The sequence below is a fragment of the Phalacrocorax aristotelis genome, chromosome 19 (genome assembly GCF_949628215.1).
Source record: "Phalacrocorax aristotelis chromosome 19, bGulAri2.1, whole genome shotgun sequence".
Classification (NCBI taxonomy): domain Eukaryota; kingdom Metazoa; phylum Chordata; class Aves; order Suliformes; family Phalacrocoracidae; genus Phalacrocorax; species Phalacrocorax aristotelis.
Genome location: NC_134294.1, coordinates 7,163,991 through 7,740,706, shown reverse-complemented (window position 1 = coordinate 7,740,706; position 576,716 = coordinate 7,163,991). Strand labels below are relative to the sequence as shown.

Sequence of the window (576,716 nt, the reverse complement as noted above, 5' to 3'; positions counted from 1 at the left end):
CCTCTACATAATCTAAGACGAGAGCGAAATTTTGGGATCCCCGTACAGGTGTCTCATGTCATCCTTGTATGTACCTGAGAATGGTTTCTGGCTTTTATTTGCTCTCATTTCTCAGGACCTCTCGCTCTGCTGGAAAAATGTGTCATTTCCAGATGTTAAAACAATTATTGTGCATGTCCCTAAAAGCAGGAATAGACAAAAATGAAAAATTATCACATGATCCATAACTATTTTTCGTCTTTGAGGAGGAAAACACCACAAGTGAACCTGCTTGTTTTGACAAATGACCTGTGGGATAATGAAAGGGGAAGAATAATACTAAAGCTGGGAACTTCAGTTGACCTTGGGAGAAAATTCAGTTCAAAAAAAGCGAAGCCATGGTCATGTAAGCTCTTGTTTTTTAAACCCATGTGAAACTTTAGAATAATAATTTGGTCATAATTCATTAATTCAAGATTTCAGTATTTCATGTGAATGTGTGTTTATAAAATCTGGTCTTGAGGATTATCCTCTGGCGGGTAGGTATGTTTCTTTTGCTGTTTCAGTGCAACAGGGTGAGCTTTTTCACTGAACGTTAGATACATTGTCACAGATTTATATCATCAGGTAGGTTTATGTTGTGGGAGATTTTTGTTTCTTCTTGCTGGACCATCTTTTCTGATTTTTGCTGGACCCCATCCTGCAGCATTTCCTGGTATTAAACAGCGTTCTCTGTGCCGGGATTGCACTCTGAGGAACGAGTTCCATTGCAGTTGAATGCAGATGTATTGACTCTTCGATCTCCATTCAAAGCCCTTCAGAAACCACCTAAGAAGTTTTAAAGGCCATGAGATCTAAGCATATTCTTACACATTCTGCATGTGGTAGCTTGTGTGGATGAATAATCTCAAGTTTATATTTTATTCAAGGTTTATATTGCAATGGGTGTTTTAAAAAAAGAAAAGGAAGGATATGCTATGCTGGAGTACACTGTTGTATTTCTATAGGGTGAATACTGAAGAAAGGTATAAAGCAGTTAGAGAGGAGGGTGCAGCCTAGCTGGAGGTAAAATAATAGGGAAAATGATTGTTAAGTGATTATTTTGCAGATTATACCTTTGACGGCTTTTGTATCAAGGTTTTTGGATTCTTATTCCTCTAAATATGGTGCAGACTTTGGGTAGGACTGGCATATTTCTTCCTACTTTATTGGTGGAAATGGTTGCAAATTGTTTCAGGCCTTTCGTCTATAGAGAGTCTAAACCAAAACAGAAGCCATTGTTGTCTTTTAATTGATGGAATTAAGTGTTGTAGTCACTCCCATCTTGCATCTCGACTCTATTTCATTCCAAACATTTCGAGACTCTTGCAATGTAGTACTTAAGCTTGTATTTGGAGTGAACAACAGCTTTGGTAAACATCTGTCTGTGCAGATGCTTTATTCTTTTCTTTTATCTGAAATTCTGAAATAATTAACAATTATGATCTGTCTTCCCCGCCGCCTTTATTTTTTTTTATTGCAAGTGAGACTGGCTGGATATGTGCCTCCATACCCAGAGAGAGTCTACCTTCTTCTGTCTACTGCTGCAATGGACTGATCAATGCATTGTACATATGTATGAACATATATATATACATACATATGTGTATTTACATGCAGTGCTTGTTTTGTTTCCTTAGAAGCATCAGAGTTACTTCAGTTGGGGTTTTATGGTTAGGGCTGAGTGAAGAAAAACGCAAGACCAACGTCTCTCATTGTGCATTTACAGAGGCAGTTTATAAATTGAAAAAGAACCAGCAATGCAATTGATCATCATTCAAGTGGAATCCCCCTTCTCTTGTGCAGGAAAGTAGGATTTAACTCTCTCTCATGTAAAACGTACCTGCCTAAGAGTCTCTTGGTTTTCAGCACTGAAGAACCAGTGGGTGCAGTAGTTGAATGGAGGCATTCTGTGCGAGCACGGGGAAGCTCAAGGTTCAGCGTATACTAACCTTCCCAGTAACCCCTGAAACTACTCAGCGATCACTATGGAGTACCTCTAACTACTCTTCCATGGGTGGTAATGCCTGAATAATGACAGCTCTGGAGCTGAGAGAGTTAGCACTTCTTTCCATTGCGTTGCTTACCCCTACCTCATACCTTCTCTCCAAAAGCCCCCTTTTTTCCTTAAGGGTGTTGCGGTTAGGAGGTTGCTTCTCATCTGTGGTTTTTGTAATCTTAATATTAATTAAAGGATTCATTAATATTCATTAAATAAGATATAATATTAGGAAATCTTGGGTGGGGGGAAGGAAGAGAAGTCCTGTTTGTACTAGAATATGTATAAAAGTTGGTAACTTGGCTCAGCTGTTAGACAAATATTAGCGCACTGGTAGCCTTACAGAAATATACCTAAAAAGAAGTAATTATGAAAAGCATCTTACAGTACCGTGTAGTACAGTAGCTAAATCAATTTGTTAGTCCTCTCTGTAATCTCTAACACACATCTGTAATCTCCTTTCACAACAATGGGGCAACAAAGTGATGATTAACATGTTTGCTGATTTTGCAATTAGAAACCTTGGGCTAGTCCTAAACATGCTGATTCTATTAGACTTGCAAGGAGTGCTGGAGATGTTGCAGTAATTGTGATAAAAGGAGTCCCAGCATGTGTCAAGCACATCCATGTTAACTCAATTTAATGAGGCATCAATTTGGAGTTATGAGATTTGTACAGTTAGATTCTATCTGCTTTGCTTTACTGCTCCTTCTATAGCCTGTGATATGCTTCCCAGGTAATTATGTTATTCTGAGACTTGCTAATCATTTTTTTAAAGAGATAAATTATTGGGTGGTAAAAGGGAATTAAGCTTTCATGTCAAAGTTATTCATTTGAATTTCCCTAGATCCAAAGCTCCTGTATGACCATTTATCTTATCAACAAAGAATACCTAGGACAACCTAGACAAAATTTTAGGTTTATCAAGTTTATATTTTTACTGAAAATGCTTCTTGCTGATGTCTATTATACTTCTGGTTTATCATCAAATTCAACATATTGATTTAGTACTTTCAATGAGCCGAATTTCATTTGTTTTCCTCTGCTCTGCTTGTATCTTCAGTCTAAATAAAACAAAGCTGTGGTCCCAAGCATTATGAGAAACAGATTTCTTTTTTTATTTCCCCTGCTAGCTACACAGTAGTAGATGCCAATTCTGAAAATACGGATGTTGTGATGTAGTGATGACCTTTTGAGAAAACTGTGTGTTATTAGAGTTCAGTTGAGTCCAGAAACTCCTAGCATACTTTATTTTGACCACTAAAATATTTCTCTCTCTAAATCATGCAATAAAATAATTTGGGATTTAGGATCTGACCCTATAAAAGGGTTGTTCTGAGTCCTGATAAGAGTGGTGTTCATTCTGGTGTCAAGCTTAAGAAAAATAAATAGAAAAAAAAAAAAACCCACACACAAATCTTTCCAGTCTTTGGTTTATTTTGTTTTAAACTTTCAGATTGGCTGCTTTGCATTTTGCTTAAAAGAAAAGCCAAGCTCACACGTATGGAAGATTGCCAGATACTCTAAACCCTATTTTGGTTAAATTACAGTACCCAGATTTTGGTAACAAAGCACATTGATTTTATATTCAAAAAGATTTTTATATTTAGTCTGTTAACCTTTTGTAATTCCCACCCACAGCTTTAAACTGTAGAACATTTTTATGCTAATTATTGTCAGTAGGGTATCTGCCATGGCCCCTCGGTAATTTAAATCCATTGAATTGTAATGCAGGTGCCGATAATTGCAGAACTGTTATTGTCTGACTGGCTGCAGCGTATATGTCGCAAACAATTCTTTTCAAATTGGATTTGAGAACACTTTAAAAAAAAACCTCATATTTGAAGATAACCTTACATCATATTTACAATAAAGAGAAAAATCGGAATAATTTTTCCTCTCATTTCCAAGACAGTTTTACATACTCGCAGTTTTAAAACAGTCGTTGCTGTGGCAGAGTCTAAGGTTCAACAGCTATTGGGTAGTTTTGAAAATGTCTGTTAGTCCCCTTGGTTTTGGATGTCTATAGGAATTTTTGTGTAGTAGTTTTTGAAAATATGGTTGGTTGGTGTAACATCCTAATCCAGTGAACAGGACAGGGGAGTGGGAAGTAAAAAGAGGGTTTGTGTTCTGAGCCCAGATCGTCTGAGTGATATTGGACAGATTACTTCATTCTAGTCTTGCTTTCCTCAGTATGAAATAATGGCATTGCTTTTCCTTTAAACATCTCAAAACTGTGTGTCTCATCTGAACTATGATATAGCCAAGAAAAATATCTCCTGTAATCTACAGGCATATGTGTACATGTTATTTATCCATAAGAAAACTTAATAATCTTTATTTTAGTCGAATTTTCATTATATTCTCCATAAAATCTACGTAGTGCGGAGTTAATGATTACACAATAGCACTTTGTTTGGAATACACAATATGGTAAAGTGCTGCCTGGGAAAATACTTTAAATACAGAGTAGTCATTACTTTTATTAAATGATTATCATTTTAGTAGATTTGGTGAACCCTCCCTCTGAGTGAAGTCTTTGTTTCCACAGAATGCTTTAATATGGATGAGAGTCATTCTCATGAGAAAAATCTTTGGTTAACTGAAGTTACTATATAGAGAAGGAAGGTAAATTTAGGGTCAAAAATAGCAGATTTTTGTAGTCTTAACTGTAAGATGGGGGGGGGTTGTTGTTGCTTTTTTCAGTTAAAACCACTTGAATTCAATATTAATTGCCAAAGATCGAATTAAAAAGGTGTTCCAACAGTTTAAAGGCAGTGACCAATAGCAGTGAGAAGCCCTTGCTGGAAGCTGGAGTTCCAGGTTCCTGACGCAGAGCATGGGTTTCTCAGCAGGACGGGTTTCAGGATGGGCTGGCTGGTTTGGGCTCCATCGCTTGCTGTAGAGGTTTTGTTGTGGGGATGTAATGTGTAACTGTTGCAGTGTCTAGATGTGGTAGTAGTGATTAACTCCAGTGGGTTTGCATTAAGATTCAGAACGCAAGATTCATGTCCCTTTATAACTATTTGTCTGGACACTGGGGTGTGGTTTTTTTTTGTTTCACCCTGAAATAGTTAATTTGGCTTATTTTGAGGCAAAATGAATTAATATTGCAAATACAAGGAAAATTCTGTGGAGGTAAAATTACCTAGACTGTAATATTTTACATCTCGTAGTGAATATTCAGATTTAATTGGCTAAAAAGCTCGGTGGTGAATAGCTGATTGAAGTAGAGCTTCTGCTCTGCCTAGTAGTTACTGCTCCTGCTGGAAGAACGTCCATTTAATTCTTTTCAGGTCCTGTGGAACATATAACAAATCTGTTCTTAAATGGTCAAACTAAACTTGTCCGAGGGTCTCTTGAATCAGAGACTTTTTTGTACTTCTGGTGGATGGGTTTATCATCTTTACTATCTTACTTGTGTAACTAAGAGAGTATGAGCCCATTGAGATAAATGGGTGCAGCTTTTATTTATATAAATGTACATACTAACTCATATGGTACTTTAAATCCCTTCTAATGCACGTTGTCTGCATATGAAAACTTAAATGCAGCCATCAAGAAGATAATTTTGGGGAGTAAACCCTGACTGGAGCTACAGACTTGGAATTCTTGTTGACTCAGCCTCCCTGGTTTGGGTTCGGGGCATTCTGTTTACCGATGCTATAGTTACACTGGGCTAGTACCACTTCTTTTTCTTCCTTCTCAAAGCGATACAATGCATGAGTATGCTGAACAAGGGCTTTACCCTGTGGTAAGACAACCTGGGCTGAACAGCATCAACTAAGGATAATATAGAACCTTTAGCTCTTAAATGCTTTGGGTTTTGTCAAAGGAACCTAAAACCTTGCTCTGACACGCTGGTGGGGTTTTTTGTTAACTGATGTTAACTTTGCAAGATACTAATGGAACCGAATTTTCTCCATTAGCAGTTGACTTCAGCCTCAGCGCCTTCATGGTTTCATGTTTTTCAACCAGCAGTGAAAGCAAACTATTTGTTGAATATGTTGCCTGTGTTTTACATTAGGGAAGTTTGGGGTTTGCTATAAGCAGCATGCAATGGATTTTACTTATGGAAACTGGGGGTCTAGCTGTGTGTGGTTAATTTTTATTATAGGTAATTTGAACACCATTTTCTAACATTGGCTGTATTTTTAAAGCAACACCGAGGGATAAATTCACCTAGAAATTGTTTTGCAGTGTGTTCGTGTTTAAAAGTACCTTCCAGACAGGGTTTATGATGAAAAAGATCAAAACTATTTAAGGAGTATCAGCAAGCAAGGCATAGATTCCCACCAACTATACTGTGTTATCATACTACCTGTGCAATTTATGGCTGTGGGACCCCTCTCAAAGGATAGAAATGGGCACTGATTTAGTCACTACGTGTGCAGGGTACAAGTTTTATTCTGGTGGTATTGAATTAGGTTGATATCAAGCATGTCTGGAAATAGGCTTGTCATTCTGACAGGTGACACTAAGAAACTTGGTCTCCAAGTATCAGAGAGTTACCAGTCCCAAAGGTCATGTACAATGAACAGTGGCTGGGATTTTGTTTTTTCAAAACATTGGCAAAATGTAGTGTTCTAAAAAAAAAAAAAAATTTAAACCCAAATGACAGCAGCCTCTGGTGTTGGCAGCCAGGTTTAGCCACAGTCATTATTTAACATTAGTTTAAGAAGGAATACTTACATAAAGTATGAATATGAACATATATTTATGTAATTAACAATAATGACATAATTAGAATACTGCATATGTTGTTATATAGTTTTAGTCTAAGACCTATTAAGATGTAGCCCTAAGGGAAGTGAAGTTTTGAAACTGAATTAGAAGACCTAAAGCCAATATTATCACAAGTTGATGCTTACTTCTGTTGGAAGGAGAAAAAAATGAATTATTTGCTTAATTCTAACAGTCGTGATGTTCACTATGGAAATACAGTTTTATAGTTAATGTGTTTTGCCTATTTGCGGAGCATTGATAAATTTGGCATTAGAGCTAAATTACCTCTTTGAAAATGGCTGGCAATGCACGTATTCCCAATGACCAACCGGGGGCATATCTTAGAGAAAAGTATACGTACGAAAGAGTTGTGACTACGCCTGCTTTTGTGTAATGCTCACGCGGGGTGTGACAGCCTAAACTGAAGTTTCAGCATCTTACGCTGCCTCACCTCAAAAGGCCCAAAGTAGGTCATACGAGGGACTGAGAACTCGGTTGTCCTTAGCTGTAATAGAAAGTGAGGGTCAGCTTTTCTTGTCGTATCACATGGAGAAGACAATGTCGGTTGGTTGTTCCCCTTAGGTGTTGATAATCCTGTAGTGCGATTTAATAATATTTCTTGGTTTTAACCATTTATAGCAACGATTACTTTCATAGCAGCAGTTGGTTCCATTTGCAATCATAGTACTCAGAGCACTAAAGCTTCATAAAATCCATCCTGGATTTCAAATGTTCAGGTGGCTAAAGACACCACTATTTGTTTATGGAGATATTCCTTCTGACTAAATTCCAGGCTAATACCTGTATTATTCTCACATTGATTCCTGCTGTGTACCAGATTCAAGAGATTTGTCAGCAGAACCCCTTTCTCAAGGAAATTCAGTTGGTACCAGAACTGTCTGTGGGAAATGGACACAAACATCAGTACTCTATTAAGGCAGCAGAAAATACATTGTGTAGAATAGTCTTCTGGAAGAGAAAGTACTGATAACTGGCTGAGGTGCAGTACAGAATGTACAAACCTGTCTCCAAACAAGTCTTAAATAGGAGAATGTCTCTTAATAGGGACACTCACCGAACGGATACTTGACTGATGTTGGCTACATTGCTTGGTGTACTAGGGGAGAATTTTTAGGTACTTAAGCCGTGATTTGTGATGTAAGAACCCATACAGAATAGACAAAAGTAGCAGAGAAATTCCAGTAGGATGTCCTTTCATGCATTCATGAGTCTGCAGGAGGAACAAACAGTGCTTTTCTTTAGAATACTTTTTTAAAAGCACTGAGCAAAGACAAACCTGCCCTTTAGAAACTGCACACTGTTAATGTTACAGAATAGAATAGGGAGGGGGAAGAATCCACATGGCTCCTGTTCTTTGCTGTAGTATAATTTTTTTTATTTGAATTTGCAAGGTTAACATCTACTTTGTATGAGCCTCCTCTTTGCAAAGCACTTGGGAAGATTCAGAAGAGTTACATACCTGGCCTCTTTGAAAGTTTCTTTGCACTCCTGAGTGATACAGAACACCCTTAATATGAATGCCCTAAAATCCCAAGAGATCCTAACCCAGAAAAGAGTAGGCTCTGTGTTCCGTTCCTTGGATGCATGGTATATTGTATTTTTTGGTCACAGAAGTCAATCTGCAGTCTGTAATAGACTTTTCAGAGCTCTCCTTTTTTAAGAATGTAAGTACTAATGACTTTCACTATGATGTCTACAAAGAAATTGAAGGTGTCACCATAGGTGTGTGTTCTAGCCTTAATCAGGCTGTATTAAAAATTACGGTAAGGAAGATGAATCAGAGTAGGCTAATAAACTGCTGGTGTTCCTTGTACATTCTTTCAACTTATGCACGAGTCTTTCAGTGCTATCGTTACCATACTGGCAAGGGAGGATAGAAGTTTTTTGCTACTTGTCAGTAGATTGTCAGTTATACTATGGCCATACTGTGAGACTTTTAGCATCACAACTGCTGTTAGGTGCTTAACTTCTGTGAATGTGTTGTCAGAGTTCTTTTAATACTTTAAATTCTGCCCATCAAGACCACAGAAAGGAGCAGTCTTGCCTTGCTGTTTCAGATATGGGCTAGATAACTTCTTTCACGTTCTGTTATCTGTGCTGAACTAAGTGTTGCAAGACTCATTTAACAGAAATTGATGTGAGAAGAGATTCTTTAACCTACTCCTTTCTGCCACTTTATTTCATGAATGCCAGAAATTAAATAGATTCAGGTTTTGGTTTTATTTGCATACGTCTTTTGCATATACTAATGTGTTTATACATGCACTCATACTTTTTTTTTAGGTTTGGCCTCCGTAGCAATACTAATGTGATCATAAATTAATACGTTTGCTTATATACTAACATTCCGCTAAGTGCATTACTGTAGATGTATCGCACTCAATAATTTTCTTTGGGATCAGTATAGAAGTGAAATCATCCTCAGTAACTTGAGCTAAAGTTAGTTTATTTGACAAAAGGTAAATATATTTTTCTTTCTGCTGAATAGATAATCTTTCCTCTTTTTTCTTTAATGAACAAAGCTCTTTGGTGAATTGACTCTAACATCAAGGTCTAAGGCAGTGTGTCTGGTCACCTTTAAATGAATGTCTATTACCCCTAGGATCAGTAACTCTGTATTTTTTAAAAAAAGTTCAGTTAAATAAGGATGATATGACAGCATTTAGTCTGCTACAAACAGATAATAACTATTTGCTTGATGTTAACAACTGTCGGGTTGCTGCCTTGTCATCCTCACTGAGGGTTGTTCACTGCCAGTATTTTTTCCATCCTTTCCCCAACCGCACCCTGCCCCCAACTTCTGGCTTGATGTCCAACACAAGTGATTAGTGTGCTGTAATTGAATTGGCTGTAAAAAGATAATTAATTGATACTTCACTCCCAGAGAGGTCAAGCTGCCCTGTCTTGAATGGTGGTTATGAAAGTAGTCAGCCTGCTGGCACTTATCCCTCCAAGGTGGCACATGATCTTTGTCTTGCTGATAGTAATAATTGTTGTAATTAAAATTAACAGGAAGGGGGTATTTAAGGGGTGATTCTTTCATTTGGATGCTTTAGCTTCACTTTGAAGGCATGTGAAAGTGGAATTTATAAACCTTTTAGGCAGTTGTCTGGGAAGTATGTTTCTAATGCCTGGCACAACACTAGCTCATTTGCTGTCTAAACCAGTAATGTGGGACAACAGAAATATGACTATGGATGTGTGAGGTTTCTGAGATGACTAATGTGAAATCCTGTCTGGCACCTTGAAACCATTGATCTTCAACACCTTCCTTTGAACAGCTGCTTATTTTGAGATTATTTCAGCTAAGAATTGGCATGAATAATTTTTTTTAGTAAATGGATTATTTAAATGTAGGACTTCCACTGATGTTTAAGGGGCTCTTAAATAAACAAGGGAGCAAAATTCTACAAGTGACTCTCCTAGGAAAGGTGGGAAGATGTTACAAAGGTGGGAGTTGGGTTCACTGTCTCCTATGAAAGGTGTATTTAATTATTAGCTTGTGTACTAACAACTGTATGAACTGTATGAGAGAAGGATTAGGTGACTCAGTAAGCCTTCTGTAGGCCTAACAGCTATGGCACTTACACTTTTTAAAGACTATTCACAACTGTAGACTTTAATGACAAATCATTCAGCCATTCCTAGTGAGCCAGGTATGCCCCGTTACTTCCTTGTGCATCAGTGTAGGGTGACTTGCTCAAGGTCATACAATGAATCAGGGTGTGAATTCGAGTTGTTTGTTTCTAGTGCTTCCTTAGATCACATGACTGTAGCAACTGTAGTCTTTATTCATTATTCTAAGTATCTTGACATTCACTGTGCAAATAAGTACATTAAGGGCAAACCTCTTGAAGGCTTGTGTCAAACAGGAAAACATCTACTAGAAACGTTCATCTCTTCTTTATTCCCTAAAGGCTCACTGATATTCTTTCTCTGTGCTGTTGAAGATGAAAAGTTGAATGGGGTCCCTTTTTTTAACTTGATTTCCTGTCCCTGAAGACAGTTATGTGATGACTTGTGACTATAGTGCACTGCTAAAAGTCTTTTCTCAGTGTTAAATGTTTTGCTCAAAACTGTGTGGCACATGAGCTATCACTTAATAATTAAATAAAGGTTAAATTTAGTGACACAGGAACCTTTCTGAAACTGTTAGTGCATTAAGAACCTGGAGTCATTCTGTAAGCAGTGTGGTTCTCATTCATTGCCCAGAGAATAAATACTGCTACTACAGCAAAAGCTAATGGAGAGAAAGATGTTATTTAATGTCCTTGCAGAGGCAAAGACTTAACTTTTATCTTGCCATATAATGATAAAGTTATGGCACTGTGGAGATAACTGCAGCATTCGCAACTAGAGATTTCTTACTTTAAGGTCTTCTGGCTCAGATAAAGTATTACAGTTAGAATATTATCTCTCTTTCATGCTTCGCCCCACAGATTTTGAGACAAACACTACTATCTTTAGGTTTTGTCCTGAATTATTCAACAACAGCTTCCCAACACAAAATATTCTTGCCAGGATGGGAAATTACCTACCAAAGCATTCTCCTGTCTTCTGGTTTGTGTTGTGAAATGCTTCAAGTTTCCACTCATTAAGACCATGACCAAAACAGCCTTTTTGCAGGTTTTGCAAGGAACAAAAGTTACTTAATTGTGAAATTTGAGTTCCTGCAACGTGGGTTGGTATAAAATTATCACGAGTAATTGCAATATTATGTAATTGTTTGCTATGCTGGTTGTGACAAAAACCATACTAGATGGCGTAAGTCCTGTTACACCTGAATGAAAAGAGGAAAAAAAAAAACCTAACCCTATTTTGTGTAATGCTGTCAACGTAATTTCTCAGGCTTTGCAGTACTTCTTACAGTGGGATCCTGAAGAATATTTCCCTAAAGGAAGAAAAGTGAAAGCTTATTAAGCTTCTATCTATGGCAGCCTTAACGTAAAATACCGCATTTGCATGGATTGCAGTACACTGAAATGAAGAAAACAATGCTGTAGGCATTTAAAAATTCCACGAAATAGTCCAGATAATAATTTGCTCTATTAACTGAGGGCTTGAAACTGGATGGGGAAAATTCCAGGGAAAAGGCTAGATACTATTGTTTGAACTGAGAGCGTGAGATATGCCCATTCTGAAAGTTTAGGTGTAGGTAAGATAAATATTTGCTTCACTCCCAGTAAGATTTTTAGTTCTAAAAAGAAGAACAAGTAAGAATTTCAGATCACACAATTTGATACAACTTCTGGTTTCAAATTCTTTTGACTGTTGAATTGTATATTCTGGCTTTTATGATTTGACTCAAGTTACTGTAGGGAATGCTAATAGTTTAGTGACCAGGATCCAATTTTGTTTACAGAAATAAATAATAGGAAATCATGATAGAATCTTAATATATGTAAATCAAAAGCAACCACATTCAAGTGCTGATGATTTTGCATTTGTTCTTAACTTCTGAATGCAAAGGAAAACACTAGCATATCATAAATTACACCATTTTTGGCACTTTTCCTTAAGCACTACAGAAATACTTCTTTATTTTTTTTTTTTTTTTTCCTGTAGAAAGGAGGCAAAAAGCCAAGTGGAGGATATCTGCTGAGAAAGCTGAGGAGATAACAGTCTCGCAGGAGAAAATGGGAGACAGCAGGTATGTGTGAATCAGTATTCCTGCTGCTCAGCTGGAGAATGTTGTCTGCCGAAAGCAGTTTTTATCTCTTTGCAATGCACCGCTTCTAACTGGTGTTATTCTCTTGGACAAATGGCCCCGTCTGTCTTAGCTGACCGCGCTAATGTAATACTGCCTTTCACATTTTTTGCCAATACATCTTTTACTTCCTTATAACCTGGGCTTGTGCTTGCAAGAACAATATTTCTCAATCCTTCAATTTAGAGAGTGGTGTTAGGTGTTTGGGGAGTTTTTAAAGTGTTTTTCTTGTTTTATTTGAGATTTTTCCCCCTCTTTCAAATGAAGTAGGTGTGGGAGGTTTCACTACACCTTTAAAATTGCCATCAGATCTTCTACCTGGTTTTTCAGCTAAGTTGTGCGTTCTGCTCTGATTTCTCTGTTGCTGTGATTACACTGAGTGATTACATCTAACCTTGCTAGTTTAAAACTGGTGTGTTTAAATGAACCTCCATAAGTGCATTACATATGATGTAGGTAGACAGTGAAAAAGAAGAGAATTCCATAGAGAAGAAAATAATCTCCTCTGCTTACTTGGTTAGTCAAGTTTTGCAAGGGCGATTTAAACAACTGTGTCACCATAAAATTATAATTTCTTTAAGCAAAATAAATCTCTGGAAAAAAAATCCCCAAAGCAGCCAGTTTTTTACTGAAAGTCTAGAATGGAATTAAGTGAAGAAAGTGGTATATTATGACCCTTTGCGGTATTAATGTATCAGAAGTAAACTCCAGCTGTAGATTTTCAGTGCATGATTGGCATGCTTTTTGTGCTTTTACTGTTTGAAAACAACACTGGCATTGCATTTTTCTGCTCGATAGGAAAGAATTATCTTGCCGTGTTTCATAACTACAGGCTCAGGAAGGTATAGGTATTTCATTTTCCATATAGTCTATAGTTCATGTTATGTTCCATGTTGAGGTTCACAAACTCGATATTTAATTAAAATGGAAATATAAAAATGCTCTTTGAACATGTGTCTTCAGTTGTGGGTGGACAAATGGCAAATTCCTTCATGCAGAAACCAAGTAGAATTACCATTATCATAAACAGGAATTAGGATGGAATCCAAAAACCCACCTGAAATTGCATTCTTGTAGGTTAAAAGCAAAAAGTTATTTCTAACTTCCATCAGTGCAGTTAAGTACAAATTGCAGACTGCCTGGCTACTGTTCTACTTTCACCTATCGGAATTCAAATTAGTTGTTGAAAAGTTGGTGATGTGCTTCATAAAAACTTTTGTGACATCTTTCAGGTAGCTTCCCGTTTCAACCCCCTGACAGTACTGACTTTGTACACTGACTATAGGAGAGTTTTTCTTGCATTTGGTGTTTGGTTTGGTTTGTTGGTTTTTTTTAATCAGGACAGTCTGTGTAAAATACTGGTTTTAATGCTGCAAATAGAAGCTGCGAATCCATTTCCAATTCTGCAACTCAAACTTAACTGCAGTGTGTAAAATCTTAGCTGGAGTAGGCTTTCCATGCCCAGTGTCAAGGTCTAGGTGAACTTTTAAATCCCCTTACACTGTTGTAGGAAAGAATAAGGCATCTGCAGCAGCCCGACTTGGGAAAAGTGTTAGATCTTCTTTACCATACTGGAACATCGTTAACATAAAATTCTGGCTCTGGCTGATGGTCCACTTAGCTGTTACCTGCTTTGGATATTAGTCACAAACTTCCAAATCCTATTCCTTTAATACCAATTGAAAAAGATGCTCGTTTTGTAATTCTGCTAATGCAGAGGTATGGCAGGCAGGCAACTCAAGTAATAGTAGGAGGCTTTTCAAAAAGGCCAGGTAGCTTTGAATAGCCTGGGAGAGCAAGAGAACTCATAAATGTCGTGGTACTGATTTACAGAAACTCTAGCTTTCAACAAAGAGGACGTGACATCTACTGCTTTCTAGATGGAGGGTATCTATCCTGATACAACTGATCTTGGGAGACATGCCAAAGCTAAATTGGGCTCAGCATGTGTAAATTGCTTCGTATGTGTGTTAAAAATAAGAGAATAGTAGAAATTTTTTTTTTTGAACAGCATTATTTCCTTAAAAAGTAATCTGTTTCTATCATGAGACTGCTTAGATGTGGCTTAAAAATAGATTTCTAACTTTTGGATAACTTTATGGCTTTTGAGTTGTTTTCTGAGAGAACGTGTGTGCAAGTAGACCTCCTGGTCCTACTTCTTATGTTTAGTATTCTCATACAGATACTTCTGCTAGGTGACTAACTGGAAGCATAAACTCTCATTTCAAGTACAGTGAATAAACCTCCCTTTTTATAAGTACCATTTGAGAAGGTAGTAAATAAGAACTCTGGTTTCTCATAACCATTTAATCGATACACAACTCTGAAAGCAATACGGAATCTCTCTGTGATCCAGCCACAGATGTGCTCGCATTAAGGCTGTGGTATGAGATGACAGTAAATGAAATTGCAGCTACAGCAGCAAGTATTAGGGGGAAATGAAAATTCCTGACTCAGAGGAGCAGGGCAATGACAGAAAGACTCCTCATTATAGATCTTTTCATATGGAGAAGAATGACTGGTAAATGAGGTTTCTGTGACACAAAGAGGATGGAAATACAGTTGGACGTTCATGCAGAAATTGTGCTCACTGTACAAAACAAATAGAAGAATAGGGGATATCTGATTTGCATTTCTTAGCTGACAAAACGAGCGTGGAGATATCCTCTGAGACTGGTGACAGTTGCAACAGTTAAGAAAAAGGTATTGTTTAACTTTCCCGTTATTTGGGCTGTGATGGAAGTGACTTACTCTAGCCTGTGTATTAGTAACTTGCAGTATTTGCTGTACAATAGATTACAGGCTTTTTAAAATACTGACTTGAGCAAATCTGCCATGATGACTAATTCTCCACTTTTTTCACTAGTTCAGCTAATAGCAAAGCATAAAATAATTAAAATGGGACTTGCTGATGTGAGGAGGCATAGTGATTCCAGTGTCTCATCAGGTTGGTCCCAGTGATTTGCAATAGCTTCTCTGTAACAGACGAGGTATTTCTTCATCTTCAGCCAATGTGAGGAGTCACGTTTATTGCAAAATAGACAGGACAATGTGTGCTGGCTAATAATAGAGATCAGAGGCACCTAACTATTTAAAACGCTTTCAAAAACGCTTTATTTACTACATGCAGCAACTGTATCCCCCATTTTTGCAGTGTGACCAGGGAATTTAGTGTAGACTGGGCTTTTCATTCTGTTGTGCTTTTCCTTAAATGGTTTCGCTTGGCTGCGTTTCAACCTGTTAGCCTAAACCTGTTCTGCTTTATCCTATTAAGTGGCCTAGAAAGTTGCAAATTCCCAGATTTCTGTATCAGGAATAGCTGGAGGTGTCTTCACATAGGATGCCATCTCTCTTCTGTGGTCTGTCTTTGGGCATAAGATACCTTAATACTTTTTTAAAAAAATACTTGGGGAAATAAAGAGGGAGAAGGCTCTTTCAGTTAAGCTTAGCTGGACTTCTGTACTATGGTGTGAAGGGTAGGTACTTGTGTGCTGAGAAGGGCATTTACCTTTTCACATACTTGAGAGGTACCTGAAATGCTTGATTTTGTCGTAAATACTTTAAAAAATCAAAGATCAGGAATAACCTGTATAATCAATGCGTGTAGAAGAAAGACAATGCTGAAGTTCCAGACAGATCACTTAATGTACCTGCAGCTGTCTCGCACACCGGTCTTCACCACTGCCTAGCAATTCCTTCAAACCTACAGTAAGTCATACATTGAGTCATTAATTAGCTTCACCTAGAAGTCAGTCTCTGCCTACAGTGGCAGCCACTCCATTATCACCTGGTGCATTTCGAACAATAGAAATGATTGAAACAGGAACTCCTACATTTCTATGAAGATCAGGAATGGCACACCACCCTGTAATTTAGGTAGTTGTGCAAGTTTTCATTTGCATTAGCAGAATAGTGCAGATTGTGTTGAATTACTCCATAAAAATATCTTCAGGTTTTGAAAGATTTACTGTGCCATACGTATGTCGTTTGTTTAGGAGTGTTCTGGTTTGGTGGTGATGGATTTTGTGGTTGTTTTAAATGTATGTGTCTTCAAATGAAACTAAGATTCATTTATTCTCCAGAAACCCAGAGTGTGGCACGTCTGAGTCTCAGTGCTGGTTTTAAGCCTTGAGAGCCACCTTAAAACTCTGAATTACATTTATAGAATAGCTGAATTAAATTTTAAATCTATCAGTCAATTCCATTTCCTTTATTAGTAAAATGAACTTTCATATGTGACACTGACAGTTATTGCAAGCAGAGGTTTGTTGTCACATTTTTGTTTGCTTCAGCTGTGTGGTGAGTAGGGTCAAGTTTGTGTTATAATTAATTCAGACTAATTGAAGCTTGTATTTACTTGAAATCTGGATGAAGCTGGCTGATGTTGCTTTACATCCATTTTTCTGTGACTTGCATGACTTTGGTTTGGACAGGATAGTACTTGATCATGCCAAAAGTGTAATCGGACATTACATAGTCATGATGTAAGATTCTTTTCAGCTCTTTTTTTTGTCCCTTTAGCTTCTTGATCTATAATCTGAGCACTACTTTTAATCAATTGGGTACTCTTTAACGTAACACATTGTATGTTCACATTTTCAGACATCTCTTTTTTTAGTCAGAGTTGTTGGTCAGAACCCATCTGTTTAGGAAAGAGAGTCAAGGGTAGTTGAAGAAACTTACTCAATACTAAAAGTTGATTCAGTTATTTTTAGAAGAACTGGAATTTACCTGGCACCTAATTCTGCAACTGTAACTCACATCAGCGCTGCACATTTGAGTTCAGGATTTTGAAGGATAGTAATGTTTATAGAACTGGATGTTTCTTGGTAACAGTGACAGGGCTATACCAGCTTCTTTTCCCCATTAAGACGTACTTAAATTTAGTTTTATAAAACCATTGTTTTATACATGAGATAGTGTATTGTCATCTGGGATAGGCAAAATTGTTGCAACTAGTGATGTGGCAGACTAACTGTAGCTACAAATAAGATTTTTTCTAGAAATTTCAGGACAGCAGTCAGCAAACAGAATATTTTCTGTGTTACAACTAATACTTTGGGCTTTAACGTTTTATACACAATGTTTCATCAAAAAGTGTAGGTCCTATGTATGAGTTATGTGCAAATGGAAAGTTGGTTTATCTAATCTCAAGACGCACTTTTTTTATTCCATTACTCATTTTAATAAATTGTTTTAAATAGATCAGTCTCAGCTGGTGAGGTGGAAGCAGCTTGTTATTTTTCCATAGCGAAGGTCACTGCATCAGGGCAGTCAGGTGGCTGGCAGGTAAAACTTAGAATAAGTTCTATACTGCCATCTTGCTTTACTTGAAAAGGATTCTTTTAATTGCCTGGTTATGTTATCCATGTGGGGAGAATTCCTTGCACATTACAGAATTTCACTGTGTGACGGCAGTCCCTGTCAATTCATGAAGAGCATCGAATAGCTGACGAGGAGGGGCTTGATTTAATGTACGAAGCATGGGCCTTCACCCAGCGACGTATGAAAGTTGTACATGAATCTTTGGGTTGGCTGGCGTGAAGATGGAAGAGGAAATGTCAACTTCCTTTATTATTTATTCTGAGCAATATTAATTACCTGGTTTGTGATTGGAAAAAAGCAGCCACATGCAGAACCTAGCCAAGCACCAAGCCCTAATCCAATCAGCCTGATGTATGCAGAAAGTTTACAGAATGACCTTGTGCATAATTACTCATTTGATGGCTGTTAGTAAATGGCACAAATGGAATCCGACATACATTATAACACATTAATGATTGCCTTCCTCCCTCCATCCTCTTCTGTACAGAAAAATGATTTTAATTAAGACTTCCGTGATTAGTCATTTAATCAGTCATTAGGCCAATACAGATGGAGTCAATTAATTTTTTTACACTTGAATAGAGACTTGATGCCACTGCAAACCGTACAATCTTTTTTTTTTTTAACATTGTATCATGGGCAATTGCCTTGATGTCTGTCTAGTAAGTGCACATTACTCTTCCAAAAACTGGGTAGCATTTGCAGCACATCAGTATTATGGCAACTTTAGGTGTGTTTTATTACATGCTATCCAAATTTTAATGAATCAGGTTTTGAGTTCAGACTGATGGTTGTTCTTGTTATGGGGTGTCCTTTATGTTTTAAAGAGTAGTAGGGCAGAGTTGCATTTTACGGCAAATGTATTGAGCATCTCCTAATGTATTTTGTTATTACAAATTATAACACTTTGTGTTTCAGTGATAAATTTCATGCAAGAATTTAAAAAGTTTTATGCACTTAAGGGTCTGTTCCATTTAGCTTGGGAAGACTTTCTATTTGGCAGATTCAAAAAGCGAGGTATATATAGCTATGAAATTGCGTGCTAAAAAAATGGTAAGAGGAGTTGAGTGGCCACCATCCCTGTTAGACCAACAATATATGAAATGACTCTTTGGGTGTAGGTCACAGTCATTGGTCATTTACAGAATAAGAACTGAGCAGAAGTCATCTAGTTTTTAGTCTCTCAGAACTATTTTAGAATGGGTCTTCACCTGTTGTTGTGGTTGGCTGATAAAGCTTCTCTTTAAAAGGTAGGACTCCAAAACGATATCAAAGCTTGTTTAAAAAAGACAAAGCAACTTTCATTTCTGTTCTACGAGCAATTAAATACAGAGAAAATTAACGAACTGATGACATTTCCATGATCTTTTTATTGACTGCTGTATGTTGGCTCATAAAGCAGCACTGGTTGTTTCTGATGGCATGCATTTGTTAAGATCTTATTGCCCTGTTAAAAAACCACAAAAAACTCCAGATTTTCTTCTTGAGGATACATTGTGCATAAAACTGAAAATAAAATACGATGTAAATGGTTAAAAGGCATGTCTTGAATGAGCACTCTTGCCACTCCCGCTAAACTAAGTTGAAAAATGAACTACGTTTAGGTTTGTGCCTGCAAGGACAAAAGAAAGCTTTTACTGGTAGAATGGGCATAAACGGATCATACATGAGGATACCCATGAAAAAGGAGCAAGAATTGTAATTCCAAGATTCTAAATCAAATTGTGACTGTTATGGAATTCTGGAATGGTAAATTTATGATGGGTTTGAAAATAGCAATACTGTATTCTTTAATCTTCACATAATTATTTATACTAATTACAATGCTGCTTTTCACAAGAACAAAGGATTTAGCATATTGGAAAGGACCAAAGTGTATCGTGCTTTGTATTGAATACTTTTGCATGTCCATGAATACTAGTTTCAGGAAGATACGAGTTAACATCTGCAGTACATATTTCATAGATCTGCTCTTGTCCTCAACAAGGAGTTGCCTTGTTCTTCCTCTCAGTTGATTCGTCATAGTGCTCCTTCGCAGGATTTGGGCTCGCTGACCATATAGTTCATGCAGGCAAACACTGGAGCCATGCAGAGTGCTGAGACAGCCTCCAAAGTGGTGAGAAAATCTGCTTGGAAATTTTTGTTTTTCAAGTGAGATTTTCAAGGATGGCATGCTGTAGAGACAAGCGAAGTAGCTTAGATCCTGAAAATACTGGTTTGTATGACTTTAGCAGACCTATGGAAAGTCAGGTGGGAGCACTGAAAATCTTCAGTAGTACAGGAAACATACAGAAAATCATTGTAGTATGTTTTGTTTATATTCAGGAGTATAGAACAGAAATGTCTGTGTTCTGTCCTTAGGTTTAAGCAGTATTAAAACTCCATCTGCCAACTCCATCGTGTTCCATCCATATTTTCACTTACCAAGAAAGCAGGATGTTTTGAAGAGTAAAATTATCAAAAGCCACCAGCTGTTTTCTCCTTAGCTTCCACTGTCACCTGTATGTGTCCATGTTCCGTTGTGCTTTCTGGTGTTCGTGCTGATTTAAAGCATAGTGCCTGGGGAGGCAGACAGTCTAGCTATTGTGGATATCCTGATCATCAGGTTGCAAAGGGAAGCAGCAGAATGTCTACCCCCAACAACTGAATGAATTGCAAACAAGATACAAGTTTGCTCCATCAAATAATAACCTGGTGTGCTGGGTGTACAAGACAGCTGCGAATGGGAAGGTGTTTGTGCAATAAGCTCAGGGAGGTCTGGTACATTTGGTTTGCATTTTAAATATGACTGAATAATTACTGTTGAGCAGTTATTTAGAAAGGTCCTAATATAAGACTAGCCTGTGACATGAGAAGATTGCAAAAAGAATGACTTATGAGTCCCTGTCTGGAAAATCACTTGATGAAATAAAAGACAATGAAATGCTGAGGCGGTGTGATCTCCTAACAGAATAGGAAAGCAACTTGGCTGGACTGCCAGCCACCACTCTGAGGAACGGTAGCTTGAAACCAGTGAAAGTGGAGATCCCACTGCATAAAGTACTACATGAATTAGTTTGTGAATTTACTGCCACCCAAACCTTTGAGTCCATTTCCAATGCAAACTAGAAACAAGACAATTGAAATCTGTGGGAGTAAATGGGGCTACAGGTCTATGCTAACAGCAAGTTTTTGTAGCTGGTGCTCCGTTTTGCTCTGCTGTCACCGTGCTGGGTGGAGAGGGAGCTGTCCAGCCCTGGATTTGAGTGGCTTCCCATTAGATCAGAGCCTCCCCATGTCAGTAGTTTGCTTTAATGTTGTCTTGGTGGGCTATTGCAGAAGCAAAAGTGAAATTAGTAGATTGATTTGTGTGTCTTAAGAAAGCTTTTAAAGTTTGAAAAATGAGCCCTGTCTTGTCTAGCCCAGGAATAATAAATAAAAGCAGGTGTAAGGTGTTGGGATTGAAAACAGCTGGATATGACGGATGTGATCTGACTTCTCTAGAGCTGTAGTCTTTAATCCCTGTGGCTCAGTGTGAATATTTCCCTTCTGATGCAATGCAGAAATAATAAATATAACACAGCGTATGGAAGGGTTCCTAGGCTGAGAAAGGAGGAGGGAACAAACCACAGTTACACACTCTCACTTTTCCTTGTATGTGTGCACCTGAGGAACCTTCCTTGATGCATTCTCCTAATCCTCATTGTCTGTTTCCTGGTGTTTGCAGCAAGGCACGGCGTGCTAAGGTGAAAAAATTAGAAGCCTTTGGAAATTTGTGTTGCAACTGGAATCTACCTTAATTTAGAGCTATATTCCTGAAGATGTATAATGATCCCCTCCCCTTTTTCGGTGTAGCTTTTGCATATAAATGCTTCTTCCCAATTAAAGTAAACACTGAACCATCACTATAAATTGCAATGAAATGTCTCTCTGTGCCATTAGAATGATCTGATATTCAGTTGAAGTATAGAGTCATCCAGCCTTATTCTGTAGCCTGAATCTTGTAAAACCCTGACCCTTGCAGTCTGCCAGAGGATGGGTTTGTCCACTGGAAAGGCTCTGCCACCTAATTTAGAGAGTTCCGTAGAAGGAATGGATAGGCAGAGCAATTCAGCTGATTAGAGCTAACATGGTAATTGAGATGACATCAAACGGTTCATTACACTTGTCTGAGGCAGCAGGATTCAAAAATGAGCATAGCGCAATTCTATCCTACCCAGTAATGTTTTTTTATTTAACCTGGGTTTAAAATGCTTTGCCTGTTGGAATGAATGCTTTGGCATGGATGTGAAGTAGTATGTAAAAGAAACAAAGAAATGCCTGCCTAAGTAAATGATATGGGGGTTTGTTCTTTCATGTTTATTCCAAGAGTAATGATAAGATTCATCAGGGTCACACTTGGAAGCTGTCTTGCAAAGTAGATCATTTAGAAAAACGTTTTGGCACCCTGCTGTTTTGTCATATATTCCTAGCAGGTTGTGCCAAAAGAAAATTGTAGAAACTGCTGTCACAGAGTACAAAATCATTGGATTTATAATAGGGAGCCAGTGGCGAGGATTCATTATACATTCACACCTGCAGATAAAGAGCATCTAAAATTGGAAGTTTTATTCCACTCATCTTTGATCCTGATATTATTAGATGATATTAGCATCATCCTACACTAGATTCTGGAATTGGAGCAGATATGAATTCCATCCATTATTTTCTTCATATAAGCCATTCTTACAGCAACTGTATCCCGTATTTAGAGCAGTAGTTCTGATGTCTCAGTGGATACTGAGAGACTCTTGGATTCTGTTGTTATATTGTATGGTCCTAGTCTCCTGTACATAATTTACCTTTTGTAAACTAATAACAAAAAAAACATTCAACATAAATAATTCCACTCTACTGAATAAAACTTTTTCATACTTCTAAAGTATTTAGACTCATTTCATCAAGTTCTAGATATAAAGTGATATCTTTACACAGAATTCGCTAATTTAGGCTCTTTATTTATATTTGTAAATATATCGCTTTATGTCAAAATACCACTTACACAGTAACACATACTAAGACTAGGAATTCTTAATCTCAACCTAACCTTGGGAGCCCAGATTCTCAGTTTCAGCTGGATAATTGTGACTCTGGTATGCTGATTCAGATCTTCCTGCCCGGCTTTAGAGATTAAACCCCAAATTCTACATGTGCTGGTTCCTTTCCTTACCCTGCAACAGATAAATAATTTATTTCCACTTGGACGTGTTCATCCAAAGCTACTGCAAACAGAACTACAAAATCTGGACCAAATCGGTATCTTGTGTAAAATAGCCATAGTCATGTTGAAATTACTTTTACTGATTGATAACAGCAGAGTTTCACCAGTTGAGTCTAGTTAAAAATAAAAATATTTGCTATGAAGAATGATCACAGCCAATCAATTTGGCATTTCTAGGTGCTTGAGAGCTAAATTTTCAGAGCTTGTACAGGGAATTTTTGCTCAGCTCCTGTCCCCTGTGTAATGGCTGGAGGTACACACTCGAGTGTTTCAGCAGCCATCATCTGTGACAACTTGCATTGCCATAAAGAAAGTTTATAGCAAAATAAAGATCTGCCACCTGAAAGTTTTCATTTGTACTCTGGGGAAAGTTAAAACAGGAATGCAGATTTTTATCTATTGTTGTAAGGGAATCAATAGTTTACTCAGATGAATTAAGGCATTATTATCTAAAGCTTTATAGACAAATACTGTACAAACATTGTGAAGGCAATTAAATATCTAATAGCAGTCCAATTAAGTTATTTCTGACTAGATGGTGAGTTACTTCTAGTTTATTTGTAGACAGCAATTTAAGTAAATCGTAAAGGTTACATACTGCATAAAAAAATCTAAATAATTCAGGGTCCTGAAGACCTTTGTAAATAAACATTCAGTCTGGACATTTTTTACCATGTAGACTCTGTTTTCAGCTAAAATCAGCAGTGCATCCAGCTTTTGTGATTTTAATTGATGGGAAAAATGGAATATGACTTAATTGTCCAGAATTAATTGCACTTGATATAAAAAGTCTAATTGCACGAGAGTGTGTAGATTTACTTGTGTACTCCACCTTAGTATTAGTTTCTGATTTTCATCCTGAAAACTCAGAGAAAGTAAACCCATATCTGTTGAATTACACATTGTTCAAGCAGACTATAAAATAACGCTGGTAGTGTAGCATTAGTTCCAAAGTTGAAACTGGAAGAGCAGTTTGTAATGAGTCATGGAAACTTACCCTTGTCTTTGCTTCCCAAAGGTCGTGATGCTGACAGAACAGTAGGAGTGGGAGAATGCACGTCTGTAGATTGTGGAGATGCCCCTGCATGTCTGAGAGAGATTGATAGGAAATCATTAACACAGTCTATATAAAGAAGGCAATTCAATTGATAGACTCACCCCTGATGGAGGGTCAGACTGGCTATCCCTAGAACTGAAAGAGGCACTGTGTGAAATGTGACATTTTCCAAATATGTAATTTTGAATTTGTACAACGAGGAAACAGAATGTTAAAAATAGGATTTTATAGGTCCACAGATTAAATTACTTGGCTTCAAAATTCTGTTCACAAACAAAGAATCCTCGTGGAATTTATAGGGCAGCGTGTCGTTCACAGTGTATCAGACACGTTTATCATTCTGTCTACTTGTGGAATATCTTCTGGTAGACAGAGATTTATTTTTTCCATATACATTAAATGGCAAGGTTCAGTCATTCCTACAGTATATTTTTTGGCAAACATTTGCTGCATTCTTTTTCGGCAAATACTTGTATTAAATAGTTTGTCGTTAGGAGAGGCCTATGACTAGCCGTAGTTAACTCATTGAAAATCTTACCGAAAGTCCGAGGAACAATTTTTGTTTGCTGCCTTGCTCCATGTGTGGAGCAGTGACCCTGTCCGCTGAACTTCGGTCTTGTGGCAGAGTCCACCAAGAAGCAAAGCATTCCCTTTGGAGACCTTTAGTGAGCGACGGTGAGTTGGAGGTGGAATATACCTGCTTTCTCTCCCATCTCACGTGCTCGTTTGCACAACTTCGAATGATTAACTATGAAGACTTCTAAATCAAACTAGATGGCAGATTCTACAACCCCTCCCATGATATATTTGATCTGTGGCTGCTGAAGTTCTAACAAAGAAAAGAGAAAATGATACTCCATTTCTAATTAAAGAAGTAATTTTCCTTTGCAAATAGACTTTTAATCTCAGCTACAGTGTTAAGGATCAATGAGTTGTCACATGTATGTCTTTTTAATAAATGCCAGCTGAGATGACATTAAAGTGATAGACTGATCACTGTAATCAATGCAATTCAAAATTGCTTTATGTCTTAAATGAACTTGGTTCCTTTCTGTGATTCTCCTACAGTTAACATTGTCTGAGCAATGAAGTACAAGGTTACATCTTAGTTTGAAGTAAAAAGTGATGATGATATGGAATTAAAATTTTTTCGTAGGTGCAGGATTTGCAGTTTAACTTCCGTTTTATGCAATTCAAAGGGCCTCGCTATATATTCTTATTGCAAAAAAACCAATGAGAGCAAAAAAATAAAGTGAAGCTTCCCCTTTCCTCCCCCCTGCACTACCCTCTCCCATAAAAAGAGTGAGTGGCCAAGGCTTACTAAGGTTTTTATTTGTTTAGTTGTCTTATGTTAAGCTGTGAATATTGACATTCCAAAACACAGAAATTACTCACCTCAAAGGCAATCCGAGCTGGTATTTAAGCATGAACAAGGGGTTCATCTTAAAAGAATCACTGTGTATGCATTGTGCAGTGCCTGTATGTTTAATGCCAAACATAGGCTTCCCTGTATTATTTAAAATTACACTGGTATATTTAGGTCTCCCGTAACCACATCTTCCCCGGCTTCCAACAAGGCAGTGCATCTGGGAAAGAGGACAGCCCTAGTGATGGTGCAGTTGGTACTGATGGCACAGGAGGGCAAACATAGCACCAGACAGCAGCCTGATTTTGAACTAAAGGAGTCTTTCCATGCCATTATCCTCACAGTCTCATCAGTGTCTTTAAAATCCGTTTGTGCAGAATCCTTCAGAACTCTTTTCTTGTTCTGGATTTTTTTTTCAAACCCTAGAGGTTCTGTAAAAACTCTCAGGATCCTTGTAAACCTTTTTATTTCTCTTAAAGTTGGCAGACTGACAGGCTTTAGTTATGCTTAGTGCTAAATTATTTATCTTCCTTTTCCCTCCTAGCCCTGACTTCTGAATCTTTAACTTGACTCTTGGGACATATCTTTTTTTTCTTTTCTTTTCTTCCCCCCCTTCCCCCGCTCCCTTTAAAGTGACGCCATTTTTATCTTTTGTCTTTCGTGTTTTACCATTAAGAAAAAGAAGTGCATCTAGAATTTGAATGTATAAATACATGATTTTTTGTAGTTGTAATTCTAAGTGTAGCGAGGTAAGTAGGTTGTATAAACCATTTTAGGTTTACTTGTATATGGTTCTTACTGGTCGCCTGCATCCCATAGTGGGTCTCAAATTGATGTATATTTTTTTAAAAATGCTATTCCTATACTATCTCATACCATGTGCTATAGAACAGTCTTGAGGCTTTCTCCTCTGGGATCAAAATCTTTTAATTGCCAACAGTTTTTCAGTGATGACGTTGAAATGATGGTAAAATAAGTAGTTAAGCGCACAATCTCCTTTAAATCCAGCTTCCGTGAAGTACAATGTAGTGTCACTTATCAGTCATTTTCTGATGGGACATAAGCACCTTCCTAATAATCATGTTATGTGCTTTAAGTTGTGTATGTCCTAACAACTTTCAAGTAGGAAAGAAGTGAATAAATGGTAGAAGAGAGAACCTTTTTCATTTTCATTGCTCATCAGTAGTGAGAAGTGTTTATTTTTACAAAAAACAAGCGTAACTATTTAAATACTAGCTTTTTTCAATATGTTCTAAGCTTTCTCACGTACAAGGGATTTCATATACTGAAGTATCTACGTATATACTATAAAATGTGAATAATATGGATGCTATTTTAATATCAGTGGCTTTGTAGTCTACAGCATAACATGGTTGGGACTGTGACTCAGGCAGTACTTGTTAGACACTTCCTTATTTATAATTTTCAAAGTATAATTTTTTTATCTTATAAATGTTTACACCTTTTAAAGTTGTTACATCAATTGGTAATGTTTGGCTTCCTTTGACAAAGAAGGCAACGTGACCTCAGGATACTGAATGCTCTAGAAAACCTCTCTGAAAGGATCTGAGGCTTGTTATTATATTGTTTTGAATGTGGCCGAGCATTTCGTGTTGAAGTGAAGAGTACAAAACATTTTACAGGAGGAAGAGTCTTGAACTGTTTTACGAGCTAATAACAAGCTCTCGTCAACATGTAAGCAAGCAGCATTATTAGTAGTAACATTATATTTATTCTAATCTTTAGATCTCACATGCCATCCAAAGAATACAAGCTACAAAAAGCTCAGAGACTCCTAAGACTTTACAAGGTAAAGATCTCTTTTCCCTGTATTATCATACTCATCAACTGAAAAGCCGTAGGAGCTGGTTTATAGTATAATTTCAGGACTGAGTGTATTGATCATGAAAATTATGTTAATTCTTAAATTTCTTCTGGGATTAGTACAGAAAGCCAGTTAAATATTCCTAGAACTTTTTCTTTCAAAACATTTATCTTTAGTGTCTTGATTAAGTGCCTAATATGTCATGTATCTGACAATTTGGGGTGCTACTTTTAATTAGAATTCTGTTGTTTCTGATATTCTCTAAAACCATTCTGTTTATTTTGTACGTGATTATAAACAAGAGTGTGGGAGCCTTCAGTCTCCTGCTCTTACAACATCAAAAAGCAAAATCACATATGGAAGGAAGCTTTCACTGAAGTTTACTTTGAAAATAAATATGTGGGAATAGCACGAGAATGTGTGAATAAATGCTTGTTCCTAAGGCTACAGAGGAATAGGAGAAGCAGTGCAACGTGCTGTCCACTGGGTCCAGATCATCAGTTCACGTCAAATACGTCACTGAATTTTGCTAGTGAGGTTGTACCTACCTGTTTAAGTCCCAAAATTGGCTGTTACTGTCCAAGAGGAAGTATTATCTCCTGACCGGAGGGAAAAGATTAAGAATGGTTTTTATTTCCCTAAGATGGATGATGTATACTTGTTTTTGTGCTGTAGCGAGTTTTGTTAGTAATTTTAAAAACTCAGATATTTGCCTTTCTTTAAAAACATGGCTGACAAAACCGAAGGCGGTTGTTATTGTAGGAGTCATGCATCCTTGATACCTTTGTTGCTGTGAGCCTGAAGTATCCCATGCATACAGCATAAGAGTAATGGAATGGGAGATCAGCTTTATTCGCTGTTGTCAAAATGCCCATTCTTTACACTAACCTTTTTTGGAACAGATTTTGAAGGGGCATGATAAATTTCTCCATCACTTGGTATCTATAAGCCCTGATCCTCACTTTCCATTCTAGCTTAAAGCTCTGAGTTTGTGTCCATGTGAATTTCAAATACACAAAGAGTATCCAATATGCATCGTATTCATCTTGAATATTCTAGTTTTCTTTCTTCATTCCAAGTTTTTGACAAGGTAGATTTCCTTATCTTGTTTTATTAGACTGTTCAAATTGCCAGGTATGATACTTGCTATAAAACTTCTGATACATTTTTACTCATGTTAGTATGAAACAGTAACTTTCTATTCTATTTTTGAAGTTGGTGACCTCTGAAGGATTTGGAACTCTGAAAGTTTCATTGGTGGAAAAATATCTGATATCATATTCTGGAAAGCCTATGGCTCATTAACTTACATCTATTAATGGCTGCAAAATTCATAAACCTTTACATAATGATTTTCTTTAACTGTAGTACTATTAGTTTTTATGGTAATTTTACAGTTATTTATGATCGTCAGAAGAGTCTGTTGGAAAAAGATAATCGCACAGGGCTTCCAATTTGTAGATCCTCTATGCCTTGTAGTAATTGTTGCAGGCTCTATTAAAGATTAAGGAGGTTACAAGCTTTGACTTTATAAGGTGAAAGTAATTCTTTGAAGGGAAAGTTACATTATTAATAGTGATTGGAATTGATTACTCCAAGAGCTACTGTAAGTCATTCATGAATTGAATTCAGCTTAACTTCTTTAAGGGTTTAAAACATTTTTGCCTAATCTGAGGGATCCTAATTTCTTTTTGTCTGTCTGCTTACCAGTTGTAGGAGCTTTGACACTCTTAAAAAACACAGACAAACAAACAAACACACAAGCAAACAAATACCCAACAACCCTGTAATTCAGTTCACATTGAAAAGTTAAATTACTATGTTATCTTTGAAAAATACTGGAGAAAAAACAACCTGCGCTTCTGTTTATATGTCTGGAATACACAGAATATACAGTAGTTCAAGATCTGTGCTGTACATGGCATACAGATATTTAAAAAGGCTATTGTCTGGATAATGCAGTGCACCAGAAATAGAGCAGCTAGCAGGTATTTTCCACAAGGTGCATTGTAAATACCCTATATTTTGATCCTTTTTACATACACAGAGTAAAGCAAAGAAACCTGTAACACAGGCAGGAGAAGTTGAGTTTTAGGTGTTAGGTTGTTTTACTTGGCATCTTACGGATTCATAGGTTCCTATAAGAAATGCTTTTTCTGTTAATTCAGAACTAGCACCAAAAGCTGCGGCCTGAGGTGTCATTAAAGATTTGCACTTGAAGAGACCTCAGGGTCAGAGACTGATCTGTAAGTTAGGATTTTGTGTGTGTGTGTCAATGCAATGTATGTTGTTTCTTAAGAATATTTCTTTCTGAGATGTTGCACTATTTCTTTTTTTTTTATCTCATTTTGCGGGGGAAAGCAATATTCCTTTAAAATTATTTCCGTTGTCTAATATCTACTTTGATTTTCAGACTTCCCAGCTATGGCTCTTTACACAACCACCACGCACTTCTATTATTTGAGTTTAGCCTTCCATCTGCTAAGGCAGAACAATGATTGTTGTCTTCATCTATTTGTCAGTGTTTTGAAGGCTGTCATTATTTGCTAGAAGATTTTGAACTCATACATCTGGTATGCATGGACACAACAGATTCCAGGGCCATTTTCGTAAGAGTCCTCAGCTGAACTTTCCCTGTTCACTACTTTTCGTATCATTACAAACCTTGTAGTGGATTGGTGGCCTCTGTGTGTGTGTGTCTTGTGCAGTCATGGCAGCTTTTCATGGGAGTTGTATATGTATTGGTACTCATCTGATTTTACATATATGAGTAGTCCCATAGGAGCTATTAATGCTGTTCATGTGCATAAAGGAGAGTACATTTACACATGCTTATGGGACCTGGCCTGTTTTATTACCTAAGAGCTTTTGATAGACAGTATCCTACAGATACACCAGCTATTATTAAAATACTGTATTACCATACATTACTGTTTAAATTACCATTGAGGTATCTTTGCTATTTTAACTGTAGATTGTCTTGGGAGATGTTTGTATATGCTAATAAATGATAGTCCCAACTAGTAGCACAAATTGTTGCACTGTCTACTCAATGATTCTGGTTGTCTTCTATTTGTGATCTAGCAGATACAACAGCATTTGGTGTTGAAATTGTATAATTTGTATAATTTTTTTCATACTTCGTTTTAGTACTTGTTATGATTGTAAATTTTTTCTCCTGTCACTTCTCCTTGTTTGTATACTGAAACTGTTTTGTTTGGGGGAAGTTTTGCTTTATTCTTTCCCCATTTGAAATGTTTAATTCCCAACTTTCCCTTATCTTTTTCAGGCCAGTATGTGCTTATGGTCCGAGAAGTGACCATGACCCCATTCTTGGGCCAGACTCTCCCACCTGCCTTCAAACTCTTGAATTTTTCCAGAGAAAACCAAAACCAAGAACAAAGATTCTTTCAAAGTCACCAGCAAGTAAAAAGGATCAAACCCCACGGCCAGGGCTCTTATCCAAGGCACACTGAAGTCAATGGAATTGTTCCCATTGAAGGCAGTGGAAGCTGGATTCAGTCTTTGCATCCCATTCACCCTTGTAAGGCGTTTCATGCAGGAATGGGGCTTCAGTTTTGAAAATGATAGTCTTGTAATAGCCAAGAAAATAATTGACTCAGAGATCCATGTTATGGTTGACTTCCTTACTATTAACATTTCAGAAGAAAAAAACAGAGAATCTCTGTAGAGATTTGAGACACAGATTAAAAATTTTTATCAGTTCTGTTTTTCGATACGTGTTTGGGGGGGTCTGTTTGACTTATCCAATGATTGCAAGCAACAGAGAACATTTTCATTAGGGAAATTATGCTGATGTATTCATCTGCTCGTGAAGAAATTTTCACTTGAAGAATAAGGTAGGAATCCTCTAAACCCCTCCGAACATTAGGCCAGTGCCTTTGCGTGTGCATCAGAGGTTGACGATATCCATAAAGGGGAGGGCTAGAGTTAATTCACATCACTGAATCAAAATCCATAACAAGGCCTTATCTTAGATGTCTGTTGTTGAAGCAAATAGAAAAATTCAAAGTAAAAGCAGATAAAGCACCTTAACTCTAACTTGAAGTTCTCCCTCGAGCCTCTTAGGGTAGAAATCAGCTTTGGAAAGGCGGATGTGGTGTTGCAAGGCATGCCCACGGCATTCCATAACTTTCAATATCTTGACTTTTTACCTTCAGAATACAGCTGATTCATCATCATCATCTTTGCTCCTTCTTTGGAGAGGAACTTTTATTTCCTTCACATTTTCTTACAATGCAGTCATTTTGTTTGAATAGTGTTAGAGTTACAAAGAACAGCAGTGTTTGGCACTTTTCCTCAGTTTTCATTCAGGAATCTCAGACCTTCAGTTCCTTGAAGTTGTGGCCAAAACTTCGCACTGAGATCCCCTAGCTCACTATGAAACCCAGGTTTGAGGCAGCTGCATCATACATGACTCAGTTATCACAGTGGCTCTTTCCGGCCTTATTGTAATGAGCTGAATGAAGGAAAAATGAGACCAGTGGATTTACCCAGCATTTTGCCACCTGCTTAGTGCAGACATGTGCGATTACTGTGAATCAGCTGAGGTGATAACCAGTAAGTTCTTGATAACCCCAAGTTGTTAACCCTTTAATCTCCCTGTAAGGATGGTTTTGTAGTTCTACAGGTGGAGAAACAGAAACTTGTTTAAATACAAGAGATCACAGACCTTGGCAGTAGAACCTAGAAATGCTGACTTTGGTAGTCCTCTGCAATGCAACTGAATGATAGTTCTGTTATTTTACACCTCGTTTTCATGAGATCTTCATTGATTCTGAGCATTATTGCATGCCTTTTTTTAAGAAAAAGCCCCTCACTATGAAAAAAAAAATTTATCTGCAAGTATTGTAAATGTATGAGCTCCTTAATATCATAGGTGCCACGCTTCTTTGTCCCCAAGTAGACATACAGCTGCCGGCTTCTTTATTACTGGTCAGAACTACACTGTATTGTGTCCTTTATCAAATACATGATCAACTGCTATTTATTGACCAAAAAATACATGAAATCCTGTAATCAAAAAGGTTTCATCCTGCTCTGGGCTTTCCAGATTTTATCTCTTCGTTTGCCCTCTGAAATATGCTTTTTAATGAGCAGAAGGCCTGGAATATGAAGTCTTTGTACAAGTGGACCTTGTTAACCATCCATTTGTGAATTCTTTTTAGAGTCCAGAATAATGAGCTACGTTTCCTATTGATGCAATGGCAGCATTCACTCTGAAGAATCAGTCTTGTGCTTTCAGTTCACTTAATCAAGTTTTAAGAGTAGGCCTTTTCTAGGTTAGGTAATTTTGAACAACTGCATGCTCTAACATTGTGTCTCGTGGGACAATGAGAACCACACAAACTACATCTCTTAGAAAAGCAGGATTCTCTTTTTCTCAGGCTCTCTGTTTGGAAGTGTAATTTCCCAGTGACATTTGTTGGATTGTGTATTAGGATAACAGAGACTGCATATGAGAGCCAAGATCTCAAAATATAACAATAAATTAGATGTTTTGATATTTTATAGTATTTCCATGGGGGTTTCCTTCTCATGGAAATGGCCTGGTGCTCTGTGTTAAGTTTGAACGCTTAGTTTGAGGGTGTAGGGAGAATAACAGTAAGTTCTGCAAGACGAGAATACTTAGTGGCTCGGCCTTTCATGTAGTCATTTACTATGGGTCACTCTTTAAACCCCTTTTTTGAAAATTACTAACATGCAGGCAATTTTAGTGACAAGATTTGGATTTTGTTTTCGTGTAAAACTCAGGCACTTTGCTTGGAGTAATGTCCCAAGAGAATTCTTGGTGGGAACAATTGCTAGCTGTTAGTCCGATATCAAGACAAATTTTTAAATTTAAATTTCTGAATCTCCTGCTGGCTGCCATCTTTCTTGAGATTGACGATAGTTACAAGTAGTGAGTCTCTCCTTAGTGTGGTAGCTGTGCAAAATGGATCATTATCACACAGTATACTTTAAGACTCAGTGTGAAACAGGAGAAGCAGCTCAAACTGAACATCGCTAGTGAAGATACGTAGGAGACACAGCTACATCACGCTTTACAATGTCCTTTAGAGCATCATAGTGCAAACAGCCAACGTGTCTCTTAGCATCAATATACAGTTTTTTATGTACAACTAATTGGTTTTATTTTTCCTCCTTTGTTTAGCTTGTCGTAATTGAATGCAAAGTTGGGGCTGGGGAGGTTATATGACAAATAATCTGTGATCTTCAAGAAATGAATGACCTTCCGATTTTATAGTGATTTTATAGGATTGCAGAACATGCTGTTGAAGCGAAAGCCTCCTTTCATGTATGCACCCCAGTGGTGGCAAAATAACAGACCACAACTAGCAAGAGAAGCATTTATTCTAATGCTGTAAAACACTTGTAGGCTGTGGTGATCCAGAAATCATAGGTCGTATTAGCTGCATTTTTATACCTTTAAAAGAAAGTTTATTACATTATCTAGTGTATTTGATATAAATTCTCCAGACAGTGATTGCTGTGTGAACTGTACTGCAGGTTTATGGTTTATTAAAATGTACTGGGCCAAATCCTGATGTCAATGAAATGTGTTAAATTCCTCCCAGAAATATTTTTTAAAATAGATTATGTGAAACATCCACTTTTGAAGTAATCTGTTTCTCCTGTCAGTAATTATATCTGTATAGAGATAGGTGAAATCTTAACTACGCAGTCCTCAAGGAGCTAGCATATTTTTAGAGACAACTTAAATGACCTTTCATGTCACAGTTTCTGCTTTCTGTTCATGTTGTCCGCTTAGTTTCCCACTTGGAAGTCTCTGTTTCTAGATACGATTATGCTACTGAAAACAGGATCTTCGTTCTTCATTTGAGTCTCTAAATGCTACAGTATTACAGTGTTTGACTGTTTTACTGTTTCTAACTTTTACTGTTTTTACCAACGTAAATTGTGCTCTTAATGTGAGGACTGCTCTTCAGTGTACTTGAATATAGCTCTGTTCCCATTCTGTCCCATAAACACTCCTCACAGGTGACTTCAAAAATTTTGAAGAGAATTGGTAATTTCACCGTGCACACGTTGAACAGGTACGAATTGTGATAAAATTTTAAAAAATGTTCTTTATATTCTGTATTGATCAAATATTGAAGTAGGCATGAGGAGTTAGGCTTTCAGAATGCACATGCTTCCTCAGTTGATTAAACTGATAGAATTTTACTGAAGTTAATGGCATTGTATGAGATCTTTTATATTTGGAGCAAGGATTTGGCTCTTATTCACATGTAATAAGGGTTTTTTTTACCATTTTCCACTTCTATTCCTAAAACTTTTAATTTCTTTTTCTTCTATCGTGATCTTTTTTATTTGTTTTTCTTCAACGGAGTTGAAATTGGCTCCATTTTGAGTTCTTAGCACAAAGATTGTTCTGTTAAGCAAATAGAAACACAAGGACTTATGGCACAGTAGTGGAAGCTACCCAAGCTAATCCATACCAGACACTGGATATTTTTTCAATTCCAGCAAAGCTGGTACCAGCTTATTAATAGAAATACCCTTGAGGGATATGCAATAATATATGTTTAATCTTAAAGTAAATCAGGAACTAGCTGTATGTGTGTACTTTGTGGCATTGCAATTTGGTTGGTCTGTCTCCTATTTGAAAATACTCTTTAGAGAAATCAGTCACATCTAGGATAGCATTTCTTTGTACTCTGTAATTTTTAGTGGTAACTGTGTAGATTTACAGCAGAAGAAGAAAGAGAGATTCTGGCAGGAAATTGTGATGAAGATGACCTTGGCTTTGAAGTCTTTCTGCATTTTTATAAGTATTTTTCCCATCACTATAGGGCTCAGAAGCAGAGAAGAAAAGTGAAGGTGATAAGAAAGAAGCAGTTCTTCGTGTTCTTGTGTACATGTGTTGTAATGAGGGTGAAGCCAGAAAGTTATGTTTAATGTTCTCCTGGCTTCTTCCAGACGCTGGTTTTTTTACTCTTTCAAACCAAACTTCTCTGGAGGAATGTCCATACTTTATTGCAGATACAATTTACTCCCCTAGCTATCAAGGTGACCGATTCAAATATGTTTGGAATTCCAGTTGCTTGGATCCCATTTGATTCTTCAGTCTTTGAAAAGGCCAGCAGGTAACATGTTCAGGTTTTTTACAGGATTTTGATTTAAGGTTTCCTTAGTAGTTTAATGAAATACAGTTATTTTTCTTCCAGAATAGAAATTTATTCTGTAGCCAGTCTCTCTCTAATTGTAGGTCCCAGCAGGGAAATAAGGAACAGATGACACGGTTTGGCTTGCATGAGAAATCGTGGCTAGGAGTACAGAAATATCTAAATAGGAGACCTCATTTGATCAGCAATCACCTAGTTTCAAAAGTAGTCTGTTAGCCTATAAATGGATTTACAATGGCCCAGTGTGGGGGCTGACTGGGGGATGATTCCATCTGTAGCTCTGCAATTAATGACTAGAAATCTCAAATGAGTTCGTTTGGAAAGTAGGAGTTTAGGAGTGTGCAGATACCTGTCTGTCTTGGCCGTATGGGTAAGACAGAGTGGCAATTCTAGATAGCACTTCAAGGCATCAGGTCCGAGGAGATACAACCGACTAACATCTGTCGTGACAGAAGGGAAAATGATTAACTTATTCTGAAAATCTTTATCGATAGGAGTCCAATGGCAGTTAATTCAGGAAATTAAGCCAATGAAAATCCAAATCTATACAGAAACGGTTTACAAGAGAATAGGTCTTTTTCCCCTCTGGCAAAATTTTTCATTCAGTGATTTCCACAGTATTTCAGTAAAACTTTTGCCTCTTTCCTCCCCTTGGCAACTGTAGGCTACTGAGAATATGATGCCATTGAGCAGTTTATCTGCTACTTGGACACTTGTATAAGGATAAAGTCTTAATTGAAATGTCCCTTGAGAGAGATTCCCTTGATACCGCACCAGAGGTCCTCTGCATGTTGTTAACATATGGTATCAGAAGCAGTCCTCTTTTTTGACCGCGAGAAACTTAGGACCAGAAGAACCCCAGCTCCTTTCATTATAATTCCAGAGCCAGAGGGAAGAGCATACAAACCAAGAAATAACAGCATGTTTTCTATGAAGCTGTTTTTTCTCTGAATGTCCATGCATCTTCCCTGTAGTCTTTGGACGTGACACTGTAATTTCAGAATAAAATATTATTTTATCATTGAGCTTCATTATGGTAGTAAAATCTGTAAAGGAGAGCTTAACTCTTCCTCAGTTTTCTTTAGTCCTGCAGAATTTATTGAATACTGAGAGTCCTATAGTAGTATCTAGAAGATAGATTTCCATATATGACAAGATGGTGGTTGATCTGAAAATATTACATTCCACCAGGATGATGTATTAAACAATGATATAGTCCACAATTCTTGAAGTAACTGGCAGCATCTATGTACCCAGCCACAATGTGTGTATAATCCAGAAGATAATAGGAAGCATAAACATAATTGCCTCTTTATCCCTTCAAGACACACAGGGTTGGAAGAGAATTTTGAAGAGTTGGAGTGAAGCCTTTAGCTAAAAAGTACCGGTGCACTGCACCTGCAGAATAAGGTTTTGTACAATGCAATTGAATTAGAACATAGATAATATAATTATTGCTTAAGTCTCAGGAGCCAGTATATTAAATCTGTTTGACAATTTCTCATTGTATAGACATAAATAAGTTAGGATGTTCTGTTTTGTTGGTACCTAAATGCTGGAGTCCTCCATTAGAGTTGAGCATGAATAGTTTTGCAGGCATCAGTAGGTGTGGGAGATGCATTATCTTAATCCATTCTGGTGCTGGTAGAAGAAGAAATCACAGTGATCTCAGTGGAAAAGTAGACAATATAAATCAGGAGTGAGCAAATAGGTGGTACTGATTGAATGGTACTGGCTGAAAGCAGTGTGGCTGGTTTTTGTTGTTTTATTAGGCACCCATTCATGAAGCACAGAATCTTCCAGCTGAGACCGAGATTGTTCATCCTTACATTTCTTACAGGCCATAAAAGACAGCGTTAGCATGCTACTGTTCTATGATAGCCTAAACTATGTTAATCAATTTAAGGGTATAAGGAAGTTTTAGCATGATGTTTGAATTACAGCCAGCCACCCCAGAGGTAAGAAGCAAGAGGGAAACAGAGGTACAAGCGGAGCAGGACAGACAAAGGGGAGTTACCAGTGGACAGACACTTTCTCTGTCTCGGTTTTAATATCGAAGAGGAGTTTGCAAGTGTTTGGATGCTGAATCTGACAAGACACTTAGTGGCAGGATTGTCTCGTTTTATTCTTCTCCTTTAGGTTGCAGTCAACAGCAGGACTGTAGAAACTGAGGCAGAGTCTGGAATGACATTTCCGATTGTGTTGATTTTGCTGCAAGGATATACAGAACAGCATCTGCCTCACCCAGACACAAGGCGAATCCCTGATGAGGAAATTGTCATTGTCTTCTGCCTGTTTGGTTGAATAGAATTTTCTATCCATAGGGTTTTGTGAATGTTTTCTGAATTTCAAGTACTTACCTAAATAATAACTTAGAAGTCTTGAAGAAGGTAAGGAAATAGAGTGAATTGGATTACTTCTGATCTGTTATATTCTAGGTGGGGAAAAAATACCCAAGTTCTGCCTTGTTTGCCAAATTCTGACATCCAGAACTGCATAATACCATGAACCTGAATGTCAAATATTTAGAGGCATCTCAGATTAAAAAAGCAGAATTGTAAAAAAACCCCAAGGGTAAAAACAGCCTACTAGAAGGAAGTAGAAATATAGCTGAAGATGAACGTCCAGCACTGCAGGTGATTATATTGGCATAGTTCGGCTGACTTCAGTAGAGATGAGGCTATAGCACAAAAGTTTCGAAATACAAACCTCTCTTATTTATTAGGGTTCCTAGTACAGATAACCTTGTTAACTCATATTTGAAAATTATATATAAGATTGGAATACTTGGCTTGCCAAATGGAAACCACCATTCTTTATTTTCTGATCCTTTTCTGCTTCTGTGAAGAAAATAAAAATAAGAAACAAATGTGTAACAGAGAAAAGCAATAAATAATGTTCCATAGTGATCAGTGATGAGGCATATGTGCTTGGAAACTGCGAAACAAATTGTTCCGGAAGCATGATTTGACACTAGTTAGTGCTTTTCTGTGAGGCAATGCTTTTTGTCTCATGGTAGCACACGGGTGCTGTGGTTGCCATGGTAAGGTACATGTTTTGTTATGAATGCTATAAATAGTCACATCATTGGCCAAAAGCGTAAGTGAAGATCCTGCTCTGGTCGTGTTCATTGTGAGTTTTGATCATGGTCACAAAGGCTTATGTGATTATTGACACGGTGAATTAAGGGGGCATAAAGACAACCATCTTTGTGTTTCTGTGATAGAAGTATCTGCCACAGATGTAGCCGTTCTCTCATAAATCATAAGTACTTCTGAACTTCTAATTTTAGTGACTGTGAATGAGATTTTGGTATTGCCTTTCCAGCATTCTGTCTCACAGACACTATTCCTGACCTAAGGAGAACAGTCTGCTGGGCAGGCGTTCACGGACCAGAACTGAAATTTAGAATATTGACCTTTGTACCTAGGTCTGCCGCAGAGGTGCTGCTGTTGAGCAATTCTCTATATTTGAGAAGCAAAAGCAGTAGAAAAGGGTAAAATATCTCCTTCACAATGTTTCTGAGCATTTTGAGATCTTTGGGTGAAGAATGTATAACATTACCGTGGCCCTCCTTGACACCATGCATTGGGACCGTCCTTGCCAGTGTGCACAAGTCAGGATTTGTGGTGGTATGGATAGCAGGGTTACAACAGGACTTTTTCAAAGTTGTTTGCAACTCAAACTGCACTTTAAAAGGAACTGTTGTCAGAGTAATTCCAAATCCACTCGCGTTAACAAATAGCACGTAACACTGCGGTTTGATTGCTCTAAGCGATGGCAGAATTGCAGAGTGAGCCTTTCACAGCACTGCTACGTTGGCTTATGCTATAGCTACACTTCTTTGATGATTATAAAGAATTGTATTAGTTCTCCTGAGTAATTCAGTTGTGTTTTTTTAATTTGGCATCATCTCAAACGAGTGGGAGGAATTTTTCAGGACTGAAAAAATATGGTGAAGATAATTTATTAATTTTTTTTTTTAAATTTAAAACCCACTCCCACCCCAACCCCCTGTTCCTCAGTTAGAGCTTTTACTGTCTAAGTTTTCGTGTGTCATTTGGAAACATGGCAGACCTGGGTTTTCTGTCTGTTATGTCAGTGCTACAACATCTGTAGGAAATTCTATAAATGTTCATTATGGAAAGATTTGCCTAATCATCCCTGTAAAATTTTTGAAAAGCTAAGAACGCAGCCTGCCACTTAGTGCATGACATGGCAGTACAGCCATGCCATGAGAGATATCCTGTTCTCAGTAATTGAATTTCTGTTACAAAACCCATGCTTGCTAGAAGACACACATGGAAATATTATGCCCTCTTTGAGTCCTTGTGAACTTGGTGTAAAATTAACCCTTTGTGATGACTTGTGGGGTACTTTGGAAAACCCGGGGGGGGGAACTCCTAAATATACAATCTTTTCTCAATTACATCACCTTGAATTCCAAAGTAATTCCATTGTCTGGGCTGCCATTTAGTATCGGAGAGTACAGTCCAGAGATGTAACAAATCTTTTCCAATACCATAAAGGAAAGTTACCTATAAAATATGCAACTCAGCATAATAATTACTAAAATATAAAAGCCCTCCTCGCAAGCTACTCGCCAGTTGCTGGGTGGTCGAAGCAGAGCCTGACTGATGAGCTAAGGCTGAAGAGATCTTTGCATTCCTATAGGAACAGTAAGTGCATAGTGTCTTGGCTGCCTTATTATTACAAAATAGAGTATACATACAAAATTAAGGAAAATGGAGCTCTGTGTGATTCCTGGGGACCTTGCTGAAGGAAAAGGGTGAGATAATTGACAGCTAAATCAGAAAACCTTGCTGAGACCAGAGCAGCACAGATTTAAAAAGATTCTGAAGCATTCATCAGCATTTTCTAGTGATATTCCTCATTCTGATATGCTATGTTGAAAATTGGCCTGTAGTGAGAGGAGTTTTTACACTTCATTACAACAGTGGAGAGTTTACTGGGAAAATAAGACGGATGGACAGATTAATTCCTTATGGAAATAGGCGCGTAGATCTGACATTGTTCGCAGCTTTGCAGTCGCACCCTGTGGCATCAGCATACCTAAGATAACGATCCCCATGCAGCAGTCCTCCTCATTTTTCTCTTTGGTGCTGTCAGTGTCTGAGGTAAGTGACTTTTTCTTACTTGTGAAAGTATTTGGTGTTGTTTCCCACACTGTGTTCAGATTATTGCTTTACTAATTTCCTTGGCTTCCTTTCAGTGTATTTCAAAATAAACCAACACCAAGTGAAACTTTTGATGTTTGTAGCAATACAGAAAATGAATCGACATTTTTCAACTCTGTGGACTTAGTCTGAAAAAGCTGAAAGCACAGGAAACAACTGCAATATCAATGCACACATCTGTTCACAGAAACTGTCTGAATTGTTTATGGGTTTGTAATTGCAGGAGAGCTCAGCAGTGTTACATGGCGCATGCTCTCGGGTAGTGCTGGAGTGATGGCTCTGGACACTGTTTCATGAGATATTTCAAGAGCAGAAGCAGAATAAACTTGTCATTTCCACCTTGGAAAGTTCACTTTGTTTTTCCTGTTGAGACTGCTAGCCAGACTGCTTACCCATGCCAGTACGGTATAAACACCTCCTAATTAGCAGCTGGGTTGAGTTTTCCAAATGATTGTAAACAATCCACTGAATAGCCAGCAGAAGCCAATCAGTTTCATTTGCTCCTGAAGCTCTTTGGTTAACCAGCAGCAACACCCGTTATACAGTTCTTTTAGTCCTTTGGCTAGTAGGATCCAAGTCCACCTTCTGCCCCCTCTAATTCTGTGGCAATCGATAGCGGTCCCCTTTCTAACACAGGTGGAAGGAATGCGTAGGAATTAGTTTTCGGAGCTTCATAACCTCAAACCATCATCCTTCTGCCAGTTATTGCTCGGGCTCGTGTCCCCCTGTTTTGTCATACAGAAAGAGTGGTGTGTCATGTAGAACAGGCTGTTGCTGAGGGCTTTCTGGTTTAGAATGAGATTTATGTACCTGCTGAATATTAAGCTAGGGAATGGAGAGAGAGATTGGGAAATGTTACAACTGTGATACTAGTATTCTGAGAAGTGCAATGAAAGCTTTATCCATAACACTTCAAATATCACCATTGTTAATATATTCTGAGGGAGAGCTGAATGCAGGTAGAAAAAGTTTCTTGGCTGTACAGCAGCAGAAATGCTATGTCTGTCTGGTTTTCATTCTTTGCAGACAGGACGAGCGGTTGCTAAAGCAGTTGCTTTAAAAAATGAGTTAACGGCCTATCTGGAATATATTTTTCAAAAGTTTGGAGTGTTTCCATTAGTATGTAAGTACCAAGAAATATATCATAAAAGCCAGTTGGCCTCACAAACTTTGAATCTAATACCAGTTAATTGTATCAAGTTGCAGTTGTTTTAATGTTTTCTATGTAAGGGGTCAGAGTTCCAGCAAACATGTTTCTGGCATTGTTGGCAGCTAAAAGAGAGGCTGCTTTATTGCTCTTTCGTAACTGTTCTGATTTCCATAGCCAAGAAAGCACCATTAGAGTTTTTATTATTTTTAATTTTAAAAATGCTTTAGAAAATATATTACACAAGGACACCTGCAGGAGCAGAAAAGTTCTGAAACTTTGGAAACTAGTTCTACTTTGGAAAGAGACATTTTCTTTTATAGGATAAAGAATACAAAAAATTTCAAAACCTTCACTTGTGGCTTTGTAGCAGTGCTAAACTTTACATAATAAGCCGTCTTTCTGCTTAATGTCATCCGGTCTCATCTTCACTGTGCTCTTAAACCAAAACCAATCTTTGCTTTCATTGCATCTTCATTCCCAAGTATTATTAACCAGAAGTTGATACACACCCTCAATTTCTAATACTCGTGATGTTTTCCCCTTAAATTTTTGATCCATGGGTAGAGTTGATAACTTCTAAGAGACTGCAGATGTAACTGTCAGCTCCACTCCCATATCAGGGTGGAATTATTTAATCATAGAAATCAGAGATGGGAAAAACCTCTTAGGTCATCTCGTCCATCTCTTCTGCCAGTTCATAATGACTCCCTGCAGTATGTTCTCCACTGAGTTGTTTAGCTTAGTTCTGGGCAGTTCTTTGAAAGAACTGCAAAGCCTTTCCTATGATTCTGACCAAGTGTCTTTCACTTGTCTGTTTTTAGTCTTATATGACGGGGCCAGACTGTATCCGTATTACTCCTGTAATAATGGTAAGAGCAATTGGCATTTCTGTTGAATAAATTGTTTGGGTTCTAGGACCAAGCCCACGCCTTCTGGTTTCCGTAACTGGCTGAGGAAGGAAATCGGCAGTAAATTTCACCCGTTCTTGTATCTTCTACAAATAGTTTGTGATTTCTGCATATTTACTGGCAAGTACCTGAATTGTTTCTAGTAGTTCTGGGTCTGTGATTCTTTCACAGGCAACTTTGAGTGACCCAGAACTGAAATGACAACTGGTTTGGTTAAGTACTGAGCATGTGATGTTTTATATGCCCTGATAAGTTAAAATTAACCCCATTTGAGTGACAAACATGGCAGCAGGGAAAGAGTGTGTCCGGCAACTTGCTGGGGGCAGGTCCCCTTTTTAACACTGGCAACACTGTTGAATCATAAGTATTTTCATCTCTTTGAGCCTCAGCTTGCAATATATAAGTACTGTCAGAGGATGAAATGACAGCGAAGTTACCTTTCTCAGTAAGCCTTTGTGGAGGTACAGGAGACTTCGAAATTGCTGGATAGATGGTGCTGAAGAACAGTGATCATCACCATTGTCCTCAGGGATTATTTAATGACTTAAACTCAATTGGATTTGAAAATTTCATCTCCACATTCCACTCTGCTGCTTAAGTGCCAGAGGAAAGATTTTATTATTAGTTGTATGAGTACTGCTGCTGCCCAGACTGACGAGTGATAGTTGCCCATTATGCAAATGTTCCCTTGTGTTGAACTGCCTCTCTTTGCCTTTGCATTAAGCAAAGATTGGATTGTGCTGACCATGTAGAGGTCAGAGAGCAGAGCATAGAATTGCACAGTCCCTCCCATCCACTGGGGGGGAGAGCAGAGTGTGAGAGGAGGCCAGCAAAGGACCGCCATGCAAATGGCTAGGCATCGTTGTTCGATCAGCCTTCACAATACTTGACAGCTCTCCATGCAGATATATAGTGCACTGCGCTGAAACAAGAACTGATAAAACTTTGTAGAGCTCGGTTCCAGTGTAGCAATTGCGTATTAGAAACAAGCAGAATGTGCAAGAAGACTCAAACGTAGCAGATTTCTGTAAGACTTGGAGGAGTTGGGTTTGTGACTTGGAGAAAACAGGCCTATGAATTCCCTTGTTTCCATCCGCAGCCATATGTTAATTTTCACATATTCTGTGGGTAGGGCAGAAGTGCCTTCTTCATAGAGTATGCTAATTTCCTTCCTCGGGATCTTTGCGCATCACTTCTGTGAATGTAGGGTTCATCTGTCAGAATTTTTCCGACAAGAAAAAAAAAAAAAACGGCTTATGCTTTTGAGAGGCAGTGGACACAAACTGAAATACTTTTCTTATGTGTAAGCAGAATTTCCTGTGTTTTTGATGTGCATGTCACTGAGCAGTGGAACAGTTTGCCCAGGGAGCTTGCCTATGAAGTGTCTGTCCTTGGAGATATTGAAAATATGACTGGACAAGGCCCTGAGCAACCTCCCCTGCTTGATCCTGCTTTGCGCCGGGAGTTTGGACTAGAACTGCAGAGGTCCTTTCTAACCACAACGTTCCTATGATTTTGTGATTATCAAAAAGGCCCCAAACTTTGAAAAACAGCGATTTTTCTTTTGGAAAGGGACAGAATTATTCAGATTTAAGACAGCTAACTTCAACTTTTTGGATCTTCTATATCTGTCTTTCTGAAAAACATTCTGGCTAAGTCCTAGATTAAAATTAGCTGGTTCAGATAGAACGACACCCTCATTACGTTGTTTTTATTCTTCAGTCTTATCATGAAACGTTGTCTTTGCTGCTCCTGATCTTAATTTCATAAGTTTCCTTTAATTGTCTAGACAAAAGGAGCAGGCACGGCCCACACAGGGCTGCAGCAAACCTCGGTTATCCCTGTATCGGCCACTCATTTCTCAGGAAGGCCCTGGGGGTTGCTGAGTAGTCGTTAACCTGCAGGAGCCTGCTCTCCGCCCTGCGCTCCAGCCAGTCGTGAGAGACCATAATCAGCATTGCTTGCCTTTCTCTGAAACCACACGTACCGAGGAAGAAAGTCTCTGATAAATCCAAACCCATGCTGCTGCTCAGCAGTTGCATTTTCATAAAGCTTCTGTGTCCATGGTAGGATACTTTAGCATCTTGCAGAATGCAAGGCAATATATAAATATTTATTTCATTAAAAATCCTTTATGTTCTCATTAAGCAGTCATTCTGAAGTAGTCAATGATCAGATTTAGAAGGTTTTGAGAGGAATAATATATTTATATTATAATAATGTCACACAGTCTTCATGGTCTGTTGGAAAGAGGCAAATTTCACTGTTTCAAGAAAAAAATTTTTAAAAATGCTCCTATAGGGCATTGTGAAATGATAAATAAGTAGGTGAGAGCTTGCCCTCGGAGCTCAGCTTCTGGATGGGCTTAATGTCAGTGCAATAGTCTGCAACAGGAAACAGGTCTTTCCCACAATGAATATTTTTCCAGTAGGACAAAAATAAGACAAGTCTCAATCTCATGAATACGTGTAGACTTTTATGGCCAGAGTGCTTTAATTCTTTCCGCTTTCCTTTCTTTTCCCTAATTATCTAATTTAAGTAGCATTATTCTGATAGGCAGTAAAGCACAAATGTGATGAATAGAAGAACTCTAAATGAGCCCCGGTAGTACACCCCCAGAGAAATAAACAGCTGCTTCACGTTGGCCATTTCCCAAAACCCACAAAGAGTTAAACCTCGTTAACCAACTGTAGAAAGAACCAAGACATTTCTCTTCACTATGACTGCAGTGGCTTCATTTGAAGAACTGCATTATTTTAACACTACCTGTGCCTTCTGAGGTACCTCTGCATCTCAGCCAGGGACTCTACCCTAATAGGGACGTAAGAAAGAAATTGCATGGGAATTCTGAAGAAAAATAGGTGGTTCTGCTTCTTCTGGAAGACAAAAATATAAAAAACCAAACACGCACACGCCCCTTCCTACTATAACTTTAATTCTGATTTATTTATATGTTTACCTAATTATGCAAATCAGGATTTAAAGAATTGATGGGGTTAAACTGGAAATGTTCTAATTACTGCTGGGGGGGGGGAGGAGAGTAGGCAAGTGTGAGAGCTACCGAGCATTTGGCCGCCTCCCAGTAGAGCAGGTACAAGGCTCTCGCTGTGTTTCCTGCCTAGGGTGGGGTCACCTTGCATACCTTTGCTCTCTTCCACTTTCCCTTCGTCTTGAAATTACTGTCAATTAACATCTGGAACTTTTTTTTCTAATCAACATCGTGTCCTTAGCTAAAGCAGAGCATTTTCATGGTTGGGGAATTCGTACGCTTTCAGATCAGCCAGAAAAAACTCAGACAGTTTTGGCTTCGCTTCCCTTCTCTCTTTTTTTCTAATATGTGAAGAAGTGTGTCTGAAATTTGTGTAATGCCTGGTCTTACTCCACTGAAAAATCTAAAATTCCTTAAGAGGAATATAGCAGGTTTAAGGTTTTACTAGGAACCCCTGTTTATCTTTGGGACTCTAAAAGCTATTACACCATACAGTCTTAGGGACATGGTAATAGTTTGATGTCTGTAGCAATTCAGATCTGGAAATGTGAAGCATGTTGTGAACTCTAGGACAGTGTGTGAGAGGAATGCAGGCATCATCCGCCACTGAAGGGGAAGGCAGACGCTTTTTAATACCAAACACAAATGTGTAAAACAGAGTGAAGCGTCTGTGGGCTTTGGGATTTCCATGGGAATGTAGGGGATGGAGTATGTTTGTTACACTTGGAATTGAACACGGAGCTGGAAACCCAAACTTTTCATGCTGTCACTTCTTTAATAACATCAAGTGGTGATGAATTTTTTGTTCTTTGTTGCACCCAGAAGGAAGCCTTTCCTGACCTAAGTACCGGAGAGTATGACATACCACAGCAAGAAAGAGTGGCCTCTGTTTAATAATAGTGTGTCTTGTTTAGTCTAAACACGCTTTCGGTGCCTCCTTTGCTACGCCACATAGAAGCCAGTGTTCCATTAGTCGTGATTACTCGGTTGTTATTTTCAGAGTGCAAAATAGGTACTGATTCCTGATAACAGTCTTTTTCATGCTACCTTTTGATGCAGCCCTCAAGCGTATATTCTTTCCACATAGAGGATTTTTGCTGCCCCAGACTCAACTCTGTTGCAATTTTGCCCTCTTTGTGGTTGGCCTATAAAGTTGTTGGAAGGTGGATGGCACAGAGCTCTGAATATATCTGGAAGTTATGTTTGGGGGTTCTCAGCCGTCATATATTCCTGGAAAGAGAGGATGGTCTGAGCTATATAACTGGGTTTCACTGATAAGGAAGGGTTAGCCTTATTGGAAAGGTCTCAAGAAGACAAGAGACCTCAGCAACTGCTCATCTTCCTCAAAACTGTATTTTTAAAAAATGCCTTATTTCAGTCACCCAAATTTCCCTCTATTTCTTTAGCTAGTAGTTTTCTTTGTAGTTGTGCTGTTTAAAGTTCTGTAGCCATTAGATGCTGGGAGGTTTACACTGTTATTTGGCTTGTTCTGGGAGGAGAAGCTGGTAGTCTTTGCAGTTGCTTAATAAAAATCAGTTAAAATAGATGTACAGTGATACTCCATCCTGCAGTAACTTTTCTTCAGCTTTGAGAAGCAGTCGTGTAGAAGTGTTGAGGTACAGACCAATTTTGTATGGGAACTGTTTTCTTATGTGACCTTGTTTTGAAGTCAGTACATGGCTTTTAACTAATCCTATTACTAGTACCTTGAAAAAATCTATTGCTCTCATTTTCTCCTTCACCTACATGCACATACACTTTTAAAGTGTGGTGTTCACAATTTTAGCTACCTACAAAAAGCAAGGCATATACAGTTGACTTGGAAACAGAGTTAAATACCAGCAGGAAACTGCCCGCATAGGCTTGCACCCCAAACAAAATAATCCTCAACCTTGAAGTTGCACTACTTACCATCATTTCTTATCACTTGCCATCGATACAGCGAACTATTTGAGTCTATATAAAGGAATGTTATGCAGCTTTTATAAAGATGAAAGCAGCACAGGAGATGCAACATGGTTATGGCTGAGGCCACAGAGGGGAGTCAGTAGCAGAGCTGGTGCTGAGTTCAGAGATCATGTCAAATGTTAGGAACTTCAGTGTAGATTTGCCAAGTCATGCAAGGAGGTTGGGAGCGTCGGTCAGGCATTCCATTTTGGTTTCTTGTATATAAACCATCTCATGTCTTCGTGCTGTCTGTGAATAACACTAGCCGTAGTACCTATGGGAGTGCTGGTACACTTGTTATTGTTTCTGCGTGACCCTGTCCTCTTTGACAGAGTCTTGGTACTGTTCGTACTTCGACACTCTCTCTAAATCTTACAAGTAACTTAATAAATACCTGCACACTTCCAAAAGGAATTCAAATTCCTCTTGCTTCAGTGATCTATTTCCTAAGAGTGAAATGATCTTAACATTTCTTTCCAAGTGCTTTTTAGACTCTGTTCCTCCTTGGCTTTCCTTCATTGTGAAAAGCTGCTTTTGGTTTCTTGGCCTGATTTTTCACTCACATGGTTAATCTTCCTCTGGCTTCTGATAAGCTGCCAAATGTTTAAAATCTGCTTTGGTATTCCCTTGTAAAAGAGGTTGTATTTACCAGAGTTCGTCGCTGTAAGCTGTTTCTCAATTTTCAGTGTTTATTTTGCTATAAGATCCTTCTAACAAATGAACGAACAAATAAAACCCCCACTTTACTGGTTACTCATTGTCAAGAATATGAACTGTCATTGCACTTCTAATGAATTCCATCCTTTCCTCTAGCACAAACCTTGCTCTCCTCATTTGTAATGATTTCATCCAGACTCGGTGGGACTCCTGTCTCTGAGTTGTTGCAGCTATTGGCTGGTTTTGTAGCTCATCAGATTTTGTTAGATAGACTACATGCTTTATGTAGATGGTTCTGGAAATACTTCAAATGAGCTTGCTTTGTATCGCAGTCAGCAAACTCTGCTCTTAGCTTTACCCTAAAATTCAGAATTCCTTCACCGGAAGGGGTGCTTTCTACATTTTTGCTGTGCTGTCGCAGTACATTGCAGACAGACTTTACCCACTGTACGTTAATTAGTACTTTGCCTTTTGCTGCAGTAAGTGTGGCTCTGAAACTCAGATTTATAGATCTGTCTGTACCTACAGGACACATTTATCATCATCTGGTCCAACTTTCTGCAAAGCACAGGTCAGAGATTTATACCTAGGTACAGAATCAATTAGGAAGATACTTGATGAATAGGAATCTGGGCAAGAGAGGTAGGTTCTCTCAACAGATTTCATTAAAAAAAAAAAACTGGTCATTTGTCACCTGTCATTTCGCAATAGTACTGATTTGTAGGTGGGAAACACTGATGCTGGGATGATAGATTTTTGGGTCATCTTTGTGAATGATAAGACTTTCCTAAAGCATATTCATCAGTACGCTAGGTGAATGTAGAGCATTGAGAGAGTATTGATGCCCATGATATTTTCTGCATGTTTCTTATATAGGCTAAAAGATCTGACTACCAAGTCAGGAACCGGTTGCTCTTATCCTACACCTGAATGGTCCTATGATCATCCCATTGCATTTTCCAGTTCTTTGTGGAAAACTTTCTCACTGTGTTCAGATGCATGGTCTTGCACTTACGGGAAAAGGTCCTGTTGCTCTTGGTTAATTTTTCTTGCGTTATATATGGATTTGTGCAAACAGGAATTTGCTCGGCCTCTGTGCCTGCCAATGTATCCCGCCTCCCGTGGTGGTGACCATCTCTAACAACCAGCAGCACGCGTGCATGTGTGATTTGCCTGGACAGCAACTTGGCAATGCAGTGATAGAGTCCTCCTGCCTACCTACAACGTCTTTTATAGCTGGCTTCATGAAGTTACACTCATACTTGCAAAACACCTTTTTCACAATGATATGCTTCACTAGTTCCTACTGAGCAGCTGTTTATTCTCTAGGCAAATTCATTAGAATAATTACACCATTTGGAGAATAGTCAGTTTTGGGAAACCTCGGGGTACGTTTTTTTTTTTAAAGTGGCAAGCATTTGCAAACGTTTTTAGTGTATTATTTGTAACTTTGGTTTAACTTAAATTATTTAATTTCTGAAAGAATATTTTTTAGAAGCCCAAATCTAGTTATAATAGGAGCCTGTGCTATGCTCTCAGTAAGATGTCTAGTTGGAATGCCACTGCTGGTTGTCTGCTAGGAAAGCCCTATATTTCATGAAGCAAGCATAGAGCAGGGAGCCTCCCCAGATGTCTTTAGTCACTACAAATTGCACTTTGGCACCTGATACTCTACGTTTCTTTCCAAATCCTCTCTTCAGAGGCTTTTATAAATCTATAGCCGATTAATTTACCTTTATTCTCTGCAAGAGTGTTTGCTGTTTGAAAATATTGCGTGTTTTTACATCTTTGCTGCCATAGTTTCTTAATACAACGTACTTTTACCATCACAACGGGTCAGTGCTGCTGTGCTAATGTACATGTAAATTGAAGTTGTATATGTGGAAATGGAGAATGGGCTCCAAAATGAAGGTCTGTGAACTAGGTTTGCAGGCAGTTCTGAGCTGGATGAGAAGCGGCCTAGAAATAGTGTTTCATTAGGAACTAGTCCTGCTCATACGCAATCACCCATGTGGATAAAGGCTACTTAAATGAGTTTGTATTTGTGAGTTTGGGCTTCACGATAGCACAGGTTGGCCTGAACGGATAAACTAGAACAGCAAGAGGTTCCCCTCCACCGGTTAAGGACCACGCCTGTGGTAATACTGTCCTGCTGGTTACGCAGAGGTCTTTGCCTACTTACTGTCTGTGGCAATGTGCTGCCTGCCTTTGCCAAAACAATTATGAGTCATGAGTCTAATTAGTTTTCATTTTCTCTCTTCTTGGAATTATTGTCTGTAAGACGATTTAAGGAAACGCACAGTCAACCACTCGAGCGCATAATTTGTTTTTATTTGGAGAATACCGAAGTTGGAATAAACCAAATAAAATTAACTACCCTCATGGCTCCACAGGCATTGCTGCCTTCTCTAACAGCAGAGGTCTGTGTGTGCAAGTTACCGTGGGATAGACTCTAAGCCATTGTGATGGGTGGTAAACAAATAAGCGTGTGTCTGATTTACTTGCAGTAATTTAGGTTATTGATCCTAAGAGTTAAGAAAGCAAAATGCCTGCACCGGACCTGGTTTAACTGGTTTCATTATATTGTTTACTTGTAACAGCCTAGAACCCTGAGTGAGATCAGGACCAGGTCTCTTGGACGCTGGAAAACTGCATAATGAGACACAGTTTTCTTGCATTTCTCTATGAACATAATACAGAGAACAAACTAGACACTGCACATCATGAAATGAGGTTTCAGTCAAGTAACATTCCCTTAGAATAACGAGTAAATATTTGCAGAAAAAATAGGAGTAATGCACCTTTCTAGGCACCCAGTAGGTATCCTGGCTCCTTCAGGATATCTTGGAAGACTTTTTCATGCTCTTTAGAACGAAGGCATTCCATACCGTCCTTAAACTGTCATGGATATAAAATCTTTGATTTTGTGTGTGTATGTATGAATTGTGCACAATATGTCCGACTCTTGCCGTCATTTATTTGCACACAACACAATCCCGACTTCTTTTTTTCTAAGCACTTACAAAAACTGAGAAAATACCTGCTCTGTCCTCAGCGTTGTCCCTGTGCTGTACACGTTCAGTAGGGAGAAAGGGGGAAGCTTGGTCAGCGCCTCTCTGATATCTTTAACCTTTCATTCTCAGGAAGACAGTCAGTCTCTGGCATGTTTAAAACATCCTCACGTTATCCCCATACGTAACTATGATGATACATTCTCTGGTTTTCATTAGCAACTTATTCGCTTACCAACTATTGTTCCTAAGGTTTTGAAATGGCCTGGATGGATGTTTATTGGTAAGGCCTGCAAATATTGTTCAGCTCGATGCTATTCTTTATTGCAAAAGAAAAGCAAGCAGTTTCACTCGGGAGTTCAGATTTCATGCACATTCAAAAGCCTGGTTTTTAAGGCTTGTGCTTGAAGGTTTTTTGTCTTTCGTGGCACATTTCCTTTCCTTTCCCCTTTGTTTAAAATATTAGCTTTATTGGAAAGTTACAGTTTCTAAAGTGCCTTTTTGAACTGTCTGGGACCCAGCCATCAGCAAACAGTTACAGTTCTGGTTTAAAATGTTTTGCTTCTGGGCTGAGGGAACAAGAGAAAAATTAGCGGTATTCTCAGAATTCCTACTGCCCGAGCCAGCTGCTAATGAATTTTTAACATTCCTTGTTTGGTTCTGAAATGTGTAGTCACCCAGTGTCTAAGATTCTTTGTACCTATAAATTGTCAAGTGGCATTTTGAAAAGGCTTAGAGCAAAAGAAGTTCTGTGGAGGTAGAAAAAAAATTGCCCTCTTCTTGTAGCAACACTTTAGGAACAGCCACCTAGCATTTCTTCTGTGTTCTTGCTTTTCAGTGTTCTTTGAGTCTTGCACATAGGAACAGGGTGATAAAAACATTTTTAATAGGCAAATGCAAACGTAAAGTAACAAACTCCATTTTTATCACCTGGTGCCAAATTAGAATATTTATTTCGTTCAGATTTGAATACTGATGAAATCTCAAATCAATATTGGTCATTTCAATTTTGAAAATATTTGGTTGATATTCTGTTTGACTTTCGCACATACGGAAGTCGTGTGACCCTAGAAGCTAAAAATTAATATTAATTAATTGAGAGTGTAATCCTGTGTTTCCAACATAAGACAAAAACAATGCAGAAGATAACGCTGAAGAAGAGAGACACTCAGGAAAAGGAGAGAAAGATCAAGATCCTCAGGATTTTCACCGATTAAACCGGTAAAGCTTCTGGAGTTCATACAGCTATAATTATACTGCGTACTTATGAAGACAGTTTCTGCCTCTAACAAATATTGTTTCACCCAGCACTTGATCCGTGAGGTATGTCCATTTTGCCATCTAACAAGATGTAACTGCCTGTTAAGGGAATCTGCAGGATCCACCGACGTACAGAAAAGTTTTAACTGGTGCATAGGGTGTTGCGTCGATTCTTTTACATAAATGTCAAATTCAATCTATGACCTTTTTTATTAACAATAATATGAATTGCTAAGGGGGAAAATAGAACCCCTGCAACAGTTTCCTCCTTTATTTATGATTTAAGAACAGTTTTATCAAATAGCTGTGCCTCAAAATAAAAAACATCTGGTTGGCAGAAGTGCCCTGTCAGCAGACAGCAACAATTACACTGAGGCCAAACAACATCTTAATTAGTTACAAGGCAGCCCAACTGACAAAGAGGGGAGCTGTTCAAAGCTAAATAAATCTGTGGCTAAATTCATGCTTTTATTTAATGCATCCCCCCCTGCCTTCTTTGCCTTTTTTTTTTTTTTTTAAATTTCAATCTCAGACCAGAAGAGGTTTCACCAGAAGCGAAATCAAGGCTAAATTTTGACTAACCGAGTGGACTCCAGCAGGAAATGTTCATCTGTATTAACATTTTTGCTTTTATTTTATCTTGCCATAACATCTGCAGTGAGCCCCAGCTATTTGAATGAATTATGGCGAGGGGCACTGATGGGATGACAGAAGAGAGTATTTAAGCAAAAGGATACTTACTTTCTGTTTCCCTTTTCCTTTACTGTCAATTTCTAATATTTGTGGAAGAACTTTCAAGCATACGTACAGTCTAACTGCTGCTGTGTCAGAATACTGTTATGTCTGAGGTGGCTTTTTTCTTTGTTAATGCTCCTGTCAAGACTCACGAAGTGGCTTCTGAAAGTCACTCAGGATCTCTGTAACAGAAACATGTTTTCTGAACCACAAGCTAGCATGCATCCAACCGCCACTCCTCTCTTCATGGGGTGGTACCGTGTTATGCCATTATATATATAATATCATATATGTGTGTCAAAGATGAAAAGACCCAGAGGGGGTTGACACATGCGGACCCATTGCCAAATTTCATTTTCAACAAAACCAGTGGAATTATTGTAATAAATTGTGCACACAACAAATAGTGCTTTGCCAGGCACTGCGTCCATCAAGTTGCTGCTGCAGAGTCACCGATTTTATAGTTGTATTGAGTCCCTCTTCTGTTTTGCTTCATCCGGCCAAGGGAGTCTTGAAAGCTGTGGGAGCTTCTCCTCCTCTGGGACTTGTAACATGTTCTGTATTTTCTATTAGTAATCAGGACCTATGCTGGCCATATTTTTATAATAATTCAAATATCTAATTCATAGATAATTCATATTAAGATACAAAAACATTACAATTTTGGATCTGCATCCTCTTTATAACAAATACATGTGAAAACAACCTGTTGTTAGATGATTGTTATGAAGATAATAAAAGGCATCATTGAATGTTTGAGAAGATTAAATTAGCATCTGATTTTTAGAATAAAAATCAACATTTTATCTCCTATCTTGTGTCATCTTACTTAGTTGTACAGCACCAAATAATATAGGCTTTGGGGTTTTTTGTTTAGGCAGCATTGCAACTGTAGAGACAGTAATCTAGAACCTGAATTCCGTGAGTATCCTGGAGTGCAGCATCTTTCTTCTCATCCAGAAGATACAAGCAATGATATTTATCTTATCCAAAATCCAATGACATCTTATCTTATATCTCTCCCTCCTATTTTTTTTTTTTTTTGGTTGGTTGGGGTTTTTTTAATGATGCCTGAAGGGCAGGAACATAGCTTTTATTTTACATTTGAAAATACACAGAAAAAAAAAATTAATGGAATGTAGATATTGAAAGCACTGTTGCCAAAATGAGCTGGAGGATGTAGGGGAGCTGCATTCTTTTTCTGGTGTTGCTGATGATTTCCTGCCCTTACCAGTGCTCTCACCAGACACTTAACCCGTAACCACCAGAAATAGTCCTGATTTTCCCTTCATTCTGGAGTAAATGAGAAGTGACCCTGAAAAAATGACAGCTGATTTGCTCAGATCTGTAGGTAAACTCTGGGGTCTTTCCAGACTTTCCCAAGTCAAACTCAAAGCCAGGGAACTGGGTACCTTATACTAGTTTCCTAATCCTGTTTTGCCTCATGGGCGGTGAGGGCAAGAAGCAAAGCTAAACTGTGGAGTGAATTCAGAAGTAGTTGATTTCTTCAGAATCACATATGGCCCACTTCCTACAGGGACATCTCTTTTCTGTTCATTATTTTGTTCCTGTTTCACTCAACACTTTTGTAAGATGATGGACACATAGTCACAGGGAGAAAAGAGAAGCTGACGTTAAACACAGAGGACTCCCAGCACAACTTCCCTTCACCTCTCTGCTTTCTTCCGGGCGCTGCTCGAGCATTTGTAGTATGAACAATTTCTTGACACGTACATCGTAGTTCATTCTCTGTCAGTGCACCCACCACCCCACAGTACGTGAAGAACAGTGAAGCTGACTCAGCCACGGGCATGTTGCCTAGCTTCTGGATTCCATTTCTGAGCCATTAACCTGGATGCAAAGCAAGTGCATTTCGATCCTTTGAAGACGCGTGCCCCATGAGGAAGGAGCAGGGAGAGAGATCAGAAGTTTGGTGACGTGACTACGGAAAGCATGGGAGCCATCAGGAGATGCTCGGCCATGTAATAAGCTTCAGTTTTTTACTTTTCCAAGCAGAAAACAAGTGCCATTTGATGCTTTTTCTTTCTGAATGAATAAAAGAAGATTCCCCTCCTTTGATGTTTCTTCAGGGATTTCAGCTGAGGAAATGGTAGTGGGAGGAAGTTTGAATGTAAGCCTGGATACACAAGCAAGTGTGAGCCATCAGCCAAGTGCTGAATCCTAAGCTATTTACTGTAATGAAGGTCTTACCCAGTAGGAAAGTCTGTCGGGCTCAAAGAGCAGGTAAAAGACTAGAGAAAGTAACAATCTGTATTTCAGCGTTCAGCTCAGAAGTGTGTGTCTCTGGGGGTAAGAGGTAAGCTCCTAGGGGCTTAATCCAAACACCCTCTTTCAAATCTTGAATTTTCCTGGCTTCAGCTTAAAGCCATTCCTTCTTCCTAGGCTCAAGAGTCACCTGACGCCTAATCTTTTCATCTTGCATGCTGTGTTTAAGTCACCTATCAATCTTCTTTTTGATATATAGAAGAGCTTTCTTGGTCTAATAATTATCTTAATACAAGCTATTTTCTCCAGACCTCAAATTATTTCACCCTGTGCTAATTCTTTGTATTGTTTCTAATTTTTCAAATACATCTACTGGAAAGTTTTATAAGATATAGTATTAGCAGTGCTCATGCAAAGTTAAAATCATCCTTCTACTGCCTATGTCCATATTTATACCTGCAATAATCCCATTAGCTGTGTTTCCTAATGTTTTGTTAGAGTAAAAAAAAAAAAAAAGACATGAGAAAGGACTGAAAAGGGAAGCGCAACAACTATTTTTCTGTTTAATCTTTATCAACGGGTCTTGAGAAATGAATTTTATGTACGACTTTTTGCAGAAAATATTAATCACTTATAGGCCACCTAATACTAAACTTAGCAAGTTGTTGCCTTCAGTTATCCATGCGTTCAGTTACACAGAACCCTTAAATGGCTTCACTGAGCCTGCTCGTGGGACAGACCTACAAACGGCTGGACTCTGGATCATCCAGAGGCTCTGTAATTGTCTTCAGTCTCTGTAATGCAAAAATTAATCAGGAGTGATATGTAGAAACCAGATCTGCTTTTTAATTCTGCTGATTCCAGCATATTTGGGATGTAATATAGTGACAGCGTGTAGTCATGAGTTTGTTATGATAATATTGTGCGCTAAAGGAGGCCTAGTTCTCTAATAACAATGTAAAGCATCACCCCCTGTAATATATACGTGTGTCTGCCTGTGTTCCAAGTGTCACTGGGTGGGGCCACAAGGAAAACCAAGAGCAGCTGCGGTGGTGAAACAGGGTGAATAAAAGTTTGAATTATTGTTAACATATGTACCACTGTAATAAACCCCCAATTTGAACACTTACATGAGCACAGCATATTGCTGAATAAACCCCCTCTGGATACGTTTGTATTCCAAAACATGTCATAAGGAAAGATTAACAGTTTTGGAAAGGGATCTTTTCCTTGGGATGAAGATTTCATTTCCTTGCCTGGTACTCTTGGAAACATTTCAAAAAGCTGAAAGCAAAATAAAAAAATCATAAGATGGTGTGTAAAACCTGACCAATGTCTTGTTTAACTAGCGTAGCAATCAAGCCCAAAGGAGCAAACCGCAAGCAAGGCATAAGGTCGTGGTCTCGAGAAGGCCCATTTCTCCCTCTGAATTCGGATAAAAAAATTTAGGAGGTATCGCACTTTGAGAAGTTTGAAGTTTTGCAGGGAATAAAAAAAGCATAGGTCTTCTAAGAAAACTTTTTTCCTCTGCTACAAGGAAATGGCCTAAAACCATTTTCTCAAAATAGAGATATTTTTTTCTGTAATACAGGATTGACAGAATTTCACTTTCACATCTGCCTTCTGCCCTTTTATTGCAATCCCTAGAGAAATGTTTAGGTCTTTCTGGTTTCATCTCACCGTAACAGCCCACTGCTCAAATGCTACCCCTACACTCATACCTTGCAAGTCGTGAATGCAAGTCACAAATCTGCATCTAGTGACAAAAGCCTGAATAATTTCAGGAGATGAATAAACGAGAACAACTTACGTCGGTGGGACTGCAGGTTATTTTACATCAGCTGAAAATCCTGTTTAATCAGTTTCTCAGAAGGCTATTTGAGAGCCCAGTATGGCCTCTTTATTGAACCATGTTGCTCTCCAATTCTTCCTCACTTACAAATCATCTACCTTCTCATCTATCTCATTCTCACTAATGCTTAAGAAGAGCAGAGATAAATTACTGTTGTGGACTAGTTCTGTAGAATGAACTGTAGCCAAATGAATAAAATGTAAAGTTAATTACTGTCTTACAGCCAAGCCGGGTTCCAAGGGCTCTCGTAATGCTCCTATGAGCCATAGTACAACCATGAACAATGCACGAGGGATGTTTTCTTGTGAGTGGGCTTCCTACAGCATGCGACATCTCAGATGTGTGGCGTGGTATAAAAAAAAAAAAGAGAGCGCGCTATGCTTAATTGCCATTAAAACTGAGGTACTGCATTAACCCTGCTCCAGAACACAGTAAAGCTCAGCAGATTTTAGTGCAGCCTCTTGAATGATAAAGGCTGAAGAATGCACTAAATGGACTAGCAGAGAGGATTTGGGCAGGCATGCTTGAACGCTAGCACTATTTGTGTACATAGCTCGTCCCATTTTCCAGTAATGATGCAGCTGCGCTTTTGCTAGCAGCAGCATAGTCGGGCTAGCTACCTAGTAATTAATAGATATATGAATTTTAAGACCAGAAAAGACTGTTGTCATCATCTGATGTGATCTGTTGTGTAATTTCCCTCTATTCATTCCTGCCTCAAATCCAGTAATGGTGGAAGTGGAATGTGGTTTGTCTTTTGCTGGTTCTCATTGTTTCCAAATATATAAATCTGTACTTGAATACAATGAAAAATGTTTTTTTCTATATAAACCTAATAGAGCAACTCATATTTTTGCTACAGGGGATAGGTACTGTTCATCATTCTCCTTGTCTCCTTTTGTTTCTGTTCTAAATTCTCTACACTTTCTAACTCTAATTTACAGTTGCTGCTATCAGTTTCTCACATTTCACCTCTGCCTTTTGTAGAATTAGCTGTATGATTACTTTTGCATCCCTAGTGTTTTATAAATGCTTTTATCTGTTTTTAACTAACTTAACATTCTTTACTGTTAGTGAGATTGCAATTTTCCCCAATAAGTAAATGCTCTTATATAGTTTGCGATTATTCACATTTTTCATATTTCCTCTAAGCTTTTCTGTCTTATAATTGTCTTTGTGATAGGGAAATTGTCCACTTTAAAGCAGCAAGTATGTGTGTCATTGATTCAAGTCTTTATTTTCTTAAAACAAAAACAATCAAAAAATATTCCAACACCACTAATTTTTATTACTAAATACATTTGTTTTCACTTCTCAAACATTCCGCTATGGTAGATACAACAGTTTTTTGAGGGAGAAAGTGATTGGTATCATTTATAAACAGCAATAATCTTCTGTTTGTGTGTTTCTGGCAGCATGAAACCTCCAGCAGACAGTACAAAGGTTGAAATCACTCACTGTAATATGTTTTTCCTACCCTTTTCAAACAAATGGTTAAGAAGTGGACATTTATTTCTCTGGTGTGAGGAATTGTGAGTTCTCTAGTATGGGGAAATATGATATATGGGTAACAATCCAAGCAGATGATGATGAGAAGGCAGTGCTAGCATGATGGAAATCAGTGACGGGACCCTGTATAACAGCTCCTCCCTTGGGTCATAAACGGGAATGAGCTCTTGAGCTTCAGCGCTGAAAACCTAAACCCTTACCTCATGAATTAAGGAACTCTTGCCTCCATTATCAGTAGCAAAACCTTACCCCGCCATCAGCAAAGCAGCAGTAAGGTAACTACAGGATGCACGTTGTACTAGAGCAGGCGGCATTTATACAGACAAGATGCTTTTTGGGGAGTGTCATTCAAGAGAAAAAAATAGGAATCTGTTCAAAACATAAGAGCAAATCAAACCTAAAATATGAAATTGAGAAATAAAAGAGGGGAAAGACAAAGAAACACACAATATGTGTTATTTGTCATAGGAGTAAGTACTCGGACCAGGCGTGTTTGTCTAAGCAGGCTTAGCTTACTCTTAGTTCAGTCCAAAGTGGTCAACAGAAGAAGTGGGGGGAAAGTAGGGACGCACTTCAGGATGAGTGTAGGTAGGAGCTGGCGGTTGCCGTGGTAAAAGACAGGAAGACAGTATGAAAACGTGAGCTCAGAACTGGCATCGCACTTGAAATATGACCTACTGGCTCTGTGGGCAGGATAATGTTCCAAACACAGAAAGTTTATCCGTGGCTTCTGAATTTCGCCCAATATCCTTGAAAGTACCATACAAGGAAAGGGTCAGCAATATCACGTTTGAAATGTGTATTGTTTGTTCATCACCTCACTGTCGAACACGGCCTCCTTATAAAGGTGCCATCAGCATTCAATGGGATAGTTTCTGTTCTTCTCGTTTCTCGCTGCTCGGAATGATCTCAGTCAAGAGCTGTTTGTATATGGCTGTAGACACAGTATGTCTTTTGTTTTCTGTATATCACAGCTGAATTCTGTTCTTGTGGATAATTGGTTCATTTCCATAACCTACTCTGCGCTCTTATAAAAGAGAAACATAAATGGTCACTCTTCTACAAAGTGCTACTGGGATCTCTCTGGAGACTTTATGTCTGCTTTATTGTAATTATTTTTCTTAGTCTAAAAAAATATATTTTTAATTTTAAAATGTGTATTTAAAGTGGTCCAGTTATAAGGGAGGAAATAGTCTCACAGCTACTTTGGGCAGCTGTGATATTTGCATGTGGTACAGCAGAAGTTCTCTTCATGGCCTGAAACCTCCTCCCCCTTGTGTACAGGCTTAAATCGCACCTGCAGTCTGCAAGGCACCTTCCAGCTAGCGCAGGGACTGGCCTCGGCGCTGCTCCCATCCAGCAGGTCCTGAAGGACCTCAGTAAAATCACAGCTTTGTTCTGCTTTACTGCCTACCGTGTCACAAAGACATTACTTCTGCAGGCACGACAGGCAAATAGGCGTCCTAAAGAAGGGGACCAAGGCGTTCCGTGCGGCTACTAGCTAAAGTCGTGTTGTTGCCTGGAATGGAAAACTTCTGTTCAGTTTTCTCTTTGTTCCTTTGTTTGAAACAGGCCTTAGCTGGTGGAGACAGGTGAATGTAGCGAATAAAGGAAGGAGTACACTGAAGACAGAACGTAAGCAGGAAATAGGAGAAAAAGAGAATAGCAAGAGACACTGCAAGGATAAGGACGAGGTGAAGAAACAGCAGTAGGGGAGGGCAGCACACGGCTAATCTATAGGCTGGTCAAGCATGTGTTGTGTGCTGCTCCATGAGCGCTGAACTGGCCCTGTGCTTGGCAACAGCTCAGTGTATTTAAAAGAGAAAAAGAGATCATAGGCTGGCCAATCCCTGATAAAAAACAGTGTATGTATTGGATTTGTACCATTCTGAAGGGCAGTCTGTATATTCTCTTGAAATGAAAAAGAAACAGACTCTTTACTGCCCGCAGTTCTGTGTGAACAGCAGCTCTTCCCCTACACTTGGTTTTCTCCAAATAATTTATGCTACAGGCTGCAGTGAAGTATAAACAGTCAATGTGCTTCTAAATAAGTGAGTTTATGTATTGGAAGAAGTCTAGCCGCTTTACCACAAAGCTCCACGAGTTAATTTTCCTAGCTTCTCATCTCGGTGCTTGTACACTGAACTCCAAGTGTGCTGTTCTGCAGCATTGGCGCACCCTTAGGAATGAAATTCATCCATTTTCTGGGTGCAGCGTATTTCATAATCAGCAGCAGTAATGTCCTGAAATTAGAATAATTAGAAAGTTAAAATAGTGTTGGGCCTCATCAGTTCTTAGATGAGAAAACAGCCTTCAAGGGAAACTGCAGAGGTTATTGATAACGGGCCTATTTGAACCTTCCCTCCAAGGTTATAGAGTAGTCAATGCCCTAACGAATTTGGGGCGGGCTGCGGCAGACTGGTAGGTGCTGTAACTGAGTGCTGTTAAAAGCTTCGGCCTTCTGCCACAGAGGCGGATAAATATCAGTAATGGGAGAAATGATACCTCGAGTTTATAAAGCATGGGGTCTTCTTTTGGGATCAAAAAAGCAGCGAAATTCAATGCTCTTTCTTGGTCTTTTTTTATTTTCTTTTTACATTCTATTTCCATGCATACTCATCCCCCTTCTCTATCCATCTGAATTGTTAGCGACCTATTTATCTGTCTGTCTATATATCTCTCTGCAGGGTACCGAATGTTTAGAATCTCCTTTGCAGCACTGACCTTTCTGGAGGGGCTGTGGATGTTTTACTAGGATTCTTTGAATCTGAACCTTGTGAGACAAGGAAGAGGCAGCAAGCAGAAGCTTTCGTGTGTCTCACAGCTGCCTTCCTATCAGAGTCAAGATCTGTTTTCATTCCTGAAAGGTCCTATTGTTTTCAGTAAGGACTGTGAAATAGTTACTTGTTGAGTGACAGTGAATGGAAGGGCAGCTGGGCAAGCAGGGATGGTTCTCCCTCAACAACTCACAGCTGTGCACCAGGATGGCAGATGTGAGGATTTGACACACCCGTTCCCCCCCAGGACAGGGTATGGGAAGCTGCTGCTGTCAGCCTAGATGAGACTTTGCACGGCAAGTACCTTTCCAGATCTGCACAACCTCCTCTTTCTCAAAGGAGGTCAGGTACTCTTTCATACAAGTTATCCCCAAAAGAAATACACATCAGGTTTTTGATTCAGGTTATTGACTGAAAAGTAAATTTTTATATAACCCGGACAGAACAATGCCGACAGTTGTGGCTGAGCACGTACGCCCAAATTGGAGAGTTCTGATACGCCAATGGCTGCACATGTAACTTCTACTTGTTCGTGACTCTAGGAACCACACTTGGTATCTTCAGCCTGTTTTCATGAAAGTAACTTCTGCACACAGCTATTAGATTTCCAGCATTTATTAGTTTGTCCATAGTTGTTGAAGTGACTAGTTCTTTGTCCTTCCCGATGGGAGACTATTCTACTAGCTTCAGATACGTTCCTCCCAGGAGTCACACTGAGATTCATATTGCTTTGTTTCATTTCGTGGCTCCTGAATTGATCCTGTTATATTTTCACTGAGCAATACCGCTTCGTTTTTTTAAAGACATTACACACTTATTATTACATTACTGTTTGGTTTTACGTCTCTCACATTATTTATTGGTGACTGAATAGTGAGCCAAAAGTTATAGTTTGGGGCTTTCTGAGATTTGGACTAATTAGTGGGAGGGTAAATATGTTAATCCACAAAGTAAAAGAGCTTCAATTATCACTCAAAACACCTGCCAAAAATAAGGAATACATTTTAAGGGAACAGTTCAAAGTTCCAAGGTCTCACAATCAAAATTTAGAGACAGACAAGACAGGAATAGAAGAGAGACCAATATTTATTTCACATCTCTCTTGGAAATTAATAAAGTGGTAGAGAGCTGAGAGCTTCCTTAAGTTGCACTTCCTATTTTTCTGGAGTTGGAGTTTGTGGGAAAACGAGAGTTAGAAATTGAGCAGCTGCTAATGTTAACGAAGGGCCTTTTGTGATGTTCATCACGTTATACCCTATTGGTGGGTCTTGCATGAGAAAAGGTGAGGAGTGAAAATCGCATCGCATGTCACAGAGCAGTCTTTCTGTTGTCCCCAGGCAAGCGGACATCTCTCGTGCAATGTGTGCCTTGAGAACATAACACCTTCACCCGCAGGAGCTTCGCAATTCAGTGACCACACAGCTTGTTCCACCCATAAACAGCGGTGCGGTTCCAGACTAACGACAAACTCCATATATGAAAGAATCTTAGTGGTTCTAACTGAAGTGTGGAGGCCAGCCATTGTGGGGTCAGAGGTAGAGGCAGATCCTGGGACTTAAGTGATACTGCATTCTGCTGTGGGCAGAGCTTGCTTTCTGTCATTTATAATTCAGGTGTATGTACGTGCACTGTGGTCAGTACAGTGTGTAATAGCAATAGCGTTCTTCTGAAGCTTTTCTGAGTTCAGGTATCTCAAAGTAGTGAACATTATGTTGCACAGTAAATCCTTTCCCCATTTGACAGATGGGGAAATTTTGTTGAACAAAGATAAAATTGTTTTCATGTTCTGCAGCACCTGGGTAGCAGGTACAACAGAAGAATACTGATTCCCTGTGCTTTGCTGCTACACTCTATGCTCTGTACTCTGCCCTCTGCTAAGCAATAGAACCTCCTATGATTTCTGAGGCAAAGTTATTCTCTAGTACATTTTCTCATCTTAAACTGGTAAAAAGAAGTATAAGGCTGGTGCAAAAGAATAGGTGATTATAACAATAAGTTAAGCTGTGGGGCTCACAGTGGGAAGACCGTCAAATCTTTCTTTCCTGTAACGGCATGTTCTTATACTTCAGCAACAGGATATTTGAGAAATGGTCTAAAGCAAAAAACTCCCGCTGCTCTCTCCTAGACAGAGGAATGCTCCAGAAATACAGCCAGTGGGTGGCCCAGATTCTGTCACTTGTGATACTGATGTTTTCAAGCAAGGAGGATATGGCTAGCACCTACTGTGGTGACTCATGTATTGCTAGGTATATAAAGACACCACAAATGGCAAGCAGCAGTCTCTAGACCTTGGGGGTTCAGGGAGAACTGGTAGGAACAGCACAAGCTGTCATTTGGCTGGGAGTGGGTACAATTGCATTTTCTGAAAGCTGGTCTTAGTTTTATAGGGAGGGAGTTCCTGTTGGGAATGAATGCCGTTTGCATGCTACTTTACCCTGGCCGTCAACAGCCCATGGTTATTTGAAGTCTATAAATAAAATAGGACAAAAGCAGCTACCTGCATGGAGTCTGTAAGTGCTTTTAGGAAGGAGAGTAATTTGGCCTCTGGGCAGACAGACTTACCATCAGTATCCATCACCCCCACCCCTATTCCCAAAGCCCTTGGGTCACGTCATCCTCAGATTCCCTGCCATAGTCCCAAGAGAGTTCTTGAAATCAGAGGATTTAGGTTTGGAGAGACTGAGATTGTAATAGGGGCAGACCTAGCTGTTCTTTTGAACCCAATTCTGAACTGCGTCCAGCAGTTTGTTATCTTCCTTCCTGGGCCTACCATAAGGGGCATCAACTGCTATGGCCCAAGTAGCTGATTAGTTCAGTGGCAGAACTTGAAGATGAGGTATAGAATAGGTGTCCATCAGAAAGCACAAACCCTCTAACGGATACAGTTCTACGTGTACACACACATGCACCCACTTCAAAATACTTGTCTCTACATAAAACTACATGCAGCCACAGTGCTAGTTTTGCCCAAATAAAAACAAGTACATACCTCTAAATGAACATATGCCAACACACAGAGCGCTGGATAAACACATACCTGATTCCACGCTCACAGTCCACATCCTCATTTGCTTTCTGCAAAGCCACCTCCAGCACACAAATAGCCACATCTCAAGCTGACACTCAAACATATGTGTTCTTGTCAACAAAAATGCTTCCACAAATAAACTATGAGCATGTTCACATATTGCAATAAAAATGCTCTTCAGCATATTTACACATAGAAAACCTTACTGCTTGCAGGGACAAAAAAAACCACACAAGCAGTGCATACACACACACACACAAAAGACAGGAATCACTCAGCAGCTATAGTGTTTATGCTGGCAGGAGAACGTCAGTCACTGAGCAGCCTGCCTCCAAACAGATGTTTGATTGTTTTTGGGTTGTGGTTTAATTGTTGGATAGTGTTCCAGCACTCAGAGGGGATCGAAAATACTCCAGGTCTGCAGCTGCAGCAAATGCCAGCCTTAAAACAAGGCGGATTCTGAAATCATTGCTCGGGGGGAAACTGCTTGCACAGGAAACCTTAGCCAAGCTCTGCATTAATACTACTTTGAAGTCAGAAAATTAATCTCTGCCATTTAAAAAAGTTCCGTTTTTTCAGGGCCTTTTGTAAGTTTATCTAAGACAAGCCAATTCCTTCTGGGCAACTGTGACAGTTTATTGACTTGCCCAGGCTTAGAGACTTTATTGAGTCTCTCTTCATTTTCCAGAAAACCTTTCCTGGATTCTGTCCTGTACTTCAAGGCTCCTGGTGGGAAGCGAGAAGCAACTTATTAGTCAGTCTCGTAGTTGCTAGTCAGTTTTTATTTCATTAAAAGACTTACTCAAAATAATTGACCTCTGTCAAGAAGAGGGAGTATTGCAAGACTGCATCTCTACTTCTCCAGCCACATAAAGTAGCAGGTTGCGTTATCTGGATGTGCCACTGGAAACAGATGCTGGGACGTTAAGATTGGTGGTAGATAAAGGAGCGTCTGGGACACATGCTCCACATTTAGCTTAGATTTGTGGGAAGAATTAAACAGAAGGGAGCATGTAGCTGTTCCCTTGAGGACTAGAAATGAGAGGCATTGAGAAACTCAATGGGGGTAAGGAGATATTCAGAGGATCCCCCAAAGAAAACTTAACTGAGGATAATCAAGATAAAAAAATCAAAAGTGTGCATTTGACCAACCATTTTGGCTTCATTTAAAAGGATAGTTGCATCACTGACTCTCTTGACTCCTAGTATTCCTTGGGCACAGTTTCTTTGAAGTAGAGAGGATGATGTTGGGCCTGTCGTGAGTATTCCGGCATCCTTAAGAAGATCCTACGATTGCCTCTGCAAGAAAAGCAGATGGGAATCTCTGTCCAATAAGTGCTTGGGATTCAGAATGTTGTATAAGATCTCTGTTACCTACAGTGCAAATGTCGAGCCAGTAACTGTGCATTCCTTTGGCATGAAAGACACTAAATACTCGCAAGTTCTTGTGGCCATTGTAAATATGAATGAATCCTCTATGTGGCCTTTTAATAATGTACACGCTGTAGAATTAAACACTTTTTCTCTATCCTTTCCAAATTGAGAGGGATATTTCCTCCAAGCCTGCAGGGGAAAAGTATAGGCCCAAGCCCAGAAACCAGCTCTCCCAGTTTCACCTAGCATTAAACAGTACATACAGAGGACAGATAGTAAATGATTCCTTAGGTTCTCTAAACCAATCCTAGAATATGCGTAGAAAAAATATCCTGAAAAGACAGCCAAGAAAAGAGCAAAGAGTTTCTGTGCAGGCTCTGTCTCATTCCCAAAAATCCTAACAGATTCTGTTGGTGTCCAACGCAGTGCTACCTTGACAACTCCAAACTCAAAAGCTGTAGATTTAATAGGTGTCAGGAGCAAGGACTAGAGCAACAAACTAATTTAATGGCCCATCAGAGCAAAATATGACATCATGGAAGTTGCTTGGTCAGCCCGAGGTTAGGTAAGCCTCAGCACAGCTGTCTCAACTAGATTCTCCATTGCAGACTTCCTCAGCTCTGAATTTTGGGCCCCATATAGTTTTCTTCACTGACATTTTTCCATTTCCATTCCCCTCCTTCCCTTGGAAAAAAAGAACAACTATAATTCCAATATTTGTTCCAGCTTCTGTAGCCTACCACTCCTGCTGAACTGACCTGTCCAGATGGTGTTCCTTTCAGTTCACATATATGAGTCAGGAAAGCAAAGAATTTGAAGCTTAAACCCATTAAAAATCTATATTGTACAATTTGGGGGACAGATGAAAGCAGTGGTGGGCCTGCCTCAGAGCCATGTTATTCTCCTGCTGGATTTCTACTATTGCCTTCCTGTAGTCTGATATTAGATGATAATTTTTTAATCTTTGCTGAGGCAAAACCAATTTTCTTGTCGTATGTATGCACACTGTCAAACACAGTGATATATTCGCTCCCAGGCTCCATTAGAATACAAAATAAATATATTTTTTATCTCTTTCCACTTCATCCATCATTCTTTCCAGGCCTTGTGACTCCCCCAGATCTCTTATTCTTGACCTCTGTGTTAAGTCCTCATTTTCTTTCTTTTCCCACAGCTTTTCAACCAGGTTACTCAGTGTCTTCTTATTAGCGTCCATTTGCTACCTGATGTTAGTTTCAAGATTTTCAGCAGAATGACGAAGGCTCCTTGCTTGTTTCTTTCTCCTCAAACTGTTTTCCATGCTGTGTTAATTCTTCTCTGCCTTTCTGAAACCCTTCCGGAAGTACTCTACCATACTGTTTAAAACTGTTTCCTAAACCTTACTCCTCTAACAGTCACAATCTATGTAAATTGTCTAGTTCTACAAAGCCAACTATATTAATCCATAAAAAATACTTCACTGATTTAGTCTGTATGTGATGAGCTACCCTAGAATCACTCCAGTTTAGACAGCAGGCTTCTTGGAGCAGAGGCTATATTTTCTTCTCTTCACTGCGTTGTGTTGAACAGAACCCCTAATATAGTATTGATTTGAACAAAAATTAAGTTTTGATACAGGTAGTGCGGGATGGCGTTTGATCCAAGCTGAGTTCTACTCCTATTATGCAAATGCTTCCAACTTGATCAACACTGGCGGTTGCTCCTGTCTAAAAACAAGAGTCTTCCAGTTTGTAGTAGAAGGAAAGGCACTCAAGCAAAAAACTCTCATACAACCCAGTTTTCTGCGGTGAAGTTCAAAGTACACGTATAGGTACTGATAACAGCGGGTTACACTTACTTCAGACCATGACTAAGCTTTTTAATGAGAGCAATTATCTATGTAGGTAGGTGCAACTGCCAAAGAAGGATCTACAGTAACAAAGGTGTAAAACCAAACACAATAAAGCAGTCAAGTTATCTTAGCAGTCTTACTGGAAAACTTAGGTAATGCAGAGATGGAAAGGCAGAGGAACAATCATTGGTAACCAGGTAGAGGCAGTTATCTGTGTGCAACAACAGATACTTGCAAGCTTCATCAAAAATCAAAGAGCTTTTCTGAAACAAAAAGCTTTTCTATTCTGCAGGAAAGCCCAGAACTACAATCCAGGAGGTCAGTTTCTCAATTATTTTTAAATTTACCCGTAACAGTTTAATGGTGCCAAAACCCAGCAACAGATAAAACTAAAAATGGAAAATTCCTGGTGTAAGAAGAATAATTTATTATCTACCGAGTACATTTTCTGAGAGGAGATTTCAAAACAAAAATGAGCAGTGGAGGAAAGGCTAACCCTTTTACATTGTCCCTCCCTGGGGGAAGAAAGGAATGGTTCAGTGATCTAGGACTCCAGCAGAGCAGAAGTCAAGGGGGTCTCAGCCCTGTTACCAGTATATTTTGAATCACCTGGAAAAATACTGTCACTTCCTCTGTGGCTTTTCAGTCAGGCAGTGTCCCAATACTGTGTAATAAAAGCCAAATATCTAGATAGATAGCTGGGTAAATGAAGCTTGAATGGTCCACTAAGGTCAAGCTTTCCTTCTCCAGTTCTTCCAGACAGAACTAGGTGGAAGGAGCCTGCTAATGCTCAGCCCAGTCTGTGTTCACAAGCTTCCTAAGGTTTTCAGTCTGTCACTTGTAGCAAACTTATAAAGCCTGTCTAATTGGGAGAAAAGCTGGAGGAGTTAGTACAGTTTGCCTAATTTAGTTCTATCCCACCTCTTGAACTGAGCTACCGCCACTAAACCATGATCCTGGTGTTGTTCAAGTGTTGGCTTTTGTTTAGTTAAACAAGTGGAATCAAGCTATAGTTCTTGAAAAAAACACCTTTTTCCTAGTCTAGACAAAACCTAAAGGCTTTAAGAACAAAGCACAAGAGGATGAAGTTAAGACAGGACAAAGTTAAGGCAGGACAACTGCCTTAACTATGATTCAGGCATAACCACTGTTACCCAACTGCTTTCCTTAGAGCATGCCTTAAGAATAATAATGAAAAAAAGTCAAACAACGTATGTGAGAATTCTGCTCTTTGCCTTTTCACGTGGCTGATTGTTTTGTTAAGCAAATCTTTGAAAGGAAAGGAAAAATCGGAACCGCATTCTTTCCTGCACAAACTCTCCACAGGTAGTTTTCCAGGAGTATATATGTTTTTCAAACATTTGCTTTTAATCCTAGATTTGCTTTATGCTCTGAGAAGCCATTTCAAATGTGACTCCCTACATAACCAGGATGTTTCTCCCCCCTCCCACTTTCTCCCTCCCTCTCTCCCTCCCTCCCCCCCCTCCGCTACCTAGTTCAGCCGTGCAGCATTGTTCTTTCAAAGTTTTCTTGAGGGAGTTTCCTGCATCATCTTGCCAAGCGATGCTCTGCTGTGGTAACATGATGGAGCATTAATGTGATCTGCTGCTCATGCCAAAGTCTCATCCAGAAGGGAGGTGGTGTGCATGTGCTGGCTGCAAGAGGGTTCAGGGAGGGGAAGAGCTGAATAATTTATGCCTTTTGCTTTACAGCCCAATCCAAGGCCCTTTTAATTCTTTCCTGTTTGTTTTTCTCCCTCCTGTGGCAGCATTTAGTCATCTCCTCACAGTGGGGAAGGGAAGTGGGGAAGTGGGGAAGTGGGGAAGGAAGGAAGGAAGGAAGGAAGGAAGGAAGGAAGGGAGGGAGGGAGGGAGGGAGGGGAGGGAAGGGACAAATGGAGTGTTTTCCAGGAAGAAATATCATTCTTCCCAAAGTAGGTTATACAAATTACAGCTTAAGCAGATCAAGCCCATAGGTCTGGGCTCCTGCAAATGTTGCTTACAACAAATGGTGCTATAAGGGAAAGGATAAAGGGATAAATATCTCTCAGATATTATTCAGAAAATATAGTGTCAGCACATATAACTCTAACTCCTTTGAGACATGTTTCCTTCATCTTATTTGAGACTTTCTTGAGACAAACTAGTAATGCACAGAAATTTGGAGAACTGGATCTAAACTGTAAAGAAAGGAGCAGGCTTGAAGTAAACTTGGAACAGTCTAGCAATTAATCCAAGCATTCATCCTGTCTTTAAAATAATCACAGCCACCCAGGAGCGGGTGCTGTGTGCCGTTCTTAATGGTAGTGATGTCTGCCAATAATATTAGGTCATATTCCTACTGGAATGTAGGGTCTGATCCTGCTTCTACTGATATAAAGATTCCCCTTGATATTTTAGTGGCCATGATCTAAGGACTTCATCTGAACCTAATTAAAAAATAGGTGCAGGTTGTGCTGAGATTCAGTTTCCAGTCACTTTTCTCCAACTGTTAAGCCATCCATGCCAGAACACCCAGTGCACTTAGCACCCATGATGGTTCAGACTTGCTTTAAAGCCGCGTAAGTAAAACACAGTCTTTAGGGGAGACTAGTAAAACATTTTTTAAAAATAAACAGGGAATGTTCTCACTGATCTAAGATATAATTAACTATGTTTGCATTGATAGAAACATTCTGTCAGATTTAAATGAATATAAATGGTTCAAAAATAAAGGAAAAGATTATTTTTTTTTAAAGAGCATAGTCTGCTCTAATGGGATCTAATAACTCTTAATAGTCATCCATAAAAGTAATAGTGTACTTAAATCTCAACTTGGCAATAATCTGGGGCAGAAAAAAGTGCTTTTTAAAAATGGGAACAGCTCAAGGCTGCATGTTCCCAGCCAGCAACGACAAGCTGAAACAATACAAGGAATCCAGATAATGAAGCACATATGTCTTCCCAGTACCACGCGAGTCAACAGCTTCCTCATTTACGCAATCAAAAGGGGGAAAACAGTCCCCCATTAATCCCAGCACCTGAGGTGAAGGGGTGAGGACTGCAAAACTAAATAAGCCCTCGTATCAGTGTTGACTAAGACTTACAGAAGTGAACTCACTTTGGGCTTTGATTTCTTTTCTTTCTCCTTCCCCTCCCTTTCTTCCTGGTATATACATTTTCAAACCTAGGGACTCTGGGAAAGCAGATTAAAGCCAGCCCTAGAGGTTTATATAAACTAAATGAGGCACATGGCAAGATGCCTGGCATGAAACATAGGGTCTGATTCATAAAATAGTTCAAAAGCAGATATATAAAGTTTAAAATGGGGGGATCTCTCGGCCGTAGATTGTAGCAGAGTTTCTCAATAGAGCACAGGCTGCTGTGCCACTGAAAGAAGCCCTCGAGACTTCTGTTTACAAGGCAAATATCACATTTTACACAGCTGGATGGAGGCCTAAGCGACAGTGTACTATATGAACCGGTCTCTGTGATGTGCCTCGAACACAGAAGGAACCTGTATCAGTGGTTCTCTCAACACGTTGAAGTAACTCCCTCAAGGTCATTTGTGCCAACTGTAGGGCTCAGACCTCTTGGCTTGTAGCGTCCAACTAGAGCCATTGGAGCGCGATGTATCGCACCAGTGTAAAGGTTTGATCTCGGCCTACAGTTACAAATGGCTACAAGACTGCATTTTCATGTGCTAGCTGTCTGCCACACTACACAATACCTTTTTTTAACCCTGGATATAGAGGGGAGGGATAAAAGTAAAAAAAAGGAGGGGAAAAAAAAAAGTTTTTTCTTGAATGAAACCCAGCACTTCTATCATTTTGAGTTTTAAACTTACCTTTCATGTGCAATCAACTCAAACACTCCCGAATCTACTAGTCTAAAACAAAAGGGTGACAACTTGTGGTCATATATTTAGGAAAAAGAATTCCTTTTGAATTCAGAGTGACTTTTTTTCATAACGGGAGTAAGAAATCCCCCCAGACTGACTAACAGCAGATCCCATTAACTGCAAAGGCCAAAGGGGAAATTGAGAAGTGAATGATTTGGCCATGAAATGAGGTGAACTAATTTGCAGAGGAATGAGTATTTCTGAGCATCTGGTGGCTGGCCTGCCTATGATAGCATGGACAAACTGCACGCAAAAATGAGTATTTGGCTTGCTTGATAGTAGACAGCAATGGCCCCAGAACTCTCTAGTGATTTGGAGCTCACAGAAATTCTCTGCATTACCAAAGATTTTCATTTTTTTAAACTAAGCTCTTCTTTCCTACCCAAATGTGTTCAAAGCTCTGTTCAAAGTAGCAGTGAAGAAAGACTATTTAGGCACACGGTCACAGATGTTTCCCCCATTTGTGTGACCTGCGTGAAGCAGGTATTATCCCATGCCATGTTATCTCAGAGATTAATGATGGACAAGTTCCAAAAAGTTTGAAATTTGCAAATAATTGATTTGGAGGAACCCCCACAACAGTGAAGCTTCTTTGGATCTTATCAAAACTCTCTGTACATAGTGGATCTCTACTAACAGTCAGAGATGACTGAAACAGCAAAGGGAGCCCTCAGCCCCCTGCCAGAGCAGAAGGGATACAAGTTACTCAAGCATATAAAGAAAAGGAAATCACTTCTACGACTTCTGTGGAGGGAAAGTATTTCAGAGAATTATGTTCTCTAGGAACATGGCCTCATTTTCTAGAATCAGTTTGGTTCTGATTTAGTGAATAAAGAATTGCAATTTAATCTTCTAATCATAGTCATTTTATTACCTGAAGTAGACTCGGATGACTACTGGATTTTTCAGGTGAGTGACCTTACCAAAAAGTCAGGAAAAATCTCTTTTCTGTTGAGAAGATACAAGGAAATTCAGTGGAAATTCTGGTGCCTTTTTATTAAAAATCCTTTTTTGGAAAACCAACATCGGGGTTTTTAACCAGTCACTTTAAAATAAGTATGTACAATGCACCTGCCAAAGACCCTTTTCTACTATCAGGGAATAAAACATGTTTGAAAGAATAAAACCATACGGAAAGTGAAGTTTACATAGTGAGAAGTACATAAAGAAGCAAATTGTGCACAATTCTTGCATATTTTTTAATCGCTAAGTGCTTTGCATCATTGACAGGGAAGATGTTCATTTACTTGGTTTCTGCGTCAGGCCGTAGCCTCCCAAACAGAGAAAACTAGTCAAGTCAGCAGCACTCCCTCTCTTCTTGCATGTTGACAGATCTTGCTATTGAAGCCTTCCAAAAGTGGGAAATTATTTCCCTCTCTTCTGTCAAAATATCTGAAGGCCGTCCCCACTGCTGATCCCTTTACCCACAGCTGAAGGAGGTCCTTTCTCTGAGAACAGCTGGCGAGCACGTACCTCAGTTCCGTGTAGCTGTACAGCAGCTGAGTTGATGACACTCAAAGCAGAGTTGTTGTGTGATGACTCAAGGACAAGTTGAAAGAGAATTAGGGCTAATGTTCCTGAGTGGCTCGGTTTCTGTGGCCATTACACAAGAGCTGGGGTTTGTACAAATGAAGCCACAACCACACTGAGACTGTTAGTTGTGAACAGACTGGTGGGAACGCTTCTTTCCAATTCTTTGCAATTCTCCGTACCCTGACCTATTATTTACAGTACCTGCTAAATTCCACTCTGAAGACAAGGGCAATTTCTCAGATAACACGTGGACATTCACCCTTTGTGCTCGTGGGGACTATTCCTTACAGAACTTCAAAGCAGAAGTCTGGACTTGAGCAGGGGGGTGAAATTATAACAGCAGAAGCTCTCCCAGAGAGTCTTTTAGAGATGTCCCTTGAATTAACAAGGATGAGGACACAGAGCCTGCTAATTAGTTATACTGAAATGTTCTTCCTACATATTTTTGTTTTTGGAAAAGCAATGAAGTGGAATTATGAAATGTGTAGTCTTGTTTGCTAGAATCAGCTGCCTTCTTTCTGAAAGCATTTTATGAGAGAAGGGTTGAAGAACATGAGAAATAACAGGCTTTACTCTGGGAGTGTTAATTGCCATTTCTCATTTGTTGCTATTCTCCTGCTAAATCAGCTTGCATACATAAAATCATAAAATCCACAATTTTAAAAGTTGTTGCCATTAACTTTTTGTTTTGTGGAGGTAGCTAAATGGCAAGAGATAGAATTCTGAGATGGCTGTTAAAAGAGAGAAGCAATGTCTTTAAGGAGAACTATCTTTTATAGACCAAATATTACAATCAGAAGCAGCAGCCGAGTGATTTGGTACAAGAGGGTAGAGAGCTGATTTGGGTTTTGTATGAAATGGAAAAAAGGAGAGCCAGAACAACTTCTCAAGTCGATGTGGAGCTGGAACAAACCTTCTGAGGCCAAGGAAGGTACAGCAAAATGGAGAAGATGAGAATGAAGACCATAGGATGTTTTATCTCAGCCAGCTTCATTCATTATTACATATTTTTATCTCTTCTTTCCACTAAAACAGACTGTTTTCTTTGTTTTCCATGATTTTAGAGGACACATTGCTTGCTCAAACCTCTTTTTGCCTCCAATCTCCATTGCTTTCCTGCTGTGTAATCTGTAGAGCACTGGGTTGTGCTGCTGTTGTTGGAGTGCTCCAGGTGTTTTGTCCCGATCTCATTGTTGGTTGCATTGGAAACTGCACTCCGGAACCATGACAGAGAGAATCACATGACTGCTCTCCTTTTGCCAGGGAAGCTATGTGAGATATATCTTATCTCAACCAAATCTTGTTTGCACCGTCAGCATTTACCAGACCCCAGGCAAATCCTCTGTTCTTTCCAGTTCCTTGACCCAGCTTCATCCATCTCTTTGCAGGCAACCAGTTGGATGGAAAAGTGGATCTTTCGCTCTCAGTAAACTTGATTACCAGTGGACCAACGGGAGAACAAGTTACATAATTGAAAATGCATTTCCAAAGACTAAATGTATTAGCAAGACGAGTTTGTTTTCTTCAGCTGCTGTCACGAAGGATAGCACTGTGTAGGAGGACAGGCAGTGTCTTTGAAAACTGTTCAGCCTATTTACGGCCCCTGCCGAAGTCACATTAATGATTTTATATCAAAACGATACACAATTAATAATTTTTCATTATCCTTGTAGTTTGGTTAGAAATAATGACCATATCAACCATATCAAGGTTTGCATATCCTGGGGCCTTCGAAGGGAATAGTTGCGTCTCAGTGCCATGAGAGCTTTAGTAAAGCTTCATGGATTTAATTTAATGTTATGTTATAATTTTGCAGTGCATTTAAACTACTAAGTTTCACAAAAATTCAGACCTCTAATCCCACTAATCCAAAAATGAAGAACTTGTTTAATGGCATATCTTGTGTAGCCCTATATTTTTAGTCAAAGTAAATACAAAATGCTGCTTCTAATATGAATTTGCATTTTTATTATTAATTTCTTATATCCCTTTTGTGCAATTACAAATGATGAAACAGAGCGTATGGCAAAATACTGTGCAACGACACATTTGTGCCAGCCCAACAAAGCAGATCTGCTAATTTTGCACAGCTTTAGTCTATAGTCAAAGCCCATGGAGAGATATGTACAGTGAAGTGTGCCGTGCCGTGTCAGGCAGCCTCTCCCACAGCGATGCTGTCTCATCTGAAGAAGTTTCTGAATGTGTTTAAGAACCACCAGCCTGAGAACCCTACCACCCAATTTTTGCATAAGTTGCCGTGGAAATAACAACCGCCTAAAACCCCACTGTATCTCCATAATGGCTTGGGTCCTGCAAGATTAGTGATCCTGGCATCCCACAGTGTCTGCTCGGATACTAGGGAGAAAGCCCCTCCTCTTGATGGCTTCACTCCGTGTGCTCTTGGCAGCAGCACTCTTCAGGAAATTGTAACAAACCAGAGACATAAATACCATACACATTGCAAAGAGAACTGTTTACATTCCCGTAAAGAAAGCTGCAGCAAGAACTGTTAGGCCCACTGAATCAGATACTACATAGCTCCTACATTTAAATTTCTGCATGCCCATTTCATGCAGATATCATGTGCTGCTGTTGTGATGCTTAGGTGCTCTCAGTTCAAGTACCCCAAGCGTTGCCTTTTCACTGGTGAAGTGTGGCTACGTTCCAGACTTCTCAAGTGTTACAGGGCTCAAGTTAGACTTTGGAGTTGAGATGGGTATCTTCTTGAAGCGGAGCCATCTAAACCAGGAAGAAAATTCCTGAGACAAAAGCTAATCGAGGCCATGTCTGGCTGTCATTACGTGATCTCACACGCTGTACTCTTTGTATGTAGGAGAAGACACGTGTCACCAGCTGTTTGCATCTCAGAAGTCTGATGTGGCTGTATCTTAGAAAAGAGTGTGGGTTGTTATGTTTGTTATTTTATATCAAAAATTCTATTTTAAATGGAAGGAGACACACTACAGAGAGTCGTTAGATTTCTACTTGCCATTCAGTGTACTGAATATAACTGGTTGTTCAGTTTCAGAATTTTGTAGGGCCTATGATTGCTTCAGATCCGTCTACGAAATACAGTGTTAGGAGTTGTTGTGTTTCCAAGAGACAGGTTTCTGGTCTATGAAGTACGGTATAGAGAACTTCGAAAAAACTCTCATCCCGCAAGTATTTTACTTACGCATCTCGAGTACCTTGCGGAAGGTCTTGTGGGCCATGGTTATACACATTGCTTAGGAAAAAAGTATGGAGTTCTGTATTCTCAACGTGGTTAAGTGTTCCTGTTCTCAGTGTAAAGTGGCTGGTTGTCCACTCTTACTAGTCCCTAGATGACATGGTTACCAACTGTAGATATACAGGTACAGACTTTACTGGCAGTGATTAAAGGCTATGCCATGCCTTTTTGCGGAGAGGTGCACCTCTTCTTTGCCCGTACACAGGCAAGGACTGTTCAAAAAACCATTCCCAGAGCTGTGAACAGCAGAAGTGATGTAACATACGTGTGATAACATCCTTGTCTTTCAGCTCCTGAGACTTTACACAGGTCATCATGGGGCAGGGCTGCGTGCATTCCTGCAGCCAGGCTGCAGGTGGGACATGTCACGGCTGCATCAGCGGGCTACACCCAGCAAGGACTCTCTGAATGCAACCCCCCACTAGTTAGGACAGTGCAAAGTAGTTCCTTCATTGCACCACAGCATCTATCCTGCTCAATAAGCTCTCCTGTGAGGGGCAACTGCCCATCGGGTTTAAGACAAGCTAAGTGTTCGCCTCTGGTGAATGAGGTTAGAGCAGGAGCGTGGTAGATGTGGCACTATCCTCCAGATGTAGAAAATGCAGGTGACTATAGCAGTGGGATGCGAAAAGTGGGCTAAATGTATGTTGTGTAGGGGAGGTGTAATGTGTTTGTAATGTGTTTCAGAGGGTCTGACCATGTCAGAATGTGCGCTGGAATGCTTTGATCTCATATTGATACAAATGCGATGTAGAGGCCAGAACATCATCTATTCATCACCTGGGAAGCTTTGTTAAAATTCCACACAGTCTTCTCAATTTGCAGCACCTCAGGATTTCATATTTTGTCCAGAAAGGAGGTTCAGTTGTCCGAAGCTGGAAACAAATGCTTTAGGTCATGGTGCCAGTTGCAGCAAACGAACTGCAACTTATAAAAATCAGTAGTTATAGCAGTAAAACCACTACGCTGAAAGAACATGGGATCTCTGGAGATCCATTTAGTGCCGCGCAAAATCAAGTAGATTTTTTTTTATTCATTTTTATTAATCCATCTCAAATTCAAAAGTTATTATCAGTAGGTCACCTTTTAATTTTTATGCACTTGAGTTTTGTACTTTCTTTTCCTTCTTAGATTTCTTTATTTCCTCTAAATTTCACAAACTGAATGTAGATCTGAAGGTTTCCCATCCTCCATTGTCTCAATAGAGGCAGAAGGGGTTTCATACATAAAATCATATTCGACATTTTTTATAACTAAGATATAACAGTTCGTGTGCTCTTGGAAGTTCCTCTAAGCACTCTCTGTGGGAGTTTTACCATAGACATTAGTTGAAAAGGCTCAAAATCAATCTCTGAAGACTCGAACCTTAATTTTTCATTAAAGTTAATTTAATTTTATATTTTTATTCACATTATTGCAGTATCTGGAAGTTAAAGAACAATTACTCTGAGGTTTTTTGTGATTAACAGGTATGGGATAGATGTGTGTAATGCCTGTCTGCACAAGGAGGGCAGTCCATCAAGGACTGCATCTGCGGGTACTTACAAGATGAAGCATCACTTCCGACTGCTTTGTGATTTCTTTGTTTGCACTGTTAGCTTCTACCTATTTATCTAAGATTTGGTGGAGACAGTAAAGAGGTAAAGCTGAAATTGTGAGGAAATTGTGTCCCGGTTGCTGATGCCTGTACATCACAGGTGATCAGAGTAAAAATTTTAAAGCACTGAAAATTAGTAGCATATAACTTCTAGACTGCACCAAGTCTGTAACCTTGTTGCACTTACATGAAGTAATGTCATTTTGATTGCCTATTGAATAAGTCTGATTATTCTTTAAGAGTCACTTTGGAATGGAGCCTGAAGGTACAATATAAAATAATTGAATTGAGTGTAAAGTTCCAGCTGGTAACCTTGTCAGTAATTTGAACAAAGATCTCGTATCTGTAATTTAGAGAACTGTAGATGTGAATGTGAAGTGGATTCTACTAATACTTATGAAATTTACCCCCTCCTTTTTCTCCCCACCAGTGTAACTTCTGTTCTTACCAACAAGCTCATTTTAATCGAATTAACATACCAGTTGATGGCAGCACACTGGAATTAGAACTGTATGGTTGGCTCAGATTTATTCCATGCTATATCACAGTATGAACTTGAGGAATGATTTCCAGGAGGCTAATTATCACATTATACTGAACTGCACTGTAGCTACAATAAGTAGAGCGACAGGATCCCTTTTTATCCTTCCAAAGCTATTTGTTGCAAATTTTGAGCCCCTTGGTGAAACTTTAAAAAAGAGGAATCCTAGAGCTGTGGCCAAATGTTCTTTAAGAAGTGACAAAAAATACTGCCACTGAGGTCCTGGAGTATAAAATCCAGACCCTCGGTATTTCTGAAAGCGGACTTGAGTGTGTTCACCATTTCAGTTTTGATAGCTGCTGTCCCTGGGCCAGATTCTGTGCTGCTCCGTAACAAAGGTGCAACCATGAAGAATGTAGAGCAGTGGATTGACTCCAAGACACCTCAAGTTTGCCTTGCCTGTAAATTTGATTCAGGGGCTCTTCAAGAGTTGCTGATACTAGCCCTTCAGACTCGTCCTCACAATACCCTCTCACTTTACAGGTGGTGTATTAAATCTGGACAAATTGACCTCCAAGGATATAGGCAGGAGTTCAAGATCTCTCCTGTTTATTAGGATAGCCTGTTCATTTCGAAGTAAAGCTAAAGATGAAATCACGTGGATGCTGTTATCCAGTATTTTCTCGCAATTTTACTTTGTGCATAAATGAATGAGAAATTTCTCTTGCAAATCCAAGCAGCTCCCTTTTCAAATTCTAAATTACTAGTAGGTTAAATAGTTATCTCACGGAGAAAACAAAATATTGAGGAATTGAAATATCATGCTACTTGGCATATGAAAACCACGCACAATTTTATTTTGTGTTGCTTAAAATCTGCATTCAGTTAGAAATAAGTTCATCAATCTTTTTTCAAAGTTTAGGATGTACTTCTTTTTATTACAGAGGCAGTTTCCTTCATTAGGCAAATCCAAACATGGAAATCAACTTTTTGCAGGCATCAGGATAAATGGTATGTTACTATGGCATTTCGGATGCCTTCTTATTGACTAAGCTTTTTAGCCCCGTGTTGCTAAGATGCAAGGCTGATGCACAAAACAATAGGCCACCCTAGTCTTCAGATAATAAGGTCAAAGTACAAAGTCAGTAGGATGTAATTTTCCACAAATGGAATGTGTTCTAATTAGGAAGATTTGATTTTTTAGATGCTATTGGAAGGAAATGTTTTCTGATCAAAATAGGAGACTAGTTATTAATAAAATCAAATTCACTGCTCTGGTTTAATAAGCAGTAAATTTGCCAGCTTGAAACATGCTAAAAACACACACGGGTGTGTATGTCTTTCGCACGCTCCTTGGCACCTGCACGAGCCATAGCCAGTGCCTCCAACACCTTGATTTACCGTCTCGGAGCAGCTATGTCTCATTTCCTGAAATGCTTTAAAGAAATGGTGCCAACCATTCCATGATGCTGTTATACCTCCCTCCTCTTTTGATAGCTCCCTTCTTATGTCCCAGCTGGTATTCCTTGGAGCTTTGCCTTTGGTAAACTGCCATATATTCTTTGCAAATATGCCACAGCTATTCACTTTTTCCTTCTACAAATGACTCGCATTAGCTTCTATTGTTGTTGCGTGTCAGTGAGAATATAGTTCCTTCAACTCACTAGCTGCTATTATTTTTTCTAGCTATTTGCCATTAAGATGCATTTCCTCCCAAATGTTATGAAAATATTTCTTTTTTTATTTGCTTAGAGTTTGTAAAGCTTTTCCCATAGACAAATATCTCCCACAGGATTGACTATAGAGAATGTGAGAGGTTGTTGTTGTTGTTGTTGTTGTTGTTTTCCATCTGCAATCCATTTTCCCCTCTTAAATTCATGTACGTGCCTGTCCCCTCTTTATGGATACATGTGGGAAGTAACTGTGACAGGAAGAAAAGGAGCGTCTAGTGATGGATGCAGATGTGTTTGCAGAGAAAAGGGATAGTTTTGGGAATATCTGCGGATAGTGAATTGTGGAGAAAGACTTGTCTGTGTATATGAGGAATGGGAGGGGGTAAAAGCGTGTGTGTACCCATCGATTCTCATCTACACCGGTCTGATTCTCATCCCAGCTAACATCTGTAACCTATATACAATCATATGGGTTTCAGTTACTTTACTTGGTGCTTTGCAACAATGCTTCTTTTTTTTATGTCACTAGAATTTCAAATATCAGTGGAGATGTACTTTTAAATCTCCAGAAAGTCAGAGGTGTCTCTTCGTCAGTATGAGAGGACAATACTGAGGTTCTCATGGCACCTTGTTCGGTTTGGCATAGCATCTACACATTTGGATTGTGATGTGAATTATTTAACCCCTTCAAGTGTGCAAAACTGGAAATCTTACAGAACAAATATGCCGTAGAAAAGTCATACGTTTTCTTTTTCTCAAAGTCTACAAGTTTAGAATTTAGACCATACTACCAAAACCAGAGTGGGAGACAGCAGAACCCAAACAGTGCAGTGACACAGATACATAGCTTCAGCACTATAACTGGGTGATAACCTGACCCTCCCTCCTGCACAGCAAAGTCCAAGAAGTCTTAGCACTAATCTCTTCTGTAGTACAAACGGACACACTAGGAATTTTTTACTTCAAGATTTGAATCAGAGTAACCCAGCCAGTTCTACTAAAGATAAAAATTCCTTGCGAGGCAGTTGGAGAGGTGAGTTCCACACAGCGAAGGACTCTCGGGATTTCTTTCAAGCTGCAGGAAATAGGCGATAACTACATTAAAGCTCAAGATTGTTGTCTGCACCGTATGCTATCCGAGGTGTGCCAGAAGAGCTCTGATCCGCTGCAGATAACAGTAATGCAGAAAACAAACCCCACACAAGAATGTGTCCTGAAGTAGTGAATCAAGTGAGAGTTTTCAGAGACAACTTATCTCAAGGCTAACAATGGAACATGCCTTTTACCCGCAAATGAATAAGCAAGGATATAACGTACGTGCCGTAACTTGGGCATAGTTTGTTGATTTAAAAACACATGGTTTTCACGAGGCTCATGAAAACGTTTGCATTTTGGAGGAACGATAATTTTGTAGAGTGTTTTGCTGGAACCTAGGAGCTCTTAGTTTCAGCTTCGGTTCTGGTACGTGCTATCCCTACTACTGTCTCAGTCTGCAGTAGCAATGCAGCTTGTCTTTTTTATTTCATTCAAAGTAGAGGGAAGATCTGATGGAAATAGAAGAGTTGCTCTTGAAAGACTTTCACCCACTGAGCTAGCAGAAACACTGTGAAATCAGTATATCGAGTGAGATTTCTGCCATTCAGAGCCCCAAATTTTTTCACGTTGCTTCACAGCGAATCGCTGCTGGTTGAACACTAGCCCTCAGAAAAAGATGTTGTAGCCAAAACTGGCCTTTATAGCAAAGCCTTGAACAGAGAGCACATGCAGTGCACTTGCGGCATATAAATTCTGCTGCAGTTTTGGCTGCATTGATTACTGGTGCTTGTGCTATGAGTCACCTAACTTTATGTTGTCGCAGCAGTATGTATATTTTTAGGATGTGGAAAAAAATGATAAAGGCAAATATTTTATACAAATAGCATGATTTAAATTCCTGTCTTGAATATTTGATCATTACATTGGTCAGATAAGAGGCACTGTTATTGCACCTGAACAGTAAGGATAAAGTAGGCCGACTGGTAATGTAGCAAAAAAGATACGTTCTCTGCTTAGATTAAGCAGGCACAAATTGGAAGGGAGGGAGATGGAACGATTTTTCACATAACCATAATTGTGTGCTAATTATATCATGGAATGAAAGCAATTGCCCAATTATAAGACAATGTATCACTCGATCACAGGCAGTGCTTTGAAGGTTTATGTACCTTAAATTACTGTGACATTCCCAAGGCTCCTCTGTTTACACATTTGTCTCAACATCTTCTAGCAACAGCAGTACTATGACTAAAGCCATTAATTAATGTATTCCCTGTGTCTTTGCCGAAGTTAGAGTCCTGTTCAGAGTGAATTTATGCTGTTTTGTAGAGTAGCTTGATTTTCCTGTTACACTGCTAATGCCGCTCTGGCTGGATAACTGAGGGGCGATGAGGTAGGTTTTCTCCTCTACTCTCCTTGCAAATGTTTCTCTGTCAGTGCGCCCTCTGTATTCCTGAATTTTTGTTCCTCTCTGAATTTCAATATGATTGTACTCCTCCCCCCACGACAGCAGATTCTCCAGCCATGACATTATTAGTTTCTTGATACCCAGAATGAGTGAGAGGAAAATCTTGACCACTAAATCTATTTTCTTCTTTTTTACCATCAGTGGGAGAATACGTTGTAGGTTGACCGGTATTATAATTTTATTTTCAGTCAGTTATCAATAGGTGTTCCTGATCGCAGGCAGGAAAATTGTATTACACACAAGTCCACAACAGCATCAATCAAGCTAGACTGAATAACAGCCCCAGTGAACATTTGGTGACAGACTTCAGTGTGCTCTGTAAAAACCTGACAGGACCCCCAAGCGTGTGGTCAGATAGCTGTGCTGTACAGAAGCTTAAATGTTTGCATAGTCCCAACTATTGTTGCTTAACCTCGCAAGGTTAAACCTGATGTAAAACTACCTATAAAATTACATAGGAGCCAAGCCTTTATGTGCCATTAACCATTTGTTCATTAAACAGACAATTAAAAGCTGTCCCCAGAGCACTGGGATTTGTTTTTTATCCTTATATGAAAAGACCCCATCCTTGTCCATCAACTGAAATACATCCTACTGGTTAAATCATGTTGTATCTGCCAAAACACCTTTCCTGAACACCAACCTCTCAACCCCAAAGCATGGAAAATCAGTGAGGACAGAGCAGCGCTGCTTCCTCATACACTTCCATGCACCTTCTAATAACTAACCATATGATGAGTTAAACCTTACTCTGCTAGGCATTGCAGCATGCCTAGTAGGTCATCTAATACCTATTACTTTGGACTTTGGAAGAGGATGAGGATCGATCCTTCCAGGGAATGCCAACCCCCAGAACACCCATATCTGTAGCAGCAGCATATGAAGAGATAGGATCAAGCAAAGGGATTTGAGGTTTTCCTGCACACTATTGGTCAAAACCAAATTGTCAAACCCCACGTATAAATCAATAGGCTGTCAGCAAAGATCTTGGCATGCTGGGAACCAGTTAATAAACAGGCTGCCGCATTCTATACCGGCTTCAGTTCACAGAGAGACTCAAGGTGCAGCCCCAAGTACAGCACGCTGCAATATGCCTTGCTGTCAAAGTAAAAACTAGGGAGTGTTGACTTATTCAGCAGTTTCACACAAGGACAGGCTTGACAGGTGGCACCAGAATGTGAGGTCTGTTTCAGATTCTTTCATTAATTTTTTGCAAACTTTAGTGGCTTTTGAAAGGAACCATATTGACAACACCAGAGGCTGCACTCTTCTATTTATCTGTAAAATACAAATGGGAAGGGATAGTGCAAGCGTACCTGTTTGCTGATTTGCCTGACTGGAAAGCATTCGCTCTTCTCGGTGATGTTTCGTGGGAGTGAGAGTGCAGTTGGCTCACTCATGAGGATACGTGTACAGAGCCATGTAGGGTAAAACGACCTTTTCCAGCCCGTGTGTGTTTCAGTGAGATATAATGGGGTATGTGTCTCTACCGCAGACTGCCCTGCTAGGGAGCCAGGCAGGGCCAATAGCCTTGTTTCATATAGGAGCCCTCCCACACAGAGAAGTGGGCTGAGACTGAAAAAAGTTATTTCACAACCAGCAGAGAGCACTGCTCACGATTTTTGGTAACCGAATACCATCAAACTTTGCCCCTCTTCAAAGGGGACAAAGAAACAAACTTAGGCCTGATGATCACCTTGCTCCTGAAACAACTGCCCAAATGCTTCCAAAACATGGCAGTTAGAGACTTCTGATTTGGTTAAGGGCATTGAGGTGCTCATAGCAGTTAAATAATACCACGGTCTACAAAACTGGGTTAGAACATGAGTGGAAGTTAGCCTTCGCTGGCTGCAGGAGTCACAGGAGAAGCCACCTTCTCAGGCTGTTACGTTATGTGCCCAGGGCTCACAGAGTCAGCTGCATCCATTGAAAAACTCCTCTGGACTTAAAGGGGTTTAGAATCAAGCCTTACTATGATTACCTGAAAATGTAGAGGCAACTTCAAAAGGGCCAGTTGACAGGACCAGCACTTGTTCAAATTTCTGATGTTCTCTTCAAATTATTTTCTCTGGTTAGAGGTTCATTAGGGGTTTCTGAACAGTTTCCTCTTATTAAAATACAAAAGGAGACCCGGACAATAATACCTAGCATCTTCACTGGAACTGCTTGTCAGTGATGTGGCATCACTTTGTTCCGCTTTTTTTTCTTGTTTTATTTTTAAAGGTATTTGGCTGGGTTTATAGTTATTTGTTTTGGGTCTTTATCAAAATCTGTTGGTGTCTTGCCATTTTTGCAATTCATTGTGAAACGAGTTTTACAGATCGCGGTGTGGTATTAAATTAATGGCTGTCTGGATCACAAAAGTCACCATTCAAAGTGCTGGTAATTGGCACCTCAACATATACTCCCAGCAGAGGCCAAGGACCAGATCGTTTCAGAGAGGGAATGACCATCTGCCTCTTCTTGGTGGTTCCTCGTGGTTGACTGAGCAATGTCAGGAAAGCTTGTCTGCTCTACCTTTTTTGGGGACAAGTCAAGGATTTCTCTACTGCCCATCTGGTCCCTGATCCTGGCATTACATTGTTTATTATTTTTAAGATAATTTGCCTTCCTCCCTCCTCTTCTCCATGGCAGCATTTTAATCCCCTGGCCTCTCATTGCTTTTTCAGTGGCACCTTAGACGGTGGAGACAAATGCATGGCTTGCTGTCCCCAATGTGTTGCTTCCACAGGTGATGCTAGCGGATAGCCTAGTTCCCTCACGCAGTACAGCCTAGGTGTTCGGCACCTCTAAGTATCCAAGAACTTGGTATCTTCCTTTCCTGCACTGTTCTGATATTAATGCTTTGGCACATAAAAAATGCCAACAGATGCCATCAAGTGTAAAGAGACAGGTGGTGTCAATGCGTCAGAGGAGGGACTTCCTCCAGAAAGATGGCACTTGCTGAGTTATGTAGGCTGCCCATGCAAATCCTTACCCATGTGACATCTATCTCCTTGTGAGACAGCCCCAATGTCCTTGCGAGCTGGCACAATGCCATTTACAGCCCATCAATAGGAATGTGTTGTAGGTACTTTATAAAAAACAGATTTTACATGGTGCATTTGTAAGTGATGTTTCATGCTGCATCTGTGTATCACATAAAGTCAGTGTGACACAGTGGACTGGGTAAAACTCTGCGAGGTGACAGTTTAGTCCTTGTCACTGCTGTGTGCATTGGGTAAAGTGGCTGCATCTTCAGGTTACCACCTGTAAAAAGTGTTGTGGCCAGATTCCATAAAGCTTTTGGTGTTTGTGTTATGCAGCTGTAGGGACACTGTATTGTGTCAGAGGTATCAAATACGAACGCTGAAGACTTTACGTGTGCAAGTTTACTGTCTCCCACAATCTTTTTCACCCTTGTCTTCGTGCCAGAGGTCTTCTGTGCTTCCTTGTACCTCTTCCATATTTCCAGTCATATATTGAGTAGAAGAGCTATGAGCATAGACGGGGTTTTTTTGGCATCAAAATCCTGCGACAGATAATAGGCTTAATTCTCTAATAGGGGCAGACAGCGTAATGAAATATCTAATCCCCAGACAATGAGAAAAATATTTTGTCTGGTTTTTGTCTTATGTCACTACTGACCTTTTCTATAACTCACCATTATCTCATCATTCTTGTACGTTAGTTCAGGGTTCTGGGATCCAAGGTGGAAGGTATGGTCTCTGTCTTTTCTCTCCCTGGTTGGTCAAGTGGCCCAAATGTCATCCTTCTAGCAAAGCAATGCAAGTGTAGTTGGCCGTACTTCCATTCTGTACCTGTGAGGTACTATGATATGGCTATTTTCTGTCATCTAGAGACCTCTTTCAGGATCAGGACTGTATTACTGCAAACACAGAAACACCATCCTTGCTTCTGGAGAGCTCACAGTCTAAAATGTATGACCTACTGAAATCAGTTGGGAGAAGGCTGAAATTAAATAACGTTGCTTTTATACAAATATTTGCCTTTCTAAAAATACTTTAAGGTGCCACTCAGTTCACCAGTCCATCAAGTCATGATTAATTTTCTGACAGGACATACCAAGGGTGCCGGTTCCCTGACCTGCATGTCAGATATGCTCTGCCAAATCAGTCTTTGCATGTCCCATTACGCCCGCTAACTGAAACGCATCCTTTCATAGCGTCGATTCCGATATATGAGCTTCTAGTAATGTGTCAGCAAAGGGCTGCGGACTGTGGGCAGTGGTTTACTTCCCTTTTGTACTTCCGTAAGAGAGCTGTCCTGCCAGACTTCTAGTTACCAGTGTGCTGGTATCTAAACAGAATGAATTATTTACACCCCGCCATAACTGAGTGCTCAAATATGGGCCTGCATATTCTGTTTGGAAGCCAATCTGCTCACAATCTTGCGTTAACCCCACTTCGTCTTTTCTGAGTGTGGGGGCAAACTCTGTGCTCAGTTTTTATATTCTTTCTTTACAACCACTGCATGCTTAAAGCTAAAGGGGGGGTTGGAGGAAATAAAATTAAAGGCAGAACTTGCCTGCTGTAGCTTTTCAGGGAGATAAAGGGCACTCCTCCTCTCCAGAAGGTCTCTATTCCTTTCCCAGTGATGCTGTAATCTGTTGCTAAGGCAGTGGCTGTGCTGTAACATCGTGTTCTCTCTCTCATTGTGTTTACGAGCAGGTGGAGCAGAAATTGCTTGGTTTCTACACAAATAGCTATAGAACAAATGTACCAAAGGAAATGGGGGGTGGGTGGGTGGAGAAGATCCACAACACAATTAACATGAAAATAAAAGATGTGAGAACATGCCATATTTGAATAGTAAATATATAAATAAAGTTGATTGTTGAGCACCTTCTCAGTGTGAGGCAGTCCAACTCACAGAGGATCAGACTAAACATCGGGAAATCATAATTTTATTCTTAGCTCTTCCACTAGCCTGCTGACTGGTTTTAGCCAAGGTATTTTCTGATTCTGTGCTTCAGTTTTTCCATCCTTACAAAGGGTTGCTGATTCTTTGTAAAGACGTGTGAAAGCTGGTGTAGAAAAATAGTGGTTGACCTCTGGATTTTACTATCACAAGAAGTAGGAATTTGGTGAAGTACTAGGAAGGACTATTGCTAAAGAGGAATTCAGAAGGACACGAGGAAAAGAAAAAGAAAAAAAAGGAAAATGATTCAGTGGGGATGCTGTTTGTATTCCTGTTTTGTATAATTTTACAAGGCCAAAGAAGTGGAATCCAAACCCTCCCAAGTCCATTTACATCACTGTGCTGTATCTGCAGACGTCGTTACCTTGACATTAATGTATAACCATTCACAGCGCTGGCGTTAGCACAGCACGTTTTGCCATGTATCAGACACATTGCACTGCAGAGGAAAACAAAGGCAGATGAAGTGAGAAGTGGGAGTCATGAATCATTTAAAAAGAAATAGCACACACAGAGCCCACTGTAAAAAGAATGACGGCGTCACCATTCGGAGCGCTGCCAGCCGGTGAGAGTGCAGCCGCCACAGCTCGGGGCGGGGGGAGATGGAAGGCATGTGCTTTCTGAAGTCGAGGCAGGCACCTTCTTTCATTAACCATCTTCATAACTTGAATTTAGGACTTCTGTAACACGTTCAGTTCATTTCTCCCCACACCCTCCACAGACGCTGACTTTGTACAGGTACGCTTGCACACGCACACGCAGACTTGCAACGCCCAGCTGCTATGCACCCCGTGCTGGAGCCACCCACACAGCGCTCCCAGGAGGTGGGGAGAATCCTCTTTTGTTAATGTTTTGTATCTACTTTGCATATTCTCTGGAGGCCTGATTCTTACCTCACTCTCATGTAGTTTACACTGGTATGACTTTGGTGATTTACACAGTTGCAACCGTCATTGTAAAAGGGGGATAAACTGTTTAACACGTCGTGACAGGTAGCATAGTTACATGCATAGCTCCGAAACGCTCCGTTGGGGCCCCAAGCGCACTAGCAGCCCCTGGCCAGCCTCCTCCACCGGCACCCCTCACCCCTGAGCCCAGAGGCCCCATTTAAGCAGAGGGCCGGGCATCTAGTCCATGCTCGAGGTACAGCGTAGGGGTACCTGGTTTTAGCTGTGTCACAGCTACGCCTGGCTGTGGACCCACACATACTCTCATGTATCGTGACTTCACATCAGCTTCCTGGCTTGGCGTCAGACCTGCCTCATCACCGTGAAGGGTGATGCCACCCTTCCTTGCTCATGCACTGCGGGACTGGCGCTGGCTGGTGAGGCCCCTTGCCCTTGCAGGCTTGCTGTTGCGTTGGCTTACAAACCTGTAGGGAGCAGCCGGCTCTCCTTGCTCGCTGGCACTCTTACAGCTAATACAGGGTTAGCATTTTCCTCTTTCAGATCTATACTCTGCTTGCTCTTTAGTAGAATTGCTGTTGTCCCATATCACTTTGGTTTTGAGCAAATAAGCAAGCTTTTCCCCTGGAAACATAGTGGTGCAATTCACAGATACACTGATGGCTTCAGATGATTGTGTGGTCATCGTGCTCTGGGCTGGATGAAGTAGTGAGTCCTGATAAAAATGGGTGACTAAGATCAGTGGATCTATGACTCCTTTTGAAATCCTAGGATATTAAAAACTCATTCTTTGATCTGTCCTTAATGAAAGAGTTTAAAGTTCTTGATAGTCTGCGTTTCTGAACTTTGTTTTTTGTCCTGAAGTATGTCCTGGAGTTCCTGTTCATAGGATGGTGGCCTATACAGGTATCTGCTGGCTTTCTTCTCACATAAATGCCTTCCCCTGGATGCTGAATCGCTCAAACATTGCAGGTGATTGTAAAGCATTTCTTCCTCTTTATCAGCAGGGGGTTAATCCCAATTACTAATGTTGACCTGTTGCTGCTTTTCTATTGTAGCTTATCTGATATTTTCTCAGGTACTGAACAAACTGTGAATTTAATGGAATTCACACCATATCAACCTCTGTAGAAATAATCACTTGGTACCACCTGGGTCCTCATAGGATTCTTTCACCAGAAGTGATGAATGTGCAACTGAATTATGAATCAAGCACTCTCTTCGTTCAGAACAGTCTGGGCCATCAGAGAAAGCAAGTTCAGTGGTTTTTTAGAGGGTTTTAGAGGCCACGAGCATAAAGCAAGTATTCTGGCATCATAGGTAGACTGTAAAGCTTTAGTCATTTAATGACTGTAATGAGTGAAAGGGTAAATTGGTAAAACATCATTCAAAAGAACCTGACTTGAGTCATCACAGAGGGTGCTTATGTCACAGACTAAGGTCTAGAGGAACTCTTAGGCTCAAATCTTCTCAGTAAATAAAACATGCATCTATCTTAGTTTTGGTTTTAATCCCACTTTAAAACAATTTACTATATTTTACTAGCAATGACCATAAGTTTCAGCAAAAATCATGCTGAGTTTTGAAGCTTATTCAGTTAAAATAAAATTACTCTTTGAATTCACAGGTTAAGTGTTGGGTTTTATTCAAAGTGAAAGGAAAAAAGCAGGTTTGGTTACTAAAATGATCCAGTTTCCTTGGCATACTGTAGAAGCAAATAGAAGAAAAATCAAGTCACTTAATGCAAAAAAAAAAAAAAAAAACCTACCCAAAAAAACCCAACTGCCAAGACAACATTTTTAACACTTACACCAGACAAACTGTTGGATTTCAAATTGGCAAACAGTCTGTTATGACAGTCCTTTGATGGAGCAATTCATAGAAAGAAAACTATCAGGAAAACTCCGCTCTAAGCAAGTGGGGCTTCTAATCAAGAAGATGATGCCACTCAAATCTAGATCAAAAAAGAGTCACAGAAATAAAAGACTTGATTCCACATTGAAGTTTGTGTAGGCAGAACCAATTGCAGGGTAGAATCCTAAAGGCAGCTGTGATGATGCAAAACAGTACAGAACCGTGCTCTGTGTGCAATCAGTTACACATTTTATTGGCTCCTGGCTGATGTGTTTCAGTACTATGCAACCTCCGGTTCTCTTGACAATGGCAGGAATACAGTGGTTTTAAGCAAACTTTGTTTTCTGCCAGAATGACCCATCCCGCATTCTAGAACACCGAGGACTTATTTGGGTAGCCTTGAAGAGTTGCTTGACCTAAAGCAGCCCAAAGTAATAAGCATCACACAGAATTCCTGAAGGCTTCTGCTGCTCCTTGGTGCTATGTTCATATGCCCTCTCTTGCGAGAGTCTGTGGCTTCGTCCCTAAATCTGTGTGCAGTGGACTCCGTGGTGCAGGAGTTAGGGGAAGAATCCTGTTGCCCATTTCTTCCAAGCTTTCCCTTTGCTTAAAATACCTTCAGGTATTTCAGGATTTGGGCTTTTTTTAAGTTCAGTATTGCCAATCTTATACTAATAAAGGCATAAGCCCGTACTTCAAAATCATGAGTGGCATAATTATGACTTCAAAAATAGAACACTTTTTCATAAAGGCTGAGGTATTCAGATGACATTCAAGCAGCTGCATCTTCAAGAGAAATAGCACATATTATGGTATTGCTAATAAAATTGTAAGTACTGGCAACACAGTACTTCATGTAATCACAGTCTTCAGAATTTGTATTCACTACTTGAATTACTTTGAACTGACACATCACATTGCGTGCAAGTACATCTAACACACCAAGTCTAGTTTGTGACCTGGGGGCCACCTAGTCATAGTGACACTAGGCTCCAATTTAGACCTGGCTTTGCTTTTTGTCTCAGACTTTTGTTGTTAACTTGAGGAAAATCAACATTCAAGCTCAACTGTAGAACACGTGTAAACTGGGAGGTGCATCTGGGCTCTTCAGTTAGATCAGGGTTATGGGCAGAGTGTGCCGTATCTCCCCCTGTGCTGCCTGTTGGGGTGTGGAGAAACTTTCCCAAATTGCCCAAAATTATACAGATTCGGGTACTGTACTTCAGAGCCCCAGCTTTAAAATAGGAGTAACAGCACTGCCTGATATCACAGAAATGCTAAGAAAATTAAAGACTTTGAAGCACTTTGAGATCTAATCAGAAGTGCTACAAAGTCTTGTTAATTATGGTTAATTTGTTCTTTGGCTGTACATAATTTTTAGCATGAGGTTCTCTGATACAATGATAATGAGGACTAAACAGGTATCTTCATACGATTTGCTGTGATTGTCAATATGAAATTCACTTGCCATGTATTTCCAGCAAAGCGTGCATAAAATTAACTATCACAGCAAAGAATATTCAACTAGACATATTGGAACCAAAGCTTTAACTAATGCTTATAATCGTGGTATTTTCTTAATGAGTGACAGGTGCTCTTGTTTATGTGCCATTCTCACAAACCCTCCTTTTCCATTCAAGTAGGTTGATTCACAAAAACGTGCACTGTTTGTGTAATCAAACAAGTGGTTTAAGAAAAAAGAACTTTCCAAATTCCTGTTGGGCTCTACTTTTCTCTTTAAACTTTTTTGTCGCTGAACGGCAGCAAGACTGCTTAAACTTTAAATCACTTAAATGGATGTGTTACACCTACAGCTGAATGAATAATTCAGTTCCTAGTCTGAATTTGATAGGAAGAAAAGGGGAGGGTCCCTAAGGGTCTGAATGTGTGAGCAGAGGGGGAAGGGGAAGGCTAATTAATTACACATTTACAGTGGGGAATACTTTAAAAAAATCCACTTAAGTGCTGTTTTTTGTTACATATTGCTGATCACAGCTGAGAGCATAATACCAAGGCAACCATATTCTTGAAAACTTAACTCTTCGAGGGCTGTTAACAACAGATTGAAATGAGGGGGAAAAAAACAATTCCAAACACCACGGTTATGTTTCATTAGATAAATGCTTCAACTAAAGAATGATTCATCACCTACTGATGTCAGATTCATTACTGATGCAATTGCAATGTGAATTTCTTTTCTTCTCCATGTTATTTTCAGAGATTTTCTTTCGGAAAGCAGTGCTGAGCTGGCTGCATCTCCTGGAGCGTTAAGGCAACATGGTAGTATTACCGTTGACACCAGGGATGCAAATTATTTTTCTCTTGGCACAAGAAAGATTTTTGCTGCCAAGAGAACTATCTCTAGATTAAGCTTTTTTTAAATACTGTAAACTATTTTGGTAGCAGCAAATTACTGTTACTTGGTGGTACGTGATCTCTGACTATTTTTAATGCCCTTGTGACAGAACCACAACACGCTTTCCAGTGTACACGCACGGTCATTTTCTGAAGGAATCAAGGCCCCTTTTATAGCTAGACCATTTCCATTCTCTGCACAACAAACAAGAACTGCAGTTGGAATTGATTTTTTCAAATAGCTCTGGAATTATCTCCCTCTAACAAAAAACTACCAATTCAGAAGCAATTTTTAATGACTGCCTTTGTTTCATATTCCCATGTGGGTTTATTATTCTTTGCCATTTTCTTCTCTAAAAATTGAACAGACTTTGATCCTCCATCGCTCTGCATCTTTAGTAAAGCAATGTGCTTTCTAAAAACCTGCTTTATTTCATTCCAAAGCTGGTCATGACATAGTATGTGTTTGGGAAGATGGCGATTATTGAATGTTTGTGCATTTTGAGGCATTCCTATACCCAGCAGGCAAAAACAGTTGGAAATCTACTGCCACAGGTCTGCTTCCCTTGCAGGATCAGTTGCCATGAGCATCTCCACAGATAGTTCAGTGCCGTGCAGGCACCTAACAAGGGTGTAGGCTGCTATACTTGATCCACATTGGTTCATTGTGGAATCGTTTCCTTTCATAGTAAAAGGCAGAAGATTGACGTTTCAAAAGACTATAACCTAGCACTACTGTCTGCTATCTACAAATGTGGAGGCGTGGTAGTTCTCATACATCATTTCCCATGCTGTCTCCCAGGGTGGGGTCAGCAGTTTGTAAAATGTTTCAGAGTCCTTTGAGTGAAAAGTTCAAATGTTTTGGTTTGGATCCTCCAGTTCAATGGCACAGTATTTATCGTAGGCATCAGGGAGAAGGAAAAGTCTAGGTCTTTAAGCCTTATAGGAAAAAAGCCCACCTAAAGCACATTAGTTGCCAAATTTTTCTGTCCCCCTGAGACTCCTTTGTCATCTTTGTAGCATATCAAATTCCTGTTATACTCTTCTTGTTTGAAAACCATTCCCGTCCGTGCTTCTGCTTTACTCTCTTACCTTGTAAAAGGCAAAGCACAAGCCGTATAGAGCCTCGTACAGCACCTTTACACCCCTCTTCAGGCAGTAGAATCCTATGTAACTAAGTTACACTGGAAGGAAGACCTGCCTATTAAATACAACAAAGTTGAATAAACAATATTCGAGAAGGAAAAACACTTTTTCCAGCAAAAGATTCCTTGGAAATTAGAACTCTTCTGGAAGGAGTAGTGCTATGAGACCTCTCCAATTTAGCCTGAGTTCTAGCACCAGGAAAAACAAAAGCATTACTGGCACATCCCCTAAACTTGCTTACCAGCTCCGGCAGCAGGTGGAGTAGAACAGAACATTATGCACTAGCATTAGTTGCTTCTGGGAAGAAATGGCATCTTGCTTGCAGATAGCTGTTTCATAAACGGATCAGCTGTTTACCCTTTCCCCCAGTATCTTCCAGATTTGCCACTCTGAATGACAATCTTCTATATCCAGCAACTCAGGAAAATAGTTTAAAAACAAGAAAATTTTTTCCACAGATTTTTTCCAATCCCTCTTTTTGAAACATTTCAAGACTTTTCTACCTGTTAGTCTTTATATCAAACCTGAATCCTGGAGTTTAATGGCTAACTTTTGGAAAGTGATACGGTCTTTTTAGACAGAGCATTCCATTGCACTCTTTCTCCAGAATACAAAGATGTCTCAGTTTAGCATGGCTCTTCGCTTAATTGTCCATCCTTTTTCACCCTCAGTTATCAGTGGCGTAATAATACCAGTGAAACTGGTGAATGAAAAATTCTGATTTGGTGGCACAGAACAGAGATGTATAACACCTGTTTCCATCTTCTGCCTTTGACTTTTTATGGAACACTGAAGAAATTATTCCACCCTCTGACTTGGTTTCCCCATCTGTAAAGTTGAGCCAATAGCATTTATTCAGTACTGTTACCTTATTTTTCACTACCTGGTGTGATACGATACTACTCTGCTGCAGTACCAAGTAGTCAAAGTTGAGGATAATAAAATGGAGAACCGAACTGAATTACAGAGTAGGGGTCTTTTTTGTTTCTCTCATGCAATCTTTGCTCATTTAAATAAGCATCTAAAAACTGGGAGAAAGTAGCTGTTTTCTTAAGGCACAAGGCTGAGATTGAGGAAATCTGGACTCTTCCTGATACTGTCACAGACTCTGTGATCTTGGGCAAATCTTGGTGGGTAATCATCCTTCTGGCTGTTTTAACTGAAGTGAGAACAGTATTTTTTACTAGCGTCAACTGAGGTTTTAGGAGATGCTGTGACATAAAAGTTTATAAGAATGTTCAGAGTGATTTAGTTGTGGATTAAAATACAGCTGGCAGGAGAGATGGGCAATTACCTACTCTTTAATATAGATAGGGAATGTATTCTTCCTCCCAGCTATTATTGTCTGTACCTATTATTTCAGAACTACTGGACATGATCATGCCTCACTGTGGCGCAGCTTCCACAATGAGGTCACCTGCAGCTTGGAAGTACAGCTGTTTCCCTTGCCTTCATTTTTAATTCATAGGCTTGTTGTGGGTGTTGGGTTTTTTTATCTGCTGTTTATTCTGCAAGCCCCTTTTGGGCACATTGATGCCTCCAGCAAGCTTTGTATGCCAGGGAATTATGGGTCCAGAGATTCTGCAAATCTGCATCCCAGCCAAAGCTTTTGAAAGCTGCTTCTTTTGAATGCCATGCATTTGGCTCGCACCCCTCCTTTCCTCTCTGTCTGTCTCTCTCTCGCTCTCTTCCTGCCTTTCCCCTCTCTTCCCTCCCTTCCCTCCTCTTTCACTCCCTCTCTCCCCCTCTTACTCGTCTTTTTCCCCGTTCTCCCTTCTCCCCTCTCTCCTGCCCTCTTCCCCCTTTCTCCTTCTGCCCCCCTTCTCTCTCCTTCCCTTTCCCCTCTCCCTTTCCCATTCTTTCTCCCTCTTTCTCACCTAGTGATCCCCTCAGTAATGATGGGAAACTGCACTGCCTGGTGAACAACTTGGCTGGGAGGAGTAAAAGGGTGCTTTTCACTTCATAAAAGATGAGCTAGAAGCCTTTCTACATCATGATTGAGACTGTTCACTGCAGTCTGTATGTGGACTAATGACTGTAAGACTATATGTGCTCTATAAATTCCCAGTTGAGCACCCCCAATATGTCAGACAACTTGAGAAGGTGTTCTGACATTCAGCTCCTCCATCAGTACCCTATGATGTCTATCTCATTGCTCCATCAATAGAGTTAACACCCTTTCCCTTCTAGTTCATTTTTCCTGACTCTCTATTTTATTTTTAAATATTAAAGTGCTCTGGGTTTCCCTAGTAAATCAGTGTGTGTGTGTGAAGTGCTGGTTACTTGTAGCTGGAGGCTGTTTTCCCCCTCTGATGGACTGCAAGCATTTTTTCTAAAACCGTCTCTTCTTTCCATCACTCCTCCTGTCCCCTCCTCCCCCGCCCAAGCCTCAGCAAGCTCAGCTGCACATAATGACATCCAATCTGTTCAGGAAAAGAAAAAAACAGGAGGGGGAGAATATTTCCCTTTGATTTATACAGAAGCTGAGTTGGCAGGGAACTCAGCTCAGGGGTGGGTGGAAGGGGAACCAAAAAGCAAATTTGTGATGCATGGGCATACTCTCCCCTGGGGTGGTGCCAGTCAGCACAGCAGCCAAAGCCGACAGAGAAGCTTTGCAGGTTTCATGTGTGCGCCCAAGGCATCCTCCTTCCCAACGTATTACTATCGCCATGCAAACACACACCCACAGTCTGGGGTTAATTTAATTTTAAAATGACATTAGAGATAACACAGGCCGGCTCATTAGCACTAGACAAGACACATAGATCCCTGTGTAAAGGCAGACTCAGGGAGAGGGAGAGGTCAGCAACCAAGTGCTTTTCTCATTCCAGCAGTCAGTCTTTGAGCCTGGGTCAATTCTGAAACGAGAAGGACATGGCCAGGTTCCGAGTGAAAGGATAATGAAAATGAGGATGGAGAATCTTGTGCTGCAGTTCAGGCACTGGAGCGGGATCTTCTGGCAAAAATCAAGTCAGGGCACTGAAATCATATTGGTGTATGTCATATCACAGAGAAGTTCCCTAGCATCGTATGCCCACATTTTTCATTCCTATAAGGCAACATACAAAAAGAAATCAAAGGAGGCCCTAGTTTTATATCTGATTGCTTTGGGAGTGATTATGAGTGGAAAGGACAGCAAGAGGTAGATGCAGGATATGTGGGCTGGTTCCATCAAGTCCTAATCAAGTATGCAGAATCTCCTGTCTCCATTTACAGCTACCACACAATTCTTGTGAAACACTTCAGCTCTGGTCTGTTATATCGTTATTACTCTGTTTAAAATCTGCCTTAAACTCACACATACGGAACTTTATTAGTGCACACAGATTTTGACCTGCAACAGCCCTGCACTCCCACACTCGTACACAGATGCTGCTATGTTTGTATCACAGATAAAATCATCTCCTTTTCCGGTGTTTGTGACCCTTCCTGGCCTAAAGGAACCTGACCCCTTTGCATTGACCTAGGTCTTGCTGGCCAGCTATTTTCAGCCTTCATCCCAGGCTGGAGTATTTCCTGCTGTTCTAGACCTCAGAACTGTTTTCATTGAAACCTGTTAGTTACTTTGAGGTGTGGCAATTTCTTTTCTAGACAGTACTGTTGTATGACAGTTAACTACCAGGACCAAACCACAGAGTTCATGGGTGCCTCCAAAATGAAATTACTTTAGTCCACTGGAAAAACTGGTATCTGTTCACCACTTCATTACACTACTGGATGTATCTCAAGGACAGAACAGAAAAAACTTAACGAACGCAGCCATAATTTCCCATGCGTAACTCTCTGGTGAAACTGATACTGGGTTTTGCAGTTAAGTTTTGCAGCAAGGCAGGAAGTGTGGTACAGAGAACAGAAAGCGCTGCAGACCCCAACTACGAATGAGAATTGGTGTCTATTTTCTGGGGCAGTCTCCATTGGTTCTGACTGATTGAATGTATTCCAGCTGAAATGGTAATTCAGCCTAGTCTGAGGGCCATGGGGAGTGATAAACACTGGCAGGCGAACTTGATGTCAACAGCAGAATCCAGATTGCCATAGAAATTAACAGTGTGTGTCTGTTGTTATTAGAGATTTAACCAGATGACCCGACAATAATTAATGTGGAGCTAAATTGAGAAGGTCTGTCTCCCTTTGGAGAACCATCCCTGAAACCTAGCAGTTCTCACCGAGTATATATACCCTGCGTACTCTGCTCAGGAGAGAGCGTTTGCACTCCTTGCGTTAAATACCCAAACTGATGTGAGAACTTGCTGGGATGTGGCTTCATGTCTGCCCAGAGAAGGTCTCCAGAGAAGGAGTAGGAATGCATATGTTCCAGGAAACGATACGCATTGCAAGGTCATTTGTGACCAACTGTAAAGAGGTAATGCCAGAACAGTCTCATCGGCAGGGCTTTTCCTTGGCTCAGACCCACCTGCAGACACAAAGCCAAGCAAAACCCAGGGCTGTCAGCCTGCAACAGGCTCATCTGTCCGTAGTCACTGTTGAGCTTCCAGGTTAAAAGACTTTGTGCTGAACTGATCAGCAGTGGTTGTTCTGGCACAGGAACGCAGGTCGTCTTGCATGCATAATCCCAATGTTTGTGTTCTCAGAGCCTCTGCTCCAGAGGCCTCAGAAGCTTCCACCGCATTTCAGTAATTTGATTCGTAACCTCTAGAAAGATAGGTGAGCATTCTTATTCTCTAGGTATGTCACCAAGGCATCCAAAGGTGACAGAGTTTACCTAAGACATAAAAGACACAGAGTATGGAATAGAAGCCTGACTTGGTGTCTTCTGGTGATGTTCAGAAATACCTATTCCACTCATCATGATTTTAATGGCATTTGTAGAGCTCTGGGTCAGGCCCCAAGAACTTGTTGATTCTGCAGGTAAACACAGCCAAGATGATGTTGTGTATTTAGTTCTGGAAAGTTCTGGTCATTAAATTCTCTTTTACTGCAAGGTGGGGCAAGGGATCACACATGACAGACATGAATCCATAGACTAATATAGAATAATTGAGTCAACCCCATTTTATGGTTTTCATTTAATTGTTAACAATATTAGAATATAAAGTAAGGATCCCAAAAGGTCAAAACTGCTGTGCTGTTAAGTGCCAAACACACAGCGAAAGGCAGTCCCAGCCTTGACAAATTTGCAGTCTAACTAAATGTACAGTATAAGAGAGAGGGTAGGAAAAGACACAGATGTTCAGAGCTCTGCCCCCAAGGAAATGGAACCAGGCTTCCCTGGGTCTCTAGCCAGGACCACATGGCTTCCCAGCTTCCCTTTAAAATTCTCCTTTTTGTTTGTCTCTGTTCTCTAGCACAGTTTTGTTGGATCAGGGTGGCTGGGGAATGGACATGGCTATAAGCCTGGCTTGCTTTTGAGAGAAGAATAGCCTGCAAGCTCAGTACTTAGTCACAGTTGTTCAATTTCTGAATACCTCAGTTCCCGTTTATGCCACGGTGGGCTGACACCTGTCCTGGGGACACTTTATTTGTCATCTGCAATGTCCTGTGGGGACTCAAGCCAATCACAGCCAGATGGCCTGTGGCCAGAATTGCTGGAAAACTGAATCACTAACACAATCCCCTTCTATTTTACTCCTCACAACAGGTATCTAGTCTCAGCACCCATCTGGATGATAATTAAAACCCTACTTCTAAACTCTCCTCTCTACTCTTTCACAGCTCTTCCCCTGAATAAGATTTCAGTCTTCAGCTATCCCGTGCAGGTGCAGGGCAAGAACAAGTTAGTTTCCAGTTTTCTATGTAGGTTTGTGTGTGTGCACGCACACCTATAAATAAACAGAACGATATTCTGGTAATTGAATTGCTACCCTCCCCTTCCCTGCCTCAGGAGCATCTTGTTCCCATCTCCCTCCAGCAGAATAGTGAGCCAGAATGAAATGCCTGATTCCTAGTAAGTACTGTCAGCACAGCAGCTGGGGAGAAGAATATCTGAGGGAAATGCACAAGTGCACTGGCATTTATTTATTTCCCAGGGATATTTATGTAGGACAGACCTCAGAGCACAAGTGCACTTGATGCTTCTGTCAACTGAGGAGGGGAAATGAGACTAAAGCAGGCTGTACTGTGAATTTTTTTCTCACAGAGCCCCCATTAACTGCCATGGATGGACCCCAAGGCTCTGAGGCTACTATGATTGAATCATCACATCTGACTGCTGCTTGTGGGAGGCACACCGCCACACAAGGCTGATGCTGTAGAACGAGATCGGCTGCGATCACTGATTTGATTATTGTGCTAGTTCTCAGCTCCATAAGTCTTGAGGACCACTTAGCTCTTTGAGCCCTAATTGTGTAACTGAGAAAAGATTAATAGGCAGCTTACCACAAACTGCTACCCTTCCTCCTCTCTCCCTGCAGTGTGCACAGCCCTTTGAAGATGACAAGCATGGGGGAAACAGTGTGGTGTTCTGCTGAGACAAGGCAACTAACAGCCTTGGCTCTGTTCAAAACTGCCACTGGTTCTTTTCATAGCCTTTAGTAAGTCACTTAGGGGCTTCAGCCTACCCCAGATGTGCTTTCTGTGAGGTAATTAGCACTGGGAAACCTCTAAGGTTTAGAGAAGTCTACCAAGAAGTCCTTGTTTCCTTGTGCATTTAATGGACTGTGTGTTATCAACACAAAATCCAGTTCTGACAGATGTTCAGAATCTCATAATCACTCTCGAATGCCTCTCTGAAGTTGGTTTTATTGCAGAGAACTACTTACACTTTCTAGGACCCTGCATTTTTTCGCCCACTTGTTTATATCTGGACTTAATTTTCTTATGCTTGTACAGTGTTAATGTCACTTAATATTCCCATGATCTCGTAAATAGGATCTTTTTCTGAACTGGCTTTTCTTTCATTCTGCAAAGTAAGTTTACAGCTGATGAAGTTTTGCATTAAATCAGCAGGCCAGTTTTACTTCATCTGCTGCTGTGCTATAGTTCCTCTGTGGACAGCTAGCTTGTCTGATGAAGATTTAGCATGCTGGGATCACTCCGATATCTGCACCATCTTCCTATTCCCCTGTTAGGATTATCAAAACTTGCCAGTGCTAATCCAGGATTACATGTTAGAAGTTTGAATATTGTTTAGCTGATTATATACAAATGGCAGGGACCCTGTGTGGTTGTTCTAACTGCTTGGTTTCTATAATGTTTCCTCCTGAAGGAATTAACACGCAGTTCCTGGAAAATGAGATTTGTGTTTCCACCATCAGATGCAAACACCAAAGCAGTGAACCTTCTTTTGTTTACAGTGTTGAAAAAAAGGTTTCACTACTAGCTAATATGCAGAGGCGTGTGGTAGGACACCTAACTTTTTGTGGGGCCGTGGGGAAGTCGTAGCACCTTGGTGCCTCAGTTTCTCTCTCTGCAGAATGCTCAATAACCTCTCAGGAAGCATTATTACTATTTACAGTGTGCTTTTCTCCTCTGGGAAAATGCCCTGCAAAAAGGTAATGTCACCATTTGTCAAAGATATAGTTCTTTCTTCTTTACGGAGGCAGATTTGCCTTGACTTCTCTGGGAAGTTTGCCTGAGTAAACAGTCAGGAAACCTAAATCGGGTTTTAATTGTCCATGACTTGCAGTTTCTGGATTTTCCCATCTCATTCCTAAACACTAAACATCCCCATGCTCCCATTTCCTGTAAACTTTTCAGAGTTTCTCTTTCCACTTAAACTTTCCATGTTCTGAAGAGTAAAGCTCCAGTGTTCAGAACCAGGGACATGAGTGACAGAAGCATGGATCCCACTATCTAACTGCAACCCCTTTTCCTGGCCAGACGCCTGGCCCCACACTCCTGGGGCTAAGGACAACCGCTACTGTACAGCATTTCTACAGGAAGTGAGCATTTATGTCTGTCATCTTGTCTCATTCTTGTTTCACACAGAAACCAAGCCTAATCCTACAGAGACGTCCTGATGGCTGCTGTCTGAGACATGACTGCAGTTATTTCCTGTGTGTATGCACCTGGGCCCATGAACTCAGCGTCTGTCTGCTGGGGGGGGAAGAGGAAGAGGGAGGAAGAGGAAGGGCTGGGTAGTGGTCATGGAAGAGGCTGGTTTGCTTCCCAACATGCTGGCTTCATCAAAGTGACACGCTGTGTAACTAAGAGCCCCTTCCCACAGCTAGCAACACCAGACAGGGGAGATCTTTGTTCCTGTTTGGAGGGCGAGGGCTACAGGAGATATTAGGAAACACAGAGATGAGAGCAATTTGGCATCGCTCCACCAGTACACACTGTTTTATTAATAGGAGTTGCACATGTTTCTGAGCCATGGAGCCAGCCAGAGACTGCAGCAGCAGCAGCAAGCCAGGACTGTCTACTCACTGCTGTCATGCAGTAACTTCCCACCAGTGCTCAAGGCGAGCTGATGCCCTTCTATGAAGATGTAATGGAAGTGAAAGAGGAACAACAGTCATGAAGTTGTTCCAAGCAGGAATTTATTTACTAGGAACTAGTCTTTTAGGGTAGCTATTCCCTATAGCTGTACTGACTTCAGTGGAGTTCTAGGCAGATGATTAATCCCTGACTTCATTTGCGTAGATGCAGTTGAATCAGCTATTATTTCTACCGGTGAAATACAGATGATCTCTGTTGACTTTGAAGCTCCAGAACCAAAGATATTAACCAATTGTGAAAAACTTGATATGTGAAATTGGACTTCTCAGACTTTTTACAGCAAGCACATTCTCTTTGGTGGCATTAGAGCACATAATGCTGGACTCCGATAACCTTACTCTACCATTTCTTCAGTACGTGCTCTCAAACCAGTAACACTCCCAGCCCATGTCAGGGGCTTTCATGATCCTCACCACTATAGTGCCTGACTATCTCACAGTCTGTAGTGTATTTACCTACCCCTTATTCTTGTTAAATAGGAGAGAATTGTTTTTTCAGCATTTTAGATAGGAATCTGACACCCTGGAAAGCTAAAACGGTTGGCAGAGCTCATATGGAAGATTCGTGTTGACAAAAGAGAGTGAATACAGCTCTCCCAGCTGCTGCATTAGTGTGTAATCATTGCACCGGCCTTCACTGTGCTTTGCTAAGCAGCTCTCACACTTCAGCAGCAGAGATTCAAATTTTAAAAATGTAATACTTTTTGAATGCTTCAGTTTGTCCATACAACATTCTCTGTAGATCATAATTTACAGCAAATATGGCATCTATACATGTCATTAATTATGTTTCAGTTATGTCAGCTTCTATTTCACAAATAAGTGTCTTTTATACCAGAGGCTTTTTCCCAGTAGGATTTCTTCTTCCACCTTTAGGTAGGTATCCAGAGAGCCAGGCAACTGTTAAAATGAAGCAAGCCCATCTTCCTTCATCTTTTTTCCTATTTGCTTTTTAGAGAAGGTTTTCATAGGCAAGACTGTTGCCAATATCCCTATCTAATTTAGGTTAATTCTGCACAATTTATGCATGCAGACAAGTTCAAAGGAGAAAAAGCCATCGGTAGCCCCCTTTATTTGGTAAGGTCTTTATCTTATTGATTAGTAGAAAGAGCAGGGGCATCCCAATGTTACGATATTGCTCAGTATTCCTTTTCTGTTTAGGAGCTGCTATTGTGGAAACAGCGCTCCAGATCCTACTTGGTTTTCCTTCGCAGCTGATGTGCACCAAACTGTTTCCGTAACTGACACAATCGGTGTTCTATTCTCACTCGATTATTCCCACGTACAAATATTCTTCATAGGTCTTCATCCGTGAAATGACCGGCTATAAAACAAGCTGTCCCAGTGAGCCCACTGGAACTGGTACTTACATGAGTAAGGTTTATAGCACTTGATCCCAAGCTATTTAGACTTGAGCCACTCAGTTACTGTCTAGTCCTACAGGGAGGCAGGATGACTGTATACAACAGAGCAAACTAGGAACATTTGATTCACCATCACAGATTCTTTTGCCCATGTCTGCCTATTTGATTAAAAAATATATACATGCCATGGGGCTTGATATGTCTCCTGTGCCCCATTTAGCATCTGCTGAGCATCCCAGAGCAGTCTGCAGTGTAACACAAGTCACTGGAGGATAGATTTGATAGAGGGAAAAAACAAAGCAATTGATACCCTCAGGCTCCAGAAGCCTTCAAACTGAATCTTGCTGACTACAGGCAACAAAGCAATTTATGGCAACATGGTTGAAAGTTCCTTTTATTTCAAAGCTGCTAAACCCTCCCTGGCACTTAAAGTCACTTTTCATAAGGCAAACCCAGTGAGCTTGCTGGGTTCCCAAGATGTGAGCCCCAGGAAGCTTTTAACAGGAGTCAAAAGAGACATTAAGCACTGGGGAAGAATCAGGGAGACATAAAACAGAAATCGGGGTTTAGCACGGGGCCATGAGGAGCTCAGCAAAGAAAAGGCAATTTTTTCATGTGGCGTATCCTTTCTGCGGCATTTCCCTTTTGGTCAGACCTTCGGTATAGATTTTTCTGTGGAAGTGGCCCGCTTTGTCCAATGAATGAAGTGCACTCTGCAGATGGAAGCTGGGGTGTTTGGAAGAGGGTGTTTGGAAAGTGGTAGCCAGATTATTTTATTTTAAGGCTCTATTGCAGCAAAAGGCAGGAAAACAGACAGGGGGAGAGTAGTGAGTGGTTCACTGGCACTGATTGTCTACCACAGCAGGTTCAGCACTTAAATTTGAGTGACTTCTCTCTCCAGATGGTTGGTGGGAGCTGACTACCCAGATCTTTGCATAGCATGCTCCATAATGAAAACGTATGGCATCACTTGCTATCTTTTAAAAGCTTTTTTCTTCAACCCAAGTATAGCTCACTGTATTATGGATCCCTTCTTTGCCTGATGCGGAAAAAATGGGACTCTGAGCTAGGAGTTCCTTTATTTCAAGACAGACTAGCTCATGCTTTTACAACTGCATAATCCTGCAATAATATAAGTGTAGCCTTCCTGTCCTTTTGATGCTGCCACTGCTGCTGTCTTCACTTCCGCTTTAACTGAGGTTTGCTTCTCTCCTAAGTCATGTCATAAAATTATTTTGAAAAATGCAGAGGATTTACACTGAATCAAAAACCTGTTTTCTTAACATCCAGCTATCCCGATTGTCGAAAAACAATAAACAACGTAGGAAGATTTACTAATTCGAGGTACCCCAAAGAAAAACATGTCACAGAGAAATTGATAGAACGCCCTTCATTTTGCATACTATGTTGTCAGTTTGCATGCTTTTCTCTGACCTAAATATTCAGTATAACGGGTGATTCATATTCAGTCACTGATCCTATGAGAACTGAGAAATTCAAGTAATCTAAAGAATGTCTCTTCGTACCCTCTCACAAAGCAACAGTTATTTTGTGGAAGCTAAACAGACTTATAGAGGCATCTTCTTCACAAATGCTGGATAGAAACATTTCCAGTTATTACAGGATTCATACCAGTGCCTGGCTTTTCTAGAAGCGCAGTATAATGTTACTTGCCCAGCAGTAGCTAGTGATCTTGCTTGAATGAGGAACAGAACTATATTCTTCTGAGTTCTGGTGCCCAAAGCAAACTACTTCCCTCAGTACTGCAAAACAGAGAAAAAAGTCAAATAGGTTTTGCTCCAGTATAAACTACAAGCTGTAACTCGTAACTCAGGTTCAGATAAAATGATCACGTAGCCAACTTTATACATATCAGTACTCAGTGACATCTTGACTGGTATCTTGTCTGAAGCGTCCAGGTCACTAAGGCCTGCCCATGTTCAATGTAAAACTATTTCCATATTCTATAACTTCATTTTCTGGATATGAAAAACCACAAATCTGCCCTATTTAATATGCCCCCAGAGTCTTTGCAGTAGTTCAGTGATCTTGTTTGGGTTTTTTTCCTCAATGGTGTCAGGATTTTGCATCTAAATCATCAGACAAACCTGGGTTAGTTTGGATTCTACTGACTCCTTTCCAGGCAAAAGAAGGTCTAAGTTCCTGGACAGCCATTCTCATGCTCCAGTTAACCTCTGCTTATGTGTTACACATGGTATGTGTGACGCACTGGATTCCCCACTTTTTATTTTCCATCTGAGATGTGGCGTGAACTGGGAAATGCAATCAATGAGAAGAATATACAGGAAATAGAAGCCGTAAACAAAAATGACTGGTTGAGACTCAGTCAGGTCTGGAGTACAGTTGTTGAAACAAACCACTGGTGACCCAGAAAGATCTGAAGCTAAACAGAATGCTTTCAAGATGGAAATGTGGGACAAAGATGGCATAGATGAGTTGGTAATGGTCTCATCTTTTCTTTTGTAGGCTCTATCCCAGATGTAGCTTTAAAATAATAGCAGCATGTTGGACCCACAAAAGGGTGAGCGTGAGACTAAGGAAACCTTCATCTATTGTGAGACTTACATTGTGGCTTTGCCTTTCTAAACCTGGAGAACTCTCTTTTAAAAGATCCCAACAATGAGAGCTGGAGGCATATTATCAGAATAATTCGTCTTCCATTTCAGGACTCATAAATATATACCTTTACAATCTATTTGTGGGAAATGTATAAAAAGAAGAAAGTAGCTGATGCTAATGTCTGAGATGTGCTGCACAGGAGAGACTGTGCTTCCCAGCCTTAAAAATCTATAAGCCTGCGTAAGTGTCCAGATATTCAGCAACCAGAAGCTTCAGGCTTTATCCATTAGCACAAGGTGAATGGGGAAATTGTATTATGCTCAAGAAACAGGGTATAATGAGGGGATATTACGTGTTGTTCTCAATGCGAGATACTTGGTTTTGAACTTTGGGAAATCTGGATGCTTCTCCACAGATGTTAAAAAGGAAACACAGGGGTTTGGGTTCTGGCTTATGGGGTAGGTGCTAAGCCGGCGTGAAAATTTTGGCTGGTTATCTCAGGTTTTAAACACGGGCTAATGAGATTTTCCTCTTTTTTTGAGTCTAAATGCCACTAAATGCCAAAGTTCACTACACCTAGTTAAATTAGAAGTTTGTTAATTAAACAATAAAGGCAGAGACTAGAACACCTTTCATTGTCTCATGCTGGCCTAATGTCCAGAAAAAATTATCAAGCAGGTATTTGTAGGTCGTGGGCAGTTTGAAGCAGTCGTACGTCGCAGTGCTGGTGTGTTTTCTAGGGTTTGTGTGACAGGGCTCCTAGGATCTGTTCACAGTTCTGCCTTTCATTTTGCTGTTTGATCTTTGGCAAGTTACATCGCTTTTCTGCCTCCATCTTCACAGCAGTGAAACGCAAAGTGTACGTTTATATCTGTGAGGGTATCTGGGATCTGCGAGGCCTAAAATTAAATCAGCAAAGGGCTCTGATGATTATGATAGTATTCCAGAGTAGGATACTATATATAGGGACAGTGCCAAGTTTCAGCTATTTTCTTTAAATAATAGAGAGCATAATTGTAAAAATAATCTAGTTATGATAAATTTTGATGGACTGAAAACTGGCTGAATGGCCGGGCCCGGAGGATTCTGGCCAGCGGCACAAAGTCCAGTTGGAGCCAAACCAGCAGTGGTGTACCCCAGGGGTTGGTACTGGGGCCAACAGCGTTTAACATCTTCATCAACAGCCTGGACGGTGGGGCAGACTGCACCCTCAGTAACTGCAGATGATAACCAGAGGTGACTGGCACACCAGATGGCTGTGCTGCCATTCAGAGGGACCTCGACAAGCTGGAGAATCGGACAAAGAAGAGCCTCATGAAGCTCAACAAAAGGCAATGCAACGTCTTGCACCCAGGGAGGAGTAACTCAGGCACCAGGACATGCTGCGGGCTGGCTGGCTGGCTGGCAAGCAGCTTCGCAGGGAAGGATCTTGGGGTCCCACTGGACAACAAGCTGCCCATGCCAGCAATGCGCCCTCACAGGAAGGCAGGCCAACATCATCCTAGGCTATGTTAGGAGCAGCATTGCCAGCAGTTCAAGGAAGGTGATCCTTTCCCTCTCCTCAGCGCTGCTGAGGCCATACCTGGAGTGCTCTGGCAAGGTCTGGGCTCCCTAGCACAAGAAAGAAACGGACTTCTTGTGTTCAGTCAAGATACAAGAAAAAGCTTTAAATGGAAAGTTTACCTTTCCAGTGGTCAAACACTGGAACAGGTTGCTCAGGCAGGTTGTGGAGTCTCCATCCGTGGATATATTCAAAATCCAACTGGACGTGGTGCTGAGCAAACTACTCTAGCTGACCCGCTTGAGCAGGGTGGTTGGGCTAGATGGTCTCAACCTCAGTGACTCTGCAATAAACTACATCCTTGTTTGTGTCATTACCAAGACTCACATGTGACTCAAAAGTCTTTCTGTTCTAAGAATTTGAGTCTTAACATTAATTTAAATGGGAGTCCGATCAGGTTCCAAGATGTCAGAATGGCAGAAAGCTCTTTATCTCCTAAAGCTTCTGGGCACCTTTTACTGGAATTAACTCTGGGCTTTTTCCCCTTCAGATATTCTCCAGCCTTGCAAAGGAAACTGCAGTAACAAATCAGATTCTGCAGTAACACATTTTAAGTCCTGAAGCAAAATTCAGCAGTTTTAGAGGGACAGCATGAAAGGGAGTGGGGCGGGGGATGTGGGGTGGGAAGTTTTTATAATCCCTTTAATATTTTAAAATTTAATTATTTCCAAATTGGGTTAGCGAGACTGACAAGAATACTGCGTCTAAAGCATGGAGCCCAGAGGCAGCATTGGAAAATGAGAGGAGAAATTAATAATAAAAAAAGCCCTATTGCTTCAAGGCAGCAGACTGGAACACTGACATTCCATTACTCCGTCTGTCTGCTGAATTCATTTAGCATCTGTGGCCTAAATAGGCTAGTTTTAAAGAGGCATGCTCCAGTTTTTATGTTGGAAGGGGGCGGGGGTTGTCAGAGGATTTTTCTTCGCTGAAATCTGTCTCAAGAAGGCACATCAGATTGTAGTTAATAGGGTAGAGTAATGCTAACCTCTTAGCAGTTGTAGTTAAAATAGTATCTTAGAGTGTTTTGTAATGCCTTACAGATTAGGGTCTGCATCTAGCATTTGGGCCGCTGCAGTTAGATTTCTGAGGGCAAAGCGGGAGCAATAATGTTGTGCATGTAATTGAAGCACTAGGTCTAAATCTGTAAAGGCATGACATCAGCCATCACTAAAGTACAGCCATTTCCAACATCTCTGTACTCATGGTATTAAAAGTGCAGATTGTCAAAACGCCTTCCTTACCTCTTCTTTGAAAAACGCGGTGTTGTCCTGCAGCACAGCATTCCTTGACACAAACCGTTCTCTTTCAGGAGTGCCACCCCAGACATCACTGCAGCAATTGCTGCAACACACATTTCTTCCTCAGGACACTCCTTTTCAACTGCTAGCTCCATCCACCTTTGCATGGCTTTTGTGAGATCTAAGATCAAAACTGTGAGCCCGGCTGGCTGCAGTATTACAGAGAGCTTAAGTGTGTGTACTGAAGGCTAGAGAGATGGCTTGACAGAGGCTGGACGGGAAAGAAGAGAATGATTCTCCATCTTATTTCCTAGAAACCTACAAGTGTTTCACTTCTGGGTATATTCTGAAACATCTGGATACCAGGAGGATAAAAGGTACCAGTGTAACCTCCCAGTAAGATCAATTGTTTAAAGCTTTCTGTGTATTTCCAGTCTGCTTTGGCTTCCTTCCCAAGACTATAGAAACAGGTCTGTGAATTTCATTGGAGTTGAATGTAATGTATTCTGTAGAGTTCTATTTCTCCTGTTTCCGTTTTATGCAAGCAATCTTTGATTCCTGTTCCTCTAATTTATCATCTTCAAGGCCTTTGTGTAAATTATGCAGAAAGGAAAACCATGGGTTTTATGGAAAGTCATATATAAGCTGTTAAAATTGGCCTTTTCTCCTCATCCTCATTGTTCTTTGCTCTCAGTGTGGATTTTATCAAAAGTTTGTGTCGAGTTTAATGGAGATTACCCAACAGACAGAAGGCATGATAAAAAATTTTACTGATGCAGTCCACCATCAAACGCGGCCGTGCTTTTTGATTTCAAGGATGTAGGGTCTTATCCGGCAAGATTCTCAGAGCTAACTACAAAGTCCAAGTCTTCACCTCTCATTAGCTAAGTGAGTCCCCGTGGGCTCTTGGACCTTGTTAACTGTCAGCTGGTAGAGAATGACTTTGTCCAGTCTTAAAGGAAAGAGGAAAGGCTAGACCCGCTGATTTCTTTAGGTCGTGTGCTGGGAGTAAGGCCTCATGAACTGCCCCTAGTTGCTATCTAGTTTGCTGTCAAAGAGATACTGCTGACCTCTGAGAAAATTTAATCTGGCTAATATTTTGAATCTGAAGAGAATCTTGCCTATTGTCATCCAGCCATAATCAACATTGACACGGGCATCCTCCAGCAAAACCACTCGCGCCCTAAAAATGTATTCACAGTTTAATTCCTTTCACTGGCATTTTTTTCCATCATTGAGTACCATCATCATCTCCTCCTGTGGTCATCTGCTGCTGGATTCTGCAGGTACCAAAGTCAGAGCTAAACTCTGGTTTAAGAATGTAGTTGCTAAATGTAAAGATTGCATTAATGCTTCTTGATATCCACTTACAGCCTCTACCTTGGCTGTTACTAAAACTGTGTACTCTGTAAACTTTCTTATTTTGTCCTGAGCTCATTATTTATGCTTCCAGGACAACTACCTTCCTTTTTTTGAATTTCAACGGAATTGAAAATAAATACCTGGCTTGCATCTTCCTAAGCACGTGTGCTGCAGGGAAGTCTAACGGAGGCGAGCCAGCCTCTGGGGAGTTGCTTTTAAAAAATTGTATTATTCCTTCTTTCTCCCATTAGGCAGAAGTCCAGCCAAATTTTCCTTTGCTTTTACTTAAACGTATTTCTTTTCTATTATTTTTATACAGCAACAGTCTGGCCTTAGGCAAATCTCCTGGGAGACTCAGTTAAAATGCACCTGTGCTACACAGGCAAACATATTACAAAGTTGATGTTGCTCTCTCTTGCCTAAAATAGTTGTATTCCACTATGGCTCCTGCTCCTCCTCACAGTTCTTGAGGGATTCATCTCCATCACAAAAGAAATGTCCTGTAGTGTTGAAAGAGGACTTAATTTCAGATATCATTATTTCATGGAATGAGAACTGTACAGTTATAAATCACCAGAGAATTTTCTGCAGTTTTCATTTAATTTTTTCTGCTTTGGACTCACAACTCTTTCTTCCAACTCACAGCCTTTTCTACTAAGCTTCCTGACTTTCCTTTTTTCTCCATGTAGATAAATAACTCCCAATTAGGTCCATGCCCAAAATGATCCAAGGTTGGTTGCTATCTTCTTATTGCTTTGCTTACTTACCTCAACAGCAGTCTCTGCCTTGTCTATGTTAATAACAAACAATTCTGTAATCACATCAAAACTAGCACAAGACCTACTTTTGGTGGGCACATACATATTACTGCTAGAGATGCAATTATTAACAGTAATGATAAATTATTGGTTGCAGTGACTTGTATTCAAAAGGCTCCATGTCTTTAAGAACTTTCCTTTAGGGAGTAGCTCAGTTCATTTTCCTGAAAAGAAGCAACGCCCTCCCACAGGTTGTTTCTTGACTGAAGTAATTGCTGTGACTCCGCAGGTCCCAGACAACCAACAGATAATTAGTTCTGATTAAGTTCTCTCACAGGTGCTTATGAAATTGCCATTTGGAAGCAGCAGTTTCTCCTGAAAGGTGAGCTGAAGAGTGGGAAAGGGAACACTGAAGATCAGAGCGAGATGAAAAACAGCAAAGATCCACCCTGGTATGGTGTTGCTTTTTGTTTAAGCAGGGGTATGTATGAGGTATCTTTTTTTAGTTTTAGAGATGTGACTGTTCAGTGTGGGTCCTTGTTGGGCTTCTCTTCCTATGGAAAAAAAAAGAAAAGGGGCAAGCAAGAAATAACTTTAGAGTAACCACTGTGTGTGAGCTCTGCTGAAGAAAAGCACTTTGGTTTTACCATGAAGTGAGCTGGGCAGGATCAGTCCTCACCTGGTTCGCCTCATGGTAAGTCTGAAGTGATGTATATTCCCTACAGAGAGTTTGTGTGCGTTAGGTAAGTCGAGTTTGAGTTGTTTAAGAACTCTGAAGTGAAGCGTAGGGTCTGACCTTTTCTTATGTTGCCTCTTTACTGGTGTAACTCTGTGTTTGCCAAAGCTGCTTCTCATCCTTATCTGATGAAGAGAAAGATCATGGCTTCAGCTACCTTTAGCCTGTTGCTCTATGTGGGAGGCAGGAGGAGTTACAGAACCTATATTTGTGGAGAAAAAGTATCTATAAACCTAACATGTGACTAAAAGCACCAAAAAAAACCTGCAGGTTTTAATCCTTTTCCCAGTTGTCATTATTTCTGCTTGTCTGCCCTTAGTGGTGTCTGTTATGTGATCTTTATGTACTGGCACTTTTTTAAAACAAAAATGCCCTGTTTCAGATTTGCAGGTTGCAGTGGATGCTGCTCTGTGCTGGCATCTAGTTATTGTAGGGCCTATTGCACCGACTTTCAGTCTGTGGCAGGAGTTAGAGCCAAAATAGGGGTTTTTATTGTAGATTGCAGAAAATAAGTGTATGTAAAACACTAGTAATGTTAATCACATCCCAAAATAGTGCCAGCGTTGCTTCACCTGCAGTCATAGTTAAGCAATATAGACTCCTCCCCCCACAAGGCTTGCACAAAGGCTTGCTCATTTTCACTTACTACAGCTAGGGAGAGTAACTACTTCAGTGGCAGTAACGACTGAGTGGAGCTGCGTACCCTGGGTTATGTAGGAAATGGGACTAAATGCCCTCAAAGATGCTCTCTAGACGTGTTATCGATGAATGCAGAAGGCACCTTTGAGCTCTCTGCAGCCCCTATAGCCACAGCACTTTGGGCTGTGCAAGGATATTGTATGCTGTGTATGTAAGTGAGCACCTTCTGGAAAGATGGGAAAGCTATGGTGGTTGTACGTTTCATGGATTCGAGTATTCTTCTGTCTTTTTGTTGCCCATGAGCTCCATCAAACCTTCCATGGTAGCAGACACAAAAAGAAAAAAACTGACTGTGTTTTCTGAATTTTGAAGGCAGGGCAAGCTCTGACAGCAGTTTGTCTCCCATTGCAGTTGAAACCACGAACCCTACTGATATTCAACAAGTAACTGATGAAACCTCAGACAGCTATAATCACCAAAGCATTGAAAAACTTCTTTAAGTATATTCCTGCTTGGGAAATGCACAGGACTGGATTCACTAAAAGGTATTGGTCTCTCTTCTAAAAGCTGCTCTATCTGGCAGGATTTTTGAGACCACACGGGATATCTTCTTTTGATGGCAGGTAGGTATCCCCGTGCTCTTGAAAATCTAAGTATTATCTTTAGGTTTAGATACGTAAACACTTCTTCTTTTAAAAGAAGTTATGCACTTAATCCTGTGCTATATGCCATGTACTCTACCTCATTACACAAGTGGAGGATAGATGCAATCCAATCAAAATATTCTGGTTTGCTTGAAAATTGGAATATTAAGACAGTGCCTAATTTAATCCAACTAGTTATCTGTAACTTATTCTGCATCTATATTACCTGCCTTCAAGGGTAGTAGCAAGTTAGCCCATGTAGTCAGTTCAGCTCAATGTATGCATTCGAAGAAATAGGTCTGTGATCCCTATGGAAATAACTTCACAATACAGCGATCATGTATGTTGCCTTTGCAACATAACGTGCAGTGAAACCTGTAACGTAACAGATCTCTGGTGGGAGAGGAATGAAATGCCACCTATTCCAGTTGTTTGTGTTATATGGGCTCTGGAGAGTGTTCATTTTTTCTGAGAAAAAGCATTGGACATCTCCTTTACCTGGATGTAATACCCAGATGTTATGCAGCTCTGTGTTCTCACTTATGAGATCTTTAGTTTATTGGGGAGGAAAGAAAATGACACAACCTGAGTTGGGATCGCTGGTTTGTGCTTTTACTCGGCCTCAAGCAGGCTGTGTTCTTGAAGAGGCAGTCGATTTAACATAGCTGAGATGAAGCAGGGATAGCAGATAGCTCATCAGTGATGACTGAAGCTAAATGTGAATCGGCTGAGTAAGAGGGTAAGTTCGTTAGACCAGGCAAGTGAAGAAGATGCCTAGATTTATATGGAGGTTTTTGAGGCAGCAAATGGTTACTAGAAGTTGTATTCTATTCCATCACTCTTGTTCCTGTGTTATGCTGCCTTCTCATGTGGTGTAATATCCAGTTATGAGAAGGAAGGTGTAATATCCAGTTATGAGAAGGGAGACATATGGAGAACCCAGGCAATCTAACTCTTGGGTTAAAATTATACACCTTTTCCTGTTATTTGTATAATTAATTTGATATTACAGGCTTTACTTGTGTGGTTATTTCTACCGACTTCTGATACTTTATGCCCTTGGTTAAAGACAAATTGAGAAAATAGGGTTTCAATTTACTAACTTGCTTAAAATTGCAGTGTACTTGAAAAGGTTCCTCCATCTTTGTGTTTGGCACGACAAAGAGTAGCAAAGTTTTCCCAGGCAAGGACAGGCATATTTGGAACAGTATGCAGCGCTTTGTTCCATCTTATATTTTCTATATGCCACATCCTCCAAAAAAGAAATTGTTTTAATAACTGGACAAATATTTACTAGTTTCCATCTTCTATCTATAAATCTAGAAACTTGATTACTGGGAGCCTAAGTATGTGGGCTTTCGTGGCAAAGGAAATGTAACTGTGGTTTTTTTAGACTTCTGGGGAGGGGGAAAAAGTAAATCACAATCTACTATTAGCCCAAACAAAACCCATTATTTTTTTATTATTTTTTTGTAAACCCAGGAACATCTTGGGATAGAACTCGGCTACTTCTCATCCCGACTGTGTGTAGACTTTGGGGCCTTAAACCTATTGCTTTTCTCAGATTGCAGAATTCCTAACTTTATTCACAAAATGGCATTGGCCTGAATACCAAGTGCCACACTTTATGTGGGAGGAAGAAGACAGGAAAAATGTTGTGGCAGGTGGCTTAAAATAAATAAGAATAAAACAAGCTCTGTTTGAAACTGCTTGGAGGTTTGAAGTATTCGAAGCAGTCTCTGCAAACCTGGGCTGCTTTGGAGAGCACTTGTGAGAAGGTCCGTTGCAATTATCTTATGGTTTTGCGATTTTTTTTTTTTTTTTGCATGGATATTATTACGAACGACACAGTGTGTGTGCATTTGCATCCTAGGAGATACATAAACTAACCTCTAAATATTACACCAAGACCCTAATTGTAAATCCAGATATAGGGTATGTATCACGGACCTGTATGTTAAATACAATGCACCTGAGACTAGGATTTGGCCTTAAAGCTACAGTTTTACTAAAGTTTTTCTCTGCCTGGATTATAATTTTAGTAATGTGAATAAGAGACTGTGCAGATGCTAACCAGATGCTAATATCAAACTGTAGTTCAACATGTTTCCATGTAATAACTACAGTGTTACTATGGTGATAACAGATTCACTAGAGGTTTGATTTAATAAAGCAGGATTGCATGTTAGTATCTGTACAGTTGCCATAGTTTTAGCCAAACAATCGTGCTCCTTCTGACTGAATTGATGGTGTTGCCGCTGAGTGTAGTTTCCCTTGTAAATCTATTTTTCAGGAATAAATTTGCTATGTAAGCAGGTTCTAGTATATTGCTTTAATTGACCTCTCTCCTCTCCAATGGCAAAAAGGAATAGTTTTGAATATGAGCACAAAAGCCATTTTACTTAGAGGGTTTTTTTTTCCTTTCCCTCTCTCTCTTCTTCTTTCTTTTTTCCTCCAAATGCTGCATTTGACTTCAGCTTTAGAGATATTTGAGCTAACTGCCCGAGACTTCCCAAAAAAGCCTAAGGAGTTAGAATAAGCAAAGAATCTGGCTTTCACAAGAGATCACCTGTATTTGCAAGTGGCAGAAAAGGGTGTTCAGTTTTATTGCCACCTATCCAACAAACCAAGTGATTGGGACTTGTATGTTGTTATTTTAAGCTAATAAACTGCAATCTGACAGATATTGAAGGCCAAATTCTGCTGTAAGATCTGTGGTTACCAGCTCAACAGACTTGTGTGGCTGGGCTGAATGCACACCAGGAGAACTGTGTATACTTTCGTTCTTGCACTTCGGTTCTGATCTTCCTTGCCTTGCATCCTGTCTAATCATTTACAGATCTACAGGGCAGCCACCAGCACTGTGAGAAGAGAAAGCAATAGAGTTTCCACTCGCAGCGCTCTGTAAGAGACGGGAAAGTAAGGTCCAAATGAGTCAGTTTCTTCCCTGACATCAGACCAAGTACTATTCCTTTTCTAACTAGCATTAAGCTTTGTAGCTTTTTATGGTGCAGGGTCGTCTTAACCCTCCGTAACCCCACTTAGGTGGGTGCGGTTGCGTGAAATGGAGGGCAGCGCACGGGTCAGAACTGGGAACTCATCTGTTTTCCGTGAGACCGAGAGGAGCTTTTGGCTTCTTTTATGTCTTAATAATAGAAGTAATAATAACAATAATTAATAACTATAATGATAGTGATAACCTTCCAGCTGAACATGTGCAGTTTGTATTGCCTCAGCATTATTCCCAGGCAGAGCTTCATTGATATTCAGAGCATCGCCGTGTCTGTCACTGCTCTATGCACTTTGGGTCTGGAATCCTTGGGGAGCCTCGCAGCTGTCAAATTGACTTCCATCATTTCTCTCGGAGCTGAGAGACAAATTATCCAGCCAGCCATCAGGCGAGACTTTGCAATCGAACTTGCAATCTCTAAGTGATAAAGTGCTGCCTCCCAGGTCAGACAAATGGTTTGGCCTGTGAGGAGTGGGGGGCTGGCTCCGAGTTCTGATGCAGCTTGGTTTTTGGGGTCCCTTCTTTATTCTTTAAAAGCTGTTCTTGGGCTGGATTTTAGGTTTGACTGGGGGGAGGTGTGTGTGTTTGGTTTTTTGGGTTGGTGTTTTGGTTCCCCCCCGAAGTATTCATGGTCTAATGGCTTGGCAGGCGCCCGAGTGAGTTGCTGGCATATGTGGGCTCAGGGCCCCGCTGGCAGAGCCTGCGACTCCTGGGCACCGATGACAGGGCTCAAACTGCAGCCGCAACGTGAGGATGTGCGTGTTTCGCAGCTTGGGTGAGGCTGTGGGAAGACGTTTATCCCATCGAGGGTCTGGGACGGCGAGGGGAGTTGGAAAGGCTTTCCTGGGTTTTCACTTAGAATCACAGAATGTCCTGAGTCAGAAGGGACCCGCAAGGATCATCGTGCCCAGCTCCTGTCCCTGCACAGGACAGCCCCAAAATTCACACCTTTGTTGGTGTCAAGTTTTAACTGCAAAGAGTTTTGGGGGAAGTTTGTTGGGGTTTGTTCGGTTTGGGAAGAGCCGTGGTGTCCCCTCTCCACATCGGCGCTCAGGGAGGAGAGCCGCGGCTTGGGAGCGTTCTTCGGCACACCAGTATGTGGCGGACACACCGACCCAAGCTTCTCGAGGCTGAGCTCTTTTTCCCGCACCCATTTGTTTTTTTTTTAAAACGGGCGGGTGCCTAAGATGGAGGCGCGGCGGCAGCGCCGGTGAGAAGCGCGGGGGTTGCACCGGCCCGCTGCAAACACCACCGCAGGATCCCCGGGACGAGAGGCGCTGCCTCGGCTGCGGCTGCCCGCGCCCCGGGTCCGCCCGGCACGTAACCCCGCCGCCCTCCCTCCGCCCGTCTGCGGCCGGGAGCCCCGCAGCTCCTCCCGCGCCGCCCCGGGGCCGGGAGCCCCGCAGCTCCTCCCGCGCCGCCCCGGGGCCGGGAGCCCCGCAGCTCCTCCCGCGCCGCCCCGGGGCCGGGAGCCCCGCAGCTCCTCCCGCGCCGCCCCGGGGCCGGGAGCCCCGCAGCTCCTCCCGCGCCGCCCCGGGGCCGGGAGCCCCGCAGCTCCTCCCGCGCCGCCCCGGGGCCGGGAGCCCCGCAGCTCCTCCCGCGCCGCCCCGGGGCCGGGAGCCCCGCAGCTCCTCCCGCGCCGCCCCGGGGCCGGGAGCCCCGCAGCTCCTCCCGCGCCGCCCCGGGGCCGGGAGCCCCGCAGCTCCTCCCGCGCCGCCCCGGGGCCGGGAGCCCCGCAGCTCCTCCCGCGCCGCCCCGGGGCCGGGAGCCCCGCAGCTCCTCCCGCGCCGCCCCGGGGCCGGGAGCCCCGCAGCTCCTCCCGCGCCGCCCCGGGGCCGGGAGCCCCGCAGCTCCTCCCGCGCCGCCCCGGGGCCGGGAGCCCCGCAGCTCCTCCCGCGCCGCCCCGGGGCCGGGAGCCCCGCAGCTCCTCCCGCGCCGCCCCGGGGCCGGGAGCCCCGCAGCTCCTCCCGCGCCGCCCCGGGGCCGGGAGCCCCGCAGCTCCTCCCGCGCCGCCCCGGGGCCGGGAGCCCCGCAGCTCCTCCCGCGCCGCCCCGGGGCCGGGAGCCCCGCAGCTCCTCCCGCGCCGCCCCGGGGCCGGGAGCCCCGCAGCTCCTCCCGCGCCGCCCCGGGGCCGGGAGCCCCGCAGCTCCTCCCGCGCCGCCCCGGGGCCGGGGGCACGGCGGGCGGGCGCGAAGCCGTGGGGCGGGCACCGCCCGCCAGGGGGCGCAGGCGAGGCTCTTAAAGGAGCCGTTCCCCCGGCTGTGGGGAGGGCGGCGGGACTCCCGCTCCCTCGCCTCGCCCGTGACGGGACCCCGGTCGCGGCGCGGACGCCGCCGCGCGCCGTCCTCCCGGGCCGCGGGGTCGGGGTCGGGCTCGTGTAGCGCCTGAGGCGGCGGGAGCGCCGGCGGCCGCCATCTCGCCGCAGGAGCGGGGCGAGGGCGGGCCGGGGAGCGGCCCCCACGCGTGTCGGTGCTGGTCGGAGGCCGCGTCCCCGCCGGCACCCCGCACCGGGGAGGCGCTGGAGGGTCCCGGTGCGGCGCTTGGCGCTCTTGGCAGGGGCAGCGTCGCTTTCATGTTGCGGAGGGTTTCGTCTCGCTGCTGCGGTGGGGCGCGAAGCTGCGGGAAAGATGGCAGCTGCGTTTGGAAACTGACCGCGCACGGAAAGCTGCAGGGAAGGGAAGGGGCTGAGCAGTTAAAAAGGCCCTTTCCGAGGAGGGAATCGCGGTCGCGCTTGCGTTCGGCTGAGAGAAGCCGCCCACGGCGTGTGGAGGGCCTCCTTCTCTGACAGCCCCGCTGCGTGGGCTGCGGGGTGAGAAGGGCGCGCCGCTGAGGTGCCGGCGGCCCGCGCCAAAGGGGTACTGAGCAGTCTGGCTCAGGATGGAGCTTCGACCCGCTCTTCCTCCTCAGGGCGATTTACGGAAGTGTTCTGTCATAAGGGGAGGAAGCGTATCAGAGGTGAGGCTGACGGGGAGTATGCTCTTAGAACCTACCTTTGGGTTGGTTTACGGACAGGCAGTGGGTTTTTAAGTCTAGAGCAAGAGATAGCTCAGCGGTTCTCCAGCCGCTTGTATCTTCCCCTAAAACAAAGGTTGCCCATGTACTTGAAGATCAGACATATCCCCTAAAGCATGACATACCTCTTAGTTTATCATATTAACTATGTGGATGTTCAACCCTCAGGCAAGTTATCCAACGTCAGTTCCCTATGCCGCTATTTCCTCATCCTCCTAGGCCTTTCCTGGTTCCAGAAAAGCAAACATCTCTCAATCCCTAGGAACATGTTGTTGGGAAAGGAAGAACACATCTGGGTTTCTTAAGGTAGCAGTCCTGGGAGCAACATTGGATGCCATTGAGCAAGCTGCCTTTATCGGTGGGTTGTGCTTTTCTCTAGATCATGTCTGAGGTCAAGATTTGACCTGGAATAAGAAAGAAAACGGCACTCCACAGAGCTGACTTGTTTTCTTGGTCATCCCCCTAATGACTTTCTTTCTCTTCTCCCTGTTCCTTGGGGATCTAGGTTAAAAAAAAATAACGCAGTTCTTCCAAACCCAGCATTTTCTCTTTTGCTTCCTGATTTTAAGTACCTGCTTTTAAGGGATGTTTTCTGTACCATTTAAGAGTTCTTAATGTGAGTTAAGTTTACTCATTCTTTAAAGTAAACACATTTTTAAAAGTTGTTTTTATTAGTGTTATACTTTTCTGTGATAAACACTCATCTGTTTCCTTCTGGCCACATGATGGTAGCCCATCTACTGGCTGCATGCAAGCTCCCAGATGGAGGTCAGTTTGACCCGTAAAGCCGTAAGGGATGACGATATGCCTTTGTAGTGATCCAGCTCTCTTTTTTGTATGATCCCATTACCGTTACAATCAGCTGTGTTTGGGTGAAGCCGCAAGCAAGATCTGCAGGCAGGCGGCTTCCTGATGAGGGTTTTCTTCTGCTCTTGCACTATGGCCTGCTCCTTTAAAATAGCTCAAGTTTTGTGAAACTTAGAGGTGCGCTTTCAGGTCCATGTTTCCTGATGGCCTTATTGTGTCTTTGCTCATTTTGCAGTCGGGATTGATTGGTGTTCTACCTTTTGCTTTTGTGATCATCTTATGGCTACCTCTTGAAGATGCCCAGAGTTGGTGATAAAATACTTTGCATTTAAATCTGATGTAAATATGCTGGAAGTTAAATAACAATCTACAGTATTTCTCTTCTTCAGAATGTTCTGAAGTCAGTTAGCATTGGTATCAGGTCTAAAACGCATTCACTTTCAGCTTTTTCACTTTCTTCTTTCCACCACCTCACCTTTTAATTATGGCTGTCAAATAGAGTACAAGCCAGACGTGGCATTTAGCAACCTAATTCTACCATCCTTCTTTTTTTCCGTTTCCTTTCCTATAGGCATCCGCAAATGCCTATACCAGTGGGTACCTCTGACATTTCCAAATTGCAATTTGACAGTGTCAGAAAGGTTCATGAATTATTAAAATGTCTCAGCATCATAGAGGTTGGAAAATTACATATAATTTGACAAAACAAGCACACACAGAAAAAGAAAACCCCACCCAGGCATTCCCAAATCAAGAGAGCACCTTTAAAACTTTCCTTTGAATTTGCTTAAAAGGCTTGAATAGTAGGAGAGATGCATGAGTCATTCTCTCTCTGTCTCTCTCTAGAACAGGAAAGCTAGCAGAGGGTGGAGGCATGTCAGCACATAGTGTGGTACACTTTAAAATATCAGCTGAAATGACTAGGCTGAAGAAGTGGGAGGACTGATATTAGTCACACGCTATTACACAGTTCAGAAGATGAAGGCAGAAGGAATTACCGGACAGGCATATGCCACTTGGCCCAACCTTTTAAAATGTGTATCTTGACTTCAGATCTCTTAATTATTTCTTCAGAATGCCTCTGTTTTGCCTTGCATTGTGAGCAAGGTTCATTATCTTGGCCACACAGAGAACATCTGACTATTCTTAAGCTGAGATGTTAGAAAAATGGTCAAGTTTACCATGTAGACAGTATCAGCAACTTATATCCATGATCATTTTGCTCAAGCCTTTTGTTCCCTGTCCCACTGGACAAGCACAGGAGCTGTTGCAATCTTGCAGCTCCATGAGCATTAGTAGGGAGGATGAGGATCCTTTTGGGAGGCGCCAAGATCACGGAGAGATCTTTGATATGATTTCCTGCCCTGCTGCAAACAATTCTCTGTTAGCTGTCTGCACAGTGAAGTAATACAGTCTCCGTTTCTCAGGCCCTGTACCTTCACCCTTCTTGGCACTTACAACATTATGCAGAGCTGGCCTACCTTGCAAAGAAATAGCCTGCCTTTTTTCTGGCGACCACAATACGTAGGCCAAGAACTTGGATGTAAGCACTACATCAGGCTTTGATTGCAGTAGTAACAGAAATTAATCTGGTTCAAAGAAAGGGGCGGCTTATCCTTTGGATGTGTGAATTTCCCGGTTATAATGGGAAACCTTTTTGAACACTGGACTCTTTCTAACATGTTGAATATTTACTTCAGTGTCTGCAGCTGAAGGATTTTGAAGCACTTTACAAACCTCAGCTCACCTCTGTGTGCTCATCTTCCTTTCCCAATGCATCTGCAACTATTATTTAAATCTACTTTATATGCAGAGATTAGGATAAGTGACCTGTCAAATTTTGCAAGAAACAGCTGGTATCACAGCCACAAACTGAGCTCAGGAGTCATCTTTTCCAGCTTGTGTAAACTGCTTGTCCCTGTTACCTCTTGATATACTGCAAAAAGTCTTAAAGCCAAATAAATAATAGAAATGCAGATCCCACAGCATAAGGTCTTGTCCTGGGTTGAGCGTGGGTACTTCCAGGCTGAACTACAAGTCTTCGCGTGTCCCATCTTTCTCAAGCTATCTGTATTTGAATACAGATATTTGAATACAGATTGTTTTGAAGTCTAGGCCACGTGCCTGGTGCAAGGCAATTAGTTGTGCTGAGTAGGTCTTTCATACAAAAATGGGAAGAGGTTTGTGCTTAAACTCATCAATAAATACAAACAACAGTTTGCTGGTCAGGCCCTCTGCTTGGGCCTGCAAAAGTTTGCAGGATACAGCCGTTTTATGTAGCTGAATTTTTAACAGAAGGTGTTTCATTAAATAGCCCAGATCTTGTCTCTGTTCTATACTGCTTTATCTCTCCGCGTACATCTGATAATCTTATATATCACTTTTAACCAAGCCAAAAATAAAACCTGCAACAGACCTTCCTAGTTGTCTGTGACTGTCTTGAAGTACTTCCATCAGCCCTGCGAACCATTGTGGATTTGTTCTTACCCAGATTTCAGCCTGTTTGCCATGTGCAAATATTTCCTTAGTACCACTCCTCAAGAAATATTTTAGATGTCAGATATAATACCTTTTTCTGTAAAAGAAAAAAAAGTAATGATAATTTTATCTAATTTTCTGACATTCTGAAATTAATTATTGGAAGCGTACCATTCCTCTGCCCTAACTGCGTAGCTGGAAAGCATCTTAACAGCTGTCAAGAATACTCAAGTGAGTAAAATACAGTACTAAAGCTTATGAAAGTTTTTATAAGTGAGCTATACCAGCTGATGCTGTTAAATCATTTCATTCGTTAGAACATCCAGAGCAGTTTACCCTTTCCTCTGGTTAACATGCTCTGTAGGCTGGCCACAGCTTTTTTTATGGCATATATTGAAATCTCCTTCCCAGAACCACTATTTTAAGGATAATAAGGGCAATAGCAGACAAAGAGAAAAAGACCCTCTTGCCTTTCGTGGGGAAACTTGGCGTCCTGAGTACATTTGTTTGCTTTTCTGATTTATTTTCTTTTGATCAGAACCATCTGACCCTCATGTTTAAAGGAACGTTCTTTGCAGTTTTGAAGCCTGCCTGTTACAACATCAGTTCCGCAACCTGCAGCGAAAGGAACAGGCAGATGCATGCTCAGCTGATACTTAACAAATCTGTCTCTCTTGGTGTGCAGAATCCACGCCTGGAGTAGATCAGCAGTGTCCTTGGTCCCTATGCAGGAGGTAAAAATCCAGGTTGCAACTTACAGGTTCCCTCAACTTTTCAGAATTTTCTTACATGTGCAAAATACTGAACACAGTTTTCTTGCATGAACCTTTAGGGTTTGGAATGGCAGCTCTCTTGCTCAGTTTGAAATATATTTTCCTCTGCACAAAAAATATTCCCAGCCTCTCCATTAGGCATGCTGTTTTTAAAGGCAAAACCAAAAATACTGGATGCGAAGAGAAGTACACCCAGCAGCATGAGAAAAATGTGCTAACAAGTCAGCCAGTATACACCCATTTCGTGCACAGAATCAAGAACAGTGCTTTAGCAGTGAGATCATGCAGGCTTTGGGAGGAAACAGAGAACTGAGATGGGGATTGCTGTGATATGTGGGCTGTGTATTCTATGTTCCGAAGATCTCCACTGTCGGAACAGAGCAGTAGACAGTTTGTGTTTAGTTTGTTACAGAATGTCGGAGTGGAGAGAGAAGTAGCTCCTTTCCTGGCACCATGTTTCTTTTCCTCTGAGGGTGCCGTTGAGCTGGGTGGGAGTTGAGCTCATTTGGAAAACTTATCCTAGTTTTTGGTAGTGAACCATGAAAATGTACCTCCTTTGTGAGAAGGCTACTAGTCAGAAGGAATAGAATTGTCACAAAATTTGCTGTTTCAAGTTTTAAATTCCTGGCTCTTAATTCAGAACTCAACCTCCTGCAAGAATTCCAGAAACTTTTCAGACAGCAATTCACCGATTATTTAATTGTATAAATACACCCTGGTGTAATTTCTGGTTTAAATTGCTCTCATTAAGGAGTTACTTGTGACTTACAGGAGTCTGAGATTAGAAACTGACCGTGATAATGTTTATCCTTGTATGGTTTCTCTCTTGATTATACCTGCTTTTTAACTCTCTCATGTAAACGAGTAACATGTTAAAAGCGAGCACGGTTGTGTGTTTAGCGAGTTTCTAACACAATCTTGCACAGGTAGTACTAGAGAGGGCTGTGCTAACTACCCACGTTTTACTGTGGTCAGTGACCAGGTACTTATCTGGAAACAATTCCTAGCATCTTATTTCATTATCAGACATAAAATAGGTCACTTTGTGGCTTTGAATTGTGTAGTGAGTCTGTTCAGGTGACCTCACAGCAGCATCCTACAATCTGGCATGGTGGGTCAGAGCAGCAACAATTTCTTCACAGCATGAACCTGCCACTGCCCTTCCTGGGTTTTTTTTTTTTTTGAAGTAGGTCAAGTCTATGAACTGCTGAGGCTCTGTGGACCCCTCGTTTATTTTACCATTCTAGCTTCCAGAATGTGGTGTAGGCAGATCACCTACTTCATTCTGTCTGAGCACTGACAGCTTAGGTGCAGAAAACACGGGTAGTGCATGCTAGGCCTAAATCAGAGAAGCTTTCTGTAGCATTGTACTTCAGCTTGAAGAGGATAATCTGCAAAGGGAAGCTCTTAAGAGTGGTTTCTGTTCAGTTGTTTCTTTTCATCCCTCTTCTCTAACTTTTCTTGGGTTTTCTGGAAGATTTCCAGTTGTATCATCTTTTGAATAGATTATGTAAATTGCATAACCCCATTTAAGGTTTTACTTAGGGCTGTCTCAGTCTGCAGAGCTTCAGGGGAGACCCTTATATCCAGGAGAGTCATGTGGGATGCCGTGCTCAGAGAGGGCCTACTCGGAGCACAAAGGTGCCAGTGGAATTGTGTTGAGGGAGAGGGGTGCAAGAGGCAGGGAGACTCTTCCAGTGCGCTTTGGTCGTGGGTGGGCAAATCCTGTACAGGCTTGAATAACTCAGTGTCTCTGGCTTCACCTGCATGTGTCCAGCCAGGATGCAGGATGTCCAGCATCTCCTCGCTAACTGACCTGGATGTACTAGGACTGCCTTGTATTTGTCTCATTGCAGTCTCACGTGAACCTGAGAGGGTTAGAAATGAATTCTAATTACCTAAACTTTACTGAATTTCCCATAAATATCTAGCTTATGTGTGTGGCAGAATTTCCATTCTGGACATCATACAAACATGGCTTTCATGAGAAAATGACTTTTAGTAAACAGTGGTATCATTATTTAACCCAGTTAAACAAAATATAGCAATGTAGGTTATTTTTTCCTTACCAATGAGAAATACAGAGTGCAGAGCTGTAATGTAAGATCTTTATTAAACGTATTTAGTGACCCATTTGAAATGCTGAGGGTCCTTTGAGCATGTCTCTCTTTGTACGGCATCTACCACAATGACCTGTAAATTGCATGTCTTCTACCAGAACAAAGTAACAACTGCTAGCCGGACCTCTTCCTACCGTCCTCAAAAACTCACTAAAGCGAACTGTTCCTCCTCAAGACTTCCTTCAGTTTAACCTGTCGTGCACTGAAAAGCTTGGGTCTAGCTTTTGACTTGCTGGTTCCTTTAGTAAATTAACACCTGAGGAAGGTTGACTATGAGCCTTTTTTTTCCCGCATTAGTCTTGTGTTTTGCACTTTAACTTCTTGCACTGCAACTTGTCACCCGTATCTTGGGTTTTTAGTTTGATCATTTGATAGTTTAGGTTCTCTCTAGATGGTAAGGATGGTTATCCCGGTGTGGAAACCATGATTAGCCACGCTGTGCCATAGTTGGTATATGCTCTGCTCGTTCTTATCTTCAGTTTCAATTAATTTTTGGATGAAGTCATGTTTTTCAAATTATTACTGTACATCTGTGAACCACTACTTACTCAGAACTTCAAACAATAAAATTGTAATACGCTTTTCTGCGTTACAGATATTTCTAGTTGGTTTCACTGCCATCTTCAAATGATTCAAACACACAGTGTTTCGTTCCCCTTTCACCTATGTAGTGGGGGATCGTTTTGGTATTTTGTGGCGACACTGACCACAAGGGTAAAAATACATCCTTTCCGCTTTATTTTTGAATCATTCTCTAAAAACAAAGAGGGGTAAATGTTGTTGATAGTGCATCTTGATAAGACAAAAACCTTGTTTGTTACTTTTATTTATGGATTACTCTTGGAGGACGGCACCCTTTCGTTAACTAAGCCAACCAAATAACCCACTGTTATTGCTACTTCAGGAACAACTTTACCCTTTTCTTAGGAAAAAAAATCAAGAATTTTGTTCCTGCATACTGTGTTAGAGTTGGTTTATAAATCACTGTTTGATCAGCACGTCCACCGTGTGCAACTGAAAAATTCCTGTCTAACCTGCAGGCAGCCTGACAGCAGCTGCTGCTGTCTTCTCTAAAAATTGCTTTTCAACTTTTCCTGAAAAGTGCAAAACTTTTTAGGAGTGTCTGTCTTGACTTGTTGCTTTGTAGTTACAAACCACGTGGGAACGTGATCTAACCAGGTAAAGAATACTTTAACCTTACTGTCGTGAGCGTGTTGCTTACTTTCACGCTCCGTGTGTGCTAAGTGATCAAATCCTATATTCTGCATCTCTCGTAGCTGTATTTAGCCTTCGATAGATCAGTGATAGAATCGTCTTTAGATACCAGGAGTCTGAATGTATGTGACAATCTTAGACAGAATAGAATTATAATGGAAATATATTTCGTCTATATGTTTTGGCATCACGCTGTCAGTTGAAGTTGGTTTTAAGTTAATAAATGTTGGGTCCTTTGCTTTATCTTGTGTATGCATGCGTATGTGCACACACAGGTTTTGATCTCACGCGTATTGTTTGGGGAAATACAAGAACGTTCAGCAAAAATTGCTCAGATCCGCTGCAAGTGATAGACAGAATTTGAACGAGGAGTCATGTTAGCGGCAATGCTGTGTCTCTCGCATCTGGTAGGCTCAATCCTGACCCCTGACCACAACAGCGATTTGTACTTTGTGTGTTTCTCACATAGCGATCATCTTCTTGCATAACTATTCTCTATTGTTCCGGCATGTGTGGGTTCACGCGTAACCCAATGCTTTAGCAGTATTATGTACAATTATTTGAAATCATTGCTATGTGTCCAAAAGAAGACTAGCTGAAATAAAAAAGCAATAGATTTTTTTTTTTTCTCTTCCATTTCCTCGATGTTTCATGGTTTGGCTAAGACCTTTCTATTTTGTCCTTTGAGTGCTACCATACAGTTTTTTATGTAGACCTCTTTGGAGCTGTTCTTTGATGTCTAGGCTATTTAAGCCAAAATTCTGTTCATTTTTTCCTGGCGGCAGCTACTTCAGAGCGAGTACCTTAATTAAAATTTGTGCTCGTCAAAGACTCTGCCTTCAGTTTTTTTGCCTTAGCAGAACGAATCTTTTCATTAGCCCAAGTAGACTATCGCAGTATAGCCATCGAGATGGGCAGTATGGATTCTGAGATGTAAAGAACAAAGTATCACCCTGGGAGCATCAGCCTTATCGTGTTTCTCTGCCCTTCTATGGGCACCTGGCTTGTAATAGAGCCGTTCACCAACATCTGCCATATTGAATGGATTTGAGAAGTTGCTATTTTATACTCTAGGTGGTACAAATAGCTTTCAGAATCGTCAAAGGCATTTGCTGCCAGTCTGACACATGAACTGAACAGTTCTTCATGCTAAAAGGTACTTGGGATGCAAAGGTGGGGAACGCTCTGCTGCCCTCATGTTGATGATCGTTCTATCCCACTGCCAAACTTTTTGAAATCCTCGTTTACTTTTTTAAAATCTTTTTTTATACTGCTTCATATTAAGATCCTGCTTAATGCAAGCATTATTTCACCACTCCAAGTGGGTGACCCAAGGAAATATGAGTGTACTTTTAGAATAAAATCCAGACAATGTTTAACAGACAACCCATGTGTAATTAAGACTTAGGGCATTACTGGAATGTTTGTCACTGAGTTCTGGGGGGTTTTTATTTCTTTCTCAAATAAGGATTTTCTTTTCACATCTTTGAGTTGGATTTACAAGCTGGTGAAAAACAAGTACAAAATGTTACCACTGTTTTGTTTCTTTTTTTTTTTTTTTCCTATTCGTAGCAAGGGAAAGCGGAGTTTCCTCTCAGAACAGGTGTTCTCAAGTTTCACTAGTGACTATTGGATGAGACACCTAAAGCAAGCATGTATAACTTTGTCACTGATATGGATGGGAATATGTCCCATGATACTTGGCAGCTGGTCTCCTCCTTTATTAATGATATTGCACCATTAGCCGTTACACAAAGTTCTGTCATTAAATGTGTTTCTAAGGAGAGTAAATAGAATTTCCCCATTTTACTGACTGAGGAAGTTAAGGTCTAGATAAAGGAAGTGATTATTCATAGATCCTGGAGAGGAAATTGAGTCCAGAATTCTGTATAATAGGCCATGTAGACAATGTAACATGCCCTAAAATAACCATTGCGTTTCAGATATGCCTGTGTTGCTCGGCATTCCAAAGAAATAAAGATCTGTTGCTCTTCTTTTTAATCGACTATCCTTTTTTCTGTCATTTTTTCCAGCTAATAACTTGGAGCCAGGATGTGAAAACACAGATGACTTGGGCCCAGCAAAATTTTTGGTAAGTCAATTAAATTTCAGACTTGATCAAAAGGAGTGTGATCGGTGGTCCTGCTGTAAGGCTTTGTTACTACTCAATGAGTTGCAGCAGAGCAGGGAGCGTACAGCTGTTCCATCGCGCATTACTACTAACATGCTTGTGACAACAGGTGAAATTGAGGCTTTCAACAGGCTAGCAGGGAAGACTTAGCAAGGAGGGTGCAGAGAGGGAAACAGAGCTGGGAAAATGGTGTCGGTGGAGCCGAGAATGCAGAAACAGCTTTATTTGCTCTGTGACTTCAGGTCTCAGCCCAGCTCTTTGAAAGTGCAACTGTCGGTACTCAGCAGAAGAGTAGTAATGGGTTGCCACGACAGCATTATTTGTCCCTGTTGATGTCCTTGTGCAAAACAAAATCTTAAAACAGCTTGGCTCAGAGCAGCTAAATGGATTCAGTCTCCTCTGAAAGCTCTTGCCTCTGTGGGGTCCTTACACAGCATGGAGACACTGAACCAGATGGTCACAGGTCTCTTCTTGTGTGCAGTTTGTGTCTTTTTTGTGTATCTGCTGTGAGTAAACCCAGTGGTCCTGGTCTTGTTCTTGCCAGACTAATCCCGTCAGTGATGGGTATTCTCTGAGGTCAAGGGGAGTTGCCTGTGCCCAGTGGCCTTCAAAGCTTAGCGCGCTGAATTCAGGGAGGTAGTTGCTGTTAACTATTCTGCAACCAGGAGCTACAGCCTGGTTTTTTTTACTGCTGTAGTTAAATCTGAGTAGGGAATCCCCATATTCATTCATTCTTTCAATCCATGGGTCCTAAAGCAGGCAGCATCAGCCGCAAAGCGCTGGTTAAAAAGCCAACTTCTCACTGGCTGTAAATCAAGAATGCCGTGGTCAGTTAAAGTCAGAAAAAGGGGTGGTTGGAGGAGGGCTTGTGGGGTCTTGCAGCTGTTTTTACATCCTCTCTCAGATATGATTTCTTCAATTATTAGCAAGGATTTTGTGCAGGAAAACATGGAAGAAATCAGGTTGAACAAATGTTTGGTTTTTTTCCCAGGAGCTGCCATAAGTTGCATTACTGCATGTTATTTTATTCCTCTTTTTTCTCTCTCTATGGAACTGCAAAAGTGACAGTGCTTTAAATGGAAAGATTTGCAGCAAGCCATCGGTCGTTGTGCATGGAGGATATATCTCCTGGTTTAGTCTTGCTTGTGCTTCCATAAATCAGCATAGCTAAAATATTTGTGGTTGTCTGTAGGAGATTTATGCAGGTGGGAGATTAGAGTCAGTCTGTCATTTTTGTGGGGGAAGTGAGAGATGGAACGGGCTGGGGAATGCTGGCTTGCAGGAAGGAAGGATCTGTAATAATGTTGGTGGATATTTAGGGGTTCCATAGAGACAATTACCAAGAAATCTACGTGTGTCTGTGTGTGTACATGTGTGCACATCTCTGTGAAATGGAAACAGGCTGTTGTTTCTCTGCATCATTTTTCAGTCTAGTCAGAGAGATACATTATATAGAAGCATTCCTTTTCTCAGGTCTTCCTTCAGGCTTGGTTTTCTTTTTTCTTTTTCCTTAGGTTCAAAGTGTTCTGTATATGGGCTATGCCCTACCTTTGCAGGCATGTGCCTATCTTGCAAATTGGCTGTATGAGTAATTGTGTCAGGTTAAAAAGATCTTACAGGCTGCCTCTTGTCACACAGTCACTGAATGTAAGCTTGAGTACCTTTGCTAACAGTCGTGACCACGTAAGTTTATCTGAGCAGGGGATGCAGAGGAAGGAGGGGCATGAGAAATGTGTTCTAATATTGGCAGCAAAATCCAGGTCACATTTTCAGTTGCTGTAGCATCGTATGACTCCAGTGACCCTAATGTTTCACTAGTTCATGGCAGCTATGAATGTGGCCCCTGACTTCAGTGGTGATACGCTGATTTACACCAGCTGATATCCTGATAACATTATTTCTGGGTGCCAGAACAGTGGCACAGGCTGCCCAGAGAGGCTGTGGAGACATTCAAACCCTGCCTGGACGTGGTCCTGTGCCCCTGCTCTGGGTGTGCCCGCTCAAGCAGCGGGTGGGACGGGATGATCTCCAGAGGTCCCTTCCAACCCCACCAGTCTGGGATTCTGTGACAGAAGCGTCCCACCAGGAGCACTAAGGATGGAAGAGCTTTAAGTGTCCTCGGGCAAAGGCCAGGACTAAGCTGTGTGACGGTCGTCACTGTAGCTTCTCTTTTGCCTTGTTACTAATGAGATCAACCTTGTTCCGAAGTACTTGCTAGTTCAGGCAAGGTTCAGCAGGCAATGGGGCAGGCTGCAGAGCCACAAAACCTTGTAAATACATTTTGGAAAGCTTAAAAAAAAGAAGTGCCACATAAAATATGACACTCAGAAGTTCTCTAGCTTTCTTTCTCCTTTCCTCCAATAGTGGGTTTCTGATTATCCAAACACCTTGTTTTGCACCCTCTGTTTTTTCACCCCCCATCTTACTTCAGATTGAGCTGTAATGCGATACAACCAGCCAGCAGCAGCCAGCCTGCCTTCAGAGCGTAGCCCAGGGAGTCCTGCGTAATTCCAGCAGACAAGTCTGCATAGTCCTGTCCTGAACACTTTTCTTTAGGATTTGAGGAAGGGGCAACTCCACCAACAGGACTCCTAAAATCAACGCACTGGCCAGTGGTACCAGGATCTCACTAGGTGAAAAATTACCCCCTAGTTCATTAAGCCAAAATTGAAGTCTCCAGTGCTTTACTAGTAGAGGAGAGATGCTTTGCCAGTACTATTTGGGGCAGGGAGAATCGTGTGAGGAAGTATTAACAGCTTTGTTGAAGCAGCATTGGTGTGCTGTGTCACTGTCATGTATTCTATTAAACGTAAGTAAAAATAATTTCCAGGGATGTGTGTAATATGAAGGGACAGAGATACTGGTCTTAAATCAGATTTTTTTTTCCTGTTTTCCATCTTTGCCAAGTCCCTATAAATCTTTGCAGTTGTAGAGACAGCCTAAAAAACTGCTAACATTTTCAACTACAGAGCATAACACTGAATAAGGATAGTTGAAAAATTTCTGTCAAAACTGTGTTTAATGGAAAATAGAGTTTTGATAAAATAGCATTTTCACCAAAAATAGCTGCTTTCCATGGAGAATGTTAGTTTTTCACGGCAATATTTTGACAGAAATTTTAAAATCTTGGGCTGAAATATGTACAGCTGTTCAAGTCCGTCTAGTGCCACTCGTATTTCTTCACCTCTTCAAATTTGAGGTATTTTGCCAACTCTTTGGTTTTTAACATTGTGATACTTAGGAGTTTCTGTCAAGCCCACCTCTAGATTCATGTCGTAGGACTATTAGATTCATGTTGAAAAAGCTGAGTTTCCATGGCTTTTGCAGTTGGAGAAGAAATGAAAATGTGATCCAAGTAAATAAGGAATTAGAAATCAAAGGAAGCAAATGAAAATTTTGTGTTCTTGTTTAAATAACTCCCAAGATTTTAAGCCATTTAAGTAATATTTCTATATAGAAAGTGTTTCACAGTCAGATTAATTATTTTGAATACATTTATCTGACAGTGCTTTTATGCATAAGTTTCAAATGTATGATTTGTTAACCAAATTATGTAAGGAATGTTTAAAAAACAAAACAGAAGAAAAACACAAAGCCAAAACCACCAAAACCACTTTAATTTTCTGCTGCAAGGTGAGTGATAATGATGGCTTCCTTACCAGGCTGTGGTAAAAGTTATTGGAAGTGTGTAAAACCTTGTGTGATCTTAATATGTCTATATGTTAGTTGTGTTTTGTGGCACAGATATGCAAGCATCAGACAGCTCCGTTCTAGCGGATCTAGATAATTGCGAGGGTGGCATAGCAGGAGTTGGCACACAGCCCCATTGCGAGGGGGGCAACACACAGGATACTTGTGCCGTTTGGTAGGCTGTGAGGAAGCCTGTGATACCAGCTCCTTACCACTGTTTCTCTCCATGCTGGCTAAATTAAATCAACATGAGAACAGATCCACAGCATCAGGCAAAAGATTTGTCTAGCCTAAAATCCTGTCTCAGAATGGCCTGTGTCACGTGCCCAGGGAAGGGTAGGAGAACAGAGCAAGTGTATAGCGATACCTACCCAGTACAGGCTCCCAATCTCCACGTTTCAAGGTCTTGAGCCAAAACTGCTGCTATTTTATGCAGGGTTTGTTGGTGTTTCTTCTTCTGTTTGTCAAATTGCTTTTTGAATTTTAGCATCCGCAGCGTGCTGTGGCAAGGAGTTTCAGCTTACTTAACTGCTCTCTGTATAGAAATTGTTCTGTGGTTTTACCTATCCTTTGCTTCATTTTCTGTACCTTCTCCAGTTCTATTTTGTTTTCTTTAAATGGGGGAAAGAGAGCATACTGGATCTAAATGCAGGCGTACTCATAAATTTACCAAGTGATGAAAAATGCTGTCTGTTTTGTTTTCCTTTTCTAGTGATTCCTCGCATTCTGTTTGCCTTTCTGAATGTTGCTGAGTATGATTTTGTTACACCCTGAAGATCTAGCTGCGTGGCAGCTAGAATTGGTTTCTCTCTCTGTGTTAAAATGACACCTTTGTTGTACTGATCAAAAGAGACTAAGAGGGTGAAAAGGAGGGAAAGGGAAGCCTCAGAGACCTGTGGGCAGGAAGCATGGCTTTGTTTGTGCTTTCACTAGCAGAGACACTTCTTAACACTTCTCATTATAGCTGGTATTGATTGGAGCTTTGAGATCCCTTTTTTAATTCCAGAGTGAAGATTTTCTGCCAATGGTGTTTGAGTTGGATCTGTGAGCTGTCTGTCTAAAGTACTGCTGTCATTCTTTAGTCCAGGGACAATAGTGGAGTGAGGGTGTAGAATAAGGGTCTAATGAGCATAGGGCAAGTGCTAAATCGTGCTGATTCCAAACTGGACCTGGAATCCCCTTTAGGAAGTACTGCTAACTGTAATATTTATTTCTGCCCTAATAAAGCCTTTATTTTTTTTTTGTTTTGCATGGGTTCTCTGTTCAGAAGATAGTGTCCGAGTAGCAAAACTTTATTCTAGTAAGCATCTGGAAACCTTAGGCTGTGTCCATACTGGTAAAATCAAGGATGCCTGGGAATGTTCCAGGAATGTTCCTCAATCATGGAACATGATACTGTACTACTGAAGTGCTGGAATGTTTCTTGGCAGAATTTTGGCCCGTGCCAGCTAGTATTTTTCTAAACTGTTCCCAGGTATGGTTTGAAGTTGGAGCCCATTCCCAATAAGTAGTTTATATGCAGTCACCCTGTTTTCAGAGATTTAAGAGAGATTTCTAATATAGGCATGAGCCATTCTCTGTGAGCTGCCTTTAATGTTTGGGAACATTCCTACACACGTTTAACTCACTAGTGTAAGTATCTGTTACATGAAGTTAAACTCTGGCTCCTCCCCCACCCCACCCCTTTGCTTTTCATGTCACCTTTACATTTTACCAAATGTGATACTACCGCTGAACAGATTTCAGGAGGTTGTTTACATGGTGTTTATTTTAAATTATTCTTCAGTGGGTGTCATTGCAGCTGATTCTGTGTTCGGTAATTTCCTTTGATCAGACAGAAATACTTACAGCGATTTAAAATAGTGTTCACGGGCATGAACTTTATGCAGCTGTGTGTGTGAATATGTAATAAACTTTCGAACAGTATTAATTAGCTTGTGATGTGCTGGCTATAAAGAAAGATCAAAGATCTACTTTTGTAGAGCTATGTTCATATGTAGTAGGGAGTTCCCACTCCCAAAATACTACAGTTTCGAGAGCTAATCTACAAAAGAAGTGTCTTAGCTTTACCCTTTTGTTTACTTGGGGGTCCAGGAAAAGCAGGGTAGTGGCTGATGTAAAATTCAGGCACTTGCGTGTTGTAAAAATGAACATGTGAAATAGGTGTGGGCTCCATATACAGATTGCAGGTGTCTTTTTGTGTGTGTGTTCATCAGAAACTAAGAGTTACTGTGCCTCTTCATTTTACAATTGTTTAAATTTCTTACCTTGATTATAAATAGCTGGATTTATAGATAATATAATTCTAAGATATTTTTATATATCATATAATAAATAAGGTGGTGATAATCAAGATTTTGTGTACACATTCTGAATAATTTAAGATTTGTTTCAGTTGCCAATATGAATTAAAAATGAGAGCTTCTGTCTTTGGGTTCTAGGGTGCAAATTTGGAGGTTGACTCCATGTTAATTTCTGGTAGAATCTTAACCCAATAACAAAGAAGTGGTAGTAAATGGGCCTGAGTGATTCTGGTGAACAAGAGCGCTTGGTGCCTTTAGAGTAAACGATGTACAAGTAATAGGCAAGGCTGGAAAGCAGAATGTGTAACTGAGACAAGAATGAAATAAAAGGTCCGACGATGGGAGCTGCACACTTGCAGGAGACTTTCGTACCCGCGTGCAGGCAGCTTCACAGCTCCTTTAAAACAAGACATCAAGCAGATGCCCATTCACTGGTTTCCATGGTGATGGTTACTCTGACGTGCAAATGCTGTGACCTCAGTGATCACTTGAGGACTAATATAAGTAAAATTGGTAGGGAGTTGGGTCCGACAGTGATGCACTGAGACCTGCACACCCTGTTCTTCTGTGACAGAAGGGAAGAAGGTTTAGCTCCTGCAGGGTGGCTCATGTGGCGTTTCATGTAAAGTACCCCAGCCACTAAGTCAGCTTCTCATCAGAGACAGGACGGTTGTCCTCAACCATAGCTCACAGAGTACTTTCCTACTGAGTCACTGGCAAAGTGACAGACATTAGCCGTTTGAAAATTTGGAGCCCATGAATGTTAATTAATGTGAGTCCTTGCAGTTGCTTCAGTGGGCTCTAAGTCCAGCTCACAGAATAGAGCTTGAAAAGTCCAAGCTTCCAGAACGAAATCACAGAGCTTGTAAAAGAAAATTTCCCAGACTTATTGGAAACCAAGTTTTTGCATTGTTTGAGATGAAACGCTTATCAAGGTTTATAAGCCTTCCTGGTAAATTTTACCCATATGTCAGGGGAATTCCCTGCAGGGGGTGGTGGTAAATGTTGAGGAAAGAGCTATAATGTAATTGTGAAAGCATGAGAAACCATAGAGGGTTTTTCAAATGAATTTTCAGGTTCGTTCACAGCTTGGCTGAAGGGCAGCTGTGGGAAACAAACCTCCTGAGAACTGAAACCACTGAGTCTAGCTCAGAGTTGCAATTCTTCTGTAAAGCAGGGAATTTAAGCATTCAGCAGTGGGGAAATGAAACTGGCCAGTGCTCTATTTCACTAGGTGAGAAAGCAGGCCTTTCTGTATGGTTTGGACTTTGTAACAGAGAAGTTTTCAAGATACAGGAAGAAAAAAGGTAATTTTAAATTTCCTTTAGCCCTGACGTGTCTGAGAAGGGAAATCTTTTTGCTTAAAATTTCAGAACTAATCATCAGTGGCTTAATTTAAAGAGACATTGAGCATTGAGTCCCTGTAGCTGCCACTGAGTCAGCTGGAGAGAGACATGGGTGTTCATCATATGATGAATGAACAAAGATGCCTTAATTGTTGTCACACTCCAAACTGAAGGGCCCATATTTGGTGCCGGGATCCTGCTCGGAACTGGTATTCTATCACAGAAGCAAAAGTACACGAAGACTTTTCGTATTTGTCAGTAAAACTAGGGGCATACTGGGGTAGAAAAGCCTGAAATATGATCTGGAAAACACCATCAAATTGACCAAAGAATGTTTATAAAGCATTTTCACAATGTTACAGACATTTATTTAATCCACTTTGTTTTAACAAATTGAGAGGAGGACTAGCCCTTCCTGTGTCTCTGCCCTGTTACACAAAGTTACACAGTGGTGTGGAACTGGAGGTGTGCGCTATAAAACCAGAGATGTTTCTGTGCAGCATTCCATGGGAAGTGGCGTTCTGAAGCGGAGCCTGCAGCTCCTGAACTGTAGTTCATTTTCCCCAGGTGTGTGCAGACCAGTTCGAACAGAAGTCAAAGATAACTCTGAATTCTAACCCCTCTTTTAAAGCTCATTGGGTAACCAAAGCCGTCTTTGTGTGGAGCCCTGAATTCAGCGAAGATAGATGCCAATACGGTGCATAATTACCTATCTGCAGCTTGTTCTTGAGCCCAGCAGCTTGTGAGTTTAGCTTTATTCACTAATTCATGCTCCAGCCTTGGACACTTGACAGTGTGTTCTTTCCCTGCACCACAGCTGAATCGCATCCCACTGAAAGGGTCCATATGAGAAGTATTCAGAGAGATGGCGCTTTGGGTTTTCGTTAGCAGAAACCTAACTTCAGGCAGCCACAGAGCCAGGCAGTGTCCCTTCTCTCCTATTGTATAGGATATTTTTTCTAATGGACCTTTTACCAGACTAGCTGGTATTTTTGCTATGTATGCAGGCCTCCCAAGCACATGTAAACCATTTCCTGAAATGTGTCAGTGGCACTATCAAATTAAGGATTACAATATGCTTTCTAGCTGTTTTCTCTGCATGTGGGACAGTATGAAATATGGAGCATGCTTCCCTTATGATTCTTCCCTTATAACATATATTTGCAGATGCATTTGTTCCAACAGCTCGTGAAGAATTAATGTGGAACAGACAATTTTTTTTAAGCATATTATACATTTGATTGCACTTTCAAAATCTGGGTCCTAATGGCACTGATTTTAAAGACTCGGAAGTGCTTTACTGTCCAGTGGTTTAGATTGGAATAAGACGCCTCTACATCTTTTGGAAGTCTGCAACTTTATCTTTTGATGCTATAGTAAAGAGGTGGGGTGTTTTTAAGCCTGCCTGTCATTCTGATAACCTCATCTCCTAGTGTCCACCCTACAAGACCTCTCCAGCTTTATCTCTAAAGCACCGAGTTCTTTGAATTAATTTTCATTTGTTCTCAGCTAGATAAGCAGTATCCTTGTAATATCCACTTGCTACACTGTCTTCGTTGACGCATACAGCCTGTGTGGTTAAGGCTTTATCAGATTAGTGCTTATCAGACTGCACAAATGCAGCCTGGACACTCTTCTTGTATCTCCAGGGTTACACAAAAGACCAGTCTTGTAGGTTAACACCGTCTCTATTCAGGAAAGTGTTTAAGCACATGCTTAAGCAAGCAAATAGTCCCATTTAGTGGTAATATAGTTACTCTTCAGCTTTGTTAAGAATATGCTTAAACGCTTCCTCAGATTAGAACTTGAGGTTGGTTGATTTATCATATAAGTATTCATCTGTACAGGAGCAGAAAGGGTATAACTGTCAAGGTGGAAATAGGTTCTGATGCTGTGCAGTTAAACGTGAAAGGTGGTGTTATCGGAAGAGGAAGTATCACTTTTCCTGGTAGTACACAAGTAGTTTTGAAGCATGAAAAATATTGGCAGAGGAAAATATTGTTCTGAAGAAAGTGCTGTTGCGCAGATGCACTGTATTGTAAACTCTAGCTAAAACAGTTTTAATGCAAGAAGATCACTTATGTAATGGATGATTGAAACATGGCATAGGTGCACGTGATTTGATTCACACTGAGGAAGAAAAAATCCACAATAAAAACACATTCAATGAGCAGGTTGTTGCCAGGGCAAAGTAATGTTGCTTTTAAAGCAAAGAGACATTTTATATATCATAAGGCTCTTGGGTCACAGAAACCCAGAGATGACACTGATGTTCACTGCTAACACCGCCTGCGCAGTTAGCAATCAAGGCGTAAATTGAGTGGAAGGAATCGTAGGTCACCTGTTCACTTGCCCTCCAACCTGAACTGCTCAATATTTCTGTAGTCACTGATGTAACTAGGACTGACAGCTAACCAACAACTGTGGAATTCTTACAAAGTGTGTTCTTGCAGAGGTGACAGACATTCAGCCCCATGAGGGGAAAATTTCACTGCAGGGTTTTTCCAATTTGTAATTGAGTTTGCTTTGGGTAAGACAAGGGGAAGAGGAAAAAAAGCCCTGGCATGTTGGCAATGGTTGTAGGTCGTGACCTGTGACAGTGAGTCAAAAACACGCTTGGAGATTTCTGCCAGATGGCTTAGGGCTTTGGTTCCCCAGAATTTCAGCTGCTTGCAAGAGATAAAACCAGGTCTTTAGTGAAAAGGGAGGAGAATTCCCCCCCCCCCCGATGGATAGGGTACCTTGCTTCGTGGCTGGTTGGAACACAAGTCTCAGGCAGAAAAATAGGTTTGTCTCAAAAAAGATACATGGATCTGGTTTTGTACCCAGCTTTGAAAGGTATTGTTCAGTGTATAGAGAAGCATTTGAGGTGTCTGAAAATACCAGTGCGTTCAGCAGTTTGCGTTTACTTATGACTTTCTTACTCATCCCACTAAAAGTGCCAAAGAAATAAAGCTATTCCTTTGTATCCTTCCAAAGTGGACAGGAAGTCCTTCCAGATGTTCAAGAAAAGCACCAATCATGGAAGGATGCCTAAAATTCAGGGGATTCGAATATCCCTGCCTTTCTTCCATGAACTTCGGTGCAATCATTTATGACTACAAAAAGTGGTTAGCACCTGATTGCTTTGATCCCCCAAACTATAGATAATGGAAAATCAGGCCTGAGAAATTTGATATGTTCTTGAAGGAGCAACATTTTGGTTCTTTCAATAAGGAGCTTTAGTTAACTTCCCAGTATTGGCTGTAGTTTTGTGAATCCAACCTGTGGTAAGTGTGAGCCTGTCACGGCTTCTTGCTGGGAATCTTAGCTGTTTCTAACCTTAGGTGTATGGTTGATCTTTGAACTGCAGAGATCCTTGGACCCATCTCCAGTGTGGCAGCCAAGATAACAGCCATTATACATAGTAATGAATTAGACTGAGTTTCAATTCATATACATTTCGTAAATTATTAATAGCTGCTTTAGTAAATAATTGTTAACCCTAGCGTGTGTAGTGCCCCAACCTGTAAAATGTTTGTAACATCTGTGAATAGTTTATTGCCTCCATATAAACTGCTTTTAAATGGAAACTCAGTATGATGTGTAACTAAGCGCGGGAACAGGGACCATAGGGCATGGTGTTTGGCCTCTGCTGTTAAGATCCACTGGATTCTCATGGCTTGGTAGGGACGTGAGACCCTGTGTAGCTCTGTCAGCAGAGGCAGAAAATAATTTCCCTCAGCACTTGTGCTATTTAGTGTACATTGTCAGACCCCTCTGGTCTCTAATGCTTATGGGATTTATGCTGAGAATACAGATGAGAAGGTATTATAATGACTGGCAGCTGGAAGAAAATGGGGAAAGGCTGCGCTTCAGTGCTAGAAGGCACTGGATGGTTCTCAGAGGAGATGTGTTGCATTTCTATTGCTGACTTGTGTGGTGCTGGAAGAGGCAGTTCCTTCCTTTCTCAATGCCTTTCTTCCTCCAACCACTTTGACTTACCTAAGTCACAGATCGTTTGGGGCTGGGTCCGAATCTCATACTCAAATTGATTCTCCAAATTCTACCTAAATGTAAATAATCAACAAAATATAAGTAATAAAAATCACAAATCTTTCAGTATAATTGTGATAAACATGTTTTCCTTTTTTGCTTTCGTCTTTCATTTAATGATGCTTTTGTCTGGCTTGAATCACCCACGTTTCCTCCGTTTGGATTGGCTTCTGGTGTGAAGTTTAGCAGCTGTACCTTTTTTCCATGTGTTCTCTCTCACTGCTGCTGTATGTGAAATTGTGGCTTTCTGCATGACAGACAGTTTCTTGCGTGACTATGTTAGCCAGAAAACACTGCAATATCAAATAGACAGAAATCTGTACTGTTATTATCTGGGACTAGAAGAGCCTATGGCACCCCCTGCCCCACCCCTCCAAAACCCAAAGCTCTAAGGGAGCTCTCAGGATACTGTAGGGTTCAGTTAAATCTGAATTAACCCACGTGTCCTGCCATTTGTGTGTGTTTTTCATGGGCTCCTTTCCTTCAACAGGCCCATTCATGGGGCTAAAATAACATAAATATAACATAGGCATAAAAATAACATAGGCTCTCTTCTCTTGATCCAGGCTTCAAAAATGAGATGAACATGTCATACGATCATGCGAAGAGCATGTTAGTTTGGCCCTGCAGATGACTTCTCGAGGCATATAAAAACATAAACACAAATACTAGGAGTATTGTAGAATCATAGAATGGTTTGGGTTGGAAGGGACCTTTAATGATCATCTAGTCCAAACACAAAATATATTTTTCCTCACATTTTCTGCCGTAGTCCAAGAGCCGGCATGTGGATTTAAGAGAGAGCAAGGTGAAGTCTCTTTCTCATGAGCATCCTGTTAGAAAAGTGTGGAAATCTGATGTCGCAGGTTGTTACAGTTGTGATGGTGGCAGCCAAAGCAGACAGGCTCTAGCTTCCAGGTCCAAAGGTAACAGCTGATCAAAATGATTATGTGTTTTGGAAAAGGTGAAGCCAATTTAAAGTAACAGGTAAAATTCTATGGTCTTTACTTGGTTCCAATTCATAGATGAAACTCCAGGTTTACATTTAATCTTGCATGATTCTGAAAATTACTCCTATTGATAACCTGCATGAGTAAGACCTGTGCTACATACCTGAATGTTACAGCTGCTGTTTCGAGGGCTTCCAAAATTGTTTTTCTGTTTTTCTGTAGCTGTATGTAATCCAGAATATTGTGTCTCTTTATGTTCTAACAAAATGGGATTGGAGTTCAGTCTGAAGGAAAAGGGCAACCTCTCTGGAAACTTTGAAAGCTGGGACCTGGATCATTGGAGAGAGCGTACAAATTCTTAGCTTCTCAAGCATTTCCAGAGTTCTTGGGTACACAGCATTGTTGGGTTTAGTTTCATTTGTTCTTCTGTATGTCAGACCCCCCAGGCCACCTTCTCTATCTTCTGGGAGCTCACATGGTTGTTTTGTGCTGCATTATATGCACAGCAGAATCTATGAGAAGCAGAGGTGTCAGAACGATTTAGCATCTGGTTTTACTGGTTGGTTTACATTTGATAAATACCTGGATTGTTGTGCTGCTGCGCCTGGAGAATGGAGACTAGAAAGGAGGGAAGGGTTATGAGCAATTCTGTGGGGTTTTTTGGGTTCAGTTTGTTTAACACCTCTGCAAGATTTAACATGATAACTCTTTAAATCTTAGCGCACTACTCAGAGAGGGAGAATGTCATAAAGGTGTCTGGTAAACAGATGTTCCAGCCTTTATAAGCTGCTGGGAAAGCGTGCATCATTCTGAATAAATATGGAAGCAGCTGCAGTTTTGCAAGCTTTAGTTTCCTGAATAAATACTTTGGACATCTATTCCACTTTGGCAATTGTGGCTGTTGTGATCTAAAGATACAAGTAAAGCATAGTTACAGTAATAGAGAATAACTTTTATAAAACCAACTGATAACATTAGAAAAATAGATTCACTTTCAGGCAGTTAAGTCCTCCTTTGGATTTATTCGTACTACTTGAACTATTGCACCTAGCTAATGAATGTACGTCATGCAGGGGGAAGCTTCTCTGTTGTAGGCTTCTGACAGTTGAGTACATTTTGTGGCATTCTCTTACTGGTTTGGCTCCTTTAAAAACCATTATCATGAACAAGAGTAGAAGTCGTCTTGGGTGGGCAATACAAAAGCCAGAAACTCATGGTAAAGGTGGTTTTTAACACACTGTCAAGACTGCCTGAAATTAGGTTAGTGAAAATGAATGTGTAGAAATCTCAGTCTGATTTTTCTTTTTGGAAGGAAACCATTAGGACATGGCAGTAACAGATCAGGATGCTTTGCTGTCAAGGTTCTCTTTTTACTGGTAGTGAAGAGGTATCACATGCTTTAATGATGGTGATGTACATCTAATTGCTGCAAGATCACCAGAGGATACCTAGAAGTAAGGGTTGCAAGGCTTAACAACAGAGTCGAGGTTGTTAGAGGAAGATGTTTTGTTTAGGTATTCACTTTCTGGCTTTTAACTTCAGTCGCTTTAGGCAGCTGGTTTTCAGAAAATCTGAGTGAAGCTCTTATAATCGTGTTGGATAGCCAAAACTAGCACCTGTCTATAAACAATTATTTTTTAAAATAAAACTTGAAATACCTGAAATCATTCTAGAAGATTGCAACCTCCAAAACAGAACTCAAGACTCTTGCTTGAGCTCCCAAAACTGTTGTGAGGTTTAAATGAAAAGCAAGCAGGGAGGAAAGAAATGCGTTCCGTGCTGCCACACATAGGCTCAGCAGGGTGAGCTAAGTGGGGATTTCCACCGTGAGTAAAACTCCTGCTTCTTGGAGGTGTAATTCAGACTTTTTCATTATCTGATCTCTGGGTTGGTTCATTCTTTTTCCATGTAGCTGGCTATCTATCATATTTGACGGAGAAATTGCTATGACAAAATGCTAAAAGCTCTTGCTCTGGGCTATTTTTAATCTACTGTAGGTGAAAGATCAGAACACATTTTTGGAAGATTTACATGTCTTACCCGTGTGATGTGCTGGGTAGGATAAATGGGAGTTGACAAACTAGAGGACAAGAGATTTAAACCGTTGACCTCTGACATTAAGAGTCATCACAACTGTATGTTATCACATTTATGTTCAGGAGATAAAGGCTTTGTTCTGAAGGAACCTCATAAATGCTTAGCAGAGGTACAGAAAGACAGTTCTTATTCAGTCTTTAAGCTTTATTGTTGGTGACCAGTAGTTAAATCTCCTCTCAGGCCATTGTGGATTTTAGTGCAGAATATTTGTGAGCAATCTTTAATTCTTTGGGTTGTCTGCAGAATAACACATCTCTGTTTCTTGAAAAGGGCGTAGCTACCTAAAGACAGTTCGGCTTGAGCAGACTCATTGTTTTTTTGCTGATCCTTTAATAGTCCAGTCTTTCAAACTAATCCCAACTCTAGGATCTCTGTTAACTGTGTCCATTTCTGAAACAAAAGCCCTGATAAAGCAAAAAGACTTTGGGATGAAAGAAACACTGTTTTCAAATCAAGTATATACTTCAGTGTTTTGCTGAACTAAGCCCCACGTTTCTGCAGTGCATCATAGTGCAAGGGAATAATAGGGGGCGGATGGATGCATGCAGTGGCTCTGCCTGTGTGACAGATGTCATCTAAAACACTATCGAGCCTTTTTAGAAAACCGGGGCGAGAGGAATGAAAAAGAGTGAAGCTGATGGAGCAGAAGGTGAGTCGAAAAGCGATGGCTAGAGGGAAGGACTGAGCTTACTGCAAGTTGAGGCACTGCTTTTGCCAGTCACCAGGCTGGAACCTGTCCCATGTAGGAGATTGCAGTACTTCAGTCTTTATTGTTGTCTTGAGATTTTTCAGGTGTTTTTCAGGAGGGTAGCTGACTAGCTGACCCTCCATGTTCGGATATAGGCTCTGTCCAATGAGTGTGGTTCATGATGTTCATCATGTGTTGCATGCTGCTTAAATTATACATCATTATGAGGGGCACATAACCAATTAGTATATGGATTTGTTCTGCATGTGCAAATCTTTTCTTGGGCTAAGGAAGTGTCATACAGAGACTTGGCTGAAGAAAAAAAGAAAACAGTTTAATCTTAAATTGTAATTGTCAGCCTCTGGCTAATGATAAGCAATATTATGGCCTGCATATCAGCTGTAATTAAGCAGTAAGGCACAACAAGGTGTATGTTACGGAGAGATAACACAGTGCTTAAGAGCCAATGACCTGCAAAGCACATTATCTCCCAGCAGCACAAGCCCTACAGAGTCAGTTTGTACATGTGTGGTAGGAAATACACTGTCCTCTCCTCCCCTGCCTTCGTTCTGCATTTCAAGGTGCAAAAATTTTAAAGGATTCTCATATTACTTGTGCCACATGAGTTTTAAAAGACCTCCCTTTTTATATTAGTCAGCTCCGCACAGCTAATAAGCCAGTATGAAACATGCTAAGCTATCATTCACTGGAGTTCTGGGAAATTAGCATCACTTAAAATTAGACCCTTCAGTGCTTTGTTAGACAAGTAGGTATGGAGTGTGCAGGGAAGGATTCTCACCGACGATCCAAGCACCAAACCGACAGCAGGTCTTCATTTGCTCCAAGAAAGGTTTCATGTTGTTTTCAAAGACAGTGGAGGGAGTTTTGAGCTGGAACATGGTGTTGGATGAAACTTGTTTCAAAGTAGAATTGATTTTTGGTTGGAATTAAAGATTGGAAGCGTGAAGCTGGTACTGGTCGTACTAAGCATGAAAACCTTTCCTATCAAGGTCCCATTGGCCATGTAAATGTCCTATATAGACTGACCAATCTATGATGCTGCGTGAGTGACTGAATTGAAACGTGGGCTGACAGGGTGGTGCGAGCACTAAAAAATTACACATAAAGAAAACGAAGGGTATTAAAGTGTCTGAGTCCTGTTTCTTTGAGGAGGAGAAGGCATGGTCTCTGTCGTATAGCATAGGAATCCTCACTTGTGTTGGAGGAAGAAACCCTAGTGAATGAGACCTTCCAAAGCGTGACAGAAAGTGTAGAACGGGATCAGTTTTGCCCTGTGGATGAGGGTGTTTCTCTGGTCAGGGGAGAAGGTCTGCTAAAGGAAAGGGAGGTGGTGACAGGGAGAGGCGTGCGACCTTTCCTTGTGGCACTCGCGCCTCTGAAGAAGCTCCTGGAAGGAGAGCCAAGTATCTTTCTGCCGAGTTTCAACGGCATGTTGGTGGTGCAGGATGGATGTGTATTTATCATCATAGGCGGATCTGGTGAATGTATTTTTTCTGAACAATCAGATACATGTTTTGAGGCTTATTACTTACGTTACCCCTAATGAAACTTTGCAGGGCAAAAAACTTTGTTGCTATTGATCAAACTTCAGTTGAAGCATCACGGACATGGATCTTCTGCCTGTTGATGTTGAGCAGCTACATGTAATTGTACAAAATTAATATAAAGTACAGGAGGTCAAATTGCTTCATTTTGTTCCTCTGTAACAGTCTGTCTCATTTATTCATGTTTTGGATTCCAGATATCAAATTAGGATGTCACTGTGATCTTTGTAAACAAGTTACTGATGATTTAGTCTAGGCAGAGTGAGAAAAGCAGCAGTAAGCTGAGGCAAGAAGTGTCTTATCGAATGTTTTTGGCCAATAATTGCCAGATCAGAATATGTATGGTTTTACTTCCCAATTTTTTGCTAACGCTACCCATTGAAATGGGTGGATACTCATTTAGCCAAATGCAAGATTTCAGCAGTTTGGAAGGACAGTCCTCTTGTAGCCTGAGTTGTACGGGGCATTGTTGGAAGCAGAGATAGGTTCTTGGGGTTTGAATGGCACTTAGCCCATCTGGACCCTGATTTCAGTTGGATGCCCTAGATATTACTGTATTAAAAATGTAAATAAATAAAGTTAGGCTTAGTATAAGAACAGAGAGAGAAGGCAGAGGCAACAGAGGCAGCTGTCTCTTCCTCAGAGTCCTTCTCCTGGGTGAGACTGTTTCTGATTACAGCTGTAGCACTGTAAATGCCTGCTAGATGTCTGGTGATAATCCATTCAAAGCAATTACAAGGCATCCGTCACCAGCAGGGTCTGAGCCACAGGCTTCTTATCTGGGAAAATTGATGGAAGAGAAGGGGGAGCGGGGGAAGAAATCAATGCCTTTCACCAATGTTATCTGCCAAATTGAATTAAGCAGCATGGGATCCCTGCTTTACACACTGTGAGAGAGAGCTTAAAGAATCTGTTTATAGTAAGCTCAGTTCATGGGCGAGGCAGGTGGGGGAGCCACGCTTTACTTGTACTCACTTGCAGTTTCTTGGGCACCCACAGCCGTCCGTGGGACTCGTGTGCAAAGGGAGTTCAGAACTTAACAGCATACAGAACCTTTAACCGAATAGCACCGGTTCCAGCTGTGAACCTTGTGTCTGCTTTCAGTCTTAATGTATCGTTCGTGTTCTTTTTCTTTTTTTGGTGTAGCCAAAAGCACCCGATTGCTCACCACATCCCAGTTTTTACATGCAAAGGATTGTAGAGAATGCAACTGTGATGGTGTAAGCAAAGATACAATAATTGCATACTTAGAGGCAGTACTAGTAAAACTCTCATGCTTAAAAGTTATGCACATATTGAACCTTTTGGCAACGCAGTTGTGCTGCACAGCATGTAATCCAGGACTGAGATCTACTGATCTTGAGTTCAGGGGCAGGGGCAACGCTTACAGGGGTTTCCGGTAGGGTTTTTTAATATGCAAGGCAACGTGGCATATTGCTGTGGGTTTTGGTGGTTTGCTTTCATTAGTATATCCCTTACCTTACAGCTTGGAAAGGTAAGTAAAGTAAATGTGACTTCTGTATGTCTGACTAGTTACTTCTTTTGCAAAGCAATGTTGAAATCCAGGAGCTAGGTTTAGGAGTGCTTAACAGTATTACCATTGTCAGATGACACTTTCTCTTACTGGGCCTGCGATCAACGTTGCAAAGGCCACCAGTACATCTGTGGAGATGTTTGGCAGGTGCTTCCTACATACATAAGAATGTAGATCTGTATATACAACAGCAGGGAGATTGGCCCTTGGGATGCTACGAAAAAGAATCCATTTGTACTGGTCAAACCAGTTTCATCTGGGGGCTGCGTGGCCAACAGCTTTGTTAAGGTGTTGTGTAGTACCTGTTTTTATACCTTGGCCACGTAAAGGTAGGGGTTTAATGGCTCTTTTTGACAGCTAGCCAATAAAGGACTTTCTGCAGCTCAAGAGCATCTAGTGTTACAGGTCTTGGAACGGAGTCTGCTGAGAGCACACGTAGCAAAACATCGTGTAGATAAACGGGGTTTGTAAATTCCTGTTTGTAAGCTTTCTTCCCAAGATAACATTGGTCACTCAAGCTTGTAGTCTTCATGGTGTTTACAGAAAGGAGCAGATTTTGGAACAGATCTGGCCTTTGAAGCAGCAAAACCTTGTGTTCCTTTGACCCGTGTAGGTTTCCTCTTGTCCTTGTGGGGTTTTTCTCTTACAGTTCGTACGTGTGGGAGACAAGAGTAGTTATTTGGGGTAAGTGGTAGAAGGGCCAGAGGAGTAGGAGAGCTGGGCCAGAACAGGCTCTGGGGAAGTACTTAAAAGCATGAAATTCTCAAGGTTCCAGATTAAGGAGCTGACTCAGCAGAAAACAAATGCAAAAGTAAAATCAAAAAGATGAGCCAGAAAACCCGTGGATACTGAACAGAACCGTTCAGCTAAATCAGTTCAGTGCAGAGATCTGTGGAAACTTTTTTCCCTCCCAAATAAAAGCGTGTGGGAATTTGCATTGCAGTCAGGTATACTTAAAGTGCACATAAGCCATCTAATAAAAATTCCACTGGAGTGTACGTCATACAGCTGTGTTTTATTATATTTGTGCTCTCTTCCTACTGACAGTGCCTTTATAACTGGATTACTCACATATCATCATTAACTCTGACACTCCTGGGTTTTTACTGCTTCCCTGGTTCCTATCATCTTCTGCAAGTTTTATCCCTTCCTTGCAGATGTGCCAAGATGTATTTCTTTAAGATTTTTTTCAGCAAATGAACACAGGAGCATGTAAAAAGTATGGTTTGGATACCACGGGCAGTAACTCCTACCAAAAGTCTCTCTCAAACCTCTACTCTGCTACGTATGTGTTAAGTTTTCCCTTTGCCCCGCCTGTTAGGTATAAGCAAGGGGCGCTGCTTCCAGTGAAATGGCAAGGACTGAGGTGCAGCGCTTGTTTAATCCTAGTTTTGAGATTTTGAGGCATTTCCTTCAGTTGTGCTCCATACAAGCCTTTTAATTTACCATGGGTATACCGTGTTCAGGATGAGCAGCTCTAAGGGGGTGGTGGTGGGGGTTGGTTTTTGTTTTTCCTGGTGGCTGAATAACATAAGCTATTGAATTAAGACATGAAGACTTTTTACTTCAGGCCTCAGGAAACTGAATTTTTATTTCTGATCTCCAGCAGCTAGTTTGAGCTTGGGTCAGTTCAGCTCACTTCGCTATTGATTTCTTGCCCCCTCATTCTTTGTTGTTCCTGTTTGAATGAAAGCTCTTTGGGGTAGGGGCTGTAGCTCACTAAGTGTTTGTAGAGAACTGAGCACAAAGGGGGCCTCTAACAGACATTTTAACTATTTCTACTTTGTGAAATGAAGTTGAACTCAAGGGGTACTTGAGCATACCAAGTTCTGTGAGTCAGGTTTCTGTGTATATTGCCAGCTTTAGCTGAACTCAGAGTATCAGTTGATCTCAAAGTATTTTTATTGTGCTCGGGAAGAATGGATCCCTGGATTTTTGGCTGTGAGCTGGGTTTACAGGTTCCTGAGACATGCTCACTCTTTAAGCCATTCAGATTCCCTGTAGGAGCTTGCCTGAGGTGCTCAAAGCTTCCCACTCGAGGATGCCCCGAGCTCTGCAGGAGCCCGCAGGCCAGCTCTCACCTCCAGGTGGGCAGGGATGGTGGCAGGGGGGTCAGGATGTGAGAAGAGGTTACAACCAATTCATTGACCAGCAGTGCACATACCTGTAGGACTTCTTGTAATATAGAAAATGTTTTAATTATAGCAACAACTTGACAGCCAGTATATGCAAAACCATTTCCTCCAATGCCGTTCCTTTCACATAGCTTGCTCTGAGAATGCAGAAGGAGAAAATACGGTGTTGATACTCAATGAATCAGTGCAGTGACAATGTGAACGCACTTTTGGTTTTGGAGGTACACAAAAGTGTTCAATGGAGAAGGTTCATGTCTGATTCCTAGTATTTTTGTTCTGAGATTAAGTAAATTAAAGTTATTCTGGCCAAATAACTGAAATTTTCAAAGCCCAGTTACCCCCTTAATCATAAACACCAGACAGCTTGCCTGGTGGTTCTTGCCAGTATGTGGTGGTGTACTCGGAGTTCCTTGGTGACAGAGTGTATAATGTTTTCAGCCTCTGCTATTAAGGCTTACCAATCCAAATCTGGTTTTATGTTTTGCTTCCGTAACAGGAATATCATAAAAAGTAACACAGGGAGAGGTGGCTCATCTCTGCCACGCAGAGCTCTGCTCTAGACATAGCCAGATTCCTCGAAGCGTCCCAAGTGCTGTGTGACAATGTAACGTTAGGCAGTACGGGTTTCTGTGGAACTACACACTCAAACCAGACTAAACAGTTCTTCATTAATGCTCGTTTAATTGTTGAACAAGCGGTGCCAAAGAATTTGCTTCACCTTCCGATTTTTGCCATCAGTAGTTTGCCCTGTACTTTGAAGAGCAGTGGCTTGCTCTGGTTCGTCTGTGCAAACGGGCCTCGCGGGCGATACGGTGGTGAAGCTCAGAGGTAGTGACGGCCTTCGCGTGAACCGCAGCTGCATCGGGTAGAGGCACGTTGCCAAAAGACAGGCTATACAGATCTAGAAAAGATGAGGAAAATGGAGTAAAAGAAAAGCTTTTCGTGAGTGACCGTGAGTGTTTTGGACATCTCAATTTCACTGCCCAGTAAGAAGCTCTCTGACAGGCACCTCACTTAATGCCTCTGGAAAGTATGGCTCGTTTCAGTATGTCCCCAGCTGTCTGTTTAGACTCACAAACCACTACTGAACACCTAATTTACAATGTGAAATTAAACTAGTGTCCTTGATACACAGCTGTAGCTGGCAAAGTAGAAGCTCTGGGGGGATTTTGTGTGATTTTTGGTTTTATGCGTAAGCCAGTTAGCAAAAAAAATTTGATAGAAATCTTGTGGGTCTTTTTCAAGTTGTGCCAAAATTTACCCCTAGCTCCGTGGGGATCTGCGACGGTCTCGCGAGTATACGTCTCCTGTCTGAAAGTCCCGAGTGCAGGACAGCAGGGGAAGCAAACGAAACAGGCGGGTGTTTTTGCTTTGTGTGTTTGTGCTTGTAATCTAGGTCAGTTAAATGAAAGCTCCTAGAATACAGGGTAGCCAGATAAATTTGGGATAGCTGAAAAGGGATAGTCCAAGAATAAGGAAGGTGTCCAATAGGCCTGGATAGCTGGATTCAGGCATCGGAGATTTCCATATGTGAGGCCAAGCCTTATTTCCAAACTAGCCTCAGCTGACTTTAGAAAGAAACTAAAACAAACGAGGTTTACTCCTGAATCCTTTTGAAAACTCTAGAAGTGCCATGTCCTTCGTACCTGAGTTGGCATCTGGCATCAACCCAGGGCTGATGCAGAAGCAGTTCTGCCTGTAAGGGAAAAAACAGAGCCCGTTCTCACGGGGGAATTGTCATTCCCCGACCAGGGAGGGCTTCCTCTGTACAAAACATTGGCCTACAACAGAACTGATTTTAGCACAGGGCGATGAGTGAGCTTGAAGCAGTTTCTGTGGTCTGGAAAAAATGTGTATCTTGTCTTTGTCTCCTCACACAGTAATTTTTAAGTGTTCTTTTCTCAGTGTAGGGGTAGCAGGATCTGTATCTATGTGAATTTGAGTTAATTTACTGATTTGCAGTAGAGTGGTAAATGAAGGTGAAGTTTTCCCCGTGTTCCTAACTGAAGGAATTCTATTCCAAGTTAAGAAAGTGAGCTGGTGAATTCTTTAAAGAGCTGGGAGTGTGAATCCTGCCCCCTGTGATATGAGAACATCTTCCTTTCTTTAAAGCCATTTTGCTCCAAAATGGGGTATTTCCAAAGACACTAAGTATTTCAAAGAAGCCATCGATGTGATGTGCTGACAGAAATGCAGCTGGTCTTCCTGAAAGTAACTGGCAATCTGGGCTCTTCAGCCCTATTTTTTGTGTACAAAATCTGTGGAACAAAGTTACTTGAAGTGTACTGCCTAAGTGTATCAGAGAACCTAAAAGGTTTGTCAGTTGTGTACTTTAACTATAGAAGGTAAATGTCGATAGAGGACAGTTATTTGTACTTTTGTTTCTGATTTTAGAAACCAAAATCATGGCAACAGATGTACAAGTGAAAGGACATGTATATGAACTGGGGGGGGGCACAAGATCCTACAAGTGAAGGAATCAGACCTGCATTTAGACTTCGAACCTTACTGGTTCCACTTGGTACCAAAAATGGGTGAAAACACCATTTCGCTGCTAGTCATTTGGGGGCAGGAGTGACTAATGCGGCTGCATCCCATTCTTTGTATTAGACATGGCTTTAGACGTGCCAAACATCCAAGCGTAAGTTGAAGAAGCTGGACAGCCTCTAACCACTTCCTTGGATACGTTGGTGAGTGTTTGCAGATTCCAGCTGTAATTGCTGTTCACGGACGTGACCTCCAGGAGCTGGAACTGCCGGGTTCCGAATGTTTGGAAATGTGAATGGCTCAATTCACGGGTGCGCCTTCAGACGGGTCTTTGCATACATTCAAACGGATTGTGTCGGAAGACAGTGTATACAACGTGTATGGAGGTGACTGACAGCACTTTGTCATTATCTTATTACTGCCTGTCTTGAGTTTTTCCACACTAAGTTTTTGTCATCAAGCTATTATAGGAACCTTTTGCTCCAAAACCAAGTCGGGCCCCACACCAGTTCCTGGGCTGTTGTGTCTTGTACACAGCTCTTCATTTCCAGCAAATGCACTGATATATATATATATATATTTATTTTTTTTTTAAATGTTCTCCCTGGTGGGAGCAGAATGAAATGATCTGTTTGACTCCCAGTACGCCCAGTGCCCACTGGCGTCACAGACAGGTAGGAAGCGGTTTTGGTAACAAACTCTGCTTTCAGAGGCAGAGTTTCACTCTGGTACCTGTCGGGAGAAGGAATTAATTAGAGCATTGGAGAAAGCGGTACAGGTGCCGGGAGCTCAGGGGCTGTAATTACGCTAAAAATTAAGAGTTTCTTTTCTTAAAACCTAAGCACAGGACAGGAGGCCTACAGCACGAAAGACAGCATCGAACTCTTACCATTTCAACAGTTTTGTTTTGGGCTGTTGGGTTTTAATACAACAGCTGAAGCGAGGAGTGGGGAAAGGCTCCCACTTCTCTGCGGTAAGTGTTTTGAATTTAGGCTAAACTGTGATGGTAGGGCTGATGGTGGCTAAACCCAGGTGCTTTGCTGCAGTTTGTCGTGTTGAAGAAAACTTCTTCCTAATGTGCAATAATTGAACATGGTCAGAGGCAGCTCGAGCAAAACCAAAAGCAAGAGGGGCGTCGCTCAGAGCAGCACGTACTGATGCTTATCCAAGAGCTCATCGCGGAACAGCGTGTAGTTCCAGCGTTTGTGAGCAAAGGCCCCAGGGTTCCATTCACGAAGAGGCTGGAAAGAATGGCTGGATCAGGTCTGTGTCTCCAATACTTATGGGGGAAAAACAAAAAAAAAAACCACCTCATGCAGGTTTTGGCGTCTTTGCTCTTTGTCAATGGGGGGGCGGGGGGGGTGGGGGAGAAGAAAAAGCCACCAGGCAGGTGGGTTCTGGGGTGCCGGGAGCCGACAGCTACAGCTTTGTGTCGGCGGCACAGGGCAGCACCGCTTACCGAACTTCACCTCCTGTCGAGAAAGAGGCAGCAGCTCAGGCTGCTTTTGCCCTGTTCGTATCCAGGTGGTAGAAACAGGAAACAAACCCCTTAGAAAGCAGGGCTGCAATGAGTCAGAAATAGAGAGTAGAGATTTTATTTTTTTTTGAGCTGGTTGATCATTCTCTGGCTTTTCCGCTGTTTTACAAGGGCATGTTAAGAAATGTACCAGAGCGGTGGAAATTCTGCAGCCATTTCTCAGAAAACCATGAGAGAATTACTTTAACATATGTTTCCATCTTCTGCTTTTTGCATTTCCCTCCCCCCCCTTGTATTTCTTTTTCTTTAACCTGGTACAAACTTTTATATGCTTATAAGTCTCACTATGCTACAGAAATTTCACGTTGCCGTTAGAATGTCTCTGTGGCGTGGTATGCATCGGGTCCAAGTAAATGCCTTTTCGCCTTACAGTATTGTCATGTGCAGCCCTGAAAACAAGTGTCTGTTTAAATGCTGCCTCAGAGCAGCTGCTTATCATCAGGCTGGCCGGGAAACAAGGGGCAGAAGGTGCTGGTTGACGCGCAGCCGCAGGTTGTCAGTGTGCCTCGGCACGTGTCAGGTGAGCAGGCAGAGCTTTTTTCAATTTTTTTTTTTGCCGCCTTTTCATTTTGGTATGCCAGAAAAGATAGACCGTGCAGGAAGCTGAGCTTCCCGCCAACAGCTAAGTAAGTTTAGTGCTATTTCCACCTAAAGCCAGATGGGGTTTGTTGTTATTAGCGGGGGGGGGGGGGGGGGTGGGTGCGTGTCTGTGTTTGTCAGAGGATGACTACGTGGTGAGTTACATGAGCTCAAACCAAGAACTTGCCCTGCAAGCTGCAACAGGTTAGCCACCTCATAAAATATGACCTGGCTATACGTGCAATAAATACACATAGCGTAGTATTAGCAGGTAAAGTTCTCTGTCAGTTGGCACCGTCTGCCCAAGGCCAGCCTCAGTTTGTGTCGGTGCAAGCCCGCGGCCCGGGCACTCATCTGCACTCCCTGGGCCGCAGCACGTGGAGCCGAGGCCCTTGTCTTAAAAGCCTTTTCTTGCAGCGGTTCGACGGCGTCCCATTCCACCGGCTCACAAGCTCGTGTGCAATTAGCACGGCCGCTGCCCGGGAGCGGCGGGTCACTCTGCGGGTTGAAGGCGTTCCTGGAAGAAAGCGCAGCTGGCGCTGGTTTGCCTTCCCAGCCCAGCAGCGAGGCAGAGATTTATTATTATTATTATTGCTGTCACCTCTGCTGGCACTTCGGCTGCGTCCCCACGTGCAACCCGGGAAACGAGGTTGTGTTTAGCTTAAAATACTTTGGGACGTCTTGACTAGATGATCCCTGAGGTCCCTTCGAACCTGTGGTTCTGTGACGTTTCAAGCAGGAGAACCAAGCTCTTTTTCAGATCCCTGTACGGTCTCTGAAGTTTGCCTGTCCTGAACAGCTCAGGCCACGGCTGCAAGCACAGAAAACTCAAAAAACATCCCATATCTATTAATTTTTTTCTGGACAAACAATTTTATTTTAGGTAATGCGTCTATACACTGTACATTCAGTCACTGTGGTATATAAGCATAGCTATTTTCATACATAATCTCATAAAGTCCTTTATTTTACAATATTATCTGCTTCGAGGGGAGGGGATGTGGAAAAGGACTATCAAGGTACACAGCGAAATAGATAAATATGCCAAGCTTTTTTCTTATTTTTTTTAAATCAGGCATTTATAAACAAGAAAGCATACATTACTTACATAAAAATAGTTCTAGAATAGTAGAGTAAGTCATAATATTGTCATTAGCAGCAGCATAGGAGAGACCAGGATAACAAAAATGTGCTGAAATGCTATTGGCTATTATAAATGTAAAGATTTATTTTTCTTCAATTGAAAAAATGTCATTTCTGTGAGTTCTTTTGATTAAAAAAAAAAAAGGAACAAAAACGAAACAAAACCAAAACCAAACCAAAAACAACCAAGGCAACAAAAAACTTCTCTCTAAAACACATGGACTGATGAAAGGGCAGAATGGAAAGCAAAATCAACCTTTTGGTAATAAAATACTTTACAGTGAAAATAAGGACAAATAAAATGCAAATGATGGAGAAAGGTTAACCCACATTTAAAACTTGCAAAAAGATTTTGTTTTGTTTTTTCCTAACAGACAGCAAAGGTTCTTCTTAGTTAAAAACACAACTCATAAAACAAGACGACTACCAGGTAAGAAAGAGTTTTGAAAAAGTAAACACCATATACACTTATAATACAACAGTGTAAAAGGAAAAAAAGTATTTACATGTTGAATTTACTTTTAACTTTTTTTTTTTACATTGGCTAGTTCTGTTTGAAAAGCAGAATATTATGTATAGTAGTTAGCTGCTCCATAGATATGAATGTTATTGCTGTTGGTTTTTTTTCTTTCCCTTCGTTAAGTCTTCTTTCAGTAATAGAAACAATGAGTAATTAAACTGAATATACAAGTATTAAGTAATATATTTTTAAGTACAGGGAGAGTCAACAGCCTGTAGGAAACACCTCTTCTCCCTTTTAACTTCTTAAAGGAAACTAAAGAGCAGATGAAATGAGAAGATGTGACTTCACAACTCCTGCACTCGCAGCTTGGAGCGCCAATGGAATGCAGCAGGGACTCAACGGTAAGTCGAAAGAAAAGCAATCCCATCCGAACGGGCTAACAGCTGCTTCCTGAAGTGCTGCAGACCAGAAATTACACACAGAACTCCCGCACCTCAACCACCTTCACCGCGTGCTTTTGCTCTGCAGACGCCCGCTGTTTTGACAGCTCTTTTCTAGAATTAGTGTCTCTGTGGCCACCTTCTGACAATTCTAAAAGCAATTACATGCACAGGAATTCTGAATTAGAAATAAATTACGTGCTGCAGAAATCATTAAGATTTTATTATTAAAATGTACGTAGGAAAGGCAAAATCATTTACGATAGACTCCTAGCCTGTGAACCTCTCCTGCTGATTAACTGCTGGTGTTGAACATTTGTTCCCAGTCGTCTCGCACCTTATTTAATCGTACTGATATTAAACCTTAATTTATAGAAATGTCTTTGCTAAGGTGGTTTCTCTACCAAGGATCAAACACTATCGAGTCTTAACCTCAAACATTGTGAGATTCGTTTGCCACGTATTACCCTTGACAGAATTACCGTAACGCGCGGCAAAAGACGAAACCGTGCGTTTGTACCAGTAGTTCTAAGCTCGTTTTGGAGACCTCTGTCCTGCCGATCTTATCCCATTTACCTGTGAAGCACAGGTGATGCTGGATGTTTGGCAAGACTCTTCACTACTGAGAAGACTATTTTCTGTTCTGGTTTTTTTTTCTTTAGAAAAAAAAATGCAGATTTCATTAATTCTGGAAGATAAAAGCATCACATGCACAGAAGAAATTGTGCCAGTGCGTCGGCATGCGTCCCTGGGCACGCGCAGGTAGGCAAGTGGGCCTCTTGTCCCGTAAAAAACCAGAGCGGGATGGATGTTTCCCTTTTTTGTGGCGTCGTAAGGGGGGAGACAGAGTCACAGATCGGGGGAAACCCCCCGAATTTACAAAGTAAGGCTTCAAAGAAGCTGCGAGTGGGGGTGGGAACACATTTGTTCTATGTGTAATTTCTTAACACGGCAGTAAAGCACAGCATATGCGACTTCTGAAATGCACAATGATCAACTAAAGCGAACGTCATTTAGTTTCCCTTGAAGAAATAAGTGAATAATACAGATCTGGAAATCATAAGGCTGAGAACATTTTTATGCATACTGCATAACGAAATAAACCCTTTACATAAGACAGTAATAATGCCCATTAATGAATATACGTATGGCAGAGATTTTAATTCCATGCATATGATTTAATAATTGCAGAAAAAAACATACAAAGAAGCAAAAAAAACCCCCACATTAAAAAAAAAAACCTGCTTAAGCATAATCAAAATTCCTTTTGCATTGCACTTTAGAGGAGGAGATCTGCATCTAGACTCAGTCTCCAGCATCCCAAACACACAAGGGCGAAGCCCTGTAGAAACGGACAGTTTCATGTAATTTACTTGATGTAACTGTTTCTTGCTCCCAACAGTTTTACATTGTCCCAGTAATTCCACTCCTTTCATATTTCTTCTTTTTGTACCTAAAACATATATATGAACTTCTCTGTTAATGCTCACAGTTATTATAATGGTTATTATAATGATTTCAAGCAAACAGCTCTTGTTTGAAAAAAAAAAAACCAAACAAAAACAAAAACCAAAAAACAAAATTCTAATGTACTGTAAGTAAATACTATAATTTTAGGATTGGAAGCCGCTTTCTGTCTACTGGGAAATAATTTTTAAGCTTACATAGTTTGCATTAATGTCCAAAAGCAAATAAAGATTACTGGAAATACATTTCTTTGTTTAGAATAACTCCTGTGTATGACGATGCATAGGGTTTTCTTTTTTTTTTTTTTTTTTTTTTTTTAATTCTTTAAGGTAAAAAGTGTCAGCATTGCCTATAGAAGATGCCGAGAGGAAAAATGAGCTGGAAGGCACATCTGCAGCCCCAGATCAAATTTTCACCTCATGCTGATAAGCGTGAGTGCGTAAGAGGTGAGTGTTTACAGGTGAAAATCACTTTTCTCTTGTTCAGTAAAGCACCAAGTTAAGCACTTCCCGGAGCGTCCCTACGGCCTCCCAACTCCTGCGGGAGATGGAGCCGTGCAAAGCTGGTCTGAAACGCCCCGGCAGTGCCCTGGCGCGTTCGTGTCTGGTGGCGTTCCAGACCCGCTGAACCCTCCTCCTGCGTGACGACGCAAGGCGTCACGCTGTGCAAAGTGGGTTGATGATGTTCGCGGCTGTTAGGCAGGGTAGAATCTAGAACGCTCGACTTGTAAACTTTAGAAACATGGAATAAAATGCAGAGTAAGATTCTGACAAAGTGCAGTTTAAAAAAAAAAAAAAGAACACACCACCACCAGCAGTAAGACAACATGATGATGGCATGCTGCATTTTTATTCCGGGGCTGCGGCTTGGATCCCAAAATTAAAGTAATTTCTGTTTTGTTTTTTTTTTTTAAAAAACCCACAATTTTTTTTTTAAATTTTTTTTTTAAAAAGACATAGGCTTATTCACAGCAGCAAAAATGTTGTTTGTCTTTTCTGTAGTATCTGCTAATGCGATGTTGCACTCTCCTTGGGCACAGAAATCCTGACTGACAGTTCGTAATAAAAGCAGGTAAATACTGAATTCATGGTACGATGGTGCAACAAAGATGAGTTTTCCAGAAAACTGAAAGCTGAAGGAAAGATTTCAGAATGACTTTAAAACACACGTCTTCTGCTTCGTTTCTCAACCGACTTAACAGATCATCCATTTCCTTCCTTTATTTCCTTCTTTCTTTTCCCAAAGCTGAAGTGCTCTTGGATGAAGTGAGTCTTTTGAACACAGCAATTAATGAAGATGTCTTTAGAAAAGATGGCATGATTTGCAAACACTGAAGTCTGTAAGGCTGGGTTTAGAACTCTAAAGCGTACATCTTCTCTTCCCATCCCCACTCCCACCCCCCACCCCCACCCCCCTTTACAATCCTGCATCTTCCTTTCTTCTTGTGTTCAGGACAGGAAATGAAGACGATTCTTTCTAAGGAAAAAATCAACTCTGAAAAGCACTCTGAAATTCTCATACAACCACGTGACGGGATTTAAACCGTGATGGCTTCCTAGATGGCTGGAAAACTGCTAATGAAATGGCATCATCACCAGAGGGCTTCTACGTTAAGAATCCCAAAGCCTATAACAAGTCATTAAAAATTGTGCATCGAAGGTTTTTTTGTTTTGTTTTGCTTTTAAAGGTTCATTATAAAAATCTTGTTAATTTTTTTTAATACCAAGTCTGTGTAATGAATTATTTTAAATAGCTTATAAGAAAAGTTTGTTTGTTTTTAAATTCCAAAATGTTCCACCAGGCAGACGGGCAACATAAAAACACTGCCATGCTTGCCTTTTGCTCTGATTTTAGTTGGACGATGCTGCTTGCTTGGAGTTTGCCAGTAGAAAATTTGCTGTGGACTTAAAAGTATTTTCTTTATAAACACTTTGTGTTTTATAGGCACAGTAAGATGTTGTGCTATATGGATTGGAAAAAAAAGAGGCGTAATTCAGTGCTTCTGTTATAAAGAGTAACGTTTGCCTTCCAACTAGTAAGAATCCATACTCATAGATCTGTGTGCCAAGACACGACTACTCACACATGCACTTACACACGTACCCCACACATCCTCCCTTACTGTGCATATATGTCACTCATAGGCGTATCAGACGACGCGGTGCTGGGTTAGTTCTCAATGTTGCTCGCTGTGTTTTCGCTGCTGGGTTGGCTGCTTGGTTTAGGCCACAGTTGTTCCTGAAGTTCCTTGACTACCTTTTCCAAGTGTTCTCGAGCCTCCCTTTCATGCATCAGGTCAGCTCGGAGCTGCTCCCTGTCAGCCTCCGCATGCTGAAGCTTAACCTGTAGGTCCTCAATCTAGAGAAAAGCAGATTAAGAAACATAATAAACTATTGTAGTATCTCAGTTCCATTGTGGTTTTTTGTTTAGACGTTATACAGACTGGCGCCTTAGCACAAAGTGAGAAGAGTAATACAACCGTGTACTTCCACGTGTAAGGTTATCAAAGTTGCGGTGAGGAAGGAATTGCCTTTTCCCTACTTTTTTCCATACGCTATTGTACAATTATGCAAGTGCATTGCGTGAACTCTTCGGCTTTGACATTCTTAAATATTTGTGGTGGCTTTAGTTCCAGAAAGGAGGATGAAAAAAAAACAGAAGTGTGCCTTAGTGTAACAGAGCTCTGCTCACTGCGCTGCTTAAACCACCACTGTTGTTTCTCGAGGCCGGCAGCAAGTCGGCAAACCACAAGCTAAGTTTGCACAGGTAATTTACTTTCAGATTTTTTGCAATGGTTATTAATAGGAGTGACCGGAACCACATTCCGTGGCTTATGTGAAAGGCCTGTGTCTCAGCTCTAGCTTAATGTCCAACAAAAGCAGCTGTAGTGTCGTGGCATGCAGGAACTGTTACGTCCTTCATACCACATGCAGGGAGCTGGCGGGAGGGAGGCGGGGAGGTACCGTGCAGGGGCAAGGGTGCTCTGAGCATGGGTGTGAGGAAGTCCGGACCCGGGCGCCCTCTGAGCAAGCAGAAACTCTCCAAATGACAGTGAAAATTAGCACCATTTTGACTCATAAATAAACAGCCGGACTTTGGAGGGCGGGAATGGGACTGAGTAGTGACTTCACACAGAAATGGACTTAAAGAAATACGTGCTCCCAGCAGCCTTAGATCACTTGCTGAGTGCTAACAGTCCTCCAACGTACAGCAAGAGACACAGAGGGCCTCAGCGTCCCCAAAGGACCCAGCAGGCAATCGTCCTGTTTTTCACTTAATGATACCAAAGGCAGGGAAAAGCCCCAGTATTCAAGGGTGTAAACATCAGAAAAACTGCACTGGTTCAAAATATGCAGCTTTAGGCCACAAACAGATAAGATAAGCAGTTATCAGAGATTACCATTTAGCAAAGAAAAGGAAAAAACCTGTTTTGGGCTAAAATGAAGGCTACCCACCACGCCAGCCATATTTGGAGCTCAGTATCACGGTAAGGAAAAAAAAAAAGCGCATAAACCACACCAATAGGTATTCATACTTTAAGTATAAAGACATTTACACCCCTGAATTTGTCGTCTTACTGCCTTGAGCTTGGCCGATGATATTTCTCTCAGACAAAGGCTGTCTAGAGAATTGTGGTTTCCTCAAAAATAAGTGACAAGCACAACATAAGTGACAAACTTCCTGTGTGCACGCCAAATTAGAGATAAAAGGCTCTATAAAGCTTTAATTTACAATTTCTTACATGACTTGGGAGCTTAAGTCATAGTGATGTCTTATAAAATTCAGCCTTTGAAGTTACTTAACATTTTCTCCTCTTAAGTGCCAAGCAGCAACCTCCAAGGTAGCTGCTGCACAAAGCAGCTATTCCAGGCCCTGAGCCATCAGCTGCCACGTGATATTTTGCCCAAGCACAGCAATAATGTAACCTGACTGCATTTGGGGCTTAACGGGTGTCCTCACGCCGCTGCGCTGGGCCCTGGTGCTGCCGTGGCGAGCCTCAGCACTCACAACAGCGCACGGCCCGTGATACTGCCATGTGCCATGGGTGTCCTTAGGAAAGACAACCCGGGGCATATTCAGTTCCTTGAATTCTTTCTGAGGTGATTTTTAGCCTGCCATGTTCGCGACCCTCTTATTCCCACCCAGGGAGGGAATTTATTAGGGGACTGAAAATCCACCTTGGCAAAAATTTTCACGCGTCCCACGAAGGAAGGGCGGCCGTGGCGGCAGCGTGGCAAAGCTGGGGCTGGTCCGGCGGGCGGTTACTGCTGTCTGCACTCGCTGTTACCTTGCCTGCCTGTTTGGTTTTTTTTTTCCTTCCCCCTCAAGTGGAAGTCAACTGCTGGCAACGCCCAGCGCAGCAGCTCTCAATCTGGTTATGTTTAGTCTGGACACCTCTTATCAGTGAGACATCCTGTGATGCTGGGGAGGAAGCCCACATCATTTCCTGCTTCTGGTCTCCTGGTTAGACATGTCTCATAGTGGCACAGGCGGACCACTCCCCTTCCCGTTATTGAGAGCCTGGGCTTAGAAGCATTTCTGATCGCTAGTGCTTCTTCTTTTCCTCCCCCCCCCCACCTTAAAGTAACCACACCAACGATTTGCAGCTCAGGCTTTAGGCGTGGCAGCACGCTCCTGCAGCATGGCTCGCTAACAAGCAGCGTGGCACCAGCATTGCTAGAGTAAACGTGGTCTAGAAGTGCTCGCTTTAACGCAGGTATGGTACCACATGCAAGTTAGTCCTGCAAAGGTATGACACCTATGTGGCATCTGCGTGTAAGCGAGATAGCGTTGCTCTAGGAGTTCAAAATTAGGCAAGTGTGCCTGATTTTTTCAGAGCCCTTCTGTTGCTGACCCTTGCCTTTTATCTCTGCTTTTCTCCACCAGGCTTTTAGCTTGGGGACCGGTGATGGGGGCAGCGGGGTGCTTAGGTGGGGCAGGTCAGAGCAAGCCTACAGGGGCGGCAGCGACGGCAAGGAAAGGCGTCAGCCTTACCGAGAGGGGCTGTCTGGGAGCCCTCGCTAGGGAGGAGAGGGGGTTTGAGGGGGTTAACCATGGGTGTGGGCCCATGCCCTTTTATAGGAAATGCGTTACTGGGCAACTGGGATTGTTTTACTGGAGGAAGGGGAAGGCAGGGCATGCAATGGATTCCTCATCAGGGCTGTTTCTCACGGAAATCCAGGAGGCTGCCACTCTGCTCTCAGCCCAGCCTGTTATGCTGGGTCACTTCAGGGGGCATTCCATGTGCCCTGCACCACCGAGACACAACAAGGCCACTTAAGGATGTGCAGCCGGAGCTCTTGGCTCGCTTGGCTTTGGATGGTTTAAATAAACTTCAAAATCTTGTATTACAAGAGAATTTGATGCGGAGAGGGCGGGGAGGGATTTTTAGTTCGAAAGCTTAACGCGTACATGTTGCTTGTAACAACATGTTCCTGCATTCCTAGAACTTTCACTGAGATCAGACTGGAATTCTTTTCTTAGACCTGACAGTTTGCTTGACTTGGGCTTTACAACTGCAAACATCCCTCCTTCCCAGCACTGCGGTTTGCTTATTGCTGGGCTGTTGCTTCTTCTCTTGTTTTCAATAGTTCCTGTAGGTCTAGGCTGATCTTCAAGGAAAAATACTATTAGAAAAAGTGGCTCTGCCTAATAATTACAGTATTGAAATGGATCCCCACGCACTGGCAGTGCCTACGGAGTACTAGTGGAACTGCAGCAACATGTAGCATTTGTCTTAGTTCTCTGAAAATGGTGATTTTTCAACTGAAAAATGTGCTAAGTTCTAGGCAGAATGGCGGGGCTGCCATCGGTGGCCAGCGTGCCGGCCGGCAACACCTTGCATGAGGATCAGGGCTGTGAACTGACATGATGGGGGCACACGCTGGACTGGCAGCAAATTAGACAAAACAAGGCCGCTGGCACTGGAGGACAGACAGACCCTTGAACTAGCCCTGAAGACTGTGGGAATAGTAAGCTTACTTGCGGTAATCACCTTCAGCATTCGGGTCTTACCTGGGCTGAGTACTTGGCCCGGAGCCTGCCTGCTTCACAGCCCTTGTCACAAACCCGAATCTGCCTGGCTTGTTCCAGTTCCCTCTTCAGTCGTATCCGAGACTCATTGGCTTCCTTCATTTTCTTCTCATTCTCAGCTCTCAGACGTTCAATCTCTTTCCTTAAGTTGCGCTTCGCCTCTGTTGCCTCTCTCAGTTTCTCTTTCTTAGCCACTCTTAAGAACTCCAGCTCCTAGAAGACAAAAGCAGTTAACTTGTGAGAACTGAGGAGCTGAGACTAAATTAGTGCAAGGAAACAGAACTGTAAAGGAAGTGTTCCAACCTAAATTCCCACCTTCTGTTGGTTATGACCGAGAAGGCTCACGTCTAAACCTCATTCTGAACTTTGTACCAGCTTTTCCCCTTTAAATCAACATGAGATCCTACGCTCAAGATACCCTGAATTCTTGGATAATAACAAGCTATACACTACAGCCACATTTTGCTTTGTCAAGCAAAATAGCTGTGACCATCTGTGACTGAATAAAGATGAACTGCAGTTGGAGAGAGCTACTAGCAATGTGCTCTACACCAGCTCGAAGTTTCAAACAAACCAACTGTAATGCCTGCACTTTAATTGAAGCCACTGAAGATGCACGGCGTTACGATAAATGCCATTTGCGAGTGCCCTTTGCGTAGAGCAGAGCCGACCAAGAAAGTTTACTACTTGCTGAAGGAATCAGTGAACAGTTCCGTGTTATCAAGCCCCCCGAAAAATCCACTTAAGGCAAGCATGAGAACAACCACATCGCCCATCTTCCTTCTATGTCTCGGCAATTCTGTCCTGCTGTAGGGACCTGCTGTGTAGCCCTAAGTCTCTTGGCAACCAGCCAATGGACTGCTCTGTCACAACACCTGGAAAACTCCAGGCTAAAACCTTAAGCCAAATCGAAACCGTACTTTGGTCTGGACATCACCACTCCCACAGTCCAGGTTCTTAATAGGAGCTGCTGCCTTGAAATCTCAAATGCAAGAGCGAGCCATTAACTGAAGTGATAATGATAAGGAACCTAAAGGTACAAAGGAAGAAACTCATAAGTTTTTAAAAAGCTGTTGTTAAAAGACCCGCTCGTCACAAGCACAAAAATGTGGCTCGCAAAAGGTCTGTCTCCTAAATGGTTAAAACAGAAGCTAAAGTTCAATTTTTTTCCCCCAGAAGCAGCATTTCCTCTCCGTCAGAGTCAAACCCTCACAGCAACGCGCTTCTGTTAAGTAACACTGCCGCCGGGTCATGGGAAATTCACTCTTTTGACAATCTCACTTCCCAGCCAGGCCATTGTTAGCTCGGCCTTGCCGCTGGAAGCATGCGCACATGCGCTTGCTCCGTACGTGGAACTGGAAACCCACAGCTGCCCAAATGGGAAATGGTGGCCAGACACCATCTTCCCTCTCATTCTGACGCGTCGCTTGATTGAACGCCTCACACTCAATCCTGCTTCATCAATACTTTGTGCAATTCCTGCCTTACTTTAAGTACACACCGTGCATTTAGGTTAGATATTTTAAAATTAGCTTTAAATGTATATTACTCAAATATTTACTTTTACTTTTAAATACATAAAATAAAACATTTATTTCCTGAAACACAAGGGAATGAAGTGATTTGCTCAAGGTGACACCGACCGAGCAGCTCAGTTGAAAAGACAGCTCTCGGCCTCCCCTCCCTGGGACCCGGACCCGCAGCTCGTGCGTAACCAGCCACCTTCACGCGGGAGGTTCGCAGCACAGAAACCAGCACTCTGCGCTGCAGCTCTTGCACAAACCTGAGCTGGCAAACTTCTGCAGACATTCTAATTGTGATCATATCTATATGCTTAATATAATCTCTCCTTCACCTCCTCCTGCCTGCTAGCAGAGCGCTTGCATCTAGTGCTGGTGTTCTGAGAATTGGGGTTTTTTGGTGGTTTTTTTTTTAATCATAGCAGTCTCACTGCACACAAGTCACTTCTGTGAGCTACTGTCCTTCGTTTCATTCCCCAAAGAAACAAAACGCACTGTGCCAGCTAACGGCTGTATACCTGCTTCCGACCAACAGCACAAGTACTGGCTTTCTGTCTCCCATGCTAGATGAGACAAGGCCCTGGCACCCCACACGCGTCCATGGATTACACTCCCAGCTCGGTTCCAGCTCCACATACAACATTCAAAGCGGACATGCAAATCTTCTGCACTGGCTCTACCTTCCACTCCCAGGTACTGCTTTTGCCCCAGCTCCAATAAAGAAAACTTCTCCCGCTGTTCTGTTGAGCCGCTGGGATTTGCTAATGGCCAGGACATCCCTGCGGCCGTTTTGTCTGGCCACTCTTTGATACGACCGATGCATCAAGGAGCTCCAGAAATAAGGAGCTTCACTGAATGAAGCAAGAAACGTTCCACGAAGCCTGGCTAACGGAAAGCTGAACAAAGACCTGTAGTTCAGCTCTTCCTCAGAGCTTCAGCAAGTGCCTGTGTCCCAGAACACCCTCCCTCAGCTGGGCAATGGCAGGATTTTAAAAAAAAATCGTTTAAAACTACAGATAAAGCCTCCATAAGGTCAGAAATGTTTCTAGTTCCATTAAATGAAACCCAAATAAACTGTGCTGGACTAGAAGGTTTTTTCAGTAATGTTGATTTTGGTAACCATGGATTTACGCCCTAAGGCAAAAACAGGTGGCGAGCTTAAAAATGTAGGAATGGTTCCTGAACGCTTTGGTTTCCCGGCTGAATTTACAAACAGACCCCAGGAAAGGCTGTTGCTATTTGGGAAAAATGAGGCAACTCTTACTTACATGAGACTACCTAATGGTTTCTACCCGGAAGAGTATTTGCAGACAGGGTAAGAGAAAGCTCTTTTTCAACCTTACCTGATGCAGGCTGCGTTTGGCTTGCAAGGCAGCATTCAGCTTCTCTTCCTGCTTCACTCTCATTTTAACAACTTCATGGAGGAATTTTTCTTTGGCTTCTTTTGTATCTAGGCCACTGTCCAGGGCCTGCCTTAGGTGCTCCAGCTCAGCTTCCAACCCACTGCTGTGAGAGTCAGAATGTGTTGCAACCTCATATGAACTGTTGACTGTGACTGGGGCTTGCATCCCAGGGGAGCTCATGTCCTTTGCAGAGCTGGATGAAGTGAAGGACGGGGAGGAGAGCGAGGATAAGGAGGAGGTGACTGAAAAATAGAAATATTGAAAATTAATTTTAAAAGGCTAAAACTACTATAACTCAAAATATGCTGAGGCCCTTTTGTACTGAGGAGACAGACGATATTCAATGAAAAAAAAAAAGGAAGAAAAAAAATCGGGTTATATTTTGATACTTGAAATATGATGAAAACACAAACCCGACTGACAATTTGAATTGTGACTTTGGAACTTATGTCACAAACAGCGTTTTCTCCATGGATGTGAAGAAACAGATTTCTTCAGGGAAACCTACACCAACCTGCTGTTTGCAGTGGGTAAAATTCCTTCTTCCTGCATAAACTGCATGCACTAGAACTGCGTGCATGAACATACTGAGGGCAGCAGCAGAATTGTCTAAGTGACATGAATGAGGTGATGCCAGTGTCTTCCTTCATCTTTTGCCGAGGCCCAATATCAGAATACTGTTTAAGAACGAACTGGTTCTTGATCACTGCTTGACCTATTCAGCTCCACGGATGCAGTATTGAAACTGTGTGACCACGTCCTGTCTCACACCTGCACGTGTGTGCGCTCTGGAATTTTTACGGGCTATTTTTGCGTATATCCCACAAAGGCTTTTATAGAAGGCCCTTGATCAGATAGCAAACATCAGCATTTATGTCAACACCACATATATTTTGTCCTCTGCACAACACCTGCTCTAATGAGAGACGCTGGGTTAGTGACACCCATGGTTCAGGTGCTTCTTGTTGTCAACGCACGTTCCTCTCCCAGCAAAACACACCCCCAACTTATGTCCCCCTCTTAGTTTTCATTATTACTTAAGGCTGTATTTTTACATCCCATTGAGGTATTAGGCTTCCAGAATCATATTTAATCACAACAGAAGCTGAACAGCTAACTGCTGTGGATTACTGAGGAAAATCCAGCACAAATAAAACAAAATAAAGGCAGATATAACCGTCACTTACATTCTTCCCTGGTTTCTACTTCAATTTCTGCTTCTGATTCCTTATCCTCTTCAGTGGCAGTAACAGTGGCCGCAACAGTGGCTGCTGCCTCTGGGATGGCACTGTTCTCTGCAGCAAGTTTTCTTTTCCGTGGCTGGACAGTGCTGCTCAGCGGCTCACTGCTCCGCGATACTACTGTGGCGCAGGGAGGGTTGCTGACAATCTTCTGTTGGGCTGGAGGTGCGAGTGCCACATTGGGGGCCACAGCATTCTCAAAGCTTTTGTAGGAGTAAAAACTGGTTTAGAGGGGGAGGCAAAAGGAAGGAGAAAAGAGTCATACTCTTGGCTTTGAAATGCTTCCCTGTCCGTGTGTTACACTGAAACTGCAAGAACACTTGCTGGAAAGACAGTGAAGTTCCATTGATTTACAGCAGCTAAGAATCTGCCTATGTATCTGCTTAGCGTTTTGCACTCACTGAAACATGGAGGTGTTTATGCTGCTGATCTCCATCCAGTTCAGAAGGGATCACATTCAAAGTGCCACATATTCTAAGAGCACCAAAGAGATGAGATCCTGCTGAGTCTAAAAATTATGATGCTTCGTCATGATCTTCATGCATTATCGTTTTACCTAACTGCACAGTTTTACTTCTGCCTATCCACAAGTGTTTTGTAAACTTGGAAATGGCACTTCCTCCAGAAAAGCCACAGGAGCACAAAAAGCATTTAGTGTTTTGACACAGCGTGCATCTGAGTGCATGTATGTAAAACAACTGTTAAAAACCCCAACAAACCTATGTTAAAGGACAGTAATATTGTAATGTCAAATACGCAGAATTTTGCAAAAAACATAGCAGACTGCCTTTGCCACTTTAGTTCAGCATCTACTACATGATGTACCTTCAGTCATACGTTAAAATTTCTCCTGAACCTGTTGAAGGTGTTTTTTTTCCCAAGACTTAAATTGGCCAAATTTCTCACAGGGATACCAAGGGCATACTCTTATACTGGTTCAGCCCTTCTCTCCCTACCTAAATGCAAAGTCTGTTTAAAAGAAAGGATATGCTGGCAGGCTTTCTTTCCTTTTCCTTTCCTTTTTGTTTTTAAAAATCAGTCCCCACAGCTTCTAAGAAACTTGTTCATAATGGCAGCAAAATATGTTCTCCATAACGCTCCCTACAACCACCTGGCCACTACAGTCAAACTTTCCAAAGAAACCATTACCCTTAGGCAGAAATCAGGCACAAACATTTTTCAGACTGAACAGTTCAAGTCTGGCAAAGGAACGTATAATTGCCCTGGCGCTTTCTGTTCTAACTGTGACACCAGCAGTCCCACCTATTACGGGTGGTGACTCATTCTTGTACCAGTTTAATTACATTCCTATCTAAGAGCAGAATCTGGCCTATAACATCAGCTTTCTGAGGGGTCTTACAAGCTAAGGAGCTTTCCGCTGGCCCTCCAGCCCGGTGTGCTCTGGCACGGCCCCCAGGACCACTGGGCATCGAGAGGGAACGGGGTAGCCTGTGCATTTGGTCCTCCGTCTTCCTACGGTACTGTCAATACCAGAGGGGACGTGCAGCTGCGTGGTGGCCTGCTGACGGGCAGCGTTACCGAGCTGCTGCAGTTACCAATTGGCAGTTGCCTGGAAATAGCTGACTGGTCCCTGACCACCTGCCCTAAGAGGGCAACTCAATCTTCCTCTGAGGAGTGAAGCCTGAGAACTTCTGATGACTGTACCCCAAAACGATCCTAAGTTCATAGAAGCAGCCTTCGTTTCAGACTTCTATGGCACGTTTCACCTCAGAAAACCTATTTAACGAATGCACAAAATATCAGTACTTCTTTTTGTTTCCCTTCTGCAAATTAAAACATTGCAGCTGCAAAATGCTTTTTAATCTGATGCTAGCAGACTGACTGACTGAATTACAAAGCCACCAGTTAACAGCGCAAGGGAACAAACGTAACGCAACTTGCCGACAAACAAATCTCCACGGCTGCTACCCCCACTCTCCCTTCGGTTCACGTCTCCTTACCTGTCCCGGATCAATGCAGGAAGATGGGTCGAGAGCTCTTTCTCATTTGCCGATACAGCAGGGGACCAGGGCCGGAAAGCTGAGAGACGCTGACGGGGGTGGACACAGCCAATACTCTGGGAAAGAGCGGAAAGAAAAATAAGTAAATACAAGCATTCTTTTAACCTACGAATCACAATGGAGTGCTAGTGATGCTTCTCAGTACACATTCTGTTATCTCTAAAACTACTCCCCCACAGGCTAGGACCTACTCACTTAGCAGGTTCCACTGGAAGAGGTGAACTGTACTAATGAAAAACCACCTGTTTTTTCCTTGCCAATAAGTTATATTTAGCTTGCAGAGTCCACAAAAGGCTCCTGAGTCTTTCAGGATTCTCGTACCCCAAAGGCATGAAGGAATTGCTCTCTTCATTGTCACAATCAAGGTCAGAGAATGCTGGAAGACGGCAAAGAAACTGGGAGGACTGTATAGCTCCAATGTTTACTGGGGAAAGGGTAGAAATGTTATTAATCTAGAAAACCTGGGCAAGTTCTTTCTCTCGTTTTCTCTTCTGGTTTCAGAACAGGGTTGCTACATGCTAGTTTGATCCCTCTTTTGATTACAAAATGTTGAATCACCTTATTAGATGAACTGGATAAGGACCGTAACCAACTGGACTGTTTTTCCTTCTCAGTAGAAGCTGGAGATTGGGAAGCAGAGTCATCTATTTTGGGCTTTTTGGAAGCAGGAGGATCTGAAGGGACCTGAAACAAAGACAGGCAGGAAAAATCAAAGACAGAATTACTCATTTTGCAATCAGCTTAGAAACAGGTTATAAGGCAGAAGCAAATTCTGTATCTAAAAGAAAGGAACTCTGGGGTTTTTCTGTGGTTTTAAACCTAAGGAAAAACAAAGGAGTGAAAACAAGGGACAGACACAAACTATGACATAATGCGGCTTCATTCCTTCCTTTAAAATACTTTGATATAGTGTAGATGGTGCAGGGGTGATAGGCAATAATGTGAGACATTCACACCATGTTGCAGAGAACTATCTGCCTTTTATTATTTTTGTATGCAGAAAGGTAAGGTTTAATGTGGTTGCTGAACTGGAAAGATTATTTTAAACGAGAACAGAACAGACTTTGTTATTCTGTTTGCAGTGGTTGTTATGCCGATGACTTCACTACCCCACAGCTGCAGTGGATTCTGGGGGTGCTGCCAAAAGCTGCTTTGCCTTTTCCACAAGTGGCTCAGCTTGGCCCATAAATCATCCTCAAGCATAAGAAAGCCCTTTGGCAAGCAAAACCCCTTTCCTTCAACACTGTGAAGGAATAAAATTCCTATAGTCCCAGCGTGGCTTGCAAAAAAATTGGTAACTACTGGTTTAACTGGTGCAGTGGGGATACCAGCTTGAAGCCTTGCCAGTACAAACACGTCTATCAGCAAAGAGGGAGAAGGTTCTGGACCTTATGCTGCATCACGGCTAGAAATAGTAAGAGAAACAAACATACCACCTCAGTTTCTATTCCTTTTTCTTTCTTTTCGCAATTCTGAACTCTCTACCTTTCCACATTCCCATTCAACCTGGTTCTAAGAAAGGTGGCAGAACCATGCTGCAATAACTAGCAATCCCTCACATTTGCATTAATTTTTTCCATCCTTACACCTTACTGTGATTTTTGTGGGCAAACAAGTGTTTACGTACACACAGGTGTGTTTGTAAAACACAGGCATGGCAACATCTGGAGAGCCTGAAATGCTTCAAAACCAGGTCTATTCGCCAGTGAAAGACAGGATCTTATTTGCCAATGGCTCGTGTTCTGAAAATCAGTCCCCTTGAAGGCACCTCAAACTGGGGACTCAGAGACTGCCTCCCCAAGTGGTTCTTCACTCATTAAGACTCTGATCCAAATAACTTTACCTGAAGAGTTCAAGAGGAACTGAAAGCAGGGTTGTTAAAATGCACTTCTCCAGACTCCCAACTGACTTCCAGGCAAACCCAACAGCTATGAACTACAGCAATGCCATCCCTTTTGCACACCTTAATTAGGAGGAAATTATGACCTCATGTCCATGCACAGCCTCCTGCTTTCATGGAAGCAGGGCAGTGGTGTGGAACCGCGGCTCAAGCCGATGACTATCTAGCTAATGCCAGTTCGTCTGGCAGCACACGCCACTCTTACCGCTTCTCCAGGCCAGTGCGCATAGTAACATAATCAAACCAAGCCTGGAGGTTTTAGCAAAGCATTCCCTGGCACTCTGGAGCTTGGGGCAGCTTTCCATATGTAGCAGATGAAGAAGAATGACATGGGTGTGTATATGTGTAACCCCAAGTACAAAATTAGCTCGTGCCAGTGCCAAATGCCAGCTTCAATGGATTTGCAGAGGATTCTTGCGGCACAGCTTCAGGCTTCCCCAGGCTTGACTGTTGTAGTGGCTATGGCACGGCCCCTCCTATCTAACTCTACTAAGAAAAGGCATTTCTAAATGCTTTTTTTAAAAGACGCACGACAATTGCGTCGGAAAAGATTTGTTTTTGCTTTCAGAGATGCTGTCTGTGCAGAATTAGTGACAGCATTAGAAAGGTATTTGGCAAGTGACTGCTGATCCCAACCCTATCCACTGGGGATGGTGAGCTGTGTGGGGAGGGGAACTTGGGGTGGAGGGTGAGGAGGAAGGGGGGCTTGGAATGAAAAAGGCAACAGGTGGCAAGACTCAGCATGGAAACCCGTTCCTCCCCCCGACCATCCGCGCTCTGCTGTCTGCAGAACATTCTGTTCAGGCAGGCGTGGAGACGGCCATCCCGGCCCGGTACCCCTCGGCCACAGCGCTCGCAGAGCCGGAGGGGGATCGGTGCCGCGGGGCGCGTGTGAAAACAAGCGGCTTTGGGAGAAGCAGAGCAAGTGTCAGGTTTTAGAGGTTCGAGGAGAGATGGCAACAGAATGATCCCATCTGCATTTTTAAAGAAGTCATGTCTCATCTCCAGCTTTCTCCACTGTCCCCCTTCCCTCCCCTTTAAATCAAGGCTGACACCAACGATCAGGAGGGCTCTGAGCACAAAACGTTTCATCAGTAGACCCGGGAAATGATGCTTAACCTTTTGTTGCCAAGAGCCAGTATTGATCCGAAATCATGAGTAGCTGCTGCTAGAAAAAAAAGCAGTAGACAAGGTGTGTGCGTGGAGGAAAAATAGGTTTGCCTTCCCCACAAAGAGATGGAAATGGGATGAAAGAAGGGGGAGAGGAAAACAGGTACTAAATGGGGTCTGTAGATTTTTCTAACTTCATCTCCCACCACAGGACTCTTCAGTATTCCTGACGAGCTAGTGCTGTCTAAAGTGGTAAAGGACTTCAGCTGGGCTCAGAAAAGGACTGCTGCCAATTTTTGAACTGCTGTGATGACCTCCACCAGGTTTCTTTCCATCCACTATCCCATTTTGCTTACGCAGATCATCTGGTTGAGGCAGGAATTGCCTCTCGCTACATGCTGAAAAAAAACCCACCATGAATTTAGCTTCCATTTTAACAATATAAAAATGTAGTAGTTCTGGAGTTTCTCGCCCTGGTCTCCAAAATACTGAGGCACTACATGTTGCTGTTAATCTAGAAATGAGATTAATCTCGGAAACCCATGAAACAGAAGGCTTCTGGCTACAACCTGTAGCCATTTGCTGAAGTTTTTGCCCTTGTCTAGTTCTATCTGCTTGGACATCCCACCGAAAACACTTTTGTCCCCCTCCACAGAAATACTGTGCCTGTGCCATGAACTCATCAAAAACACCACCTATAAACACCCAAAGCAGGTCAGTGATGTGCTGTACCACACTCTGCTTGTTTTGTGCTGCCTTCTGATGCTGGAAGAGGCAGAAGCAAATTTGCCCACAACTACAGGAAGACACTTAGATACGGAACAAGACTAGATACTGAACACAAAATCTTCCCTTCATATGACTCACCGATTACATCCCACTCTAGGACAGATTCCAGGCAACAATATACCTCACTCTGACACTTCCAACCCAGCCACAGCAGCCAGCAAACCTTCGTATTGGCTCAAATACGGATGATTTTATTTCATTTTCTCTCTTTGCCGAATAATGAAACATACAAAGTTGCAAAAGAAATACTGAAAATCTGATGTAACTTGTTTGCCATCTTCATAAATGACTTATGAAACACTTGAACCCAAACCCCAGAAGCCTGAAATAAATATTTCCTTATTTCCTATTCAGTTTTTTCTTCCATGGCAGGCAACTTAATAATTTGTTGTCAAACGGGCTTTGTTCTGGGCAAGTGATTTGCTAACATATGTTTTCTTCAATCTACAGACGTAAGAAACTTCATGATACAAAGTGGGCCCAGACATGCCGTGTGAAACATTTACTTAGGCTTTTGGACTGTTGTTTTCTGAAGCAATTGATTTTTGAGAAAAAACAGATACAGAAAGATTTATAAAGTTACTAAAAAAAGATTTTAAAAGTACATTCCAAAGGGAAATTTGGGCATGTGAACTTCAATGTCAGCCATTTTAAGGCAAACTGAAATTAAGCAGCCCAATTTGGCCTCTAGCCAACCAGGGCCACATTTGACATGTCAGATCAAATTTTCTGCTTCAATTAATTATTACAGTAATAAACCATGAGACCAGTAGAAAGAATTTTTGACCCTCTACTTCTCAAAAAGACAAGCCTTCCCCAGCGCTCAGTACCACGAACAGAACCAGCAGACCAAGCAGCACTAGGTCAGTACAACACCTGAACATTACTTTTCGTTGCAACAGAGAATGGAAAATGAGCCCAGAAAAAATTCTTAAATTTTAAGATTTGGGAGTGCTCACCGATTAGATTCTGGGTGCCTGAGCATCTACCAAAACACACTGCCCGAGTAATTAACTTTCTTTTCCCTACCTTATTTCCCACACTATGGAACTGGGCTGAGCGGATGACTTTTGTTCTCTCCCGACTCTTCGCTCTGCTGCACCAAACAATGCCAGCTGCATCTTTACGACACTCTGTGATGTGAGCAGCTATCCACTAGGGGATAAGCTAAGACCACTACAAACAGGACAGCACTCCCTTCGGGAAGGACAGAACACTAGTACAGGCCAAACCCTGCAAAATGGTACATTCAATGGAACTGCAACTAGTCTTGTGCAACTGACAGTCTAAACCTACCTAAAACCTGTATCACCAAACACGGGCACTTCCGTCTTGTGCAGAAAACCAACCACTACTGAGCGGGGCTAGAACTCTGTGCAGCCTCGTGTTCACAGAACACCAAGGATCCTCTTAAAATCCTTCAAACTTCAGCATGCTCTTTGCCAACCCAAGTTTTGCTATATTGCTCAGCTGATGTGTAGTGATGCATGTGTGGTAGTGAAAAATGGGTTCCTTTTCCCTTGTTAAGAATGGAAAACATTAGGTGAAAGGCATTGAAAATATTTGAAAGGCCTCCTTGCCTGTGGAACTTTTAGATTAGAAACGTACCTTCAGAAAAAGCAGCCCACGCACCAAATTCTGACCTACCCTTTGCCAATAAAATCTCCCCATAACTGGGTCTAAGTCTGGCATCAAATTCCAAAACCTACCTGAAAACACAGACCCCTGTTAAAATGCCTTAACGGCACATGGTTATCTGTGTTTGTAACCTTTCCCAGGCTAGGTGTGAATGCATTTACACTACGTGTGGTGAAGGAAGGATATGAGTGAGAGAATAAAAACTCCAGCCTCCTCTGCTCTTCAAATTCAGTGATGCAGTGCCAGCCCGGTGCTGCAGCGGCTATTATTGCAGCTTTGAGAACATCTGACAGGCTGGGAGCAGGTGCAGTGACCCCCACTGCATGGGGCTACAGATTCATCTCTGTGCAGAAAAGGCAGTTAAAAAGGCAGAGCATGCTCTATGCAGGTAGCTTTGATGAGGCTGGGGAATCTGTCCCTTGGCCCAGTCCACTCCTTCAAAAGATGGATAGGCAATGCAGACACTGTACCAGCAGAAATCATGGCATCCTAAGTGGCATCTTTAGAAATGAAAGATTTAATGTCCCCAAAAAGCTACCAAACAACCAACACCTAGAGATCTGTATTTTGGTTACTTATAAAATTAATTGGGAAGATACTCAGAGGCTGAAGAGTTCAATTTCATATTCCTTAGTTGTGTGTAAATCAGAAATGACTCCATTGAAAATTCTGCAGCTAGAAAAGCATGTATAGCCAGATCGGGCAAAATAATTAAAAAAAAGCCTGTAAATTTATAGATAGCATACTATCACTTTGTTCAAGCTATTGCTTCTGCTGCTAGTTCATGCAAAGAGCTGAGTTCAGTTATACCATGAGAAAGGGTGGGGCTTCCTGTCTCATCTGATACTCCGTCTGGGTGCGAAAATGAAGCAGCTTTCTCATTAGGGGCACAAACCACAAGACCAGACGCCGGTCTGATGTAAGCAGGGAGAAACCCCAGAGAGAGACTGCTTGGGTTCAAAATGTGTCAGACATCAGAAGATGAAAATACACTGAAAGAGCAAAAAGCCGATAGCGAGCACATTTTACCACTAGCATCAAATGCCCGTGTTGGCGTTCGGTGCTAACGCTGCACTCCAGTCTGTGCTGCGGGAGTACAGCACCACAGGCTCAGCTGGTCCGTACCTGAGGTTGACGTAGGGCCCACTGGGTGAGCAAGGCCTTCCCACTTAACTTAGTGAGCCTTTGATTAAAAATTATCTGGTTGTTATTTAATATGGTTTTTTTTCCTGTTAAAAACTATCACCTGACCATCTCAGCTCACATTTCTTCATTTACTCCAAGGGAATGTGGAATTTAGGCAAACACCTAAACAAGCAACAGTCCTGCAGAGAGCGGTAAAGGTGCAAGACCCTATTGGCAATGAACACACATGCACCACAGGCCATGGAAATTCTGAACGACTAGCTTCACACTTATTCTCAATGAAACTTTCCTCCTTAGGTACTGGATAGGAAAGATGATTTTGTAGAGGACACAGGGTGGAACGCACAAACAGAAAAGAGTTTGTGTCTCCCAGTTTTGCTACTGATGGATTTATAAGATCCTAAGCAAATAATTTCCACTACCTCCCCCCCAGGAAACGAACACTAATTCTGTTCTACTTCAAAAGATGTGTCAAGAATAAAACCCCCTGACACTACAGATATACTAATAAAAATGTTACAAAAGTACCTGAAGATTTTCACCTATTTCAATTTATGGATACCACAGGTATTCCAGGGCAGTGAAGAGCCATCTCTAGTAAATTCATGCCACCCCGCAACAGGCTTGTTTTTCTTCGCTACTTTGTACAGACCCATTTGTCAGGTCCTTGCTGGGTTACAAGGAATGGTCTGGACGTATCTTATTGGGAAGACTCAGCATCATTTTAACATACTCAGAGAAGTCAAGGACCAAGCGGGAGTTTAGTCAACAACCTTTCTCACCCTTCGGAGGTGTTCCTCTATGTGAGAATTGAGGCCGGATGGCATTTTCAAAAGCTCACAAGCTGTACCAAGAGCAAAAGCACGTTAAAAGCCAGGAGGAGTCATGCTACTGAGATGCTCTATTTATTCTCCAGGTTTTGCCAAGCTTATTTCACCAACACTAGCTTGCTCTTAAGAAAAAACTTCATCCAACAGCCAAAAAAACCCTATACACAGTGAAAAAGATGATTGAAACTACCTTTCCAGGCAATTGCACTGCATTCAGTTATGGCATCTGCAAGTGAAGCATATGAGAATGCTGCTAGTGCTTCTTATTTGACTTGGCAACTTAGCTGTTAACTATTACTGCGTCAAAGCTTTTAATACTTTAAAACGTTTCCTTGCAGGACAGGCACTACAAAAAGTGAAATGCTGGGAGTCAAAGCACAGCAAGGGAACAAAAAAATCGTAATTGCTCTCATTACCTGCATAACTATTCAATAAAATTAACTAAGCATGAGAAGCTCTGAAAGCATCTTTCCACAGGAATTGATCGCTTTTCTTAACCAGTGATGAAAAGCAAATCTAAGCAACTACCTCAGTCTCTGTAGTTCATGCTGCTAGTAATGCCTGAAGAGCCCTAGGAAAGTCTCCAGAAAACATTTGCATAGACTGTTGCTGAGAAATCAGAGTATATGAGTTCCTACTCCATGAAGAGTGCAATGAGTAATAAAAGTGAGAACTGAAAGACAGAACTTTTAGGTTCTATTCTAAATGGATTTACTTGTTCACTTGTGTGACCATGGACCGGTTACTTAAACTCAGCTGACCTGTAGATATAAAATGGGTAATATTACTGACTCATATTTAAAGGGTGCTATGAGGTTTATCTTCTACTTTTACTTGGACAAAAAGGATGCAAAGTCTCATTCTAAGCACAAGGAAGTCATGGCTCTGGTGGTAACTCCTCCTCTAGCAGTACCCAGGTAACTTTTTTCTTCAGAGCCCTAAGACTGGCTCAGGCTCCCGCTGGCACAATGCTGGTATTACGTCGCACAGCCTTGTAAAATGGCATTTCAGAAGAAATGTACCTTTACCAGTGACAAGTATTCAAAGTCAGTTCCAGAGGTTACAGAGACCACAGTTCCTGAACTTGGGAACTGAACTTACTATTCTCCACATGGTGCTTTTATGAACCGCAGGCCTGAGTCTATCCAAAACTAGGTTGAACCACCTGAGAACGGAGTGCGCTCTGTGCTTCCCCGGTCGTCTCAAGATTCCTTCAGATGTCTAGTTAAAATCAAACTAAAAAATGCAAAATGAGAGGTATCTTCAGTGTGGGGAAGACGGCCCTTTCTCTGCATCCTTTAAGCCTTCACAAGCACATCAACTGATGGACAGAACACTAGCTTCCTAAAGCCCCTGTGTGACGTGTCCAGAAACGATTAATAAGGTATTAGAGGTCTTTATAAGGACTGCGCTTTCACGTGGATTAAAAAATAATAAATATATTCAGCTACAGATTGAAAGCTATGAAGGGTTGTCTTGATAATAAAAAAAAAAAGCTAAAAATAATGCTGTTCTGTGGAGCTGTAAGAAGATTTACTGCTTGTCTACTGTATATATCTAAAAGAGAAAAAACATTACCACATTGCAGTGTCAGTTCTAAGGAGTGTACGTAGCATTTGTTTTATTTTATTTTTTTTTTTTTTACAATTTTGGTTTCATTGGGCAGGAGTCCAGACTTTCCATCTTCCCATTTTTCACTGCTCTGGTGGAAGCATAAGTACTCATTTTACCCTGTCATTTTGGGACGTGTGATTACGGGAAGTATTTGCTTTCTATTCTTGCCTTCACAGCACACATGCTGGCTGCCAGTGTGTCCCCCAAGTCTGACCTGTGGGGAATCTTCACAAACCACAGTTGAGAGCGCTTCGGAGAGCGCCTGTTATGCACACGCGTAAAAAGGAGCTGTGAAAAAAAACCCTCACTGGAAGTAACCTGCTCTCCCTTCCTACTGATGAGCCTACAAGGACTCACTTTGTCCCTTCCTGCGAGGGGATCTTCTGGTTGTGCAAAGGCCTGGTTTTACTTCGCTGACAGCCATGTAAACGCAACTTCCTGGCTAGTCTAAAGGAGAGCTGTGTGAAGAGGTAATGTCTTAGTCATATGGTAGTATAGAAAGTTAACCTTAAAAAATAGTGGAAACCAAGTTTTTCTCACACCTGTAAAAAATTCTTTAATTTTTATGAAATCACACCCAAAATTTACAACAGAAGAAATTAAAAGGGACTGGACTATTTTATTTCAGATACTATCTCAGTTTAAAGCAAATTCCTACAGAGTACCCTTTGATGAATTCCTTTTGTAAAGGCAAATTTAAATTATTTTCTAGAACACTCTACATAGCCCCTGGCATAAGTCGTCATCATCCATTTTCTAAGCTTCTTGGCTAGCATAAAAGAAAAAAGTTTTCTCTCCTGTCTCAACATTTCTTTCCTTTTATTCTTTTAGTACAAAAATTAGGCCAGATGACATCTGATGATTGCACTTATCCTAAGGAGCAAAGAGTAAGGCATTTCTACTAAGTTGTGGTACAGCAAAACCAGCAACAACCTCCCAGGTAAACCCCATATTCAGAAACTTGATTTTGAAATGGAGGGAGGAAATGCAAATAATCTCACCACTTTTCTATTTCACAAAGACTGGTAAGCCTTCGGGGATTCTTCCAGGCCACCTGACACTTTACTGCAACCTGCTAAGTTTTTCCTGAGTTCAGTATTAGCGAGGCTTGGTTAGCATGAAAGTGCAGCTAGTGCTACCTGGAAATTTGCACTGAGAAAAAATGCTCAGCCAGTTCAACTCGCTGTTTAATCCCTGATCTCAACAATGACTCTTATTTCACCATTCTGCTTGTAAATCTATCATATAAAATTACTCTTTGATATAGATCTGATCCTATAAATCCTTAAAACTCTCCAAATCTACAAACACTGGTGTTTTTTTAAATAGCCATTCTGCTAGTCTCAAAATTCTACCTATCTTTAAGTAGTTGCTCAACAAAATCAGTATTTCCCATTCAAAGTGATTCTGCTTCCCTGACTCTTCCAGTGGAACGCCGTCTGCTTTGGGCAAGCAGGAGCAGCACAAAACCACTGCAGTCTGATACCCACTGCACAGACGGGAAACCCGAAAGCAGCCAGAAACAGAGTAAAAGCCACGCATGAACGTGGCTGTCACCTATCGCAAAGTCAGTGTTCAATCCCTCCAATAAAGTACCTCCCTGATTTTTTTTTTCTAATTTTCTTTTAAAGAAACATCTGAAAAGGTAGCTGGTTATTTGTTACACGATGTACTTGCGTTTTGGCTCCTGACTGATGCAACTGGAAGCCTCTTTTCCATTGGCTAAGAGTCTGTTTTGCCCTTCCAGTGGAAAGTAAAAGTTACAGCTTGAAAAGAATTCCCTGCCCTGTGGTTTAAAACAAAACAAAACAAAACAGTTCAACTCACACTTCCCACTGATTGAGTGGAGCCAGTGATCGAGACTAGTATAAACCAGGTCAGAGGGGCTAAGAAGAAAGAATGGCCCCCTTTTCCTCTGGTCGTTTTTATTGGCAACAGTTGCCTGGGAACTCTCTGATGCCCTGTCAATAGGAAGGGAAGGAGCGCGCGACTGGCTGAGGAAAACAAATGGAGCAGGCATATGCGCCTGCACACACACATGCACGGGTGTTCCAGGAAAACAGAAAGCAGGTTTGGCGGCTGGAGGGAGCTAAGGGCTCGGCTCCTGTTGTAACTGAGGCCGAGGGAAGTTATGCCATCAAATTCATCAAGGAAAATCAAAATTTCCCCTATGAACAGATTTGCGTTGCCCAATCTTTGCTGAACTGTTTGTGGGGTCACAGTTCTGGTAATTGAAAGCCATTTGCGGACAAAATTTTCTCTTCACATTTTCTTTGAAATGCAACCAGGCTCTCCTGCTGGAACTGCACTTGAGTTCCAGCTTCAAACGCTCTCCAAGGCATCAGTTCCTGTATTTTGGAGACATGGCCACTCTGCCAGCCAAGAATCTCATTTTAGTTTCAAATGTTACATAAAAGTACAAGTATTCCCCTTGTGATTTCCACCAGTACCAGCTCTCCACCAGGCATGGTGTTCTTCCCCAGGTACCAACTAATGCATAATGAACTTCAGCAGCCAGGCAGCTTTTGAAGCCAGGAAAGGGGAGGGGGGGCTCTAAATTGAATGAACCCAGATGGGCTTTTGGTGCTGTTTTGTCAAACTCTCCTGCAGCACCTGGGCAGGCAGCTGCCAAGCTCTGGACTGCCCTGATGTGGGTTCTTCCCCAGCTCCTCTTGTGCCTGCAGAGCTCCCTAGGGTGCAGGATCTGCCCTCATTCAACGTGGTGATGCAGCTAAAAAGCTACCAGCAGCCTACCTTTTTTTTTTTTTTTTTTTTTAAATTACAAGGACAGGCATTTGTTAACAGAGACTTTTGCTCTTCAGAACTTCCTCTTGCGTTCATCTGACTTTCATCTCTCTTACTTTGACATCTTTTCCAAGCCCAAGCCATACCCACAGGTTTCATGACTATTAGGGTGACATTTTATCACTGCCGTTACAAAGTCCCATCTTGCTGGAATCTGGTGTCTTCACAGCACACCCGTGACAACATACTTGGCTTCTCCCAGACAACTCCAAGAGCTGCGCATGTCTGAAGCCACACCATGTCCAGCACGGTTAACAATCACAACGGTGAGCTGCCAGGGCAACTGTCTCCCATCTACAGCCTTCTGTGCCAAACCTTCATTAGGCACCTTGATGTTAATCCAAAACCCTACTGCTCTTACAGCGGCGCACGTCAGGCAAAAATACATTCAAGATCATATGGATCAACTCTATGGATAGTTACTAGATCTATGGCTTCTTGAATAATTTTGTACATTTATTTGGTTGTGCATTTTTTAAGACAAAGCTCAAAGGTCTGTGTTTAGTTTTAAATCAGAGTAATTATAGGAGGAAAAGAAAATAGCATAGAAAATAGCAAAGTCAATAAGCAGTGTATATTTAACAATCTCTTAAAAGTCAGTAGAAAAATAAGGCCTTCAGTCCTCAACCCACTCTTCCTCTCAACACCTGATCTGGTATTTGCGGCAGGTTGGTTTTCTTTCAAGACCTTTGCCGAAAGCCTGGCACATGTGCCGCGTGACACTGAGGTGTGAGGGCAGGGGAACAGAGCCTTTTGTCAGCCTAAGCCAGGGACAACCCTCTAAGGACATCGTGATTAACTACTTCAAAGTCTGAGGAGCCAGTGGAGCATAGCAAATACAAGCCCACTTGTCCGCACTGCAACCATACTTACCTGAATTTATTTATAAGGCTCCTTCTGATAACCTGCTCTGCATCCCCACCCTTCCACTTAATGAAAATGCATTTTATCAGCAAAAATAGCTTGGTTGTAGTGTCACTTTGGTAATCAAAAATACACTAGAATAAAAGCTCTGTGGAACAACTGGGATGCTCCAGGCTGCAGAAAGGCGCGCTGCCCTACGGCTGCGGTACATTTATTTTTCACTTGCATTTAATTTACTGGAGATTACTACAGGAAAGATTGAGGCTATTCAGGGAGATGTGGTCTACATCTCTCACGGCAGGACGGGGAGCCAGGCTCTTTGCTTTGAAGCCCAAGTACAACAAGGTACAGTGAAACAATTGCAATCAGCTCAAACGTACTCACGAAATCACTGACTGAGTATAAGGCATCACCAGCAAGCCTGAATTTTCTGTTCTAACTAATGGACAGTGCAGTTTTTAAATCCAAGACTGCTTTAAATATATATCAGTGAAAGTATACTGTCAATACATTGATTGTGGATTAACAGTTACAAATCCTATTAAGGTTAAAAGACAGTGCAATGGAAAACCCCTAATCCTAGTGAAACAAAATGGTGCAAGGCCTCAGTGATCTATCCCGTCCTAGTGGAAACTACCACCCTGAATCTTATCAAAAGATGACTTCAGTTTTGACTGAAGGAGAAGAGCAGTAACCATACAGTTAAGGGTATTTTAGGTGCCAATAGCTTTAAGATACTGAGCAAATTTAATATCAAAAGGAACTTGTTTTTCCTTCGTATCTTTTCAGTCAAGGCAGGCCATTTCTGTAAGAACACACTTTTTGAGGAGTAACTTCTCACCGTCCATATATAGAAGACAGGAAAAAACTAAATTCTTTGCTTACAAAATGTTTTGAAAGCTACAGACAGGCAGATGCTTCCTTAAGCACCCGACAACTAACGTGCTCTACAATTCTAAGAAAGCCACAAGAAGCTCATCTACTTTAAGTAACAGTTATTACTTCTGAAACCTCCCCAGAGCTCCAAGGATAAAGGCAGACAACCAATTACAGTCTTAGACTTTCAAAGCTTATTTTGCTGCCTTCAGAAATAAGCATCACATGCTCTTTCCACCAGACGCTGAGTTGGGGGCGGGGCGGGGAAGAATGGAGGAGAGGACCCTTTAGTTTACTTTTTTCGTCAAAGCCATGCAGTAAATCAGTCCTCCTCTGTCAGAAAGGGTTTGCTTTGGAAGAACCTTTTAAGTTCCAGTGAGTGACTTGTCTAAATAGAACTAATTTTAGCTAGGACATTTAGCATGCAGGAGCAAAACACTTAGAAAAGGACTTTTGTCCTTCAGAAGGGCTAATAACGTATAGGAAAGAGAAACATTTGCAACAGCTGGAAAAAAAATTAAAATAACTGAGCAAAATATTACCCCCTACACTGGGACAACCAACATGAACACTAATACTAAAGAAGAGGCCTTTAGCAAATCATCTCATTCAATATACAAACTTTTGACAAAAAGCCCACCCATTTTTTCTTTTTTTGCCAGCACAAACTCACCTTTTGACTAGAGATGAGAGATCTAAGGTGAAATGCCCACGGAATGTATGTGAATATGTAGGGAGAGATACACAACGTATTTCAAAAAATGAGGCAGCAGAAGATAATTTGAAGGGGAAAATGGGAAAGGGAATGGGATGAGCAGAAGGGGGAAATCTGGGACACTACAAGAAGGCTTTCAGATCTTGTATAACATGATAGATTTTAAGCCTTTAGGGGGAGAACTGGCTAAGCAATATTACAGTGCAGCGTGACTGCGCAGCCACATGGGTTGTGTCTGCTACAACTCTATTAATAGGAGAGAAGATTAGAGAGGTTTGACTCTACACAGTCTATACCTACCAATATTAATTCCTGCTTTCTCCCCCTGCTGCATTTCTTCTCACTGCCACAGAGACTCCCAGGGATGTCAGAATGTGAGCAGCACCCCAAAAGGGCCCACTGGAGCAAACTGCCACCCAAGACTGGACCAGACTCAGTTGAGTATGGTACACCCTTGAGGTATACCTCAAGTATATATATGTACCTCAAGATACACAGCACATCAAGTACACCTTTAGGTATTTGCTGGCCCCAATTCATCCTTCCTATCTGACAAAGCATTCAAACTTTTGTTTACATCTATTCAAAATTAATAGGCTTTAAACACAGACTTAACTTTTAGTACTTAAGTGAATTGCAGAATTTAGGCCTCTGTTGGTATATGTATAATGAGTTACGTTTGTCATGCCCCAGTAATAAATACGAACACCCACTGGGCATGACAAGTACTGGTTTTTTGCTCTTACTTCTCATTTTCTTGTTACAATGCGAGTTCTATTCCACACCCCCATTCTGTGTGTGTAATGTGCCTGACCCCTATAAAGATGGTCAAATAAATATCTGGTGACCTCACAAGTATGAAAATAAGCTTATTTGAAAGAAAAAGTATATCTTCAGGGGGTTTGGCAGTAACTTTCAATTATTTTTAATTGCCTGGAAAATTAAAGTAAGAAAACAGTGTGGTATAAATGTTAGGGTACATTATTAAGCCATTTTCATAATATCTTAGCCATAAGCTTAATAGACAAAAAGGGTTTTTTTTAAGCCTCGGTCATCTGTTCAATATGAATGGACTGTCTGTTCCCATACTTCCTCAAGGGGTAACTGAACTGAAATATTCCATGATAGAAACCAGATTCATTTTGACCTGGTAGGCAACGAGAACTCCACAGAACCTTCAGAACTTGGGTTTAATTGCAAACCACCATGGAGTCTGGACCGCAGCCTGAGATCAGAAGTACAAAGAAAGGAGCTGAGAGAAAACTTGGAGCTATAAACGCCAACTTCGCTTCCCCACTTTCTTTTTCTTAAACCATGGGATGGACTTTTTTCTTCTTATTGTCAACACAACTGACTTACAAACTGCAAAGTAAGCAAGATTTCCAAGGTACAGTCTAAGTCTGCTTTTCTTTCTTCTTGTGGAATTATGCTATCACAACACTGACACTGCATTGAACGCATCACGGGAATCAACACAGAATGGAAATTCAGCCCCGGTATCCTGATGGCTTCAAAGCCTCATATTTTGTTTTCTTCTTTTGTCTGAAACTTTGAAGCCTCAAAACCAGTTGTGAGTTGAACTTTTCTAACAAAGCCTGTAACATAGCGATTGAAACAGACAAGACTTCAAGAAGGATTGTGTGTTTAAAACCATCATGAGCAGCCTAGCCAAAATGAAGCAAGCAAAACCTTAAGTTTGTGGCCTTCCATACTCTGGGCAGAGTAGAATTGTGCTGTATTTTTGCCAAAGTTGTGGTATAAATTAGCAATAAATGCCTGACCTAAAAGACTTGGGTCAAGGAGGAGACTGAATCTGGCCCCCACTCCAGGAAAGCGAACACCGTAACATCAGTATGAGCAGGAGGAAGATCAGAGCTGTGCGAAGGGAACGTAACTGCTCAGTCACCCAAACGGTTTCACAGGGTCTGCATTTCAATGCTGGTTTCACACATCCAGTATTCAACAAATTTAAAAAAATAAATATACAAAAAAAAAGAATCAGAGAAAGATATGGTGTGTACCCATCTAGAACAGGGACAGGAATCTCTGCCTAATGACAGAAGCTGAAGTGAGGGCGGATCATGCACAAAAGAGAACTTAATAACCATAGGCTGAGTCCTGTACAGGAAATTGTGATAACACAGATGAAGGGCTTACATCTGTGGGGTGGCATGAGAAATGTCAAACATCTGCATTCAGACACCGGCTCCCTTGCTTCTGAAAGGAAGGAAGGAAGGAAGAAGAGAACTACCGGTCATTTTCCAGAGGACAAATTTGGGCATGAGGTCCCATGCTGCTGGTCTTTGCAGTACTGATGTGGATTCCTGAGCAACCCAATACATACTTGCACCACATACGCCAGACTGAGGCATTCAGTCAGATGCCTGCACTTGCTGCGTACGCATCTGTTGGTACTACAGAGAGACAAGGACAAAGACCAGGAAGACGACTGTGTGGAAAAAATGGCCTGGCATCTTCCAAAAACGATCAAAACCATCTTCCTTCTTGCAAAGAGAAGTTCCTTCTCTTCTGTAGCTCTGGAGGACAATCTTCTTTATATCTCTCTATAATGTTGCCATGAACACTGCTGCCCCTCCCACAGGAAACAAGTCCATAAAAGACTACTTGCAGGGTAACCTTCACAAATCTGACTTAGATGCAGCAGGTAACAGACTAATGAAGAAAATCTATGCAAACAATCTATCCCCATGTCACTCATCGTGCCAGCACAATCAGTCACATTGGATACGAAGAATCAAACAACAATACAGTCCTCCAGCACTGGAAGATGGGCAGTCCTATGGATTGCTTTGATCTTTGAAGCTCCCCGTAAGGATAACTTAACCAATCTTAAGAATAAACTGGCATAAAGACTTCACATATTTACAAACCACTGTACACTGCAGTGTCTTGTTGCACTGGGACACCAAAAGAAAAAAAATGCACAACTCGAAAGAAAAATCCAAAATTAGACTGACCACCCATTCACTCGTGCAACCCAACATAAATGGAGAGCCTGGATAGACACTCATGGTTCAGATGTTACTGTTGGTAACTGTGGCATTAGGGGTGAAGGGATGTTCCAGCTAATGCTTTTTAGTTATTTTATTCCTTGCTTAACCATGAGACTGTAAGTCACCAATTCCAATCCCTGAATCTTTACCCATCTCATATTAAGGATCTCCCTCTTCCATTTTTCTGAGACTGGACATAAATAAACCCAGGCTAACTTGAAGGTTTAATGGAATACACCTATGTCAGCTGAAGCCCAAGACCTGCACTGGAAACAGAGCAACGAAATATTACACTGGTCACCACCCCAGCTGGACAGGGTGTGTAGCTGGCTGAAACTCATTCATATCTCTGTACAAGGCACTGACCTGGCAGAAGAAGGCCTGAGAAGGTAATGTACCATATGGAAGTGAAGCAAAAGTGGACAAGGTGGGTTTGGTGGAGGGATGACTCCAAACAGGGTAGATTTTTGTCTCTCCAATGAAAAAAGTAACAGCCTGCTGGTATAAATACTGTCTATGGTGTAAATTTAGCTTAGAAAGCGTGAATCAGAGGGAAGTTGACATTTCACCTGAATAAACACTACTGAGGCTGAGAAAAAAGTTCATCTTGAGGAGAATCTTGCCAGCCAACAATGGGAACAAAAATTATCACCTTTAGGTAGATACTAAACTCAACTTCCCTGGTGCTTCAAAGACCTCGAACACATTAAGGCAAAAATCCTTCGCAGTCATCCACCTAAGATCTCCCATGCATGTGGCTCGAGGATTATTTTCCAATAAATTTGGGCTTGTTCTCCCACCCATGAGAGCAAGACTTCTGCTTCAGAAGAAAAGAACTGAACTACACTGCAAGTTCACCACCTCTGCTAAACTCTGACAAACTTGCAATCCTGTTCTCAACAAGGCCAAGTTTAATCAACTTCCAGAAGAAACAGGCTGAGCCATTACTGTACAGGGACAAAATTCTGCGAACGGAACAGGAAATGGAGGTAAAGCAGCAAATTTCAGGAGTGAAGGAAAAATTATTTGAAATACCAAATAGAATCCCAAACCTTTATTAAAGAATACAGATTAATTTTGTGGGAGAGAAGTTTATGATTTCAACTGCTGCTGCTGCTGCTGAAGTGGGAGGAAAGAACTGCAGGAAACCAGGCAAATAATGCCTGGCTCAGCTGTTCAGGGCAGCAGCTGTCCTGAAATCCTCATTGGAGGGAACAAGCCAGGAGGTCATAGAAGTCGTGATTATTTGGAATGAAGAGGGGAAACAATAGGTTGGGGCCCTCTGTCTTCTTGCCTTTCTCATGTCTTTTGTTAGCTGTTGCCTTCCCAGAATAGATGGCTGGCTGTATTCTAGGCAGATCTGGGTTTGGTTTTGTACATGTCTTTTCTCCCCTGCAGCCTAATAGTAAAAAATAAATAAATTATTAATTATTGTTATTATTATTATTTTAAAGGTGACACCTCCACCTCTTCCAATTACCTTCAACTGACCAAGGAGACAGTTGGAGACTATAAGTTTTTCAGCAAGGGGAGGTATAACTCAGGTCAAAACCGAGACAGTCCCTTGAAATTTAGTTTTCTCAGATCCCTCTCCTCTGTTGAGTTTCTCTCCTTGGGCAAAGCTAATGCCATGCTGCAGGAGACACGACAAACCTGCCAAAATCACTGCTTTGCCTTGCAGGCAGGAATACTGCTGTTGCTCTAGTCCTCACTGAGAAACCTTAGCAAGAGGGGAAAAGGTTAGTGGAGACACTCATTCTGTTTGCATACAGCATAACAGGGCCTGAAGCACGCTGAGGGCTAACAGAGCTTGTTAACAGTTCACAAAGTTTAGTGAACATAAATGGCCCAAAATCGGTTTGTTAAAGACACAGTGGTAAAACGTGATTCGTTTCCTGCCTCTCACACTGCAGACTTGCATGACCTTGGGCAAGTCACTTAACCCTAATCAAACTCATGCTTATGTCACCCAGGAATGACGTGAAGCTGATTAATTTGCAGAAGAGCTTTAAAATGGCAATCCCTACATAATGCTATAGTCTAACTGTTCTGGCTCAGTAAAGCTAAAGTGAGAGTGTAAACAAGGACCTAACTGCAAAACACAGCTTCCTCAGAATTTCAGATAAAGACACAGGCAGAAAAGGCTGACTTTCCTTGCAGAATTTTTATAACCAAGACTCACACATCCTGACTCCTACTTCACATGAGTTTGGAGAGAAACAAGTCTTAATCTTCACTCCAGGATAGAACTGTTATAGTCCTGCAGACTCAAAAGATCAGGTGAAACAACGTAAAAAAGTGTTGTAACTTTAATTTAGGATTAGCCGTCAGCAGTAGATCTTCCTTGCCTATAGTAGTAAGGATGAACACAGAGCCTGAGGAAAGCTACGCTGCAAGTACTATTAGGGTACATCTAAGACCAGAGAAAAAAACAGTTCTCATTTTAAATAAGTGGGGTTCCCCCCTCCCCTTTTTTTTCCTCCATACAGCTTTATTATTGATCCACAGATTAAGCATTTTTGTTGGGTGCCATCAAAATTGTTTAACGGGATACTACTTGCGTTATAATCTTGGTAGAGACCCATGAATGGATCTGAATAGCATCTTGTAAGGAGATTGAGTGTAATAAGAAAGCAGACAGATTGAAAAAAGATTAAAACTTCGCTGGATCCCCAACTCCCAAGCAAAACACGATAACTCCTCCCCTTTCTCCATCCTACACATACCTGACTCCTGACACCATATTAAGAGGCATAAGGCACAAGAATAAAAACCCAATAAAATTCAGAAGGTTTCATTTTATGCATGGGACAGATTTAATGTGTTTGCATAGGAGATGAAACCACAGTAGAGTTAGGTGATTTTCATTTTGGTTATCCACCATCAGTAGACTTGAAATATCCTGTTGTAAAGCAGTGCTATGTGATTTACGACACCACCATACTATTTGTGAGCTGAAGCTTTTGTTTTTTTCTTATGGTATTTGGCTTGGCTTGGTTTTCTGAACTGCTGTTGCTCTCAGGTCCAACAGGAGACATGTTTCTCTAAGCTGATTTCTCCGTGACTGAGGATTTAATCAGATCAAAGTAGCGATTAAAACATGGACTATAACCACAATCCTTAAAGGGATAGCTGCAACATTAAGCCCTTCCCCATTCCCCTTTAAAATTGGAAGTGAAGCAGTATCTACCTCTGGCAAATATATGTTTTTAAAATATCTTGAAAATTTGCTGCTTTCTGGGTCACCTTTCCTGTAAATAGGGTGCAAAGCTATTGGTAAGTACCAAGAAACTAAGATATGCAAATGAATTAAGGGCTGCACTTAATGTCAATGCATTAACACCATCAAGACATCCTGGAAGGTGGGTTTTCTGACACTCGCTTTACTCCAACATACACACTGCAAATCTCCCGCACAGCTACCTCAGACTCTGTCAGTGCTCTTGACGTTCTTTCCTACAGTTTTCCACTTGCTACTTTGTAGGTCCGTGGTTCTTTTCATCCATCCAAAGACAGCATGATAGCATGTTTAGAGTGGTGAGAAACAGGAGTATAAAAAAAATATAAATGGAGCAGCATTTCCACAGCCTTGCACAGAGCGAACCAAACATTAAGGCCAAAAACGCTTTTTTAGTGACAATTAATTTCTGAAATTAGGCCTAATTTTAAAGCAACTTCAATGATGACCCGTATGAAGCGCCAACGAGCTGTGCCAAACGCAGGAGCATGTTCCCATCTTCATGCTGCACAACAAAGGCAGGCCAAGTGAGTCACTCCAGTGAATGCCAGAGCTAAGGATGCAGGCTGCTGGATTCTGGCTCCTGATCCTCTTCACTAAACACAAGAAATCACTGGCAGTTTTGATGGCTATTATTTTCAAAGGTGTAGGGCAAGAACAGCTTCTCCTGAACTTCATGGAAGCTGAGCATCAGGAGCACCAAGGGGTATTTTCCATTACTGGAGAAGTGCATGTTCCATTGGAAGTCTGTATTTATTTGGTAGGCCTAGTTGGCAGTTTAGTCCTCTCCTCACTTCCATCACTGTGACACCTTTGAGATACCAACTCCTTGGTATGTGGGATAACATCTTCTTCCAAGCTATTCTTGACACTCTACTCCTACTCCTCTTCTATGTGTTTAACCATTTTAAAGCTGATTTGGGTCATGACTAATAGGATTAGATACTAAAATCATGTGCTGTTAGCAGTAGTCATTGTAGCGCTAACAGGGCTCCTGTGGAATGCAAGTTGGGGTAGCTTGCAGATTGGTCAGAAAGCATTCATGTTAACGTGTCTTTCTTCCTCTTTTTAATTATAATTTATATTAAAGATGGTCAAAAATCCCACCAAAAACCCCAAACCTCAACTTCACTCTTTTTATAGTCCATTTCTTTAATTTGCATATGAGTCTAAAACCAAAATTCCTAACAAGGGGTGATGAAGTGGTCCTCAAGCACTACTAGGGATGAGTAGGGCCACTGAATAAATAAATGCCAATAGCCTAATTATAAGAGCCGCTGAATTAAACCAGGCATGCTTGTTTTTTAAATCTAGGATCACAGACCTAGGTTTTGTGCAAAATTCGCTGTTCTAGCTACTTTCATCGCACTCCAGCTAATGTGAAGGGCACATGCCCTCTTCGTGGATATTTCCAATAACTGTTTCTTGTTTTCACAGAAAAACTGCTAAACAGAAGAAGAAAACACCCCCTCCTCTCCCTTCTGACATTTGGAGAATGATCTGTTTATCTGCTTTAGGGCAAGAGTAATAGTTACAAAGACCTGACGGTCAGGATTACTGTATTTTATTCTTGGCTCTGCTACTGATGTTATTTAAATGGCTTCAGGTAAATCAAATAATGCATAACTTTCATTAAACGACATTAGGGTAAATAGTATCAGAATTTCTAAAGGAGTTTGAGATTTTCAAATAAAAGGCACTAAAGAAACAAGACTAACGTTTTCATAGAAAACAAAACCCAAATAATCTAGTTTTCCTAATTCTTTAATACGGTTAAGCACCATTAATTCCAGCTGGGAAACAATTCAAGATGGAACTCCTGAGTTTTGTCTTCTACATGTTGAACATTCAGTTTTCAAACCTTTTTCTGCAACTTCCAAAAAGATGCAGAAGACTGTCGCAGGACATGGTGGTGAAAAAATCCCAACAACTCCAAACGTCTCGGCTTATCATTCTGAACAAGAGCATGCACTTTAATTGAAAAGATTATTTAAGTTAGCCTACAGTAATGCTCTCCAAAACTGGATATTCCGCAAGACTTGCTCTTTTTTTGTTCCTTTTCCTGACACATCTCACCATACGATGCTGTACCAAACATACCTGTAGCCTGATCCAGTATGACAGATCTTTTCACTATACAGTAAGTTTATGTGCCAAGTTCCAACCTCAGCACCAATATGCAGAATATGGCTATTTAAAGTCAGGTTCACCATAGATGAGGCATCATCTGCTTTTAGATGTTTGCAACGGAGATGTCTACATTCCCTTGCAGTCAACAGGAAGACACTTTTAGACTGCAGTTCATCCTAAAGTAGACACTTTAAGACGTATCAGATAATCTATCAGTCAGCACAGACTTAAGACGCCTACGCTGTAGGCAACCAGTAACTTTCCTAAGTTTATTCAGGTTCATGGACGAGACTTCCACAGAGAGAAAAAAGTGTCTAAGTATCCCCCAAAATCTGGCTGAAACCCTCTACAAATACAAAACTGGTCCCTCTTTAATGGGGCAATGTTTAAGCATCTTTTCTCCCAGCTCACTCATGTCAGCTGACCAAGATTTGTTAACACCTTAGACAACACTTTGATGCCTCTTGTATAAGTCAAATTTATTTTTGTGGTATTTTCTCCTCCACATGAAACAATGAGGGTGAAAAGTTATTTTAATGATGGCTCTCTTTTAACGATTACATTTCTAAGTAGGACAAAAATAATTTCTTCGTTCAGAACAGCAAAGAAACCTGTGTAGATTTCTCCCAATATACAGAAAGCCCTTGGGGTTGTAAGGCAACTCCCTCCTGTTGGCAAAGACATTTTACCTGTAAATGCCTGAAACTGCACCCAAAATGCAGATGACGAATAAACTAAGCTATCCTTGTGTAGAAGTGGTTTAGCTGTCATACGCAAGTTACACAGTTTTTAAGGTTTTTAACACTCCAGCCACATGCCTGAATCATTTTACCTGCTATAGCTGTGATTCTACTCATTCTGATGGGCTTATCTACAGCATTAGAAGGTTACAATTCTGCAGGAATCATCAACAGTCTGACTAATGTCACCACTGTACAGAGTCCTAGTAGGACACTGCAACGGAACTACAATACTCACTCCCTTGTTTTCTTTTTCCTTAGAAAGGTTCTACAAATTCATCTCCAGGAGAGAAAGTGAACACCAGTGTGTTCTATAAAGTCACAGTGCTTCTAATGTCGTGCTGAGGTTGCAGTTTTTCCTCTGTCCTCTACTTCCACATTCTCTTATGTCAGATCACATTAAAGTAACAATCAATTTTTCTGTCTGGCTCTTCCCCACACGGTGCAAGCACCACCCCTCTTCTGTCCCCTCCACCCACCCCGGATCTTTCTGAGGCTAGGGAAACTTGGCTTACAGCCTGTGGTTCATCAATAAGCCAGCTACATGGCTGGTGGAATAACCTGGCAGCAGTTTGCCTTCTTTCTTCTTCTTACTGGCTTATATTCAAACCTCATGCCTAGTAAGTATGATTACTACAAAGATTAAAATATGCAGAGGTGCGAAATAAAAATAGCGGACACACAACCTGGGCAAGGACATAGCTGTCTTACCAGTCAAGGTTTCACCTGAGTGACTGAACAAAATTAACCCCTTCTTATGATTCCAACATCATACCTGATTTTAAACAAAAACGCTTCAAATGGTCAAACAGGCACTGTACAGAACTGCCAGTGAGTATTCCAGCCCAAGTACAGTATCAGATGTACACCGCTGAATTATAATGTTCATTAGAAGTTTGAGCAAAATCCAGTTTTTACATCTCCAACCATGGTGAGATGAATCTTCATCCAGGCAATGCACAAGCACGATGCTTCCATTGCACTTTTTACCACAGGTACGCCAGGTTCTTAGACAGGAATATTTGATCAGTATTTAAACATCCGCCTCTCCGAGCCTGGATCTTGACTTGAATCCTGAGCGAACGGTGAGGTTTCAATTCCACCCTAAATCCATGCGAGATTCCAACAGGGAAGTTCCACAGTGCCAGCACTGCTCAGTCATAGCAAAGTTACGGGGAGTCTGAGTCCTGAGCTCTCACCGCCCTGCTTGCCCAGAATGGACGTCATTCGTGTCAGGTACGTAGGAACAATCTGTGCAACTGAGAAGGGGGTTGCATCTCGAAGGCTCGGTCTCCAAAGGTTGTGCTTGCAGTGTTTTCCAGTATTGTAAACACTGAATGCACAATAACAACACCACCACAAAGGATCACCTGGAATTACGCACACATTCCTGTTGGGTCCGTGTGAAACCTGCGCGGTACAGTAGGTACAGTCCAGGTGACCGTAACAGTCAGAATAAATATGCACAAAAGGTCCCAATTGTGCAAAATATACCAAAGCAGGACAGGTAAAGTTGTTGCATGCAGAATACTGAATAATCTCTGGAATCCAGTACCAACCAAAACTCTTGAATGCAAATTACCATGACCCAATACACCCCGGTTTCCCTGAAAATGGCTAATGTGCCACTTTGTGCCGTTTGTGTACTTCATGTATATCAACACAAATTCATAGAACCACAGCACCTTTCCAAATATTTTGTATATCTGTAATTTTACACAAAAGCTATTCAACATCTACACTGGCTAGGAATTTTTGTGAATAAAATAAAAATGAAATACAATAAATCGGAATTTTCACTGTTACCACTGCACTGACAAAAATACGTTTCCCTGCATGCTTAAGGAAAACACGTAGTCTCATTTTCAGCCTCAGCTCTTCACTCAGAATAAGACATTTACCACAGCCACACATTCTCTATCCATCGCTTACCTACAGACAGGTGTCCAGAATAGATCTGCTCTGCCTGAATTATTACATCAGTGCTGACAGCCTTGTGCCTTAATACAGTCAACAGCCAATTTTGAAAAAGACTGCTGGGCTCAACAGGATTATTTGCCACTACCAAAATGGATTTTAGATCAGAGGAAAGGCACTAGACTCCCTGCTCTATAAACTAAAAACCACTCTATCTATAAAACAAACGCTCCAGTAGTGCAAGTGCCATGCAAAATACCCACAGCTACTCTTCTCAGAGCAAAAGAGGAAATCAATTTCCAAGGCTCATTTGGTCTAGGTCCCTCTCCTAAACCTGCTCAGCAAGGCACTGCATGTGTACCCAGAAGAGAGGGAAAGCCAGTGTCTCCAGGCTTTGCTGATGGACCAAAGCTGATTATTTTAGCTTCTGCCAGAAGCTCACAGGATTTTAGGGGACGAGTGCAGCAGTGCAGGTGTCTGTGAAAATAAAGAGAAACCACCAAGTCTCCTGGGAGGACGGACTGAGAGGAGGAGGGGTATTATTGTGGTTTAGAAAAGGGAAGGGGTTGGTCGAAAGAAATGCTATAAAAGCACCATGACGACAGAACAGGGTGATGGAAAGGTCAGTCCCTTTCAATAATGCTCTTTTTTTTCTTGTCCAAATGAAACACTTGGCCACGTCCATCGCCAGAGTTCAGCTGGAGGTAAATGACTAGACAGGGGGGCCATAAACTGTCTAGAGATGCGATGCTGCTCTGCGCTGGTGGGGCAGCCCTTCCAGCCCCTTCCCCATTCTTCTACCAAGGCAATTTCCACAGCAAAAGACTCCAAAATTGCACCAAACAAAAGGTGCTCTTGTGCACCTCCCAGGCGCAGAGCTGGACTGCAACTCCTATTTACCGCAAGCAAACACCTTCTGATGCCGAGAGCCCATCATGAAGGATTGCAGGAGTGAAAAAGAGGTATTTTCAATAATGAAATAGTGATTAATCCTGATAGGCATGCACAGCCCTTAGAATTACTTTTCAGCTGCTAGTGGTAGGTGGTCAAATTATACCTTTCCATCACATTTCCCACTATACTGCACATCTCCTCAGTACATTTTCTCATGAAACACTGTAAGGATTCAGAACAATTAAACCAAACCACTGAGTAATTCCCACTCTTTTCCCCCCCTAATATGAAATCATTCTTTCTAATGCTTTAGGAAAATAAACGTAAGCTCCAGAGCTCCAGCTCAGTATTAATGTACAAAAATGGTGCATTATAACAAGAGGTGCAATACAAAGATTTATTGTTCCACAGTACTGGGCACTATGGCCAGTTGAAGTTTTCATCTATGCATGGCAGGTGGAAAAGCTTTCAGGGAAGGGAAAAAAAAAAAAAAGGTTTATTGTATAGTGAATGTTTTTGATATTATACAAATGAGGACACTTCCTGCCTATCACAACCTTCCTTAAGACTGGGAGTTTTTGTTATTTATTCACTGACAACTGATCCTTCTAATTTATTTCTTAAGAGCAAAGGGGTGGTGGCACATAAGTAAGTGTATCAGGGAGCAAACGTACAGTACTTGAGCTCCTCTACAGCAACAGACATCTATTCCTGAACAGCCAGAGTAAACCTTGGGTAGCCTCCCGTTCAGTGATACAGCCTTCCCTTCACCACTAAAGGGTGAGCTACCATGTATTTACAGAAGCTGAAAGTCTTTTATCAAAGTAGCTGGTGTAGGGCAAGTTCAAATCCCAGCTTACCTGCAGTAATGTGTTTGCGTGCCTGTTATTCCTTTAGGAGATCTGCTGACTGATCAGATCTGCTGACTGATTTTGCATACCATTCTTCATTTCTAAATCCCTCTACCTCAAGACAGAGTTAGTTTGCTTTAAAAAAAGGGGAGGGAGAAGAACAATGTGATAATTTCTTCCTTCCATTGAGCAAGGTGTTTTCTATTTTATTTATAATTTGTTTTTTTTAATGCTGTCTCCTTCACACAGCCCTGTGGAATAATAAAATGGAGTAGTTCCTCCCGTTCCAAGTTAAATTTTAATATGCATGACTTGACAATCTAGAAAGAATATGCAGAAAGTCCTTTTTTACCCCCTAGATCCTAGAACTTCAGCTCCTCCCTGGCAAATTCTCTATCATACTTTTCCCTAGTGATACCAGTTCTCTTTTCATGGTCACTAACATATCTGGCATTTCAGCTAGATGACCAGGCGGAGCTGGTGTTGCTGTTGCGGGGGGAACTACAGGGATGCTTGGTTCGGGACTCTGCTGGCATTAAGGATCAATAATGCAAAAAGATTTAACTTTTCCATCAAGAATTAGAGATAACACTAAACATAAAAATGAAACAGGGTGTGTTGTGGTTATTCTGCTTGGAAAATTTATTTACTATGAATCAGAGTTAATAAAAAAGGAATGTTTCATAGTAATATTAAGTCTGTATGGCTATGTTTACAGTTTCTTAGTTTACAACCTGTTCTTGAGCTCTTCTAAATTTTGCAATTAAAAAAGCTTTATGAAATGGCTGACAGTTTTGCCTCCCTTTATTTTTTATACACTATCAGGGAGTGCATTTTCATGCATATTTTTCATCAATACAATTTTATAATCCAGTCTACAACCTCTACAGAAGGAGCAGTGAGGCTCTAAAAGTATTTAAAGAACAGCATTAAAATGGGATGTTTGGATGTGCCGAGCAGAAAAAAAAAAGGGGGGGGGGGAAGTAGGGAGTGAGCAGAACACTGCAGGCAGTAATTATAACAATACCTTGCTGCCTTTCGATGTGTTTCATAGCATGACTCATTAGATCCTAACAATGCCTGTAAGATAGGAAGTGTCATTATCACTATTTAATAAGTGGGGGAAACTGAGGTAGAGAAATGGGAATGTACTTGTCCAAGGTCACAACCAAACCAGCACCTGAACAAACAGAACCGTATCCTCTAACCCCTCCTCTGAAGGAGTTACCCTTCAGCTGACAAATTGCTGATGCTGAATAGGTTGATGATATCCTTTCAGTAGCATCCACTCTGTTATGACTTCGTGAAGAGATCACCAGAATGGAAAAGAATTTGAGCTGTTAAATTACATAAGTGTGTAGTCACCACCTAGCAATGGAGAAAAAAGGGCTGGATATTTTCAGTTACAACTAGATTTTCTAACCAGATGGCCAGAAGAACTGACGTCACTCACATTCCAAATTATAGAGCTGCTTGAAAGCTGCTCCAGCATTAAGGATGCAACCAGGCCTGCATTCTAAGTCATTTTTCCAAACCCCATTCTGCAAAGGTATCAGGAGGGGTTTTGCTGTCATTTTTGCTATGCTGCTGAAAATCTACCTCTTCTGGGACAGACCTGTCCCAAGGCCCCTCAGGGACGTCCACGTCTCTTTTTCCTGGAATGAGGTCCCTATTCAGGCTTAGCATTTAACACAAGCCTCAGAATACTGCTTAACAGGGTTCTCAGAAATCCTTTACTTGGGAAGTTCTGTAACTTTCACTGAAAACTTCATAGAAGGAATTGTCCACTAACATTGACTGGTCATATTTAAATCACCTCATCAGCTAGCATTGCACTGCAGAAAACCCAGGCAACCACAGGAATCCAGGCAGTGCAAGAAGACAATGGGTAAAAGAAAGGCAGAAAGTGGAAACCTACCTGTTCTGAAGTTTTACATTTCGATTTAACACAGAATCACCTGAAATATTTCAGGTCTGCTGTGCTTTTTTTGCTGCTTTTTCTCTCTCTTCTTTCTTTATAAATTTAAGAGCAAAAAGTCAGTAAGAAGCCAGCAGGAGCTTTGCAGCACAGGGAACGCTGGATCAGATTCAAATGTAAGAACCCTCTCCATCCCAGCTAAGTAAAATGTCTGAACAAGTTCCAAAAAAACATCAATCATTCGCTGGACATTTTCCCACCTTCAATGAAATGAAATACATAAGGGGCCTGCAAGACATTTTTAAACCAAGCCATTTCAGAGTTATGGGAGACCAACAAAGAAAAACAGAAAGATCTGAAACCACAATATGTTGTATTTTATACTACCTTAAGAATCAGGAAAGTAACATTATGTATTTTAAAATAATACTATTCCTCCTGAGATCTGATATTACTAGACTTCAGGACAGCTGGCCACATTTTCATGGAATGCTAATACTGACAGGCTGTAGAGTATATACAGATGTACCACATCCAACTGTGACAGGACTAAAATTTCTGTCTTAAGCAGCTATTCACCAGAGTAAGAGGACAACTTTGGGCAGTATACAATCACAGCTGAAGTCTGTACTATGAACAGGGCTTAAAAATGAGAGGAGTCATGCAGTGGATGGCATTACCATTATTTTTCTGGTCACTTCAGTAACATTTTAAGACCACCCATCAGGAGTCTGTAATTAACACGTATTTGCAAAGTGTTCCGAGATCCACAGACAGAATTGCAAAGCACTACCATTATTTGTGCACACAGAAAAAAAAAAAAAAAAAAACCACCCAAAAAAACCACAACAGGAAAGAGCTCTTTCCACTGGCTATTATCCTTAAAGACATACAAGAGGAATGTTAGTAGAAGTAATCTCTTGCAAAATACACAATTTTAAAGGTGGTAAATGAGAAGGAGTAACAAGAAGAAAACAAGTTCTAGTAATTCTAGCAAGGGGTGTATTTCTTTAAATCACCCCCCCGGTGCAAAATAAGCCCAGTATTAGCTGTGTCTGGAAGCTGGCACATGAAAGCCTGCCAAGTTTCCATGCAAAATAAAACCTTTTTATTTGTTCAAATTTCTCTCCCCCCCATCCCCATGCAAAAGATTCATGGTTTGGCACAGAATGATGAATTACACATTATAGTTTAATTATGATGAAATATGCTAAGGAGGGATCAAAATTGGGGGGAGGGGGAGAGGAGGAGGAGGAAGGAAAGAATGAAGAGAACATTAGGTAAAGTAAGAGAAAAGAGAAGGGAACTCAAGGAACTTTTGGAAAGCTGAGAAAGGGTAGGACGTGCTACTGCTCACAGGTTTAGAAGAAAAGCCAAATAAAACAGAATAGGGAATGAAAGATTTCAAAGAAGTACAATACTAGCCCTCAGTTAGACATCAAAATGCATCCAGAGCCTTGCTCACCCTGCAGGTTACTGAATATTTGACAGAGAGAAATCCCATCCAGTTTGTTTCGGAGCATGTGCATCCCCTAGGGAAGCAGCTGTGGTAACTTCATGACCGAACCACAATTTGCAAATATAGGTTATCTGCAGTGGGAGACGAAAACCCCAATTATAGTATTCCATTTATTTCCTTTTCCATAGTAACGATTTGCTTTAAAAGGCCACTGAAACAAAAGGCATGTGCCTCAACTATGAAAGTTTTTATCTATCTGTGCAAGAACAGATTAAGAAACACTCGGTAATGCCACTACAGTCATTAGGGCACCGCACGTTCATCTCAGCACGGACACCGCATGACACCATTGCCACTACACCAATCACCCAGGGCACAGGGAAGGTGTGGGGGAGTTGATTTCTTCCCCTCAGAAACATCTCATACAAAGATTCCCCTTCACAGACCTACTGCTTAGCTGCCAGGTTTTAACTATTTAATTTTCCAAAATGTTACACATCAGAAGCCACAGTCAGCACAAGCAATTAGAGAAACTTCTCCAGAAGGTAACATGACACACTGTGATATCCCAATAAAGCGCTGTCTTGTCTACTTCGCCCCCAGAACAGAACAAAAAATGCAGTCGTAAAGACGCAATATCATTTTTACAAGTTGACTTCAAAATGGTTTAGTGCTTTTGTTCAAATGGCGTTTTACCTAAAAAACAGATCAATTAATGTAATAGTTCACGTAATGAGAAAAGCCAATAGCAGCGGCCGGTTCAGATGATCTACAACAGACGTTTGGGGCGGGGGGACCCTGTGTCGCTGCAATGCTAGAAAAGCATTGTCTGCACTGTTATTATTGGCTACTGTTCTTGCACAGAAACATGTACACACACTTTCATTATTCATTACCCACAGTCCTGTGCTGCATGACTTGGAATATTCAGCTATAATAATGCTTCATGGCTGCCCTAGTCTTGAAAAGGTCAAGTCTCATTACTGATCGCTCTTTATGTTCACTGCTTACATTGGCTCGGGGAGCCCCAAGTCCCAACAGTAAATAGGCAGTACACAACTCTCCTTGCGCTCCAGTAACCAAACCTAACTGCAATCTGCAGAACAATCAATCACTACCACAATATTTCCAGGAAAATTTGGTCCAAGGACTTGTTAGAAGTAAAACACAAACAAAGATAATCCATTTATACAGAAAATAACGAGGAAAACATGTAAGCCACTGACCAGCTTTGTAGTGGAAAGCACACACGACACACACACAGTCCTGCAATCTTCCCAAAAGCTCAAAGTCCCACAGCTGACTATGGAAAAATTCAGTAAATGACAAACCAAGGCACTAACTTTATGTATTTCAACTGTTACTTAATAAATGGCCTGTATGAGGTGGTCTGCAGTCTTTTAAATTATTATTCTTGGTAATAAGAAAAACTAGCATTTTTACTGAATAAAGTCAGCATCTAGGGGAGAATTTCAAGACTGCAGTCCTAAAAAAAGAAAGTCGTTTTGCTCACCTCTGCCCCATCTCCTCCAACCGTGTGCACACTACAGACACAAAATCGCTACCCTTATTTATAAACACACAATGCCACACACACCTCTAAGTTTACTAGTTGTGTTAAAAAGCAATACTTGGGTCACTTCATAAATACTTTTAATCAGTGAAACCCAGCTATTAATTGCAAACCTAATGTATTATAGACTGAGACACTTCTATAAACTCAAGAACTCTCCAAGGAACACACCAGGATTAAACAATAGTCTTACAGTCATTAAAGGCTCTTTGCTTCTCCATGCATTGGGTTTTCTTGCGCTAACCGGTATTTTATTACACATCAGTTGTCCTAGGCAATCGATTATCTATCATGATCAGGGGAGGTGAAGAAGGGTTGTTTGACTACAGCTATTAAAGATCCATAGGATTTGTTAAAAAGGGAATAATTACTCCATTGCTTTTTTAGTTTCTCTTCACTCTCCCTTCCTTGCTTAAAAGAAAGTCCATTTTTCTCAGGGACCACAGCCACAAGCCATGATCTCCTGCAGCTTCACCGCCTGAGGTGTGCCAGACTGGATTCTCCAAGAACCAACCCACCCCCACCAAGCTGGTCGCTTTGTCAGCCTTGGGAGCTACCGTCACTGTTTACTTACAGTCAATATGTTAATTATGAAACAAAAACCATACTACTAATAATGTAAGTAGTTTGGTTTTTTTTAAACACAAACCACAATAAACCCCACCTCTTTTACAAACTCAGCTGAGAAACTGCAGCTAATGCACTTGAAAGGATCTCCCTGAAATGTAACAGGCATAAAGTCAAGGCTAACACAAAAACTGGGGGTACTTGTACTGGATGGTTTGATACGTAACTTTTGCAAGCGCTGTTCCTGCAAAGACATACATAGGTTCTAGATGCTAAATAATTTCCCACATGTACTATGGGTAAAGGATTCAAGAACAATACAAAAGCCAAATATTTACCTCTCTAAGCACAACAACTTCTCAGCATTTGCGCTGTATACAGAATTTATTTATTAGTGTGAAAACAAACTAAATCAATCTGGAAAATAAATTCAATCAGATTAGACAAAATGTTCTATGAATCCTGTTCGTGGAGAGTTAACTCAGTACAAACTCACCAAGCAATAGCAAAAATCATCCCGTGACAGTCTTCAAAGAAGGACTTCGCAACTTTCCCTAAGCCAGATCTGCCTCCATGGACTCTGAAACCCACGTTTCAAGTGCTCAGTAAAATGCCAGAGTTCCTCCATTACTTGCACCATAGTTTGTTTGTTCAATGACACAGATGATCATAGCTTGGCAAAGCATGCTCAGTTCATTATTTTGCCAAATTTGGGCTTTATTTAGGAGAATCAGGCCCAGAAGACACGGTAATGTAGGAACTGGCTACAGGCATCTTTGCCTCCAGAAAAGGGAAATTATTCTCTATGAGCAGAATAATAGCGCTTTGTTATCCATAGATCTCAAGCCATTACACTAACCGGTAATTATTATCATCACTACCATTTTACACAAGCGGCATGTAGATGAGTGAAGCAACCTGCCACGTGGCAGAGCCAGGAATAGAAGAACTTTGCTTGAAACCAAGCTTGGTAACATCATCCTCAAGGTTTTAACAAGCGCACAACCCATTCTGCTCTAAATCATATGCGGTCTGTGGAGCCGAGTCAAGTCCTTGAAAGGGTGACTATTCCAGACATACAGACAAAATAAACAGCCTTACAACCCAAACATCCAGCACAATTAGACTAAATTGTTGATCATTCCAACAGCCCGAAAAGAATAGATGATGAAGAAACATCTGTGTAAATTAAAAGGATACTTACAGCCAGAGGAGCCTTACTCGAGCGTTCAGGATGCACTATAACCACTCCAAGCAGTGCTCCTGTAGTTTGTGCTAACTTCGAGACAGCTGTTCCGCATTTATATTTTGTCGATAGAGTTTACCGTTGCTGCTCAGGCTTACAGTAAGGTAGCAAATGCTTTTAGTATAAACAAGCCTTTTGCGAAGCAAATGTTTTTGCCCAAATTCAGTGTGAACAGCTGGAATGATGGAATGCACAGATAACATGGGAAGTGATAGATGGCAAAGTAGGTATTATTTTTACTACATAGCTGAGGTGCTTTGGAATTCATCTTTAAAACAAACAACAGCAAAAATCCAAACTCCCAAAACTCTGATTCTCCCATCGCTTCTGTTCTTGCCCAAATCCAATCAGCTTTATTTCACAAAGTATCTATTACAGAACATGTTTGGGGCACAGACTTCCAACCTGTGGAAGAATCTTTGCACAAGATGACAGGACTGGCACGCGCATACTGACGTTGCACGGAGATGCCATCTTTGCATGCAAGAGCATTCGTTTGGCGGAATTCTGCTTGAGCTCCTCCATGAATCCTCTATGTTCCTCTGTTTAGAATGCTTTTGTGCTCTCATACCTGATATGATTTCAGGTAAACTGAAAGACACTACTGGGTGAAGGGAGTTGATGTGGTTTACATTTATATATGTGTATTTAGTTGTGCGAGAAAACCACCAGGTTGAACTACAGCTATCTTGACTACTGCTACATCTACTCTTTACCTTTGTCCTCCTCTGAACGGTCTCATGCATTTGCTTCCTTTCCTGCTAAATTATATTTCAGGAAGTAAGGAAGTCAATGCCTCTCTATGCATTTACAGAGCACTAAGCACAGAAGGTCATCATTCTGGTTTCCAGCCTCTACTACAATACAAATAATAATGAATCTGGTCTTGGTATTCCTGTGAAATGGAGCCTATAATTGCAATGTAAGATCAGAAAGGGACATACTACCGTTGGCATAGACAGAAACAAACGTCAACAAATGAATGCCAAGATGATGTCAATGAAGCCATTCCAGATTTACAGAACTGTCACAGAAAATAAAATCTGAAACTTGGGGGGAAAATTCAGACCATTCACTTGCACAATTATCCTCCTTAACCACAAATACTCAGAAGTGGGAGAAGATTCAACGTAAATTGAATTCTTTCAATTGACTATCCAACGTCCTAGTTTGACATAAACCTGGAGTAATTCCAAATTTTTGTTGGGATGAAATAGGAAAAAAAAAAATTAAAATTACTAGCTGAAAGTCTTAAAAGTAACAAATTAACTGACAGAATAGGAAGACATTTCTTCTCTCAGGTCTTTAAAGAATGAAGCTTAATCTGGATGAAAAACTGCTTAAACTTAAGCTAAAATTCTGGAATTTTTTTCCTTCCCGAGGTCAGAACTGTCTATTTAATGAGGTCTCTGTTAATTATATATACATATGCAGTTTAAAAACTGAGTCAAGAGAGACATTTTGTGCCATTTTTGATAACAGTTCAGCAAAGACTTTAAACACCTATTTAGCACTCAATCTATGAGTCAACACTTCAGCAACTGACTCTAAACTGCTGTTTTTCTCCTATGGCAACCACCATAATCACTTAAGTGAAAACATTCTTTTAAAAAAAGGGGGGGGGGTGTGTGGGATTATTACATTTGCCAATTCAGTTTCTTCTATGAACAATTTGGAAGTAAAAAATCGTAGTTACTAGATGGTGGACAGTTGTCTGCAGATTCTTCTACAGGTCATAGAGAAATACATAGAGAGGAAGGAAGAGACAGAAGGCTGGGAAAGGACAAAATCTAGCTCAATTTCTGTTCTCTATAATCTCTTCTTTTTTCATACCAGTGGTGGCTCAGAATGCTGATGCATGTGTCTTTTGAAAGTTAACATGTAACAGAGATTTCAGGTCTACTGAATTCCAAGAAATAAAAATAAACTCTTGCCCTGCTTCAGCTGCCAGCTGAGGCCAATGTTTACTGCGGGGAGCGCTAGGAACCAAGGAGATTTTAGGGTGGAAGAGTTCCAGCAGACTTGCTGGCCTGTGCGCCCCTACCACATACACAATTTCCAAGCAAGCAGCTTGGACCCACTGCTGCTTTTCTCTGCACATGCATGCCTCCTTATCAAACTTTTTCAGCTACACCTTATTAGTGGAGTTATTACAAATAATCATATTTATTGTGGTCATATACAAGGGTCAACTGAAGAGCCTCCCTAGTGTGATAGGGACTATTCAGATTCAACAGCTCAGACCTAAACGCGCCACCACTAAAGCATATCCTTCAGCTTGCAATGGCCCAAGATTATTCCTTCCTCTACTAGTCCAGGGCTAGGCTGCTGAAATAAGGAGGATTACGACAGAAATGTCTCACCCGCCAGACCATTTCGCAATTAAGGTATCTGAAACTGCCTTATCATGCAGTCAGTGTCTGAACTGTCAAAATAAATGGGCAAATGTGGTTAAGATTCCTAAGTGTTCTAGGCTTTGTTCTAAAACCAACTACTATTTCGAGACATCCTCATTTCCTAGGCTCTGTTCAATGCTGACCTTTGCTCTCCAGCTAAAATGCTCTTCAAATTGACACTGTTCAAAAATGTCAGGAGATCCTACAGGACATCAGGACACCCAACAGGAATAGCCTGATTCCAAATAAGCTATGTGTGGACAATTCAAAACAACATTAACAATAACAAAATGCCACACGAGTTTAGTCCATCTTTTTCTTACCACAAACTTACTTTCCACTGTCGGCCAGACAGGTGATGATCCACTACGTATGTCTGTACCTGGTCCTGTACTTTCACCTGTCTTATCCCCAGGTAAAAATATCAGCATACAACGGGCAGATGCAACATTGTTTGAAAATAAAATTATCCCTATTTAGTGAAAAAGAAAAGATACACTGGACTGCCTGAAGCAAGCATACATTTATCTTGAGATTGCCTCCAGTGTGCAAGATTCTGATGGGTTTCTTCTCTTTTTTTTTTTAAACAATTGTTTTTCTGTAAAAGCAATATATAAAATAGAGCATGCTTTTTTAATATTTCTGAGAATATTATCTACCCACAAAAGCAAATACACTGAGCCCAAAGGTGCAAATAATTATGCCCACAGAGTACAGAATTTGTTCCTTGATTTGTCTTGATTTCTAATGTAAAATGTGGAAGCAAGAAGAGCCCAAAACGTGACACGCTTTTATCAGCACAGGGAAGTTTACACAACCCAGAACTAATTATTTCTTTGAAAGGAAAAGATACCAAATTTCTATGACTCAGCATTTCTGAGAGGTACCTCTAGGTCTTAAAAAGAGGGAAATTCCTTAAATGAGGAACAACTGAATATTCTATCATGAGAAACTGCACTGATGGGTTTTTTTGCTTCAGCTATATATGCCTGTATACGTCCTTTGACTATTACTGAGGGCAATAAAATCAAAACTCGAGGGGAAAAAAACCCACAGAAATTCTGTCTGGTTTCTACACAAAACCATAAATTGCTCCCAGCTTCACTGAAACGCAGCTCGAGGTCTGGTCAGAAAACAACTTTCCAAATCTCAACAACAGGCCAAGTTTGACTTACTATAATGACACCCAAAGACCCTAGAATTTCCTTCTAGTTTGCGGTCTAGGACACTGCAGAGAGAGAACACCAGCTCTTGTTCAGGACTGCTTCAGCTTCTGTCATGAGCGAAATGAGGATGGGGGTCTCACCTCTAGTTATACAGCAGCCCAAAGCTACAAAATGGAGGATCAAAACCCGCAAGACTGCAGGATCCTCACTGAACAGAGAAAAGATGTAAAGGGTTTACAAGGACAGGTTATTATCAATGGCTGGCTGGAGCTGTACGTAAGACATCTGTCTTAATAAGTCTAGAGATGCAAACAGTTTTGGAAATCAGCCAAAAAAACCCAAACCGACCCAAACCCCACCCTATACAGTGATATATTTAAAAACTGACATCTCTCAAGAGGATGGAAGCCAGAGTATTAATCTGGAGGCAGATTATTTCTTCTTGATTTGTTTTGGTTCCTTCTGCATCCCCATCAGAACACGTAATGCCTCGCCACTTTACAGGAAGCTACAAGAACTCCCTCGAGTCAAGATCTTAAGAGTCGTCTTCTATACCAGGAGAGCAAGATGATAAAACCCATTCACCTCCATTAGCAGAAAAGTTGCAGGGGCTTTCATCTGATGCCAGAGGTTGTTACTGAAACACTTGAAACATACCTACTGAAATATAACTTACAATGCAGATGGAAAGAGAGGGGCAGCAGTTTGAAACCACTCCTAAAAAAGCGTAGCACAGAGCTTGCCGAGATTGACTTAAAAATCTAAGAAAGGCAAAGGAGAGTTTGGAAGCACTTGCGTGAAACACTTGCTCCATTAATCTCTAATCCTGCAGATCATCCAGAGGCTTTGACAGAAATACAACCCAGAGCACCTCTGTGATCTGCCGTGAGTGAACCCTAATCTGTTTCCCACACCACTGGACATACCAGCTGGGTTCAGCTATCCACTAAACTGGCTTCAGGGTCAGGAACCACCCCTGCTGAAAGCACACCTCTGTTAAAGATATATATATTTCAGTTTGACTTTGCAAGCCTGGGAAGTCAAAAACCACCATGTGCAATTCAAAAATGGGGGGAGAGGGGTGAAATCAAGATTCTACCTTCAGAGCACACGAGGATCACATTTCTTCTCTACCCTGTGCTCCCCTCACCACCCTCCCCCTCCCTTCCTCCTTCTCCTTTTTTAATACTCTTCCAGGTCTGGCAACCCGTATGTTTTTTTTTCCCTCCATAGAAACCGACATAACAGCAAGTTTGAGCCAGCCTCCAGCTCCACAAACACAGCCTGGCCCAAGGCAGACTCAAGAGAAACACGGAGACATGGAAAGAAATGTCCAGGATACCCACAGGCTGCCAAGCACATCTGATCCTTCAAGGTATTGTTCTAAAGTACTCGGGACAAAGGCAACAGTCCCATCTACCCAGCACTGTGAGGCCTATCCAGGAAAGCAACAGAATGATGTGCCCTCTACTCCACACCACAGATACAATTTTACAGCAACAGAAGTTTTGCTAACTTTTTTTGTTTTTTTAAATCTGCCTCCTTTTTTTCCCTCCCGCAGTTAGCAGAAGAATGAACACTTGGAAAAGGAGAGGGATCAGGTATCCACACACAGACTGTACCAGGCTCAGAGGATTTTCTAGAACGCTATCCAGGCTGCATAATCCTAAGACCCTTGAGTAAAAACTGAAGAGCTCATTCGCATTTCTTTACAAATACAGTATTTGCACACACACACAAAAAAAGGACATAAATACATTCTGTTCCCCATTAAAAAGACATCTGTGACATGGGTTAAATACAAAGACAACTCCTAAAAAGGTTATGCTGGCTTCCAAAGAGAAATAAAACTGGTGGCAATGGTAGACCAGCAAACATTTCCAGTGCAAAGCTGGTCTAAAAGAATTAACATTCCTTCTCCCAAGCTCTATTCCACAGGACAACCCTTTTGAGTAACGACTAATTCACAGGTGTTATCTTTCCTGGAATTGAGCTCTAACACAACCGAACTAAAGCCACCATTTCCTTGGGGGAGTATCTACAGAGACCTGCCCGTCCATGAGCCATGTCTTCAAGCCCCTTGGACTTCCGTGTCTTTCCATCTCCAGCAAAAAAAGCCCATGTTTCTGGAAAGGGATTATCAATGCCAGCAGCTTCCGAATGGTTTGTGCAGTGGGGAGCTAGCATGGTTACTTTAATTTGTTCTTCCTCTCTGATAAGACAGGGCTGCCACAATGAAATGGCCTTGGGAAGCCCTGGAAACTCCCCTAGAACAGGCTGACTCCCTCTACTGTGTAAAAAACTTACTGTTCATCTAGTTATGTACACGTAACACTGCTTGCTCTTGCAAATGGGATGTTCCTTCTGAGTTTTCTGTACTAAGCAGCGGTGGAAGAGGCCTGCTGCTGACTGGTACTGCCATTGCTCTGCAAGATGCTTACACAGCTCGGAAGGTTCTGTCTGGACTCCAGCCGCCTGCAGGCCAACCCAAACATGGTAAATATTTATCTCTTACAGTAAATATTATCTTTTCCTTTCTCACTTTCCCTTAGAGTATGGAGGTGAACTTAATGAGAGAGGTCAAAGGTTTTGATGTGTATTGTACTCCAATGACACAAGCACAGTGTCTTATTTTGGAACTTTTACTGCCTCAAGTCACCTTGAGATTAACAACAATTTTGCAATTAAAAGAATTGTTTCATCACCTTTCACATAATCATATACTTCTGCTATTCTTCTATCTTCATCAATCTCCATGGGCCAATAAAAATAACATCTCACCCCAAAGTTGAGACAATATGGAAGAAAACCGAAAGCAAAATAAAACTAAGTCTTTTTGGCTATCTGCTGCTCCATTTTAGCTCTTCAGCGCTCACTGGCCCATGGTGAATCTCACAGCGTATCACACTAGACATCAGCACTCCCTGGCCTTTGCAGCATTTCTGAAGCACCGCTGTCAGAGCCTGTACCCAGCGTGACACACGCTGCCCCAGCCTCTCACAAATCTCTTCAAGCCAAGTATCAAAAAGGACATTGTAAATCACAACTGACCTTAAATTGTTCTTTTATTTGGGTCACATCCTTCTCATGCAGCTTATAGTAAGTCAATGGTTGCAGCCAACAAATATTAATAGAAGGGGGGGCACAGAAGGCTTCACACCTTAAACACAAAATTTTATGAGCAGAAACCAAGGATGCCCAGAAAGACACATGAAATGGTCAGCTGTCTTCAGACCAGTACACAATACTGTGAATCAGGGCTCTGGAGTTCTTTTTTCCACCCTGATGTGTAAGGGCAACCCATGAACCTATCTAGCATGTTCTCATGAATATTTAGAATAAGCATAACAATATTATGAAACAGTACCTATCACAGATAATTAAGGACAAATTCAAACAAGGCAGAAAAAATAACGTGCCTAGAACTGCACTAAATATGCAGCAGTTTGTCATGGCAGTTTACTGCAGCGTGCGTCATTCATATATGACTTTGCAGACATCAACATGCATACAAGCATACGGTTTTACCTGACTTTCTGCAGTTGGAGAAGCAGACGTAAGAGGACACAGTAATTTGCCACAAGAAGCCAGTACAACTAAGAACAAAACCCAATTCTTCTAAAGTTCTGTTCTGCCCCCTAACCCACCGTACAGAATAAGAACAGCTCAGCTATGTGTCAAAAGCCACGTGTAGCTATTAGAGAGTTCTCCTTCACCTAAGCAACCAGGATTTATGCTTGCAAGAGCAGAAGACTGTTTCCAACGTTAAAATGAAGTTCTGAGTGGACCATGAGAAAATACCTTACTGGATACTGATTTGCTCCATTACTGCATTTCACTCAAAAAATCTTCGTACAAACTGACACAAGAGAGGAGAACAACGAAGAATGTAATAGATGGAAGAAATGATTTATCACAGTTTAGGGGTTTCTGTAGTGTTTTTTGTTTGCCTTTCAACACAAGAAGCCTCAAACCTTTGAAGAAAAAGATTTTCCAAAAGATCAGAGTAAGTGAAGTCCCAGCCTTGCAGTATTACAGTTATTCTTCTCCAATGTTAGGTAAGAAAAACAGCATAGCTACAGAGTATGGAAATGCCAAGTGAAAAAAACTCCTGCTATCAAAAGAGGCAGGCTCAAAGCTCCCTTGCTGCTCTTTCCCCCCCAGTCTGCAGGAAACACTAGCCTCCCTTGTGCTCTCGCTGGCCTCCCTTGTGCATTCAGAAATCAGTAAGGCACAACAGAAGAGGCCACAGAAGGTTTGTGAGTAGAAAGCTTAAGGAATCCAGCTTTTTGGAGAGGAGAAGAAAAAGGGCAGAGCCTGCTCACAGCCAAAGACTTAGCCTGTAGGCTCTGAAAACAGCATGTGCTGGACAAGTTTGGTGACTCCAGCTTTTATGGGGTCCCTCAGGGCAAATGGTGATTCAACCCTGGAAAGAAGGAAGTTCCAACACTCCCTCCCCTCTCCTCTCTTTAAGAATAGAGAGACAGAAGGCTGTAGAGCACCACCAGAGAAGCTGGCATTATACTAGACCCCATCTGCTCTTCCACGCTGTCAGAGAAAGAATACGGTTATGTGGTAAATGCAACTGCAGATTTGGGGGGAAAAAGCCCTGGGACTAACAGCTGGGTTCCGTGAGATGCTACACACCATGCCTGTAACTTAGCCAGGCCTGCAGCACGCAGTGAAAACATGACGCGTGTTTCTGATGGCAGTGAGAACGCTCACATGCACGTGACTGATTCAGATTCCCTGTTGGTGGTGACCTGAAACTTTGTGCCAGGGCATTAACCATGATCCACTGCGTAAAGCAGAGATGCAGGCTCGCTCAAATGCAGAGAAGTAAAAAACTGGGCTCTCTGTTCCCCCATGCACTTCCTCATGACATTCTCCTACCTCTGTGCACTCCTTTTAACCTTAACAAATGTGAAGAGGAGAAGAATCAAACAACTCTTGTGTTTCAGTTAAATCATATTGGAGATTCCCATCAACATACTGCCATGTGACTTCCAGAAAGTCATCTTTGATTTACCCTAGCTCAAGAGAGATTGGGATCAATCCAGCTCTCATTCTGTAACTTCACCAGAATATCAACTCAGCATCACAAGAGAGATTGCCTCCTGCACCCTCATCATCCCGCTCCCATTTTTCCTCTTGCCTGCTGCAGCTCCTCCATGACCCTCGCACAGTCACGCATTTGGTTTGAGTCCAGAATGCAACTGCACTAGCAATAAACAACTTTTCTCAGAATTTTATTCCCACCCCCCCCTTCCCCATCCTGTGTTCTGTCTGAGGCTGTGGTTCAAAACACCCAGACAGAATTATTGCAACCCATCTTTTTTACACACTGTGCAGACTGTCTCCTCAGCGTGATGCATTTTTAATAGGTTTTCTAAATGCAGACAACCAGGCTACTAATAACAAGCTTTCCCCCTCCCCAACCCCCCTTTCTTTCCTCCTCCTTTTAAAATTTTTTCCACAAGGTAAAGCTGCTGCAGAGCTTTGATGTCTCAGTGCACCTCACTCAAAGGAATACAGTTTATACGGCAAACAATTGCAAAATACACAGCACTCGAACTCTTAAGACTGTAACATTCACTGTCAGAAAGATTCTAGTGCTTGCTTGCCACTTCTATTAGGTCCACTACAAATTTTACTCTTACAAGCCACAAAAAAGAATACTATTTGAACATTAACTGAAGGAAAGATCTCAGGATGTTGGGCACTGAACCGATGAGAGATAAACTCCAAATTTAGCATGCCACTGGCAAAGCCCATCTCCTGCAACGCTTAGACAACGTGGGGAGAACTCCTCCTTCTTGTTGGACTGAGATGAAGAAAAGAAATGCTGTCTGGTTAGAACACCTTTCATCTCCTGTCCTATCTACATCTCTCCCATTTCTTTACGTTGCAACTAACCCCTCTGCTTCCTTGGCACCTCATAAATTACAAGGCTATCCTTGTACTGATCAACCCACAGTTACTTGAAAAAGGGCTGATCCTGCATTGCAGTGTACTGCTTTAACGTATGCCTCAGGTGTGATAGGCAAGCTACTAACTAAGAACACCAAGTAGAAGGATGGAAGGCAGTTAGCAGGAGGTTCTGGCACTGCAGGTCGGTGGGTGGATGGATATACAAACAAAAGATGGATAGGCAGGCAGACGCTCCTTGCTATGAAAGAAAAAGGCATCACTTTTCTGAAGCTTTCCTAAACCAATTGCACGTTCAACCTTTAAAAGTAAAGCTACAATTTAGCTTCATTTTTTGCTGAAAAAAATATGCATATAAATAAAAACCAGGAGCACTGATGTCACTAACTTCTTTTCCCCCTGCTTTTCCAAAAACGGAACTTTAAAAATGGGCCAAAATTCAGGAGAAAAGGCTCTACTGTCTCCAGAGCTAAAATGTACCAGTTTGACTTGGCAGCTGAACAACTTTCCACTGATCTGATGCTTTCCCCCTCCTCGAATTCTCCCATCCAAATGCAGCTGGAAATGTCGTTAGAGAAAAGAAGAGGCATTTCCTGTGCGGTTCCCCCTTCCCCCACCACATTCTTGGCACAAAAGGCAAGGGAAAAGCTAGAGAGACAGAGTGTGCATAAGAGGGAGAAAAGAGAGGCAGTGTGCAGGGATTTCTGGCTACTCACCAGAAAGCGTACAACAGGAATTGCACGACTCAAAAAAGAAAATTTACCCCCTTTCTCCAAGGCTCTGCAACCAAGTTGATGAGGCACTTGGTTCAGTATGGAATAGCGGCCATAGACATGAGCATGGCACTACATCCTGGAAAGGATACTTTCCAGATACTGTGCGGTCCCTAGAGGAGAGCTCAAGGATACTTCCCACAACCAGCCACACACAGCTTAGTTATTTACACCTTAAATGCAGCTGCATTAAAATCCTTCAGTGCTCCAAAAGTATAACAACTAATGCCGGGGGGTGGGGGGAAGGAGCATGGGACGGCTGAGAAAAAGGCTTGTTTTAATGCTACGGTCTTTGACCATATCTGATCGACTTTTTTAATATCATTGGGTTGACATTTGAAAAACTCACCAAAGAGCACACATTTTGAAAAAAGCAACAACCAAGGCTTTTCACATGACAAGTTTCCAGCGTCCTGTTTTTCAGAACGTGTGTATTCAGCACTTTGTGAAAATTAAATCCCTCTAAGGTATCCAAATCCAAGCACTCAAAGGGGCTGATGCTTCTAAAAAGAGTCTGAAGAACCCCAAATGTTTTGTGACACTGGCTGCTGCCCAGTCATTCTGCACTGCAGAAAGCAGCCATTGTCCCAGCTCCAGAATTCATGATGCCACTCCCAAACTGCTTGTAACATTCAGTGTTCTTTGTGAAAATGATCCTACAGCAAGAGCCGTAAGCTGGGGTATTGCAAGCTGACTTCCCCTGGTTTCACTTAGTCACTCTTCTCCAGAATGGATCAAAGCCTCCACAAAGGTTGAGTCAATTTAAACATTCAGTTTGCTTCTTGAGCTGTGAATTAAATGCATTCTTTGGTGGCTGGGTAGGGATGGGTGACTCAGTCTGTATAAACATTAACTGACTCTAAAGCTAATGGAAAGAAGAAATACGGAAAGGAGAAAACCAGAATCATACATAACTTCTGTTTCAGCTGGCAGCAAAACCAGATCAGGTTGGTGCACAACAGCTTGCATGGACTCCGTACCACTTAGTCTATTTTCTTCTAGGTAACAAGTACACCCCTACCTACCTTTAAGATTCTTGATGTCTCAGTCTGAAATTCACATCCGTGGAGGGGAAGGGAACATATAAAGGGCGTGCCCTAATTACTTCCTTCTTTGTTCTGCAATCAAATTACAGTACTAGGCTATCTATACCCCTGCTTCCTCCTTGGCAGAGGGGAAGAATTCTCAGTTCACTGTCAAGACCTTGCTTTCTCTAAAAACTTCCAATTCATCCCATTCTTCCGGTATGAACATTGCAAATGTTTTTACATATCTCAAACAAGAGCACAGTGCTACAAACACATGCATATACAAGTGATTCCTATCCCAAAGAGTTTACAATCCAAAGAAGAGGAAAAGAAAGGCCCCTTTTTAAAGATTAATAGGATTTGGATCATGTTTACACAGGATTTATGTGGCAAAGGAATTAAATTTACATATCCTTAGTCCCAGCTTCCACTGGAGCGACTGCAAGACTCTCCACTCTACTCCAGCATCACACGCACCATACTGAAAACTGTATCTGGATACCACCAAGAGACACACGATACTAACGCCATGTACAGGCTACCTGCACCGCTCAAGAGACACTGCCTGGCTGCCTGCCTCTGTTCAGAGTAAGAGATGTTCTACCTGGAGCCGGACTCTCCCTTAAATATGAAAAAAAAGGCAAAGAAACAGATACTGTATTGACTTGCTAAATTGGCACCGACACCTCTGTAAACGCTATCCCACTCCTCTGAGGGCAGTAACCTTTTCTTATCTGTAAATGGCTGCACTACTCAGAGACCCAATGATAATATGCACTTGGCAGGCGGCATCAGGAACTGTTTAATGCTGTTTGACTTCAAGATGATTTAGAGGGTCAGCTCTTGCTGTTCTGTTCTGCTACTGCATTTCACTATCATCTCTGTGTTCCATTAGAGCGGTCCTCAGGAAATCAGCTACACTTGAAAACAGCTGTTAATTTTCCCATTTGTGTGCTTGGAAGCTGGTGACGGACTGTGCAGCGCGTTCTAAATTGCATTAAAACCTCTTTACAGCAGCATAAAGGAGCCTCAAAGTAAACAAAAAGCCCCTATAAGAATAGATTTTATACAAATGGTTTCTGTAATGGTGCAAGTTCTGCTTCAGCCCAACCACAGGTGTAACAATGCACTGTGTTTGTGTACTTCATGGACATGTCTATACCCAGAAACAGTAAGAGAGAGCGGCCCTGAGGTTGCTCTGAAGTTCTAGCTGACCGAGAAAGGCAGCTTACCCTGCAATGATGACTAAGGATACTGCTTGTGGATGTCCACTTCTCCACATATGCAGACACATAAGCCCTCACATCCACCATCTGAATATACTTAGTGTTTTAAAAGAAATTCAGAATTGAGAGGCGGGAGGCAAAAGCTATAAGCCAGATTATTGAGGGAGCGCTAAACAAGGGTCACCTTGGCCTCTTCCTTCCTCTGCTAAACCCAACAGTGTCCCAAACACTGGCAACTGGGCGCTGTACCTGAAGAACAGCGCCCATATTCCTTCTTATAAGAAGGATGTAGGAGCTATAGGAAAGCTAAGTAAGACCTGCTTCCTGCATTTTTCTTATATCTCATGTAGGCATGCATTAAAGAAAATTCAAAGCCTCCCAGCGTATAAGGTAAAAGACAATTTCACGTATTGCTGTATATATCAAAGTAACCATTGGAGCCTTATACGTAGGAAAGAAACATTCTGTAACCAAAGCAAAAGCAATTCATTCTCATCAAACTGAGGTGGTTTTCTCATCTCCCCCTTCCACAGATTCTCCCCACTGCTGCAGCAGAGCTGTGTTTCTAAAAGCACGCATACAGGGCAGACAGGCAATAAGAACAGCGTTTATCTACAGTTTGCTATTCTTCTAGAAAAGGAAGTGAAAATGCAGTAACATACAAACAACCTTAAATTAATGCTGCAAATCATCAAGAGCTACACCACGCTGTCTGGGTGTCTCTTTTGGCCCCAGCGTGCAGTATTATCAAGCAAACTCTTTGCAGAAAGTCTCAGTCATGCCAAGACCATGTAAGCAACCTTTTTTTCCTCCAGATGTCCTTCTCCTCCCTTTTCCTGCATGGTGAGAGGGAGAAGGTGTCCATCCACTAACCACCAACCAGGTGCTGAAATGAAATCCAGAGCTCCATTGCACAGCAAAAGAAAAAAATTACAGTGGGAAAGGGCTCCCCTGAGCTAATTGAGAAGCACCTCCTAAAACATGCCAGTGAAATCCTGGTCTCCAAGAACTTAGAATACTTTAGACCCGTGTGTTTTCAGTGGCAGAAATAGATGGAGAACACTTCAGAAAGCTGCTGTAGGACAGTAAGGAACTGTAGGCCTCACTCAGAACTGGAAAGCTTGCTCACTTTACAGCACAACACTGCTGGGAATCTTGACTTTACCAAGAGTTCATGAGAGCCGTGCCAGCTATGCCTGTAACCCAGGGCCCACCTGCATAAAAAGTCCTTATTTCAAGTGTTCTGAGCCTTTAACTCCTTGCCGTCCAGCGTACATGTGTAAAAGAGAGAGAGAAATGATCTCTAAGGACAAAACTGCTGGGACAGATTCTTCTCCACACACTGCACTAGGAGTGAGGGGGCTTTCTCTGTATGTCAACTCAGTGAATGACCTTGAGCCGTTTCCCTCTCTGCCTCAGTTTTCCCAGAGGAGAAACAGGGATAATAGTGACCTACCATTATAAAACACTGATCTGTGCAATATATAAGGCTTTAAAATTATTACTAACAACTTAAATTTTGAACTAATTTCAGAATCTGTCATTCACCGATCTATAAAGTCACTTTTGAGTAATGAAGCCCATGGGCACTGTTCATAACTTACCCCAACACGAGTGTGGCATCAGTGTTTTGAACAATGCTCAGCTCACAAAACAGATCCATGCAGGTTCATTGTATTACTACAGCTTTTTCCTTCTGAAGTTGCTAGTCTTTACCACAGCTACCAGTGTGGTTAGATTAAGTTAAGAAACCGTGGTTAAATATCTGTGGTCATACTAAGTAAGTGAAAAAAGGTGGTTGAGCTCAGTAGAGGTGGGGGTGAACACAGACAAGGAGGAATGAAATCTGTTAGGTATCAGCTTCTCAAACCTTCTTTACACAAGCAGCTACACTCACTTTGTTCTGGGAAAAATGAGGCAAAACACCTTCCTTTTTATTGGCAAATCTCAGTGGTGACAACCAGATGTGTTGGAATTTACCAAGCAGTGACATCCACATGCAAATAAACACTTCAGTTTTGTCAGGAGGTTTATCCCTGGTGGGTGGATATTACTGCCAACTGCACTTGGATACTCCCAGCTGTTACCACCGTTATTTTGTGCTACAAAACTAGGAGGATGGAAACTTCCGAACCACTACTCCAGTATCAAATGGCAATGGATCTTTCTTCAAGTGTGAACTGCCACGCATTTTACACCCCGTTACTGAGATTACTGGGCCCAGGTGGACAAGAAGCTGCACTGTGTCTTCACACAACGTGACAGGCTATGGTACTTTGGCCAGTCACCGCCCTCGATGACTGACGAGTCTGACACGAACCAGCCTGGCTTCTATCTGAGCTGCTCTTTCGAAGTTCCTTTTGTTTCCCCACAAGACTTTGCATACTCACTGTCTGTCTCTGCTTCCTCCTGCTTACCCTGCGGTCGGTGTGGGGAGCCAAGGGACCAGGGCCAATTAAATGTGGGAGCAGGTGGCAGCCAGGTGGAATTATGGGAATGAGATATGAAATTTCCTCTATTCTCGAGGATCTGCTCTCTCTGCACTGAGATCATACTTACAAAACAGGTGCTGCTGCACCATATGTCTCAGAGAAAGTCACACTATGGCAAATTATATCTTGCAATAGAAGAATCCCTTTTTCTTTTTCTTTTTTTTTTTTTAAATCCCTCAGGTATCAAAACCCTTTGGGGAGACTCTGGGTTGCTTATGTAAAAGGTGCCAGGAGCATAACGTGTATTGACGAGTCTTACAGTTTAATTTATGTCTAATGATGGCAGGCCATCATTCCCTTTCTGCATAAAAGATAAAAAGAACTCGGACACTGCTGTAGCATCTTAACACAGCATAGAGACATACAGAGGTCTTCCGATTTTGACTGCTTCTTTTTCATATCCTTTAGTGAATGCGTAGAAAAGCGGTCCAAAAAACCTCTCAGACGTAATGATGTTACACTTTATTAGGAAGCCATTAAAGAATTATTGGGGTTGTCAGAAAGGCCTAATAGAAACACTTAAGTCATCTGCCTACTGTCCTCTCTTTCACCCCTATTCCTGGCCCTTCCTTTGGAGATGAGTATCTTGCACAACCAAAATTACCTTTGATTGCAACAGCTGAACTTCTGAGAGCAGTGAAAAGAAGCTTGCTGACTACAGGGAGTGGGCTGCCACAGACATAAACACGGGAGACCAGACAAGAAAAACAAGTTTTAATTAAAGTCACTTCTAGATAATCAATTTTCCCTTTTGTATCATGAAGTTTTAATATACATCTGAAGAGTGTGATACAACTGACGTGTTACACGAGCTGATTCAGTGATTGAGAGCAAGGTGCCAACGTGTGAAAAGCGTGATCCTGCAAAGCGCTGAACACCTTCAAATCCAAGAGGCTGCACAATGCAGCTACAGCAAGAATGTCTCTTACAACACCAGAAGACAGAGAAGCAAGAGTATTTCCATAGCACTTTCAAAGCTCTAGGTGAAAATGCATGAGTGGTAACATGCTACAGCAGCACTTCCAGAGGCCCCGGCAAGGGTCCAGGGGACTCCTATGCTGGCATCGGTCATACTCATCCCTCCCAGAAAAGCTTATACTTTGACTTAATATTGCTGATAGAAGGTGGAGGAGGCAAGGCAGCTTGTTCAACGTCACTCAGGTGGTCAGAGGCAATATCAGGCATGGCTCCTGTGTCCCTAGCCCAGTGCTTTCTATAACCTGCATCACAGTGTCCCTGAAGATCCAGCAATTCCTAAACTGAATTTAACAGCCCAACTTTTTACATGAGATCTTCTAACCTTAATTGATGTAATCTGAGAGAAGAATTTGGGGTTATTTTTAGCCAGTGGCTGCTGCAGCTTTTTATGTATATATACTAAGTAGACAGCCATTACCAGTATCATTTTACATTATGTTCATGCATAACTGGATATATGAACATTTTTATACATTCATATATACACACACATACACACACTCACTCTCCTTACATTTTACATACTTATTTTTTACATATATGGCGAAGAATAGCTATATGTGCAAGGAACCTAAGCATACAGTCTAACATCCTGCCACTACGTTAAACAATTTCCTTTAAACAGGTTACATCAATTTTTAGGGACTTATGATTTGTCATACCATCAGAAGAGCAAAATTAACCTAGAGCATTGTAAAAAAGAGCAAGCACAATGAAATGAAATTTGCAATTCACGAGCTCAGCGGTTTTCGTGTGGGGGGTGAGGCTGACAAGGGAAGCCGACGGGATTTGGGTTTTAAACCAAAGGGACCAGCATGCCCCCTTCCCAGCTCCCTGCTGACACCCCCCAAGCCCTTTTTCCAAGTGCACAGTGCCTGTAAAAATTCCTGCGTGCTATTTGCAGGCAAGGTCACTGTGAAAGGGCATGGCTGGGAGCCAGGGTGTTTTTCAGCCGAGCTGCAGGGAGGGGAGGGGAGGCTCAGGAACTCAATTATAAGTTTCTCCAGTCTAGCCAGGAGGCTGGGAGCCCAGACTGCGGCTGTTCCGTCCTGCGAGCGCACGCCCTGTCTGCCCGGCTCGCCGTCGCCGCGCCAGGACTGACGCATTTCGCAGGCATTCTCGAAGCTGCAGCAGGGAGGCCCGGGAAAGAGAGGCTGTTCTCCCTTGTTGGCCTGGTGAATCCTATGTGGTTTTCCGACATGACATACCGGTACGCAAGATGCGTGTCGCGTGTCCTTTAATAGGCATTTGCGCTACATGCAGTCAACATGAATATTGCTCGGGGTACGCACGCCTGTAGACGCGTTTAAGTAAATACAATCTTTGACGGCAAGCCGCTTCGAAATCTGCAAACCTGACTGTGCATCTGACAGCACAGTCCCATGCTGACGGCGTTCACGTCCCCAGTCTGCAGACATAAGCCACTCCTTTGTCATTCAGAGACAAGCAGGGTCATCCCCAGCAAACAGATCATTAATTCTCTGAAGCCTTATTTGTCTCAAGGCAGAGGAGTAACACACACAGGCTCAGTAACGCGCACAGTATATTTGAAATACTGTCGAACGTCACCCAAGGGGAACCTTTGCCCTAAAATTGTCACACAATTTCCCTGGCTGGGACTATGTCCAAGGCAAATCCATTCACCAGCACTGCATGACTTCCTCTCATGCCTCCAGGACAGGCAACCCCCTACCAGTGGTTTAAAGACGCATTTGCATGGAAGAAGCCCGCTGCTTTCCGTATTTCTTTGTACACAAGTGCACATGCCCACGTACTCCAACCTAAACACTACCTTGAGCTTCTTTCAGGTTTCTGACCTGAATTCTCAGCCTACAAACTAGCAGCAAAGGCTGTTAGACAGAAAGCAAGGTTCTAGCACTAAAAACTGCCACCATAGAGCCTGGGAACAGAATATTAAAGAGTGTCTGGATCCCATAAACATAGTGCCTGCTACTTTTCAAAACACCACAGACACACACTTCACATGGAAAGGTTACTCCCACTCGATATACTATAAATCCTCCTTCCCCCATGTTGGTTTTCTAGTTACATATTCTAATTGGAATCAATTTGGCACGTCACCTGGGAAATGAAATGGCATCTTTAATCACCTACAGGGTATTTCACGTATAGACCTTTTGAATATGTGTCTACATACAGACATTCACATCCTCCTAAGTACTCACTTTCCGTGCTGAAATGAGTTTAAAACTTCAAAACAACAGGGTTAATGGACCAGCAGGACCTTCTCTCTTGCCTGAAAACTGGGCAGCAATTCCGTAATTCCACAACAAATGCTGTGCTAACAGACACACCTGATAGTCTAGAAAATCCAGAAGCCTACAAATTTGCTCTACAATGCAAGGGACTTGTTTTTGTGGACAGATTCCAATCTCAGTGAGGCTCGTATTGCTCCCCTGAAGCCAACGCATACCAGTGTATCTGAAATTAGAATCCATTTTCTGAAGTTTTTAAGGTCATGTCACCTTAGATTTTTTTATAAAGGCTGAGTAGTGCTTGCCTGAGAATAAATTCAGCCAGTCCTTAGAGGCTTTGTTGCATGTCAACTGGAGGAAGTGATTAAAAATTAATGCAAGCGAGGAGAGAGAGAAACCTGAAAGGGTGTGCCTGTAAAATACACTTTCAATCTGTCTCGTCAGCAAAAGAGAAGAGAAATCAGATTCTTATAATACCAGACTCTTGGGAAGTGGTTGGGGCATGAACTCGGTGTTCTTTTACAGATTCACCTCGAACAGTTAAGAACAAGAAACTCCACATTACCGCAAAGATGTTTCTTTCTTACTTTCCGGGTGGGGATGCTGGAAGGAGGGGGAAGGGAGTGTGGGGGTGTGGAGGTACAGCTGTGGGTGGCAATTACACTGCTGGGATGTGTAATCTCACTAGTTCTATAACATATGGGAGTGAGCTGTCCTTGTACTATTCACTTCTGGCTGGTTTTATTTTTTTATTATTGTTATCGTTGTTTAAGATACATCATTAAACAACCTTGAAAGAATACAGAATTTGTTTCTCAAAGCTTCTCTATGTTTGAGCTGCCAGGGCACAGAAAGTAGAATACATGCCTAGCAGGAAAAGGAAAGAAACTTCACAGCTTTTCACAAGTTGAAGTCATGGGTAATTTCATTGTTTTACACTACCTTCATGCACAAACCTATGTTTAAGATACTTAGTTTGGCTGGTAATGAAGATCTGATGTACCAGCAAAGGAGCAGAACCCTCTGTTGCTGATTAAAGGAATGTTTGTCCTCAAACTGGAAATGTACTAATTTTCCCCAGAGTAAGCAATCCTGTTTGGAAGTTTCATGGCTATTTGGATTTCAGTAATTCAATTAGCAGATATGGTTTCTTCTTCGGTGTCCAGGAAACCGCAGGATTCAATCTTATACTCCTAAACAGACTGAGCAGCTTATCTGGAAAAAAAAGTTTATTTCTGGTTTGGGAAAAAAATTAGGTAGGAAAAGGTATCCAGTTCATTGGATTAGCAGCAATATTCACAATTAGGCTTCATGAGACTTCACAGAAAGCTTGGGCTGCTATTCTTTCCCAGTCTCCTTACTTTCTCTAACCAACGCTAAAAATCTCAGTCATTTCATTAACAAGTTCTGACTGCTTCTGTTCTCCAGTGAAGGGTCTTAACCTGTGACCTTTGCCATTTTCAAGCCCTCTTGACTCCTCCATGCACCATCATCTACCCCTGGGACTTCCATTTTTTACTGCTCCCTCTCATTACTGGTAGTATAATGAAGGATGGAAATGAGGCATAAAAAGGGATAATACTAAATGCACGGCCTTTATATTATGACAGAGCTTGTATGGTGTGACAAGAATACCTTGCTATTGACACCATCACTGACTGGAAGGCCTTTCAGGAAGGGTAGCATTGGGCCCTTGAGTCAAGAGCTTACCACATAGCAGAGCTACCTCCCAGCACTGCAGTTATTGAAATAAGTAAGTAAATAAATAAATGCATCGATTCAGCAGTATCAGCAGCAGGCCACCTTATAAAACCACTTAGGGACAAAATGTTAATGTCTCTAACAAACCCGCCATTGACCACTGTGAGAGTATTATCAGCGCAAAAAAAAACCCCAAACAACAGTAAATGTCACTGGGGGGGGGGGAGAAATCAATAGAGAAACGGTCCCCTCATCGTTTCTTCTCAAGCACAGAGCACACACTACTTTTCTTAATTATTCCTGATGTTCATTCTAGGTTGCATCATTTTGGAACACCGACAGTATCATTTTTAAAACTCTGGTTGCCATGGCAGCACAGAATGTGGCTCTTAAATGTACTCTGCTTGCACATTCCTCTGACGAGAGGCTGCTTTTCTTTTTTTTGGAAGGAAAAGGGGAAAAAAAAAGCATCTCCACTGAGAAACATGATATAATGACAAAAAAAACCCTAGAGAACAAGCATAGAAAGAAAATGGTGGCTTAAAAAAATATATAGGGGGGATGGGGCAGAAACTGGGCTGAAAAATATAGCCAAGAGGACACTTTTCTTTTAAAGGCAGAAGCTAAGCAGTGAGTTTTGGATTGTCTCAGGAAGGTTGTAAATTCAGACAAACCAAGCCACCTCCTTAGTGACAGCATTTATAGCACTGTATTCAGCCATTGTTTCCCTTTGTAAGGTCTTATGTTGGACTGATTACTCAAACCCAGAACTTTAAACCTTGAGCAACCTTTCAAAGACGTGGTGGCAGGTGATAAGGGAGGGGTTTCTATGCAACCAAGCAGACACTCCCTCACCTCAGCTGCTACCCCTTTCTGACCCTCAACTGTCTGCAAGAGCTCTTAAGGGCAAAGCAGGAAGTAGGCAGGGCACAACAGCCAGCGGGGCGACACAGCCACTTGTAACGCAGACTTTACCCACATCCCCGTAACACAGCGGCTGTGAACATCGGCTCCAGAGAGACACAGGAGCCTCCTCTGAAATACTTAATTCGCAGAGATCAGGAATAGCCAACCCTTGACATCACCATCAAGTCTGCACTAAAAAGAAGCTGGTACTAACAATAATCATCTCTTAACAATAAATTTTCCATCTCACAAAGTTTTGCCATCACTGCCCCATACACTTTAAAAGTACTGTGTATTTTTTATGGGGGTGTCTCCAATTCTAAGTCTGATCCTTTCATTAGGAATCTTCTAAGCAAGAGCCTTAGCTCAGATTAGCAGGGTGCTGAGCAGTCCCTATTTGAAAAGGAATGGCAGAACGGGGTATTTTTTGCACCTCATAGGACTGTGTCCTTCAACAATAGTAGTAGGGTTTGAAACTTAGTTTAAATAAGAATGCAGTCTTGTCAGTGATCCTCCAACCTTATTCATTAAAAACATGGGCTGCACCTCTTTCATGGGAACTGCTGCACTTCCTGCTTTACATGAGCCCTAAGAGAAAAGAAGCTAGTGAGACTTGCTTTTTGAAGTACTTCTTCCCTTCTGGCTTTCACTAGCAGCAAGAGTGAAAATTTAAATTAAAATCAATTTCTCCAAATGTTCAGTGCAGTCTAGTTTTGGCACAAGCACTCAAGCCATTTTATCCTTCCCTAACAAGCAGCCAATCAAAAAAGATAACCCTCTAAGTGCTTCACATAAGTCTATAAGCAGCATTATCTCCATTTCTGCAGATAGGTTAACAGAGGCAAGGGTTTTGAGTCCATCACTCAGCAACAGACAGGAATAGAAACCAATTGTTCTGACCTTTACGCCCATGCCCAGTTCTTAAGATCACAATATTCTCTGACCTTAAGAAAATAAATGATGTCCTAGGTCAAAAAATCAGCTGGAATGATGTAAAAAGGAAAGATATTGAGTAAATAAGAATTAGAATGACATAGCAACCTCCTGATTTTAATAAGGTCATGAGGTGTTGCTCCAGGTAGAATGACCAAGTAAGTTTGTTCTGCCTGTAGTACTGGTTTAAAATTTTGAGAACAAATTATGATTTCACATGCCTTCATTTCTGGCGGGCAAGAGTGAAGTTCCACTAAAATCAGGTCCTAAAATCAAGATAGAGAGATCTAATTTTCAACAGCTGCTTAGCCATTACTGTCTTAAAAATCAAGGCTCACAGGCTGTCTTAGGTAGTCCACCCAAATTCACAAGCAACTTCTGGAAAAGCATGTAAATTCCTGGATTTAAAGTTTACGTAATTTCATTTTTTTTCTTGCAGATTTTCAAATAGCTAGTAATCCCACATTACTGGGTTCACTCTATGACCATTATAATCAAGATATAACTATGACCAAGGAAAGTCTCATCCTACTTCTGTGTTACAATCACAAATCATTTTTTTCCATGTTCTAGAATCTCCTCAAAGAGATTTTTCTCACATAAAATACTTAAGACTAGCAGTCACTCTTGTTCATATGTTTAAAGAATCAAAGTTTTGTGTCTAGGAAAATAAGGCTCACACGAACCTACTTATTCCCATGTTTTTCCACATGGGTAACTTCTTCAGAACTTCACCAAGGGGGGAAGGAGGTAACCACAACCATCATGAAAAGGTAAGGACGTTAATATGCAAACTAAATAATAGGCCTCTACTGATAAAATATTGGACTTGGAGTCATGTCCAAGTCAGATTTTTACTATTTTGAAACTGAAATATTTCTGAATGAAAGCATAGCAGCAGTTGATGTCTCTCACCCCCCTCTTTCTTGCTTGCACAGAAGCAGGTAGGTCTGAATTTGGTGCTTCCATAGCAGCACAATGCAGTCACTGACAGTTCCCACTGACATCAGAAATGCTTCTGTGGGCACCTTCCATTGATTAGCTGTTTCACAAGTCTATTTTACTGGCTTTGATGAACTGTTGCTGGCTGGAGTAAAATGCATTCCCAAGTCACATTAAGCACAAACATTAAAAAAAAAAACAAAAAAGTACCCGATTCTCTTCACGCAATTTTTAGCACAACCGCTCATCCATCTGCAACACTGCACATGCTGAGATCTACAGGAATAGAACTGGGTGGGGGGGAGCAGTGGTGGTGTCAGAGCAATGGTCTCATTAAAAAGAAATAAACAAACAAAAAAGCTCCCCTGAAAGAGGACTAAGTTTCATAAGACTGAACAGACTCAGAAGAACACTTCCTCTATTTTATTTTTTTTTTTACACTACTGCTTTATGTGCTTCAAAGCTCAAGAATAACACAACACACCTTCTTTGCCCTCTTCTCAGGTGTAATAGACTGCTTACTTTATTTGAACGACTTCAATGGGAGGAGTAGTGTCCTGACTCAGTCAGACAGCTGATGCGGCTTTTATTGGTGGAGATTAACGTATAAACTGGATTGTGCCCTGAGTTCAGAGTTCAGCCTTATCTATGGAATCCTTCCCCTCTTTACACATTCCAGGGGTTCTTAACTTCAAGTCACTCGAGCCTGTAATATTAACCCCTAAACAAGCTTTCACAGAACTGTTCGAAGGAAAAGCAGGTTTGGGAATTTTTTGACAACATTTTTAAAGGCACCAGTTTGCAGAAACAAAGCAATTTTCACTTCCTTCAAAACAATCCATATGCCCCCTTTTGTGTCTATGCTATCTAATGCAAATCATTCTGCTTTCAAGTTGTATACAAATACAAACCAAGCACTTGTCACTGGATACACCAAAAAAGCAAATAATCTTGTAACTACTTATGCAGCCAACAGGGACACCTCCCTGTCACCCTTCCTTTTTCTGATTTCCTCTGAAAGTGCAGCTCTTCCACATTCAAACCGTGACAGGCAGATTTTATGTGATCTGAATGTTGCAATATCATTATTTCCTGGGACACAATGCCAGTGGGTTCACAAGGCTGTTTCTGCTTTTTGCAGTTTGTAAATCGCTCTAGCCTCATAATCCAGCAAAGGGAAACTGGTGGCTATTTTTTTTATTAGTTTCATGCCACATACACCACTGCATATTGGGGAGTTAAGTTTTCTTCCTCCACCTAACTACTGCACCCAATTAGTTTTCTTCGGACTTATGTACTAAACTTCTCAGTAGTGGGAACATCTAGTCTGTCTTTAGTACCTCCAATTTCTACCATAATACAAATAAAGTATGACTAAAAATACATGCAATGATTGAATAACATTTTGAGGAACACTGTAGGACTGTTGTGGTTTAACCCCAGCTGGCAACCAAACCCCACCCAGCCGCTCGCTCATGCCCCCCCCCTCCCCCGGTGGGACAGGGGTGAGAACCAGGAGAGCAAAAGTGAGAAAACTCGTGGGCTGAGACAAAGACAGTTCAATAGGTAAAGCAAAAGCCGTGCTCACAAGCACAGTAAACCAAGGAATTTGTTCCCTCCTTCCCATGGGCAGGCAGGTTCTCAGGCATCTCCAGGAAAGCAGGGCTCCATTGCACATAATGGTCTACAAACCTACAAAAGCACTCATTGCTTCCCAGAAATTGAGGCCTTTTGAGGTGGTTTTGCTTTGGACAAATGAAACCAAATATTCACTTCCTCAGTTTCAACATTTTGTGACAAAAAGGGGCAAGTTCAATAGCAGCCAAGATGCTGAACTTTGATTGGGAACTACTAAGCAAAGGCAGCAACTCATTCCAAGTAGCAGCTTAGAAGCTCTAGGATAGGTCTAGTTCAGCTCTGGGCTGACAGGCTATCAGCCTACAAACAAAAGTAAAAACCTTATGTTGGCCTTATTTTCATTGGGGGTGGGGTGGGGGGAAATGCATATTCTAAATACTTCTGAATTAGTGTCTTTAAAAATACAAAATTCAAGCATGGAGGAAACGAAGCTTCATCTGGTAGTGGTAAACCCCAGAAAAGCCCATATTACAAGCCCTGTGGCCTGAAGTCAACCAGCTTGAAGCCATGTTCCTCAGGAAAATGGGTTACAACAAAAAACCAAAATACCACAACACTAACACTGTATGGACAAATGCACTACATGTCTGTCTCCTCTCCTGCTTACTGAAAAAGAAAGCCCATGTTGCTGATCAAGGCAACTGAGGTTTCCCTATAGGCATGAGAAGAGAAAACAAAAATTAAAATCAGAACTGCAGAATAATCCCTCTGCTTTTCCTACGGAGATCCATATCTTAAACACATCTTCATTTTTCTGCCTGTTCGTAGCCTTGATTTCTTCACAAGTTGATGAGCAAGTGTTTCTTTTTGGATCTTGTGTTTTTCCATTTTTTAAGGAAAAAAAACTGTTCCAAACATTAGCCTGTTTTTACAGTAGCATATGAAATGTAAAGACCTGTTTCAATATTTAGGCTATTTTCCACTATGTATTTAGTTAGTGTCCCTCAGCAAAAGACCAGATCTCCTTCTACTAGCTTTTCATGGAGGTTCCTCAGAAGGTGACTGTGATGGATTAAAAAAAGATACCAGTGAATTATGAAAGCTAATACACAGTTGGGGAACATGCACTTCTCAAACAGTCCACCTGGGTAAAGTAATCAGTGCTCTTGGATATTTCTCTGAAGATACATAGAAATTCTGTAACAGAGAACAGCAGCTTTGCCACACTTCTGCAGAAAAATGCCCTGTTACTGTCTTATATCAAGAAAGCCCTAGAGGAATCCATTTGGAAAACATTTTCCTATACTGTTTACAAGGAAATTAAAATGTAATTTGATTACAATGCATAGGAATGATAAGACAGATGTCTTCTAACAAGAAAGAATAATACATAGCTCTGGTATTCAAGGGCTTTAATGATCATTTGTTTACATTTTGTTTATTTGCTTGTTTTAAATAAATTGAGAGGGGCAGAACTAAATTACTTCTCTTCCAAAATAAAAGTCCCAAAACCACAAGGAATCCCCTGTGAAACAACAGCAGATATGCTCCACCTTTCAAAGGTCACAGTAAGGACAAAACACATCTTCCAGTCAGAAAGCAAGACATTTATCTGGAAAGAATCTTCCAAAGCTAACATGACAATTTAAATACAAGACAAAATATGCATTACTTACCTACTCCGCCATCCAGCACAGAGAGAGCAACAAAGGGCTGGGGGTGGGGAAGTATGATTCCTCCTCCTTCTCCCCAAGCCTGTCCATTTCTCATCAGAATTTACGTGTATTTCCTTTGTGCCTCTACTTATAGCAAGTCACATTTCCCAGAATTAAGTTTCACATTTTCAAGGGAAAAACTAATCCTGAGGGCCCTTGAAACTGTTTATCAATGTACTGCGCATCAGTAAGCAGTAGTATACAAGTCCTTCACTGGGTAAAGGAAGGATTCCTGTTATTAGGAAAGAGAGGCAAAAATGGTACACAGCTGTTTCTCCCCTATTTTCAACCCTGTTACTTCTCCTACACCTAGGCGGTTACTCTAGGCAGCTGTGAAGTCTCACAATTGCTTTGGGTTTTGAAGTTTTTGTCTTTTTTTTAAAATGAAGGTGAACACTCCTCTTAAAGAATAAAAATGTTTCAAACATTAATGGCAAACATTATTTCTAGAGCTTTCAAATGAGCTTGTAAGAAAGAGAAAGAATGACTACTCCTAAAAAAAACATTCAAGAGTCATAAAGAAAGAGATAACACCCCTGACCTGCCTGATGCCCTGGCCAGGACTGATGATGGTCATGAAATGGGACTCCTGAGAACTAAACGGAAGGTAATAAACACACACACACACACACGAGTTATGACCTTTTGAGCTTTGGATCTACACAAAGGTACTAGACATGACAGTTCCACGGGGGAAAGATACCTGGTCATTGCAGTGGCTGCACCTCCTTACTCCTCCTGCTTGCAAGCCTTGCAAGAGATCCCTGGGTTTGAACCAATGAGCGAGGCAGGCAGAAAAAACCAACAGCTCTGGACAACCAGGCTACAAACTACTGTTATCTTAGTAAATTATATGCAATTTAAATGTCAAGTTGGATGCCAAGACAATCAAAGAGGCAGGCATACAGTGAAATGAACAGCCTGCAAACAAATGAATTAACAAGAGGAAAAAATTCAGACTTAAGTCAATTATCCACCAAATTATCTAAGTAGGATGCTAGTGGATTATTTTAGCTATATTATGTGAAGTATCACCTGCATTCCTCTGCTGCCCTATACTATCATCCTATCAGTAACAACTATGCCAGCAGAGTTTGTAAGCAAGCAGATGGTCCCTGATGGTCCCTACAGCAATCAAGGAGGAACGGTTTCTGCCTGACCACTTTCACACTCCCCAAGTGACAGGCACTAAATCTTGACATAAATCACTCACGCCTGCTTCATCTACCCACCTGCATGGCAGTTCCTAAATGCAAAATGGAGATGTGTCAGCCTATTTCCTACAGAACCACCCTTCTAGCCTCGTATTTTACAAGAAATCATGTGTCCTGTGGTTTTTAACATGCTTTAATAAACATTGAAAGGCTGGTCTGAATGCTCAGCAGTTGATTGATAGCAATTAGTTGGCACTGACAAGGATATTGCTTGATGTGACAGACCAACAAAACACACCAATTTGTGCCAAGAAAATGTGTTCAAAAAAGGTGGTACATCTAAAGCTCTAACAGGGCTCCTGCAATTAAAAAAAAAAAAATTAAATATAATGAGCAAGTTCAGTATAAATAAAGGGAAAGTAGCACCTCACTGCGTGGATGTATATGGATTTAATAAGCTGTACAAACTACTGTTACAAGACAGGGTATTTTTCTTTTAAATCATCACTGTAATAAGAGTATCAGGGCAAAAATCAGTTTCATGCTAACAAGGCAACTTCATATTACCTTATTTTTATCTTTGCACCTAACACCACTTTCAGGTAGGCCAACTCATTCAACGTAAGTGATTTTTATATGACAATAGTGTTGTTAAATAGCCGGCAGAAAAAGACACAGTTCAATTGCCATGCATGTCAGGCATCTGGCATACACTCAGTTGGAGATTTAAACTTCCTCTTTAAAGGAGAGCAATTAAACTGTGCATGAGGAAAGGAACACCATCATTTCTATGCTAGTTTCAAACTAAACTGGTGTCAACAGCAAATGGACTCGTATTTTGTGTTGGTTATGCTTAATTTTAAGATGTTCCTAACTGACAAATTTAAACAAAAAGACCATTCTTAGCACACATACCAAGTACAGCTGCGCTGACTTAGCTGTGTGAGTTTAAATTCACCCATTAGGTTAAATATTACGCATATTTTCCATGTGGACATGGCATGTTGTGGATCCCAGATGTGTAAAGTCTTAGGCCCTGATTCTACAAACTGCTCACCACTATATGTATATCTAGAGCCCACTTCGAGCTCCAGTGTCAGCTGGAACCCTTAACAACACTAATTTCTCCTCTTGGGTTCCACAAAAAAAAAAAGGGAGGGGGGAATCTGAACCCTTCCTTTATTTAAGATAGACATCACGGGAGTTGTTATCGCAAGGTGTTTTGCTAAACAGCGCACAATATACCTTCTTGTCCTTTCTTGCACTTATTACTTTTAATGCTTGTATGGGGTATATAGTTGAAATACTTCAATCACCACTTTAAAAAAATATTGCAGAGCAGCTTTTATAAGCGTGGGCCTGTAAACACTACGTTTTGAAGAAAATAGAGCATAAAAGATAACCGTTCTTTTATAAGGTAAAGGTGCCAGAAATTCCCTTGTCTCTAGGTCCTCTGACACATCTGGGAAAATGGGGAAGAAACACAAGGAGATGTTTTTCGTATCTCGGATACAACTGGGGAATTCATTGCCACAAGATAACGTGGATGCCAAAAGCTTGTAAAAGACCCAAAAGCAATCAAAGGAATTTGTGGAAGAAAAATCCACTGAGATGTCATAAAAAGGGCCAGGAAGTTCTGGATTTGCATGCAGTATCTGGGAAAGGTAGACTAGGAAGGCACTGAACATTTGCCCTTGTAATAAGTGTACCTGCTGCATCTACCTAGGCACTTAGGAACAGACTACACTAAATCAACCTTAGATCTAATCTACTAAACCAGTTCTTAGGCCATCATTGGGGAAACAAGACGACAGCAGGTTTGAACTGGCTTCTGTATCAAAGCACGTGTTTCCGTATTTAGAGCAGGACTGTGACTTACTCAGTTGCCATAGACAGCGCTGCAGGCATTTTCCCCTAAGGCGTTGTGCAGTAGGGTGTGAGTACAGTAGGGTAAGCTTGTTTTTCTGAAGATGCGGGCACAGTATTCGAGTGCTGCCCTCCAGGCACTTTACATGCCACATTCCAGTGCTGTTCAACCACAGATATTTTTGCCAAGTGACCAACATGCAAGTCATGTGCTTCTAGATGCACCGTCCTGCATGCCCCATACCACTTCACAACCTACACACACCAGTGCAAGTGAGCAGACGGCGCACCTGAGGATCAAACTGATTTCCAGGGTAGGGCAAACCTTTGTTTCCTTCCTTGAAATGGAAGGAAACGGTAACACAAATCACAATAGTGACAAAAACCATCAAGGACTGTCACATCTATTTAAAAAAAAGAAAAATTATTTCTTCCAGCCAGTCTGGACAGGAACTACATAAGAGTTCCTTCATCTGCATGTAAATATGCCCCTATTGTGAAATGAAGGAAGCAGCACTGGAAGACGATGAACTACCTGTAGCCTCTCTATCCATCAGTGTCTTTGGTTCTCTACATAACAGCATTTTCAAACAAGACCATTTATGCCAAAGCCAGATATAAACTTGCACACATTCTGTAACAGCTCCTACATCTCCCACTGGACACACTGGCAAGAGAAGAAAGTACTTTGTATGAGGACATGCAGAACTGCTAGACAGGAAGAAACCACTTGGCCAAAGTATGTTGTGACTGGACTTCTACAAGATTAAGGTAGGTTTCTGTGGTTTTCCGGTAGACAGTTGTGACTGACACAAACTAAGAAATCAGCCCTCCTTCTTCCCCTTCCTGTCTTATGACCTTTAGTGCCACTTCTGAAGTTTACTGTATGTAAGAACTTATGAAGCATGCTTTTAGCTGGAAATTCAAAATAACATCCTTAACTAAAGAGAATCTTCATTCTAGACAAATGCTGTGGAAGTTTTTCTAATCTACCAAGTGTACTGACTCTTTTAACTCTTGCAGGATGGCAATAAAAGTAGTACAGAGTTTTGCTAGTATTTTTTTCTAACCTACTACTAGACGCCTCCCCAGTACGTCTAGATGAATATGTGTTGTGTGTGAGAAGCTTCACAAGTATTTATTAACCCAAGTTTCACTGAGCCAAACTTCTGGATTTATAGTAACGCTTTTAGACTTAAGTTCTGGAAAGCACTGCTAGTCAGGTCAGATCAGTATTCTAATGTGAAGCATCTTTAAAGCACATGGTAAATCTTAATCATTTTAAGTCCCTAAGAGAATTATCCTAAGCAACTTCTAAAATTATGTCCTGAGAATTGGGATTTCAAAGTAAGCATTTCTAATCTTCCATGCATCATTAGAAACCCTCCAGCCCTCAAAACTAACCCCTGCCACGCTCCCCTTTGCTACCATACATTTTGGTTTAATTCCCCCCTTTCAGACTAGTGGTCCACCAGGAGTACTAGCTTAGTCTAGGTAGTGATATTTTAATTTCCACATCATTCACATCTGCTGCAGCATTCAGGCAAAATGGTGGTTATAATTCCAGCTTCCCTAGCAATCCACTATGGCTATGATAGGCAAGGCTGTCAAGATGGCAGCAACAACTGGATGTTCCAAAAAGCAAAGTGGTTGGGTAGACAAAAATTCAGAGGGCATTCCCCCATCACCCAGTACGCTGGTTATTCCCAGCCCCTGGAACTTGAACAATGGGAGTGAAGCTGCGCATAGATTTTCATGGTATTCTGAGCTCCTCAGCAGGACACTATATTGAGCATAAACTGGCCGTTTTAATAAAAATTGCTTGGCAACAGGGGTTTTGTATAATACAAACATTTCTACATAAAAACCCAAGGTAGCTTTCTCCATGTGATTACAGCCGGGTCCAGAGTAATGCAGACCAGATGTGCATTCTGCATTCCAGCATATTTGTTAATCCGGAGGTTGTGTTGTGCAGGGGGTGGAGGAACAGTTTACAGAATGAGTCACACTAACCAGGTATGGCTGTTTTTAAATGGTGTTTATTATTCAGGGGAAAAAAATTGAGTTCTCCTGTTTAGAAAGAGCTCATCTATCACCCTAAAAATGTTCCATATTCACAGTTTGACCTCTCTTGTACTTCATGCTCGCTCCTGGTTTCAGATATTTCTCTCTGAATATTGTTGTAGCTGTTATAACACCTTAAACCTCATTCTGCCTGCCCACTGATTCTGCAGTGGGTGTAGCTGCATGTGTTGATGCAGTTATTCACGCTCCTTATTTTCATTATGAGGAGAATCAGAACACGCAGTTATGGCATTTGTTTAACGCACAAAGCATATCTGTCAGATGTTATCCCTGTCACATCTGGTAAACTGGAGTTTTTACCCTTAAAGTGAGGGTGGCCACATCACGGGAGAGGTAGCTGAGTGGGAGGAGTTGTAATCATATACAACATGCAAGTCAGCAGAAGAGAAAACCTTATAGAGTTATTCTAACTTTTACTTTCCTATGGTATAATTCAAAGTAGTATCAGATCTGCTGAATCATCAACCTGTTTTCCCCTTTAACGTCATCTGCTTCTGTGATAGTGTTGCCCAGAAGTGCTCTACTGACAATGCAATGCATCACCTCATTTGAGAAGTTGTGTGCTGCTCTAAATGACAGTCTCCAAAAGCTTACTTTTCTTGTTTTCCTCCAAGGTCTGGTACAGCAGCATAACAGCCTTTTATAAGCTACTAATTGCGTTCAGGATAAAAAAAAAAGTAACCAAAAAGCCTGAACTTGCCAGTTCATTGTTTAGGAGGCTGCCTGGCCGCTTCATCTAACTACAGCATTTTACAAAGTTCAAGCTGTGTTTAATTTATCTGTTCTCCAAGCGCTCCGGCAACCCGAGCCTGCGTTGCCCAGCCTCCACCCACAACACAGGCAGCAACATACGGGAGAAGGCAAGAAAGGGATAGGAGGGGCTGGTGAGGACAAGCCATTTTATAGTCTCTCGGCATTCCAGTCCCCTGCCTAATTCCCATCTTTGGAAGAAAAAAGAGGGGGAGAGGACAGCCTGAACTTTTGACCTGTAGCACAGACACCCAACCAGAACAGAGAAGAGTCATAAAGGTGTCTGTGCAGGGCCGTGATCTCACGACAATCGTCTGCAGCTTGTTTCCTCACCATCCTCCTCAAAAAAATGTTGATTACTTGTTTTATGATTGCCAGATGGTGGACTCTACTGAGAACCTTCTTCCATCCACAGTGACTGCCTGACCCCACATAAAACTGGCAGGGGCTGAACCTTTTTCTACCCGTCCCACCATGGGAGGATGCAGAGACCTTCAAACCTTAAAGAAGCCGATCCCATTTGTACCAATGTGTTTTCAATTCTGTGCAAGGAATTCACGCCCAGATTTAGAATCAGCAGCAGGTTAGCTATCTGTAAAACATTTACGTTATACAGAAAGTATATAACATGTTTAAGAGGCAAGCACAAAATGAGATTCTCCTTGCCCTGAGAAGCAGATTTAAACTTTCATCCTGCTGTGTAAGCAAGGGCTACAGACTCTCTGTCTTAGGGAGCACTTTGCAACTATTTCTCTTGGTTGCTGTTCAATGAGCGAACATGACCACCACAGGTAAAGCAAAACTGTTGTTTTAAAGATACTGGCTTGTGGACACAAAAAAATTGCAACACCTATTCCAGCATGGCTCCCGTGTAGTTACAGTACTCTAGAAGAAAAAACATCTTATGCCACAGTGACCAGTGAGCTTCCGCAGCAGAGCTCTGGAATATGGTCTTTATTCCAGAGACAGGGAGCTGTTGTGGTAGCTACACGGGACCCTTCTTTCCCTTGCACGCAGTTTCCCTGCACGGGCAGACTCTGGACTTCCAACCACACCTGCTTGTGCTAAGACTAAGCAATACCGCAGAGCCTAAGGCCGGGAGGGAAGATACTCCTGTTTTGACTTCAATTGCAGACATGTCTCATATCTTGCTTTGCCTTAACTGTCTAGATTCTTTTCCCTGAATCCTTTTTTCCTCTTGCTCTAGCCCATTGCCATAACCATTCAACTTGTGAATACACTACATTCCATCTCTCCCAAGCAGACACCAAAGAAACAGGAAAAACTCCCACCAAAACTAAAAAAATCTCAGGGACTATTCTTCCAAAGAAGTAGGGATTGCCACTAGGGAGGCAGCAGATCCATCCGTGACTCCATTTGAACAAATGTGGTTATTGATACATCCTAACCATGTTCCTCTGGACATTTTCTTGTCTAAACAGTGTCATGTGCTGCTCCTACTTCAAGGGCTGTCGCAAATCAGCACAGCTTCTTTCCATTAACGCAGCTGCATAGATGTTTGTTGCTAAAAAAAGCACAGACACCAAAGGTTCTTCCTACAGGGACAGACAGGATTACAATACTAAAGGAACTACTGTCACCGGTTAACCTGCACTGAATGGGTGGGTACACCACTACCCCACTGCAAACACCATGAGGGTGATACAAGCAAACACATTTTAAGATCCACTTGTAACAGGTGAGAAGTAAATATACCCACTTGCTTATTGTAGCTCAGCTAATGATGAGGTATGGCAATTCAAGTGCCAGTGCGTGTATATAACTTGACTTTTCCAGTGCTCAGTCAGAATTAGCTTTTCACCGGAGACAACAACACTGATAAAAGGGAGTACTGACAAACTCAGGGAAGGGAAGTCCCTTAAGGATATTAAACACAAAGACATAACTTCCAACTCAGGAAGCCCTTAAACCACATGTGACCAGGGTATATATTGGGGAAAGCACCTCTGGATGTTTAGCCTAGTCTCTTCTCTTTCCTTCAGCATTTACTGTTGTCCACTTTTTGAGCCAGGATACTGGGTTAGGTAGATGCGCAGAATGGTCATCCTTACATACCACAGTTAATAAGGTTTTTTTTTTTTTTCCTTCTAACTCCAGCCCACAAGCAGTTCACGCTCAGAGCTGAGTCACTTGGCCTTACCCTGTTATTTCATTCCCTCCTTCCATTACTCCCTCTGCCATTTTAACGTGATAAAACCCCCAAAGTTCACAACCTCACTGTCCTAGGATTCCCCTCAGATATGGTATCCTCCCCCACATCAGTGATAAATAAGATTTACAGGGATGTTGACTGGATCATCCTCTAACCTTCCCCCCGACATACCAACAAGCCATAAAGTTTAGTGTGACCCCCTTTCTGTTGTTGTTTACAATACAATCCTGCTTTAGCTTCTGTCTTGAATAGCTATCAGGCAAGTCAGTTGGACCTAATTGCTCTGGGTGCCTCCTAATGACCACAAATAGCACCTTTTTAATGAGCAGAGAAGGGGGAGAAAGAAAGGAAATGGAAAAGAATTCAGCTTTTCAAGACCAGAGAAAACCTCAACTCCCTGCTTCTCGCAATTACACACATCTTTAACTTCTCATGAACTTTACTAGGAAATGCACAGACAGGAGCTGAGAAGGTATCTCGATTTTTACCACCTACATTTAATTAGGGGATGGATTCTCCTCTCACATACTTCAGCTGGATTTTATTGCTCCCTCTTCCCCCTTCAGTGCTCTCTTTAGTCAGTGTGGTACAGTACAGGATCATAGCAGTAGCGCAGATTCACCAATGCTAGCAAGAAGCCACAGTCACAAATGCAAAATGAGTACTTGCGGTTGGTTTAGGTAGAGTTTCTTATTTACACGCAGATCTGTTCAGGTTCAATCATCATTTCAGTTTTATTTTTCTTGTATGGATTCATCCTGGTCTGATATGATTTTCTACTTAAGGCACAGTCCTAGAGGACTTTGCAATACTCATTACTTTACTTTTCCTTGTGATCCTGATCTTTCTCTTGCTAAGTAACAAGCCCAAATGTTAGCAGGCATCCTCAAGATAACAGATCAGTCTTTCACAAAACAAAACCAAACCAAACCCATAGAGGTGCACAGTGTGTTAGACTAGGCAGCTTCAAACACATTTCTGCGTGTTTGACACAACAACAGAACAAAAGCTGTAAATCACGAATGAGTCCCAAAAATAAATCAGTTTAATGGTCAATGTTCAGTCCTGACCAGAACCAAAGAATATGGACACGGTTTCCCAGTTGTTCCACATAGGGACGAATACACTTTGCTAATTTCTTCTCTCGGAGGTGTACATTGTTCTGGAAGGGAAAATTTCTTTGCCTTAAAAATGAGCCTTGAGTTCTTTGGGAAATTCACCTTCAGCCTTGTCAGCTCTTCCCCTTTCCCTGCTTCCAGAAAAATGGAAGGGTTTCTATTTCTGTTCCCACAATGGAGTTCTCTTTATTCACTCCAGTGACAAAGGATATGTTATTTTGGCCATACTGAGTTCTCTTGCTATTTGTTGCAAAACCTACATGAAATTGAAAAGTAAATTCTTTGCACACCTTTTTTTCCACCATTTCTTGTTTAGGATTTTGTATTTTGTTTTTCTTTTCATCTAACATCTGGTCAGCAGAAGGGCTGATACATCCCTCATACTTACAGCATGCATGTAACTTACATCCCAACACTAAACAAGGACCACATGAACCCCTCCCAATACTGCCAAAGAGTCTGATACTTTTAAAATACTTATAAAAACGCAGGAAGTTATTTACTGAATTTAACGTGCATTTCACCTATAAATAAGTTAACACCGGGGGGGGGTGTGTGTGTGGTGGTGGGGATAAAAAAAGGAATTCCCCCCCCCCATTAATTATCACTGTGCTGGGAAGCATTTTGAGAATGGGCTATGTGGAATGTGGGCACCTTTTATAGTGGCGCCTGAACACAACTGGAATTACTGCCTTTAAAAAAATCAGGAATTTACACATACAACCCTAATTTTTCTTTAACAAAGTGACAGATCATCCAGGAGGATCCAGTCCAACCTAGAATGAGCACTAGCCAGTCAAACTATGTAGAGCTGAACTAGAGGAACAGAACATGAATTCAAGGCTTACTGTAAAGCTAGACATGTAAAGTTTCAGTGTATTTACTGTCAATTCTTGCAATAATTAAGAGGTTCAGGTAATACTTAAGTATCTCCTTCAGAGTCTTCTCTATAAAGTAACATACCATAAGCATCTTTCATTAAAATAAACACTAGTTTGCAAAGTATATTTCTGCAGAAAGCTCCCATAACATGCAATGCCGTATAGATACTTCTCCCACACAAATGTGGAATACAGTTTGTGGGGAAAACCAATTTCCATTTTACAAAGAAACGCTGTATATGGGAAAGTGTGTTGTGATGGGTCAACCTAGCCCTGTTTGAGTCCCCCCAGTAATTTATGCTTGTAAGAACCTCTACTTTGAATGCGGCTCAGGGCGTTTTCATAGTCATCCAAACTTTTTATCTTTCTTCTCCTGCACTGAGGTTGGTTTCTGGGTTTTCTACCTCTTCAAATAGGCACCATGCTACCAAACAGGATCCTGCTTAATTTTTTTTGTGTGTACAAAGGGCAACAGTATGTATTTCCAAGATCACACCAGGCCAAAGGCAGTGAATAGATTTTCTTTAAGGTACCCCTTTCTTCTGCTACTGGCTAAAAGCTCCACCCAAGCAGACCATAACCCCTTGGTCCAGCTATCTGACACATTGGGGAAAGGAAAATTCTGACCATGACATTCGTTCTCTCACCTGTAAAGACAGTACAATATCGCCAAAGTCCATATGCATCCATTCAAATGGATAGAATAAAAACAAACAAGCAAACCACCACCAAGAACAGCACACCGATCGGGCACTTGGGAAAACAGAGGCAGGCTCCAAGGCAAGACATCAAGTGTGCTGCAGAGGGAGCGAAATGACTGCTTCATGCAAAACCAGAGCCGTTCATTGCCTAAAACTGACCAGATACCCATTAACCTTTCATTATTCTTTGTTCATGATGTTCATGCAATGCTGGATTTCTTGAAAATTTTGCTATGTGGTTAATAGTTTCCTGGTTATAGCTGCATGTCAGTCAACACAAAGGCATGTAAGGGAGCACATGGAACAATACAGGTCTGAAGATTAAACTTCCCTAACTGGGGCCTAGGTGTTCCTGGAGTTATATTAACACTCCTAGTTATAAATTAACCAGCTACAAAAAAAACCAAACCACCAAACTCCTAAATTTGACTTAGAATTCCAACTGATGACAGTTGGACTTTCACGTATCAATTTATATGGCAAGGAACCACAAAAAAGTGTGCAGAGCAGAGTTCTTATACTGTTCATGTATAACCTGAAATCATATATACATGGTGTTTCATCCTAACTTTTGATCAGTCCCAACAGCCTTTTAAGGAAGAGCAGTAACTTCAAGTTTGTGGCCCATTAAGAGAAAAACCTGCATCCTGACAGATGAAATCTCAACACAAAGCTTCCTTTATATCCTTGTTAATTGGGATCTCCAAAGTGAAATGGCATAACATCTATTTTTATCCCTGGAAAATGACTGAGAGGAAGAAGGGAAAATACAAAGAGGGATTAGATAGATTGCATCTGGCTGTGCACTACAAAAACCACCTCTTAAAAGTATCTGTTCTGTTCTTCTCCAGTCTTCTACATTTCAACAAAACATATATTTTATCTAAAACAATGTAAATAGCATGCCTTACCTCAGGTTCTCTTATCTTAGTGAATCTCTGAAGTGTTTGTGCATTTCATTTTCTACCAAAATTGTAGAATCCATACAAAGTTAGCACAGAGAAATTAAGATATCGTTTTAAATTATTTAGATAATTATCAAAAATGCCAGCACAGACAAATGAAGATCAGTTGAAAGTAACACTGCCTCCAACACAGAATCCTATCAAAAGCATGGAAATTACTTTAAAATAAAAGCTTTTTGACATAAACCTGGTATTAGTTTCTTCCTCACCTCCTTTTTAAGTGTCTCGTCATCCTCTTAACCACAGGGACGACTGCTGTATAGTGACTGTCCTAATCCATACCCTTAATGATATTCCCCCCACTATGCAGTCTTTCTCAAGTTAGCTATCAGACTCATCAAGGCTTATCTGGGACATTCAATGCAGATCGTAAGACCACGCAATACCATCAACATGCTGATTTTCATTATTTTTGATAATTTTCCTTGCAAAGAGCATACAAAGAACACATAATGATTGCCTGATAGGAAATCTGGATTCTTTCTGAAGTTATTTTACATTCATTCCACTTAGGTTTTCCTAAAACGATGAGTGATTTGGGGAACCTCTATGTTTGGATATTCTCCTTGGGATATTGTAGTAGGCCTATATTTTCACAGTGCAAGGCATACCTCTTCTGAAAATCAGACCCCACGGAAGTATTCCAAAGCTGAAACCCCCAAAATTGAGGGTTGGGGGGAAGGGAGAATATCTGTACTTATCTAGCGCAGTACTGATCAAAGCAATCCAAAAAGTTCTAGCAGTCTGTAGGGAGGGAATCACGTCGCAGGGCATCCACCAAGTCTACAGGCAGTTAATCTAAGGCTGCACTAGTTCAATGGAAGCTGGCAGGCCAAGCTCCTCATTGACTACACCGTTTCCTCGGGGCACTCACAGTGCAGCTTGCTGCTTAAAACAAGAGACTGGTAGTCATGACACCCAGCTTTTATTCTCAGGTCTGGAGATACAATAGGGAGGTCAGAACACCACACTGGAGGTGAAGACTCTCTGGTCCTAGGCTGTATGCCAGGAGGAAGAGCTTATCAAGGCATCGGAACACAGCAGAGCTTGGACTCTAGGGTTCTAATTGCAGGTCCACCAGATAACTTCTTGTGTGGCCACAGACAAGCCACCAGGTCATTCTCTACCTCAGTTTACTCCTCGAAGGAGCAGATAAAATAAAACTTTGTCACAGGGTCACACAATGGCTGTTTAACATATGTAAATTATTCTAATAGAAGCAGGAAAACTAAGCAGGAAAGGCAAAGCACTGCTGGTGGTATTGCTGTAACTGCAATCCTGACAGCGTGTGATGTCACTGGGGCAGCAAATCTGAATGCTGAGCACACAGAAGTTTCTTTAAATGCAAAAGCAAAGGACTGTGAAAGGACTGTATTCCTAATCACGCCTCCTGTCACAGCCCTGGCTTCCATTTGCCCTTAAACCCCAGCGCGGCAGCACCACGCGCGTGTGCGAAAGTGCATGCATGCCTGGCCTCTCCTTTTGAAAAAAGGATCTAACAAATCCTTCCAGACAGCATTAGAGAGGAGAGGAGACGCTACCAGATCAAAACAGCCACCTGAAGTGACCCCTCTTCTGCTCCAGAGCCAGTTACATAAGCCTGGTGCAGGAGCGGGCAGCAGGAGGAATGCAGCACGACAGAACCAGAAAGGCTCTCTTGCCAGCAGGTTCCTTTTAGCTGATCACAGGCAGGTACTTCTCCAATACGCTCTGCTGTAACGGGCCTGCCCCTTAAAAGCAACACTAATCATCAGCTGGCCACCCTACTCCAAAAAAAGTGGCACGACAGATCTAAGAAGGCACACATTTCAGAGAGAAGTAAAGTACAGACTCTTCTGTGTGTTAGACCTAAGAAGTTTCACCACAACAAAATACAGCCCACTAAACGTTCAGACGCATCAGAAGTATCCCTCATTCGTTGGGAAGCCCCAGACAGGAAAAAAAAAAAAAACCTACAGCATGTTTATTCCTGCTTGGCCCAGCTCTTTTGCCCAAGGTGCAGCGTTTAAGGAATGTCATCTGAGGGACTGAGATACAAGCTTAAGTTCTATGGCTGATAAAGCATGTGCTCCTGACTCGGGGAGTAAAAGAGCTATCTATCTGGAAAAACTGTATGCCAGGATCAAAATAAACTCTGGGAGAAAAGTAACAACTTTTGAACTCATCTATGTGAGTAAAAGTGAACTGGCTGGACTAAGATTTACCAAGAGTTTTGGTTTATTAGTTTTGTTTTCTGAGTATCTCCGCAGTCTTAATGGAAAGTGGCAAAGGGCATCCTGAAGATCTTAAATGCTTTTTATCCTGTAGCAACCCAAAATAGTATCTTGTGATGTACTTGTGAAATTCTAAAGAAGCCGCACAAAAGCCTAGAAGCCACAGGCAGTGGAAAATGGAGCACAGCAACGCAACTTATGATCACACAGACCACAGGAACACACATAAGAGGAGAAAAGAGAGACATTCATTCTTGAAATGAGTAGTGAATGGGAGCCTGGGAACTGCATGTTTGGGACAACTTTAAAAGGGACTTTTAAAGAAGAGGCACAGGCTTTCCCAGTGCTGACCCACCACCAGTAAATCACTGACTTTGCTGGCTTTTTACTACTACTTGTATCACCGTCTTTGAGAGCCTCAACAGTTTTCATCAGTATCTGACTTCAAATTGCAAGCTGCTCCCAGAAGATACTAAGGCACAGATGAAAGAGTGCTAAACACTTTTAAAGGCTTTAGCCAGGGACCTGTGCTGTGGGTAATTTAATTAACAGTTTAGCATCCACACATGACCTCAGCCAACTCTGATACTGCAAGCCTTCAGTCCCTTGGAGAATGACCTATGAATATTCTAGAAGAGGGAATACATCTCCTCTTGCTTACTGGTTGTTCCTAGACAAGGTCACTAAGTAGAATAACCACTGTGCTTCCTCTCATGCTAAAGAGTTTTTCCTTTATTCCATGAAGGAAGCGCTCTCTTCCCAGAGGTGTTCCTCAGAGGCCTCAAAGCAACACTGCACCACTGCAGCCATCTGGGTTCTATGGCGTTAAATTAATACTTGATGTCACTCAGAGGGGCCCTGAAACATGGTTTAGGAACAGCAGCACTTCCAGAGGTGTTCTAAAAGTTACTGCTGAACCAAGACTGCTTACAGGAATGGACCGTGAAGTATTTCTCAATCTTTTTAAGTGTATTTCAATAGAACTTGCTGACCTCTCCTTTTAAAGAGGAAAGAGCAAAATATGCCAATAAAAGAGAGGGAGGAGAGATTCTTTCTTGCTAAATCCTTTTTCTGCGAAAGCAGAACTGGCTTTTTGAATCTGCATTCAGGTAGTTCTGCTTTTGCGTAGTTCAAATGTGAAACCAATAGAAAAAAAACACAACAATATGAAGCGCTTCTGTGGCTCCATAAAAGAGCCACCTACCAAGGCCCTTCAGATATCCTTAGAACACCACCACGAATTTTGGCTGATTTAATGCAAGATGTGAAGGAGAGTAGGTTGCTGAATATTTTGCTTTATCTCAGGAGAGCAGCAGAAGGCCGTATGTCTGAGAAACACGTAACAGAAGAAAGTTACCTTGGCTTCCCCAAATGGCACTTCCTTTCCCCCCCCCCCCTTATTTTTTTTTTTTTTTCTTTCAACACTCCTGGACAGAACCACCATGACTCAATTACAGAAAATGCAAACTTAACACTCCCTCCTTCTCACACAGCTACAGATTTTCCAGAGGCTCAGTGGAGTTTACAATTTCCAGTCTTGTACGGCAAGCAAGAGATGAAACAGAACAGATTTTTCTTCAAAGGAACTACTAATGTGAAATTACTTTCATCATATCAAATTTTGGCATCAAGTGCAAAGAGATATCTAAAACTTCAACTGCATCGACATGCACAAATAGGAGTTGGAAGCTTCTTTTAACTGTCATCTCATTCAAAGGGATGATGCCTTACCCCATCACAGCCATTTCAAAGAACAAAGCAATCCTGTAAAAGGAGGCTGAAAAACTTGCCGGACCTTGCTCTGCGCTCAGCTATCCAAAAGCACGTCCATTCACATCAGCAGAAATAAAAGGTGTCAGAAAGGACAAGTTTGGGCTATCATTGCTTACCAGCTGCGTGTTGCGCCTAGAAACAATTCTATAGTTTTGAAAAAGTGTGTTGTATCTTTCAATATTGGCTATTTTAGAATGTATGTGTTTGGTACTTTGTGAAAAGCAGGCCAATAGCAGGCATGTCCAGATGTACACACAGACTCACTAGGGTCTTTTGAAAATCACAGGCAATGAGCAAATTATGCTCTAGTTATGTCAGTGTACATCCAAAATCAGTGGAGTTACCCAGGCTTTTCACCAAGAGCAGTCTCTGCCCTATTTACTGTACCTGTATCAACCACACACAAACCACAAGTGACATCTTACCGGCACCAAGCTGAATGAGAACATGCCTCTCATAGCTAGCATTTAACACTAGAGATACATGTGAATATGTATTTCAGAGTTACTATTGTCTTCTTTTCCCTCTAAAGAGAGGAGATTCCCCATCCCCCACCCTCTGCAACCCTCTCCACCTCATTTCCATCTGGCTGACACTGCATTAATGCTAAACCTCCAGCTGGATCCCACAGCATTGTCTTGAACATTTTGTTCCAGCAGAGCTGAACTCTAGGAGACTCTCGGCTCTAAACACAAATCACAAGGCTTTATGTACATACAAGAGCAGCCTCTCAATATCAGACTGTGCCCCTGGTACTGTGGCCGACAGGCTGGAAATAGGGCTAGTTCATGGAAGGAGGCCAGTTGTTGTGCTATGGGCTTTTTTGTTTTGGTTTTCAGACACGGCCTCTTTTCACACAAAGCAGACAAACAGGGGGAGACTCTCTCTTTCCCTAATGAGAGGGGGTTTACTCCGTAACTCTTAAAGACTTCCCAGACTGTGGTTTGAGGGTGGGAGCCACCCTCTCACAGTGTTACTGTAATACTATTTTTAAAGCAGGATTCATTGAAATAGGTAAGGGAACTGAAAGAGCCCAGAGCACTCCAGCCCTGGTTCCATATATTTGCATTTCTCCTCTCCTCCAGTGGCCTCTGGCCACAACAGAAGCCGAAACACAGGGCTAGCTGGGAAAGGCTTGACCTCCGCGTCTCCAGGCCAGGTCAGATGCGTACAGGTTAAGATCAGCTGGACCAGGCCCCCAGCTAAGCCACCAGATAACATTTGTAACAGGCAGTACCTTGCATTTAGGAGGGCAGGCGGCTTCCCCATGACTACTTCAGGCAGAAGACATCACGCCTTGCAGTAAGAGTTAACAGGACTGGGCTGTTCTCCTACTTTACCCTTATCAAGCATGGTAAGAGGCCTCCCATGCTGGGAACTCCTATGACCCAGTTAAAAAAGACAGTGACCCAATTCTGTTATGACAGGAATGAAGCCTTTCTAATTTCCTCGAACAAGAACTGTTTCAACTAAACAATTCTATTCCATTAGAAGCAGCCCTCTCACAGAACAGAAGTTTGCAAAATTCCTTCCTTACTGCCATAGACTTACCCTTTTATAGCACCGGTCATGCCAGTGTATCTTCAAGTGCTTTACAAATTAAGAAAGCACACCTAATATAAAATAATTGCCCATATTCAAATTCCCCTCTTGCTTTCAAAGGTAAGAATTCCAGCCCCAAACCAGAATGAACCTTTCCAGTAACCATCTGCACTGTTACGGTGCTGCTTTCAAGGCAAGATTATTCCTAGTAAGAAATGCACAAACTATTTTTCATTTACACTAAACTCCCTCTGTCACTTGAGTAGAAAGGTAATGCTAAAGTGCCATCAAATACATGTAAGTGTATTGGAAAGTATCGTTTGTGCTTCACAAAGAGATACTTTTGATGAAAGCTGTCTGACAAGACCTTTGCATAGGAGAATCAGGTGCTAAGTGACATACATATCTCACTGCAAGTACGAATATGACAACGTGAAAAGCCAGCCACAAATACAGAGAGGAAGTGCTAATCACTGCACTTGTGTTTAAAATAAGGAAACAAAGTATCTGCTTTATGTGAAACTTCTTTACTATTGTGGAAAGTTCTGATTTAACACAAATCCTCAACCTGAAGCCTACTGATGATGCAATTTTAAAATGAATTAGATACATAAAGACTTTTCAAACCTATCCTCACAATACAAAGCAGTGAATGAGTTGGGGGGGAATGGGATGGGACACGCACACACAAAGTAACAGGTTAAACAAAATTTCTTACTCCACTGAACATCCACTGCCACCTACGTAACATCTGGCTGTTTAGTACGGGTCACCCCACTGTGATCACACGAACCTTACAGGATCAGGGTTGCGTCAGGGGTAAAAGAGCACACAGAGCCATGACAAACAACAAAACCCTCCCAAAGCTTAAAACGAGGGGAATTCAGCCAGCAACTCCTGCCTCTCATGAAAGTCAACCAGACCTTTCTCTTTCATATGTAGTGTGTTGCTTGCAATCTGGGAGAGGTATGTTCTGTACCCAAGGGAGACATATTTCCTCAAAACAACAATTAACAGAAAGTTTTAATTTCATTCCATGTTCCACCACTGAACCTAACTTTCCGTTCTCCAAACAATAATCTGAATATGGGGCCAAAATTGAAAATAATGAGTTACATAAAGAATTTTTTTATAATTCACAAGCTGTTGATACCAGCATGCTCATTTGCTTAAAAGGTAAAGCATATTCATTTTAAACCACACAAATACAGGACTTTATAAGAACACGTGCACTCACAGAAGCTCCACCCCTGCAAATGTTAACACAAACAAAACTTAGAAACCCCCTGTGAAATCTGTAAGTATGCTCCTGCAAATAAAGGTATATATCTGCTTAGAAGTCGCATGGATTGAGGGAAAATACCATAGTTTCTTTCAACAGGAGAAATACGGCTTAAGGAAATCAAGAAACCTAAGACACAGAGTGCCCAAGGGACGGCCCTGCAAATGAGGCAATCACTGCACAGAGATGCTAGCTAGGAATGTTTCAGGGAATTAATTTAAAGGCTGAACAACAGGCTGAATGAACAACCACCCCAGCAGATTATGACTTATGACTACTTTATTGTAAGTCTGGACTAAAAAACCCTCGAGCGCACACAACTCCTCTAGAAAGTCTCAGCTGAGTTTGAGCTGAAAACCAGTTGCAAGAATGAGTCCCAGAAAAGGGACAGGGAGATGGGTAGCCATGCATGCCTGAGTATTTTCAGCTAGCAAAGAAATCAACTCATGTAGGAGTTTGGGGAGTTTTTTTGGCGGAAGAGCAAGCACCAAATGTTTTACTAGTGTAATTAAACTCAGTTATTTTATCAGAGAACTTCCCTCAAACATGTGAAAACCCACTGCATCTCTTGAACCATTCAACTTGATAGGACTTGCAGAAGAGACAGGGCTATAGCACTCTAGAAATTTCTGACAAACCTGCAAGAACAAGAGTGATGCTTAATCCACACTAGTGTTTGTTTCTTCATGTCACAAGGTCCCTTTTTAATTCATTATACCCGCAACGTGTGCAGTGAATATGACGACATTTTAGAAACGAGCGTTAACAGCCTGGCCTAAAAGCACAAACTAAAACACGTCAGAATAGGAGGAAGCACAGTTGTTTATTCAGATCAGAGCTTTTGACAGGTTTCTATCTGACCTAAACTTGCCTTGCCAACACAGTAGACTAAAATCTAAGAATGCTGGCTCTGAGCAGGGACAGATGTTATCTGATAGCTGTCATTATACAATTGACTCATATCACCTGAGGAGACCTACGAACTACAAGGCTGGAACATTTATTGTACAGCACTTGGTACTAACATACGTCCGTCTTTCAACACCTTCAACGCAAACATGAAGTCCTATGACAACTCAAGGGAAAAAGGCACTTTTTTTACATAGGCAGGACAACTCAAACGGAATGAAATACTGGCAGAGCTCAAGAGTAACATCCAGAAAACCTTAAAGTATACTTCACTGGTTCTTCACGTGGCGTATGATAAAATAAGCAGTGTTTGGTTGTATGGGCACCAGCATCACTACAAAACAGTGCAGTAGTTCAAACAAACATCATGGCCATATCAAGTCACTCTGAGCCACACTTCCGTCCTCAGCACACTGTAGTTTGCAAAAAGAGCATGCAGGCAAGCTTATGGACATATTTTTCAGTTTCTGCCAAAGAAAATTCTCCCTCAACACCACCACAGGCCTGCTATGGTCTCCTTTACCATGCTCCTGCCCTTTTTCCAGTCTGTGTAAAAGACCAAATGAGATGAGGATCACATCCTTCTTTCCCTTACAAACTGGAAACCCTCCCAGCTATGACCACTCTTTCAAAGCAGCACAGCTGCACTGCGGTATTGATTAAAAGAGGAAGTTTTCCTTGACACCAAAAGAGTGACACCCTGGAGACAGCGCTTGTGCAACCTTCTCATGGGTGTCTGTGCTGTTGATTCCCCGTCAAAGCTCAGTCATCAGGATTCAAAAATAAAACCATAGCACAACGTTTCATCATTATTTTCTCCCCTTCTCCCTCAGCAATAACAACTGTGTTGTAGGATCTTACAAAAACATCTACAGAAAAATACTACATACTTAGTTTGACAGGAGCCTTCCTAGGCCCCAGCCCCAAAGTGCACAAGAGGACTGCATACTCAGAATATATTTATCTTTTAACACAGTGCTAATTAGAAAAGAAGAAATTGGGTTTGCCACTTTCTCTTCTGAGGATGTCATAAGCTTCTGAGGACAACATTCCTTGTCTCTTCCACTACCTAAATTCAAGGCAACCACGAGCCTGTAATGAGTTGCATGTGAAGGCCAAGGTGAGCTAACGTCTTAGCACCTTTCATGCATATTCATAAAGAAACAACAACTCTCAGCAATAATACAATCCTGTGTATATGTAAAATGCTTCACAAAAATCCTCTTAGCACCCCTGTTGGGCAGGGAGGTGAACATTGTTAGTCCTGTTTCACAGAGAAGTGAAGTAACTTGCCCAAGGTCACCCAGTTAAATGTTGTCAAGAGGTGGGACTACAAAAAAGTTCTCAACTCAGTCTTCTGCCCTACCCAGTGAAGCAGAATTACATCTCCGCACCTTTGGTAATAACAAGGGGAGGACAGTTCCTTCCCCACCACCCATGAACAAGTTATACCTCACAACACCGATTTCAGAGGAGGAATAAATAAACTCCTATGTAGTTAATTCCAGGAGCTGATCCAGCCCAGGCCTGCCCACGAACAGAAGGAAATTCTTTCACATACACAGGAAGAAGAAAGACAAGGAAGAAAGACAGAAGTGCTACATACAGAGTAAAGCTTCGTAATCTCTGAATAGGAGATAAAACAGATTGACCGCCCCAAGAAGTGAGCTGCCTGAATAGGGATACAATTTTTGAAGTACATAAATTTCTTGCTAACCTGACTTATGCTGCAGAGCCTCCAAGGTGTGCTTGTGGCTTTAAATATTTTCCTGTTGCTGCTTTGAAGGCAAGAACAGACATGATCTCCAAAGCATCCACTGATACGCAGTTGGGGGGGGGGGAGGGGGGGGAGGGGGGGAGGGGGAGGAGGAGGAGGTGAATACTGTAGCTAGCTGAGAACTGTCAGATTGTGTTTGCCATCAAGGAATGCCATTTCCCAATGCCTGAGTTTAACTCTGGAATGAGATGCACGCTGCTGCTGACCCCTCTGCTGACATTCTATAGACTCCCTTATCTCATCAGCCCCTGAGCATCCCATCCTCACTCCTCCGCGTTCATGTTCCCAAACTGTCAATCTCTCTGCAATGACTCACAAGGTTCTGAACCCACCATTCGCCTCTATGAGTCTTACTATTTTTTCATACGTGTCCTTCTGGTTTAGATTGAGGCGCGTCTTATTCTTCTCAAACATTAAAAACAAAATTAAGAATCACTGAACGCAATATGCCCTCAGCACAACAGCCTCCCTGAGAGCACTGCGTACTTCAAAGAAAAACACAAGAATCTAATTCTGCTCTCCAGTTAGAGTGCTGTAAATTAGGAATAATTCTACTGAAGTCAATCAAGCCACAATCATTATAACAAGCGCTGTGAGCAAAAGCAAAGCGGGGCCTGCCTATGGGCAGATTTCAGGAGTGACAATGGGTTAGAAAATACATCGCAAAGGTGTATTAAAGTTTAGGTCAGCTTTACAGATTCTCGACGTACTCCCTTTACAACCCACTTAAAAGTAGAATTTTCTTTACCTACATTATAATCCTCATCATTATGTATGACAGTTGAGTTGTTTATGCGTTTACCAGATTAGATATTCAGAAGCAGTGGTGCAACCACCACCTTGTGCACTACTAACACAATTCTGAGGAAGGCGGAGTGGTTCAAGATGGGATGCCAACCAGAATTCCAACATAGGCTCCAATTGTCATACCTACGTGGCATGGATGTATCACCCATCACAGGTGGCTTCAGTTCTTTACCTTCTGTCACCTCACAATTTGGATTATCCCATATTAATCCAAAGGCTCACTTAAGACGACATTTTTTAAATTGCTGGAGTTCAGCAATCAGTAATGTCACTGTTTTAATGCCTTCTCATCCAATCCCACTGCTCAGAGCAGGAGGAAAAGAATGGAATAAAGTAAGACGCGTCTCCGCAAAATATTTATTTAGATGCTTTGATACACCTTAAGCTACTGAGTAACTTGACCAAAATGGAAAGGGTTAAAGAAAACCTAGCATGCTCATTTTTCAGAGAGCAGAGAACCAAACACAAACATGCACATCCATACATTATTGGATTTGCTGGTTTAATCAGCAAGTACCAGTGACTCAATTAGCCTCTTAGCAGTGCCTAAATGCCACTAATTCAGCCCGCTGGCTGCTGCAGCATACATATACAAGCTTGTCCCTTTAGATTTAGCGGTAACAGCACTGCTATTCTTCTCATGACAGCACTAGGGGCCCAGACAGTCTCCTCCTCTCTCTCTCTCTCTCTTTCTCTGTTCTGCCAACCACACAGAAAGAAAAGACCCCAGGGCTGACTGTGTGTGAGCGTTGAGTAGGAGGCAAAAGGAAGAGGGAGACACTATTTCTATTCATTTTACAGCTTCATCCATCAAAAGCCTGTCTAAAAAAATGAAAAATGCATTCCCAGAAGCTCATAGTTTAGAGCAAAGGCCTAATAAGGTGTTAAAGGAAAGATACTGACCTAATCTTTAGCAGCCACGTCTACTACACGGAAGTTGAACAAATTACAGAAGCTAGGGCTGAAGAAGTACTATTTGATTCTACCTAACTCACACTCCCACCATTGCTAGTCTGCTCCTTATATTGTTTGCTTTTAGGATAAAGGATAAAGCACAGACAGGTAAACCATACTTTTAACTGAAATTTTCGTACCTTTGGCAATCTCTAATAATAATACGTAACACCAGTGAACAAACCAACCAACCCCGACCTGCTTTTTCTGTACACTCAACAGTGCATTTGTTCAGTTAATTTTTGTGGCTCCCCCTTATATAATGACTAATCTTCAGGCAGATTGATTCCCTGGTGAGTTATTGCACATTGTGCAGCCATAAAAGCGCTAGTGACAGTCAAAGAAGGTGACAGGAACAGTAGGCTGGTGTTAGGGCAGAAGCCAAAAGGAGTTTTGGCAGCAACTAGGTGTATGTCAAATTAAAGTGACCAAGCAACTAAGGCTTTAAAAGTATTGACTCAGTATGAACGAAATGTGCTGTCAAAACACAACGTGTCAGAACTGAGCCCATCGGATCTACTTTACTTGATGACTATACATAGAATTACAGGTCAGGAGAAATACAGGAGATCCCAGAGGAGGAAAAAACCTTTGCTAATTAACTTACAATGTGGAAAGCGGAGTACTCTTATCCAGAAAACAGAGCAAAAGACACATGAGCTCTTCTCTCTTTTCCTCATGATCCTTCTCACAACTTAAAAATGAAGGCTCATGAAAAAATGGTCAAAGGTACATTCACTCTAGATTTCAGAGCCACAACATTGGCAAAAGAGGCACTATTGCTTTAAATCCCTCCCAGCAGCTTCCCAGCTGACAACCACTTGGCCTCCAAGGCTAGGTAGGAACTTGGCAGCCACACAGGATTTCTACAGCAATATTTGCAACATAAAATGAAACAAACAAACAAAAAAGAATACCTCTTTCAAGTACTAGACAGTAAACAGGCCTTGCACTCCCACTCCCCTTTCCTCATTGATATTCAACAGTTTAAAATAAAGATGTACCAAAAACCCATCAGGGAATCCAGGGAATTCATTAAGTCTTCGGTATTTCAGTTCACCAGTCTCTGATTTCCAATCAGCTGAAACTGGAAAGTCATTACTTCAGCTGCAGCCCAGGTCAGAGGGAAGACTAATCTCACACTCACAAGGCTGCCAGATTTCAGGTTCAGGATAAATGCAGGGTGGTTTTGGAATTACCAGGGGCTAAGGAGAATGCAGCATCTTAATTAAGGAAAACCAAACAACCTGACCCTAACAAACAAGGATGTAGCTAGCATAAATCAGTGTTTCTTCGTAGAAGCCACTAGATCCACACAATATGAAAACAGCAGGATGAAAAATGATGAAATCTCCTATTCTTGTGTGTATACTTGGATTTGATACCTCGTTTTGAGAGATGATCAGTGTAGAAATTGCACATATTTTTCACACCTACCACCCAAAACCAATCACAAATACCTATCATCTCAATACAAACGGATACTGCCAAGACTATTCCAGAAGCAACACTAGCACAGTCCATACTACAGAACTCCCCCCCTGCACAAAAGCCCACATCATCTTTCCTGCACAAAGTGAGAGGAAATTGTTGCCACTCAGGGGAAATCCACGGGAAGAGTGTGCAGAGACAATATCCTGCTTGGTGAATCCTAGAAGCCAAGCACAGCTTCTAAAAATGGTCACAGATTTGCACGGCGACTCCGTCTGCGTTGCTGTATCCACTGACCGTAGCCCTGCTCCTTTCACTGCCTGCCTGATAAATCCCTTTATACACTCACGAAGCCAGCTGCTCCCAGAGCACCCCACCTAGCAGAAACCGCTGCTCCTCTTGCAACTTTGGCTTTACAAAAACAGCAGAACAAGACAAGCATAACTTTGTGGCAGGGGGTCGTTTGTTTTTTTTTTTTTTTTTTTTTTGGTTTGGGGTTTTTGTTGGTTGGTTGGGCTTTTTTTTTTTTGTTAAGAATCAGAGCTTAACCACCCAGGGTGTAGGTAAACTTCAACGTGAGGATACTCTCTTTTCTGAAGGTGCTAAGAAAACTATAAATTGCAGCCTGGTATTTGGTAAAAGCTGCACTTCCCTAAACACTGCAGCGAGCAAGCCAGACAGAAGTTCTACCCAAACGAAGACAGATCACAGTCAGATAAAATGAAACTGAAGACTGTTCAAAAACGTTATCTTGAGTAGGTGATGTTACTGCAGCTTATGGACGTTTTGTCTTCCCTTGTCAGAAAAGCTGGCTTGCTAATTTATGGGCAGAGTGGGAAAAGCAGAGGGATACAGACAGACACAGAATACTTAAAACAGGACTCAGAATGGAGACAAAGCTCCCCTTTCACCTCCTGCTGCTATTTACCATCTGGGATCCTGAAAAGGGGGTGATGGGTAGTTTTGTGATAGGTTTGGCAAGGGGCAGGACATTTAGGATTCTCTATGTGTAACGAGGTCATGTGTCAGCGCCTTCGCAGCACATGGGAACGCGATCCAAAAGAAGGTTCAACAAAAGGGTTGCCCTGGCTGAACTGGAAAGAAATTCTATTAAAAAATATCCTGGCACCAATGCAGGATCTTAATAAGATTAATAATAATAATAAAAAATGTGAAGAAAATGCCTCCAGAATCTAGCTTGGAAAAGCACAGAAAAAAATGAAGGAATGAACACATTCAATTAAAAGGTGGATGTTTTTTATTATTATATTTGTAGAAGTGGTATGACATTTAAAAGCAAAACGAAAATGCTGAATCATAGCATTTACACTTCTATTCAGAAACCAAACAGGTCAGTGGACTCCATGTGTTTTGTTAACTTTTGCTTTCTTGATCCCCTTACACTGCGATTAGGAAGTAAGACCTCAACAGGATTACATAAAATGTACAGCAACTCGGTGGAAAGGGAGAAGTACCTTGTACTACAGTATTCTCTGACGCTTCCACTAATATTTGGGGTTGGGGTGGTGGAGATACAGCAAGGACCGAAATCCTAAGACTAAGAAGTGTAGTTTTTGTCTTTCTTTCTAACGTGGCTTTGTTTCACAAAAGCAATTCACAAAAAGCAGTTACGTGAAACGGAGTTCTGGTTTAGAAATGTTTCTTCTGTTTTCATAAAAAGACTTATTAGTAGGGCGAATATCCCATCGTACGGTGCTACAATGAATCTCCAAACAGGATACTTTAATCAAAGGACCTGAAGCAAACATGAGCACCCTAGCCTTTTGCCCAGACTGGATGTCTGCTGACCAAAGTGAATCTAACAGCACTGCTACTGCAGACTGTAATCTGTGTGTTAAATTATTTAAAATCTATACTGTACGACATGCACAGATACGAGAACTAGTCACTAGAACTAATGCGCTACTTGCTTATTCACATCTTAAACTCCTGGTTGGTAGAAACCCCATTTTCCAATCTAAAAGCTTTAAACTGAGGACATCACTACTACACCATCAACTACACAGTGAAGTTAAAGGCAGTTTGTGCGTCAGGGAAGACACGAGCAAAATTTCTAACCGTACTGATGGAAAATCAAAAAGTTGTCAGATGCTAAAGAACAGATCCTTTAAAACAATCACTGGATAATACCCGTCAACCTGTAGCGCAGTGGACTGTAAGTGAAAATGTTCTTGTTCCTGCCCAGCCTCTCCTCCATGCATGTGCATGCACACATGCACCAACCCAAAACCGGAGCCAACGAGCAGTAAAAGGAATCACAATCAGCATATTGCTATGAGACACAAACAGATGGACACTTTCAGTCCATCAGAGAAAGGCTCTTCAACGTATCAGAGTTCATGATGGCTCAGCCCTACAGCAACGGAGTCAGGCTGCAATAAAAACCCTTCTACCATAAAAGCCATGCTACCTATCACCTGAAGAAACCCCTTGTGAAGCCATACAGCACAAGATGCGCTCCTGAGTGTTCACTTGGGCAAACCCTGCTCAGCATCCTGCCAACCAACACTTCTTCCCCAGCTTCCCGAGTACTCCTATTGTGTCGTCTTCAAATTGCAGAAATGAGCCGTGGCTGACCATCATGAGAACAGGGTCCTCCGATGAACCATGGGACCACTGACTGCACGCTGCCGTTGCTCCGAGGAGCAAGCTTCGTTTCCTCTTAATAATGGCAGATTTGCATATGTAACATTAGCATACAATGTAGCCAGACTATCCAAACTCTCAAACCCCTTCACTTATTACCTGACTACTGCCTAGAGATACTTCTAAAGACAGAGGCAGCAGCTGTTTCTCTCAACTTTTACGTAACATGTAACATTTAAAATAATGCAGCTGGGAGGTCAGGGGAAGGTCTTTGTACCAAAACAGCACCTTCCGAACCAAATGCTGAATTACAGCATGGTGCTTCGTGGCTAAACACCCTGCAGACCTTTCATGAGTTATCACTCCTATTTGCTTGTGTGCATTCACGGTGGCATCCTGGCATTTGGCAACTTCAGGAGAGGAGGAGGGGAGCGAGGAAGAGGGAGCGGGGCTGAGCGCATGAAAGTTAGGCAGGTTCTTCTCTAGAGCCGGTATGACATCAGATGATAAACTTCGCTTGGCAATCTGTATGTGGCTTTGATATACCTGCTATCATAGGGATGAATACTATTTGTTGACGAAAACGGGTATCAAAACACCAGAACTGCACCTAGTTATACTAAAAATTGCAATGTGCCAGCAATCTTAGTAGCTAGACCATCTGCTGTGCTGAGCCAGAGGAAGGGAAGGTCACATACTCCTATCTGTCCTGGGATACATTCAAATGTGATTTGGAGTTATTAAGGGAGGAATTTATAGAAATTAATCTCATTTCCTTTGTCTCCTAGGTTTTTGCCTTAATTCTACCATTCCCAGAGATCCTCACACTGGGGGCAGGGAGAGGGGGGAATTAAAGGGAGGAAGAAAAAAACCAACATCTAGCTGGAGTCTAGAGGTTTTAAATCAGATGGTCCTGGGCCAGACTGTGGAGGGATCCATTTGAACTCAAAGTATTTTTGATGTGATTTCCCAATCTAAAAAACATACTGGGCCTTTTGAACAAAGTATTTTCTCAGAAACAGTCCTCTTGCTTTGGTGATCAGTTCAAGAATACAAAGCAATCGTCAACATAAAACTGAGAAGTAATAAAATATGAAGCTACAGCAATTGATAATCTGTCTTAGAGTCTGGATGAATGTATAAGTCATGTGAGTGGTGTTACAGTAACGGGTGATACCACATCATTCCATAGCACATTTTCCCACCCTGAATGTTCTAAGAAACCAAACACAAGGCAGCACCGTCCTGACACATAAATCGCAACGGCAGGGAATGCCCTCTCAGTATCACAGAACTAAATGGTGTCACCCTCACATGCTCAGATATTCCAAATGAGATGTGAAACAGAAAAACACCACGTTTTACACCAGCATGAAAGTATTCTTGTTGTGTTAATATTGAGTTACTTGCATCACTGCAACCCCACTGACACAACAGCATACTGACACTCTGCACTGGTGGGGAAAAGCAACCCATCCAGACAGAACGTGAAACAAAAGCACCCATTTACTCTAATGCATGACAACCATATTAGGCCATTACAGATACTACTGTAACGGTGTCATCTAGCTACAAAGAACAACAAATAAATGGTCTTTCACTCCAAATTTTAAGTACAAAAGTCTCTTTTTTTTAAAATGTATTTTTCTACTCTGAGACATTAAACATAGTTTTGCTTTGTCCCCACCACTTTGAGAAGAGCTTTACAAATAGAGGGGCACGCACACACAGAAGCCGTGCAAAGGTCAAACGTGCTGGGCAATGCTCAGCATTTGCAAATGTTACCAAAAAGGAAAAAAAAAAAAAAAAATCACAGTTTTGATAGTTCTGTGGGGAAAAAAAAAAACTTAGCAAATTTGCAACAAAACTGTTAAGTAATTAAGGCAAGACACTTCACACATGAACTTAAACTGCTAATTAAATCCCCCCTGCTTAATTGACTAGATTTGCATATCATTCAGTGAGGAATGGGAATGGCTTGGGCCTTACACAAGCACTTCCTTGTGCAGAAGGCAGCTCAGTAAAATAAACTAAGGGTAATAAGAAAAAGCAATGACAGTTTCTCAATGAAATTGAAATTTTCAACATCTTTTTGTTAAAAGCATTAGAACTTAACTGATTCCAATCAGTTACTATTTCAACAGGAATATTCAGAACTACAGCAAATGTTTTAGATCCATGCTAACCACTCCCCTACTTCAACCTGTGATCACAACTGTCTGCTCCTATGTACAGTTCTCAGTTACTCAAAAATGGATTTATGTCTACGAGAATCCATTTCTGCTTAAAAAAACCAAATACTTTCATCAATAACTAGGAAAAAAAGTATCAATGTCTGCCCCTCTCTGCCACTAAACTTCATGTGAATTTAAAGAAAGGTTTGAGAAAACCTTTGGACCTGTAGCAGGAAAAAGCTCTTTGACTCTAAGATCAAATAGAGTCAAGGAAGAAAAGCAATTACCTGCCCACTACATTGTTCATAAATGACCCAAAGTGTGCAGAATGACACTAGTCTGTCAAAAGCCCTGCTCCAAGGATGGCAGATTATGATTTTTTTTTAATTTAAGTAGATAAGGATTCAGAATCAAGAACACAACATAAAATGCACTCACTGTTTCAGGCTGGTTAACAGACACAGGCAGACACTACAGCAAAAGTTAATACCTGCTCACATTTGGAAGGTTACCACGGCAGAAATGATGGTAGCACACTTGCGTTTTTAAAAGATTTGATTCTATAGCATTAGAAAACGTTGTGCAAGAAGACGAGTTCAGCATACAAACCCGAAATCTGCTAGGCCTGCAGTAGAGCACTTCCTCATATCTCTGAATATTGTACTTGTGTAACAGAGGTACTTTCATGGTTGGAAAGTGTTGCTATAATTACATTATCAACTTCTGAATGACTGATTATCATTTCTGATCTTCTGAATTAGAAAAATAAAAACAATACAAAAGACATTCAGCTTATTTATCTCGAGGCAAAAGGATTTTATATACAGCCACCGATAAAATCGTCAGAACACTTCTGATGCCCAGAGCTGCACCACTACTAGGAACAGCATTATGTGAGGTCACCATCAAATTTACTACTTGTAAAATGTCCTGGAAAAAAAGGCCAGTTCTATGAGTTGCTCCTTTTAATAGCCTGCTTTTTCAAGTGAAGCTTCTTATACTAATAACTCAAGAACAAACTTTTTAATCTAATAGCAGACCCCATTTATTCCAGAAATGGAAACATTCACATCTTGTAATACATACAATCTTAAAACAGCGACAGGAATGACCACAGGGTCACCGTCATATTGTTCGTGCCAAGAAAACAGATGATGCCGATACCAATTCCAGACCACTATCAGCTACAACAGGGACACTGCGGCCGTAAGCCAGGATAATGCTCTGCATTAGTATTTGCTTTGACCAAGTAATAAAATGGTAAGAGCTGGGGGAGCTTACGTCTGCATTATATATTAAATGGGATTTAACACTAATCATTATGATTATGTCTTTAAGACAAATACAAGCAAGGGTTTATTTGGTTTTTTACCTTAAACTTTTTTTTTTAATTCATCCCCTGCTGACCTGACCGGGAAGGGGAGTGAAGACTGCAGATAAGTGAGTATAGTCGCCCTCCATACTTTGAGTGCTACGGAAACTTTCGCATTTGATTCTTGATGAGCAATCAATGATGCAAAAACCCCAAGAATTTCAACACTGGACTCATCATTTGTTGCACGGTTTTTATTGCTCCCAGCTGAAGGAATATTATGTTAAGATGGGAGAAGCCACTTTTTTCTTTTGCTAGATCACTTATTAGGCCAAGCAGGAGAAACTTAACTGCAACCAAATTACACGCAGCTAATGCTGATGTGAGCAACTGAAGAATCAGGGCCATTTTTACATTCAAATCTCAGAAAGAGAGAAGATCATAACAACGTTATCTCACCAAGCTCATGACTATTGTGGAAGTTGATATCACATCAGTTGATGGCACATTCCATTCACGGATATTGATAAGGAGGAGTTTTTACCTCAGCCTATACCTTAAAAAAATCCAACCCATCCTCTATCTCATTTTTAAAAGGTTCTCTAAGTCTTCGAAACATTAATATTCTCCCTAACAAAGCCGGCAGCTGCTCTGCCAGTCTGTGACACGGATGGTTTTGTAAAAAGGATTTCATGTGGTTCCCCCCCCCCTTCAGTGTGCTTTGCATATGAAACAGGACATTTCCCCACCCTCCACCCCCATTCCCTCCTAATCCAGAGGGGACCTTACTTCCTCCCTCTCAGACAAGCAGCTCATTCAGCAAAAGGGAAATCCCAAGATGCACTCGGGCAAGAAGCCTACAAGAGCTTGGAAAAAAAAAACCAAAAACAAACCAACAAACAAAAACACCCACACCCCCAAACAAAAGAAAAAACACAGCAGAAAGTGCTACAAGTGTGTCCAAAAGAGCAGGAAGAGGAGCAACTGAGCTGGCAATTATGAACTTACTTCTGCAAACTACTACTTCAGGACATGGATCTGCCATGCCAGCCATTTAAAAAGTTTTTCCAGGGTAGCAATTCAGTTTTGGCCCGACAAGTAATATAACCATAGAACGGCAGTTCTCCCCTGCCAAAACAGAAATTACAGAAAGCCAGTTTGGAGAAACTTTTACATGATTACTGAGGTAGATTTAGTGGGGTGAATTTGGGGAACTCAGCTGTTACTTTGCAATTAGAATCTAAAGCAAAATTTGTTTCTATTTTAAAATTTAAAACAAAGATCAGGCAACCTTTTCTAAGTCAAGAAATTTGTTTGAAACAGGATCCACGTGTCTCCATCTTTCTCCTCCCTGAGACCTAATGCTCACTTTGTGACATCCAAACTGTCTATGGCAATTAATTCTCATGTCACAGGACTCATTTTGACTGAGGGAGTAAAGTTCAAAAGGCAGGCAGGTCTAATTAATCAAAGATAAACTTTATAATTTAGGTTTCTAAAAATTTATCAAGTTGCATGTAAATTTATAAGAGTAGAATTTAAATGTAGAAATAGACTTCTGAGAAGATAACCTCCACTGAATTACTCAAATTCTCACTTGTAAAAATCTCGGCAGAATTTGACCCTCAAACTATAACCAGTGAGGAAAAGTGGCTATGTTCAGAATCTATGATGAGTGATATCCACTCCAAGGTACATTTTGATAAATTTGGACCAAGTCTATTGACTGCACTGGAGTCAAACCACAGAGCAAAATGTTGCCTCAATGACCTTCCCTGAATTAAAGCAAGGCATTAGCTCCAATTACGTCTATACTTCAGGGTCTTTTTCAAAGAAGCTCCTATTTCTCCCATTAACCTGGATCCATCGCTGGTATGGTCTGCATGACAGCACCGCTACACTGATGTCAAGTGGGTTATTCTTACTGCGTACCAGGCAAAATAAACTGATTAAAGACTCTCAAGGTCTAGACCAGAGTCATTTAAAGTGTTCTCTCTTTTCTATAATGGTAAAAGTTAAACCTTGTCCATGCATCTACAAATACATAAATATAACTCCACACACTAAAGCAATTCAGTGAGGTAACACACACTATGGCTGTTTACACAACACTCAGCGATGATACCAGGGGAAGACACTCCTGCTGTTCACTGCCCCACATGCTGTCCCCTCTCCGTGTTAGTATAGCTTCTGTAGCCACACCTGAACTGATGAAGCTTTACAAACTAAACCAAAACCATGTGAAACAAAGGGAACACTGCAATCCTTTCTTAGCAGTTGCTGTCTCATTGACTCGTTCTGGTTTTTAACGAATGGACTGTCCCCCAGCTCATGGAATTAAAAGCTGCTGTCAGAAAAAAAAACCCGAGTCAGTTGTGCACCACAGCACAGAAACTACAGGTGGGGCAACGATCCATAGGCCACTATTACTAGCAATCTGGTCAAACTGAAACCACAGCTCATACTCCAGCTCCTTCCTACCCTTCCAGTGTAGAATGCATGTGTCACGTCACTGGGAGAAAGATATGTAACATTTTTCATCCTCAGCACTGAATTGCTTAATTCAAAATAAAGCAAAGTGTGACGATCTGTACAAATGCAAATGTCCCAAATGCCAAGACTAACATTTCTAAAACCTAATTCAACTCTTTCATTTCTTAGCTGCAGGCCGTTTACTGCCACTCCTTTTTTCCACCCAAACAAAAGACGAAAGGGATGACTCAAAGCAACTTGAATTTCAAGCTAAAGCCACAAAGCACTGAATGCCTGATCTTTAATATTAAACAGGTGTGCAGATGATATTCATTCAAGCCTCATCACAGCTAGGTTAATTGTTAAAAAAACTGCAAAAAGACCATATTTACTTAAAATACACATGGGTAAGTTAAACAAGGCTATAAATAATGATAGAAATCATATGGTAAATACAAGCAAATAGTAGTTAAAGCACTGCCAACTCCCTCTACTCCTTTTCCCCTCCAAATCACTATTGTTTCTTTGCTTCGTATTCACACAATTTTATATAATAAAATTATTACGTAATTTAAAATACAAAATTATACATCAATAAAAATATAATTCTTTTTCCTTCAGAATTTGATACTACTACACATGCAATCATTGCTCTACAATCAACAGGGCTAAAGATGGATCAATAAATCCATTATGGAAAAGATTTGCACATAAATATGTTTCTAGAAATTAAGTTTTTAGGCAATGAACTCCTAGTTTGCTATGCTGTGAGGGCCAAGGCCTTTGAGCAGTAGTTCTGCATATCCACTGAGCAACGTACTAGAGCACTTTACACCACTTCACCACTCTGTATCACTATCTCCTGCTGAATATGGTCCAAAGATTATTTGGCTTCACTGGTTTTGCAAAAATCCTACGCAGTTGTGGCAAAAAAAGAAAAAGGCAAAAAGCCAAAGAAAACTAAATCTGTGGATATATTAGTGCAAGGACTCATTGTATGGCACGTTTCTTAGTAGTGAATGAATGGGAACAAAGAGGTATCAATAATGGGCCTAATGCTGCAGTCTGTACTCTCTTGAATCTGATCTACTTCTCGCAGCAGCTCTACACCACTCAATACATTTATTTCGAATAAATATTTCTAAATCTACCAGCATGGGTGAGATAATTCACACCCACTGAACAAACTGAAACTTCTAGTGGGGAGTTAAGAATGGCAAATTATTTTTTTTCCCCCCTCCTTGAATGACACTCCATTATCTTTCAACTCAGGTAAGTTTTTCAACTGCGGAATGATGGTACTTTAGAAAAGCATGCTTAACAATTTCATGAGAAATTCTTAACAACAAAAGTGTAAATCTGAAATCCATTACATCAGTGAAGGTTACTGAAATCAGACGACATTTTAGCCTTAATGTTGCCTATTTTCTCCCTTTCTGGCCTATTACTCCGTATAAAAGCTATAGAAACTTATTTTACTGCAAGTACGTAAACCTGAACAATCTGGAAGATTTTGTTTTTTAAAGATACTTGTAAAAAATATAGGACCTAGAGAAGTTTAATACTTAGAAGAGGGTTTTTAAATTATTTAGAAGTAATTCACTGCTTCCACTTGGTCCTACTACGTTCTCTGTTTCAGTAGCAAGATCTCAGCACAACCTGTATTTTTTACTTCTCAGCAGAATTATTTTTGTTAGCTAGATCCTGAAAAGAGCACCTACGAGCAGGATGTATGCAGTCCAAGATACACAGCACTCCAGTATTACATAATAATGGAAAAAAAATTACTATCATGATCCCATTTCTCTCCTCCGAGGTGCACAGACAGCTCTTTAGCTCTGTGCAGCTCCCCCACTGCAACTGGTAAGGGCTGTGTGCACAGGTCAGCTGCCAGATTTTGGACTGCAGGACACACACAAATAGGCTCATGCAGTTCACATTTAAGCAAGACTTTGGCCTCTTCAAGTTCAACAAACACACCTGACTGCGGTAACTCTCTTCTCCTGGGTTAAGCGACACAAACCAGCTTCATTTTGCTGAAAATCAGCGGGAAAGTTTTTACGAAATGGTCAAAGATTACTAAGAGCAGCATTACAGAAATACTTTAGACTCTCTTTCTTCACTGCCAGTACTGGGAAGCCTCACTGTTATTATCTTGTGTTTAATGGTAATAAAGGCAACTTCTTCTCAGAGGAGAAAAATCTAAAGACTGAAAGGAAACAGGTGGTATTATTACTGACCTTAAGAATACCACTGGCACATAACACTAATGCAGATATGCATTAAAATTCTTCTGCGGAGGGTTCTGCAGAAGAGTCCAACTCGAGTGCCTGGCTGATTCTACTCGGGCATGAAGAATCAGAGCCCGTAACAGGTAACGTAGGAAGTAGAGGGGGTAGGGGACTTCATAAAAATGCAGGATATGACAGTGAAGAAACGCAAAATGGTTTTTCTTCCAGGGACAACTCTAACAGATGTTGTCCAATTAAGGATGCAAATAAATCACCCTCTGCATTGCAAGTCAGAAAACACATACATAAAAGCCTTCTAAATACATTTCAGTTTAAACTTGCATAATTCTCCCAGTGGAGAAACCATCTTCAACTTACGTAATCCTTAGAAAGAGACATTATTACATACAATTCTGTGCCACTAAGAAACAAGGAAGACATCTCTAGAAAAGAGGCGCACCCACACACAATTAATTATACGGATGTGAGGGAACAGAGGGGAAAAGCTGTAACAGGGATGCAAAGACCAGAGCCTGCCGTTTCCACAGAGACTGATCTGTAACCAAGCTCAAGGGGCTGCTCCCCTTTCACCAGCCAGAACTGTCTGTTATACTTAACCCAGACTTCCTAACACTTGATATCCTGTCTGCTATTTCAATGCCCTTACTCAATGTTTCAGACAGACATTACACAAACTGGCTGGTGAAAAGGGTTGAGAAACCAAGAAGCAATCCAAGTCAATGACCTTATTCTATAAAATGATACCATTGACTGAACAGGGGATGAAGAACAAAGCACAGGGGTGCATGTCTTCTGAATATAACACCAACATCTTCCGTAGAAGACGACAAGCACTAGGCTGTACTTACTTTGTTAATGTTGCTGCTGTCTTTTAATCCTTAAAGCCTAAGGAGTTCTTGCACTTCTGTGCAACTGATTCTCATACCAGAACAGAAACAGCTTCAATTAAAACAAAACAAAAACAACAAAAACCAACCCAAAACCAAAACAACAAGAAAACCAAACCCACACAACAGAAAACCAAACATAAGTCATTTTCTACAAAGCATGTGCAAAGGTAACTGTACCTAAATCAATAAACAACAAAGCCAGAAACCAAGTTATTGATTAGCTCCTTTGCCGTTCATCTCCAGTAAACAGAATAATGCTGCAATTTTTACATACACACAGAATCTCTACTCTCATGTACATTATCCTTGACTTTTTAAAAAGTCTTTTTTAAAAAAGACTGTTAAACCAAGTAAAGACTATTTAACATGAGTAAGGGTGGCAGGACACATATCATTTAACAAAACATACAACTAACACAGCTTACAGGGTTGTTTTAATACGTATCCACTGCTTGGAGAAGCCAAATTTTATGCGATAGCAACCAAACCAATAATGGAGCCAATGATAAGAGCTCCACACACAGGAATTCGCAGTGGCTTCCAGAAGAGCTCTCTCCATGACACAGTGACAGGATCAGAGCTTGAATTTGTATCAGTGTTTTCATTACCTTGTCCAACCAAAAGTCAAAGCAAAATAATTAGCTCAGTGCAAAAGGGCCAACCTCTATCAGTCAGCAGGCTTGCCCAATGCCAGCAAAAGCATTGCAGCTCAAACTGCACCTGACACAATTCTGAGGCCAAGTTTATGGTCCTTGAATTTGCACCTGAAAAAAAGGCTGGCCCTTATCCCAACTTTAGACATATTTCTTCATGAGCAAAAAATAAAATTTTTTAAAAATTGACAAATACTGGATACAGGAGCAAGAAATCTCACCCTGTTAGATATCTACTGCAACCTTAAAACCCAATCTTGGATGTAGCGACCAGCAGACAAAATCCTTTCAGTCTGAAGCTGGCTCCCAGTTGCAGAAACTACTGCCCCATTCAGTAAGATCCATCAGGATCAGAGCACCACCAAACATCTATGAAACCAAAACTTCCTTAGTGGGAAAAATGTAAATACTGCAGCAGCAGAACTAGAGGTTCTGCTCTCTGCTTTAGTACAGTCCTGTGAATGCCAGGTAAGGCCACTAACTAAGCGAAGCTGCTTTGTCTCCAAATCTGTCTATTCGGAATCTTGCCCTCTATTCTATGACTGCAAGTTGTGCCAGTCAACACACAGGAAGAAGTCTGATGCATATGCAAGTCTTCTGTGGTTTGTGGGTGAACTGGTTCCAATTACTATGCCGGCTGATTGCTTGAGTGAGAACTGCAGAACTAGCCCCAAAGCCCCAAACCTTCAAATTAACCTCGTATGTTCCAGAAGATACAAGGACAGGTGATTTTAGTAATCATCTGAGTCTGAATCTCTACACTGACAATGAAATGTAAGAGACATACAAGACTACAGCAGGTGTAAAGGAGGAAGGGAAGGGACCAGAGCACATCTTGTCAGAGCAAACCTGCTTCTCTGTAACTGTTTTCCAAGAACACATACTGACCGTTTTAGAGACAGAGTGTGGAATACCATTAAAAAAAGTGGTGCAGATTTATTAATGTATATTACCCAGATTCAGAAAACAGATGCAAACCCAGTAGGTATTATATCGTAAAATATATCGTTAACACACATACTATAATTGACAAATTTAAAAAGAAAACATGCTATGTTACTACATTTTAAAGTAATGCTTCCTGTATGTGAAGATCAATTTGAATTAAGTCCTCTATGGCCACTCAGCTAAAATAGATTAGCTTAGTAATTGACAGTATTATATCGATAGATTCTCTACAATTCAGTCTAAACTTCTTTTGTCTAAGATCTAATTTCTTTCCAAGAACCCCCTGTTGGATTTAGCGTAACTGTTCCATAACAGTTCCCTCTAAATAACAGTTACAATGTCAAGTTCAAAGTCTGCTTTTTTTAAAAAGCAAAAAAAAACCCTGTGAGAATTACAAAACTTTCTGGGTCTAAGTACTGCGCATATTGAGACGCAATTCTTTGTGCGATGGCAAAGCAGTCTGGCCAGCTAAGCCAGCAATGTGAGTTCCGATCATCAGTTATCACCAGTAATAAGGAGCCAGCCCACTCCTTACTGTAGTCAATATCATTTGAACCCCTTAACTTTGGCAAAATAACTTTGCTAATAGATGAAAATAACATGAGTTTTCAATAAGAATGGACAGTGCATCTCTAGACACCCAAATCTTGCTTGGGGCTCAACCACCTAGATGTAGCCCCAAAGTTCCCCGTTCTAGCAGCATTAAGAATCAAGGAAGGTGTAGATAAGATACAAGCAGCTGCCAGAATTTTAACCGCTGCGTTGTCTAGACATGCTCTGAGCAGCCTCATACAGACACCTCCAGATGCTTTTACAACTGCTCTAAACGCGCCTCTCAGCAAGTGAAAACACACCCTCATTGGTCGGTCAGCTCAAGCTGGTGATAACCATGGCCATATCCTGGCACAGGGACCAGGTGTCAGGCTCCTCACGCATCCAAAAAATAGACTGTGTTTACGTGCATCTTCAAAGTGTGCTACTGTTTGGGCAGAACATACGCCCAAGCCTGAAACCACAGAAATGGAGAGGCAAGTGAGACAGCCCAGACAATGAAGGGAGAGGCAGATGTTTAAATATTTTAGGCAGTGATTTTCAAAAGAAGAGATTGCATATAATTCCCTCCCTAATGCAAGAGGCCTGAATTCAGGAACTTAGGAGTTATTCTGGGGCAACAGAGCGCCATAATTGACTCAACATCATTAGACAAAGAATATGCTGCAAATAATGATCTAACACACATGCACGTACCTGCTTCTTTGTTCTCAATCTACAACATCTGTAAAACTGTTTGCACGCTTGAGAAAAAAATGCTGATGTCTGCTCAAAAACTGACATCTCCTCAGGTACACAGGATTTTGTTTTAAGCATGGTATCATTTTTGAGGTTCAACTTTTAAGCTGTAAAAGGATTCTGAACTAAACTACTGCCTCAAGACTTCGACATTTCAATTTTAGGAGCTTCAGAATTTTTACTGGAGAATGTCTAATATCGTTCTTGAACATCAGGTAAGAGAACAAATTACTTCACTGCTCCATGGAAAAACAATCGAACCCTCAGCCATTAGGCAAAATTTTCCAAGCCTATTTATCGAGTCTGTACCAAAAAGAATAAATCCATCCAGCGGTCTGAACACCACTGCCTGTGAATAAACCCAGAATCTCTCTGCTGTACTCACCACTGGATATACACTATTAACGAATAAAGAAGATTAGTACTGTCAGGAGGCAAGACTTCGAGGTACAGAAAGACACACATTCTAGCTCTACTGCCGCAGCATTTCAGGTGGCCATAAAGCACAGCACTGCACCTAAAAGCCCACAGCTATCCTACAACTCAGTCAGTACTGCACTATTTCACTTTCAGCAATTTTTGTTCTTTGATTTGGCTGCACACTTGACCTGGTTAAACCTTACTCCAGCTGAGAAAGCTGCATGTTGTGGCAGCACTGGGTTTGTAGGCATTGTGAAATAAAGTGGGAGGCCTTATGTGCTCATTTGTGTGTCAGTACCCAGAATGCTGCTTCTAGCTTCCAGCTACTTCATAGAAGTGCTGCTGGGACTTGAACCGTGGGAACACTGCAGTGCTAGTGTGTGTGGGTGTGTTCACACGTGTGCAAGGAAAGCTCTCATTCTCTTAGTGTCCGATTACATACAGTTTTGCTCTAAGTACAGATGTCTGGCGCACAGGTAGGAAGAATGAAAGCACTGTCAAACGTTACTCGGTTCAGTATCTAAAAAAGTAAAAAAGGGTTCAAAAGAGAGAATCAAACCCACCCTCCTTTACTGGAAACAGCAACCACGGGAGCCTTCAGGCCTGCTTTTTGAACTAATTCAATCACAGTGGAGGCATACTGATGTTAGGAAAGCAGAGAGCAGTCTGTCACACAGAAGTGGAAAGAGTGTGAGACATACACCAAGGCCGGTGAACACTCAACATGCACCAGCTGCTGAGCCCAAGAAAAAGGCACTGGCACCGACAATGGATTTCTAGGACCCTGTTTTGCAACGCAGTCAGGTTATACACATTTTAAATTTCGTGAAATACCCCAGAATGTAATGGTTGTGGTCCATGCCAGTAATGGTGGATGAAGTCAGAGACAGGCAGGGTAACAGGACACCCACTCAAGTAAAAGCCTTGTTGGTGCACGGTAACTCTGAACGACCAGAGAGAAAACAAAGCAGAAAAAAAGAAACCTGCATGAGCATGTCAGATGGTGGAAAACCCAGTGAAGAATACAAATAAAGTAAAGTGGAGAAGTTATCACATGGCTTAAGGAAAGATAGAGCTTTGGGAAGTGGCAGAAAGGTGACGAAGCTTATGGGAGGTCAACCACTCATCCAAGGATGAACAGGGACGATATAAAAATCAAAATTTTGGACGAGGGTAAGGATAGCGCCTGCGCCTCTGTGGCTCCTGCTCTAGTGGGGGCTCCAGCTGCCACAGCTCCCTCCAGTTTTGGATTAGGCCCCTTTGCTGACTTCATACAGACCTGGCTGAAAGCTTCTGCAAGTGGCAAGACCAGGCAACACACATCTTGTTCAACAACCAGCCTGACTGGGAGACAATATATCTGCATGTACGCATCCATCTCTCTATATAGCTAGATATGCACAATGGATACTTGATGCATATAAAAATATATGTTGGGAACGAAGTACCTAGGTAAAGCTATGCCTTGTAGCAATGCTTTAAAACCACGTGAAGGAAAAAAAGGGAAAGGGGGTGGGAAGAGACAGGAAAAAAGGCAGTTTTGCCAGTATGCTGAATCTGCAACAGAGGCTTGTGCCAACCCAGCTTCTCCATTTAAGTCAGACCCTTAAAAGGCAGAGCTGTGCTGGCAGAAATCTACATACCTCATCACATAAACCTCACGAAGACACACAAAAAGGTCAAAAAACTCACTCCTTAAACAGCCATAAAAATGGCTCGTGTGTATCCCACGCTACCAACATACTAACAGAGTCCCAGGGAAAACACAACACACAAAGCAATGTGTACACTCACATATGTAAATAAATAAATTGGGAAACTGATAAAAAGCCCACTCTTCAAAGTACAAGACCAAATATCTGACACAGCAGACTACAGCACACAACACACAAATACCTCTGTATGAAATAGAACAAAGCAACGCAGAGATCTACATCAAAAAGGAAGACCACCACAAAGACACATATGCTTCACCCTTTCATCCCCAGAGACAGACAGACACAGAGCCCAACAGACACACAAAACCCACACAGGCTGCCAGTAATTAACAAACACACAGGCACAGACATGGGACCATCCCTTCATTTCCTTACCAGGCACCCAAACTTTACACCAACGTTACTTGCCCCTGGCCACAGTCTACCAATCTTAGAGCCTGATTAAATCTCTCCGTAATTATCTGCGCACACTGCCACAACACAAATGACCTTAGCATACGATATCCGTTGGCTAAGCTCAATGGAAAAAGACTTCAGAAAAAGGAAGGATAAGCATACAAAACTCCGCCAGTGCTGTCAGGGTCTCCTCAAGACTGCACCACATTAATGAGAGCCCCGAAGACAGCTCAAAAGCCATGAAACTTAAGTCCAGTTCTGCACAGGATGTATGATAAAGGGTTCCTTTTTTTCCTCTGCCCCACAGCCTGAGCACACACCACTCTGTTCTTCCTCATCAAACTCCTTGCCACCTCCCCAGATGAATCTATGCAGGAGACTTAACATTTTATGATGATGGAATTTTGGCAAATTTTTCTGAGAAATAGATGGCCACAATTTCCTTACATAATTTTTGGCATCCACTATTAGGTATCTTGAATTCACTCCTCAAGAAGTGCTGCGCTGCATGCAGATTTTGGAGGGTGGGGAAGAGCACATGCCATGTTCTGAACTGGCACCTATTAAAGGGTCACCAAAAAAGTCAGGCAAAGCTGGGATTTGGTGGTTTTTTCTTGTTCTCCACCTGCAACCTCACCTGGGGTGTTGGATAAATCATACAATTGAACAGGATGCCATAAAACCCTTGTGAGAAAAGGAAAGCACACCTCTACTAACATTCATTTTAATTAAACTCTGGAAATGATCAAGCTAGGAACACAGTACCTTTCTGGAGCAAGAACGTGGAGATTTCTTAATTTTACCTCCTGAACGAAGCATGCCCTAGAAAATTCATCTCCCAACGCGAAAAACTCCTCCACTTTCAGAGCCCTATTCTCCTCTCACAGACATTCATATACATCTATCCCACCATTCCATCTTTGCACATGACTGACGGAGAATAGACAAGCCATTAAAAACACATCCACCTCCAACCACGGAGATAATGTGGCTCATTACAGCCGAGCTTTGTCACAGCGGTTCTGACACCCAAGCGGGAGGAAAAGGAGGGGCGAGGACAAGGATTGAAACGGGGGCTAAGCACAAGGCCAGGAGAGAAACTGGAACGAGTGAGACTACTCCTGAATCAAAAAATGCGGAGGCTGATCAAATGGGTTAACTAGGCCTCTCGGGCTAGCTGTAGGAATTACTGCATTGTTTGCACAGGGTATGTTTAAAACCCTGAGGTTTGGGTATTTTTGTTGCATTTTTTAATAAATAAAAGTTCTCTTTAAGTCTGAGTGCACATCTGCCCTTTAAACAGGTATTTGGGAAGTTAATTAAGAATTTTACTGAACATTCTCAGCGGGCTTTAAATGTTTCTTCTCTCTTAGAGGGTTGTATTATTGCCCTTCCACTCCAGGCTCATAAAACCAAAGAAAAGTTGGGAAATCTCTGACAGATGAGGCAGAATCCAACCAACAAACCTGCAGTAGGCAAGAGTTTGCTTTAACCTTGTACTGGGGAGAGGGAGCGGGAAACGAATTGCTCATCCCACAGCCAGCTGCACCATCGCCAGCCAGCCAGACACCCCGGTGTCCCCACGCAAGCGCTCAAGGCCTTGTGGCACTGCTGCCCGTTGACCAGGACGGGTGCCAGATGCCAAGGCAGCCTCTCGCCCACACACCAGGCATTCTGGGATCTTAAGACAGCTCAGACTGAAAGAAAAACAAAAGACACCTAAAAAAAAAAAAAAAAAAAAGTGCTTTAGCTGTCTGGCTCAGCACGGCAAGGCGTACCTTAAGGAGCTGCTGCAGCTGGCCCTAGACAGATTCATTTACTGAATGTATACATAATCCAATATACAAAAGCCTGTCTGGTGGGGAGATTCAGACTCCACAGGGATACTCGAAAAGCAGGGACTTCTCCATTCACGTTCTGCGCACTTAATCCGAACGCCAGTAACCTGCAGCACCGTCAGGATTTTTCTTAGCAGCCACGTTTTATTCCAATACAGGCCTTTAGACAATTTAGCCCCCACCTCCATCCCCGGCGGCATGCAGCTGAGCAGAAAATTGAATGTATTTGCGTCTAGAGCCATCAGTAACTTACTCTTTTCTGGCTTCTTCCTTGTCTTGACCCCTAACTGAAGCCCCTAAGACCCGAAATCACATACTTCCTGCTAAAGTCAGCGGTAGTGCGGTGGGTTTCGAAGACCAGCTTCCATTTACATTAAGACATGCAAACACACATAGATGATTTAAACAAACTCCAACTACCTGTTCAGAACCCAACCGGAGGAAAAAAGGTGCCATCTCAATCACTGCTCGTCTACATTTACACACACGTGGCGAGCATTAAGAACCCGATTAGATTGCTAAATGAGTCAAAGGAAAAGCAGCTGGTAACAAACCGGGTGTATCGATGGATGTTACCGAAATTACAGAAAATTCCTCTCCTCTTTCTCTCCCCACCCCCTTTAAAATGAAAGGCATCACTTACCCTGGGGGCTTTCCTCTTGTATTTGTTGTTATAGTCAAATTTTTCTTTCATTTCATCTAAGAGCTGGCCCAGTCTAGCTTTCTCCTCTTTCCCAGTGTAATCCTGGCTGAGGAGGATATAGGATCTCCAGTTTGCAGAGTCAAAGCCCCAGTGGCAAGTCCTGTTTTCCAAAGATTTGTGAGAGTGGACCACAAATTTGTGAGGTGGGTACATAAGCCTGCAGTCCAAGCACTGGATGCAGGCTGCGCTGGGGTTACTGTAAAGCTCTGGCACCAAGAGTCCCTTACACTTCCCAAAGCACTCATGATACACCTTGAAGCTCTTCTCTGTAAGCTCCAGCTCAATTGTGCTAGAGAATTCCTTCTTGCAGTGGGGAGGATAGGTGCCACCGTAAAGCAAGGCATTACAAAGCCTCTCAGCATCAGTTTTAGTGATGAGTCCGCAGGAAGGAGCAGAGAAGGGCAGGATGCCCATGACTTTGAGGATTTCCAGCTGGTCAGCAGTGCATCTGGAGCAGTAAATATGTAGCTCATCACACACCGAGTTAATCTGCTGCAGGGAGAAGTCCCTGAGCACCGAGTTCAGGATCTGGGGCAAGCAAAGCCGCTTTTCTCCACCCACCACGAAGCAGGAGATGGTTTCCCCTTCCAGGATGGTCTCGCACCTCTCTGTGGATCGGTCCGAGGGCATGAAGAAGGGACCAGGCATTACCGGAGGAGGCTGGATAGGGGGCAGATGCAGTACAGGTTCTGCTGGGTCTTTGCCATTGTCTTTCTTGTACATCTCCTGTGCCCATCGTGCTGAGAAAGCAGCAGGGCCACCCAGGGAGCTCATAGAGCTCAGATGAAACTGTTCCAAGGTCTTCTGCAGTCCTGGATGAGGCTGGAAGCTGCTTCTACTTACAGTCTCCATTTTTTAGTTTCTATTCCCAAAACAAACAACAAAAATCCCCAGTTATCTTCCACCCTGGTACAAATCCACTTAAGGGATTTTATTTTTTTTTAAAGAAAAAAATTACGAACAAAATAAAACAACCCACCCTTGTTTCTTTCTCCTTCCCGCTCAGGTTTAACAATCCACTAACGAATAGGAACCAAATCCTTTTGTAAGCGTGTCTCTCTCTTCTTTCTTTTCTCTCGGTTGGTTACAATTTCAAAATCTCCAAGTCTCCAAGCTGCCCCGATGGAGCAGAGAGTCACGGCAAAAAGAGGTCTTCATCCGAGCACTCACCCCCTCAGCCAATCCCCCAGGCAAACCAATCCCGCCTCCCACACCTCCACCACACACACACTCACACACACACACACACGCCACCCACAGAAATACAAAAAGTCTGTGCCACGCTCCGAGCACCGGGGGCTCAAATATGTTCTGGCGGCTGCTGCTTCTCTGCAGTAATCACCCTTCTGTCCATATCCACCGAAAGGAAGGCGCGGGGGAGGAAAGTAAAAAGCAGGAGGGGGAAGAAAAGCTTGGTCTGTGGAAGGGAACAACGCAGATGGGGAAGGCCCAAATCTCTGGCACTTCCAAAACGGCGCGGGGGCTTCGGACGGGCAACGAGCAGGCTCCCTTCCCCCTCGTGGTCCCTCAGCTTGATCTGGGAGGACGCCTCGTCTCTCGGTTCGCTTTCCTTCCCTTATTTCTCTCCGTCTTCTCGGCGTGCCGTGGGGAGCCGCGGTAACAGAGCACACATCCTCCCAGCTCCTCTTTCCAGCAGAGACTGAGAGTGCCTGAGAGCTGAGCTAATGCAGGCTGGCTCAGCCTCCCTCACTCCTCCTCCTCCTCCTCCTCCCCCCCTCTGTTTGTTGGTGTCTGCCTCAGTCATTGAATCCCAGCCAAGAATGTGACCAACTCCCCAGGCCGGGCTCTTCCAGGAACAGCGCCCGCCTCCCCCCGGCCGCGCCGAGCTGAGCCGAGCCGCGCCGAGCTGAGCTGCTGCTGGTGGCGGCGGTGCTGCTTGCTGCTGCACGGGCAGGCGCGCGGCGCGGCGCCGGGGCGGGAGGGAGGGAGGGAGGGAGGGTAAACTCCTGGGTTCACAGACCGCCGCGCCGCAAAGGAGGGGCGGTAGGGCGACGGCTTTTCCCTCTCACCGCTTTCTTTCCGGTCAGCGGTAAAAAAAGGAACGAGCGAAAACGCGTCTGCCTGACCTCGCACGCGCACCACAAAAAACCCACCCTGTCACAAATCCTGCTTACGACGCCTAAGTTCAACTTTGAGCACGCGCCCCTCTCTACAAGCAGAAATCGCACGCGTACAAACACGGGTTTTGGCCCAAAACGGCGCCCCCCCACTCCCGACAGCGCGCCTTCGGGCGCACAACGCGGGCAGCCGCGCACTGAGCGCACAGCGTTCCCCGCTCCCGCCACGCGGGTGTGCGGGAGGCGGTGAGCTCCCCGAGCCCCCACCAGGGCGGTACCGCGGGGGCCGGGGGGGCGGCGGGGAGAAAAGCCCCGTTCGTCGCGGAGGCGGGCGGGCCGGTCCCTCTGCTCCGGCGGGGACGGCGACCGCAGCGCCTCGCGCGGCGCCGGGGGCGAGCGCCCTCTGCCGGGCGAGGCGGGCCCCGCCGCTGCACCCCGGCCCCGCGGGGTTTGCCGCGACTGCGGGTCCGAGCGGGAGCCGAGGGCTCTCCCGTCCCTCTTCCCCTCACATTTCAAAGCAAAAAACAAACAAAAAAACCAACCCCTTGGCTTCTCTCCCGTTCTCCCTGGGCTGCGTAACGAGATTTCTAAAAAATACTTCAACCAGCGCAAAGTACAAACACAAGAAACGAGCTTCCAAGGTTACGTCCGTTATCGCAGATTCACAGAATCATCTCCGACCTCTGCCAATTGCGCGTGCCAAAAAAAAAGGCCGTGGAGCAGTTTGACACCGATACAATCGTTAAAACATCATTTGCAACGCAGGGGTGACTTTAAGCACTATTCACAGGACAGGATCTTGCTCTGCTGCGTGACGCAGAAATGGAGCATTCGGAGAGCCTCCTTTGAAAGGACTTGCCGTCACAGTGTAAAAGCAGAAAAACCAGGACAAAAGCGGAGGAACAAACAGATAAATATCCAAACGCTGTTTAAAAGAACAAGCAGAAAACAAGACGGTTGTAATTACTCGGGATCAGTGCAGTGGGGCAGGGAGCACAGCAAGCACTCGTGGCTTATTTCTATCGGTATAGTCTGAAATCCCATTCAGAGTAAAGGAAAGAGGTGTCACCGAGTTGCAAAAGAGCTTTCATCTTACAACTAAATCAGCATTTCTCCAATAATAAAATCCAAATTCATATTTTCACATATTCAACTTAGGCATCAAGCCTTAAAGTATTAAAGGGGAGTTGGGAGAAGGCAAGAACCAAATACCTTGGTCCAAGTCTTCATGCGCTGAGAGAAGACACTCAGAGAATCTTTACCAAACTGCGTTACTACAGAAAGCCACTGGTGGCAGAAGTACCCTTTAAGTTTCTCTTTATACAAAGCATCGAACACAGATTTACTGACCCACAAGTGGACTTTTTTAAGATACTACCACAATACCAAGGCGTACAGACATGCTCTGACACTCTAGGCCATACGCGCCTTGATGCCTGATGCTAAAGAGGTTACCACACTAAGAGAAAGCAGGGCTACGAATATTCTTCACTGAGTAACGGGTATCTAAAAGGTTTTAGTTAACAACAATTTAAAATAATATCCTTCAGAAACTGTGTGAGGCACCTTTTGATAGCATGGAGGACACCTGTGAGGTTTCATCCGTTCTACCATTTCCAAACCAAAGGTGTGCTTTAGCAGGAGGAAAACCCTTCCCTCCGCTCAGCCTCATCTCAGGAAAGTCCTGACTATAACACAGGCAAAGTGCCAGACACACGATAAAGCCCATTAGGGATGTGGCCGTCAAACTGTCTGTCATCGACGGTACTCAGCCACGATGGTGAACAGCAGCAGAATAATTCCCGAGGTGGATTTAGTCCAGGTTCAGTCATGATTTTTTTTTTAGCTCATGAAAATATAAGCAGCCAGATATACTCGAACATCACGTATGGAGTTCCTGATTCTTTTAAAGAAAAAAAATTAATGCTGCAGGGAGTTTGGATAACAGTGGAGAAGCTGCTTGACTCTGGAAGCTGGATTTTTGCACCCCGTCTCCGCTACCCCTGAGAAAGAAAGGACAGGAGTAACTGCAGTTCATTTTAAAAGAGGCGCCATCTTCCCTTCCAAAGGACTCTTTTATGCAAGTAAATCACTGGATCATGCAACAGATTGTTTATGGGTGGAATTCATAAACGGAATTCCTGAAGCAGAGGGGACTACCAAAAAGACAGGAAGGATGGTCTTGTGGTTAAGACAGAAAACTCAGGACATCTGGGGTGTATTCCCAGATCTCCCACAGACTTCCTGTTGCCTTGGGCAAGATGTTTAGTCTCTCTGTGCCTCAGTTGCTGTATCTGCAATATCCAGACGGTGACCGAGTGGCAGCTTCTGAACCTAAATTCGTGACGGGACAGAAACCAATTGTCAACTCGTGCACTAACAATACAGTAAAGCTTCCATTTCTTTCTATCCCACAGTCTCTGCAGAATTAAACAGCAGCAGAGCGGGAGAAGGGGGAGCGATGAGAGCTGTCATTTGGGATTAAGGTGGCAGTGGCTTCTGAAGCCTCTGCCTCGCCGATGATGGACTGTGAGCACTGCGCATCTTAAAATCACAGTCATCTTTCCCCCAGTAACTGTTTGTCTTGCTGCAGTTCCAAAGCCCTTTAGCTGGAGAAGGGAGAGGGGAAAAATATCTCCGAGGAAGGGCCCTAACACCACAGTGTTTTTCTCACTCTCTCCCTCTTCTCCTCCCCCTCTCCATTGGCTTCAAGGCCAGCAGCTCCTGGAACACAAACACTCTTGTAAACTTCTGAACCACGCAGCCCTATGGTGGGTGGGTGTTTGCTCCCTGCCTGCCAGCTCCAATCCACCCACAGATTCCAAAGGCCCAGAACAAAAAGCAGACTCCATTTTCCATATTTAACAGGCAATTTGTTTCCCTCCCCATCGCCTTCATTTGCAGAACTCGGTGCCTCTCACAAGTATCGTGTCCCACCTTTTACACATTCCCCAAGTGGAGGGTATCATGTTTATGCATATGTTTATACAGGCATATGAAAAGTATATTCCAAATGAATTCGCCCCAGTCTCCCTCTGGTTTTAGATGCCTGCTTAGTCAGGAGGAACTGAGGATTATCAAGGGCTGTGCTGCATATTGCAGCTATTTAACAAAACATTTGGGAAGGGCCTGTTGTGAAGATTGTGAAGAAGAAAAGTAAGTGAAAAATAAAAGCACGGGTGCAAATGTGACACATCAAAGTTCCCGCTGTAGCTCATGTTAGGCAGTGAATTCTTTATAGCAGTGAACATCTAATTTCTCCATGTTTGCACCGTACATGTTCATTTCTAATTGCGACATTCTGGAACTGAAGTAAGACAATTTCTACATGACCAGGACATTTCTTTCCCTCCTTTCCTTTAGAGACCATCTGCTGAATGTCATCATTTTCATTGATCATCTCCCTTACAGCGAAATTGGGAGTGCCAAACTATCCAAAACCTGCAGAACAAGGTTTCAAACTCTCTGATGCAAAAGACGTATCTGACAGTCAGGCAGTCTTTTTCAATCAAATATTTCAATTTCTCATCAACACACAGATTCCACTTACAGAAAATTATTTCACAAATGTGTACCAACTTCTTATCTTTTTGGCTAAAACAAATGTTGAAATGTTAATTTGAAAGAGGCCACATTTTTTTGGTACCTATTTCTCTTAGATATGTACCCAGAAAAGTGAGTTTTAAAACACCTAAAAAGCTCCAAGATAAAAACATTTCATGAATCAGTCATATTTAAGATTAACCAAACAAATAATTTCACTGCCTGAGAAGGTCTACAATGGATTCATGTCAACAAATATTCCCTTTTCTTCATTAGTGGAAAAATCAACTATTTACCAACACCTTTCAGGCCCAAGAGCTCAGTGAGGTGTTTGGGACTTCTTTGGTATTTACCACCTATCAAGTCCTACCATTTTGTAGGTGAGCTCTGGGAGGCTGCACAGCCTTGAAAATCTACCCCCTGTACTACACTTCATACAGACTGTTTACAGGTTTGATTTACATACTAATCTCTCATTTATAAGGTTATTTCAGGCTTTTACTGTGCTCCAAGTAGTGGCAGGATCTATTCTGGGAGCAGTAAAAACAAAATTGGTAATTATGAGGCTGTAAGTGGGGAGGTGGTATATAGATGGATATTAAACGTTCTGAAATTGCTGAGTTACGTGAGTTGGCAGTTGGTGAAGATTTCTTGAGATAACCTTGGATAACAGGATAAGTGGGAGGTCACTCTAGCAGGGAATTCCACCCTCAAAAAAGCACATGGGAAGCAGAGCCAGAAGTGAATCTGGGTTCTTCTGGCATTCCCAGGGCACCCTCTGTGACTCTTACTGCACTGTTCTGGCTATAGGGAATATCAGTCGTCACGATTTGGATCAATAAACTAATGAGCTCAGGGTTTAGTGATCATTTTCTCTTCATAAAGTGTTCAGCATTTAGAAAGTTACTAGCAGATAAAACAGGAGAACAGCAGTGCATTTCACTTACTGTCTCTAGCCTGATTCAAACAGCAGCGGAAACAAGTGGAATTTTTTCACTTGCCTGATGGCACAGAACAATATGCACTTCATTTTGCTATCCTACTCTCCAGCCCTTTCTACCACTGAAAGGCTGAAGAAACAGACACCACCTCATTTACTGAACTTAATCCTTTCTCTTTTTTAATATCATAACATTGGCCTTATGCAATAAAGACCAGACCTAAGCTTTTAACGTTAAGCACCCACACAATGGTCTTGACTTTTGGTTAGGACATGCAACCAAATCTCTCAGTGATTCCTTAAAGGTATGATTTGTACTGTATGTCTAAGAAAACAGTGCTACAAGATAGCAAGAGTCAAAAAAAATCTAGGCTCTGCCATTCATTCCTTTGAGCCAAATTTTGATGTTGTAGTACAACCATTTTAAAAGGATAATCCAATGCATCGAGCAAGACTGCAATCACGCAGCATCTCTACCTTCAGTTGCCCAGTAGCTTGAAAGTCTTGTAGGGTCCCAATCACGAGAAGTCTGAGAAAGCAAGTCCAGAGTGAGGATAGAAAAGCAGAGCTTCCCCTTCATAGGTTATCCCCACTCCAGCCATGCTATGTGCTTTCAGCAAAAATACCCAAGTTGTATATTTTGAACAACAAAGGAGCTACAGGGCTGACCTCTACCTCCTGGAAGGTACAGCCAGCTTGGTTGTGCCGTATACAATCTTCTACAGTTTCAGAGAAAAAAAATCAGTGACAGAATTGGGAATGCTGGAAACATACTCTGAGGCACATGCACAAAGCAGGCATACATAACACAGAAGAGATCTTATCTTCTTTCCTTTTAGCATCCGTGACCTGGGCACAGATGATAAAGCAATGTCTCTCTAGAATGCTGCTTCTCTCCAGGGTCTTGCCTCTCCTTTCTCTGCAAAACATATTGGTTTAATATCTGATCTTTTCAGTGATGGCAGCTAGCTATACTTTATTTTATGGGTTTGGTTCAGCTAACGGATTATGTTTTACCACATTCATAGCAGCTTCTGCCACCACTATAGAAGAGAATCCCATGGATTCAGGAGTCATCGCTATTTTCTTTAACCCGATTCACAACTCTCAGTTCCTCTCCAGCTCAGCTCCAGAGCCTATCTCCTTCTGTATCTTTTACTTCTTTCTAAAGTACAGAACCTCTTGATCAATATACATCTCATATTCCTCTCCATTCCTGATCCTCAGAGGATAATCATCTAGGGTAAGGTTCGGCCTTTAAGCTCAAGTTACAGCAACTGATGCTTTTTGTTCCAGAAGTCCCTAGTACTGGCCAGGATAGCTGCTGTCATGCTAACACGTTTCAGCAGGCTATTCAGGGGGAGGAAAAAAAAAAGATGACTCTAGTGGACTTAAGAACTAGCTTGAAGAGTTTGACTAACAGGCATACATCCATGATTAATATTATGTAATGAACAGATGACCTATTTACAACATGACTTGCTCTCACACCTAAGATTCACATTTGAATTGCAAGAAATCATCAGCCATCTTAGGAAATATAGGAGGTGAGGGGTTGTTAAAAGCACATGAAAGGGCTCTCCATCTTTTAGAATTTCTTTGTCCCAAGCTGCCTGGTATGTTGCTCAGGGCTGCCCCTCCCACCCACACCCTCTGTACCTACATGCCCCAGTGGACACTGCCAAACACCTCATCAAAAAAAAAAACCCCAAACCAAAACAGAAAAGACATGCTTGCTACTGCCAATAAAAAAAAGTTAATTTACTGGAAAAAGTGAGGGTCAGAGAGGGGAATACAAGCTGCAGGTCTTGGGATTCCCAAAGGACCTGACAGAATAGTCCTGATAGGTGACCAGGGCTCCATAGACTTTTTGTCATTTATAGTCACACAGACTCTTGCATTTCTCAGCTCATCCAGCAATAAGCAAACAAGGCATAACATACACATCCAACAGAGGAAAGGATAAGAATACCAAGGCAAAGCCTCATCCCTGTAAAAAGAGCAGCTGAACTGTTGCTATCCACCCTCAGCACTTCCTCCTAGGATGGTTCTGACACAGGCTGTTACCAAATGGTCACTATCACTGTTCTACGGAAGAAAATCAACAAATTTAAGACAATGTTAAACCTAAGATTTAAGCGAAGTATCTCCCCTAGTTCAGGACTTACAGCTGTCTAGTGTATCCCAAAACAATCAGTATCAGAGGAAACGAGCGTGCCAACCTTGCACTACAGGAGTTACTGATTAGCAGAACCTCAGCTTTGAGCTTCACCAAAACAAAATGGGTTAACTCCCCTCCCTTGCCCTCCCACAGGCACTCTATCATGCAGAGAAGCTGTGGGAATACTGATTTGATCTGCTGCAGCTGCTGTGGTGAGTAAAAGGGCAACAGAGCTGGGCTCTACAACTAGCGTGTATCAACTTGCATGATGGTACGATTAATACTGCCTCATTTCCATTTCACCTGAAATCCATGTGCAACTTTAAGGCCAAACATTCCCTTCCTCAAGAACCTCTCACAGACTCTGGGGAATTTACCTATTTTTTTTGTAATCTCTTCCATCTTTGAGACAATTTCTCATCATCACACTATCCATAGTTTTGTAAATAATATTGATATGCTTAGGTGCATCTTTGTTAGAAAGTCTCTGTAAGACCTTATTATCTGCTAGTTGGGTTATCACTAAGGCTTCTGATTCTATTGTCTTTTCTCATCTTCTTTGGTATGTGCTTTAAAACAGCGTAAGATCCAAAATCATGGTGGAGAACAAGCCCCATGGTCTGCTTGAAATTTATGATATCTGCCCCTGGTTGTAAAGTGATCCTCTATCTGCTGGTGTGACATATGAAGGTTCATATGTCAACTTATTTTAAAGGCCTGTGTCTCCTATAAATAACACACAGAGCACTAGGCATTCTATGGAGATAAGTGGTTGCATCATCATTTCAGTAACTCAGAACGTGCTGTCCTAAAAATCTGGAATTTCCACTCCTTTCTCACAAATTCTTATGGATTCATCTCATATTTGTTTTATTTATGGGCTTTCTGAATGAACATGTGATAAAAGCATATGCACATCTCATTAGCATAATGAGATTTTCCCTACAAGCATGTAATGAAAAAGACACAAATTCATACCATCACTTTACAGATGTGGAACTGAGGAACAGCGAGGATGTACAATGGGCTGAAGGCCACCCTGCAGATCTTTAGCAGAATCCATATCTTTTACCAAGTTAAAATCAACTGCTTTAACTCACTATTTTTTTCTAACAAAACTCCACTAAAATTCCTAGAACTATTCCCAAATGAAATTTATATGACACGAAAGATACAAGATTTGGGGGTTTGTTTATCATTTTTGTCCACAAGACCTCTTTCATACTCCAGTGGGCAAGACAGGCTGTTTTTTGAATTGGACACCTTCAGTCTGGTAGAATAAGGTAATGAAAATCCTCCGCAAGACTGGTATTCACAGAAGCATCTGTGACTTAACATAGCCCCATTCTCTTTTTCAGGAAAAGACACAACAGTTTAGGTTCTAGACAGCTTAAACTGTTAGACTAGTTTTTATGTTTCAAGTTTCTTCAATTTTTAATTAGCTATGTCAGAAAAGAGGAGTACAAAAGCAAGCAACAAGAGATGTGAAGGCAGCAGGTTCTCAATATCACAACCCCCACGTCACAGCAGAGGGACATTTCAGCAGCCTACCCCCTTCTAGCTGCACAGAGCAGAAAGGCAACTGTAATGTTTCAGCATGGGCACTGCTCAAATGAGCTTACACTACAAACTTTCAGTGAGTTTCACTTCTGTTTCCAACAGCCCTACACTTTCAATATTCCTTAAGTCTGTATGCATTTCACTTGTCTTGTATGGCCCTCTGACAAAAAAATGGTCTCTGGAAGAATTAGGGTTTAAGATTATTTCAAACAAACGATGAACTCATATTCATAAGCTTCTATACTGTTCATAGGTATAGCGTTATTAAAAAAAAGTAATAAACAGTGACTGAGAGAGGAAGGATTTCAGGAAAGGCTGGCCTGCCTTAGATTCCCCTTTTTTTCATCTCCACCCTTTCAAAAACTTGTACTACATTTCTTTTCTGCATGTGGCAGGCCTGAGAATGGTACTCTCTCTCCCTTCTTCCTACTATCCATCATGTAATCCAAAACCCATCTTGAAGCAATGATCGTGCCTGTATTCTGCACGCTGCAGCATTACCACTAGGGCCCAAGATCCACCAGCTAACACGCCAGCTGGCACCTTTCCCTCCCCTCTGCTTTCTTTCCCTGAGCAGGAGAAACCATTCATTGCCTTCTGGGGCTAGCACTGGACCCACACTGTTCCTAGTAATGAATGCAACCTGTTCTAACGAATGTGAAGCTTATTTGTGAGTGTGGAGCTGCACTCAATTGCCTGACATTTCGTGTTTCTCACCATAAATCTGGGTAACACTTTATTTTAATTACCGGGACATTTTCTAACTTTTATTGTTTCTGGCAAACACAGGCAAAATGAGCTCATTCATTATATAAGGTATGTGAGCTATTTCTTCAGGGGAAATTGTGTTCTATATTATCCTTGCCATCCAACAAGATGCCATTCACCTCTCTTCTAGATGTCATTAAGTATCACACAGACTGAGAATAATTAACTAATCTTTTCCTGAATGACTGAGATCTTAGAAGATAATATATCCATTCATCCATCCACCCAGTGATCCATTCATCTTTCTGCATTTCTAACACACCCAGTAATGTAAGTAACTAAGGGGCAATACATCTCATGGCTTTTTCACATCTCCACTGCAAAATGGGTACCGATACCACCTTAAGACGATGCAAAGGAAATTCCAAACTGCAAATTTCAGACCCTGATTTGATTTCTCCAAGATAATTTTGATCTACATGTGTTACAAAGACCAATACAAGGAACAGCAGGCTGACAAAACTGTTGAGCACTGCAATCCTCATGAAGATGCTGTCTATCGAGGACTAGTGCAGTCAGGGCCCTGAAGAGAACCAAAGGATTTTACAAATCCCTTGAAGCTTTAATGTAAAAATCCCTTGATATTCCCTCTGCCCAGCAAAGTTCTATAACATCACTTAAATGAACAGTACTATAGACTGGGGAGCATGAACTCTTCTAGCTCTCCAAGGTCAAATAGGCAGACCTGCAGAAAATCGCACTCAGCATCTCCGGGCCTTACTTGTCCCACAGCAATCAGTACCAAATTTCAAAGGGAGTCCAAACAAAGATTAAGTTTAGACTCTCTATCTGCATAATGATAACTTAGGGCCAAGAAGCAGTAGGCGCTGAACACTGCAGGCAATATAACCTCTCACTTGTAAAACCAGGCCATAACTTTTCAATTAGTGAATTCAGACTGGACTGGAGAAATTGTAACTCAGGCCACATCTTTTGACAATTGTTTAAGCTTCAGAAATTGACTCCTGCTCTTGGACTGTGGAGCGATGCCTCTCCCCTTGTCTGTGCATTACCTCCCCTCCTCAGACTGTACCTTCCTTGTTCATCCTGCTGAGACTGAGATGATGGAATTGGCCATTTGCCCAGGTGGAGGGGGAAGGAAAAAAAAAGTTACTGTAACGGAATGGCTTTCTGACTTTTCTGAATACAGTAAGTGAAAATCCCATGCAGATAGCGCATAGTGTGTTTAATGACTCACGCTCCGCATTTTCACCAGGGAAAAATTTCAGGCCTGCACTCAGTTAAAAGATGGAAATTTTTATAAAACTTCCATTGTGGTATGTTACCATCTGTTCAGAAATTAACAAAAACAAAAACTAAGTAAGTAAATCGGTTGATTTTCTTTCTTTCTTTTTCTTGTAGAAAGAGCTTTCTGTTTTATAGATAAGACATGAATCTCTATGGGGAGGACATGAGCATATACAATGCAGTACAAAAAAAAAAAAAAAAAGACTTCCATCTAATTGCTTGCTGGCTTTGGGCAAATTTAAGTCCTGAAAAGTAAACTGTTCTATACACTATAGCCATTTTCTCATACAATGATCAGTAGTGTTTTGTATAAGTCAGGGAGTGAGAGAATTTTGTGTCTGCAAGCATTAGCATGTGGTCAGCCAGAAAAAACCCTCCAATTTGAACAGCCTCCAAGGTCTTCTGATGACAAGACTTTACTGAAAAAGTGTTCTCTCTTGGGAACCAAGCCACTGAGGATTTGGATAAAATGTGTATCATAACACAAAATTTCAAGTTTTGTTTGGAGGAAAAAAAGAAAAAAAAAGAGAAATGGCAGTCAGCAAATTTTGCCCCTTTCCTTTCTCCTTCACCCCTCCTAATGCTTCATAACAACACGTAACTTTTTCCGCCTGTTTTTAAGCAAGAACATATATTTCTTTTCAGAGTTGAATTCTTGGAACTCATACCATTTTCATTTAGCTATTTTTACCCGCCCTGCTCCTTCCTGTATCCATGGAGTTTCATCAAAACATTGAATTCCAGTCTCTAATGACATAACCTTCCCCTTTCCTTCCTGTTCTCATGTCGCCTCTCATTTTCTCACCAACTCCATAGCCGTCTCTCATTTTTAGACTTTTTCTACTCTAGGCCTCTTATTTTCTTTATGTACTTTGCAGCAGCACTGGCCTCTTCTCTCCAGTGGGGAATATTAAGAAGTCGCAAAATTCTGCATATGTAAGCGAACAAAAAAAAAAACCACCAACTGCCGCAGTTAAGGAGAACACCTTCTCTTCTTCCCTACTCCAGGGAAAAGTCTGACTTCAAAGACCCAGTTTTGTCTTACATCAGCATCAAACTGGAATGAATTGACTATAAGCACTCTGTGAGAGCCTTATCTGCCATGTTTAGTATAAATCAGCTATAGGACAGCTATAGTGAAACGAATAGAATGATTGTCATGTGAAGCTGAGGCAAAGGGACTGTGACATCTAACACTTTCACTGACTATTCAACAATTAAACGTAAGATAAAAGTGCTATTCAATGTACGTCTGAAGTTACTTAATGGATTAGCACTAGCAAAATACGTGTCACAGTCTGGCCCTATGAGATCCTTCCATGTGGGTATTACGCTTTGCTACAGCTGTACATTTCTGCAAGACAGAGGGTTCCTATGGTGTGTGAGTGTTCAGGGTAAAGGTAGGAACAGCAATCTGGCATAAACATTCCTTGCCTTAGAAAAAAATTGAACTACAAATGGAATTCATTTGCTGATTTGCAGGAACAATGAAGTCAAGCAACAAAACTTAGCAAACTGTATTAAAAAGTATCCTCACAAGTATTTTTGCAGGAGACAGAGGTGTTTATGAACCAAAAAAAGAGGTGTAGAAGTTACAATTGCTCTAGGGCAAATTTTAACTGGTTTCCCTGCCTTATTAGATTTCTCATTCATAAAAAATTGCTAGCTGACTTAGCAGGCACTGCACCACATGGGATTTTAGGTGCTTCTAACCATCTGTATGTATTTTTTTTCCCATTTGTCTAACTAATTTTCCATTTTCAATTAATTTGGCTTAATTTTATCTCTTTGTCTGTATAATTAGAGTTGTCTGGAACATCAAGACAAGCCTTTATGTCAGCAGGAGTATGGATAGCATTTTTGCTCAGAAGCAAAGAACACAAGCTCTAGGCTATCACAAACTCCATTGCCATTCTCAGCTGGCAATACTAGAGAAAGTTCTTGATTCTATAAATCATAAATCCTGTATATATATATATGTGTGTGTGTATATATATATATATATATAAATACTGACACTTTTTCCTAATCTGGATCCTGTAAGTTCAGAGTCCTTCCAAAAGGTGTCAACTGAAGTTTCCAGTCAGATTTGCTCTCAGAACACAACGTACTCAGATTCAGAGCAACAGCACTAAGTTAATGAACTTAAGCTCTACACTGATAATCTGCCAGGAATCAAAAGCCTATATATAAAATTGAATCCTGCAATGTGTCAGGTGCCCAAAATTTCCATCAAATTCAATGGCTGAGCCATTGAATGGGATTCAAGGATTAGAACATTAACTTGTACAGAGTTACACCTATCCGTAACTTCCCTATGGGAATGCAGTGCAGGAAGATTACAGGACTAAGTCAGCAATTTCTTGGTCCTGCAGTGTTATCTCTTGGTGCCCAGCTAAGTCTTTTATCAACAGAAAACAGTTGGGAAGCTTTATAAAAAAGTTATGATCCTGCAATATTCAGAATAATTTTTGCATGATAAGATGAGAAATTAGGTTTGAAGTCTTTCCTTGTTTAAGCCTAAAAAGAAAAGCTTAGGAAGATGCAGAAACTCCAAGATTAGTCTTCTTACACCCAGAAAATTAAGTCTGTTTGGATCAATGCAGATGATTTTGTGCTGGCCTACAGAAGCTTCATGGGTAGCACATCCAGATTAAAGAAAGCATGCAGAACAGATATATGATACGGATTTATATTGCCTTTCGTTTTGTGTTCATGCCTAAACGAGCTCAATGTCTAACAATATCAATAATAATGCTTTCTTTGAAATGTTCAGTCTTACCCACACTGGAGTTGTGTATGTTCAGGATTCACCTCCAGTTTATCTACATGTAATCTTTTTCATGCCTCCCTTCCCTACTTACTACACTTAAATCACCGACATTTTTATCAGTTGCAAACAATTACAAAGACACGTGGCATGATGGATTTAAAATTCAGAATTGAATCTCTGATTCTTCCCCAGGTTGGCAAGGCCATTTTCAGCAAGTCAATTCTCCCTTCCGTCTGCCATAAAGTGGAAATGAATGAGAGGACTTCCTTTCTCACAGCTATACATGGGGCCATATAAAGAGCTGTCTATTACAAGAGGAAACAGTCTACCAGATCATGTTTAGCACTAGAAATAAGAGGACAGCTTTGTCGTGATCTACAAAGATTACACAAGTTTTTACGCCATGTTTTTATTCCTTCTCAAACCCATCATCAAAGGAGCTACCAATTTAAACTGTCTCTGAAGAGCGAGTCTTCTCACTCAGCAGCAAAAACAATGAGGTCCTTAGATGGGCTGGCTAGAAAAACTCAACAAGTTCACAAGGATACTTTGCCATTTTGCACGTTACCCAATGGTTTTCCTTATATAATTGATTAATAAAGTCCCTGAAATTCCCCTGGAGATATGCCAGGACACAGATCCTGTTCTCATTTTATTTTAGTTCTAGGAAAAGCAAGCAGGAAAAAATGGCTTCTAAAAAGTTTCAGCTATTATTGCTGATACTTTGTTCCCACAGACATCTATCAATAACTGAGTAACTAGAAGGTCTGATTGCCTTGTTTTCAGAGGTGGGCAATCAGTTGAGTTTGTTTGCACTGGTCTCAGTCTCCTGGGTGAACAGCTGTCCAGACTTTTGAAAAAGGATTTTGCTGCTACACAGTTTAAGCAAATAGGAATATGCACTGTTTGTGCAATTTCAAAATCTTATTTGAAAGCACTTCATATGCACTACAAACACTTACTTATACCTCCACGTTTCCCTTCCTTTCCAGTGCTATGCACTGCAGTGCACTAGAATGCTGGCTTCCAAAGGCATTTGAAGTGCCCATGAATCTGTCTAAACAAATACATGGGCAGATAATCTAAAACAGAGCATTGCCATCTGTTGAATCTCTCCAAAGGTGACATTTGGTAATGACCATCACCTCCTAAAGTGCAGGCTGTACCTCCAACTGAAGACAGTGCCAAGCATATTCTAATTTTCATTTGCAATATTTAACTTGGAAAGGCTCGGTGACAACTGCAGAGTAGAAGTTAACAGCCAGTTAGAATCGCTATTAGCATGCCAGAAGGGGGCAGGGAGGGAAATAAGACCAAATTAGCTGTGCTTTGTGAGCAAGGGAGGTCATCTCTGAAAAAATAACATGATCCCAGTGGGATAAACAGTACAGGAGATAAATCAGTAACCAGGCCAATCATGAAATACAGCAAATATTTCACAGAGTAATGGAAGGGGAGCCAAGGAGCAAAACTGTATTGACTGGTTAGCTGCAACATACTCCAAGGGACTGTACAGCCTCTAGAAACACGACACTGGCACAGGGCTGGTGGTCAGCTAGCTCCAAGGGACTGCTAAACTGAACACAAATCAGCCAATGAAAGATAGTTCACACAAAGTTACGCTTGTATTTGTGTTGTCAGTGGCTGAGCTCTAAGACCTCTGCACCTCGGCAGAGGAGGTTGTGTAGCTGATGCTCTATGAAGTTGATCATTATCTTGTAAAGTTGAATTTTGTGCTCACTAAACCCATGCTAATTGTATTTACTAACACTTGTTCACAGGCATTGGATTTGGTCTAACAAGTTATGCTATTTGAAAAAGCATAAAGATCTGCCTCTAACGTTCTCAACAATGGGCTCTGTTACCTAGTGCTCACAGGTATCACTCACTAGAGATCTAAAGTGCAGAAAGAAACCTAGAAGGTCAATATAATCAGTAAGATTCTGAAAACTTTCGTCAAAAAGTAAGAGAACCTTGAAAACGGCATACACTCAAGCACATGAAGGAATAATTTTCTATATACTTTTCAATACACTAAAAAGATTCAAAGACTCTGTCCTTCTTTACTTTCTTCATGAAAACTGTGTCAGAGAACAGATAAAACCAGGACATTTTCATCATAAAGAGCTGTTCTGACCTCTAGGTTATGTTAATTGACTCGGGGAAAGTAGGGGAAAATTTCCTAAAAACATTAGAAAGTAGTAACTGTTAAGTTCAGTCTAAATAAGTAATCAGTATTAAAAAAGATCTAGAAATATTTAGGATATGGGCTTCAATATACAACCTGTCATGAATGGGATTACACAATCAACATAAACTACCTATTTTTCCCCTATATTCCAGACACTGTGCATAGACCCGTATTACTAATTTAAACAAGTCTGAGCTTCTTCTGTGGGAGTGTTTCGTGCCACAATACACACCCACAATATCAAGCTACCCACCTCTAAAACAGGATGGCTGAATGCAAAATGCCCTGTGTGAACGGGCTTTGGCTCACAACAGCTCTTGAACCACAATCAGAAACTGGGAAAGTGCTAGCCAGCCCAGCCAAAACCATGCAAAAGCTCTTCCAACAATATATCCATGTACAATGCAGTTCCAGAGCCCAGAAACCTTTCCCTGAACTGGTTGTTTACCAGCATACCTGTACTCTCTGATTTCTTTCTGTACTGCTTGCAGAAGTTTTAAGTTTGGAAGCCATTATGCATATTGGCCATTTCCTGTTGACACAAGTAGTCAGAAGAGGGGAAACATCTGTAGATGTTGCTGTAATTCAAAGGCTATCATCACGCAGCCTGGAAAGACAGAACTGTTTCTCATGTGCTTAAACTCAAGGAAAACCTCTGGTGCCAACCTGCTTGATGTGGCATAGTTTGAAGAGGAGGACAAGGTCTGAACCATCAGGGATATCTTACAACATTCCACAAAATCTGTAAACTACTAGAAACAGGAAAAGTACCAATTTACTGAAAGAACAATGAAATGGGTTCTAAGAATGAAAGGCAAGGTAGAATATTTCCAGTTCCAAGTACTGAGGTTATCTACCAGCTCAGTAGAAAAGCATCTGGTAGAATATGATGTATGACCTCCATCTAAGCTTTCAACAAGTCCTCCATCAGGGTTTCAAAGCACTCACAAAAGTTACACCGTACTGACAAACTAAGGCAAAAGAACGAAACAAAGCAATTCTCTCAAAAAACAGGACAGCTGGATAGAAGCACAGATTTCCTGTGCTTTTAACCAGTCGCGAGTGCACTGCCTCATCAAGCCCACGCAGGTGATGGAAACTCATCAGAACCAAAGATCATTATGCAAGAAGAGAACACAAGAATGGTAAGACACATTCATCCAGCAACTCACTTAAGCCACAACTCAGAACAGGAAGTTTCACAGTCAGGCTTTCAATTCCCACACCAAGTTAAATCAATCTAAATCAAATACATTTAAAAGAAAAAGCCCTGAATGGAAAAAACAGTCTCTTTATGCCACCCACTACCAGAAAGATTATTGTTCTTGCTTCAAAACTATTTCTGATTTAAAAGCTACTTGAATTTAGAAATCCAGGGACTGATTTTCTCTCTGTTTGAATTTCTACACAGGAAAAATGGGTAATTTGTACAGTTAGCTAAGCTCTCCCACCCCCCCACCCAAAATAGGAGGGGAAAGAAAAAAAGGCGGGGAGGCAGATGGCCACTACTGGATTAAAATAAATGTATGCTGATACAATACCACTGTCAAAAATCCCACAGGAACAAGCATTTTTAAAAGTCTTAAATCAGGCCTTAAAGTCCCCCCTTTATTTTTTTCCTCTCTCAAAAGCTTACTTCTCTGATCCACAATAATTTTGGGACCAAGATTTTGTATCTTGACATCAAATGCCATTGGTGATATTTTCAGCACAGGAATTGCTCGAACTTATCACATAGAGTGTCCCTACCCTCTTCCTGACATTGGCCATGACTAGGTGCTTCACAGGAGAGTTTAAGACACTTCAGGAGGCACCAGTCCAAAAAAGAAGTCCCTCCTTCACCATCAAGTGTTAAAAGGGTTCTCTTGTTTCCTCTCTAATGTTGTTGTATTTTGTTTTAAAGATCATTGCTGTAAAAAATCTGGTGTTCTTCTAGCCATACAAACATCCCATCATTTCTGAATCCTTCCACGCTCTCAACTTTACATCCAGTAGTACATAGTTAAACATGTACATATATACACGTATTTGTGCTTCATGGTACGTGTTATAAGCTCAAGCGTGTGCTTCCACACTGAAAGGGAGCTAAAGCAGGAAGGGTCCACTTCTGCACCCTCTTCCTCTTTTTTTCTGTGCATTTATTACCAATGAAGGGTATCAGACATGACAGCCCTAGAGACTGAGGTCCTTTGTCTACACAAAAGGTCCAGTTCCGACAGCATGAGGGTGGGACTTCACTTCTACACTATTTCAACAGTATGTTTCAATCAACAACGCCTAGAGAAACTTCCAAGAACCACCAGCAAAAGTAAAAGGAATGAGCAACATTAAGACTAACTAGTCAAGGTTCTTTCTGAGAGTTCTTTCTGAGAACTACCAAGGAAACCAATTAAGACCAATTGCATTCGTCATTTAGGCTGGAACACATCTGAGACCATGTAACTGCTTATTTACGGGTCACTTAAAAATAACCCAATGGAAAACAACCATTAAGTTGCTACTAGCACACACTGGATTTGAAACAGCAATTGAAGTTTCTCATTTCATTAGCAAAGCAGTCTGTTAGCAAAGCACACCACTCCTCACCAAAAGCAGGCTTACAAAAGTTCGGGTACGAAAAGGGTTACTGACATACATGTTAAAATGTCAGCAAAATATGCTGCGCACTCTGTTCCCTAGAGTGATTTTATTATTATTTTTCCCACTAACAGCAATTCCGCAAGTACAGAGGAGTCAGAAAAAGAAATCTAATGGAAGCAGTTGTGAAACTGTCCCATCTACTTTTACCATCCACATGGAAAAACAGACAAAAAGAATGACAGGCATACTCCAGGGTTTTCTTCTCCAGTGTAAGTCCTTAAACCTTTTTTTTTCTTACTTTTTAAGGAGATAGAGTACATTCTGAATGTGTCTCTTTAAAGTCAGATTGTGACTTTTTTTCACCCACAAGAAAAAGTGCAGTTTCCCAGGTTCTTACTGGAAAGTTTTCTTGGGAAAATATTGCTCCAAAGTATTGTTTTTATACTTTTGATTCACTGGTTGTATGACTCCTGTAATGCTTTAGTAGTGTTTTTAGCCCACGAATGTTTAATAACTTAATCCATCCTGTTTCTTACAGTATCTTCTTTTAAGGATAATTATATCAATATGCTTCTGACATTTTGTAATCCAAATAATTTCTTTTTTCTAGATTTTGTTCTCAGTCAGGTGATTCAAAACAAGACTTAATGGTACACTCCCATCCCTCACAATTTTCTGAAAAAGCTGCTGCACAATGAAACTTGATAAATAACCAAGAAAAATGGAAACATGGATAATTCTGCATAGCACTGTGTTAAATTCTCACAGCTTTCTCTTTTAACAAGGAAGTTCAAGATTAGCTATAATCTGCTGCATTTTCTGAGACAAAAATATCGTGTATATATTTTGTGTACACCTGCCCCAAGAAAGCTTTGTTTTGTTGGTTTGTTTTTTTTTTTTTTCTTAAAAAAAGCTGCAGTGGGATGTGTTCTGTGACAGGCTAAAGATAGATACCCATCATTAAATGCTATTGCATATGGCATTTAATAAAGACCCTAACCATATCTACTTACAACAGTAAACTATCCAAGAAGCTAAGCAGGCTGAATAGGCTTATGGAAGCCTTTTTGAAAAGCTACATACAGTCTTCTGCAGGGGAGATATATTGTTCAGCTCGATTCTTACCAAACTTCTGTGCTATTTTGCCACAGTCAAGCCTCAAAACTTCCCACAGAGTTTTGGAACTCAGGAATTAATATTCTTTATGGTTCCACAGACTGGTTTGGGAACTACTAGTTCATCACTTCAGAGTTTAGCTCCTCCTGTCTACACTAAGGCAAAAATCAGGCCTCCTCCACTGCCTTTTCCAATGCTCCATTTGTAATATAAGCTAGCAAAATACCTTCAATACGTCTGTTGCACCTGATCCTTATTTAGAACATTCTAACTGTAAGTTTACGTAAATTATTAAATGTAGTGACAGTGATATCTAATCATGTCAAACAAGATCTGGTCTTTATTGCGTAAGGTCCAGCACTGCCAGGAAGCAGTCCTTCTGCCGATGAGTTTGCAAGTATGGGAGTGACGTAGAGATGAACACGGAGTTGGTCAAAAGGCCCGCCTCAGGACTAGTGACAAAAGCAGGTTTCTCAAAGCAAAGATCAGACTCCATTGTACTTTTCTGCCTCCACATCAGATTAAAAGACAACATTGCAGACTAACTAGAAACATCTGGCTTTAACACAGTATTTGCTTTTATTGCTACTTAGACTACAGACACATTCTAAGGCAGTCAAAGAGAATTTTGGTAGGCCTAACATCTATTGTCCTCTCAAAGGTCCTGTGCTTAATACTGAATGAGGGAAGCGGTAAAGCTGCTTCTTAGCTGTTTATAAAGGAAACCAGAAGATCCCTTCATAAGATGCTATCTTCTTTCCTTCCTCTCACTGTATTCACTGTGTAACAGGGGAATTTTAGCTTTGTGTTCCCTGTCCCGTACCGCAACCAAAGGCTCCAAAGGGGACCCCTCTAGCACACAAGATCAGACCATTACCCATTAAGTCTCTTGTTCTTTGTAACATTAGAGATTATTCTATAACACATCCAATATGTATCTGGTGAAAATTGTTACCAGAATGTTTCAATCTCAAGCTCCCTCTCTCTGTAAATAAGTTACAGAAAGGAGCCAACTGACAGCACTTGACAACATGAAGCATGGTGCCAGAACGCAAACCAATAAAGCTTCTTCTTGAATGTGACAAAACGCTTATTTTAAGCATACTGAGACAATAAAGTGCTGATTAACGAGCAGCATGTTCTTCAATGAACTTAGGAGTGTGTAGTCCTGTGCTAAATAGAGAAGATGCTGAAGGTATGCAGTCACAAGTATGAGAACAGCTCCACATAAACGTACTGAAATTTAGCTTTAAACTAACTCACATTAATACCAGTAACAGACTATCTTCAGCTACATAGAGGGTTGACTCAGTATCACAGACATACTCTTCTGAACTCATTAAGTGTAAATACATGTGTAGGGTTTATTTCTCAACTAGCTAGCTTACAGCTGTGTCTGATATTTCTACGCTGTCTGTAGTCATGTCTTTGCTACCTTATCCTGGTACAAATGGGTATATTGAGTCTTCAGGGACTGCTAGTGAGTAATTACTTAGAAATTATGATCCCTATTCATAGATAGACTAATCACACGTTAACACTGTGTTCTGCAGAAATTAATATAGACAAAGCTGAAAATAATACTCACCCACAGAGTCTAAAAATAAATGCCAAAATTTCCCCTCCTCGTTTCTTTCTGATTTTTGTTTCCCCTCAGGTGATGACACCATTCTCCTTTCCGGCTCTCCTGAAATGTGTCATGTGGTCTGGGTCACTGACTGTTCTGGGGAACTTCTTTTTTTATGTGGCATTATAGTTTTGGGATGTACTGGGTGAGGCAAATCAAGGGTCTGTTCATTAGACCAGAATAAACACCGGAAGACACTGGTTTAACACTGCCTCGAAGAATCAGATACCTAGAAACATATTTAAGTATATATAAATAAGATAGGAAGCATAGACACAAGTGTGATACGCACTAATTACAGTAAATGTGGCATCTTCAGCTGCATTACCACGAGGAAATATACTCCTTCAGAGTATTTTTGGTATGACAGACTCCATTTAGCCCAGCAGCTCAGCCCATTTCAGACTTCCAAAACCAAGCCAATTAAAATACCAGAAGCTTATTGAATATTGATTGCTTTAGATCATGCAATTTAATGTAGCCTTGTTTCATGCAAACACAGGAATTTTTAGAGCACAAGATCCTTCAAATCAGTAAAAAGGGTAATAATTTAACAGGAGCACTGCAGAAAATACTTGCAGTTCCTGCCAAGCAGACAAGCTTTCCAAGAAGTGGACAGAGAGGAGCCCCAGTAAAACTACCTGATGATGAGGATGAACAATCCTAGTTTCATACGTACTTCTGTAGTACTGATATGCCCTCATAAATATACTTTATGACCTAATACATTTTCCAAAAGCATCTTATGAGGCAAGTATAACAAGTTTCCATCTCCCAGATGAAAAACATGAGGTCAGTAGGTGTGAATACAGATGGAGCTGGTTCTAGAAGTGGGATGAAAAAACTGGAGTTCTGGGATTATGCTCCAGACTTGCCTCTTTTGTGGTGTTTTAGAGAATTTGGTGAAGGGAGGGGAGAAGAATCAGTTTTTCATTACACATTACATATATACACATGCAATCCCTGTCATAAGGTGGCCCCAACCTGGTCTAAGACCTACCTCAGCGCACATAGTAAAACTCCTCATGCCTGGAGGACTGAAGCAGAAACCCATGGCGGTGATTCTCTGCATGGAGGGCACACTGCACACCACAGGAATAATGTAAAGCTGCCAGATGCATGCTCCATTACATTCTTCTAGTCCTGAAGGAAAAACACTTTAAATTCAGTAATATATAATATTCCTGTTAATGTGAGACAGGAGACTGGCAACATGCCACTAAAAGAGCCAAGCAATGGAAAAAACAGGGTAGTAGTACAGTCTCACAGTCTGAAGCAGACAGACCTATTGTAAGCTGTCTCCATCCTTGGGGCTGGATGGTCCAGGCCGATTTATGAGCACAATATTTACAACTAACACACATGAAATACATTATGAATAGAAATAAATCTCCTAACATGCACAGAGAACAGCTAAGATAAAAGATTGCATATGGTAAACTAGGTGAATGTTTGTCATTAAAAGTGCCCCAACTTTGGGGCAAAGGAGGCTGTACATTTGCACTTGTGTTTATCAGTACTCTGGAAGACACAAGATATTAGGCAGAGACTTTCAGAAATATGTCCCATCTTTTAATTTTTTTCTAGTGAATTCAAAGCTGATGAAAGATGCTGTGTTGAAAGACCTTGAGAGTAAGACACTGCTTGAAAGGAAGATTAGTCTTATGCCTATGCAAAGACCCAGTGAACAGCAGGCTGGAGTTCAGTTCCCAGGCCTCGCATTATGTCAAGCAATATCCTTAATTTTTGTGCACCTGTGCTCCATCTCATAAACAGGTATAAGTATGAAATACAATAAGAAAGGGCTACTTTAAGGCCAGAAGGGACGACTGTAATTAAGTATTCTGACTTACTGCATCACACTACAGGCAGTAGAAATTCCCCCAGTTAATTCCTAAATTAAATCATCACTGAACAGATAAATTCTTCAGAAAACAACCGTCCCTCACTAAATAATGTGACTAGCAAATGGGGATGTCAATTCTAGTTTCTCTGTAATTAAGAAAAATGAAACCCACTCCCAAAGGAACTGATGACAGTTTCCTACTGATCACTCCTGTCTTGTGAGCCTTGTACAGCAGACTACATCAAGCAGGGTTCCTTAAATCTGATTTGTTTTTAGAGCGAATGTGAGGCAGCTATTGCTTAAATGCATCTATATTTGACATTTCTGCCTGCAAGACTGCACAGGTCATGGATCGTATCTCACCACGTCCAGCCAATCCAATTAGGCCAAACCAGCTTCTTGTAAGGACCTGGATCCAGCTCTTCCGTTGACACTGAGGTTGAACAGTGCCATGTTTTTTTGCAGCTCTTTGTGATGTTGACTTTTGCCCAGAGGGATCTGGAGAGAAGCTAACCAACTCATTTTACACAGGGCACAGAACAGCCACAGAGAGCTGCGAAGCTGCTACTTTTCCTCACAATCTTTTGATAAACATCTGATTCCAGTATGGTAGGACATACTGGGGAAAAAAAGGGTAATAATGGAACCAGTCTGTGGTACAAAACAGAGTAACTACTTTACCTAACTAAACATACTTCCTGCCCTAAAGCAGCTTCACAACATGTTGTTTAAGGAACTACACATCTCTTCAGATACTTTCCACTGATTAAAAGGGAGCCATCAAATTTCTGCAAGAGCAGTTCAGAGGCATTGAAGGAATAGCAAAGTAGATTTGGGCAACAAGAGAGGTCATCTGCGGAAAATACTCCAAAATCAGCCCAATTTTAAATTCACTCATGAAATGAGAAGTAGCGTGAAGCAACCGTTTGACAGCAGTACTGTTCGGATGTGGCAGTGAGGCATCATCTTTTTTTTTTTTTTCTTGAAGTAGTCCAAATGGATTTGATTTACAGATGTTGGGAGCTGCAAAGTGACAGTAAAGGAAGGCAAACACCTACTTTAATATCTCTAACTATGTGTCATGGTTCTGTCATAACAAGATATATTCCTGGCAGAATGACCTTTCACATTGACAATGTCACAAGATAGTTTCAGTTCAGTGGGTACAAGGCAATGTAAATAAACCGAACTCAGCCTGTGTCTGATACAATTAAAAAATTACATAGAGGGAAAAAAAGAAACTATAGCTCTACTGTATTTTACTGCCAGGTCTTCTAGATTCGTCCCATTTTGTATTTCTTTTATCAAGTTAAGCACTAACGAAGGACAGAGGGAGAAAGAATATGAAAAAGGAAAGAATTTACGAAGGGCAGCATATTTCCAGGACATTTCCGTAATGCAACAAAATTATTGCACCATTAGACTGCAATTAAATTGCTCTCTTCTCAGTGAAGATTTATACTTGCATCCACAGCTTTGACTGTACCTTCAGATTTACTAGATTTTCTTTCTGAAACACTAGCTAGTCCTTAAAATATTGCAGAACTGACTAAGCCTACTATCCACATTTGCTGAAACAATAAATAAATACTCATCTATGGAATTACATTCTATTTTAAGTTGATTTTACACACCATTCTAGTTATGGATACCATCACACCACATTAACTAGTCTTGGTAATTTTGCCCCACTGCTTTGTGGTTTCATGCCCATAAACAAGATGATCTTCTGTAATTACTACAGCTATTATTTCTGGAAATTCTTTTATATTTGTGGAGCCCTTTAGCATGTTGATTTCAAATGAAGGAACGATACACAGCAAACAGGAGGAATTCAAACTGCTATTGGCTGTTATACCGTGAGAGGCACTTTAAAAAAAAAAAACAAAAACCAACCACCAAGAAAGCAAGCAAGAAAGAAATATGAAAACCTCAAGCCATATTTGATCCTAAATTCAGAGCCAAAATCCTTTAAAGTATGGGGAGATTATACAACTCCCTCAACAGAATTCTAGGCTGGGCCACAGAACCCACGGGCTTCGTGCCATCAAACCTAATCTTTGTTTGAGATCTGAAACATTCTCTCCAACAGTTTTCAGTCACATTGCAAAATTGTGAGAGGAAGATGAAAGGCAGATTCTCCCCGCCTCTCTTACACTAACCCCAGGGCCTAGAAACATCAGGACTTGATTTAACCAAACATGCACTGGGCCAGAAAAATGATGCATGATACTAGGGCTTGACTGCAACACAGACAACTTCATCTGATGCACGGTTTTCCAACACAATCACTGGATCACCTCAAACCCTTGAGCAGACTGTGCCCGAATTAGATAGCCAGCCAAAACGCATCCTCTCACTGGCCAAAACGCAAACAGCAAAGTCACCTGAGCCTCTGTCAGTCAAAATGCTTCCTCACTGTGGAAAAGCACACATTACCAAATAAACAGGAACCTCACAGCTTCCAACAGGCAACATCTTCAAGAAGCTAAGCCTCTGGAGCCTCCTCGCTATAAAGCAACTTATCCTTGCAGAGCTACTGCTAACAAAAAGGTCTAGACCTTTCTCCTTAGTCAGCTGAACTCCTCTCCACTGTCTCTCTCTTCCAACAAATTTACTGTCTCAGTCTGTATCACATAAAGGCTGGGCCAAGCTAAACCTGCTGGCTCCCAAACAGGCTCCTTAAGCCTCTAGCAAATGAAGAGCAAGATATTTGTTTCTAGATCTCCAAAGGAAGGTTAGAGGCAGGGAGATTATAATCCTAACCACTCTCACACCTGCCACCCATTCTCAGTGAAGGAAAGATGCATTTTAGTATCTGGGAATTACCAACAGATGAACCTCTTTGTCCAAGCTTAGGATATCATCTATTACAGATGCTAGCTCTCTTGTTTCTTGGTGCATAGGGAAAAAGTTTTCTTTCTGTGAAACAAGAGGGTGAATATAATTGTTTATTTTAGTGCCGGTGTGTAGGGGAATAGACAGGGATCGGCGACCGGAAGATCACGGGCTGTGACGGAAAGACAGACTCCTCCCCATAGGAGTGGCAGGAACAGGAAGCGCAAGAGCTATATAAGCGTGTGACGCAGCTAAATAAACGGACATTTTGTATCCATCATATTGATGTCTGTGCATCACTGTCCCCAGGGTGGGTAGAGCCCTGTGTCCCGGAGATATGTGGCCCAAGATAAGTTCTCCCGTAGAAGCGTACAGCTACACCGGTGATGCTGTTCCCTTCCTTCGTCATTCTTTTTTGCCAGTCCCATCTCTCAATAATTGGGTCTGGTCTGAGGAAGAGCTAGAGCAATTGGACTATCTTCTGAAAATTTCTCCCTTCATCTCCCTCTATTTTAGTGCCCCAGACAAAAAATTAGATCAGTGCAGACTTCTTCATATATGCTATCCAACCTGCTTTGATCATAAACTCTAAATTTTACATGATGCTTACATATAAGCCCTATTGTAATGACGTCAGAGCCTCTAAATACTATCTTAGCACAAATTAAAGCAGTAATTTTCAGAGAACCATTTATCTTTATATGACTGTAAGAGTTTCAGCAGTGCTGCTGTTACTTTTGAGGGGGAATTGTGCAGGCTTCTTGTCAACTTGGTTTAGGTTGTCTAAATTAGTTACTCTTACCACCTCCAGCTGCTGCTGCTGCTGACTGCACGTACATTTACTTTAATCCATCGGCCAAAAGGAAAACAATATTCCTTCAGCGTATCTCCTACAAATAGGGTATGGGGAGGGGAAAGAAAAAACAAAAGAAAAAACCCCATCACTTGTGGCATCTTTACACGTAATAGTAACAGTCTCTTGGTGCCATCATCAGCCATGGCATTTCATTCACACAGAACACTTGTGGGCACATCACATATGCTTTTCCATTCAGTGTATTTTTAAATGTTTCCCAGGCAACTGTTTCAATACAATATGCCTCCTTGGCAACCTGGTACCCACAAATGCCATGCCAGTCTCCCTAATCCTCTTTTTAGGTCTTCCCATCTTGGCATATAAATGTCACAAGGCTGGATTGTTTTGTATACATCCACACAGGTACTGATCTGTCCTTATACTTGGAAAGGGAAGGCTGAATTGAAAAGATGACTTGTGCACCGGATTCCGCAGATAAACAAATTCAGGCCCTGGTAAGCTACCAGAGGAAGCAGGTTTCAAAGGCTCTTCACTGAAAACACCATGTCATCTACAACTAAAATTAGGGAGAGCCTACAAAACTGCCTCCACTCAGCTGCCTTTCTCAGGACACAGCAATGAGCCTGCACTTCTCAGATTGAAAGTGCATGTCATCTTTATTCTCCTGACTATGCTAAAGCAAGTTTTACGCAGCTTTCATAATTTTGTGGCTTGAATTGTAATACATCACGCTGATGAAAATAGTTGGACTTTCCCATTTCACTGTAGACAGTGATTGGCGCTATACTGAGTGAGCCAATATGATTGAGTTACTCCTTCCGGTGCTACATTTGCTGCCACTAGGCTGTAGAGGAGATACGCCGTAAAGTCCATTTGCTGCAGAAGCTTTCACTGATGCTTCGCCATACATACTTCCATCTCCTGTAGTATCTCTGGAGACATTTTCCTTTGTGACATTTAGCAGAAAGCATACACTGACCCTTGAGTGAATTCACAGCCTTTTTGACAAGGTCAAAAAATTATCAACATATACTCCTAAATCGAGGACTGATTATATAAAACAATTAAAACATAATAATGTTTCAATTTTCTAGCAAGGCACAATTTATTCTGAACACTTTTATCTCATACAGGAGCTACCACTACGGAACCAAAGATATTTCTGAAGGACTAAAACTACCTGCAAGCAACAGTTGCCATCAGAAAAAAGTTTTAATAAAAACTGCATATGCTTTAGCCTCAAAGCAGTACATTTAAAAAAAAATAGCTTGTGCATACAATTACATCAGGCTCTGAGACAAACCCAGCAGAAACTATGACATCCCTTCTTCATTGATTACTCCAGAACAACAGCTGAAAATTACAATTTTTCCAGGCTATAAAATGCCTAGCACTCCAAATTCTACACCGGCAGCAAAAATCTCCTCCCTGTCTGTGAGTTGTTGTATCTGTAATAGAGACCCTGCATTACCAGGCTTTCTAATTCTTCCCAAATGCAGAAGCTCTCATTCAATGTTGCAGCTGTTGGGTAGGAAATCAGAAATAGCAGAAGGCGGATTAGTTGATAATGTACCAGTTCTTCCCCGGCAAATGCTGGCACCTGCGTTTTACACTCTCCTCTTTCCCTCAGCCCAGGAAAAGATCACTTGGTTTGTTTGGCAGGCAATTTATAGGCTTTAGTGATTGTGGAATTGCAAAAGGATTAGAATTTGTTATAATAGCCCTTTCTTCCTGAGAGCAGAAGTTAAAACTGAGGCCCACTTTATAGCAAGAATCAGGGACCATGTAAGTAAAGATTAAGCATGTGCAGCTTGATGAGACTCTAAAGGGAATAGATAACTCTTCATGCTGGCACTCCATTTACAAGGAAACCCCAAAAGATAATCTGTGGAAGCATTCTAGCTTCCAAAAGCTCAAATCCCTCGACCACTGGCTCAAATCCAATCAAGGCTGCTGATGATAAAATTACTCTTTGCATTTCTATGAGAACTTTTTTCTGAGATCACAAAATATCCTCATTATTAAATTGCGTAAGGCCCAAGTCAAGCAAGAAGTAATCGGGCTTCCATGTCAGTGGAGGAAATAGTAGATATGACCCTGTACAATGTAGCAGAACCAAGAACAGGTCCCATTCCACACTTCACCTTCGTGCTGTAACTACATTATTAATTCTAGAAAGATGCAGATGAATAATACTGAGGACGCACAATGGACAAAGGTTTCTAGAATGCTAGTTTCAAATCTGCAGGTAGTTACAAAAGCAGGCACCAAGAATGAAAACGTTCACTGATATGCCTGCCCTCATAGGTCATGATGGGTATGTATTAAACAGATAAAAAAACCCCAAACCTTACAGCGTCACATTTTCTGCTAAATCCACGAAATGCAAAAACACCTAGAAGCTATAGCTGCTACAGAAGTAAAGTTTTTCCCTTTTGCTTTTTACAATCAGCAGCTGCAGTCATAATTTTCACTTTTCTTTCTATTATATTCTTTCATTTGTGGCCCTTGTTGCGCAATAACCATCTTTATGCTCAGCTATAATAAAGCTTTTGCAAATGCTATAATGCGTGACTCAGTACTAACAGTACCACACAGCAACACCTTCAGCTTGAAAAACAGACTACACTTTGGATTGCCGTTTCAGGAGAAGTCATATCTAACAAAATAAATCTGTTGGTACAATGCATGATTTAGAAGCAGAGGATTGTCAAAGTACTATCCAAGGGGTCACAGGACATAAAACACTAACACAAACATCACAGGAACAGAAGAAGAAACCCTGTGGCATAAACAATCATTAACATCGATACACCTAGAATTATGTACAGAGGCCTGCAGACATCAGCTCAATCTGATAGTTTTCACTGCCACTCACATTTTTTTAAAGCAAGTTTTTTATATTGTTTGCTGCCGCCAAGTGGCGATAGTCAGTGCTGTGTCTTACATTTCACAGCAGTCATTAAGGCCCGCAAGTAAAAAAACCCAGAATTAAATACTTTTTGGTTTGTCTTCTTCAATTAGCATCAGCAGTTGTGAAACCAAATTTCTACCCCTCTTCTGTCATCACATTTTCAACCACTTACATGGCTGGTTCCCTCTTTCAAGATACACTATTGCTTTATTTATATACATTTCCTCATGCTACTCTTTGCTCTGTGTCTGCTACCGTTATCATCTTTCTTTCTACAGCAGGCCTAAAATCTTCAGATTCAAATTCACCCCTTGCCTCTGGTTCAGCTTACCTGATTCCACCCGGAACTTTTGGGAGAATGCCTTTCCTGCCAAAAAGGGAAAGGAGGACTTACTTCCTGGAATGTCATTTCATCTCACTGGGAAACAGGAACAAAATGAAAGGCAGAACACTCTTTGTAAATGTCCCGGTATTTCTTGGGTACTGCAGTAGCTGTAAACAAATATTAATACCGGAAAATGTTAATCTGCATGACAGTGACTGGCTTTTCCACTGTCATTTCTTTCTTCCGGAATTTAATTCTCATTTTAGTCTGCCTATCACACAGAAGAAATGCTAGTGCTTTAGTATGACCACTCTTTTTTATTTTTCAGCTGGCCTATCTATTGTAGGAACTTACACAGTTCCCATTAGTAACTAAACGCTTTACACTTTGGAGATTTTTATCCTCACTCCTACACAAAAAGAAAACCCATTAACGCTCTTTTAATGTTATACAATGAGTTATTACATACGGTAAAAGACAATACCTCACTACAGATATGGACTTACAGAAACACAAATTACCTGAGTTAACACAGGAAAGCTGTAAGCTGGGCTGCGCCTCCCGATTCTCTGGCTGCACTCTAACTGAATCATCTTCAGCCTGTAACAGTTGGAGGTGGCTGTATGGCTGTACCTGTCACTTCACAGGTTAAATCTTCCAGTCTATTTCAAATATGAATCTATGACCTCTGATACCTGAATGCCATTTTCCTGGTCCAGATCTGTTTGAGACACGTAGAAACTCAGGTCAATAGTTACTTAACACGTTTTTGGTGGCCTGTGCTCCCAACACAATAATTCACAGGCGTAACTTTTAATACAGCGCTGCAGTCAATACTACTGCCTACTTGTTAGTCTGGAGTCCAAGGATGAAACAGTCCACAAGACATTCAGTGCTGCAGAAATGCAGCTATAGAGAAGGAACGTGATCTTGGATTAATCTTTTACCGATAATACATCAGTTTTACAAAAATGAGTGCTCTGTATTCACTCTCCCTCAGAAGCATGTTACCAAAAAAAGACTTTATTTTCTTGTACAGTTTTTCTCACATGGATTATGAAGAATTTAATCAGCAGTCTGATCCTTTTATCTAACTGTTGGAGAACTACAAAGAGTCTCAACATTTCTGTCTGGTTCTGAAAAGGCTGCGGCCTAATCGGCATGTCTATCCATTTCAAAAACTATCAGAGATGGCTCTGCTCTAACAAGTACTTTATTTCAAGTCACCCACCAACATTCCTGCCGATAAAAAAGACAAACTGCATCACTTCAACAGATTATTTCGTGAAAGAGAAATTAGATCACACTCCCAATCGACTCTACTACTCAGATTAACAGCCTTTGTTTCAGCTCTCAGTGTACAGATCCTGGCTATGGGTACCACACAAACCCTGGAGTGAGAAGGGCTGAGCCCACCGCCATTTTGACCCACTCGAGCAAAGCCCGCCACATTCTGCCTCACCAACCGCAGCGCCCCACACAACGCGGGCACGCTGCATTGCCTGGAGCAAGCCTCCGCTCCCAATTCCCGCGCACACCAAAATCCTACGAATACGCGAAGATTAAGGAGTAAAGGGAACAGGAAAAGGATGGCTTTCCTAGGGTAGGACGGGCCCCGCCGCCGAGGGGCTGGGGAAGAGCAGGTTTCCACTCAGGCGGCGGCGGGCGGCAGCTGGCGGCGCCCAGGGGCCCTGCCCCGGCAGCAGGAGGAGGGAGGGGAAGGAGGGAGGGGAAGGAGGGAGGGCCAGCAGCCCGCTCCGCCCGCCAGCGGAACGAGGGGGAACTTCGAGCCGGCGCCGCCTCCGCCCAGACGCGCACAGCACCGCGCCGCCAGCCCGCCCGCAAAGGGGCTGCAGGGGAAGGCCGGGCCCAGCGCCTCAGCCATGTCTGAGGGAGCCGCCAAGCTGCGCCTGAAGCCCAGGAAGGCGCCGCCAGCCTGCTGCCGGGAGCCCAGCCCTGGCCGGGAGCCCCCCCGGCGGCGCCAGTGAGTCCGGGCCGCGTCGGGAAATGGCGCCGTCGGGAGAGCCGGAGCCGCCCCGCCGGGCGCGGGCGGCCGCTAGAGGCCGAAGGGCCTCGCTTCAGCAAGCTGAGCCCAAGCTGGGCCTGTGTCGGCCGTCTACGATGAGGGGCAGCCCCGCCCTCGGGCCCGGGCCGTGAAGGCGCAGCTGGGTCTTCGAACACAGCTGCAGCCCGAGGCGTGGCGTAGTCGCGCCTCTGGCACGTTGGTGCTTGTGTTAAAGGCTCCTTCATAAAGCACCGCCTGTAGCACCTTTAAAAAATTGAGAAGCCAACCGCAAAATAAAGCACAGTGGGCCCTGCGCCTCCTGCTCGTCCTTTGGCACAGAACGGCACCTGTATGGATGGGGCCATGAGCAACATTAACATAAAAAATAAAAGGAGGAGACTAAAAATAATTCCTGTTTTTTCGAGCCCTGGAGTAAGGGAGGATTGAGGAAAGGTGAGGTGAGGAGGCAGCGAGTGGTTCAGTTGTTTCAGCCTGTTGGGATGAGCAAGCATGGCGCCAGCTGTGCCCCTTCCCAAAACAGGCTTTGAAAGGCTGATCGCTCTGCTCTTTGAGGGCTTGTAAGACTCGTCTCTAGTTTCTTCCCAGTGCAGAGTCATTCCTGGACAGTGACCCAAGAAAATGCATCAGTAAGGACTGGGAGTGCTGGATATAGTATTCTGACATTAATAATCTAGCCTTCTCTTGAAATTGCCTTTATGAAGCATTACTTGTGTAAAAAACCAATGCAATTGCCAGCTTCAGTGCAAACACTTTGATGATTTCTGTGCTCCGCAGGCATCAAGTTCGGTAGCTGAGAAGAAAAAACAGCAGCTACAGGTAACTGTTTCACTTGGAAGTGAAACAGTAGTAAATACCTCATTTGTTACAAGGAGAAAGCATGGCCTTTAAATTCTTTTAAAAAATTAGATAAATTTTTTGGTAGCTGTACAAGTTATGTAAGTCATGGTAGACTGTAAAAATCAGTTTACGGGCTAAATAGTGGCTCCATATTCTAGAAAAATCTTGCTGTAGGCTAGATGGAGGTTCCCTTGGTAAACAAACAATGTTATAAAGAGCTAAATCCCTTTTCCTCCACAGGCCATCTTGCATCTCTTTTAGATTAAAAAAATCTGCATTTGCATACTTGCGCCTCCTGACAGATGGTTTTTACGTGCCTCTTTGTGGTTTGACACAGCAAAGTTGTCAAATACTATTGCTTTAGCACATAAAGTGCTACTCAATCAAGAGAAAATAGGTAAGAAAGGAGTTCTGTGTTGCACAAATGGAAAAGTTACATGCATTTTCAATCATGACATCCCAACCTTGTGCTTAGCCACTAACATTAGCCATTGAATTGGGCTGAAAGAGGTTGGTGCACTGCCAGTTGCTGGAAATTTTTAATTCTAGGACTTCTCCTTGGGTAAGTCATAGTTAAGGATAGCTACTTTGTTGTGACATCAGTGTTACATGAGGGGTAAATCAAGATAATTAAGAGGCAAACTAATAGCAGTGCGGAGTATTTTCTTCCCTCTCCCACCCTCACACTCTTGGACTGTCTCTCTCTTTACAGGGCATTGGCTGACAGATGTTCCTGGTTTGAAAAAGACGACTTAAATGAGTGTGAAGACCCATGGATTTTGTTACTGAAAGACATCAGTCAAGATTTGCAATGCACAAATGGGCAAACAGTGCCCAGTTTTCCAGAGTTCAGTGGAAAGGTAGTGTGCTGTCTCCTCTTGTTTGCACTTTGTGTACTGCTTACAATAGTCACAGTCTGCGTGATGATGTTAATAGGGGAAACAGTCTGAAATAGCTTTTAAAGAGATGTTGGTTTTCAGCTCTTTAGTGTCTACCTCTAGTGATGTGACTTAGCATTGTGCTGCAGGTACTATAAAGACAACTTACTGGGGCTTTTTTTGCAGTATGGCAAACTCTTTAGAACATTTTTCTGGAAAGAGGTAACCTGTGTAAGTACCTGTGTAAGTACACTGACTGCTCTGAAGTGTTAGCATCTCCCGAAGGGAATGGAACTGGAAAAGGCAAACTGTAACAAGAGGTTAATTACACAGTAACAACCATTACCCTGCTCTGGTAGTGTTAGGCAGTATCATACCACAAACAACAGTCCTCCTAAAGTAGCAATTTTTTCCCTGAACAGCAGTAGGATGTTTTTTTTCATCCTCATCCTCTCTGAGACATATTAAGAGAGTACCCTATTGTATCAATTTAGAAACATTAAGGGAAGACACATATTGCATAAACTCCAGGAAGTTCTTGATGGCTTTGCAGGCGCTGGAGGTGGATGTAAATAAAATGTTCTTTCCTCAATGTAGTTTAGCCTTCTCAGTATTTGTAATATGTTCAGCCTTGGTTTTATGTATCGATTGAACTGCATTTGTTTGAAGACCTTGTGTATGTGTGTGTGCCACAGAGTTCTGAGGAAGAAAGTCTACAAAAACAAGAAGTCTTTACAGTTGGAATGAAAGACTTTCAGTGGGTATCATTCCCATCTTTTTGCAAAGAAAAATGTCTGAAGCCAAAGGACCTTAGCTCCCATCAGCTAACACAGAGCCAGATCGACCATTTGCATAACGGACAGGGCCAAGCAGATAAACCAAAAAGTTTACCTTCTACAGCTGAAAAAACATGCTGTGTAACTGTTACAGATCAAGCCAAGAACATGGTTGGGGAAGACACAAACGGCATTTCAAAGCTGGATGCAAGTCCTAAATCATGTAAACTCGCTCAGCACAGAACTTCTACACACCACTCGGCATCGTCACAAAGCTCTGCAAAAGCTTTTAGCTTTCAACAGCACTGCAGAGGGACTGTACAGGACAGCGGGAAAAACAGAAAAGAAAATGATAGCAAAGAGCTTCAGATACAAACACATCAAGGGACTATTTTGTTTGGTGAGGCCAGAAACGTGCCTGCAGAAAAGCAGCCTCCTCTTGTGAGCGTACCTGGAACTGAAAGCTGCAAGGAGAAGACTGAAAATCAGAGCGAAGGATCTTCAACTCTTGACAGTTGTCCAATGTGTCTGATCCATTTCAGCAGAACGTCTCTTCTTTAATAACTTTGAGTATACAAAACTCAAAAATGGTTCTGGATGCATTCTCTACAAAATAATGAAAATAGGCAAAACTACTATAAAGTACTTTTTAAATGACAGAACCACCTACTTCTAAATCAGTTTAGAAGTTCACAATTACTACATTGTATTGCTTCAAAAAGAAACTAAATCTGAGCGCTCTGGTAAGCCTTGCTTATGTGTAGAATTAGCATCTTAAAATACTTGAGTATGAAAAGACTTTTTGTGGAATTTGTCTTATAATGCAAAACCCATTTCAGTGCAGCATTCTTGATGGTTAAAAGCCAGCTCTAGAGCTATATGGGTTGATCTCATATCTGTCACTTTCTCTTCGAGGTCTAGACTTCACTGCTACAGCTACATTGGTACCTGGATGCCTTTGGCTGAGCAACTGTGCTCTTAATTTTAGATTTACCTTTCAAGGTCTGGGCAAGATGGAAGGAAGCTGATTTTCCTTTACACAAACCCTGATTAGTACAACTGACACTTCAGTCCTCTCTTGATGTCAGGCTACCTTTATAAAACACAAATCCTCCCTCCTAGCAACTGAATATCTACTGTACAGTAAGAATTACATTGTCTCTTGAAATTACACCACTTCATAGTATTTAGGCTGTCATAGTTGCTCAAAAAGTGATTTTGAACGGATCCTCTTAACATTGCAAGATTTACTTGCTGCAACTTTGTTTTCTTTCATTTGGAGGCTGAACAAGGAGCCAAAATGATGGCTTCGCTAATATTTATAAACTTGTAATTTTATCAGGAGACTTGGACAAGGCTGAATATACTTCAGGTCTTCATGTTCAGTCCTGTGCTACTGATAACTCTGTGCTGATTAGGGTTAGGTTCAATTTTTACAGAAGTCACTGTAAAAAAATTGTCATGTGGGCAGGAGGGAGGTTCACGTCACCATCACAAGAATAGCTCTCCAAAGAAAGAAACCGAAAGCAGACACAAGCAAGCATCCTTACAAGCATCCTTACTCTATCACAAATCTTGTTTCCTGTATCCTCAAGTTGGATGTGGAATAAGGTAATGGGTTTATATCCTGTATCAACAGCCTAACGTTTCCAAGGATAGCATTAATTGTCCTGAGCATGTGGTCTGTGAGCATTGCCTTCTAGTAAGTGACATTATCAAACCATCTAGCAGCAGCTAAGAGCAACTACAGGAGTTTGTGGCAGATTGTGATGCCTCTGAGCGTAGGAATGACTTGCCCACTAACCTACTACAACACTTTACGATTGCTTAGGAAGTGACAGAGTGAAGAATAGCTTAAATAAAAGGATTTGACTTTGTTTCTCACTGAAAAAACCCTCTGTCTTTGCAGACTGTCACAGCTGGATATTGACAGCCATCTTGCCAGGTGCTTGTCTGAAAGTGCTGACGATGTAATGTGGTAAATGCAGAGGAATGAAGAGCAAAGAAACAAGGCCAAGGGTGAACCTTTCTCAAAGGAAAAAAAAAAACAAAAAAAACGTGTCAAGGAAGCACATCCTTGTCTCCAACTTGCTTAAGGATCACAAATCAGTAATTCCATAGAAGGTCAAGTGCCACCTGCCTGTTTGGGGTATTTTTATTTTAAATCCTCTCAAATGTATGTAAAATAGTTCTAGTTCTGAAAAAGGGTGCTATGGGATGTTCCAGAGACCCCAGGGAAATCAGCCTTGGCACTCCTGGAATCTGGGTACTTCTGGAAAAAAAGCACTATTGTAAATCCCTGAAGAACCTGTTGTGTCTGATGCGCCTTGGTTGTTCTAAATCTCTAAGTGTAGACGAAAACAGCTGAACAAAGTAACTATTTTTAACATAATCCAAAAGTTTACTGACCTCTTTTTCTTATAAACAGGTAAGCTGTGAAAGTAAGTTTAGAGTAATTCAAGCATAGCATTTTTCATTATTCTAAGTAAGAACTTACATGATCATAGAGTTGATTCTGTGAGCATATCTATGTTAAAAAAAAAACAAAACCCAGACCAAATAAAGTGTGTGTGTGGTTCTTTAATCTTTCTGAAGGAACAGCTAAATTCATAACCTTACTTAGTAGGTTTCTAAGGCAGTATCCACTTGACTGAGTGGCCTCCAGAAAGACCATTTCTCCTGCCCATTTCACCAGATTTAATCTAGTCTGTCAACCAAAACAGCTGCCTTTTGAATCCATTCCAACCCTCCCCCTTAGAAACCATAAATGTTTGAGAATAAAGAACACCTGAGAGTTAGTTTCAGCTAGAAGGAATTCAGAAGACTGCTGTGCTATTTTAGTAACTACTTAATAGTAGCAGGTAAACATTCTGTAAGCTTGAGAAAAGCAACCTCCTCCATGAGAGACAATAAATGACATTTAGCGATCGTTTAGTACCAATAAATGGCACGGACGGAATCAGCTAGAGGGCGTTGTTCATTTCCCCCGAGTACAGTTAATTGTTTACTGACCAGGGTTTCCTGTTCCTGCAGCACATCGCATCTGGATCACAGCCTCACAGCTCCAGTCGGGGCCCTGTGGAAGGGCTGTACGCAGGAGCAGGACACTCATGCCTCTTGCAGCTGTTCTGATTGCAGCTGCCTTCGCACACGGTGAAGAGCCCAGCTCAGGTGAACGCCCATCAGCCTGAACAGTTTTTCTATCTCAGCAAAGGTCTGCCCTGGACCTCAGAAATGTAGGGCCCAGGTGCAGGGCCAAGACACAGAACACAGAGTACTTTGTCAAACCACAGGAAGAATCCTATAGATTTAATTTACAATGGGGTCTCTCTGAAAAGTGCAAGTTGGACAGAGCTGAGTTTACTGATAAAGAATAACAGTCTATTAACTTTTTCATTAAAGTCTTTAATAGATGTGCAAGAATATAAATGATCTTAGCTGTTATGGGTTAGTATACCGTCTTCTGCACAATTAAAACTGGTCAGCGAAGATCCAACTAAATTATACAAAACTACAAGAACATATTTACTGTTTTACAATCATTAAGTTAGCTAGAATTTTTATTTACTATTTCAAATAAGACAACTATATATCATTACCAGATCCATTTGTAATATATTAGGATTTTTTTTCCAAACCACACATTTACTTACATCCTTCATTTTCTTTTATTTATAAAACAAGTACTTTATATAAAAAATTTCCCCTTCATCATGAACAGAACATTATTCAAACACTTGCACATGAGCAACCAAACTTGTATCCAGCAAACTATTTGGCAACACAGCAACATTGTAATTGCCTGTAAATTTTTAAATAAAAATCAAGTAGTCTTTACAATGTTTGTTTAGCAAATGTGTCTTCTCTTCTTCCCTCCCTCCCTCCCTCCCTCCCTCCCTCCCAAAATGTTCTGAAACCTAGAGAAAAGGTTAAAAAAACCCCCAACCCACATTTCTAATATTTCCATTTTCAAGTCCTATGCCCTGGCACATCAAAGGACAGCTTAATCTGTCATATTTCCATTCATGAGCTGCCTGCAGTCACTCTGATAACTATCGATTAGTTTTATTACCAGGGGAGTTGAAAACACTGAAAAAAAAAATTATTCAGGGTAAATAAAGCAATTGCCAGGGAGAAGGGAGAGAAAAGGAGTAATTAAAAAAAGTCAGATTACATTTAAAAGGTAAATGTTTCCTTTAGTGGATAATAAAGTATCTAAAGTCCAGGCATTTGAGGCAAGTACTTCTTACTGGTTAAATTATTTAGTGCTGATTAAAACATTTTGCTTAATATGAAAAGCTACAGTCCAACAGAGAGAAACCCACTTAAACTTAAATCTGAATGGGATTAATATAACTAAATAACCACAGGTCTGCTTAACTGTGGCTAATGAGGGGATACAAAATGTAGATCGTTAATCAATGATTAATCGAAAGTTTTAAACAATATTTTGGCAGTCTCTTCCTAGCACCTCATGACTTGGATGTGAATCCGAAAGATGTCATGTTCAGCACCTAATGCAATGCTGTACCCTGAGAAAACCATATGTTAAAGAAAGCGAAAGCGTTGCAATTTATCCTGCATTTTACACCAAATCAGGTGAGATGTCATGGCACAGGGTTTCTCTTTTTTCTTCCTTCCCATTTAATTTTTTCCTCTCTCTACAACCCACACGATAGAGTTAAACCAAAATTTAGCAAAAAGAAACTGCCTCTGCTGTTGTTGCTTACGGAGGCAGGTAAATCTTCACAAGCGCCTGTGGTTTCCGATGGCGCTGCACACTTCCTAATCCTCAAATGTAGCGACACGAGCTTCTCCAAGCTGATAAATCGCTAACCTTTTTGACTTGATAGATCCTTTCCCTGCCCCCCACCCCTCCCAGTTTCCATGAGAAGGGATTTGATAGTTACCTTTTGCTTTATCCGATTTCTTAGGTATTCATTTTTCTTCCATTAAAAATATTTACTACTTTGATGCAAATCATTTTACCAAAACATCCCGTTCTCTTACGTAGAATGATTAGTTATTAATATACACTGAATAACTGTAAGCGGACAGTTTATCGTAAGTAGGAGGTGTGCTTTATCAGGAAAGTGTATTTTATATTATGGTTATTCTAAATTTACTACTTAAACTTTAAGGCTATGCTTTATTACGCTCTTGCTCTATTTCTGAATATTTGTATTGTTGATAAAAATACTTTTCAAAAATCTAATATACAACACAACATCATTGTAGGTGTAGGCACTGCTTAAGTATTTTCAGAAATCCTTTGTGTGCAAATTTAGTTTTCTTCAATCTATACATTTTGGTAAACTTGGGGTTTTAAAAAACCAGATTTTGAAATTGATACTTTCAATTCTAATTTGGAATTAATATTGCTGAGTCGCTCTGCATTTCCAATTCTACAAAGATGCAAACGAACATTAGGCTGCAGCTCTGAACTGTGTGTTTCATATGTAAATGGTTACTTAACAAGCAGAACTTACCAGGTTTAAGAACGTTCCAAATATGTAATAATTCTTCAATGCAGTGTATCCATTTAGGCACTTAAACCTTGTACCCAAATTTATGTTTTGATTGCTAATAAAACACAACTCCTTTTAAACATATTTGAGACATTTAGACAGGTACCACTTGTGAAAAAAGGCATCAAAAATAAGCTTCAACACCACCGTAATATATTTTATTCTTCAGGATGTTACACTGTAATATTCTTCAACTGGTAGCTCATTGCACCAAATGTTTGTAGGAAGTGTGTAGATCTCAAAGTTGTTCAGAACCTCCTTTTCCAGGGATGCAATGAACATTTTGATCATGAAACAGGCACAAAATGCAAATTCCTTCATTAATGAAGCCAGTTGTGTCAGTGCCTGGAACTTAAGAATCGCTAAGCGGCAGAAGACACCCACCAAAATCATTATTCTCTTCTTTGATTTTCAGCAGCAATTTTTTTTTTAATCATTGGTCTCCGTCCAAAATCTTAACAGTTCCCCAGCCTTGCATGCATATACTGTAGTTAAGGATAAATTTAAAAGGTCATTCACATTGTCCACAACAAAGATGTCATTCCTTCATACTGTTTCTTCTGTTGACAGCAACAAGGGATTAATATATTCAAATCCTTCAAATTCTGACTGATCTATTCGCTTTATTATATCTCTGAAAAACAAGCAAAAGCATTTTTAGTTTTATCAATTGAAAATACCATTTTCACTGCTGAACTTCTTCAAATAACAACACACCTTACGGAAATGTATGTATATGAAGTTGTACAGAAGCAACAATAAATGGGGAAAAAACTCTCTGAACATAAGAATACTTAAACACTAATGTTTTATCCCAATATCTAAAGAAATATGACTGGAAATTTTAAACTATCTGATAAAAAGTTTTTTCCGCCCCTTCAGTTAGGCAGCCTGCCTACTTGTATGGCCCAAAAAGAAGCCTATAATAAATGACTAGTATAATAATACTAATTTACAAATAAAGATATTTTACTGTCAAGCAAGGGCTGCTAACATTATATGTAAGATAAATGCTACAGAAAAGTCAAGCACAAAGCTAATACTTCTTTAAAAATACGTGTTGTAGGGACAGGAAATCCAAGGGAAGAGTTATAAATTGATGTATATAAAGAGAGACAGAATTTCTTTTAAGATGCGTTGTTCATAAAGCTTCCCGCTATAGCTGTGTGTACACTTGGTGTTTGTGATCTTATTGTCAAGCAGAACCTGCAAAGCACAAACAGGCCTGGCAAATCTTTGGTGTCACACAGAAACCATAACTGAAGCCCTTCACACTTCGGTTTCCATGCAGCTACTCGCTTCGTATATGCTGGGCTCCCGAGAAAGAGAGAACGGGTTGTGAACTATGGATCTACATTTTTAGAAAATTGAAGCCTGAGCACCTAGGTATGCAAATATCCACAGGGAAATCTCCAAACACGCCACTACTTGAGGATGGACACCTGCAGCAGGAGAAAGACCCTGCAACAGTAAGTTTATTGCCACTGGAGTAGACTCAGATTGCTATTTAGTGCTCATATTCACAAATTTAATCAACATAACACTTACTTGTACAAATAATTCCCTGGCCAACTAGCTAATCCTGGGGGCTGACCTGGGATTATAGCAAGAACTGTGTGAAAGAAGCTTTGAAATGGTATTGTCTGTCTTTCAGAGCAGTTTAGCTTTGTTGTGTAGCAACAAAAGAAGAGGGAAAACTGACAGAAGCACACGTGCTGGAATGTGGCAACCTTGGGCCTTTAATTATGTAGGCCTTTGGGTAGCTGCAACAGCCCCTGCTTGCCAACACAGCATCCAACTGTACGCAGTACTTCAGACAGTGTCTAAGAAAGCAGAAATTATAAATCCATTAATAGAATCCCAGTTCCAAAAGCAATGCTTTAGATTCAGCTTTATTAAATGTCTGATTAACCCGAATATTCATTCTAGAACGCCATCAATCAGTAGCTCGACAGACTTCAGTTAGAAATCTTAACAAATGCAAAGCACCAGAAATCTATGAAATAAGTTGTCTTTGAACATGAGACCAGTGAACAGGGCAACAGGATGAAAACATTTTGAAAATAATGCATTACAGTCTTCAGCAGAGGGCACCTAGTCAGCTAAAGAAAAACATAAATATATGAAATATACTGGGAAAATAACTGTATAATGTGCAAGCAGATCTTTACTCTCACAGTAAAGTTCGCCTAAAAATCCTCACTACACAGATTTTAGGATTCTGAGTCTTAGATTTTTGATAAACCCAAAACCTCCTTCAATAGTTCTTAGAAAATGTGTATTCTAAGCGCCACCTGGCATTTGTGTCACACACAAGCCCTGAAAGGAAAACGCACCTTGGGAAAAAAAGAATGGATGCCCCCAAACTGTTGCATTCCTCGGCAATTAGCGACTATGATCCTCACGCCGGCGCCCTTTGGCCCACCCCCCCGCCGGGCTCTGACGATACACTTGCCATCAGACGCACACCGAACGCTTCACAGACAAGTCAACAAGACAGCCTTTTCTCCAACATCTTCCCCCATTCGATCAAGCTTCCTCTTGTTTTTCCAAAGAAAGTTCAAGTTCCCATTTTCAATTTTTACCCTTCAGCAAACCCTCAGAACTGTGTACAATTATTCTCTTTTAATGAGTTTGGGCAAGCTAAGCCTCCCATCTGACTACCAGAACTACAGCCTGTCTTCTTAGATGCCCCCTTGTATCTGAAGGGACTTTCTTCCTTCATGTAGAGCCATCACTCCTCATCAGCTTTCAAATTCCTTTAATAAAGCACACTTTCTCTTCCTGCAAATTTTTTCCAAAGCACATGTAAATAACAGCTTTCTGCAAGATCTTCCTGCTACCTCAAGCTTATTCCAAGACCCAAGGACTGTGCGTCCGTTGTTTCTCCCAAGTACAGAAACGCAAGAGGCCTCTATCAGGAGTCAAATTTCTGTCTCTTCTTTCAGTGCCGAGCACATGCTCAGTGGCAAATCAATACTGTATTCTCAGCTTCTGTTAGAATGCTAGGCGGTCTTCTACTATATAAGAAGTATGGCAAGTTATACAAGATATGTAGGATACAAAGAATTTCCAATTTACTTTAGCCTGACTGTGCTAATGCCAAGTACATAGTCTCTTCTTAGTAATTTTCAAGTAATATATAAATTAGTTTCTTAATATACAATTGTATTTGGGGAAAAAGAAAACCATACTCATCATCTGGGGTTAGCTGCACAGGTTCGCTGGTGAACTGCGTATCAAAGTTATCCAAACCATAATCGTCTGTGATCTGAGGCTGGAACGGAGGCGTTGCTTGCTTCTTTTCCAGCTAAGGGGAAAAAAATAATAGTGAGGGAGAGGAAAGATTAGAATACTGGATACTTTAAAAATCCCCTAAGAACATCGACACACATTGGCTCTAGAGTACATGCTCAGGAAAGTCACTATAGTTGCGTTTAATATTGGTGGAAGAGATAAACACATTTAACACAATCCGACATTAACTTTTAGACTAGTGGATTTTGACGCTAAATGTGTATGCTCATCCTCTGTACCCTACTGCTGTATTTTAAATACAAAAACTTCAAAATCAACACAGCCAGACGGATTTGTCAATCCTGATTCCAGCACAGAAGAAAAAAGGAAGCAATATTTACGATCAATCGCTAGCCACATGGGGAAGCAATCATTAAAAGCAAGTAGTGCTAATGAACAAAATAGCTAAAGCAGCCCAGAATTTTATTCTACGATTAAAATTTAACCATAAATATATTTACATACATTATTTCGTGTTCCAGGAACTGGACATCCATATTTATCTTCCTCACCAGGGATAGTCAATAAAACATGGGATTTTTTTTTCCACTCAAATAACGCCGTTGCAGTCATTAAGAACCTCTTCTCATTTGCTATACCAGCAGCACGCTCCACAGTATCTATGGTTTTCTGATTAAGGCAAACCCCTACTATCCTCCAGAGTTACTAGATAGCTTTTATCACAGGTTTGAGTGATAGAGGAGCTGATGATAGATTAAATGTTATTATTTGTTTAACCACCTCCCACGGCGGTTCCAAAAAAGATGCAAGAACCCCACCACCTCTTTAAGCTCATTTTCAAGCAGCAATAGTTCCAGGCCCAGTGGAAAATCACAGATATGACTTAGCTTCCGGAAGCAGGTGGAAGCCTAAGCACCTGATGCAGCTGACACACGGGAAACCAGCGTATAAAAGCCAGTCAATAATGAGGTGTTTGCGATTTCGCAAGGCCAGCTAAATCATTTCTTACCACAAAAGTAATACCAAGTAACACTATGTTTGCTACGTGTTAGATCTACCATATTACTGAGTCTCCCAGCTGAAATATGATAGAATATGAAGCATCTTAAATAAAATGAACCAGTGGAGCTCTTGTAGAATTGACTATGTGTTATTCGAATGGATTTACACTTCTCACATTTTTCCTGAAGTTATTAATTATACACTACTCACTCTTGTGAACAGAATCCTCTTCACCATGACTTGTGGTTTCACGCTGCACCCTAATACAAGGGCTGCCTAACAAACCAAAGCCAGCTCTCTGCTGCCTCATGAAGAGGGAAGAAAAACCCTCAAGTGCAACATATTATTTCAATTGATGCTTAAATTCATGGGTTGCAACTCAGCATCAGCTGCCTCTCTCCCATCCATACAGCCTGGGGAACATTCAGACTCGTTCTTTCACGTACGAAGCTGACTATGCAGCAGCCAAGTCACAGCCACCGCTCAGCTCCTCCACAAGCAAACAAGCTACTTCAATGCATTATATTCTGGGAAAATCAATAATAGATAAACAATACTGCTCACCATCAGAGACAGCAACCTAAATAATAAAACCAGCACGAGCTGAACCGCTTTGGTAACACACAACCAGAACAGCTGATTTTTCAAACGCTTTTTAGTCTAACTAGAAACCCACAGCATTTCAAAGACGTTACGTTGCTTAAAACATATGATTTTAGTTAAGTTTGTTCTACAAACTTCTGTGTGTTTCATGGAAAGCTGACTGACCAAATACTCATGCCCACAGTGGCAATATGCTGAGGTAATGCCTTACACTAAAGATACATAGTTCAGGGATAGAATATGACAAAGGTAACCAGGAAGGCATTAAGAAGAATTATGTATGAGAAAGTGTAACGTTTCAGGAAGTGTAAGCTCTGCCTTTATGCATTTCTGATGCCTCGCTAGTTAGAAATAATAAGAAAACCAAAATGTCTGCGTGCCACAGTAAGCAGCGACAGAAAAATAGTAGAACTAAGACCAACTGATAGTATCTTTCATTCCGACTACAAGATCCTCACATCTACATATTAACGAGAGGTACTGCAAAACTCTTCATGGGCAAACTGGCCATGAAGAAATCTTGTTAGCTCAGAAAGTAAAGAATCATCGTATTCACTAAGCATTAAATAAGGAAGTGTCATATACTGAGATCTAAAATTAGCTCACAAATTGACATTAAAAAAAATCATAGCACCATACAATATCTCAAGTGGGAAGGGACCCATAAGGATCATCGAGTCCCAAATTACAAGTAACCAGTTAAGTTTTCCTGAATACTCTAGATTTACTCAATATTGCGTGCCCATTTATTCTGAGAAAACCTATTTCTTTAAAGGAGCTACTGCAGTGACTTTGGACACTCACCTGGACTGGACTAAAATTAGTACTTTAGAGATAAGCAACTCTACGTTTGGCCTTAGCTTTCCCAAATCCCACGCAATAGCGACCACAATGCTTCCAGAGCTCCCCTGCATCCAACACCCCGTATCTCCTCCCATGTTCACACCTCCATCTCCCCATTATTTTTTTTTTTTTTTTTTGAGGCTACTCAAGAAACATAGGTTGACTACCAGCCAAGACAAGCAGCCTATTAGACAGCTGCTTTTGAGAGACGGAACAGATAAAAGCTGACTTCGCAGTTTTCCCCCACTAGGGAACTAAAAATCGGTCTCATCCACCAGGATGCTCATTTTCACATAAAACTATGTAGCATCATTGAGATCTACCTGCCTTCAGAATAAGCAAAAACTGATTAAACAGCTCAGAACTTATTAGGGTCATAACTGGTAAATGACCAGCACAGCATGGAAGTCCCTCTTCCTTCACAATTCTATTTAAAAATATTATTGCTGTAACAAGCATTTGAAGGGAGTTACGTTAAACCTTTCAAATTGAGGCTCTGCTTGATTTAATGGAGTTGAGACTAGTTTTAAATTCTACAAAGTCGTAGAAGCTTGATTAAATTCCTCTTCACAATCTAGATTCTTTCTTTTATAGCCCAATGTGGCACACTCAAGAAGTATCACTGGAGGTTTAGTTCCCAAATCGTATACAACTATGTCATTATTTCAAACAGTAAAACACAGGCATCAAAACAGTAAAAGGCAGGAAGAGAAATCAGACATTTTCAACTTGCCATTCAAAGGTTTAATTAAAAGAATTTTAAATGGCTAAATTCTACAAACCAACAAGCTTATATATTTACTTTCAGATCAGTGAACTCCCAGACATACACACCAAGCCTCAGGAATTTGGAGGATCAGGCACAGCTGCAAATTGTCCTTGGGAGTACTGACAGAAACATCAACACTGCCTGAAAAATTCACCTTTGTCTCCAAAATGTCAATGCTTATTATTTATTTTATAAATATTTGATTGAATATTCTAATTTTTCTATTCAAAAATTCTACCATGGACTCTCATGCTCCAAAATGATTTTAGAAAAGTCCCACAGCTGGGTCCTAAACCACACATCAGACTGAGAAAGCAGTTTCAATAGAAACCCAGCTTTGAAACGATAACCAGCATGCTAAGTCCAGAGTAAGGCATGGCAAGTGATTGAACTGGCAAGTAAATGTACCATGTCAACGAGGATGCTAGCATATACTGCCTCATTAAACGGGCTTTTTAAACTAACCGTAGTTCTTTTTAAATAATTATTTATAGATGCCAGTGTTTCGTATTTTATAAAAAGAATGCAATTCTTGCAGCGACACTTCAAGAGCTGTTATTGAACATTGAAGAAAGTGAAAATTTTGATCTGGCCCCAGATTGCCAATTTAGCAATTGTTACAACCATAACTATGTTATACATAATAGATAACCATGTATTTTCACAATTCTTTTATTTACGACCATCTAAAACGCCAATTCTGCAAAACATTTGCTTAATTGGCATGCTGCGTTCATATAAAGCTCCTTTAATTTAAGGAGGCTCCGACTACATACACCAATCTTGAACCCATAAAGGATTCAGGTCATTACTTTGCCCATAGAAGAAAATGATACAAAAGTTTGAGATAAGAAGGCAAAAAGCCCGTGAATCCTGTTTCTCAGCATTGGCACACCCATCTCTCAGCATCCTTTCTGAGTAATGTTTATAACCCCTTTGGCAGCACTGCTGTTTCCAGAAAGGAGCTTTCAAGGTTTATTCTTTGCATCCATAGTTGTGTGAAATGGTCTTACAAAACCCTAGGGACCTCCTGTGTATGATGCAGTTCGGAATCTGTTTTTCCCATTCATCAGTAGTGAATTAAGCACTAATTAGAAGAACAAAAGAAAACTTGAGGTAAAAATCCAGGTTTCCAACACTAAGAGAGGGTGCTTGCTACCATCACGTCTTTTGTTCAGTGGGTCGCCTAAGCAGAGATTACAGGACCGTGAACAGGATCAGCGTGGCACTGCTACAGGCTTTGTAAAGAAAGATCTCAGAGCTATACCAGAACAGAGGTACGAAACTTGTTGCACGGATCCCTTTGCAATAGAGCAGGGGGATGCTCGGGCAGAACTGGAAGCGACACGGCCAATGAAAGGAAAGGGAGCTGTAAATTTGAGTAACAGCATCGCTCGGAGGCATCTGCGAATGCACTGTGTAAAAGTGATGTTCCTATTCCCGCTGGAGGGAACCCTGTGGTCAGACCACAAAGGGACAAAGGTGCCACAGCAACTCTATTTTTCTCTCCTCAGGGGAAGAAACAAAAAGAGAAAATATCAACAGCGTGGCTTAAAGATACGACCACAGAACCTCAGCCAGAACTGGTGTAACTGAGTTCACGCTGTAATAGTAACAATACTCAAAGCTTCCAGATAAGCCATAGGCTGTTCCTCCAATATACTATACTGCCTCTGCATAAACGAGAGCTTAGCCTTCCCTGGTAACAGCAAGTCAGACTATTAATAATTAAGCTTAATAACTTTAAGATCCTTATGAAATTACTTGAAAATTCTGTATAAAACTTGAATTCAACCTAGTGCAAAGTTGCGGTTTTACATATGGGCAGGGAAAACATTGTCAGGGAGAGTTAGAGTAAGATTTCAAATTATGTTACATAAGTCATTCACCACTAGAAATTATGCTTTTGATAATGACACCAACAGGCAAGTAATTGACGAAAGAATAAATTGCTAGTTACTTCAGAATGAAGCTCTGGTTAAGTGAATTCTTCCTGCCTTCTCTGAATTGTGGAGATTGTTTTAATTGTAGAAAGTATAACCCACTTACACCCTCCCCGTTATATTAAATAATTTATCACCACAGAAATTTGTACTTAAAATACTGTGGTTAAAATACAAATTTTTCTGACCATTATTTCTGAGCTATGCATCTATACAACCTATACCAATACTCATGCTACAGGACATAAAATTGACCGCAAGGATGTTAGTTATCGCTATAGAAACATGGTAGGCTAGGAGCATTCGGAACCATTTTTACCTTCCTCTGAAGCTTCTGGTATTGGCTTTGATAGAGACAGGCTATCAGACTTGATCATTATTCTGATCTGTTATGGCCTATGTGGTATATACAGTTTGGGTTAGCCTTGCTGGCCACTGGAGGTCACCGTTCCTCTAGAGAAATATCAGATAGAAAAATCAGCATTCAAAACTCCCTTTGGAAGAGACCAAACGACACTAACGGAAAACAAAAAAAAAAACACCCCACAAAAAAAATCAATTCGTTGTCATGCAACACATCCTCCGTGGTAACAATATTAAACGACAAAGCGACACGCCTGTTTTAATATGTGGGTTTGTATGGAGACTGAAATTCCTTAACAAGTTTTGTTTTCATCGTTTTCATTTAAAAATTAAAGTCCATTCATCAGGCTATCAGCCAACCACTACGTGCCTTTTGCTGGGAAGGAAGCAGACAGCCTTCTCTTCCTGTTTCACAAGTTAGACATCCTCAATGCTAGACTATTTAGTACCAGGTGTAATTCTTAATTTTTTGAAACATCATTTGGTACCTGCTCACGCAAAAGCAAAACCCAGCTTCCCCTTTAATATTAGTCACCGTGAAGCTGCCAGTAAGGTGAGATCCACCTTAAGGAGACAGCAGCTCTGCAGTTCGCAGCGTGTCTGCACTCTCTTCATTGAGTAAAGCTGAACTGTCTCATCAGCCATGCTGACCACGACTTCTTCTGAGATTTAAACAATTCACCGCACTGTTTAGGTTGCCATTTGTTTTCTACACTACTATTTCCACCAATCAAGCAGCAATTTCCAGACGTTTCCTACTTTTGAGTCAAATACAGCTAACTAAAGCACCCTGACAATACAGAAAAAAAATCTCCTGTGGATACACATCCTCACCCTGCCCCTTTTTGCTTTTTTAAATAAGTGAATTTCCAACACAGACTCGGGTTAAAACTTCCCATTCAACATCTGTCTCACTAAGTTACAATATTTACTTTGGTTTGTGAAAAGTACTAATTTTTCTGCAGTGAGAAATGCAGTCTTTTTGTGTTGACGTGTTTAGCCTTCTTTGGTCCCTGTAAGACAGTAACAGAACTCCACAGATGGCCTGGAATAGTCTGCGCCGAGTACAGGAAATTCAGTAACAGATTCAGCGATCATGAGGGTCACCCGGTACCACTGAGAATTAACAAGTTATCCAGCCAGATCGCTCGACAACCTCTCTTCTGGGATGAGAGAGGAAATATATGTACTTCAATTCAGACCTCCACACTGTTTCAGGAAAACTTTCATTATGCTTTCTCCTTTTAAAGTAGATATCTGTGTTATTACAAAACAAGAGCAAGTAATCTGTCTCAGCATGCATTTATGTAGGATCCATGCTTTATTATTCAGGGTGCCTAGGAAGAAAGCAAGCTCTTCAAGGAATCCAGCCCTTTAACCTGTAGGGAGGTAACAGGGATTTTCCTGGATAAATTTCAGGAAAGGCTGAACTCTTGCACTCCCTTACTTAGGCTGGTTTCTCCCTATAGTTCCAACCACGGTCCTGCTTCCTTTCAAGACATGGTATCTGCTTCAGTGTGGCTGAACAAACTTGCGTGAAAGCATTTCCAGAACAGGATGAGTGAGCAAAGTGGTGGTTTTTCACCGCAGACATAAGAGACCCAGTCACAAGAAGATGGAACAATTTCATGCTTTTCTGCAGAGGATAGAAAACTAGCTTATTTTCCTATCATTACTTAAAAGAGTATTATCACAGGCAAAATCACCCCACTTATATGATTTTACAGTTGTAGAAACACATTCAGTAAAACACATACAAAATATACAGCTTGCACAGATTTTAACCATACTTAAATTAAAAATAGCTCCAAAACCTTTTGACAAACCACCTCAATTGGGGATCTTTCTAGCTCTCTGTCTCACTTTGTTCCTGGCTTAAATTCCATCCTTACGGTATTCACATGCGGATCACATTCATCATATCCTACTTGCAATTACAACAAATTCAGTAAAATACATTTTTACAGCGATCGATGGTACTTAAACCATCTGCTTAACAGCAGTTCAGTGTTTTATTGTCCATTAAACCAAGAGATAGGAGATTAAAATGATGTTGTTTAACTTCAGTAAAAAGACAGAGTTTGTATAACTAAATTTCCAAATATAATCGTATAGGGCAATAGTAATAACATTTCAAAAGCCGTCAAAAGCTATAAGAAAATGTTATGGTTATGATGAGTAAATTTAAAAAATTTTGTTGTAATAAAAAAGTCATCTGTCATTTGTCAGAACTCCTGCAGGAAGAAATGAACGACTATTTTGTCTTTCTGACCCCTTACCAGAGTCCATCACAGATCACTGCCCAAGATTAAAGCATCAGCTCTGACTTCTCTGGCTCCCTAGTTAGGGTGGTGGTGGTATGTTTTTGCAGGCCTATAGTATTAACAGTAAAAAGGCTGGGACTAGTTAGGAAAGAGGAAAAACCATTTTGATCATAACTAATTGCATTTTTAAGATTTCCCTGGAACGTTCTCTGTGATCTCTGAATTTGATGAACTGATCAAAAAAACCTGCCCCCGCTAAAGTGCAAGTTTTTTGGGCCCAGCGTTCTGAGCCTAGGGGTAGGAGTCTTACGGTAATAGAAGAGGGTCAACCATTATCCAAGAGCTCTGATGCAAAAAGCCTTCCTCCCTTTTCCAGACTTACTCCTAACCAGAGACTGTTCTTCCTGCACATCCTCATGGTGTACTCAGTGAACTTCCTCCCTGGCTCCAACTGCCTCGCAGGTCTGGATGGTGCACACAAGACAGGGATCTTCCACGCCAAGATCTGCAAATTCTCTTAAAGGCCTTGCAAATGCTTCATACCCTGCAGCTGTACCTAACACTGAATACTCGTCAACGTCATTAATAAACCTTTGAAGACTTTTTCCGCAGAAGGTTTTCCGGCTACCAGGAGCACATTACACCTGCCACGCCCGCGTGCTGCGGAGTTCAGCTGCGTTTTGCAGAGGTCTCTGTCGCTGCCCACCAGTAACAGTAACATACTTGAGCTATCAAGTCCGTGTGTCGTTCACATGGGCTCTCCCCAGAACGTGCCAAGTAAAACGGGCAAATTGTACATCTCCCAGAAAATCTTTTCACTACCTTCCAGTGTAAGATTTTTCTGAATCTTCCTGGTCATTCTTATGGGCTATATAAAAATTATTGTCACTTTTAAGATGGAATTATTCAAAATGTAAACAGTAGATTTTTCCCTATTTAAAACAGCCATATACTGACTGCATTGCTTCTCAAATACTTAATTTGATATCTTTTATAGGCCAGTTTCATAGGAAAAAAGGGAAGGCTTCTGTTTTAAAACAGTACTAACAACAAAAGCCAAATTTACACAAACAGCATCACATATTCAAACCAGACATAAGTTACTATAGTAACAGTTTCCGTAATAATTAACAAAAGAACTCTACAACTTCAACTACATTAAATGCTACTAGAGAGAAATGTCAAAATACGTAAGTAATACACAAGCCAGGCAAGAGACACCAGTATAATTAGTGCTCTGCATTTGAAAACAGAAGCCCATAAATAATTCTATCATTTAAGTTCTCTCTAACTTGGTAGATTACACTCAGGACTGAAAAACTCCCACACAGATGCTTACTGCTGCAATACAGGAGTTAGCGCCTTGTATTTACTTCTCTTCCTGAGGAACAGCATTTGTGTGCAATTAGAGGAGACTTATTTCTGGTATATCATAGGTCATAAATCAAAATTGCAACTGTAACTTAGGGCTTAAGACTCAGATTTCTGATTTAGTGCTCTACAGAGTTGCAGAGGACGTAAGACTGTAGTAAAACTTGCAATTTAGGAATAGAAGCACAAAAGTCTGGGAAAGCTACTGATTACGTTCAGCAGGAAGGGACACTTTTGCCAGATTAACTGCAACACATTTACACAGAGCAAAATAACTCACTTGAATTAGCCTCTAACCTGAAAGTCTTACCACTACAGCAGTGCAGACAAAAACCTGTCATGGAGTCAAATTTGTAGTAGCACAGACACCAACGTTCTAATTCTAAAAATTATATTCAGTTTTAAAAAAAAGCCGAAGATACAATCTCCATATCCTAACCTAAAAATAAATCAGGTAAGCATAAGCATAATGCAAGTGAAAAGTAGTTATCACCTACCAAAACTATTACTTATATTACCAAAATGGGTAGGAAACCTGGTTTTAGGCCAGCACAGCTTATTATACTTGGCACAAAGTAACCACCAAGAAGGTGATCAATAAGAAAAATCTTGCATTCCAGGCTTAAGACAAGAGCATGATGAGTACAGATGGAGATCGGAGGAAATCATGAGACTAACTGGGCAGTGAATCTCGACACATCAACATCCCATCAGTTACCAGGTCTTAGAAAGCATCATGAAACTAAAGTTGTAAGGAAGACAAAATTAGCTCCTCCCAAACAAGAATGGCAGCATGAAACAGCAAAATGAATATTTAAAATGTGAAGTAGGGCGGTGAGTATGAGTCAGTGGAGCTACGCATTAACATCTCAACAGCAAGGCACAAACTAGGTGTTAAATATCAGGCTGCCTCTGATGTTATACTCAGTAAAACATAGAAGCACCCTTAAATAAACGTTATAGTGAACTTACAGCCTTTCACTTGAGAAAATGAATGAAAACATGTTAAGAGCTCTAGAAAAAACCTTACTGCTTCTGTACACAGCTAGCAGCAGCCCTGGCTTTGTAGTTTTTTCAGCACATAATGGATAAATACCATAAAAACAGGAGCTAGGATAAGAATAGACTTCATGTACTGAAACAATCAAAGTTATCTTGGTACTTTCCCTGAACGCTGTTAAGCCATCCTATATGCGGAGTGAGTAATCCAAGATGTTCTTAGCTGTGCCAAACACAACTCACATGACTAATACTAGGAAAAACAAAATGTTTACGGTGTATGTGTTCACCATTATTTCTTTTTCCATTTAACTCAAGCTTCACATAGAAATTTAGTCAATTTAGTCAAAATTTAGTCAGCATTAGACTCTTGCTCCCTTGCATTTCAACTTGGAAAGATTTGGAGAAGCTTTTAAGTCAAAAAAATCTTTTCCACTCATCACCTGCATTTCAAAGAAAATTCTAATAATTAAAAAAGCTTTCCAAATATTTTTTCATTTTCTCCTGAATATATTTTCCCACACTCTTTAGTTATTTAACTTAAAATTTATCTCACATTTTAGATCTTCCTGAACAGCACTGTCCTAATCATATCACAAAACAGCACAAATAACCTAAATCTTCCCATTAGTTTTTTTAAATAGATGTTTGATATCAAAGCTTTTACCCAAAGAAAAAAAAAATAATAGGTAAAGAAAAAAATCAAAATTCAAGTCAGCATAAATGTTAACCAAGAAGTACCAACTGCAATTAAGAGTTTCTTACACAACTGTCCTGGTTTCAGCTGGGATAGCATTCATTTCCTTCGCAGTGGCCAGTACGGGACTATGTTTTGGATTTGTGCTGGAAACAGCGGTGATAATGCGGAGATGGTTAGGTGTTGCTACGCAGCACTTACACTGGTCAAGGACATTTCAGCTCCCCGTGCTCTGCCGGGTGCACGGGCCGCCGGGAGGGGACACAGCCAGGACAGCCGACCCCAACTGACCAACGGGATATTTCATACCATGTGGCATCATGCTCAGTTTATGAAGCTGGTGGAAGGAGGAAGGGGGGGACGTTTGAAGCAATGGCGTTTGCCTTCCCAAGTAACCATTACGTGTAATGGAGCCCTGCTCTCCTGGGGTCGCTGAACACCCACCTGCCCGTGGGAAGGAGGGAATGAACTGTTTTGCTTTGCTTCCGTGCACAGCTTTCGCTTTACTTATTGAACTGTCTTTATCTCAATCCAGGAGCTTCCTCAGTTTACCCTTCCCATTCCCTCCCCATCCAACCAGGGGGGGAGCGAGCGAGCGGCTGGGTGGGGCGCAGTTGCTGACCAGGGCTAAACCATGACAACAACTGAACAAAAAATCCAGTCTTCTCCCTTTCCCTCCCTCTCAAAAAACTCTGCGGAAGAGCACAGAAATCCTGCAGTACCTGACGCTCGTGCTCCGCCCAAGCAAGCTGTGTTACAGCACCACTAGGTAGCTAACGTGATGAAAAATAACACTTAGGCTTAAGGGAGAACACAGAACAAGGGATGTCAGACAAAATTAAAGACGGCCTTCATTATATGAATAATTTGGTAAACACCAGGTACTTTAACACACTGGCTCCTTATGTAGCGAATGTCTTCTCTGAAGAACGTTAACAGCGAAGGTCTGAACGGCAGGCTTCAAAGCGAGAGTCCGATCATGCAGTTCTCTCCCCTCTGAACCTCTTTCACCTTGCTACAGGCACTGCTGCCTGCCTGTTTCTACATTTCTTCTGGACTTCCTAGGACTATGAAAGCGTTATGTGCGTTTTTTTTTTCCACTGTCACGTATTAAAAAACATAATGCTGAGAAGGCAGCGTTCCTGACGGAATTGCTTTATTGCTCAGGTGTCAATAAATGTAACAATGTAATTTCTGTGATGGTTTTCTACAATGAAGACAGAAATAGGCACAATTACCGAGTAATAGAAGCTTTTAAAAAACTACAACTTCAATAAAATTTTCTGCCTGCCGACCACTGAAATGCAAGTCACCTACTCCACTGTGAACTGAAAACTTCCCTCACACCAGCAGTAATGAAGAAAACCTGAAAGTAATGATCAGAGAACCATTTCAAATAACCACACTGCTTCCAAGCCACATCCTTAAAAAAAAGACCTGATCCTACTCGCGCCTACTCATGTTACTAAACCCTGTTACCTACATGAATTATTCTACTGATTTTAAAAAATTGCATAATTTGTAAACTCGGTATTTCTCTTTTTAATGTACTAGAAGCAGACTAAAAATGCTTTGTGTATCTGAAGCACCTCCTCTTCCACAGCTGTATCTGAACTGGTTTCATGACACTTCACCCAGTCTGTTGGCTGTGTTAATTCACGCCTAACCTTGCTGTCAAGGCAGAAAGGTTTCTAATCAGCAAGAGAAATGAGGTACTGGAATAGCAGACCAGCAGGCTGTCTTTGCTAGTCCACGCTTCCTTTTTCAATGGAGCTTGAAATGTTTACTAATAGGGCTATATGGAGTGACCACCCAGAATAGTAAGGCACTGAATTCTGATACTGGAAACCTACACGGTCCTTCACGCTACAACGCGCATCGCATGTACGCTGGGTAAATCTTATAACGGAAGAACCCAGCGCGTGGGTTTGCAGAATCTCCAAATAGAAACCAAGGAATAAGTGGTTCCACCAATTCTTTAACATGGTTTTTAAAACGTTCTCTAAAATTCATCACATATTTTAGAAATATGACCTGCAAGTTGTAACCATTCTTCACATTTGGAAGCCAGCCAGACTTCTGGTCATGAAATAAAGCTTGTTTCCATTATATTATGTCACATTACATTATGTCATAAATGTAAATATATCTTTTACATTTACGCAATTACATTTCACTGCTTTTAATGAGCTTGTTACATATACAGGCAATTAATAAACTAAAGGAATCTATTCCTTTTGAACATGTATAAACAGAAATAATTATTTTTACCATATCCCAGTCTATGCTGCGGAAAAATGTATGAGACTTGATATCAGAAAATCCCGTCTGCAGCTGACAACCAAGCCTTTCTTTGGGATCCTGCGGAAAACAGAAACTTGTATTACATACAACCAATTACAGTCCCCGTTTGTCAAGAGTCTACATACGTGACTCCAGCATTCCCTGTTACTACGCAAACAGCTGCTAAGACACACATATTATGGCTATCAAGGGAATTTTCATCCTTTTTTCTTTTCTTTTTTTAATGAAGTTTGGCAAGATTCCATTTTAAAATGATATTTGACAACTTCTTAAAATAAAAAACCCCTGTATTTATTTAGTAACATATAATTCACATCCTTTTCTCCATTAAAAATTATAATGGTTCTACAGATTTCAATCAGCTTTATTAAATGAGTAGTAAATATTACAGGAAGAGTTTATAAACAAGCCTGTAGTTATTTTTTTCCACTATGTGCAGGCTTTTAGGTCAAGTCTGTGCTGTGGAATTCCCTCTGTAAATTAGCAACTAAGTAGTGGGGGTTTTTAAACGTACAGGATACCAAGGTTTTATAGATTTTTCTCGGCAGTAAGCAGATTAACTTCTTAACTCTGTTACTTTCGACAGGAAGCTCTGACTTCCAGATCTTAGATGCTAAAAATAAGAGAACGTTATTTACCTTGTTTAAAAATCCTTTTAACACATGGGAAGCCTTGACAGAAAGAAACCTTGGAATCCGGATTGGCTTCTCAAGAATAACTGTGACAGGTTGAAAAACAGCAATATTGTCTTTTGGTTTATATTCATGACCATGATTTCAATACAAACACTATATCATTTAAGTCTGTTACCATTTGGAAAATGGGAGGCACAGTAATTATTTAAAATAACGCAAACAAAAGGTGCTACAGTAATTCAAGGCACTGTTACTGACATTTCAAGATTTCCTCAAAGAAACGTTAGCTTTATTATCTCTTTCTATTGTTTGTAGTAGAAACAGGGAATACAACTTTCTTCAGTGTCCTCAGGGTATGGAAAAACTTGATTTTAAACAGTAATTGATTTCCTAGGAGGCTCACCAAGACCACCATGGCAGATTCTGTCACATAATTGCAGTAACTAGTTTCAAAGACTGGTTCTGCATATTAGGGAGCAGGCAACTTCACAATTCCCCAAACTGTTACAGAGTTCCTACTGTAATAACTGTAATAAATATGGCAAGTTTTACTCCTTTCATTTAGGAAAAAAAAATCATACATCACTGTTCTTGAAGGGTAAGACTGTAAAAAGCTACATTAACTTCCAAATTTTTTTCTGATGAAATTATCGGGAGCAAAACTACAGGTTGACATCTTTCTGTGAAGAAAGAACCTCCTATCCTCTCATGTAGCACTGAATTTTAAAGGTCATCCTTGGCCTGTGGGCTGCCTTCTAACAAAGTAACCATTCCGTACAATTTCTGTCTGTTATTTCTGAACTGTGGACATTTAAAAAAAAATTTCATTGTCTGAAGAAGGCTTCCTAATGCCAGACTATTTTATCCAAGTTCAATAAAATAAGTTCCTGGGATGAAGAACTGGAAATATTGGGGCCCCGTATTTACAGTAGATCTACAGGCAGCTGTGGGATAACAATGGAAAAGGAAAACCTAACTGTCCTACTGGAACTGTAATTTTCATTACTTCTCCCCCAAGAAAGAAAAAAAATATCAAGATGACTCTACCTTGGAAGAGGTAATCTTCAGTGTTCATGTCGGGATTGTCAGTTATAATATCAAATGGAGACCTTCCTGCCATCATTTCAAACATCAACACACCGAGAGCCCACCAGTCCACACTGAACCCTGGAAATATGCAGAGCAGATTTTTAGCCAGGACTGCTTGAATTTAGGTGGTTTTTTCCTCATATAAATGAAGATTAATGGCCTGGTTCTACAAAGTACTGAAATTCTCTACTTTCACTGAAGCCACAGACAACGTGACCGTACCCTGTCACTGGATGGGACCTGAGAGAGTTTTCTGAATTGGGATTACAAAGGTGACCTGTACAGGAGCTTGCAGGTGTCTGCCAGACAGCAACGCTTCAGTGAAAATTCAGTGTATTTAAGTTGAACTTTATAGTATCTTATAACTGAACGACAGATTCAACCTATCGATCAGATCAGTTCACAAACAACAACACTGATTATAAAAAGATTACACTTTTGACTTCTGTATGAGCAATAACTTTTTGTTACAGCATTCCATAGCTTTGTCTGGAGGACAATAGTACCTGGGATGTCAAGTTCAAGGAGTGAACTTGGTTTTGCTACAATATCATTTAATAGGTATTTTTTCAGGGAAAGTATGATTTAAAAAAAAGCTGAACAGAGTGATTGCAAGAGAAAACTAAAATAACCTTACCATTTCAGAAAAAAATTTAACTGTATAATACACATTCAATTTTATTAACGTATAATGGCACAAAAGTGTGGAAATCTAAAAAGCTTTATTTGAACCAATGTACAACTAGAACTTTGCTTTCTGAATTATTATAACTACAAATTGTTTAGTCACAGCTTACCATATTCTTCTCCTCTGAGGATCTCTGGTGCAATATAATTTGGTGTCCCACAGAAAGTGCTTGTAGTGTCACCAGGGCCCAAACCTTCCTACGTGCATAAATCATTTCATACATTAAAAGGTGACCTCCTTTTCCAGGAATTTCCCTTAGACTTATAAAGCCAAGTAACTTAGGGAGCCTGAAGACCATCCTTTCAAAAACGTCAATGCTAGGGCAAAATAAACACTCATAGTGCTCAAGGCTGGCTTACAACTTCACAGCTTGTCTTCAGGAAATGAACTGATTAAAACTGAGTCACAACACATTTGTAACAACATTTTGCTGACTATTTTCACATACATCTAAAAATTTTCAGATGAAACCAATTTGGAAGTCCTTTTCAAACAGATGTTGGGAAAAAACTTCCATTTTTAGGAAAGAAGGAATCAAACTTTTATGCAACTGCTGCATTCCAAGTGAAGCCCCACAACCCGTACGATTTGATAGTGGAGAAACATTCTAGCCCAGCTTTCTTAAGAATTGGTGCAACATCTATTCTATGGAGGGAATGACAAAACCTTTCCTCATTACCCCACCATAAGATGCCATAACCATTTTCTGAAATAAGCTGAATAAAAATCAGTATTATACACTCAATCCTTGGACTTTTAAAAATCAACACAAAGCCAGTTGCAATTTTGGCTTCAGAAACTTATTCTCACCAAGGAATCGACTGGACTCTAATCTCAGTTCACACAGTAGCGAGAAACAGGGTGGTAATAACAGGGATACCTGAGATCAGATCAACAGCTCTAAGGGGACAGCAGAATTCTTGTCAGATTACAGCCATTTCAGTCACGCCTCACATTCCAGCTTTACACACCTAAGTTCTAAATTCAGTATCTTCTATACTTGTATTTTCCACTAACATTTTCTTGCTTTCCTTTGCATCGTGTTAAGTACGTGCTACACTTTACTAGGTGCTCTGAAAGCAATGCTCTCTAAATTGCCTCTCAGTGCCTAAGAGCTGAGACACTAGAGAGCCCCTGTTGGTTAATAATCTGCACGGCCCAGCCACAGAGCATGATGAATGCAATTCATAGTCACAGAAGCACAGCTACTAAGAGATGGAAAATATGTTTTTAAATTTTCTAACTTGGGCTGCATAGGAAACTTAAATAGATAAAAGAAACTACCTCGGCGAACTGGCCAAACTTCTTGAAATACACAAAGGAAAAAGTTACAAATGTGGTTGTATTCTTCGACAGTCATTTTTCAGTCTAAAGTCCCTATTCCACAACCAAATTCTGGGCTCAGGAACACTAGTCTTAAGATAAAGGTAACTTTTCTCAGTTTTCTCTTAACACCACTGGATGCAGTATCTGACTTGAAAGCGTAACCAGAGAGAGATATACTACTGAACGACAAAGTGATGAATGGAAGGTAAGCAAAATCCTACCTTGCACATGCCATAATCTGTTAATTTGATATGACCCTCTGCATCTAGAAGAACATTGTCTAGTTTTAAATCTCTGTAGATTATGCCTCTTTCATGTAGGAAGTTTAGAGCAATACAAATTTCAGCAGCATAAAACCTGAAATTAACGTGGAAAAAATTCATATTACCATTAAATTTGTACAAAAGCTACTGCAATTAAAAAATCTATTCTTAAAACATCGCTGTACTGCCAGCTTTTTTTCTATTAACAGCATAGCAAAAAGAAGCTACACTTATTCGTAAGGACACTGATCTCATATCGTAAAACCACTGCTTAAAGTATAGGAAATTATTTTTTTCATTCTACTAAGAAAATATTTATTCTACATCCTAAAGAAATTTTTCCTGAAAATTCCAAGAGTGACACAGAAGATCTGTATTTTCAGCTTATTAAGAGTTTCAATGAGCCTTTATGTAGTGCAACACCATGCAAAATAGATTTTTCATCTTCTCCTACCAACACTATATTAGTTCAACATAAGACCAAAATAAGTAGAATAGTTATATCTTCTATCAACAGATCAAAGCAGTATTACCTAAATATGAATCAATAAACAAAAGTAAATAGCAATAACTGTTACTGCTTATCAAATACTTGCTTTCTTTAAAAAAAATACATATCCTTCGAATCAAACAAAACATTTCTTCCCAGGGCAGTACATTCTAAACTTAAGAATCAACCTTTCGTTCTTTCTTTGCTATTCATATTCTGTTGTGGAATAAGGTTTGGAAAACATTTCATACAACATTAAACAACTACAACAGAAAAAACCCACTATAAGCGTGTTAGTAAAATACCTTGCATGTTCTTCAGGAAGTTTTCTTTGCCGTTGCATATGAAACATAAGATCTCCCCCATTGACATACTCTATGACAAGAAACAATCTGAGAAAATATGAAACAGTTAATGGATTCCAAGGAAACTCTCAAGAAAAACTATTCCTATCCTTCCAATTTGAGCCATTTTCACTTCCACTCTTGAATTAGACTTCTAGATTTCTTATAGTTACAGAAACTATTTAAGAGAAAAAAAAGACAGTGCTTATTTGATCCGTATTATGTGTTATTAGCCTTTTTTAAATGCCACACTAAAGGTAAAGAGGCAGCTGCCTACAGCAGGTTACTATTTGGTGTGAAATCTGCAGAACTATTTAAACATTGCAGAAGACAACAGCATTCGCCTATATAATGAGGTCCTTGGTGATAGATGTAAAAAAACCAAACCCTAAGCATATAATGAAATATAGACCTGTTTAAAACTTACTTGCAAATAATAGCAAAATCATGGAAGAATGCTAGAAGATGACACATGGCAAAAATGAAAGTTTATCTGAATAAGGTAAAGTTGTCATTCATTTGAAAAAGACAGAATAACAACAACACAGTTATGTGACTATCTCTTATTCAAAGATGTTGACTCTTGACTTCTACAGCACAAAATTCCACAGTATAGAATTTGCTCAGTGAGTGCACCGCTCTGAATAACAACATCTGATTGACTGGAAAAAAAAAAAGCCCGCCTGAAACAATGCTGATCATTTAAAATAAAGGTTTTAAGATTAAAAAAATGCATAAATTTAAATTCAAACTTTTCTTACTAAATCTGACACAGATTTACCCTGATGTAATAATTATTGAATTGTTATTTTGCTTGACTAAATATTGTTATTTTTTACTAGCCAAGCTGCAGCACCAAATCTGAAGAGCTTTGTACAGGAAATGTACTTTATATACACCTGCAGCAACAAGGCTTCTGCATGGGCAAAATCTGAAAATACTCATTTGAATTTTTGATATAGTTCTGCCACTAAACCCACCATCTTCTCACCACCACCTTTTAAAAATTACTTCATCATTAACAATAATTAATGAGTATCTGGCAATATCACAGAGATCAATATGCTTTGTAGGATTTGTGATATTAATTAAATATGTAACTGAAGCTTGCTGTTTGTGCTGGCTCAGTTCCTGAAAAGCTCGAACCAATCTATTGAAAGCGAGATGACATAAGACTCAGAAATGTAACCCAAATTTACTCTCAAAAAAAAAAAAAATCTACGTTTTATCTGAATAGCATATAACACAATAATCTTTTGTCCAAATGAAGTTACATGATCTAGGATATCATTAATATACATATATAAAATTATTTCTATTAAACCCTATGACCATCACTGAACTCTTCCTGATAGACTGATAAGAAACATACTGTCATTCCTGGAAGAATAAAAAAAAAGGTCTGTTTTATCTGTATAGGTAGTCCTCAAATTCTTTACTCTCAGCTTGAGAGGCTCCATTCACATATGTTTATTATTTATCAGAGATGAAAATTAGATTTGGTGAGCTAGCAGGACAGATAATGAAATCCCACCCTCCCTTGACTTTTCCAAGGCTAGCTGTAGAAAAATGGGAATTAAAAGAAACTGTAAGGGACCCACTTCTGTCACTCCCTCCATAGCACATTCACTAAATGGAAGATCTGGACACAGAAAGGCTGTAGAAAAAGTTTTGGAAACAGTCTTCCCAAAGCAAACAAGAGAAAAGTCAGTAGGGGAAAGAAATACACATGGAATCAGCCATATAAGACGACTTCTATTGCAGTTTGCAGGAAAGGTTTCATCCTGGGGAAAATATGATCCAGGCAATGCTGCCAAGGTCAGAGAGACCTGCAGGACAGAAACATGCTGAGTGAGAGTTTCTTACGAAGGCTGTGGCTGTCCCAGGAGGCAGTATTTCTTTATACACCTAATTTTCCATGAAGGTTTTGAAAACTCCTTTCCATGTATTCACACACTGGAAAACATTCAATTTGGAAAACACGTGCTGCAGTCTCTCAGACCATTCTAACTGGTAACTAGTAATAATTAAAGAGGAATCCCATTCCCTGCCCCCCCCCCACCCCTTAAAACAGATTATTTATTAACACTTAAAGTGTTAAAAATTTAAAGTAAACCAGGAAAAATTATTGGCCACAACCCAGCTTGCAAGTCTTCCAGTGGCCTCCCCTCAAGAAATAAACACTAAACTAATTAAACAATAAATATCCTATTTAGAAGCTTCCCATGCTTTATCACGACTCAGAACCTGTGATGTCAAGTTGCTTGTGTCAAGTCATGCTCAGGCACAGAAGTGTGTGAATACTGGTCATCCTTGCTGTTTTTAGAAGGATTTACTCAAACACCACTGGTTTTGCAGGATGGAGGTTTCAGATTGTTGCCGTTCTTGGAAGACACTTATCTGGCACTTCTGGCCGAGCCCAAGGCCCATATTTTATTATGATAATAAAACAAGCATCACTAGTATCATACAATGTAAACAGCTACATTTAGCATCTTTTTTAAGCACACATTTCTTTTATCTTGAAAAGTTACTTAAAATTGTATTTAAGAGAAAGAACATGGTCCTTTGGAACTTCCCCCCCTGCTATTAGTAAACTATTACTACACTTATTCACAAACTGCTCTCATATTACAACTTGTTTTCTTCGGGCCCGTTAACACAATCTGATGTTGATGAATTTATTCAGTTTCATGCTTCTCTTTGTTCCTGTAATGAGGTAATAAATGTGATTTTATAACATTACAGCTATAACCAGATTGTGAATTTGTGACATTATGGCTATATCCATGGAAAACAGCTGAAGTCAAACAAAAATCTGGAGTTTCACTCCAAGAAGAAGCTAGGCTGGGAAAACAGGACTCCTAAAGACACAACAGGAGTACAGTAAGCTTTGACTACATTCAGCATATTTTTTTTTTTCGTATTTCTTCTCCTCAACTATGTCACCGTAACTACCAAAGTGACATGCAAAGGATCTTTGTATTGCTGACTTCAGCCTTTTTCTTGTTTCCAGTATTTCATAGAAACCTCATCCTCGATATTTCATCCTGCCTGACCACTTGAATTTTTATATTAGATGTGAATTGTCAGTTTAACTTAAAGGGCCTTTCACAACAGTTTGTTAGTTGTCTAAAGATCGAATTTCTTTTTTCTTCCTGTCTGCAAGACAAGTTTCTTTTGCTCAAATCCTTAGTCACCTTTGGAGATTGTTCTTTCTCCCTGCTCCAAAATACTCCCATGTACCTTCAGAACACTCTTCATAGAGCTTTTTTACTTCCTTTACCTTAGTTATGTTTTCCCTGCTAGGAGAATGCTATTTTCTATGACTATAACCATTAAGGGGTTGAAAGTCTGGGGACTGAAGAAATGGTACAGTGCATGCCTTCATATTTTAAAAATTGATAATACACATTGTAGTGAACAAGTGGTTATTCTTAAGGATAAATGACTAGATAATCCATGAAAACTTCTTAAAACTGTTTGCACTCTACACTGCACACCATTCAAGTAAGCTGGACGGAACGACTTCTCTTCTGATTATGATACATATGGGACTAGGCATTATAGAAGTGTAACACTGAACAGGTGCCTGTGAAAAACGAAAAACCCCAAACCAACCCCCAAACCCCCACACATCCAAATGCCCCAGTGACATACAGAAGCATGGACATAAAAGCTCTCCTTGATTTTCTTCCCATTCCAATTGCCAAATCAGCAGCAAATAATCCACTTCAGACTGTGCACACAAGGACAACTCCCCTGGTATTTCAAAGTAGCTATGAGTTTATTAAGCGTTTTTTCAAATGAAATCACATACTTCATCAACACATGCTAAGGGACGTGCTAAGGGCTCATGAGCCTCATGTAGGTAAAAATACTTCATACACATGCAGGCTTGTAAGTTATTATTAAAAACTATTATTAGTGAGCTCCTACGCTATTTTGAAGATCAGAGAACTACGGTTTGGCCCTCTGAGAACTGCTCCGGCCCTCCTCAGTAGATTCAGGTATTATAACCTATCTCTTAGAAAGCTGTTTTACCCTGTGACCATCCTCCTATTTCCAAAGCCACGCGGCCTGTGCTCAGGAAGACAGCGCACAGTTCCTCCTCCTCCTCATTCATCTTCTCCCTTCAGATCTGGACCTGGAAAACCCTGCCTTCTTCTCCACACCACACCAGCTAAGCTACCCCACTGGAACTGGCTTTGTTGTAGCAGCTGACGATACTAATGCTTCCTTCCAAAAATTACCATGTGATGGCAGCGGTTATGTTTGCTTTATGAGAAGCAGTTAGTACAACGATCAAGATTTTCAAAACAAAATAATTTCAGATCTTTCTTACCGACTTGTTGTTTGAAAGCATGAATGTAAACCAACTAGGAATGGGTTACTGGATGCCTGTTCAAACACATGTTTCTCTGTCTGTACCCAATCAATATCCTGAAATAGAGTAATTGAACAATCAGAACTCCTGCTGGATAACCACTGTGGGTATTCCCAGAAAAGAAATTGTGAACATCTATGCTCCCTTACATATACCGTCATTGTTACATATGTTCTTCAGAAAGACAAAACCCCCTAAAATCTGGAGGAAGTTATAAAACATTTAAAATCAATTATATATTCAGAAGTTTCTTAACCATTTAGAAAGGTCTGCACAGAATTTAAGCCATTTAAAAATATCATACATCTGCAATATTTGATACTGCTTCATAGAAATAGGTGTAATTATCTTAGATAAATGATCCTAAGGCTGCTGAAGCAACTCATGCCGGTAACACAAGCAATGTGAATCTCCAGTTTTCAAAAGGTTAAAATAACTGAGCTTAATTTTCCCATCTGAAACTCAAAATGAAACTACTAAAACCTGATTAGTTTGTCCAACCAAAACCCTTCTTAAAAGTATCACAGACTACCTTTAACACTTCAACAGGGAGAAGTCCCGAATACCCAGTGCAATACCATATAATTAAAACCTATCAAAATTTAAATGATTTTACCTTGTACTGCAAAATTCAGATCCGTAATAACAAAAAACATTTAATAATTTTTCATATAATCATATAAAATTTAAACCTTACGGACACCTGCTTTTAGCAGTAGAGATTCACACTTCAGGCAATGCACCGATCACGTCTCACCCTGCAAACACTCGGAAAACTACCAACAAACTAGTAATATCATTGTTCTAAAAATTCTCCATTTCCAACAGATACTTCCAGCTTTCCGACTAATCCGGAGACAACAGACACAGATACTGAGAATCCAGGCCTTCCTGTCAAGGAGAGTTAGTGAAACTAAAGCCTCAAAGGACGTCAAGAAACATCACCATCAAATTAACCTGTTAGGTTTTGTGTTCAGACACTCCTGAAGATGTAACACCCTGGAAGGGTAAACCTGGGTCTAAACATGAGCCAAACCCCCGATTTTAAATAAACCAATAAGCATGTCCACTTTGTTTTACTGCACGAGTTTCTCTTAAAGGGTCTTTAAACTGACCCCCTCATTATTGCACTTGTGTACTAGAACATCAGTATTATACTAGTGCACGACTGTTAACAAGATTAGGCTTAGAAAAATTTAATAGCAGAAGCCCAGGTAGTTGATTTGCTTGAATCTCATTTAGAAAAGAATCTTTACTTCTCTCCAATATCACCCATTACGTGGAAAGCACCAGCCAATTTAAACATACTGATACTTGCTATGGAATGAATTCTCTTTCTCCATGAAACACTAGGTGAAATTTCCATCACTTGCAATATCTCAGGCATTCACAGAACTCAGTGAATTTCCTATCAATTCCCAGAATTTCATTATACAGCCTATCTTTTATAGACAAGAAAAAATATTAGCTCAGTATTCTATGTAATTATCTATGAGAGCCGCTAGTCAAGACAGACTTTTCTCATCCAACTCTGATCCTCGGGAACAACTGCATAACTCACTAAATGATACTGTTCTTTAGCTTCTACCTTCTTGGAAAGAAAGACATGTTAAAAAGGAAACAGTAAATAAACCACACAATAGTCTAAGCTTCTGTCATAAAAAGAAACATCAAATAAGTGAGCAAGCCGAAGTATTTTAGAAGAACTTTACAACTTCACTCTCCCGATCCTAGCCTCTGGAATAATGACAAAAACGGCAGCCAGAGAAACTTATTGAAGCTACCAACACAAATAGTACTTAAAACAATGTGGGTTTTTTTCCAACATCCTACTTTCAAGAAATCCCGTCTTCCTAAGGGCACAAAATTAATATAACATCAGCATAAAAATTGCATTGTATTTGAAAAAGTCATTTTCTATTTTAAGGACAGCGGTATAAGAAATCCCTTATGAGGTGAGACCGAGTTTGGGATTCCACCCACAAGGATGACAGTACTTTACTCTCCAAATATTTAACGGTGTCACACTTGATGTACCCTGTCGTACGCACTGCCACTCCTGCAAGAGCATGTCACTCTGCATCGTTCCAATAAAGCTGGTAGCCTGACAACACTTGTTACCGTTCTGTCAGGTCTGACAGGTTTTATCAGGGCTGTGGTCTGACGACATGCACCCCAGTTGCCCATCCCCTGTTCCATTACTTAACGCGGCAGGTTCCAGTCTAATGGTTTTATAGGTGGTTCAAATCTGCCTTCCTTGCTTGCTGTGACTGGTTCATCACATTTATGAAAGAAGTAGAATAGATATAAGAATCTATGCCTTTCAAGAGCATGAAATATTATAGGAAAAAGAGGAAGGGTTGGTTTTTACTATTCTTCCCCCACCCCAGCCCCCAGCTTGTGCATTTGAGATCCTGCATTAAAAAAATTCAAAGGACTTTGAAAATAATCGGGAAATGCAGCACTGATTTCTGTGGCAGACAGAATTATTTTTACATGCCAGTTAAACCGTACTGACCTTAAATGGTAGTAGCATAATTTTTACATCCATGGAAAAAAAATATTCCAGAGTACTGTGTCACTTGTACACAAGCTCTGCAATCATGACTGTAAGAAGACAGTTTCAGCTCCTATTCCAAAATACAGGCAATACTTTGCACCTACACACATTTGCCTTGGAAAATGTCTTTGTTTCCTTTCACAATTAAATGCCCAAATGCCACCCTATTTATCTCATCACTTACAGATTAGCACATCCAGGTTGGACTATTTTTCATGTGCATTTTGCTAAGGCTATTAATAATTGTTAATTATGATTAAAATAAGGGACATCTCATTTAATCTTCGTGCTTCATGCAGACAGTTGATGACAAATGAGTTCAAAAGTCACTACAACTATGACAGATATGTTGTCCACAGACTCAGCTGCGTAGTTGAATGTTTTTTGTTACAGCATACTATGTTTTTACAATATGTAACGGAATGCAATTAACACAGACTTTTACCTCATCGTCATGGACCAATTCTTTTTTCACTACTTTCATAGCATAAATTTGGTCATTCTTTTTTAACCGAACTAAGAGAACTTTGGCGTAACTTCCACGTCCGATAACTCTGATTAAATCAAAGTCCTGGAGTCCAAGCCCCTGAGAAATCTTAATTCCATCCATTCCATCAATGACTGGTTTGATATCCTGTATAAAAAGAAACAGATGCTAGGAACAGAAGGCATTTTCATAACAAGCAACTATTAAAGCAAAGAGGTCTTTAACCACTGGACACAATGTGCTGAGTTTGCTTGCCATTGTCACTGGCACACAAATCTGAATGGCTGCTTTTAAAACAGTTTAGAAACCTTTGGATGGTATTGGTTTTGCTCTCGCTAAACGTTACTGTGTTTTTCAAGGCAGAAGGTCGTTCAGTAGTCACTTACGTGTTATTCCCTACTGGAAAACAGAAGGCAATGCCTTGAGAAATGAGGTTTTGTTCAGGTTCTTGAACTGCAGGCCATATAGAATTATCTTTTGCACTAAGAAAAGCGTCTTTCATATTCTGACAGATATTGTAAGACAAATTAATAAAGGCTATCTAAAAAGAGGACAGATAAGGAAACAATGATTTACTAATGAATACACCTGTCTTGGTTTCAGTTTAGGCAACAGCTGTCTGTATCAAGTTCACTATTTTTAATGAAAATGAAGATTTCTAATAGGTGCCTGGGAACATGCAGGAGGAGATGCCCATTTCTCAGACATTAGAATCTGCAGGAAAGATTCCACTATGAAGAATGTTACTTTAGAATTCACTTTTTAAAATGATAAAATTTGTCTTGAATGTTTGCTGGAATTAGATGTGAACATGCAAGACTGAAGATCAAGCAGTTGACCTAGACAAATACAGCATGTACTGTGATGTTTCATGTTTCACCAATATATACAATGCTTTGACATACTTTGTGGCCTATTTTTATCTGACCTCATACTACTGTACTTGTAGACAGATCAGCGTTCTGCTGAACTATGGGAAGTCTTTATATAAAGAATCTTGATCTAGGATTGACTGCTATTAGAAGAGATTGCTCTGAGCTTAAAGATTCTAGTCAACAAAGCTCCCAGAATGCCACTTCCTCTCTGTAGGATACCTGAAATTATTTTAGTAAAGCTCAAAAGCAAGGTGGGAGAATCAGAGCAGCATAATTCAGAGAGTTCAGCAACCAGCACCTACCAAAATTTAAACACAAACAGTATCTACCTAAGCACTAACCACAGCAGAAGCCAGCAATTCTAGATAGCAATTAAAATTCTCTGACATGTTTTATATTTATACCCTGCCATCTCTGAACTTGAGATAAAAATATAGACATATGACCAAAAATAAAGCAGTCACTTACCCAGGAGTAGGAACTACTCAAGTGTCAAATAATGGTAGTGACAAGTATTGTGGTGAAGGTAGAGGGGAAAAAGGTGCAGGCTTGTTAAAAGTGGGGTATCAAAATAACCGCTAGTGTTCTGCAGAGTGCATCCTATTTATTAAATATGCCAGAAGCATTTTTAAAAGAAAAGTCTTGAATCCCTTTAGAATTAAAGCATAGCAGGATTTTTCAAATGCTTTAAGGGAATAACATTCTTGGTAGGCAGAGATTGTGTCAGACCATCTACAAAAGAGCTGAAGAATAGAGTTGAAGTGTATGTTATTCTACTTGTATTTCCATAGAAGCTGTCTATAAATTATTAGGTATTATTTTTATGAAACATTTCAGAGAGCTGGATAGTTAATCTATTATCAGACTGAACCAACTCTCATGACAGCCTGAGGCTGATAAAAGGTATACGTCCATTAGATACAGCAGACACGACAATGTCAAAGCCATCATTTGTCATAAGGACCTATGAAGTCAAACCCTCTGCTAAATCACTGTTGTGCCAACATGAATGGAAGGGAGGAAAAAAGTGACGTCTTTCTCACATCATGATTGGGATAACAAGAGCTGTATAGAGAAGACACCTGAAAAATTTGAAGATGCTTTAAAAAAAAATAATCAGTTTTCAGAACGAAAACCCAGACTTTTTTTTAAAGGCAGAAAAAAAAGGACAAATAACTAGCTATTCTATAAGAATTTGCATGATTAACAGAGGGTAAATGTTATTTACAAAAATATTTTTGAAACATACCTCAGAGTCATCTTTAATGCCGTCATGTTTCCGGTTTGAAGGAATGTATGGAACTGGAAGTGAAACCACATGAGTAGTGTCATTATTAAGGCTGTCGTTAGAAATAATTTTAACAATTTAAAAGTGGAAAGATGATTTAGAGGCTTAGGGTCAGCAGTTTGCTTTAAATACTACAGAACAGTTGATCAAATATTTCCACTTTATTCTTGTAACACTGACAGCAGCTCCTACAGACACTGCAGAAACAACCAACTCAAACCATAAGAAGTGAGTCAATGAACCTTCGAGCTCATAACAGTATCTGACAAAGGCTGGAGTCATTTTGGAGAATGGGTATAATAAAAGGGCCCTTAAAACAAGACAGGTAAACCATCAAAAATATTAACTCAGAAAGTATTCCAAATGGCACAAAATTAAGAAATACTTGAAGTCTGAGGATACACTTATAATAGCATCATAGTTGAATCTGAAATGCTGGTTTCTTGTTTGTTTTAAAAACTAAATCTATTGCTGCCAATTGCTCCGTGCTTAACTTCACATTCCGGAACGGTTTTAGAGCATGTGGATTTAGGATGAAAGCAAACCAGATGATATGCTTCAGAAGTACAGATGGCAACTGAGTCCCTAATGAGCATTTAGTCCGTGGGACTGAACTAGAGCTAATCCAAAGTAAACTTTGGAAAAAAAAAAAAACAAACCACCCAAACAAAACCCACAAAACCCAAGCACAAACAAAAAAACCCAAACAAACAGGTAGAGTGGAAACCGGGCCTCCAAATGGGGAAGCACATGAATTCCAGCTTAACAAGAAAGTACTCACTTCCATCAGTTTCTTCTGAAGGGAGGTCAACTTCATCATTTTTATCATCTAACTGAGGTTCCTGGGAAGGCATGACCGAATCCTTGCAAAATACATAAGTTATATAGGAAAAAAACGTCAGTTTATGCAGTCCCTTTTAAGTAAGTATGTCTTGCCACACAACTACAATACTAAGAGAACTTCACGTTTGCATCTTCCTGGATGAAAACTGCATTTTGTAGGAAATATTCCCAAACATTAACATTTTGTAACGCATTCTAAAACCAGCCTACTGAAAGCCTAAACACTGTGTCAACCCTTCTCTGCAACTACAACCAACGTTTAGCTGTCTTCAAAAAGTAAAATTAGCACATTTTATTGCAAAGTTCAAACTTTAATTCTATTTAAGGCTTCTGAATCTGTTTCACATGGAACTGCAAAGTCAATACTTCAGCATGTTACACACAATTTAGAGCACTGGCATATTCCTTTCCTGTTTGAAAAACAGGAATTGTTACTCTTTATGAACGGTATTGCAGAAATTGGTAAATATCACAACACCAAACAGTTCTCTAGTACATTTAGACCCTGGTCTCATCTCACAACTGAGACATGTAGGACAACTCCAGTAGGTATAGCAACGTGCATAAATAAATTGGCAAAGAACCCAGCAATGTCAAGGCAAGTCATGTGCAATGCCAATACAGAGAAACAGAGGTTTAAGTTTGTTAGAGACAACATGATACCACAACCAGTGAGACACTGGTTATAGTCTGTGACTAGGATGGGGAAGGCTAAAATTCAGGGATACTGATTAATGTTTAAAGCCTAGGAAAGACATTCGAGTTGCCACTGGAATGTATGAGAGGAATGGCGAGGACTGGCCATTCTGAGCTGACAAGACTGAGCTGGCAAGAACACGAAAGCACCAGGCCTTTTTGCAAGCGGTAATGCAAAAGCCACCCCAGTGCCTTAGCTCTTAAAGCACTCCATAGGCTAGAATATAGGCTAGAAGGAGCAAATGGTAAGGTTGCCAAGGACAACTCTATCGATCTGTAAAATACAACAGGTCTACTGGAGAAGTCAAACGCAAGCTTGCCCACAGTTAAGTCATATCACAAGTTTTCTCTTCTCACTTCGTCTCTACTGCTCACAATCCAAAGGCTTGTCCTCCGTGGCTACTTCAGAAAGCGAAACCCAAATACCACCAAGTATTATAAATCTACAACCACACACAGCATTTAATTACTTCGGATGCACATCTACAAACAGCAACGCAGCACACAATGAAACATCTTAGCTTTATACAGAATGCAAACTTACCATATGCCTTTTGCAGGTCAGTGGAACAAGGATATGACAACGTTTATGGACCAACAATTTGCAGTTGATACACTTGTAGCCTTGCCTTCCGAGACCCCATATCCTTTCACTGCACTGGCCACAGTACGCTCTCTAAAAGCCAGAAGGCATATGATCAATTCAATCATCAATTCCTTTCTGTAGGTGAGTAGTTATCTAGCAGCAAGAATCCACCATACAAGAACGCATCCTAGTCACCTCCTAATAGATGTTCAATAATGATTCTTTTAGAATATCCAGGGTTTCCTTAATAACTGAAGGTTACACTTCTTAGAATTCAGCTAAATGCAGTTCTTTTTTAATGAATGTTAAGAAAACAAATACCTAAAGCATATGGAACAAATCATTCTTAGAGAACAAATACATTTGGAGTTTCAGGTTCTGACAGACGTTACCCAAACAAAACTGACAGGAATTTGTACTAAACAATTATGCATAAAAAGCACCCAAACTCACTGCTTTGGAGAGCATCAGCACAAAACGTTACAAAAGACATGTTAAAGTATGAACAATGTTCTGTATCTGCACCTACATACTTTATCAGTGGTAGAACATCAGTAGAAACTTCCCATAATTAAAACTCATCGGTCAAGTCTGATGTTTACATCAGTAAAACATCAGTGTATATTGCACTATTTAATACTGAAAACATATGGCCTTTTAAATACATGCTACAAAATGGCATCTGAATAAATGAAATCAAAACAAGGACAAATTAAGAAGGCAGACATTCTACTGCCGACTTTAACAAGGCAGGTCTTCAAATAATTTTTCCAGTCTATGTGTGCTGTGGTCATTTTATCCACTTTGCCCGGAGTGCCAAATAGCAAAGGGATTCTTGCATGCTCAGAAGTCACCTTCTCTCAGTTATCCCTCTACTCAGTGCACAGACTGCCAAAAGAAGACTTACTCGTTACTGGAGAGAATGTGCAGATAGGGTGTAACTGCTGTAACAGGCTAAGATGCTGCCTATCATTCTGCAAGCCGCACATGGAGTCCCACACCCACCCCCCATTTCAGCTTAGCCAGAACTCTGCAACTGTCCCAAAGCCACAAAACAGTGGAAGTCTGTTCCTCCCAAACTGCAAGTTAGAGTGCGGTTATTCAGATCCTCAGACTGATGAATCACACATGGTGTCCTGCCCAGAAGTGCTAAGCTTCTATAAATCCTTACTAGTAGTATTAGAAAAAAAGAAATTAAAAAAAAAAAGAAATAATCAAAGAATGGTTAATTTTTTTAAAAAAAGTATTGCCATTCTCATACCTTGATAGTTGTAAAAAACAAAACTTAACTACTTCCCCATTCCTCTGTACAACCAGTCCTCCTTGATCAGGAGAAACCCAAACTGTATTGCCCAGGAAAAAAACCAAAAAACACACTGCCTAATAAGAGAGGAAGCCTTGGACATCTATAGCCACTTCTTTCAAAATTCCTGGCCCATCAGACTTCCTTCAGTATTCTGGTATAGGTTTGGCAGCAGTAATATTAAGACTAAACAAAACGTCTTTGGCCCTTGAAAGGACATACAAGAAAATAATCTCATTTACTTCAGACAGATGGAGGGAAGCAAGAAGGGGGGGAAGGATGTAGAGGCAGCTCCCCAGTTCCTTCAGTAATACAGGTGTCCCTCTCCTACCTCCCCAAAATGCAAACACAGCAGTAACAAAGGGTTAACCTTTACGTTATGTTCAATGAGATTCAAGTTTAGATTCTTGCATGTGTTCATTCACCTGAGTAATTTGAAAAAGTTTTAAAAGGTTATTTTGCAAAAGGAATTAATAAGGTAACACTCCAGTCTTAAAAATTCAGTCAACATTAAAATTTAGCATCTAATTCATGGGTCACACATACATATATGACCATAATTTATTAATAATTTATACATTTTAATGTCACATTTTACAGTTCATATCAACTATATTGTAACTTCAGTTGGATATGGTTTGTGTTCTGGTTTTATATGATTTCATTTGTATACAGACAGTTACAACAGAGTAGTCTTGTTTAGGATTGTTGACAAATGAGCATGCTAACAAGGTTTCAAAGCCTTTATGTGTATATTCACTATTTGCCTAATTTAAGCATCATTATCTATATTATGAATTACTAATGGGACAGGTACGCGTTCACAATGTTTCGCACAAATATGTTTTAACTACGTAGCAAACAAGCACAAAAAAGTACACACTTCACACTATAAACTGAAAAAACAGAGTTTGTACACCCCATTATACAAATGCATGTTACAATTCAGATATATGACATTTTTCACATATCTAGTGATAAGATACTGAATTTAAGGGGTTTTTCCTTCTTTTAGTGCAGTTTTAGGGTGGGGAATATTAGATTAAAAATGCTAATTTCATTTAAAAAACAAAACAAACAACCAAGCTTAGGGCTGAATCAAAAAGCCAACTCACCTCACTGTACTCAGTTTAGTACGGAATTCCCAGAAGCAGATGCTACATTTGTATATATGCTGCAACACTTCAGCATAATGGGATAAGTGAAGGAGGTGTCTCAGCCTTAAAGCTACATTCACTTGCTTATGTGGATTTAAGTCAGATTCTTAACGCAGTTGTAATTTAGCTCAATAAACCAGATATTCTTTTTCTTAATTAGATTATGTGACACCTCAGACCCAAACAGTTAAAACTAACATCAAGGGCTCTAATCTTTAAGAATGATAAAACAAGTACTGAAGGCAAAAGATTATGCTAACAAGCAATCGAAATCACATAAGTAGTGCAAAGGAGAAAAGCTGCTCTAGGTATGCATCAGTTACACAGTCACAAAACTCGGGTTTGGTTTTTTTTTTTTAAAGACACTTTAAAAATAAATAGTTTCCACCAATCACATTATTAACTCCATCCCAGATTCAAAGACTTTCAAGTTTTTCTGATTGTTGTGACCTGAATAACACTGCATAGACTGAGAAGTCACATGAATAAGCATCTTGCTTTTCCTTTCTTTTCAACACTCAAACACAGAAAAAGCACAGACTGAGAAAACAATTACTGCAGAACATTACCAAACCCCAACGTTTTATGCAACAGTACTCACTCTGTTAAAACGTTTGGCTTGAAACAAATGCCCATTCACTCGGTACAGCTTCCTCCATCTTCTGGCTCCGCGTCGGTAGATTGATTCTAAGAAAGAAATTAAAAAGGTGTAAAGCAGCAGCATGGTAGCACAGCAATACCAGACACACTATGTTAAGCAAGTTGCGACTTAAAACAATCTTGCTTTTCTAAATATCAACGCACAGCTAAAATCCCTGATTTTATTTTTTTTTTAAAGGCAGCCGTAAATGACAGCTTCTGCAGGATGTGCTTTCAACCGCTGCCTCTCCCTTTTCTCTATCCCTGTCTCTTTTTCCTCACATGATCATAATCTTGTTACAGTTTCTCGGCTGCCTGCTGTTCCAGCTCAGGTGAGAGGGACAGATAACTGTTAAAGAAACAGCTTCCTCTGGTAGAATTGCGATGCTGATCTCGCCATAACACACCTTCACACGTAAACACACAAAGGACGTTTGGTGCCAATAACACTTCAGATATGCAATATTAAAGATGTGACAAGTCTTGAGAGTTACGTTATTTGACCTCATTTTTATCTTAACATTAAACATGAACAAAATACTTCCTCTGTCAGGGAAACAGTTCACGTGCAGGTCTGCAATTATTTCTAATATATTCTAAATATAACAACAATAAATCCGGTTAAGCCAGGCTTTCCAAGAGGCCACGCATGACAGTACCTACCACCTGCTCCAAACGACTTTTATTGTCACTCTTCACATAGGTATGTGCAATTCTTGTGTGACTGAGTAATTGGAGAATTTGATACTTAATACCAAGTGTTGAAAAGTGTGCCGTGCAGCACCGGTCCCACTTCGAGTCGCACACAGCTGTAACGGTGCCGCAGCCAAGCCCAGCCGCGTACCTGGGGCCGTGAGCTTTCCACGGCAGGCAGTACAAGGGGGCACTGGGTGGAGTGGGGAGCACAGAGGGAAGAGGGGAGTCAGTTAAGCAAAAAAACACAGCAGTGATGTTAAAACTGACAACATACTCCTGCTGTCAAGAGGCTAGAAAATAATTAAAAAGAGATTTGGCAAGATTTTCACTGCTTAATAATTGGGTCTAATTACACCTATTAAGGGACATAAATTTAGGGGTTCTCGAAGTTTAAAGTAATATTTGGAATTAACAAGCATGTTTTAGACAGTGAGATAAGTCTGACATTTCCAGGACAAGTTTTTTTACAGTGTATTTATGGGTGTTATAATATCCTTTACTTGAAGAAGAAATGTGAAAGACTAGAATAATTCTTATTTCTATTAATTTTAAAGCTATCTTCAGTAATACGATGCGTAAGATTTTCCAATACAAAGTTTTAACTGGATGCCTTTTTAAGAACAAATTATTTACACTAGTTATAATGCAACTTAAGACAGTTGGCACTTGTACAAAATGTATTTCATCTACTTTGAACAGAAAAATTAAGTACGGCAGTTTCATCCGGAACGGAGAACTAAACAGCACAGCAAGTATAAATAACTCTGAGAAGATGACAGTAAAATACGTGCTTTTATGATACCTTGTGGGTGGCTACACGTACGCTCTATTTGGTACCTAGGTACACTGGTTCTGCCAACCAGGACAACTCTGTTTCATAACGTACTTGGTCAATATGAAGCAATCCTTGCTTCTTCCCTGTCCCCTTAACAGGGTCTGTCGTATTGCTTTATTCTTCTCTTTCAGAAAAGTTGCGCCTTCTCCTTAAGAATCTCAGTGAGGAAGTTGAACAGGGCAGGGGGGTTGTGCTGGCGTTTTTTGTTTGTTTTTAAACTGAGTCTCCAATATTACGTTAGCTGTTAATGCTGTCCTTTAACCAGTCTAACACAAGCAAAACGATTTATAACAAACTATACTGTCTGTAGAATAATATCTGAAGTTAACTAAAATGCTCCAGACAGTGCCAACAACATTTAATATAAAAACTTTGATAGACTTGATTGATAAACACTGCTACATTCTGACACGGTATTCAACTGTAAATTTATAACCCTCAGAAATTCATGCAAACGCATCTTAAATTTTCATCTTTAATGTTTCTTTCTTTCAAGTTTGAAAGAGTTACGTTTTAAATATCCCCACCTTCTTATAGATGAAGCCTTTTTTTCTTTTAATAAAAAAAACACCAAACATTTTCACTGCCAAAAGATAATGCAAGTAGTAAACAGTTCCTTGGAGAAAAATTATTTTACCTTAATATTGAGCAAGCCAAAAGTCACAGGCTACTGACATACAATGTGTGACCACTGGTTGTAATACTAGGTCTGATTTATATGCCTTACTTTTGAAGGACAAAAATAGAGTACCTAAAAAGTATTGACGTTTCTGTAACTCCACAAATCTACAGTGCCAAATCCACAAACATTCGTGTGTTACTCTATTTGCATGTACAAATATTTACTTTGCAAATATTTGAAACAGACATTGCACTATTAAATTAATTGTGACCAACGTGGAAAAAAGAAAAGAAAAAGCAAACACCATTTCTCAAAGAAGCTGAAAGGCTGCGTGCCACAGAAGTGGCAAACATAGTTACTAGAACAGAGGCGTATCACTCGATACATTGATTTGACTCAAACAGCTCTTCAAAATCTGCCAAATATAAACTTCAAAGCAAACAAACCCCCCTCCTTTTCCCAAATGCAAAAATTTAAATGGGAACCTACCAAAACTACTGCAAAGTTTTTGCCTAAAAATATGCTCAAACATCAGTGAAAAGCTGTTCCACCGCTTGTAGGATGACTTTTCACCAGGAGAACAAAAAAAAACTTCACAAGGATTTTTTTCCAAAATAGCTAATTGATTCATTAGACAAAGCACCATATGGAGGCAACCTCATACATCTGTGTTCGGAACACGAGCTTATCACTGACATGAGGAATATTAAGTGAATGATAAGTTAACGAGCAGCTTGTGCTGATGAAGTCTGTAAATAAAGGAGCAAGTCACTTCCCTAATTAATGATAAATATTAAATCAAAGTCAGGGTTTTATATCGTATACTCATGAGGCAACACTAACAAAAAACTGAACTTAGTATAGCAGAGCTTTAAAAGGCAGGAACCCCTACAATTTACCGCTATGACCGCCACTACTCAGCGTAGAGTCCAGGGCAAATCTCTAAAAGGGGCCAAGGTAGAAAAAATGAGAAAACAATGATCATTGTAGGACACACCTTTATACCAGAAGTCCTATTATTATTACACAATAAGATTAAATTTATGACAAAATTATATGTTCTTAGTATTATCAATCACAGTATTGATTTTTATAATCTATATCCAGTCAGTGGCACAAAGTCTAGTTGGACTCCAGCGACTATCAGTGCACCCCCGGGGACAATGCTGGCTCCGACCCCGTTCAACATCCTCATGAGTGCTCCGACGGGGCAGAGCACACCTCAGCAAGTTCGCCGATGATACGGAACTGGGAGGAGCGGCCGATACACCACATGGTTGTGCTGCCAGAGAGACCTCAACGCCTGGAGAACTGAGCAGGCGGGAACCTCATGAAGCTCAAAGTGAAGTGCAAAGTCCTGGCACCGCACACGGAGCGCTGCGTCCCGCTCTGGGCTCCCCCGTACGAGAAAGGCACGGCACTATTGGAGACAGTCCAGTGAAGGGCCATGAAGATGATTAAGCCCCATGAGCATCTCTCATATGAGGAAAGGCTGAGAGAGCTGGGACTGTTTAGCCTGGAGAAGAGATGGCTGAGGGAAGAATCTTATCAACACATGAGGGTATAAAGAAGGCAGAGCCAGGCTCTTTGCTCTGGCGCCCAGTGGCAAGGCCAGAGGCAACAGGCACAAACCGAAACACAGGAGGGTCCATGTGAATGTCAGCAAAGGTGACTGAGCCCACGTAGCCCAGAGAGGTTAGAGATATTCAAAAGCCTCCTGGACATGATCCTTCCTGGGCAACTTCAGAATAACCTACAGAACTGGACTAAAATGTATATTTTATGGATCTAGTAAAGCACTCATAGAAGACAACATTGTCCCTACAGTTTCACTTAAGAATAATGGCAGATTATTAAAAAAAAAAAAATCATTATTGTTTTGAAACATTATCAGCTTCAAAAAATCCTACCTAGAGCTACACTAGATCAAAGAAACCATCTCGAACAATAAACAGATTCTTAAAATGGCAGTAAGTATGTATCTCCAAGTTAGAAACATCTTATTGTCAGCATTCTGTGTGACATGTGAACAAGGCTCTGGTCTCAGTAACATTCTTCCTCTACACTTCATACGGGAAAAGGATGCTTCTGAACCCGAAACAAAATGTTTTGGTAAGTTTCTAGAACACTTTCTGTGATTCCTGATTATCAAGAACTAAACAAGTTTTTACAGCCATACTTGATCCCAGCCCCCTAGAGAAAGGAATGTCATCACAAAAGCATGAATATTTAATTACTGTGTTTAATGAAAAGGGCTACTTTTTCATTTATTTTACAGTACACATCAGTTAACTCATTAAGGACTCTGATTTCGCTGCTTGGAGGCTGAAGGAGATGATATAACCCTAATTAAACACAGTAATCTTTCCTCTCTGATGGATATTAAAGATAAGCCTTTGCCTAACAAAAAAAAGAGATTTTTTTTTTTAATATTCATTTTGTATGTGAACAAGTTTAGAGTAAAACTCAAAAGGTATTTTAAGCTGCTAACAAGGATAACAACTTTTTATTGGGAAACACAAATACATATTCTAACTACAATGAATGTGCTGAACTCTATCTACTTCCAATATTGGAAAACTGGAGGGGGAAAAAAGTATTTTTCAAGGTAAGATTAAAAGGGAAATAAAAATACTCGAACTGAATGCCTGAAACAAAATTAACCAGCTGTCTCTACATAAAAAGCAGCGTGAAACAAGTGACTGTTGCCGTTGTGCAATTCTTCCCTCTATTGTCAAGCTGTGCAACTACATCACTAACAGCAATGCACAATGAACCTTGTAAATATATTTAATATTGTTTTTTTCAAAGACATTCCCTAGGGTTGGTTTTTTTAAATCTTTTAAAAAAACATTGTAGAAAAAAAAGTTTAAGTAAAAAATTCAATACACACACACACAAAAAAAAAAGAGCGATTTGCCTGTTGCTCAGTGTTCATTCCAAATTAACTCATCAACAGAAGATACTCCCCCAATTAGAAATGACCTGCTCAGAACTCGGCAGAAAGGACACGAACCTTGCCTTTGAAAAATGTAAATTGGTAAAGTAGGGAGAAATAGAAGGCGGCACAATTATTTTTCAAATGACAACATACTTTCCCAGCACTGGAGAAGAAAAACAATATAAAAGACAGGCCCAACCTGCCCCCAAGCCCAAAATATTATTTTTCCATCTGAAAGTTTGGAAGTGCTTGTGTTTTCCAGAATACGTAAAAGAACTCATCAGTTGTCTGTCAGTGTGGTTTACACCATCAACGGCAGTAAGACGGCCACAAAAAAATGATTTCCTCTGCATTGGAATTGCATTTCTAAACCCAAAAGTCTGCTTTTATGTGATCAAACTATAATGAAATCTTTTACTATACTAAGCACAGAGCTGATGTGCCATTGCTGCAAATCACTTATCAGACATTAATGCAAGTTGTTTACAGGCCAATTACATTGCCTGCCAGCTGGACAGTATGAGAATGCCCAGTTTTTGTTTTGTTCTTTTAATGTTTTGCAGAGCAGACAAGTGAGCATTCTTTCAAAACCAACTCATGAATTACAAGTAGGAAATTGATATTGGTATTTCAGATAAGACTCTGAATTAGATAAAGAGTATCATATTAAAATAAGTGCATATAAAGATAGAACAAGTTTTAGGAAAATAAATTCTAAAGAACTTCGATGGTATGTTTTTTCACCGATCTGTTAATCTGTCCCAAATAGTTAAACTGAAACAATAAAATTGCTTCACATGTAACAATCATACATTGTGTGAGATGTTAATTGGCCCTTTTTATTATGAATAAGCTGCTATGTACAATTACCGTTCTTTCTCGGAAGTTAGAAAAGGAAAAGAGAATATCCTTAACAATATATAGGCATTAAGTGCTTTTATCTCTTGCAGTTATTAGAATAGTCGAAGATAGCATTTTATTTTTTATTCAATTTAAAACTGATTAGCAATTGGGGAACCCTTTTCTTTTTCAACAGACACTAAAATTAACTCAAAGTCATATCAACCTCTATGGGGGGGTGGGGGGGAAAATCAAGCACAATTAAGATAGCAATAACGACAAAGGAAGTCTACTACATATAGCATCAGCAGAGAATCAACAAGGAAATGAACTATATCTCATAGAACTGTAATATTTACCCAGCATTTATTGCAACACAGCTAGAATACTGTTTGAATATCCTATTCCCCACTGACTTAGAAAGGGGTCAACTACTGACTCCCGCTTCAGGACTGCTAGGTGGAAAACCTGTCCTCCATACACATTGCTTTCTCATGCATGATCTCTCGGTTGCTTATATTCATATCCTTCTGTTAAAATGGCTCCACGCCATTGCAAGGTGATAAGTCACACTTATGAAGAAAATGCCATCCAGTAAAGACAGAGCTACCATCTCATTTTGAAAAAGTCTCTGCTGCACTGGTGCTGTATGCCCCTTTGGATCTGGATTGCCTTGTCATTACAAACACTGACTGCATTCAAAATACATGAGAAAAAGCGACAAAGGGCTTTAAAAACTGTTTTTAAAAATACATGCTTTCACTTTCAAACAAAAGGTAATACCAATTTACATTCACAGAAATACTAGAAATAAAGTGTTTAGGCAATATCTAAGTTGTCCTTAAGAGTTTCCTTCATTTGTGATCAACAGAGGGACTGATGAGTCAGAAAAATATCATGGATGAGGCCTCAGAAACGCACCTCGCAGAGACACCCAACAACAATGCATCCTACCAGAGTAACACACAAGAGAGTTACTTTAGCTATCAAACAAATGGGCGACAGCCAAGGATTTGACTTTATCTTGTGCTGGTTTTGGCTGGGATAAAGTTAATTTTCTTCGTTGTAGCCAGTATGGGGGGATGTTTTGGAGTTGCGCTGAGAACAGTGCTGATAACCCAGGGATGGTTTCGCTCCCGCTGAGCAGGGCTTGCACAGAGCCAAGGCCTTCTCTGCTCCTCACCCCACCCTGCAACGAGTAGCTGGGGGGGCACAGGGGGTTGGGGGGGACGCGGCTGGGACAGTGACCCCAACTGACCCCAGGGATGTCCCACACCATAGGGCGTCATGCTCAGTATATAGAGCTGGGGGGAGAAGGAAGGGGGGGGACATTTAGAGTGATGGCGTTTGCCTTCTGAAGTAACCGTTACATGTGATGGAGCCCTGCTCTCCTGGGGACGGCCGAGCACCCGCCTGCCCGTGGGAAGGAGTGAATCAATTCCTTGGTTTGCTTTGCTTGCGTGCTCACCTCTTGCTTTACCTATTGAACTTTAACTCATCTTTATCTCAACCCATTATTTTTCTCACTTTTACCCTTCCCATTCTCTCCCACATCCCACCGGGGAGAGTGAGCAAGCGGCTGGGTGGGGCTCAGTTGCCAGTTTGGGTTAAACCACATCCCTTGAGCAAAATAAAATAATCAACTGCTACTTTAAAAGACACCCCTAAACATTCAGTAGCAGACAGTTTACAGAATTGTTTCTTCAAAATTGTAATGGAAAAGTAACCCTCCAACAATCATGGCAAACAAATGCCTGAGATAAGTTGGCGTGTTTCTGGCAAACAAAAAATAAAGACTTAAAAAAAGTCTCTTAGGAAGAAATAGCAAAATCTACATTTTTAATTGATTCAGATTGCCTTATCATCAAGTATAAAAATTGTAATTGTTTTGGTTCGGCTGCTGAGTGCATTAAGTCCCACGGCTGAAGTGGCCATCTGTCCGGCTTGCACACAAGTTGGGCGATGCACAGGAAGAGACAGTTACAGCCTGAACCTCATGCAAAACTGAATATCACCTTCAGCAAAGAAAGACTGCACAATTTCACGTATCTACATCACATTCAACAATTTGCTTCTTTTCATTAGCAACTGCTGTACATGTAAGAGTTGAACACACCTGCAATGTTACCAAGACGGATAAATCTGGTATTAAACGAGGATAAGAGTAGGAGTCTCCCAGTCACCTGGCAAAAATATTGTAGCAAGTCTGGGTGATCCACTTACTTCCATACAGAATTCTAGAACACCAACTGTGAAGTCAATCATGGAACCTGAATTCTCTTTTCACTTGTGAGATTAACCATTTATTAACTAACCACTAAGAACTGTTAGGAATATGACTCAGTGACTAACAGCCCACGGTTTACTCATGTATTATCTGGTCAGAGCAAAAATGTTTGTCAATTAAGTGAAAACGTATTTGGTATTCATGCGTCAAGACAGCTGTTCACTGAAAATTGTTGCTTTAAGTATACAGTGATATTGTCACCTGCACAGAGGGTTTACAGGAGTTTTTTAATCTTTCAAGCATACACTAACTCAAATTTTCATTTTCTTTAGAAGGAGGGTAATTATTTTGGAACTAATTGCCAAAATACGATCGCATTAAAGGACAAAAATCATAGAAGATAGCATTATTTGACTAACACTATTTATAATTTCTTCTTACCCCAAACCACCAAGGATTTAAGATGGCAGATATATAGGAAAAATAGCGTCGTTTAAAACACTTTAAAGTGACTGAAGGTATTCATGCTTTCAGTGTCCAAAAGACACCTCATTACTTCAAAGTTTTTTCTTACTGCTCATTGAAGAAACAACCCAGAACTCAAACACATTTTTCTACGCAAGGGTCATGGCTTTTCTATGAAAAACCTAATTTTGCTATCTGAGACCACAATATTATGATTTGAGACGAAATTTATCAGATGTACTTGAAAATACCATAGCAAAGTACACAAAGCATTACTCGAGAAATCCTCACTGAATTCAGTTACTGGATGCTACTCCAGAGGTGAAGATGTCCTGGTTATGAGGATCTCTGCGCATGTCAGCGATCACTCTCTGCTGCTGCACGTCCTTCTCAGCGTCTCTTGCTGACACATATGCATTTTGCAAGGCTGTCCCAAACACAGGATAAAGTCTTGCTGTGTTTGTTCTCTACTTTGAACAAGCATGTTATGAAAAGGGACAGAAGGCAATTGGTGGTGCATCCGTACTTCTGAAGGTGATTAACATTTTTGTTTAGGAAAGAAAAAAAGTTCAAATTTTCCCTTCTTTACCTTGGCCTTCTACACAAGTTTAAACTTTACACCCTTTCATGACACGTAGCTGGCTCCTCTCTTTAGACAAGCACAGTGGTTACATGCACCACAAAACCAAGCTTACACTGCATTGTTAATAGAAGTTCAAAAAGCTTCTTTTGATGACTGCATTATATTCTCCCAAAATAAAAATCACTTTCATTAAATTTAGTTCTCATTGTAGTAAATCTTTTAATGTTCTATTAACATGAATATCTGTATTAAAGTGTTTTTAAACAAGCTGAAAAAGAGTACTGAACCAGTACTTAAAATTATTTAACTCTTTAATTTACTTACCTTAGTACTGAAGTAGATCAAAATGAAGTTCTGAATATTTAAGTAATCTGCAGCAAAATAACTTCAGCAGTAGATGAAGCATTTCTTTAGTATTAAACTCCATTTATGCAAGAGGCCCCTGAGCACTATTCCACTTACCTGAACTAATAAGCTGGCACCTTTATTTAGGTATATTTATATCCACCCATTGCTCATTTTTCACGTTTAGAAACTTTGCAGCTTCAACTAAACCTCTATAATTTGTATTTAGCAAACACTTAATGCAACAAAGCCCACATTACTGAAGCAGAACACATTCATCTTTTCTAATCTACATCTGCATCTACTTTGCAGGCCACTTCAAAAAAAAAAAAAAACCAGCAAAAAGCAAACTTCTATAATGCCCTAGCACATACATGAAGCACCACTTTCTACTCTAAATAAAAGCCTGGTAACAGAAAGCCTCTGACTTCTATATAATCTGGGCTTACTGTAAAAGGCAAACAAAGAAATAAGGAGCACCCCAATGAAGTTTCCTGCTGGAATTTGGTTCTACTTTATGTTATCAGTAGCCTGCATGATTTAAGACTCGCTGGGGAATCTTAATCTAGACTTGACACCACACATTTTCTAGACAAAATTAATCCTTTGAGTACACATGATTCATTTATATTGGTAGTTGGAAGGGGTGAGAATTCCACTTCTTTTTGTGGCTGAGCTAGACAGCAAATCAGAAGGAACTGAACCCAGTTTGTTCAAGTGATCAGTTAAAATTTGGTCAGATCAAATTTTCACCTACTCTCATTTTTTTATGTTAAATACCAAATCATAACATGCCTATCAAAAAGGTTGGAGGAAAAACAGATAAGCTGACTACTGACAAATCCCCCAGAAAACATTTTTAGAAGACTTCATTAAGAGCCCCACTTCTTGTCCTGTAGGAAATGGTTAACTGATTTCCCTGAATCCATGCCATACAGGAGTTTTATTATATCATATTTTACCAGATGCCTCTTTCTAAGTTGAAGGCTTAGTCTTCAGTCAGAAGTCAGTTCTCCTTGCATTGAAGCCCTTCTATAGATTTGGCTGTGGCCTATCTCGTACACCTGATTTTCCCCTTATTTCCTAGTTACATGTGCATTTCTATTTGCATTTCGAACTGCTATTGAACATGAAGCTAATGATCACAGAACTATCAAAAGTTTCCTGTACTTAGAATGAAATTGAAACCCAACCCCCCAACTTAAGCAACACATTTACCACATACCCACTTCTCATGGAAAGCCTGGAGTTGCTATTTTTTAGGTTTTTACCACTTGTATTAAACCAATATCAGTTTTTTGTATATCGAATTACTTGATTTGCCCTCAAGTAAATAGGCATCAACACCTATTTGATTACATCATCACCAAAAATGCAGAACTGTTCAAAAAACCCAGCAGCTACTCAAAATGGATGTAACATTTATTTCAGATTCATACAGCTTTTAAGGTGGCCTTCATGATGCCCCTGAAACCGTTATTTGGTTCCTACAGTCTCAGTGTTAGGACACATTTTCTGAGTCAAGCCATCTTCCTTCACAGTATAGTTATACTCCTTCAGCTTATGATCCACTCTCAGACAGTCCTATTTCCCTTCCCAATGTTTATATTATTCCAGTATTAGTAGAATGGCAGAAACTCTATTTAGCTATTATTTCATAAAGGTGTACTTTATATTCCCTTAGAAATAAGGTTCTTGACCGTATTTCTCCAAGTTCTTTCCAATTTAATCAGTTGCCTGCTAATATTATACCCAGAAAAATATGCAATGCCTCAGTACGACAGAGGACACTGTTACCTTGGAGCAGGACTAACTCTCCAGATCCGTCACTTTTCACTCCAACAGTTTTGACGCATCTGTACCTAACAGTACCTTATCCTGCTTCATATTAGGAGGAAAGCAAGTTGAAATTAAGTGCACGTAGTGCCCATTCTTATTATGTCACAATTTGAGTTCTATGGGTTGTGCTCAGTTTTTATCATTTGATAAATAAAACTAATCTCAAAGATTCTCCCATTTGTACTTTTACTCCTTCTAAGCTTCCTCATACACTACAGGGATATAGCATTTGTACACTTCCAAAGTATAATACAAGACAGTTTGCAGCAATATAGAGTATCACTGAACTTTATTTAGCTACTGTTGCTAAATAATGATAACACCTGAATAGTTTCAGGAGTTACTCATCATACTGTTAAATTCTGGATTAAATGATTATATGCTAATTCTAATAGCAAACTGAGTAAGCCTCCCAGCTTAGTTAATGCTTTTATGATGCAGAGGATTATTGTTTCCCAAGAAAGCAGCCTTCTGTCCTAGAACTTCTCATCCCTATGGGGAAAAAGATTGCATATGATACAGTCTTGTGTACATGCCCTTTCATCTGGTCTGTTGATGGAAAGCTATAGTGTTTAACATGTTAAAGCACGTTTATATCTTCCAAATTAGTGACTGTATTTGCCTTTCAGCTTTTGGAAGGGGGATGTCAACTCACCCCACAGAAGAAAGGAAAATAATTATACCAGATCTGCAAAGTTTACACACTGCTTCCCACCTAAAACCCTTTTGATTTCTACTGTGCTCTCCATTATCTGTGTATCATACGAGATGTGCTGTGAAAAATCGTTTTATGATAGCTATTCCTTCTAATAAGTTTAAGTAACATTGAGATAGCTTGTAGTGCTATTGTTAAAAAACAATGATTGCACCTTGAAATTAATGGATCAGTTCCAGCCCCAGACCTATCATTTCAGGCTCTACAATATCAATTTTATCACTGCCTGCCTCAGGTTTTCCTTTCTTTGCAATCCCTGTGGGTAAGAATAGTTTTTATCAGAGTTAACAACCTAAAGATCAGGGAGTCCCTAGGCCAGTCACAGGGCATCTGTACCTGCTTTACTCAAGAACACAGTAGATTATAACCTAAGTTATTGGAAGAAGGACCTAATAGCATCGTTATCATGATCATGTATTGTAAAAGTAAAAGGAACCATACTAAAATCTTGAAGTTTTGCCTTCAAATAGTTTCTGGTTTCCTTTTAAATGTTTCCCCAGCTAATAATTCAGGGACAAGCATCTACAGATGCAGAAGAATTAGTAATGGAACTTCAGAATTACAAACGAGGTGCTTCCTAGTCAATATTGAGAGTCTGTGTTTTTTATTTTTCTGCTACCCAAGTCACTACCTTCCCCCTGTGGTTTAAGGGCAGAACTGCACAGTCTGCTCAGCACAACTCTTGCACTGACAGCGACAATTAGGACTCTCACATGCCTCTTCTGAAAACCACCCTTTCAGCATGCCTGAAGTTAGCTGCTTTTTGCTTTTTTTACTTCAGGAGATTTATTTACCATCCGGGTTTTAGTAACAGCAAGTCTTCAGCAGCTAACCAACTGCTATCAGTACTTAGTCTTTCAAGGCTTCACTTCTGAAGTACTCTCTGCTTCGAAATAGCAGCACCTGAAATCTTTCACAAAATCTGGTTTCTCACACAGCAACTCAAAAGTCCAAGAGATAAATGTTGAAGAGCACATTTATCTGCCCTGCAGGCCTCTGTTGCTATTTCTGTGGCTCAGTTAAACATTAAAAACCATAACTTGCATAGAATAACTAATTTTAAAAAGTATTACACAGAATCCCAAGTATAACAATATATAATTAACTGTGACCATATAATTTAAGAGGTTGCACATTAAATAGTTCTTTTAAGCTATGGAAACAGACAGGCCTAACAGATGCCCACTAATTCCAACAAATAACAGAAAAAGCTTCATCATTTTCTTGCCAATTTATTTACCCCAAATGCCTCTATATCAAAAGTGGATTTACCAACTTATGAGAAGTCTCTAGATTGGAAGTATGACAGAGAACACAGGGGGATGAAGATACATATTACATTCAAGAGAAGTTTTCTAAAGCTAGGTGACATCTTTCCTGCATGAATATTTTCCATTCTGAGCAATAGCTAAGAGAGGAGGGGTGGAATAAATAAAGTAAGAACACAGGCTATTTATTATGACATCTTAAAAAGTAACCCAAGCATTCCTTATTCCATTGTATTTATGGCTTACAAATTGGTATACAAACATCTGCTAAGACATCCAGTATCTTCAAGAAAGGGAGGATGTCAAGCCCCACGATCAGATGCATGCTTTATAATTTCATGCCTCAATTATCAAAAGGGAGGCCTAGCTCTTTATTCTTCATTGGATGTTTCATAGCTAAGAAAAACATGGAAATTACTTTAGAATTAAAAACACTGAATGATCATAAGCAAAATAGACCCTCAACTACAATTCTGTTTTCAGTAACTTACACTGCCCCATAATCTGTATGTATATTTTTCAAATATGCCACGTATGAAAAAAATCGTGGTACACAGTTAAAGCAGAAGAAGAGATTTCAGGTATTCTTGAGAAACTATGACACAGCTATTTTCAATTCCTAAGCAACAATATATCTTACATTAAAAATAGTAGTTTTCCCCTCTGTCAGTTCGATTTCTAAAAACCAGGAGAGGGTTACCAGCAGTTTCAAAATTGCCTAATTATCCAGTGAAATCCAATCTATGTCTTCAGAATAGTCTCTATGGTGGCAATAGTTCCTTTCTTCATTGGGGGACGAAATTGGTTCACGTGCTCTGAATAACCTAATCACTGCTGCCAATACAGTAACAAATGAAGGGAAAAACCTGCCTTATGAGCTAGAAAAATATTTACAGGCCACACTACTGTAGCAAGAAGCCTTTTCGAGCTATTTTGTAGCGTCAGGCAGAACATAAAGCAAAAACAAATATCCTTACCTAAAATAAAATAGCTGACAACAATAATTAGGTTAGTAAGATCCCTTTACTCAACCCTATGACGAAATTTTCAAGAAAGATGGCTTAGGGAAAAATGAAGTCCAAACACCTAATGCTAAAATACTGAGCAGATAAACAAAGAGCATGAGAGACATCCACAACACAGTGGAATCATTACCAAAAAAATAAGGCAGCAAAATGAGACAGAAATATTAGATAATAAAAACAGTCTACTGTCACACTAATGCCATAAGTACTGACATATTAAAAAATGCATTCGTTCTTTTGTGAAATTATTGAAAGGCTTCCTAGTCTGCATTCTTCTATTTAACGAAGCCAACAGCAAAACAACCCTAAAATATGTTAACACTAGCTACCTAAATCCAAGGTGAATTTTAACATTAAATACACGTATCTATTCGTTCAGATGTAAAAATGCAGAAGTGTACTAGCAGAGTTTATTCTGACAATATTAGAAACTAAGTAAACCTGAATTCAAAACAAGTATTTCACAATTAAAAGCCATCCAAGACAATCCACTAAACACAATTCAACAAAAAGGCCTTACAAAATGATGCTTCTAAATCAGGCTTTACATCAGCATCTTACAATAAACAGGCCCTGAACACATACCGTCAGGGTTTTTTGGATACATTTCTTTCATTAATCTCCAATATTAGCAGCAACAGCATCACTCACTCTTCTGTTCTTTTCCTCCTAAAATGCATTCCCCAAGAGTCCTTTCATTGCGATTTTATCAGCATTTCTGAGAGGTCTCTCAGCCACATCCCTACGCACAAGAGGCAGCAGGAATCTCTGCATTTGTAACAATCTATGGCTGCAAAGGAGGGTGCTAGGCAAAGCAACTGTATCATAACCAAAACGCTGAGTTCTATTATCTACTGCACCACACGTACACACACGCTGCATCAACGGCCTCAGTTCATAACAGCAATCACGATGATATATAAAATCTATAGAAAAAGCATGCATTACTCACTGGGTTTTATTCTTTAGCTCCTTCAGCATGGAATTCTTTATGCTTTATAATGTAGTAGGTATGACATGAAACATTTTCCCTTTATTCCAGTGATGCCGCTGTTTGAATACCATTAGATACCAAGGACAATAGGCAGGATCAGCTCGAACATTAAGAGCAAATATTTAATGGAAGACTGGTTACCCCCGTCTCTCCCTTTCACATCTCTGCCTCATGTATCCAGGCACGGGTGGTACTGGCTCCCTTGAGAGGCTGTAGCTAGCAGCTGAGGCACAAACTAAAACATGGCATGGATGTCAAGGAGCTGATGTCACAAAAACAAGTATTTCTCTGATCAAACCTGCAGTTCCATTAGGGAAGTCCTAACAAATCGATAGAAATTGTTCAGCTGAACAAGCTTTGTTATACAATGCGCTGCAGCACCAAGAGTGATAAATCAGATCGAGACCTGTCAGTGTAAATAAGCTGAGACTACAATAACTAAGTTATAAAACTGCCAATCAGATACCATGCTCTGCATCAGGGTATCGGGAAGGCTGTCATTAGGAGCACAGAAGAGAAACACACACCTAAACGTTTCAGAAATGGCCTTGCTTAATATCAGTTCCAAAAGAATAGCTAATCTACTAAATAAGTTAAAATATTTTTAAATGCAAAAGACCAGCCCAGAAGTCTGCCATCTTTATCTGGAAGCACTGGGATAAAGTACCCAAGGCTCCAGGCCAGCAGGTGCTAGAAACACCTATGGGAGGTCACTTTCAGGGTCTGGGAAGAGATGCAAGGTGTCTTAGAAATCCTGCCACCTCATCCACACGGCAGCGCTGCCGTTCCAGACTGTGGGGATGGGACACCTGACTCGCTGAAGGTAGAAGGTACTGTTTCTACAACAGCAGCCTTACATCAACAGCGGGAGCTGGGTCTGGCACAGAAAAAAAGTGCAAAAATTCAGGAGGAAATGGAATCCAAAGACAATAAAAGTTCAGATGCTGGAGACTGCAAATTCTATCTTGCAGACAGCTTTGCATCAATATAAGAAGGTAGGTTCTTCAAGAAAAGAACTTTTCTTAAGGAATGCAAATCAAAATCAAATCAAAATATTAGTGGCATGGTTTATTCCATTAATGGATTACGTGCATTTATTTCAAGCTTTGCTAGTTGGTACGATCTCAACCCCATATCAATTTCACAAAGGTCCAGGACAACTAGCAATTATGTTACTAGATTCCAACATAAATGCAAAACACTCAGTATGTATTTCTGCCTTCTTCCAATGCATTATTTTGAAGGAACTGGAACGAAAATTCGCAGAAATTCACTGGAAAATATTTGCGATTCAGATCATGTACTATTAGAAATAGTCACTACATGACCTAATATGAACAAGTCTGAGCAATATATTGCAAATGAAGTTATTTAGCAATTCAATAGTTTTGTTTAAAAATTCCATTTCAAACAGCCTGCAGTTCTGTAACAAACCAGAAGTCCACACTTAGCGACTGCTAATTTAAGCAGAGGCCCATTTTGGACAGAGCAACTAGTTAACTATTTGTCTCTGGAAATAACTTGAGGCAAACTCATGAGCTCCTTTATAGTGTAAGCATGATGCTCCAGAAAAGTGTGTACTTAATATTCTCATTTTTAATAGGTTTTTCCTATGAATGTAACTACAGTGACAAAGCTGCATAAAATAAAACAAGAATTTGAAACATACCCAATAGTTCCTGAACAAAGGACAACATCTGAGTCCTGTCAAAATAGTCCTTTAAATAAACTGTATCACCACTATCAATAACATTTCCATACAGTCTAAGCACAACGCAGCTGTTTGTTGTATGCCTTTACCTAACAAGCAGTAACACGAAATGCATTTACTTACGCTTAATTAGCACCGATACAAGTTAACAGGTCTGCTGTAAAACAATTTGAAAGTAGTTACAACTAGGCCACAACATCAGATTTCCATGCAGGCCCATGGATGCAAAGAGGCCGTATGTACTGAATTAATTCATTAATTATGAGAAACCTGACCACAAATCCCTTACTGAGCACATCCTACTAAACAGGCTTTTGAAACAAGCCAAGTGTGATTTGACATGACCTGTAAAACCAGGTAGGGAGAAATACCCTACAGACAGAATAACCAGGTCATCTGAGCCACACTAATCTATGTGCTCCTGTAGTTCATCTCATGGCTTGAGAAGTAAAACATCTAACAAATTAACACAAAAAACTTCTGTACTAAAATATCTACACTTTTAATGAGCTCATTAAATTGCAGTGAACTTCATTATGCCACATACCTCTTTAAGCAACAGCCCCTCCTCCCCTCCAGTTAGCTTACTTTTCTTGACAGTATTTCACATTAGTTTGCTTTGTGTTTTCACAAATAAAAGCAAATAATTCTATTTGGGACTAGCACCAGTCTGGGTTGGTACAACACAAGTATTCCCTCCTTCCCTCTTTAAACACCTACGGGAATGGAAGCAGAGCTAGAATCAGCTGGTTCTTTCAGTTCTTATACTGGAAAAGCCGAGCGGCATGGATGCCCACGTGAGGTCACTCCCTACAATTTTCACCCAACAAGTCAGAAGCAAGATAAAGAGAACAAAACAGAATTCAGTGTGCGTGAAATAGTCCTGAATACTGTAGTGATGCCAGACTTGGTTGTTCCATTCTTAGTTGCAAAATTAAGAGAAGGAGGCACACCAAAGTTAGAAATTTAAATAAAATCAACCGTTCTGTCTTCACTGAATGACAGCTGTTTCACAGACACAGTCTGAAGAGTTACGGTGGAGTAATAACACTTATATTTACCTTTGGCAAAATCTGCTCTGGCAGAACGTTACAAGCATTCTAAGGCTAGCTAATCCCCAAATCCAACACTTCCTCTTTCATGGTAATTCTCACAGAAGTCAAAGGCACACAAGACACTGCATTACCCAAACATCCTAAAGCATCATTACCAAAATAAGATTTGGGAAAAGTAACAAGACAGAAGGAAAACCCAAAACTTTCCCTGTTGCTAACAGTATTTTCTGTAGATAGAGAGGTTCAATTTTTGCCTGCCGATGCAAACCTGACACTTTTCCAGGTAAGACAGTCAGTTTAGGACACAACACCTTCTGTGACTCAGGTCCCACAGTAAAGCAGTATTCCGTGTACGCAGCTCACATCAAGAACATACTTAAACCCACAGAACTAAGACCACTCTTCCCAGAACAATCATGAAAATTGAGCCTGAAAATATCTTACCACAGATATTTTCAACCTATTTAACTGAAGTGGAAAGTGACAGCATAGCAAATCCTACACACTTTCAACACACAGTAAAATATAACTACACAGTCTTTACTTGACTTTTGACTCATGGACAAAAAAGTATTGATATTTAGTCTTACTGCTCACACATTCAATAAAAGTACTGTACATTATGTGATGTAACAACACGGACTGGTTCCCATTTCCTTGTTGAACTTCAGCAAAATTGATAAGAAACCCAGTGAGCTACTATTTTGATAGACACAAGAAAGTGCACAAAGAACAGCTTTAAGCAAAACATGACAAAAAACCTCAGATGTGTGGAAAGTTATTCACATTCCTTTCCTTATCATTTACAAAGATATGAACTAATGTAGTGACAACATCCCTCCGTAATGAAAAGTGACTATACAGCTATTTAATCCTTTTATCCCTGTGCAGTTTAGGTTATTGAAATATAGGTAAACCATATCGATCATGTATGCTTCCTCTGGAGGTTTATCTACCTTTCACAGGATTTTTTCTAGATATTAATAATCTTTTCATTAAAAAACAAAGGCTGTATTCTCCCTCTTCTTCAGTCCACCACTTCTTTTCCGTGCAAGTTCAGAAACCAAAAAAACAGAAAAGCAAAGGACCACATTCAAATATGCATTGAAAATCCTGACCTCTTCTCCTCTCAATATATCAGCTACTCGAAACCATTATTAATCCACAGAAACATAACAGCAGTACTACAATGTTGATTTATGTAATTTCTCTGTTTACGAAATATCAGAAATATCGAACATTTTACATTCCATTAAGAAACCACAACACAGTTATAGATGTACATAGCACTAGCTTATGAAAAATCTTCCGATATATTTCTTTTCCACATGACTGAAAAAGTTAAGCTAAAATTTGATAATATTTTAGTACTTACTATCTTCTCCTGGACAAGGCATACCGGGTTTCTCTGGAATACTTGGGAAAACTAAAACAAAAACATTAGATTTTAAGTGAAAATATTCTCAGTAGTACTTTTTCCTTGATTCTTTAACATATTTACATGAAGACAGTTTCTGGAAGCCTTTAAATAATTCTATATGAGACATAACAATCAAAATTTGGGCCCATATTGGCAAGACCTTATGCTTGACTCCAGCACTAACAACTCCGTGCAGTTTAGAACCTGAAGCCCCCTCAAAGCTTACTGTACACTTTCAGCTTTGGGCTCCACCCCCTAAAGAACAATTACTTCTTCCAACATCAAGCTATAGGGCACCAGCTGCCTAAAGAGGGAAGCTGTTTGACAGGCAAAGGAGTTGTTCCAATCTCACATATAAGAAACCGCTCAGATTATCAACAAATGCGTACAGGTTCACAAACTGGGTAATACTTGCCATGAATAATCAGCCCTTCGTCCCTGTTTTGACAGTACAAACGGAAGGCTTCTTCCAGTTCCATCTGAGATGAGATGGTACATGGGTCACCTAGCAAAAAAAAGCAATACACAGGCAAATTTAAGACTGAAGTAGTAAGTGAAGAATTTCAATCCGTAAGAATTGTACCAGCATCCAGGATTGCTTTTCTTTCAATCATTTGATATTAAGCTGGCACTTTGATCAAAGCCAAAAGGTATCAGCACAATTTTTTTTCCCTTCTAATTTTATCAAAACTGAGTGGATAGAAATATACTGTTGGTTTGCAAGGGGACAACAAAATACAAAAGTGAACAGATCCACCATGTGTTAAGGATCTTTAAGTGTAAAAAAGCAAGATCACTTCCTAGTAACCCGAAAAATTAAGCTTAATTCAAAATTAATTTATCCTTAAATTTAAAAGGTCCATTATCTTACTGCCTTAACTTTACTGACTGCAGAACCATGATATGATAACTTAAAAGTTATGAAGGTATACCTAGATTCTAGCTGAGTCTCTCTTGCTAGACTGACAGAAGAGCTATCTAGGATTAAAAAGTGGAAAAAATAAGATACACAGATGGGATATAAATATGCCAACAGTAATGCAGAGATATAATTAATGTAAAATTTATTTCTCTCTAAAAGACACTAAGTTTCACGGTTGGCTTGTATGTTCTCAGGAAAAGAGGTTCACATTTTTTCTTTCAACTTAGATTTAGAAGTAGAAGAAAAGCAAACAAGAAAAAAAATATGAAATCTGCCTAGCCACCAACAATCCCGGCTTTCAGAAAACGCTCTATCAAACCTTAGTTTCTATGACTTTGTCTCCTATACTCACGTTCTGTAGTAGTAGATTCAACAACCAGCTTTTAAAAATTCTCAAAAAGGCAACAAGCCAGCCGCAATTTAAGGCATATTCTAAAAGCCCAGCTATCAAAATCGATGAAACAGAAAAACCTCCACACCCCAAACTACACGACATCATTCAGGATGAAATTCACAGGGAAAAGGAGAGAGACACAAGCATTCCTGCACACTAAGGCCTGAGCTCAAGTACCATGCCTTATCCACACCTTACTACCATTTATCTGTGACATATACCTTCAGTTTTATATTACAAGAATATACAAGAATGCAAGCATTCAGTCAGACCAGACTACCCCAAAAACATCATTACCTAGTAACATTTGAAAGACTAAAAACTACCTGTGGCACGAGGATTAGCCTTTAGCAGTGAAAATAAAGGACTCAATCTCTCTGAAGGAGAGATAGCCCAAAGACAGCTCTTCTCAGCTAACAGAATGATTTGGAAGTAATGATATGACTCATTGACGATGCTCCATTAAAAACCCCACTGAATTAATTTGCCGGTGCCAGAGGAACAAAGCACTGGAAAAGCTTCTTGGGAGAACTGGAAGCTAAGCCAAAACACATTACCTATAGCTTCAGACAATGTCCCTTCCAAGGTCTAAATCCTAATCAGTTTAAGTGCGAACATTTTTCTTAATGTTTAACAGCTGAATTGGAAGATAATACAGGAATACCTCCCTCGTAGACAGAAATACTATTTTAACAGCCCATGATAACCTCTAGATCACTGGTCTCTAAAGTTTTTTGACAGCACATTCCATCATTAAAACTTTTTGAGCACAAACCCCCAATATGTATATTTATAAATTATACATATTAGAAAAACATACACGCAGATAGAAATTTTTCAAGTATGAGATCAATATACAACATTTTAAAATATTTTTATTAATGGCACAAAAACTTACCTCTCAAAATATTAAAAATAAATTAAAAATATTTTAATGAGAGCTATCTGATTGAACATGCTTCATGAGTTCAAAATCTTGCTTTAATGCTTTAAGATATAATAATTCAAAGGTCTGGTTCTAAGCAGAATTTATTTCAATACTAGGTTTTAATGGTGTCATAGCTAAGCAAAAAGATACCTTAAAGATACATAGATCCAAATGGAAGAAGTGCATTGTTGGCTGCACTTACTAAATCATTCTTCAAATCCCATCCGCCATTTATTCAAAGGCTGTGTTGGCATTCAGTTAGCAACTTTTCATCCTGCCTGATGTCAAACTGCTGTTCTTGCAAACTAATCCGAACATGTTGCATTTTTAACTAAGGGGTTCAAAACCTACTGAGACTGTTTGGAAGAGTTTAACAGGTTAGAAAATTCCGTTTCCAAGTTTAAGTGTACCAATGGAACAACAGGAACATCTCCAAATAGCTGTTTTCAAAACGCTCTCTCCGTATAGCACAAGTTCCTTTTGAAAAGCACTTTTGTCAGTCATTGGGATTGTGTTTATTCTTTAAAAAATAACTGCTAGGTACCACAGCCACTTGTCATCACAGGTAATGTCCACAAACTTGCAACATTTACCTTTTTGCAGAAGAAAAAGGTGTAACTCATCTCTAACAACTCTTAAGCACTTCGCTGCAAGATAACCAGCTAAACTCTGCGAGGTACGGAAGTTTCACAGCCACTCTCCAACTTAGTAATCAGTTTTGTAAACACTGTACTATCTAAAACTCTTAATTTTACAAAATTAACCACATTGCTGACATCCTGTAGAACTCCATGCATTTCTGGCTCCAAATCCTTTGCTGCAATAGCTTCTCTATGAACAAGGCAGTGCGTGAATTTCACGTGTGGTGCTCTCTGTAGCCTTACCCCAGAATCCTTTTCTTATTCCAGTCAAATCAGCCTCTCCGGCAGTGGACACTTACACAGTTTTTTTCCCCTCACACATTGTTTTTATTAAAGTCACTTACTGTTCAGGTTGTATCTTTTCCAGTACCTCTTCCTTAAGTAACTTACAAAAACCTACATCTTCCCATACCTCATTATTGAGACAGAATCTAGCAAATACCGTAAGCTGAAACACGTTAGAAACGTCTGTACTTTCATCCAACCATACAGCAAACTTCCCACACTGCATAGTCTGCTTTAACACTTGTTTCTTCAAACCCTCAGCAGTATCTTCTGTGCATTTTCCAACAACATTTTCTGACAAAGGAATGCATTTCAGTTTGTCCCCATCTTTTCTGTATGTTATTCCAGCCATATTTACCAAGACAGGAAGAACAAGTGTTTCCCCAATGGTATGTGGATTTTTGCCTTCTGCTATTAAGTAAGAAGCCTCGAAAGTGGCTTCTAAAAATTTGATGTGAAGTTTTGTAAACTACCAAACTGAGTATCTCAAGACTTAAAACATCAGTGGAATACAAAAAACAAAAGGTAGAGGTTTGCTTTGTTCTGGTTACTTAGTTTTTAAGTCTTGCTAATCATGATGGCTTCATACTATCACCTATTATCTCAAAGCACAACACATACTTAGGGTGAGGTTCATCATTAAAAAGAGTGGCTATAAATACATATTTCTACTACCCTTCTTGATAATTTTGAATATTTTTTACTGACTTCTTGTCAGATCTGATTAGACAGTCATTGTTTTCACCCTGTAGCGTGGCTAACAGGGTTGATACTTCGGAGTAGAAGCGTCAGTTCCACCTTTTGCTTGTTGTCTGCTTGTGCTCACATTATTAGCATTACCTCGTGACGGTTATTTTAGTTAGAACTAGATAATTAATCCATAAATCCACTTAACTAGGCATACGTAAACTGCAGTATGTCACAACACACTGAAAGCAAGCAAATGAGCGAAGGTGTTGTTCTCAAGCCCTGCAGCTTTGTCGAACACCCACTCTTCCCCTCAGCACACCTTGCCCACCACATGGGACATGTGACCATATGATATATGGGCCAAGTGATGACACCAGTGTCAATCTTCGTAAGAAATAAAGCTTCACTTGATTTACTACTTCTTAAAATACTCTTATTTTTTAAAATGATGCGCCCCAGAGTGCCTCTGCCCCTCTGTGAAGACCACTGCTCTTCACCATATAGAAGTACTGCAATAATGCAACACAAAAGACAAGAATTATTTGTACTGCAAATCAACAACCCATATTCCTTATATGTTTATTGGATTTTACCACGAGTTACTCATAGTTAAAACATTTTGGATCTTGTCAAAAACAGAGAAACACTAAAAAGCCCAGCGGAAAAATTCATTTTCTTCAGCTCTCCAGTAGGTTTCCTTTATTCATTAAGCCATTGGCAATTGTTTGCTTTAAGTTAGTTCAAAGAGATGATCTGTTTGTGCAATCAGTCAAATGATTTTAAATTACCTGGGACAATAAGTGGAAATACTCACTCATATGCAGAAATAGAATAACTCAAAACCTGTGACAAACGGCGGCAGCCGAAACAGCAGATTGGTTGAAACTTACCAACTTAAAATCAGGAATTAGAAGAAGAGTCATACAGGTATGTATTTAACAAAGACTGGAAGAAAATGTTTATTAGAACTGAAACTAAAAATAAAATTACTTTTTTTTTTAAGTAGACCTCAAAAAGCCAATGCAATAGACATCCAAACCAAGAAACAATTAACAGAAATCATGTCTTAAAATCCTCCAGTTCATGAGGTTTTCTACTTTCCTACGATCATCTTCCTTTGACTAGCAGTCATGCAGTTCGGATAGTCGAACTAGTCATGCAGTTCAATCGCATTGCACATGCAATGTAACTATTCTCCATGCACTTCTGATCAGGTTACTTTTTATTAGACTGCCATGAAACTGAGGGTTAGGAGGCTGAAGCCAGTACAGTTGCCTCTGTCTTTCTTGGTAATCAGAAGATAAAAGAGTACAATTTAAAAATAACTGATACTAGTCCTTGGCATCCTAAAAGGGCTGAATCTTCTTTGACTACCTCCTTCCTCAGTCATTATTTCTACATTCCTTTCACCCACCAAACCACACTACTTGGCTAAGGAAGTAAAACAGGCTATCATTAAAAAACAAAACACAATTACAAACATTCGCCAAACCAGTTCAGTATTTTTCATCTTTTTGCATTCAGTTCTAGAAGTTCTGCTGCAGACCACAGCTTTGGCAAGGCACAACAGGAAAATAAGCCAGCCCCGGTGCAGTTGTGCAATTGCGTGGTAGCTGTTTTCAACCTACTAGCTCAAGAGTTCTGCCCATCATGAGTTACAGATGCAATGCGCTCCTGTTAAATCGTAAGCAGACACGTACATTCCAAAAGGAAGCAAAAAAAAAGTAGCAAAGGCACTCAGCGTCAAGTATCCCCATTTCACTGCTACTCACAACAACAGAAGGCTCTAACTTAAGGCTGCAGAGAACTGCCACATTTTACAGCAGAAAGAAATACGCAAACCCATCTCACATCATGCCGATATTTCAGAGCCTATAGAAAGGGTAAAGAAAAGGTAAGTTTCTCTCACCCACAGCTCTTTGTGGAAGAATGAAACTGCTTTACATCTGAAGATAAGTTAAAACAGTGAGATCCAGCAATATCACCCTATCCTGCAGAAAAAGTCTAAGAAACAGACTTCCACAATAAATCATTTTTACATTATTTTATCAACCCCAGATTCCACAAAAATAGTTTACACTATTTTTCCCCACACATGAAACACTCCCTCCCTTTTCTTTTTCTGCACATGACTTACTTTAGATATACCGGGCATTTTTCCCCACCACAATGGGGAAACAACCGATTTCTGATATGTTTTCGTTTAACACCTATGATCTTTGAAAAATGGTGCTCTGAAGTATCAACCAAGCGGAAAAAAAAACACAAACCCAAATTCAAGTCTCATTTATTTCATGTTTGGTCATTGTATTTTATATCAACAGGATATTAACAACCAATTTAGTAGAATTCTCCTTTAAATACAATCAACCCTCTAATTCTTGAATAGGGTATGATAGACCATTAACATAATCAACACTACAATCAGTGACTATCATGGGGTTGCCAGGGACAACCACCATAGACAGGGAAAATCAGTTATCCTTACTGGAATTCTTAGCACCTACCTTGCATACAACACAAAAATCCTAGCAGAGTTTAAAAGAGTCTTCTGATATTACAATTGCACTGTTTCTCAGAAACACACCCATTCAAGAGATAAATTACAACTCAGAAGACACAAATGCCTATATCGTATTCTGGAAGCTGGCAGGGTTAAAAACATCAAAAAGTGATCTTGCCAAGAATTTGAAAATGAGAATTTTGAGGTGTACAGCATTAGGCCTATGAAAGTCTGAAGTTAAAACAAACTCTGCATTGAGCACAGAAGTATGGAATAGTAAAATATTGAAGTTCTGCAAAGCCTTCACTTCTACAGAAGTGAATTCAAGTGCTACTGCAATCAAGCTTGACATTTTGAGGCTCAATTCTCCAAGCTCCCTGCTTTATAAGACAGGTTTATATACCCTGGTATTTAGAAACAAAAAGCAGCTCCACAACATGAAACTTGTTCATACAAGTTTCCTCAATCCCCCTTCCTCATACCACGATGAACAATAAACCCTAGAATGCCTAAGCAGCATTTCAGTACAATACCTTCATCATCGATCCACTTGAGGGTAATGGGCTGTTCCTGTTGTAAATTACACATCTCGTGCACTTCATCACAAAGTTCATCATAGCTCATTGATGCATCCAAGTTTGTTATAAGGATGTCCCTGCATGAGATAAAAACATAAGCTTTTATCAGAAAATATCTGCATTAGCCTGCGTATTCCAACAATTCCACCTATGTACTCCAAGCTGCAAAATCACGCAGAATCAGCATTCCTCACATGAAATGCTCCCACCAACAGAAATTAGTTGCCAGAAGTCAATAGGATTATATCTCACCGTGTTTAACTTCTTAAAAATACTTTAGTATGGAGGAATTAACCTGTGTTAATGATCTATCTTTTATGCATGTTTACTTGGTGGAGTCAAGTTCCCCTACTATAACTATCAGCGCTTGAAGTGTTGTAAACACTTCAAACCTAAAATCCATAAGATTTTGTAATAATTACATTTCATCCAAGTACTTCTTCCATTAGAAGTTAAGTAAAATCTCATTTATTAGAAAATCCTTTTAAAATCTAGGTCTTTTCCTCACATCCACTATATTGTTAGAGAGAAAGCTTTGATTAGGTGAAGTCTCAAAAGATATCACTGCAAGGATATTCAGATAAAATCTTACTCAAATTCTGCATCTTGTGCAAGCCTTCAGAGTGTTTTGAGAGCATGAACCCAATGTAGTGCTCTGCTAATGTAACCATACAGTATGCTCAGGCATTTGTGAGAATAGCTCTTGGTATAATGAAAGCCCACACAGTGCTGCCAAAGCAGGACATAGATGATAATAACAACAAACAAAAGCTGAGGATACAAACTAGACTTTCTCCTGTTTTCTAACTATTTTTCAAGTGACAGACTCAAGGAAACCAACTGATTAAACAAGTGCCAGAAGAAAGAAGAGATGAACTTAAGTCACCACAGTGCTTTCAAAACCTTCTAGGGGATAATCAGGGAACAGTTTTGTTAATGGCTGCTGGCATATACAATTCTTCCCCCTCATAGTTCAATACAGTAAGCATATCACAAGTTTCCTAACGTGACTGAGATAGCTGTCCTCTTTCATACTCCACAGCAAGTCATTTTAGGCAACATGTTCTATTACATATTTTGCCTACTGATGTCTATCAACCAGAAGCCAAAAGGTACAACACTGAACTAAGAACCTTAAATTCTACAACTTACATTTTAAATGATGTGCACTAATAACTTAGGATTTTGTCTTTGCTGAGAAAAATTACAGTAAGCAAAGCTCTAAAACAATCATGTTAAAGAACTGTACTGTTTCAAATTCAGATTAAAAGCACTGCTACCTTTTCAAGTATACCTTTCATCTACGATTCGTAGAGTTCTCAAAGAACAGCAGCTTAGTAATTCTTCATAATAGAATGGAAAAATAAATAGGTATGCTAACTGCCAACTTGTAAATCCATATTATTGTATGAGAGGTGTCAGGCGAGGCTGAGTTTAAGAACATATCCCTGTCAAAAAAGTCGTATTTTATGCACTTGTAAAGTAGGAGACCAAACCAGTTCTCAAAGTAGTGTTTGAGGTCTGGTTCAATGCCTCGCACCAAGACAAGGTCGCTACCAAATTCAGCTCATTACTTAACACGCTGCCACCACAAACTATTTATGAAATCAAGTAGGTGTAGATCTGCAGTAACTCTGGACAGTTGTGCTTCCACAATAATACTCAAAAACTGGAACTATGCAGTAAGACAAGACTCTGTCATACTCACTACAAACTCCAACTAAAGCTGCCAAACACTAATCAGCTGTAAATTGTTAAAATTATTTTAACAGATGGCACTGCCATTCTACAGGTAAATTAATAAACATCATACTGGACAAAACACAACTGAAGTATGCTAAATAGCACCTGTTGCAAACATTACATTTATACAAATTATTATTATCTCAAGGATGTGCACATTTCTTTGAGATTTACTGTGTTTAATCTTAATGTCTGTAGAGCCACATTAGGCAATTGGGTCACAGATAAATGAAAATAATTCACTGATTAAAGAATCGCACAGGACACTTTTGTCAGGTGGCTGAAAATGGACACTACAAAGTAACATGAAGAACTAATGACCAGGAAGTTGTGTGAGCAGTTATAGCACAAGAGTCATTCACACTGACAGATTAAGTGTGTCACCATTTAGAACCAAGGTAACATACAACAAAAGACACTGCATCACTGCCCTAATTAAATGAAGTGATTTCAAGTAACCTGGTATAAAACAGGTAAACTAAGTAAGTGAAATAATGAAATGAGAATTACACAAGTTTACTTTCTTTTGCAATCTACTTATGCAGTTATTTATACTATGCTATGTTAGGAACTCTGTCACACCCAGAAACATGAATACCTAAGATACTAGGACTCCAGAGATATCTAGACTCAACACTCACGTGTTTCAGAACTTCCTCATGCTTCAATTTTTAACTGGGATTTCAAAATGATATTGTACTATTATTTTATTTGTTTAGCAGCTACCTGAATGAGCTCATCCTTAACTCTGAAGTTGCCCAGCATCAATGACTTCCTACTGTTTATCAAATTTGTTTGAAAGATGAGTGTATTACGTTAATGGCAATGCGGAGATGATCAGTTATACAGTCTATAACACCAAAAATCATCAGCTCTTACTCAGAGAATTTGATCAGTAGAACAAAATTCACTGAGTTTGGAACTGTTGTTTTGTAAATTGACATGTTATAGACTTGACAACTGAGTGAAATTACTGCCTACATTGTTGCAGGAGAAACTACAGTAGTAGTTTTTTGTAAAACATCGTAATAATTACAAATTCTAACAGTGACACAGGTATTATCACCTCCTCCTTTTCTGTGCGGACGAGTTCTACAAACACACTCCCCTCACTTTATATCAACACTATCTGCCAGCAGGCTACCCCAAATTGTTTCCACTACATTCTATTTGTATTTATAGTGCCCTCCCTTACAGAGCTAAAGCAGCTCTCCTGTCGCTGTTTCAGAGAAGCATGCATATCCATACATCTCGGAGAAGCTCATCACACAAGTATTTGATGCTCAGACGTTATTTGCAACTTAAGCCTCTGTTGACGTGATTCAGAGGTGTAGGATAAAACCATGGAGCAGAAAACAATTATTAGTAATGGCAAATACATGGTACAAATCTTTCACCCGGAGTTCATAAAGCAGTTCACATGCATCTATTAAGTAACCAAAACCAAACCATGATGCAGATTCATGTTAACAAAACCCAACTGATCTGCATTAACTACTACGAACACATTTCAGAAACTACCGAGCAGCAGTAACAGTGAACCACAGCATGCAGTCCCGTTTACTTTCATACATGCATTTCTTGTAAGTTTTACTTCAAGTAGAAAATTTCTGTATTTTGTTACATCAGTTGTCATGAATTCTCACCACTAAAAGCTTAAGCAAATTTTCATATGACAATTTAACCTGTAGATAAATGAACTATAAATTAGCAGATTCTATTAAACTTTCAACTTACAGGTGGCAAAATGAAGACATAAAAAAAGTTACTAGGCATAAGGAGAGAATCAAAGTCAGTAGCAGAGATAGAAATTGAAGCTGGCTAAAGGAAACACAGACAAATTTTCATACTAATTTATAAGAAAACTGGCATTTACCAAACTAATATAATTGCTCTAGAATTCTAAACTCAGGACTGCAAATTACTTGGCATTGACCTGGTAGATAAGTTTAACAGGAAAGCATTTTGTTTTCAGTAAAATTTGGAGGAGTGATTTTCAGAATTACATTATATTTAATTCAAAATTGTGTTTTTCTACACCACAATTTAAGAACCACCACAGTAGTAGCAGTATTTACTTATTCAGCAGAAAAACATCAGAAAAGATGAGTCAGGTCACTCATGAAATCTGAATAAATTCAGTCTAAATACTTGAAATCAAGTCTAAGGATTTACTTAGGTCAAATATTTAACCACTCAAATGGCTTAAACTTAAGGCTTGGAGGAAGACAGGAGACACCAAAGCAACATCAATTTACACAGTCCTCACAATGGCAGCAAACCAATGTGATTAAACATGTCTGAATTTCACGTTGAAGTGTTAACACCTTTCTGACTCTACTGACAACTTACTGAAGTCATAAAGGACCGTGACTTTTTTTTATTTTTATCTTAAATCTTAGCTGCAAAAGTAAGCATTGCAAAGATAACTGAAGCAGCTGTTTTAACACCTCATTGCCCTTCAAGCTGTGTCAGTCAAATTACTGGGAGGGGAACGGGGGAATCAGCTATCAAAAATTAAAGGGCAAACTATACAAGAGTTTACTTTTAGAATTTATTCACAACAGGAAAAAAAGACCGTGGGTTTGATTTATTTTCTAATCACTTCAAACTGAGTCTTCAAGCAGCTTGCACAGGTTTACGTAAGTTTACTGATAACTTGCAATCTAAACAAAACTCCCTAATTTCTCCTATTTACCTAAATAATTGCAATAACAATTCCTTCTAAAATTTCTGTAAGACAAACAAAAAAGGGCCAAAACAACAGCATCCAGTTATTATTTCAAGAATTAACTATCTCTCCAGAAAGAAACACCTCCTCCAATTTTCCAAGACAGAAAGCACTGTAAGGTGAAATAGTATCTAAAAATCCCCACTAGAACAGATAAAAATACAATGACTGCATCTGGAAGCAAGAGATGGATCTATACCTGTCTGTGACCACAAACACTTGTAACAAAACAGAAATCAATAACCCATCAACCCCGAATAACTCTATGCCAGTTTTGCACATCTTCCCCCCTTTCAAGAGAAGAATAAACTATCAAGTCTTTTCCACAACCAACATGCTGCAGGACTCTGGATGGTATTTTAATAGCAGAGAAGTTTACCTACCTGATCTGACGTTAATTACAAATCCACCAGTGCCCTCATTACTCTATCACTAGGTCAGACTATCAACTCCTGCTCCATATGCTTCAAAATACACAGGACACAATGTAGAGGAGAGAACATGCTCACTTACCCACTATAGTGTGTTTTCACTCTGATGAAGTCTTTCTTCAAATCCGTTTTTGAGCCCATTCTGCTAGGCATGGTCTGTATTAAGCAGTCTAAATAAAATTGTAGATATATAGAAATAAGTTCGTTCAAGACAGATAACTCATTTAATTCTGGAGTTTACAGCTTCCCACATAAAATATGCGTTTCTCCTCCAGATGATTTTTAGTCCAGCTGCATAGAAGCAAAAGCAAAATACAGATGAATATACACACACTCTACTAAACAAATTAGTTGTGTCAAGTTTTATAAACACAAATGGCTTCACATAGAACAGCAAGCAATCAAAAGGAAAATATACAAGACCATTGACCTGCACAGAAGTTAAACTAGTTCAGTTAAAAATGCCCCGTACAATTTAGTTTCACAGAAATATCCCAAGCAGTTAAGGGTGTTTTTTAATAAAATATCCAAGGGTTCTATCTTGGGCAAAAATACTCCAAATAAGCCTTCACCAACACAGCTTCTGGCTCCTTTCTCCCACAGAGTGGAGCATTTTAGTCCAAAACAGTTTTTATATACATGTAAGCCTGCTATCTGCTAACGCTGGCCACCAATCTCCCCAAGGAAAGCAGGAGAGGAACTCCAAAGGGCAACCTGAGTTACCTTCCCGAGCGGAGGCTGACAAACATCCTGTTTATTCACCACCGCCTCCCCGCACAGCCCGGAGCTCCCCGGCCCCTCCGGCGGGGCAGCGGGGCCATCGGTACCGGAGGGCGGCTCCGGCCCTCCCCTCACGCGGGCTGCGGGGGCACGGGCCCCCTTCAGCCCACACCAGGGCCTCCCTCAGCGCCCGGGACAGCGGCCGGAGCAGAGCGGGCTTCCCCCGGCGCCTTCGGGACCCCCTTACCCCTACCTGCTCCGACCGAGAGCGGGCCCAGCCCGGAGAGCGGGTCCCGCTCCCCTCCCGCCCCGCGGGGCCGCCGGGGGCAGGGGCTGCCCTCCGCCCGGGGCCGCCCTCCTCCGGCGGCGCGCGGCTACACCTCCACGGCCTGAAGTTGCTCAAAGTCTCGCGAAGAAGTCTAGGATCAGACTTCACCCCTCCACCACCACCCTCCTGTCGGCAGGTCCTCGGAGAAGAATCACAGCGGAGGCAACCACCGGCAGTCCCCGCCCGCCCCACCGCCGCCGCCCCGCCTCAACTCCCCGCTCCCACCCGTGCCAGCGGCGCCACCAAGCCGAACATGGCGGACTAAGAAGGTTAGCGCCCACAGCCAATAGCACACCTCATACGCTACCTGTCAGCCAATAGCAAGCGCCGACTCACCTGGAACCAATCCCCAAAAGGATCCCGCCCACCTACGACCAATCATAGGCCGGGAAACCGTTACCTGGGGAGTGGGAGCGTTTCGGCCAATCCAAAGCGAGCGGGGAAGCGGGAGGCAAACACCTGCCGCCAATCGGAGGAGTGAGCGCGTTGTCTTCTGTGAGGCTGGTGGCTGAGGCGAAAGGTGCGGCGGGCAGCGGCGGACAGCCTGCCTTCCTTCCTTCTTCTCCTTCTTTTCCCGCCCTGCCGGAGTTGCTGCCGCGGTTCGCCTCAGCGCCACCATGGAGGCTCGAGGCTTCGCAGTGCCTGGGCAGCGCCTCCAGACGGAGGTCTCATGGCTGTGAGGCGAGGCAGTGAGTTTGCGCCTTCGCCCTCCCCGGAGCCCACCTCAGTGAGTTGTCTCGGCTGCCGCAGGCCCGCGGCGTCTCGCTGCGGCCTCGCCGGGCTCCCCCTCGGCGGGAGGAGCGGGGTGGTTTGGGTGGCAGCGCTGGGATCTCCGCCAGCGAGTTCTCAGACCCCCAGGATCCCCTCCCCGGGCCCGGTGGGGGCGCCTCGGGGCTGGGCCGGGGCGGTGCTGAGGGCCGGGGTGGAGCCCGGGGAGTCCTGGCCGAGGGCGGGTGGGCCTGTCCCCCGGCCTTCTGCAGCTCGCTCCCGCCCGCTGCAAAAAAACAACCGTGCCCTGGGGGGCACCGAGCCCTGCATCGCAGCCGGGCGAGGGGGGGATTGTCCCGCTCCGCGCTGGGGCGGCCTCACCTCGAGCGCTGTGGGCGGGGTTGGGCGCAGGACATGAAGGGTATAAAGCTACTGGAGAGTGTCCAAAGCAGGGCCATGGAGTTGAGGAAGGGTTTAGAGGGGAAACCGTACAAGGAGCGGCTGAAGTCCCTGGGTTTGTTCAGCCTGGAGCAGAGGAGGCCGAGGGCAGCCCTCATGGCGGGCTGCAGCTCCCTCCCAAGGGGAGGAGGAGGGGCAGGGCTGGTCTCCCCGAGGGAATGGCAGGGAGATGTGCCAGGGGCGGGTTAGGCTGGGTGTTAGGGAAAGGTCCTTCCCCCAGAGGGTGATGGAGCCCTGGCACAGGCTCCCCAGGGAGGCATCACGGCACCAGCCTGGCGATATTAAAGAAGCACTTGGACAAGGCCCTCAGAGACCTGGTGTGAATTTGGGGTGTGCTGTGCAGGGACGGGAGTTGGACTCGATGGTCCTTGGGGGTCCCTTCTAGCTCAGGACGTTCTGTGATTCTGTGAAACCCCCCACCCTCAAACCAGAAGAAGCCCACCCCCAAAAAAAACACATACTCTGCTTGCTCAGGCACCCCCAGCTGAAGGCCTCTCTGCCTCACCTGGAGCTGTCAGAATTGCTTCCTGGGAAGAGGTACTTCCACAGGAGTATCGTATCCCACGAGTGTATATATAGCATACAACCTTTGGAAGTTTCATTCAAAAATGTTAAACAGCAAAACCACCGCCAAGGTAATAAAGAGGAAATAAAATAAGAAAAGATAAACAATAGTAGACTTCTGAGCGGCCAGGGGAGAGGGGAAATAACAACAAATATGTCGTATTAGTGTTGTTGAATTAACCACAATTTCACAGGGGCAAGCCTGTGAAATGGTTAATGCCTTTAGCTTCATAAAGCTGGTGTTTGGTTTGAATTGTTTGGGGTTTTTTTTCCTAATGATACTTTGATCTTTTGATTTCAAACTGTGGCTCAGCTGTGATTGAAGCAAAGCCCTCTCCTGTGTAAGGGGGATAGGGGCTTTGCCTGTTCTTCAGATGAAGGCGTGGGATAGTTAACTCGGAGAGTCCCCTAGTGGAAATGCTGCTTATACTGGCCCAACAGCTATTTTGCTGTGTATCTCAAAACGATTTTCCAGGCAAATAAGCTATCCAAGGAAAAAGCTTGCTTTGGGGCTTTTGTTGACCTACTTATAGCCACCGTTGGGCAACAGTAACTCGCCAAACTTAAAAAATAAATCAAGACAAGGTGTCACAACTATTAGATTTTTTTTTTTTGACTACCTGGAGTTGAGCAGTCATGATCTATATTTTGAAAATGGGAGGAAAAAAAATATAATGTATCCTTAGCCTGCTGCTATTACCTTGTACACCTACATCAGGTTCTTTTGAGACACCACTTAGCACTTTCACAGTACCTTTAGGGGGGGGGTGTGTGTGTGTGTGTTGGTGAGTTTGCATCAGTGTAGCCCTGAGCTTTCTTTTGGTGTTTCCACAATTTTCCAAAACACAACTAAATAATAGTTAACACTAATTTAAGTAGTAGTAAAGTGGCAAACTTATTCTTGTCGGTCTAGCTGTTTTCTCTGACACCAAGGAAACTCACCAAATGGTTTCATTTCTCAGTCTATAATCTGAATTATTTGTGTATCCACTGTTAATTTTATATTAGTGGGACCTGTGACTGTGTTTCAAAATGGGCCCTTAAACCTTCACATGTTCCAAATTTCCTCTGCTTAAAATGGAGACTATTATGTAAGATATATCTACAAATATAATTCTTTCAGGGCAAGATAGACTTTCATCTCCCTGTCACGTCAATTAGACGACTTCAGTTCCTTGAGTTGTTGGACTGGGAGATAAAAAGTAGTGTGGTTCTTCAGAACTGTGATTGGAGGTTTTGCAGGTTTTATTGTTGTTATTTTTTCCTAGCACAACTTACTGAGGGCAAAAAATGAGTTACGTTGTCAGTGCTTAAAAATCTCAACAATATTTTTACATCTTGCAGAGATATTTTGTAGTTGATCACTTAGTACTAATGTTATTTTAGAAGTCTTATTTTGGAGTTGGTTTGTATTTTCTTACATTACAAGACTGTTTAAACATTTCAATTTCTTAATAGATGCTTCACACTTCTGGGCAGATGGCATTTTTTGGAGAGAATGTCAGCTTTGCTCTGTGCATTAGCTAACAAGGTTGTAACTGGTTTGAAAATGCAACATGTTGTATGATCGTTGTTTTTGAAACACAATCAACTTCTGTTGTCCTAGAGCTGTAGTAAAGCTGTAGAATCCTGAGTGTATTCCTGAGCTTTTTTTCTGCCTTTTTTTTTTTTTTCCACATGGCAGGGCATTGCACTTTCATCTGCTACTAAATCATCTTCAGCTTAATAAAAAGTTGTAATATTGCTGCCCACTCTACCTAGATTTGGAGACCTGACAGGCTCCTACAGGAAATTTAGTTTTATTTTATTCCAGGTTTAAAAGAGATATTTGTGCATATACAATTTTAGTTCTTTATTTAATTATTATTAACTTTTGGTATCAGATCTTTCACTCTGAAGAGCAGACTGTGATCTGATCTGTTTGAGAAAGAGAAAGCTTAAAAAAGGGTGGTGTTTTCTTTTTTCCAATTATTTCAGTTCTGTTTTGAAAATAAGTCCTATCATGTCCAGAACAAGAAAATGGAAGTTTCCCATTCTTGCATTCCTGTCTTTATATGATGAGCTTTGGCAAATCACAGATCTCTGTCATGTGGCCTAAAAGAATTTTTTTAAGAGGTGGGATAATAGTGATTTCCTTACCAGTATTGGTAATTAAGTTCTGTAAGAGAGAAGGAAGAGATGCAGATTTGCCTTTCCATAACTTTTTTTTTAGAAGTCAATGTGGCTTATTAGCAACCAGGATCAACAGCCAATTTTTATTTGCAATTCTATTACCATTACTGGTAATAAGTATATTATAATATCCTGATAAATTACCTTTTTTTCTATATAAATATATATGTATAAAATAAATAATAATTTTTAAAAAAAGGTATTATTACCAAATCTGCAATTGGCAACCAATACTAGCCAGGAGCTGCTGGAGGACATACTTAATTTGCAGACAGTTCTTAGAGAAATGTGTCAGGATGTCAGGTTCTGTGTTAGCTTGCGTTGTTATCCCATCACCTCCTCTACAGTGGAGCTACTCCTGTTTTCCACAGATATGGCCATGGTGATCATCTGGCTTCACACGCATAATACTACATTCAACCTCAGCATCCAGCTGTGCCACAGATTCATAGTGGCAGTGGAGAACGCTGGTTTGCTAGGGAACTGTTTGAGAATTGCTAAGAAATAATATGTTGGTATTTCAACTGCTGCAGCTCTGATGTTACCTCATTATTGAATTGTCTTTTTGACTAAGTTCTGAACATCCAAAGTGTTGGTTTCCAAGCTTACTGTCTCCTTCATTCTTTCATTGTGCTATAGTCTCTGACAGTAACTTAGAAGCCTGCATTTATTTAAGCATGCATATCTGCACATTTCCAGCAGATGGCAAGATATTCCTAGGCAACTGTCTGCAAACAGTTGTATATACAATGCTTACAAGTACTAGTTCTTTGTTTTAATGCTGCAGGCTGTTGAGAACTGTTCTTTAAAAATTAGTTTAGAGGGAAAAAGTTATTTGCGGTTAATGAGAGCATTAAGCAGAAGTAGAATCATAGAATCATTAAGGTTGGAAAATACCTCTAGGACATCAAGTCCAGCTGCCAACCCAACACCCCCAGGCCTCCTAAACCACGTCCCCAAGTGCCACGTCTACACAGTTTTTGAACACCCTCAGGGATGGTGACTCCTCCGCCTCCCTGGGCAGCCTGTTCCAGTGCCTGACCACTCTCAGTACAGAAATTGTTCCTAATATCCAATCTAAACCTCCCGTGACAAAGCTTGAAGCCATTTCCATCGTTCTATCATAGTAGCTTGGGAGAAGAGACCAACCCCCAACCGCACTACAACCTTCTTTCAGGTAGTTGTAGAGAGCGATAAGTACTGCTTCCGTTGTTGGATATTTGTATTAATTTAATTTCACTCCAGTGAAAGTTTTTTCTAGCTGTATTTTTCTTTTTAAAATTCTAAAAGGCATTTGCTTCTTAAAGAGTTTGGGAACTCTTAGAATACACAATACAACTGTTCTAGTGCCTCTAACAAGAACGTAGTAAACTTTATCTCCTTTTTTTAGTTGGTGTCTTGAAAGAAACAGGCTGTTGTTGCATAGGAAAACTGTATTGTAGGGATACACATTCCTTGCTGTCTTGGGTCATTGTTCTACAATAATTTGTCCTGCATGCTTAAAAAAATGAAGCACCTAAATACCTCACTGAATCCATGAATAAAACCAAAATAATTTATTCCAGGCTTCACGTGAAGTAGTGTATTTTAAGCTTTTCAGTGAAAGAAATAATATTCAAAAGCCTCTTAGAGCATTTTCTCTACATGCACCGCTCAAAAGAAACAACTAATTGTCAAATTTAATTTTATACAGTATAGCCAGGAGGAATTAAGAATATTTCTGGATTGAAAAGTTATCTAGCTTGGTGAATAGTGTAAAAATAATTTGATATCACAGGTGTAGTAACTAGTATTTTGGCAGAAATATCTATAAAACTAGGAGAAAAAAAAAACAACAACGTACAATTTTTTTCCATTTGTTTTTAGGTCAGAGGGAACCATTTTCTCTTCAAGCTGGACTTCAGCATAACCAAGAGACAGAAGCAAATTTTATCTTGTCATCTTTACTCATCGTGCTTAAAATCTGTAAGTAATGCATGTTTTTTTAAGGTACCTACTGCACCTGAAACTGATTGTGTGTATTGAGTTATAACTCTTGTGCCTGTTTTTTCCACTGTGCATTTGCCTCTTTCTGACCTACTGATAGATGCATTTGTCTAATAGAAAAGCTTTTTAACTTTTCGAAATATCTCCAACCTCTCTTTCAAAGTAATCTCAGCAGTTCTTTTTTCACATTTTGATGTACAGATCTGTTTGAGTGCTTGTGCTTTATATTAACCTATCGTTATTCTGCCAGCGGCAGCTGCTGCAAAAAGGAAAAAAAGAAAAAAAGGTGTATCCTAATGCTTACCCATTCATACTGTGTATTTCCACTTGTACAAGTTGGTGTTGTAAAGATAAGTACGGATCCAAGAAAAGTGAGTCTGTGAATCCAAACTACAAATGATGGAAGAGAGATTTAAAGATGGTGCTGGGTGTTTTGGTTGCATAAAAGAAACCTTAGCCAATTTATAGCCATTAAAAATAATGGTTTTGCTTAGTAGAATGCAATAAGCTATGTTTTGTATTTCGGCACATGAAGTTCATGCAGTTAGCTTAGCAAACAAATATGGTGGTTTATTCTTGTGAACGGTACTTTTTGGTTAAAACAAGTCACAAGTGGGGCAACTCTAAATATTTATGAAGTACTTATGCAGCATCAGCATTGAGATATTTACTATATTAAAATGTTAATTTAACAGAGAAAGGGTTATAATATTAGATGAGGAGTGGTCTGAAAGAATCATAGAATCATTAAGGTTGGAAAATACCTCTAGGACATCAAGTCCAGCTGCCAACCCAACACCCCCAGGCCTCCTAAACCACGTCCCCAAGTCCCATGTCTATATGTGTTTTGAACACCCCCAGGGATGGTGACTCCCCCACCTCTCTGGGCAGCCTGTTCCATATCACATAAAACATAATTGAGAATCATCACAGAAAAGATGGTTTATTGACTAGCAAGGTTTATTTTTTTCTGCAGCTCAGATCACAAAACTAGTTTTGTCTGATACTCTTGAATCCCAAGGTTTGAGGAACCAAAGGATCTTGACTGAAAGGGATACCCTCACTCACTAAGGAACCATTTTGGGAATAAAAGAGAATTTTTCAAGAAAACTTAATGGTACACACAAAAATCTGCTAGAATGTCTCAAGATAGTTCAAAGTTAGTTTTGCCAATATACCATCAGATGACCAGTGGTTGACTGAAACAGGCATGCTTGTAGATTGCTCATTGTTTTGAGATTCTCATGTTGAAGTGCTTTGCCTTCACCTTTAAGACTTAATTATACATTAGTTTAGAAAGTCTATCTGATAACAGTATCCCAGATCCTAAAAGGGAAAAGCCCTGCTGTTTGACCCAGTGAGGACTACTGAGCTGAATCTTTAAAGTGCAGTTGTTTAGTGCTCATCCCAGGAGGAGAACTGCAGATGACTGAGAGAAGCACTCCAGGCTGCGGTTAAGATGTGAGTGGGAGGCAAAGGTGCTACTGGACTGAAAGCATAACATGAATTATCAGTCGTAGCTAGGAAGCTCTTAGCTCACTGTCACTGCCAGTTGATCCATCTCATCTCCAGAGCAGTCTCTCTGGCTTACAAAAGGCTTTCCTTTGAAAGAAATGTATCTCTTTACAAGCAAAGATCAAAGGCTACATATTTGTTATGATTCATTTTATTTCACAGGTGAGGAATTCAGCAGAGATTAATTTAGCAGAGGTCCTACAAGGACCTCTGTCCTTGCAGTTTGGGAACTATTGTTGCTATATTGATGTTTACATCTTCACTTTCCACAAGTGTAAGAAACAGGGAGGAAAAGCTCTCTGTTTTAATTCTGATAGTTCAATGAACACATGAAGTTGTGTAATTAATCAGCAAGTGGCTCAGCTATAGGACCTTCATTGCTTAAATGAGTAAAACTATTGGGGATGTTCCTACTGTTGAAGGCTGTTGAAGAATCATTGCACTATATGGGCTCCTCATGGAATAGTTTATGTACAAAGTTATTCTTACAAATTTAGACAGAAAGATATAGAGTTGTAAGATTTTAAACCTGATGACTGGGTGGCAGGACTTGCAGATTTTTCTACCTTTTCTTTGCTGAAATTACTTTTCTTTTTAATTGCTCTATTGATAAAGTACTTGTATATTTCTGACAAGGTTGACCAAAAAAAATCCTTCTCCTTTTCTCCCTCCTAAATGCTTCAGTTAAGACATCATTATGATAACCAGTTCCTAAAGGCAATTGTTGAAAAAAAGGGGGCAATCAGTACTAGTTTTACCTCAGTAGGAGAAGACGGGTATCCTATTATTACTTGAATTTGTGACTTAAGGTCTTCAGGTATATTAGGACCTGTCAACTTCCCAAGGTTTTAAAGATTTAGTAGGGATTAGAGTGATGATTTGAGACTATGGACTAACTAACAGATAAGTGGAGAGAGACTGCTACTATCTTCAAATATATGTGAAATGTGAGTAACCAGTTCTGTGTCTCTCTAGAATGAAAGTGCATCCCCACACAATGTCGTCTTTAGCAGATCAAACCAGCAACATGTGCAGACACACAGGCTGCTCTTCAGCCTACTTATTCTTTTTTTGCCAAGCAAGAGACAAGCTATTGTTTCTATTGAAATCGACGGCAGTGAAATCCTTCAATCCAGTGGGAATGAATCTGGGCCAAATGCCACTAAGTTTGGATAAAAATTATAAGGTGAAGCATTAATATATTTGAGCATAAACTGGACTAAAGCATATATCCTACATAACATCAGAAATCACCATGGTAATTCTTGGCAGATTTATTTGCTGGGTTGAATATTAGTGTTTTTCTATCCCGTGTTAAAATAGACAAAATGAATAATGTTTCAAGACTATTTTAAGTCAACACCTCCCTTACTTGTCACTCTTATATAAGATAGAAGCATCCAGAAGCTAACTCACTTTTGTAGACACCACGTTAACCAGGAGGATAAAGAATTCTACGGGTAGCCCAAGCTACATATGTTTAAAAGCAAATAAAACCAAACCTCTATGCTTCTGTATTTATTTTTCAGGATATTTAAACAATCTGTCCCTGCAGAAACACAATTTTTGTCTGCTTTCCTTTTGTATATATTTGCCAGCACACAATCCACTGTAAATCATAGGGGCTCATTTCTTTTTGCTGCATAACCTGGTCCTAATCCTTTAGAAAGCAATGATCCCTCTTCTGAAAGGTAACAATGAAAGAAATGATGGAAGAAAAGTGGGTGCTTCTACCTCTGAAGACATACAGTTGTCCTTTCAGAGGATGGTAGAAAATGGTGAAAATTTTAAACAAAAAGAGACATAACCCTGAGGATCAAGTTTTCACCTTGGCTCCTCAAGAATCCTCTTTTTATTGCTTTCCCTGGACCAGACTTAATTGTGCTGTCCTAAACGCTCATTATTGGTCCAGCCAGCATTCAGTTTGATTGCAAGACAGGCATTCTTAGTTCAAAACATTCCAAATCCAAGAAGCGCTTGATGGATCCTTCAATAATCATGCACAGAAATAACCATTGTAGGCAATCTGAAAATAATCATAGCTGACATATTAAATGTTTCTTCTTTATAAAGTACAGGTTCCATTTTAAAATACTATATGCGCTATGGTTTATAAACAATATCTAGAATCCTCCTGTCTTTTTTATATATATCCATATGAGCTTCTATATATACAAGTTGTATACACAACCTGGAAAGATGAGGGTAGGATAATCTTAAATATATCTATAAAAACATAGCAAGTTTCAGATGTACAGAAATAGATCTTTTGTATTTGTCAAACTCTGAAAGAAATGTAGCAATAAAGGGAGAACAGTCTGGATGGACTATTACAGCAGATGTTTTACAGGTTACTCTGTATTTCGTCATTCAATCTTTATTTGATCTTAAGACTGTAGTAGCTGTCATGCTGGAATAGTTCAATGGCCTATATATTATTTTGCCACTTCCAGCTATGCCTGTACCACATACATACCCCTTCAAGCCGGCCAATTATTCATTGCTATGTAGAGAAAAAAGCTGTCCTTTCCCCACCTGGTAATCCAATGCATGAAAATTGGGAGTTTTGTGATATTTGTGCTAGCAAAGGTAATTCCCAGTGCTGCTTTTGTTTGGGTTACTTACCCAATAAGCAACTGATGCAAACCTGTTATTTGTTAGTAGCTTATGTTACCTGATGACTACGTTACAAGGTGTTTGGGCCAAAATGATGATCTTCAGAAGAGTCAGTTTAAGAGCATGGAGAATTTGAGGAATGCCTTAAACTATCATCTTCCTTCTATTGCATATACAGGGTTACCAGTGCGTGGTGCAAGAGAATGAAACGGGAGAAAAAGTGTGTTTGTGTGGGAGCATGCTGGTTAACTTATGAAACGATCAAGGGTTGAGTTTCTTGCCTTTTATGTAATATCTGTTGGAAGGTACAAAGGTTTGTAAATCAAGACTTTTAGTCTCACTGATTTTCAGACCCATGTGATGAGATTATATTAGTTTTGCCTAGTATGTTCTAGTGCCGAAGAGAAAGAAAATTTCCTCTTTTTTCCAAAGTAAGAAATACTTTTCAAGTGAAAAAAAGGGAAAGATAACTGAGTATCAAGTGAAATAGAAGTATTGCAAGTGTTAAAGGATACATTTCCATAACAGCTGTGATTCCTTTCACAGCTGTTAAATTCCCAAAGCTACTCTGGATCCAACTCTAGCCGACCAACTTGCTACTGTATCTCCTTACTTACACAGTAGCGATATGCCACTTATTTCTGCTACTGTTTTGCCAGTTGAGTTTTTAAAGTTCTTGGGATAAGTATTATCTCTCAAATATATCTTTAAAATCCCAGTAAGCTAGAAACTGTGATATTACTGGGGACTTTTTGTAATAAATAATTGTATTATGTATTATTAGTTACATGGTAGGAACCTGATCCCACTGGCTCTTTAAGTGCCAGGCTTTCCACTGCAGTTGTTATGGATCCTGTGAACATGAACGTTTGAGTTTGTGACTCTCAGGTCTTGAAAGACTGGCTTCCCTTACCTTTATTTCTTCTTACATCAAGTAGTTAAAAAAAAACAACCACAAAACAAAACAAGCCCCCACACCACCTCCCATCTATTTGCAATAAAGCAAACTGAGCCAACAAATTAAGGAATGAAACTGTAGAGTTACCTTTCTATTCAATAAAATACTGCATCCTAGTGCAAAGGAAGCATGGAAGGCAATGGTTTGTTTATGAAAGCTCCCAAGGGGCATGAGGTATATGAGGAATCTTCTTACCTTAACCAGAAGATAATTGTTCTCAACTGGTTAATATTTTACAGTTACTACAGGAATATAAAAACTGTTTAAAAGCAATCAGGAAATAAAGAATGCTTAGTCAGTTTTGTAGTATAAATATTTTTTCACATCCCCTGTCCATTAATGTGTCTGTAGGACACTGTCAGAAATCCTTTTCTTGTCAGGTGAAATCTGGACTAGTTGCAGGGCTAGTTATTGTTGAGCAACTTAGTTTCAAGGCCTGAGAAATATTTGTTACCTATTTCAAATACTTGTTACCTTTCTGAGCACCTTTCTCGTTACTATCTTAAAGTAGTCCGATTAAGCATTTAAACAGTTCTGAAAAGATAAGTTAAAATATTTTTGGTAAATCCCCTCACGGAAATTTCATAGGGTTTGTCTACACGAGGAAGTTCTCTCATTAGTTTGGATGCTCTTTTCTGTGAGAGCTGAAGTGACAGTACCAACAAAGAGAGCTTGTGAAACTAATTTGGTTAAATAGGTACAAATTTTTTTTGTGTAGATGAGACGTAGAAGTATAAAAGCATTTTTCTTTGGTTTGTAATATTGTCTGTCTTTGCCCCACTTGAGAACACAAAGAAAAGTGCTTCTAAGTGCTAAGTGTTACTGATTTCAGTAAAAGATGCACATACTCAGCAACTCTGGGACCGACTTTATACCAAAAGGAGGAGACTGGACACTGGGCTAGAGGGGTCTTTTATTCAGTGGAGTTAGTCCTATGTATTGGTTGGTCCTAAATCTAGAGTGCTCTAGGGTGAATCTAGAGGTTTCGGGTACCTCAGAAACGAGGGATATTTGGATTTCTTTTTTTTGGACCAGTCTTTTTGCGGAACAGTGAACACCCGATAACATCTGATTAGTTCTGTTGGTGCTATATTTTCTGGCAGCCTGGGCTTGACTGTCTCCTCCGATTTGTTTTTACTGTGCAGGACTTAGTAAAAGGAATCGCCATGACATAAAGCTGGTCTAAGGAGAGAGCAGATCCCTAATGCATTATGTAACGATGGGCTTAGATCCTGAAATTTATTTCACTGAAGACACAAGTTAAAAAGGCAGAAAGAGACAGTGCCTTTCTAATTTCAGTTACCAAATCCATCCAATTACCAAATTTTTATTCAGTTCTCATTAAGAAGGAATTAGCTATATATGTTTGTCACATAGATCACATGCAGTATTGTTATAACATCAAACAAGCTTTCAAACCTTGCAAGCATTTTAAGCTGCTATAATAAGGCATGAGGGAGTTCCTTCACATTTTTTTTTTAATAAAAATATTCGTAGTAACTTCCAATAAGCTTTTTGTTATCTATTCTGCTTCATAGACAAACATGCAGGGGTGCTCATTTCCTCCTAATGTGAAGTGCTTTCTTAGGTTAATAACTCTGAGTAGTTAAAATCAGAGCAATCGTTTTAAGTGTTTTGTTGTACCAACAGTAAAAGTCTCATTGAGTTAAATTGGATTCACTACATTATCTATCAGAGTAGCAAATGGGTTAAGAACCGATGTGAGACCTTTTACTTTAACTTGGATAAGTGCTTTCATTTTTACCCAGACTCAGGGCAGACATTTCTGTATATTAGCCTCTTAATAGTGCTGTCACTGCAAGCGTTACGTTCAAAAAAAATCATGCAGTATCTTGCTCTTCTTCATCTTGTGCTTTCCAATTCTTTTCAACCTCTTGAGGCAGCAACAGCTATTTTTTAACATAAATACAGCAGTCTGCATCAGAGCCCCACAGAAAGCACTCATGAATGCAGGATGGTACTTTCTCTGCTGGTCTCAAGGCCAAAGCAGAGTTTTACAAGCCCTTGGGCACTGAATAGGCAGGATTTCATTATGAGATTTAATCTCTGAGTTTATTTTTATTTCCGTCAAATGCATTTTATCTTCCAGCTCAATGGTTGGAATCTCTATTTTGTCCGTTTATAGAAGCTCCAATTTCTGTATAGCTGCATTTTATTAACACTTCACATTTAGAATGATTACATTAACACATATCCCACTCTTTTTATCACAGACACACCAGTCCGTAGAGCAGTACTCTAGATTGCTGAAAGGAATACAAATGCTTTCAGGTACAGCATGGAAGAAGTGCCTTCTGCTCTGCCACATACTTTTTTTTTTCTGGCTCTCCTTGATGCTAGTATAACCCATCCAAAGTCAGCATTCAGCTGACATCAAATCTGGTTTATTTCTGTTTGTTTATGAAATTAGAGTTGACTAGGGCATCGTCTCTAGATGTTAGTATGTCTAAAGTATTAATGTCTGATGATTTTTAAGTATGATGATTTTAAACTGGGGCAGGGAGGAGGAAGTACAGCACATCCAAAAGTACAGAAGATTCAAATTTATGCAAAACTCCAATCATTACACCATACTCCTGCACTGAAGTTTCTCCTTAGAAGAGTTTGAATGGCATCTGACTTTTCTATTTCTGGCTCTGGAAACAGATTTAAGAAAATCCCACTCTTCATGATGGAGGTGTTTTGTCTTGTGCTACTCATGCAAGTGCAGTAACAGTAGCTGAAACACCTGTTCTCCCCTCTGAGTCACCTCCTTCCTGGAATGGACACAATTGCCATATGTATGCTCACGGTGCACATTTCTGACTGCCTGCAATGTTTTGAGAATTTGTTTTCCCCCCATTATTTAATCTTCTGTCGACAACATTGTGTTAGTCTCGCGTTCTGGCTTTGGTTTCTTTTGAGGAAAAGATTGCTGCCACCTTTTACTTTGATCAGTCACAACTGAGCTGTGTACCTTGTAGATCTTCAGTCAAGCTACAGAAAAATTCATTGAATAAATCTTCTGAAGAAGTCAGCAGGGCATGCAGCCTATGATTGTCTCCCAGATGGAGAAACAACTAATTTTGTCCAGTAACCCCATGTGATCACTCAGTTGGCTTCAGTGTAAGGAGTTATGTCAGCTGCACAGTTACAAACTCTTGCTGCTGAAGTAATTAGATTAGACATTGCCTGTATAATATCTGCAGCCACCTTCTTGCTAATTACTCTAAATAACCAGCCACTGCACACTAGAGGGACTAGGTTAATGTTTTGTCCTCTGCTTTTTAATAACTTTAATTCCAAAATCATGGATTATTTTCTTATGATTTACACCACACAGGAACTTGCTGTGAGTGTTTCTTCAGCTGAATTTAGTCAATAGTGTCACTCTTAGCAGTAGATATTGGCCCAGACAGGCAATGTAATAAAATAATAGCTAGAGGAACCAGGAGGATACAAAAAGGTTAGACTCTGCTTTCACAACAGTAGTTCATCTACTGATTTTGAAACAAAGATTATTTCTGATTTATGCAAGTGTAACAAGAAGAATAAGGTGCTGTGGCCTTTCTAAAGGGAGTAGTACTGTTCAAAGCGCTCAGCAGAATATTTCAGACTTGCCTACCATCTTGCCTTGCCCATGGAAGTGCATCATCCAAGAGTTACATTTAAACTTCTGATGCTTCTGAGGCCAGACAGGAATTAAATCAGGTGTAAGCTGAAAAAACTCAGTTTTAAGCTGAAAGGAGAGGTGGAAAGGGGAATTAAGATGTGTCAAGGACCTGACACAGGATCATGGAAAAAGCAACTACTTATTAAGGAAAAGGCATTGTAAAGTCATACTTCTGCTGTTCTTATTCCACTCTGCACTTAATCATGATATAAAACAGTAAGAATGATTCAGAAGAGAACAGGCTCAACTTCCATTGGGAGAAAGTGTTTATGACCAAATACATGTATTTCTGTAATGGACCATTTCATCAACATCAGGAAAACCACCAAGAAAAATAAAGTAGAAAGAGGAGAAGCAGAAGGAAAAGGAGAAGCCTAATTCCCTGCATGTATGGAAGGAGATGCAGAACTTCATTAGCTTTCTGGATAAGGTGAAAGTTGAGTGATACTTTGCTTTAAGTCAGTGTGTGAGACTCTCAGGAACTATGGTAAATAGCACCACATAAGTACTAGTTGGATGCACTTACCTAGTTGGAGGATAAGAGTTTCTGTCTCTCCTGAAGTGTTTTTCTTCTGTAAATCTCAAAGATATAGGAAAGAAATCAGTATCATTACATCACTTTTGCATCTGGTGCAGTGAAATGACTTAATTAAGATTGACCCAACAAGTCAGTGGCAAGATCTTGGAGCAGAATCCGGGTGTTTCAGTCCAGGGCTAGACGGGTGAGAACTTTGTGGAACAATTACAGCTTGATGTCAGTTTGCACTTTCCAGCGCACTGTTGGTAAATAGTTTTTCCATTACAACTCAAACTAAAGACTGAGATGAACCTAAGCCTGACTTATAATAGGAGCATATTTTCTATTATAGCTCAGTTCAGGATCATTATTTTTTTCCTCAGAGCAGTCTCTTACTTCAGTGATAGTGAAAAAATCTTATTCTAAGTTATAAATCTGTGTTAAAATGCTCTATCTTTCAGTGCTGGTCATACGAAATCAAAGCATATGTGCACACACTCCACTGCGATTAAACGCTTGTTTCATCCTTATTGCAATTGCAACTATTAATCATCAGCCACTACATTCAAGATCCCCATCTTCAAAGCCCAGCGCAACTCTTATCTACATCTTTGACTTGTTTAATCTCGCACCTCCCCGTGCTCCCTTCCATCACAGCTTTCAGCCACTTGCTTTGCATCCTTCTTTCTCTCCCTCTTTCAAGTCATATTTTCTTTTGTGTCAGTCTTCTCTATATTTGAAACAGCCTCTCACTTTCAAGGCAACAAAATCCTTAAAAAAAAGGTCTCTTTTGAAGTGTCTTACATTGGTTTCCTAACCTAGCAATATTCCAGTTGTTTTAATCCATATCCCAATATATTTGCTGTGGAGTTTTAAAGAGATTAATTATGAAATTTGTATTTGTTGTCAATACGCATTCATTTGCTGAGTTCACTGGAATTATTTACAGAACAAAGTGTTCTTTTGCGTGAGTTGGGTGAGAGGATGTAGTCCTGAATTAAGGAGTGTGTAAGAGTACCCGCAAATTTCATTGACAAATAATGGAAGTGAAGAAGCCTAACATATTAGGTCAGCCTCTGAATAAAAATGGTAAAAATATCAAAAGCAACTGCATAACTTGAAGCCATTTATGACTTTTTTTACTTCACTCAGCTATTTAGAGATAGATGCAAAAAGGATATTTTCAGAGGCACACATGGTAGACTCTCACTGAAGATTAACAGAATGAATTCTAAGGTCCTTCCTGAAAATGGAGTCCGAGTTCCTTCGTTATCAAGCACCTTTAAATTTTTTTGCAATCCAGCATAGAAATCCTGAGCTTTCCCTGTGTTTCTAAATCACTTTTGTCTGGTTCTGGGCCTATTAAACTAATAAATATTACTGTCTTTAAGTGCTGAAAATTTCATTAGCTTAGATCTGAAATGTAATACAATCATTATTAACAATTCAGTAGAATTTTATGTAGTATATTTTATTTCATGCTGTGACTAAGAGCATTGAAATGTTTTCAATACTTTATCCAAGACAAATAATAATTCAAGAAAAAGCCTCCACTCCCCTCTATTCCCTTTTATTTTGTTCATGAGATTTTTGTGATTAAAAACTCCGACTTTACCATTACTGTTAGACTTAGACCATCCCACAGAAGGCCAGATGCAGAAAATCACCCATGTGTGGAAGTGAGGAATTAGCTCTTCCATTAGAAAAAAGGAAATGATCTGAGTGTGAAAAGCCAAATCTTCATTACTGATCAACCCTTAAAGTGGAGGAAAACTATTGTAATTTAAGGTTTAAACTTTTGCTGCAAATATGTACATCTGAAAAGTTGTCTCATGGTAATACATGAAATAAGGAGCTGGGATTGTTTGGCAAAGTACAGTTGTTACTGTACCAAATCAGATCGGTAATAAATTGATGCTCTGAGCAGGAATTGATTGCAGGACTTCCTTGACTTGAGAAATGTCTTGAGCTCTGTGGAAAATATTTTGAGAAGGGATGGATCAACACAGTTTCAGCAAGGGCTTTTTAGTCTGTAGGTGTTGTTCCATTTGTAGCTCTTCACGTGAATTTTCTTCTTTTTTTTTTTTTTACATTGTGTATGCAACCCAGTATATAACATTGACTGCTGCAAAGGCTGCTGGGAACACGGCTCTGGCATATATATCAATGGTATCAGCATCAATGGGCTTAAAGAGGGACTTCAGACCACTCTTTTTATCCAGTTTCATTACTTGCCGCTGTTTTGTCTCTCCAGTTTCGATTTCTATGGTGCCATATGATCCAGGCAGGCTTCTGGGAATTCGGTGCTGCCTGTTGGAAATGGCCAGTTCCTGGTTCACACCAGCTATGGAAAGGGAAAACAGAACAATGGCATTCTTCACGTTTATCTGCAAAGGAAAGAGGAGAACTTATAATAGCAATTTATAGGGCAAAGGTAGCGTGCTTCATCCAAGCTAGCCATGCCACTGGTACGGTGAGATACCTGTGAGATCCATACGTGCTGAATGGTATTTACTGCTTGCTTTGGCAGAAAGACCACTGAAAGACTGTGCTACCGCGTCTGAATTCTGGTCATAATTCTACATGCTTTGAATTACCAAGGCACCATTGAGACAGCATGCTTAGGCCCCCTGACTGAAAATAATTGACTGACTTTAAGGAGGCAGTTATCCCATTCTGTGGCCAAAGCCAATAGGCAGTCATCAGGCTCTTGTCAGAGCTGAGAGAACATGGAAGTGGGACAGAAAAGGAATACGGATCAGCTGTATCCACTACAGCTTAATATAATTAAGTAATAATAATCATAAATAATATCCAAGGTGCCAGAGAGTTAAGTAATATGTAGGCATGGACTACAAGCTATGGACTGTCCAACAAAAAAAATGTTCCTTAATCACCAACATGCATGTGTGCACATGAAGAAAGCAACAAAGCCATCTGGAGTTCCTGGAAGAAGTTTCATCTATGGACTCCTTTTGTTGGTTTCACGGGGCTTCAGACCTAGGCAGCTGATATCCATGCTAATTATATCTGTATTTGCCTTATGCAGTTTAGGTGTAAAAAATGTAATCTCCAGGGGACAACATTCAAGACTACAGGCCTGGTTTTTGTTTTGCTGACAGCATTTTATTTTGCTGTAGCAGAACTAAGAGAGTCTTAGCAGAAGCAGCTACTTAAGAATGCCTTCTGAGAAAAGGCCTTTCTTCCCCATCTCATGTAATACTGTCATCATGACTTTGCCCTGATGCTACAGGAGCAACTCAAGGTTACTGTAAGTTACACTGAGGACTGGACAAATATGAAAAGGTCTAAACATATTATCAAAGCGCAAGACGTACAAATCTGGCTCAAGACATACTTTGCCTCTCTTCTTACTCATTCTGTCTTATTCTCTGTTTTCTATCTCAAATAAAGCAACCAACCATGTAAGAATATGTTGCCTTTAGTGCTAACCATGCTGCAAGGGGGAATTAGCAGCTGTATTTAGTTGCTTACTTATTAACGTGACAGAAAAATTAACTAGGAATCTTTTTTTTTCCAAAAGGGGTAGAAGAATTTGCTTCAATAGTAGAAAAAGTTCATAACGCATAAAATATTTTGCAAAGTTGTTCACAGTATTACGTTTCACAGCGTTATTCACAGTATTACGCTTACTGACCTCTGCGCTCTGCCTTCTTGCCTTTATCTTGTTCTTTTGCTTTTTCATGTAGTCAGCATTGAAATGTGCAAATGCATATTCTACCAGCGCAGCAAAGACAAACACGTAGCAAATCCAGAAGTAAACATCAAGTGCCTTGATGGCAGATGCTCGTGGAAGCGAAGATCGGGCGCTGACCATCAGTGTAGTCATAGTAAGAACAGTAGTTATACCTACAGTGTAGTGTGAGAAAATTTGCTTTAGGTTTCATAGGCTACACTATAAGAAGTGTATTTACTAATCTGAAGCTGAGGAATATTTTCACAGTAGAAGCCCCTCAATAGTGTGCTTCGGAGTTTCAAAACAGGAACTTATAAAAAACTGTGCATTTGTATGACTAACATGTTCAAAGCTGCCTTATCCCTGGTTTTGTTCTAGATCAGGATAAACAAAACCAGAAGACTTAACCCTCAAACTTTTGCATCAGGACTTGCAGCCCTCACTCGGGCAAACAGATCCACAAGCTCTAGGAACATTTGTTGTCATTGTCCCAGTTCCTTCAAATCAATTCTTTCGTACATCTGCCTCATAGTCGCTACTGCTTTTACCCAACTTTAGATGGTTATTTTCTGTTCTTTACTGAGGCAGCTGCTCAGATAGCATGACAGAAATTAAAACATGAAGGAAATCCCTTAAAGGACCTTCTCTTCTGTGAATATAAACATGGAATTCATAAATGCACCTTCATGGAAAATGAGGATTATCAGAGACCATAATTACAACTTCGGCTACCCTTCCCTGTTCATTCCCTGAACTATCTGTTTTACCTAAGGACACTCTGGCAGGCACAGCTGACTGACTGATCCAGAAGGACACCCACGACATGGCCACGAGTAAGATAGAAGGAACATAAGACTGAATGATGTAAACTCCTCGGTTTCGCCGAAGGTGGAAGTGGAGACTGAGCCTGGGAAACTGACCTGCTGGAAAGAAGAGCAGATAAAGAAAGATTCTGATGTGTGAATTACAGTTAAACTGATATTCAGAATAATATCTCCTATAACGACACAGATCTACATTCTTAAACATCTTTTGGACAAGGATCCCAAAAAGCTTTTTTGAATGTTGTTCAATGAGTCTTCATAAACCCTGCATGTGGTACTGCAGTTCTCATCAGCACTGTTAGCTAAGAATAGGTCAAATGATTTGTCTCAGGTCATATCAATGCCAGATCTGAAAATAAAATCATGAGTCTTCTCGAATAACAGTATTGCTTCAAAATGTGTACTGTCTTATCATCTGCTGTAGAAAGTCCTCCAGCTACTAAATTTAGATTTTTTAAAAGGCCAAGTTAATTTCAAACTCAAAAAAAGAGCTTAGAGGAGATGTGCAGCATAAATGAGAATCTGAATACATGAAAGAGGATGAAAAATCAGCAGGAAAAAAATTACTCCAATCATTTACAAACACTGCAATAAACCCAGTGGTATGCATACACACCACTGACTTCTACTGGATAGAATTTGAATGATCTGACTGTACGTCATAAGCCTCGTAACGTCAGGGTAATGGAAATTTTCTGTCAGCCAAAGTTGCAAATTAGGTCAAGAACATGTGAGCTATATCTTAAGTGTTTTCTATCAAGTGCTAGCTGGCTGCTCCATGCAGTATTTTGTCAAACATACAGAGCTAAAGGGCATAATACGCTATCCTGGCTACCTGAAGGCACAGCAAAGGTTGGCCTTTTTTGCAGCGTAAGCTAAAGAAAACTCCTGTCAGAAACCTGACAGATTCTTAAATTAGTTACTTAAGAAGAAGGATTTTCTATTATAGCTATAGGAGGTTTCCCTATGCAGGAAAAAGTCAGATACTGTCCCTGAATTGGAGACAGATCCTGTTACCAGATTTAAAGTTCATAATTTCTGTTGTGAACCGGTAATTGGTAATTGTGAACTGCGCAAGCTGCAGCTTGTCCAGCCCGTGGATCTCCTCCTGGTTATCTGACCAGTGGTAGACGATGTCCTCTGAAGAGTAGCCATCTGCCAAAAGAAAGCTGAATAAACACAAAGTTTGAGGAAGAAATTAAAAACTGAGAGGACTCATCGTCAAAGTCCTCTAATTCCTCAGCTATGCTGTTTTCCATTGGTCCCATTGCAAACATGCTGTGATGCAGTCTGGATAATTCACTGTCCCGGCAACATCAGTGTTGCCAGTGTCACACTGGGGTAGCTTTCCTACAGGGAGAATAAATCAAGTTGATTCACACTGACTAGCAATATGCGGTATGGAACAACGCGCTTCAGTGTCAAGAGAAATGTTCAAATTATCTCTCAAAAAGCTCATTTGCATACTCATTTAAAGTAGAATAACTGTTACTGTGGCACTCAAACTAGCCTACTACTTATTCCTGCATGGTGCTTGGATCTCAGAGTCACAGAACTTTCTGTTTATAAAAGAAACTAACTACAAAATCCAATATATCTATGCCTGTCCTACTGACGACAGATCAGAGTGTAATTCGGTACAGCAAGTCTGTCTCCAAGTTCACACATGGATTTATGAGACAGGTACTCTGTACCAGCCAGCAGCGTTGGGGCAACAGATTTCCTCTGTCAGGGATTCCCCCAGTGTCCTCAAAACTATGCGCCCAGTTGGCTCTGCATCTCCCCTTGCAAGCCCGACAGTGCTTTCACAAACGGACACTGCATGAAAGTGATGTGTTCAGCCGATTGTTCGTATGAATCCCCACGCTCGGAAACAACTGCTAGGGCCTCCCCCAGGCTTAAAGTAATTTAGCCAGAAAACAATGCCTATGGAGACTGCCTATGCAGTGTTTTTCTGTCAGTTCTCCTCCTAACAGCTTTGAACTTCCTCAATATTTTCAAATCAAAATGATAGAAAGGTAAAGGTTTCAAAGATGATAGATTCTTGAAAGTTTTTTAAGAAATGGTGTGTAGAGAACAGAAAATCAAATTTGTGCATCCAGTTAGGGAACAGCAGTATAACTCAGACCCTTGACCACTCTGAGATGCACCAGGTAGCTTGACAGTCACCGTATTAATGACTGCAGATTGGCATGGGTGGCAGCTGGAAGATAACTGCTAGGGAGAGGTGCACAGCAGCAGGGGATATGTATGAGGGGATGTATGTGATATGCAAATCTATAGGAAATAGATCTTTGCTAGTTTTGCTGTTAATGGACACCTTGCTACTAAAGCATTTGTTTAAAGGGGCTTTATTTCTACATGTTTGTTTCACTGAAATCAAAACCCTGAAATTGAGTTTAAAAATTCAACCACCACTGAAACTCCCTGCAGAACTTGCTGGGAGAGAGAATGAATTGCTGGTTCGCTGTCTGCTGCCTCTGCATTTGGTGATTATATAAGTAAAACTGTAGATTGCTATTTTTGACAGGATAAAATGGTATTGTGGTTAATTGCCTAGAAAACAAAGTCAGTGCTAGAAAAGAAAAAGAGAAACTTGCATCAATAGGCCGGTGAGTCCACTCAGAAATGGCTATTCACAAATCTCTGGAACCCTCAGGACCTGTAGACTCCCTGATATACAAACCACAAAAGGCTGGATTTGTTGCCATTGATGGGGGGCCACTGCTTGTGTCAGTGGTGAATTTCATTCAGAAGTATTAATGCTCATGGGAATTGTGTGCTGATCATAGATAAAATACAGGTTGGACAAAACATAAACTCATTCTTCATCTTCCTTTCTGAGTACAAATGAATTTAGGCCAATCCATGCAGTGCTGTGATTTATTTCTGTGTACAGATACCAGAATGCCTAGGCAAGCTAAACAGCTATGTAAGGGTTAGTCACAATAACATTCATTAAAAGCAGGGAATTCTTTCTTTTTCCCATTTTCTCATAAAACAAAAATAGCACATCAGATTTTGCCTGTGGGCTTTTCTATTTATTCTCACTGGATTTGATGCAAACCTCAGTAACGCTAGTGAATGTCACAGTTTTGCACTAGGTTTTACATGAAGCACAAAGTTCCAGACGTTTGTCAGCAGAACTGTAGGTTGTTTGTTTTCACTAAATTGAATCCTATAGTTTTGAACTGGATCGGAGCTGAACTGGTCTTGAAAAGTCTGTGCTCTAATGGACTTCTCAGGTCTAAACACAGAGAATAAAGGGATTCCTGTTTGTACCCTTTATTTCTAAAGCCTAAGGCACCCCTTACATCATTGACTAGAACAGAATTATTCCAGCAAACTCCAGCAAGCTAAGTACCATATATGCAGGCTTTAAACAAAATACAGATTATATGAAACACTGTACTCAGCCCTTACAGCTTTCCAAATCCAACATGCATTCTTGCTCATCCATTGGGTACTTGGAAAGGTCCATGTCACAGGCCACTGTTGAGGTAATCCTGTTCCAAGCAATGTGAACACCAGTTAGTTGCATTCAGATAGAGCCTTTTCCTCCGAACTCAAAGACTAAATGGAAAACTTTGAAAACTTAATACTAATACAGGAAACTATTTTAAAAATCCTGATGGGGATTGTCTTTCCTAAGTCTGGGGGAAACTGAAGAAAGGTCAGATGACTTGTCTATTGTCAGAGAACGCTTCAGCTGCTTCTGATGGTAAAAAGGACTTTTCTGAGTCAAATCTAGTCCCTTCCACTGTCCCCAAGATCACTACCAGTACCTTAAGGGTGACTTTGGTCTCTACAATTTCAAAGGTGCACACTCATTAATTCTTAGAACATTACACAATTAACTTTAAATACAGTTACTGAGTTCTAGCAAGAACACTCTTCCAAAGTGAGGAAACACTACTTTCTCTGAAAGATGGGGCAGTTGAGCCTAAACCAGGCTGATAGTTCCCTTGGGAAATAGTGAGAGAGTGGGGAAGAGAGTCATTGCTCTGCATTCAGCACCTCCTTGCCTGGTGGCCAAATAGTTATGAGATGCTTATTTCCCATTAAGGACATTCTAAAAGTGATCAGTGATTATGCGGTGGGAAATGTGTTAGCGTTGACAAAGATACCTTCCTGGCAGTGTAATCCTTGTAAAGCAAAGGCGTGTCCAATAGGAGTCACCAGTACTTTCTTCTGTTTTAAATTAATAATTATTTTAGGAAAGCATCCTAGGAAAACAGTGATTGCTTTGTAGTCTGTTCAAAAAGTTAATACATTTTAGAGTAAACTTGCATTCTTTCTCACTCACCTGATGCTGTATAAAATTACTCCATCTGGCTGGAGCCTGATAAGTTTGTTTTCCACAGTCACATCATGGAACCAGGCGGACTTGGCATTTACTATGAAAGTATCTGGCAACCAGAGCTTGTCCACAAACCGGCTGTCTAAGCCCAAAGTTTCATTGGTGTGGTTGTAAGACAGACGGTCATCTCGCCAGCTCTGGTGCAAAAATACCGTCATGGTATATTCCTATGACAACAGAAATTCCAATTAAAAAGTGATGCTAAACAAACACAGTGATAATGCCTTGGGACTTGGTAAAAAAAGCATTGTATCAGCCTAGAAATGTATTAACTGTTTCCTGTGCAAATAGATATTTTTATACTCAGTCAACCATAGAGCTGCCCAAGCATTTTAATTTCTGTCATATGCTTCTACTATGGATAAAGCCAAGATTTCAAAAGTGATTCAGTGTCAGTGTTATAGTCAGTGTCATGGTTTTAGCTGGGATAGAGTTAATTTTCTTCACCGTAGCTGGTGCAGTGCTGTGCTTTGTACTTAGTATGAAAACAATGTTGATAACACACCAATGTTTTAGTTGTTGCTGGGCAGCGCTTGTGCTATTCAAGGGCTTTTCCAGCGTCCCAGGCTCTGCTGGGAGCACAAGAAGCTGGGAGGGGAGGGGGCACAGCCAAAAGAGCCAATTCAAACTGGCCAAAGGGATATTCCATATCATGTAACGTCATGCCCAGCGTGTTACCTGGGGGGAGCTGGCTGGGGGAGGGAGGCAGCAAATGGCAGCTCAGGGACCAGCAGCGTTGGTCAGCAGGTAGTGAGTGGTTCTATCGCTTGTGGGTTTTTTTTCCCCTTTTCCCTCTTTTCCTTTTTATTACATTATCATTATTATCATAATCATTGTTCTCATCATTACTAGTTTATTTTAATTATTAAACTGTTCTTATCTCAACCCACAGGTTTTCTTGCTTTTGCTCTTCTGATTCTTTCCCTCATCCCACAGGGGTGGGGGGAGTGAGCGAGCGGCTGTTTGGTGCTTAGTTGCTGACAGGCTGAACCACAACAATATAACATGTTGCAAGTGTTGCGTATGTCTTAATGAAGAGAATCAGTTTATTTATCTCCACAAATACAATTTTTGTTTTTGAAGGTTTTTTAAAGCAAAACTAAAAAATCAGGTGAAGTTATGTACCTGTAACAAAGGAAAAGGATAGAGGGAAAGTCAAAGTTTTGGTTTTAAAATTAAATCTGTTGTGTTCCAGAAATGCAGTTAATTCATGCCTATGCTTGTTTACGTGACTTTTAAGTTGTCACACTCCACTGCATTATTGAAAGACCTTTACAGAAAAAAGAGGAGCATCTCACAACCAATTGTTCCCATAGCTTCTTTTTGGAAATATCTGTGGTGAAAAAGGAATTTGAACAGAAGTTGGAGTTAATGCTTAAAATTAGGCGTTCTGTCAGTAGGCACTGCACAGATCCAACCTTGCCAACTGTAGTAAGAAATGCCAGTGACTTATATGTCACTGGCAATAATTTAAGACTGCCTGAGTCTTAAATTATTTTTATTCATTGTAGTATCTTCTTGTGGTAATTCCTCCACTCCAAACATGTTTGGGATCAACTGTCTCTCTGTTTAGCTAGTTTTCTACACTTTCTGTCATTGCAGTACATACGTTCACAACGTGGTGGGTTTAACTGATGACATACCATGTTCACTTCTGAGATGTGGTCAATGCTGGCTACTTCAATTGCAAGAGCAACGTTAACAGGAGGACCTGAGAAGAAAATGTTCGAATGGGGTGATTTACATCATCATAGTACCTATAAAAATACAGACGAACCAAGATTGCTCTTTCATACCGAGTGAATTCATAAAGGTGTTTTCCATTATAAAGTACACTTTCCGAGTAAAATCTACCTTAGAGCAAGAGATTGGAATCTTTTACAGATTGCGTCCTCAGTTTCCAACAGAACACCCTGTTTCAGTGAAAAAGGACAGGAGATACAATCACAGCTACTGATAATTATGGAATCCCTTCTGGAAACCACATCACCTAGTTTCAGCCAGCATGGCTTCAAGCAAATGCAGAAATTATCACTACTTAATGTAATCCAAAATTCCTTCAACTTAGGAATCAGTCATTTAAGAGCTCTATCAGCAAGAAGACTGTTGGTAACTCTGTTGTACAGTCTGTCTTTTTTCAAGATCAAGCAAATTGTCAATTGTTATTATTTCCAGTATCCAAGTAATAGACAACCACAATCTTTTAACCATGTAGAGGATGAAGTTCACATAAACATCCAAGGGTACAAGAATTGTAAGAAACGAAGACATTGCTTTCAAAGTCTCACCTCCAATCCCAGGCCTGAAATTACGTGCATACCCTTTCATTAAATCATCCAGGTTGGGTAACCAGGATATTTCGATGTTGGAACCTATGTAATCTCCGATGTCATTCATAGCTCTAGGTAGAGAGAATAAGTATCTTTTAAAACTTGGCCGTGTTTACCGACAGAAAAATAACAGAAAATGGAAAACATTGACTTCTTTTACACCAGAGACTACCTACAGTATAATCAGCTATATTGGTAATTTAGTGGAAAAATACTGTATATGGATAGGAAAACCATTTCAGATATTTCTGTTTAAGTCAAAACATGTGAGGCTATGTCCTCTTTCTGAAATAGAGGCACATACTTTTTGAAGGTTTTTTTCCTTTCCAAAATAGAAGCAGGAAAAAAACAGATTTAGAAATGTAAAGAAAGCATAAGGGAAACCAAGATACTTTGTATACTGCATAAAATGCATCTGTGGATGCTGAAATGCAGCTATCTGAGTAGCAAGAGGCAGCAGCTGTGACAGCTCGTAGTACCGCTATGGAACAGCTGAGATCAAGAAGGCCGGTATATTGTCAAATGTGGTGGGAAAACAGTAAAAATTACACAGCTGGAATTTGGATTTAACATCTTTGATACTTCAATACATTAGGCCTCAGAAATATGAAAAGCAATGCTAATAGAAGTTGAACAAACACCTGAAAACTGCAAAGATATGGTCAAAAAGGAGATCCTGCTTAAAAAGGGAACAGCTGAACTCACAGAACCACCAAAGGGGACATCCCTGCAGCCCTGACCCAGCTCACGCTGCACCCAGACCTCGGCAGGAGTGGGCTGTGGTGCTGGAACTCGGGAGGTGCTGTCTGTGGCACCCGAAAGCCCCCGTAGTTCTCCCTCGTTCTGAGCCTAAGAGGTGGCTGTCTACAGTCCTCGTGACTTGGGAGCCTCCAGAAACCTTGAGAGGGACCCGTCGTTCTGCAGTGCAAGGAGCTGCCCATAGTGGTGAGCCTGAAGGATTTGACCATTCTCCTGGAACCTGAGGTGTGCTCTGTGATCCCAGAAATGCAGGGGCAAGAGCCCTGACTATGGTCCTGGATGTGGGGCCATTCCTGTCCACTGTCTTGAGTGGTCAGTGAGGTATCCATAGCACTGAAACGCCTCTGTCCCGCTCCACCTTCCCACAGGTGCCCCAGAGCTTTGGGCATATCGGGATGGTTCCATCACGCCGGGAGGGCCCAAGCTCACCCGCTTGTGCCGTTTTGTACTTGCCAGCCTCAGGCAGTGTGGCGTTTTGGCCATCTCTCCTCAGGTCAGGAGTGTGGGCTGCCACAATGCACACACCCTTTTGTAGTCACTCTTGGGGCCTGAGTGAGCCACCAAACAGGCAGTAGGTTTTGTCTGGGAGGTAAAATGTTACTGTCAGGTTTGCACAGCATGCCACAGTCCCCCTCCCAGAAGTAAGGCTCCATCTCTCAAGTGCTAGGCATGCTTCTCTCTGATCCAGTGATGCTCCTTGAGGACACTAGCACAGTTTCCTGTTGCCATTTTTCACCACCTGGCAGATGCCAGCCCCTCAACCCTCCTGGTAAAAGCAGTTACATGGATATTCCATAATCTCTTATAAAAAGGCAAGGCAAGCTTACATTGTCTTCATTACTGTTTAAAGTGAGCTGGCAGACTTCATTTGAAGTAGATCTGTGCCTGCTCACACCGTTCCTCTTGCCAGCACTGTGACTGACATAACAGGAATAGATAAATGAAGGACTGTGACGACGTCTACCACAACTACTTGCAAAGAGAAAATTTGCCAGTGGTTTGAGAGGGTCTGCATCTGAAGGCAAGTACTGTATCAAAACTGTCTGAGCCCTGTTTTAGCATCTTCCACTGAGTTCAGCAATAAATATGGCATGTGAGAGATATATATCACTACGAACAGAAGAGAAACTCACTAAACATCGATGAAAGGCTGCAGAGTAATGTACCATAAACATATTCTGCCTTGGTACTTACATAACTTTCCTAGAGTGTTCATGCGACATTGACCCACATAAAGCACATGGTTTTTCTCTCCAAAATATGCCAGTCTGGGCATTCAGCTCAGCGCATGCAGTTACTGCTAGCCCAGTAGCAGAGTATCCTACAATAACCAGCTCTTCTTCTCACAGGGGCCTGAAAGAAAAATCTTGGATTGCCCTGGTCATAAAATTCTTGCCCCACATGTACACTGTGTACATTATATATGGAGGGAGTTCTGCAATTTCAATGTATATATGTAAGTTCTGAGTAGCAGAGACTCTGAAAACTTGCAGTAATGGAGTTGTCAAAGCTTAAGTGCCCTTAAAGGATAGGGATGCTGCTCCAAAGTGAAACTTCATTAGTTCAAGGCAAAACGTTAAAATTGGGGATATATATTAAACTGTATTTATAGTGTTTCCTTGCCATGAGCACAGTGCTATATGTTCAGCTCAAATTACTCTCTCAGACATTTCTCAGGTTCCTATATCTCTTCTGAGTAAGGATCTTGGAAGACTCAGAGCCAGATTTTCAGCTACATAAATTGGCACAACATAATTGATTTAGCCAAGGCTTTGAAGATTTTTAACAGATGTTGACAGTTTTTTCCTTCTTTATTGGGTCTCATCAGCTATATAAACACTCCTCTCTATCAGAGTGCTGTTTCCTATGTGCTGATCTTTCAATCATCCAACTCTCGGTATTTAATTAAATTAAATTATAGTTTCATAATACTTGGCAAGATCCAGATGCTAAGGTCTGGCTTTCTTCTGCAATACCATCGAACATTGCAGTTCAGATATTCTTTAATTTATTTTCTTTTACATTCACTACCCTATTTCTGGAAATACTAAGGCTAGCAGGTAATACAGAAAACCATTTTTTAAATTAAGGCCTTGGTAGATTAGAGCATATGAGACTATGTTGAAAGTATTTTGTTTTAAAATGTACTTATTTGTAACTTATAAGTCTCAGCTGTAGATATGTAAAGGTATTCCTAATCAGGAAAATGTCTGAGCTCCTTTTATAGGTAAAGAATATACTTCAAGTCTTTTTGTAGTTAGAGTAAGTAACTACAATACGCTTGAATGAATAGATCTGTTGAAAATCTCTTTGCTTTTTCAGCAGATGATGGTGTTTTTTAACTCTTGTTGCTAAAACTGCAGCCGAGTTCTGTACCGTTTTGAAAACATTCAAGTCAAAAGGTGACTGCAGCATAGTGACCTATCTTGCGTGCCCGATCTGTGAGGATGGGAGAACCTAGCTGGTGCTTCCTACATACACAATAGTGCCAAAGTGCTAGGTACAAGTCGTTGTAAAATTAGACTACCATGTATAGATATGAGTGGTCAACCGGAGGAAAATAATAAAACCAAATTCTGCTGCTCCCCTTTCACAATAGGTGTTGCTACTTGCGTGCATCAAGAACTCATCCCCAGATAACTGACTTAGTGACTTGCTATAAAAGAAGTAATGTCGCTGTAACAACTGCCAGGAGCCTTATCTCTTCTGAAAAAGCATTTACAGTATGCAGCAGTTATCCTGTGTCAGTATTCTATTTAAATGGCTTTAAGGAGAGCCATAGAGCTAAAAGGAAGTTCAGATGACGAGAGTTGGGTTAAAAACTGCAGGCTATATCTTGCCTTGTGTTTTAAGCAGATTACAATCTAGAGGGAGTTTTACTTAAATATCCATGACACAATTAAAGTGAATCTTGTTTCTAATTTTAATAAAGCCTTAGGGCCAGATCATCAGTGTAACAAATGCGTTGAAGTTAGTGGAGCTATATGCACTTAATACCGGTGGGGGTTATTAAAGTATTACAGTTGAAATAATTTTATGGTTAGATGTATTTTGTTGATGTTTATATTACTGGATCATTTTCAAATTTCTTTGAAATAGGCAACAAAATTACACTTACTCAGTTACTGCCATTCTCACACACTAGCATGGTGCTCACAGAATGGCTCAGAGAGAATATGTGAGATAGAATAACTTACAGTTTCATTTACAAACGGTTATCAGTGAGTTACCAAAAGCTTTTTCTAGTGTTAGGCTTTTTTTTATGCAGATAATTAAGGGACTAGAGCATTGCTCACATGAGGAAAAGCTGAGAGTTGGGATTGTTTAGCCCAAAGGAGAGACAGCTCAGGGGGGATCTTACCAATGTATATGAATACATGAAGGGAGACTGTGAAGAAGGCAGAGCCAGGCTCTTTGCACTGGTGCCCAGTGGCAGGACCAGAGGCAGTGGCCACAAACTGAGGCACAGGAGGGTCCATGTGAACGTCGGGAAACACTTCTTCACAGCGAGGGTGACTGAGCACTGGGACAGCTTGCCCAGGGAGGTTGGGGTCTCCCTTCTTTGTGATATTTAAATGCCGTCTGAACATGGTCCTGGGCAAGTGGCTCTGGGTGGCCCTGCTTGTGCAGGGGGTTGGACCAGGTGACCTCCAGAGGTCCTGAACCATTCTGTGGTTCTGTGAGCCTATATTTTACCTTTAAACTACCCAGTGATCACTTTAAACAGCCATATTCTTCAAATTACATTTTGTCAGACTGACATGGAGGCTGGTGGAGCAAGGGTAAGAACTGATGTAGCAAGGGCTGTATGCTTGGGTGTATGATTCGGCGTGGTGTAAATCAGTCCAAGTTGTGCTTGGGTCAGTCTGATACGTGCTCTTTAGGTCTCAAGTCATCCCAGGTCCACCAGCATAGTAGAAATCTCCCATTCCCCTCTTTTTTGTCCCTCAAGAATACTGGGGGAGAGGCAAAATAACAAACTCAAGAATATTATTCTACCTATGACATTTTCATTTCTTTTTTATCTGGTGAAGACAAAAATGTGAATATTAGCAGATAGTATAGCAGTCCTCAGTCAAAAATGATGACTTTGGAAAGCAGACCTTTGTTTTCATGGCATTTTACAGGCCAGCTTGTGATGACTCCTTGAGCCATTCCTCTAGACTTCTGTACACGAGATCCAGTGCTTTAAAGTGACATGAAAGACAGTGGGAGAATTTCATTCGTCCTTGATAAGCAGTCGGGAGTATATATGGCCTAAAATACTACTCATTTATTGTACCTGAGAAAGGAAGACCAGCATAGAAAAAACATATTGGAAGGGATTAACTTTTCATAGTGTAAGCAGTAAAGATTAAAGGAAAGGAAACTCCTGACCTAAGCTGCTGTAAAGCTTGTTTTAGCAAGAAAAGGACTTTGTAAAATTAAGCTATTGTTTTGTAGAATTCAAGGGGCATAACAGCTCATCCAAAAGCTTATCTTTACTTTGCACCAGGCCGGAGTGGGCTGCCTAGCTGACTGAATGGTAGCACAGCCGTGTGTACTAATATCACTCTGGAAGTCACTCCCAAATCTAAAGCCGAAGAAGATGGTTTCTCATCCACACTCTGACTCTGTACACATCTCGTTTCAAGCAGATATTCTGGAGAATATATTTGCATCTGTCCATAAGTATCGTGAGAACTTCAGCAGAGCTCATTGTTAGCAGTAGAAAACAGATTACAGCTGTTTAAACTATGAAAAGAATAGTTAGTTCTCTTGCACGCTAGACAAAGGGGAGAGGGAATCAACATTGATAAACCTGGCAAAACTATCAAGCTCTGCCTAACAAAACTGTCCTTGACACAGGTTAGGGAAAGCAACTCCAAGCAATTAATCTCAAATGACAAAGAAATGCATCTCTTCCAGAGCTAAGTACTATCAGTTCTAGAATAAAAAGTACATATATCCCAAAAGCCTTTCTATCGGAGCTGACATCTTTCTCCCAGCTGCTGCGGGACCATTGCATTCCGCTAATGTAGAGTGATCTGGAGGAGATGCATCAATCAACTTGGACAGCACGTCTCTAAAGGGCTTGTCAGGCAAGTGAAGTATTAGCCTGTCTTTGCTATCTTCCAGAAACTGCTTGAAAATGGTTGCTAGAAATTTATCAATGTGACTAGAAAAAAATCTGGCAAGTATTTAAATTGCACCAATGGAAGAGGCAATCTGTATGTTCCGTGTGAATGAGTGCACTACAGCAGTTGAACAAGAGTTAACATTAGCAATATGATTTTTGCACAGCAGTGCTAAAAGCTCTGGCAGCAGTGCAAAAAGCTCGGCAGCATCTTTAAGTCAGTGGCCAAGGAGGTACCGATTTTAGGACACACTTGTAGGGAGAGTGCGCTAACCTTTTGACAAATACATATAGCAGTAAGATACGGAAAGTCATTGCATCTCCTGTTTCTTCTTTAAATCTGCTAAATTGATGCTTTTTGGGACTGTGGCATCATTGTTATATGACTCTTTTAACCTAGTAGATGGAAATACCAGTTTGATCCTGAAGACTCGGGTGGAGTATGTTTCATTTCCTTTGACATAATCTTTTGGGGGCAAATGTCCCTGATGTCATTGCCACTCAAGAAAACTTTTTCTTGGGAAAAAGACAAGGAACGTCCTGCAAGGTCAGTGAGCAATCTGGCCTCTGTCAAACTCCAGGATTATCCAGAGCAGTACGTGTATCCTTCCCATCTGCCATCCTGACTCTAAGTGAAGCTCACTGTAAATATGTTTTGTATTTCAAAATGTAATTGAAAAAGCATTAGACTTAACTCATGGCAACCTTTTGAACTTCAAAGCCCTTATTTCTTCTCTGTGAGTTTTAAGCTACAGAAAGTGGACCACTCTAGATGTATTCACGTGTTAAAGCTGCTCTGTTTCCATTAATAGAAGTAAAAGGCTGAGGGAGACACGCAACAGAAAGATAATTCTATGCAAATGTATAAAATTCATGTAATGTAGCAGAATCTTAAATATAAAAGAAACACCTATTTTTAATTAGAGAATTAAAAGCTCTTTCAGTAAAGAATTACAAGGCATGGGCATACATCCCAAAACTCCTCTCAATAGCACTCTTTCCCCACGCAAATGAAGAAATATTTCACTAAGCGTGTTTCAGCAGATGATCTCCTGCACTGTGACACACGTGGTATTGCAGCATCCACAGCATATCACACTCTGATAGAATAGTGGAAGCTACAGTCTTTGCCCCAAAGAGCTGTCAATCATATAAATGCCAAATTATCACCACTAATCACTGTCTCAAGCAGACCACAAAACACTACTGTTTAAAAATGTTTACCTGAAAACAGGTAAAACAGGCAAAATAGGATGTGCTGACTGAGGTTGAATTTGGCTCGTTCACTTCAGTCACATAGCACACATGGCAGAGAACGGGCTTCCAGTGCAGCCCCCTACAGCACCCTGGAAGGGCATTCAGAAATGCTGTGAGGAAGCAGGTGACGTGTGTTCCTACCTCCCTTCTCGGCCAAAGCTTCCCTTTGGGAAGATTTGTCTTTGGGAAATCTTGTCATACCATTGAGCTCAGAACTCGCTGAAATATTCTTCCTTTTTTGAATATGTTTTTGCTTACACCTGTCAATATCCAGTCCCTAGAACTCACAAGCAGAGAGCTTCAGGGGTTTGGATGGCCTCTGTCATCATAACCATGGATCACATTACACACAGAAAACAAAATCAGAGCAATAAAATATAACTATTGGCAGTTTTGCCCATTATTATAAAACCACAGAATTAATAAAATACCACTTTTCATACAAGCATCTCTTACCAAAAACAATTATATGTAGTATCATATTACAGAACTTCAAGGCAGAAGAATAAGGAAGTTAATGTGCTTCTTGGGCCCTTACAAGGGGAATTATTTCACAGGTCATCAATGTGTGAGGAATTTTACTGATGCAAGGGTAAAATTTCATTTTAGTTCTCATCAGGAACTCATCAGAAGTACACATGTAAGCAAGGCTACTCAATTTTTACAAGATCCATACAAACAATGTCCTGCCGCAGCCATGCTAAATCCTGAATCTTCAGAAAGCTGTTGTACTAAACAGAGCAGTTTCGGTGACCATTGAAGGTCCTACACCTTGGCACATTTGGAAAACTACTGCAAACCCAAGAGCTGGAATTTCACAAGCTCGAATTTGCCTTGCCTTACTCTCTGCCACGAGTGTATGTATTTCTAACAACTCGTAACTATTGTGTAACTGGAGGAAGAAAGTCGAGTAACTAGGTAATTAATCCAAATATAAAAGAATTTATCCAACAAACTAGAGGTTGCACATATCTTGGCAGTTGCTGAGCCTAGAAACAGACCTGAAGATAGAGGCTGAGGAGGCTGACTCCTCCTCAAAAGTCTTTTTTTTCCTTCTTTTATACTCAAACACCACTTTGCAACCAAAATACTTCATGCTAGCCCAAGTGCAGATAGAGAAACAGGATCACCGAAATTATAGGCAAGATCTTGATGCCCTGAGGTCATAAGCAGTATTTTCTCTGCCTTCACTGTAATACTGGATTGCTTCAGAGAGTGAGGTTGTCAGGGTCTGACCCTGGATAACAGATTCAAGGTCACAGGATAAATCATTATGTCAGTCCTGAATAAGAGCAGTTGACTTGACACTTCCTCTAATGCAAGATCCTTTTCCTTTCCAGTGAAAAAATTAGATCCCACCAATTAATTCCAAAAACTGTAACAGCAACGTTATGTCTTACTACAGTCATCCCTTTGCTTCTTATGCTCCTCTGAAGCTATTAATAAAGTCTATGAAGTAGAAGTAGGAAGACCCCTCTAATACCACAGCCATCCTTGCTCTGGATGATGTGGGCTTGTTTTTACATGCAGCAAGTTCTTTTTTACTCCCCCTTCTATTTTCATTGCATAATCATGGCAAGCTTTCTCCACATACAGCCTCCAGATCTGTAGAGAATATATAGAGAATGTAGCTGGTTGCCTAGCTAAGACCTTCTGAATAAATGTGACTGAGAATTGCAAACATATATCTTTACAATTCATTATCTTAAGAAATGGTTAGCGTTCTTCAAATGTTTTTTCTAAGATCTCTGCCACTCTCCTCCTCTTATCTCAACTTCAGGAGACTTAATGAACCCGTTAGAAAGGAATGTGTTGTATTTTGGGCTTTTTAATTGTGCCTTTGGAGGCCCTAAGCAAAGATGTTCAGTTAGTGCCCCACTGGTTGTGCTGGGTTTTATGGGAGAGTTTCATGTTCACGCAGGCCCCCTACAGAGCTGTTTAGAGGGGATGAGGCTGGCTGGGATGTGCAGTGCCATTACAAAAAGTGATTGTCCCCAATTCAGAGTAAGTGCCCTCGGGAAAAGGCTTCCGCAGGCATCCTGCGGAATTTTTACACACAGGCATCCTGTGTGTAAAAACACACCCCTTGATTAACCCAAGAAACTGCTGCTCAGTTGGCAGAAGTGCATGCTCTGCTAGAAAAAGAAGGAGGAAAAAAAGAAAAAAGATGGGGCGCACTGAGCAAACTCTTCAGTCGAGACCCCTTTTTCTACTGAGCACATACTCAAAGTAGTCGTAGCCCTTAAACGGAGAGCACCCCTGGGCAGAAGTGGGAGCTGCAGCCAGAGCTGGCATCTCTTGCCCCAGCCACACCGAAAGAACGGCTGTCTAAGGCCAGTCTAAGAAAGAATGATAAGGCGTTTTCTTACCTGATACACCTGTGCTGTTGGGTGCACAGTAGAACCAAGGCAGGAAAAACCCAGGTAAGAAATTCCATTTTACTCCCATTTATTAGACAGTGGCAACCAAAACCCAGGTTCCCTGGCTCTCTTGGCAGCTCCAAAGCTCCAGCGGCGTTGCCATCCTTCCTTGCTGTGCTAAGTTGAGGCTGAGTTTAAAGCAGTGTATTGTTGCTCAGCAGCAGCGGCCCCCACAATCGCTACAGTGCCCGGGAGCCATGCGGGCAGCCAGAAATGCGGAGCGGGTAGCGGGGCAGCTCTCCTCCTCTGCGGGCTGGCAGCTCCGCGCCTCGCTCCCGCCCGGCTCCGCTGCCCGGCTCCGGCAGCGCCGCTCTGCCGCCCTCAGAGCCGCCTCGCCCTGCCGCCGGCCGGTCTTCCCGGGTGCGGGGCTGGGTGCCGAAAATAACCTCCGAAATGATAGATGAATCCCACCGAGCGCGGGGGGGAGCGAACTAAAAGTGCTGCGGAGGTGCCAGGCATGTCCTGTGCAGATAATCACTGGGGGGAGGAGGAGGAGGAGGAGGAGGAGGAGGAGGAGGAGGAGGAGGGAGATGCAGCCCGAGCTGAGGGCAAAGGCGATGTAGGCAGGGAGCGCAGGCAGCCTGAGGTGGGCTCAGGAGCGGCTTTAGCCGGCGAAGGGAAGGGCATGCGAGCGGCAGGACCCGAGCGTGGCCGTGTGCGGGAGCGCCCCCGCCCCGCGCCGCCCCGCGCCGCGCCAAGCCGAGCCGAGCCCAGCCGAGCCGAGCCCAGCCGCACGGCCGCTCTCCGAGGGAAGCGGGGCTATAAATAGGAGGTCTCCGGTGCGGGGAAACCGCCACCTCTTGGCTTTCTGAAGGCTGTCCCAGGCCGGCGGTACAAACCCCGGAGAGGCAGGCGCGAGGTTTTACAAACTTCTGCCTCGTCGCTCGAAGGGGCTTCTTGAAAGTGAAACGCTTCGGGTTCCTTCGGCAGGCACGGAGCTGGCAAACGGCGTGTGCAAGGCTCCATCCCGCGGGGGCCGGGGGGCCGGCACCGCCCGCGCTCCGTAACGCCGTGCGGGATCCCACCTTCCGAGCCCTGCAGGCTCGGGGGGCTCCGCTTGCTCCGAAGGACCGCGGCTCACGGCGGGGGGGCAGCGGGGAACCCCGGCCAGAAGGCTTTTCGGGAGTTTGGGTTCATCTTTACCTGCAGGTCATACTCGGTTTTCTCCTCCATAATCGCTCTTTTCTTCTCACATCCTCTGCCTCCTCTGCTTTTTGGTGCTGTTCAATCTCGAATGACAATTTTAAAACCAACCCACAAAGGAAACACTGTGAGGGAGACATTTTAAAGAAATTATATTGTAAAGCAAAAATGAATGTGCAGATACCTCAGTCAAATGAAAGGATGCACCTGGGGCAAAGCGTTCCGTTTATCTTTTCATATGCTTAATTTTATAGTGTTAATTATTACCAATAGTTCAAATGGCAAAAGAGGGGTGGTGGGCGAGGAAAATAACGGCTCCGTGGGATCCAGAAGAACAGATGCACACAATACAGACACAAACACACATACGCACATATACATGGGGGTTGGACCAGATGACCTCTAGAGGTCCCTTCCAACTCAAACCATTCTACGATTCTATAAGATCATATATCATAAGCATCTAAGAATGACGTGGGGGTTTATTGTCCTTCTGATCTTTTCCTCCCTCTACATTTCAATGGCCATGCCTGCAGCTAATGCACGCTAAGGAGGAAAAGATCTAAATTTAAACTCAAGTAGTTGGATTGTTGCAAGAAAACTGGTTTTTTGGAGGAGGGTGTTGTGGTTTAGCCCCAGTCAGCACCCAAGCCCCACACAGCCGCTCGCTCACTCCACCCCGGCAGGGTGGGGCAGAGAAGATTTTTAAAGGCATTCACAGGATGACAGACAGAATGGAATGGTTTTGTCTCTCTGTGTAATAGAACAGATTTACACCTTTCAGGAGATTTTCTGTTGACGTTTTTTCGTATTTTTCCTACTCTAAGGATGGCGTTCCAATGAGCCACGTACCTACTCTGAGAATTCCGTGGTATCGCTTTTGTCTGGCTAGACAGCTGTCATCTAATTTACTAGTAGAAAAGAACAGTATTCTATGTCTTCCAGATACATCTGTAAAAACAGCAAAAGTCAGATGAGGCAATTTGTACTTTTAGAATGAGTGCGTGTATATGGGTAGTTTATATGCGAATGACACATAGAAGTGTGCGAGTGTGTGTAATTCACATGTTGGTGTAAGTACATCATGGCAACAAAGGCTCTGGAAGGATAGACATTGCTACAGATTTGACCATTAAAACAACTAAAAATACAATGGCAATCATCTAAAAGAATCACTACTGAAAGAACTGTATTTCTACAACAACTACACTTTCAGCATTACTTTGCTCCTATGGAAAAGTTCTTTGCTCTCCGTGATTCTGATATTGCAAAAAAAGAAAAAGAGGAAGAGTATCACCTACATATTTTCCCTAAATTCATTAGCTACTTCTCTTTCTTACTTCTTCTTCTTCCACTATGCTCCTTTTCAGCAGCTCTACAGCCAAAACCAGTAGGGTGACTGCCCACAAAACCTTCAAAGCTATTGTGATGGGAATATGTTTAGCCCCAGGATTTTAATGATTTTTCTGAAAAAATCTGGTAATCAAGGTATATAATTAGGGTTCTGATTATCCCTGGAAAAACTTAACTGTCCCATTCACTTCACTGGGCATCGCGTAGGGATATTTATCCAATTGCTGAAACCATCTTGAATTATCAAGGTTTTATAGTATAGATTTGGATTATTAATGTCATCATGAATGAAAGAAATATATACGGGGAGTTTTCCATCGCCACCATAATAGTGCCTGGGTTTAACACAATCTTGTGTTATTTTCAGAGGACTGATTTAGCCACCACTTTGTGCCTGTACTTCAGAAAAAGAGTTGTTCTAAGATCCGTCCCCACAAAATCCTAAAATAAATGTGTAACTTCTCTCAGATAAATAAATTACCTTTGATGTATATAGGCCTTAATTTTATCCTCTATATTAGATAGAAGGAGGACAAACACTAGGTCATTCAGCCTTGTTTTCAGCTGATTCTGTATACAATTACATATTTAAGCAAACCGTCTGTTACATATATGTACACACACCTATATATATGTACACCCCCACTCAAAATTAACAAATCCTATTAGCCAAAGGGAAGAGAGGGGATAAAATAATAATGATCAACAATATATTTTATTTCCTACAGTTCTAGCAGAATATCCCAAACTCTTTACAGCCAATGACAGATTAAAATTGCTCAAGAGATAGATTAAAAAACAATTAAAATTGCTATTAAAATACCAAAACAAAACAAAATAAATAAGCTCCTCAAACCTTTCTCATCTAATCCTCTTGACAATAATTACAGCTTTCCTTTAGCTACTGGCTTGGAACTGTCACATATTCTTTAAAAGATGGTCCATGACACTAAATTTTTCTTAAGCCTTTTTGTCACTCTACTAAATTACTACCTCTCCTCAATCCCTACGGCTGCAGGCACTAGCTCTTATGAAAACACCCATCCTACGCTCTGGCCTTGCCTGCGGAGCTCAGATGGATCGTCAGAGACCACATGGGATTAAGCCCTGCTCCGACATGCCCAGGGTGTCAGGTCAGAGTTACGTGGTTTGGGACTGCCTTTCATCTTTGCTGTTGCACAGATGAAGCTACAGGAGATCTGGCAAAGCAGTGTAATAATGGCCAACATGATACCGAGGTCAGCACTTCCACACTATCTGAGCACGTCCATCCATCAAAAGGTGTTCGGCTCCGCCCACATCTGGACAATTTTACATTAAATATAATTTTAAAATTATTACTTATTAAGTTATTAGTTGTTACTATTACTACATCAACAATTACTAATTTTTGAAGTATTTACACTTTCTCAAGCAGTAAGCAAAGGTCACACCTTCACAGTAATATTTTACTATAATTAAGACCAGACACCCACATTTCAAAAGCTGTCAAGTATTTTCCTTCTGGAACATGTAACAGGTGTGATGTTTTCCTGATCATAGTCATCCATTCTTTTGTAACTGCTACCATAAAATAATTTATTGGAGAGCATAATTTGGTGGGATTTAGGAGAAATATGCTCAGTGATTTGGACCGAATAAAAAGTTCTCATAGTCCTTTTTTACCTCAGGATTTTGAGAACGTATAATGGGATATGATGTAAATTTATTTTACAGTTGCACTGTGTTACCCGAGAGTCTTAATAGATCATTTTCTAAACAGGACAGGTGGTTTTACTGCCAGCAAATAAAGTTGTCATATTGTCACATATGATTTTTAGAGGCAAAAAATGTACCACACGGATAATTAGTTTCACTCTCCCACGGTTCCACGTAAACAGCTCGTGAAAGACTGTTGTGGCAACGTCGCCAAATGTCTCTAGATATATCAATTACACACATATGCCTATTTTTATAAATGAGATTTGGGAATATCAGTAGCAATTGCACAATGGAAATATTTAGCTCATTTCAGAGGTTGTACTGTACTTGTACTGTACGAATGTCCGGTGGCCCCAACACGAATTTGTCTGTATTTAACATATATCAGTATAACTACAACATTAATTTTCCTTTCACCTAAAGCGCTGGCTGAGAAATCTAGTTTTTATCTGTTTCCAAATGTTCTGCAGAACATCCAGTTCCTCCCTCAGTCTGCATAGATTTTTCTGATAATCGTGAAGCTCCGTGCGGCCAGACACGTTGCCCTTTTTTTCTCTTCTCTGTGCAACAGATCTGGGATGAAGTTCCCTCCTTTGCCCCTGCACCAGGGCTAGTTCCAGGACTGGAGGTGATGGTCTTCCTCCAGATGTGTTGCTCTCCGTGCCGCATTCCCAGCCAACGGCGTCCCCGGCCATTGCTCCGTGGAACGCTCTGGTAGCAAATGCCCCTCTCATTCTTTCTTTCCACATCACAGACTGGTTTGGGTTGGCAGGGCCCAAGCCCCACATCCGTAAGGATGACTCACTGGTAAGACGCTTATCAATGTTTTATTGTTTACAGTCAAACGTTGATCTGTATCATAGAACAGGGGCAGAGCAAGTTGTTTTATGTAATCTGATATGAACGACACTGCAGAAATTAAGATTCCACTATTGGCATGTCTTCCTGCCTAAAAGCTAGAAAGCTCCATATATGAGCTACTGTCACCTTGGAAACATTCAGAAAAGAAATACCAACTGCCTGTAGAAGCACAGTGTGTAGCCATATAGCAAACTGAACTGTCCACTTCTACTAAGTTTCAAACCGATCATGAGGTGGTACTAAAGTACCCTCTAAATTTAACTTCATAGTAAGAAAAGAGCAGGATTTTAATTTATACATGCACACTATGTTATCCAGTTTCTCAGAGATGTATCGCTGGTGGTGAGTGCCCACAAAATCTCGAAGAGTAGCACCAACTAATGCCTTTTTGTAAATCTCCTGGAGCTTAAAGCTGGAATAGATTCACTGATTTTAAAATGATAGACAGAAATTACGGATTGGGATATACGAACTTGCCGGGGGTGCCATAATTTAGCAACTTCACAGAAACTGCAGGTATCTTCTCTCTTGTCGCATCTACATGGAAGATAAAAATCTAGATTGCCTTTCCCTAGTGACAAATTATTCACCTGACAGGAAATCATGACCAGCGGCCAGGAAATCCTGCAGTCAGACGTCACTGGCAGTGTGCACTCTGAAATGACTGGTGCTCCTTGGAAGGGGCTGTCGTAAAACTTTAATAACAAAACGTGGTATTTCTGTTTTAAGCTGGATTAGCAATTTGAACTTTGTCCCAGTTCGGTGTGAATACCACGTCACTACAGAACAACAATTCAATTTCTAATCATCTCTGAACGCTATGTCTCTGGCTGCAGCAGTGGTTATAACCCATTACGGTTTACAGCAAAGTTACAAATCAGCTGTTGCTTTTTGGCTCAAGTGCTGGTTAGGTTTTTAGGAAACTTAAGAGGTTAAACTCTATTTATTGCTAAGACTATAGTTATCATTTGTTGTTGTTATGAAAATTGTCCAAACAGTTGTAGTTACTAGCGATAGAACGAGAGGAAACGGCCTCAAGCTGCAGCAGGGGAGGTTTAGACTGGATATTAGGGAAAATGTCTTCCCTGCAAGAGTGCTCAGGCACTGGCAGAGGCTGCCCAGAGAGGTGGGGGAGTCACCATCCCTGGGGGGGTTCAAACACCATGTAGACGTGGCACTTGGGGCCATGGTTTAGGAGGCCTGGGGGTGTTGGGTTGGCGGTTGGACTTGATGTCCTAGAGGTGTTTTCCAACCTTAATGATTCTATGATTTTAAATTGGGACTGAATAAATACCCTGCATAAAAATATCACAAGAAACTGAAAATCAGTGGTATTACGAGGTGTCCTTACAAGTGTTTTCCTGAGGGAGATGAACACGCTTGGACCTCTTATACCCTGACTACAGGAGTGTGAGAACTGGCAGGTTCAGAGTTAACAGCAGTTACATCTATTCCAGATCTGCAGAGAGAGCTATACAGTTAATCACTGCATATTTTTAGCCTACATCTTGTAGCTTTAATCCTGCAAATGTCTGTATGTAATTTGTTTTATGTAATATGAATAGATGCCATAAAATCAAGATTCCACTATTTAAAGAGCTAAGAATGTCCGTACGTTTCTAAAGAATGAGGACCTACAGCACAAGTGTAGGACAATGAATTGGCCACTGTGAGTAACAGATGCTCTATATGGTGGGTGCCAGTGGAAATAAATACTCAGATTAGCAGCATGGGCTTACATGCATGGTACCAAAAAACCAGACCTTACTTCTCATAGCAACTATAAAAAATTACAGAAATATTTCTTACAACTGAGCAACATTTTCAGTTAAATAAATCTGAGAATGTCTCCCGCCTCTATGTACAGATCAGTGGGTATTTCGGTGTAGAGCTCTGCTTGAAAAACGATGTCCCAATATTTTAGTAACTGGATCACTTTCAGTCTTTGAATAACTGAATTTCTCTAGCATGTCATTTAGGCCTAGTGCCAAGAATAAGGGGAGAAGAATCTGCTTTTCTGTGAATCGAACTGCACTGTTCCTTAACTTTGCCAAGGTAATACATGGAATAGGGTAGAAAGGAAACCCAGTTAATTACCAGTTAAAAGTTAAAATCAGGTAACTGAACGCATGGCAGCAAACACACAGGTTCAGAAGATTCCTCTGCAGAACAGACTATTCCAACTGAGATGCATTTTATGAACACATTTAGCTTTACTGTGTAAATTACTGAAATATCTTCTAAATACTTTTTCATTTAGTGATTTTGTGCATACTTGTAATGATTATTAAAGCGTTACAAGGAACTCAAAACCTGCAGTTTCTGCTGAAGCTGGAGGAAGCATTCAGAATGTGACAATATAAATGGGCAGCATTATCAGTACGCATGATTTTTGCTGTAATAACCTTTAATTAGCAACTAGTGGTGAAATCCTATTGTCAGAATAGTACATGTTTATTTCTGAAAAGACATTTAAGACAGCTTCATGCTGCATTGAAACTCAGAAATCTTCAGTATTCTGAAATGTGTGTGCTCCAACCTCAAATCTACAACTTCTGCATTGCAGAAAGTCACATGAGTTCACTAAGGAGAGTTTTTCTAATTATAATGCCACCAACTTGCTTAAATTTACAAATGTATGTTGAATAACTACTAAGATGAAGGCTCACTGAAGATTTCTCTGATTTCAGTTACCTCCGATTACCCAAACTAGATGCCTAAGACAGGCTAAACAGGTGCCACGGGTACTCTCGCCTGTGCAATTATTCACATTAATGCAAAAGATGGTTAATGGCACCATATTTTTAAAGTATCCCTCATTCTTTTATGTCTTAGGGAACGTCTCAAAAGCTCATGAAATTGTATAAAAAATCTTGCCAATCAAAACCGGAAAGACATTCCGTTTCATAGTAGTTCATATTTTAACCTACACTACTAAAAATAAAATAATCATCAAGCAGGAAGAAAAAACCTGATCAACTGCTCAGCTGGTTCAAATCTTTGTAATTCATTGGCTTGAATAAACCCATGAATATCCACCCTACATCTTGTAATTCTGCATACTTGTAAGAGTGCAAATTTAGAAGCAAGAATTTAGCACCAGGGACGTGCTCATGACAAATTGACCTGGCACTGGCCGGGGCAGGGCCGGGCCGGGCTGGGCAGGCTGACGGGCAGCTGCCCCCACCTCACAGAACCATAGAATCATTAAGGTGGGAAAAGACCTCTAAGGTCATCGAGTCCAACCACCAACCCAACACCCCCAGGCCTCCTAAACCATGCCCCCAAGTGCCACGTCTGCACAGATTTCAAACACCCCCCAGGGATGGTGACTCCCCCACCTCTCTGGGCAGCCTGTGCCAGGGCCTGACCGCTCTTGCAGGGAAGACATTTTCCCTAATATCCAACCTAAACCTCCCCTGATGCAGCTTGAGGCCGTTTCCCCTCATCCTCTCACTGGTGACTGGGGAGCAGAGACCAACCCCCCCCCCTCACTCCAGCCCCTCTCAGGCAGCTGCAGAGAGCGAGAAGGGCTCCCCTCAGCCTCCTCTTCTCCAGGCTAAACCCCCCCAGCTCCCTCAGCCGCCCCCCAGCACACTTGTGCTCCAGACCCTGCCCCAGCCCCGCTGCCCTTCTCTGGACACGCTCCAGCCCCTCAAGGTCCCCCTTGTCCCGAGGGGCCCAAACCTGAGCCCGGCATTCGAGGTGGGGCCTCCCCAGGGCCGAGCACAGGGGCCCCATCCCTGCCCGGCTCCTGCTGGCCACACCAGTGCTGACACAAGCCCGGGGGCTGGTGGCCTCCTTGGCCACCTGGACACTGCTGGCTCATGCCCAGCCGGCTGTCAGCCAGCACCCCCAGGGCCTTCTCCGCCGGGCACTTCCCAGCCCCTCTGCCCCAGGCCTGGAGCGTTGCCTGGGGTTGGTGTGACCCAAGGGCAGGACCCGGCACTGGGCCTTGTTAAACCTCACACAATTGATCTCGGCCCATCGATCCAGCCTGTGCAGGTCCCTCTGCAGAACCTTCCTGCCTTCGAGGAGATCAACATTCCCATCCAACTTGATGTCGTCTGCAAACTGACTGAGAGTGCGCCCGATCCCCTCACCAAGACCGTTGATAAAGATATTAAACAAGTCAGATTTAATTAAACGTATTAAAAAGGCCCCGCCCCGCCTCAGGGGCCCGCAGCACCGCCCGCCGGGCCGCACCACCCCGCGAAGGAGGGCGGGGGGGGGCAGGCCGAGCCACGCCTGCCTCCTCCAGCGGCACGGCGGGGCCCGGTCACCCCCGCCTCCCCCGCCGCGCCGTGCCGGTGGCTTGCTCCGTTGCCGTGGCAGCGGATCCAAGGGGCGGTGGTAGGAGGCAGCGGGTCGCGGGTCGGGGTCCGGGTTCCCGCGGGCTGGTCTAGAAGCGGAGCCCCGGTGCGGGGGCTTCGCGCCGTCCTGGGGGCGGCCCTGGGGCGGTTGACATCCCCAAAGCGTCCACAGCCCGGTGTAGGATTCGGTCTTGGCTTTGAGGTGCTTCTTACATTAGTCTGTTCCGTGCTTCAAATTCCACCGCGTGTTTTCTCTGTTCCTTGACTAGAGAAAAACAGATGCTCTCCTCTAGTTCATGTTTTTGGGTTCTGTAAAAGGATTTACATAAATGCATGCAAAGCTGTATCACCTTCATTAAAATTAGTTATATGTACAAGTCATAGAATCACAGAACGTCCTGAGCTGGGAGGGACCCCCAAGGACCATCGAGTCCAGCTCCCGTCCTTGCACAGCACACCCCAAATTCACACCAGGTCTCTGAGGGCCTTGTCCAAGTGCTTCTTTAATATCGCCAGGCTGGTGCCGTGATGCCTCCCTAGGGAGCCTGTTCCAGGGCTCCACCACCCTCTGGGGGAAGGACCTTTCCCTAACACCCAGCCTAACCCTCCCCTGGCACATCTCCCTGCCATTCCCTCGGGGAGACCAGCCCTGCCCCTCCTCCTCCCCTCGGGAGGGAGCTGCAGCCCGCCATGAGGGCTGCCCTCGGCCTCCTCTGCTCCAGGCTGAACAAACCCAGGGACTTCAGCCGCTCCTTGTACGGTTTCCCCTCTAAACCCTTCCTCAACTCCATGGCCCTGCTTTGGACACTCTCCAGTAGCCTTATACCCTTCACGTCCTGTGGCACCCAACCCTGCCCACAGCGCTCGAGGTGAGGCTGCCCCAGTGCAGAGTGGAGTGGGCATCCCTGTATGAGATCTTGAGTAAATGATCAACCATGTGGTAATAACGCATTCTAGATGACATATAGGATTTACTGATTTATAATTGTATTTACTGATTTATAAATTGTATCAACGTTTAAGAACAGTTTACTTAACATTGGAGAACTGCATAAGATGTAAGAGCAAGTGGTGTTTGGTGGAGTTGATTCCTAATCGTTCTGGGTAAAGTGGTTGCCTAAGCAGATAAAATATGTTCAGAAGGTTTGTTTTATTATTGAACTGATAATTATTTAAAAAAATGGCAGTGTCCTTTCTTTTCTATGAGATTTATTAGAGTTGATACTCAAATATGTGACTAGTACAAAGATGTGTGATTTTATCTAGTTATTTCACATGCGTTAAGTATTTACTGAATGCTGTTATAATCTCAAGATATAGTCACCACTATTGCATGTTCTTGGAGATTATATATAATAAATATGTGCTCTTCTCTTTCTTAGCCTGGTCGTTTTGAAAGAACTACCACTATGGGAGATAATGAGATCAGTTATAGTAAGGGAGAAGAGCAAAAATCTCTTCTCCCGTTTCTGAAAGAGGAAGAAAAAGACAAAGCTGGTCAGTTCTGTAATGTGGAAGAACACTGGGAAGGTGAAAGTGTTGAATTGTTTTGATATCTCACAAAGAACTAACATTTATGTGTCTAATTTAGTAGATGGGAACAGTACAGAACTAGAGCTGAATGATTTCCAAGTAAACGCAGCGATTCCAGTAGGTGTTCTCTAGCATTATGCTGCACAGCTGTAACTAATCCAAATCTAACCCATTATTTCAGTAGCAGTAAATTGTCTACTTTTTACCTCTGTAAGGCATTTTGATTCAGAGTTATTGATGGTAAAAGTCTAATATTTGACTCTATGGACCTGATTCAGTTGCTCATACACTGGCATCTAGTGCCACTTTAAATGCTCCAGACTCTCTCATCCGGCTCCAGAATGGCATAGGTCTTCCATAGATTCAACTCTGTGAAGATGTTGGTTACCCTAAGACATCTAAACTGGCACCAGATATTTCTTCATAGGCAGCCAATTTTTCTAATTGTGTCCAAAAGTGTTTGTCAGTGTATTATGTAAGGCAACATCCCCACCATTTTACAGATTATCAGGTATGGTGTAGTGCTGAATACTGATCTTTGTGTTAAAAAAGAGTTCTTAGGCTATTCTCTTCTCGTCATTTTCTTGACTATGTAAATACTTAACAATAATTTTCTATCTTGACAATACCGTAGCATAAAGTAGAGTAAGATAAACAAATTAAACTGTTGGCCAAAGCCTGTCAATACATTATCCTGCCCACCTGCCCTGTGTTTTGGGTTTTTTTCCCCACATACATTTGCTTATTGGTGACACTTCCACAATGAAGGCAGAGAGCATTCTCCTGGTTTGGCGTGCAGGTGTACAATAGCAGTCCTGGGTGTTTTGCCATGTGACTTTTTCATTTATATACGCTGCAGTAATGCTATAAAATGCCATCTCTGATTCTCCGTGTCTTGATTTGACAGCAAGTAGACTAGAGCTTTGCATTTTAAAGTTCAAAGTCTCTATTAAAATGTTGTTTCCATTAGAATACGAGCTTGAAGAAGAGTTGGCTGGTGGTGGCAAGATGGGAAACAAGGATGCATTTGAAGGAGTTCAAGACAAATCTGATTCTAGCATGTAAATAACTTGCTTTGTTACCACTTCTAATAGTAATTTCGTTTACAGTGTTAACTTACCTTTTCAGGAGAAGGTTTGGTTAATTCAACTGTGTGGTTTCTGTCAAATTAGTGATAGGTAATACAGACCTTTCCACAAAAAAGAAATTAAATTGGTTACTACTGTTGAAACAATGAGCTGAGTGAGATAAAGACAGATGCTGGACACTTTTTAATCTGAAGCCATTGTAGGTATGTACCTATAACACAGGGATTGCACCACATTAACGCGGGCTAATTGGCACTCATCAAAGGAGCATTGCACTAACCAATTACACTTCTCCTAAAACCCAGCCAGCTCTTTGTAATAATATCGAGTGTTGTGTTCGGATCCCTCTGTACTTGTAGAACATCAGGAGCTGTTGGAGAAAAGATAAGTTTGCTGAAAAAATATCAGTGTTGGATTGCAAGGGATTGGGTTTTTTAATATGTACAGAGTTTTGTACCACTGTGTAAAGTCAATTAGCACAGAATTGGTATGATGATAGATTAGTACTACGTTGATTTTATGAGTAGGTGGTACAGTGGATTTATTCCTGAAGAAATAAATTTACGTGTAACAGAGGTCATGCATGAAAAGGAATTTGGTGGTTTGAATGTGGCCTTAAGTAGTTGCTGCTCTCTTCACAAAGATCAAAGCACAATTTGGCTTACTTGACAAAATCTCTGCCCTGGAATGACCTGGCACAGGGTTATAAGGCATGATAAAAGCTCAGATAATGGTTATTAATATATGTATGTGGGAAGTTGCATAGCACATATGCCTACTGCCAGCAAACATTAACAGTGTTACCATTATCACAGAGAAACTCAAAATACACCAAAACGATTTAAAAAAAAACCAAAAAACAACACCCCCAAAACCTTCAGACCTCTTCTTGCTCTATGTTTAAGCACCCCAAAATGATAGCAGATATTAGCTCACCCCCCCGAGTGATCAGCTGTATATATGTTTTAAACCAGTTTAGAATGTTCCCTTTAAAGTTTTAAACTGTTGTTCAGGAAAACTAGAATGTGCAAACCCTAGGTATGATCAAGAGGATCCACAGGCATTTCATAACAAAGATCTATAATTAATGCATTAAATGTGGGTATAAATGTTCAACATTAGGCATCCAAGTCTAAAAATCTTAGCTTATGTACATGCATGTAAACTTCTTGTACAGAGTATGTTTGGTTTTTTACTTATACTGATCATATTTGTAACAGTTCTGCTGCAGTAAGAGTAAAACAGAAAACAGTTAACCCACAAATGCATAAGGGGATGATGTACAAACTTCACATAGCTTCTCGATTTCTCATTATGTTTTCATTGTTAATTGTGTGTTTTGATTCAAAGGGAAAGCTTGGAACCCTGTTTGGGCAACGTTAATAATGTCCAGGCTATGAAGTATACAGATAGAATTTGCATATTAACCTTACAGAGGAACCTAAAAGAACTGAACAACATAGCCAAAGAAAAGGAACTGGTGGTCCAAAAAGCCAGGTTGGTGTTTAAGTGAACATAATCCATCAGCATAAATCACCATCAAATCCTGGGATACCATATCTGTTATTATTAGAGTTTACAGAAATTTTTCATGAAGGTTACACGATGCAAACACTTGTTTAATGTAATATATTCAATATATCCCCAAACCCGTGTAAAGAATCAAGGATTGAGGATAAAAATTAATTACATACTTGAAAAAATGAAACCCGATAATGAATGTTAAAGAAGAGGTGTCTGTTCTGGGAGAGTTAGATGCTGATTCCTTTCGTTGGTGTCTGAACGATCCTGCTGGTTCAGCAGTCGCTTGGAAACATCGAGAGGAAAATTCGTTGTGAACATTTTCTTAACAGTGATGGAAATGCTATATTAGAGTCGGTGAAGTTACTCACATGCTTTAAGATCAGTGCCTGCTGTGAGTGGTTTGCTACGTTAAGGTCACAAACACGTTCTTTAGCAGCAAATATATCTGAAGAAGGCTAATGTAAAAAGGTGCCATTTATGCTGTTGTCATTTCTGATAATATCTGACCTCTGGATGAAGTCAGAATAAACTCTTGTTACATTTTTCTGGATTTTTGGAGAAACTGCTTGAATTAACAAGGGCTTCTGAAGAGCCTCATCATGAGGTCTGAAGAGAAAAAGTGGGATGGTGTTGGGCAGTTGGGAGGGGTGAAGGATTCCTAGCTGTCAATCTTGTCCCCAAAAGGAAGAGTTTTTACGCGCGTGGTGTCACCTGGGAAAGAGTAAAGGACTTAGAAAATATAAATAATCTGTTTGTTTCTTGCAGAGACAAGCTGAGTACCTGTCAGCTGCAGATCAAGATGCTGGCAAAGCAGCTGGAGTATGTAGACACTGAAATAAAGAAAGAGGAGGAGGCTGGCAATGTGTAGGTAGAGAGTATTTCTGGATAGTGAAGATTACAGGCATCCGCTATGTTTATCTGTGTAATTAATGAGATAAACTCCTGTTTTCATCTCTTTGTGTTGTTGAACAGTTGATAGAATTTATAAGCATATCTACTAAAGATGTGAATAGGTCAGGGATGAAACCCGTTGCCATTCTCAGATTAAGATGTAACCGCGTTAGCCTGGAAGGCTGTTCCGATACAGGGTATTGCACTTCCAGCTGGTGAGCAGAGCGATGCGCTCACTCCCCTGTTGGTGAACACTAATGTTGCAGTCGCTTTCTGGCTGACATATTTTCAGCAGCAATTCCTCATTTTGAAACAAGGAATAATGGTGCTTTGGCTCGGGAATCGTTGATCTCTGTGCTTTCTGGTCTAGAGCTAATATTCTGTCAGGGAAATCAGTGCAGAGAGAGGTAGAAACTTAGGAATGGACAGGAAAGAGGCATATATTTTTAAATATAACAACAGGTTATTAAATCAGCCTAGGCCACTACTGTCAAGTATGTTTATCAGGGTCTCAATCACTTCTATTCAGTACGACGAACCAACACCAATGTGCTATGGCAGTTTCAGAGGTCATGGTTTTGCTTCTGGTAACTATTACAATCAGGATTTTTAGTTATATGCATATATATGTATATATGCCATTTCTTCTGTTTGTTTTATGTTGTGAAATGCATAAATGCCTTTCAGGAGTAGTCCTGCATAGAGGAGCTGTTCTGAAACACTTCTGCTATAAAGTGGGAGGCAATTTACTGTACTCTTCACATTTGGTTTAAATAGAAAGAAGTGGGTGGCTTGTGTACCAGGAACCAGTGTATTGTGAACAAACTTCGCAGCTGCATTTTGTGACCTGTGTTAATCTTCAAGTTAGTGTATCGATGGATGATAGAATGGTAAAGGCAGGTTAACTGCCAAAATGGAATAGCTGCTTAAACAGAAGTGGTGGGGTGAATGCTAATGAGGCTCCTGTGACGGGTGCTAGTACTCCCTGTTCAGGATCTCAAAGAGACAGTCTTAGTAACAAAGACCAACAGAGACGGAAAAGCATTGTAGAAGTTTGTATGCTTATGACAGCTCGAATTGTGAGGTCTGGGTATGCAAAAAATCGCAATTCTCACAATCTATTCTATTTAGCAAGTGAATTGTGGAGCAAGATGACTTGGTCAATTTCTGGCTTATGAAGCTCAAAGGCATCATGTTTTAGCAATAATGCAAACGGCAGCTACCATTAGCGTTACTGATGCCCGATACAAAAATTTTGAAGTTAGAGTAGTAACTGCAGGTAGAAGATCCATTTCCAATTTTAATTTTGAGGAAGGAAATTTATGCCAAACATAGTTCACTGCCTGTTGGTTCTGTAGCACATGGTCTGCTCGTTTTCCTGAGTGGAGAAGACTAAGGAAAATAAACAACTGTGTGGAATGCTGCCACTGTAGGCAAAGTAAGTGGAATATCGTAATGCCATTTTAAAAACAAAATCAATCTATGTTCGCCTAAACTTTTTTTCATAAATAATGCTACTTTTATCAGCTTGAGAAATGAATGGTCACACTAAGTGACTGCTCGGTGCTTTTGAAATAAATACGCCTCTGTAAACCTCACCCAATTTGTAACAGTTTAAAGCAAGCTGTGCCTTTGAAGGGACACTTGGAAGGCTAAGTAAGAGGCTGGGGAATTTTAGTACATAAATCTCAGCCTCAAAGCTATGTTTTATTGTTGCTGATCTTGTTGGGGGGGATATTTTTTAACCTGTATTAGTTCCAATTTCTTTCCGATTGTTTCTTTTCAATGTTAACAGCGCAGCCTTGTCCCGCCTTTGGGCAATGCACAGACAACTGTGCACTGAACTGGAGAAGGAGAAGGATTTTGAGTTGAAAATTGCTTTGACACTAAAAGAAAACATGTAAGTGAGGGAATGAGAAGAGAGTGTGATGGGAGTCAATCTTTATTATGGTCTCCATATGCTGTTTAATGGATTCAAAAGCTAATCGCTCCAGAAGTTGCTTGTAAATACTGAACTACATAATTTGAGGTCGTGTGAGGTTGACGGCAAGGCAAAGGATCTTGAGAGCAACTTTTAGCCTGAACAGTTCATTGCTTAGGAAATTTGTTGCTGTGGCTCAGCTCCTGAGTTAGTTTTACACACATAAATGAAGTTTTGATTTTATTTGGAATTGTGCATACATGGTGGGCCTAAACAGGTCTCATTTTAAATGGAAAATCAGCTGGACTGAAGTAGACCTGTTTGTGGTACTGATCTCTGAATGACAGATCAGAGATCTATCATTTTAGGGCATAAAGGAAAAGATCGAAATTGAGAACGATGGAGACTTATTGGTACTGTGTATGTTCACACATACTGAACTGTTTATAAGACAGAATAAAACTGTCTTTTGCAGAAGGCAACAGGTGAGTGTGTTTATATTTTGGCACCAGAGGTGCAACTACTAATTCCACCACATCAAAGGACAAACACAAGCACGAGCTTATAGATGTGATTAACGAGAATACAGTATGTTCTGCTGCAGTGTTGCACAATAGCTCTAAAAAGCTTCACTCATTTATTGTGCTATTAGCAATGACTATATTAATCTGTTTATATGTATCCCTATCCTATCTAAATTCCCTCAGCAAAGCACAGAAGAACAAAAGCTATGGCCTGTCCCTGAAGTTATTTACCATTGAAGGAAAAGCTATTTTTCTAAATATTCTTGTTTTCCAGATTTTCTTCTGGGTAAATGTGAATTTGACAAAGAGAACCTTGAGCTTTATTTTTTTACTTTTTTTTTTGGCCGATATTTTAGATGTCTTTAAAATGAGATTTGCTATTAGATATGAGCCTTAGTCTGAAAGGTACAATACCTGTGTCAGTAACAGGGTATGATTTACCATATAATTTAAAAAATTAAATAAAACGTGGCTAGATTTTCATTTTCACAATAGAGTCTTACCTGCTCAATAGCCTTAAGTAAGTGAAAGAATGTCAGTATTCCAGTGAAAACAGCTCACACTTTGTTTTAAAGGCTTGAGATGTGGCAGATAGAAACTGAGCAGGGAAAATATGAAATGCTCCATGAACAACTTAAAAAAGATGAGGAGGAGCTAGAGATGCAATACCAGGAACGAGCCAAAGTGCGGATTTGGAAGGAAAAAATAGCAGCGCTGCAAGCAGAAGAAAATCGGCGGTCTAGAGAAAAGTAAGCATCTAAGTCAGACTCTGCTTCCTTTCTCCATACTATTTTTAGCCAGTTGAGAAGATTAGCTAATTCAGATACCAGTGGTATTGTATCTCTTAGCTGGGTGTTCCTTCAGGAATATGTTATGAGGAAATGGAATTAAAATAAAGAATGCCCACAGTCTTGCACTTATGTGGGTAAAGATTTCTGATATATGAAAATAAACTTGCTAAAGACAAAAACTGTGAACGCTCTTTGTCTAAGGAAAAGAAGTTTATTAGATCAGACTAACTGCGTATGTCTGCATTGTTGTTGGCCACCGAGACCTTCTGAACTTACGATCAAGTTCATGGAGATTTCTTGGAGAGAAAGTGGACACTGGTTTATCAGTTTGTCTATAGGTTTTGTGACAAGAGACTGTACGGGGAGGGGCAAGGCTAATGTCCTCATTTCTGCACATCTTAATAACTCCCCAGCCCCACCCTTAGATGTCATTGTGCTGGAATCAAGGTTTCCTTAGTCCTGCTGCAACTGTTTGTTTGTCTGTGTTTTGCAGAAAAGAAGAGGAAGCCCAGAAAGAGTATGAAGAAAGGCATAAAAAAATGCTTGAAGATGCGAAAAGGAACCATGAAAAAGCAGTGTACTTCCTGAGAAAAAGCATGGCAAGGTTACTGTTCGCTCCTTTTCTGTCGTTGTACATTTGCTGATGTACAATATCTTTTAGTTTTGGAAAAATAATTTTTCTGGGAGGTGTATCTTCTCTTACCCTTGGAAACCTTCTGCCACAGTGCCAGTGCTGTGAAGCATTCAAATCTGAGATGGCACAAAAGGACTTGGAAAGAAGAAAATCCACTTACTGTCCTAGTATGGTCTTAAGATTGCCTGTAGCTGAAGGGACTGTCTTTTTTGATGATGTGCAGAGGGCTCTGATGACTTGTAGGCATTAATAATGATTTGAAACCTTTCATATGTGTGTGTGTCTCATTAACTGAAGTAGTTTGAAGTAGAACTACATTCCAGGTTTGAAACTTGCACTCCGCTGTCCTGTATTCCCTCTGAAATGTGGTAAGAAAGCTTTCTTGCTGTCTGGTAAAATTGGTTGATAGGCCATTTCTTCGTGCTCCTTTTCTGGCTGATGGTAAATTAAATGTTCTCTTTCTAGGTTTATGTTTATGTAATTACCTTGGTGTTGAATTATTTTGCTACTAAAGAAAGTGTGAACATTTGTTACTTACTTGTATATTAGGACAGAATTGAAAAAATGATTGAAAGAATTGTACTGTTTCTGTGTTGGTTTATTTTTCATTAGATGGCGTGAGCAAATTTGTAATGATTAAGAAAAACGAACACCCAAATAAGATATTTTTTTTCTCCTGAGTAATGTATCAAATATATCGATCTTACTAATATTTTCTAGTTTACCGTTGTATTAGCTGGAATGCTCTCAGACTTGATTCATGCCCACATATTTCTAGCTTTTAGAGGTTTTAGGGTTTATTTTCAGTGTGGGTACAAGTGGTTGGCTCGTGTAAAGTTCGCTACATAATTGTTTAGATATTGGTTATATGAGCAACACCTGAATTCTTTATTTTAGCAACTAGACATATGTCATAATGTGGAACACATTCTTCATATTCAAAATTTTAAAAAAAAGTTGTTGAGCAAACTAGTTGAAAGCCTGTTGGCACTTGTAACTTGAGCAGTACCATATATAGAAGAGTCTTCCAACTGTTCCGCTTTACCCACACCCAGCATCATAGTAAACACAGAGGCTTAGAGGAAGAATGGTGACATTGACAATTACTACTTGTCAGGTTAAACATTCTAATACTAAAAGCTTTCCAGGATATGAGCCTGAAAGATTTTACTTTGCTTACAGAATTCATGAAAAAAATGCAAAAGAAGAAGTGAAAACTCAGGAGCATATGGAGAGAAGGATACAAGCTGTGCTTTCCCTGAGAAACAGCATAACTTCCAATAGGGTACTGCTGCTGCGGCGGAGATGGGGAAGGAAGAAACGGACTTGTTAGGCTGCTAGGTTTTAATGAAAGTCATTTCAGTTTTCATTGCAGAATTGCTGTGTGATGCTGTCAGATCACCAACCAAATAAATCTCTCTTGAAACTGGGGAGAATTTAACCGTAGGAGTAATGGTGTTAGATTTGTATGGGCAGACTGGGACTCTTGTGCTTATGGAGTTTATTCTGTCAACAGTCTAGTTGTTCTGCTAGGGTAACTGTCTTGAAAATCATGCATAAGTTCTCTGAAAACTGGGCCAGAAGCATTTCCAATGATTTGGATCCCAGTGCAGAAATACTTCATATGGAGAGGACATACAGAAGGAAACCAGTTACTTAAGAAATTAAATCATGTAAATTAAGAATTTCTGAGGTATGCTACTTTTCTCTTGTGTTCTGTAGAATCTGAAGGAAAGATCTTCATTTAATACTAATTTAATTAGAGCTGTAGCTTTTCACGTTGCTTCATTGAGTAGCATTTCAAGGGCAGGCCAGAAGGGTGAAGACGTAGCCCTGACCTGGTCAGAGCTTTCTGCATCTCAGCACACCATGACTAATGCGTGTATTGAAAACAGTCAGTTCTACTTCAGAGAAATCTACACAAGTTTATACTTAGATAAGGGGACCGACACTAGACGCTCTGTTTTATATTCATTAATAGGTGAATCAAATATGTAACTGTGGTTTGTATGGCTTCACAGGAAAAGCTCCAAGCTCTCCAGGTTTGGAACAAAGCACGGGCCTTTGAGGCAAAGAAGCAGGAGATGAAAATGAGGGAAGCTATCCTGGCAGAAGGAGGCAATGTTGCCAAGGAAATTTTTCTCCATAAACGACTGCTAGAGCATGAAAAAGAGAAACAGTAAGTGTTCATATCTATATCAAACTCAGCCGTTACTGATGCTCATGCAGGAATATATTGGAGCTCTTAATCGGATTGTGAAAACATAACATCTGTGGTGCCATCTCAAGGGACTGAACTCATTCTTATACTCTGGGTGTGTGATATTTTTATAGTCTGTTTCAAGCGACTTGAACTTCTAGTTCAGGTATTATTCAGAGAACCAACGTTAGGAGCCCATGTTCTATGATGAGTGCAAAGAAGATAAAACCGCTTCAGGAGGGAAATTCAGTGAACCTAAACTGGATGCCTGAAGTCACTGTACTTCTGCGTATCCTGAACACTGTCCCTACAGAAATTGAGTAGCTTTCTTAGGCTTTTAGAGACAATCTCAGCAAGATTGTGCTGCGGGAAGGTCAGAAGCAAGCTACTCTTCTTTGTGCTTTTTTTGATTGAAATTACTCCTCTGCCTTTGTAGTAAAGTTGATAGGAATGTGTCTCTATCCCATCTGCTCCAGAGCAAAGCTTAATTATTGTTTTTAACCACTTACGAAGATGAATTTGAGCTAAGATACCAAACAGAGGGTGGCTGAGGTATGTGTTTCTGTACGCTGGCTCTGCTACCTGTCGCAAATGTTACAGATTTAATAAGTAAAGGTTCAGTAAGTCTTAAGTTTTGATTAAATAAAGCTTCAGTCTTGGTAGGTGCATAACACCACTTCAGCTATCCCTAAATATGTTCCAAGAATCATGTTAATAAAATAATCATATCAGTTTGTAGAGATCTGCTGGAAATATCCAACTCTCAGTTTAATCATTTTTGCCTTGCTTGCTTTCTCCCTTTCACTGTTTCCCTTTGCAGGCCAAGGGAGATCACAGTTTGTTAGTCTTCATGCTAGCTGTGTCGTGTTTCTCACAGCAGTTCTTTTCTAATTTCAGCTACCATCCTGCTAATCTTCTGAAGGACCGCTTAGTTATTTCTCCCAGGGTACTGCATTTCTCCGTTTCTGTGAAGGGATAGTCTCAGTTTCCTCAGCCTGAATAAATATTTCTGAGTTATATGCGATAGAAAATAACTTTGTAGTCATTAAACCTATTATGTCATTAATCTGTATATCACCTATAAAAAGATTTGTAAAGACCTGATCGCAGGAGCCAGGGATGGCTTTATACTTAAGGCAGGTAGCACTGTGGGTCAGAATACCGTTCCTATGTCTTTGTAGCCATGATTAGCTTTTGTACCATGATTTTCAAAAAAAACCACATCAAAAATACAATGCCATTTATGCGCTGCAGTGGTGCATCACGAGGCTAAACTCAGACATTAAAGTGCTTCAGTAGGCAGTAGCCTGTATTTAAATAGAGATTATATTTTCTTTGCTCCTATTCAGAATCAGTAATTATTTGTATGGATTAGTTGAAGAAGTGAAAGTCTATATTAAAAGCGATCATTAGTGTGGATATTTGTTTCAGGAAATTGTGCATTAAACTGCTGGAATTAAAACTGAGAATAAATTATCTACTGTCAGTTTTCTCACACTACCCAGTGTGTCATGGAATTTGTAGTCATACATAGCTTTGAATTCGTATCTTCCAAGTTCGGCACTTATGTCCTTACCTTTAACCATTCTTCCTCCCTTTATTAAATCCCCCTGGATTTCAGACAGGCAGTTTTCTTTAAATAGCTAATGAGGTTAGGGAAATTATTTAAAAACTTTGTTTGCAGTAGCGATGACTAGTATGCTTTGTCAACTCCTCAACTTCTAAAACGCTGTAATTCAGTATATTTAGTCCACGAAATGTATAAATAGCCTCTGAATTGCCTGGTGTCTTGACACAAATTACCACTGCACTCATTTCAAGACTTGCTATTTAGCTTAAAGGCTCAAAAGAACCTGGACTGTAGTTAAGATTATTAGTAGACAGCTATGGTTGGTTTAATATTTCTTGCAACATTGCATTACAGAGCTTCTAGAGAACAGCAAAAATCAAGAAAAATTGAGATCGTATCTCAGATTTTGCAAGAAAAAGCTTCTATTCACAAGCAGAAAAAAAGTCAGTCCTGTTCTAAGGCAGTTCAGGGTGCTGGTAGACTTGAGGATTCTTCGGTGTGGAGAATGAAAGCGTGGCGATATATTGAGAAGACCTGCAAACATTCAGCTGGAGCAATATCACAGGTAAACAAAGGCCTAAGGATTAACTGTCTTTAGATTTACTTTTTGTCAAAGGCGCAGGGCAGTGAATTCTTTTGCCTCTGAATGGCACAGGCTACAACAACCAGATACCAGACAGTACAGAAAAAATGAGAAGTCATTTCTCCATTAGATCTCATAATGACTGTTAGTCTCCCTTTTCTTGATTGTTGGTGCTTGGGTGAATAAAGACATTGCCCTGTTTGCTGTGGGGTGGGTTTTTTTTGAGGGCATTTGTAAGAAGAGGTGAATTTTTGAACACATAAATCACAACAAGCATCAAAAACCATGCGAAGTACCCTCACTTCGTGTTTAATTACCGTCATCCCTGAGTAAGGATTCAGAAGAGTTTGTCAGCGTAAGAGAAATGTTTCCACTGTATTAGAAAGGAGACAGCGGTTCTCTCTAGACGTAAGCTTCCTGGATGGGTTCTTTTTATATCTGCACAGTATTCCAGGGAGTACTGGCCTGGAAAATGGAGGTGGAGTGAATTGCATTCCCTGATGAAACTAGTGGCTTCATGCAATCTTTAGGTATTTAAAAGAAAAGGGGTGGGGGAGAGGTGTCGGTAGAAACGGTCATACTGCAGCAAAACAACAAAGTCCTTGGTCACCATGTGATACACAAAATATTTGAAAACTGCAGTCAGTATTCTCACACCGACCGAGGACTAGTTTTTAGCCTCCTATAGTACACAGTTAATGCCAAATAGATGCTTTTAACATAAGATTTTGTCTGTATTCAGTGTCTTAAGAAGGGGTCAACCTAAGTTGTCATCTTTGGCCTCTGAGCTTTACAGGCCTGTCATTTTTGTGTTAAAAGACCTCCTCAGAATCTGTTAGCTGTTGAAGTAACTCTCCTCTGGTACTTTTTAACTGTATCTTCAAAATTTATGTTCTTTCGCAAAAGTCGTGGTGCTCTCCGTCAGCTGGTTCCTCAGCTGGTGAGAGAACTGCTTCTGCAGGAGAGATTTCTGAAAAAATACCCCCCGATGTGCTCTGTGAAAGTGGGGAAGATGAGAGAGAGAGCGACAAGACCCTGGTAGAACCAGAGTTCCCAGGACTTTGGAGTCAGGAACGTGGCTTGCACAAGGTAAATGTTGTGATGTCTTTTATTAGAAGTAGAAAAGAAAAAGAAATGTGGATGAGATCCTTTTGTAATTGACTCACTGTGTAGTCTTTACAAAATGTTGACAGCATCCATCAAAGTATTTTAATGGATTAGAAAAGCTTCATTTGCCTCTCTAGTAGTTGTATATATCTGAGGTAATGACACTGGCAAGTGCTGCTTGAGGAACCTTGCTTAAAACCAATAATTACCTATGTTGCAGTTAAAATGCAGGCTTTATTACACAGATGTAGAGATTCAGATGTGAGAATATTATCAGAGCATTTGCTGTTCAACACTTCTTGTAGTGTTTGTTCTCTTAAAGAGAAAACAATACTTCAGTTTTATTTGAGAGATATGTGAAGATGTAGGTCACATCGTGTTCACTTGTTTGAGTTTAAAAAAACTAAACATGACTTTCTTTTGAGCTGGCAACACAGATCGCTTAGGTGGAAACAACTTTTTTGTACCATACTAGGCAAGAAAGGCGTATCTTCAAGCAAAGTAATAGTATTCTGTACTCTAACAGAGGTAAATAATGCACCCTTAGAGAGTGGGGTTGTGTAGTTAAGATCTCAGCCGTTATTCCAAGGTGTACGTGTATATACTGGTTTTTTGAGATTTAGTAGACCTTTAAGAGCAGACCAATCAAAACCAATCAAAAGGAAATAATGTCAGACATATTCATACACTTGCATGAAAGAAGCACTGGGCCGTACCTGAAATGCTCCAGTGAAGTTAGCTGGGTTTTTTTCTGAATAAGTGTTTGTTTAAGAAGTTGAGGGCAAAAAAACTGTTTAAGTGCAGAAGAGCTAATACTGCCATTAAAAATGTTATGTCAGAGTGTGGGATGATAATAAGCTACAGAACAGGCAGCCGAGAGTAAATTAAATTCTTCATATAGAGGTTGGGAGGCTGACTTTGCTCTGGAGAGAAATAGAAAGAGACTGGCCAGATACTGAAAGATTCCATTTGCAGACTTTTGTACTTTGAGCTATGGATTCTGTGATCACACTTACCTACAGGCGCGGTGGTTTTTACTGATGTTCCGTATTAGATATCCAAAGAAGCGATGGATCCAGAGCAGCTGGCTACAAGGGTAGAGAAAAAAGAAAATTTTGAGAAAAAAAAGGAGGAAATCCAGACTGGAATTTTTCGCAAGCAAATGGTGTCTGGTCGTGAGTGTAAGGGAGGTACTTTCTATAGTAAACCAAGCTGCATTCATTTCAAGGTTAGTGGCCATTCTGCACAGCATCTGTAAAGATGACGTATGCACCTACTATATGTCTATACTGATGTCCTGATCAAAATCCTGTCGCACTGGGAAGAAAAAAAAAATTTTGTTGTGTTTAATAAGTCTTTAGTCAAACATGAAACAGTATTTGCTTTTTTCTCTAGCAATCTCTTAGGTAAGTTACAATCAGATTAAATAAGCTACTTAGTTTTACTACTTAGGTCCAAATTATAAAATATTTCCTTTACTTAGGGGGTTGTAAATACTGTCAGAAAGGTGAGCAAATGATGAAACATCTTGTTAGCCTGTGTTCCATGCTTTTTAAAAGGCAGTGTAACTGTTATATATTGTTTGTACATACCTTATTACTATAAAATAATGTCCTTAAAGAAGCCATGACTACAACGCATTTAGGATTTCAGTTTGCAAGTGACCATATTGTGCCGTCACGAGGACACTGAGCTGCAGTTTCTCTCTGTATTGTAACTTACAAGTGTACTGTGAGAAAGTGTAACACTATGCCTAGTTCTTCTCTGTCCTTGAAAAGGTTGCTAGTGCCTAGGGCACATCAGAGATGTGCTGCCGCTCAGCCTGCAGGACTCTTCTTGCCAGTGGGGTAATGAATGTGCCATGGGGTACAGCTTTCAGGGGGTTCAGGCTGTAGTAGGAACTGGGAGCCTGTGCCTTGCACGGAAACAACAGACCCCCTTTGCAGGACAGCGGCACCTAGCTCTGTGTTCAGAACACCTGTTGCCACACACAGTCTGAATTGTTAACAGCTCTATGAGACCGCGAACGTGACGTGATGCCTTTGGCATTCGCTGCAGGAAAAGACATAGCCGCGTGGTGCGTGAGGTGTGCACAAACCCAGGTGATGTTGCACCATCCGTGAAGCATGAGTTCCTGGCTTTACAGGCTCTATGTTTTAAAATGGTTTGTTTGGAGCAAGGCAACGCTTTGTGGGTTTATAGAATATTTTGCACACAGGCCTGTGCTCACAGTCCCTACTGTGGTAAAAGTAGTTGGTTTTGTCATTGCATGTGTAAGTGCCACTTTCTGTAACTCCCACCGCCTGATATGTTTGGTGTTCCAAGGATTTTGATGTTGGTCAAATCTACAAAAAGAAGATCGTTTTGATAAACGCATCCTACAGTATTAATTTCTGCAGACTAGTGGGAATCAGTGACTGGCTCAAGGACTTCATCAGTATTCAGTAAGTAAAATCAACTGTGGACTCGTTGCTTGTTTTACCTGTGTACCACAACAGGAGAAGTAACCCAATTCTGTAGCAAATGAAATAATTTCAGTAAATATATCTAAATTATGATATTCCATTCTTGCGTGATGAGGAAAGGAACAGTGTCTCAGAGCCGAGAAGTAAGAGGCTTACTGCGCCTGAGCTGCATGTCACTGGTTGCTATAGCGGGGGTAGCAAGGGACCAGTCCCTAATCTGGGGAAAGCGATATAGAGCCGTGGTGACTGCCAGCCCTCCACAAGCAGAAAGTGTTTTTTCCAAAAATATCAGACATTTTTAAAAAGTGGAAAAGGAGCTCTTTTTAGATACAAAGAAGTTAAAGAGGACCCAAGCTTCTTTCCAGGCCACCACACAGGCCTTTAAGCCTAGGCAAACCTCTCACCGGCTGCCATCCTTTGTAGCCTGATTCACACTAATTTCCACAAAACTGCTGAAGTTTAAATGCAAAGAAGCTGATGAAATAAAGGAATCAACCTCAAAGCACTTAAATGGAAATCCTGTGGTCTTTCCCATCGATGCATTCATACAGTCCTCATGACAGGTTGTATAATGAAGTACTCTGTCCAGTTGGGAGAGATTGCAAATTAGTCTCAGTTTAACTCTTGGTAATTGTGACTGTTTAAAAATAAACAAATGGAAGTATCCCCAAAATGTTTCTTTTTAAGAATAATTCAGAGACTAGCTTTCTCTGGAGATATTTCAGGCCTTTAAAAATATAAAGTACTACTTCCCACAACTTGGCTTTATCTAAAAAAATGAAGTCAAGAAAATAATATATTTACTTGGAACTCTGAAACAAACAAAAAAACCCTGATGGTAGTCTAGCCTGAAAGTGAAAAAATGCTAAAGCTCTTGTTCGTGTATAAGTGAAGCTTATTGTCAAATAAGGAGACATCAGAGTGAATTCATTTGGTTTACATAAAAAGTTAAGGTTTCAACTCTTACGGCTGTCTGACCCGAAGGAAGCATTTCTGCAACTGTTTGATCATACCCCAGTGAACTAAAGGAGTTGTATTGCCACAGTAACTGATTTCATACTCCAGAGAGAGTTTTACGCTCACTATCAACTGCCCCTTTGTAGTGATTGCACTTGGAATTTCTAACCAGCTTGGTAAGAAAAATTATGGTGCATAGTTAAGCCATTCCTTGCCCACTTAGTCCCTGCCAGGGTACACTGGAACGTGAACATAGCACAGTTGTTGATGGAATGTGATCACTTGAGAGCTGTAAAATCTGAGTCCAGCTGCTGTAGAAGATCCTGGTGAAGATGTTCAGCACTTTAGTCACAGACTAATGAAGATGGGTAATTGAGCACAACACAGCAGAGCACTTAAGCTTTTAAACTTGCTCTGGTGCTCAGCTGAATATGTTTTTTTTCTTGTTTTGATATGATGTATGTGGATTTAATTTTGACCCACTTATAAGACACGTTTAATTTCTATTACAAAGTCTGAAGCTACTATTCTTCTGACAAAATGAGTTTTTTTCCTGCTCTCAAAGGTTGATTTTTCCCCCTCATTTGGAATGTTGGACAACTACATATTTAAATCGGTACTTCTGATTGGTGACCAAAAATGAAACGATCCCTTCCGAAAGGCCTAAGTCTTTTCTTCATATAATTGCCTTTTAAAGTACTCTCCAAATATAAATTAAACATCAAGTATTGTGAATGGAATGAGTCGGTGATTTTTCAATGTCTGATGAATTACTTCAATTTTTTAAAAATAAATTGTTACCCATACATTTGCTAGATAGATAGCTGGCAAAAATAATCTGAGATCTTATCACCCATTGTCATATTATTAATAATTTGAACAGCACAGACCAGATTTGCAGACACTGATCTTACACTCTATAAAGCTTGTCCTTATCAAGTAGAATCATACATAAGTTGTTTGTTACAAAATAGTTTTACCGAATACCTTGAGACTCCCCAGTACATCTAAGCTGCCATGGTACCAGCTCTCCTCTAAATCACTTGCACAGATAGTTACAGACATGATGCTCGAGAACTGTTATCAGCAGCAGACACAATATTTGCTAATAAAAAGCTATATTCTAGTGGTTATAATGACCATTATTACATCTTCCTGTGATGGGAGTCTGTTCTTAGCATAGTGGTTCTGGCTGTGTTGGTGTGTTGGGCGGCCTATGCTCTAAATCATAAATATTTTATCAAGGTAACGTTTGAAATAGAAGGAGCTATTCCTTCAAGTCTTTCTCAGGAGAAATGGCTAGGGGTCTGTTCTGAGGTCAGCAGATGCCTATTGCCTATTCACATCTTAAGCGCCTGAATTCGGAACAGTTTCCCTTTCTCGTTTGAAAATGTTTCGTCTTGCTTTTGTTTGGTTTTAATTTTGTTTTGATAAAATTGTGATTAGCATGTACGTTCCGTGTTTCAGTTTGCTTAGGTGTTCCCGTGACCAGCAACATTTAGTTATCTCTCTTGTCTAGCTCCCTTTCTGTCAGGCGGTATAGGTCTCCAAAACTTAATAATTTCATTTGGAGTGCAGCTGTGAGATTTCTTGGCTTCTGACGGGCATTTTGCTTGCATCACAGACACCATGAAATGAGGCATTGAAATAAGTGGCAGTTTCTATTTAGGATAATTTTGATACCGTTTGCATCACGCAGCGCATTCTCCGATCGTTTGCAGCTACCTTCTTTCCACCACCCCCCCGGCCCTTCATCCCCTGTTTGGACAGGGGCGATGCTGCAGAGCAGCCCTCAGGATGGAAAACGGGAGAAGGTTGCTTCCTTGTTGTTGGAACAGGCGATGGGCCCCCCAGTCGGCCTCAGCTTCCCCTCTTCGGCTACAGGCTCTTTGTAGCATGAAGGCAGTAATTCTTGCCTTTTAAAAGAACTGTAAGACTTTCTGAGTAAAACCTCAAAAAAGAATCAGCCTTTGTAGTTTTACAGTTGCAGCAGGTTCTGTAGCTTTTCATCCATGTGTCACTCATTCTGACTTTTCTAAGTAATTAATCCAAGGCAGGGGGGCGAGACGGAAATCTGCCATTGTTACCACAATAGGAGCTGGATGTTTCATACATAGGTTTAATTTGGAGTTTTATGTTAATTATCTCCATAGTTTTGACCCACCTGGCAAAATGTCCGCTGGAATGTCCTGTGAAATGGTGGTAACGTTTAAGCCAATGGTAAGTGCATCTGAGTGCCAAGTTACACCCTGGTGAGAATCCTAGTATAATCCACTCGTCTGATTAAAAATGTCATTAATTTAATTTATTAACTGTTAACAAGGAAACAAACTGCATTTCTAGAAGAGGGACTGTTGCCCTTGGACAGCTGTGTGCATGTTCAAGCTCTGTTAAATTGGAATAGGGCATATTTTAAGGGCACATTTTAGAAGAACGCCTGTCACTAAGTATCTTTGGAGTATGCTTTGAAACTTGCTCCAAACAGAAAGGTTTATGATACTGCCTAGCTCAAGTTAGCCAGGCAGTTACCAAAGACTCTTTTAAAGTGGAAATGTAGAATCCGTGGAGATACAGATCAAAAAGTTACTCAAAGAACGAGTGAAAATATTTTTCATCAGACTACATAGGTGAGATCTTTGCAAATTACTCAGTTGGGTGGTTTTTGGTTTTTTGTTTGTTTTGTTTTCTAGGTAAATGAAACTCTGGAAGGAGAAGTCATGTTTATGGCACAGACGGGTTCTTTTTCTGTTCCATTGAAATGTACAGCCAAGAGATGCATAGTAAGTGACTCTTTTTTTTTAAGTATGTTCAGATACCCACAGTAATAGACAATGTGAGATAGAATAAACATTCATTGAAAACAGTTAGCAAGAGGTATTTATATTTCTTTCCTTTTTTTCCTTTTAAATGGCAAGACTCTTTCCAGAAAGCGATTCATTCCTTAGCTTCCCAGATTACACTGAGATTTTTACGTTATCTTAATGGATTTACTTCAGCCTGAACTGTAACTTCAGAGTGGAATAAACTGAAGTAGTTTTGTTTAGAAATTGATGTAACAGAAATGTTACTTTGTGAATGGAGGGAAGAGATACGGTGGCTGGAAACGAGCTGTCTTTTTCTCCTTTTAATTTTTGAAAATTCCATCCCTGACCTGCAGTAGCATATTCTTAACTTTAATTTTCTATGTAGACAAAACCAAAAATGTCCCAATATCTTTCTATCTTTTCTGGCATTTATAAAAAGCATATAATCTCTCCTTTCTTTCAGCATCTCAAAATCTTTTGAGAATTCTATACCGGATTTTAAGCAAACAACATAATTTTCTTACTGTTAAGGATGAAAATACAGGCAGCACTAACTGTTTTTAGATACCTTAACTTCCTATGAGCTAATGTGAAAAAAGTATTTGATAAAAGCAACAGCTTTGTTTTTAAATTACTTCCTTCACATCTAAGAGCAGCTTTGGCTTTACAAGCCAGAAGAAACTACAGGTGAGAATATACATTGCTATAGGAAAAGCATTATGCAAAGAGACACCCAGTATCAGAATAAGACTGGCAAATGCAAAATTCTGGATATACTGGGAGCACACTTAATAAGAAACATTTTAAAATAATTTTTAAAAGGCTTTAGGCATGTGAATGTCTTCCTGGAGTTTGTGATATTATGTTTCAGTTTATTGAATGAATAAGATTGCACGTAGGGTTTCTTTACTGGACTGCACATTGGAACTTTTGTGCACAGGGAAATGAATCAAGAACAATCTGTTACACAGAAAATAGAAGGGGGGAAGTAACTGAAAGGGAGTGCACTATAATTATTATATTAGCAATCTAGCAACCTATTTAAGGATGTGCTTAATTTTAAGCACTTGTAGGAAGCTGGAATGACACCACATCAATACTGCATACTTAAATCCAACTAAGTGTATAGGACTCTGATGGTTTTCAGTTAAAAGGCCTTGAAGATGAGAATTCACAATGCAGTAGAAAGCCAGCACATTCATCTTTGATCAGAGGAATATTTTTCTTTGCCTAGAGGATTCATGCCATCGTTGTGTGCCAATTACACATAGGAACTCCTGTTCTTTATGCCCTGAAGGTGGGAAGAGTTCAACTGTAAGCAGGATACTAGCAAGCAACCAAGTTGTCTTTGTCTTTTTGATGGTTGAACTTGAATGACAAGCCTTTCGTTATCATATATGCAGTTACAAAGTCATCAAAATTCTATATGAAGTAGTGTATTACTTTTTAAACTGCTTGTAAACCAGGGTAGCACAAAGAAGTAAGACAGGATGTGCTACAAACTGATATGTAGTCATTATATGATGTTAAATGCTGCTTGCTTCTCAGCTTGATGCTGGTAAAACCATTTTACTGTAACACAAGAGCAACAATGTTGGATTGGTATGTAAATACTACCTACTTCCAGAGTAACTACCTGAAGACTTATGCAAGTGGCTACTGTGAACGAATTTAACCTGTTTTTTCCATTGTCACACAGTGGACTGAAACAAAAGTGGCTCAGTTTAACAAGACGTTGATTTAATGAGTTGGCTTCTCCAAGAAGGCAGAAGGGTACCCACAGTTCACGTTGTTATCTGATACTGTCTTTGAAACGATAATAAGAACTTTGACATCCTATTCTTGAAAAGGTGGATGCTCATTCAATTGACATTACTGGCTGTCTAGGACAGTAGTAATTAATGGTTTATCTTCTCACAGCTGGCACTAGATAAAGAGCTCATTGACTTTGGCAGCCATGTGGTGGGAGAGACAATTTCACAGACCATCAACCTGACCAACAGTGGAGCTTTGGGAACAAGATTCAAAGTTCAGACATCAGCAGGTGACAGTAGTACATGCAGAGCGACAGCAAAATCTTCTCCTGCAAGAACGGTAGGTTCAAAAGCATTTCCCTAAATCGATAGAAACATTCTACTTCACAAAGTGTGGCAGAATCATAGAGAGTCATAGAGCAGCTCAGGTCGGAAGATCATCTGGTCCAACCTTTAGTAGTTTGTTTATGCTTGGGTTGGCATATCTTAATATAACCTGTTAGACCCCCAAGTATCACAAGACAAATTTAAAAACTATTATTCTGGGGGGGAGGGGGACACCAACAATGATAGGTTTTTGTAATATCTTAGTAATTTATGTCATGATTCCTATTTTGTCCACATCCATAAGAATTAGGAAAAAATAGTTACAAGAGAAAATTCCGATAGAGTTGTTTAAAAGTACAGCTCCCGGATTTCAGAAAAATGCAACTGTTGCAAAATTAGCAATAAAGTAATGAGAATTGGGAGCACTCGCCTGTGATCTTCCTTTAAAAATCCAGAGCTGTTCATTTAAATTTCCTATCGAATGACAGTCACAGTTATTGACAAGCTGTTGTTACAAGGGAAGAAGTCGTCTTAGTCAAACTGAGAATGGCATCAAGGGCTGTTGCCTGAAAACTATAACTGTAAACATTGTTAAAAGAATCGAAGGAAGCTCGCTCAGGTCAAGAGTGGAAAGAATGCAAATGATTGTAATAGCCTGTCCTGTGGAATGTCCTGGGTGGGAATGAGGCAGAGACTGTTGCAGAAATGTACCAAAACTCAGGCACTTGGTGCGGAGCTGACAAAATGTGTGGTGTTAGACCTGATATTGATTGCTCCTACAGCATGCCAATTTCAAAGTTGACAGAAAACTGAGGAATCCTGACAGCTCCACTCCTCCGTGTAGCAGATAATTTTAAATGAAAAACACTTACAAAGAAAGCATGCACACAGCCGTCTTTGCATGTCAGCGCTGCGGGGCCGATTTTTGAGAAGGCTGAAGAGCTTAGATCTGAAGATGTGTTTGCTCCTTTTCTAAGTTGTGGATTTTATTCTTAAAGTGGGGAAAATCTTCAGATTAAAAAAACCAACCATCCAACCAAAAAAACCCCAACAACCAACCCACAACAGCCAGCCACCCTCCGTGGTAGGAACTCGTGCTCTGTAATTCCTGTGTTGATGAATATCATTATCGTACATGGTCCGTTTCCATAAGTGTTGCATAGGTAGTACCCATAAATAGATAGATTTCCCAGCTCCTTGACCAAGAGGTTGCATATCTTTGTTCTGAAGTGCCTACATGTTCTTGTGAACGCAGTGCAGATACTTCATCTTTGTTCCGTCAGTGCAGTCTTCAATTTCTTTGATTGTTGAAAAGCAGATGGCTCAGGTGGTTTTCAGAATTCTCTGCTTGATAATGTAACCCAGTTTTAAGTTCTAAGAAAAGGATTGACCTCTCTTTTGGAACACTACACTCAATAGTATGGACAGTGGAAGTGCTGAGCTGTTTGCCGTGGTTTTCAGCTCTCGTACCATCCTTATGTTAAATGCCTGGTTCAAATAAAGAATTTGTGAAATAACGCTGTCTGTATCCATGGTTTACCTTCTCTATTCTATCTTTTGTATGTGTGTAATAAATAGAAGTCTAGTTTCAGCAGACTTGGTTTTGACATAGAACTGCCTGTGTTTCCACTAGAAAAATATTTGTTCTATTAATTGTAAAATAACAAACACTATATTGTGTTGTCCAGTTACATGATTTACCTGCTTGGGGCAGTCAGCAAAAATTAAGTCTGCTCATTGGTAAAGGTCTAGTAGGATGTGCAGTTTTTAGAAAGTGCCACATATTTCTCTATTTATAACATGGAACAGTTGCAAGAAAACACAAGTCTGATTTTCAACTGCTTGATAAAATTGGAGCTGGTGCAAGCTAGATGAACAGTCACAGTAGAAAATGTTTTTTCTGTGTTTTCTAATAGGTTACTCGACATTTCAATGACTGTGTCCCTGAAAAGAAAGTCAGCAGTAGTCCTGTGACATATGCACTTGAAGAGAAGGAACAAATTTGTCCTGACCATAGCGAAGACGTGACCTACTGTGTAGCCCAAGAAGAGCAGCAGAGGACTGCGACAAGCCTGAGCAGTAGTTCCGTAGGTGAGATGACTGTTTTAGAAAATCGGCAGTGCAGGTTCCCGGGCTAAGCGTTATCCATTTGTAGAGTTTCTTGTAACGAACAGTGGAATTCAGTTTGCAGAGTTACTCAGTAAATTAAATAGTTCATCATTCTAGTAGTAATGTTATATTTCTTTGTGTGCTGCCTCACAAAAAATGACTAAAAATAATGTACTGACACCATTATATCAAAAGCAGCAGAGAATCTTACTTCTCATTAGTGATCAACAGTTCGGTCTCAGAAGAATACAGAAAACAGCCAGCTTACAGAAACTGCAAAGTTATCATTCTTGTCTTTATTGTTTGCTTGGCAAGGTTTTGGTAGTGAGGTACTACAGGGGTGGCTTCTGGGAGAAGCTGCTAGAAGCTTCCCCTGTGTCCAGTAGAGCCAATGCTGGCCGGCTCCGAGATGCACCCGCCGCTGGTCCAGGCCGAGCCCATCAGCGATGCTGGTAGCGCCTCTGGGGTAAGGTATTTAAGAAGTGGGGTGGGGAAACCTGAGCAACTGCAGCCAGAGGGAGGAGTGAGAATATGTGAGACACCGAGGTCAGTGAAGAAGGAGGGGGAGGAGGTGCTCCAGGTGCCCAAGCAGAGATTCCTGTGAAGACCGTGGTGAGGCAGGCTGTGCCCCTGCAGCCCAGGGGGGCTAGCGGTGGAGCAGATATCCCCCTGCAGCCCGTGGGGACCCCACACCAGAGCAGGAGGATGCCCAGAGGAGGCTGTGACCCCGTGGGCAGCCCACGCTGGAGCAGGCTCCTGACAGGACCCGTGAATCCATGGGGAGAGGAGCCCTTGCTGGGGCAGGTTTGCTGGCAGGACCTGTGACCCCGTGGGGGACCCGCGCTGCAGCAGCCTGTTCCTGAAGGGCTGCACCCCGGGGAAGGGACCCACGCTGGGGCAGTTCATGAAGAACTGCAGCCCATGGGAAGGACCCATGTTGGAGAAGTTTGTGGAGGGCTGTCTCCCGTGGGAGGGACCCCACGCTGGAGCAGGGGAGGAGTGTGGGGAGTCCCCTCCCGAGGAGGAAGGAGTGGCAGAGACAGCATGTGATGAACTGACCCCAACCCCCATTCCCTGCCCCCCTGCGCTGCCAGAGGGGAGGAGGGAGAGAAAATCGGGAGTAAAGTTAAGCCTGGGAAGAAGGGAGGGGTGGGGGGAAGGTGTTGTAAGGTTTAGTTTTTATTTCTCATTACCCTACTCTGATTTGATAGGTAATAAATTAAACTAATTTCCCAAAGTCGAGTCTGTTTTGCCCATGATGGTAGTTGGTGACTGATCTCTCCCTGTCCTTATCTCGACCCACGAGCTTTTCGTTATATTTTCTCTCCCCTGTCCAGCTGAGGAGGCGGGTGACAGAGCAGCTTTGGTGGGCACCCAGCGTCCAGCCAGGGTCAACCCACCACATTGTCTCAGCAAAGGAATACCCACTTCTCAAAATAGAAATCCACATGACGGGTTTATTTTTATAGGCTGTAATTCTAGGAACAAGGAAGCAGAAAGATGAACCTCCTCAGACATTTTCCATCTTATTCCTAATGTTTACTATGTGCTCAGTAAAATCCAGTCTTGTAGAAGAAAGACTTAATTTTTTTATTATCTGTATTCTTTAATATTTCTTCTGGATATTGTTCATTCCAACTGCAGGAAACTAAAAGTTCCATTAAGAGGTTGTGGGTGGTTTTTCTTTTTAACTAGGATCTGTATTGTGAAATGGAGGGATTCCGTAGATCTCGGTTGCTGTCTGCACAGAACACATACCTTCAAAGATGTTTTCAGACCTTAAAAAAAAATAATCCATTGCTTTGGCACACTAGCAGACCTCATGCCAACTTGGTCTTTTTCCTGGTGAATGTGAAGCATAACGTAGCCAGCTGATTACTTCCACAGAGCCTGGAGTTAGCTTTGTCTCTTAGTTTCAGGCACTTTGAAGCCCTGGCGGGAGACTGTTTAATTAAAAGGTACTGGTTATTACAGTGGTTTTGAAATTGAAGTGAAGCAGCACTTGGACTTGCATCGCAGGTCGTCCTGACTGCATTGCTTTGTCCCACCGAAACTGGTCTGAAAGCCCAGTTCTCACTTTCAGCTGAGTTGGCGTTCCCTGATGTAAGTGTCTGTGATACACATTTTATCCTTCTGAAAGGTTAACGATGTTATTCTGTAGTGGAAGGCTCAGGTGCCTGACGTAGACTTCTGGACTAGGGCAAAGTTGTGTGGCCAAACAGAAACCTCCTTCCAGACATTTATATTTCCATATCATTGGTGTAAACTATTGGATTTGCAATATTGCCGAAAATCAGTGTACTTCAGCTCTCTCTGATAGTTCTGTTTAGTGAATAGATGCGTGCATCCAGCGTTTTGTGAGGTTTTGTTTGTGGCTTTTTTTTTTCCCCCAGAACAACTTGGTCAAGATGTATTAAACTCCAGATCAGATCTAGGTACAGACAACGCACATAATTTAGTGAACCTTTCTCCTGAAGAACCACCACTCGAAATTATGCTTGGAAAGGTAATGAATATCCTGAGATACAGTCAAGATTTTCTCTAGTCTAAGCCTACGTCGAATAAATTGCTTTGGCTCTGGTGGGAAATGCTTAAGTACATGATCAGTTTCAAGCCCACTGGACTTCACTGTATCACAGTTAATTCTTCAAACGAAATCACATGACAGTTGCCCTTTCTTTTGATCTTCAAAGACTTATTTGAGCTGAAGGATTCTGTAGAGATCTACATTTCCCATAATTTAACTTTGTTTGTTTGTTTGTCAAACTGATTTTTCCACTGTGTTGTTCTGTGGTTATACAGAGTCTAGTGACAACACAAGGGATGGGGCAGGAACAATGTCTGGGAAACGCCAAACTTGAGCCATATTAAAAAATCTGGACATAAGAGTCCAGATACTGGTTTGTATGAGCATTTAGGGCTTCTGCCTATGCACGCTAAAGGAGATGGACTTAATTCTGAAACCAGTAGAGCAGATCTTTGAATGGTAGCACAAAAGAGCTTATCCATGTTTTAGTTGCATATTCACCAATATATGATGGAAACATTTTGGTAAGCCACATTATCTGGCTGTCATACAGAGTCTTGCAGGAAAAGCAGCCTCTCAGAAAAACTCTGACCATGCCTGGTTGTGAAACCAAGTCTTTTCTTCCCCCAACTAAACCTCCCAGGGAGCTACTGATACTGATTTTTCCCTTGCACAGTGTGTTCAATCTAGTTACAAACCAGGTATAATAGAGTGTTTGTGTAGTATGAGTGTATGCTGCTGCTTTATTGCAATACAATTTATAGCCAACTACAGTAATACAGTCGGATTTTCATTAAAAGCATGTTACTTCTTGTTTAGGTTACTGAAGGTGAAATTGGACCCTTCAGCTCAGTCAAACTGCAGATTATATTTGTCCCAGCTATCCCTGGGGATGTGCGGGCAGAGTTTGTGATCACGTTTGACAACTCAGACTGCAAACCGGTGAGTGATTTTTGTGTAAGACTTGCTTCAAAACACTGTGGAAAAAGAGATTAAAATCCTCCTACTTCTGCTTTTCCCAAGAATTAAATTTGCTCAGAATCCTATATTAGAAACAGGAGAAGGAGGTAGAGGAAAATATGAACGTTATAAGAAATAACAGTGAGGCACCATATGATTACGTATGATGTGGTTTGATGGGAGGTAACTTTGTAAATCGTGGCCCTTCTTTCTGACTCAGTGTGGTTATTAAACATGTTGATTCTCTTAAATTTCTATGCAAATAATCCTGATATTCCCATTTTATCAGACATCATGCTGGAAAACATCTAATGTCCTGGAAACAAATACGAAAGTATTCTTCTCTCTTCCCAACCTACATAGTTTATTTTCTTTCTGATATATCAGAATAGGAATTATTTAGCATGCAGTAGTGAAGCTGATGTGTGAAAGCTGGAAGAGATGATAACTTTGGTTACCACTTCAACATATTTTGGTTCCACACTTTATTGGAAGCCAAATTCTGCCTGGGAACAGTTCACAGGAGCTGGCCAAAAAAAATAAAGAAAAACGTCTAAGAAGCTCAGGAGGCCAGTCTTGGCTCTCCCCACGGTCTACAGATGGAGTTGTCTGCAAAAGGAGCTGCAGGTGCAATACTGCAGGCTCCCGTGGGCACCCTCTCTTTCTTTATGTAACTCTGAGCTATGTGGTTGTTGGTGTCAGACCTAAGGTCATTATAGGAAGTACCGCGCCGTGCTGCCATTACTGGATTTCTTTGCTGGCTAAACAAGCTGCAGTCTCTTGAGTTTTTGCACGTTCACTTAAGCTAGGTGCACTTTAAATATTTCTTTTCAGTATCATGGGCAGCATGGTACTCCTTCATGGTCTCTGTCAAAGAATCCAAACCAAAGTATAATTCTTTTTTCTGCTGGGACACAAAACCATCTAGGTTTTATTTTACAAATTATTTTCATAGCTTTGCCTAATTAAAGAGCCTGTTGCAATATGAATAATAAAATATTTTACTGAGCTGTAGATTATAGCAGAAATTCTTGCTCTGTCTACATCAGTGAGAATTTGAGCCTAACAAAAATAATTACACTCTCGGTTTATGTATTAACAGCTGTGCTTTAGTGCCGTTGGAGTTTCTATTGACGTGCCGGTTTGGGTGCCCAACCCCAACGTTGATTTAAAGATCTGTATGTATGACCGGCTTTATCAGGATTGTATTATCATTCACAGCAGGTGAGCTACCCTGCCATTATCAGCTGCTTTCTCTAGCTTAATAATAAGGTCCTAGTGACTAGGTGATGTCTTGAGGTTCCGTTGTGCCAGACCCATCTCGTCATCACAGGAAGCTGAAGAACGGTTTGGGTTTTCCCTTGGTGTTTCAGGAGGACATCCCGATTACAAGCCCTCTGAGTTCCACGCTTCTGTGGAAACTGCATTTGGGTATTCTGCTCTCCCAGATTCTCAAGAGCAGCCATAGCTATGAAGTATCTGGGTTAATACATGCCTTTCCACTCCTGCCAGATTCCCTGTGTTGTACCTGTTCTGTGGTATAATGTAAAGTCCCTAGGGGGTCGCAACCCCACCCAGATTCGTCGTGTGGAATGTGCACACTAAACGTTAGGGAGGTAAATGTGTCTAAAATTAGGTGTGCATTGGGTTTAATTGCTTCAGCCAGGAAAGTTTTTGAAAGAGTATTTTGTTACTTCTCAGCTATTTTACCTTTAATTAAAGTCCATGGGAGACACGATCTGGAAGCCAGGCTTGTGCTAAGAAGGTCAGCCACCGGTCCTTCCAACTTGGGTTATGATGCTGGATAAATAGTGTCAGCCCTTTTGCATCTGCTATAAAATGGGAAGGGTACAACCCTTCCTAACCCATATAGGCACTAAGCACTGCACTGGAGTGACGGGTGACACCTTGTAATTACACACATAGCGACCAAATACCAATTTACAGGGAATAAAAATATCTGGGTGTTTCTGTAGTCTAAGTCAGTAACGTCTGAAGACTGTTTCTGTTCGCTCTGTAATATAAAGATAATATTTCAGCTCATTGGCTCCCAGAGATTTCATGCTATTATAGAGTGGTTACATAAACTTTTACTCTCTTAATTGTCTCCAGGTGCTGGGTGTCTTCCCTCTACCTAATGCAGTCACTACTGAATGCTTATTTTAGCAATTTGCATTTCTTAGATTCTATTTAAACAGGATTGGGGTGGGTTTGTGGGAGGGAGGGGGAGAGATTGGTTCTGTAGAAGGTATCCATTCTAAACCTCTTACCAGAATTACAGACTGCAGAGATTCTTCACAGTTGGAAAAAAATGAGTAAAGCTGTTATCTCAGAAATTCAGCTTACAGATATGACAAGCACAAGTTGTTATATAAGTGATTTTACTTGGGCTAGATAACCTAGGGATAAAACTTGTAAGTACAGAAGCAGAATAACTCTCCTAATGAAAACTTAAGATTTTGAGGGGATCCCAAAGATAGAAGCTGTCAAATTGCTTAGGGCAAAACTCCTTAACTGAGGGAAAAATCCTGCTGATCCTCCGCCAAGTTTCACTAAATTAAGAGCACTTAAGATATCGTACACTGTCCTTAGTACCTTGGCAAATCAAGTCTTTGATGTCACCCGCTTCTTCATAGTTAGGGGAAATTGTCTTTGCTATGGAGTTATTTAGGCTGAAATTCAAAGTATTTCACGTGCAGCAATACCATGTCTTAACTTCTCATGCTGCAGAAGTAGACAGATTTCATTATTCAGTTAGATGTGGTGCCTGAGAAGTCTCTTCCTCTAGCAGCTATTGGCATTTTTCAGTACCACGTATCAGAAAGAGGATTCCGCATTGTTACATGGTGCATGTCAAACCACATCTCAAACAGAATGAATCTAAACTGCTGAAAATAGGTATAAATTACTATCAGTTAAGAACAATTCCTTAGGTTAGACTAGGAAATAATCAGATGAAATAATCCATTAATCGCAATATTAAAAAAGCGGGGGAAGGCAGCCTTGCTAAGGTCCGTGGTTTAGAACTGTGCACAAAGGATCCAGAGCCAAGGCCAACTATCAGGCCAGCAAAGAAGCGTCCAAACTGCTGTCAACGTCCAAAGATAATAGTTTGTTACAACAGCCTGACGTGTGAACTGTGTATCAGCTAAAGAGTTACTACAGTGCTATCTGTGAGCTAGTGCTCGTAGCAGCCGTTCACTGAAGGAGACAAAGGTAAGGTTACCACAGCCTGGCTGAAAAGGCTGCCTGTCTGACAATTGGTGAAGTGCCTTAGCTAGTGAGAGCTGAAGTTCAGAGCCAGTAGGTGTGAAATCTTAGTAGCATAACTCTAGAACACAGATTCTTTGGTTAGATATTGATTGGAAAGCTAAAGAACTTGCTCTTCAGGAATATTCTTACAAATTTCTGCTCCAATCCCTAACTAGTTATAGAAAAGAAAAAAAAAAACAACCCAAACTAAAACTTGTAGCGAGACAATTCTTTAGATTTTTGGGGTAAAATCTGACCCAGCCCCGAGGGAGATGATATGTTAGAATAGCCTTTCGCTCACCACCAGTACACACAAACATCTGACAGAAGCAGAGCAGAAAGAACGTTGCATGTTATTGCTGCTGCCATCTATGACATTGCAGTCTGTAGTATCAGTAGAAGATCAAGCTCTCAAGTTAGTTAGATAGCTCTGGCGCTTGAGTGCCCCAGCAAGCTCTGTAGAATTGCAAAATATTCATTAATACTGGTTTGGGTCTGGGTTTGGGGGATTTTTTTTCCTGGTCACATAGATGATGTTAATCCGAAAGCATAAACATCATAAAGGGTGAAAGTGGCTTTTTGGAATCCTGTCCAGTATGCATCACTTTGAAAAGTAATTTCTTTGCCAGGTTATAACCTGCACTGCTTTAATTAATTAGTATGTAGTTCTCTTAGATTGTCAACAGTCAGAAATCGTTCCAGGCTCCCAGTAGCGCATGCTATAGCTGTTGGTTTAGAGCAGACCATCTGGACTGACAGCTTGTAAACCAGTCCAAGAGAAGGCAAATGACAAGCTGAAATATTTGTAAATTGCTTGGGAATTTTGCACATAGGCATAAAATTGCAAAGCAGGGTATGGTTTGTGGCTATCGCTGTATTATAATATGGCCAGAATTCGGAACAGGGAGGTGTTCCATAGCTTCCAATATGCTGTTCATAGGGCAAATTGATCACAAGTTTTAGCAGAGGAATTGGCAGCACCAGCTTAACCGCACTGTGACTTCTAGGCCTGACGAATCTCTGCTGTTAGAGGAGAAGTTACAAGAGATCTGTGAACTCCCATTATTTAAAAGAAGTCATCACGGTTTTGGGGAGAACACCCGAAAGCAGCAGCGGGCCACTGCTTGCCTGGCATAGGACAACCGTCCTGGCCCCGGCCCGGCCCCGAGACTGAGGATTTTTCCTGCCTGTACAGGCTTGATTTTTGGTACTGAAGGTTTAGAGATAATTAGGAGGATAATGGGGATGAATGGCATTAACAAACTGGGGACATGTTGATGTTTTAGGTGTATTACGCTCTTTCAGGGTCATTCTTTTGATTCTTCTGACGACAGGCTGGGACATTAAGTGCTTGTTAGCCACTTAAGCAGCATCTAGGTATGCTTGGGCCCCTTTAGGGGTTGCTGGTCTTCATTTTTCTGTTTCTCAGAGTGAATAACAGGTTTTCATTCGTTGCATCCCACCCACCACCAATTGTTACATAACCGAGATCCAGCATTGCCAGACGACTGCTCCTTTTCCATCCTGAGTGGGTTCTGTGCTGCAGCTAGGACCAGTTCGGTGTCTCAAACATTAGGTGATTCCTCCTGATTCAGACAGAGGGAATGTATGTTAGGAGCAAATAATTAGCTGATATTTCACAATAATTTGGCTTTGACTTTCTCCTGACCTGACTTACCACTGTGCTTCGCTTTGATAATTATGTTCTAATCAGGTGTGTACATTGCTTGAAATACAGCTGGGTTTACTTACAGTACCTCCCAAATCTTGTTTTCTATACTTATCTTAAAAGAGAATACAACTGTGTGATTTTGCTGTAGCAGTTTGACATGCCTATTATTTTCAAAGGAAGCTTAGAATAGTTACAACCTTAATGTACTGTAGAGATGTGAAGGGGGGATCAAAATCCAAGAGCAAATGTTGCTGAGGAGGCAGCACGGGTAGCCTCAACATCACCTGAGCACGTCTGATCTGTTTGCAGAGCAAAAGCCACGCTGCGTTTGAAGTTTGAAGTGTGCAAAGAATTGAGTAAGCACATGGAGCTGCTTCCAAAAACAGGTTACATTCAAGCTCTGTCATCCTTCAGTGTGCAGTTGAAGTTTCTGCCCAGGTAACCCAGCAACATTAATCTTTTCAGTGTTTAAGACAATATCTGTAGGAGGCTGTCAGTGGAAAACCTGAGCAGGACAAAGTTTTTTCTTCCTTCCCACTGTAGCAGGCTGGACTTCACGCTGCCGGTGTCAATGCAGCCCTAGTCCCCCCTCCCCGCCCTCCCCCTTAATAGTTGCCAGATGCTCAGGGAGGAAATTAACTTGGATCTCATACCTGTGAGGAAATGCTTTTCCTGTGGTGACAGCAGTAGTGTGAAAATCTTAGCAGTTGCATTCCTGGTAGGCTGTTCCCATTTCTGCAGGGAAGCTATTCTTGTACAAGAGAGAGGTTATCTAGGCAGGTGGCTGCTTCATGGATCAGCGATTAAATGATTTCTGGGCAAGAACTCCTGTGCTTGCCAATTAAGGTAAGAATGGTTGGGCTTCCTCTTCATGTCTCTCCTACCCATGTACATTTTTCTCCAAAATAGGAATGTATTGATCTTGAATTTCATGTCACATTTTATATAACATCCTCTGAGATGCTAAAAGCCTTAGCCCAGCAAGTTTCTTTTCTCCATTTCATGATACATCAGTATCAACTCAGTATACAACTCAGTTATAGGAAACAAAGAAATTTGCATTCAAGAGCTCTTGTTGACCACTGTTAATTTACTTCCCTTGTCATTGCCATCCTAAAGCCTTTAGCAGGACATTTCTTTTCAAATACAAATTAAATTATCTAGATCTTAATTCTGGTGTACAGGCAAATACTTCAGTGGCTTTTGCATTGATTGGTGCTGCGAACCTGCTGCCTCGTTCAGAGAGGTCGCCTGGTCCTGTTGATGGACGTGTATTTGGACCTTCACTGATGTGCTCAGCACCTCTGGGTTCTAAACTGAGAGTCCCATCACCGATTTTGAAATTTTCACCAGGTTAATATTCAAGGAACTAGAAGTATTTACAGTTCTTCCAACATCTCGAATCCTATCAGGTTACAACAACAGTAACCATTATGATGACATTTTTCAGTTCCTAAACTTCAGATGCTCTAAAGCACATTATACTTACTGAGTGGATAGAAGCGTAGCTTGGGTTTAGGACATTAATCTTCCTTTAAAAAAAGGGGAAGATTCAGAGAGGAGATTTGATGAGATTAAGGCATTTCTGACACACATAAATATCTGTCTGCTTCAGGACACGGAGCAGTTTTAAAAGCCCTAACAAAGGGGGGGTGCGTGTATGACAGAGAAAGATGAGCTTGCTACAAGCTGATGTGAGGTACTGAGCTAGTGACACATTTCTGTAAATGCCTCCTCATTGATTTAGGATTATTAGCTCGGTTTTCTCAGAAGGAAGAATAGCTATAGTAGAAGTGACACAAAAATAAAACCACACACTCATTCAGCAATACTAAGTGAACAGAGAGATGACTGAGGGCTTGGGAAGCCCTTCGCGTGCTCTGCACACGGAAATGCTTGGTCAGGCCTTACAATGCTCATAACTTTCTGGGTGTTTGAAGCAGACATTTTCTGTTTACTTGAAGGCAAGTTTTCTAATCTGCTGATGTTCAGAATTCCCAGATACCACATCCTTTGGGTTTTCTGCATTTGGAGCTAGTTCTGCAGATGCTGGAAGTCTAAATCTGTTTTGTCTTTTATACTTCTCTTTAATTGCTTTTAAGCATGAAGATGTAATTTTCAGAGAACTACCTGAAGGATTTCAGTACCTTTTCCCCAAGGCATAACAGCTAATTTAGGGTCCATCACTGTGTACGTACAGTTACAATTTTTTTTTTTCCCTCTGGGGTATTTCATAATACATTAATTTCTTCTGCTATTCTAATGTCCCATGACAAAGTGAAAGCTGATGCTTTACTCCTACCTTGTATTTAACTCCAGTTCCTATCTTTAAACCAGTTAGCAATACCTTTGAAGATCACCTTCTAAAGTCACATTTCAGACTTGCAAAATACCAGCCAGCAAGATTTCGGATCACTGTGGTGACTGAGTGGGTGCTATTTATTCATTAACTATTCTTTAACAATACATTAAAAAATTGCATGTAATTCCAGTAGTAGTAGTAGGAACATTATCGCTGTGGAGACGTAAGAGCAGGAAGCAATTCACTCTGGTGTGTACAGCACTATAAATAGCCCGGCAGAGCTAAAGATGCTAGAGCTTTTGTATTGTCTTGAAGCTCTGAAATTAATTTTATGATATACTTCAGCTACAGAAAACCTGCCTCTTTCTTATGAATTACTAACCTGGTATATAACCAGGCATTATTGGTCTCCAAGTTTGTTTCACTCTATTTATGCCTCTGCACTTTGTGATCCAGTTGGTTCTGCCTCAGACGGGCTGGTAATTAACTCACATCAGCGTCAAAAGGAACCGCTTGCCTCGGTCGGGTGGGTTCTGTGCCGCGGTTGCAGCAAAGATGCAGAAGGCTCATATTCTGATTATAAAGTAAGCTCTAAGTTTTTCAGAATTTTAAATGACTGGATGGCATTTTAAGAAAAGGATAAATCGATGCAGACCTCTGTGAATAACTCCCTTAAACTCCTGTGTGCCCAAAATCCTGTCTTTAAAAAAGAAAAATAAAAAAACCCAACAGTAACGTACAAGGTCAACTGGTCTAACTTCATTGCTAGACACCCTGGCAGTCCGTGCGTACCCGCTCAGAGCAGCTTGTCCGAGCTGTGCCGTTCTATAGGAAATGTGTGACGTGGCCACAGCATTTCTGATCCGACTGCATCTTCGTTTTCCTGGTCAGAAGGTGGAACTTCACAGGTCACTAATTTTTGATTGGCACTTTCTTCCACCATTCTTCCACCATTTTCCCTAATACTTGCATGTATCTTACACACAAGATTTTAGTTAGGCTTCACTTCAGTGAAGCATTGGAGTTGCTGCTAAATCAACTATACACGTGAGTACTCCCATCTGAGCACAAACACTGTGTTGAGATTAAAAGCTGCGAATAATGCAACTTTTAGAGCTTAAGTAACAGATTTTCCTTCTGTTCAGAAATACATCCATCAGTTTTTTATTATTCCCCTTAGCTAGAAAAGAGTCAAAATATATTTATGAAACTGAATGTACTTTCTGGGTTTTAGGCACTCTCTTCCTGAAGATGCAGGGAGGTATTTCAATGAGGAGACAAGAGTTCTGGAAGTCCCACTGACAATACTGATTGTGGAGAAGGTTAGTGATTTTTATTATGCGGGTTATCAGACTGACAATAGATGTAAATTATTTTGGCGAATGTTACTTAATGGTACCTAACCTTAGATTAGTTCTTTACTAGTTAAAGTCCTATGATAACGGTAAAAGGTGCTTAAAGTGCTAATAGAGGTTTGATAACTTCTTGTCAGCATGTTTACAATACAGAGAGTTAAATCCTTTCTAGACAGTGCTCATCCATTCCCTAGGAGTTTATTGTGTGCCAGACAGTTACCAGATGCCGTAGCACAATCTCTGTATTCTGGTCTGTACTGCAGATGTAGCATATTCTTAGAGCTTACATTTCCTGGAGAGGCAGGTGTGATTCCGTACTAGCATACGGAATTTGAGATACAGATTATTTATTTATTTATTTTGCGTATCAGAGACATTTCCTATTGCTTATTTCTGGAGAACAATAAGGCTGAAGTAGATATATTACATTTACATATGTTATTGTCGAGGAACAGAAGAAAAACTTTTTTGCATGGATGACATTTCACTTAATGACTTTCCTCACCATGCCACAGATGGAGGTTTTTATCCTGTGGTCTTGCATTTGTTTCAGGCTAAAAAAGTTAATTTTACTGTCCATGCAATTGTTACTACTTCTGATTTGGAAATCAGTCCAGCACGGATCAATTTTGGATACTGCACAATCTACGAAGCTGTGCAGGCAAATGTCACTCTGACAAACAAATCCATCTTACCACAAGAGTTTGGATTTGTGGGACTGCCAGAGGTATGTAGTTACCCCCGCACACCTCTTGTATCAAAATATATTTCAATATTATGAAAATGTGTTTCAGTGTGAGTGTAAATAAATCAGAACTGCTTCTTGCAAGCCCATGGAAACACTCCTGCCTGCAGCACTGTGGAAAGACGCGGATTAGTTCTGGTACTGGTTTGAGTAAATTTCATCTTATTATACCCTAAGCATTCTCCAGGCAGTATAAACATATTCGAGGAGGTTTTACTACTCTCACCTACACAACATTACTAAGATAACCTTATCCCATTAGAACACCTATTTTTTACACCACAAAGTCTACTAACGGAATACCTGGTGCACCTCTCTTTCAGACTCGCAGGTCGCTTATATACTAAATAAAGCAGGCGTCGGGATGTTGCTTTGGCTCTGAGGCTGAGCAACATCGCACAGTTTGCACCCGAATGCCTAAAGGCTTTCTCTTTAAAGCAGGATGGCCATGTCCAAACTGCCTGTTGGGAATCATTCCCTGAACCATGCCTAGGTATTTTCTGACTGACACTAAGTTGACGTGGAGGCTAAATTAATCACAGGAGCTGCCAGTTTCGTGTGGGCTAGGTCTACTGAATTTTTTTTTTTTTTTTTTGCAAAAAGTTAGCTGTTCAGGCTTCATAATAGCATGATGATCACAGTGTGAAATGGTTTGGCATATTGGAATCAGAGCTAGAGGAACCTGGCATTTAATTGGGCATTCTCCCTTTTCTCTGCTGTTTTAGGGATAAAAATCAAGGAGTTAGCTACACTTCCGCTTCGTTAAAGCTTTCCTTCACCACACGTATTTCATCATTAGCTTAAAATGTGATGGGGGGATATTCTTGAACCATCATCAACTCATCAACACAAACCAATGTACACGTGCAGACATTGAACTGGTACTTGTCACTGTGGTACCTGCACATCACGCAGGAATCAGCCTTTCAGAGGTGCAGGGCGATCTCCTGAGATTCTTACCATATTTCATTCAGTTGTCTGTGATGAGTAAATAAACATCATTAAGGAAAGGTGATTACCATAAGTGGTAAGAAGCTGGGGAAGAGATTCTACTGAAGTCTGAGTTAATGGATTTAATGCCTTTTGAGTTACTTTGAGATCAGAAATCTGCCTGTCAGTCAGACACCAGTCACTAACCCAAATGAAAGCTTCTCGCTGAGTTTCTGTTTTCCTGACATCTGTACAATAACAAAATTTTTTATATTGCCAAAAACTATTTTCATTTATTTAATAATTTGATAATGTAACTAATAATTTCTTATTTTAATAACAATAATTTCTTATGCTGCCATTTTGAAGTTTGTTGAAATTCAACCCAATGATGGACTTGGAATTCTTCTTCCCCTTGAGAGCCTGACATTGGACATAATCTTTAAAGCTAACAAGGCAAAGGAGTACAGCTTTGACCTAACCTGCAAGTCAGAGATTAATAGGTATGTTAAGAAACGGATCAAGTAGTAGGAAATCTAGAACTCTAAATCATACTGGATTTCCACCGTTCAGCAGCTAGTTCAGCAACTGAATCCCTGCCTACTTTGAAGAGGTAAGGCTAGGGTAGAAATGTGGAGCAGGTGGGAATTCTCCTGTTGACAAGAGATGGTCAATGCCTGTTAGTTTCACCCTTCATTGACGTGTCTGGCTTTACTGAGGTGGCTTTTCCTGCCCCACCTGACGTTTACCCTTCACACATCCAAGCTCCAAGTTTGCCCCAGGTCATCTTAACCTGCAGTGTTCTGCCTGCTCTTTCAGCAGAATTACTGAAGGGTTTTGTGGTTTTTTTTTTTAATGCTTCATACATTAAGCTAATGCTACTAAAATAATGATGGCGTAAACTTTGATTTGACTGGATGTGTTTCCAGAAGTTCACAGAGGAAGAATTCAAGTAGGGACTCTAGCCAATTGTGCATTAAAAATAGAGTATTATTGTTCATCTTTAGGCAAAATTCCCATTGCAAGCTTGAAATTCTGCTTAAATAGGGACTACAGGATTAGTTCCCTATTTTCCGGGCTGATTAAGAGACTATTTTATGCTGAGACAATTTATCATGTGTTTATTTTTAGACAATTCAAGCTGTCATGCGAAGCAGTTGGAGTCCACCCACCTCTTGAATTGTCTCATTCCTTAGTTCAGTTTGCTGCAACAGCTTTAAATGGTGTGTCTACAGCAACACTGTATGTGATGAACTCCCATGTGAGTGTCAACCGCTTTACTCACGCTGTCCCAAGAATTGGCAATGGGGAAGTTGCCCCTGTTGGACCCACTTCATTTGAATTCTGTGTGCCAGAAGACTGTCCAGTGACAATTACACCTTCTGTTGGGACCGTGTTGCCTGGGACGGTAAATTTACTTTAAACACCAAGTGTTCTGCCAAATCTTTTTATCATCTACATCCTTACAAATGCTGTCACTTGAAATGAAGCTCAAAACGTAAATTACTGCTAGAATAGCCGGAGTATTTTGTATTGTTTAAAATAATGTTTTAAATCGGACGTGAGGGGTTGACCGTCAAATCCGGCTAGAGCTTTATGGAATTTTTCACCCTGAATGTTATTTCCCCAGTGCTGCCATTCTGATTTATTTGAAGAATGTTTAAATATCAAAAATACTGGTCATATAAAACCAGCCCACTGTAACACAGTGGACTTCCAAAAAAGCTGCAAGTGACCTTATCCTTAGAATGATCTTATTCACTTGGTAAAAAAATTGTATTTTATTTCTTAATTTTCTGCTGTCGTGTATCTGCTCCCATTGAGCTTTGTAGGTATAACACATGTGTGAGGGCTGAATTTTGCCTCTCGTTCTTGTGTATGCTCTCACGCTCCCAGAAAAGCTTGATTCAAGTGTCCTTCAGACCAACATTGTCAGATCAGCTAATCAGAGAAGAGGCAGTTCGGAGGCTTTGCAGAGCAGCTGCGACAGGGGCAGAAATACAAGTAAGGAATGCTAAGAACCAGCACATGCTGCTGGTCTGTTACTTCCAGATATTTGTATCTCTGGGTGGTATTTTTATCGTAAAATTATGTGCATATTAATGAAGCCCAAGCTCATGATCCATGTAAGACCTGCCTATAAAGGACAAGAGTATGACTGTACTGTTGCACTCACGTGTAGTCTGTTCACCGAGCAATAATTTAATTTCATGCTAACAATTTCAAAAGCATTCATAGAGGATTTTCTTGAAAATGCTAACTGCAAGTGCTCTTAAAAAAAGAGTTTCTGCAATTCTTGCAGATTTACAGCATACATGGACTTTATATATGCAGTGCTGTGGGTCAGTTAATTTATGTGCGCACCTGTGGTTGTCTTTAATTATGAGATAAATAGGTAAAATTCCCATGAGAGATACAGTCTTTTACTCATCTGCTCCAACAGGGGAACTCTTTTTTTAAGTGGGGTAAGAGATGTACATTTCAACTTAATTTTACATTATTAGAAATGTATGTAATAACTACTGTGTCTGTGGCGTGTTACCATAATGCTCCTGCTGTTCCCTTCTTTCGTGCACCCTGTCGCCTCTTAGGTTCTGGATCCTTGGGCCGGGGCTGCTTATTTGTAACCTGATGTCTTGATCGGATTGTGTGTTTGCAGGAAAGGAAGAAAGATGAAAAGCGAGAGGGAAAGAAATCAAGCGTTCCTATTCCCAGACAGCACTCTTCCAGAGAGCTCACAAGGGATGGAGGCAGTAAATACCTGACTGCTCTGTGTAGTTCTGAACAACCAAAATCCACAGAGTTAAAGCCTGAGTAAGTCAGCAAAAGCATCTTGTACTATGTAGACAACATTCTCTTTATAAGTAGATTAATAAACCTACTAAAACCTATATGTAGACAAGAACGCAAACTGTGGAGAAGAAATAGCTCTAGCTATGTTGCAAAGGCTGTTTCCAAAATTAGTACTGCTTTTAAGCCACGCAGCTGTACCCTCTCATGTAAGGCAAAGAATCCCTTTATGCATCAGAGGGATTGAAGACTTCAAAGAATATACCAGAAAGCAGGAGATTGGACTTACGGGTAAACTGGGCTGAACCAACATGGGTATTAATTTAAAGGGCAACCAGAAAGCTGAACTTCGTTACCAGAAGAAACTACTGCTAATATACCTCTGAACAGGTCTAACAGAGCTGAATACGTTCAGCCCAGAAGGAAACCATCTGATGGCCCGCAGCCGCAGGTGCGGGTTTGGGGGTTTGTTTTGAGGGCTTACACAGTCCATCGCATTAGCCGTGGTCATCTCCAGTCCCGGAAATGTAATGATGCTCTAAAATGTGCGTTTTAAGTAGTCATTTTACAATATGTGTACCTCGGTGAGAATTAACGTTGATAACGCACTATCTAGAAACGTGGGTACTTAGATGCAAAATCTGACACTTGAGGTCCCTTGTTTCGCGTAGAATTCAACCCTTTAGAACCACACTTCTGCCTAATCTGAGGAATTGAGAGGTGTTTGGAAGTAAATACATGCTTAAACACCAGGCGTCTGGCTGTACTGGATGTCAGACATTTTTTACTAAAATCTCATGTTCATTGCAATCCATTAATTATAATTTGTAAGTAATTTCAGCACAGGTCATAAAAATAAAATTTATATTTTAAAACTCCCATTATGAAGTATTGCTTGGCATATTGCATTACAGAAATGTGATCACGCTTGTTTACGTATCACTGGAATGATGTAGAAGTACTGGAAGGCACTGGAATACTTAACGTATTCAACACAAGAAATCGTAGTAAGGATTTTGCAATCTTTAGTATATCATCTATTACCTGGGTTTGTCATTTTTATTCTCTTTTGGCGAGAAAAGCAAACCGCTTTGTAGGGCGGGTCCATTACTGTGCATCAAGACAGTAGCTTAGTTTCACTGTTATGTGCAATTTTGAGTGGATGACTAAGAAACAGTAAACACAAATAGCTCAGTAGGTATTTATTTTATATTTTTTTCCCTTGTTCTCTCACTTACTGAGGTGTTCCTTATTCCTGGATTTTCTAGTTCTGATGCTTATGTGGCAGCCCAGGCTTTCCTGATGAGGAATTTCAGTGGGAGGTTTGAAAAATACATCATACCGTGCTTTGTTGCAAGTGGACGTATCAGTGAAAAGAGAGGCTCTGAAAACCTAAGCTGCAGGTATTTGCAGTTCATGATAGTTCAGAAATTTGAGGGGAAATGGTGGGCATGTTAATTTATTCATTTGGGGAGGAAATTTGTTTTCTAATCTTAATTACTTCATAGGTCACCGGTAGAAACTCACGCTTACAACCCACTAGTGGGATACGAATCAAAGACATGAATATCAAAGCAGCTTAAAGAATTTAAAGCCAGATGTAGTTCATCTTTCTGCTCAGGCATACGCAAAAAAGTCAGCCACCAAAAATTATGTATTGTTTTGCAATACCGGTTTAACAATGTCCTGTAATATGAACAGACTAAGCACAGATCTCTGACAGTAGTTTTCATTTCCAAGAGCAAATATCCTTGTGCCGTCTCTCTAGCCCTTACAACACTTTGTATTTGGAGGTGCACTGTCCGGCTGTAGCACCATCTCTTGTGGTCACTTCAGACAACGGAAGAAACACCATCAATTTTGGTGATGTTGCAGTAGGTAAGAAATTTGAATTCAAGTTTTGAGTTTTTTCTCTCTGCCATAAATTTCTAAGCATAGTTTTGCATTTTCTTGTACATTGTTCAGTTGGTTTTCAAAAGTCAACATAGAAATTAGTCCTGTAATAGGTACTTAGGTGGAAAATTAGAAGCCTATCTGGCCAGCTGAGGCGTGTGAAAAGCAGACTTGATCCCAAAAGATGGAATTGGGAAGCTCTGCAAGTGACTGTACAAATCTGAAAGTATTTTGTTGAGCTTTGACTGATGTATTAGCCATAGAAATGGAATGAATGTTTGGCCCGGGTAGAAGCATGAGTGAAAGGAGGAACGGTAGTGCATGAGCGAGCATCATCGCTTTTTGAAATGTTTTCATTCCCCTCAGGCCACAGAGCGATTAAGCGAATTACAATACAAAATATCTCCCCAGAGAAGCTGGAAGTATCCTTGTTTGGAACATGTCAGTTAATCTGCCACTCAGCTTCTGTTTAATTTGAGTCTGTATCTGTAGGAGCTGTTTGACACTAAAGCAAGGAGGAGGTAGCAGATTTCAGACTTAATACACATCTTTCAGAGTGAGGCAGGAGGTGATGTGAGGAACATATTGGACGAGCTTAGGTGACCTAATGGAAAGCTAATTCCATCCCACCCTTTTAACTGGAAATAATTCTGCACAGAGCTGAACTTGAGAAGCACTTAACCATTTTCTAATGTACAATATGACGTACGCGTGAAACAGAACCAACAACCCCATTTTTTGCACAATGCTCTCTGCATTTCTGAATACCTTGTAAGAAGAGGCTGCTACACTGGCTTGTCTGGGCTAAGCTGTGTGGGATTGTATAGGAGATTGTACCAGATCTTGGGGTGAAAATGACCCATTCCAGGCAAAACCTGAACATGGAGTTACATGAGAGCTTGTTAACTGGAAAGGGATCTTGCAGCTATTTGAGTTCTGTGGGGGAAAATAAAAAAGGATTAATTCTTTTCTCTGCGCTAGTTATTGATCTCTGAAAAAGCTTATAGATAGATAGATAGTTTATTCATCTTTGGTCTGAACAATTCTTAGAATCTGTTCTTATATCTTTTTCCCCAATCCTTGTTTATAAACTTTTTTCCTTGAGTTGCACTATTTTAGCTAGGATTCTCAGTTCTGAATCCCAATGGTCCCTTCCTGTTGGTCAGACCAGTTGGAATGCTTGAGCCAGGGGAAAATAACACCCTCATCATCTCTTTTTGTCCAAATGAGAGTAAATGGGTGAGTACGAGATACATCAGTCATGGGGAAAAGAGGAGACACAGAGAGATGGAACGGGCTGTGTAATATACACATAGTACTGACTGGGTTGGGGCTGTATAATAAGAAAAACGTTGTTGCCTGTGCATAGCCTTTCCCGACATTTGGATCTTTTGTCTATGCACTAAATCCAAAAGTTCTGTAGCGATGGCCTGTTGTGGGAGTTGGAGGGGTGGGGGCTGTTTTCCTTCAGCACCTGGGCTAACACAGACATCCTCTTGGCAGTTTTTTGAAATGCTGGACATCCGGACAGCAAAAACCAACCTAACGCTGAGTATCACTGGTCATGGGGTGATGCCATCGATTGTTTGCTCCGTGGAAGAAGTACTTGATATGGGATATGCCATAGCCAGGGAGAAGGTGACTTCCACATTCAAGGTAAATCCCGCTCTGCTGAACCGGAAAGCACGTCAGCAGTTTCTGTAAGGAGGAGGAGGAGTTCTGTGGCTTCTAGGCCGGCAGAACGTAAGGCTGAGTGGCGAACTCTAGGCGGAAGAACATAGCTTTAAAAGCATGTCTGGCAGAGTGATTTGGTGCTGATGCAGTTTCAGGCCAAAGGTTACAAAGCTGTGTGGGGAGGACCTTGTTAGCTGCTTCTGTCCTGCCTGCAGCCTATACAAAAAATACAGATCCAGAACCTTCTATAAAAGGAGAAACAGTCTGTGTGATCGTCTCCTTACGTCTAGCCAGTGCGCAGAGGGATGTGCCGTCAGAAATGGCTTTGCTTTTACCACTGTTAAAAATATTTGCCCTCTTTCTTTATTCTGCCCATTACTGCTATCGCAGTCGAGGCTGCTCTGTGCCCGCGCAAGGCAGTGACAGAGGTACAGGGGTGAAATGCAAAACTGGTCCTACAAAGAGCACACGAGGGTCTGCCACGGCACGGCCTAGGGAAGTTCCAATTCACTCATTCACATACTGCAAATTCCCACAGCCTCAGAAACAGGCCAAGGTCTAGGTGTAATTTTTTTCCTCTCAGATTTTGTCTGTCAATAACCAAAATATATTACTTGCTGCAAGACACTTAAAAGGACCCTGGTCCGTGTTTGTTGAGGGGTGGGTGTGACCTGACACGTTACAGTAGCAATAATACGTGCTTTCAGTGGCACCTGTGGTATCACCACACACACACTGCAGTAATGCAGCAAAATAAATCCAGCCAGTTCAGAAACTGTGGGTCCTACAGGCTTGAGAATCCATTTTCTTAATGAAAATGCTGTTGTGCGAATTCATGCCATCAGATACAGAACACTTCCACACTGACCCTGCGATACTCCATACAGCTGGATTCGCTTTCTTCAACAAGGGACAAAGACCAGCAGAAAATTCCATCCTTTATTACGTCCGCTTTGCGAAGAACAGAGTTTGTTGGTAAACTTGTTTTTTTCTTTTCTCTTTTTCTTTTATTAAAGACTCAGAAAGTATAAAGCAGCATTACTTTGTCCTGTTAGATCTACACAACTCTCAAAACCTGGGGCATCACATCACTGAAATTAAAGACATAATTTTGTTTACCCGGTAGGAGCCGTACTAATTCTTTGAATATGGGTAGCTGTAAATCTATGCAGCCTGAGCAAATATCCACAAGTAAGGAGATACTAGTGTTTGAATCTAAATAAACCCACACAGTAATTGCATATTAAAGACTATCTTTAGGGATGCCCATCTCTGTAAAAGGACATGTTAGAATATTGGAAGAGTTTGGTGATGCTCCTTCAGCTCCTCTGGAGGTGAATGCATTAAACTGATCGCTGGATCTGTCTGGTAGTTCTAACACCCTGTCTTGCAAAACCATGCATCGGGTCTAATTTATTTCCTGTTCCAACAAAAATTAAATGGGTTTAAAATATATGAAGAAGTAAAACAGAGCTGTCCTCCTTTCTTATTCGTATCCTCATTTTCATTTACCAGGAACACAGAACTATAATGGCTTGAGTGTGTTCAGCGTCTTTCCAACTGAAGGAGAAGTTGTTGCTGGGAAGAGTCAGGATTTTATTGTTACTTTCAGTCCTGATCATGAAAGTCTGTACTATTCTGACCGTCTCAAGGTTGTGTTCTTTGGCAAGGTGAGACAATCAGGATACCTGGATTATGAAATCAAAGCCTAAATATGACCTGCAGTGATTTTTATCAGCATGGCTCTTTGTAGGAGTTTCAAACAATTACATCTAGTGGATAGCTTTTGTAGGCAGAAATATTATCATCTTCATTAGGTGAACTGAGGTAGGTAGGAGGTGACAGGTTTGGGGCCCACTGACTTTTTTTCAGGTCTTAAATATTTAGTTATTACTTCACAACAATAGTGACCTGGGATTCGGTCCTGCCTTCTGCCCACCTGTCAGCATGGTGTAAATGAGAGGTGATGGGAGCTAGGTTGCTGATACACTGCTGAGCACAGCTCCAAGGGGGTTCTCTGCAAGCAGCATTTCATGGCAGAGGCGAGTGGAGCTACACAAACTGACAGGTGCACGGAGTACCAGGAGGCTGCTGCAGGCACTCAGCATGAGGAAGGAGGTTTCCATCTGTAGAGCAGCAGTTGAGCTCAGATGGAGCCCAGGTTAGGATATACAGGCTGGCAGCGTAGCAGGTGGCTTTGTGCCACGTTCCAAAAGAGACTGACCGAAAGTTAATGACGAGTGCCAACTAACGACCATCAGCAGGCCCTGCAAACGCAGAGCAGAAGCCGGTAGTGAGCAAGGCAGTACTGTTTCTCTCCTTGCAAGCTGTGTCTCTCCAGATTATCTTTAGGATTGCAGTTAAGAGTGCCAGTGGGAATAAGCTGAAAATGAATGAAGAGTGGTCCTAGTTCACAAACTTTAGCCAAGTTGGGCAGCAGATAAGTTTTGCCTCTTTTAGTGGCTTTAGTATAAGTCATTTAACCAATCCCCTCCTGAGGCACATTGCCCGAGAATGGAAGGTTTTTTAAAAGAGAAGTGCCTGAGGGGACAAGACAGGGGAAGAGGTCGGTTTCTTGCATTAGAGTACAGGGCCTCATGGCATTTATAGAGGCAGATGATGTCACCATTTCTATGCAACCGATCCTCTTGTGTCAGTATTCCAGTTACATCAGTACTTCAGCTGTAACCTGCATTTGAAGCATTCCTGTCTTATATAGAAAATAGCCCACGTGATCCACCTAAAGGGAGCGGCGAGAGATCATCCAATGTTTGTGGAAGGGGGAATTCCGCTGGATGTGCCCGTTGAGTCCTTGGCTGTTACATTACCCATGTCATCACGGGAAGCACTAAGAGGAGGTAGCGTGTTCACACTTACACTTCATTAAAAGCAGTGAGTGATAAGGCCTGGGCATGTTCCTCATCCTTTAAGAAAAAGTAAATTAAGGATAACTTTTCCAGAATCAGAACAAATAAGCATTATGGCAGAGCCTATATTCATAACAAAAAAATGCAGGAAACTTTCTCTTAAGGAAAGATTTTCTCTTAGTTATATCCTGACGATCTTCTATCTTTGCAACTTACCTTGCCAAAATTTATTATAATTTAATACTACTACAAAGTATTAAGGTGGATTCGCTTTCTGCCACTTCTCTGACTGTATTATAAGTTTATAAAATTATTTCATCTATAATAACATATCCTGGACTCTCCCAATTGTAGTGTTATGAAACAGACACACTTTCAGGGGTTTGAATTTATCCTTCCTTAATGTCTTTGGACAGGATTTCTGTTCAGAGACAGCATATAAGCAACTCCTGGCTCCTGAGCTATAAATAAATCCAAGCACGTACCATACACAAACAGGAATACGGTACACACAACGTATGCGCCGTGGGGCTAGAAAATGAGCACGCGACGTGATAAACAATTAACGGTTACAGTTTGCAATTGCAAATTATGCAAAACCTCCTTTTGCTTAATTCTCCACTAACTCTGTAAGAAGGATCTCCTTTCTGTGCCAGCTCATGAATTTGCCACAACGTCACTTTGTTTGGGACCATCCTGGTGTAATTTGTGCTTGTTCCAAATTGGTAATTGCTCTGTTTTGACTGCCTCGAAGTTCACTTTATCCACATTTGTTTAGAGCTGCAAGAACCAGTGAAGTCCATTCTCCTCGTACTGGAGTACAGCGAGGGAGAGAGTTCTCCAGTGCCAGCAGTGACAGAACTGAAAGTTGGAGCTATTCAGACAGCTAAGTTTGCATCCAAGAAGGTGAAGAAAGTAAAAAGTGCAGTTTTATGTCAGATGCTGTAAGGAATACTGACAGTGCATAAATGGCTACTAGTTCTTTCTGTCAAATATTCAGTCTATAAATTAAAAAATACAGCTTTCTGTGTTTCTGATAAACTTTACATTACAAAAGCATGAGTGTTTGAAAAGAAAAGATTAATTTTCAGGGGCTAATATGAGGAATTAGCATTATCACACTAATTCAGCAGCACAATTAATTCAGCAGTTTGCTTCCCTAATTCTGAAATAGAGAAGTTTGAGCACAGAACTGAACTTGACACAACGAACAAGATGGACACCTGCAGTTTCAAAGCGACAGGCCCACATACAGCAGCCTTTAATAAACAGTCATTGCGTTTGAAGGAGCAGGACGGGCTCTAATGAGGGTGTGTTGTGTGTGTCTCTCGCAGAACGTGGAGTTCAGTTTCGATGGCCTGCAGCCCCTGCAGCAGAAGGGATTCAGTATTGAGTCTGCGAAGGGAACCGTTGAGCCTGGTCAAGTAAAACGCATCAGTGTTTCTTGGGTGCCACCTGCTGACTTCCACGTAAGTTACAGGCGCCTCAACGTCCTGCTTCGACGGGAAGCCTGTGGCCGCTGCTTTCACCCGACCGTAGGAGCAACACAAAAGCTGATCTGGAAGATGTCAGCGGTACAGGCTGCTGTGACACACTAGGGTGGTGGAACACAAGTAGTTACCGAAGGGGAGTATAGGCTGCTATAAACACTGATACGAGAATAAAGGCCAGGAACAATAGGTGTGATTTGGAGGCTTGCTACCTCGCCGCAGGCTTCCAGTCATCTGTGTGATAAAAAGAACAAGTATTAGTCACTGGCATCTTACAGAACTTAGAATAACTTCTCACAGGTCACTGCATCATCTAGCACCAAAAGGCCAAAATGCCACTGCTGTTAGCTAAAAGACACAGCTTAGGTCATGCTGAAGTGAGCTTTTTAACGCGCCCTGCGCAAGAAAACCCAGTCTTGCTGACAGAACTAAGTTGACAGGGATCATTCTGCTACAGCATTCACGTTTCTTTTGGCCGTGGGCTGCCTTTCCTGTGGTAGACTCCTGGAAGTCAGTGGGGCTTCTTTCATTTTCCACTTTATGAGCCCTGTTTCCCTGGCTGCTTCTGCCTTTATGTATTGCAGAGTCTAGGTATGAGGCCCAAACGTCTCTACGGGGCTGTGATTGCCCTTCCTGACTCATCTTCTTGGGCATTCATGGAGACTGAAAGAAGTTACTCCCCTGCTTTTTGTTGTGAGCTGTGTGTGGGATGGCAGAATGAGTAGCTTGTTCCAAAATTAAAAGATTGCTGCTGTCATGTGCAGAAAGAAGGCAGTAGAGTTCCTGGTATGATGTATCAGGTTGACATCGTGCCTCTTGGTAACCACTGGTTGTTACACAAGATTTAACGCTATCAGGAGCCATTTCTTTCCCAGCCCTCACTGCAGCGTACTCTGTTGCTGCTGTGCCCAGTTGTCATGGCTGTAGCGTGGTGACGGTATCTGTAGCACTCTGGCGATAGAATGCTTAGTCATTGCTGCTTTACTTACTGCATTATGAGCATTGCATGGAAACATAACAGAGCCAACACCGTGGGAAGAGAGGTAATCTATAGCTGTAACTGGTACCTCTTACAACTGAGATGTAAAACGCATAGTTTAGAGCTTGATCAACTAATCTGTTCTATGTACAAAAAAATAGATTGGTTTTATGTGTGGATTTTTTTGCAGGCCGATTACCCTCTGCTTGAAACAGCCCTTCTCACCTTAAAAGGTGACATTAAGGAATCCTACCAAATCCTCTTCGTGGCAAAAGTTGTGTCTGCATATGCTGCCACTCCGTGAGGGACCCAAGCTACATGGAAAGGAAGGCGGAGGCTTAAATTACAGGGAAATCAGTGGATCTCGGTTGAAATGTGGAAAGATTTTGAGATTGTTGCAAATATGTGAGGGGAGCAGAGAAGTGGGAAAGAAGGTGACATGTAATATTTTTGCCTTTTCAAAAAAAAAATTGTATGTAAACTCTCATTCCACTAGTTACGTTTTCAAGCTGACTCTATGACAATTATCTTGTAGCAGAAGAAAGAATTAATGAGGGGCCCAAGTAGATATATCTCATTCAGATATATTTCAAATGAATTTTAATGTATTTGGAAAATCCTTGCTTTTTTCCTTTTAAGACCAGAATAAAGGTTCTTATTCAAGTCTCCTCCAAATCATTTTGGCAGTAATGTTTTATGATACACCATGGCATCTTCCTGATGACACACGGTCAAGGAGGAAATAGCGACCACGCTGTTCGCTGAGTCCAGGATGGATGTCCAGCAGCTTTGTATTTCCACATTTGCTTTCCTCTGAATTCTGAGAGTCGATTTCTGCCTGTTACTGGGGAGGCTGGAGTGCCCTGCAGGTGCAACTTCTGTCGGGAAGCAGTAGCTAGTTCAGGGAAGAGTAAAGTACAGAGGCACTACACTATGGAGAATGAAGGGACCAGGAAGTCAGCAGAAATCTAGAAATACAGATAATCTTTTAAATCTCATATCATGCTCTGTCCTGAATCACAGTAAGTCTGTGGCAAAATCCCCTCAGCACCACTCCAAAGGCACATTACCATTTGGCCCTGTGTAGCTGTTAAAAATGCTCATTTAGATTATGCAGTAAGAAAATAGAAACAGACTATTTGTAAATATCCCTCAGGTGAAATCTGCCAAGTTGTTGGACTGCAGGGAAAAAGCAGTAAAGCAATTGTCACATGAAATATTTTAACTAATTTCCCCCTTTTACAGAGGAAGCTTGTATAACTGATGAAGAGGGGTTCCTTGTTTTTCCACAGACAGTATGTTTGATCCATTCAGATCTGTTCTCATTTAATAGTGGATCAAGTGACTGTGAAGTTACTTAACTCTTCAGTCTAAAGCACTACAGACGCCGAAGCAATAAGCCGTCGCGCTGGGAGGGGGCAGGGGCTGGAGGGGGTGGCAGTGCTAGCCAGAGACAGCCCTGCCTTCACGAGAGCGGCACGGAGCATTGCTGCTGGCACAGCTGGGGCAGCCGGGTTGAAGCTGAGGACAATGACGCTTGTGTGCCCATTCCCTTACAGTCCTTGCAGCCCTGGAAGGGAGGTTAAATACCCTACATAAAACGAAACTGTTGCAAATAGCACAGTTGACAGTTACCTAATGATAGGAAGGTTTTCAGAAAGCAAGGAAGCACACAGCGTGTTGGAGTGGAAGGTTTATTCCGGGCAGTTAATTTGTGGGCATCCATTATGTGAGGATCCTTTGGATTTCACTCTTGGAAACTGAAAAGTAATGGCTGAGAATAAATTAGTCTCCAGACTCTCATAACCATATAATGTGCTGAAAATAAGTATAAAATTATCTACTAGGAAACAACACTCCTGTCTTAGGAATCTTCCACTTCATAGAGGTCAGGTACTGTGAAAAAGCATCCAAAGCATTCAAAAAAGTAAAAAATCTAACGAATACATGTAAAGACTGTGACGATGTTGAAAAAATGCGGAGGTTGCTTGCAAGAACAAGAAGGCTTAGTAAGCAGAAAGAGGGTATATAGGCAAGGACCAGCTGGTCCAACCAGCGGTATTTGCTTGGACACTGAATCTGAAAGACTCATAACAACTTCAGAGAGCTCTGGATGTGCCCATTCAGTTGTAGAAGTTGGAGGGTCAGGCACTCAGCGTTAGATTAGTGTATTCAAGAGGTGAAGTCGGTTATAAAGAGTTCTAATGCCATTGACCAGCTTAAGCCGTCGTCTGTTCTGAATAACTTACAAGGTAAGCAAAGGGTGCTACCCATTTTTAACTGCAGTCTTTGGACCTGATCTTGAAAACTTACATGAATAATTTCACAGACTTGAAGTGAGCATAAGGCTCCGGGTTTCACTGGCCAAAGTTTCCATGCTTAGAGCTAAATATGTATTCATTCTCTCCAGGGGGAGTGTTGAACCATGATAATAAGAATAGGTTGCTATTTCTGGATACTGAAAATAAAGAAAACTATGCTTGCAATACACCAGCTGACATTCTGTAAAGTACTTATAGAAATCGAAACTGTTTTTATTCTCTTTCATGAGAGAAAAGCCTGTTAATTTTATCTCGAGCCTCAAAAGTAATCATATTTGACTTCTTGGAGGCATAAAGGCTGATCTTTGCAGGACTGAGTTTTCCTTTCTTATTGGATTGGTTTTGTTCTTTTGGCATACATGGCTCAGCGTGCCCACTCTTGCATGAAGCAGTGCGTGAGCAATGAGAGAGACAAGCTGATGTGAAAGGGAAAAACAAATTGTCTGGTGTGGGAAAGCAGCCTATGCTGCTTCATCTGGAACACAACTAGAACTGAAAAGTAAAAACAGTTACCTTTTCTGCAAAATGTAGCCCTTGGATGTCCCGCTATCATTCAAATGAGAATTACCACATTTTCACCAAGGGCTAGAAAACAGTGGGATCCTTTCCAGAAAGAAACAACTAATCCTCTGACATAGTTGCTGCAATTCTTGGGCTTGATTTAGCATTTACATGAAGTTTACCAATTATAGAAGAGTTGAGCTAATAGTTTTCCCTTCCGAGACATTTGACAGAGCTTGTTTCTTTGACTAAGCTGACTGAAGTGGAAAAGTCAGTGCCTAAACCCTGTGACAGTTGTATGCTGTTTCATCACTCGCGCTCTTCACTTGCCTAAAACCTCTTGCTTATGTGCATCGATGTTGAGCAAGCAAGCCAAGGATTCAATAATAGATCTGACTTATAAACCAGAAGTAATGAAAATAATTTCATTTAGATTAACATAGTTGCTTTGGCTATATTTTTAATCGGTGCTGAGCCTCTTTAGAATCTTCACAATGCAAATTTGCAATGAGCCAAGCTGCACACTGTTGGTCTACTAAAAATTCAGGAATTCTGTGTGGATGCTTCTACCTAGACAGCTCTTACGTATCTTGTATACGGAACCAGCTTCTTGATCTTTCTCCAATAAGAGGAAACAGAAAATTGACGGCGATGACCGACTACTGGAAACAATTCTCCTGCTAATTTAGACACACCAAACTGAACTAGAAATAGTGGGTTTTTAGTGGTATGTCCTTGAGGACATAGCTGGAAGCACTATTGCATTCTACCTGCATGGCTTAATGCCAAGTTCACAGCTACCAGAAGCAGCTCAACACAGCAGCTGTAGCCTTCCTGCAAGTTAGTCTCTTAAAGAAGAAAAAAAATCCTGTTCAGTACTGTTCTTCCAAAGCAGGTTATCAACAATCACAGCACGGTTGGTATTAAAATTGCCAGGAGATTCTAAACATGTAACCTGATGCTTCTGTTTCCATATTATCGGACTCCAATAGGGATGGAGCCCTTATTTTTAGGATAATGCGGAAAATGTAACCCCAGAAACGTATCTAAGTTTCACAGAAGCTTAAGTTCCCTGCTGCTATAACTGCACTTCTGAACGTTGTGCTTTCAGACTGAGTTTTGCAACTGTGAGCACTCTCGGGTCACTGGACACAAACTCTTGCGCTTTCACCTCTGGATCTAAATGCAAACCTATACTTCTTGGCTCTGATGCAGTTCTGGTTTAATAAGAATGCATTTCACATCCGTCTATGATCTTTATGATCCTTAAAAGCTATATCTAGCTCATTTCTAAAACAGAAAGGAAGTGACAGAATAAGTACTGGTGTCATACACATCTTATTAATACACATTCTGCTTATCCAGTGACTTCAGAGATTGCTTCACACTTACAAATGCAGCTTTTCCTAAATGAGCAATGGTCCCATGACCCTGAGCAGTCCTGAAGGAAAACACTTTAGTCAGTATGCCACGTGCCATTACTGAGCCTTGAAAGGCTGGTTTTGAGCTTTATGGAGCAAAAGTAGTGAATGTCATCTGGAGAATGACCCTGGTACTTCCAAGCTATTGTGTCCATTGTCGCTCCCAATGGCATGATTCCCCCATGTACTGGACCTTATCCATCCTTATAGCAGAAACCTCAGGCAACCCGCATCCAAATGTGTTCTCCTCCTGTTGCATTAAAATCTCAAAAAATAATCCTTCTGTTTTGTCCCATCCTGGTTACTGGATGCACCCACATACCCACCTCTGCGGGTACCAGGGACCTCAACAAATACGTCAGAATGCCATTCTTTTACTTGATCTTCCCCCTTCTTCTCCAGCTGAAATCTTTATAATCTATTAATTAGCTGCCTGCTTTTCAGCTCTAGGTGTCTTCCTGTTCGCTCCTTATCCAGTCATCCATCACAAGCACCCCGATTCTGATCATCTCTTATATTGGCCAACATCTTTATTTGCCATGTAACCAACCTCTGCTATATTAGTGCTTCCAAGGCATCTGACCTGTAAGAGACCTACTTTGGAGCACAAATAATCCTTGCTCATTCATCTGGTGGGTACGGTTGACCTTTGGCACAGGTTTTGTTCTCCCCTGGTGACGGTAAGACTTCTATAACTCATCGCAAGTCCAAAATACTGAAGGGGTTTGGGGAGCTTTCCAACAGTCTGGGCTACATGCAATCCTATTAAAATAGCTCGCTTCACCCTGAAGGGACTGCAGGAAAGCTGTCGTTTGGAGACGGGCCAAACTGCCATAATGATCAGTATAATCACAGCAGTGAGGCGTTGCTCTGTGAAATTTCTACCAGAGAGTATCAGCACTAGGGGTTTAGGACAGTGATGTGCAGGGTAACCATAAAATAACATGCAGATATTTTTATTGAATTTCTACATTTGAAGAGTTGGACACAGTTATTTTGGAGCAAACCTGTCTTCAGAGAGCAGTCGATACCTTTCCAGTCATGTTTCATGTGTTTTAACAAGATTGTTTTTAAAGGGGGGAACGATCAGCTTTTCCAAACCTTTGTTTCTTCCTAATATTTTTCACGCCTAGTTTCTCCTTCCTTTTCCATTTGTCCTTCCAAATCTCTCCGGCACGGCGCGGGCGCCGGGTGCGTGTCCGAGGAGGGCAGGGGGCAGCAGCCCCGAGCCGCTCCGGGGCCACCCCTGCCTCCTCTCCATCCCCCCGCGGCACCTGCCCGGCCCCGCCGGCCGGCCGGGAGCGCGGTGAGGCCCGGGCCGGGGAACACGGCGAGGCCCCCCCAGGGCAGGGCGGGCCGGGCCGAGCCCAGCCCAGCCCAGCCCAGCCCAGCCCAGCCCAGCCCAGCCCAGCCCAGCCCAGCCCAGCCCAGCCCAGCCCAGCGGGGCCGGCCGTGCGCGGGGCTCGCCCCCGCCGGGACGCGCCTCTCCCTCCCTCCCTCCCTCCCTCCCTCCCTCCCTCCGCCCGCGGCGCGGGGCGGCAGCGCGGCCCGCCTGGTCACCGCACCCCGCCTGATAACCCAGGCTTATTTATTCAGCCGCCCGCGCGCGGGGTGCAGACCTCGGCCTCTCCGGAGGCTCGGCTGCCCCCGTCCCTCTCCGTCCCGAGGCTCGGCCTGGCAGGAGCTGCTGCTGCTCCCAGGGGGACGCCCGGGGACTCGGCTGATTGTCAGATAAAGGAGGTGCTTCTCTTCTGGCCACCTGCTTATCGGAGTCTTTTTTTCCCCCCCCTTTCCTAGGCATCGCTCTTCTTCTGAGAATAACTGCAAGAACTCTGGTCAGTGAGTAATCAAAAATTTTCAAATATTTGTTGGCAAACGGGCTCCCGTCGCGATGGAGTGACATGATCAGATCAGACCGATAACTTTCTGACAGCCATCCGCTACTGCTACTTTTTTTATCTCTGAGATCATGACCAGCTTAGAAACTTGCCTGGGCTGCTTTTGCTCTGTAGACTGAGGTGAATGATCCCCTCTTTCAAAATTACTCTGAAGTGTCATCCTCTGAAAAGCCAGCTTCCCGATTCTCTTCTGTGGCCAAAAAAGCTTGTTTTGTTACATGAAATCCATTGCATGCAATTCGCTACGCACGGTGCTGCTGCTGCGCTCCTGAAATGTGACAGAAGCTGTTCTCCTTTTTTCTGTACTGTAGATAGATCTGAAAAAAGCCCCATTTCTGGTTGTGTTGGAGCTTTGAAAAAGTAATTTAAAAATAACGGGGGGAAGTAGGCAGTTGTCTTAGGCTGGCATTTTCAGACAGGCCTGTGGTATTAGGTACCTCATCTCAGTTAACTTCCAATAACTCTTTGATACGTTTCCCGAGAACCCAGCATGTGTAGTTCTCTCCCCTAAGCAACAGCAAAGTGCCACTTTGTAAAAACATTTATTGACTCAGAAGCCAGCTTTTACAGTGGGATTATTTGCATGTTCTCAGCCAGCATAATTTTACAACTATGAAGAACAGTCCTCTGAAACTAAATCTAAAGGGTTTTTGCTCCATACTCTTACTGATTGCTTTCCCCTTTTTCATCCCAGAAATCGCGTGAAACTTATTCCCTGTCAGATTCAGTGTTTGACTGTAGATATTTAAATCAGTGAATCATCTACCTTCCTTCACAGATGCCCTCGGAACATGTCTGATTGGACAAGTCTGTGGTACGTCTGGTAAGTTTATTTTTAATCTTACTAACTCAGAGTAATTTGAAAGTTATTACGAGCAGTAATTGTAAGGTAACTGAAACACTCTTCTCTCAGGCAGGATGGAGGGAAGGGTTTCTCCTCGATTTTATGAAAGCTACCAGTGGAATATATTACAGATGAGACCAGGGGGGAGATAAGGTGTCAGGCAGGGCCCACATTCATCCAGGGATATGTCATCTTTCCTTTCTGAGTACGCTGCAGTTTGACCGGCGGGCTTGTTTGTTCTTCCTAAATAGATGACTTTGCTGAACGCAGCGGCAGCTCCACGGCGCAGCCTTGCTGGGGCTCAGCGCTGCGCTGCCGAACGCACAGACCTTGGCTCGCTCCCTTCTACGGGACAAGAGGTTGTTAGCTTAGAGCATTGCGTTTCCATTCTGAACTCCAGCTCACTAAAAACCTGCTTCCTGGCTGTTTGGATGACTGAAAGGGGGAAAATAGTGATAAGTAAAAGGGTAAGCTTTTGAATCCACAAGTGGATTCATTCTTTGCCTAATGCGTCTCTTACAGGTGTCCTGACATTGTTTTTATAGTTTGCGTTCTGTCAGCATATTACATTTGATGGTAGCACGCAGAGTGGGTTGGTAACCTTTAGCTGTTATTAAGTCTGGACTAATGTCAGTTGATAATCTTTGCTTTCTTAGAACATGCTGATACCTAGAACTAATTTTGGTTGATAATCTTTGCTTTCTTAGAAAGTGCTGATACCTAGAACTGTTTAAAAATAGTTACATAAAATATTTTAAGAAGGCTTCTGTAAATAAGGCAGCATCGAAATCATGAAAGCTAATGAGCTAGTGCTGAGATTTATACTGCTGAGATGCCTTTACCTAGGTGATTTCTGCCTGCCACGGAGGGCAGCAGCGTATGAAGGCACGGTGGTTTCACAGGACATGCTAGCATGCAGCTCGCGGAGTGTCAGGAAATACTGACTGGCTAGCGATGGGGTAATACCCTCGCACTGGAGGACTGCTGCATCGCAGAGTTCCTGCAGGGCAGCATGTTATTCTCACACGTGGTTTTAAATGGCCTGAAAGCGTTTTTCTAAAACAATAATTTGCAAGAAAATGAATGAAATTTGTGGAAGTTTGGGGCCCTCAAATCCAACTGTTAGACTGAGTGTAGTCTTTGAGTGTATCTGACTGTCGTACTAATGGAACTATCCTCTCATTAAAATGAAATGAAACAGTTATTAAAGAAATGTTTATTTTGGAATCATGATTCTTATGGGCAAGTGCTGCCTTTGGTTTGGAAAAAAGAATAGACTGCTACTGAGGCCATTTTTATACATATTTAGGGTGGAATATAATCCTGACGAGAAATTCAGGAGCAAGATCTGTCACACAGTAGTTCCTCTCAAGCCACTCTGAATGTACTTCAACTTTGTCCTTGGACCAACTTCTTTACAAGGCTTTCAAGCATTTCTTACTACCTCACCTTCTCATGACATGTCTCACTGCCCACCGAGCTCATGAGAAGAGTGGATTCACTGAGAAATTGCGGGGTGGGAAGGTAGAGTTTCAACTGAGAGAAGAACCTGAAACACTTCTGTGTGTACACTATGAATTGTTAAACAATAAACTTTGTGAAACAAGAGCTAGAGCTAGAATTGCGTTTATAAGACATACTACAAAATATAATTTCTGTGCCCATTCATAAATGCAGGTCCTAGACTTGTGAAAGTTTGTACTTGCATTTCCCTCCAAGCACACAGCCACTCCTAGTGTTGGAAGTGGAGCCTTTCTCACGGCATAAAAGCTCAAAATGCAGACGAAGATGATTAACATTATGGCATCTGTGAGCCAGAAGGGATCGGTCAGTAGTACTTCAACTTGTGATTAAGTATTTGTCATCTAACTTTCTAATTCAGGATCCAGCACCCATTCAGAACTAAACTGAGAGGTTTGGCCTGTCTTCACCCATTTAGAGTGAAATTATGTTCAGCTCTGGAAGAAGTAAAACATAAGCAATGAAATGATGGTATTCTCCCTCCTCCTCTAAGGTTAATCTTGCTGACTGTGTTCCTGCTCCTGCTCTGCGGGATCACAGCAAGCTGCATCAGGTTCTGCTGCCGGAAGAAGAGGCCACCCGTTGAGACCTTCCCTAGGCACCCTTATGATCTGACAGTTATTGCTATCGACAGCGACAGCACTGCCCATAGCACAGTGACCTGTAAGTATCCTCTGGGAGTCAGTTATTCGACGGTGCTTTGCTACTGAATGGGTGCCTAGAACTCTGTCTAGCCCCTGCAGTAACAGCAAAGAACAACTTTCAGCCCTGTAGGGTGGGCAGGGGAGATGAAGGAAGGTCATCAGGGCAACACAGTAAGTGAGGGCAGATGGCAAGTAGGATTTAGTGCTGTAGAGGTTAAAATAGAGCCCCTGGTGGGTTAACCTCTTACGTGTCGTCTCCCACATCTGTTCTTATTGGCATTCCCTTATTTTTTAACTTTTCTGCCCACCTCACTCTCCCACTATTCCAGACGAAGTTATCTCTAATGTGAGGAATTGTTCACAGCTGTTCATGTACGAACCTGACTGAAACTGCCTCTGTTACAATGTAGGTGTACCATGTCAGGTATTTCTCAATAATTACTGGATGGTGATATGCAGAGACATTTTCTCTGCTGACTGCTTTCTTTTGGAGAATGTATAGATTCTGAAATGGGTAATTCTATACTGGTAGCTTTTAGTATATAATGCATATATTCTGACACCACAAAAATGAGTCCATAATTTCTTGGAGAAAAGCAGGATTAGCCCTTTATATATCAGCATTCCTTGCAAGTGTTCAATTATTTTTTTTTATTCCTTTTCTTCACAGCATATAGCTCATTGCAGTACCCTCTAAGTGCCCCTATTCATTCAATATTTGTGGATATGGATAAGAACACCGTGTCCCCTCCAGCTTACAGCGTCTATGCGACAGAGTTGCCACCTTCGTATGAAGAAGCTGTCCAAATGGGTAAACAATCCATTGAAGAAGCACAGATAAGCCAGAAACTCAGTGCCATCCCTGGAGAGGTGACACCAGGTGGGCTGATTCCCACCCAGTATTCCCCTGACACCATCACCAGAGATCCAGCAACACAGGCAAATTCAGAAAATTCAGAAGATGCAACACAAGAACAGCTGCAGCTCTGACTCATGTCAAATGGGGAGTAAAGGAGGAGAAGGACTGTAAGAGTTGAAGACATGAAGAGTTTGGTTTTAGAGGCAGGTTATGATGGAAAGGTGTTTCCTCTCATGCCCTTGTAGTGATCTGTCAGTTAGAAGAAAAGTTTTCTGTGACGGCTGTAATCTCCTGGTAAAGCTTCTTCAAGGATATGAAAAGAAGCAAAAGGGCAACAGTTGCCCATAAAAGTGGGACACAAATCCTTGTTCATCTGACTTAAAAAAAAAAAAATATTCCTGTCTCCAGCATATGGCATTAAAAAAGGTCAGGGAAATTTTGCCATCTTGGGAACACACATGAAGAGTCTGAACAGTACAAACAAGTTGTTGCTCTGGAACAGAAGCTTCCCAAACTGGAGCTGAAAGGGGACTCCTGGCAAGTCACACTGAATAGCCTCTGTAGTTTCTCTTCTTTTGAGAACATTAACTGTCCGGCAAATTGCTGGAGTGCAAATTGCTGCATAACGGCACATGTTCCTTAAACTGCAGGAAGATGGCAAACAGGGACAGGAAAGTGTGTGGAGGGAAATGCGTTATGTTGCGTTTCACAACTAGGGACAAAGAATGAGACAGATAAGAAAAGATGCTTTTTGTTGGTGGTGGTCATGAGACCTGAAGGGATTGAGTTTGAGGTTTTTGTAAATCTTTAAACTTCTGTTTTCAAGACAAGCTGGCTTGGAGTGGGATCCTTTTACTATTTATTTTTGCCAGTTAAAGTAAAAATTATTCTCAGTCACTTGCACACATGGTTAAGTATTACTAACGTGTTTCAACTATTCATCAAATATTCCAAAGATGCCTTTATACTTCATTATCTGCTCAGGTGTCAGGGTCCCGGACAGCACGCAGAAGAAAAAAGCAAAGATTCCTGGCAGCTTTTGCTGTTTTAGTGTGTAGATGAGCTCAGTAATGTGCAGGACAAAACAAAGCATGGCCTAGCTGTGCCATCTAGATTAAGTTATAAATATAAAATATTATCGTACAGGCTGGGCAACAGTCCAAAGAAATTACTCTTTAGGAATGATCCTTCACGAAGTACTGACAGCAAGGATAACTGCTATACAACATTTTAGAACTGGGAGCTTGGCGTTGATTACAGTACTCTCAGCCCAAACAAAAATACGGACTATGAGAGGCCTTTTCTAAAATGACAGCTCTTTCCTGTTCTTGCCCCTCTCATATTCCAGACAGTATGAATTTTGTCCACTCCTGAGTAGTGATTTTCTTTGAATCCATTTTAGCAAGGTGCTAATTTGGCTACCTTTAAGGACGGGAGCAATCTACAGGATTGTTCATTGCTGTGGGATTATCTACTGAATAAGGGCAGAAATGAAAGCATGAGCACTAGGTCCTATTAACAAATATAACATGACGTGTGGAGTGCTAGGTCAGAGTTCGTGCTGACTGACCTACTAACGAGAGTATGACTGATGGTCTTCATTTTGCTGAAGTTGCTTTGGTAGCTGTGAGAAGGGGCTACCTTCTCAAATATTTAGGTGTCTGTCATTAATAAGCAGTAGAAATGGTGGGCGCAAAGTCTCACACAGCTTTTAGAAGACTATTCCCTGACAACCATTACTGCAAGAACTACCCTGGAAATGAGCACTAATGATTTAAAAATGAAGATCTCTGTGCCAGCCAACAGGACTGAGACTAGAATGTGCTACACATTCATGGTGTGTGAGCTGTTCGTGAGTCCGGCTCCCTAGAGGAGCGTTGAGTCTATATTTAACTTGCATATAGCTTACTATGAGGGCTGCAGAGAAAGATTGGTTTAGTAAATCTGCTTCTTTCTCGTCTCTGTCCTTCTTAATTATACTTCTCCTGTTTAATTCTCTCCTGTGCCTTCTTTTCCTGCCTCAAGACGGAGACTAGGCATAACCCAGTGTAGCTATTTGGATGTCTCTAGCTGGAAAAGAAATACATGTCCAGCCCTGGGTGTCTCCAAATCGCAAATACAGCAGATATATTTTTATTTATTGAACTTTTCCATCACAGTGGTAGTCAGAAACAAATCCTATGCCTTTCCAAAGAAGACACATCTGTTGGAGGGAAATGGCTGAGTGCTGACTGGTAGAAACAGGAATGTAAAACCAGGCAAATGAAAAAATAGTGACTGACACAAGAGGGCAGTCCTTCACTTTTCAGTGCATTGCGTTATATCACCACTGGGAACAGCTTTGTTAGAGACAAACTGGTGGCATTGCAAAGGCGAGGGCGCCTCTAAGGCTCGGGTTTGCTCAGTTCTTCAGAGGTTACCCTGCAGTGGAAGGACTGAGCTTGCTTGCGGAGGGCGGGGCAATGATCACAACGGTTTGACTTCCCTTCGTGCCTTTGCTTGCACAAGGCTCTGTCTTGTGAGCTGCCAGCAGCCCCTGACAGACTGTCTAGCAAACTGCGAGGAGATCTGTTTCCCTTTGGTTATGGGGGATGATAATTCTAACTAAACTACCCCAAGCAAAACCCTAACTGCCTGTGGAGTGCTTACAGATCAGCTCTGACCCCGTTACCAGCTGGGTTAATAGAAAAGCCTGCCTCGCTGTGGAGCACCTCTGTTGCCAGACTAGGCTAGTTAGCATTGCCCTGCAGTCACCTGCCCTTCATTGCACACTTCCACAAGTCATTATCCTGATTTAAAAAAAACCAACCAGGCTTGCCTCTTCTTTACGGAAGTACAGAGTAGGCAAAGGGAGAATAACGCTGCAGGAACTGAGTTCCCGGGTGTGTATGTAGGGAGTGTTGTTCGACACAGCATAGCGAACGATAGCACTTGTTTTTTTCCCTGACTTCCCAAGAAGAAGGGCATAACATGGTGTTTCCTTAGGTGTGAGAAAGAAAAAGTCTTGTGTTTTGCCCAGGCTCTTGCCCTATAATATGGTTCATTAATTTAAACATAAACTATTTGTTAGCATAAATTTCTAACCTAATCAGCCTAGGGTAACACAGAATTCTCTTTGCACATCAAAAGCAGTTCAGTTTTCTCCTCACAATGTTTTCAGTAGTGATGTCTCAGCCCTTTATCAAAATCATCTGACTCCTCACACATAATCAAAGCTGTCCCCAGCCCTCCATCTTTGAGGAGGCAGATTACCCCTACAACTGTTCATTATTTACATCTCCACCTAACAGGTTTCTTCAACTCAATAGCACTGCAGAAGTTACATGCCTCCAGACAGAAAGATCATGGCTAGGGGATCTACAAATTCCATTTAAAATCCTGCAGCAAACAAAGAGCTCTCTTCCCACCTTGAGAACAGTTTATATTTGTGTAGAAAGTTCAGTTCATCAATTAGAATCACTGTTGCATGTGGGAGCACAGTTAGAATGACCCCTTAATGAGCTAATGTCAGAAAAAAGAATTAAGAGAGCGGACTCCGGACTCCTGGTCTACACAAGCAACAGCTTGAAAATGTTGCTCCCACATGCCTTACATAACGCTAAATAGCAGGAAGCAGAATGGAAAGGAGTGTCCATTGATCACCTGGGTCTTTTCTGTTTAATTGGGTAAGTCAGAGGAAGACAGACTTTTTTGTTAATGTCTATAAACATAGGCTTAGGAGGTAGCTTTTACTCTGGGCATTTTTGCAGCATGACTAGGAAGAGAATGCTATGAGTTCCTCACCCTACTGCAAAGTAAGTTAAAATGAACTCCTTTCTTTGAACTGATGTTTTAAAACTCACTAACCAAATCCAAAAATATGGAATAGAAATTAATGCTCTGTCTCCATTTCTGCTGCTGTTTTCCATGAAAGTTTTGCTTTTGACTTTTGCTTTGTGTTCTGAAAAGCTCTGTTTACCTTTCAGTGCCGGATCCGACTTTATAATCCTAGAAAACTTTGTTTTGTTATTGATGCTCTTAATGAGGCGCAAACAGCAAGTGGGATGCTTTCAAAGGCTCCCAACCTAGGCAGACATGGTGTTTCTTTGTGTTTATTCTACTGAGCATGTAAAGAGGAAAGGAGGGATAGGACCATTCTTAAACTATAGTCAGTCTTACCAGGTACAATGACTGGGTCCTTAGCTTTGCCAGTGGAAGTGGAATGTAAATGGTTAGTTTGCCTTTAGATTTGGATTCTGCACCATTAAAGTCAGAGGAAACAAATGAGATTCTGTTCCAGAAAAAACAAAAAAAGCCTGGCTTGAATTCAGTTTATTCCTTTTAGCCACATATACCTTCCCTCTTTTATTTCTAAACAAGCACGACATATCTCAATCTCTGGTCGGGAATCTTGTGCAGTGTTGCCATAGGCTTCTTAAGAGCCATCAGGTAGCATCTAGAGGTGGGGATGCATCAGTGAGGAATGAAGTGATCTCTATGGATGTATTTCTTATAGCTAGTTTTTAAAGTACTCTGATGTGTTAAAACAAGACACTATAACTGATACTATTTAGTGGTGCTGCAGTTATCTAAACTGTCAATGTCTAAACCAGAAGCCTTTCACATGAGAAATGTGCTGTCCCTGGTGTTAGTATAGAATAACCTCTCTGGAAGGTCCAGGATCACCATATTTCTATTTACAAAGAATAAATCCACATGTTTTTCCCCCCTCAAAAATGCTTTAATAATTAAACAGGTTTTTAAAAAGTTTTCCAGAACAGCAAAGTGAATTTAAATGGGCAGACTAAAAAAATTCAATTACTTTCTAACAATGTAGTAATTCAAGCATGTCTAAATAACTTTAAATGAATGTCTAAATAATTTTAGATTAAGCAATTAACCACACAGGACTCCCCTCATTGTTAGACCTGCTGAGGGTTACTCTGAAATCATTTGTCTTCAGCAGATGTGTATCACGACACATTTTTCATTCAAGTCTCATGCCGGTTGTGTAAAAGATGTAGCATTACAGGTGCATAAAGAAGCTGCAAGTGTTAGTGTGGTACAGCAAAGAAAGGCAATGTACTTGCCATGTTCTCAGTATCTTTGAAGACTGCTTGGATAGAAGATCCCTAATCTAATGCTAAGTGCTGGCCCCAAGTGGAAAATTAACTCTCATATTGCAAAGAGGACTAGGCAGTTAGTCATTTAGGGCCAGGGCTTCTTGAACACCTTTTATGGCTTCAAGAGCTTGAGACTAAGAGCCCTATTTTTGGAAGGTTTGCTTCTGCCTATCTGCTTGAGACCGGAGCTCACAGCCAGGCTTGGTGTCTAACATATCCAAAGGATGCATCTTCCTAAACCACGTATTTTAAAAGATAAGTATTAGAAAAGATAAGTATTATGGATAGGCTTGCTAGGAATTTCAGAGAAGATTATTAAGAGAAAACATTATGGATGTTTCCTTTCCTTTAACCTTTTGAGTAGTTAGAAATAATCCATTGATGACACTGACTGTCCCCTGGTACTCGGCTGCTATAAGAAATACCTCTACCACTTGCAGGGGTGAGAAAAGACCTATTGCAACAACATACCAAAGATTAGTCTGGTCTATGCTGAAGAAACCACAAACTCGGGATTGCTTACACTAAATCAGCTCCAGTGGTCCTAGCAGTGTTGGAAGCCATAATCTAGGCAGGTTGCTGATGACTGCAGTTAGGTTGGTGATTTTTTTAAATGCAGCATCTCTCTTACCTAGAGCTATGTTGACTTCACATTGACTCAAGTGCTCACGTTTTTACTACTGGTTTTATCAGGTTGCTCTCGCCTGTTGTAGGAAGGCACTGGGAAGTGTGAGCTCCTGTCAACATTGCTGTTGAAGGGATTCCCCTTTATAATACTGAAGGCTTCTACTCCCTGGCTAAGGAAATCTGCTTGCAGCTGCCCGTGCGTGTGCTGTTGAGATGCGTTCTGTTTAGAAGCCTGTTAGGTGACCTCCATCAAGTCACTTCCTCTCTTATGTCTGTTTCTTTTCCCAGCCTGTCGGTCTACTGTTTAAGGCACATGTTCTCTGGTGCAGAAAATTCTCCCACAGTGCCTACTGTACTGGGAATCTTGTCATAGAGAGATCTTCTACATATTCAAATAATACCAACAGCTGGGGAGGGTGGAAAGAAAAAAACCCTACAACCCTCAATCAAACACCCCCAGACCCTTTGAATTCTTTGAGCGGTGGAAGTAACAGAGCCTGGTTTTCTAGGTTTCTAAATCTTATGGCAAAGTTCCTTAACATTTCAGTATATTTAACCTTCAGTAGAAGCTTTTCTCGTGGTGAGGACATGCATAAGATCTTGCCTGTGTGCATTCGCCAGGGCCTAATAAGGGTGAGCTCATGCTGTAGTCTTTCTTGCAATGGGGGTAATAAAAGACCCTTCTTCTCTACCAGCTCCTGTTTTCATGAAACATTTAGAAGCTTCATGTCTTTGAAACCTCCTCCCTATCACCGCGCTTGAAATTGGTCAGTGGATTCAGAAATTATTAGCTGGGTGTGGAGAGTGGAAGGAGGGGAGAGAGGACACAGATCTGACAGTGTGATTACAAAGCCTCGCTTCCATAAGAAACCAGGTTTAAAAAGAATGTCAAGTGGGCGGCTTGGTCCCACAGCAGGTTATATGCTCGGCTGGGTGGGGGCAATCTAAGAATTTGGATTTGTCAGTCTAGTGTTTTTCACGATCACTAGATCCACTCAAGTCTGATTATATCTACATAAGCTTTGCGACATCACCAAGGGAAAAGCCCTCTCTGTAATTACCCAAAGTGCATTTCTAATTGTGATTTGAATTTGGTGCTCAATTGGCACTGTTCAGCATGTAATTTTTCTTCTCTCATTTGCTGAAAATTATTGTTTTCCCAGTTATTTTCTGTTGTTATTTGCTGGCTGTGTGAAAGAGCCTGTGATGGGGAGATGTACTAAAGAAGTTGGTGCTTGCATCACTGTCGGCAGCTTGCAGTCCTGTCCCTCTCCTCTCACACACACATGCGCTCATTGTGAGCACTTGTGTGCAGAAAGAAAATGCAGACTTGGAAGTAAATTATCTCAATAATTCATAGGCTTTATAGCCCAGAGCAAATTATACCTTGGCTCTGTCGTGAAATGCAGGTTGCAAATCCCTTTATAGCCAAGCTCGTTAACAATATAAGTGGTACAACTGTAATGGGTTTTATAATTGATGCATTATAATCTTTGGAGAGTATGAACTGGTAAACCTGCAGCATCCAGAGTGAGGCATCAATAGGGTCTGGATACTGTAAGAGTCAGAGAAAAAACATTTATTTTCCTGCCTTGCAGTTGCCTTTGCCTGCCTTGCTGCCCCCAAATAGCTTAGAAGAAGGTTTGGTTTTTTGTTTTGTAATTGCATTTCAACTTTATCCGATGCAGTTTTTGAGGGAGACGAATCACTGTTGTTGCCAGTACTGATGAGCGGGATACTTAGACACACGTGCAAAACCCGCTCACTTATGGAATAAAATAGCTCTCACAAAATCACTTTCCAGATTCTTGCTTTTAGCTGTCTCCTGGCTCCGATTCTAATCACCTTTACATGTTGGAACTATTTCTGCCTGGGGAGACATTTACTAATTTTGCTGCAAATAGCAGAGGTTCTTTCCGTTACCCACAACTAAAATTCAAACTGTGAGAGAAGCCTTTGGACCATATTCAGAGCAGGCTACAAAAACAAAGTATCAGAGGGGAATTGTGCTCTATAAAAATGGAGAAGACAATAAATGTTTTATGAAATATTACATCCTAAGGTTAAATCCAATGCACCAAAAAAGCTTAGGTGCAAAACCACATCTCTGAGAAAACATTTTGTTCTGGTCAGTCAAAATTTAGATTACAAAATGCCAGAGCTCTTTTTATCTTACTGGGGGGAAGAAAGGGGGCTGTAGAAAAGAATGCACACTTTCAAAGATATTGCACCTCTTTTTAGAATAACAAAGCTCACTATGGGCACTTGGAGAAAGGAGACAATTATTTTCTATTTCAGATCTAGAACTGCCTGACTCTGCATTGAAGTGCTTAATTTTTACTCACTTTTTTTACCCTGCTTTCCCAAGTAGCTCAAAAAGGAAACAAAAAATAAGAGCCTGATGTCGAGCTCTGTGTGATTATTTTTTTTTCTCTTTCCATGCTAACAGTTTATGGCATAAGCCACTTCCTTCCCACAAGTACGGAAGTACAGTCCTGAGGTCAAAGTATGACCTGGGAAACCCAGCTCAGCTGCTTGTTCTGCTACAGACTTCCCATATGACACTGGGCAAGTCACTTCGTCTCTGCTGGTTGCTATTCCTGGCCTGTAAAACAGAGACTACAGCACTACCTTATCTTGCAAAGAATTTTGAGGATGAATACATTGAACGTGGGCTGTGCTGTCACAATGAAATACAGATATACAGTCAGAGCATGATGAACTTTGTGTGGGACATGAGGCTCAGGGAAAAAAAACCCTTCCTGCTCCCTCCCCCACTTAAGAGGGGGGGAAATATAGAGAAGAAACTTGGGCAAAACAAACAGTGTGAGATTTAGAAATAGCCTCTGGACTCCAGGTGTCTAATCCAGTTATCATTACAACATTCCTAGAGGAAGAAGCAGAAGGGAGAGAAATTTAAGACAGGATTGGAATCAGTGCAAAATGCCTGATGAGATGGTGGTAGGAGCCTTGTGACAGCAACTTATCTTGCAAAATTGCTGACCTGTTGGGGAGCAAATGTCCTGAGAGATACCACCTCAGATGTAGACGTGAAAAAGAATGCTACTTCAGTTTGTACAAGCACTTAAATTTTTTGTAACTTTGATTTCTATCTTGCTGAAACTCAGCCTTTGTTCTGTAATCTCTTGGTCTAGTTCAGAAGTCTGTAGTCTGCTCTCCACCCTCCCCACACTCACCAGATCAGACCAGGCAAGAAGCTTTGGTCAGCTCCATGGGCAGGAAATGCTATCCTTTTCCCCCGCAACAGCGCTTGCCAAGCTGCTGCATCTCTTGCCAAAAGGCATTTGTTGGAGAGACAGCAGTGTTGTGTGAGGAAGGTGGGAGGAAACCGTTCTGCACTGCCCATCAGGTCACTTCAGCTGTTTTTAACGGCAGTATAATTGTGATTATTTTTATGGCCTTTCGGTTAGCTAGCTAAATAGACCATGTGTATCTGTAGAACTTGTCCCTCCGCTTCTGTTACTCAGGCTAAAGTGCCTTCTTCCACAAGATGGCATAAGTGAGCCTCAGTGGCCTATGTGCGTGTCGGCTTTCAGGCACGGTGCTGGAAGGCAACACATACGCACAAAGTCAGTGAAATCTGGTGGGAAGATTATTTGGAGGAAAAACCGTTATATGCTTTTATTCCTTTAAAATTGCACTTATAGACTATTTCATTTTGATAAAAGGTGTCACACACCTGCTGTAAAATACTGAAATGAAACAGACTTGGGCCGTATGGGAAGTACAAAGCATATATTCTGTTATTTTTCACCTAATAGTCAAGAAAAATTCTGTGATAATGGGAAGGGCTATCTGTCAATCAAGAACCGTCCTGAAGTGTGATAGACTCCGGTTCTACCACAGATATCCTGGGCATCTCTACACAAACCACTTTCAATGTCTTTGCCTTTGTTTTCTATTAGTAGACAATTATGGAATCGCAGAGTTTGGAAAGGACCTTTGGACATCATCTAGCCCAACCCTCCTGCTCACCAGGGGTCAAACAGAGCAGCTTGCTCAGGGCCCTGTCCGTGCTGGCTTTGAATTCTCCAAGGATGGAGATGCTACTGACTCTCTGGACAACCTGTTCCAGGGTCTGACCACCCTTAGAGTAAAAGTAGTTATTTTGAATGTTTGAGTGGAATTTCCTGTATTTCGGGTTGTTCTCCCTGCTTCTCACTCTGTCAGTTGGTGCCCATTGAGAAAAGTCTGTCTCAGTCTTCTTTACGCCTTCCCATCAGGTATTTACATACATTGATAAGATCTCTCCTGAACCATCTCTACAGAATCCCAGCTTGCTCATCCTCTCCTCGTATGTCAGATGCTTTAATCCTTAATCATCACAATATTTAATCTCATCTTTCATCCAATTTGTCTAAATCATTCAGGAATTTCACCTGAATTTAAGTGTGCTATTTAATATATTTCTACTGAGCGTCAGCCTAGAATAAACAGTTGCATAAAGCAGACCATGGGAAATGCCACGTGAGCTGGATACCTAATCACTCTGTTTACAGCCTGCCAGCACAGTATGAGGAGGTAGGCTTTACTGATGCTACCTATGCAATGTGGTTTTTATTGCACTACTTAAACTGACATTGCATCACCTCATACAGTCAGGGTTCAATACAAGCTTGTGATTACAGTGGCCCGCTCAGTATGCTGCTGATTTGTGTCCCAACGGTAAGAAAATTGGCACGATGAAATCAGACAAAGAGCAGAGGAGAGAGAGGAGATGCATCTATGTGAACTGTTTAATCAGAAATGGATAAGCTGCTGGAAAGCAGGAAAAATAAATGCCGTTTTCCTACTGGTTTGCATGGTGCTTTTGGGTGGAAGATGCTATATAAATACCTCTCCTGTGGGAGATTGTGCTTTAGAAGTACAGGAAATTGCCTGGATTAAAAAAAGAACATAAGGAATAACGCTCTTCCAGGCCAGAAAAGGAAGAGATTTCCTTTCCTTTCTCTAGTTTGTCTCATTGTCACCAACAAGAAAACCATATTTCATCAGAGCATGCCCTTGTTCCCACAGGATTCAGTCACAGCAATCAGTTATTGACAAAAAAATATTTGCTTTTGTTTTCATATAGGAATTATAGCTAGTGATACTGTAAACCCACAGCAGAATGCTATGCCATAATAATAAAGAAAAATCAAAGTTTCTGATCGGTTCCTAGCTCTTTATTTCATAACACATCCCACTATTGTAGGTACAAAACTTATACCCCAAAATCTTTAAGCTTTAATCCATTAACCAATGTGCAAGATGCTAGGTAACAGATGTTAACATAATTAAACAACAGGGAAAAAATCAGGATACCTTGAGCATCTGTGGGATTAGTCTGCTGACTTCTTCACCCATTTCTAATAGTACACACTTGCAATTTTATGTTTTAAATGTGTCTAATCAGTTGATAGTTCTACTACATACAGCCCTTCTGTCCTCTCACCTCCCATTTGTCTGCTTAGACCTAGTCCTTTGAGATGACCATTTGGTGCCTCTTTCTTTGTACTCAGTTTGTGCAGTCATTTACCCCTGTACCCATGATTAATCCAGATGCCCAAAATGGCTACTTCACAAGTCTGAAACAACGTTCGGAGAAATGAAACTAAAGAAAGAAGGAGTTTCTTATCTGTCTGGAGATGGGATGGGGATGGAAGAGGGACCGGCTGTGTCCAAAAAATAGTCATATTGTTCTTTATGAATTTACAGAAACAGAGGAATCCCTAATCACAGGTGTGTGGATGCAGAAGGGTCTGTCTTCAAATCCTGCATGTCTGTAGTTCTAGTGATTCATATGGTAAGCTGCTACATTGTCTTGAATTCAGGGAGGGCTCCAGTATAAAATCTCTGGCACAGGAAGTTTAGCTTCCTCTCCAGATTTCCTTCCTCCACCTCCTTATATGCAGAATAGCAGGGGACACATTTACGCCTTGCCTGTGCTGAGTGAAAATTCTTATGAGGGTAGAGCAGTTTGCATTTATACCCAGTACTTTCAGCTGAAGTGTTCAGGACAGGCAGCACAGAAGACAGTCATTCTTAACGGCAAGACGTAATCCCAAAAAATATCCTGTACTGTTGTTGCATTTTGTAACTGCACACAAAGCTGTGTCTAGTCCCTAAAGAAATATGATCAAAATGGGTGATAAAGGTGATTCTTATTGGCATTTGATCCCACTTCCACAGTGAATTAGGCAAAACTCTTATCGGTGACAGTGGGGAATTTAGCCGTAATATAGATTTGCCACAATTGCAGAGTAAGAAAAGCTATGGAAAACCAGGCCTGGATCAAGTCAATGCCTAAACTACCGTTAATTTTATTATGCTAATTTCACTTCCTAGATTTTTATCTAGGCTTCAGTGTCCTTTAAAAATAAATTGCTAGGCTCCAGGCTGAGGGCCAGTCCAGTTGTCTAGTTTGACCCTCAAGCAGAAATAGGTAGAAAAGATGCAAACTACATTATAACTAAGCTCTGGAAGCGTATGTTAAGTATGCAGGAAAATGACGACGTTTAAAGTGTGACACAGTGTTAAAGACCTCTGAGCTACATCTGTAGAAACTGGCACTACTTTGTGGTACATCTTGCTAGGATCACAGAAGCAACGTGGCTGTGGTAGTGAAGCACTGTACACCAGGGCTAAATTGAAATGTGGCGATACACTGATGTAGCTCATGATGCTTTCAGTTCTGGAATCTGCCTGTTAAGCTGTCTCTGGGATGTGTGGCTGTGCTTCTGGCACTTCAGTATACGGTATATATATTCCCTACAAGAGTGCTCTCTTGGTGTAACAAAACCAGCATGCTGTATTTGCAGAGCGGGTATGACTAAGCTCTACCAAGTGTAGTTTATTCCATCACCAACCTATCTCCAGAACAGAACGTGCTATACTGGGGAACAGAACAGCAGCAGCACCTGCTTCAGTACCTTTCACCAGCATAGCTGGAACAGGCATCCATACAGCTGTGATATGAACAGGGCAAGAAACAAGAAACAGCTAATCGCTCATCGTGTGATCCAGAATGCAGGATGTTCTGAGGAATTAGAACAGGAGGAGAAGGAGCAGAGAGCTATACCTCCTCTAGCCCCCCTGGACCGAATCTTTCTGTCCCTAAGATCTCCCCTCCCTTCTCCGACTGCCATACATATGCTGGCAGAAGTATACAGATACCGTTTTAGCTGTAGCACAAGTTGAGCAAGTGCAATATTGAAAATAAACGCAGTCCATACAGCTAGAGCAGAACACTGCCCTTGACTCGTATATGACAGCTTTCTTCTGAGACACGCGTTACTAACACGCAGCCTAACACAAGGCCGGCAGAAAGTCAAAATCCAAAAGCATAAAAAGGGGAGTCACCTCAGCGCCAAACGCAATTGCTTGCTTTGGGAAGCGGTGCATGTTTAAAATCCATACCGTGTCACCTGCTTATTCATACAAGAAAAAAAAAAACACAGAAAGAATCACTGAGGTTCAGCCACATTCAGATGCCCAAAGTAACAGATGAATAAATAATAAATAGGAGTACTGTCGATAAATGCCAAAGGGTAATGCTGTATCTAGATGCATATCTGCTGACTAGTGCGTATTAGTAAACCACCTAGTGCTTTTAGCTTCGACGCCAACATTAATCTTGGCAGTGGAAAGAGGTTTTATTAAAAGTACTGAAAATGTCATTCATCTTCATTTGCTTTACATTTGTTATGAGGATTTATACCCCGATACTGAACTACAGGGAGATGCAAAAACTGAAATTGACTAATCTGATCGTAAAAATAAATGAAACCCAAACCAGAAACTCACGTTTTAAATAGTGAGAAGTATATTCACTTCTTATATTTCTAATACCATAAGGTGTTACTGATAGGAATTGTTTTTCAAGGTTTGTTTTTTTCTCCAAGGTGTGTTTTTTTTTTTTTAAATCCTTTGCAAGATAAATTATCCATAGGTACATTATGATGGTAGCCCATAATCCATAGGACTAAAAAAATTAAATAAAAGGTAGGAACATGGAGAAACGAAACAATTTGATTATGTTTTTTTAAAATATTAAATTCAAATGAAACAAAAATTCTTTGAAGTACTATACAGTAATCTAAGATGTTCAAAATACTGCAGTAAGTCCACTTATTTGAAATTGTCACCATTTTTTCTTTTTTTAAATTAAGTGCTGAACGGCATATCGATATGTCAGTCTTTCATAATGCTGAATCTTTTCTAGGATGTTCTAAAGCTTTCAGGAGTCACTGAAGGTTAGTGGGGAATTTTACTTACTTGCAGGCTAGGATCCATAACCTCAAAATAGGATGCATCAACGAGTCTCTAGATTGTTCTGCTGGTGTTATATTACCAATGCAAATCCCTACTCGTACCAGTGTGGTACAAGTTACAAAAGATACAATGGCCTTTATGTTTTATTGGATTAGCATAATATACATCAGTAAAATAGGCATCCTGGCTTGTGTCAGCACTGGTGTGGCCAGCAGGAGCTGGGCAGGGATGGGGCCCCTGTGCTCGGCCCTGGGGAGGCCCCACCTCGAATGCTGGGCTCAGGTTTGGGCCCCTCAGGACAAGAAGGCCCTTGAGGTGCTGGAGCGTGTCCAGAGACGGGCAGCGGGGCTGGGGCAGGGTCTGGAGCACAAGTGTGCTGGGGGGCGGCTGAGGGGGCTGGGGGGGTTTAGCCTGGAGAAGAGGGGGCTGAGGGGAGCCCTTCTCGCTCTCTGCAGCTGCCTGAGAGGGGCTGGAGTGAGGGGGGGGGGCTGGTCTCTGCTCCCCTGTCACTAGTGAGAGGATAAGAGGGAATGGCCTCAAGCTGCATCAGGGGAGGTTCAGATTGGATATTAGGGAAAGAGTCTTCACTTAAAGGGTTATCAAGCATTGGAACAGGCCTCCAGGGAAGTCACCATCCCTGGAGGTATTTGAAAGACATGTAGACGTGGTGCTCAGGGACATGGTTTAGTGGTGGCCTTGGCAGTGCTAGGCTAATGGTTGGACTTGGTGATCTTAAAGGTCCTTTCCAACCTAAATGTTCTAGAATGGCAGAACTCAGCTTAAACACAGATAGGCAATACTGTAGCTCTGTTGCTGAGCTTTTGTAGGTAAGAAATTCGCCAGCATGTTGCTCACAGTATAATATAAAACCTGGTTTCCAGCTGTTACAGTTCTCAAGTAAAAATGTCTTTAATCAAGCATCAAAACTGAACACATAATAATCACCTATGAGTAGAATTTATTATCAGTCCTGAAACTAGTTTGTTCAGTTAATTAAAAGGTAAAGGTTTTTTGAGAACGCTTTCTTCATGGGGCTTCCTCCTAGTTTTATGTTTGTTCATGGAGACTGGTTACCATTGGGGAAAGTGGGCAGTTTATGTTACTTTGACTATTTTTTTAATGTGTTCCTTGACCCTTTAGAACTTCTTAGTTCAAATCTGTTTGTGTTTTAAGGTTTATAAAAATATTTCCCATCAAAATTATTTCTTCAATAAATATTTTGGCTTGACTAAGCAAAAATATACATGTAGAGGGGCTTTTTTTTTCCATTACATGTAATTGTCTTTGTATAAAAACTCAGTTTTGCTTGCTGTTTATTTACTAAAATATTAATTCTTCCCAAGTGAGAAACTTCCTACCGGCTCAAACACACAGCTATTTCCACATGCAAATCTCACAAAATACAGGAGAATGATTGTAACTTTTCTCATCCCATAACCCTGCCAAAGAATTTTGAATCCGGTTTCCAGAGCTGAGAAACAGAATTCAGTAACAGCAGCAACAATAGTTACAATTTCTTCATCTCTTCTAATCCCAGAATCTTGAACTACTTTGAAAGCATTACTGGATTAAGTTTTGTGATACCACTGTGCACTACTATGTTCATTGCCCATTGGCGCATATAAAGCAAAGGAGCTAAAGGATTCATTCAAAATCAGCCTCCAAAGCTAAGCCAAAAATAAAACTCAAAAGATTATAGAGTCCCACTCTGGAGTTTCAAGCCCAAGTTCCTGAAGCAGCCATAACCCATTTCTTTTGTGCTGTATGGGGGAACTACCAACAAGGCTGTTCTGCAGGCAGGGTAAACTGTAAATTGATTTCTCTTTAAACAAGATAACCGACTAAGACAGCAAACCATGTATCGGCACCCCTGGAGGCAGTCAAAGAGTTATGAAGATACTGAAAGCATGGATAAGAAGAAAACAGAAGTTAGATTTCCTTTAAGGTAATAACAATTGTTTATGAATGTTGTCAGCACCAAGGAGATGCTAAGATACGGTATTTGAAATGCGCAGTACGGAAAGGTCTATGTTGTATATAAACCCAACACAGCCCACATCTCATTTCCATGTGTCAAAGGGAGTTATTTCCCTAAGAAATACAAGCCAGCACCTAAAAACCAAAAGTACATTTTATGCATTTCAACACAGAATTTTGTATCAAGCCAATTTGTGGCTACTGAGGAAAAAGTGGAATGAAATTAGAAAGTTATGTTACTGCTCTATACACTCTTAAAATAAATGTATGAGAAACTATGCATGTTCTATTTCATCCAGTGCTGAGTAATTCAAACTACCCAGCTCATGCGAAGTAAGGCTGGAGCATAAGCTCACATCTCTGTTCATGATAGTATTTGGTCTTCTATTTTTTTACAACCAGCTTAAGCATTCAAGCATGCACAGTGAAATTCTAGCTGTTAAGACAGGGGTAAAACTCCTGCATATCATGTGTTCATGTAACTTAAAATCTCCTCTGAACTCTTGGAATAGTATTGCTTGGCCTCTGAAAATCAGAGTCTACTAACTAGGCAACTGCCTCTCTTGGGTAGTTGCTTGAGAGATGTTTCACTTTATGTATGTTTTGTTGTGTTGCTTGGAAACGTGAATTTTATAAGCTTTTTTTTTTTTCTCTAACAGGTGCTCACGAGAAAAGGTTTTGCAGAATTGGGATCTTTGCTGGCAAGTGTTTTGTGATTTGGGATGTTTAGTGTAACAGAATCCCTGAGGTCACAAGAAAGTTCCCTTTTTGTAAATTAGAAGACTCATCCCGCTGTCTCATTCAAAGGACATGAATTTTTAGAGCTACAAGAAGTGTAGACCTTTGTTGCAAGTTCTTTCGTTCTTAGCAGCAACTGAACAGCAAGGTAGGTTGGGGCCCTGAATGCTCACACTTCCATTCTGTTAGCTTTTTCTGCAACTCAATTCTATAAAGAAACTTCCTCCCTTCTGCTCCTCCTGTGATCTTAATGAATTTCTCATACTAATTCCTTCTGCTCTGGTGAGTAAGGAAGTTCAATACGCATGTCTTTCCTGGAATCACTGTACCATTTAGCCTGCTCATATTGTGGTTTAATGTACCATTAGAACCAATATTCTCTTCTAGGTTTTCCATGCAGTGCTTTCCTGTCCAAGACTGGCACAGCAGGGAGTACACATAACTAGACCCACACACCATGGGACCTGGTGACTGATGATTCTTATTGCTTCTCTCACAACTTCATGCCCAGCCAGCTCACTTAAGCATTTCGTACCTTCAATCCCTAAAGCTCTCAGGGCCACTGAAACAGCAGCCTACGTTGTCATACAGTCTGTGAATAACCCCTACACACCTTATATAACATTCACACAGATTTTTCTGGAGCTGCTTCTCAAATAATAAGATCAGCATGCATTTTTTTTTGTTCTTTTCCACGGCAAGAACAGAGTCGCTGGGCTGAATTCAGTTGACAATTTTACTTGATATGGATGATGGAAGTCTACCCATTTTCAGACTAGCTTTCATCATTTTGCTCAGTCCCAGTACACTTTCCCAAATAAATGCTTACTTTTGAAGTACAGGATGTAACCATTATTGAATCTACTCATTCTATTGTGATTAAATTAATGACTACTGAACGTTCGAGGTGCACTTTATCCCTTTCCTGCACCACAAACAGGCTTTGTTTGACTAAACATAGATTCTCCAAGGACAGCGGTACAAATCCCCCTACTCTGAATATTTTTGCTTTATGAATGTTGTTTTTATTTCCTGGATTCTGGAATCTGCAGCAGCACTGAAGCTTTCCTGCAACTGCAGCAATTCAGTAAGGTAAGGATCTCTGAGAGAACAGTGCTTTCATCAGGAATTCCAATGTTTGGGAGCTGCTTCCCTAGGACACACACCTGTGCCCACCTTCTGAAACTGCTACGTCAAGGATGGAAGGATGTTCTATGGGAATCTGACACACAGCTAGGTAAGCAAATTTCTTCTGGTATTTGGAGGTATTTCTCGCAGGCAAACTTGACTGCAGATCTGATGTGTCTAACATAATGGAAAGTTCAGTAGCTAGGCTGAATTCTCATTGCGGGTTCTAAATTCCCAGCATCTCCAGAGTACCAGTTGTTTTCCTGTTAGTTGCTCAATAAGACAACGATTGCATTGAGGAAAGTCCCTTTAAATGGGGATGTAGTAGGCTTTAAGCTTGTATTCAAACTGCTTAATCAGCTTTCATGCAACTGAAGTGTTCCTTAAAAGACTACCTCTTAAAGGAAGACCAACAGGTGTGCAGTTGGTTGTGTGCATGCTCGTGTGTATATATAGATATACATGTCCACCCACACTGTAGAGACTGATCTCTAAGATTACTATAACAATGCCATTGTTGCTATTAGAGCTGCAGGTTAGGTGTCCATCCAGGAAAACATACTTCCATTTACTTGCTTCTAAATATCTGTACTATTAGTGCTTCAGTTCCACCTCAGCTCTGAACGACATATGCTCAGTACAGGATATGAGATTTTGAAGATGTTCATGCACTGTTTTATATGCCCCCCTGCTCCCAGCAATGTTTGCTGTGATTCAAGCCACTGCAAAACCAGCTACATTTGTTCTGTGCCACTAAGGGATTTCATCATGTTGAAAAATATCCATTGGCCCAGGTAGGGCAGCCTCTCTGCTGGGAGCACCAAAGGGCTATTAAAAGCTGAGCTACGGCTTGCCAAGTTTAAAGGTACAGCAAAAAATGTAAACAAGTAACACACTTGAATATGAAGGAAAACCAGAACACAACCTTGTACAATCCCCCAGCACATGGAAACGAGCTCTGATACAACTCTGATTGTAGGAGAAAAGCACCCAAACCCTGTTCTTCTGGTGCTCTCAAAATGGGTTTGTATAAATAGAAAAAAAGTAGAAAGTGGTTGGTAACTGTACAAACAGGCTTGGACCTACCTTAAGACACCCTTATATGTTTCAAGGTTGGAAGAAGAACATATAGAAAAGCTCAGAAGAGAGCTCACTCCCAGCAGATAAATTGTTATTTTGTTGAACAAATATAAATATAGATTACAAAATTATGTATTTGTATCACACTGTAAGATTGTATCACTGTATAAAATTATGGCACTGACTGCAAGGAATACTAGATCCAGGTTCAAGCAACCGTAACATTTCATCTCGCTTCTTTCCATAAACTGCTGGTTGGTAGCGGCCAAAAAATTTCACGTCATTATGCATCAGTTTCCTACATCTAAGACAACAGTAGTGATATCTTTTGTCTTTGTAAAATGCTTCAAGTTAAGCTAAACCTAACAGTCACAGTCAGGAACTAAGCAATATATTTTTGATTGTTGAAGTCAGAGGTGCTTATGGCATTGATTTTCAAATGGGCCACAAGGCAATAGGAACAAGGTTTTTCCCTGGAAATAAAACGACCTCAGCCAGACTTTGAGAAAATAAGACTACATACAATGCCCTTTAGGATGTATGTAGACCAGCGTATACTGCCCCCATATAGATTACTCTGCCCCTGTCAAGAATGAGACAGTCATGCAATAGATACGCTTATTACATTCACAGTAATATATATGTACATCGATGCAGTAGAATTAAATCGACAGGAAAGCTGTGGCCTTTACAACTCTGTTCTGCTTTGTGTACAGACAACAATGGATTTTTTCAAAGGATTTTGAAGCAACCTGCAAAGTCTCTCAACAATTCTGAATTAATGGTTCTTGAATCCATTTCACAGATAAACCATTCTAATCCATACCCTAAGAAAGAAGTTCAATATCGTCTCCCAAGACTTTATTAGTTAGGAAGCTCAGGTGTATGGATTTTCCTGCCTTTTTTTCCTAACTCTCAAACCTAGTTTCCCCCACTTTAAAATCTTGTCAGTTGTATTCTCTTCAGACTAAAACAGCTTTGCTAATTTTATGCTTTGTTCTCAGAATTCGTTTAAAATAACTCTTTTGTTCCATAGTAAAAGGCAAACTGAAAGAAACTGAGAGAATCCAGAATGTAACTAAGGAGACTGAGTTACTCCTACTTTTTCCTCTGCCTGGCCTCACTGAGCATTTCTATTCAGTATCCTTTTATTTATTTATTTTCGTTAATGAACAATCTTGATACTCTGCTTCCTGGGTCCTTGCTCAGAAAACAGCAGCCATGACTTTCATTCAATTTTTAAAGAGCTGGCAAAAAACAAGAGGTTGGAACAGTTCTGAATCAGTTTTTTTTAAATAAAATAAAAAAAAAAAAAGTCCTGATCCTCTGAATAGACTTGTGGCTGAAGGTAGCTAAAACTAAAACATTGTAGAAGCTTAATCTCATTTTGGTGGAAAGAGAGGAGAAACAAGAGTTCTGCACTGCTTCTGGAACCAAATGGAGTGAGAACTTCAAACAAGACAGAAATCACAGAATGTGTCTCTGAATCTCTGCAGTTTTAATATAAAGCATGCTATAGAAATCAAAGGACACAAAGGCAGACAAAATATTCTGGAATGGGAAGTAGTGCTGGTGTGAGTCTGGACTGTGAGGTGGTCCTTTGAGTTGTGGTTTTTGGTTTTTTGTTAAGTACATTAGAAATGCTCACCTGGGAAATCACAAATAGAAGTAGGCAAAACAATTCTTTATTTCTTCTGTAGTATTTTTATACCATCTGAGGAGCTAAGCAACTTTGAGAAGTGTTGATTTTCACCCTTTATTTAGAAAGCATAATTTATACCTGTTTGGTGACAGTTATTTGTTCAAAGTCCAGGCGTATCTTGAATTATCATAAGATTCACACAGTATTTTTACTGAGATAACAAATGTAAATTTTTATTATAAAATGCAGTAACAATGCTATTTGTATGCAAAAAAATTTAATTACTTTCTAAGAAATTACAAAAACCCTGATAAAACTTTCAATAAAACATTAGCGTAGTATAAATCTAAACAATGTGCAATGGCAACTTCACTTGCAAATAAACCCCATGCTCATTAATACACTGGGGACCAAGTTACATCCTTGTTCTTCTTGTTGAACAAGAACACGTTCTCTCAGGACTATGCAATATCTGTCCTTCTCTCTTTTTGCTTTTGAACAAGACTTCCTACTACTGCGGCCTAAGAAAACCAGCGGTTGCCTTTTTAACTATTACACTGACCAAGATCTGATATAGGTACCCCCAAAAGTACTGCAGTACGCATTACAGCATCATTAAATGAGTGAATTTCACTATTTCTAAACAATGCAATAACGATTAGAGAGGCAAATTGCCTTACCAAGTGGATTAGCAAAGGGAAAAAACAAACTAATTTTAAGGTGATGTTTCCACAGCTTTCAGAGGATATCACATGACATGCCTACTTCTCATATGAGCAACTGGACTCAAAAATTCAACTCTGCCCTCCAGGTCTGTATTTCTAATGGCTGTATCTTTAAGAGTAAGGCAATCTACCTGACGGGAAGCATGGCTGGGATTGCCGAAGCAGTTAGGGGGACCATACTAGACTAGTGACCGTACTAGAGGTAACCTGCCTAGTCCGCAGCTGCGATGGAAGGTTACTGCCTCTGAACAGGAGATGCCTGAATAGGACACACAGGGCTATCTGAGCCACTGCATCTTGTCGTGTGCCATCCTGTAGAGGTGAGACAGTGTTTTATGGGTCCGATGACCACGACACATAAGTGAGAAGACCAGTATGTAGGAAATATTCCAGGACTTCCACTCCCTGAAGTACTCCCTCTCTCTTATGCAGTGCAAGACCTTTGCAGATGAGGGAAGGAAAATGGCATTTTTGGTTGTCAAGATTCCTATGTCTGTATTTCACAAATATTTTAAAGGCTCTCAGTAGCCTTCATTTTTACCTGTTGATGGCAGTGACACACGTAAGAGTGAAAGCAGAGTCTGAAGGCTAGAAAGCAACTTTCAATGTATGTGCAATCATTGGATCTCTTTCAGCAGATGCCCTATTAATCAGGAGTTGGTAAAAGTATAAAAAAATGTGTGGCAAAATTGTTCCCCATTTGAAAAAGTGTCACAGTAATAGTGAGACAGCCATTTTTCATGTTAACAACCAACTTTTCCGTATTCCACAAAAGGCTTGAAACAACAATTTTTCCCAGCCTTACAACCAGCGTGCTATAGCGGTGCTGTAACACGCAGGTTTTGAATGGCAGAGCAGCCTGGGAAAACCCCAGGTGTTCTAGCAGCATACAGGTATGCAGATTCCGGCTAGTTTTCTCATCGTGTTTGAAACAGCTGAAGAAAGACACAAACTAGTGAAACTGCCTAAAGATCCATCTAATTCAGTATGCTCTCTATAAAGGGGTTAATATCAGCTGATTGAGAAAAAGGTGCAAGAAATTTTGCAACTGAGAACTATGGAGCAACCTGCTTACAGGAGAGGTTTTCTTTAGATCTAAGCCCAGCTTCAGGAGAAAAACTTCTATTCTTGCTTCAGCTGACCTAGTCCTAACATGTGTAGAAGCCTCAGGTTTGATAAGTTTCACTATTTAGTGAAATTGTGAGAGTTACGTTTCCCATCCATTTCAGGTATTTTAATTTGCTATACTAGCTACTTCACAGTGGACTGACAAAAAAAAAGGTAAAGATTTGGTTTTGTTAATTGTGTATATTAGATCTTCAGATATGTATATTAGATCTTCAGGTATTAGCAGATATTTTCAGCTAAATTTTTAGTTGCAAACAATATTTTTGTAATATGCAGTTGCAAACAATATTTTTGTAATATACAGAAACAGATAAATTCATACATTGACTAAGTCCACTTACTTCTGGTGATTTGCATGCTCTTCTACTGGATGCTATGATCTAGGACAGTTTCTGTATGCACATACAAAAAAAAAAAGAAGATTGAAAATGAGAAAGAAACGTGAAAAATAAAGATAATGCATATATAGTAGCTTCCAGCACAGGACTATACGAAGACATCAGAATTAAGCACCGTGCTGTACACAGTAACGTGTAGTTCTTCTGAAAGATTTTAAAATACAGCAAAACTGATTTGTCCAGTGAGGTTTGTAAAACAGAACAAAAGAACCCCACCCACCCCATCTGAAACAACCCTCCACCCTGTACGCAACCATTTCCAATCTTCATAATCCCTGTTCATACTAGTACTGTAAATAGATGTATCAATCACAGGTTTCACTGGAGAATGGTATAATTAAGTCACTGGATCAGAAACAGGAACTAGTTTAACAGTTGTATTTTTACAAAAGAATAGGCGTGGTGAAAGAATTAGTTATGTGTATATGTGGTTACACTCAGCATGTAGAAACACATTTGGCCAGTCCAGTTTTCTTACCCAAATTCCATGGATTTGAAGAGGTGGCAGAGCACAGACCTGTGGACAGAAATTCCCTTTAGCTCTCAAAACAGAGAATACATAAAAACTAGAATGAAAAAAAAAAAATTAGAGATTCCTAGAAAAGGATAAGATCTGAATGCATATTTTATTTAAAAAAAAAAAGTTTAGGTACTGTAATTGTCCCATTACTAAAAGCATGGAAGAAAATTATAAAGAAGAAACATGGTAATTATTTGTGTGATAAGGCACATGCAATGGGAAAAAAGCATGCATTTGTTTATTATGATAAAGTTAATACACGCAACAATTCTAGTCCAATAACAAAATCTCAATGCCGCTACGCTCTCGAAGAAACAAAATGTGTTTTGCTATTTGTTATGAACGTCAGAAAATTATTTATGTTCCTTACACAGATTTCTTCTGCAGGACCTAGCATTAGCTGAAAAAGCTAATAAGGTTATGACTTTTCCTTAGCAAAACAAGGCTTTTCTGTCTTTTTTTTTTTTTTTTATCCTTTATGTATCATACTATTTTTTCCCTCAATGTTAAGCGGTCATTCTCTTCCACACAAATCATGGTGTATCGCCAAAAGGGCACCTCTCCTATACATAAACACAATCTCTAAATTAAAAAAAAAAATCATGCAACTTGTGTACTATAAATCTTCTTGAGACTTTTTGCCTTAAATATTCCAGCAATGTGTGTAACTGCTTTTGACATTTCTAGAGAACTTTGCATATCTAATAAACTTGTGGTGTTTCTTAAGCATTTACATTTAATCAGTGTTTTGCAGACAGGAATGCTAGAGGAATCTCTAGCCCCAATCTCAAGAACATCCCAAACCTGCATCCATGTGGTTCCACAGATTTTAATGGGGTAATTCCTGTCCATGACGTATGTGCACGCGTATTTCTTTCAGGGGTGGAACAGAAATTATTTCCTCGGGCTTACTGAAGAGAATATAAGAAATTTGGGACTATAATTCAATAATCCGTTATTCTACGTTCAGTAAATTTCTTATTTTGACATTTGTAAATCTCAGGGTGAAGAGTTAAAGCTTTAGCACAGCATACAGGTTATTTAAAAGCAAACATTTATTATAAAACAAAGGATTAACCACACCAGGATCTAATAGTTATTCACAACAGACAACCGGAATAACAGCCAACCCGCTTTGCTACAATTTAATTGGCAAACCTATTCTTTTTCTGACTCATTCCAGGTAACCACGCCTACCTTCCCAGAAAGCATGATGGCATCTAATGTTTCACTTTCTGGAGATGCCAGCAACTACTGGGGGAAAGTTTGCAGAAAAAGTATTGGTCTTTTGAACATTCTGGGGGGTTTTAAAACTTTATTACAACATACTCTTTCTGGATAGGTTTTTCATTCAAAATTTGCTATAATGCTGTGGGGTTTTTTACCTTTTATTGTAAACCTACTTGGGTGATACGGTAATCTCGCCTATTAACAAAGTATAAATAAATAGGGGAAACCCCACCCCGATTTAGACCTTTTGTAGGAGAAACAACGATGCAAGACTGTGTGTATACTTACTTTCTATTATGAATTAATAATGTTTTAGTACGTGAACGCTGTGTGAAATGATTCCATCTTGGTGACATCTGTCCTGCCTGGCTGACGCGAGGCCCAGCCTGTAAAACAGAGATTGCATGTCTTTTTTTTTTTTTTTTATGTTCCCTTATTTTTTTATTTTTTGTTTGATTTGCCCTTTCCTGCAATGCCTTCCAGAGCAGAGATGGATGCTCACCCTGTGAGAATACAAAAAGAAGGCTCTGGAAACTTTAGCCGTGCAAGTACCCTTATAAGCAACGTTAGAAAGAAGTTGTAAGCCTACTGAATTGCCAGTCGTTGTCAAGTTCCTGAGGGAAAGATGTTAATATAAAGGGATTTACTGCTTGCTAGCCCTCTTGGGAGCGGTGTTTTAAGACCCACGGCCCCTGCCCTTGCTGGCCTCAGAGGTCCGGAGCTCTTACATGCGGCGTTGTCGTGCTTTGGTGAAGGGGAATCTGCTCCTCCTCCGAGCCCTGCTCTCTCAGGGAGATTCTTTACCTAAATAACGTCGGTTTGGGGGTTGTTTTTTTTTTTCTTTTGTTCACGCCAGGCTTTTAAATACGCGTTTTCGGCCTGCAGGGGCGGCCTGGGTGCGGCGGGGCAGAAGCGAAAACACCCGCCCGCGGCCTTTGTTCGCGCTCGGGGAGGAAGCGCCGGCGAGCGGGGCCGGCGATGGGCGGGCAGCTCCCCCTTCCCGCCGCCCGCGGGGCGGACGGACCGACCGACCGACTGACTGACTGGAAGGGCGTTGCCCGCCGGCGCGGGGGAGGGGGAGAGTCCGCGGGAGCGCGCACCGTGGCAGGGCCGCGCTGGCGAGTCCCCGTCGAGGCAGCGAGGCCGCGGCCTGCGCTCGCCGCCGCCGGCAGCCGGGAAGGCGGTGGGGGTAGGGCGGGGCGGTGCCGGCGGCGGGGCGGGGAGCCGAGCCGGGGTTTCCCGGGCGGGCAGCACGGGCGGGGCGGAGGGGTGGTGGTGGAGGTGCGGAGGGGGGCGGGGAAGGTTAACCGCGCCCAGGCTCTCGCTTCCCGATGGCTGCGGGGAGCTGAGCGGGCACCCAACGCGTGAGGAGGAGTCGAGACCCAGCGACACCCCCCTCCCCCGCCGCTCTCTCCTTCCGACTCGGCTCCGCGGCCGAGGAGCGCCGCTGCTGCTGCTGCCGCCTCCCCGGGACCAGCCGGGCAGAGCGCGGGCGGCTCCCCTCCTCCTCCTCCTCCTCCTCCGCCCCCTCCTCCTCCTCCGCCCCCCTTCCCCTCCCCAGGCCGGCGGGACGCGGGCAGGAGCCGCGGGCGACGGAGGTGCCGGCCCGGTTCATGAGCAGCGGCCGGAAAGGCAGGTAAAACCGCCTGAGGGGAGCGGCGGGGGGAGCGGAGCGGGGCGTGAGGGTGGGGGGATCCGCACAAAAGCCTCGCCGCTTTCCCGAGCTCGCCAAGCCCCCGGCCCCACCCTGAGGCCATCTTCCCGCCGGCAGCCCCGGCTCCCTTCCCCCCCCCCCCATCCCCGGTTCCTTCTTCCTCTGCGCGGCTGCGCCCGTCCCTCGCTCCCCTCCCCCGCTCTTCCTCCTCGCTGCCGCACTTCTCCTTTCCTCCGTCCTCCCCTTCCGCCGCTCCCTCGGGTCTCGCCTCGCCCGGGCACCGGGGCCGGCCCCCCCCCCCCCCCCCCCCGCTGCCGGCGCTGCCCGCCCTCTTCCTCCTCGCCCACCCGTTCTTCACGGCCCCCGCAGGAGAGAAGGGCGGCGAATGGTTTGTCCACCTCTTAGCATGGCCGGGTTGGAAATAGCCCCCCTCCCCCGCGCTTCCCCACCTCCTCGGTGCTCCAGCTTCCCCTAAAAAAGAAGTGTGTTTGTAGCTGGAGGAGGAGGAGGAGGAGAAAAAGGTGGGGGTGGGACTGATTCTCTCTTGAAGGCTTTAAGGCGAAAAGGGAGGAGACCTTGGATCTTGCGGGGTTCCATTTTTAATTATAATTATGCTGTAGTGGTCTCTGTTAGACGGCTTGGGGGTCTTTCCTGGTACGCGTTGAGGTACAAAAGGCGCGTTTCCCGAGCGATTTAGCCGGCAGAGGGGATATTTGGAGCGAGATTGAAGGAAGAGCTATGGTGTGTCTGCTGTAATGGTGGAAAACTGATTAAGAGGAGACGGGGGTGAGACGAAGAGGGTAAGACCGCTTCCAGCAGCCCCCGATCCGGTGCGAGGCTGCACACGGGGCTCGGGCTGGGGGTGCCGGGGGAGGCAGGGGCACGGAAGGGTTTGTTCTCCCTAAAATCGGAGCCGAGGATGGGTTTAGACCGCATATTTGTTGTTCCCCCATGTATTACGGTGCTGCATATTTTTGTGTGCCCGTGGCAGCAATAACGAAGATCATGGAGGGTGTTTGCTTCAATAGAAAAATGGAGTTTTCTCCTGGGAAATGTTGTTAAAAATATTATTTCAATTCCCAGCTTATTGTTGAAATGATTTCAGTATTTTTTTTATTCATACAAGGGTTATTTAAGGCGTCGGATTTCTAATTCTACAGCTTTGTAGGAAACGAAGAGGTGTAAAGTCTTGTATGGAAATAGGAAAGAGACGAGGCGTTTTAATTTAAAAAAAAAAAAAAAATCTTGTCCAGAAGAAAATCAGAATGATATAGAGGTTGTTGTACGATGTCGATTTATCATTCCTGAAGACGAACTGAAATTTTAACGAATGTGATATTTCATTATTCTCCAACGAAGTCATGGTTGGGATTGATTATTTTAAATGAGGCATCCTTTCTAGGATGCTGACTGCCACGTTATTATGTATTGTCTCCACAGCAGAAAATGGGAGGAAAGGACTGTAAATGTAAGGCTTAAGTGATTATTGAAACCGCTTTTGAGAATAGTTGGCTCAACTTGGAGGGGTGATTTGAGACTGAAAAATGAAAGATTTTGCTGCTGTAAAATACCCGCACCTAATCGTGAGAGATTTATCGCATATTTTAAGCTGATCTGCTAAACACAAGGACGTGAATCAAGACAAAATGCTGTCGATGTGTATGTGAAATGCATGTGAGAAAGCGAAGATATTATATTGAGATGTAAATTTGTTCTAAACATAATATATATGAGTTTATTTTTTTCCCTTATGTGCTTCAGGGGAGGAGAAAAAGAAGGGGTGATAATAGTGTAGTTGTTTTGGTGGCTGCAGATTAGGCAGGGTGTGTGTTTGATTTTCTTTTTGCTGTGAATGAATGGATCTTTCTGTGCCTGGGCCCAATAGCTGCAACAAGATGGCGTTTGCAGCAAGGCAGCTCTCATTTTTCAACTCCTCCTCACCACAGCTTTGCCAAACTAGATCTTATTTCGTAATTGTATTTTAGATTTACTTTCTCATTCTCTTTGCTTTCTCCTTTTCCTGGGGTTGGGGGTAGGAGGAGCATTTAGGAGATTGTTGCAAGAAATCTGCGGGTTTTTTTCCTAATTTTTGTGAGCTTCTCCAGATAGGAACTAGGTGGGAGGAGTAAATAGTTTTATTGAAATGTTCACATAGGCTCTTACTGGTTAAAGGGGTGACATGATTTTTCTCTTACCTTGTAGTGCCTGCTTAATATCATCCAAGTGTTCTTGTTTTTTATTAAGCCTGTTGCTGAAAAACAGTATTTTAAAGGTAGAGCACAGGCATACAAACACTGTGCTGGGGCTGAGTACTGTTGCTGGTTCTCTACCAGCCAGGTAATCATCAGACCCCGTGTAGACAGTTATCTTTCTGTAACACAAAGGAGTCTTCCATCTGCTTCAGAATGCTAACCATTTGTGGAGGCTTTTAAAACTGCTTTTGACCCGGAATTATTGTAATGCTCTAGGTAACTGTTCTTTTTATGGGAAACAGTGAGAAGGGTTTTGGGGATATTGAAAGAGTCCTGTGTCATTGAAGTATTGTGTTTTAAAATGACGCTATGAATTACTGAGGCATTTTATATGTGGTTTTTAGTATCTTGTAAGAAAAATGGACTTTCATACTGTAACTTTTATGATATTTCACTATAGTGCCAAGCTTCTTAACTTTGGTAGCCTAAATATAATAGCTTGGTTAATATTTGATATAGTGGACTCAGGCTTAAAGTAATACACTATTGAGCAAGAAAAATTAAAAATGGTTGTTATGTCTCCTGTATTCAAGTGACCTCCAAACCTTTGGTAATACCAACCTTTTTAGTACTGTTTATCTATGATTTAATGTATAATCAGTTTTTTGTTAGTTTACTGTAATAGCCCAGCTGTAGTTCATACAGAAGGAAGCTAGGAAGCAGAAGAGCTAATTTGCAGTTGAGGCTTGTGCTGTCGGGTTTTTTTTTTCAGCATTTAAAAAAAAGCTGAAATCAGCTGAATGCATTTTACTCCACTAGTACGTCAAGAACAATTTTGTTTTAATCAACAATACTTGTCCAATAAATGTTAGTTCCATTTGATCATATTTTTAATGTGCTGTTGAACTTAAAACTAGTTTTTTGTTACTACTACTTTGGCCTTTTAGTACAGGATCGGAAGGGAGCAGGATGAAGTGGGGCTCTGTATTGGGTAAGATAAATTGGATTTATCCTTGTTTAGTCCTTGCAGCTGCTAGGTCAGTGTGTAGCCAGCAGCCTACCATGAAATCTTCAACATGTAAAGTTAGAATTCCACAGCCAATCCTAGCAGAACAGTTTTAAAATCACCTCCATACCTCGTGGAAATGTGAAAATGGCTTAATGAGAATTCCTCTTGTGTAAGTAACCAGTAGTTTTGTGTAATTAGGAAGTGTGTAGAATATTGTGTATTATTATTCTTAATATCACCCAAGAATAAATGCTCTCCAGCTATTAAAAAATATAAAACTAGAACAATTAAACTCATATACTTAGAATAAGAAAATTCTTCAATTAATACAATTACCTTCAGGATCCTTCAGTTATAGTAGAAATACATACATTTTGTGTTTGTAGGGTGCCTTTTCCTGTTGGCTGCAGTGTGTAATAACTTCCTGGTCCTTTGGAGGCTTCAATTGGGTCATGTGGAAAACAACTACAACTGTTTCTTCTTAAATAGTTACTGAGTTATGATTTCTCAGTCAATGTGAAACAAGATGCCAGTGTTTCATATGAAAATTGTGTTGCCTTTGCAGATTCTTGTGATGCCTGTTGCTGTAGTTAGGAATGTTAAGGAAGTGTTACATTTAGTTAGTTTTTGTAGTTATCGCAGTAAAAAACGCGGAGTTACTTGCTTTCTGTGAAACCAGCAGTAGATTTGTGTTCTGTATGTCGGGCTCAGCTCATGTTTTAGTCAGTGAATTGGATTAAACTCTTACTGTCCACGGATTTTGGCTCTCAGCATTAGTGGATTGGTAATTGATATTCTCAATTTTAATATCCAGTTTTAGCCATATGGCATACCGTATTGTTTCAAGAACTGCTTTTAGTGCTAGTTTGTTACTAGGAAGTTGACATGAGAAATCATGCATTCAAGTGGTTGAACTCTCCTTAGGTGAGTTGCCTTTGGAGCCTCTAATGCCTATGTTCATGCCAGTATTTTGGGTTTTGGGGTTTGGTTTTTTTTTTTTCAGTATTTTACTGGTTATGTTGGGGAAAAAAAAAAATCTATAACCTTGAAAGCAGCTAGCTTGTGTGAATGAAATGTTTCTTAAGCATGTGATTGAAGATGAAGTGGAAGTCTTTTAACAGAGTATCTTGATTGCTCAATGTGCAGACTCAAAATGAAAAGAATACATATTCCATTCAAAATGTTTTTTTTCTCCCCACTGATAATGTTGGAACTAGTATTAGCCAAGGTCGTGATAAAAAACAAAAATACCCCCAAGCCCCTATGTTTCTATTTAACATAGTATCTCAATTTATTATTTCTTCACAGGGTGTCTAGTGTGCTGGGGATTTTGTGTGCATGGATTTGTTTTTCACCAAACAGAAATGTATGCAGAATCCATAGATACTTGAGCCAACTGGTAGTTCAGCAGAACATTAAAAGGTTTTTAAAAGCTTTGAGCTGGCTATGAACAGTACCTTTACTTCAGATGCCAAAATAATCAATGTAAATTACTGTGGAAAGCTTCCTAGTACAAAAATATGGACACTCCAAAATAGGTTTTGAAGCAGACTACCGCATTTTTATTAAAGCACTAGAAGAATTCTGAGTAGAGAGAAAGATGGTTAGCCTTTCAATAAAAATACACATTGAAAAGTATTTTTGGGAACATGAAGATCAGGTGTTCTTGGCCTGTTTTTTTAACAGCTGACCATCTAAAAATATGTTCTCTACAATTCTTGTAGGACTATATTTGCTTGTATTAAATGCTTGTGTCCATTGCATTTATTAGAGTGATATATTGATATTATGATTTGTTTGCCTCTTGAAATATAATGAAATATTTCTGCATGTCTGGAAGACTGCAGTTGGAACCTTGACTGCACTAGGTACAGGGGGTAATGTTTGTCTTTTCCAGTATGTTCTTGGACATCTTCTTTCTTGAACCCAGCTAGAGAGTAATGATATGACAATATTCACGCGTGCCATCTGGAAACAGCTGAGATATGGTGCTGCTTCCTGTGTATGTCTTAAGCTCAGTGTAACTGGTGTGCTGTAATTAGATGCTTACATGATGATTTTTATGTGTAAGCAAAAAAAAAAATATTTTGGGGGGCATCACGGAAGTGTAATTTGTAGGGAGTCTTGGAAATCATAACTTCAAAATTTTGAGAACCAAAGAACTGAGTGCTCAGGCCAGTGATGAAAATCCTGGACAGAATTTAATGTGGCAGCAAACAAGGATCCCATGCAAAATGTTACACATTGACCTGGCTCTTGACATTTTAGTTCATTGGGGGTGGGGGGTAGGAATGACATATCACAGGAATAAGTGCTTGGGAAAGCAGTTACAAAGCAAATACTGCTGTTTAGATGTTGCCAGATTTAAGTCGTGTTGAAATCCAATACAAATAACTATAGCATGTTTAAAATAGGAATGTTTCAGAAGATGTTGTAGGTGTTCAGAAGACCTGGCTTTGGATTAATGAACAGGTTATCCTCTGTCAGGTGTGCCATGGTAGTTATCCATGCCTGCTCTTCAGATTCTTCAGACTCTTCAGGTTCATGCAAGGTTATTCAAAAAGCGTAGCCCTTTTTAATGGTTGATGAAGTGAATCCCAGTATCTCAAGCTCAGTGTAGGCTGAAAGGTTGCATATAGATGACTCCTTTGGGTCAGCTAATGTTGGAAACTTGCTCGTGGGTCTGGGTCCTGGTTGGCTTGTGGGCAGGCAGAATCTGTAGGTTAATATCAAGGTGTCTGAGATTTCTTACTGACTTGAATACTTGGGTAGACTTGTTTTAAGATTATGTTTTCTAAACATTTTTTGGCTTAAGAATTGTTGACAAGGTATTTTTGTCACTTGTCACAGACTTATGAAAAGCTATAGTTATTTTTTTATTTGGTGGGACTAAAGGGTTAAAATTTGGTCATTCTGTGCTGTGTCTGTTTTGGAACCCTAATAATGGATAAGGGAAAATGAGGCCGAAGACTTGCAGGTGATCTGAGGGAGCTCAGAGGAGACAATATAAGGTGGTTCTGTAATCGACAGTGGTAAAGAGAGGCTAAATCTTCAAACGATTTTTCACAGATAGTATTTAGAACTTGGTGAGTAGAAAAATTAGTAGCAGACAATAAAGTGAAGGGAAAGAGAGTGATTAAAAAATCTAGTTGCCATTTTAATGTGAAATGCAGTTCATTTCTGCAAGTAGTTTGCATGAAACTGCTTTATTAAAATATGTATTTTTGTTTCATTAAGTAGAAATTCAGCCTGTCAAATCACTGTAATTTCTAAAGGTTCTGTGTGTAAAAAAGAAATACCTTCTGTATGTTATATGGTTTAACTGAGTTGTAGATAACTAAATATTTTTCTTCAGTGTGTTCCTACACTGATCTGAGGAAGGTTTGCCTAAAATTTCTTCCCAGTTATGTTTATCATGTCTTTCTCAGATGAGAATGTTTTCGATGCCTTCTTGAAAACTGCAGTAATGCCTGCCAGCACTCCCAAAAAAGGAAAATATTAATTATCTGTAATTAGATGGATTAGATAACTTTTTTGTAGCTTTATGTAATGTGGTCCTATATTAAAAACTTTGTAAGGATTTTTGTCACTATTTTCAGCTCTTTCTTCCCCCCCTGCCCCCAGCAAAGGGCTAAAAAAAAATGTAAAGACAAAATACTTCTCTCTGGAAACTCCTGCATGGCGTCTATCAAAGTAGTTGTGAATATTTTACCAGTTCAGGTATCGGTGATGATTTTGCTCATCATCATTACAAAACCAAACTGTATTGAGTATGGGGGTCTAAATAAGAGATTTTGCAAGGCTTTCTATATGACTTCCAGAAAGGCAAACACCCACAAAGTTGACATCACTGACAGGAAAGCCATGCCTTACTTCTGTGGCTTGTTTTTTCTTCTGTTACAGTAGGCTTAATTACAACAGCTGATGCCAATTATTTTCTTTCTTGGTAAGAAAGAGAGTTTCTGCTTAACTATTGCAGGTGGTCTGTTAATTCTGTACATCTTTTTCCTTACTGCTTTGCTGGCTGCCTTGCCTGTCTTGGGCTAGATTTAGGGAACAGTCTTAGAAGTCTGTTCAGTAACATGTGCCCTGTGTTCATCCTGACATTATTGGCAGATTTCAATAAATCCTAAAGAGTTTATCTGAAATTATTTGCAAAACCATGAAGTTATTTGACAAGCTGAGTGGGTTTTGTTTCAACATTTCATAAAAATAAAGCAAATTTCCAACACTGCTCTGAAAGAAGGATTTTTAATTGTGGACTTCAAAATTGCAGTTTAACTTCCATAGAAACTGAAATACATGTGCCCAGTACTAATGGTGTATGCTCTACTATAAGACCTTTCTCACTGGGGTGTCTGTGGTAACACAGGCTGTATTTCACTAGATGTCTCTTGCTGAGGGTTACTGAGCAAGCTGTTGAGATTACAAATGTTTTTGGGGGTTGTGTGATATCATCTGTCGATGTTGTGCCTTACAAGCTACTACCTGAGGTGTTGCTGCCCTTTTGTAGTTGGTGGGGAACGGGGCTTTCTTCTGGAATTAGAGGAATTGAACTGCCCTGCTATACTCTCTTAAAATTGGAACACTTTGTATTCAAGTCCAACCACTTGGACTTTTGTAAGTATTTGAGGGATTTACCAAAACAATTGAGGGAGAGGAGCAGGGTCAAAGCTCCAAGGTTCAAAACGTACAGAAGATGGTGTGAATGAGCTTTTTTTGTTGATGAAGAGATCTTAAAAGTTAATGCTTGGTTATTTTCAGCATTGACCAGAAGTTCCCAAACTTATTTCATAGTTTGATACGTGTGCAACACTAATACTTTCTAGTAAACTAATGCAGTAAGTCTGGGTTTCTTGCCACATATGTAAAGTTCTGTTCCATTTAAGTTTATTTAAATTGTTGAGCTGATACCTCTTACCTTCAACCACTTGGTGTTAACTATGTGTTGGCCATAGCAATGCTTGAATCTCAGAATAAAAAAAAAGGAAACTTATGTTTCAGTATATAAAATACCATGATTTATAACTGCATAATACAAAACTTAGTATATGATGTGTTTCTAGTGAATGAAGTAATAGCGCTCAACGAAGCAGGCCTATGTGTGCTTCAAGATGCTGAGAAGAAATCAGTTTATGGTCCTGGATTTTTCCTGTTCTGTTCCCAAAACTGTTTTCTTCAGATAGCCTAACTCATGTGTTTGGAGGGGGGTGGTGGTAATTTTTTCTGTTTGTCTAGAAAAACAAAGTAGATGTGATAGTCTGCTGAAACCTTTGGTACTCAAAATAAGACTATACTGTACTAATTAGAGAGCTCTTTTTGTTGGAACATATGTTTGATATTCCTGTTGCACATTCTTTGTGAATTGGTAAAATACTGGAGTTACGCTGCTGTCTGTTTAACAAAGGTGTTGTCTGTACAAAGATCAGGAACACTGTGCTTGATGATTATGGCAATTTAATTGTGCTTCAGGTTAGTAAGTCCTGAATTTCACTACAAGTTGTCAGATATTATCTGGCTAGCAACTGAAAGCTTGCTGTAGAAGTTAACATATAGTACTTCGGTTAAAAGACTGTTAATACTTAAAGGAAATAATATTTAACAGGAACAATTCAACAGATTTAAAATCTTGACAAAGTAGTGTATCTTTAATAGATGCTTGAAGTTGGAGAAGGTTTTTTTTTTGTTTTCTGTTTTGGTTTTTTTAATGTATGAAAACTCAAATATCCTAGAAGCTTTGGACAGTGAAGTCAAATTGGTTAGTACAACTTACTGTTTTCCTTTTTTCTTGTGTAGACAATAGGTGAAGCTTCAGCATTTCATGAAATACTTTGGTTTGTCCTACAAAAAGATTAATTGCTGATATGGGGGAGGTGGAACTTGTGTGGAACCTGCATTTGGGGCTCTAGTAGCTGGGCATAGTAGTTCACAGTTGTGAGTACTTAAGTGTTTGATTATGCAAAGTCTTTCATTAGTCTTGAGTTTGACATACTACAAACTCAGGATATCCAAGATTCAATTACATAATCATCTCGGAAAGAAAAGTCTCTATCCTTATAATAAAATGGGGTACAGTATCTTGAAGAAAAGGAGAAAACATCTTTAAAACACTATAAACTCAAACTTTGTAGAATGAAGCTCTTCCAAACACTTTGGAAATCTTAGGCAAGTCCTCAGATGTGTGAAGATGCCCAGTAATCTTCATGCTTGCTTCTAGTCTGACTCTTCTCTCTTCCCTGAACTCAGAAGACAGAATTCATACTAAATCAGGTACTGGAAATTCCACTTTTTGTTTGCTATCCTGGGGATCAAATATAGAGCATTTGAACAGGTTTTTTTGAGATAAGATGGGATGTTAAGCTGCTAGTTAGCAGTGACTACCTCTTTACCTGGATACTTCCCATGGAGAATTCAAGATTTAATTAATTTAGTTTTGATTTCTCAGTCTAATTTATCCTGTAGTAATTTTTTTTGTTGATGTTCCATATCCTTGCAGTTGTGAATTAAACCCAGAAGGGCTCGCTCTGGGCAAGCCAGTTATTGCTGCCCTCTGTCACAAAAGGTGTCATAGACAACTGCTGTTCAGCAGCTGCCTTGCCAGTTCACAAATTCGCATGTTAAGGAAACCAAGATGGCAAATATTTTATTTTCATGCACCGTGCTGCAAAACTGTGATAGTTTGGCTTCTGGTTAATGAGCAGCTTGGCTCTTACAGAAGATGATGGACCTTATAAAAGCAAGCTGAGGTGGAAGCTGGAGTCAGAAACAACAACTGTTTTTCCCAAGTCAGAATCCTTAATATTCTGTATAAAGTAGAAGTGGCCTGTCTTCAAAGCTTTCTCCCCTCTGTTTCTAAAAGGCGAAGGTGATACACTGTCTACTGCAGTTAGTGTTTTCTGTTTTAAAAACAAAACCACCTTCTCAAAAACCCAAGTAGTTTTGCACAACAATAGTGTCCAGGGGCTCCAAATAAACATGGAGCAGTGCTTGGATAAAGGGGGTGTGCAGAGGATCAAGGAAATCAGTGCAGCACCTTAAGAGTTACAGATTTCAGCTAACCTTACTGGCTGCTGGCTTTGTTGAACAGACTTTGCTTTTTTGACTTTGTTTTGCATGTATTTTCTTTCCCTAAAATAGATCGGATTATCTTCTGATGCTTCCATTTTTGTTTTTCTTAGTTAATTCCCACCGTGGTTCCTAATCCTAGTAGTACTTTACTTGTTTCCTTTTTATGATATTTTGCTCTTTATTTTGATCACCTAACCAGAGGAATACAACTGCTACTTAAAGACTAATGCCAGAAGTTTTAAGAGGGTAAATGCAGTACTATGGAGAGAAGAATGTCCAAGCGTGAAAGCAAGTATTTCCTGCTGTACTTTTGTGCCTTCTGTTGTGATGCTGCCCCTGGGCTGCACTTGAAGTTTAACTTTCATATCAGCATTAAGCATTGTTGCTTTGTCGGTTCCCAAACACTGCTTCTCGGTCTAATATCTTCAAGGTCTCCTGTGTTGCTCTACTTTTCAGTCTGTCAGCCTTGCTTTTCTTGTTCCTGTTCTTGTCTACCTTAACTTATCCTGTAACAACAGTATGTATCAAAATACAGCAATTACGGGGAGAAATCAATGAGCTACCAGGGGGTATAAATCATTGCTATCAAAACTGATGGAACTGCTTGCACATTGATTAAAGATGGGTTATGTTGATTGCAGGGCTGGAGAGCAAAGCATTGTTCAGTCTCTTTGGGGTAAAAAGATTAGAGAAGTCATGCCATATTTTAATCTCTACTGAGTATTCTTTTATCTGCTAGATGCATATAATATGTTTTGTTGATTTTTAAGGTCCACTGAAATACTTTTTGTCTTCACACTGGTGCTGGGAAGCAGTTATTTCATGGTGTAGTGTAACTTCTTTCTAACAGTGCTCTGTTAAACTTGCTGAAGAACAGTGTTCTGTTTGAACACCTAAATTCTTAATTTGATGAAGTAAATATATTTTTTTTATTAATTAGCAGAAGCGCGGGTAAGATCTTTAACACAGTTGTAAAGAATGAATGTTTTTCACTTAGATGACCTCTGGGGCTGTTTTGTACCGTCTGTGTAGCAGAGGCACAGAGAGAGCAGACAGTTTGTCCAAATGTCTTAACTGCCGTGTTTTTGTTGATGCAGGATGTGATGGTCAGAAGGTAGTTACCAAGTCTTGTCCAGCCTGTCTCTAAGATGGGGTGCCTTTGTTGCTTCTGCTGTATTTTTTAATTATTATTTTAATAAAAGCTTAATAGAGTAAAGCTTGCTTAGTTTCTCAGAGCTCTCTAAGTCAGAGCACAAAGAATCCATGTTACTGAAGTACTCTTACAGGGTTCGATCTTAACAATGAAAGGCATTTTGGGTGGAACACTTATCTGTATGGTAAAGCACAATTCAGATTTGATAGAACATGAAATAGCTTGCTGCTTCTGGAAACACGATGTGTCTTTTCATGAGTGTTTTGAGGACCTTAGTGCAGTGAGACTAATGAGTATCTCAGTGGAAGTCTGTGTCTACATGGATGGATGAGGGGGATGCTTTACAGAAGCAAAATTGTCCATAAAAGACCACCTTTTATCTACGAATGTCTCCCTTAGCTCAAGAATTTGGGTATGTTGATTTGATTTGCTATTTCTTCTAATTTTAAAATGGTATGACTTTTAAGGATGTAAAAAGTAGCATTGCTAAATGTAGCATTCTGAAAGTTGTACTTTTTTTAAATGGGTGTAGATAGGAAGCAGCTGATTCTCATTTGACTGAGTTGACTCTTTACGAGCTGGCATATGTAGAATGAAATGGATGATTCAGCTCCTGTTGATAAAATAGTTGAGCGGAAATTTATGGAAATACAAAATACAATAATGGGCATTTCTACTAACTTTCTGTGCTTATGCATGTACACAGTCTTACTGATTTTTTTATTAGCAAAAATAGACATGAAAAATACTATTTTTATTAGGGTTTTGTTTCTGGTTTTTATATTGCAAGTGATCACATAGCCCATTTCCTTCTCTAATGTAATAAATATTGCAGTGAAGATCTTAACGTACCTACTGATGTCACCATAATGGTAATATCTGAAACAATGCATGGTTTTTAACAAGGTTGAGAAGATCATGCTAATACAGATGTGTTGGCAAACAGAGCTGAGAGAAATACCGTTCAGGCTTTCAGAAAAGACTTGTTCTCTTGCACTTTTAACCCTCAGGCGGTGGCAGCTGATCCACCTGATGGATTTGATTGTAATCTTCAGGATTTTTGTACCAGGAGGTGGTGTAATGCCCCTCTTCTGCACCAGGCTTTGCATCTAGCTGTTCATTTACTTGTGAATTCAGTGCAACATGATCCAGTCACATGCTGTGCTCTCCTCATCATCTACTGTGAATTATTTGGGGAGAGCTTGAGCAGAACATCCTGACGATAGAAAAATACATCAGTCTTCTGAGGGCTTCTTGAACAGATTTAAATCACAGAAGATAAACTGGAAACCTACTGGAAAATTGGTATACACAAAAGTGACTTTTAAAAAACAGTTTTTGGAAACCTCATGAAAATTGTTATGAATTATGTTTCTTAACAGGATTGCAGCTTACTATAGGCATGTTCTTAAATTGTGGCTTGCAAACTTGGTTTGATACCTGAATAAATGTGTTTCTAATGTTGACTTTTACTAAAAAGAAACAAGTATACGTATTTAGGTGTGCAATGTGTTTTCACTTGCTATGTTATGATTCTGTCACTGATTTGTCACACTGGGATGATATGTAAACTGGTCCTACAACAGCATGCTTCTATTTCTAGCTTCTGGAAGAAAGTGTACTGTTTATAGCTTGCATTCTGAGCTGCCCTAAACCTGCCACCTATAGATTCAGCTGATCTAGATAAGAGATTACATGTTTTCTGAAAAGATAATATCCTGATACTGTGGCATTACTTTAGGTCACCTGGAGAAAAAGTAATGCATTTCTTGTTTTGTTTCTGGTTTGGGGTTTTTTTTTGGGTGATACCCCACCCCATTTTGTTAAACTTCTGTGCAAACACATTGCTGATAAGACTCCACGTGCCGGGCAACATTTCTATATCTGACTTTACCTTTCTCTTTTTTCCTCTTTTTGCCTCCTTAACGCTTCTAAATCCAAACTATGAACCTTATCGTTCTTAGCAGCTTTCTAGATAGCTCCTGCTATGCATGTCTTTGTCTTCTTAAATAAAGCTCTTAAGCATTCCTTATGCTAAAAGGCTTATGTCAAAAACTGTATTATTACAAAAAACTTCATCGTAATTCCATGGCGATATAAATATTCTGATTTTAAAACACGTAATAATTGTAAGGAACAATGGTGTCTGGACAAATAACGCACAGCCTAGTTGACTGATGTTAGTGGGCCTGAGAAAGTAAAACATTTTTGATTTGTCCCTACCAGTTAAAGTGCAAAGTTGTTTTTGGGTGGGGTGGGGTGGTTCCCCCCCCCCATTAAAACCTTGTTTTTGTTTCTGCAGCTCATGAATAGTTAATTGTGTGTTGCTGGACAGGTGTTTGGATCCAGCAGTATTTGGTTACATATTCTTAGCTTTGTAGCTACTTCTCTGTTCGTGGCAATAGTATTAAAGTAGGACTGCAATATCCCTGTTGTGCATGTGCTTTGCCCTGTTCAGGTAAGCAGAGATTCTGGTCGGTTCACAAATGAAATGAAAATGCCAGTGAAAACTGGAGGTTAATGATAAGAATTGAAGGAAGCCATGGAAGATGGCAGTTGAAGTGAGAAACAACTGCTCAGTTACTGTAAGGCTCTGCAGATAGAAGCATCTAGTAATAAACGCTTAGTCATTTCTGTGCTGGTTAATTAATAGTAATATATTCTCTTTCAGTGCTGCCTGGGTTTTGTTTTTCAGTCTGAAGGGAGATGTCTGGTCGTATGTGACAACAAAATTGCTTGGTTTTGGATAAAGGGATACTTTATTAAGTGGCAATTTTCAGTAACTTATTTTTCTGGCAAATATAGCTAGAAATTTATGCACAAGGAGGTTTAAGTTTCCCTGACTTACTGTGTTGTTTTTTTTTTTTTCTGGGGGTTGTGTGTTTTTTTTTTTTCCAATTGTAAGATCAGGAAAGAAGATGGCCAAAAACATCAGTGGCCAGTTTGATAAAATTGAAGCAGTTTATCAACAGGTGTGTTGCTCTCCAGAAAGAGTACTTACATATAGATAATTTTGAACAAGGAATAAAACCTGAAGTGTTGGCTTTTGATGTTCCTAATAAATTTGTTGAATGCTGATACTGAATATCAGTAACTTTTATTCTTAAAATAAGTTAGCTTCCTATGCCCGCCCCTTATCAGGAAGTGTTAGAATGCTCTTAAATGTGAATTTCAGAGCAAGGCAGAAAAGAGTTGTAGTTAGGAAATCTTTTGACTTGGGTTGCTAAAGCAGCAACAGTTATTAATATTTGTGAACTACTTCAAACATCTAAGACCCGTCTTTTTAAAAAGTGTGATTTTAAGCACTTGGCTTTAGGCATCTGTTAAACTTGTAATAATAAATAATAAAAATAAACTTGTAATCGGTTCTTTTTTTACATAAATTCTCTGCTGTACCTAGAATTAAGATAGCTTGCAGATGCATTTAGAAATGATTAATAAAGTGACATGTTACAGTCCAGATTTTTATACTTAAATATTGCATCAGTATGACTTTTTAAAAATGTAGGTCATGGGATTAGTATCAGAAAAAGTGCACAAATTTCTTCAGGAGGAAAGCACTTCCAGATTTCTACTACTAAAGATAGGTAGGGAAGAGGGGAAGAAAAGGCATTTCACTTGTCATTTAGGGCTGCAGCTTTATACTGTGAAGTTACAAGTGGAGCTTGAATGTATTTTCCTCAATCTTCTGCATGGAGAAGCAGGTGAAGATTTAATTTACCAGAAAAACTTGTCTTCAGACAGAGCAAACACAGCAAAACCTAGTTTTTAGAATTTTGCATTACCAGGTATTCTGCAAGGGTTCTTTTATGCACAAAATCTCCTAATTATTAACATCAGTGACCCCTGTAGAAAGCTGCCTAGTTAAAATGGGACCTGTAATTCAAGATTTGAGCTATATGTAATAAAGAGGCATTTGTGATATCAGTTCATTTAGTTACAGGTATTTTTAGCTTGTGTAATTACTATTTTGTACTTGCACGCTATATTCAAAATGAAAATTTGTTAGCTCTTTAACCAGCTAATGTCACTGTTGCATAATGAGCATTAACTCTTACTGACCTGATATTCACTTGTTCTGTGTGTACTTAACACTAATATATGGAAAAATGTCGACTGAGCAAAATGACCACTTCAGCTGGAAACTTGGCAGTTCTTCAACACAAGAAGCAGCCAATACCTCCCACAGAAATGGTTCAGCCATGCTAGCCTTTGACTACAAAAGTGTTTTCAGTAAGTTTTAGGAGGACTTGTACAACTAGCATTGTCTACTAGGATAGTCAGTTTTGCAAAACTGTTGGTAAGGTATCGCTTGCTTTTCAAAGCTTATGTGCTTGGAAATTATGTTTCCAAGTAAGTTATGGCAGCACACATGTATCCCAGAAAGAAGATATCAAATAAATGAGAAGGGGTTGTATCCATTCACTTGAGCGTATTTAGATTTATGAATTTGCTATGAATTTATACTTCTGTAAGCTATCCTTCAAAGCTGCTCTCGCAGGAGGTGACAGCAGAGACTAGGCTTTCTGGAATACAGATTTGTACTCAACAAGGAAAGTCTGAACTAGAATTAACTCTTGGAAGAGCATATACACATGCAGGTATCAAAACATCCTTCAAGCTTCCAGCTAACTGATAGAAATGTTTATCTTTATAGTTAGGACCAAACCATCAAACTGGGGGTAGGTTGTGGTTTTTGGTTTTGGGTGGGGTGGAGGTTTTTTTGTGTGTGTACGGAATAGTCTTGAAGCATAGCTTTAAATTTCAGACTTCTAATTACTGTTGCCTGGTGGCATAATTGGAATTTCATGTTGTTGGCAGTGATTTGGAAAGGTCGTGTAATCTCTTGGGCATCAAGATACTGTTCTGTGCTAATAATCAGCTATGTAGACTGTAAGAAATAATTTTAATAAACTAACTTGCAATTCCCAGTTTCATAGATGTTATCTCATAGATGTTATATCATTGGGGTAATAAGTGGTGGGTACCTGAACAGAAGCATCTGCCTGCTAAATTAGTGACTGCTTGCTTACATACAGCCCTTGCTTGGGTGTAGGGTGTGTCCTGTGCATGTTGATAAAGAAGATACAGTAGATCAGCAAAGTAACTTCATTTGCAACTGTTGCTTTACCTTAATAGGAATACTGATATTTGCTAGTAGGTTTTTGGTTTTGTTTTTTTTTCCCCCTCCATTGAAATTATCTCTGAGTGCCTTGGACAAAACAACCTTCTGTGCCACTCTTGCAGAAGGATGTGTTATGCAGGAAATTTTAAAAATTGAAGTGGTGTAATGGTCATGGAAACTAGTTTTTACTAGTGTTGACTGAGATCTGTTTTAAACTATGTTCATAAAGCCACTCAAAATACACGTTTACACAGAAGGTGACACATGTTGATAAAATCCCCCTCTGAGCCTTCTCCAGGCTGAACATGTCTCTCAGCCTCTCCTCATATGAGAGATGCTCCAGTCCCTAAATCATCTTCAAGGCCCTTCTCTGGACTCTCTCCAGTAGCTCCATGTCTGTCTTGTACTGGGGAGCCTGGAACTGTACCCAGCACTCCAGATGTGGCCTCATCAGTGCTGAGCAGAGGGGAAGGGACATCTCCCTTGACTTGCTGGCAATGCTTTTCCCAATGCAGCGCTGGATGCTGTTGGCTGTCTTTGCCACAAGGTAGCATTGGGGGCTTGTGTTCAGCTTGCAGGGAGCCAGGACCCCCAAAACAAGAACTGGTGTGCCTCTCTTGGGGACTGGTTTGGGGAGGGACCCTTCCTGCAGCTGTGCTGGATACTTCCCTGAGGTGTTGCCTGTGCTCTATCTGTGTCCCTGAAGCAAGGGCAGCAGCTTTCGAAGTCTGGCCAAACCTTGTCCTAGGGGCTGAGCCAAACTCTTGGTCTTGTCTGATGTGCCATGCCTGGCCTCATGCCAGGTTATATATGACTTGATGACGTGTTTTAAGAAGTGGGAATGCTTTTGCTGTGGTTCAAATATTGGCCTTTGGCATCTAGTCAATATATGTGTAAAGCAGCCTTTAGAAGGTGTGCGGGAGGAATTAACATCCAGAACACTTGGGTTTTAAGTCTCATTGAAACCATAGGTCAAGAAGAAAAAAGTATTTGTGCATCTAATGGCTTTGGAGAGGGTGGCAATGAATGTATTTCGTCTTCTTAGGAAGATGCTTAATTTTGGAGGGTTGCTCAGATTTGCTATGATGTTGAAGTAAAATACTTCTAAATGCTTTCCCTACGCTTCAAAATCCCTTTTCTTCCTTTGTTTCCTCTTTTCTTCCCTGCTTTCCCCAACCTTGGGAAAGAAGTTCTAGTCTCTTCTGCAGAAGTCTTTTTGATGTGGAGACTTGTGTTCTGGTGGATGTTGGAACTGAGCGAAATTTTTAGGCTGAGTTGTCACCTCAGGGTACTACTTCAACATCTTTAAAGAAAAAAGAATATTAGGCTGATAGGAGTTAGTGAGTACTTGTAGTAGGGAGGTTTTACGCAGAAACGGTGATGCTTTTGCCTTCTTGAGATACTGTTTTTTGTCCAAACTGCTGTGCTGCTTTACTTGGAGCAGAAGGCTGTGGGAACATGGGGACACCGGGTACACCAACCATGCGTAGGGCTGGCTGACCTCCAGGTGCTTTGGTCTAATGGTTTAACCACTTGAACCATGCTTAAAGTATTCTGTGGTACTTTTTGTTCTCTCCTCTTTTAGAAACCCCAGTTCTTGATGTTGAGAACCTCAAGCTCTCAGCTAAGCGGGGTCGGGTCATAAGGGCTGATTAAGGCAGAGTATATGAACCTTGTTACAAGAACTCTTTCTTTGCTGAACCAGTACTGTGGTGTGATGAATGAGCTGGCCTGTAATTTTCATGTCGCTTTTACCAGGCTACATTTTAGCTAAAAATGGAAGCTGTGGTAATGCAGATCTTTTTTCTTAAGTAGCTTGCCTACTTCTGTTCTTAAATGAGCTCCATCTGTAATGTAGAATTGCAAGTATCTCAGTTGCCAGGATTGCATTCTGCAGCCATCACAGGATGCTTTCAGCATACCCAACTGAAAACTTAACCTGGTTTGAAAAATAAACTGAACTTTGTGGAAAAGTTTGCTGTTATGCTTCCTTACGCTTCTTGCAGGCTGGTTAAAGTAGCTTTTTTCTTTTGTTTTTGTTTTTCTTTTTTGCAGAAGGCATATGAAATCTGCAACACCTCTCCTGCATTAATGAGGGTGCAGCGCAGGACAATAATGGTGTGTGTTTTGGCCTTTGCTGTTGTGTATTCTGTGTGCTGTTAGTGTTCCAGCATAATTTTACTTGTTTACATTTCAGGTAATTCTTTTAGAATTTCATTAGATTTCATTCTCTCTGCAGTGTGGGCAAATTTTTGTGTCAAGACTTCTGAAAGTTGAATGTAGTTGATCTTTTTTCCAGAACTTAAAATGGTCATGTCATGTGTTTGTGTCTTTGGGGGCGATGAAGTTTGGCCTCTAAGCGTGAGATACTGTTTTATGTCTAAAAGTGTGTTGTTCTGGCAGTAGCAAACAAAACTGCTTATACTGTGACGGTTTCATAATCACAGTATTAAACTCTTCATCTATAAATGAGCTTGGATGAGGATGACCCATATCCGAAGTAGCTTAACCTCTATACCAGACACTGAAGTGGTTTGTAAATTTTCCGGCTAATAGTGAACTGTAAATCAGAAAGATGTATTATATCTAAGCATTTTAGTTTAAAGCATATGAATTTGTAGACTGGCTTTCTGATTTAAGATTATTTTGCTTCAGTACATTCTTGCTTCGTGCTCAGAATAATCTTCCACTGTCCTGATGCAGCAGCTTTGAAGATCTGCACTCGGGTGTCTGACACCACCCATATAGCCCTTGTCTTGCTGTGTGATAGAGGCAGGTCACAGATGTTTGGAACGTATAAGCGGTTGTCAGTGTTTCAAATCGTGAGGTGAAATATAATTATTACTTTGTGCTGCCAGAGGAAAAAATTGTTCCAAAGTTTCTTGCAAGAAATTTTTTCACCTTGCTACAAAACCAATTTGTACATTGAACTGTTAGTCTTCCAGACTGCAAGTTACTTAATGTGTCGATTTTTACTTTTTAATATCTTTAGCAATTAGAAGTTGTAACTCTTCTTCTAGAAGAGTGTTGTGCTCTCACTTGAGCTCATTAGTAGGAGGTTTATGCAACTTCTTTTAATAAAATAGTTATCCTGACGTTTAACTGTGCTTGGAAAGCAAGCATACCTCAAGAACAGTATTGAGCAGAAATAATTTCAGTGCTTTGAACATGCAGATTGGGGGGGGGCACTTTGTAGTGCAGGGAAAATTTCGGCCTTGTATGAGTGAGGCAATGTTTTGTTACAATCCTAAACTCTCTAATAAATAGTATGGACTTGTGTGTCACTAGGGGAGGAGAATTAATGATCTGAGGATTGCAAGAGTTTTCTTGGAAAAAGAATGTTAAAAGCTTCTTGACACGAGCAAGTCTTTTGGTTATGTTAGCATTATTAAAGCAATGCCCATTTCCTTTGTGAAGTCAAGCTGGCTGTTTAAGTTAGCTAATGAAAAATAGTCTGTGCTTTGATAGTATTTTAATTTTTGCTAGATTTGTTAAGAAATTGGTGTTATTTCTTGATAATTGTACTAATTCTGGGTTTTTTTGTTTCCCCCACCCCCTCCCCTCCCCCCAGAATTTACATGTTTGACAGCAGAAGTTGGCTTTCTACTGTAGTGAGAGAAAATGTAAGTAGATAACTAAGGTAATTTCTTTTTTTCTAGTGCTTGAGAAACTCATACAATTTTTAAAAAGTGGGTAGCGTCACATTTTTAGCTGTTAATCTGTGCAAGCCTAAAGTACCTGTTTCCTACTTTAGCATGTGTACTCTTATGTCAACAGGAAGGATTTTAAAATGGCCAGGAAACCTGCTAAATAATAGATGTTAGTGCCTGCCTTATTTCAGAAATGGAACTGGCAAAGCAGAGGGAGACCATAGATGAGACTGTTTCATCTCAGTGGGGCAGGGAACTGTAATAAATAAAATGATGAGAATAGTTATGCTCTCATGAATGACAAATTACTTATCCACCGTGTTTGACAACAGAAGACCAAATTTCTTTTGAGCGAAGTGGCTCTTGTCAGAATGTTCTTTTCAATGTGTCAGTATTATTTAAACAGACTCTAAAAGTTTGAGTTTATATTCTGGGTAATCATAATTATTACTAATATTCTTGGAACAGTGACCCTTCATTACCTTCCAGACTAGAACATTGAAGGTTGCTGCCTCTTGTGAAGCCCCTTAGGCCGTGAGGAACATTGCTGGTTAGTCATGTGTTGTGTAGACAGTGCTTCCTCAGTTAAATTTGTTAATGTCAATTACTAAATACCTGTTTTTCCAAATCAAGCAGCAAGCTAGCCCTGTCTCTTTCTCTAAACCTGTCTTATGAGGTGTTCTCTAATTAGTCACCTCAGTCAACCCCAGGCACCTCCAGTGTTCTTTTTGGAGGAGCTGAAACTGAACACAGTGTTTCCAGTGTAGACAAACCATTGCTTTCACTCACTGGCATTATATTTTCAGTTTTTTCCATCCTATTTTATATATAACCTTTGGTTTGTTTTAACTAGTGCTGGGTATTAAGCCCATGTCTTCGAGCTGTTCAGTGCATGCTCTACAGGGTTTTGCTTCTTTTCTAACAAAGCTTGTATCACAGAAGCTTGTCTGATTCTGTGCATTTCTTATGTTGTGTTCCTGTATACCTCTTCTATGATTTCTAATGAAAATTATCTATACCTTTTCTTGGTGAGCACCAGATCTGGAGATGTGTGTGCTTCAGGATCAGATGGCACCGCTGAATTTGTTTGTCTTCTACTCTGAATCATGTAAATGGGAGAGAGAACACCTGAAATTTGTTTCACAAGCAATTCTGATCTTACTGTGTTTTCTAGTGAATAAAAGTCAAATAGGAATCAATACATACTTCTGGTTAAATAACAAAAAACCCTCAGCTTTTCAAAGCCAATATGACATCAAAACACTGGAACTAGTGGTGGATTGTGTATAATCCTTTGTCACTGTGAAAAATGTACAAGCTGCTATGCATGTTGCTAATAGGATTTATGGTATCTAATAGATTAGCACAGCTTCATTTAATCAGATGACCCACTATGAGACTGTCTGGTAGGCATAACATGAACTTATTAAGGCTGTAAAGTTTTGGCTATGTTTATGCAAATGATGTGTTTTGCTTTTCTTCTGGCTCTTTGTTACGTATTGGAGTGATGTGTATTAGCAGGAAAGATGCTGAGGGAACACGTATCAGACAGCCTATTCATTTGGGAGAAAGGTGATTTGGCTAACCTTATGAAATTACTGTACTTGAGTAATACTGTAACAATAAAAATTTAAACAGTCCGTGTTACCAGACTTTGCATCAACAATGGCTTGGTGGGATTACTGTGCTTTTTGGCAGTAGTAATGTGTAGTAAAAATACCGTGTAGCAAATGAAGTTTGGCTATCAAGGGATAGAAGTTCTAAATATTTGACTTAATGATAGCTGTGATTTCAAATCTGCAGTCTCTTCTTTCAATCTGTAGAGATTTTTCACAGGACAGGCTCTTCAGGAGAGGATGGAAGGCTCCATTGTTTTTTTACTATTTTTCATAGGAATGGTGTGAGAAAATTAAATATTTAAAAGTGTTTAGTAAGCATTGCCTCATTGCTGTTACCAGGTAGTTTTAGAGAGGAATCATACTTAACCCAATAATATGTTTGGGTGAGTTGTATTCGGCTCTTCCTATTTGTCTTATAACGCAGGCAAGCATCCGTCTACATATAAATGTGATGGTATTAATGATACCTTGGTTTCAGTGACTGGGCTTCATTAGATAAACAGTTTGAGCTCCAGAAATGACATGAAAGTTGTAACAATGAAATGAGTGAATTTGAGTTCTTCCTTAGTCTCTGAATTGTTCTGTCACTGTTTTCTGAGTAGTAACAAAATAGGTGAAGTCAATACTTGATTTTTTTCGATGTGGGAAACAGAGGAATAAAGTGACTCTTCTATGATGAGAGACTTGGGTTGTTTGGAGTAGTGAGGAAGAGTAAACTACCTTGCAAGTACTCATATTGTTGTCCCTAGCAAGAGGAGAATTATCTACAAGGTATACTTGTCAACAAGATTACAGGGGATTAGGCTTAGAGCAGAGACACTTAAGCACTTCAGTCTTTGGAAAGGTCTGGAGTGAGTTCAGCAACGTGAATGTGTTATTTGTGAGAAGCCTGCCTTCAAGAACGCAGTAACGTATTCAAAAGCAAGTAAGGTAAGCATGAGTTTGGCTGCTACCTATTTCTTCACAGCTATGGTGATAATTTGGAAAAAAGGAGTGTGGAACTTGAGTAGTGACTTTTTGCATGAGGTTTGCTTGCTTTAGAAATTCAGTAACTTCTTTCAAAACCCCAGATATAGAAGCATAATCTGTATCAAGCTTACAGTTTCTCCTAGAAACCTTTATTTAAAGTCGGGTTAAATGCCTTCAGAACTTGCCAGGAAGAAAGAATATATTTCATTATATTCAGTTGTGCTAGTTTGCAATGGACATAGATCATATATTGAACAGTCTTTGCTTGTTACTTCTGTGTCTGTAATACAAATAAATCTGTATAAAAATTTCCCACGTATCAAGAGTGACAACAGACAAAAATATTTGTTTTCCTGTACGTTTTCCTGACCTTACCTGTTGTTCTTGCTCTCTCAAAGATTTTTTTTTTTTAAATGCTAGATACTAGTAAGCTCTGCTGATTTACAGTATAGCTGAAAAGTACACAAGAGGATGGAACCCTTTTTTCCCCCCCATGAATCTCATATTTCTGCCATAAATTTAATTGCCTAAGCATTAGTGTAAAAGAAATAAAGGAATAGTCAAGTTGGTTGGCTGGTTGTCCCATAAATTTTACAGTCTGCTTCAGAACACTCCTATATTTTAATGCCCTTGGCTTCGTTAGGATTTTTGTTTCCTGAGTGTTAGTGAGTTCAGTCATGTTGGCAGGAATTAGAACTTCCTGTTGATGTTGAAACAACAAAGACTACAAAGGGAATGTGGAAATCTGGTTTAAACAATTCCTATGGTTGCTGTCAGAAATGCAGTTCAGAGTTTGGAGTTGCTTGGAATGCATACAGGCTAACTTGTAACTCTGAAAATGTATCTAGCTTCAAGATATGAACTTATCATATGGATATATGGTATTAGAGATGGGAAAGACATCAAGGGTTGTACGCATTCAGCTACTACTTGCCATGCAGCGAATATTGAAACATGAGTCCTACCTAGCAAGTGTCTGAAGGTTAAGATCCTTTATAGAAGCTGCTTTGGCGATAGTAGCTGTGTTCCTTGAACTCCTTGCTGCCTCTGATAATGGAGACTATCTTGCATGTATGTGTAAAGGTTTCTGTAGCGTTGGCAAACCATTTTGGAATTGCTCGTTAAAAGGAAGCTTTCCCTAAAGACTTAGCGAGTGACTGTCTTGGTGTGGAGTTCACAAATGGAGCGTTTTAGGAGCTTAGCTGCACAGTATGTAGAGCAGGTTACGTATACGCATGCCTGGCTAACTGTATGCCGAAATGCATTTATGAAATTACTCCGGAGGTTGGGTTCCATTAGCGCGTTCTTACAGGTTTTGAAGGAGTGTGGGTTGTTCTGGCCCTGCGTAAGGTGGGACTTGGAAGAAAACGGAGGCAAAGTGCTGAGGCGGAGTACTGTCTTGAATTTGACGTGAGGGCTGGGAATCGAACCTGTGTTGTGTAACAGAAGTGTACGTAAGTGTAATGAAGGTTTTATTTGTGTAAAGAGAGACACGTACATGCTCGTTAAGCTATGATATCTCATCAAACAGGGAATGTGGCTTATGTCCTTTCAGTTCATATGGCTGTATCAACATCACTGTGTCTGTTACTGCAGAAGACACTCGGCACTATTGGGCTGCCTCATCTGGCTTTATCATTTGCAGTAGTACCCTTCAGTGCATGCTATATTAAGCAATAAGGCACAAGCATGAAATAAGCTTGTATGATTTGTTTTAAACTCAGTGTATGCAAATAATCCAGAATGAAACTACAGGGTTCAGTTTCTGTGAAGCGAACTTCCTCAATATGTGACTTCTTTCATAGGATTAGTGTTCATCTCCTTAGGCCTCTTCGTGTTCCATGCAAAAAAGTTTTGTTTCATTTAAATGCAAGAGAACTCTATTGCATAGTGCACGAATTCCGGCAGAAGTAAATCGGCGCTATTTTAAACTGTACGTTACAGGAGAAGGTATCTGCGGTGACTGATGTTGGATTGTTCATCCTATTATATTTTTAAATAAAGCTGCATGTAAATCTTCAACGTAGTACCTGTAACTCTGCAGCTGGAATTCTGGTGTCCTAAATCTTTATCTTAATCCCGTCGTTGAGTTGCTGTGACCTTGAGCAGAATGCTTAAGTTTTGGATCGTAATTCCTTTCTCTGAAATAGGAATGATAGTATCTTTAAATTCTTTGTACTCTGTCTGGAGAGGTTGATATTTGCTTAGCAGGAAATGGGCTTATATATTAACTTAGAGAACTGCAGAAATAGAACTGGATATAAAAAAGCTAAAATATCTGAAAATTTGCTGTTTATTCTTAAGAGCAGTGTTTAGGGTTTCTTAATTCCTCTATGACAAGAGTAGTCCATACTGTTTCACAATCTGTGTGTGAACTACACAGGAGCTGTAGACAGTGATGACTGCATGCTAAAAACTGTACAGAGACCCAACCACAGTGTTGCGTCTCAAATGTAGAATGAACAAAACATCTTGAGGAAAAAAGAACATTCAAAAGAAAAGAAGGTGGTTATAGGATAATAAAACACTCTTGATGGGCTTTGTCTTAACTGGATTTTGGACTAAGCTGAACAAGCAATCTTAAAGGGGCTTAAAGATAACCCTGGAACCAGAAGAGAGAAAGAGGAGACCTAGTTTCACAATAAAGTGAAAGGGCTTTGAAGTTGTGTGAATGGAGGTTTTTGAGACAGAAGCTAACTAAAATTCCTTTCCTAAGATATTTTAGGCTTCAGAGGAGAGTATACATTTTTAAATGATGGTATGACAAGATCTCACATTTTTCCTTGAGGTCCTCGGTTTGGAATACTAGCTACTGTGAAGAGAGCTCAGAGATAAGTCTGGTTATATGGGATAGCAATATTTAGGGAATGTTCAAGCCTTAGTAACTCTTTTGAAATTTCTTTCCCTTTGACAGTGATGTTTGCTCTGCTGATTTAATTTGCCTTCACAATATGTTCTCTGTTACTGTGACTGAATGAAAATTTGGAATTTATCCTCATCTTTCTCCTTGGGAAGAGCTTTAGGAAAAAAACAAAACCCACATGCCTGCAAAGATTTAATCAGCTTATTTATCTTAACAGAATAATATGCAAAGCTGCTAGCAAAGCATTTGCTTTGTTTAAAAGTAGAGGGTTAATTCTGGCCAATAAAATATTTTTAAAAAACAACACTAGCAGTGTTTATTTATAAACTCCAGGTGCTCTATGTAGCATTTGAAAATGAAACTGATCATCTTGTTCTGCAATAAAAGAGAAGCTTCATCAGCATGTTTCTTCTGCATCTTATATTGGTATCAGGCTGTAGAGATGTTAAAAACTTTACCAACAGCTGAGTTTTAGGTATGGAATGCTAGTGAAAATGCCAACAATATCTTTCTGGAACAGTGACTTTTAAAGATAAGTTGTATGCTTAATGGAAGATATCTGTATGCTTATTACATTGCAAAACAGCCCAATAGTTTTGGAACTCTGTAGGCAATAGTTGAGGGCGTCCAGTGGTAGTTATGTTTTATGGAGCCTCTGCCTTGCTGGCTACAGAGTACAGCAGACAGAGATACGTGTTAGTAATTTGCTGCTTATTAATGCTAGGAAGATGGAGCCTTCGAGGGGGAAAATGTCTGTTGGCAGTGGTTTCTCAAACTTCTACCCTCAACCTAACATTCATAAAATACTCATTTTATTCTGACAACGTGTTAATGCTAGAATCCATTCTGGAAATCTCAGGGAGACATTTTAGCAATTAACAAGTAGGATCCTGAACAACATTTGTGAGTGATCTCCTTTTATCCAGATATCAGAACATTTCTCATAGCTGCTGTGTTACAGATAGCATCATAATAAGTCTTCCTACAGCATTTTGCAAGTGCTTGTGTTAGTCTGTAAATATTTAAGGTGCTTATTCTTCAATAGGAAGATTCCTTAATCTATTCTTAAGACCTACAGAGAAGTTCTGACTTTCTTCTCTAGCGTTAGTGTTAACTGCTCATTCACTCTTGGGAAATTTCAGTTTATACAAAACTGAATCAGGAAAACAGTAATGAAAAAATGCAAAAAGGGAGGCCCGGAGGAAAGAAATAAGTCCAAATGATATTTTAGTTACTGTGGCTGGAAAAAAGCTAAGCATATTTGTGTGTGCTACCACCTTATTCTGAAGACATTTCAGAGACGTATTTTCACCTGTATTCCAGTACTTCTAAAACAATCTGTCTTATTTCAAGTGCTGTTTGAGGTGATTGAAAGAACTTGCCATCTCTAGTAATTTCAAGCTGTGACTTCTACTAATGCTCATTATTACCACCTGTCTTTCAGATTTCTGGTTGTTTCAGAGGTGGCAGTGAAGTGCACCTTTAGCACAGGAAAATGAGTGAGCTTGACCAGTTACGCCAGGAGGCTGAGCAACTGAAAAACCAAATCAGAGTATGTATTGTGTCAGTGGATCATGAAGCCACAGCGCTGATTAATGGTCGTTTGTGTGTCTTGAGGAGAACAGACATGGACAGAAATCATGCATTAAGTTAAATGTATTCACAATGTCAAAGTTAATGTTGTGGATGTTTAGAAAGGGCAAGCACATGTAACTGCTTTTGGAAATTGCTTTTTGGTTTTTAATATTGATTAGAAAATAAGTTATGCAAATAATGCTCAAAATGGATTAGATAAAAATGAATGTTTACTGAAGGTTTTCTGAGCTTGGCCATAACCAATGTTAAGCACCACCCACCTTATAATAAGGTCAGCTATAAGGTTATTTAGGGCTTTGTCCAGGTCTTGAAAACCTCCAGGGATACAGACTGCACAGCCCGTCTGGACAAAGCAATTCCATTGCTTAACTGTCTTTGTGGTGAAAATCATGTTACCTTTCTCTCAAAAGAAAAAGAGCATTTTGAAGTTAAATGCTCAATGTGCTCAATGTGTTTTGACAGCAGACAGCATGTTATGTTCACGCTCCAGTAAGGGTGGGGTCGCCTCTGGATGACAAGCAGAAATGCTTTCTGAACCTTGTTTTGAGGGTGCTTGATGAACTTGATAAAACGGAGATAAAGAAATGTACAGAACTTCCAATTTCTCTGACTTTCTTCTGTTGCAGGATGCTAGGAAAGCATGTGCGGATGCCACCCTGGCTCAGGTAAGCATTTTAACAGTTTAATGTGAATTATGAAAATTGGTTTCCTTTACAAAAAGAAGACATGGTTTAAGGAGGTAAGTGCAAGTGAATATTTTTTGCCGCCTCCATCAATTTTCAAATTTTGCCTTTAGGTGGTTTCTTCTAGAGAAAGTACATTGTTTGCATTTGTCCACTTGCTGAGAGTGGTAGCCTTGAGCAGTAGTTTCTTCAAGAAGTGACTCAGGGCACGTCTCTACTGCTCCATGGCACATCGTGCAGGGGAGCCCCAGTGTCCTGCTACAGACACGGCAGTGGTACAGTTGTGTTACCATCATAATCCGAACCAAAAGACCTGCTGAGGTTACTGATTTCCACATGATGCTGCACTTAGGTCTGGACTGCGAGCCAATACCTTTGCATCTTGCTGTAGTTTCGCGTTTTGTTCCTATTGGCTTGGCCTCAGTCAATATTGGCTTGGGGAAAGGGAAATGTACTCTTGTAATAAATCTCATGGAGATAAGGTGGGTTTTCTTCCTAGAAATCTGGTAGGAATTTAGACTGAAATAGATTATTATGGCATTGGAAGAGGGGGCAAGCCTTTGCTTTTTTCCCCCTATATGTATCATGAATCAGTTTACTCTTGTCACCTACTTCAGTCCATTTGCTTGAATATTGACTATTAATCCTTTGTGTCTGATTTAAGATAGTTGGTACAGAAGTGATTAATGTGAATTTATTTAAAATGTCACTAAAATATCAAGTACAAAAGTAATACCAATATTTATTGGAGTCTGTGTCTTGTGATGTCATTTTATGTGGGGAGCAATGCTGAGTATTTTCCAGGGTGAGAGTATGGAAACAGGAAAAAAGAAATAAAGAAAAAAACCCCACCCCAGGGTTTCAGTATTAGTTAATATGAGAGGTGTCCACTATGAAAGGAGTTTTATGTCAGGGGAACATTCTTATCTGTTCATCTGAGTCCTAAGCTGTGTTGATAGCCTTTGAAAAGAAGCAGAGATCTTTGCTCAAACGCACTTGCTAAAGAATTTTGTAACATGGAGACGCGAGAAGTATGGAGACGTTATCCACAAAGTAACCTTAGAAACTCTGGATTTGTTGTGATGTGTACTGCTTACAGTACTGGAAATGTTTTCTGGTTTGTTGTTTTATTTTAAACTGGTACTTCTGTCCAGACTGGAGGACTTGTATTGAATTTAACAGTTTAAGGACAGCTAAACTACTTCCTCGCTTTGCTGTTCTCTTATTCCAGAGACTACTTTTAACTTCTGGAAGATAAATAAATCAGGAATACTACGAATTTAGTAATCCCATACTTGGAAAGGAAGGCCTTTTGGATCTGAAAGAGTGTTATTAATTCATCCTTTAAAAATGGAGACATGTTTAAAGCCTGATGGACCTCGCCATACCCATTATTCTGGGAAAAAAGTTAGATTACCATATCTGTCTGTATAGGAGTAGAAAACTCAGATCAAAGGTCTGAAATCCTAAAAGTCTAAGATGATGGGACCTAAACAAAGTAATTTCTGAGAGTCTTTATAAATGCCATAGAGAGGATGATTTCTTCATTTGATAAAGACGTATTACATAAAATGATGCAACTTGATTAGGCAGTTTTTAAAAACTCAGTCAATATTCAAAATGTGGGACTTTGGTCTGCCCTGGTTTCTCATTTAAATGTAATTATGCATGATGTGTTACTTTTGGGACTATGAAGTGAAAAATTCATTGTAGGAAACCATTCCTGTTTCAGATCACAGCCAATATTGACCCAGTTGGGAGAATTCAAATGCGCACTAGAAGAACGCTCCGGGGACACCTGGCTAAAATTTATGCAATGCACTGGGGGACTGATTCCAGGTGGGTGCTAGCGATACAAAATGGGATCATGTGGTTTCACTGTTCTTTGGAAAGTCGAGTGCTCAGGACTCTTATTTTTCCTGTTCCTACCACTAGGAACTACGAGTTCCAAGAGAATGCAGACAACCAAGAGAATTCAGAAACACTTAATACCACTTTTTCCCTCCTAATGTCCATGTTTTTGTCATCCAAAAGTAAATTTGGTGCCAAAATACCAGTCTTTGTCTACTTGCCTGAAAAACATAGTTGTGGTACCACGTCAATTCTGAGGAACTGTGGAGATAGAGTAGATTTCATTATCAGTTGTCTTTTTTCTTTAAATGCTTCCTGTTAACTACTGATGTTCAGTTAGAGAGAAATTAAATGATACTAGTAACAGCTACTTTCATTTTCTTTTCTTTACAAGAATTTTAAGGCACACAATGGCAGCAAATGTTCAAATGTCAGTTAAAAGAATACATTGCTGCTTCCCTGCAGGAACAGATTAAAAAAAAATTCCCCTTAGGATTTTTTAAGTTACAACTAAGGAGTTTAAGTTACATCTAGCCCCTTTCTACTGAGTAGATATTTTCAAAGGAAGCTTGATATTGTTGAAGTTACCTTCTTACCAAATCTGTGGAAACAAGCTGTGCCTTGTGGAAGAACTGCATGACCTCTTGTATGTATGTGTACAGTAAACACAAAAGAAAAATAAGTGCTTAACAAAGACAACAGTATGCATGATGAAGAGGAAAAATAATTCATGACGTGTTATACTTTCAGTTTCTGAATTGATTAGTACTTAAAAGTCAGAACGAACACAATTATTTTGAGTTCAACTTCAGTGTTTTGCAGCTCTGTTTTCTGCACCTGTGAAAGAAGCTGATTTCTCACAGATATGTAGAATTCATTGCTTCAGGCATCCCTTTGGCACGTAGCTTATTTAAAAGAAGGGGATTCAATTTCTTGTTTGGCAAAAGTGATTCAAGGCAGCTTTAAAATATAGAGCTCTAAAATAGAGAGCAAAAATAATGCAAAGAGACTGGAGCCCTTCGATGATTGCACTGTATTATTCAGCTTGGAAATGGTCAGAAGAAGATGCACAGAACAAATTTGGATACCGTATTGGAGTATTTTATTCAAAATTACTTAGCAAATGTGGAGACTAGACAGATTTTTCATGTCAGTATACCTGATCTATCTTCCAACACATTAGAAAGCCGGTAAGAGCGCTTCGAACAATGAATTAGGTACATCATGTTTCAAACATGATTGCTGGGGGGTGGATTGAGGTGGTGTTGATTTAGCATCAAAATCTTCCTCATGCTACTCCTTCCATTATTGATATCTTTGCTTTTCACTTTCATTTCCATTGCATTTCAGTGCTGACATTCATTCAGGGTTTTTGGACCTCTGAGAACTTAAATCCCTGTTTTAAAAAGAGGAAAAAGGAAAACACGTTGATAGTGTAGATTCCCAAACTCAGGGAGTCGGAAGCCTGTGTATAGAAAGCAGAAGCACCGATTCCACACACTTTTTCTCCCTCAGTTTTCAAGATTGAGATGTTTGTTGCACGGCTACAATTTGTTCTGCAGTCAGCATGCGTTAATATGTAGGTGTTCCATCACACATTTCCATAACATTTTAGCATTGAAACGGACTATTTGCAAAATTATTTTTATAGTGTTGATAACTGAATTGGGTAATGCAGCTCTGTACTAAAATGGTTTCAAGTACCTTGGCCTTGATAGTGGAAACACCATCGCAACGATGTTCCTTCTCATCTTCCCACAGTGATTGCATTTACCTCCTGTTTTCTCTCCAGGCTTCTAGTTAGTGCCTCCCAGGATGGCAAACTTATAATTTGGGACAGCTATACTACAAACAAGGTAAGACTACCTGATGTGTTGCTGTGGAATTCAGTTGTAAATACAAAGGAAGGAAATGTTACCTGTCATGATTTTGGCTGTGTTACTTTAATAGTCCTAAGACTATTGTTTTGGAGAATTTGAAATACAAAGTTTGCATTTAAATAATATAGCCATGTCTTCAGTGCTCTATGTATGGAAATGTGCACCGCAACTGGAAAAGAACGAAACACTTAATTTCAGAGATTGTTTTGATTTTTTTTGTGTTTGATACTGCAGAGAAATTGATCAACAGAGAACAAGAGGTAGTCAGCACGTTGCACCAGAAAGGTCAGAGATTTAAGCATAGCCATACTGATTTGTCGTCTGCAGTTAAGTGTTGAAAGACCTGACATATATAATGGGTCATCACTTTCTGGCTGCAGTCGCATGATGCAGTTCAGGGTTACTTTTACTTTCATATAGCAGGGATTGGTATTTATTGGTTATGGTTACTTTTATCTGGGCTAGCAACAATTTATGTGTTGCCCCTTTGAGTTAAGTTGACGGAGCTGCTGAAGTCTGTTGTGCACAGGAGCATGGAACTGACTTAATTTCAAATAAATTCTCCTGGCTTAGCTCATCATAGCCTTAAAAACACTTTTGCCAATGCACCTGAGCAAATGGCATGCTACAGAGGGAGAGGGAAGCAGAAACAACTGCAGCAGCAGCAGCTCCTAAAGCTGGGGTTATTGTTGAATCCTGGTTGTGAAACTAATGAATCCATAACTTTACTAGTGTAATAATACTTTTTGCAAAACAAAAACAAACCCTCCCATTTCTGCCTTCATCCGCCCCCTTCGACCTCAGCCTGCAGGTAAATTACTAAATTACTGTAATGACTGAAAGATGGTAAAATAATCACTGTATACCATGATTTCTATATTAGTATCTTTAATTTTTATATGAATGCTAATTAATCCATGGCATCATCAAGAGGCAGAGAGCAGCATTCTTATCTGGGGGAATGGAGTCGGAGGTTGTTACTAGACTGGTAAAATTTTTACTGGAATCAGAAATAGAACTCCTCAGCTGCAAAAACATCCTCCCCCCATACTTCTTGGCAGTATTGATTCAGTAAAACAGCAATTGAGTTAAAAACAAACAAACAAAAAAAAACCCTACTACTGCCACCTTGTACCAAAAGAAGTAAAAACTCCAAAAAAAACCAAACCAGAAACCCTCTGGAATTACAGGGAGCAAACAGCGTGGTGTTGAAAGAGTTTTAAATTTGACTAGGTAGCACCCAGAAGCAGTTAATGCAAAAATACTTCTATGATAGGCCGCAGATGTTCTTTTGGCAGTTGCAGCGTGCGTTGGGGGTAACACAGTTGTCATAAATGCGATCTTTTCCTAATGATAAAATAGAATGGCTCAAGGTAAATATTCTAATTAGTTGCTTGGTAGAAGACTTCCAACAATGAGCTGTGGTGGTTTTAGTGCAGGGTATTGTTTTTTTAACTGCTGATCGCTGCAGGATCACTGATTACTGTAGCAGCAGAGGAACAGACAGTGATCTTTACTTAAGAATTGCAGGAAGATTGTTAATATTGCATGAAACCTCACAACATGTGTAAGATACAATCCTTTTCTTAAAGATGTTATGAACAAATTTGAAGGATGGATGCAACGAGTTAACAAGAGAGGACAGGTTTAGCTTCAATAATTCCTTAAATGAAGTTACTTGAGCACAGAATGACAAGGAAACGTGGGGTGGTTATTTAAATATGAGGCTTGATTGCTTGCAGTGTGTTTCCAAAGAAGGATTTAAATGGCAGTGAAAGTAGCGATTTCCTTACTTGTTCGTTCATAGCATAGTGTCTAAGCCTGGAATTGGCAGTTTTGCTGACTGTACTTGGAAATCAATATTTTCCTGAACCTATAATAAACCAATAGTAATCAGAGCACTGAAGTGAAATAATTTAGTTTTTTTTTTACCAAAATTGCTAATTAAACTGGATTCACGAAAGGCAAATCTGAGGTTTTAATTACGTCATTACTTGGTCTGATGAGCTATATATGGAAGTTACCGTTAAAATAGTTTGATACTCAAACAGCCAAAGACTTACATCCCTTCCCCCTTCTCCCCCCTCCCCGCAGTGTTTTCTTCTTGTCCTTTTGACAAAAAGATGACGTATGCCTTGAAAGACAGGTGAAAAACTTCCTGATGGAAAATTACTGAATCAGTTGTTTCATAGATGAAATATATTAATATATCGGTTTCAGGTGCATGCTATTCCCCTGCGTTCGTCTTGGGTCATGACCTGTGCATATGCTCCTTCTGGAAATTATGTGGCTTGTGGTGGTCTTGATAACATCTGTTCCATTTATAACTTGAAAACTCGTGAAGGGAATGTACGTGTCAGCCGTGAACTAGCTGGTCACACAGGTGAGTGCCTGTTCAGAGTGATTTAAGGTACCTAAGCACATGGTGAAGGCTTTATCTTTAAGTAGGAAATTTTTAAAAATATTTTTTTTATACACTTCATTGTGCACCTCTATTTCTCGGGCAGGACTTGAGCTGCATGCTGCCTGTTTTTAAATGGCTTTTTCACCCTCCTTTTTAAAAACTTTTTAAAAATGATGATACACCTTGAACAAAAGAATTGTAACGAGAATGTGTTTTAACTTTTCATAAGCAAGACAGGTGCCTTCTGGTGGAGCTATGTTGTAGTTGCAGAGGTCTGAGTTCTCATTGCTTCCTCTCCTGTTTCTCCTCTCTCCCCTCTCACCAAAATACAGGAGCTTAATTTTTGCCTTCAGGTTCTGTTTCTAAGATGGGCTGTCTTGTGATTGAGGAGGAGAGACAGATAGACTTGTAGGCTTTGCCTGGTGAAGTAGGATGTAAACTGTAGCTGCAAAGATCCCTTAGTAACAGATGAAGAAAAATTTGTCTTGTTAGGAAGGGAGGCTTGTAGAAATGCAGGTGTCAGAGTTTCTGAAGCAAGAAAGTACATCATGGTGCTTAAAAACTAGTGTTTTAAGCGTGGGGGATGTGTTAAACTTTTTTCTGAACAAACGAAGAGAATCCGTGTCACAAAGTACCTTTAAAAACAAATTCAGTGGCTGAAGATATTCTTGCTTCCTAAAGAATGTACAGTTAAGAGGTGAGCACCCTATAAGCAGTAGTAACCTAGGAAACATGAACTGCTTTTGTGTATTGTCTGATAACGGACAGACTGTATTTTATTTTCTTTGTGAATGGGATTGGAAAATTTTCAGAGGAAAACCAGGTGGGTGGTTTCTTGAACTCCACTGACAATTAAAACACTGGTTATTTAGTAGGCACTCTGCGATCTTGTGAAGCGCTAATGTAGTACTGGGCCTGTCACACACATCAGTTGTCTTCTGTGTTCTTGCCGAATCAGTAATACCTCCAGCCATCTGAGTAAGGGAATGGTCTGTAATTAGGCATTGCTCCTAAAACTGGAGCTCTGAGGCTGCATGTCATCTTCATGGTCTCTTTGTTTCCACAGAGACTAATCCAAAAATGCAGCATACAAAGGTAGATTGCTCTAGAGGCTGTCAGCCTGGCTCCGGAGAAAACCTCTAATAGTTCTTTAGAGAAAATATCAGGTGGGCTCTGTCTTGCAAGTTTCCTTCCTGATCAAGCCTCTAACTAAGTTAAGCAAATGATATAAAGACTGTCCATTCAAAGGAAGATAAGGTTATTCAGAAATAGTTACAAATTAATGAATGTTTATACGTAAGTAGATAAATGTGAATTAAAGTATGCTTTGTACTCAGTTTGTACTGACAAAGTAGCTTATTTTTTCTCAATAGTTGTATGATCTGATTGAGGTCACAAGCATTTGTTGCTCCTGGATGCAGTCATGTGCAGATCCACTCTCTAAGAAAGTTTAGCGCGTACAGTGCAGGGTTATCTATATTCCTCTCCACCTTGGCCAGTGGATTCCATGCTTTTGCCTCGCTACTCCCTCTTCCTCCTCTCCCCACCCTGTACCAAAAGAAAAATTGGTATTTCCAAAATGGTGTCTATCCTGTTTGGTTAAGCTGCTTAAGTTTATTCTCTTCTGTGTTACAGACATCTCTGTTTAGGTTGCCTTGCTGTGATGCCAGTGTATCGCTGTGCTAGCGTAGCGGTTGAACTGAGCGTGGTCTGTAAAGAGTCAAAATACGCTTTGTTCACAATGGAGGTTCCTATATAAAAATTGTCTGTGTTTAGGCTTATATAGTAGTTCTTGCTTCATCTTTGGGAGAAGAGGAAGCAACGTTATAAGCAAGCCAGTGTGCCGTGTGAGGAGTAGTCTCTGGTCTTACTCTTCAACTTTTTATGTTGTTTTCAGGATACTTGTCATGCTGTCGTTTCTTGGATGATAATCAAATCGTTACCAGCTCTGGTGACACCACTTGGTAAGCAATAAAATTGTGACATGATTGTTGGTAATGACTTTTCACAGCTATGCTTTATTATTGAAAGAAACGTTATTCTTCCTAAGCCTAATGGTCATCCAGAAGCTTAAATATGATTAATTATTGTTCATATGTCACATTTTTACTAGTAATGGAAAACTTGGTCTTTCAAGTCTGTTAGCTTTGGTGGCTGTTTAGATATGCCCTTGTTCTGAAGAGCCTGACCTAATTCTCTGTGTTAAGATGTAATGGGAATTTTTTTTGTTACTGTAACTGTTTGGCTTTCAGAAATAAGTGTATTAGACTAATGACATTTCTCAATTGTTTCATATTCAGTCAGCATTTATTACTTAGAGTCATATTTGGATTTTTCTAATACAGAATTTAGTTTTTCTTGCTATTCAGAAGAGCTCCTAGAAAATATTCTACAGTGACAGCAGATGGGGTTTTTTGAGGAGAACGTAGGTGTATGTCTTAATAAATACTAGGTTCTGAACAAAGAAAAAGACTTCAATCTTTTTTTCGTACCTTTTTCTATTATATCTAATTCTTAAAAGCATTACAGCTCTCCCAAGAGCAGTTCTTATAGCAAAGGTTCTCTCATGAATATCTCTCCTACACTCCATCAGCCTCTTTGAATGCCCATCTATTAGTCTACTGATTCTTAGTAGTTATGAATATATACATTTGGGTTTTATACAAAAATGTTTCTAAGCATGCATTGGGTGGTTTGGTTTTAAAAAAAAAAAAACCAACAGGATTTGTTAAAATTGTGCTCTGCTCTTTATCAGAGAAAACAGCTGCTTCAGGAGTTATTGTAGTAACTACAGTTGTCTGGAAAACAGTTTGGCCTTGACATCAGTTCAGCCATGCTTCAAAGTACAGTATCAAAGTAGAGTCATCTCTTACTTGCCTAGTGCAAATCTGCCACTGATGGGTCTGGTTTACTGAGAAATTACAGAAATGAAAAATCCTTAGTCTTCCTTAAATGTTTAGACCTCTTGTTAGGGAGGTGAATAGTGTTCTTTCATCCTCTTATACTCTTTGACTATTGCTGTAGTAGTGATTTTGCTGTCATGGGCAAGCGGTACAGCTTTAAGATGACAGGCATAATTCACAAAGTTACACATTCTCAGTGGGTTTTTAAAAATGAGAAGTGCTGACTCAGCTTATGCTGTAGCTTTGCAACTGCTGCTTTGGATCAGCCTGGTTGTAGTACTGGACAACAGTCGTCGGCATGTCACAAGAACTTTGTGTATAAGCAGCCATGAGTGTTGGGCATTAGGTTTTTTTGCACTGTTTTCAATTTAAAACCCCCAATATTTTAAAATTGAAGAAGGCTTTTTAAAATCTTTGCACAATTATCCTGGAACAGAGCCAAATGGTTCAACAAAGAATGCTTCTTTTTTCTACTCTCATATTTTTTGTTATTACTTTATGAAGTTTTACTTTCTAGCAGTGATATAAACGAAGAGGTTTAGAGAAGAATTTCTGTCTAGACCTTCTAATGGGGCACAAATGTATTGATTTTTGCCTTTTTAATTAATCTTTCAAGTGCTCTCTGGGACATAGAAACTGGTCAGCAGACAACTACATTTACTGGGCACACTGGAGATGTCATGAGTTTGTCTCTTGCTCCTGATGCCCGGTGTTTTGTTTCTGGTGCCTGTGATGCCTCTGCCAAACTGTGGGATGTTAGAGAAGGAATGTGTCGGCAAACCTTCACTGGCCATGAGTCGGACATCAATGCCATCTGTGTATGTATCAACTTGCAGGGAGGACCTGGGATTTATAAATTTATTTATTTTTTAATATTTTGCTGGTCTCAGCTCTTAAGTGTGTACTGTCTGATGTAATATTATGGGATATTTATTTAATTAAGAGCTTTTGTAGCTGGGGAAGGTACCTGAAATCTGTGCAACTTCAGACCCATTGTGATAACTGGAAACAGTGGCTGTTAAAATAGTGTTTCTTTGCATGCTCTTAATTACTTCGCTTTTTTTGCTCGTATCACATATCCCAGTAGTGAAGAGGTGTATCCTCTGCTGCTTTCTTTTTCTACTTGGTCTGTATAAAACGGTATATGCAATGAGACAGAGGAATCAAGTCTGAAATCATGTCTTTTTTCCCTTCCTCCCTCCTTAAAGTTCTTCCCAAATGGCAACGCATTTGCCACAGGCTCGGATGATGCTACGTGCAGGCTTTTTGATCTTCGGGCTGATCAGGAACTTATGGTTTATTCACACGATAACATCATCTGTGGCATCACCTCTGTAGCATTTTCCAAGAGTGGACGTCTCCTCCTAGCTGGTTATGATGACTTCAACTGCAATGTCTGGGACACACTGAAAGCTGATAGAGCAGGTAAAGGTTTTTGGTTTTAAATCTTCTAAACACAGCGTGACACACTGAACGCGCGTGTGGAGGCATATGCGCAGACCTGGTAGTGTTCCCTGTCTCAACTTACAAACTCTGTGATAACCTGTTTTAGGATGACCAAAGTAGCTTAATGATGTTAACAAATAAATTGGAATACTTCTAAAGGATAGAAGGGAACAATGGATGCTTGAGAACAGGAAGACTGCCGTTAAAAATGAGGTTTTGGGAGTGGAGGGCTTTTTTGGTTTTTTTTTCTTTTAAGACTTTATGGCCTTGTTTATGTATGAACTGTTCAAAGCAATTCAACGTGAATGTTGCTATTTACGTAAAAGAAATTTTTTTCCTAGTATTTGTAGCGGTAGCTGTAGAGAAACCAGTGAAACAATAAACACTGTGGAGACTGTCTTTTGAGGAAATGACTATGAAGTGTATGGTCCAAAGATTAACGTAATTTAACTTCAGTTAAAATGGAAACTGTTGTTAGAAAAAATGGAGAAAAGGTATAAATCAGGGCAAAATCTTACTCTCATCAATGAACAGGGGATGAGAACGAGGACCTACTCTGTTACCAAATGAAGTGGTCTAGGCTTTTAAAGTTATCCTAGGGGAGTTTAAAAGCTAATGAAAAACACCAGCCAAGCAGAATATTCTTCCACATGCAGTTGAAAGGATTAGTTGCAAGTACATTATTTCATGTAAATTGACTCATTGCATTGAGGGGAGGATATACTGAAGGTGGAGAAGATATAAACGAACACGAAATCCTGAACTATACCAAAATAGTTTCCATTGGCTTTGTTAATGTCTGTCTCTAACAACTTTGTTTTACCACTCCAATTTTCTTCTTTGTTCCTTCCAAAATTCATGATAGTTTTTGTCAGTGCTGAGCAGATGAAACTGTGGGCACTTGGGTCACATGTTGTGAAATAGCATTTGGTTCTACCTGCAAGTTAATGGTGCCAAATAGAATTATTTCAGTACTGAGATGGATTTTTATGGATCAGCCTTGTCTGTGTGTGGAGATTTGCAACTTGAGATTCTTGTACTTCAACTAGTGAGAGCATTAATGTGTATATAAGCCTGTATGGAGAGAAACTGAGAAACTTCTCCTGATGAATGTCTAGGTTAGTTTACAATTGGCTGTATTTAAGTATTGGAAAAACAATTTTTTCCTGTATTTTTTCTTTGAAAGACCTTCATTAAGAGAAGGAGCAGGGGGAGGTGATGATCTTGCTTACCTGCAGAAATGAGAAACAATTGTTTGTACTGATCGCAGTTTATGGTCCGTGTACTCAAGAAATGTGATTCTTTATTGCCAAGTTTTTAGAACTGATTTAAACAACTACCTTAACAAGTATTCTGCTTATTGAAATGTTCCGAGACTTACAATTGTTGAGCACATTTGACACTTCTGTCACGCGTGATTCAGTATTAAACACATTTGTGCGCATGTATTCAGTTCGAATTGTATAAGGCGACTTGGTGCTCTCTTTGTTTTCCCAAATTGCAGCACTTAGTAATGTTGATGGTAGGTTGAATTCTGATATATTAATGCTATTTCCACAGTAAATTCTAGGTAACTCCTAGGTACGTTTGCTAGCTCTGGCAGCTGGCTTCTCTATCGCACTGAATTTCTGAAGATTGTATCATCTGCTTCAGCACTCAAGATTTGGCTTCTGCTGCAGACCTGCGCAGTCCTGTGCTGAGGCTTAGACACTTGTATGGGTTTAATAGGATCTGGGGATTAATGGTGTCACTCACACAGCATTACTGCTTTTATAAAGTACATCAGAAATGTTACTTCTTCAAACATCAAGAATCCTCGTGCATGAAGTAGTCGTTTTTACACTGAATTAACAGTTAAAAACATTGATTTTCTTTAACATACCAGTTTGTTTAAGAACTAAAACTGACTTAATTCATGTTCCTTATCGGAGAATAGTAAGTGGAGGGGAAGAGCCCAAAATCTGAATGGGGAGAGTCCTATGAGCAGTGTAATTGATATAGAAAGATTAATTTTAAGTCTATCAAGAGTATCTTAGCTCAGTGCTGTGGACTGGGAAGAGCTTGAACATTAATTAAGTTTTCTTTTCACCTCCTGGAAACTGTTAAATTAAAGGGGATAGAAGATGATGTTGGCTTCCTTAATTTTTCTGTTTAGTGTCTCAATTCTTTTTAAATGGTACTATAATTGAATTGTAGCAGATCTCCTCATTGACAAATAGATTGTATGTAGGAGTTAAGTCTTGTAAGTGCTTGTAAACATAGTAAGATAAAATTAGATGAAAAACACTTTAGTGTTCATAACGTAATTCAGCTTAACTTCTGATTTTACACATGAAAAATTTGTAAAATCTAACTGATCTTTATCACTATGGAGGGGAACTACTAAGAGCTATGCAATGCATGGTTATACTATATTGCTATGACACTGTCAGCAGAATTTTCAGGGCCATGATTCTGACAATTCATGAGAAACCAGTAAAGGTCATAATGTGGGTAATATACAAGGAAAACTTTGGAGTAATGCATTTACTGAATTACCCACTAGCAGACCCACCCAGTTGTATCTAACTTGGTGCTTATAAAACCAAAAGCATTTAAAAATTCCAACCATGTTTGTTCAGGATTTTTGAATATATAGGTTGACTGATCCAAACCCACGTGCCTCAGTGTTACTTGAACTGAAATATGAAATCATCAAAGTAATGCATTATGTTTGTTACTTGGTCTTATTTATAGGTGTCCTTGCTGGTCACGATAACCGTGTCAGTTGCTTAGGCGTGACTGATGATGGTATGGCAGTGGCAACAGGATCGTGGGACAGCTTCCTCAAGATCTGGAACTGAAGTAGGTAGGTATCCAATTCATTTAGGCTGTCCTTGTTTGGTATTCAGAATGCTCCCTTCCAGGTCTGAACAGTGCTGGTTTACTGATGCTGCAAGCTTTTAGTTCAGATTAGGAAAGTCACCGAGGGGAAAAAGCCAAAATCAGTTTGTTTGTTTGTTTTTTTTCAGAAGGCTATGTGTTTAATGTATGCCATGACGTTTCTGTGATGAACTATTTTTGGCATAATTTATTTTTCTGGAAGGGGTGACTGTACGGTCTTTTGAATCTGGGTTGGTAAATAAATGGTGTTCTTGAAAATGGCGAGATACTGGCTGAATGCGTTCGGTGGGTAGCGAGAGCAAAGCTTGCAACTTGACTACAGTTTATCAAAGTGCAACTCTTAATAAATCTTTCTGTGTGTTAGAAGATCAGCGGACTCCATGACTGGAAGAAGTTTCCAACGGTTGAAAATTAAAAATGATAGCATATCCAATCCAACCATACTAACTTGGACCCCCATCCTCCCCAACTTCAAAGGGCAAGATCTTTTCCGTCTCCTGTTGCTGAAATGAAGAGCACAATTACCTTTCCAAGAAGAATTTCTGTGTTGTAAGCAAAATGAAATTGTGCATTCCTTTTGGGACCATTTTTTTGTCTTGAGAATTTAAAAATGAAACACTATCATAAAAGCATGACCAGAAAATAAACTTGAGCATAATTGTGAAACAGTTAGCTTTCACTGTAGTTTCCAAGTTGAAGTTAAGGACTTTATCTCACACACTTGCAAATTTTAAAGTCATGTTTGTAGCTGGATTTTTTTCAAGTTTCCTTTTTAAATACATTTCTTTATGTATTTAATGGAGCAAAACAAGGGAGTCCTAGCCCAGAGCATCTGGGGGTTGTTAACGCTGTAAATTTAGTCCCTAATTTTTTTTATTTTATTTTTTAGTATCACAGATAATTGTTGCACAAAACTTGGCATATATAGGATAATGTTAAGCAGTAAGGTAACCAAGCACATGCTGTAAAAGGTAATGAATGCTTGTTTAAAGAATCCTTTCACCTTTTATGGATAACAAATGCAATCCTTGGTCCCTCCTGCCCCCCCCTTTTTCACCACACTGATTTTTTTAATCTGTTTTGGTTTTGTCCACTTGAAAGGGCAGTTTATATATCCTAACACTATCCTATAAGTCTCAACAACCAGGAATCTCTGTTTTCAAAAGAGACCTATCCTACACTTGGGTATTGAGTCAATTCTTTGTGTATGAAATGATGTACAAATCAATGTTTTGAAAATAATGATCTTGAACTTTCTAAGTTAAACAAAAAAAAAAACCTTTTTTGATTGTTTGCCATATTGGGTGGGTTTACTCTTAGAATCGCATGCTGTAGAAATGCTAAAAAGTGCATATTGGACTAAGTCCGTAGATGTTTTTTCTTTGAAGAAATAACCTGTTTAAAAACTGTAACCATTGTCGCTGTATTCATTTATTGTTGCTACTCTGTGCATAAATCTATGAAGAACTCAAGTACAAAGCTATGCACGTTTTGGAGTAGCGTGATAAATCACTTTTTTTTTTTAAAGAAACAGCCTGTTCAAACAATCGCTGTCAAAGATTCTGGGGTGTGGGAGGAGGGAACCTAGACCATCTTCTTTATAAATCAGTTCCTCACAGCCAGTTCCTCTTGTAGGATGAGTCCTTTGCATCTGATCAGAGTCATTTTTGTAATGAGCAGGTTTTCCTGGCTTTCTTTTCAAATAAAAAGTTAAAAGCAGCAGTGTTTGGACAGCAGATTGTTCTGTTAAACTTTCCTATCTTCTCACTGTATCCAGAAATGCTCCTTCCTAGCAGCAGTAGTAGCTTTTCTCCATTTTGTTTTTTCTGCAACATTCTGTACAAAAATGTGCTGTAATTGTGCGTTAGGCCTGGATTTGGCATAAAAGATGAATTCCCTCTTACTCTCTTTCATGAAACTACTCTGTAGAGCTTTCTCCACGCCCTGTATCCCTCTTCACCTTTTGTATTTAATTTTAAAGTCAGTGTACTTCAAGAAAGCTGGATGCAAGATAGATACTATATTAAAATGTAATGTTATTTAAGATGTAATAAAGCAGTTTGACATGAATTTTGACTGATCTGTTTTGCAGCTTATTGTTCAACCCACAAAACTGCTTCTGGCAGGATTCGAGTTAAGAAATAAACATCTGAGGGAAGTATGTGCTGTCCCAAAGCAAATGTTCAGTATTTTAAAATGGCCTGGATTTTTAACGGTTAATTGGGCAGAGTATGCAGTGTGTTAGACTGTGAGTATTCCTGTGAAGGGATGTGGGTTTCATGTTAAAGCTAGAAACAGAGTTGCAAGATGAACTAAAACCCTTTTGATTTTTTTTTTTGTTATTGGGAGGTGTCGTCAGCAGTACCTAAAAATGTATGCGTAGAAGTGCAATGTATGCTAACGCTAAGAGGTACGTATGTGGAGCTTGGGGGCTGCAGGCATTTTGCTTCCTCTGTTGTTAACTACTTAAGCTGGACATTTCTGGGTTTGATTGCTAGAGCTACTGGAGAGCTTAATCAAAAACTGCTGGCAGCTCCCTTAGCTCAAACTCCAAATGCGAGTAGCTGGTATGAGTCATGTGGTATGCATCACAGAAATGCTGTGTGGAGTATGCGAGTGTAACACCTGAAGTAGGAAATCGGAGCAAAATGTTTTGTAGCTTCTAAAACTTTTGTGTCCTTTAATAGGAAAAGAATTGAGTGGAACATCTTGTGTTATTGCCATTTGAGGATCTGGCCAAATAAGCTCTGTTGTCATTGTTAGCTGTCCTTACTGTAGGTGTTCAGAAGGGTAAGTAGTTGTCCTTTTCATTATCAGGGAGAACTAAGTCCCTACAAGGCAGATTATATCTAGGAAAAAATAAATGGATTTTATACCCACAGAAGCAAATCCCTGAAACAAGAAGTGTCGAAAGGCAGTTGGTTTAACAACTTGGTATTGATCCACTGAGGGTTTTGTTTTGTATTTTTAGTGGGTAAAGTCTCATCTCTTGTTCTGACCTAACCAAAAGTAGATTTTCCCTCATTTCACATCAACCAAGAGAAATTCCAGTGCCATTGCTTGGTTTCATACCAAACATGGAAATTCTCAGCCTCAGTGGAGAAGTTTTGAAAACTCCGAGTATGGAAAATATGATGGTGGCATTACTTAACTAGCAGCAGTTAACTGTGAGCTTTGGGTTTTTGGACTGCAGAATACTGGTAAGTAGCTCATGGCTGGAAATGTTTAAATTTGGGAATTCAAATTTAGTCTTTTCCAATTCCAAATGGTATAGCTGTTTTTTCCGCTCACGTGGAGTATTTTTATTCCAACGAATATTTCATATGTGACTTTGTCTAGCCTATAATAAGATCAATGCGGACATGATTTGTCTGACTTGCCTTAATCTCTATCCATATGTTAAATTAGTGCTTCCTGCCAGTGCTGACAATGCCTTTGCTGGCAAGAAAATACCTTCCACGATAGTAAATTCTTGTGTCAAGAGATTAATGTGTAGTGTGATTTATTTGAAATGCAAACCATTGCAAGTGCCTTTTATTACAGACAGTGCATCTGTTAAATATGAAGCTTTAAACTACGTTATTTAAATATCTGTCTGTATGCTTAGTTATTCGGAGAGCTGTAACTGAAGAAAATTGGGTATGCAAAGTGAGAAGCACTGAATTCTTGTGTCTTTGACTTTGGGCCAAGTCTTTGAGTTTTGAATGCCTTTAATTTTAGGCTGGGCTTGGATCAGTAGCCAAATCAAAATGGCTTATGTAATCTCTACCTAATAGCAATCGTAGTAACATAGCTCCTCCTGTAGACCTTGAAAAGGTTCTGACTTAAAGATAATTCTGGGATGTCGTTCTGAAAGAGCAGCTTCACCTAACTGCTGGCAAAATTCTAGAGCAAGTTTTCATAAACTGAGAACAATAATATGTAAGAATGGTTTGTCTCTGCTTGGTCTTAGTGGCAGCACTTGCGGTTTCTTACTCGTGGGCTCCTGAGTGTGGGTTAGATAGATGAAGGGATGAGGAGTGGTGTCTTTGCAGAGCAGGATGGAGTAAAACTTCACGCATTTATGAAGCACGTTAGATGACAAAGGTGGACAAGATCAATGGATCTGAGGTATTTGGATAATAAGTGCGTGTGGAGGTGGGAAGAGGCGTTACAGTTGTCTCGTCTGGGCTTGGGAAGTGTGTTGTAATGGTATGGACTTCCATGGGACTGGGATCCTCTCATGGAGCTGGGGGGAAGGAGTCAAGAGAAGGAAGGGATAACAGATTTCTTAATCCCCATACCTAGACTTAAGACTTTTAAGATGTTTTCTGTACCCCTCATGACCTTTAATTTCTTAGTGAACTAAATGTGTTTTAAAAGAGCTGAGGTTCTACTGCTAGTAGAAGAAAAGATAAGAGTTGGGCATTCTGTGTTTTGACCATTAAGTGCCCTGGAGTATATATTTTAAGTCAGCTGTGAAACATACTTAAAATTACTGATTGAATCATGCCCTATAAGAGCTAAAAATAGAATTATATGGTTTCTGGGAAGTGGCAGAGTAAATAAAGAATAATAAAACCTGTCACCCTGGCAGAGTTCTAGGTAACTTGGTCTGAAACAAATCAGGATCCGCTGTGCTATTATGATTAACACCATTTTTAGTGTAGGTGTAATTTGAGGGGAAAGAATAGAAGAACCGACTAATGAACAAGTTCTAACAGCAGTTGGCTATTTTTGCATAGTGATGCTCTGTTTTTCTTCTCTTCGTCTAATCTTTAGAAAGTCTGCCTCTGCTCTAACAACAATGCATGTGAGTTGAATTGGTCACTTACTACCTATATTACATTCCAATGTGTAATAATTCTCCTCGAGTATCTGAAAAGTTGAGTTTTTTCTGATTTAGGGTTGTATGAGAAAGGGAGGAAGAGCTGGAGAAAGTTGGGAAAGAATAAGCAATAGACTTCAGTTCTGTTGTTCTAGAGCAGGGATGCTTAGCCTATTCCCTTGTCACCCCTGCTCTGATCAGCCCTGTCATGAAAACTCCCTGTGTGCTCAGTGCTGGGAGCAGGCGTCACGTATCCTGATGGCAGCTGCTTGCATCCTGTCAGATGTGCTTATTTTCTGGCAGTGTTAGTTGCTGATTTAAATGTCATTACTTTGGTGTACCAGATGAGTTAAATTCCTGCTCTGTCTCCTTCTGGTCTTTTTGTAAACATTACTGGATGCTGTCTTTTTCTTTTCTTACTGTTCTTGTGAAACCTGATCCACCGTTAAATCAAAACCCATGAGCCTGCTCTGTCAGTCACTTGGACTGGGAAAATGAAGGCCTTGATTCTGACGTGGTTGGATGTTGTTCCAGGCTTTATTGCTTGTGTTAAACCATCTCTCCAGGAAATGCTGTTTGGACAATCTGCAGTTCCTGACTCCTGACAGGAGACAACGGTCCATGACTGGCAGATTTCTGGCCTTCTGACCACAGGGCCTCACGTTTGGATCCATACTCTGCTGCCTGCTAGTCTGTAGCCCCTACGTATTTAAGATTGTTGAAATGCAGACCAGGGAGAGGTTTCCTCATGTAGCACTTGGTCCATGGGTTAAATCAATTCAGCGGAAGGAGGAGAGCTTGAGCTCACGCTTCCCATGGCAATTCCTAAACTCCTGTCAAATATTGACAAATTGTGGGATGCCCGATCAGGAGGTGGTGCTCTGGAGCGCTTCCTCTCTGATAATCTGGGCCCAATCACAGTATGTTCATTAAAGGAAGGCCAAGTTGAATCATTCTGCAACTGTCTACCCAGCTTTTTCTTCAAATGTCAATACTAAAGTCTCCAAGAGTATTTTGAAAGTGTGGATGGGATAGTAACACAGCCCGTATTTGTAGAATTACCCAGTATGTCACTACATGGGGAAGACAGAAGTCATAGAAGTGTGAATAAAAGTTGGGTGAGCTTTTCATTTCTTATAGAGTTGGCTGCTGAAAACTCACCCTTTAGAAACACAGGCCCTGCAAAATTCAAGTAATTCCAGGCGTCAGGTCAATTTTGCCATAAAATAGAAAAAAAGAGAATCTTCTTTAATTCTTCATAAGCCATTTGCTCCAGATCAGTGCAGTGAGATGTGATTGACCCTGCGAGGTAATCATCTGTGGAGCTGGAAGTGGAAAATGAAAAGTTTATTTGATGTAAAAGAGGTTTTTAAATGGCAGATTAGATAAGGAAGGAAAAAGTCTGGTGGCAAGAATGAACTATTCAAGACGGTGAAATGCTGAGTTCTTGGGAAAATTGTATCTAGAAGTGCAAACAGTGCAGCCCCACCTGGTGGTAGGAATCATAATGAAGATGGGTGGTCAGTGCAGAGAACATGTATGTGCAAAGAAGCCTGTGCTGAGTTTGGCTGCAGTGTGTGTTTCTAGGATGTGTAACCCCTCCTTTGTGTATCTTCAGAGTAAATCGAAAATGTTTTGATTTTTCCATAAAGACTTAAAAACAAAGCAAGCTTTTCCTAATACTTACTTTTTTAGGGATTTTATTTTCTAATTTTTTACATAAATACTTTAAATGGCAGAGGTCGAGCTGTTAAAATCAGCCAGTGTTACCTGGGGCAGGGTCTCTTAGACAACTTTAAATCCACCTCTTATTTAGAAAATAATGGATGGCAATCAGGAAGAGCCTCAGAAATTCCCTCTACTTCTCTCCGTGCCCCTCCCCAATATTTCTGAACTCCCTCTCAACATTTTTGACGTACCCTGTCACAGGTCTAATCCCAAGTGCGTGCTCTTTTCAGCTTTCCTTCTCTGCTTTGAGCAGGAAACTCTGGAGTTTCTGATGAAGGTATTTTCATTGACAAGGTATTCATGCTAAGATCAGACTGATGTCCACTTATACCTCACAGTGTAGTGAAGTACCTTTCTGCAGTGGAGACGAGTATTGCTATGATATATACTGTTCTTGTATCTGACAGAACCATCACATAAATTCCAAGTCCCTCTTTATAAAAGCAAACATATTTTAAGATCTATAGAATGCTAATATTTAGTTTTTGTCTCTTTTGCAACATAAGGATTCGTGTTGAGTGAAGAGCAAGTAGGCAGCATCAGATCCTTTTCTACACTGGCTGGTGCCTGACAGTGTGAGTCATACTGTAATAATATGTAACTGCATATATTTATCTAAACTTTCATTGATTTTTTTTTTCACCACAGTTCCTTATCTTTTTTAGTGATGTACCTTCTGTGATATTATAAACAAAACTGAAAAAAGGTCCAGTGGGAATAATCACGTTTGATCCTTGGCTTCCTGAAGTTGATGCTTAATCCAGTGGGAAGAACAAGTCAAGATTTAGAGTGAGTGGTAGACAGTGTCTGACACTTAAAATTACTCAAGCTTTGTAATGGCAAGGATTTTCTGCACTGTGTTCTCTTGTGCACTGAAGGTGCTCAGAATACCTTGTTAGTTCCCAGAGGACATGAAATAGTAGATGAAGTGGTCTAGGTACAGTTTACAGTTCACTTCATAGAGGTTTAATTCAGCCCAAACAAAAATGTTTGGAATATGCTTTCTGGGTTTTTGGTTTGGGTTTTTTTCTTTTTTTTTTTCTCTGTGAACCAGCACGCATGCTTTGCTGTAAGACGGTCTGCAGACCTACACGTGTCTTACAAACCCATGATGTGAAATTAGAAATATTACTGACCTACATTTCTAACCCATTCAGTGATATCATGGTTACTTACCTCGGAGTCTGGCTGTTGAATTGGAGTCTTAGCTAAAGCTGCTGTCTCAGGTGTCCTTCAGTACATCGGAAACCAGATAACGAGGGACCTTTTTATATTTTCAGAACCAACCACAGGAGTCCCTCTCCCGCAATTAAATAGCTGAATACCTTTATTTAATTCTATGCGTGATGGTACTGACTGTATTTAAATCAAATAACATAAGAAGCTGTGGGAGTTTCTAAACAGCTCTATTTCAGAAAAGTAGAGGACGTGAGCACCTGCACCACCTGTGACATGGGCTATACTTTGTAGGAAATAGAGAAACATGCATGTTTGTCACTCCTCCCTTAGTCTGTAGGTGCATATATGTACTGAAAACCACCAGAAATGTTTCTAAGCGATTCTAACCCCAAGAACAGTAAAAAATTTTACCAGTCACAAACAAGAGAAGTCTTACATATTGTTATTAACATCTCTACTCTAGTGGTATTAATAGTTCTATGCCTACATTTACCAATAAACTCTTGCCTGTGGACCCTTCTCTAGGAAAATATAATCTTGTAAATTTATTTAGATACTTCATTTCCATTATCTAGGTCAAGACTTATTACCTCTACCTCTCCAGCTGCAACAGGAGGGGCAGCATATAGTTTGTGTGCTTAGTTTATATTGTTGTAAGTATGAGTTATAGTTTGAGGCCATATATCGTGAATGCATTCACTGGAATTGTCAAGTAAAGAAAGCCTTGGAATAGAAACCTCTTCAAATAGTATCTTTCACCTCACTGTATCTTCTTCAGAAGGGCTTGGGAAGACAAAATTCGCATCACCTTCTGGCAGTACGAAAATGAGAATGACAAGTTGACCCAAGGAGATGGGTGGCCTTCAAATACCATCAACGAAAAATTAACCTTATAATGATGTGTATTTTTCTTGTGTTTATGCATTTAACAATTCCTTTCACTCTGTTCTCTTTCTGAAAGCAACAAAAAATAGGTGAAGGGGAGGAGTCTTAAGCTGAGACATTGAGTCCCCCTTAGGAGCACCAGTTCCACCTTCCCTCTGGTCCCTCCAGGCCCCTTGAAGTTTTCTTTTATTTCTGTTTAACTGTTAAACAGCTGCTCTTCTTTGCCTAATGGGATCTGAGCTCTTGAATGAACAATAAGTATTCAAGGAGCGACAGCTCTGAGCGTGATGGACACCAGTTTGCACTAATGAGACATCTGGGAGCTTTTCCAAGGATGAATGCATCACTTAATTGAACAATTCTATATTTCATCTGCTACTTGCATCAGATGTGTGTTTAACCCACTGCATTCTGAAAAGCTTGTCAAATCTTGTCCCAGGTTCATGCTGTCAAGTGATGTGAAAGAATTGCCTGGGGTATGAAGTATTACTGAATTATAAAGGAAGGCTAAAGAGCTAAGAACATTCAGTGTAGAGGAAAATAAGTGCGATGCATTGGTCAGGCTGGTGCCAGTGTCAGTTCTAAAGTGATGTTGGAATTAAAAAGTGATTCTGTTAAGCAGTTCTATCTTCCTCCTCCCATGGCTTTTTTCAATCAAGCGATAGCGTCAGACATGGTGACAGGAAATGGAGCAATTACAGATAGACTTCAAGGAACTGCTTATCGGAATTGAAGGTTAAACTTTCATAAGCAAAAAGATCATTCTTGTTCTTTGAAGCTTGTCACAGCTCTGTAAGCAAAGAGTAACTTAGCCAGGAATACTAGATGGGAGCCAGGCAGTCTTCTGACCTTAGCTCTGATCCGGGTGAAAGTGAAAGTTCCTCACCAAGTTGTAGAGCTTAATTTAACAGGGCTAGCTTCTCATTATCTACTAAATACATAAATTAAAACTCTTGGGCCCATTTCACAGTGTAGCAGCCGTATCTTCCTCACCCTTAGATCCCAAATTATTCTGTCAGTTCTTTGCAGGTCAATCAGCATCAGTTAAAATTTGTGGTGCACACTGGATGGAAAATGTGCAGTTAATGTTAGCAGTACAACTGCTAAGAATTTAAAAACCTTTCTGTCCTCAGGATGGTTCTGAATAGTTTCTTATTAATATACTATTTCTAACGCCTTACCATTCACAATTTGGACGGCAAGCAGCGGTGCTAGCGATAGCAGGCAGTTTAGCTTTCTTTTGCAGCTGTATTGCAGTAGCGTGATGTTTGCAAAGAAGCCTCTTTATCTGAACCATTTTCAATTCTTTTTTTAAAGAAATCGTGTAAGAAATCCCTTGCCAGACCTGCACGTGCCCTTTTGAGCTACTTTGTCAACCTGATAATGCAATGCCTGCATATGTCTCTCCATCGAAAAAGGCAAAATCCTCCCAGCAGACTTCATCACGCTCCTGTGAGGAGGCGTTTCCTCCATTTTGTATACAGGGAATCCGTAGCATGGAGATGCTTGTGATTTACCCTTGTCATGTAATGGCCGAGTTGGAACACAGACTGGCCCCCTGACCTGCGGGTCTCTCTTCAGTGAGAAGAGTGTTCCTTTGCGTTTGCTCTTCCTGTCTGACATCCGCTTGCTCAGGCTGATGAATCTTGGCAGTTGCCGTCATTTTCCGCCATGCAGAATCACTCCAGTGAGCAGCAAAAGATGATGGCAGCAGGATCAGGGTGGGATTAGCATGACATCCTCATTGTTGGAGGAAATGTCAACTATAATCCATTTGGGTGTAAGCCAGATGAAGCACAAATACTCTTAATTTTACAGTTTATTCCAGTGGAGAGAGATAATCTTAGGAGTTGCGTTTGGCCGAGTTCTTCACAGGATATCCACTGCAATTATATCAAGGGGATTTATGAGCCTATTCCTCCTACTCAGATGATAGCCTTGTTTTTCTTGGTATTGTTTGAGAGGCTTTAATGCTTTGCAGTATGGAAATTCAGCTCTGTGGAGAAAGACCAGACCATAAAATAATTGTCTGGACTCTTTGAAAAGTGAAATAACTGGGCAGCTGCAACACATCGCAAAGTTACTTGGATCTTTCCTTTCACTCCTCTCCCCCCACCCTTTCCATGTCACAAAGCCAACAACTTTCGTTTAGTCCTGTGCTATTTAGGATCCATTGGTGAAAGAGTTTGTAAGTGCTTCTAATTTTATCTTACCCTTGCCAGAACGGCTAACTGCACTATTGCTGACTGAAATCAAAAGACCTGTGATCCTGACGGAAGGCATGTGCATGAAGAACTAATTCATAGTAGTGCCATGCATTATTTACGAGCTTTGCTTGCAGGAGTGGTCAGGTACAGACTCTTCAGCTGCTGGGAATTGAAGGTTATGCCATGTGTGAACATCAAATACCACTTTTCCTAAGCTTGTATGACATTTGGGGTCTGGCGTCTGATCTTGTAGTCATAACTGTATAATTAACATTCATGTTAATTACATCAAAGTAGTTTGATTTCTGGTCACTTAGGTTGAAATTTGAAATTCTGGTTTCAATGTGATGTTTGACAGAATGTGATTCATTTCCTGATGTGTTTATGAAAGGAAACAAATATAAGAGATGTAAGAGAACAAGGCCCTAAAGTTCACCAGAAGCTTTTTAGCTATGAATTTTGATTCCTATTACTACTTAGGCAGAACCCAGTACAATTAAATCTTGATTCCTCCTTCAGCTTCACACTGCTAATGTAATTGCCAAAGTAGGGAGTGTTTATACATGCTGTCCTGCCATGGGTGAAGGTATTTTTCAATGTATTAAAATAAAGTTAAAACTTAATCTTTTTTTGTAGATAAGAATTTATGATCTTGTGATTTAATATCATGTAATTGCCCACATTAGGAAAACATGTTTAAAATGTGGAGAAAACAGCAGTTTGGGTATGAGTGACATGAGGCTCTCAATTCTGGTGCTCGGTGAGGTAAGGTATAGCTATAGACACCCAGGTACTGGCAAGCTGCTACACACCCACAGAATATAGTGGGGCACGACCTTGCAAATTTGTATGTGGTGTAGTTCCCTCCATATGATCTTTTGCAAGATATCTTCCCATGATGAGTGTGAAAACCACACGAAGTCTGCTGTATCTGGGGTGCTGTACAATGGAACAGAATTTGACTTTGCTTGAATCGAATGTGTCTGCTGGCTGGAAGGTACCAGGCTGCAGCTTCTACTGTCCAGTTTAGCCTGGGAACTTGTCCCAGAGTGATCCGTAATGCTTTGCAAGAGTAAGGGTCTTTCTCAATGTCAAGGCATGGGCCAAGGGCAAATGAGGTACCAAGAGATAGGAATGGCAACTGTCCTTCACTTGTTAGGGCTGGCTGCGCTGCCGTAGGTGGGGCTACCAACTCTTGGTGATCCTACGTACCACAGCATGGTCTTCCGTGTCGCATTAGCTCTGTGAGAACACTTGTATCTTTTTATGGTATGCGAAGATAAACCTTTGCAATGAGGTAAGCTCAGGAGTAGGACATGTTTTATGTGCCCCAGCCCTGTTGTAGTGAGCACCTTGGAAATGCATCTACTAGAGCGCTAAAGAAAAGCATGCAGCATAAGGTGCCTGGGAATTTTTTTGTACCTGTTACTGAGGTTTTCTCCAGGGATAAACCAAAGTTTTTTCTCCTGCTCCATGTGACAGATCGTAAGAATGTTGTTCCAAAGGGGGTATGATATGTTCCTCTCAAAACCTGTCCTTCAGACCTGTCAGTCTGAGAGAAGAAAGCTCAACAGGGTGAAGTTCTCTGAAACCTGGGGCTTCTTCCATTGTCTGGCCTCCTCATCCAGTAGGGCAAAGCTGCTCTAGAGACCAGCTGTTAACTTCGTAAGCCTTTCACGGACTCATTAATATTGTCTGAACCTCCTGCACTGCTCTTTCTTAGCATCCTAACCTTGATCCCCTGTCTTCGTCAGCTATTTTTCCTCTTATTTTTCCTGCTAGGGTCTGATTTATGTAGACCCACACCTTCCTGGAGAGAGGTGGACCCTCTTTTTCCACAACAGGCTCTTCCCACCAGTTCTAAGGATCAGAGGGGCTGACAGCTTCCAAGAGGATCTCACAAAATCATTGCAAACATGACAGACTACTAATACACAAAAAGGTAAACAGACATACATTTAAGTTTAAGTATGCTGTTAAGGGTCTTCATTTTAAAGATTGTATTTTTTATTACATTACTTCAGTAAGTCATTTGATTATATTCTGAGTAGAGAAATAAAATAGAAAATGAAACCATATGAACAAAGCCTTAAATTGTGGGACAGATTTTTATTCCAAAATAGGAGTGCCAGCAATTATGCAAAACCTACTAGGAGTTTACTGGTTGCTAGTGACTTTGTGGTGTGTGTAGCAAGCTAAAGTGCGTGGTAAGATGCCACTTTGATGAGACATGTTAAGCAAACACTCAGGCCAGCATAATTTTTCCAATACATGATTTATACCAGGAAATATGCCCCACTGCGTGTTTCCAGAGACTCTTGTGTTTCATAGTGGTTTGGGGATATACAGCTGCTATTGTTAGGGAAAACTGTTACAGACAATAGTCTCTTGTAAAGCCTGCAATACAAACTCTTACTGCACCCTTCTGTCTCTCTTAGACTCCATGGCAAAACGTGCTGTTTTGCTGAATCTTCTACGTTCATTTATAGACATGGAGTATGATAAGGAGATACTATTTCTTCTGTACTCTCAATCTTTACAGCCAGTGTATAAAGGAATAGCAAAGCCAACCTTTTGTGTGTTGCAAACTGGGTTGAACTAAAAATTACTTGCAGGGAACCGTCTGGGAAAGACACAGAAGTGAGTTGCATCTGGCTGATGGCCAGTCTGCGGTCACAGAGGTGGTGCAAGTGGTGTTACTGAGCTTAGGTAAAAAGTTTGCCTTTTGTGCTTGAACCCGTGATCCTTTTGAGCTTAATTAAAAAGGTCGGTTAAGAACTTTGCATTTTCTCATAAACGCTAGAGGGCACTGCTGCAATTTTTAGAGCAGCTATTTCCCGGTTTCTAGGGTTTAGTGCTGCCTGCCCACCTCTGTGCAGGTTTTGGAGCAGGGTGTAGTGATGCGAGAGGAGCAGCAGCAGTTGCACCTCCTGCCACTGCCTGTGTCACAGATGTATTTGGGTACCCCTGCCCTGGGGGCAGAGAGAGACCCCCTGCTCCGTCCCGAAGTGAGAGTCTCCCACGTCACGGTGTACAACCGTAGCTTGAGCCTCTGAAATACCTGACAAGCCCTGAGAGGCGATCGCAGACTAGGGATTCCAATAGGACAAGCCACAGGGAAACTCCAGAACAAGAAAAGAATGAGATTTGGTACCAGGCAAACTTGTGCAGGGTACGCATATGATTACAGTGTTCTGTGTTCATTCACACACACAAGCTCAGTGTAAGGGGAAGCAGTTCCTACCACGTTAACAGGCTGATAGCGTTGCATTTACTCTGCCAACCTTACACGTTCTGCTGTGGGCATTGTAACTGCCACAATTTTTGTACCCAAGAAAGTTCTACGTGACAAGTCAAGCTGGCTAAACACTGTTGCTCCAAGTGCTTGAAAAGGAACTTCTCATATATTTAAAATACTTTCACATTTTAGGTCTTTTGGCAAATAAATGTTTCTAAAAAAATCAGTTGCTTTAAAACTAAACTTGCAGAAGATGTGAGGAAAACCTTTATCATTTACTCTGAGTAGATAATGTGAGATCAAATGGGACTATAATTATGTTGGAAGACAGAGATCTGTAATGATTAGGACAATTAGAGAAATAGTCCAGGAAAAAGTAGGTGGCAATTGGTCAGAAAAAGTACGGCCTCACTTAGGAGAAATGATAAAATGCAAAAATACAAACGGGAAGACAAAGATAAGCATCAGCACTTCAGACAAGGATCACAGAATTAAAGCAGACCCCTGGCAAAGTATGAGTCAACAATGTCATGCCACTGCAGTAAAGGCTGACATCGTACTAGGTTGTACAAATGGAGCTATCCCTGCAAGCCTTGTAAAGTAAATTTTTTTCTGATGCAGTGGTAGTCCCTCAGACAGTGCAATGGTGGCAGTATCAGGTGTTGAAATGGATAAACAGGAAAATGTCCAGGAGACAGCAATGAAAATATCAGAGATGTAGACACCATGCTGTGTAAGGACTGTTTAAACCATGGATGTGTTTCAATCTAAAGAAAAGACAACTGAGAAGAAATGTAAGTTTCTGTGTCAAAGGCTGCTGGAATTAACAGAATCATTTTTTTCGATGTCCCTGGTGAATAAAGCAAAAATTAATGGGAGTTCAGAATGTATCAAGGAAGTTTTGCACTAGGAAAAGCATATTAATGTAATAATTATAAGTAACACTGAAATATATAGCCTTAGGTTGCTGTAGTGTTTCTACCATTAGCGAACCTTAAGGACAGTTTTGGCAGATGTCTGCTAGATGTGACATGGATAAAATTGATCCTGCCTTAGGGCAGAGGAATGTATGATCTCCTGAGGTATCCCCAAGTCCTGTTTTCCTGTGATTAGGAGGAGTTCAACAATAGACTTTTAAACATTATGTTGCTGACCTGGTTACTGAAATGTTTTCTGAATAACTAACCTGCTGTCTCACAACAGGTGAGTACTTGGAGACAAAACAGGAAGGGAAAGCATGATTCAGGGTCAGCCATGCATACTGGAAATCTTTGAGGGTTAGTGGGGGACGCTGCCAGAACTGGAAATGCTGGAAACTTTGTCCTCCAGCAGTAGAGGAAGAAATCGGCAAACACAAGAAACTGAAATGTGCCTGTTAGGCTTAAAAAGAAATGTAGTCGTTAAGGAAGAGATGGTTACCTGGGGGAATGAGGCAGACACAGGTCTGGTGGGAGACAGCAATAGGCATGGATGTTATTTTGGATGTATTTAGATTTTTTTTAAAAAAAAAAAAGGTGCCTGACCACTGAATTAGGAAAATCATCTGTGAATGAAGAGGGAAGGTAAATTGGTGCCTAAGTGTAGCTAGTTAGTCATCATGAGAACAAGTCAGTCCTACAAGAACAGACCAGTGCTTTTCTCTTGCACTTTTTATAGTGGAGATCTCTTAGGGAAAGGGTAGGCTTCACTGGCATCCACAGTCGCTCTAAGCCTCCTGTCTGAGGTAGCAGGACCAGTAATTGTACCCAAAGTATTGAAAACGCAGGTGCAGATATCCTGAGTGTGTCGTTCTTTTATGCGAAAAATTACCTTGCTCTTTTCTATGAAGAAAAGGATCATTTAACTATAAAGCAAGCTGTTCTTTTAATGCAGTGTATCTGGTAGGTATATTTCCTTTTGTGCAAAGGAAAAGGATATCCTCATCACCTTTCTGTGGCTTTCTGAGAACCAGAACAAAGGGTTTGAATGGGAAGGTTTTCAAATGCATCTGTGATCTGAGCATCTGCAAAATACAAGGGAGTTGAATATGTGAAAAAAAAAAAGAATGTTAATAATGCTGGGGTATAGAGAATTCTGATGAAAATGAACCAGTAGTTGGCAGAGACTACTCTCTTTCCATTTCTGTTTTTGACAGGTAGAAGGGTGTGATGTAAGGTTTATATTCTGAATTAATTCTATCTTACATTGAAGCTTTCAGATTCCAGGCTGGTTTCCTCCACGTTTGTGTTGTACTGATCACATCAACTATTTTCATATGTTTCTGTTTCCAGAATTACATTTAAGTTTTCCCTTTGCACAGTTTTTTTTTTTTTCCCAAGCATTAATTCTGTCTCTTCGAGTCCATGTTGTGTTGGTGTTGGCCTTAGTTGGGCTCACCTCTTGGTGAAAAGCAAGTTGGCTCCATATGACCCTTATCAGCAATCAGGAGCTGGACACTTACCTTTGAGGTTCTTCCATCAACATTTTAGGTTTATCAGAAAAAACAAGTGTCATGGTAATACCAAGTCACTTGGTTAGAATTCTTTCTTGTGCTATTAGATAACTCATAGGATAGCACAAACCTAAAGGTCAAAGGAGCAAAGAACCTCAATTACAAGAAAAAAATAACAGGAAGAGTAGACTTTTTCAATCCAGTGATTGGGGTTTTGTGGTTTGGGGTTTTTTTAATTTGTTTGGGTATTTTTAACAGTGTTGAATACAAGAGTACACTCCGTAACTGATAAACCAACCTCTGCAAAGGAGTCATAACTTCCAAGGAAGTAATAGCAAGATGATGTCCACAATCAGCAAAGTTACTGATAACAAAGTTTTTGGACTTAGAACTGTAGTGTCTTAGGGCTACCAGGAAATTTTTGTTAATGAGCAAACTGCAAATTAGGTCCCTACTGACTTCCAGAGCGGAAATTTAAGTGTTAACTCATAATGAGTTAACAAGCATCAGCTGCATGGCGGTAATGAATGTGCATGTTTGCAGCGCATCATATGACTACTTGGTACTTACTGTAGTCAGCTAGCATATAATCAGTGTGCTGTGGTAACCTAGACTTAAGGACGAGTCTTCCATCTACCTTCTCTTTGGAACAAGAACATAGGATTTCATACTTGCACAGCACTTGAGCAAGAAAAGCCTGCAGTGATAATTCTTTCACTTGCTAACTCTGGCCAAACCCCATTCTTGTCACTTGCAATTTTACTTTTTCATGTCACTTGTTGAACTTGTGCTTCCTGCTATTTAAAATCATTCCGTAGCTGCATAATGGTCTCCAGATGTCGATGTGACTGACAACACGTGACGGCAAAGAGGAATTGAATGTAATGGAACCATCTTACTTTGTTTCTTTGCTGCTGCTCCTCAGGCTGTTTTCAAAGTTTGAGAAGTTATGAAAGCTTGTGACCCAACTTCCTCAATTATTGCAAGAAGGTGTTTATCTTACTGGTTTGACTTGGGCGGCTTCTTGCAAGTAAAGGACCCAGAACAACCAGCTCCCCCTGCCAACAGGAGCCAACTCATAGCTGAGGTTGGAATTGGGTATCTTTTAGCTGTTTGTTACGATGCTGGGGTGTGTTCCAATGATAGCCTAGGTGATAGAAGCAAGCCAGTTTCCTTGAAATACTGAGAGCGAGCTCGAATTCCATGAGGCCGGATTCTGACATCTCTCCTGTATTCCTACCATAAATGTTGGAAGCACTGGTGGCTTGGGGGCAGGCACCAACTGCAGTTGCCCAGAGCTCCTGGAACAGTCAGGGCAAAGGTACTTAATAGAAAACAGAGAGAAGTTGCTTCCTTAGAGCTCTCTTTAGTCTCTCCGTTTGGAATTGTGGACAACATTGCCTTTGTCAATGTGAAAGTTTAGCCTAGTAAAAGATTAAGGGGTGTTTGACTTCAGAGGGATCCTGCAGAAAACAGAATTAATTCCTTTGGACTGCACATCTAGCTAGTAACTAGGCTTGAGATTCAGCACTACAGCAGTGTGCTTGCCTATCAAACACCTTATTCCGTCCTCTATGAGGGAAACTGAAGCAACTGGAAGCTTTTAAGTGTTCCAGTTAAGCTGCTTTCCTAAAAAGAGTCAAGGTCTCCTGTGAATCAAAATCTTTCCTGAAAAGAATTACCCGTTTTTTTTGTGAACAATAAATTGGTGTAATAACTAGACCTGGGTTTTAATTCTTATTTGTATTAGGCTAGTAACTGGAAATCCATAAAATATGGACTGTGTGCTTCTCAGGTGCATGCAAAGAGGCCTTTCATGTATCAATGAGATTACAGTCCTGACCAGATTGATAAAGTGGGAAGTAATTGTTTTTATCTGTTTTGAAGGCAGAAAAGCAGACTCCATTAGTCATGCAGGGAGAGACAGGAACACCTCCCAGAACACCCCAAGCCGTATCCCAAGCCATTCTTCGTAGGTCTGTCTCTTCTCTATATCCTGCTGCAAGATAGGAGGTAAGGCCTGGGTGCCTGTTTTGATACTACTCTTCACATGTTTGATTTCTCCAAAATCTCTCCACTCACTGTTGCCTAAGTTTTCTTTACTGGCTGCCAACAGCTCTCAATCCTATCCTGACAATATCCAAGATGATCTGTATTGTCAAGTGGATTGAGTGTGGGGCTACATGCCAACATGCCTGATTGCTTATCTCAGCTGTGCCACAGATTTTTTTTAACCCTTGTGCAAGTCAGTTAATCTAGTTCAGTCTTCAAAATTGGGATAATGACATTTACGTAACGATTGAAGGTGTTTGTAATCAGCCTGAATAATGAATGTGATGCTGCGGCATACATTTCTCTGTCTTTATGTCAGTGGCTTTGTAGTTTGTGACCATTGATAAATAGCTTATTTGCCTCACTCATGTGCCACCATTTTCATCAGAATTCAAACTTTGTGGTACATTTTTTTTCTCATGATTCCCCATGCATTCTGAGTCATCAGGGACTGTTTGAAATGAAGTTTGAGAGGTAAGAACTATGTTCTTCAACCCTCTTAAGTGATACTAGAGACAATTTGTTAATTGTTTCCTGTTCAGTGGAAATACCTTCCGCTGAAGGTAAGTTTGGGTTGTAGATCGAGACTGAACAGGACCTCTCTGTATCATGCACCAGACTTCTGTGCAATTAGTTAAACAACAATAGTATTTTTATTAACTTATCTTTGTTGTTAATCTAAAGCCAGTCAATTATATTTCACAGAACTGAAAGCCTTAGTAGAGAAAAACAATATGGTTTTATGCTTACTTCTCAATGTTACTGCCAACGTTTCTCTTTATTTTACCCCAGTGTCTTCCCTGGGAGAAAGGAAGCACAGTTAGAGTGCTCAAAAGTGACATAAGACTCTTCTATTTGTCATGGCACTTCAGGCTATAGAAGAGGGTAGATGTGTTACCAGTCTTCCTGTTACATTTGTCCAGTCCAGCAAGCAGAGCTTCCAAGGTCGCTGCCGGACCTGGGCAGCTCAGAGCTGCTGTTGTAACTGTAGCTCCTTTTATAAATAGGATAGGCTCAGCTGATTAGCAGCCTTATCTCCACCCATTAATGAGGATAAGTGTTCATCACGTTGCAGAGTTCATGCCTCTTGCAAAATGTTGAGCAACCACATGAAGTTACTGTGCGTGGGAAAAAACACCTTGCCACTTTGAAATGTTTGTGTTTTCACAGCCAACATACCTTCTTGTGGAAAATGGTTCTAGTGGTGGTTCATCTCTTTCATCTTAATGAATTTGGAAAAATCCATCCCAAGAGCCAACTCAAATGAAAATTTCATCCTTGGGTTTGTTTTTGTAGTCAGTAATTGGGTATGGGCAGGCATGGTTAACAAAGGCACTGTGTCTGAGCATGGTTCCTCTCTGCTGGACCATGCTGTTTTACTGCAGCTTTTAAGATTAATGTTTTGACTCTGTAAAACTTAGTGCTGTATTCCTAGGGTCATGTTGTGTTGTCCCTTTACAGTTTGAGTATCTCTTTCAGCACCTGAAAGACATTTGAGTCTCCAAGATGTTGTTAATTTCATACAACTGCGTGTTGTACCCTGCAGACTGAGCTCTTAACATGGCCTGGAAGGAGGATTAAAGAGAAATTGTGATACAAAATACTGCACTTTCTAAAAAGTGCTGTAACATTGCCTATGGTATTTTCCCATATGTAGCAACTGCTTCCTCTTTTTCAAGTTTGTCTCATAATTTGACTGTTACTTCTTTGCAGCTCCCCAGTTTCCTGAAAACATAAATTTCTGAATAAAGGAAGGAGAAAAAAAAAATCCCAAATTGCCACATTCTCAAATGGTGTAACTTGTCCTCACTTGGTGGGTTTATCCTGATATTCAATCCAGTAAACTACATGTATGAGTCTATGATCTCTTTAA

The 576,716-nt window shown here is 40.8% G+C and overlaps 8 protein-coding genes across 46 annotated transcripts; 4 read left to right on the top strand and 4 right to left on the bottom strand.

Annotated features, from left to right (window-relative positions):
• Positions 1 to 158,037: 158,037 nt before the first annotated feature.
• SKI (SKI proto-oncogene) lies at positions 158,038 to 295,986 on the bottom strand. Of its 2 annotated transcripts, none has more exons than XM_075114303.1 (8): positions 295,900 to 295,986; positions 273,294 to 274,215; positions 170,046 to 170,171; positions 169,428 to 169,543; positions 167,413 to 167,687; positions 166,166 to 166,467; positions 163,285 to 163,515; positions 158,038 to 159,627 (listed from the first exon to the last, which is right to left on the bottom strand). In XM_075114303.1, exons 2-8 carry the CDS (start codon positions 274,203 to 274,205, stop codon positions 159,439 to 159,441), a joined length of 2,151 nt encoding a protein of 716 aa, XP_074970404.1. In that variant the 5' UTR covers positions 274,206 to 274,215; positions 295,900 to 295,986; the 3' UTR covers positions 158,038 to 159,438. The 2 variants fall into 2 exon arrangements, with proteins under 2 accessions (XP_074970404.1, XP_074970403.1); XM_075114302.1 differs by lacking the exon at positions 295,900 to 295,986 and adding an exon at positions 274,333 to 275,015.
• Positions 295,987 to 306,427: 10,441 nt separating this feature from the next.
• On the top strand, positions 306,428 to 313,037 carry FAAP20 (FA core complex associated protein 20). Its single transcript, XM_075114368.1, has 4 exons — positions 306,428 to 306,662; positions 308,254 to 308,401; positions 309,115 to 309,743; positions 311,105 to 313,037. Exons 1-4 carry the CDS (start codon positions 306,562 to 306,564, stop codon positions 311,175 to 311,177), a joined length of 951 nt encoding a protein of 316 aa, XP_074970469.1. The 5' UTR covers positions 306,428 to 306,561; the 3' UTR covers positions 311,178 to 313,037.
• Positions 313,038 to 314,104: 1,067 nt separating this feature from the next.
• On the bottom strand, positions 314,105 to 383,919 carry PRKCZ (protein kinase C zeta). Of its 8 annotated transcripts, none has more exons than XM_075114310.1 (19): positions 383,671 to 383,919; positions 382,305 to 382,392; positions 377,273 to 377,394; positions 370,792 to 370,881; positions 370,332 to 370,382; positions 350,758 to 350,843; positions 347,655 to 347,786; positions 346,353 to 346,434; positions 345,533 to 345,585; positions 343,367 to 343,555; positions 340,320 to 340,417; positions 335,936 to 336,022; positions 335,099 to 335,234; positions 333,661 to 333,748; positions 332,822 to 332,941; positions 331,778 to 331,857; positions 331,107 to 331,196; positions 317,918 to 318,033; positions 314,105 to 315,357 (listed from the first exon to the last, which is right to left on the bottom strand). In XM_075114310.1, the coding sequence occupies exons 2-19, from the start codon at positions 382,373 to 382,375 to the stop codon at positions 315,270 to 315,272; spliced, it is 1,779 nt and encodes a 592-aa protein (XP_074970411.1). In that variant the 5' UTR covers positions 382,376 to 382,392; positions 383,671 to 383,919; the 3' UTR covers positions 314,105 to 315,269. The 8 variants fall into 8 exon arrangements, with proteins under 8 accessions (XP_074970411.1, XP_074970405.1, XP_074970408.1 ...); XM_075114304.1 differs by having other exon boundaries at positions 382,305 to 382,513; positions 383,671 to 383,701; XM_075114307.1 differs by lacking the exon at positions 383,671 to 383,919 and adding an exon at positions 383,496 to 383,516.
• On the top strand, positions 383,732 to 479,458 carry CFAP74 (cilia and flagella associated protein 74). Its single transcript, XM_075114291.1, has 40 exons — positions 383,732 to 383,997; positions 389,040 to 389,138; positions 429,955 to 430,102; positions 431,076 to 431,166; positions 432,544 to 432,690; positions 433,483 to 433,581; positions 435,404 to 435,508; positions 436,629 to 436,802; positions 437,338 to 437,448; positions 438,661 to 438,763; positions 439,500 to 439,657; positions 441,603 to 441,813; positions 442,738 to 442,920; positions 443,993 to 444,166; positions 445,264 to 445,382; positions 448,514 to 448,580; positions 449,051 to 449,140; positions 451,085 to 451,258; positions 453,162 to 453,336; positions 455,748 to 455,860; positions 456,701 to 456,823; positions 457,944 to 458,065; positions 462,075 to 462,203; positions 465,302 to 465,389; positions 465,976 to 466,149; positions 467,467 to 467,600; positions 468,229 to 468,505; positions 468,994 to 469,101; positions 469,757 to 469,911; positions 471,156 to 471,290; positions 471,656 to 471,765; positions 472,147 to 472,202; positions 472,900 to 473,019; positions 473,284 to 473,436; positions 474,300 to 474,429; positions 474,970 to 475,124; positions 476,174 to 476,312; positions 477,100 to 477,227; positions 477,656 to 477,790; positions 478,981 to 479,458. The coding sequence occupies exons 1-40, from the start codon at positions 383,941 to 383,943 to the stop codon at positions 479,092 to 479,094; spliced, it is 5,283 nt and encodes a 1,760-aa protein (XP_074970392.1). The 5' UTR covers positions 383,732 to 383,940; the 3' UTR covers positions 479,095 to 479,458.
• On the bottom strand, positions 399,889 to 419,530 carry GABRD (gamma-aminobutyric acid type A receptor subunit delta). 2 transcript variants are annotated; one of them, XM_075114314.1, is made up of 9 exons: positions 419,151 to 419,530; positions 409,608 to 409,720; positions 408,963 to 409,030; positions 407,266 to 407,486; positions 406,383 to 406,465; positions 403,977 to 404,114; positions 402,903 to 403,055; positions 402,097 to 402,308; positions 399,889 to 400,825 (listed from the first exon to the last, which is right to left on the bottom strand). In XM_075114314.1, exons 1-9 carry the CDS (start codon positions 419,216 to 419,218, stop codon positions 400,526 to 400,528), a joined length of 1,356 nt encoding a protein of 451 aa, XP_074970415.1. In that variant the 5' UTR covers positions 419,219 to 419,530; the 3' UTR covers positions 399,889 to 400,525. The 2 variants fall into 2 exon arrangements, with proteins under 2 accessions (XP_074970415.1, XP_074970414.1); XM_075114313.1 differs by having other exon boundaries at positions 402,903 to 403,058; positions 419,151 to 419,371.
• LOC142066629 (uncharacterized) lies at positions 428,793 to 515,146 on the bottom strand. Of its 6 annotated transcripts, XR_012663750.1 has the most exons (6): positions 514,469 to 515,146; positions 513,657 to 513,754; positions 512,097 to 512,135; positions 511,562 to 511,612; positions 443,955 to 444,026; positions 428,793 to 428,881 (listed from the first exon to the last, which is right to left on the bottom strand). XR_012663750.1 is itself a non-coding variant. In XM_075114361.1 (5 exons), the coding sequence occupies exons 1-4, from the start codon at positions 515,123 to 515,125 to the stop codon at positions 511,594 to 511,596; spliced, it is 813 nt and encodes a 270-aa protein (XP_074970462.1). In that variant the 5' UTR covers positions 515,126 to 515,146; the 3' UTR covers positions 476,293 to 476,378; positions 511,562 to 511,593. The 6 variants fall into 6 exon arrangements, 4 of the variants coding, with proteins under 4 accessions (XP_074970462.1, XP_074970460.1, XP_074970461.1 ...); XM_075114361.1 differs by lacking the exons at positions 428,793 to 428,881; positions 443,955 to 444,026 and adding an exon at positions 476,293 to 476,378; XR_012663751.1 differs by lacking the exons at positions 428,793 to 428,881; positions 443,955 to 444,026; positions 514,469 to 515,146 and adding exons at positions 477,955 to 478,045; positions 514,097 to 514,213.
• TMEM52 (transmembrane protein 52) lies at positions 484,808 to 489,702 on the top strand. 2 transcript variants are annotated; one of them, XM_075114366.1, is made up of 4 exons: positions 484,808 to 484,868; positions 485,710 to 485,754; positions 487,790 to 487,959; positions 488,611 to 489,702. In XM_075114366.1, exons 2-4 carry the CDS (start codon positions 485,723 to 485,725, stop codon positions 488,928 to 488,930), a joined length of 522 nt encoding a protein of 173 aa, XP_074970467.1. In that variant the 5' UTR covers positions 484,808 to 484,868; positions 485,710 to 485,722; the 3' UTR covers positions 488,931 to 489,702. The 2 variants fall into 2 exon arrangements, with proteins under 2 accessions (XP_074970467.1, XP_074970468.1); XM_075114367.1 differs by lacking the exon at positions 484,808 to 484,868 and having other exon boundaries at positions 485,666 to 485,754.
• On the top strand, positions 514,502 to 558,386 carry GNB1 (G protein subunit beta 1). 24 transcript variants are annotated; one of them, XM_075114330.1, is made up of 13 exons: positions 514,502 to 514,557; positions 533,625 to 533,687; positions 535,141 to 535,192; positions 542,115 to 542,222; positions 542,893 to 542,931; positions 544,682 to 544,788; positions 546,593 to 546,656; positions 548,901 to 549,063; positions 550,982 to 551,048; positions 552,604 to 552,805; positions 553,196 to 553,412; positions 556,170 to 556,281; positions 556,681 to 558,386. In XM_075114330.1, exons 4-12 carry the CDS (start codon positions 542,166 to 542,168, stop codon positions 556,274 to 556,276), a joined length of 1,023 nt encoding a protein of 340 aa, XP_074970431.1. In that variant the 5' UTR covers positions 514,502 to 514,557; positions 533,625 to 533,687; positions 535,141 to 535,192; positions 542,115 to 542,165; the 3' UTR covers positions 556,277 to 556,281; positions 556,681 to 558,386. The 24 variants fall into 24 exon arrangements, with proteins under 24 accessions (XP_074970431.1, XP_074970444.1, XP_074970427.1 ...); XM_075114343.1 differs by lacking the exon at positions 514,502 to 514,557 and adding an exon at positions 514,872 to 515,004 and having other exon boundaries at positions 556,684 to 558,386; XM_075114326.1 differs by lacking the exon at positions 514,502 to 514,557 and adding an exon at positions 514,872 to 515,004.
• The last annotated feature ends 18,330 nt before the right edge of the window (positions 558,387 to 576,716 follow it).

Coding starts and splice junctions, on each gene's coding strand:
- SKI (XM_075114303.1), bottom strand. CDS start 274,205: ATGGAGACTGTAAGTAGAAGCAGCTTCCAGCCTCATCCAGGACTGCAG. Junction 163,516..166,165: donor CCAAACGCAGCCTGCATCAG/GTAAGGTTGAAA, acceptor TTTGTCTTCTAG/GAGCTGGAGTTCTTAAGAGT. Junction 159,628..163,284: donor GGGCCAAGTACTCAGCCCAG/GTAAGACCCGAA, acceptor GCTTTTCTCTAG/ATTGAGGACCTACAGGTTAA.
- FAAP20 (XM_075114368.1), top strand. CDS start 306,562: ATGTCTGAGGGAGCCGCCAAGCTGCGCCTGAAGCCCAGGAAGGCGCCG. Junction 306,663..308,253: donor GAGCCCCCCCGGCGGCGCCA/GTGAGTCCGGGC, acceptor CTCTCTTTACAG/GGCATTGGCTGACAGATGTT. Junction 309,744..311,104: donor CTGATCCATTTCAGCAGAAC/GTCTCTTCTTTA, acceptor CTGTCTTTGCAG/ACTGTCACAGCTGGATATTG.
- PRKCZ (XM_075114310.1), bottom strand. CDS start 382,375: ATGCCTAGCAGAATGGGCTCAAAAACGGATTTGAAGAAAGACTTCATC. Junction 370,882..377,272: donor CAAGTGGATCGATGATGAAG/GTATTGTACTGA, acceptor TTTTTTTGCTAG/GTGACCCATGTACCATCTCA. Junction 343,556..345,532: donor GCATTAAAGATGACTCTGAG/GTATGTTTCAAA, acceptor CTTTTTATACAG/GATATCAAACCAGTCATTGA.
- CFAP74 (XM_075114291.1), top strand. CDS start 383,941: ATGGCTGTGAGGCGAGGCAGTGAGTTTGCGCCTTCGCCCTCCCCGGAG. Junction 465,390..465,975: donor CAATACTGATTGTGGAGAAG/GTTAGTGATTTT, acceptor CATTTGTTTCAG/GCTAAAAAAGTTAATTTTAC. Junction 477,228..477,655: donor CTAAGTTTGCATCCAAGAAG/GTGAAGAAAGTA, acceptor TGTCTCTCGCAG/AACGTGGAGTTCAGTTTCGA.
- GABRD (XM_075114313.1), bottom strand. CDS start 419,218: ATGGAATTTCTTACCTGGGTTTTTCCTGCCTTGGTTCTACTGTGCACC. Junction 404,115..406,382: donor CATGTTGGATTTGGAAAGCT/GTAAGGGCTGAG, acceptor TTCTTTTGGCAG/ATGGCTACTCTTCAGAGGAC. Junction 403,059..403,976: donor AATTATGAACTTTAAATCTG/GTAACAGGATCT, acceptor TCTTCTTTCCAG/CAGGTCAGTTTCCCAGGCTC.
- TMEM52 (XM_075114366.1), top strand. CDS start 485,723: ATGTCTGATTGGACAAGTCTGTGGTACGTCTG. Junction 485,755..487,789: donor ACAAGTCTGTGGTACGTCTG/GTAAGTTTATTT, acceptor TCCTCCTCTAAG/GTTAATCTTGCTGACTGTGT. Junction 487,960..488,610: donor TGCCCATAGCACAGTGACCT/GTAAGTATCCTC, acceptor TTTTCTTCACAG/CATATAGCTCATTGCAGTAC.
- LOC142066629 (XM_075114361.1), bottom strand. CDS start 515,125: ATGGCCTCAGGGTGGGGCCGGGGGCTTGGCGAGCTCGGGAAAGCGGCG. Junction 513,755..514,468: donor GCCAGCGCGGCCCTGCCACG/GTGCGCGCTCCC, acceptor TCTGTTTTACAG/GCTGGGCCTCGCGTCAGCCA. Junction 512,136..513,656: donor TTATTAATTCATAATAGAAA/GTAAGTATACAC, acceptor TTCTGTCCACAG/GTCTGTGCTCTGCCACCTCT.
- GNB1 (XM_075114330.1), top strand. CDS start 542,166: ATGAGTGAGCTTGACCAGTTACGCCAGGAGGCTGAGCAACTGAAAAAC. Junction 542,932..544,681: donor CGGATGCCACCCTGGCTCAG/GTAAGCATTTTA, acceptor TTCCTGTTTCAG/ATCACAGCCAATATTGACCC. Junction 551,049..552,603: donor AGCTCTGGTGACACCACTTG/GTAAGCAATAAA, acceptor TAATCTTTCAAG/TGCTCTCTGGGACATAGAAA.